At 49.0% G+C, this 513090-nt stretch overlaps 6 protein-coding genes across 23 annotated transcripts; 2 read left to right on the forward strand and 4 right to left on the reverse strand.

Moving 5' to 3' along the window:
• The first annotated feature begins 36464 nt into the window (after positions 1–36464).
• PMFBP1 (polyamine modulated factor 1 binding protein 1) lies at positions 36465–391906 on the forward strand. Its single transcript, XM_074968998.1, has 37 exons — positions 36465–36558; positions 39080–39225; positions 143671–143799; positions 201246–201313; positions 219600–219732; positions 246840–246986; positions 268211–268288; positions 269972–270061; positions 270561–270707; positions 276170–276253; positions 279919–280122; positions 299925–300008; positions 369057–369215; positions 370474–370557; positions 372089–372283; positions 372805–372984; positions 373825–373992; positions 374444–374527; positions 375959–376222; positions 377256–377474; positions 378201–378431; positions 379285–379500; positions 384078–384200; positions 384384–384510; positions 385217–385374; positions 385592–385817; positions 386349–386538; positions 386832–387052; positions 387312–387479; positions 387875–388042; positions 388688–388917; positions 389027–389194; positions 389545–389607; positions 389901–390007; positions 390345–390419; positions 390831–390924; positions 391023–391906. Exons 1-37 carry the CDS (start codon positions 36522–36524, stop codon positions 391095–391097), a joined length of 5340 nt encoding a protein of 1779 aa, XP_074825099.1. The 5' UTR covers positions 36465–36521; the 3' UTR covers positions 391098–391906.
• A 353-nt stretch (positions 391907–392259) lies between these two features.
• On the reverse strand, positions 392260–418869 carry DHX38 (DEAH-box helicase 38). 3 transcript variants are annotated; one of them, XM_074968999.1, is made up of 27 exons: positions 418754–418869; positions 414538–414903; positions 413615–413802; positions 413349–413459; positions 412715–412886; positions 411655–411773; positions 411432–411508; positions 410466–410621; positions 408558–408719; positions 407214–407321; positions 397610–397722; positions 397384–397521; positions 396874–397060; positions 396605–396790; positions 396132–396272; positions 395879–395989; positions 395640–395756; positions 395291–395398; positions 395065–395177; positions 394345–394553; positions 394105–394259; positions 393850–394005; positions 393620–393754; positions 393411–393536; positions 393097–393192; positions 392737–392858; positions 392260–392521 (listed from the first exon to the last, which is right to left on the reverse strand). In XM_074968999.1, the coding sequence occupies exons 2-27, from the start codon at positions 414858–414860 to the stop codon at positions 392437–392439; spliced, it is 3714 nt and encodes a 1237-aa protein (XP_074825100.1). In that variant the 5' UTR covers positions 414861–414903; positions 418754–418869; the 3' UTR covers positions 392260–392436. The 3 variants fall into 3 exon arrangements, with proteins under 3 accessions (XP_074825100.1, XP_074825101.1, XP_074825102.1); XM_074969000.1 differs by lacking the exon at positions 418754–418869 and adding an exon at positions 418180–418200; XM_074969001.1 differs by lacking the exon at positions 418754–418869 and adding an exon at positions 418090–418110.
• A 1956-nt stretch (positions 418870–420825) lies between these two features.
• LOC141996734 (haptoglobin-like) lies at positions 420826–429116 on the reverse strand. 3 transcript variants are annotated; one of them, XM_074969004.1, is made up of 5 exons: positions 429039–429116; positions 423215–423300; positions 422452–422553; positions 421979–422053; positions 420826–421632 (listed from the first exon to the last, which is right to left on the reverse strand). In XM_074969004.1, the coding sequence occupies exons 1-5, from the start codon at positions 429092–429094 to the stop codon at positions 420884–420886; spliced, it is 1068 nt and encodes a 355-aa protein (XP_074825105.1). In that variant the 5' UTR covers positions 429095–429116; the 3' UTR covers positions 420826–420883. The 3 variants fall into 3 exon arrangements, with proteins under 3 accessions (XP_074825105.1, XP_074825104.1, XP_074825106.1); XM_074969003.1 differs by lacking the exon at positions 429039–429116 and adding an exon at positions 428230–428932; XM_074969005.1 differs by lacking the exon at positions 429039–429116 and adding an exon at positions 423715–424268.
• Positions 429117–432017: 2901 nt separating this feature from the next.
• On the reverse strand, positions 432018–438791 carry DHODH (dihydroorotate dehydrogenase (quinone)). The gene is given in 10 exon segments (XM_074969002.1): positions 432018–433315; positions 433711–433870; positions 433955–434108; positions 434657–434770; positions 435283–435470; positions 436204–436286; positions 436779–436830; positions 436833–436977; positions 437454–437666; positions 438730–438791. Coding segments are annotated over 10 exon segments (1182 nt in total). The 5' UTR covers positions 438748–438791; the 3' UTR covers positions 432018–433260.
• A 21611-nt stretch (positions 438792–460402) lies between these two features.
• Positions 460403–489561, reverse strand: IST1 (IST1 factor associated with ESCRT-III). Of its 4 annotated transcripts, none has more exons than XM_074969010.1 (10): positions 489468–489561; positions 470333–470432; positions 468506–468686; positions 467897–467984; positions 467025–467108; positions 466493–466603; positions 465959–466135; positions 464802–464890; positions 463485–463533; positions 460408–461692 (listed from the first exon to the last, which is right to left on the reverse strand). In XM_074969010.1, the coding sequence occupies exons 2-10, from the start codon at positions 470418–470420 to the stop codon at positions 461507–461509; spliced, it is 1053 nt and encodes a 350-aa protein (XP_074825111.1). In that variant the 5' UTR covers positions 470421–470432; positions 489468–489561; the 3' UTR covers positions 460408–461506. The 4 variants fall into 4 exon arrangements, with proteins under 4 accessions (XP_074825110.1, XP_074825111.1, XP_074825108.1 ...); XM_074969007.1 differs by having other exon boundaries at positions 464798–464890; XM_074969008.1 differs by lacking the exon at positions 489468–489561 and adding an exon at positions 489275–489375 and having other exon boundaries at positions 464798–464890.
• Positions 489562–491502: 1941 nt separating this feature from the next.
• Positions 491503–509593, forward strand: ZNF821 (zinc finger protein 821). Of its 11 annotated transcripts, none has more exons than XM_074969019.1 (10): positions 493484–493517; positions 495081–495170; positions 497138–497543; positions 498768–498965; positions 500238–500352; positions 505166–505310; positions 505459–505607; positions 506482–506586; positions 507686–507852; positions 508660–509593. In XM_074969019.1, exons 6-10 carry the CDS (start codon positions 505229–505231, stop codon positions 509312–509314), a joined length of 1158 nt encoding a protein of 385 aa, XP_074825120.1. In that variant the 5' UTR covers positions 493484–493517; positions 495081–495170; positions 497138–497543; positions 498768–498965; positions 500238–500352; positions 505166–505228; the 3' UTR covers positions 509315–509593. The 11 variants fall into 11 exon arrangements, with proteins under 11 accessions (XP_074825115.1, XP_074825112.1, XP_074825114.1 ...); XM_074969015.1 differs by having other exon boundaries at positions 493489–493517; positions 505166–505291; XM_074969016.1 differs by having other exon boundaries at positions 493501–493517; positions 497198–497543; positions 505166–505291.
• Positions 509594–513090: the final 3497 nt, after the last annotated feature.

The raw sequence follows: 513090 nt of genomic DNA on the forward strand, positions 1-513090 counted from the left end.
GAAGGAAACACAGTTAAAACGTGTAACTATAGAGAATTAAGTAAAGCTTTCATTCTAACCGCATCCCTTGTTCCCTTTCCATATTTCTGTGGAGAGTTTTATAGGGAAAACCCCCACTTGGCAGTCTGTTAATGGTGTTAAAGATGGTGCAATGGGGTCTGCCAGGTCTCCCTGGCTGCTTACTGGAGGCCCCACAGTCCTACTACACCCTGCCCCAGGAAAGGAGCAGTGAAGGTGAGTTCTCCAGGCCTTCCTAGGCCAATGAGAGCCCGGGAGGCTCAGATAAAAGAAGCTGTGGGACCTTAGCAATTCAGTCCCTGTCTGGAGGTTGTCCCTTCTATAGCTCACTTTCAAAAGATAATGAGATGCAGAAAACCAGTGTTCTTCGCATATTAGTCTCTTCCCTCCTGTCCCAGGGACTGGGCTGTGGAACATCCCCCAACTCCCCTGGGCCCAGGGTTTCTTATTCCGGCAAGGCAAACAGAGTGAGGAAATCAGGCTTTTGATTAATCCATAGGCCACATGTTTCCCTTCTCTCCCTTGCTGTCTCCACTCTTGCATCTCTCAGTGCCCGACATTCATCTCTCAGGTTACAGCGGGGTGGGGATGCTGTAAAATAAAATTTAAAAAAGTCAGGGGACTGACGAGTGAAATATGCATCTGTCCTGCTGGAAGTCCCCCCACGCCGCCCCCACTCCGCGAGTTACTTGTTTTAGTTCATCTACTCTCCACATAGAAGGCAGGCTTCTTTTTTTATTTGTCCACTTTAATATATTATTTTTGACGATCTATCCTCATTTGTAATGAGGTGTGATATCTGGAGCTCAGTCAGTTGCCATGGAGACGCTGGTCGTCCATGTCTTATCAGAGAAGCACACCATCGTCTAGTGTCAGCAGAGAAGGGATGACAAAGGCTCCCCAAGAGCCCAGCTCGGCTATTACTGAGCAGGCAGAAGCTGGTTTTAATAGGGCCCATCCAGGTATCTGGCCCCTCCCTCCCTCGTGCTAAGCACAGACAGGCCTGGCATAGCGAGACCTGCCTATGGATAGTAGAAATAGCGCACAGGGAACATATTTGTTCATACTGAGGCTTTTTCCTCCAAAAGATTTTTAGATATCATCACCTGGTTTCCTGTGCTGGCAGAAAAAGGACGGGAATGTGGTAAATGCCGTATTGTCTTTACTCTTGAGCCCTTTGCGTTTTCTGGTTTGGAGTCTGCATGTTCTCTGCTTGGTCTCTGAGATTTAGGCTTTTCTGGTTCTCGTAAATTCCTGAATTTCATATTCTTCTCCAGGGCTCTAATGGGCAGTGCAGATCTAGCCCCTATTGTCCCAGTCCAGTGAATGTGGCTCCTAAAGCAGCATGTGTTAGCTTGTTGTAGGGTGGGGGTTCCATTTCTGCTTAGAATTCCTCCACTGGGGGACTGCTCAGGGCCTGGCCCAGGCAGGAGGGACTCCTGAGAATCCTGTTCTAATCAGTAGCTCAGACATCTCACTCCCTCCGTGGGAGAGGTGTGCTATACCTGATGTAGCAGGACCCACAGGCCCCTGGGCTGATGGCCGTGCCTGTCTAATGGATTCACCTTTTCTTTGCCTGCTAGAATGATTGTCCCTTTTTGACTGTTTGGTCAGAGATGTTAGATGTTTGGTCAGAGGAGACAAGCGTGAAATGAATTTTTCATCCTTGTTTCCATATGGCAGGGAAGTGCCATGGCTCTGGTAGATGCTGCAGAGAGCCCAGCAGCTTGTTTTTCCATTAACCAAGTGAGCTCCTCCAGCATCAGTTCTGTGCCCTGAATAAGCTACATGCTGCCGTTCCGCTCAGCTTTAGGGCTGCTTTACATATGTCTCGTCTTGTGCCCTCATGCGGCTTCCAAGCTGTGGGAATGTCTGTCTAGGATGCTGCCTAGAGTATCGCGAGAAGCAGGTGGAGTGTGGGAACACAACCCTTCCTCTGCTAATGAGGGGAGCTCCCCTCATCTCCCCGTCTTGGGGAGCAGTGTGCATGAGCATGCGTGTTTCAGGGCACAATGAGAGGGCACAGTGTGTGTCCCTGTGTATTTAGTGCCAAGTGTTTTCAATAGTGCACTTTACAACTGTGACCTCTTCGCCTTGCCATGCTGGGTAAGTGTGATGAGCGAGGGGTCAGGTGAGGGGGAAAAGCCTTGCATTGCTTCCATCAGGTTCTATGAATGAGCAGGAGTCCTAGTGCTTACAGACCCCAGTCAGACCCCAGTCGGGTTGCGTTGTGTAGTGCAAGGGATGATATTAGGGCACAGGGGCTATTTCTCAGCTTAGGAGAAATTTTAGCCCCAAAGCCCTATTCACTGCCTGTGGCACACAACAGTCCAGGCTCCTGAGGGCTGGGATGCTTTGATCTGATTTCGGGTGTTGGGTTTAGGATGCAAGTACTGGTGGCCTGTGCCATACAGGTCAGCCTGGGTGCTCTGGTGGTCCCTTCCGGCCACAGATTCTGTGACAAGCAATGGCCCATGGAGAGCCACAGTTAATGTACATAGTGTGGACCAGGCTCTGAATGAGTTCTCCCCTGCCAGACTATTTGCATAGACACACCTACTTCACCTAGGTGATCAGCAGGCAGTGCTGCTTTGCCAAAGTGATCAATTTTGGGTTAAAATTCACTGTAGTCTTGGGTGCAGGGGCAATGAACTGCTGTCCTTATTGTATGAGTGAAGGGCAGCAGGACTGTACTTAATATGGCCTAATTGAGGAGGGTCACCCTATGCAGAACCTCGCTCATTAAGCAGTGGGTAGCGATGCCAAATCCACGTGAAAGTCAGAGGGAGTGAGGCCAGGTGTTTCCTGGGAGGTTCCCTACTATCCAGTGAAATCACTAAGATCGGGACTGAATGATAGGCCCTCAGGATGTAGCCGTGAGCAGCAGCAGAGGCATCACTCCCCACTTTCCAGGGGAATGCACGTGAACGCACCTCTGAATTCTCAGACTTTGCTGGTGTTGGACAACCAACTGAGAGTGGGATGCAGCAGTGGAAAAGGAGAGTGGGGTGTTAAAGGGACAGGGTCATTCAGACATTCACACCACAAGGTGGGAAACTGAGGCAAAGGACTCTGCCCAGGATATTGTGGGGCAGGTGTTTACTTATTGTTTGCATGCTTTTGGATCGTTGTGGTGGTGTTTTACCAAACGAATGTGGAGTTCCCTCTCTCAATACAAATTTTCTTTTGTTACATACAGACTCTGTGCTTGTGAGTGGGGAAGTATTGCCTCTTAGAGGTGTCGTGGATTTAGTTTTCTCAGATTTCTGGGAGGAGGTGCAAGCCGGTTCTGTTTCATAATGTCAAGAGGAACCCCTAGATATTGAACCTGGCCTTGTTGCTGCCCACACAACCTGGCGGAAGGGACACATTAGCATGGGTCAGATCCTCAGCCGGAATAAGTCAATGTAGCTTCGCTGAAGTCAGTGAATAGGGTCTGGTCCTGTGTCTGTAAATGTAAGGAGGAAACTGTGCACAAGGAATCGTGCGAGACTGTGCATGAGTAACCTGTGCCGGGAAGACATGGGACTCCATGGCATCTCCTCTCTCCCATGGGAGTGGCTTCACCATGTGTATAGAGCAGAGCAAAGTCAGATGCACCGGTGGGGGCAGGGGGAAGAGTTTGACACCATGACTGTCTCAGACTTGCTGTCTGTGACCAGGAGCTGGCTAAGCCAGGTTCTTTCAATCCTTGAGCTTTGGGCCCGAGAACGGGAGACATCTGGGAAAAGAACATGGAGTCTCTTTGGCAGTTGTGCTGTGAGGAAGAGGCTGGGGGCATGAGGCTAGCAGTGGGAGGCAGAGTCCATCTGGCACATAGGGGGCATGGGGTCTAGGCTTGGAGGCTGAGCTGAGAGGACTCACTCTGCAGAAGTAGGCTATGGGGTGCTGGGGCTAGTTTAGGCCCCCACCTTCTCCCCACTTGTCTGCAGCAAGGGAGAGCACTGGAAGCAAGGGAGAGCCGATGATGCTCTGTTCTGGGAGCTGCAGAAGCTGCAGTTGTTGTGGGAGAAGGGGGACACCTGGAAAAGGAGGGGTCTGTATCTGGGACAGGCCAGGAGTAACGCTGCCTGCATTTTTCAACTGAACAGAAACTAACTTTTGCATTTGGCCTAATGAGAAAGCAGAAGACACTGGTGCATCCTGATACTAACAAGGGGGCCTCTGGCCTGGTCTCCACTGAGCTGAGCAGGGTTTGATGTTGCACAGATTTAGTTAAACTGGTCCAGTGTTGTGTAATGTGGAGGCTCTTGTTTTAACTAACCAGCGTAGGCTAAACCGAGATTCAAGCCGCTGTACTTCCCGTACACATGGCTGCACTAGTTCAAAGGTGGGCAAACTATGGCCGGCGGGCCACATCCGGCCCACGGGACGTCCTGCCCGGCCGCTCCCTTACTGTCCCCCCGCCCCCGCAGCCTCAGCTTGCCATGCCACCAGCGCTCTGGGCGGCGGGACTGTGAGCTCTTGCCGGGCAGCGCAGCTGCGAGAGCTGCTGGTGTAGTGCATTAAATGGCTCCCCGTAGGATGTGTTACATACGGTGTGCTACTTGCACCTGCCAGTCCTGGTGCTCTGAGCGGCATGGTGAGGGGGCGGGGAGCGGGGGGTTGGATAGGCGTGAGAGTCCCAGGGGCCTGTCAGGGGGCGGGGGTGTGGATAGGGGGTAGGGGCATTCAGGGAGCAGGGGGGGTTGGATGGGGGTGGGGTTCCGGGGGGGCAGTTAGGGGCAGGGGGTTCCGGGAGGGGATGGTCAGGGGACAAGGAGCAGGGGGGTTGGATGGCTTGGGGGTTCTGAGGGGGGCAGTCAGGGGGTCGGAAGTGGGAGGGGGCGGATAGGGGGCGGGGGCTAGGCTGCTTGGGGAGGCACAGCCTTCCCTACCTGGCCCTCCATAGAGTTTCGGACCCACGATGTGGCCCTTGGGCCAAAAAGTTTGCCCACCCCTGGACTAGTTTAACTGAATCAGTGCCACATCATAGCCTAAATAGGTGCAACTTTTGTCTGCAGACAAGCTGTGGCCCGGCAGCTTGCCAGGCAGGGCTGGTGCTGGCCGGCCCTTCTCTGCGTGAGAGAAGTCAGCAGTAGTAGAACCACTGGTTTACAGCTCTGAATCCTTGTATTGTGACTATAGGCCTGGGCTGGCTGAGCACAACCACCAGGCCCCACCTCAAACTCATATAGGTTCCCCAATATGCTCAGCTCCTCCTTAACACAAGCTAGACTGCAGAAGCTAGATTGCAGAAGCAGAGAATCTGGTGCTAGACTTATACAGTGAAATTTCCACCAAAGCAAGAACTTCAGATAAAAAGTTCCCATTTATCAGACTTTTCATCTATGCTGGCACTGCAGAAGCCAGCCAGATTTCCTCTGGGCTACAGCCAAAAATCTTTTTCTGTCTTCTTGGACCCTTGCAAAGTTCAAGCCACATTTTAATGACCATTGTTTGATGTGGGAAAGAGAGAACTTCCCCCTCTCAGGAGAAGATACCGATAGATCCTATATCCACCCCACCCCTCTTCAGTTGCATTATAAAACATGGCCTGTAATCAGTGGAGGGGTGTGATAATCACCTGTGTGTATCTGAAGGACCAGTCCTGGTGCTCTGTGACAAAGTGCTCCCCTCCTGCCCCCAAGGCTTAATGCTTGGGGCATTTCAGATCAGACTGACTAAGGCCCTGGAGTCTTTGGTATCTGAAGCAATCGTGTCCTGTAGGGAGAATGGACTAGGTAGGCCTTTCTGTCCCTTACATCTGTGGTTGTAATGGGTAAATTAATTCCACTGAACCACAAAACACTGGACTTCTCGCTACCCCTTGCCTCTGACCCAGTGGCCTCCATTCCACTGGGATGTTCCCCTTACACAGTGTCTGTAGGTAGAGATGAGATGTTCATCACATTATTTCTGTTCTCAGGGTCCTCTCTGAGGATGGGGTAAGGGTGAGGCTTGTCAGAAGGGCCTCTGATGTATCTAACCTACCTGGATATGCAGGGCCAAACCACAATGCCCCGTGGGCTGCAAGAGGAGGTGCCAGGAGCACACCTGGCACTGCACCGGTGCCTTGGTGACTCTGGATGTTCCGAAATTAGTCAGTAGCACTGAGGAGAGGAAACCTTTCTGTCTCCTCATTGTCTTCCCAGAAGCATCTGGATCCTACTTTGCTTTGATCCCCTGTACACACTGCCTGGGCACTACAGGAGGAGCTCAGAGCCAGCCAATCAATGCGTTCTGGGCCCTGATTGCTGCTCCAAGGCTCCTTTCCCATTCGTGTCCATTCTGCGCTATGGCCAGTGTCCGTCTAGCGCCGTCCGCCGCAAACCTGCCTGGATTTATCCCCTTCACTTCCATTGATAGGCGGCACAAAGGGGCTTCCCACTGGCTCGCTCCAGCTTCGGTGGGAACTGCACAATCCACATTAGTAAGTGAAACCTGCCATAGAGAAGCAGAGCTCCTCAGCTCTGTGTCTGTTACACCACTCCACTAGCTACCCATGGTTCTGGGTACATTAGGGCGTGAGCCCCTTAGGGACAGTGGCTCTGTTGCTAACAGAGCTGCATTTCCCCAGCTGATCAGTGTCAAAGCCACTGATCTGAACTGGAACAGGCTGGAACCCTGAGCAAGGGGCCATTTGACTTACTGGGAAATTAAAAAGTCCTGTAAGTGGAGGAAACACGCCTCGTTTTTACTCCGGGAGAAAATGTCTCTCTAAACACAGAGGTTTGTCTTGCCCTCCCCAAGCTGCCCCAGCCTACAAAGGGTCTCCTGATAGCCAGGCTGAGTTCACCTGGGCCCCGCACGCACGACACTCACACTCCTGTCAGCGGGAGGAGAGGGGCAGCGCCCAGCCCCTGGTGCAGGCTGACTCCTGAAACCCTGGGGATATTCTTTCCTTTCTTGCCTCTTTGTTCGCCAGAGGATGGATGTGTGGGTGCAACTGCAGCTCCCTGACCCCTCTCCTGCGCAGAGCATCCCTGCGCGAGAGGGGGTGGGTTAGAGATTTGTGGCCTTTCCTTAATAATCAGACACAGATAAAAATGGTGTATTTTCATTAGGCCCTATTTTCACAGTCCACTGAACAAAAAACACGATGCGGTTTTCCTGCTGGCCCTTGCTGCCCAGCCCTGCCTCTTACCCCTGGGGAGCTCAAATTAAAGAAAGGCGAAAATTGAAGCTGCTGTACACAAGGCGATTGCAACATGCATATTTGATTTTTATGATGGATCTAAATTGCTGAATAAGGCCCTGAAACAAAGGGAGACTGCGGCTTCCTGCCCATCACAGGCAGTCAGCGACTGCAGAACAAAAGCTTCAGCCATTAGGGGCTCAGCAGGGAGACCCGTTATATAAATGAGTTTGTCTTCTCTGCCCCCTGCCACCCCACTGGGTGCACTGGACAGGGCTGGGGAGGAGGAGGAGGATCCTAGGGAGCGATGGAGGGAGGAGGGAATGGTGTGTGCTCAGCTCCAATAGGCTGTGATTTCTCCCCACTCCTTGTGCTAGCCCTGGGGAGAGCTGGTGCACAGCGCCATGGAAGAACAGAGGCTCACCACCTTTCGGTTATTCCTTGCTGCTGTTTTCCTGTCCTGCAGCACATGGTGCATTAGGATGGTACCTCTCCTCTTCTGCAAACAAGAGGGTGTAGGGTTACTGCCCTCACCCTTTTGCCTGGCTCTTGCCGGCTGAGCCTGGCCCTGGTGTCTGTGGCAGGGCAGGAGCGGGTGCTGGCTTCAAGGTAGGGCAGAGTGGGAGCAGCCGTCATGGCTGTCAAAGGATTGTCTGACAGAGGCACCAGCAGGCAAGGAGCAGTTCCCCTTGCCAAGCTTGGCAGGGCTCCCCTGCTCTCCCTCAGATTCAGGCAGCCCCTGTGTGTTTTGTGCAAGGGGAGTGGGTGGCTGGGGCTACCTGGCAGCTGTGCGACAGCTGGAGGCCAGGCCAGACACCACAGATACAGGGGTCTCTGCCTGGGACAGGACCCCCACACAAGAAGGATACGCATTCCTAACAGGGACATACCCTCAGCTGAGTAATATGGTGCTGGCCATGGGGAGAGTCCAGCAAAGAGAGCACAGGGCTGTTTCCTGTGTATGGCCCTATGCTCGCGGTCTGCTGTGAAGCACTGAAATGAGCAAGTCACTTATGGTGAGGTTGTCCCCCACGTTCTGAGGCCGGCAAGATGCAGGGAAAGTATATCGAACAGTAGTTCAGCGTTCAGCTGCAGAAAAAGGACTTAAACTCTTCCTTGTGGTGACTGCATTTCTTATTTTCAATTACAGTTAGCCTGTTTCAGTCTCCCATCGACTGGCTTTCAGGGGAGTAGGTACCAGGGATTAACACCAGCGGAAATGAATGAGTGGACAGAGTCCGCTGGAGAGGCCTTTGTCTTCCATCAGCTGAGCGCAGTCAGTCCAGGGGGGCGGATGGTGGCAACTCTGAGCAAACCTGGGAAGGAGCTGGACTGAGAGGCCTTTGCCCCAGCCCGGGGCTGACAGCAGCTGGTGCCACGTGAATGGCAGGTGGGGAAAAGCAGTCGGGTGGCTGGCCCCAAGCTGTGATGCTGTGTGGTTGTGACATACCCTGATGCTGATTTGAAGCCGTATCTGCCGTGGTGGTGTACTGCCGCATGATGGTGACGTTGTCTCAGAATAGCCTCGTGTGGCCCGTTCCTGACGGGGTTTGGGGAGAAAGCGAACTGGCGAGGGGCAGCTCGGATGGCAGCCTGCATAGACAATGGCCAATGGATAAATATGGATCTCATGTCTGTGGAGAAACAGGCAGGGACAGTGCTCACGAATCTGCTGGCCAGAGTCTGCCATCACCTTCGTTTTACTATTTGTGCGGATTGGGATGTGTGTTACAAATAGATGGGTCCTGTCTCTCCATGAGTCTTGGCACATTCCTTCGGCCAATACCTGAGTAAAGTCCGCTCTCCTCTCACGATTTGAAGAAATGATCCATTTGATGTACTCGTAATCTTAAAATCAAATGGGGAAGAGCTGGGCCTCCGGTCATAGCTCCTGGATGAACAATGCTCTGAAGGACTCAGCATGATCACTGTTAATGGGCAGGAAGTGCTCAGGCTCACCCAAAAGGTGGCTCTGTCAGAGTATAGACCATGTTCCTGTGCTAGGCATGGGGCAGCATCTTCTTCAATATGCCTGCCCAGAAGAAGAGAGCTGGAGAGGGAGGAATGCGCAGAGCGGACGCCGGGCGTGTTGAGGCTGTGGCGAAAGCAGAGTGGAGCAAAGGGAGAACAGAACAGCTGCAAGGCAGTAGAGAGACTAGAAGACAAGATAAGGAGCTTGACCTTGATGTGGGAGGTGAGAGGGAGCCAGTGAAAGGAAACAAATGGGAAAGACGCGGTCTGGGAAGCAGGCCGGGGAGGAGGATTTAGCAGAGCCACGTCTTGGATGGATCAGAGAGGAAAGGCCGGTAAACTGGGATGTGACCGGTAACTAACAGTTCCCTGTTCTCTCACCCCAGTTCCACCCCAGGTGCTCCCTTGTTTTCAAAAGAGGAAATATATCATTGCTTATGCATTGGATTGTCCTAGGGCAGCTCTGCCTGAAAAGGGGAACACACGTTTCCTTTCCCAGTGGTATGTTAATCGTGGTGCAGATCACAGGGCAATGGCATGTCTTTGAGCACATGGAGCACTACCCAGCAGTATCTGCATGACTAGTGAGGCTGGAATGATGGTGCGTGGACATTGTTAAAAATATTCAGAACATACCTGACCAGCTACAGTTCAATGCAGCTGGATACTCCGAGCATCAGAGTTAGACCTCAGGCCAGCAGGAGAGAGAATGAGAGAACAGTGAATGGAAATGCGCTGGCATTTGTATACATGTTTTGCATAATGGTCCCTGTGAATGGTTGGTTAGGTGTGTCTGTGGTGAACAGGCTGATGTTCTGGACTCCGCAATTTGCCCCAAGAATGGGGTAGTCTGTGCTTCAGTACGGAAGGGGAATAGTGGTAGTGGAGGTGTGATGCTGAGCTCAGGAGTAGGCTGTTTTGCTCTTTAGCTCATTGGAAATTTCTTTCAGTGTTTCATACAAGTAAAGCATTTGTTAAGGAAACTCCAAGCAGGAGTTCTGCGATTCTGCAGTCTGTCACAAGCATAGAATCTGGTTAGGATGACTTTGGACTGGGTAAAGGATTTCCCACTGGTTCCTAGAAGATGCCCTAACTCCAAATGCTGAGTTTCCAAAGGAAAAGCTGGAATGGCTGTGCTTATAGCAGCAGAGGGAGGAGTGAGGTTTCGTCACCCAGCAGAATGTGGAGGAACAGCAATATAAGGAGTTGGTGGGGAGATAAACCTAGAGGTACACTTGGCAAATCAGCGTGAAGAAGTGCTCCCTGTGTAAAGAGGATGGTGCCGTTGTCACTCAGAGCACTGCACGATGCAGCGTAGGTGGTGTGGTCTGGCATGGTGATAGGTGTTATCAAAAGCCCTACGATAGAGAGAGATGACTGATCTGATTGTGGCAAAAAAGCTGTGTGTAGCTACAGCTGAGGTGTGTAGCTACAGCAACAGTTAAGTCTGCCGTTGTGTTTCTATTCTAAAGGGTTTCTTCCAGGCTGAATTGATCCAGTTCTGGTCCCTGCCTGATGGCAAGTTCTTTTGGAAAATTTAAGCAAAACCAGTTCAGTCATTTCTGAGCATGAGGAGGAGGAAAAGGAAGCTCTTTGTTATGAAGAGGGCATTTGCGTTTGTTAGAGCACTTTAGCACCTTGGTGGGAGAAAAGGTCCCTCAGCCAGATGCCTGCCTTTGGCTGTTCTGATGCAAACCTATTTTGAGTTGCCTGAGTGATATGCATTTAAAACCCACATTGCCCCTGCTTTGCCTCTGGCCCTGCACAGACTAGGGTAAGGTAAATGTGTATTTTAAACTCTGCTAGCTAGCTCCTTCTAACTGACACTGTTTAAAACACTCGGGCAGACAAGGACACTTCAGCTTGTGCTATGCAGGTGAGGTAAAGACGATTGATAGCTTGAGAGAGGCGGCTTCAGCACAACCACTACACGCTAGCTAAGACGTTTTAAAATACAAACACTGATGTGTTTTCTACCAACATTTCCCCATGCTCAGTGGGTTCTGTTCAGGCCGACTGTCTCAGTTGAGTGGGATATTCTCTCTCTCTCGAGATGTGACAGGATCCCAGGGTGCAACCTGGACTGTGGGACTGCTGAGCCCTCTGTCACACCAACCTGGGGTCCCTCTCACCCTGTGATGCTGAGTAAAGCCACAAACCGCTGGCAGGTCCCGCACTGACACAGACATCTACAGGCGGGGACACACGTAATGCTCCCTCAGCCACCAGTAAACCAACAATAGAGAGGCTCCAGCCAATTCCGCCCAGCTCCCCAGCCTAGGACCCCACACCTGTACGTCTTGCCCTGGTCAGAAGTCTGGCCAGTGTAAGCTCATTACCAAGTCCACCCCTCCCTCGATGTGGCGAGGACACACACCAGCCTTTGTAACCTGAGCTGAGATTCCCCAAGCACTTCAACCCAAACACACTGTTTTAGGTACAATATAAAACTGATTTATTAACTACAGACAGAGAGATTTTAAGTGATTATAAGTAGTGAGCTGGTGACATGGGGGTCTGCCCCCACTGGTCAAGCAGTCTCCATTGTCTGTGTGCTCTCTCTGAGAAGTCTTCTGTTGGGAGAGTGAATTCCCTTTAGTGGGCCATCAGCATGGCTGGCTACTCCACTGTTGTACCTGAAAGGGTGGTTGTGGGTGTTCAACAGATTAAGACTTTTAGAATGACACCTCCCAAGGCATACTTTGTACCAAACATATAATAACTGTATGACAGTGGGGAATCTAGGGAGCCAGGGCACTGCTTTGGGGCACGGAGTGCCACAGGAGTTACACAGAAAGAGGCAGACAGTCCTCCCATCGGGGAGGCTGGGTTTGGCTGGAGCCCTTGCCTCGTTGCGTAAGCTATTCTGGTGCAGCCTGTGCCCCTCTGAGGTCACCTCCAGTGCAGACATTCGAGTGCTCTCTAGCAAATAGCTCCACTTTATGGATCTCAGGGTTGTTGTTTTTTTTTTTAAAGAAAAATGACACGAACAGAGAAAATCTCAGACTGAAATCTCTGCCCAGAGAACGCTCTAGCTGCAAAGTGAAGCACAAAGTGAGTTCAGGAAATGCTCCTTTGGCAAGTGTTACGCTGGTCTGAGAGCGTAACACAATCTTACCTCTGCCTCTTGTGCACATGCGATATAGCTTGATCTCTCCCTGTTCTTTGCAAAGGATCCCTGCCTCATTCAGAGTGCAGTGAATGAGGTGGGTTCTGTAAACCCGTGCCTTCAGCGGCCAAATTCTGGGTGCAGTTACCACATTATAAATCCACTGAACCCAATGGATTGTGAATTCACAGCAATGGATGTGCAAGTGGGTTGGGCCCTCAGTGCAATTGGTGCAGTGGATGTGGCAATGGTGGGTAGTCGCCAACTTGAGCCTGGAGACCTTGGAACCTGTCCCTTTCATAGAACAAAAATTTTAGTTTTGACATCCCTGTGTGATGGCAGCTTGGTGCTTGGGTGTATCACCACGGGCTACAGAGGTGAACCTCTGCTGGAGCAGAGCAAATAGCCAGAGAGGTGAGACAGCCTCTCTGCTTGTCGGCGACATTCCCTCTTGGTTCATCTGTTTGGAGGGCAGAGGGGGCTGCTCAGCAATTCACAGGACACTGCTCCAGGGAGTCGCACTGGGGGCCACTCATCATTAATGACACCTGAAGGCCTTGTTCCTCCTCCGTTGTTTTTTAGCGGATGGGATCAAGGGATAACTCCTCCTCCCCAGCCATCACCGTTCAAACCATTGGGCAGGAGGAGGGTGAAGGTCAGAGGTGACACGCTGTGTTCCATTTACCAGCTGGTCGTCAGTTCCATGGACAGAGGCATAAGAAATGTGATCATTCCTCCAGGATCGTTCACCTGCACATCCACCAATGTGATATATGCCATCATGTGCCAGCAATGCCCCTCTGCCATGTACATTGGTCAAACTGGACAGTCTCTACGTAAAAGAATAAATGGACACAAATAAGATGTCAAGAATTATAACATTCATAAACCAGTCGGAGAACAGTTCAATCTCTCTGGTCACGCAATCACAGACATGAAGGTCGCTATCTTACAACAAAAAAACTTCAAATCCAGATTCCAGCGAGAAACTGCTGAATTGGAATTCATTTGCAAATTGGATACTATTAATTTAGGCTTAAATAGAGACTGGGAGTGGCTAAGTCATTATGCAAGGTAGCCTATTTCCCCTTGTTTTTTCCTATACCCCACCCCCCCAGACGTTCTAGTTAAACTTGGATTTATGCTGGAAATGGCCCACCTTGATTATCATGCACATTGTAGGGAGAGTGGTTACTTTGGATAAGCTATTACCAGCAGGAGAGTGAGTTTGTGTGTGTGTGTGTTTTTTTGGAAAAAAGGTGGGGGGTGAGAAAACCTGGATTTGTGCTGGAAATGGCCCACCTTGATTTTCATGCATGTTGTAAGGAGAGTGGTCACTTTGGATGGGCTATTACCAGCAGGAGAGTGAGTTTGTGGGGGCGGGGGGCGGAGGGTGAGAAAACCTGGATTTGTGCTGGAAATGGCCCAACTTGATGATCACTTTAGATAAGCTATTAGCAGCAGGAGAGTGGGGTGGGAGGAGGTATTGTTTCATGGTGTCTGTGTATATAATGTCTTCTGCAATTTCCACAGTATGCATCCGATGAAGTGAGCTGTAGCTCTCGAAAGCTTATGCTCAAATAAATTGGTTAGTCTCTAAGGTGCCACAAGTACTCCTTTTCTTTTTGCGAATACAGACTAACACGGCTGTTACTCTGAAACCATTCACAGCATGGAGGAGATTCCCCTCAGGCACCCCATAATACCCATTTCCTTTCCATTCAGGCTGCTGCAGGACGGAAGGGGTTTTGTTTCCACGCTTTACTTGTGGAGGGGTGAGGTTCTGATGCAATGATCCCACCTCATTGAGGCTGGTGCATGAAGTCTGAATAAGTTTCCACTGTGTAAAGTGTAGTTTGATAAGAGAGACAGATTGGAACAACACTGGCCAAAAGAGAAACCTAAATCAGCAGCGGGAGATTGAGCAGCATAGCTGGGCATGGCATTAAAACAAAAACTGGTGGGCATGGGGGATGCACTGGAAATAGTGTTCTAGAGGTTGGTGGCTGTGTTTGCTAGTTTTAATTTCCCTGAATTTTGTGCCTGTCTGTCCCCACAGTGCCACACCCCAACACCAAGTTTTGTTGTTTTCCCCCCTGCTAAGTAGCTAAACTGAGATGCTGTGTGTAAGAAATGGAAAGTGACAAGATATGACCGAAGCATTGGAAATCAATCCTAACTAAATGTGCTTCTTAACTATAAGTGAACAGTTGAAAACAATCCTCTTTTATAGCCATGGAGATAAATACTCTGTTTTTATTAGGAAAAAATTGCTTTGGACTGAATAAAGTCGTTTGATTAACAAGTCAAAGTAGATGGTTTATTGATGTTTCAGAAAGGAGTTTACAAGGTCTAGTGAAAAAAAGACACCCAGCTCTGAATTAACAAATTACCCTGGTATATGGGACATTGACAGTTCACTGCGAATAGATTTATGGGCTACTGCTGGGCATCTCATCCCCATTTGGTTTATTGTGATAAAATATTGGGGCCTGGGTAACCTATAGCTGTACCGCAATATACCATATCGACCCCTGACCCTTAAGACCCAACAGCAAACCTACGTATTAGATTCTTAATTTCTCTTAATCTAACAGGATCAGTTGTAGTCATTTCCAAGACGGGGGGATTGGGGAGGGGGAGAGAGTGTGTGTTTGTTTTGCAGGTGAAGGTGGATCACTTAGTCTAATGCACTGGACATACAGTTAGACTACCGGGGCCCTAAGAGATCACAGCAAGAGTAGTGCAGGAGCATCGGTGGGCTGTGAAGCACAGTCCTACACGGAAAAATGAGATAATTCCCAGATCCCGTAGATTACACGTGTAGAAAATTTACCATGAAAGCTGAGGACATTCTAGAGGTGTCCTTGGAATCCAAGGCAGACTGGAAATGCTGTGACTAAAACAATCCGTGCAGTAGCCCCTGTTACTTATTTTGATATTAAATTCAATTATTTTGCACATTCCCCATACCTTTAGTTTTTCAAAATGCCACAGCTTTCTGTATTGACAGTCCAGAATCGCTTCTTGGAGGCAGCTGGTTTGGGGCATTCATGCATTTTGGTGAGGAATAAATGTATTAGTTGGATGTTTCTTTAAAACTGTAGCAGTGAAATAGCTAACAATCTAGACATTTACATTGGCATCTTTAGGTTTCAGAGTTAACAACCCAGTTGAGATGAATATGGACCTCTCAGAGCTATTGTTTTGTACTGGCTGCAGCTTGAGGCAGCCATCACTGTATAGACTTACACTCGACTCACTGTTTCAAATTAGTCTTTGCAATTGTGAGGGCTTGTTACATAATTTTTCTAAAATGAAAACTCAGGTTTTGAAGCATAGTTCTTGTAGCCAGGAAATGACTGCAGCCCTGTCTGCAGTCACTCTGTGTGGGTTGTTATTCTGAGAACCAAGCATAGGTGAAGAGCTGATTCCTGACAATGTACTATTGTTTTTAAAATTGGTTTTTGAAATAAAATCAGGGCAACTTGCATCAAAAGACTGGAGCTGTGAGCCCTCCCAGAACCCATGAGCCCGAACGCTGCCTGGGCAGACACATCCCTCCCTTTGCTCATTCCTTCGGGAGTGCTTGATAATGTTTATTGTACATGGTCACTGAATGACCATACAGAAGGCATCTCTTATACTAATTTTCATTATTATACTTAGCATGACAGAACATGTTGGATTAATGAGTTGGACTTATGTGATATATAGTTTATAAACCCCTATGGCCAATAGGCAGAAATAATTCCCTTTTCCCCAGGGAGTTTTTGGAAGAAACCCCCTGTCTATAAGAAGGGGGAACTCAAAGCTAACCTAGCTTGCTGTCCCTGGAAGAATTGCACCTGCCTGAACTATGGCATTCCTGCTGGATTGGACATCCCTGTGCATGTAGCTTTGAACTGTTGCTGAAGCGGTCTATCTCAGGTACTTATGTGGACCCCAGTACCGCAGAATCTGAGTGCCTCCCCACTTTCAGTGTATTTATCCTCCCAACACCCCTGTGAGGTCAGGCCGTGCTATTTTCCCGTCGTACAGCTGAGGAACTCAGACACAGAAAGAACACGTGACTTGAGCAGGGTCACACACGACTTTTGCGGCAGAGCAGGACCTGAGCCTGGGGCTTCCACAGCCCAGGCGAGCGCTCTAACCCCTGGACTCTCCTGCTTTTCTCTCTGTTATGTTCTCCATGACCCTCTGGAAGCTGCAGGGACTCCTAAGGAGCTCTGTAATCACAGCCTGTGCATTCTGTGGGTTTTCTTTTCACTAGAATTCAGTTTCTGTGAAGACAAGAGCAATGGCACAGGCTGCAGCAAGGCATAGTGAGCAGCAGGTTTCTCTGCTGATGCGCCTCAGTCCTGACTTGCATCACACCGGTTAATCCAGTATAGTGCCACGCCCCAGCTTTGTAAAACCCTCGGTTCTGACTGTGCCCCCTGTTCAGCTCAGCCTATGCACCCTACAGTCACTTGCAACTCCCTGTGCTATTCTTTCACCGAGCTGTTCCCCTGCCTGGATCACTGCACCTTGGCCCTGACCTGCCAAACATTGCTATTCCGGTCCTGTACCTTTCACTGGCAGCAACAGCTGCTTTTGCCAGCTTGGAGTATTTTGCACAGAGATTTGACCTTTGCTCAATAACTTTATTGAGGGGGCAGGATGTCATGGTTTTCCATCTTATTTCATTCATGTTGCTCCCTGACACACACAAGCCAATAAGAAACCATCATGTCTGGCTGGAAAAGGGTCTGAAAAGAAAGGGATGAGGTTTCCTAGTAAAGGGGGTGGGGAACAGGCTGGAGAATGAACTGGGTACGGAAATGCTGTGGAGTATGTGTTAATTTGCAGCCATTCACAGAGCTGCTAAACAATATCTGCATGCATCTGAAGATGACATAGTGATGAATGGGACACAAATGCATCCTTTATTGCCTCCACAGCGCACGAGTGCACTCTCTCTCTTTTTTAAGGGACTGGCGGACAGCTGGCTGAAGGAATTCATATGATTTGTTCAGCAGCCATTTTTCCTTTCTCTCCTGTAATAGGATCTGCAGAAATAATTTAAAGACATGAAAGGTAATTTAGTATCTTCTTTTCCTCTCCCCCCACACTTCCTACGAGTTCACCAGGTACCCTCCAGATGAACTAATCCTACTGTAAAATATTATTTCTGGGGTTTATTCATCTCATTTATTAACTGTCTGCAGTTTTATTTACAGGGTTTAGATTAACTCAGAGAGAAGTTACTATATGGAGTTTCTGCTCACTCACTGGCTTTAATTTTCTGTTTATCTTCTCTTTTTTAGAAGGGTTTATTCATAAACTAAATTTCATGAGACTTAGCTAATATTTTGCAGAATCACAAAGCTATATCCTGTCATTTCTAGTACTTAGTAACTGTCTGATACCTAACAGGAATTAATGGCAAATTTTCCTGTAAACACTATCCCTCACCACAAAGTGAAAGGGAAACGAAAGGATTTCACATCTGTCATTGAAGCTACAAGCTTTAATCTGAACCAAACGACAGGCCAGTTCCTTGGCTAGTGTAAGTGGGCAGTGAACACTGGAGCAATGCTGGTTTACATCAGTGGCAGAGCTGGCCTAAGCACCCCACACACCCCAGTGGAGGACTCTGGGGAAAACTTTGGGTTTCCTCTGCTGCTCCCTGCTGTTCCTTTCCTCACAGCAGGAGACAATCTGGTCCCATCTCTAGCTCTCTCCCGGTCCCTCTGGAGCACTTTTCTACCTAGGCTGATGTTAGTGACATCACCTACTTTAGTGTCCTCTTCTTATTTAACTAACAGGCTTTTTACCCTCCTTCCAGATCATTAGCGCAGATATTAAATAAACCAAAGCCTCTCACTGATGCTTGCATTCACCCCCCAAGCAGACACATGGCTCTGTATTGTGACTCCTTGTGAACTCATGTTCAAGCAAATCTGAATTTGCTTTTCAGGTAAGGCAACTTGTGAGACAAGTGGACTCAGCTGTGTTATGGAGTTGAGATGCATTTTGTCACACTAGCACAGAACGTCCTTCCTGAATGGAGCCAGGAGGACACTGCTTTCCCCCTTAATACCTACATCCATTGTTGAACATTCTTGCGATTTCATCGTGAGTTTCACAATATTAAATGTTTTACTTAAAGTCCTAGGCCACGACATCAAGTGATTACGCAGAATCTCAGCCATCTTTTAAAAATAAAACATTCCCTCCTGGTTGTGGAGAAAAGCTTAAAAATGCGATCCATAAAGGTTCCAAAGCTAGAAGGCAAATAAACAGAACTCCAAATGTGTTGTTTTTAAAACAGCATGAGTTTAAAGCCAATCTCTCAATTTTTTTAGGCCTAACTCTTGATTTTTTTTTTTTTTAAAAGATTGGTGTTGGCAATGCTGTCCTTTTGCTGTGATGTTTAATAAAATCAACTGAGTGGTGATGGCCAGGCTGAGCAATGACTGGAGGAGCAGATATTCATTCTTCATAATTAAAACAAAAATTCTTTCACGTTATTCAGAACCATCCAGTTGTCCCCATTGTCACCTGTCACCAGCTCTCCAACACCACTTTCTACAAGCCATTACCCTATTATCCCACTGAGAGTTACCAAAAGCAACTACAGCATTTGCTCAAGAAACTTCCTGAAAAAGCACAAGATCAAATCCGCACAGACACACCCCTAGAACCCCGACCTGGGATATTCTATCTACTACCCAAGATCCATAAACCTGGAAATCCTGGGCGCCCCATCATCTCAGGCATTGGCACCTTGACAGCAGGATTGTCTGGCTATGTAGACTCCCTCCTCAGGCCCTACGCTACCAGCACTCCCAGCTACCTTCGAGACACCACTGACTTCCTGAGGAAACTACAATCCACCGGTGATCTTCCTGAAAACACCATCCTGGCCACTATGGATGTAGAAGCCCTCTACGCCAACATTCCACACAAAGATGGACTACAAGCCGTCAAGAACACTATCCCCGATAATGTCACGGCTAACCTGGTGGCTGAACTTTGTGACTTTGTCCTTACCCATAACTATTTTACATTTGGGGACAATGTATACCTTCAGATCAGCGGCACTGCTATGGGTACCCGCATGGCCCCACAGTATGCCAACATTTTTATGGCTGATTTAGAACAACGCTTCCTCAACTCTCGTCCCCTAACGCCCCTACTCTACTTGCGCTATATTGATGACATCTTCATCATCTGGACCCATGGAAAAGAAGCCCTTGAGGAATTCCACCATGATTTCAACAATTTCCATCCCACCATCAACCTCAGCCTGGTCCAGTCCACACAAGAGATCCACTTCCTGGACACTACAGTGCTAATAAACAATGGTCACATAAACACCACCCTATACCGGAAACCTACTGACCGCTATTCCTACCTACATGCCTCCAGCTTTCACCCTGACCACACCACACGATCCATCGTCTACAGCCAAGCTCTGCGATACAACCGCATTTGCTCCAACCCCTCAGACAGAGACAAACACCTACAAGATCTCTATCAAGCATTCTTACAACTACAATACCCACCTGCGGAAGTGAAGAAACAGATTGATAGAGCCAGAAGAGTTCCCAGAAGTCACCTACTACAGGACAGGCCTAACAAAGAAAATAACAGAACGCCACTAGCCGTCACCTTCAGCCCCCAACTAAAACTCCTCCAACGCATTATTAAGGAGCTACAACCTATCCTGAAGGATGACCCAACACTCTCACAAATCTTGGGAGACAGGCCAGTCCTTGCCTACAGACAGCCCCCCAGCCTGAAGCAAATACTCACCAACAACCACATACCACACAACAGAACCACTAACCCAGGAACCTATCCTTGCAACAAAGCCCGTTGCCAACTGTGCCCACATATCTATTCAGGGGACACCATCACAGGGCCTAATAACATCAGCCACACTATCAGAGGCTTGTTCACCTGCACATCCACCAATGTGATATATGCCATCATGTGCCAGCAATGCCCCTCTGCCATGTACATTGGTCAAACTGGACAGTCTCTACGTAAAAAAAAAATGGACACAAATCAGATGTCAAGAATTATAACATTCATAAACCAGTCGGAGAACACTTCAATCTCTCTGGTCACGCAATCACAGACATGAAGGTTGCTATCTTACAACAAAAAAACTTCAAATCCAGATTCCAGCGAGAAACTGCTGATTTGGAATTCATTTGCAAATTGGATACTATTAATTTAGGCTTAAATAGAGACTGGGAGTGGCTAAGTCATTATGCAAGGTAGCCTATTTCCCCTTGTTTTTTCCTATACCCCACCCCCCCAGACGTTCTAGTTAAACTTGGATTTATGCTGGAAATGGCCCACCTTGATTGTCATGCACATTGTGGGGAGAGTGGTCAGTTTGGATGAGCTATTGCCAGCAGGAGAGTGAGTTTGTGTGTGTGTGTTGGGGGTGGGGGGGTGAGAAAACCTGGATTTTGCTGGAAATGGCCCACCTTGATTATCATGCACATTATAAGGAGAGTGGTCACTTTGGATAGGCTATTATCAGCAGGAGAGTGAGTTTGTGTGTGTGGTTTTTGGAGGGGGGTGAGGGGGTGAGAGAACCTGGATTTGTGCAGGAAATGGCCCACCTTGATTATCATACACATTGTGAAGAGAGTGGTCACTTTGGATGGGCTATTACCAGCAGGAGAGTGAGTTTGTGTGTGTGGGGGGGGTGGAGGGTGAGAAAACCTGGATTTGTGCTGGAAATGGCCCAACTTGATGATCACTTTAGATAAGCTATTACCAGCAGGAGAGTGGGGTGGGAGGAGGTATTGTTTCATGGTCTCTGTGTGTATATAATGTCTTCTGCAGTTTCCACAGTATGCATCCGATGAAGTGAGCTGTAGCTCACGAAAGCTCATGCTCAAATAAATTGGTTAGTCTCTAAGGTGCCACAAGTACTCCTTTTCTTTTTGCGAATACAGACTAACACGGCTATTACTCTGAAACCTGTGTAGACACATTATCTTATTTCTGTTCACTGGTCCTTCCTCCTCCTAACTCCTCTCCATTTCATAGATTCATAGTGTTCATGGTCAGAAGAGACCATTAGATCAACTAGTCTGACTTCCTGCTCATCACAGGACCTTACGTTTCACTCTGTTACTGTGGTGTATTTGAAAAGTGTGCTGGAATTGGAGCAGCAGCAGCAGCAGCATTCAGATGACTATGAGTAGCCATGGTGGCATGTAGAATGGACTTTGATTTTGAATGGTCCCTTGCAAGTCTTCTTCCTTCTGCAAGAGTCAGTAAGGGAGGATTTAGGACAAATCCTCAGCTTGCACCTTTCACCCTCATTCATGGTCACCCTCATGCTCTACCTTCTTCAACCTCAGCACTATAAATCTCTGTAAACATGTATCATCTTCTTCATGTTGGACATGATACCACCATTACAGTCATCTTGTTCTCAACTGGTGCCAGACTGCAACGTGGCAAACCATCCCTGTAAAACATCTCTAGCTTCAACACGCAGAAGAAAAACAGGTTGGAATTGTAGACTGTCACTTTTATTTGTAAAGGGGTTTCTGGTCCTGCTTGCAGGCTAGGGGGCTGTGTAGGAAAGACAGTGATCAAAGTCATTCAGCAGACAGCCTAGAGCAGGGGTGGGCAAACTTTTTCGCCCGAAGGTCACATATGGGTATGGAATTTGTATGGCGGGCCATGAATGCTCCTGAAATTGGGGGTTGGGTTTCGGGGGGGAGGGTGAGGGCTCTGGAGTGGTGCTGAGGAGTTGGGGGTGCAAGAGGGTTCTGGGCTGGGACTGAGGGATTCGGAGGGTGGGAGGGGGATCAGGGCTGGGGCACGGGGTTGGGGCATGGGAGGGGGTCGGGGGCAGGCTCCGGATGGCGCTTACCTCAAGCAGCTCCCAGAAACAGTGGCATGTCACCACTCTGGCTCCTATGCGGAGGCGCGGCCAGGTGGCTTTGCACGCTGTGCTGCGTGCAGGCTCTGCCCCTGTAGCTCCCATTGGCTGCAGTTCCTGGCCAATGGGAGCTCCGGGGGTGGCACTTGGGATGGGGGCAGCGTGCGGAGCCCCCTGGCTGCCCCTACATGTAGGAGCCAGAGTGGGGACGTGCCACTGCTTCCGGGAGCCATGTGGAGTGGGGCAATACCCCGACCCCACTCCCCGGCTGGAGCAGGGCAAGTCCCAGACCCCGCTTAGTGGGAGCCTGAGGGCCAGATTAAAATCTCTGGAGGGCCGGATGTGGCCCCCGGGCCATAGTTTGCCCACCTCTGGCCTAGAGTAAGGTGGAGAGAGATGTGCCTCTCTGTTTTAGGGAGCAGCCTGCTTTATGTGTGTCTGTATTTGGGTTCTTGTGTGTTATTATTGTGAATGCTAAGAAATAAAGTAGCATTATGCTGCAACCTTCCAGCAAGAGTATTTGTTTTATCGAACTTCTCTGTGCATATGCAGTGAACGTTACCTTTGCACTGAGCCCAATAACTTCCATCCTAGACTGCTTACACTACTTCCAGCCAGAAGTACTGAGAGACTGTTGCCTCCCATGCTACTGATGTGGTGAAGCTGCTGGATATGGATTAGTATTTGTGGGCGTCCTGGAAGAAGGAAGTCTCAGGAAAGACTGGAATGAGGAGAGGGTGAGGGCCCATTTTTCTGGGATGTGGAGGTCACTCCAAGGGAGCAGCAATATGCAGTGTGCTCTAACCTGGAGACTTGGCAAAAAAGAGTGGTGCTGTGAGGATGTGCTAGAAGCTGTAGCTGGGTCAAAAAACAATTTCCAGGGAGAGATGGCGTGGTGAGCTTACACTGCGTATGTGAACAGTACCTGGAAACAGGTGAGCGAAGATCGTATATTTATTCTCCAAGCGGTTGCTAGGAAACTCATTCAATATTTCAGCTTCATCACTTAGCTGTGCTTATTCCAACAGCAGAAATGCCTCATGCATCTCCCAAGGCCTGTGGTGAGAATGACACAAGCATTGCATCGGAGACTGGCTGGGAATGTTGCCATGGCTGGCACTACGCTGCAGTGTGTCAGGAGAAGCTGGCATCTTCTGGCCTTGTTCTCCTAGGGAGTTTTTTCATTCAGGACTTATTGTGGAGGGATGCAAAATTCTCCAGGAACCTGTCCAACTCAGAAGCTCCCTGGAATCTGTGCATTCCCATAAAGGAGGTGGCAAATTGCAGCTGAACTGTATCCTCAGATAGCAGAAGTCAGCAGCATTCCAGAATAACTTTGCCCTGCTTTCTCAGAAGAGTGGTCTTTAGGACATGCTAAGGGTGAAGAGACCAGGGAAGTGTCTGGAGGTGGCTGGGATGAGCCTGTAGTGCTTCATGAGGGGCGGAACTCCACTGGGCAGAGCACCTTCCCCTGGCTGGCTGTTGCTGACATCAGGGATGAAAGCTGCATTGTGCAGAGCATGAATGTGTTCTTAAATGCCATCTAGCTGACTTTAAACCAATGGGATTATGAAATATTAGGTTTTTCGTTTGTAAATAAGGGGTGGAACAGATGGTGAAGTGATATGTCACGCTGCCAGGTAAACATGAAGGGAAATCGCCAGCTCTGTAATGTTCCTTCTGCTTCTGGACAGTCTCAGAGCAGAGAGCTCAGTGCGCTATAATTTGCTGGCGTCAGAGTGCACTGGAGGCATTGGCACTGGAGGAGGTGTTTGTGGTATGGAAGGAATGAGTGATAACAGTAAAAAGAAAAAAGAAAAGGAGTACTTGTGGCACCTTAGAGACTAACCAGTTTATTTGAGCATGAGCTTTCGTGAGCTACAGCTCACTTCATCGGATGCATCCGATGAAGTGAGCTGTAGCTCACGAAAGCTCATGCTCAAATAAACTGGTTAGTCTCTAAGGTGCCACAAGTACTCCTTTTCTTTTTTCTTTTTACGAATACAGACTAACACGGCTGTTACTCTGAAACCAGTGATAACAGTGAATGCTCAAAAAGAAAAGGAGGACTTGTGGCACCTTAGAGACTAACCAATTTATTTGAGCATAAGCTTTTCACGCTGGCTCTGTCATGGGAGGATGATAACAAATTTGTAGATCGCCTAGCCTCCCTGAAACACTCTGACAAAATTTCAAAGGTCAGCGACCTGGCTGCCTTAGAGTCTGTCTTCCCCAGGGAACTGTCACAATGGTGGCTGTGACTTGCAAGGGGCTCTTCTGTTGATCCTGGGCTGCACGGCTGGGAGCTCGGGAGCAGAGCACTGAGAGGGGAGGCCCCGTCTCTGGATTGCCAATCTGGAGCTCTCCAGGTGTTGCCAGTCTCACTTATTTAGTCAGCAGTTTGTCTGGGTATTGGCTGTGCTGGACAGTGGGATTTGTCTGTGAACCAGGAACTAGGCTGGTTTGTTTGATGTGTAGCGCGGGTAACCTCAAGGATGGGTTATTAAAGTTTGGGGCGCAGAACGTAATGTGAGGGATGGCAAGTAAATAATTGATAAGTGAAGCCCCAGTGTCTTGTGACTTGTGCAGAAGAGTGTGTGGAAGATTTTGGGAAACTTTTTCACATCTGAGTGTGTCAAACTGCCAAAGTGCAGGCAGCCTGAACCAAGGAGTCACTCAGGGGAGCCAAGTCTAGGCCTGGGCTTGGCTTCAGCTGGGAGCAGGGCAGAGCAAACTATTACTCACAGCCTTGTGTGAAGCACCATCTTGTTTCAGATTAGATTGTAAGCATCCCAGTAGAGAGGAGTACAAAATATATTGGAAGGACAGAATAGGTTGTGCTGGTGTGGTGCTATATGTGAAAGAAAGCATAGAATCAAATGAAGTAAAAATCTTAAATGAACCAAATTGTACCATAGAATCTCTATGGATAGTAATTCCAAGCTCTAATAATAAGAGTATAGCAGTAAGGATATATTACCAACCCACCTGACCAGGATGGTGATAGTGACCGTGAAATACTCAAAGAGGTTAAAGAGACTATTAAAATTAAAAAAAAGGAGTACTTGTGGCACCTTATTTATTTATTCATCTGTCATAAATAGAAAGGGAAGGGTAAACCCCTTTAAAATCCCTCCTGGCCAGAGGAAATCTCCTCTCACCTGTAAAGGGTTAAGAAGCTAAAGGTAACCTCGCTGGCACCTGACCAAAATGACCAATGAGGAGACAAGATACTTTCAAAAGCTGGTAGGAGGGAGAGAAACAAAGGGTTTGTGGGTCTGTCTACATTTTGTCTTTGCCGGGGATAGACCAGGAATGAAGCCTTAGAACTTTTAGTAAGTAATCTAGCTAGGTATGTGTTAGATTATGATTTCTTTAAATGGCTGAGAAAAGAATTGTGCTGAATAGAATAACTATTTCTGTCTGTGTATCTTTTTTGTAACTTAAGGTTTTTGCCTAGAGGGGTTCTCTATGTTTTGAATCTAATTACCCTGTAAGGTATTTACCATCCTGATTTTACAGGGGGGATTTCTTATTTCTAATTCTATTTTTATTAAAAGTCTTCTTGTAAGAAAACTGAATGCTTTTTCATTGTTCTCAGATCCAGGGGTTTGGGTCTGTGGTCACCTATGCAAATTGGTGAGGCTTTTTATCCAACATTTCCCAGGAAAGGGAGGGTGCAAGTGTTGGGAGGATTGTTCATTGTTCTTAAGATCCAAGGGTCTGGGTCTGTAGTCACCTAGGCAAATTGGTGAGGCTTTTTACCAAACCTTGTCCAGGAAGTGGGGTGCAAGGTTTTGGGAAGTATTTTGGGGGGAAAGACGTGTCCAAACAGCTCTTCCCCAGTAACCAGTATTTGTTTGGTGGTGGTAGCGGCCAATCCAAGGACAAAAGGGTGGAATATTTTGTACCTTGGGGAAGTTTTGACCTAAGCTGGTAAAGATAAGCTTAGGAGGTTTTTCATGCAGGTCCCCCATCTGTACCCTAGAGTTCAGAGTGGGGGAAGTGAGCTGTAGCTCACGAAAGCTTATGCTCAAATAAATTGGTTAGTCTCTAAGGTGCCACAAGTACTCCTTTTCTTTTTGCGAATACAGACTAACACGGCTGTTACTCTGAAACTTGTCATTATTAAAATAAACTCAATAATAATGGGGGATTTCAACTATCCCCATATTGACTGGGTACATGCCACCTCAGGATGGGATGCGGAGATAAAGTTTCTTGACACCTTAAATGACCGCTTCTTGGAGCGGCTAGTACTGGAAGTCACGAGAGGCAATTCTTGATTTAGTCCTTAGTGGAGCACAGGATCAGGTCCAAGAGGTGAATATATCTGGACCGCTTGGTAATAGTGACTATAATATAATTAAATTTAACATCCCTGTGGTGGAGAAAAACACCACAGCAGCCCAACACTGTAGCATTTAATTGCAGAAAGAGGAACGACACAAAAATGAGGTGGTTAGTTAAACAGAAATTAAAAGGTACAGCGCCAAAAGTGAAATCCCTGCAGGCTGCATGGAAACTTTTTAAAGACACCATAATAGAGGCTCCACTTAAATGTACACTGCAAATTAAAAAACATAGTAAGAGAACCCAAAAAGTGTCACCATGGCTAAACAACAAAGTAAAAGAAGCAGTGAGAGGCAAAAAGGCGTCTTTTAAAAAGTGGCAGTCAAATCCTTGTGAGGAAAATAGAAAGGAGCATAAACTCTGCCAAGTGAAGTGTGTAAATGTAATTAGGAAGGCCAAAAAAAGAATTTGAAGAACAGCTGGCCAAAGACTCAAAAAGTAATAGCAAAAGAATGTTTAGGTATATCAGAAGCACGAAGCCTGCTAAACAACCAGTGGGGCCACTGGACAATCGAGGTGCTAAAGAAGCACTTAAGGATGATAAGGCCATTGCGGAGAAACTAAATGGATTCTTTGCATCAGTCTTCACAACTGAAGATGTGAGGGAGATTCCCAAACCTGAGCCATTCTTTTTAGGTGACAAATCTGAGGAACTGTCCCAGGTTTAGGTGTCATTAGAGGAGGTTATTGATAAACTGAACAGTAATAAATCACCAGGACCAGATGGTATTCACCCAAGAGTTCTGAAGGAACTCAAATGTGAAATTGCAGAACTACTAACTCTAGTCTGTAATCTATCATTTAAATCAGCTCGGTACCAGATGGCTGAAGGACAGCTAATGTGAAGCCAGTTTTTTAAAAAGGCTCCAGAGGTGATCGCGGCAGTTACAGGCCGGTAAGCCTGACTTCGGTACTGGGCAAACTGGTTGAAACTATAGTAAAGAACAAAATTGTCAGACACCTAGATGAACATAATTTGTTGGAGAAGAGTCAAGATGGTTTTTGTAAAGGGAAATCATGCCTCACCAAACTACTAGAATTCTTTGAGGTCAACAAGCATGTGGACAACGGGGATGCAGTGGATATAGTGTATTTAGATTTTCAGAAAACCTTTGACAAGGTCCCTCACCAAAGGCTCTTAAGCAACGTAAGCAGTCATAGGATAAGAGCAGTGGTGGGCAACCTGCGGCCCGTCAGGGTAATCCACGGCGGGCCGTGAGATAGTTTGTTTACACTGTCATGGCTGCCTGCAGCTTCGAGTGGCCACAGTTTGCTGTTCCCGGCCAATGGGAGCTGTGGGAAGTGGTGGCCAGCATGTCATAAGAAGCACATAAGAACGTATGAATGGCCATACTGGGTCAGACCAAATGTCCATCCAGCCCAGTATCCTGTCTACCAACAGTGGCCAATGCCAGGTGCCCCAGAGGGAGTGAACCTAAAAGGTAATGATCAGTGATCTCTCTCCTGCCATTCGTCTCCAGCCTCTGGCAAACAGAGGCGAGGGACACCATTCCTTACCCACCCTGGCTAATATCCATTAATGGACTTAACTGGATAAATTCATGGAGGTTCTCTTTTAAACCCTTTTATAGTCCTAGCTGTCACAACTTCCTCAGGCAAGGAGTTCCACAGGTTGACTGTGCGCTGAGTGAAGAAGAACTTCCTTTTATTTGTTTTAAACCTGTTACCCATTAATTTCATTTGGTGGCCCCTAGTTCTTATATAATGGGAACAAGTAAATAACTTTTCCTTATTCACTTTCTCCACACCACTCATGATTTTATATACCTCTATCATATCCCCCCTTAGTCTCCTCTTTTCCAAGCTGAAAAGTCCTAGCCTCTTTAATCTCTCCTCATATGGGACCCGTTCCAAACCCTTAATCATCCCTGTGGCCCTTGCTGCAGCTTGCCCACCACTGGATAAGATGGAAGGCCCTCTCATGGATTGGTAACTGGTTTAAAGATAGCAAACAAAGGGTAGGAATAAATGGCCAGTTTTCAGAATGGAGAGAGGTAAATAGTGGTGTCCCCCAGGGGTCTCTGCTGGGACCAGTCCTATTCAACATATTGATAAATGACCTGGAAAAAGGGGTAAACAGTGAGGTGGCAAAATTTGCAGAGGATACAAAACTACTCAAGAGGTTAAGTCCCAGGCAGACTGCGAAGAGCTACAAAAGGATCTCACAGAACTGGGTGACTGGGCAACAAAATGGCAGATGAAATTCAAATGTTGATAAATGCAAAGTAATGCACATTGGAAAACATAGTCTCAACTATACATATGAAATGATGGGGTCTAAATTAGCTGTTAGCACTCAAGAAAGAGATCTTGGAGTTATTGTGGAGAGTTCTCTGAAAACATCCACTCAATGTGCAGCAACAGTCAAAAAAGCAAACAGAATGTTGGGAATCATTAAGAAAGGGATAGATAATAAGACAGAAAATATATTGCCTCTATATAAATCCATGGTACACCCACATCTTGAATACTGCGTGCAGATGTGGTAAGACATCTCAAAAAAAAGATACACTGGACTTGGAAAAGGTTCAGAAAAGGCAACAAAAATGATTTGGGGTAGGGAACGGCTTCCGCATGAGGAGAGATTAATAAGACTGGGACTTTTCAGCTTGGAAAAGAGACAACTAAAGGGGAAGGTCTATAAAATCATGACTGGTGTGGAGAAAGTAAATAAGGAAGTGTTATTTACTCCTTCTTATAACACAAGAACTAGGGGTCACTAAATGAAAATAATAGGCAGCAGGTTTAAAACAAACACAAGGAAGTGTTTCTTCACACAACACACAGTCAACCTGTGGGACTCTTTGCCAGAGGATGTTGTGAAGGCCAAGACTATAACAGGATTCAAAAAAGAACTAGATAAGTTCATGGAGGATAGGTCCATCAATTGCTATGAGGCAGGATGGTCAGGAATGGTGTCCCTAGCCTCTGTTTGCCAGAAGCTGGGAATGGGCGACAGGAGATGGATCACTTGATGATTATCTGTTCTGTTCATTCCCTCTGGGGCACCTGGCATTGGCCACTGTCGGAAGACAGGATACTGGGCTAGATGGACCCTTGATCTGACCCAGTAGGATCATTCTTATGAGCAGCAGTGGCTGTTCTCTAACTGATAAAGAAGCTCCTGGGACACCATATGAAAAACCAGGATGCACGGTTGCTTAAGGACAACGGAATTGTCCCAGTTCTTCATTTAATTCCTCAAAATATGGTACGGAGCAGAGTGTGCCCTCTTCCTTCCAGGATCAAATGGCCTAGTGGGATGAGTGTTCAGTGTGGTGAGCCATGTTTGAGTGAAGAGGGAAGTTGAATGAGTGCAGACATTCGCTGCACCATTCATTGGCTCAAAGTGAATGCTTATGTCACTTGTTAATTGTTTCATGATCAATTCAGTCAGACACTAAGTTACTGGACAAATTCCTCAGCTCTGAGGAAGCTGCTGGATGACAAATCACTAGCAGTGAGCCCAGCATTTTTAAGGTACTTTTGTAGGAGTATTTCACAACTCTAAAAATGTTTATATGGAAGTTTTTTATTTTGAAAATATGGTCTCCTACTTGGTCAGAGCCACTATGATGCTTGTCGTCATGCTAGTGGTCTCCAGCAGGAGATGTGTCCAGCCCTTCTTTGCTGGGAGCTAACTTCTCTCTGCTTTATCAGAGAAGGCAATCCTCAGGGTGTTGAGCTCTGTAGTTATAGCTGGTTGCTCTCCTTTCTCCTCGTTCCATTTTTATCATGTGTTCAAATGAAGATCATACACAAAATGGCATTAATAGAAGGTTATGGTTGTATGGATAAGAACTCGAAAGTTAGGAAACGCCAGAGTTAAGGTAGCTTGCACAACCTGATCTCCTCCCCCTGCCTTTTTGTATCATCAGTTGAAGTAAATGGAACTGTGCTGATTTACACCAGCTGAGGATTTGGCCAAAAGTGTTTTAATTATATGGTCGTGCTACTTCTCTAACATACAGTTTGGTATCACACCATATATCTGTATCGACTTCGACACATTCTGAAGGCTGCTGAGCTCCTGCAGCTCCCACTGACTTCAGTGCATCAGGATTTGTCCCTTAGAGAGAAAAGAACTTTCCCATATAAAATGTCTGAGGTATGTCTTAATAATTTTTTCCGCATCCTTGGACTACACAAAGAGGAATTTTTTTTCTTTTACGGACATACATTTCTAACGAGAAACCTATTCTGTCATGATTTCAGCAGTTTCTTAGAGACATACAGTGTTGTCCTAACACAGGGGTTCCAAAATTTTGCTTGTGTGACCCCATTTTGAGACTTACTGTTTCCTGTGCCCCAGACAGCAACATAGTGACCAAGGAATCCAAGGAATTTACATAGAAAGTACGTTATTTAATGCCCTCTAATGTGACCCAGGGACTTGCATGTTGCAACACAGCTTCCTGAAGTCCAGTAGCAAGGGAGAAATTGTACATCTAATCTCCAATGTGACATCAGTGACAGATCGATACCAAGACTTGATGGACCCAAGTGAGCTGAATCCAGCTTCACACAAATACATGCTCATGAATGGCACCATCATTTTCAAGGCATGTGTTGAGCATGCAGGACATTCATTCTTGACAGTGAACCAGAACTCCAGGAGAGAAAGTTAGGTATACGTTCCTCTCAAGAATAGGTTGCAGGAAATTTCGTTGAGATGTTCAATTTCAGCTGCTGGCAAATCCATGGCATCAGGCTTGCACTGAAAGGGGTTTCACACCCAATCATACTTTGTTATGTCCGAGTCAGGGAAAAAGGATGCAAACTGTTCCTCCAGCCAGCTAAAATACTCAGCCATCCCCTGCGTAGGAGGCTGAATAATTCCATTGTCAGCTAGGAATTTGCAGAGCTGCAGGAACGATTCATAGTTTGTCTTCAATGATTATTCTTCCAAAAACCAATTTTCTTCATGAATGCTGTGATTTGATCACTCAGTTGAAGGATGTGGGTGTTCTTTCCTTGCAGGCCTGTATTCAATTCATTCAGTCTCTGATATGTCTGTGACATAAACAAGAAGGCACATCTTCCTTTGGTCACAAAGAAAATCAATGAATTTACTCTTTTTGCAATCCATTGCAGAGACATGCAGGTCATCTCTTAGTTCAAAAAATCTGCCTGTACTTTTTCCTCTCGAGAGCCAGCGAGTTGCAGTGTGGAACAACACCACTTCATGATAGGACCCAGTTTCTTGACACAGGTTTGCAAACGGACGTGTGAAAAGGCTGAGTCCTGATGTAGTTCACGGTAGGCAAGACCTGCTGCAAAACTTCATGAACTCTGAATTCAGAGCTTTAGATGCTAGTTGTTTGTGAATCATGCAGTGAGTCCACATAGTAGATGCAGCAACTTCTTTACCAAGGCATGCAGATCTACTTTGTGGCCCACCAGAACAGAAGGCCAATATGCGATCACATGGTATATTTTGTCTTGCATGTAGCTTATCGAACATTCCTTATGCCATCTCGTGTCTGGGAAGAAGGAGAGAGAACAGAATGTCTTTGAGCATTGCACCTTCCTATGTGTATTTCATAACAGCCAAGAAATGTGCATCACAACTCCTCAGTGCTCACATCAATTTGAAGAGCTTGGGAGTTGCCTAATTGGAATAGATATGAGCAAGCACTCGAAGAAGAAAAAATGGTTACTCACCTTCTTGTAACTGTTGTTCTTCAAACTGTATTGCTTGTGTCCATTCCATTCTCCTCCTGCCTGCCCCTCTGTCAGAGTAGCCAGCAAGAAGAAACTGAGGAGGGGCCGGATCACCAGGGTCACATATTCACCGCCATGGAGGCGCCACTCCAGGAGGCTCCACAGCCAACCCGATGGGTGCTGCCAGGGCAAAAGCTTCCAATGACTGTGCATGTGGTGCATGCACACCTAATTGGAATGGACATGAGCAACACATCTCGAAGAACAGCAGCTACAAGAAGGTGAGTAACGCTTTTTTTCCTGTGTGACAGCTTAACGTCAGTGAAGAATTCAGGAACACTCCTAAGATATAGACTGAATTGACCAGTTGTGGCGGTTCACCTTCAACCAGAGACGACTACACCATCACTGCAAACTCTTCAAAGAGCTTCCCTCTGACATCACCTCTGTCTTGCTCTGCTTCACCTTCAGCCAACTGTGTTTCATCCACAAGCTGATCTCGACCAAGCATTGAGCCATCTTGGTGGTAGGGGTGTGGTCATATGTGGTGAAGTATAGGTAGAGCTGTGTATCGTCTGCATATTGCTGGCACTTACGTCCATGTTGTCTGATCCGTTCACTTAGTTTCTGCATGTAGTTTCTCCTGTTGAATAGGACAGGAGAGAATTGATCCTTATTGGATTCAATAAGTGAGGGGTCTAGAAGAGGAAATGCAGTTTCCCCACTCTGCTTGTTGGGTACATCCCTCCTGGAAGGACTCAAACAATTTTAGTGCATTACCCTAGACCTCTGCTACTGCTCTGCAGCATTTGATGGTCAGCTATTAAATAGCATGTCTTGCCTGAGAGAGGTCCAGGAAGCTGAGAATAAAAGTTTGTCTTTGGCTAGCTTTTCTTCTATGAGCTTTCTCAGGAATGAAAGGTTATTGTTTCACTGTCCCACTGGAACACATAAAATAAAATGCCAGTCCTGAAATCTCACTGGCAAAAAGGACCAGGACCTGGCCTCCATGGACCCTGACCTATTCCAAGATCCATGCCAGAACAAAAACCAAGGTGTTTCAGCAAAACCATTTATTGACCTGTTTGTATTTGGTGCATGATATAGTCCTGTGGCTGGGAATAGGTATATTTTGCCGCAGAGCTCCTTTTGGTATGGTTTTGATGGGTTGGTGGTTAGGTGAACTTGACTCTGTTGCTTGGCCTGGGGATGAACTGCATGAAAGATTTTACGTGTTGTCCTTAGCGGGAACTGCACTACCTGTTATTTCATAAGCTTCTTGTGTGCCTGAGGCTAACTGGATTAGTGAAGGATTGCATGCATGCATGGTTTATGAAGCTTCTTTGATTACAAAGTCCAAAAATATATTATTTTATTATAAAAGGTTTGTTTTTCTTAATTTTTATTTAAAGAGAAGACAAAATTCCAGGCATTCTCTTGTTCTGCTGTCACACATACTTTCCAAAGAAGGGAAAGAAGGTGAGTTTCCTCTGCTTTTCCCATGATTAATTTTTTATCCTTTCATTTTCTTTCTAGATTGTGCCCCACTTCCCTTCCTCACTAACTGCATGGGCCCACAAACAGCCCCTCACACACATGTAGGCCAGCTGGTGCTACCTTTTCTGCAAGATGAGTTCACAGCCTCGTGATCTCCTGGAGGTTTTGCTTTGCTGGTTTCCTGACTCCTCCTTTGCAAGAGGCTCTTTCAGTAGCACTGTTTCCTTATCCAGGCCAAGCACAACTTCATACTTATCATGCCAGTTAAAAACAACATGGGAGATGGCTGTCATACTTCCCATTTTATCTCCATTTATTTATACCACTTTAACTTTTAAAAAAAAATTTTTAAATCATCTAGTTTTTCCATATAGCTGGGCTATGCTAACACATGTGCTATTGCTGTTTCCCAGTGCTTAGCTAGGCGTTTTAGCACGTGGGGTGAGCAAGCATATTTGCACCCCCTACGAGAGTGCACGGGACTATTTTTTTAGTCCCGCTCACGTCCCGCCCTGCAATACCCACACCCACTCTAACCCGCTCCTCCATTGTTTGCTGAATTTTTATCCCATACCTGCTATTACGGCAGCAGGTCCTGCGGGACCTGTGGGATCCCAGTCCCGCTACAGGACTCCCAGAAGCAGGGAAGTATTTGTACAGTGCACATCACAAATCCCAACCTTATTGCTACAACAATATAAGTAATCAAAGTCATCAAAGCTGTGAGACTAATGTGACCAGGCAGCTTTCTGATAAAGGGACAGGAAACCTGGGATAACCAAATATTTCTCTGACTCAGAATATAGTGGATCGTATCTGTGTCTCCACTTGTGTGGGTATAGTGTCTGAACAGGAAAGGGTAAGTGCATCAATCTTACTGGTGGAGTCTGATCCCAGTTTTGCTGGCTGAGATTTTGGATGTGCTGAACGCCCTTCCCCTGACTATATGTGAGATGGCTATCCATAGCTAATGAAAAACAGTGAGTAAAGTGTAGGCCTGTTATTGACGGAAATGGTTAATACTTCCCTTTTAGAGGGCATAGTATCTTTCAGTCTGAAACAAGCCACAGTTGGACTATTCCTAATATCCTTGCCATTTTCTATCTTTTCTCAACCTCTCATTTCTGAGAAACTTTGTGGAGAAGGTAGAGGAATGGCCAGTATCAGCATTATCTAGATCCTTCTGGTTTGCTTGGCCCTAACTTGTCTTGAATTAGATCTTGTTATGGTATGTAGGCAGCATTAACATCTTTGATTAATCTTCCCAGTGGTGGAGATAGGTCAAGTGCCCCCATTGACTGCATTTGTTCTTTTAGCTGCCTTTGATACAGGTTATTCAGGTGATGTTGACTCAGTGCAGAACCCGGCAGGACTGCTTTACAGCACCTCCGCTCAGGAAAACTAGAGTTGTGAAGGACAATTGCTCATCCATCTCAAGGGGTCTTGCAGTATTCCACTTGACCTCTGTCATTCAATGCATGTGTGAAGGCACGGGGGGAGCATGCAAGATGCACTGGTCTCCAGATTGTCAGCATACTGATGATATTCAGCTCCATAGCTCTGATGAATCTCACCTAGATCCTCTAGAGTCTGATCTTTTTCAATATCTGGCCAAGACAAGATCCTTGCTGAAAGCAAGCCTGCTTAATCTTATTCTGGACAAGTCACTTGATTCTGGTGGATAGGAAGAAGCATTTTGACAAACTGGCTGGGACTATGAATTCTTTAACTGAAGGAGTATTATGCCTGTTCTTTAGTTTTACTGATTCAGAATCCAGGCAAGTCATGCCTGACCAACCTGATTGCCTTCTATGATGCGATAACTGGCTCTGTGGATATGGGGAAAGCGGTGGATGTGATATATCTTCACTTTAGCAAAGCTTTTGAGACGGTCTCCCGCAGTATTCTTGCCAGCAAGTTATAGTCCATTCAGCCAGCCCATACTTTTTTAAAGTGGATAGAAAGCTGGCTAGACTAGCTAGGGCTCAACGGGTAGTGCGGGGCCTCTGTGCGGGGGAGGGGCAGGGTTGGGGGGGCTCTCTGCCTGGGGGAGGGGCGGGGGGGCTCTGTGGGGGCTCTGGCTGTGGGGGGCTCTCTGGCTGGGGGGGAAGGGTGGGGGCTGTGGGGGGGCTCTGCCCGGGGGGGGCCTGTGGGGGCAGGGGGGAGGCTGTGGGGGGGCTCTGCCCGGGGGGGCTCTCTGCCCGGGGGGAAGGGGCGGGGGCTCTGCCCGGGGGAGGCTGTGGGGGGGCGCTGTCGGGGGGCTCTGGCCGGGGGGGCTCTCTGGCCGGGGGGGCTGTGGGGGCGCGGGGGAGGCTGTGGGGGGCTCTGCCCGGGGGGGGCTCTCTGCCCGGGGGGGGGCCTGTGGTGGCGCGGGGGCCGCTGTGCCCGGGGGCTGGGGGGGTGTTGTTCCGGAATCCGGACACGCACGAACCCGGGAACTTGACCCCCCCCGTCCCCATAGCGACCGCGGCTGGCCGCTCCCCTGTGCTGCGGGAGCTGCCCCCGCCCGTCCCCATGGCGACCGCGCGCTGGGCGTTCTCGCCGCTCAGCTTCCTCCAGTTCTCCGAAGAGTCCCGCCTCCCGCTCCTCCGCCCAATGGCGCTCGCCCGTGGCAAGAGGCTGCACTTCTATTGGGGGACCAATCTGTCCTTCCACACTCCGCGCCGCCCGGGGCCGCGTCCCTCGCACGTCCGGCCGGACTCCGCGCCCCGCCCCCTGGACCGTTGATTGGACAGGAGTCGCGGCGAGGGCGGGACGCGGTCAGGACGCATTGCGAATGGCAGAGCGCCTTGTCGGTCAAGGGCTGGGCGGGACGCGGGTCTGGCGGCCTCGTTCGAACCGCAGAGCCGGGGCCGGCGGGCAGCATGGCGCGGCTGCGTCGGCGCGCGCGGGTCGCCGCAGGTGAGGGGCCGATGCCTCGGGTGGGCAGGGTAACGCCCGGGGGGGAGGGGCCTGTGACACGGGGGGAGGGGCAGGGTAACGCCCGGGGGGGAGGGGCCTGTGACACGGGGGGAGGGGCAGGGTAACGCCCGGGGGGGAGGGGCCTGTGACACGGGGGGAGGGGCAGGGTAACGCCCGGGGGGGAGGGGCCCGTGAGACACGGGGGGGGGGTAGCAGTGTAAGGCCCGGCGGGGGAGGGGTCCGTGAGACACGGGGGGGGTAATGCCCGGCGGGGGAGGGGCCCGTGAGACACGGGGGGGGGGGTAATGCCCGGCGGGGGAGGGGCCCGTGAGACACGGGGGGGGGGGGGTAATGCCCGGCGGGGGAGGGGCCCGTGAGACATTGGGGGGGGTCGGGGTAACGCCTGGTGGGGGAGGGGCCGGTGAGACATGGGGTAACGCCCAGCGGGGGAGGGGCCTGTGACTGGGGGGGCAGGGTAATGCCTTGGGGGGTGGGGCCTGTGACACAGGGTGTGGTGGTCAGAGTAATGCCCTGGGGGGAGGGACTTTTAATGGTGTGTGCATATCACTCTGCGGAGGGGCCTGTGACACCAGGGAGGGGGCATTAGTGTAATGCCCTGGGTTGCTTTTCCACACTCTTAAGCAAAGTAATGTAGTTCTGGCTCTTAGCCCTGGTCTACACTAATGTGAATTTGCTACCTTTTAGTTCATGGTAGCAGGGCCTACCCAGGGCATTTACAGTGCAAAACTTTAGTGCAGTGATATTCAAACCGCAGTAGGGTTGCCAATTTTATATTTGCAGAAAACCAAACACCCCTGCCTTGCCCCTTCTCTGAGGCCACACCCCTGCTCACTCCATCCCCCCTCCCTCCACCCTTGCTCACTCACTCATTTTCACTTAGCTGGGGCAGGGGTATGAGAGGGGGGTGAGGGCTTTGGGGTGGGGCCAGAGATGAGAGGTTTGGGGTGCAGGAGGGGACTCCAGTTTGGGGCAGGTGATTGGGGTGTGAGGGCTCTGGCTGGGGGTGTGGCTCTGGGCTGGGGCCAGGGATGAGAGGTTTAGGGTGTAAGAGGGGACTCTGGACTGGGGCAAGGGGCTGGGGTGTGGGAGGGGGTACAGACTCTGGGCTGGGGGGGCAGAAATGAGGGGTTCAGGGTCCAGGAGGGGGATCCAGGCTGGGGCAGGAGGTTGGGGTGCAGGAGGGTACGGGATGTGCCTGGGGTGTGGGCTCTGGGGTGTGGCTGGAGGTGAGGATTTTGGGGTGCAGGAGAGGGCTCCAGTCTGGGGCGGGGGGTTAGGGTGTGGTAGGAGGTGAGTGCTCTGGCTGGGGGTGCAGGCTGTGGGGTGGGGCCAGGGATGAGGGGTTTGGGGTGCAGGAGGGGACTCTGGGCTGAGGCAGGTGGTTGGGGTGTGAGCTCTGGTTGGGGGTATGGGTTCTGGGGTGGGGCTGGAGATGAGGGGTTTGGGGTGCAGGAGAGGGCTCCGGGCTGGGACAGGGAGTTGGAGTGCAGGGGGGTGTGAGGGCTCCAGCTGCGGGTGTGGGCTCTGGGGTGGGCCCACGGTTTGGGGTGCAGGAGGGGGCTCAGGGCTGGAGCAGGAGGTTGGGATGTGGTTTGGGGTGCAGGCTCCAGGCAGCGCTTACCTCAGGCACCTCCCAGGAAGTAGTGACATCTCTCTCCGCCTCCCAGGCAGAGGCGTGACCACCGGGCTCTGCATGCTGCTTGAGCCTGCAGGCCAGGAACCATGGCCAAGGGGAGCTGCTGAGCTGGTGCTGGGGGCTGCGGCAGCAGTGTGCAGGGTCCTTGTGTTCTTCCCTCCATCTAGGAGCTAGAGGGAGATGCCAGCAGCTTCCCAGGAGTCTAGTGGAGCCAGGTAGGGAGCCTGGCTGTGCTGCCAATCAGACTTTCAATGGCCCGGTCAGTGGTGCTGACCAGCGCCCCCAGGGTCCCTTTTTGACCAGGTGTTCTGGTTGAAAACCAGACACCTGGCAATCCTAGACTTCAATAATTCAGGAGCCAAATTAGGGATCAGCATTACCCAAAAGAGCCATGGTGGTGTGAATTAATTGGTTCATTTTATTTATATATATAATATATGAAATTCTCACAGCAAAAATGGCTGACCAGGTATTCTACAATTGGCTAATAACATAGTAACAGCATCCTGATTGGTTAACAATTAAATCACACAGTGTTTTAATATCAGGTACTGCAAAGAGCTACAGGAGACACATTAAAGAGCCACTTGTGGCGTGTGAGTCTCAGTCTGAGCATCACTGCGTTAGTGCATGCTGCTACTCACACCCCCAGAGTCCAAACCGTGAGGCTAGGCATAGTAGCCACAAGTGATGTGATGGATTCTGCATCACTTGTAATATTTAACTGAGATATGCTGTAATGACCCAATCAAAAGCTATGCCCTGTGTTATACAGGCTGTGGGATTAGATGATCACGTTGGTCCTTACTGACCTTAAATATATTAACCTGATCTTATAGCTGTTTTACTTGCCCTTTCCTGCAGAAGTTGGTGATGAAAGGGAAGTAGATGGCCATGATCCCTGTTGCTCTTTTGAGATGAAGCAGCTCTTTGGAGAGTTCCATATGTTGTATCGGGAGCGCCTGCGCCAACTGGAAATCATGGATGATGCACAGGAGGAGGTTCTCAGAGTGAGTCTTTCCCCATGGAGTACCTGCTTGTCCTGTTGAGCAACCTTCAGGGCACATGGGGCTCATCCTAACTTTGTCTCTCCCAATCATACAAGGAGATAAGCGAATTGAGGAATCGCTTTGTCATTTTTGGGGGGTGGGGAGGTGTAGAAGCACCAGATCCTTTGCTGGTGGAGCTCAGCAGCAAGACACCTTACTGCATTGGCTTGTGTCATGTGTTGCAATTGCCAGAGATTTGTAATGGGATGGGTATAAGGGAACAACAGTTCAAATTGTCATAATTTCTCTAGGACTTGAAACCAAATCCTAATGACTCTTGGATGTAAGCAGAGTACCTTAGTGTTGTCCTCTTGCAGCAATACTTACATTAATATACTCCGCTTACAGGGAGAATGAGGAGTTGGGGTGAAAGATACAATAAGGTGATTTTTCTTCAGTCTCTGTTTTCTCCCCAGCTACATCTCCTGTTGTTGACACACTCTCTGCTAACCCCATACATTGTGCTGACACTCTGCCTTCTGCTGTCCTTCCTGGCTGGTGAAAATCAGTGGGGATGTACTGGGTCCATTGTTGATTGTGGTTTCCCTATTTGGGGGGATGAAGGAGTTGTGGTCCTTGTGTTTTTTTAAGCTATTGTGAGGCCCATTCTCCAGAAAGCCAGATTGTCAATCTCAAGAGTTGGTTAACTCTCACGTGCTGTTCCATCTTACATTATTGGAGAAAATTGTGGGTGAGCACTTCTGACAATTTCTTGGTTCCTCAGGCTGCCTTGACCTTGGTCAATCTGGTTACAGAGATAGATATGGTTGTGTTATTGGCTGATCTCTTTCTACCAAAGGAAGAAGATAAAGTGTCATTGTTCAAGGGATTTTCCTGACATATTTGTGGAGCTGCTCTTGAGTGACTCAAGCCTATCTTTCTGAGAGAATCCAAATGGCAGTTGTAGCAATTGTTGCTCTGCTTCAGGATCCCTTTCCTATACGCTAGGGATTGAATTTGGATCCTAGTCCAAAACTCCTTTTATTTTAAAAAGGGATATTAGCAGTTGCCGTTTATTTTATGCAATAATTAAATGGGATAACTGCTAATCAGGCAAGGCCAGGCTGATCCCTTACAGAGGCATATTTGACAGTTACCATTTATTCTGTGCAATAGTTCAATGGGGTAACTGCCAGTGTACTCGTAAAATAATAGATTGAGTTTTACCATAACCTGATCCTGCAAACCTTTCTCTACACATGGTGCTTGCTGGTGGGCATAGTCCTACTGAAGTGGTCGGGACTGCACTCAGTAAGTACTCTGCAGAGTAGAATGTTTGCATGATTTTGTGCTAAGTGAATAAACACCAGTGTACTTTGTTAATTTATTTTGTTGGTTGTAGCTGAGATTTATAACACTGTGTAGTGTGCTTACAAATGTTCTATAGTTCAGTTTGTAAAAGTAATGAATTCTCAGAAATACAAGACTTCTTTGGAGTGCTCTGCTATTAAATCTTTATTGAGATGTAGAAAGCCTTTGCCAGTTCTTGTATAGATTAGCAGGGTTATTTTGTTCTAATTCTAAAGGGCAGCAATATAAGGAAAAAGACAAGCTACTGAACTTTAGTATTGAAGTTTATTCTTTACTTGAACTGCTTTATTGTGCAAAAACTTAAGATTCTTAGACATAACAAAATCCAGTACAATAACCTCCATTACAGAACGTTAAGGCTTTATGGTTAAGTGCTCCAAAATCAGAAAAGCCAAAATTAAGTTTTCATATTTGCTCTAAAGTCTGCTTGCTGGTACATACGAATAGTTACAATACAATTTTTAAATATACAATTGCATAATATTTCTAGAAATATTTTTAAAGGCTACAGTTAGCTAGAATTGGAAATTCTAGCTAATGGATGCTCAGTTATGCCCCCAGCCTCTGTTCTCCATCCCATATGGGGATCTCTCTCACAAGAAAGAGCTGAGAAACAAGGTGGTTTTTCTCTCTCAGCTGGGAACAACTGAGACGGTTTCTCAGTGGTACAGAGGAGGGGTTTCTGTTTCTGTTAATTCCTTATTCCCATATTGAATCTTCCAAAGAATATTCAAATTCTGTGAGTGAATTTTGTCCATGTAGTCATATAGATGGGTTGTGTGTACCAGCACTGTTGAACTTCAAGAAACTTCTAGAAAGCACTGCCTCTTGTGGCCACATGAGCATCCTCTTATGGCACTAATTGTGTGTAGCTGAGGCCATGAAAGGGCCATGAAGTCCCAAATATCTCAGTTCATTGCTTTCTGTCATTAGCTGTATGTATGAGGACATTCTCTCACTGCTTCGAGAATTTATTGGGGGATTTTTACCCAAATTTTCTAAATTAGTTTGTTAGAAACTAAACTTCCCACATGTTTGGAAAGCACCTTGAACATAGTGAGTGTCACAGTTCTAGTCAGGTGCCCCCTTCCAGCCATCCACTCAATTGCTGTGTGGGGAATCCAAGTCTCTGGGTCCCTGGATCTCTGTGTGTGTTAAGTGTCTGCAGCCTGAATGGAGCCCAGCCCCTGGCCCAATCTTGGGGCCCTGCTCCCTATGTGCACTTTCTAGGTGCAGCTCTGAAGTCTAATGCTCCCTTCTGAGAGCTGGAATGCACTGTCCAGCCTCTCTGGGTGCAGTGCTAACCCTTCAGATTCCCCCATACTTAAACATATTGTTTCCTAGATTTCCACCCCAATGCTGTGACGCCTCTGGTTTGCAGTATACTTCTCTCTGGAGGCACACAGTAGTTGTAAAGCAGTTTACACAGTTTACTCAGAAACACTTTGCCCAGAGTCTAACCTTGCTCTTTTACTTAAGCATGAACGAGTACAGATCATATACAACAATAAGCCTTGCATGCATTTCCCTGCCTCAGTTTCCTTGCCTCTCTGGGCATTATATGAGCTGGGTCAGAGTCCTTTGGGTTGTCCAGAGTGCTTCTGCTTCAGTGCATTGTTTGTAGGCTGGAACATGGAGCCTTCGTCCCCCTAGATCAGCTTACTTGCTTTGCACTTGACCAGTCTCTCGCCTTCCTTCTTCCTTGCCCCCCTCTGGTCCTGTGGTGCCTAGCTATTTAACCCACTCTGGATTTCCTTTGTTTTGTCTTTTGGGTGATTTTTCCACTGCTCTCCTCCCCTAGTGTGGTGAAATAGCTGAAATTTAAGAGGGAGAAAAGGTGTCTTTCAGTAGAAATTGCTTTTGATTTGGCCTAGTTATAAGCATGTGAAAGTTGTATTCATGTATATACAATAGTCTTGTTTGTTTAATGATAGTGTTTTTGTATTCATGTGTGTACAGTAGTCTTAGTTGTTTAAAAGCATATCATTAAACAAACATCTCCCGAAAGGAAATTAAGCTGTGTGTGCATCTGAAGCTAAATTAGTGACACGGAGAAAAAACTAGTGAAACTGCATGTAGAGCCTTGCTTCCTTCATTGTTGGACTGTAGGAATAGTAACTCAGAAGATAGTAAGCAGTAAGGTGCTCAGAGAAGAGCAGGGACTTGAGGACTCTTAATTAAGACATTTTAATTTAAACAAAGACAAACCATTTTTTTCTGAGATCATTCAGTGTTCATTTTCACTAATAGGTTCATGTAAGACTTGTGGATCAAAATTACTGTCCATTTTTACCTCACATTTTATCTTAATCTAAAATTTAAGTTATTAGATTTCAACATTACAATCTAAGACTGAATACTGCCATTCCTGCACCTGAAGCTAGGTGGATTCAACAACACATTTCAGGAAACAACACTGCAAACAACGTATTTCAGGAAAACACTTATTTTTGTGAGTGATTTAAATAGGGGTGTTGTCTGAAGTCACTCCTGAGTTTGGGATGTTCTAATAAGTCTCAGAGGAAGGGATCAAAATTAGTCGACAGAGTGCAGGAGAAGTAAACAAAGGTGCATAAGTTGGAGAATCCTGGGATAAACTGAGTTTATAATGAGAACATCACCAGCGTGCTGTGTGTGTATAATGTACTCCTGGGAGAATTCTGTACCGCTGCGTGGGCACAGAATTCGTGTCCCGCACAGATTTCTTTGCTTCTCTGCAGAAAAATGACTTTCTGCCAGGGAAGCAAAGGGAAGCCACAAGCGTGGTCACATGCCCCTCCCTAGCAGCGTATGTTGTTTCATCACTGTAAGAAGTAAATCACTGGGGAAGGCAGGACTGGGGATGCCCAGGGCACCCCCAGAAAGTCCCTGGCTCTGCATCCCTCCCCCACTTCCTGCCCCCGTTGCGCCTCAGCTGCAGGGCAAGGGATCACTGTACGGGGAGCTGCTCTGCCCAACTCCTGTGTATCCGGACCCCCGCTGAACTCCTGCATCCAGATCCCCACCCCTGTACCCAGACCACCCCCCGCTAAGCCCCCTGCACTCGAACCCCCACGCTGATGAGCCCCACCTCTATGCACCTGGGCCACCCCACTGAGCCCCAATCAGATGCACATGGACCCCCCGCTGAGTCACCCCAACCCCCCTTGGCTGAGTCCCATCCCGTCACACCCAGACCACCCCCTGCTGAGCCACAACCACTTTCACCTGGATCCCCCTGAAGAGTCCCATTGCCCCTGCACCAGGAACCCCCCAACAAGCCCCTGTGCATCTGGATCCCCCCACTGAACTACCCGCACCCAGAACCCTCTAAACCCACACCTGGCTCCCCCCACTCTAAGCCCCTCCACACTTGGATCCTGCTGGGCTGAGCCTGCCTGCCTACACTTGATGTGCCTGGCATGGGACTGCTAACCCTGGTGAGTTGCTTCCCGCTACTCCTGAGAGAATTCTGCACCAAAAAATTAAAAATTCTGTGCCAAAGAAATAAAAATTCTGTGCACAATATTTTAACATCTGCAGAATTTTATTTGTCAATAAATAAATGTGGAGGCTCCAGCAGCGCAGTGGGGATCACAGGTGACTGGCTGCATGGAGGTGGGAGATCATCCTGCAGCCCTCCCCCTGGGACGTGGACCTCTGGGGCAGGCTGGGCCCTTGTGCTGTGTCAGGGTTGGGTGCAGCCTCCCTGCTGAGTCCTTGTCCCGAGGTGGGGGGGAGCCCTGCAGGGTGATCTTCCACCTCCATGCAGCCAGTCATATGTGCTCTTCACTGCCATGCTGGAGCCTCCGCATTTATTTATTGACAATTTTTGCAGAATTTTATAATATTGTGCATAGAATTTTAAATTTTTTGACACAGAAATCCCTCAGGGGTAATAATAAAGGTACTGGTGGTGACCAGTGCAATCTGGGGTTTGTTAAAAGCCTTATTTTGAGCTCCCCACCTTCTCTAATTTTGTGGGTAATGTTACTAGGCATGAGTTTGGGGTAGCCACATCTTTATTCCATATCACACTGACATTGTGTGTGTGAGTTTATGTATACTGAAATTAAAATACATAACAAGGAATAGATCTTCAGCACTGGAGTTGGTCACTGTGTAGTTATGCTGTTTATTCCTTGAGTTCAAAGCGGAGGCCATCATTCCATTACAAATCCTCATATGCAGGGGCTAAAAAGTTAGCTCCCGACTAAATCTGTCAGTTTTGAAGAGTCTGCAAGGCATTTAAATTTTTGAAGTTTGAGCACTCCAGCTTTGTGATTTGATACTTTCTACTTGGATAACTTGAACAGTAGTTATTACATTTTGCTGCATTGTTTACTGCACATGATATAGATCAGTTTTTAAAATGAGCTGCAATTTACTGCACAGCAGCTGGGTTCACACAAAAAGCTGTAATCTAGTAAATCATATGTTTCTTAAATTAGAACATGTATTTGAATATGTATTTATTCTTTTGACTGCAACAACTGTGACAGAGCAACTGTGAACTCTCTGGTAAATAATAACCAGAAAAACAATCCCTATTAAACAGGTAGTTCATATTGCTTACTTGAGAGAGGAGTTATTTTCACCTTACAGTACCTTCCGCAAAATATTTTTTCCTCATTTTACTGTTAGAAATAATCCTGCTTAAAAAATAACAGATGCACCAAACAGCAATTATATTGTTATGGACAGCATCAGCTACTTGGATATGTTTCTTAGCTATAGCTGGTTTAGGTCACTGCTCTTCTAATCTTGACTTGGTTTTGGTCTTCATTATTAGTTGACCTGGCTGGGCAGGTCATGCTATTTGGGAGTGACTTCGTAACTCTGTACTAACTTGCAGGATGGACCCTGCTACAGCCCCGTAAAAGTTCCAGAGTGCATTTGTATGTCAAAGTATGCTCTGGAACTTCTAGTGTGTGGCAGCAGGTTTCATGTGGTGAGTAAGTGCATGGCGTGCTTAGATTCACATTCTGGCTTTCACTGAACTAATTTGCTGTGTAAACAAGCCCATAGTCATGATTGAATGTGCTCTAGCTTATGATTTTATAACCTTTGATATTGCCCTTCTTTTTGTTTCTAGTCAGAATCTTATTTTACATTTGCATTTTGTTAGCTTTTTCTTCTTTGATATTATTACTTTTTAACAAGGAATTTGTTTTTCCTCTTGGTTTTAATAACTCTGACTTAGGCATGGTCTAGCCAATTTGTCCACATAAGAAGTAGCTGAGGGGAAGATCTAATATTATCTATGAATATTTCAGAGAAAGAAACGTGTAAAGTTCTTGTACTGCACCCATTCCTCAGCCATCATCTTTTACTAAACCCCATAAATAACCCACTACCTCACCATGAAATCTATCAAAGATGGGATGACAGAAACCTTTGCCTTTCCTATTGGTATTTTTAACTGAAGCAAGGATTTGAAGTGGTGCTGAACACTTTTCAGGAGTTGACGCTTGCCTTTCATTCAAGCAGAGTAAATGCAATCACCAATATTGCTTAGAATCTCTGAAGAGTTGGTGCACTTGAAGAGATTCACATTATCTGTAGAATGGTTGAGACTTGGGATAGAATCAGATTGTTAGAAAGTAGGAGGCGGGTGGTGGTGGTTGGGGACTCTCTCCTCAGGGGGACTGAGTCATCTATCTGCTGCCCCGACCGGGAAAACCGAGAAGTCTGCTGCTTGCCAGAAGCTAGGATTCACGATGTGATGGAGAGACTGCCGAGACTCATCAAGCCCTCGGATCGCTACCCCTTCCTGCTTCTCCATGTGGGCACCAATGATACTGCCAAGAATGACCTTGAGCGGATCACTGCAGACTACGTGGCTCTGGGAAGAAGGATAAAGGAGTTTGAGGTGCAAGTGGTGGTCTCGTCCATCCTCCCCGTGGAAGGAAAAGGCCTGGGTAGAGACCGTTGAATCGTGGAAGTCAACGAATGGCTACGCAGGTGGTGTCGGAGAGAAGGCTTTGGATTCTTTGACCAGGGGATGGTGTTCCAAGAAGGGGGAGTGCTAGGCAGAGACGGGCTCCACCTAATGAAGAGAGGGAAGAGCATCTTTGCAAGCAGGCTGGCTAACCTAGTGAGGAGGGCTTTAAACTAGGTTTACCGGGGGAAGGAGACCAAAGCCCTGAGGTAAGTGGGAAACTGGGAGGAAGCATGAGCAGGAGCGCACGAGAGGGCAGAGGTCCTGCCTCATACTGAGAGAGAGGGACGATCAGCGAGTTATCTTAAGTGCCTATACACAAACGCAAGAAGCCTGGGAAACAAGCAGGGAGAACTGAAAGTCCTGGCACAGTCAAGGAATTAGGATGTGATTGGAATAACATAGACTTGGTGGATAATTCACATGATTGGAGTACTGTCATGGATGGATATAAACTGTTCAGGAAGGACAGGCAGGGCAGAAAAGGTGGGGGAGTTGCACTATATATAAGAGAGCAGTACGACTGCTCAGAGCTTAAGTATGAAACGGCAGAAAAACCTGAGTGTCTCTGGATTAAGTTTAGAAGTGTGAGCAACACGGGTGATGTCGTGGTGGGAGTCTGCTATAGACCACCGGACCAGGGGGATGAGATGGACGAGGCTTTCTTCCAGCAACTCACGGAAGTTATTAGATCACAGGCCCTGGTTCTTATGGGAGACTTCAATCACCCTGATATCTGCTGGGAGAGCAATACAGCGGTGCACAGACAATCCAGGAAGTTTTTGGAAAGTGTAGGGGACAATTTCCTGGTGCAAGTGCTGGAGGAACCAACTAGGGGCAGAGCTCTTCTTGACCTGCTGCTCACAAACCGGGATGAATTAGTAGGGGAAGCTAAAGTGGATGGGAACCTGGGAGGCAGTGACCATGAGACGGTCGAGTTCAGGATCCTGACACAAGGAAGAAAGGTGAGCAGCAGAATACGGACCCTGGACTTCAGAAAAGCCAACTTTGACTCCCTCAGGGAACTGATGGGCAGGATCCCTGGGATAATAACGTGAGGGGGAAAGGAGTCCAGGAGAGCTGGCTGTATTTTAAAGAATCCTTATTGAGGTGACAGGGACAAACCATCCCGATATGTAGAAAGAATAGTAAATATGGCAGGCGACCAGCTTGGCTAAACAGTGAATCCTTGCTGATCTTAAATACAAAAAAGAAGCTTCCAAGAAGTAGAAGATTGGACAAATGACCAGGGAAGAGTATAAAAATATTGCTCGGGCATGCAGGAGTGAAATCAGGAAGGCCAAATCACACCTGGAGTTTCAGCTAGCAAGAGATGTTAAGAGTAACAAGAAGGGTTTCTTCAGGTATGTTAGCAACAAGAAGAAAGTCGAAAGTGTGGGCCCCTTACTGAACGAGGGAAGCAACCTAGTGACAGAAGATGTGGAAAAAGCTAATATACTCAATGCTTTTTTTGCCTCTGTCTTCACGAACAAGGTTAGCTCCCAGACTGCTGCACTGGGCAGCACAGCATGGGGAGGAGGTGACCAGCCCTCTGTGTAGAAAGAAATGGTTCGGGACTATTTAGAAAAGCTGGACGAGCACAAGTCCATGGGGCCGGATGCGCTGCATCCGAGAGTGCTAAAGGAGTTGGCGGCTGTGATTGCAGAGCCATTGGCCATTATCTTTGAAAACTCATGGCGATTGGGGGAGGTCCCGGATGACTGGAAAAAGGCTAATGTAGTGCTCATCTTTAAAAAAGGGAAGAAGGAGGATCCTGGGAACTACAGGCCAGTCAGCCTCACCTCAGTCCCTGGAAAAATCATGGAGCAGGTCCTCAAGGAATCAATTCCGAAGCACTTAGAGGAGAGGAAAGTGATCAGGAACAGTCAGCATGGATTCACCAAGGGCAAGTCATGCCTGACTAATCTAATTGCCTTCGATGACGAGATAACTGGCTTTGTGGATGAGGGGAAAGCAGTGGACATGTTGTTCCTTGACTTTAGCAAAGCTTTTGACACAGTCTCCCACAGTATTCTTGCCAGCAAGTTAAAGAAGTATGGGCTGGACGAATGGACTATAAGGTGGATAGAAAGCTGGCTAGATTGTAGGGCTCAACGGGTAGTGATCAATGGCTCCATGTCTAGTTGGCAGCCGGTGTCAAGTGGAGTGCCCAAGAGTCGGTCCTCGGGCCAGTTTTGTTCAATATCTTCATTAATGATCTGGAGGATGGTGTGGATTGCACCCTCAGCAAGTTTGCAGATGACACTAAACTGGGAGGAGAGGTAGATACGCTGGAGGGTAGGGACAGGGTACAGAGTGACTTAGACAAATTGGAGGATTGGGCCAAAAGAAATCTGATGAGGTTCAACAAGGACAAATGCAGAGTCCTGCACTTAGGACGGAAGAATCCCATGTACAGCTACAGACTAGGGACCGATTGGCTCGGCAGCAGTTCTGCAGAAAAGGACCTAGGGGTTACAGTGGACGAGAAGCTGGATATGAGTCAACAGTGTGCCCTTGTTGCCAAGAAGGCCAATGGCATTTTGGGATGTATAAGTAGGGGCATTGCCAGCAGATCGAGGGACGTGATCGTTCCCCTCTATTCGACATTGGTGAGGCCTCATCTGGAGTACTGTGTCCAGTTTTGGGCCCCACACGACAAGAAGGATGTGGAAAAATTGGAAAGAGTCCAGCGGAGGGCAACAAAAATGATTAGGGGACTGGAACACACGACTTATGAGGAGAGGCTGAGGGAACTGGGATTGTTTAGTCTGCGGAAGAGAAGAATGAGGGGGGATTTGATAGCTGCTTTCAACTACCTGAAAGGGGGTTCCAAAGAGGATGGATCTAGACTGTTCTCAGTGGTGGCTGATGACAGAACAAGGAGTAATGGCCTCAAGTTGCAGTGGGGGAGGTTTAGGTTGGATATTAGGAAAAACTTTTTCACTAGGAGTGTGGTGAAACACTGGAATGGGTTACCTAGGGAGGTGGTGGAATCTTCTTCCTTAGAGGTTTTTAAGGTCAGGCTTGACAAAGCCCTGGCTGGGATGATTTAGTTGTGGATTGGTCCTGCTTTGAGCAGGGGGTTGGACTAGATGACCTCCTGAGGTCCCTTCCAACCCTGATATTCTATGATTGCTGGAAACTAAAAAGAGAGAACAAAACTGTACAATTCATCCAACTTCTATTCCTCAGCCAGTGCTGATTAAGAGAGAAGTCTGATTATTTCTGGGGAAAGCAGAGCACAGGTGGTTACATCTTTGGTGGCAGAGTCCCATTTGGAAAGCCAGAATATTTTACTGTATTTAGAAAGAAGCATTTCTTGAGAATATTGGGTTTAGGTGTGGGTCCCTGTGAAAATAATTGTGGCTGGTGAAATGATAGGAAGTTTGGTTTAATCCTTGGATAATTTCACTTGTGGGTTTTAGGATGAAATAGAGCTGGGGGGAGAAAAACTGAACCTTATTAGAAGTACAACAGCTGGTGACTGTATCTTGGCCAGTGTTCCCTTTTTTCCAGTAAGCTGTCTGGAGGTGTATAACCCTAATGGCTTGTTGTATGCCATTAAAAGGTATTGTACACTCATAAAAGAATGACATTTTGATCAATGCTGTTAAAAGAATTAGTGTCTTGACACAGAAAAGCTTTCCTGCTGCAAGTTTAAAAATATGCCTTTAAAAGCTTTTTATTGAATACCTTTGCATCCTTCAGAAATGTGCCATTTTGGCGTGAGGTTGCTCTGAAGTATTCCATGTTGTAACTTAAATGCAAAATCTCCTGTTTACCATCAGAAAGGAACCAGGCTAGGCATGTGTAGTTACTTAACTACCATCCAGGGGACTAAAGAAAAAACACCTTAAACTATTGTATGTGGTCTAAAAATAAGAACTTTTTGTTTTAAAGAATCCAGAATCATTTGAAAGCCATTTGTTTTTTGTTTGGCATTGATTTTTCCAGCACTGTTTGAGTGCCCCTTTGTGCTTTGAAGTCATGGATTTTACACCTGCAAGTGGGGTACAATGTCTCCAGTGTACCGGAGATTGGCCCACAGACGTGCTGTCCGTACTCAGTGGAATTTGGTTGGGGGACTTTAGGTTGCTTCCTGTGCTGGTGAGGTTTTTTTTTTTTTTTTTTTTTTTTTCTCTCTAATTGTATTTCCCTTTTGTATGATTTCAAGATCTTTTAACAAAGCACTGTTTACCCATGATTGCTGAAATGGAGCTGAATATGGCTTGATTCTTGCCTACACCTACCGCTCAACTTGCAACTATTGTTGACAACAGTTGTCGGGGTGGTTCAGTTTTGTAATGTAGGTTAGGCCTGAGGAATCCCATAAACGGATTTGGCAATATTATTAATATAATGACCAGAGATGACACGTTCTCAGGCCAGGTCATTAAGCTGTGTTAACCTTTTGTAACTGAACCATTCGGACATAACTGGTTTTAAGCAAATACGTTTCAGCACATTCACACCAGCATGCTGGTGTGGTTTAAGAATTCTTGTATTTTTGCTCCATGTCTACCATAGAGCTATTCTAAACTGTTTTTGGTTGTGTGGCCCTCTTGGTGTCTATTCTACAGTTTTCAGCACAACTCATAGAAGGAAGAAGAGATGGTCTTGTGGTTAAGACACTAGAGTGGGAATCAAGAGACCTGGGGTTTGATTCCCTAGCAGGGTCAAAGACTTTCTGTGTGACCTTGAGCATTTAATAATGTTTTTTAATCTTTCTCTGTATCTCAGTTTCTCCCACTGTAAAATGGGGAAAACAATACTGCCCTATGTCATGGGGCGTTGTGAAAATAAGTTAATAAACATGTTTAAAGTACTAGCCTTTGTGCAATGGGAAGCTTGCACAAAACAAGGGGAGAATCTGGTCTTCAGTAAGCTTTTAGTTATTATTTTTTTCTGTACCTGTAACATTCAGCATCACTTAGTAGCAAATCTGCTCCTCTGCCTACTCTTTTGTCTTCCTTCTCCATCCCTCATTCAGTTTCTCCCCTTCTTCCCTGTCTGTGTGTGCGCAAATGAGTGGTGTTGGGTCATGTGTCTGTGCCACATCTTCTCTTCCATTGGCCCACTGTCTTTCCCAGTGGATAGGTGGAGTAGGTTGTATGGGTTTACTGGGATTTAGCTATCTGGACAACCCTCGCTCGAGTCCTTACCCTTCTGGGGATAACCAAACCATGCAAGGGAGCAAATAAACAAAACAGTCTTTCAGGATTCCTTAAGCTCCTTAGCCCTTTATCCTCTGGTGGTACAGAGCATAGCTGTGCCAGCATAGCTGCAATCAATGCCAGAAAAGAATCAAGAGATGAGGTGGGCAAACTTTTTGGCCCGAGGGCCACACAGTTGTTGCAAAACTGTATGGAGGGCTGTGCCTCCACAAACAGCCTGGCCCCCACCCCCTCCCACTTCCCGCCCCCCTCAGAACCCCCGAACCATCCAACCCGCCCTGCTTCTTGTCCCCTGATTGCCCCCTCCTGGGACCCCTGGCTCCTAACCGCCCCCCGGGACCCCGCCCCTTATCCAACCCCCCCTGCTCCTGTACCCTGACTGCCCTGACCCCTATCCACACCCCCGCCCCCTGACAGCCCCCCCCCCACTCCTTGTTCCCTGACAGCCCCCCCCAGGACCCCACCCCCATCCAACCCCCCCCTCCCTGTCTCCTGACCTCCCCCCCCCCCGAACCTCCGCCCTATCCAATTGCCCCCCTCTGCCCCCCTGGACCTCCTGCCCCTTATCCAACCCCCCATCCCCTTACCAGGCCACTCAGAGCGGCAGGACTGGCTTATTGGAAAGCCTGGGAGGTGGGTGGGTGCAAGCCACACTGCCTGCACGGTGGCATAGCTGCAGGGGAGCGGGAACAGCGGGGGAGGGACCGGGGGCTAGCCTACCCCGCTGGGAGCTCAGGGGCCGGGCAGCACGGTCCTGCGGGCCATAGTTTGCCTGCCTCTGCAATAGATGGTGAACTGGACTTCATGCACTCTGCTCATTCTGTATGTGCTTTTAAAATGAGATTAACTGACAAAAGCAATATTTCGGGAATGCAATTTGGAAGAAGAATGAATGAACTTGACAAAACTAAACCCAGACATGCTCAGGACACTGCTTTTTTCACAGAATCCCTACCATCCTAATGAAAGAAAATGAATCCTTGGGATACAGGCTAGGAAACGTGGAAGACTAGTTAATAGCCTGCTGTGTACAGCTAGCATGACTGTTAGTGCTGCTAAGAAGGTTCTGTGGGCAGATTTTCCAAAGTGCTGGCTAAACAGGGTCTCTGTATTCTTTGGGCTACTGCTCCTCTTTATGCCCTCTTGGATCCATCAATCTATTCTGGCCTTCTGTAGGCTCAGCAGTTCATCAACCCCGCTGACACTGAGCCAGAAAAGTGGGTTTTTCTTCAAGTCTTGCTGGAAGTCGCAGCCTGGGCATTTAAATAATTGCTGCAGGCCTCACCACCACTCTGCACTACACTGCCTCAGCCTCTTCCTTCTCTCATCCCTCCTCTAGGCCTTTCTATATCCTCTCTCTAGGCCCCTCTCAGGCCTCTTTCAGGCTTCACTCCACCAACCCTCCTGATGGTTTCCCGGCTTTCATAGATTAATTCATGGATTCATAGACCTGAGAAGGCCAGAAGGGACCATTGTGTCTAGACCATCTAGTCTAATCTCCTGTATAACACAGGCCATAGGACTTTCCTGAATTAATCCCTACTTCTAGTCCAATAGATGTGGTTGAACTACAGCAGTGTTTCTCAAAAACCTATCTGTGGACTAGCGCTGATCCCTGAGATTTCCCTGACACAGTTTAGGAAGGCAGCAAGCCGGTCCCTGGTATCAAAAAGGTTGAGAAACCGTGAACTAGAGCACATCATTTAGAAACCTGTCCAATTTTAATTTTTTTGTTCATAGATTCTAAGGCCAGCAGGAGCCATTGTGATCATCTGTCTGACTTCCTGTATAACACAGGCCATGGAACTTCCCAAAAATAATTCCTACAGCAAATCTTTTAGAAAAACTTCCAATCTTTATTTAAAATTTGTCAGTGATGGAGAATCCACCATGTCCCTTTGCAAATTATTCTAATAGTTAATTACTCTCACTGTTAACAATTTACACCTTATTTCCAGTCTGAATTTGTCTAGCTTCAACTTCAAGGCATTGGATCATGTTATATCTTTCTCTGCTAGATTGAAGAGCCCATTATTAAATATTTGTTCCCCATGTAGGTAATTATAGACTGAAATCATGTCACTCCTTGACCTTCTCTTTGTTAAGTTAAATAGATTGAGCTTCTTGAATCTATCACTATAAGGCATGTTTTCTAATCTTTTAATTGTTTTCGTGGCTCTTCTCTGAACCCTCTCCAATATATCAACCTCCTTCTTGAAGTGCGGACACCAGAACTGAACACAATATTTCAGTAGCGGTTGCACCAGTGCCAAATATGGAGGTAAAATAACCTCTCTACTCCTTCTCGAGATTCCTTTGTTTATGCATCCCAGGATTGCATTAGCTCTTTTGACCACGCATTACACTGGGAGCTAATGTTCAGCTGATTATCCACCATGACCCCCAAATATTTTTCAGAGTCACTGCTTCCCAGAGTAGATTCCCTCATTCTATAACTATAGCCTATATTGTTGCTAGATATATACATTTATAGTTAGCCATATTGTTTGCTTGTGTCCAGTTTACCAAATGATTCGGATGGCTCTGAATTCGTGACCTTTCCCCTTTATTATTTACCACTCCCCCAATTTTTCTGTCATCTGCAAACTTTATCAGTATGCTTATGCTTTCTTCCAGCTCATTGATAAAGATGATAAATAATGTAGGGCCAACAACCGATTCCTGCAGAACCCCAGTGGAAACACACCTGCTCGATGACCATTCTCCATTTACAGTTCTATTTTGACACCTATCAGCCAGTTTTTAACCCATTTACTGGGTGTCATGTAATTTCATATTCTAGTTTTTTTTAAATCTAAATGTGTGGTACTAAGTCAAAGTATATTGTGTCAACAATATTATCTTTATCAACCAAACTTGTCATCTCATTAAAAAGAAATCAAGTTGTTTGGCAGGTTCTGTCTTTTCCATAAACCCATATTGATTTGCATTAATTATATTACCCTCCTTTAGTTTTTATTATTCAAGTCTCAGATTAGTTGCTCCATTATTTTGCCTGAGACTGATGTCAGTCTGACACACCTATAATTACCCAGATCATCCTGTTTACCCTTTTTATAAATTGGGATAAAATTAGCTTTCTTCCAGTCTTCTGGAACTTCCCCAGTTCTTGAAGTTATTGAAAATCAACATTAATGGTCCTCCAAGCTCCTCAGCCATCTGTATTAAAACTCTTGGAGGCAAGTTGTCTGGATCTACTGATTCAGAAGTGTCTAACTTCAATACCTTTTGTTTAACGTCCTTCAGAGATACTAGTGATCACATACATCCAGTGATCACGTTAGCCCTTTTGGCCACAGTGTTGCACCCAGAGCTCATGTTCAGTTGATTATCCACCATAATCCCCTGAGAAAAGTCGCTGCTTCACATGGTAGAGTCTCTCATCCTGTAAGTGTGACCTCCCTTCTTTCTTCTTAGATGTAGGCCCTTACACTTGGCAGTATTTAAAACACACATTGTTTGCTTGGGTCCAGTTTACCAATTGATCCAGATTACTCTGTGTTAGTGACTTATACTTGTTATTAACTACTTCCCTAATCTTTGTGTCATCTGTAAACTTTATGTATTATTTTGTGTATTTCTAGGTCATTCATAAAAAGTTAAATAGTATAAGGCCAAGAACCAATGCCTGTGGGACTCACTAGAAACAAACCCGCTCAAGGATTATTCCTCATTTACAGTTACATTCTGAGATGCCATTTAGTCCATTTTTAATCCACTTAACGTGTGCCATGTTGACTTTGTATCATTCTAGTTTCTTAATCAAAGTGTCATGCAGTACCAAGTCAAATGTGTTAAAGAAATCTAAGTATATTACTTCAATACTATAAACGTTATCAGCCAAACTTGTAGTCTCATCAAACGATATGAAGTTAGTTTGACAGGTTCTGTTTTCCATAAATTCATGTGTGATCGGATATGCAACCCTGCACCAGTAAGGAAGGGGTTAAGTAGCTGCTCTTGACCCGGATAGCCCCACCCTGTCGACCTACAAATCATGCAGGGTTTGGAGGAGGAGCTCAAAAAGGAGAACAGGTCCATTCAGTAGCAGGGCAGACAGTGGAGGTAAACTGACCTACCCTATGAGCTCCTGGGAAGGAGCAGTGCAGGAGGGAGCTTGGCTGTCTGACTCCTTGCTATAGCCACTGTGCCAAACCCACAGAGAAGACACTTGTGACACTCAGAAGGTCTGAGACTATCTTCAGTTTCAGTTATTTAATGTTTTACTATAACTGTTGGGGAAAGAGGGGACTGTAGGAAGTGATACAGGGAGGCAACAGTATAGCACTCATGCGGTATGTCTACACTGCAATAAAAAAAACCATGACACTGAGTCTCAGAGCCTGGGTCAATTGGTTCTAGCTCAAGCTGCAGGGCTAAAAATTGAAGTGTAGATGTTTGGGCTTCCGCTGGAACCTGGGCTCTGACCAGGGTGGATTTGATTTAAATCACTAGTCAGGAAGTCTCGATTTAATCATGGATTTCTACATAAAAGTGCATTCTTGTTGGTTATTATAACCTTAATACATATTCTTCACAACTCCGAGATAGATGTAGGTTTCATTTTTATACAGTACATACTATACATTTTTTAAGTGATTTATTTTGAAAACTTTTCAGATTAGTTTTACAGCTATATCAGAAAATGAATGATTGGTTTTCATTTACCAAAGGTAATTGAAGCAGATATTTATGAAGTCATTGGGAGGTGAACTATCTCCAATTCAACAGGTTAATCATTAATATTTGGAGGATTTTCTTGCCATGCTGTATTAGGAGGAGAACATCACCAGACAGACATTTAAATTGTTTTATGTAACTAAAACATCCATGTTACATATTCTGGATTTTTTTCTTCAACAGCAAACACAATATTTTTACAAAACAAACATATGAATATTTGAATTTAGTTAAACATTCAAGTTTTTTTAAAATCAGGTTTGTTTTTGTTAAAACTGTTTTTAACTAAAATAGTTAAATGAAATATTTTAAAAAAAACCCACAAAAATTAAATTGACTGTGTCAGCCAGGTCAACATGAGAAACTTAAAATATTGGCTTCTGCAACTAACTGAGTCGTCTTCACCTCCATTTTCCTGTTTGTTCATAATCTGGAAAAGAAAAACAAGCTTTCCTGCTTTTTTCAGGTCCCAAACGATTTCTCAATTTGGAATGAATTAATCTAAAGGAAGAAAATATTCTTTCTACACTGGCAGAAGAAGCTACTGCTGTTAAAAGTGAGATTATCACTTCAACAGTCTCTGAATCCAAGTGCTTAAGTGACTTCCACCAGTTCACTGGTGTGACTTTATTTAAAACCTCATCAGCAAACATCTATTTCTTGAATGGTTCACCCTTAGCTCTGAAGTTTATTATAGTTGGCATTATGGAGGGATGATTGCTGGATGTCCATGTCATAGCCAATTCTTCTTCTTCAGCAGTTAAGGTTTGACCCTGGTACTGAGTATTGAGAATATTTGCAAGAAAATAACCTGGAGATAGTGCTTGTCCCATTCTTTTTTTTAATGCTTGTATTTTAACTCTGTCATTGCATATTTCTCTTTTTAAGCTCTCACTCGGTTCCTTCCAAATTTTCCACAGCGTCAGCAATAAAACAGCTATTTCCCTGCAATTTGTTCAAGGCTACAGAAATAGGCTTCAGAGTGCTTAGCATGAGTTCAACCTTTCTCTTCAGCCCAATGTTGAGAACTTTGGCTGTGACGGTGCCATCTATTTTTTCACGATTTTGTTCACAAACTCTCATCAGATTAGGCCAGTTCTTGATCTAGTGCTCAAAACAGTCCACCACTGAGTTCCATCGCACATCCTGTGGGAGAGTTAGCTTGGTTCCTCTCACTCTTTTCAGAGCAGCTGCTGGAAAGTGGTTGTTATGGAAGTATTTTGCAATTTCAACAACATTAGCCTTTATTTCTGGAACACTGAAGTCTTTGGCTAGGAGGTACATCAAATGAGCACTGAAACCGTATGTTGTTAGCTTGGGACTCTCTTCACTCTCTTCTAAATTTATTCTCATGTTGGATACATTTGCAGCATTGTCTGTGACCAAGCTGCATACTAGACATTTGAATTTTTTTTCACAGTCTGTTATAGCTTTTACTGCTACTGCTTGTAAGTATTCTGCTGTGTGTATCAATTGTTTCTGTAAGGAAGACATTCCCTTCTTCTGTTGTCAGACAAGCACATACAACAGGATCATTGTGGACATTGCTCTACCTATCAAGACTCAGGTTAACAATTTTACCCTCTAGACCTTTTGCACACTGCTCAATTTCTCTTTCAGACACTTTACTCTGAAACTATAGAAAATGATGGTGATCTTGAAGGTGGAGAGTCTTCAGAATCCTGTTAGTTGAGGATGGATTCTCCTAAACAAAATAAGTCAATGCAGTTATTTAATTATTATTACCATACTGCTCATTTCGTATTACTCATTGCATTCACTGACACTCAGTACTACTTTAAAGGTGAAATTGTAAAAGGAAGATCTGCCTATTTCAGCCATTTATTTTTTCTCACAACTGCATCTAAAATGATAGTACCATAGAGTAACAACTATATATTTTTTTTGTTTCAAGCAGTCCTTAAGAAAGAAGTATGAAATAAAGTTTACCAACCTGAAGATCCTGCATGTTAAGACATGTTCCTTTCATCATCTTCAACATAGCTTCCTCCTGAGAAAGAACACTTCTCATTAGGTTGTTTCATTAGGGCAACCAGGCCTTGCATTTCTTTGTTGCACTGTTTGCATTTTGCACGCATCCCTGTCTTACCCACAGTAGAGGAACTGCATTTAAAATGTTCCCAAACTGGGTCTCTTTTACAGCCTGCTGCTATTATAGGTTTTCCCCTCTAGTGAGAGAATGGTATGGTAGATCTCAAATCAATGAAGGCTACACTTAGGCCTGACCTACACTAGGGGAGGGGATCGATCCAAGTTACGCAACTTCAGCTACATGAATAATGTAGTTGAAGTTGACGTACTTAGACCTGCTCACCGCGGTGTCTTCACTACGGTGAGTCGACTGCTGCCTCTCCCCTATCGACTCCGCCCGCGCCCCTCGTGGAGCTGGAGTACATCAGTCGATGGGAGAGCACTCGGGGGTCAATTTATTGGGTCTAGTCTAGTACTCCATTTCCAAGAGATCCTCTGTATTAATAGGCCAAACCCACAATAATCACTGGACTTGTTGCATCCACTCTTAAAGGGATCAGTACGCTCTGTTATAAACTATCTCCTCCATTCTTCTCTGCATTTCCTTCCTTGCTGCAATTCCCAATGCTCAACACCCACGGGCTTCACTTCCACCCCTTCCCTGTTCCGTCTGCTGAAATGATCAGCCGTGAAACAATTCATGCTGTTACGCAAAAAGATTCTTTTCCCCAAGAATTAGGCAAGCACAGACAATACTGAAGGGGGTTTATTCATGGTACCAGGAAGACTGACCAGCAGCTTTAAAGATATGGTGCCATAGTGGCCAGTGATATACATTTTTTTTTAATTAATTTATTCGTGTATATACAAAGACAGACATTGTTACAAGTCAAGAGAGAACCCTAAACAAAGATTAAAAATAAGAACAGTACGTACATATAGAGGTTATTCTATTGCATTAAGCATTTATGGCTACCTTGCGGGGGAAAGAGGTAGGGATGAGTGCTTACAGATATTCGGTGGGTTGTGAAGCGAGGGTTAGCGTTGTTCTAAGAACTGAGTTACTGGACGGGCATTGACCATATAAGCTTATTAATTGTTTACAATTGTCAGTGCCTTTTGAGTTACTGAAACATTCCTGCTTGGTCTGCAGTTTTTGTTTTAGCTGTTAGCTATATGTTATCTATTTTTTTTTTTGATAATTCCTTTTTTTTTTTTTTTTTTTTTTTTTTGACAAATCGAACTTTTAAGTGAGATAGTCAATACTTTAAATACTTTAATATGCATGATTTGTTTTAGGGTTGCCCAAGGGAGGTGGGAGGGAGAGGGGAATTGGAGGAAGTGGGTAAAGGTAGGAAACATAGCTCTGGTCTACACTATGAGTTTAGGTCAAATTTAGCAGCGTTAGATCGATTTAACCCTGCACCTGTCCGCACAACGAAGCCACTTTTGTCGACTTAAAGGGCTCTTAAAATCAGTTTCTGTACTCCTCCCTGACAAGGGGATTAGCGCTGAAATCGACATCGCTGAGTCGAATTTGGGGTAGTGTGGATGCAGTTTGATGGTATTGGCCTCCGGGAGCAATCCCAGAGTTCTCCATTGTGACCACTCTGGACAGCACTCTCAACTCAGATGCACTAGCCAGGTACACAGGAAAAGCACCGGGAACTTTTGAATTTCATTTCCTGTTTGGCCAGTGTGGTGAGGTCATCAGCACAGGTGACCATGCAATCCCAGAATTGCAAAAGAGTTCCAGCATGGACCGAATGGGAGGTACTGGATCTGATCACTGTATCGGGAGACGAATCCGTGCTATCAGAACTCCCTTCCAAAAGACGAAATGCCAAAATATTTGAAAAAATCTCCAAGGGCATGAAGGACAGAGGCTATAACGGGGACCAGCAGCAGTGCCACGTGAAACTTAAGGAGCTCAGGCAAGCCTACCAAAAATCCAAAGAGGCAAACGGCCACTCCGGGTCAGACCCCCAGACATGCTGCTTCTGTGATGAGCTGCATGCAATTCTAGGTGGTGCCCCTACCACTACCCCACCCCTGTACGTGGACTCCTGCAAGGGGGGAGTCTCACGCAATAGGGATGAGGATTTTGGGGACGAGGAAGAGGAGGAGGAGGAGGATGAAACCATTCTCCCCGACAGCCAGGAACTGTTTATCACCCTGGAGCCAATACCCTTCCAAGGCAGGCTCCCGGACCTTGAAGGCGGAGAAAGAGTCTACCCACTGTTCTCTAAAATGTGTCTTTTTAAATACTACTCTTCCTTTTTTTCCTCCTGCAGCTGCAAATGTTTCAGCACTCCCCCTGTCATCTCCGTCCCAGAGGCTAGTGCGGATAAGAAGGTGAAAAAAACGCACTCGCGGTGAAATGTTCTCTGAGCTCATGCAGTCCCTCCCGCACTGAAAGAGCCCAGCAGAATGCATGGACGCAGACAATGTCAGAAACCAGGAAAGCATAAAATGAACGCAAGTACAGGATGCGGGATCAAGATGATAGGTGGCGGCAGCGTGATGAGAGGAGGCAGGATGCAATGCTGAGGCTACTGGAGGATCAAACTGATATGCTCTGGCATATGGTTGAGCTGCAGGAAAGGCAGCAGGAGCACAGACCGCTTCTGCAGCCCCTGTGTAACCAACCGCCCTCCTCCCCAAGTTCCTTAGCCACCTCACCCAGACGCCCAAGAACGTGGCGGGAAGGGGGCCCTCCAGGCACCCAACCACTCCATCCCAGAGCAACAGAAGGCTGGCATTCAATAAGTTTTGAAGTGCAGTGTGGCCTTGTCCTTCCCTCGTCCTCACCCCTCCCGGGCTACCTTGGCAGTTATCCCCCTATTTGTGTGACGAATTAATGAAGAATGCATGAATTTGAAACAACAATGACTTTATTGCCTCTGCAAGCGGTGATCGAAGGCGGGAGGGTGGTTGGCTTACAGGGAAGTAGAGTGAACCAAGGGGGTGGGTTTTCATCAAGGAGAACCAAACAGAACTGTCACACCGTAGCCTGGCCAGTCATGAAACTGGCTTTCAAAGCTTCTCTGATGTGCACCGCGCCCTCCTGTGCTCTTCTAACTGCCCTGGTGTCTGGCTGCATGTAACCAGCGGCCAGGCGATTTGCCTCAACCTCCCAACCCACCATAAAAGTTTCCCCCTTACTCTCACAGATATTGTGGAGCGCACAGCAAGCAGTAATAACAATGCGAATATTGGTTTCGCTGAGGTCTAAGCAAGTCAGTAAACTGCACCAGTGTGCTTTTAAACGTCCAGATGCACATTCTACCACCATTCTGCACTTGCTCAGCCTATAGTTGAACAGCTCCTGACTACTGTCCAGGCTGCCTGTGTACGGCTTCATGAGCCAGGGCATTAAGGGGTAGGCTGGGTCCCCAAGGATAACTATAGGCATTTCAACATCCCCAACGGTTATTTTCTGGTCTGGAAAGTAAGTCCCTTCCTGCAGCTGTTCAAACAGACCAGAGTTCCTGAAGAAGTGAGCGTCATGTACCTTTCCCAGCCATCCCACGTTGATGTTGGTGAAACATCCCTTGTGATCCACCAGTGCTTGCAGCACCATTGAAAAGTACCCCTTTCGGTTTATGTACTGGCTGCCAAGCTGGTCCAGTCCCAAGATAAGGATATGGGTTCCGTCTATGGCCCCACCACAGTTAGGGAATCCCATTGCAGCAAAGCCATCTCCTATGACCTGCACATCTCCCAGAGTCACTACCCTTGATAGCAGCAGCTCAGTGATTGCGTTGGCTACTTGGATCACAGCAGCTCCCACAGTAGATTTGCCCACTCCAAATTGATTCCCGACAGACCGGTAGCTGTCTGGCATTGCAAGCTTCCAGAGGGCTATCGCCACTCGTTTGTGAACTGTGACGGCTGCTCTCATCTTGGCGCTTCAGGGCAGGGGAAAGCAAGTCACAAAGTTCCATGAAAGTGCCCTTACGCATGCGAAAGTTTCGCTCCCACTGGGAATCATCCCAGACCCGCAACACTATGCGGTCCCACCAGTCTGTGCTTGTTTCCCGGGCCCAGAGTTGTTGTTCCATGGCATGAGCCTGCCCCATTGCCACCAGGATGGCCAAATTGCCGGGGCCCGTACTTTGAGAGAAGTCTGTGTCCATGTCCCCATCACTCTCGTCACCACGCTGCCATCACCTCCTCTTGCAGGTTCTGGTTCCAAACATACTGCAGGATAATGCGCGAGGTGTTTACAATGCTCATAACTGCCGCGGTGATCTGAGCAGGCTCCATGCTTGCCGTGGTATGGTGTCTGCAGGAGAGCAGAGTTGCAGCAGAAGCGGAGGCTGACAACGGATGCCATGAGAATAGATATTTATAGAGAACAACAAGAGGACCTGCAAGGTGAATTCAGGAGAGCAGAGTTGCAGTGGAAGTGGGAGCCCATGACAGCCAACACAGAGAAATACGCTATCGAGACAAGAGCAGGAGAGCAGAGTTGCAGCGGAAGCAATGGTTCGATGATGACGGTTAGCAGTCCTACTGCACCGTCTGCTGAAAGCAGTATGGTGTCCACATGGAAAAAAGGCTCGAAATGATTGTATGCCGTTGCTTTCACGGAGGGAGGGGTGACTGACGACATGTTCCCAAAACCACCCACGACAATGTTTTTGCCCCATCAGGCATTGGGAGCTTAACCCAGAATTCCAATGGGTGGCGGAGACTGCGGGAATGTGGGATAGCTACCCACAGTGCAAAGCTCCAAAAGTCAAAGCTAGCCACGGTACTGTGGACACACTCCGCCAACTTAATCTGCTTAGTGGGGACACATACAATTGACTGTATAAAATCGCTTCCTAAAAAATTGACGTCTATAAATTTGACCTAATTTTGGAGTGTAGACATACCCATAGTAAGATTTTTAAGCATGTGTTTAAAATACCCACACATGACAAGAGAGGTTAGTAACATAAATATAGAAGCAGTGGCAGCTATTTGGACAATTGTTCACCAGGAAATGGGACTGTAGGATGCATTATGAACAGGATTTTTTAGTCAGGTGATGGTTTGATTGGAGAGCTGGACTTGAATGTGACTTTTGGTGACGTGGTTATGAATGGTGGTAAATGCTGACGCAGCAGCCAGGACCACTTTAAGAAGTAGCTTTTTGGCCAGTTGAACTGGTGTATTGTCCAGGTATAGATTGTTATACTACTGAGGAGCTGTTGTTATTTCAGTGAACGCATGGCCGGGGAAGTGCACATCCCTTAGGGTAGATGAGTTAGTAATTTGCAGGCACATGGAAGCGTTTGCCTGGCACTGTAATGGTCCGTACATGTAATACGATGCAGCAGTGATGAAACACCCCTGAGTAGCGGATACTTGTACAGCAGCTTTCCTGTTTGCAAGAGGAGGGACATTTACAGCAACAGAAGAGGACTGGCTGAAAGGTAGAACAGGAGCATACGATGTAATTGTTTGTTTTTGTGCAACAGTTTGAGGTGGTTGTTAGTGTAGCATTGCTAGGGGAAGGTGTTAGGTATTCAGACAGCCTGTCATAAGTATAAAGGGACGGGTAACCACCTTTCTGCATACAGTGCTATAAAATCCCTCCTGGCCAGAGGCAAAACCCTTTCACCTGTAAAGGGTTAAGAAGCTTAGGTAACCTGGCTGGCACCTGACCCAAACTGACCAATGAGGGGACAAGATACTTTCAAATCTGGAGGGGGTGGGGGAAAGGCTTTTGTCTGTCTGTGTGATACCTTTGCCGGGAACAGATCAAGGATGCAAGCCCTCCCACCCCTGTAAAGTTAGTAAGTAATCTAGCTAGAAAATGTGTTAGGTTTTCTTTGTTTTGGCTTGTGAAGTTCGCTGTGCTGGAGGAAATGTATATTCCTGTTTTTGTGTCTTTTTGTAACTTAAGGTTTTGCCTAGAGGGATTCTCTCTGTTTTGAATCTGACTGCCTGTAAGATTATCTTCCATTCTGATCTTACAGAGTTGTTCTCTTATCTTTTTTTTGTTCTTATAATAAAGTCTGGTTTTTTAAGAATCTGACTGGGTTTTTTGAGTCTTAAAAATCCAAGGCTGGTTTGTGCTCATCTTGTTTATTCTCAAGCCTCCCCAGGAAAGGGGGTGTAAGGGCTTGGGGGGAATATTTGGGGGAGTAGGACTCCAAGTGGTACTTTTCCTGTTCTTTTTCTAAATCACTTGGTTGTGGCAGCATACTGTTCAAAGACAAGGCAAAATTTGTGCCTTGGGAAAGTTTTTAACCTAAGATGGTAAAAATAAGCTTGGTGGTTTTTTTCATATGGGTCCCCACATCTGTACCCTAGAGTTCAGGGTGGGCAGGGAACCCTGACACAACCCTACTTTGTATACTATATTATTAGTTATATATTTAATAGACTTGAAATGGAAAGAAGAAGGAAACACATGAGAAGGAATAACAGAGGGATACACAAGAAGGAAATTGATGGTGCTAGGTTTTGACCACTGGCTGCTCTAATGGTGTATTCTGTTGATATGGCCTTTGCATGAATAGGTGCTCACACAGGTGCTTTACTGTATTGTCTAAGGAAAAAAGAGCCAGTTAGTTCATTACAGTTTCTTTGTGTTTTTAGGAACTCATCCTTTGAACAGTGTTGTGAGGTTTTGTTGTTGTTGTTTTGTTTGTTTTTTTGTAGCTCTAGTGTTTGGGCCACAGGGAATTCAGATCTTGCAGAAAAAAGAACAGCCTCGAATTCAGTACAGAGACTGATATTTGTCTGTTTTTATTAGTGGAAAGCTCAGTCTCCTGTGTTTTCCTCATTCTAGATAACCTTTTCATGTCATCTAAGAAATTAATTTCTTTGGAATTGTTGCAAGTAAACTTGATAGCAGGAGTGCTGTTATTGAGGCAGCTTACACAGTGATTTGCTAAGTACAGCCACTTCATATAAGGTGAAGCAAAAGTCGATTTATCGATTACTGCTGGGATTTCAGGAACCTGTTGAACTCCCTGTTTGTTTTTCTCTCCTAAAACTCTCTACTTGAATGCCTTTTTTCTTGCCTTCTTTTGGAAAGGATTCTCCTTCATGCACGTTCATATGAGTGCGAACAATCAGTCTGTTTGCTAGCTGTGCTTCTCTGCTGTAGAGTTGGACTTTCTAGTAAAGTGTTGATAGGGTCAGTGAGCGCAACTTTCTTGCTGTCAGGAAAGGCCATTGCTAAAATACTTTCCCATGTAGAGAGAAAAATTGGGGCATTTGCTACAAAGGCTGCAAATATTCTGGGCTCTCTGTTCACTCTGTCAGCCCTCTTCATCTGAATGTGCTTAAACAGAACAAAATAGTTTGGAAAAGTGAGTTTATTGCAGGTGCAAAGTTGTTTGTGCGATAACGCACCTTTAATACAGACCATCTCTTCTCTACGCTTCCTGGACTCTACATTGTAAGGAGAGAGTCTACATTGTGCAAACTAATCTGTTCACAATTTTTTATTAAGAACTTTTTACAACTTTCTAATTCAAGTGTTGTGTTTTTCCTCCTGTTCCAAACTAGGCTGTGACTTGGGGGAATTAAGATGGGTTGGGCGCTAATAGGCTGGTAATCTATAAAAACATGTTTTTAAAAACAAAACCAAATGAATGATAGAGGCTGGGAGTAAAGAGGAAAAATCACCCTATTAGTACAGGTCTCAAGACAGGGAGTGATCTAACCCATTCTGGAACTGCCCGTGCTCCTATACCATTGCTACGCTCCTTTTGACCGCAGTTCGACCAGGGCAGTATCCCACACTTTTCACATTATTTAGGCACAGCAAAATAAACTAGACAGTTGCTCACTTTGTGGCTTCTGTAGACCAAGTGCATTGCACACACCAGGGGCTCATTGTTTCCTTCCATTCCTCCTCCCAAGCTCCTGTGTGCCACCCTCCCATCCCCCTCTATTTCAGGGACTCACTGCTGTCATCAGATGTTCGGCTGCATGCGTGTTCTTTCTGCACGCTGCACTGGCTCTGGCCAGATAGCCTGTACAGCAGGCTCCGAATGAACTGCCCAATAAGACCACAAGACTTGGTTTAGGGGCGAAGACGCCCGGCCACGTTTCTTGTTGACGAAGCACGGTAATAGCACCTGGCAGACTCTATGAGGATACTAAGACATGTATTCTCGTGACAATGGATGCAGCTCAGTCCGTGGCAGGACTTTCCATTGTTCCCTAAGTTAGCCAAAGACCCTCCCTCTGAAATACATCTTTATACACAGATTCAAAGAAGGTACATATTGCCCCTGAGATATCAGGGTGCCACCCATTGCCTTGTACATGTTGGTTTAATTAAAACATTTCTATTCATTATGCTGTTATTCTATTCTAATCTTATCTTTAAGATGGGTCAGTGTGCCCCTGTTATCTCTGGGGAACGTGCTGCTACTGAGGTGTTCTGGTACCACCCTTCTGGAATATGTGTTTTTGCAATATCAGCCCTGTACTTGCCAAATTCTGTGAGCTGGGCCTGCCTTTGCTCGCAACCTGACTGCTTCATATTGGCAAAGTTTTGACCACTACCTTAGTTCAGGTCTCATACCAGGCCTCTGATACAAGGCCTTATGTTCCAGGCCCTCCTCTTACTACAACTGCATTCCTTCCCATGGCCTCCCTGATGCTAGGGGCTCTGTCTTACCCTCCCCTCCATTCTAATTTCTTTTCTTTCTATCTGGGAGAGAAGTCTTTCATGGAGTTGTGATAAAAATTACTCCTGCAGGAATTCTGTGCCAAAAAAATCCAAAATTCTGTACCAAAAAATCCAAAATTCTGCAAAATTTTGCATATTTTATTTGTCAAAATAATGCAATATAATCACACCAGTTTCACTTCTTTTGGTAGTTTATTTAAACTACTATACAGAAAAAAATCACAATAACTGTAAAGCATTTCCTAAACGCATGAAAGTTAAGTTACAAATATTTGGTAACCAAGACCCTGCATTCCAGTTATAATCCTGGATTTTCATTTAAATTACATTACTTTTATTTTGGTGTTTGGGGTTCTGTAGAGTGTTGCTTTAAATTGCTCAGACTCGTGGAAGAAAAAACTACTAAGGCCCTTTGATCTAAATCTCCCTATTGCAGAAAAACTGTATGTGCTAAGGAAGGATGAGAAAAGGTCATATAAGTATACAAGTGGCTGGCCAAGGGACGCTATGACAGCACGGGGGTTTCTAAAAGCCCCGACTATCCAGCCAGTTCGGCTTAAAAAGCCCCTGACCGGAAAATTGCAATATACAACCCATGGTCTACAGTCCACTGCACTTGGCCTATTATTTAACCTCAAAGCTTGCTTAAACTAGAAAAGTTGCTTATTGAGGCAATATGTATGATATTGTCCTTATAAGGCATAATTGGTAGGGTCTGTTGGAAAAGTACCCATGCGGAAGTGTATTGTTTGAAATGCCACTGAAAACCCTATATAAGTTAGTTGAAGTGTATGGAAAACAGAGCAGCTCCTGGCTAGCTGTCTCTCCCTGCATGCTTGTATTACAATAAAGGAGTCTCAGGCTGTTCTGATCCAAACACAACACGTGGTTAATTTTCCACCTCAGACTTTCACACAAGAAAGTCTTACAGGTCGCTAATCATTACCCTGCACTTTTTTTTTTAATGGATAAGTAAAATAGATCCTGAGCTGTAATCTAGCCCCATTGTGCCTCTCTGGCACAGGGAAAAAGCGAGAGAGCCCATGGACCTTCCTAGCTGAGGATTCCATTACTAGGCTCCTTTACACCATTCCTTTACGCCGTTCTGGCAAGGTAAAGGAGCCTTAATTGACTAAGAATAGGAACAATTAATGAACATTAGCAGCCTGTTTGATTAGTTGTTACATTTCTGCTCTGCCTCAGGGACAGAGCCTGCTTCACACAGCCCTACGCCTCCAAGCCCTGGATGCTACAACAGCAAGAGAAAGGGACAGAATGAGTCTCTTGCTTGTTTGCATACAGGCAGGGGCCCAGCCATGACCTCTTAACGTCTCTCCACGGACACATTCACGCACAACCAGCCTCCCTCCTCCTCCCCACAGTGAACTGCTGTGGAAGGGGCATGTGTTCCCCACAGATTTCTTTGCTCCCCCATTTTTCTGCGGGGGAGCCAAGAAATCTGTGAAAAGTATGAGGGGTGCAGAATTCCCCCAAGAGTAAGAAATGACAATATTGTGTAATATCCTAGACAAACCTTATTGAATTAATTTAAATCTTACTGAATTAAGTTCAAGTGTTTTAGGAGTTCACTGTATTAAATATGTATGTACTGTTGTGGGATTATCTGTATTTCCATGAGGGAGGGGGACCATAGCCCTGCAGCAGCTAAGAACAGTGGTGGGTGTGTAGGCGAATTCACTCATGTTGTAACAGCTGTAGAGATGCACCACCGCCTGAAGAGAAGTTCACATATACCAACAGATAAAGAAAGGATTTTGGGTTAAATAGCTTGAGTTAAAATTGACTCAGGACCTTCTTGCGCATCCAGCAAATGGACAGGACCCTGGGCAGAGTTTGGAGTTGGTGGGTGATCTCTGGTAAGCTTATTAGTGTGCAGCTAATGTTGTTTTTAATATATTTTTCTCTGTAATGCTTTTATTTTAAGACTAAACGTGCTTGCTTAGGAAGAGCTGTGTGGTAGCTTAACTGTGGTAATTCCACTGTTTCTGTCTCTCTGAGGAGAAAAGTAAAACCAACCTGCTGAGGCAGACTGACTTTGCTGGGGAGTTCATAGGATAGGCAGGGAGCTGCACAGTTTGGAAATACCCTGGTCAGGAGGGAGAGAGAGGTGAGTCTCTGCCCAAGAGAGGTGATGGCTGAGAACCTGTGAGCCTAGAGTTGGTGCCCTTGCTAGACCACAGACAGGGAATACAGGTACTATTATCCTATCCTGTGACAGGAGTCAACAGTTTAAACTGTATTGGGAGTATCAGCTGAGCAAATATGGAGGATATTGTTATGCTGGAATGTGTCAATGGCTGCCATCAACTGGGGTTCTTTGTCTATATACAATTACAGATCTGGTTAAAGCTGCTGGCTCTGCTAACCAGATGCCAGGGACTCCACGTGTCCCCCATTTCTCCCTTTCGTTTTTTTCTATTTTTACTGAAATCAGAAGGGTTCTGGCCACTGGTGCCTAGAACAATAGTTTTCAAACTTTTTGTCTGGTGGCCCAGTTGAAGAAAATGTTTGCCCATGACCCAGTGGAGCTGGGGATGAGGGGCACGGGAGCGGCTCAGGGCTGGGGCAGAGGATTGGTGTGAGGGCTGCGGGGTGGGGCTGGGAATGAGGGGTTCAGGGTGTGGGAGGGGGCTCTGGGCTGGGGCAGGGGGTTGGGGTGCGGGAGGGAGTCAGGGCTGGGGGTACAGGCTCTGGGCTGGGGCCAGGGATGAGGGGCTTGGGGTGCAGAAAGGGGCTACGGGTTTGGGGGAGGGCTCAGGGCTGGGGCAGTGGATTGGGGCACGGGGTTGGGGCGCGGACTTATCTCGGGTGGCTCCTGGTCAGAGGTGCAGCAGGGGTGCAGAGGCAGGCTTCCTGCCTGTCTTGGCATCTCGGACCGCGCTGCGCCCTGGAAGTGGCCAGCAGCAGGTCTGGCTGCTAGGCAGAGGTGCGCAAGTAGCTCCGTGCGGCTCTTGCTCGCAGGCACTGCCCCCCCACCGCCCCCCGGCTCCCGATGGCCAGGAACCAGCTAATGGGAGTATGGAGCCAGTGCTTAGGGTGGGGGCAGCATGCAGAGCCCCGTGACCCTCCTGCCTAAGAGCCAGACCTGCTACTGGCTGCTTCTGGGTACAGCACGGTGTTGGAACAGGAGACTAGCCTGCCTTAGCTGGGCAGCACCATTGACGGGACTTTTAACAGCCCAGTTGACGGTGCTGACTAGAGCTGCCATGACCCAGTGCCTTCCATTCCGCAACCCAATACTGGGTGGCAACCCAAAGTTTGAAAACCACTGGCCTAGATTTCCTGAAATTTTTGGAATTGCAGCTTTAAAAAATTATCATGTTGCAGACAGACAAATGGAGAAATGCTGTTGAGTGTAAAAACCTCACTTCACTCAGCCAGTTAAGGAGGGTTTATCAGACTGAACTTCTGTCTAAGTATCTAGAAGTGTTCTGTGTCTGAAAGGATCAGGTGTAGTCCTATGGTCAGATGGAAGTAGCCTTTTTTTGTTCTTGTGACTATTTGGATGTTAAAGCAACCCCAAAGCAGAAGAGTAGTCTGATGATCTGAGAGCAGATGCCTATAGTGGTGAAGTGTGTAATGGAGAAGGTGAGTTATTTGAGTAAGGAATAAGTGGTAAATTTTCATCATGGTGAAAGGTTAACAGTGGGGTGCCTTAAGGGTTCATGCTAGGACTGGTGCTGCTTAATACATTTATTAATGATCTGGAAAAGAGAGTGAGCAGTGAAGTGGCAAAATTTGCTGATGACACAAAATTATTTAAGTTATTGAAGTCCAGAGGAGAGTGAGGAGCTTTGGGGGACCTATTCAAGCTAGGCGAATGAGCAGCATAATGGCAGGTGACATTCAGACTTAATAAATGCAAAGCAATGCACATTGGAGAGAAAAATTTGAAATACTTCTACACCAAATTAACTATCAGCTTGGAAAGGGACATGGGTATCATTGTGTCTGCTCAGTGAAGGCCGCTGCTCAGTCTGCAGCTATGGTTTAAAAAAAACTCCACCCAATACAAAACAAAACAGCTAACTAAATTTTAGGCTGCATAAGGACTGGAATGAAGAATAGCAAGGAAAATAAAATAATACCACTCTATAAATCAGTGGTTTAGCCTAATCTGGAAAACTGTGTGCGCTAATGTTGTGATGCTTTGGAGAACCTATGTGTGACTTATGAATTTTGGTTGATGATATGAAGTTATCATGAAAACTCTGTATCTTGAATGCCCCTTTGTCTGTGTATATCCACTGTGGGCTGGCAGGGTTGTGTCACATCTCTGCCAGACCAGGGACAATGGTAGGTCCTTAGAAATTAAAAACAATCTGTTCATGGTTAAGCACCTTGGGACAGCAGGTTTGCTAAGGTGATTGGCTGGAGTTGGGAGAAGGTACTTTGTCCTTGTGTGTGAAGGGAGAGGGGATGGGGAGAGGGTGGAAATTCTGCAAGCAGTTCAAAGAGACATTGTTGACGAAGCAGGAGGATATTAAAGAACTCTCAGTGGGACGATGCAGACGCACATGTGATGGTATCCCCAGGGTGCAACCTGGGACTGTGGGACCTCTGTGCCCCCTGAACTCTCTCCAGCCTAGGCTGTCTCTCTCACAATGTCTTGGTAGTGTCCAAAAGCAAACCCCTCCAGGCGCTATCATCACTCAGTACAACAGCATGTGGAGCCCCACACCCAGCTATATTGCATGAATGCTCCCAGAGCCACTCATGAATCACACAGAGAAAGGTACCAAAGCCAAATCCTCCCAGCACTGTACCTCAGGAATATACCATCTTGCACTGCTCAAGACGAGCAATGCAGATTTATTAATTGGTTCACCACTTCATCAGTGGAAAGTGGACAATACACCAGTCTTTGTCAAACCCGAGCATATTTGCCACACACTTCATACAAACTCACTGGTAAAGATAAACAGTAAAACAAATGTATTGACTATAAAAGGTAGATTTTAAGTGATATTGAGTGACAGGCAAAGTCAGTTAGTTACTAAAAGAAATAAAATATAAGCATGCAGTCTAAACTCTCAGCCCTATTAGACTGGGCAACATCTAGATTAAGCAGTTTTTCTCACCCCACTGGATATTGCAGTCCTTCATGTACAGGTTTGTTCCTTAAACCTGGGCCAATCTTCTCTGTTGGAGTCTTGTCTTGTCTTAGAGTCTTAGATGCTTGCAGCGTGGGGGCAGGAGAAGGGCCCAGCATATGGCCTCTGTGTCTGTTTTATACCCTCTGTCCATGTGCCTGGAAAACACAAGTCCAGGCATGTCTGGGTGCATTGCTGAGTCTCTAGGCAAGGTTGAGCAATTTTCCTGGTGTGGCCTCATGCCGGTGAAGCATTGCACTGTAGCTCTCTTGTTGATCAATGTTTGTTGATGGGTTGATTGATATCCTGCCTGGGTGTTGGTTGCTTTCCTTGCTGTTGCCTCTGGGGAGCTAATATCTGGCTGATTCCCCAATTTACAGCATGTTTTAGTGACAACCATACCACACAAATCTCATAACTTCATATGCGTTAATGATATACATATATGGATAGAGAAAGGACTTTCAGCAGATCATAACCTTTCCCCTGATACCTTACAAGGCATGCTTTATATGTAAGATCACAATTATATAAAAATGAGGAATATCGGGGTTCCAGGACGCTCTCCTAAGGTATAGAATGTCACAGTACGCATGAAAAAATTCTGCGAGGAGAGAGTAAAAAAAAAAAAAAATTAGGATTGTTACCTAAGGGTTTCTGTACACAGGCAGAGTTTCTTCGCCAGCTGTTACATCGCTGCTCAGAGAGCGCTGAAGGGAAACCGCTTTTGTGTGTTCATACTGTTAGCTGCCTGCGCAATAGTGTGTTCACACTTGCAGCATTTGCATCGGCATTCGGAGCGGTGCATTCTGGGCAGCTATCCCACAGAACATCTCTTCCTCTTCTGCTGCGAAGTGTTGTGGGAAGGTGGAGGGGGTCGTGGGGCATCCTAGGTCCTGTCCCAATGCCCTGTGATGCATTGCTTCGCATCCCAGCAATCCCTGTGCTTCTGTCCGCACTTGGCGCCATCTTTCAATGGTTTGTGTAGTGCGCAGTCTGCCTCTTCGGTCTGCAGGAATGGATCCCGCACTTTTGACCAATATGCTGCTTGCTCTCGCTAACACGTCACGAGTAGCAGTGGAGTTATTCCTTAAACTACGAAGGCAAGAGGAGTCCGACATTGATCTCACCACACGTAGTAGCTACATCAGGAGAGTGCTTGTGGCATTCACAGAGGTGCTGACTACAGTGGAACGCCCCTTTTGGGCTCGGGAAACGAGCAGTAAGTAGTGGGATCACATCGTCATGCACATCTGGGATGATGAGCAGTGGCTGCAGAACTTTCAGATGGGGAAGCCACTTTCATGGGACTGTGTGAGGAGCTCGCCCCCACCCTGCGGCACAAGGACATGAGAATGAGAGCTGCCCTGTTGTTGGAGAAGCACGGGGCGATTGCATTGTGGAAGCTGGCTACTCCAGACAACTACAGATTGGTCGCTAACCAGTTCAGAGCGAGAAAGTCTACCCGTGTTGACGGAAGTGTGCAGGGCCATTAATTGCATCCTGCTGCGAACGACCATGACTCTGCACAACATGTGTGACATTGTGGATGGCTTTGCACAAATGAGCTTCCCTAACTGTGGAAGGGCAATAGATGGCATGCATATTCCAATTCTGGCAGCAGACCACCTAGCCACCGAGTACATTAATTGGAAGGGGTATTTCTTGATGGTTCTCCAGGCAGTTGTGGATCACCGTGGGTGTTTCACTGACATTAACACATGCTGGTCCGGAAAGGAGCATGATGCACGCATCTTTTGAAACCCTGGCCTGTTCAGGAAGCTGCAAGCAGGGACTTTCTTCCCGGACCAGAAGATCACTGTAGGGAAGTCAAAATGCCCTTTGTGATCCTGTGAGACCCTGCCTACCCCTTAATGCTGTGACTTATGAAACCACACACGGAGAAGTGAAGAATGACTGTTGAGTGTGCTTTTGGCCTTTTAAAGGCCCGCTGGCGCTGCCTATGTGGGAGACTCGACCTGGCCGATGACAATATTCCTATGGTTATAGCCGCGTGCTGTACGCTCCATAATATTTGTGAAGGGAAGGATGAAAGCTTCACTCGGGCTGGACTGCTGAGTCTTAGCGCCTGGAGACTGAATTTGAACAGCCAGAGACCAGGGCTATTAGAGGGACGCAGCATGGGGCCATAAGGATCAGGGATGCCTTGAGGCAGCAATTTGAAGCTGAAAGCCACTAATATTTGTTGCTATGCTCGGGAATGCAGTGCTTGTAATGCTAGAAGGTGATTGGTGTGGATGATGCAGTGCGAAGGTTTAAGAAAATTGCCTGTTGCTTTGCAGGGCTATCTTTGCTTTCAGTTAATGGAATAAAGATTGCTTTCAAACCAAAACAATTATTTTATTAAAAAACAACAGGAGAGGAGAGACAAACAAAAAACAGATAAGCACTGTGAGGGATGGTGGAAGGGAGGGCTCCAGGAGAAGGTGGGGTCCTGGGATGGTTAAAGGTTTGTGTATATCCAGGTATCATATGCAACCTTGTCCTTTGGAGTACAGTGCAGCGGGTACTGTACTTCAGCAGGGCTAAACTGCAGAGGGATGGGTGTTGAATGCAGTGGGTATTGGGAGTCTGCAGGGCTGAACTGTGACGGGGCAGGTGTGGAATGCAGCGGGTACTGACTGGAGCAAGGATGTTGACGAGTGTGTGTTGGCGGTGTTTAGGGGGTGCACGGGCAAGAGTTTTGCAACAGCAGCTGCAGGGGAGGGCAGGCGTGGAGCTGCTCGGTTAGCACTGCTAGGAGCACCTGGAGCATGTCGTCTTGGCTCTCCATTCCATTTAAGAGCCACTTGGTGGCTTCGTTCTGGCATGCTGCATTCTCCTTTTGTTCCCTCTTCTTGCTGTCCTTCAATTCTTGTTTTTCTGCCATGGAGTGCAGCAAGACTTCAGGCAGAAGGTCCAAGCTCTGACTGCTGTGACTGGGTAGCCTCCTCCAGGGAAGAGCTCCTGGCTGCACGCATCTCTGGACACCGAGTCATCCTCTGCCTCTGGGTCCCTCTCCCCCTCCACATCCTCGTCCAAGATTTCCTCCGCCTGGCTCGGTCCAATCTCGACTGGCACATAAGCCCCTGAAGTATCCATGGGGCTCTTCGCAGTGGAGGTGGGGGTCACCATCGAGTATCACGTCCAGTTTTTTGTAGAACTGGCAGCTTGTGGGTGCAGCACCGGAGTGGCAGTTTGCCTCCTGCACCTTGTGGTAGGTGTTCTGCAGCTTCTTCACTTTGACCCTGCACTGCAGTGTGTCCCGGTCATGGCCCTTTCCCATTATGCACTGTCCGTAGGTATCATCATTTCTACAGCTGGAACGCAGCTGGGACTGGACAGCCTCCTCTCCCCAAATGCTGAGGAGGTCCAGCAGCTCGGCATTGCTCCAAGCGGGGGATCACCTGGTGCGTGGAGCAGGCATGGCCACCTGGAAAGACGCACAGAGACCATTGCACGCGTCACCAAACAAACAGGAAGGGGACTTTCAAAATTCCCAAGGAATTTAAGGGGTGGTGCTGACGGTTGGTCACCTGAGGGCAGGGCAGTAGACTTCAAACCAATGACCAGAGGGGCAAGAACAGGCATTGTGGGACACCTCCTGGAGGCCAATCACAGCGCTGTAATCGACCAGGGCGTCTACAATGGCCCCGCGGCGCTGTAGCCCCAGCGCAGGAAGCTCGACGCCGCTCGTCAGGGTGGGTTTTTACAGTGCTGCAACTGTGCAGTTTCTGTGCACAAAGAGGCTTGCCAATGTGTGCACCTCGGGAGTTTCACCACAGAAAACTGCTTTGCTGTGCATAAACTTGCCAGTGTAGACAAGCCCTTAGAAAGGAGCCAAACAAGAATGAACATGATAAAGGTATATTAAAATGACTGGTCTAGAGAAGGTAGTTATAGTAGCCGATATTTAAAAAAAATTACAAGTGCTGAAGCCCTCATGCTTTAGCGCTTAAGCCAATCTCTAGCTATTAGGGGTTAGAATGAGACCTTTTTGGGGGGAAAATTATCCAACACCTGCCTTCTGTGGTGTTTCTTGCATCTTCCTCAGAAGCATCAGCTGCTTCTATCAGAGACATGATACTGGACTAGATGGACCCAGGGGTTTGATGCAGTCTGGCATTACCTATATTTCTAAGGTATAACATAGCAGGCATCAGTATTTGGAGGCACTCACCTTGGTATGAGATGCATAATTCAAGTTGTGGTCAGGCATCTAATAATACAACCTGGAACTATGGGAACTACACGCCTGTGAATGGAGTGCTACTACATACATGTTAGAGTGCTACTACATACATGTTAGAGTGCTACTACATACATGTTAGAGTGCTACTACATACATGTTAGAGTGCTACTACATACATGTTAGAAGTGAAGGGGAAACCTGGTATTGAAAAGAAAAACTGTTAGAATTGGATTGTGAGGTAGGACGGGATGGCCAAGGAAATAAAGTGGTATGACACAGTTGTAATCTATTTCCAGTCAGTGTCCAATAATAAAAATGCTTGAATGGTCAGGAGCCCATCCAGTTATCCCATATCAGATAAATAGCATCTTTTTATGATCATTTAATAAGAGAGATTTTAATTCAGACCGGAAATAAGGCATACATTTTTAAGAGTGAGATTAATTAACGATTGAAACAATTTACTAATGTTTGTGGTGGATTCTCCATACATTTTAAAATAAAGATTGGATTTTTTTTATAATGCTGTAGGAGTTATTTTGAGGAATTTCTCTGGCCTGTGCTGTGCAAGAGCTCAGACTAGATGATCACAGTGGTCCCTTCTGGCCTTGGAATTTGTGAATCTATGAATTAATGAAAGTGAGAAAAATGAGTGTTTCCCAGATTCTCTGATTGTTGTTGCCTCAGACCAGGAACCTGAGATTATTTCTGAGGGAGAACTTGATATTTATGATTAGCTGCATTGCTTGGACAGTGACTGACATTCTGAGTTGATTTGATTGGCCCCAGAGTTTTTTCTGTTGTGAACTGCTGGGATTAATGAGGCTCAATCAGATGCAGAGAATTTGCTGTTTAGACTGACAGTTCTCGCCAGATCAGACTGTGTGATTATCATACACAATACAAGTGTACTGTTAATGCCAAAACACTTCCCCACCCTTGTAATCTAGATGGAAGCTCTGGTCTCTGAAGGCGAAAAGCTGGAATATCTCTCTGCCATCCCAGCGTCACTTTAGTTTTCAATATTCATCTTCTGTTTTTGTGTCTGCTGAACAGTTCCAGTCACAGACTCAGTGTTTTCCACTAATGCATTGCTGGAAAGAGAGCTGTCCTCTTGGAGAGACTGAAATGAGTAATAGTCTTTCGACACTATTGGCAAGTGGCTTTCACGGTCCATGGCAGATCTAATGAACTACAGCTGCTGGGTTGGAAAATTCTGCTTTCAATTGTCTAAAAGGACCTCTTGAGTCCAGACTTGGTTTCAATGAGTTTAAATTGGGATTTTTTTTCTTCGGAGTGGAGGGAAGAATTCTCTTGGTAAGGTCCTTCCTGACCCAGGATTCACAGATGTGAAATTTAGAACAGTATTTATAAACTGGAAAAATTATAAAATTGGCACACACCATGTTTTCAAAAGAGTCTTCAAGACACTGCATAACCTCTATATACAGAGAGGAAAGTACATGTGCATACAGTACCACACACTCATGGCTAAGATGCAGTGTGTAAGAATACTCAACACTCCATATGCAGACACTTAGCCCTGGTCTACACTGTGGGGAGGGGGCGGGAATTGATCTAAGTTCTGCAACTTCAGCTACGTGAATAATGTAGCTGAAGTGGATGTACTTAGATCGATTTACTGTGGTGTCTTCGCCATGGTGAGTTGACTGCTGTCGCTCCCCTGTCGACTCTGCCTGCGCCTCTCGCGGCACTGGAGTACAGGAGTCGACGGGAGAGCGCTCAGGGATCGATTTATCGCATCTAGTCTAGACGCGATAAATCGATCCCCACTGGATCGATCGCTGCCCACCGATCCGGCGGGTAGTGAAGACATACCCTTAGTATCTCACATGTGGCACAGTACAGTAGCCTACGCAAAAGGTACAGCAGATGCACACAGAGAGATCAGTATGTGCACATATACAAGGTAATTAATACACATGAATTACTGGCAGAGGCAGGAATGCGATACACATAGGGCTATATTCAACGGCTCAGCACACATAATTGGACCAGATTTTCAAAGGGACTCTGCAGTCAACATGCTGAATTCTTCTGAAAACTTGGCTACTTTTTTGGGTGCCTAAATAGGAGCTGAGCTTTTTTGACAATCTGGCCCATAATTTGAATTAATAGTTCATTTATTTGGAAAATAGAAAATGGCATTTTATATTATCTAGCATGGGAAAGAGGCAGAAAACAGTTGATTTTAAATACGCATTGTGACAAAGTTCCTCCTCTACCTTGGTGGGTCTTGCGCTTATTGGCAGATTTGCTCACCTCGGAGATTCACGGCAGCCCTCAGTTTGGCCGTTTTCGTGAACCCACAGTCCAGATCAACTCCTCCTGTGTCCGATCAGGCGTTGGGAGGTTTGGGGGGAACCCGGGCCCGCCTTCTACTCCGGGTTCCAGCCCAGGGCCCTGTGGAATGCAGCTGTCTAGAGTGCCTCCTGGCACAGCTGTGCGACAGCTACAACTCCCTGGGCTACTTCCCCATGGCCTCCTCCCAACACCTTCTTTATCCTCACCACAGGACCTTCCTCCTGGTGTCTGATAATGCTTGTACTCCTCAGTTCTCCAGCAGTACGCCTTCTCACTCTCAGCTCCTAGCGCCTCTTGCTCCAAGCTCCACACACACGCACCACAAACTGAAGTGAGCTCCTTTTTAAACCCAGGTGCCCTGATTAGCCTGCCTTAATTGATTCTAGCAGCTTCTTGATTGGCTGCAGGTGTTCTAATCAGCCTGTCTGTCTTAATTGTTTCCAGAAGGGTTTCCTGATTGTTCTGGAACTGTCCCTGTTACCTTACCCAGGGAAAAGGGACCTACTTAACCTGTGGCTAATATATCTGCCTTCTGTCACTCTCCTGTAGTGCCGCTTCCGAGGGCTCCGATATGACCGGCAGCTCCTTTATCTCCATCCGAGAGGTCTTCCGCGAGACCTCTGCAGGCTGCCGGTCTTCTACCAGGACCTCCTCCAGATCTGGAAACTGCTTTCAACGACCAGGTCTGTGGCAGCCACCAAAGGGGCAGATCTCCTCGCAGAGCCCCTGCTACACAACCCCCAGCTTTGCGTGCAGGTGGCGGAGTCCCTCTCGGTGCGCCAGTGGTTGGTCCTGGCAGAAGTCACAAGAGTCGGAGACCTCCTGGATTATGACCGGGGAGACTGGCTGGATCCCCTGACTCTCACTCAGTGCATGGGGCTCTCCAGACCTCGTACTCCCCGGCGCGTACTTCAGGAGGTGAGGGCCACTTTGCTGCCCGCTGCTTGGGTTTACCTCGACCGGGTCCTGCACGAGGGCGCTCCCCGCCCACCGTCCACCCCAGGCCCGCCGGACCTTTTAATTGGGCCCCTGCCCCGTGGACCCAACCGGCCCCCCCCCTTCACCATGAACCAGCTGCACGAGCTGCAGCCAGTCTGTTTCCAGAGCGCACCAAGGAAACATCTACACACGCTCATGCTCCACACCCTTCATGCCCTCACCCTCATGTCCCGCCCCGATACAAAATGGCGGGACCTCCTGCCACCTTTGGAGGGTGAGGAGCCCCAGTGGGCCAGCCTATATTCCACCTTGGTCCCGAGGCCCGCCAGGGATATCAGTTGGCGGCTCCTTCACGGAGCCGTGAGCACGGGCATGTACTTGGCGCGGTTCACCCCATCCCAGACACCTGCCCCTTTTGTGGCGTGAGGGAAACGCTGGCACACACATATTTGGAGTGTGCCAGGCTGCAGCCCCTATTCCGGCTCCTCCTCCTGAATATTTTATTAAGTTTTTGGTTGCACTTTTACCCTCACCTTCTTATTTATGCACTCCCTATCTGCGGCCCCACAAAGTCACGGGATCTCCTGGTCAACCTCCTCCTGGCCCTAGCTAAAATGGCCATCTATAAAACCAGAGTGAGGAGGTTGGCCGACGGAGTCTCCTGTGACTGTGGGGCCTATTTCCGATCCTCCGTCCATTCACGTATCTGGGCAGAGTTCCTCTGGGCGGCGTCCACTGACTCCCTTGACGCCTTTGAGGAGCAGTGGGCGCTGTCCGGGGTTCTCTGCTCGGTGTGCCTGTCTGGTTCCCTTCGTTTGACCCTTTGACCACACTCCTGTCCCTGTTATTTCATTAGTTGTCCCCCGTATTTATTTTGTGTCCAGGTCCTGTGGATCCCCCTCTTAGGCTGAGGGGGGGATCCTTTAGCAAACAGGGATCCCTGCTCAAACAGTCATCTAGGGAGGAAATTTAGCCTGACGATGGTAAGAGTGAGCAAGAGACTGTGCAATGAGTCCTTGTGGCTCAGATACCACAATGCAGCTTTTCCACTCTGTCTTTAATTAAACTTGGGTTTTTCTGTTGTTGTAGCTGGAAGCAGTGTGCTGACACAACTCGCTCTTGTACAGAGCAGATTAAAATGTCAGAGTTTTAATGTTCTCATCTGTGGGAAAAGAAAATAGTTGGGGTATTTTATTTATAACTTAAACAAGAGACCCTAGTATGGAAAAGGATTATTTGAGTGAGATGGAACATCATTCCAACAATTAAACAAACAGACTCCCATTTAATATTAGAGCCTACCACGGGTGGGAAGGATAAAGTCTTAAAGAAATGTCTCTTTAGAAAATAGGCTGGAATTTGGGACTTCAATTTGCAATTTAAAACAAAATATAATTAACTTCACTGTATTTTTTTAAACTATAGTGTGCTCTGCTTTCGACCAAGTGCTCTGTGCGTGTGCATGCACCTACCGCAAGTTAGTTGACCATAGATGGATAGATGTGTGTGTTAGGGGAAAGGAGTGAAGGGGCTTGGAAATAGTGACCGAAAATCATTACCTCCTTATGTTGTTTGGCCCATTGTTGGAGCAAGGATCTCAGTCCATTTCCTAGAGAAGAAACGTTCATGACACAACCCCCCCCAGCATATTTAGTACTAATTGGTCCCCTTCTTGCGGTCTCAGTCGAGAGGCCAAAGATTAAATGGACGTGGAGATCTAGACAACTGTTCACTGCAGGTCAGGTCTGAAGAACTGACGCACTATGAGGATATTTGCACTGTCATTGCCCATGCTAAATCTGTTCTGTGGATTAATGTGGACTTCAGTCTTCAGAGCTTAGTCTAGCATGTTTCACTAACATGGAAATCAAGCGGGGGGAGGGAGAACTGGAAGCACACACAGAAAGGAAAATCCTTCCATGTGCTGGTCCCATGTCACCAACAAGTAAGGTTAAGTGATCTGTGTTTGTCATTTTTACTTCTGTATAAGTGATGAAATAATCAGGTGAGTGTAGAACATTGCTTATCGGACTGGAGTGTAGTTGGCAGCTGAAAAGCCTACTCCCAATTTTGGAAAAAATACTGCCTTTCATCAGTGTGCCTTTCAGACCTTATTTAGAGATCTGCTTAATTTGGGCTGTCCTCTGGGTTAACAGCTGTGGAATCTGCATTTCTCTGGCAGTGGTATCTCCCTCATATATACATTGCAGATGTTCACCAATGTCCTTTAGACCTGCTTCTCGCTAAAAAAGAGGAAGAAAAACATCTATATATTTTTAAACTAAGGAAATAAAAAGAGCTCCATCTGAACATTTTATTTAAGAAGAGGAGCATAATACTTTCACAGAGTCTTTCTCCTTTGTTTCCTTCACTGTTTAAAACTATCTCCTGCAGTGGGCAAGGGCTTCAAAAACATTAGCAGAATCTTGTTGTACTCAAGTATTGAGGCCAACAATAACAGCTCCGGTGTGGGAACTGATGCTGGGTATTCAAGTCAAACTGCTCTTGGTGGTCTGTATTTTACTACAGTGAAAAAAATGAGTGGGGTTTCTTTTCCCATGGTTCTCACTGTTTACCAAAGCATGGTGTCTAGAGGGATGAGGTAAATACACTTCGGAGGCGTTCTTTGATTTTCTTTCCTTCCCACACTTGCTGATTATTTTTTTTGCTGCTGCTTGGGCTCCCCACCCCCCCTTATAAATTCCTGGCATAGGAACTTCTTCCTACAGTAAAACCTGCCTGTGGGGTTATTTCCTAGGAGAAGTAAGCTTGAAAAGCAAATATAAAATGTCTCTAGAACTTGGGGCATATGGAGCTTGCTGACTGTGGAATCATGCCCAGGCCAATAATACCCAATAGAAGCTGGAATCCAATTTCCCCACCTCTGCACAACAGACAGTGCTTTTCTAGGGGACTGTTGGTGGTCGAAATTAGCTGGCCTTCAGTCTTATGCTTTGTAACACCAGTGAAATTGTGTAGTAATCACTAGAAATTCTTTACTGGTTGTGCTTTTTAAGTGAAATCCCAGAATGCAGCGGTACAGTGGGATCTGCATGGTTTGAAACTTCCTTTAATTTTTCCTGTTCCCATCAGGACTGCATCCTGAAAAATGACCTCCTTCCAGGGTCTTTGGGATGTGTTGCAGCCCTTAGTCAGGCACTTTGGCATGGAGTGAAAAGTATAAACCTAAAGCTAATAAATTCGGCATCCCTAGACACCATTCCTGTAGTCAAAAGGTCCAATGTAGCTGTTTGGACCGGATTATAGAACTCCGGTCTCTTCTCCTGAATAGCAGCCTCTCCACCCCCAACATTGTTGAAGTTACAGTTCTGTCTCTAAAACTGCCAGGAATACATTTACTTTGCATGGATAATTAACTGGATTGGATAACAGAGAAAAACATATCTTATTTCCACTCTGTGGTATTAATAAATCTGTTACTACTTTTGGGCTCAATGACATTACCATAGTTGGATATGTCTCAATGAGGGAGTGGCTTCCTCTTACTAAGTTCAAACACCAGCAAGGAGTCTGCCTCTCCAACATGGGTGTGCGGGTATGAGAGAGGCAGAGGGTTCTTTTTTTAACTAAGCAGTTTTTCTAGCACATAAATGATTATCTGTATCTTTTTTTTTTCCCCCAGGCTATAAATTTCCAATCCCTTAGTGACAAGGCAAAGTTCTAGATTTATGGTCAGATTGGGATTGAAATGTTTCTTGGTGGTGGAAATCCTCAAAATGAAATTTCTCAATGGTTCTATAGAGATTGAAACAAAACAAAATAAAATTGAAAAGAAACATTATTTGGCTGTTTGAGAATTCCCAGACTGACTCTTTTGTGGGGATAAATGAGATATGTGAAATAAGTGAATGATGAATGGACCAGCCAGAGGTTACCACAGGAATTATGTCCAATGAGAGAGGGAAAGATCCGAGAATCAGTTTGGAAGATACTGCACTCATAACTTTCTTCTCCTGCCACATTTTATCAGATATTCTTTTGGCCTCTTTCAGGATCTGCCCCCTCCTTTTTTCCATTTATTTTCATCCTCCACCTCTGACCTCACCTTATATTTGCCCCTTTCTCCTTTTGGCTGAAGGAGTGTGTGGTGGGTTGCCCCCCATGTACTGGGGTACCAATGAGTCTGCCTGTTCCACCAGCCTAGGCTCCCTTACTGTCCTGCTGAGCCAGGCCCTCAAGCCTCCTCGAGAACACACACAGGTAGGGACACGCCCAGGTGCAGAAAGACCCAGACACTGAAATCAGTTCTGCATGGGAAGGCTTCAGCTAAGGAATTGCCCAGCACTCAAGTGCACACCCCCTCTGGAGTGTAAACCCCAAATTGTAATGTCTTGTGCTGCACATAAGCTCATAAAATTTGCTCCCTCCCTCAATGTGGAGGAAGATATGCACAGCTTTTTGCCCCCCCAGTTATGAATTCCACAAACAGGTTTTAGAGAAAACAAAAACAAGTTTATTAACTACAGAAGATAGATTTTAAGTGATTATAAGGGATAGCAAACAGATCAAAGCAGATTACTGAGCAAATAAAACAAACGCACAAACTGAGCTTAATACACTAAAGAAACTGGTTACAAGTAGTAATTTCTCACCCCAAATGTTGTTTTAGGCAGATTGTCATGGTTCTTGAAGACCAGCTGCTCTTGCCTGCAGCTTAAAACTCCATGTATTTCTTTCATAGGCGAGACACCACCCCAGCCTGGGCTCAGTCCTTCTCCCCGACTTTGTCTTTGTTTCTTAGATGTTTCCAGCAGTCATCCTTGGCGAGGTTTCAGTGAAGAACGAACCCTGATTATCTCACTTCCCTGCCTTAAATAGGATTTACATATGGTGGGAATCCTTTATCTTTAAGTGTGAATCCCACCCCCTCAATGGAAAAATGCTGGTATTTCATGATGGAGTCCAGTACGAGGTGACATGATCGCATGACCCTGCAGTGTCAAAGAAGCCAGAAGTCAAAGGCTGTTTGTAGCATCCCAGGAAGCATCTCAGGAAGATGGGAGATTAGCACTTCAAAGACCTATTGTTCTCCCTAATGGTCACTGACTTGTTCCCAGCTAGCCAGCCAGACCAATTGCATTCTGTCTGTTGAGCGTTCCCCAGGTGCAAACACTTTTGTAGGACCTAACTTTAGATACAAAAATGATACATGCAGACAAATAGGATTAATCATATTCAATAAATCATAACCTTTCCAGTGATATTTCACAAGGCCCATCTTGCATAAAATACATTTTAGATATGCTATAATCATATAACAATATTTCTATGAAGAATATGGGGTGTAGTGTCACAGAGTGTAACTGGAACACTTTCCTCTGTAACCAGTTCACACTGTACAGGGCTCTGGTGAGAGGATTTGCTTAAGGACAATGTGAGGCACTCTCTCCCTCCATAGTCTACCTCCAAATGTGGGCTTGGGGAATGAAATACTAAACTCAGATTTCTGTGTGGCTGCTCATCTTGATCACTAGACTGATCTAGTTTATCAATTGATACTCCTCTTGCCTTATTCTATGTGCAGAAAATAGTCTTTTGGTTAAGGCACAAGATTATTATTTAGGAGATTTGGGTTAGATTTCTGGCTTTTTTCACACTTTCTTGTGAGACCTTGGGCAGGTCCTTAATCTTTCTCTGTTGTTTTCCATTTATAAAAGGCCAGTATCATTATCCCCATATCTCACACAGGGTTATGAGGGTAAACACTTCTGTGATGTGCTCAGGTACCCAGTTGATTGTTTTCAGTACATTTGCTACTTTTATTTTTGTAATTATACAAGCCAATATCAACTGCCCCTCATGCTGTACATTAAACACGGGTTGATTCCATGTAGTCAGAGTAGTACTGGGCTTTGAGAATGTGTTTGAAGGAGGGGAAGGTTGTAGTTTTATGGATCAGTTCAAGGAGGGCATGTGTAAGGGGGAGCACAGAAAGAAGCAAAGACATTTGTGGGAGAAATGGACAAGTTAAAATTTAACCTGGCATCAGTGGTAGGTGTGTATGTCTGTATGGTGGGGAGAGTTTCTTCTCTTGTTATTTGCCAACAGTCTACCTTGCCCACCAGTCAACATTACCTGCACCTATCCTCTTAACCCTCACCTCACTGCTTTCCTTTTCCTCATATGTATGACATTTGGCCCTCTATCCCTCATCACATAAGAACGGCCAGACTGGGTCAGACCAATGGTCCAGTATCCTAAATCTGACAGTGACCAGTGCCAGATGCTTCAAAAAGAATGAACAGAATAGGGCAATTTTGAGTGGTCCATCCCAGCTTCTTGCCATTGAAGATTTAGGGACACACGGAGCAGGGGGTTGCATCCCTGATCATCCTAATAGCCATTGATGGACCTATCCACTATGAATTTATCTAATTCTTTTCTGAACCCAGTTATAGTTTTGGCCTTCACAACATCCCCTGGCAATGAGTTACACAAGTTGACTGTGCATTGTGTGAAGAAGTACATCCTTTTGTTTGTTTTAAACCTGTTCCCTAATAATTTCTTTGAGTGACCCCTAGTTCTTGTGTTACGTTGAATGGGTATCGTTCATGATTTATAGACCTCTATCATATCCCCCCTTAGTTGTCTTTTGTCTAAGCTGAATAGTCCCAGTCTTTTTATCAGTCCTGGTATGGAAACTGTTCTATACCCCTAATCATTTTTGTTGCCCTTCTCTGTACCTTTTCCAATTCTAATATATCTTTTTTTGAGATGGGATGACCAGAATTGAATGCAGTATTCAAAGTGTGGGCATACTATGGATTTTTATAGTGGCGTTATGAAATTTTCTCTTTTTATTATCTCTTTCCTAATGGTTCCTAACAATGTTAGCTTTTTTGACTACTGCTTTGCACTGAGTAGCTGATTTTCAGAGGACTATCTACCATGACACCAAGATCTTTTTCTTGAGTGGTAACACAAAATGATGGGGTCTAAATTAGCTATGTATAGTTGGGATTATTTTTTCCAATGTGCATTACTTTGTGTTTATCAACATTGAATTTCATATGCCACATCTGCCATTTTGTTACCAGTCATCCAGTGAGATCCTGTTGTAACTCTTCGCAGTCAGCTTTGGACTTAACTATCTTGAGAAATTTTGTATCATCTGCAAATTTTGTCACCTCATGATTGGCTCCTTTTTCCAGATCATTTATGAATGTTGATCAGCACAGGTCCCAGTACAGATCCTTAGGGGACCTCACTATTTACATCCCTCCATTGTGAAAACTGACAATTTTTTCCTACCCTTTGTTTCCTGTCTTTTAACCAGTTACTGATTCATGAGAAGACCTTCCCTCTTATCCCATGATGGCCTAATTAAGTGTTTGGTGACGGACCATGTCAACGGCTTTTTAATATTAGTTGTGATAAATGAAGGGGTGGGAGAGCTCCTTTTATGGACAGCCAGTAGCTATAAAATCCCTATCAGTAGCTGTTCTCTAATCGCTCTACCTGTAAAGGGTTAAAAAGTCTCACTGCTTATGCATAGGTCAAAGGAAGTGAGGGGACACCTGGCCAAAAGAGCCAATGGGAAGGCTAGAGCTTTTTAAAATAGAAAAATGACTCCCCTTTTGTCTGTCTGGGATTGTCCTCCTGGCGAGAAGGGACAGAGCAGCTATGCTGTAAGAAGCTTGAGCCAGGTATGAAAAATCCTCAGTATCATACCTAGCAACTACTCATTTGAAACCCCAGATATGTAAGTAGATCAGGAAATGTCTAGGAAGATGCAATTAGATTTCTCTTTTTATTTCTTTACGGCTTGTGGACTCCTCTGTGCTAAACCCAGGTGATTTTGTTTCGCTTGTAACCTTTAAGCGGGACCTCAAGAAAACTGTTCTTGGTGCTTAATCCTTGTAGTTACTCTTTTAAAATCTAGCAATAGCCTGAGTTTCCAGATGTATTTTCTTTCTTTTTTTTAAAATATAAAATTTACCTTTTTTAAGACCAGGATTGGATTTTTGTGTCCTAAGAAGTTGTGCACATGTTGTTTAATTAGCTGGTGACAACAGCTGATTTCCTTTGTTTTTCTCTCTCAGCTCTGCCCTGGTGGGGGGTGAAAGGGCTTGAGGTACCCAACAGGAAGGAATTCCCAAGTGCGCCTTCCTGGGCTCTCAAAGGGTTCTTGCACTTGGGTAGTGGCAGCATCTACCCATCCAAGGTCAGAGAGAAGCTGTAACCTTGGGAGTTTAATACAAGCCTGGAGTGACCAGTATTAATTTTTAGAATCATTGCGGGCCCCCACCTTCTGCACTTGAAGTGCCAGAATGAGGAATTAGCCTTGACATCAGTTTTTTTTAATTTCCAGAGGTACAAAAAAATCATCTGAAGCAGACGAATAGCTTACATTTTAGTAGTAAGGATGAAAAAGCCACCAACTAAAGGGTTTTTTGTAAGGCAAAAATACTGAGATTTGGCAGATGAAAACTATCTGGGGTTACTTCTGGATCGTCCACTACATGCATTTTGGTTCAGAAAGCAAAAAAAGAGTAGGGAGGAGGTTGGAGTACCCACTTTTCTGTTGGTAGGAAGCAGAGGGTGAGAAGTAGTAAGATTTAAAAAAAAACAAAAATTCCAACCAATAATCCTGCAGATGGACACACAGCTGGTAAATAATTCACTTTTTTTTAAAATCTTGCTAAATTCTTGGCCTCAATGAATTCCTGTACCAGTGAGTTCCACAGTCTAATTACTCATTGTGTGACAAAATATTTCCTGTGATTCATTTTGAATCCTACATCTTTTAATCTTATTTAATGTCCCCTTGTTCTTGCGTTATGACACAAGGAGAACAAAAGCTCCCACTCTGCCTAGGGAGCGGGTGGAATCTCCATCCTTAGAGTTTTTTAAGGCCTGGCTTGACAAGCCCTGGCTGGGATGATTTAGTTGGTGTTGGTCCTGCTTTGAACAGGGGGTTGGACTATATGACCTGCTGAGGTCTCTTCCAACCCTGATCTTCTATGATTCTATGATACCTTCTCCAGACTATAAGACCCTGTTTTTAGTTGCTTATAACTTTGCCAAGCTTTAACTATTAGTGCTGAAATTTTCTGTGGCAGGTGTCTTTCTCAGGCTGAATTGTTTTGGAAATTTTCACCCAGAACAGTTCAGCTGTTTCCATGAACAAGGCTAGAAGAAAAATGTAGTCATGTTTTTAAAAATACCAAAGTCTGGCGACCTTTTCTTGGAAGTGCACTAGCACCCCCATGCTTTGTAGCAAGGATTTGAAATTGACAGAATAGTGGTCTTTGTGTCAGGGATGTGCTTTTTGCTGTCCCCATGAAACTCTGCCCAAATTTGGCCAAATTATATGTTGTTTAAAAATTGCAGTTCACCCATGTTCAGTAGAGACTTGCTAGCTTAACAGTTGAAATCTCTGAAGATTCTGTCTGCCCTGGACATGTTTCAGCCCAGGGCTGAGCAGGACTTCCCTGCAATTGCATGTCTGGGCTGCTGCAGGCTACGTCACATGTGGGCCCAGCTACTGGTGCTGAGGGAATGGAGACTGCCTTTCCTTTATTCCCTGTGATGGCTTGTGTTCGTGGGGAATGTGACCTAGTGGTTAGGTCTTAGGCCTTTTGACAGGCAGAGGGGTGTTTTGGTAGGGGAGCCCAGGTTCTACAATCTAACAAGCTCCACGGTTCCTGGCCAATGGGAGCTGCGGAGCCAGTGTTTGGGGCGGGCGCAGCGCACAGAGCCACCTACCTGCGCCTCCACATAGGAACAGCAGGGACAGGTCGCAACTTGCAGGGAACTGCCCGAGGTGAGCGCCCCCCCGAATCTGGTACCCCCAAACCCCTCCTGTGTCCAAATCCCCTGCCCCGAACCCGCCCCCAAACTCCCTCCCAGAGCCCGCTCCCGTGCCCCAACCCCTAGCCCCCCACCCTCTCCCACACCCAAACTGCCTCCCCCTTAGTTAACCGGAATTTTTCACTTATCGGCATCCTGCCCCTCCCAACTTGCCGAATAAAAAAAGCTTTTACTGTATCTTGTTTGCTTTTTTCATTGCAGCTACACATTGAGCAGAAGTCTGGGTCCCTTTCCTGAGTTGATACAGTTAATTTAGAACCCTGTAAGGTGTACGGGTGTTTACATTTTTCATGTTGCTCATTCACCTAGCTTGTTTGGATCTCTCTGAAGTTCTCGACCATTCTCTCTGCTCCTAACTAACCTAAATAACACTGGATCATCTGCAAATTTTGCTACCTCTCTACTCCACCTCCTTTTCCAGACCATTAATAAATATATTAAACCCATACTGGACCAAATACAGAACCTTGAGGTACCCTGCTGTTAACCTTTTGCTGTGATGAAAACTGACTGTTTGTTTAGTCCAGGGGTCTCAAACACACGATTTCAGGGAAGGGGTTGGAATGGGGTTGGGAAGAGGCAGGGCAGGGACAGGGCCTCATGAAAGGGATGGAGTGGGGGCAGGGCCGAGGGCGGCCAGGTGGGGGGAGGTGTCAGTAATGTAGCCCTCAGGCCAATGTACTAGTCCTCATGTGGCCCTTGTGGTCATTTGAGTTTGAGACCCCTGGTTTAGTCCTACTTGTTTGTTCTCTCTCTACTAGCCAGCTCTTGATCCATTAAAATATTATGCCTCTCATCCCATGAAGATTTAGCTTCTTTACTAACCTGTTGTGAGTGACCTTGAGAGAGACCGTTAGAAAGTCTAAATAATTATGTCAGCTGGTTCTCCTTTATCCATTATGTTATTGACATGTTCAAAAAATTGTAAGAAATTAACGAGAGACTATTTTCCTTTGCAGAAACTGTGCTGGTTAGACCATATCATAATCTTCCAGATGTTTTATTATTCTATTTTTAATTGTTTCGACCAATTTATCGGGTACAGATGTAAGGTTTATTAGTCTGTAATTCCCTTGAACATCCCTGGAGCCTTTTATAAATATGGATGCAACATTTGCTACACTCCAAACCTTTGGAACAGTAGCTGTTTTAAGTAAGTGATTGCATATTGGGGTTGCCACACCAGTGCTTAAAGAAGTGGAAGGGTGAGTCCTGGAAGTGTCTGTGTGGTTCAGAGCAAAGTGTTTTGGAGAACTCTCTTTTGGGAGTTATGCATATTGCTTAGTTTAGTTTACTGGAATCAAGTGTTAAAGTCTCCGTGTCCAAAGCAAGAGTTTTCGGAGCTCAGGGATCATATACATTGCAAGGTTCAAATAAAAAGCTCCTTAATGCTACATTACACAACTGCAGTGACAACTCTTAATCCCAGATAGAAACAAATGTCTCCATTTTGTTGTGTGTGAATTTTTTTTTTTTTGCCCCAGATTTTCTTTTGAAGCACTTTTATCTATATTATTATTTAATATTTTTATTGCAGTACCACCTAGCAGTCACTGTTGGGATTGGGCCCCATTGTGCTAGACACTGTACATTTCATTTGCCATCATAGGAGTGGTAACCAACAGGTAACCAACCGCTTTCATGTTCTCTCCACAGGTACCATTGCGGAGAGTGGACCAGATGATATGTCTGGGGGGAGAAAGCAGAAGGAGACTCTGCTGGCTGGAAGGCATGAGATGCGATGTCCTGAGGTTGGGGGTTCCACGACCACCACTCCCAAGAGGAGAAGGCGGGTGGTGGTGGTCGGGGACTCTCTCCTCTGGGGGACTGAGTCATCTATCTGCCGCCCTGACCGGGAAAACCGAGAAGTCTGCTGCTTGCCAGGGGCTAAGATTCGCGATGTGACGGAGAGACTGCCGAGACTCATCAAGCCCTCGGATCGCTACCCCTTCCTGCTTCTCCACGTGGGCACCAATGATACTGCCAAGAATGACCTTGAGCGGATCACTGCGGACTACGTGGCTCTGGGAAGAAGGATAAAGGAGTTGGAGGCACAAGTGGTCTTCTCGTCCATCCTCCCCGTGGAAGGAAAAGGCCTGGGTAGGGACCGTCGAATCGTGGAAGTCAACGAATGGCTACGCAGGTGGTGTCGGAGAGAAGGCTTTGGATTCTTTGACCATGGGATGGTGTTCCATGAAGGAGGAGTGCTGGGCAGAGACGGGCTCCATCTTACGAAGAGAGGGAAGAGCATCTTTGCCAGCAGGCTGGCTAACCTAGTGAGGAGGGCTTTAAACTAGGTTCACCGGGGGAAGGAGACCAAAGCCCTGAGGTAAGTGGGAAAGCGGGATACCGGGAGGAAGCACAGGCAGGAATGTCTGTGAGGGGAGGGCTCCTGCCTCATACTGGGAATGAGGGGCGATCAACAGGTTATCTCAAGTGCTTATATACAAATGCACAAAGCCTTGGAAACAAGCAGGGAGAACTGGAGGTCCTGGTGATGTCAAGGAACTATGACGTGATTGGAATAACAGAGACTTGGTGGGATAACTCACATGACTGGAGTACAGTCATGGATGGTTATAAACTGTTCAGGAAGGACAGGCAGGGCAGAAAAGGTGGGGGAGTAGCACTGTATGTAAGGGAGCAGTATGACTGCTCAGAGCTCCGGTACGAAACTGTGGAAAAACCTGAGTGTCTCTGGATTAAGTTTAGAAGTGTGTGCAACAAGAGTGATGTAGTGGTGGGAGTCTGCTATAGACCACCGGACCAGGGGGATGAGGTGGATGAGACTTTCTTCCGGCAACTCACGGAAGCTACTAGATCGCATGCCCTGATTCTCATGGGTGACTTTAATTTTCCTGATATCTGCTGGGAGAGCAATACAGCGGTGCATAGACAATCCAGGAAGTTTTTGGAAAGCGTAGGGGACAATTTCCTGGCGCAAGTGCTAGGGGAGCCAACTAGGGGGGGCGCTTTTCTTGACCTGCTGCTCACAAACCGGGTAGAATTAGTGGGGGAAGCAAAAGTGGATGGGAATCTGGGAGGCAGTGACCATGAGTTGGTTGAGTTCAGGATCCTGACGCAGGGAAGAAAGGTAAGCAGCAGGATACGGACCCTGGACTTCAGGAAAGCAGACTTCGACTCCTTCAGGGAACAGATGGCCAGGATCCCCTGGGGGACTAACATGAAGGGGAAGGGAGTCCAGGAGAGCTGGCTGTATTTCAAGGAATCCCTGTTGAGGTTACAGGGACAAACCATCCCGATGAGTCAAAAGAATAGTAAATATGGCAGGCGACCAGCTTGGCTTAATGGTGAAATCCTAGCGGATCTTAAACATAAAAAAGAAGCTTACAAGAAGTGGAAGGTTGGACATATGACCAGGGAAGAGTATAAAAATATTGCTCGGGCATGTAGGAAAGATATCAGGAGGGCCAAATCGCACCTGGAGCTGCAGCTAGCAAGAGATGTCAAGAGTAACAAGAAGGGTTTCTTCAGGTATGTTGGCAACAAGAAGAAAGCCAAGGAAAGTGTGGGCCCCTTACTGAATGAGGGAGGCAACCTAGTGACAGAGGATGTGGAAAAAGCTAATGTACTCAATGCTTTTTTTGCCTCTGTTTTCACTAACAAGGTCAGCTCCCAGACTGCTGCGCTGGGCATCACAGAATGGGGAAGAGATGGCCAGCCCTCTGTGGAGATAGAGGTGGTTAGGGACTATTTAGAAAAGCTGGACATGCACAAGTCCATGGGGCCGGACGAGTTGCATCCGAGAGTGCTGAAGGAATTGGCGGCTGTGATTGCAGAGCCCTTGGCCATTATCTTTGAAAACTCGTGGCGAACGGGGGAAGTCCCGGATGACTGGAAAAAGGCTAATGTAGTGCCAATCTTTAAAAAAGGGAAGAAGGAGGATCCTGGGAACTACAGGCCAGTCAGCCTCACCTCAGTCCCTGGAAAAATCATGGAGCAGGTCCTCAAAGAATCAATCCTGAAGCACTTACATGAGAGGAAAGTGATCAGGAACAGTCAGCATGGGTTCACCAAGGGAAGGTCATGCCTGACTAATCTAATCGCCTTTTATGATGAGATTACTGGTTCTGTGGATGAAGGGAAAGCAGTGGATGTATTGTTTCTTGACTTTAGCAAAGCTTTTGACACGGTCTCCCACAGTATTCTTGTCAGCAAGTTAAGGAAGTATGGGCTGGATGAATGCACTATAAGGTGGGTAGAAAGCTGGCTAGATTGTCGGGCTCAACGGGTAGTGATCAATGGCTCCATGTCTAGTTGGCAGCCGGTGTCAAGTGGTGTGCCCCAGGGGTCGGTCCTGGGGCCGGTTTTGTTCAATATCTTCATAAATGATCTGGAGGATGGTGTGGATTGCACTCTCAGCAAATTTGCGGATGATACTAAACTGGGAGGAGTGGTAGATACGCTGGAGGGGAGGGATAGGATACAGAAGGACCTAGACAAATTGGAGGATTGGGCCAAAAGAAATCTGATGAGGTTCAATAAGGATAAGTGCAGGGTCCTGCACTTAGGATGGAAGAATCCAATGCACCGCTACAGACTAGGGACCGAATGGCTAGGCAGCAGTTCTGCAGAAAAGGACCTAGGGGTGACAGTGGACGAGAAGCTGGATATGAGTCAACAGTGTGCCCTTGTTGCCAAGAAGGCCAATGGCATTTTGGGATGTATAAGTAGGGGCATAGCGAGCAGATCGAGGGACGTGATCGTTCCCCTCTATTCGACACTGGTGAGGCCTCATCTGGAGTACTGTGTCCAGTTTTGGGCCCCACACTACAAGAAGGATGTGGATAAATTGGAGAGAGTCCAGCGAAGGGCAACAAAAATGATTAGGGGTCTAGAGCACATGACTTATGAAGAGAGGCTGAGGGAGCTGGGATTGTTTAGTCTGCGGAAGAGAAGAATGAGGGGGGATTTGATAGCTGCTTTCAACTACCTGAAAGGGGGTTCCAAAGAGGATGGCTCTAGACTGTTCTCAATGGTAGCAGATGACAGAACGAGGAGTAATGGTCTCAAGTTGCAATGGGGGAGGTTTAGATTGGATATTAGGAAAAACTTTTTCACTAAGAGGGTGGTGAAACACTGGAATGCGTTACCTAGGGAGGTGGTAGAATCTCCTTCCTTAGAGGTTTTTAAGGTCAGGCTTGACAAAGCCCTGGCTGGGATGATTTAACTGGGAATTGGTCCTGCTTCGAGCAGGGGGTTGGACTAGATGACCTTCTGGGGTCCCTTCCAACCCTGATATTCTATGATTCTATGGTCTTAAATGTATTCACTGTTTTTCTGCACTACTTTAGCTCATATGGTTTAGTACATACAGAACACATAGTTACCTCTTGAACTTTCTGGGACCCTGAAATATGGGTCTCTGCTAATAGTACAGATTTTTCATCGCTTTTCTGCTCCATTTCATAGTATCAGCTTGTGAAAACTATATTTAACTGTTTTCTTTGTATTCATTTCCTATTTTGGATAACAGGTTGCATGACATCAACTAGTTTTGTTCCATAAGTAATACAGAAATTGTCTTCTAGACCAGTAAATAGGTGACTCAAATTCAGATCACCTTCCTTTCTGTACATTCCACTCATTGTTTCACGCGCCCTGGCTTTTTTCATTCAGTGAGCTATATGTAACTGTTTGTTCATTATAGAGAAAAGTAAAATCTGGAAACCTCTCCTACCTCCAAATAATTAAAAAAGAAAAAGCCCGCTTTGTTTGTTTTTTTTGCGGTTAGTGAGCTTAATGCAGAAGGGGATAGTATTTGTATTAATATGAAGATGGTCTGCTTCAGGGGAATCCTCTATATCTTGTGATACCTTGTGTCAAGGTTCCTTCCCCACTCTGAACTCTAGGGTACAGATGTGGGGACCTGCATGAAAAACCCCCTAAGCTTATTTTATTTTTACCAGCTTAGGTTAAAACTTCCCCAAGGTACAGACTATTTTACCTTTTGCCCTTGGACTTTATTGCTGCCACCACCAAGCATCTAACAAATATATAACAGGGAAAGAGCCCGCTTTGAAACGTCTTTCCCCCCAAAATCCTCCCAAACCCTACACCCCCTTTCCTGGGGAAGGCTTGATAAAAATCCTCACCAGTTTGCATCGGTGAACACAGACCCAAACCCTTGGATCTTAAGAACAATGAAAAAGCAATCAGGTTCTTAAAAGAAGAATTTTAATTAAAGAAAAAGTAAAAGAATCACCTCTGTAAAGTCAGGATGGTAAATACCTTACAGGATAATCAGATTAAAAACATAGAGAATCCCTCTAGGCAAAACCTTAAGTTACAAAAAGACACAAAAACAGGAATATACACTCCATTCAACACAGCTTTTTTTCTCAGCCATTTAAACAAAACAGAATCTAACGCATATCTAGCTAGATTACTTACTAAGTTCTGGAGTAACAGCCGTGTTAGTCTGTATTCGTAAAAAGAAAAAAGAAAAGGAGTACTTGTGGCACCTTAGAGACTAACCAGTTTATTTGAGCATGAGCTTTCGTGAGCTACAGCTCACTTCATCGGATGCATAGCATATTGTGGAAACTGCAGAAGACATTATATACACACAGAGACCATGAAACAAAACTTCCTCCCACCCCACTGTCCTGCTCGTAACAGCTTATCTAAAGTGATCATCAAGGGAGGGCCATTTCCAGCACAAATCCAGGTTTTCTCACCCTTCCCCCCGCACCCCCCACAGACACACATACAAACTCACTCTCCTGCTGGTAATAGCCCATCCCTCTTTGAAACCTCTCTTTATAATGCGCATGATAATCAAGGTGGGTCATTTCCAGCACTAATCCAGGTTTTCTCGCCACCGCCCCCCCCCACACACACCCCCCCCTCCAAAAACCACACACACAAACTCACTCTAAGTTCTAAGACTCCATTCCTTTTCTGTTCCCGGCAAAAGCATCACACAGACAGAGAGAGCCTTTGTTTCTCCCCCCTCCAGCTTTGAAAGTATCTTGTCTCCTCATTGGTCATTTTGGTCAGGTGCCAGCAAGGTTGTCTTAGCTTCTTAACCCTTTACAGGTGAAAGGGTTTTTTCCTCTGGCCAGGAGGGATTTAAAGGTGTTTACCCTTCTCTTTATATTTGACACCTTGTTTTTGTGAAAACGATACAGCAATTAAAATACCAGCATTTACCAATAGATGCCATGGCTATTTCCTATTCTAAGTATGAGTGGAAAAACTAGGATTATCAATAACTGTTGGCAAATGCTGACTTTTTTTTATATCAACTCCTGTATATTACTTGGAGCTAGTGGGTGGACTCTATGCCGTTCCATACATTTCTGTTTTAGACACTCAAAAATAAACGGATAATCTCAATTTTGAGATTGTATTGTTCCTTTGGACATGTGCATAAAGCTCCCAGTGAATTCAAAAGGAATTTTGTGCTTGCAGCTAAGGCACTGTTTGGCATGGCACAACTGTTTCTGGCATGGAGTCACCTTGGGGCTTGTTGGAGTTTTTGCCATTTGTGTATATTTGCCATGTCTGCTATTTCTCACCATGCTTACTAAAAGTGGTTATGACATGGCTCCACAGGCAGCTTGGTCATTTGGGCCTGAAGATTTTGTTCCTCAATCCTGTGACCGTATGCATGTGTGTGCAGCACAAAGATATTTGAATGTTCTTTACTTTCCTCTGTGCAACAGGATTTGTCCTAAGGAAGGAGTAAAAAAAATACTTGGGGCCAAATTATGCCCTCAGTTAACTCTGTGATGCCTCATTGATTTTAGCGGTATCTCATGGATCTAACTGAGAGCAGAATATCTTGGCCTGAGGCCTATAAATGCACGCAGACCACTGTGTTCTTTCATATACTGTGAAAAGTGCCCTGTAATTTAGTCACTGGTTTGGGCCTGCACAGCTTGGCTTTTTAAAAATACAATATAAAGAGCGAAGAATCCTGGTCTCCTTCCCGCCCCCCCCCACCCCCAGGTACTAGTATGACATACAAATATTTGAAAGGTAGCTGAAGACACGTTATTCCTGTCTATCTCTTCTGGGCAAAACTCATTTACTGTTTTTCCTTTTAAACTTTTAGCTCAAGTGACCTTATATACGAATCCCAGCTGTGCATTAGCATTGCTTCGGGATGTGTTTGTATCTTTTGTCTAAAAATACCCAGCCGGTAGGATTCATGATCCATGAAAGCTAATTGAAACAATTTCTCTTCAAGTTTTGGCAAGCGAAGCATGCATTATAAGCATTAATATCTATAAATTGAATTGTTAATGAATCTAGACACTAATAATGAATGCAATTTTGCAGGCTTAACTAGAAACACTAAAATTATCAGGATCTGGAACAGAATTTTCAATCATTTTTGCTTATTAAATAGCAAAGCTATGCTTTTAATAAGCTAATCATTTTTATTTGACCCCATAGGAGTAGCTCAGCTGATTAGAAACAGGTTTCTAAGTGCAAAACAATGTTGTTTTTCTCTCAATGTTTTAACCACTACAGTGCTGAATTTCAGATGGGATACTTGATCTCACAGTTTGTGAGAATGTCTGTGTGAAGCATATGTTTACTCTGCAGCTCTTCCAAAGGACTTTAGTGTAGCCTAGGTCAGTGGTTTTCAAACTTTTTTTTCTGGTGACCCAGTTGAAGAAAACTGTTGATGCATGCGACCTAGCAGAGCTGGGGATGAGGGGCTTGGGGTGTGGGAGGGGCTCAGGGCTGGAGCAGAGGGTTGGGGTGAGGGCTGTGGGGTGAGGCTGGGAATGAGGGGTTCAGGGTGTGGGAGGGGGCTGGAGTGCAGGAGGGGGTCAGGGCTCTAGGCTGGAGGCGCAGGCTCTGTGGTGGGGCCAGGGATGAGGGGTTTGGAGTACAGGAGGGGGCTCTGGGTTTGGGGGACTCAGGGCTGGGGCAGGGGGTTGGGGTGCAGGAGGGGGTCAGGGCTCTGGGTGCAGGCTCTGGGGTGGGGCCAGGGATGAGGGGTTTGGGGAGCAGAAAGGGGCTCTCGGTTTTGCGGGGGACTCAGGGCTGGGGCAGGGGATTGGGGTGCAGGGCTGTGGCACGGGCTTACCTCAGGCGGCTCCCGGTCAGCGGCGCAGCGGGGGTGCTAAGGCAGGCTTCCTGCCTGTCCTGGCACCGCAAACTGCACTGCACCCTGAAGCGGCCAGCAACGAGTCCGACTCCTAGGCGGAGGTGCGTAAATGGTTCCGAGCAGCTCTTGCCTGCAGGTACTGCCCCCCACCAACCTCCCATTGTCCGGGAACCAGCCAATGGGAGTGCGGAGCAGGTGCTAGGGGCAGCATGCGGAGCCCTGTGGCCCCCCAGCCTAAGAGCCAGAACTGCTACTGGCTGCTTCCGGGGTGCAGTGCGGTGTCAGAACAGGTAGAAACTAACCGCTCACGGGACTTTTAACAGCCCCGTCGGCAGTGCCAACCAGAGGTGCCACTACCCAGTGCCTTACATTCCGCGACCCAGTACTGGGTCGCAACCCACAGTTTGAAAACCACTGACCTATGTAGTATGGGCAGTGGCGAGTCACAGCATGGGCTGTCTGCACCCAGCATGTACCATGGGGTCCAAGTGGATTTGTACTTAGGGTAGTTAGCTCATGCCGTCACTTGCTGCTGCCTTTGCTACTGTTCTTAGCATGCTAGCTCAAGAGCTAGTACAGGTGTGTCTACATGAGCTGGGAATCATTCCTCTAGCTCCAAGCGTAGCCATAGCCTTAGTGAGAGCTAGATTTGTGTCTGTGTAGCTAGATTTTCACAGAGCAGCCCATCTAAACAAATGGAGCCTTCTATAAAGGCTTGTTAATGCACAAAATAATAAATGGTACAGATAAGGTAGATTGGGAACTTTTATTTACTCTTTCTTATAATACAAGAACTAGGGGACATTCAAAGAAATTCCAGGTTGGCAAAATCAAAATTTAATAAAAGGAAATACTTTTTCCACACAACATGTAATTAGTCTGTGGAAGTTACTGCTACCTGATATCATCGAGACCAGGAGCTTAGCAGGATTCAAAAAAAGATTAGATGTTTATATGGGTAGCAAGAAGATCCAGAGTTATAATAGTTACTATTTTAACAAATATGAGAGATGTGGAAGGGGTACAGACCTTCTTGGTTTGGTACATAAACCAAATTTCAGCTATTATGGGTTAAGAGGAAACTTTCCCTGGGGGTGGGTTATTCCGTAAGTGCCTGCTGCAAGTTTCTTCTTCTTCTTTGAGTGACTGTCCATACCAGTTCCACTCTCTAGCGGTGCATGCATGCACAATTTGATTCTTTTTGAATAACAATATCCATTTTGGCTGTACCTACTGCCCTCATACCCTCTCAGCTGCCATAGCCCAGGGCGTAAGGGGTAAGGCAGCCTCAATCTTCACTCAGTTCCTTCTTACTGCCCATGGTTCAAGATGGAATGCTGGCAGTCTCCATGTCCCTATGCAACATAGCTACCTCTTCTAGTTTACATAGTTTTGAACCTTCAATCCTAGTTAATATTTAGTTCTTAATTTTAGTTTAGTGTTTATTTGCTTATAGGCTTAAAAACAACAAGGGAGGGAAAAGTAACAGGTCTAACCAGATTTACACCTCATCCCCTACAGAGGGGAACTCCTTCAACATGGCAGCCTTCAGTCACCTAGCTTCAAGAACTGTCCGTCAAACAATGTCCCCATGCCCAGTAATAATGGGCACTATCAATGTCTAATCTGCCTGGCCAAGAGGCACATAAGAACGCTGTTCTGTATGTCACTTGTTCTCCAAGAGAACCTTAAGAATATAGAGGTGAGGCTAAAGTAATTCCTACTGAAGAGATCTCAGTAGCCCCCAGTTTCCATTCACAAGAAGCTTGGGAAAGGATCAACCTCCTCCTGCCTTGCCAGAGCCAGCTGCTGTTCTATGTCTACTTCATGAGTAGCCTCCTCCCATAGACTGCACTCCTCAACAACTTTAGAGAGAGGGAGAAAGGATCATCGCTCTAGTCAAGAATACGGGTGCTGTGCCCCCTCACTGACCCTGAATAAGACACTCAGCACTTCTCCTTGGGCTCCCTCAGCTAAGACCTGTAGTTCAGAGTCTCCTTCCAGTGCTGTGGTACCAATGGTTTCTTTGTCCCACAAGGACTACATTACTTCCAGTACCAGACTGGTGCCATGTGCTCTGGCACCAATCTAGGCGCTGAGACCCTTTGTTTCACCTTTACTCTGGTACTGTGCTCCACCTCTTCAGCCCTTCGCAGTACTGGCTGGCCTGTTCATAGATCTGGTACTGGAGCATCCTCTTCTGGCAGTTTAGAAGGATGTCATTGCCAAGCAGTCACTTGCTGCAGCTCTACCTGACCTGGTACCATGCAAACATAGTACTCCAGACAAGACTGCTCCTCCAACGGAAGAGATCTATTTTTTTCTCATTGTCCTCACCAGAGCTTGCTAGTCCCCTTCTTCGACATTGGTGAGGCCTCATCTGGAGTACTGTGTCCAGTTTTGGGCCCCACACTACAAGAAGGATGTGGAAAAATTGGAGAGAGTCCAGCGGAGGGCAACAAAAATGATTAGGGGACTGGGGCGCATGACTTATGAGGAGAGACTGAGGGAACTGGGATTGTTTAGTTTACAGAAGAGAAGAATGAGGGGGGATTTGACAGCTGCTTTCAACTACCTGAAAGGGGGTTCCAAAGAGGATGGATCTAGACTATTCTCAGTGGTAGCAGATGACAGGACAAGGAGTAATGGTCTCAAGTTGCAGTGGGGGAGATTTAGGTTGGCTATAAGGAAAAACTTTTTCACTAGGAGGGTGGTGAAACACTGGAATGTGTTACCTAGGGAGGTGGTGGAATCTCCTTCCTTAGAAGTTTTTAAGGTCAGGCTTGACAAAGCCCTGGCTGGGATGATTTAATTGGGGATTGGCCCTGCTTTGAGCAGGGAGTTGGACTAGATGACCTCCTGAGATCCCTTCCAACCCTGATATTCTATGATTCTTCAAGTGATTGTATGTGTGCATCACACTCTTGGTGTTTGCTTGTCCCACACACAGGCACCAGAACTTTTCCTGCTGCCGCATGCTGTTATAAAGCACCCAGCTGACCACCAGCCACATCAGTTCCATCTTACCACCCGTGACGGTTGCTGGAATTACTCTTATTGCTTCTGCAAGTACTCTCAGTGGACCACCTCCTCCTTCTACCTCTGCTTCAATGCCTGCCCCACCTAGACATCCAAGGGGTTCTAAGCAGGTGTTTTGATGGGACGCTTGAGGACGCTGTACCAGTTCCCAGGATTTCAGACTCCATTTTTCCTTTGTGTGCAAGCCATCTTTCCCATTTCCTAAGTGCTTGGTCCCTTGTCACCATGGACCATTGGGTGTTGAGCACTGTAGAAGTGGGATACACCCTTAAGTTTATTTCTTCTCCTTCCCACCCTCCCTTCCTGACCCTCTTCAGGGACCTATCTCATGAAGAAATTTTGGTTCAGGAGGCTCAGTCTCCTCTTCAGGTGGGAGCCATACAGGAGTTTCAGCAGAATTTAAGAGGGAAGGGTTTCTACTCCTCTTATTTCATAATCCCAAAAGCCAAGGGAGGTCTCCAAACCTATTTTAGACCTGCTCAACACCTGTCTCAAAAAGATAGTTTTGCATGATCATCCTGGCATCCCTTCTTCTCTCTCTGGATCTTGGAGACCAAGATGCTGCCCTCAGTTTAAGAGATGTGTAATTTCATGTGTCGATATACCAAGGGCACAGAAAGTTCCTCAGATTTGTTGTGAAGTACTTGCATTACCAGTTCATGGTGCTTCCATTCGGCCTGTCTGCAGCTCCTTGGGTGGTCACAAAATGTATGGCCATGATAGCAGCCCTTGACTAGTCAGTCATCCACTACCTAGAATGGATGACTGACTGACTAGTCAAGGGCTGGTCCAAAGCGCAGGTTATAGCCAGTGTTCCCCTCATTCAGTCAGCCTTCAAGACCGTAGGCCTTCTGATCAAAGCAGACAAGTCTATCCTTTGCCCAGTACAGAGAACAGACTTCATAGGGGCTGTGTTGGACTCTACCCAGGCCACAGCGTTCCTCCCAGAGTTGAGATTCCAGTCTATTTGATCTTTCATGGCAGACTTCAAGATTCATCCATCACAACAGCCTGAAACTGTATGAGGCTTCCAGGCCACGTGGCCTTGTGCACATAGGTAGTACAACACGTGAGGCTGCACTTCAGACATGGCTGGCCTCAGTGTACTCGCCAAGCCATCTGCATCTGGACACTGCTCGTGGTACCTTCTCGGCTTCTAATTTCGCTGAATTGGTTGTTGGCTCTGCCCATTGTTTGTGCTCCCGTTCTCTGCCCTCAACCATCAATGGTACATCGATGACTCTGGTTTCAGAGGCATTGGCTTTAGGGTGCGGGGCTCACTAGGGGTCTCTCCAAACTCAGGCACTTTTTGGTCCTCGTCGGAGCTCGCTCTTCATATCGGTGTCAGAGAGCTCAGAGCAATTTGTCTTGCCTATCAGGCTTTCCTACCTCTCATCAGGGGAGAAACCTGTTTGTTCTTACAGACAGCACCTCAGCAGTGTTTTACTCAACAAGCATGGAGGAGTTCACTCTTCCCTGCTTTGTCTGGAAGAGTTCACCTGTGGGAATTCCACATAGCCCATTCAATCAATCTCGAGGATGCAGAATGATCTAGTCACCATGAATGGTCTCATCATCCGGAATAGCTAGGTACATTTTCCAGGAGTGGGGGACTCCCCAAATGCACCTATTTGCAAACAAGTACAAGAGAAAATGTCACCAGTTCTGCTCCCTGCCAGGCCGCAGTCTGGGCTCAGTCACTGACACCTTCCTGCTATCCTGGACAGAAAAGCTTTGCTATGCTTTTCCCCCAGTTCCACTCCTACACAGAGTGCTGCTAAAGATCAAGCAGAAATATGTCTGGGTTAATTCCATTATCTCGGCCAGAAGAGTCAGTTTTTCACCGACCAAAAATAATTAGCTTTGAACTCCAGGAAGTTTCCTCAGTTTTTGTTCCTTGAGATTCCACTGACCTTATGTATACTATCATGTTGTATATATTAGGCATATGGGTATTATCCTATTTTAATGAACATTCTTCTAAAACACAGGCAGATGTAGAATGGCAGTGAAATCCACTTGGTGGTGGTGTGTGTTTGTATGTTGGATAGAGTGAAATAGAGGGTTGACGCTTCTTTCCCACCCCCACTATTTGTCTAAAAGATAGAGTCAAAGGGTATACTTAAAATCTCTAAGTTCAAGGCACAGAAAATAGAAATAATTCAGAGAACAAGAATTCTGAAAATAATTTTGCTAGGACTTGGTACTTCCCTAGCACCTTCCATCTAAGAAGTTCAAAGTAGTCGACATCCTTTAATCTCGAGAGACCATCGGTATGCGCCCCTGAGAGGTAAAGAATTTATTCAGTTGGTCTACGGCAGCCGCGAACATGGCTGAAGAGACCCACTCGAGAGAGACAATCTCTGCCACATCTGTCACATTTAAAGATGATGTTTCGACTAGGGCTGTTGATTAACTGCAGTTAACTCACGTGATTAACTCCAAAAATTAATCGTGATTAATTTTAATCACACTGTTAAACAATAGAATAACAGATGAAATTTGTAAAATATTTTTTGATGTTTCTCTACATTTTTCAAATATATTAATTTTAATTACAGCACAGAATACAAAGTGTACAGTGCTCACTATATTATTATTTTTATTACAAATATTTGCACTGTAAAATGATAAACAAAAGAAATAGTATTTTTCAATTCACCTCATACAAGTACTGTAGTGCAATCTCTTTATCATGAAAGTGAAACTTACAAATGTAGATTTTTTTTTTTTTGGTTCCATAACTGCACTCAAAAAAATGTAAAACTTTAGAGTCTACAAGTCCACTCAGTCCTACTTCTTATTCAGCCAGTCACTCAGACAAACAATATTGTTTACATTTGCGGGAGATAATGCTGCTGGCTTCTTATTTACAATGTCACCTGAAAGTGAGAACAGGCATTCACATGGCGCTTTTGTAGCTGGCATTGCAAGGTATTTACATGCCAGATACACTGAACATGCGAGATATACTAAACATTCATATGCCCCTTCACGCTTCGGCCACTATTCCAGAGGATAGGCTTCCATGATGATAACACTCATTGAAAAAAAAAAGTGTTAATTAAATTTTGACTGAGCTCCTTGGGGGGAGAATTGTATGTCATCTTCTCTGTTTTACCCGCATTCTGCCATATATTTCATTTTATCGCAGTCTTGGATGATGACCCAGCACATGTTGTTCGTTTTAAGAACACTTTCACTGCAGATGTGACAAAACGCAAAGAAGGTACCAATGTGGGATTTCTAAAGATAGCTACAACACTCGACCCAAGGTTTAACAATCTGAAGTGCCTTCCGAAATCTGAGAGGGACGAGATATGGAGCATCCTTTCAGAAGCCTTAAAAGACCAACACTCTAGTGCGGAAACTATGGAACCACCGAACCACCAAGAAAAGAAAATCAACTTTCTGGTGGTGGCATCTGACTTAGATGATGAAAGTGAACATGCGTCAGTATGCACTGCTTTGGATCGTTATCGAGCAGAACCCGTCATCAGCATGGACGCATGTCCCCTGGAATGAGGGTTGAACCATGAAGGGACATATGAATCTTTAGCGCAACTGACACATAATATCTTGTGATGCCAGCTACAACATTGCCATGCGAATGCCTGTTCTCGCTTTCAGGTGACATTGTAAACTAGAAGCTGGCAGCATTATCTCCAGCAAATGTAAACAAATTTGTTTGTCTGAGTGACTGGCTGAACAAGAAGTAGGACTGAGTGGATTTGTGGGCTCTAAAGTTTTACATTTGTTTTATTTTTGAATGCAGTTATTTTTTGTACATAATTCTGCATTTGTAAGTTCATCTTTCATGATAAAGAGATTGCATTACAGTACTTGTATGAGGTGAATTGAAAAATACTTTTTATTTTTTTACAGCACAAATACTTTTAATCAAAAATAAATATAAAATGAGCACTATACTCTTTGTGTTCTGTGTTGTAATTGAAAACAATATATTTGAATATGTAGAAAACATCCAAAAATATTTAAATGATATTCTATTATTGTTTGAGTGTGGTTAATCGCAATTAATTTTTGTAATCGCTTGACAGCCCTAGTTTTGACCCTTTGGGCTCTACCTTCTGTGAGCTGTTTTCTCCTTTGCTAAGCTGGATTGCGTCCTCTCGTAACTCCGGAGACCTTTGTTAAGCTCTTGTTTCCAAAGGCTGCGGTCTTGTGTGATCTTTCCATTTGTCCACATGCAGGTCCATTTCTTTGAGATCTTGCACACATCCTTGACAGTCAATTTTGGGCATCCTTTGGGTCTTTTTCCAGATGCCAATTCGCTGTAGAGGGTGTCCTTTGGGATGCACTCATCATTCATTCAGCACGCATGCTCAAGCCAGCAAAGGCATCTCTGTTTGAGGAGTGTTTGCATGCTGGGTATTGCTGGCCCGTTTGAGCACCTCAATGTTTGTGACTCTGTCCCTCCAGGAGATTCCAAAGATTTGAAGAAGGCAACGCATATGAAAGCTGTTGAACCTCTTTTCCTCATGAGAGTATAAGGTACCTGTCTCGCTCCCATACGTAAGTGTGCTGATAACACACTCAGAATACACCCAGATCTTTGTGTGTTCTGTCAGGTTGTTGTTTTGTCATATCCTCTTGTTCAGTCTAGACATTGTTGTGGCAGCTTTTTCAATTTGGATGTTGAGTTCTGTTTCAGGTGAAAGGTTGACTGAGATAGTGGACCCCAGGTATGTGAACTCGTTCACCGCTTCAAGTTCATAATGGTTGATCTTGATGGAGGGTGCTTCCTCAACTCCTTGACACATTGTTTGTCTTTTTTAGGCTTATAGTAAGCCCAAAGTCTTGGCAGGCTTTGGAAAAACTGTCTATTAGGCTTCGAAGATGAGCTTCTGTGTGGGTTGTCCCTGCTGCATCATCAGCAAAGAGGAGGTATTGGATAAGGGCCTCTTGAGTCTTGGTTTTAGATCAGAGTCTTGCAAGATTGAACAGCTTTCCATCAAATCTTGTGTGCAAGTAGATTCCCTCAGTTGAGGAACCAAAGCTTGTTTCAGCAGCAGGGAGGAGAAGATCCCAAACAGAGCTGGGGCAAGTACACATCCTTACTTGACTCCGCTACGAATCTGGAAGCCTCAGACACTGAGCCGTCATATTGGACTGTGCCATACATGTTTTCATGGAAGGATTGAATCATGGTTAAGAGCTTGAGGGAACATCCAATCTTTTCTAGAAGCACAAATAGTCTACTTCTACTAACAAAGTCAAAAAGCCTTTGTGAGATCGATGAATGCTATGTAGAGGGGCTTTTTTTTGTTCTCTGCATTTCTCTTGTAGTTGTCTCAGCGAGAAGATCATGTCGATAGTAGACCTTTCCACTCTGAAAGCCACATTGTGACTTAGGAGGTCCTTTCCGACCCTGATATTCTATGATTCTATGAAGGGACAGCACCCTGTCATGGTGTAAGCAGGACTTGATGAGTAGTATGTGCTTAGCTAAGTTTAAAGAAAATGGTTTAGAAATCGGTAATGTACATTCTGTTGTGCTGTAATTCTATACTTTAAATGTATGTGGCGGGGTTCAGTGAGTAACTGCGAACTTACTTGATTACAGGATTTTACAAACTCACCTACTGAAGCAGGAAGAGACTGTTGAATCAAGAGGTTTAATAGTTTTGCAGCAAAGAATGGTTGGTGGAGCTTGTATCTGGTATGGGAAGCTCAGAACAAGATGCTTCAGAGGCTTTTTGCTACAGATACAAGCTCCACCAACCATTCTTTGCTCCCAAACTGTTAAACTTCTTGATTCAACAGTCTCTCCCTGCTTTAAAGAGACTTTAAAAGAATCATTTGTGTTGCCATTGAAAAACTCAGACATCTATATCAGTACCTAATTATTATGTTTTTTGCTTTTTGGGGTGGGATAGGCTAAAAGTATGTTGTATAGATTGTAATGAAACTTGTAATAGGGTATTATCCCCTTAAATAGTTTGTGAGCCCTCTAGTGGTGGTCTATGAGTGAGGCCACCAGAGACCAGTAAGAGAAGGTCTCTCATATAGTCAGATCTTACATGTTTGCATATAGTAAATAAACATTTGGAGACAAGAATGGTATCCTAATCCAGGAAGAGAGAGTGGTTGCAGAGGCTGGGTAACAGTGAAACTAAAGAAACTGCACCCTTAACCCTTGGGACTGCAAAGACGCCTTCAGAAGAAGAAGAAACGGTTAAAAATGTCTGTCTGTTTAGGGGAAATGTCCTTGTTTGGTAGAGACTGGTACAGTATATAATAGCTGATGTTATATGTGAGTGGAGGGGGGAAGGTGGTGGTATTACTGAGTGAAATGGGAGCTAAAATTTATATCCTGCGCCAAAGCCAGATACCTCCTATTAAATCAGCAGACAAAACATTTGCAGAGATTGGTGATTTTGTAGAATTTCCATGATCCCCAGGACCTCTGGGGATTGCACAGCATTTCTGTTTTTATAAATTGAATGAACAAGAAAATGAAACAATTCCTGAATATGTAGCTGAATTGTCACACTCCCCGTCAGTACCCGGCCCAGACTGGGGAAGTAATGATCCAACTAGCAGATCAAATTCAATGATGAAGCCTGATCACGTGCCACCTGAGGCACATTGCGCATACACTAAAAAGAAGCTGACTTAAGAAATTTAACAGTTCGGAGAGATGATGCATTAAGGGACTGGTTAGTGCGCAGCACGCAAAATGGAGCAACCCAAAAATAGTTATGATGGCGGCTGATTTTTACTGTAAAACATGCCCTATACATTTGCTGTATCAATGGAGATAGCTACTAAAGATCTCAGTGAGCTGCAACACTGCCATAGAATCTGTGCAGCTGATAAACTGTGGGTCAAGGAGAAAGAACAACATGGAAAACTCTAATATCTCTACACTGCACAATTAATCTGGGCTCTTAGCTGGGGTTTAGCCTTAACCCACCCACCCCACCGTTTTGAGGTGCTTTAAAGTCAGGCAAGTTTTCCCAGTTGGGAGTGCAGATTAGATTAGAACCCAGGCTCTGCTTTAAGTCCGTCTGGAACCTGCTCACTTTGCAGTGAGGATGCACATTCAACTGCTGATAGTTCTCTAATGCCCTTCCCATTATGCCCCCCCCCGCCACCAAAGGATGGACAAGTTCCCCTGTGGTTGATGAGGAGGGAATCCTAGAGTGTCTCAACACAATGAACCATGAGATGTGTCTCTCTGGGGGCATAAGTGAGTGCTGAAACAGCGAGGGCAGAGTAATGAGGGTAGGGCTTTGCCATGGAGATGCTCACACCTGGGCTAGGCTAACCCAGGTGCTCATACCACCGGAGTTAACTGTGCAGTGTAGAAATAGCCTAAGGGCTCGTCTTTAACTGTAACTGCTAACTCGAATTTCACTGAATGCAGCTGATGACGCTCATGAAAGCTTATGCTCAAATAAATTTGTTAGTCTCTAAGGTGCCACAAGTCCTCCTTTTCTTCTTACTACACTTGAGTTACTCCACTCTAACTAACCTCGCTTGAATCAGAGTGGCCATGCTGTGAAACAATGCTGGAGCTACAGGGAGTAATTGGATTAGGAGCTGATCAATTGTGCTGATTTGAGTTTGTAGCCTATAGCTGCATCCCCTTGGATGCTATCTAGAGCATCAAGAGTACTCAGACTTCAGCCCATTCCCCACCTCCCACCCCTGAGGCGAGCTAGCTCATTTAAGGCACCACTTAAGTCAAGCTAGAGATTTTTGTGTATGAACAGGAGTCAGGTTAGAAGCAGCACTTGAGTTAGACCTGGCACTAACATCCGAGTGACGACAAGCCAAATACTGTGTTCTTTCACTGTGTGAAGTTGGTCTGCAATGTAAATGATTATTGGTTTAAGGATAAACCCTATAGAAAAGTTTCAGAGTAGCAGCCATGTTAGTCTGTATTCGCAAAAAGAAAAGGAGTACTTGTGGCACCTTAGAGACTAACAAATGCTCAAATAAATTTGTTAGTCTCTAAGGTGCCACAAGTACTCCTATAGAAAAGGTAACAGATTGGGGAACAGAAATGTGCAGGTCAGTGCAAAAAGCACAGACATCACCTCACAACAGCATACCTGAATGTTTAAGATTCATCAGTTTTCAGATGACAAGACGGAGTCCACTGAGAATGCTGTAACATTTCTACAACTGTTTAATTTAGATGATAATAAGCAAAGTGTTGTTTGGATTCCTTTACAAGTGGAAGAAGTAAGATTAAAAGTGGGGGTTGATACCGGTTCTGCTGTGTCTGCGATTTCACAGCAGTATCAGAGGCTACTTAAAGAGGTGAACTTGCAGAATACCTCAGTGCTACTAAAAACATATACAGAGAAAATCCTCATTCCTTCAGGTGATATTACAGTTGAAGGTAACATAACTATAAACAGCCTATGCAAAACTTCTGTTGCAAAGCAGTGCGTACTTCATTATTTGGTAGAGAATGGCTGAGAGATTCAGGTAGACTAGGAAAGCATAAAATCCCTATAGGTTTAAAAATAAAATTGTCAACTCCAGCACAAAATAGAAATCACCTGAACTTTTGAAGAAGGCAGCCGATGTCTTTCAGGATAGTAATGGAACCTTAAAACATGTGAAAGCAAAAATTGTGCTTGAAGAGGGAGCAATTCTAAATTTTTTTCAAAGCTTGTTCAGTATCTTTTGCAATATGGCCAAAGTGTAGAGACAGGATTTCAGCATTTATAAGGTTCTGCAACTTGATCCAAGGTTAATGGGGGTGCATGGAACATCCCTATAATGCCAGTAATGAAAAAAGAATATGGTCATCTAGATCTGTGGTGATTTCAAGATTACCATTAACTCAGTATTGGATGCTTTACCTAGAATAGGGTATATTTGCCTCCGAGCTGGTGGTGTTCCTCCAAGATCTTCCTTACCCAAGCCTATCTGCGAATGGAGATTGAAGATGGTGACAAGAAGTACCTCACTATTAACACACACACTAGAATATGCTAGTGTAACAGGCTGTTGTTTGGAGTAGCATCACACCTGCTTTTTGGTAGCAAGCCATGAAAATAAGTACCAGAATATTCCTGACACTGTTATTTAGATTATTGAGAGCCAATGATGAGAACCTCCAAAAGGTATTTGCACAGCTGAATACGGTCTTAGAGCAAACATAGGGTTTCAGTTGTTTGTCAAAAGAAATTATATCAAATGCGTCATATACTATGATGCCACAAATGGATTAGTGGAAAGATTTATCCAGACATACAAGCAAGTGATTTGTACTATGGCTCTGGCTAAACATAGGGTACAGCACAAGACTGCAAATTTTCTGTTGGTCTATCAAAATGCATTCCATGCTACTACAAATGGGACACAGCAATGTAGTTTATGGGATGTAACTTCAGGTCTCACCTGGAGTTATTAAATCTTGCTCCATAGAGGGACATTTTTGAGAAACAATGTGATCAAATGGCCACAAATCACCACCTCCAGCTGTACTGTTTTCATGTGGGAGAAGGAGTCTTAGGGCATATATGTTTCAACCAGCAGTAGGTCAGCACACAAAAGGGAACTTTTAGTGTGCAGCATCAGAGTTCACACAGACAGTGTGCAGCACCCGGGAGGGATGTAGATTTACATCCCATCGTGCTGTGCACTAAATCATTGTTTAGACAAACCCTTAGTAAGAGAAGAGTGTGTTAATTCATGGAAACATGGAGTGACTTGTGTTTCAGAATGGTCCTCTGCTTTATCAGAGAAAAGAGACACTGAGCATGTCTTGGAGAAGATATAGATAAACCAGTTTTTAAGCATTAGTTCCACAGGATGTTTAATACCAGTGACATCTGTTGAAAATACTGAACCTACGGTACAGCTGCAGTGACCTGTGATAGTACCAGAGAGCCTCATGCCCTGTTTCTACAAGTGACCTTAACATATGAGTCAACAGTGTAACACTGTTGCAAAAAAAGCAAACATCATTCTGGGATGTATTAGCAGCAGTGTTGTAAGCAAGACATGAGAAGTAATTCTTCTGCTCTATTCCACACCGATTAGGCCTCAACTGGAGTATTGTGTCCAGTTCTGGACACCACATTTCAGGGAAGATGTGGACAAATTGGAGAAAGTCCAGAGAAGAGCAACAAAAATGATTAAAGGGCTAGAAAATGTGACCTATGAGGGAAAATTTTAAAAATTGGGTTTGTTTAGTCTGGAAAAGAGAAGATGGGGGGAGATAATGGTTTTCAAGTACATAAAAGGTTGTTACAAGGAGGAGGGAGAAAAATTGTTCTCTCCTCAGAGATTAAGTAGGACAAGAAGCAATGGGCTTAAATTTCAGCAAGGCAGGTTTAGGCTGGACATTAGGAAAAACTTCCTAACTGTCAGAGTGGTTAAGCACTGGAATACATTGCCTAGGGACGTGAAATCTCCATCATTGGAGATTTTTAAGAGCAGGTTAGACAAACACCTGTCAGGGATGGTCTAGATAATACTTAGTCTTGCCATGAGTGCAGGGGACTGGACTAGATGACCTATCGATGTCCCTTTCCAGTCCTATGATTCTATGAATCAACAATTAGGGTGAGAATTTGCTAGTCATATCCAATCTCTTTAGTATACTAAGCTTAGATTGCGTTTTTGTTTATTTGCTAGGTAATCTGCTTTGATCTGTTTGCTATCCCTTATAATCATTTAAAATCTATCTTTTGTAGTTAATAAACTTATTTTTGCTTTGTCTAAAACCAGTGTGTGGGAGTCATAACTGGGGGCGGAAAGCTGTTGTATATCCTTCTCCACATTGAGGGAGGAGGTGAATTTCATGGACTTATGCTCTGTGCCGCACAAGATGGTATAAGTGTAGGGGGGTGGAGTAGATCGCAGTGCATCATGGGTGCAGGTTCAATGTCCCGTGATGCAGTTTTTTCCATCCCATCATTCCATGGGACTTTTTTCAATGGCCCCTGTTTACTGTGCACCCACCATCTCTGTCTGAAAGGATGAATCCTGCTTTCTACTGTTGTGGTCACTGTTATGAATACATCGTGGATGTTCATGCAGTATATCATGAACTCCCAATCTGAACAGAAATCAGAGTTGGCTGACCTGCAGTGTGCCATGGAAAGAAACAACAGCAGATTACTTCTGGCATTCATGGAGCAGCTGAACATAGTGGACTATCACTTTTGGGCTCGGGAAACAAGCACTGAGTGGTGGGGGGTCACATTATTATGCAGGTCAGGGATGTTGAGCAGTGGCTGCAGAACTTTTGGATGCGTAAAGCCACCTTCCTGGAACTGTGTGTGGCGCTTGCCCCAGCTCTGTGATGCAAGGACAACCAAATGAGAGCTGACCTCTCGGTGGAGAAGCATGTGGTGATCACTGTGTGGAAGTTGGCGACTCCAGACTACCACCAGTCAGTCGCTGGTCACTTTGGAGTCGGAAAGTCGACCGTTGGGGCTGTGTTAATGCAGGTGTGCGGGATCATTAATCACATCCTGCTATGAAGGATTGTGATTCTTGGTAATGTACGTGAAATAGTGGATGGCTTTGGGGCAGTGGGATTCCCTAAATGTGGCGGGGTGATAGATGGCATGCATATCCCATTTTTGGCCCCGGACCATCTTGCAATGGAGAACATTAATAGAAAGGGCTACTTCTCTATGGTATTGCAGGCACTTGTGGATCACCGCACGTGTTTCACTGACATCTACACGGGGCGGTCTGGGAAGGTGCATGACGCATGCATCTTCAGTAACACCGGCTTGTACAGAAAGCTTCAATCAGGGACTTTCTTTTCAGACCAGTAGATTCCAGTAAGTGATGTTGAAATGCTCACAGTGATCCTGGGAGACCCAGCGTACATCTTAGTCCCTTGGCTCATGAAGCCTTACACGGGAAACCTGGATAGCTGTAAGGAGTGATTCAATAATAGGCTGAGCAGGTTGTGATAGGGTCAGGCCAGATGGCTACAGGAGAGTAATAGAAGGCAGATATATTAGCCCAGGTTAAGTAGGTCCTTTTTCCCTGGGTAAGGTAACAGGGACGGTTCCAGAACAATCAGGAACCTTCTGGAAACAATTAAGACAGACAGGCTGATTAGAACACCTGCTGCCAATCAAGAAGCTGCTAGAATCAATTAAGGCAGGCTAATCAGGGCACCTGGGTTTAAAAAGGAGCTCACTTCAGTTTGTGGTGCGCGTGTAAGGAGCTGGGCGCAAGAGGTGCTAGGAACTGAGAGTGAGAATGCATACTGTTGGAGGACTGAGGAGTACAAGCATTATCAGACACCAGGAGGCAGGTCCTATGGTGAGGATAAAGAAGGTGTTGGGAGGAGGCCTTGGGGAAGTAGCCTAGGGAGTTGTAGCTGTCGCACAGCTGTTCCAGGAGGCACTCTAGACAGCTGCATTCCACAGGGCCCTGGGCTGGAACCCGGACTAGAGGATGGGCCCGGGTTCCCCCCAAACCTCCCAACTCCTGGTCAGACACAGGAGGAGTTGACCTGAACTGTGGGTTCACGAAAACGGCCAAACTGAGGGCTGCAGTGAAGCTCCAAGGCGAGCAAATCCACCAATAAGCGCAAGACCCGCCAAGGTAGAGGAGGAACTTTGTCACAAGGTGCAGAATGATGGTAGAATGTGCCTTTGGCAGATTAAAAGCACGCTGGTGCTGCCTTTATGCCAGGTTAGAACTAAATGAGGAAAATTCACATGGTCATAGCAGCCTGCTGTGCACTTCATAATATTTGTGAGGCTAAGAGTGACAAGATTCCCCAGGATGGAGCATGAAGGCGGATCGCCTGGTGGCTGATTTTGAGCAGCCAGATACCAGGGCTATTAGAATGGCACAACAGGGAGGTATTTGAATAAGGAAGGCTTTGAGACAACATTTTGACCATGAACACCAGTAATGTGTCTTTCTGTACAACGCTCTGCCATGCTTTGTTAATTTACTGTCTTGCATGAAAATTCTGATGGTTCCTGACTGGGATTTGTAGTCAGCAAATGATCAAATTGCCAGTATGTATAAAAAGTTCCTCAGAAGTACTGTAATTCAAATTTTGAGTTTGAGGCTCTCAACCTAAAGGTAGCTTTAATCTTCCATAAAAAGAAAAGGAGTACTTGTGGCACCTTAGAGACTAACAAATTTATTTGAGCATAAACTTTCGTGAGGTACAGCTCACTTCATCGGATTCATGTAGCTCACGAAAGTTTATGCTCAAATAAATTTGTTAGTCTCTAAGGTGCCACAAGTACTCCTTTTCTTTTTGCTGATACAGACTAACACAGCTGCTACTCTGAAATCTTTCATCTTCCATGAAGCTGAGTATTTTCTAGATAAATTTAAATTCATATATACATTTTCTGGATTATTTGTGACACACAGAGATAATCCTGGGAGGGGAGATCACACGTGCTGAGCAATAACCAGGATAAGCCACAAATGTTTGTCTTGGAGCTAATATTTGTGGAGTAGCTCAAGTTAATGGACAATAAATTAACTAGAGTTAAACTCTAGTGTACACAAGCCCAGATTAGGTTGAAATGTGCTGCTGTAGCTCCAAAGTGTAGACCGGGGTGGCCAACCGGTGGCTCCGGAGCCGCATGCAGATCTTCAAAAGATAATATGCCGCTCTTGCCAGGAGCCAACTCTGGGGAAAAAATGGTGGGTGCTCAGCACCCACCAGCAGCACTATTAGTCACCCGCCCCTCCCCCAGCACCTGCCAGTAAAACCCTCCCACCCATCATGATCAGCTGTTTCGCGGTGTTGCAGCTGCTCTGGGAGGGAGTGGGAGGAGTGAGGACATGGCACCCAGCCCCCCTCCCCCTCCCTCTCCCTCTCCTAGTGCCTCCTGCCACGATCAGATGTTTTGCGACGTTGTGGCAGCTCTGGGGGGAAGGGGAGGAGTGAGGACACGGCGCCCAGCCCCCATCCTTCCCCCAGGGTCTCCTGCCACAATCAGCTGTTTCGCAGCATTGAGGAGGCTCTGTGGGGGAGGGAGGAGAGCTGGGTGCCATGTCCTTGCTCCCCACCAGAGCTGCCGCAACACCGTGAACAGCTGATAGTGGCAGGTGGGAGGCGCTGGGGGAGCGAGGACCTGGTGTGCAGCCTCTCTCCACCAATGCCACCTCCTCCGTCCCCTTGCCTGCTGTCCCCCATGATCAGCTCATTCGCGCCGGCAGGAGGCTCTGGGACGGGGAGGAGCAAGGACTTGGCTGACTGTGGGAGGGTGGAATGGGGTGGGAAGAGGTGGGTTGGAGGTGGGTCAGGAAGAGGCAAGGTGGGTGTGGGGACTTGGTGAAAGGGGTGGAGTGGGAGGTGGGGCCTGGAGCAGAGCCAGAGGTTCAGCGACCTCTGGCTGGAGCCTGTGTCTCCTTGAATAAAGTACACAGTGACTACTAGCTGGTGTGGAAATTTTTAATCAAAATTTTTCTTACACCATCTAACAACGGAAGGCAAGTGCAAACGGAAAAGAAAATACACAGATGAAAATCGAGGCTTCCAACAGGATTGGGAGAATAAGTGGGTAAGGCCATGTGTCTTCTTTGTCAGACATGTATCTCTCAGTTCAAATCTTCAAACTTGGAGCGTCATTTCGCTTCTAGCCATTCGCATATGGATCAAGAATTCCCACTGAAAACTTTGAAAAAACAAACAGATGTAGAAGCCCAGTTCTTCACCAGATTTGCCAATGGATCGCAGACTGTAACGTTAACATCCTATTATGTGGCCTGGCACATAGCCCGTGCAAAAAAGCCCTACTCTGAAGGCGAGTTTATAAAAATGTGCCTACTGATGTGATTTCAATCCCGTCACCAGAGAACGAGAATCTACAGAAGAAAATTTCTGGCCTACAGCTTTCATGCCACATAATAGAACGCAGAATCTCCAACCTGAACAGTGACATCGAATCACAACTGAATTTGCAACTTCAGCAGTGTGAGTGTTTACATAAGAACATAAGAATGGCCATACTGGGTCAGACCAAATGTCCATCCAGCCCAGTATCCTGTCTACCGACAGTGGCCAATGCCAGGTGCCCCAGAGGGCGTGAACCTAACAGGTAATGATCAGTGATCTCTCTCCTGCCATCCATCTCCATCCTCTGATAAACAGAGGCTAGGGACACCATCCTTACCTATTCTGGCTAATAGCCATTAATGGACTTGCCTCCATGAATTTATCCAGTTCTCTTTTAAACCCTGTTATAGTCCTAGCCTTCACAACCTCCTCAGGCAAGGAGTTCCACAGGTTGACTGTGCGCTGTGTGAATGCATCCGATGAAGTGAGCTGTAGCTCACAAAAGCTTATGCTCAAATAAATTGGTTAGTCTCTAAGGTGCCACTAGTATGCCTTTTCTTTTTCCTTTTATTTGTTTGAGCATCGCTTTGGATGAGTTGTCCGATGTACAGGATAAACCTCAATTATCCGTATTTGTCTGGTCTGTGTCTGACGGCTGTGTTGTAAGGGAAGAACTCCTGGATATTGTGCCACTAAAGGACAGAACTCGTGGACAAGATCTAAAGGAGGCATTGATGATGTTAGTTTCAAAACACCCCTTTCCTTTACAGAAGCTCACTGCCATTGCAACAGATGGGGCTCCATCCATGTGCGAATCTGTGAATGAATTCGCAAGGCTTTGTAAGTCTGATGAGAGCTTTCCCGAATTTTGGACATTTCACTGTATTATTCATTGGGAGCAACTGGTATCTAAAAATCTCAAAATTGATCACGTCACAAAATCTGTCTTGCACACTGAATGCATTTGAGCAAATGAAATTCACAATCACAGATAATTTCAAAATCTAATTGAAGAACTGGATGAAGACGACTTTCCTGCCAATTTCCCATTTCACTGCGCAGTTCAATGGCTCTCAAGAAGTAAAGTTATTTCCCATTTTTTTGAGCTCCTGGAACCAGTAAAATTGTTTATGGAGGAGAAGCACAGAATACAACCTGAGCTTACAGATCCTGCTGGGTCCTAGACCTGGCATTTCTTGCAGACATGTTGCTGCATTTGGATAAACTAAACGTGGACTTAAAAGGAAAATTCCGGTTGCTGTCTAGTCTAGTGCAAAGTGCATTTGCGTTCCTGAACAAACTGCAGTTCTTTCACAGAGAAATGCTTGAGGGAGAGCTGACACGCTTTCCCTCAATATCACAACTTCCAGCCAGATCAAAAGAAGATGCAGCAGAACCCCTAAAATGGAGCACAACTAGATATGTGAGTATGATTAAAGATCTGAAGGACAGTTTTGAGGGAAGATTCCAAGATTTGCAGCAGAAAAGACCTCAATCAGATTTCTGATTGACCCTTTTAGTGCTGAAGCTGATTGTCTGAAGCTCCCTTTAGTCACTGATAAAGCAATATCCCGGATGGAAATAATAGAACTTCTGAAATCTGTTCAGAAGACAGAGGTGACCCATACTTTCTGGAAATCTGTACCAAAGGATAAATACCCTAACATCAGAGGTGCAGCCCTAAAATTAATCTTGATGTTTGCCTCGACCTATCTTTGTGAATCTGTTTTCTCAACACTCAAACATGAAATCCAAGCACCGATCCGTTTTGACAGACAGATACTTAAGAGAACTGTGTAAGCACAACTGAACACAAACCAAACTTCAAGGGAATTGTTGAAATCAAAGATTGCCAGAAGTCCCACTAAGTAAAACATTAAGACAAGTTGTTGTTGTTATCGTTAACTATACATTATAAATACATAATAAATATACATTATCAAATTATATAATGATTGTGTGTGCATATATATATATATACACACACACATATACATATATGTATAGAATCATTACACAATACTGTGCCTCTTTGGCAACGTACATTGGAAATTTCTGGCTTCTTCTCAGGCTCAGGTTGGCCACCCCAGTGTAGATGCTTCCTCAATTGATAGAAGGTTTTTTTCCATAGATGTAGTTAATCCATCTCTGAGAGAGACAGTACCTTCTTCTGTCAACCTACCTGTATCCACATCAGGGGTTAGGTTGATTTAATTACATCACATAGGTGTGAAATTTTTCATAGCCCTGAGCGACTTAACTAGGTTGATCTAATTTTGAAGTGTAGACTAGGCCTTAGTATCTGAAAGCATCAGAACACATATCACCTATTCTATACCACATTCTGCACCACCTGTTCCCACTTAATGTACTTGAGCCATGAAATCTTCAAAAAGTGAGAGCAAATAAATAAACTTTAAAAACAACTAAACCCTGCAATGATTATGATGTGTACTAGCCTTATTGGCCTGAGCAACAGCATGATCTGAATTCCATATGCAGTGTTATTGTAGCCATGCTGACTGAAAAAGAGCTCTGTGACTCTTGAAAACTTGTCTCTCTCACCGAAAGAAGTTGGTCCAATAAAAGATATCACGTCGCCCACCTCCTCTGACTTTTGTCACTTTGTGTTCCTTCTCCTCGCCCTCTTTGTGTGTTTATGATCCTCATTTGTTGTCATGTTGAATTTAGTTTGTAATCTCTCTGTTGCTGGGACCCTGGTATACTCACTAGCGAGCGCCACATCTTTGGTAACTTGTTCGTAGAAGAAATTTCTTGCTATCAATTGGAAGTTGGCTTATGCTCAGAAGCATGAAGCTTTAGTTTCCTATCAAAGTATTGTGTAGTTTTCTTTTAAATCCCTATTAACTTTGGATGTTTTCACTATCAGTATAAATGTCCAATCCACTTTTGAATCCTGCTAATGATATATTGCAGCCAAGAGCTGAGAAGGCTAATTATGCGTTGCATAACTGAACTTGTAAGACATATCAGGAAACCTCCCATCCCCTATGCTTCTACCACATCTCTTTTTACTAAACACACCAAAAACATAGAGCAGGGAAACCAAAAGTGGACATAAAATTATCTTCTAATTTGTAATTTTGGAGCTATATATTATTATTCATCCTGCTGAGCACTTAGCAATACAAGTATGCTTAGAGACTTTCACAAAAAAAAGAGGAAGAGATTCCTTCCCCAAAAATCTTAGGATGAATACAATGTGATTAAATTCTGTGCACATTAGAGGGAATAATTTGACTCCTCCTATACTTTATTGGGTTCTAAATTAACTGTATCAATTCAGAAAAAGACTTGGGCATCACTGTGGACAGATCAATGTAGATCTTTGCCCAATGTGCCGTTGTTTTCAAAATATCACACAAAATATGAGGATGGATCAGGAATAGGATAGAGAATAATACTGAAAATATTTTGCCATTCTATAAATTAACAGTATGCCCTCACCTAGAATGTTGAATTCAGTTATGGTCACACCCATCTCAAAAGATTTTTTTGTGGCATTAGAGGAGGTTCAGAGATGGTGATAAAAATGATTACGGACATGGAAAAAGTCATATCAAGAGAGAATGAAAGGACTGGAACTCTCTGGCATAGAAAGGAGACAAATAAGAGGGAAGATGATAAAATACAAAATAATAAATGTATAGGTAAGGTAGATAGGATGAATAAAAGTTCCCATTCTCATAATACAAGAACAAGTGGGCATTCTATTAAATTCAAAAGTAGCAAACTCAGAACTAATAAAAGGAAACGTGTGTTCACACAATGCACAATTAGCTGGCAGAATTCACAGCTATAAGGTGCAGGGCCATCCTTACCCATACGCAAAGTACACAGCTGCGTAGGGCACCAGGAAATTTGGGGCAAATTTCCTGGTGCCCTGCGCAGCTGCGTACTGCTCCAGCCCCTGCTCCAGCTCCTCCCGCCCCTCCCTATTCCCAGCCCCGCCTTTTCCCGCCCCTGCTCTGCCCCAGCCCTGCCCCCACTCCCCTGAAGAGTGCAGCAGGGCTGGGCCTGCTCTCACCGGTGGCAGGAAGTGCAGTGACCCGGCTCCAGCCGCACCGCCGTTGAGTGCTGGGGAGTGGTTCCTCCCTTCCCCCCAAGCCAGCCCCACTCCCTCCATGGAGGCCTGGGGCTCCACACACACACACGCACACACACACCCCCTGTGGGGGGGCTGCGTAGGGCCCCAGAATTGCTAGCCACAGCCCTCACAAGGTGTCATTTAGGACAAGAGATTAGTGGGATTCAGAAAAAGATTAGACATTTATATGGGTAATAGAAAGATCCAGAATTGTTAGAGTACGCTTATAAAAATACAATAACTTTGGAAGGGTTACAAATCCTTCTGATTTAGGGCATAAACTCTCTTATAAAGTATTTTGGGATCGGAAGAAACTTACCTGAGGGCAGGATATTACATAGCTACCTGCTGCAAAGTTTCTCTTATCAACCACTGGTGTTATTAGCCATTGATGGAAACAGGACACTGGACTAGATTGACCACTAATGTGCTTGTCTGACAATTCCTATGTACTAGAAGATTCAGTGATCTTACACAAACCTGTGAAACAGAAAGACAAAATCAGCGATCTCAGAAGACGAAATTGCTGAAGAACCTGCAGTAGGACCCCCGACATTTTGCTTCTAATGTAATTGTGTATATTTTGGAGTGATTGTGGCTGTAATGGGCCGCAGGGACCCAGATAATAAAATTATATTTTAAAGTAGTGACTTATCATTTATTCCATACACAATTCCTTATGTGGAGATATTTTCCGTGTCTTTTATCATCCGACTAGGCTTACTTGGTTGAAACATCCTGTGCAAGGAATTAAACTATTGCCCTTTTCTCCTCAAAAAGAAGAGGTAGGAGATACAGATATATACTTTAAAAGCCAGCATAGTAAATTTATTCACAAGAGGAATACACATACATGCATTTTTGAGAATTGCAGGACCTGTTAGTATATATTGTTTCACAGCATGTCTATAGCTAGAGCTGTGGAATAAGTAGGCAGGTTTCTGGGCAAGTTCCTGACACCAGCTGTGCCTTAGTCATACAGAAGAGGGTCATCCCTAAAGATGTAAGAGGAGGAGGATTTTGCTGGGCTTTCTTTTCTTGACAGTGTCATGGCACCATGAGTTTTGGTTCTGTAAACGGTATTGTTTGGTAAAGTGAATAGGTGGTTGAGACCTGGTTTTTATAAGAATGCATTTTGCCAGCAAGGTTTTGAAAGTGTAGGACATACCAGCATTGGCTCTGTTTTTATAGCTTGTTCTATCTTCCTGATTCAGAACCTACAGTCTGCTCTCCTGCAATGTGGTAATGAGATCTAGGATAATAATGTCAGGGTATATCTGAACAATTGGATTAAAGGAAGCCCTTGGTATAGGACAAAGATTGGTGTAACATACATTGGACCATATGACCAAATGTTAGCCAATTCCCCAGGGACAGCCCTTGTACTCCTAGCAAGGTTTAACAGATTGCTTTTGGCTTTTCTCACAATCAGCACTTTGTAGTTAATATTTTAAAATGTTTGGAAAACACAACATAACAAAGGTTAAAGGTGTTACCTTTAATTGGACTAAATTTAAAAAAATTAATATTGGGAAGTTTTCTCCTAGTTTCCTTTCTCTGTCATTGACCTGATGATGAGAATACTTTGCACTGTTCTGGAGCTTGCCTTGTTTTTAGAATAGGAGATTTCAACCAGGAAGCAAAACTAGGAAAAAAGACTTGTTGATAAAGCAGCTACTATATGAGGGGTGGGCAAACTTTTGGGCCTGAGGGCCACTGGGTATGGAAATTGTATGGTGGGCCATGAATGCTCACATAATTGGGGGTTGGGGTGTGGGAGGGAGTGAGGGCTCCAGCTGGGGGTATGGGCTCTGGGGTGGGACCAGAAATTAGGAGTTCAGGGTGTGGGAGGGGGCTCCAGGCTGGGGCAGGGGATTGGGACGCGGGAAGGGGTCAGGGGTGCAGGCTCTGGGCGGCACTTTCCTCAAGCAGCTTCCGGATGCAGCGGCATGTCCCCTCTCCAGCTCCGAATCGGAGGCACAGCCAGGTGGCTCTGTGCATTGCCCAGTCTGCAGACACCGCCCCTGCAGCTCCCATTGGCCCCATTTGCTGGCCAATGGGAGCTGTGGGGGCAGCACTTGTGGCGGGAGCAGCGTGTGGAGCACCCTGGCTGTCCCTACACATAGGAGCCAGAGAGGGGACATGCCACTGCTTCCGGCAGCTGTGCGTCGCAAGCCCCCGACCCTGCTTCCTGGCAGGAGCTCAAGGGATGGATTAAAACGTCTAAAGGGCCGGATGCAGCCCCTGGGCCATAGTTTGCCCACCCCTGTACTATATGCCCACTGTTTCCTTCTTTCTTTTGGTAAGAGTAACTATTGACAAAATCTGAGTAGGAATAAGACCTTCTCCTTCTCTGTCTGCCTTTGTCATCTGTCTGTTGCTATGAGGCATAGCTCCAGTTGTCCTGAGTGGCGTGCAAATGTAGAAAATTTCTTTAATTTGCAGTTGTTGGTAATAGTATTATTATTAACCCTTTTCATTATGAAACATGTACCCAGTTTTGAAATCTTGGATCTTCCACTACTACTGCAGAAATTATATTGATGCCAAACATGTAAGATTTTTGCCTTTTGGAGACTATGCTAGGTCTTTATTAAAACCTCACCAGGAAGAAGTTGGTGTATGGATTTATGTTTAATTAGAACATGCTATACATTTTTTTTTAAATGGGCTTTTTCGACAGGATATTCCAGTTAATACTATAATTTATGTGTGTGTGTGTTTTTTTTTCTTGGTATGAAGCCATCACATAGTTCTAAATTGTTGTGGTGGAATTTGTATGTCATTTAAAATCTAACCTGAGACACAATGGAGTCACATCTGCTTGCTTTACTGCCCTGGATTACTTTGTGGATGTTGCTTTTTTTCCTCTCCTGTTGGTTCTGCAGAGCTGATACAGTTATTGGAGAGTGAGCTGGATTATTTTGTGGCTCAGTCATCATCATCCGAGTTGTTAACTAAATTATGATTGCAGAATGTGTGTCACTTGTGGTGTCACAGAACACAAAAGACTTTTAGATTCCAGGTTGAAACTGCAGAGCTAGCAGGTGGAAAAATCATCTTTTGGCTTATAAATTGAGCAAATTTGCTCTGGAAGTTATTAAGACACAGTAAACTGGGACCTCAAGATACTTTTATTACTGTATCACTTATCAGTATATAATCACGTTTTAAGAAATAATATTATCTACTTCTTTTGCAAGTCTGATTTTTCTCCTTCTTTTCACTTTGTCTTCTCATCTCCCTCTTGCACCTTTCTTTTGTCTCTTGGGCTAGAGTTGCACCAAAACCTTAGATATTCACTTCTGTGAATTATGCCTGAGCTTTTGCTTCTCAGGCATGCTGATCTTACTTTTCCTGTTCTTAAATTCTTTATTTTTGCATCTAGAATCTCTCCAAAACATACAAACCATGTTTGTTTGTTTGTTAGCAGAGAGTTCTGCTTGACAGCCATTTTAACAATTTTTCCTTTTTTCTTGCTTAACAGACCTTAGAGTAGAATGAATAATGAATATTATAGGCCTATCTGGGGCTGTGAGATGATAGAAGAATTAGAGATTTATACATTAATTAATAGAAATGACATCCCAGAGTCAAAATCAGCAGAGACCACAACAAACATTAGTAGAATATTTCCCTTGAAAATTCCTTCTCAAACACAGTGTTCTACCATTTTCTGACAAAGTCAGGTTGAAGACATCTAAGTCCATCTGACATTACATTATCCTCCCTGCAGTCTTTTGTACTCTTTGCTCTATATTCTGCTGCATTGGAATCCCTGTAGGCTCTTGTGTTCCATATCAAGTGAGTGTGTGGTTTTGTGTTACTTGTTTGAAAGTGTTCAACAGTGGAAGAGTGTTTCTAATAACCAAATGTTTCTTCTTGAGTGTATGCATATGTAGGTGTATATTAGAAAAACTCCCTCAGCTCTTTGCAGAGAATTTTTTCCAAAGAAGTCAGTTTAAACATGTTCTTTCAGGCTTTCTGCACCAAGAAATGGGCGAGTACTCAAAGTGTGTTGATCAAACATAACACATTCTTGAAGAATCCCTGAAAACACATTGCACAAGTTTCCTTGCATGGAAAGAAACAAATCGACTTTAAAATTAAATGATCTGATCAGAACAGATCTCTCACAGACTTGATTTCATTACAACTTGGTGGAAACATAAATATTTGGTGAGTAATTTGAGGTGAGAGGTAGTAAAAGGAACGATTTTTACTGCAGATAGAGATGGGATTGGCACTCCTCTTGTCCATAATAATTAAGTGAATTTTCTGGTTTCCTTCTTTCCCAAACCCATATCTGGTAGGAGGAACTTTCCATTAACTGTTCAGAAGACTTGAATAGAAGTAGAGTACCAGCAATAATCTACTGCTGTTGGAACCCTTGGGAGGGGTGAGTGAAAAACTTGTACCTCCTCACCGCCCTTAAACTGCTTCGTTTTAAAATCTACAGGTGGGTGAACAGGACAGAGTCCAACCAGAGGAAAAACCATCTTGACTCTGCTTTCTAACATGAAGATGAATGCCTGACTCAACCACACTAAGGGGGTGGGGAGTCTTGAAGAATGGAGTAGTACCAAGGTATTAGAATTTTAAGAGGGCAAACTTCGAGAAATTAAGAAACCTGATGCAATGGAAAGAAATATTAAAAAGCATGAATGTGGTAAGACAGGAAGAACCTAAATATACCATAATAATTAAATTGCAACAGTTTATAATTTCTTTGATAAAGAAAAATACAGGGAACAAGAAGTGACTGATGGAGTACAAAGAGGCCTTTATCTGGAATGAAGATGGGGAAGAGAAACAAACAAAAATATTCAGAATCAGTTATGATTTATATGGAAAAGAGGGGCAGCAATAAAGCAGGCTGAGTAAACTCTGCCAAAGAGCTGAAGAGGAATAAAAGTGATATTACTTGCATTGTATATCAGTGTGTGAGGGGTGTGGGATGGGGGCAAGAAAAGAACTCCATTAATAAAAGGAGAGTCAGCGAGAAGTCTAAAATGGCTGAGCTACTGACTGTATAAATGGTTCTTTAACAAGAAAAGAAAGAAAAGTGGTACAGGCAATTAAAAAGTAATGAAGACTTTTCAAATAAAGATGTGGGATAAATCAGTTAAGAGAATATAGGAAAATTGACAGTATACAGACTGCTGGTTCCAGGTGACCTATATCTCATGATGTGAAGAAAATTAGTTAATGGAATTTAGCAAAAACACTGGCAATTATATTTGAAAAGTAACAGAGAACTGGAGAAGTATCAAAGGACTGGAAAAAAGCAAATGTGGTATTGATCTTCAGAAATGGATGAAAGAATGATCCTAGCAATTACCATCTGGTTAGTATTACTTCAGCATCTAGTAAAATTTTGGGACTGGGGGATAGTGATAGAAACAAATCTGTAACTATCTAGGGGATGAGGGAACCATATGCAATAAACAATATGGGTTTATAAGTAACAAATTCTGCCAGACAGACTTCATTAGTGATCTTGAAGAGGGTAAACAGCATGGGTGAGATTTTTCAGCCCTGCGATGGCCCCTGTACACCCGGTAAAGGTGTTGGAGCAATGTAAAGGGGTTCTAAAGCATACCTGGCTACAGAAGACCCTCATGAGACCCAACATAAGGAATGTGGCTGAGTGTCGGACGGCATTTTGGAGAGCAGGGAATGGGGGGGACTTTGGGCAATACTGCTGGGGGTTTCTCCAGCCCCACCTAGCAGCCAAAAATTGAGAGGGTGGGGGCAAAGGTGGTATAAAACTACCATAAGGCCTCGTGGCTGGGAGTTCAGTGCTAAGCCTCTTTGCACTGAATAATTATGGGCGCCTAAAAATAAGAAACAAGACAAATTTGGAGGCATTTTAGTCATTTTTGTGAGTCTGCACTAAAGTACAGTTCTACTCTAAAAGGGATTGTGTGAAAATGGCACTTCCTTATTCAGCAGATCTGCTGTCCTGTGTATTTAAAGTCAGCTCTGCGACTTTACTGATTAATAAAGCACTTCAACTTACTTTATTTGCTTAGACCTGCAGAGGAAAGACTGAGTGAGCTGGATTCTATTCTATTTTTGTGTATCCTCAACAGAATCGTTTGTTAAATTGTAGTTAAGTCACCGCTGTGCAAACCCATGAAGGTAGTAGGTTGCACAGGTGTAAGTGAAGCAGAATTTGGCTTGCAGAATATTTTTATATTTTAGCACCTAAAAATGTGGTAGGTGCCACATCAAAAAAAAGTAGACAGAGCTCCTATCAGGGACTGCTAGTGTCAGATATCATGGTGCAGTAAGTGAGGATCATAGGCAATAAGGGGAGAGGTGATGAGAGAGGCAATAAGATAAGTTAATTACACATGTGAGGCATGTGCCTGTCTTGATGATTCTATTATTTAGCTTTCTTCCCCTTCTTTCTCACTGGCAAGGTGGCAGAAAGGACTTTTTAGGAGGGACTTGAAGTGACAGAGATGTCTAAGAGAACAGGTTTGAGATGGGCATTCAGAACACAAGGTTTTGAATGTTTATTATTGATAATGATACTCAAGAATAAAAGATTGTGGGGTGAGTTTGAGGCACTGGCAGCTAGAAAAACACCTGAAAAATGTGATCTGGTAGTCATTGAGAGATGATAAACATAGATCTCCACAATGCTATTTTTCAAGTCACTTTTCTGAGTAGAAGTGCATTTAAGGCTGGAAAAAATGATTTATATAGAAAGATGGAAAGAATTAAGTATATTTAACTTGCCAAAATTAATGAACTGAAGGGTGGTTGTTCCAATCCGCAAGCATTTCAAGAGTGTAAACACCAAGGTAGGGAGAGCATTTATTTAGAATGGGGACAAAGAGGTGCAACTGGGAGCTATGGATTTAAAATATGATAACAAAATTTTAGACTGAATATCAGGAAATATGTCCTATCAGAGTGATTTATTAGACTGTAGAAAAGTTTGCCAGGGAAATGTGGAAAGGCCCATTGACCGTGTCAATTAAAATTGCACCGGAGAACGTACCTCAGGAAATTCTGCACTAAAAAGGAAATGGACAAGATTAGCTAATAAACCTTTTCCCCATCTAGAGTGAAATCCTGGCCCCACTGAAGTGGTTTTTGTTTTGTTTTGTTTTTTAAAGTTTTGCTATTGACTTTAGTGGGGCTGGGTTTGCACCATTAGTTCTATGGCATTAGGCTGTCATTCTATCCCATGGTGTTGTCTCATAAAGTAACTGCATAGTATATTCAAATAATAAGTTCATATTTTCCTGTTCATGCAGTTTGTTACTGAACTGTTGTAAAAAGAAAAGGAGTACTCGTGGCACCTTAGAGACTAACAAATTTATTTGAGCATAAGCTTTCGTGAGCTACAGCTCTCACGAAAGCTTATGCTCAAATAAATTTGTTAGTCTCTAAGGTGCCACGAGTACTCCTTTTCTTTTTGAGAATACAGATTAACACGGCTGCTACTCTGAACCGTTGTAGTTTTCTTTGAGTTAATGAAATACCTGAGAAACCTCTGTTTAGCCTCCTTCTCCACTTTGTTGGTTGTGGACTTGTGTGTTCTAAACTCTATGGATCCACTCAGATGGAGTAGCCAGATTTACACAAGTGCATTGAAAATGTATTTTTCACTGCAGTTTTGCAACCATAACAATGAAATATACAAAATTCCATTCACTTCCTGATTTTGGCCAGTCCATTGCCCTAGATATTCTGAAGGTATTTTTTTATTATTATTTTAATACGATGCTAAGCCTTGTTTTGAACGTTATAGAGAAAATCTTGCTCCTCACTGTGTTAACACAATATCTCCCCAATATTGTATTCAAATTGACTCATGCACACATCTGTAGCTGTACCCCCTCACCCAGTCTGTATGCAGAGTGATTTCAATGGCCAGTGGGCCTCTGGAAAGAAGACAACAGAATTTAAAATTGTGTGCTTAATCTAATGATACCAAAGATAATGTGATCTAGATGGGTTGCTGATACAATTCAATTTGAAATATGTCCTTTCCTTCTAGCTAGAAACAGAAGCTCATATATTGTGTATTCTCTTAAAGATCTATATTCACCCTCATAATGAAACCTAGAGAATTCAGTGTCACTTGTTAAAGGGAAATTAGATCTGGGGTATTTCCTTTGGGATATGGAGGAGACCACGGGCAACAACTTTCTTGGCGCTGCAAGAAAACAGTGGGCTGTGCATGAGATTTGTGGCAGCACATGTAGAGATGTTGTAGGAATATGGTACAGTGTGTGGGGCAGATTTGTTGCAGTTAATCATACTTATTTGTCCCATGTCAATAGTGTCTGTTGAATATTCTAATTTATGATCAAGGTTACTGGCCCTGTTGTTACTACTAAAATCAGAGGACCTGAATGTGTATTGTGACAAATCCTCCAAGATCACTAGAAGGCAGTGTGATGAATCTGCTAAGGGTGAATCTCCTGCTGCTCTTGACTGGAGGAGGATAGCTCAGGCAGGAGGAAAAGGTTCCATGGCAGCTGGAATCCTGAGACGGCAGTAGAGGTTCCTAGTGGCTGCTCAGGGTGATTTAGCTGAGGTTTCTGAAGGTGCTTGTGTCCTGTTGGTTTAAGAATAACAGGATTCCAAGAACTTGGGGTCACCAAATGAAATTAATAGGCAGCAGGTTTAAAACAAACAAAAGGAAGTATTTTTTCACATAGCGCACAGTCAAGCTGTGGAACTCCTTGCCAGAGGATGGTGTGAAGGCCAAGACGATAACAGGGTTCAAAAAAGAACTAGATAAGTTCATGGATGATAGGTCCATCAATGGCTATTGGCAGGGATAGTATCCCTACCCTCTGTTTTCCAGAAACTGGGAATGGGTGACAGGGGACGGATCACTTGATTACTCATTCTGTTTATTCCCTCTGGGGCACCTGGCATTGTCCATTGTTGGAAGACAGGATACTGGGCTAGATGGACCTTTGGTCTGACCCAGTATGGCCATGCTTATGTTAGAGTAAATAAACCAGTTCTTCTTTGAGTGGTTGCAGATATGAATTCCACACAGGTGTGCTTGTGCCAATGGCGCCAGACTTGGAGACTTTTCCCCCACAGCAGTACCCATGTGTGTGTGGCGGCAGAGGGTGGCACATGTACCTTCACTTCCTTGTGGCCACTCCTAAGGTAATATAAGGGTGGCGGTGCCCCAACCTCCCCTCAGATCCTTCTTACTGCCAGTGACCTTAGAGCTCCATATGTGTGTGTCTCCTCCTCATGCTTATTTTCTCTGTGTCACACTTGTGTCTCTGGGACTTCTTTTGTAAACAGTTTAATAGTTAGTACCCATGGTCTAGTATAGTTTCGAGCTAGTTAGTTTTTATAGTAATTTGTAGTACTGAGCCCCATGTGGGATGCAGCATTCTCTGGGCTTCAAACATTGCCCATCATGTGGGGTCTCTATCCCCAACAGTGACCCCCATACTAGCTGCTTGCTCTGTCTAGGTGAAGGTCACAGTAAGGAGAGATGTAACATCTGTTGATCCTTCAAAAAGGGAATGCAGATTGCAAGAGACCGTAATCTGTTGGGATAGCCTATGAGGCTTGTATTGGCACTGGGATCCACTTCAGCCAGTAGGACTAGCTGCCCTTAACCCTCTTCCACATTGTTTGTGGTAGCGAACAGAACCTTGGACTCTGATTCTTCCTTGAAAAGGGAAAGCTGTTGATCTGCATCCCCTTAGGTACCTTGGAAGAGGATCCCAAAATCAGATTGGGGATGTTCAGGAGAGATTCATCATCCTCTTCATCAAAGATGGGCTCAAAGATGGGCCCATAAGATTCAGGTCAAAGGCCTGGGATAGAGCTGAGCTGTGTCACCAGTTTTGTTTTTGTGCAGGTCACGGTCCAGGTTCAATGACTGATGGAGACTGGGTCTCGTGTAAATGTTCCCTCCAATACCTCTATTTCCACAAGTCATTCACAAACTGAAACAGGAAAATGTTAAGTTTATCCTCATTTCACAGGCCCAGCCAAGGCAGTGCTGGTTTTTGGATTTCCTCAATCTTTCAATTCATCCTCCTCACACTCTGTCTCTTCTCCCAGACTTCCTCTTGCAACTGAACAGTCGAACAGTGCATCTGAACTCAGGCACCCTCACAGCTTGGCATCTGGGTGGCTAGACCAAGAAGAAGAGCATACTGTGTAGTGGTTAAGGAGATCCTCCTCAATAATGGAAAGCAATCAGGTATCTGCTTATCTGACCAAGTGGAAAGGGTTTTCCATCTGGTCCACTAGTTGTGGGATACAACTTTCGGCAGCAAAGATCCAAGACATCCCAGAGTATCTTCGACACCTGAAGTAACCAGGCCTGTCTTTCAGTTCCATGAGAATGCGCTTGCAGAGATCTTAGCTATCCACCCTCCAGTCCAGGGACGATTGGTATTTTCCAGTGCTGTGATTCTTAGATTTCTTAAAGGTGTGACTTGTCGCTTCCCCCCTATCAAGGACTTGATGTCCCCTTGGGACCTCAGTATCATACTAGAAGCTCTAATGGGCCCACCATTTGAGTCTACGGCAACTTGTTCTTGGCCTCCGCTAAGTCAAAAGATTGCTTTCCTTATAGCCATAACATTGGCTAGGAGAACATTTGAGCTGCAAGCATTTTTTTGTTTTGTTCAATATCTTCATAAATGATCTGGAGGATGGTGTGGATTGCACCCTCAGCAAGTTTGCAGATGACACTAAACTGGGAGGAGAGGTAAATACGCTGGAGGGTAGGGACAGGATACAGAGGGACCTAGACAAATTGGAGGATTGGGCCAAAAGAAATCTGATGAAGTTCAACAAGGACAGGTGCAGAGTCCTGCACTTAGGACAGAAGAATCCAATGCACCGCTACAGACTAGGGACTGAATGGCTAGGCAGCAGTTCCGCAGAAAAGGACCTAGGGGTTACAGTGGACGAAAAACTGGATATGAGTCAACAGTGTGCCCTTGTTGCCAAGAAGGCCAATGGCATTTTGGGCTGTATAAGTAGGGGCATTGCCAGCAGATCGAGGGACGTGATCGTTCCCCTCTATTCGACACTGGTGAGGCCTCATCTGGAATACTGTGTCCAGTTTTGGGCCCCACACTACAAGAAGGATGTGGATAAATTGGAGAGAGTCCAGCGGAGGGCAACAAAAATGATTAGGGGACTGGAACACATGACTTATGAGGAGAGGCTGAGGGAACTGGGGATGTTTAGTCTACGGAAGAGAAGAATGAGGGGGGATTTGATAGCTGCTTTCAACTACCTGAAAGGGGGTTCCAAAGAAGATGGCTCTAAACTGTTCTCAGTGGTAGCAGATGACAGAACAAGGAGTAATGGTCTCCAGTTGCAGTGGGGGAGATTTAGGTTGGATATTAGGAAAAACTTTCACTAGGAGGGTGGTGAAACACTGGAATGCGTTACCTAGGGAGGTGGTGGAATCTCCTTCCTTAGAAGTTTTTAAGGTCAGGCTTGACAAAGCCCTGGCTGGGATGATTTAATTGGGGATCGGTCCTGCTTTGAGGAGGGGGTTGGATTAGATGACCTCCTGAGGTCCCTTCCACCCCTGATATTCTATGATTCTATGATTCATTGATGGTGGGTCCTCCTTATACAATGTTCTCCAAAGTAGCTTTACGACCATACCTGAAGTTTTTACCTTGGACCAGCTTTTCATTTAAACCAGGCAGTATATCTTCTGGTCTTCTTCCCAAACCTGCATGCTAGCAGAGACTAGGAATGTCTATGTGACTTAGGCCTGGTCTACACTACAAGTTTATGTCGAATTTAGCAGTGTTAAATTGAATTAACTTTGTACCCATCCACACAACGAAGCCATTTTTGTTGACATGAAGGGCTCTTAAAATCGATTTCTGTACTCCTCCCCGACAAGGGGATTAGCACTGAAATCGACATCGCCATTTCAAATTAGGGTTAGTGTGGATGCAATTCGACAGTATTGACCTCTGGGAGCTATCCCACAGTGCACCTTTGTGACCGCTCTGGACAGCAATCTGAATTCGGATGCACTGGCCAGGTGTACAGGAAAAGCCTCGGGAACTTTTGAATCTCATTTCCTGTTTGGCCAGGGGAGCTCATCAGCACAGGTGACCATGCAGAGCTCATCAACACAGGTAACCATGCAGTCCCAGAATCAAAAAAGAGCTCCAGCATGCACCAAATGGGAGGTACTGGATCTGATCGCTGAATGGGGAGATGAATCCGTGCTATCAGAACTACGTTCCAAAAGACGAAATGCCAAAACATTTCAAAAAATCTCCAAGGCCATGAGGGACAGAGGCTACATCAGGGACACAACACAGTGCCGCGTGAAACTTAAGGAGCTCAGACAAGCATACCAGAAAACCAAAGACTCGAATGGATGCTCCGGGACAGAGCCCCAGACATGCCATTTCTACGCTGAGCTGCATGCAATTCTAGGCGGGGCCTCCACCACTACCCCACCCCGTCCATGGACTCTGATGATGGGGTACTCTCTGCCATGCCTGAGGATTTTGGGGACGGGGAAGATGATGAGGAGGAGGAGCTTGAGGAGAGCACACAGCACACTGTTCTCCCCGACAGCCAGGATCTTTTTGTCACCCTGACTGAAATACCCTCCCAACCCAACCAAGCCAAAGTAGGGACCTCTGATGAGTGTACCTTTTAAAATATAATACATGTTTTAAAAGCAAGTGTTTTTTAATGATTAATTTGCCTTCAGGACTTGGGACGGATTCGTGGCCAGTACAGCTACTGGAAAAGTCTGTTAGCGTGTCTGGGGATGGAGCGGAAATCCTCCAGGGACATCTCAATGAAGCTTTCCTGGAGGTACTCTAAAAGCCTTTGCAGAAGGTTTCTGGGGAGAGCAGCCTTATTCCGTCCTCCATGGTAGGACACTTTACTTGCTACTAGCATGGTATGGTAATCTGGTATCGTTGTATGACAAAGCCTGGCAGCGTATGGTCCTGGTGTTTGCTGGCATTCAAGCAACATCCGTTCTTTATCTCTCTGTGTTATCCTCAGGAGAGTGATATCGTTCATGGTAACTTGGTTGAAATAAGGGAATTTAATTAAGGAGACATTCAGAGGTGGCCGTTCCTACTGGGCTGTTTGCCTGTGGCTGAAAAGAAATCCACCCCGCAGTTAGCCAAGCAGTGGTGGGGGTGGCCATTGGAGCTGAGCTGTTCGCGTTTGGCTGGCAGTGATCTTCTCTGATACGAACCATGCGGTGGGGGGAGGGGTAAAAGGATCATTCCAGAGAATTGGATCGGGGGGTGGTTAGTTTGGTTTCTGCTGCTGCACGTTAACATGAAAACTGCAGCACTAAATGGCCAACTTTGCTTGGTATGGGAAAGGAGGGCGCTGCTGTTATGAAAGTTGCAGAAGCCAAAAAGACTGTGGCTTACCATGGCCGCCTGTAAGCTGAATTCTGTTGCCCGGCCCTGCGTGTGTGATTTCTAACTGCAGGCACTCAATATAAGATGCAAAATGCAACCTTGTACCGAAATCACATGTGCTATGTAATGTGAATAGTATTGTTTACCGTGAAAGAGTATAGCCATTGTTCTGTAAAATGTATCTTTTTAAATACTTCTTTAAATACTTTTTTTCCTCCCGCAGCTGCAAATGTTTCAAGCCTCCCTCCTTCGTCCCAAAGGCTATCTCAGATAAGGCGGCAAAAAAAATGTACACGCGATGAAATGTTCTCTGAGCTCATGCAGTCGTCTGGCACTGACAGAGCTCAGCAGAATGTGTGGAGGGACGCAGTAGCACAGTACAGGAAAGTGGCCAAGGAACGTGAGGACAGGAGGGACGATCGAGATGAGAGGTGGCGGCAGGAAGATCAGAGGAGGCAGGATGCAATGCTGGGGCTACTGCGGGATCAAACGGCCATGCTCTGGCGTCTGGTGGAGGTTCAGGAACAGCAGCAGGATCACAGATTGCCGCTGCAGCCCCTGTTTAACCGCCCTCCCTTCTCCCCAAGTTCCATAGCCTCCTCACACAGATGCCCAAGAAGCTCCAGGCACCCAACCACTCCACCCCAGTGGACAACCCAAGCAACAGAAGGCTGTCATTCAACAGGTTTTGAAGTGGCCTTTTCCTTCCCTCCTACCCTCCTCCCACACCCCACCTGGGCTACCTTGTGAGTTATCTCCCTATTTTTATAATCAATTAATAAAGAATACATGGTTTTTAAACGATAGTGACTTTATTTCCTTTGCAAGCAAGCTGTGATCGAAGGGGGGAGAGCAGGTGGCTTACAGGGAATTAGAGTCAACGAAGGGGGCGGGTTTTCATCAGGAAGAAACAAACAGAAGTGTCGCACGTACCCTGGCCAGTCATGAAACTGGTTTTCAAAGCTTCTCTGATGTGCAGCGCTTCCTGCTGTGCTCTTCTAATCACCCTGGTGTCTGGATGTGTGTATTCAGCGGCCAGGCGATTTGCCTTAACCTCCCACCCCACCATAAACGTCTCCCCCTTACTCTCACAGAGTTTTGGAGCACACAGCAAGCAGCAATAACAATGGGAATATTGGTTTCGCTGAGGTCTTAGCGAGTCAGTAAACTGCGCCAGCGACCCTTTAAACGTCCAAATGCACACTCTACCACCATTCTGCACTTGCTCAGCCTATAGTTGAACAGCTCCTGACTACTGTCCAGGGTGCCTGTGTATGGCTTCATGAGCCAGGGCATTAAGGGGTAGGCTGGGTCCCCAAGGATAACTATAGGCATTTCAACATCCCCAACAGTTATTTGCTGGCCTGGAAAGTAAATCCCTTCCTGCAGCTGTTTAAACAGACTAGAGTTCCTGAACATGCGAGTGTCATGAACCTTTCCCAGCCATCCCACGTTGCTGTTGGTGAAACGTCCCTTGTGATCCACCAGTGCTTGCAGCACCACTGAAAAGTACCCCTTGCGGTTTATGTACTAGCTGGCTTAGTGCTCAGGGTGCCAAGATAGGGATATTGGTTCCATCTATGGCCCCACCACAGTTAGGGAATCCCATTGCAGCAAAGCCATCCACTATGACCTGCACATTTTCCAGACTCTCTACCCTTGATAGCAGCAGCTCAATGATTGCATTGGCTACTTGCATTACAGCAGCCCCCACAGTAGATTTGCCCACTTCAAATTGATTACTGACTGACTGGTAGCTGTCTGGCATTGCAAGCTTCCACAGGGCTATTGCCTCTCGCTTCTCAACTGTGAGGGATGCTCTCATCTTGGTATTCTTGCACCTCAGGGCAGGGGAAAGCAAGTCACAAAGTTCCATGGAAGTGCCCTTATGCATGCAAAAGTTTCGGAGCCACTGGGAATCATCCCAGACCTGCAACACTAACCAGTCTGTGCTTGTTTCCCGAGCCCAGAATCGGCGTTCCACAGCATGAGCCTGTCCCATTAACACCATGATCTCCAACTTGCCGGGGACCGCGGTTTTAGGGAAATCTGTGTCCATGTCCTCATCACTCTCGTCACCGCGCTGCCGTCGCCTCCTCTCCTGGTTTTTCGGGTTCTGGTTCTGCATAAACCGCATGATAATGCGCGAGGTGTTTACAATGTTCATAACTGCTGTGGTGAACTGAACGAGCTCCATGCTTGCCGCACTATGGCATCTGCTTGGGCAATCCAGGGAAAAGGGCGCGAAATGATTGTCTGCCGTTGCTTTCACGGAGGGAGGGTTGACTGACGACATTTACCCATAACCACCCGCGACAAATTTTTGGCCCCATCAGGCATTGGGAGCTCAGCCCAGAATTCCTATGGGCAGCTGGGACTACAGGAACTGTGGGATAGCTACCCACAGTGCACTGCTCGGAATATCGACGCTTGCCACAGTACTGTGGACGTACACCGCCGAATTAATGTGCTTAGTGTGGATGCATGCACTTGACTTTATACAATCTGTTCCCAAAATCGACTTCTGTAAAATTGGAGTAATTTTGTAGCGTAGACAAGGTTAGAGATTGGGAGAGTGCTGGTTTTTTATCTGGACAGGTCCAAGTCCTTCAGTCTCCTTGCCTTTTTGTGTCCTATACAGATCACATGAAAGGCTTGACAGTGTCAGAACAAAATCTCTCTCACTGGACCACCTCCTGCATTACAATGCCATATGATGTAGCCAATATTCCTCTTCTTCAAAGACTCTTACCCCATTCTACAAGGGCCCAGGCTCCATCAATTGCTTTCCTCAAGGATGCTCCCATTCTGGACATCTGTAGGGCTGCTATTTGGTCATAGAATCATAGAATCATAGAATATCAGGGTTGGAAGGGACCCCAGAAGGTCATCTAGTCCAACCCCCTGCTCGAAGCAGGACCAATTCCCAGTTAAGTCATCCCAGCCAGGGCTTTGTCAAGCCTGACCTTAAAAACCTCTAAGGAAGGAGATTCTACCACCTCCCTAGGTAACGCATTCCAGTGTTTCACCATCCTCTTAGTGAAAAAGTTTTTCCTAATATCCAATCTAAACCTCCCCCATTGCAACTTGAGACCATTACTCCTCGTTCTGTCATCTGCTACCATTGAGAACAGTCTAGAGCCATCCTCTTTGGAACCCCCTTTCAGGTAGTTGAAAGCAGCTATCAAATCCCCCCTCAATCTTCTCTTCTGCAGACTAAACAATCCCAGCTCCCTCAGCCTCTCTTCATAAGTCATGTGCTCTAGACCCCTAATCATTTTTGTTGCCCTTCGCTGGACTCTCTCCAATTTATCCACATCCTTCTTGTAGTGTGGGGCCCAAAACTGGACACAGTACTCCAGATGAGGCCTCACCAGTGTCGAATAGAGGGGAACGATCACATCCCTCGATCTGCTCGCTATGCCCCTACTTATACATCCCAAAATGCCATTGGCCTTCTTGGCAACAAGGGCACACTGTTGACTCATATCCAGCTTCTCGTCCACTGTCACCCCTAGGTCCTTTTCCGCAGAACTGCTGCCTAGCCATTCGGTCCCTAGTCTGTAGCGGTGCATTGGATTCTGCCATCCTAAGTGCAGGACCCTGCACTTATCCTTATTGAACCTCATCAGATTTCTTTTGGCCCAATCCTCCAATTTGTCTAGGTCCTTCTGTATCCTATCCCTCCCCTCCAGCGTATCTACCACTCCTCCCAGTTTAGTATCATCTGCAAATTTGCTGAGAGTGCAATCCACACCATCCTCCAGATCATTTATGAAGATATTGAACAAAACCGGCTCCAGGACCGACCCCTGGGGCACTCCACTTGACACCGGCTGCCAACTAGACATGGAGCCATTTATCACTACCCGTTGAGCCCGACAATCTAGCCAGCTTTCTACCCACCTTATAGTGCATTCATCTAGCCCATACTTCCTTAACTTGCTGACAAGAATACTGTGGGAGACCATGTCAAAAGCTTTGCTAAAGTCAAGAAACAATACATCCACTGCTTTCCCTTCATCCACAGAACCAGTAATCTCATCATAAAAGGCGATTAGATTAGTCAGGCATGACCTTCCCTTGGTGAATCCATGCTGACTGTTCCTGATCACTTTCCTCTCATGTAAGTGCTTCAGGATTGATTCTTTGAGGACCTGCTCCATGATTTTTCCAGGGACTGAGGTGAGGCTGACTGGCCTGTAGTTCCCAGGATCCTCCTTCTTCCCTTTTTTAAAGATTGGCACTACATTAGCCTTTTTCCAGTCATCCGGGACTTCCCCCGTTCGCCACGAGTTTTCAAAGATAATGGCCAAGGGCTCTGCAATCACAGCCGCCAATTCCTTCAGCACTCTCGGATGTAACTCGTCCGGCCCCATGGACTTGTGCACGTCCAGCTTTTCTAAATAGTCCCTAACCACCTCTATCTCCACAGAGGGCTGGCCATCTCTTCCCCATTCTGTGATGCCCAGCGCAGCAGTCTGGGAGCTGACCTTGTTAGTGAAAACAGAGGCAAAAAAAGCATTGAGTACATTAGCTTTTTCCACATCCTCTGTCACTAGGTTGCCTCCCTCATTCAGTAAGGGACCCACACTTTCCTTGGCTTTCTTCTTGTTGCCAACATACCTGAAGAAACCCTTCTTGTTACTCTTGACATCTCTTGACATCTGGTCCTCAGTACATACATTTGCTCAGCATAATGCAGTCACAATGGCCTCTGGGTCGGATGTGAACTTTGGCAAAGTTGTATTTTAATCATTGTTCAAGTAGACTCTGAACCCATCTCCAAACAGTACTGCCTGGGAGTCATCTGAGTGGAGTACACATCTGCAATCACTTGAAGAAGTTGAAATGGTTATGTACCTGTTCTGTAACTTGTTCTTTGAGATGTGAGTGCAGACATGTATTCCACAATCAATCCTCCATCCTCTTTCCAAGGGAGTCTTTAGCCACTCACTCTGGTGCAAAGGAACTGAGGGGCATTGGGGTGGTGCTGCCCTTATATTGTCTTGGAAGGGGCCATAGGAGGCATAGGGCATGGGATCCATGAGGCGGTGTAGGGCACATGCCTCACACTGATGGGTACTGCTGTGGGGGAAAAGGTCTCCAACTAGTGCCTTCGTCACAAATGCACCTGAGTGCAATACGTCTGAACCCACTTCCCAAAGAACAACAGTTACAGAACTGCTAAGTAACCATTTTTATACCATACCTGATTCTGTGACACCAGTTTCTCTCCAGCAGTGGAGATGGACCTAGTTCAAGACCCCATTATTGAGTATTGTTTTGCTGAGATGCAACAGAACCCTTACAAAGAGCTAGGCTTGTGGAATATTCAGGTTCTGAGGTAAACCTAGAAAAGTTAAAAAATTCTTAAGAAAAAGTTAAGTATACTTCTTAAATATGACATGGGGGGAGGAGCAAGGGGAGCTTAGTTATACATCCTTTCTTTATAGGTTATGTCTATGGAATAGAGTTACCAAGGTTAATATAACTGACCTCTGTATTTCCAGTAAACATAAGGAGAATATAAGGTCTTTCATGATATATGGAATCACATACTTTTTAAAAGGCATTTATTACGTAAAACAACTGCAACTGGCTTCTACACAGCTTCAGTACCAGCCTTTGTCTTTGTTGTTTACCAGGAACCACATGCGGCCTGGATCTCTCTAAAGCATACAGAGACATCAAGCGACTGAATAATATATGGCAAATAAACATATAATTAAATATGTAGGTAACAACACAACTGCCATTCATCTATTCTTTTTAAAGCTTCAGGTGGAAACCAGTTCTAGGTCATATCCCTTTCAGCAGCATTAAGGTATCTAGACACTGGATTTGGTCATTGCTCCACACAAACAAAGTTTAAAAAACAGTTATCTGTCATTATACAACAGGCTGAAGAAATGCAGGTTTTATCTCTGAAGAAAACAGTAAAGCAGTCAACACAGAAAAGTTGCTAAATACATAATCCACGTGTCTGAATTAATCACTGTGGTGGAGATGAGGAATTGTTTTCTGAATGTCAACTTTTATATGATGAGCCCTTATAAAAGTTTAGGCTTCCCCACCACAGTAATCCTTCCTACACTTGTTGAGAGGGATATGGGACTTAAAAGGCCAGGAGTCCAGACAGTAGTTTTTCCCAAATAACAGCAGTTTCTTGTGAAGTTAAGTGGTATACTGCGCATTTGGATAAAAAGAGAAATGGAAAGAAATATACAACTTGCTTCAAACAGGAGATATTACCTATGGATCAAGACTGAACCCTTCGTGGTGTCGTCAGGGCAGTCCAGATTTCATATGGCTATTTTATAAGTGGGAACTATGGAGGACTGCATTAGAAGAAAATGGCTTACGAATCAGCTGACAAATGGTTGAATACATGCAATGCTTCATTGAGAGGGACAACAAGAAGTCAATAAAACTAGATGGCACAGGGTTAAAGACCATGCAACAGTTTAAATACTTCAGTTCAGTGTTGAGCTATGATGGGAATGTGGATGCGGGTGTTAGGAGCTGCATGAAGAGCTCTTGGCGTAAGTGGAGGGAGTTGACAGGAATTCTCTGCAATAAGAATATGCCAAGTAAACTAAAGAGCAAAGTATGTAAGATCATGATTAGGCCAGCCATGACATACAGGTTGGAATGCTGGCCAATGAGAAAAAGAGAAGAACAACTACTTCACACTGCCAAAATGAGAATGCTCAGGTGGATGCTGCGTAAGACGAGAGCTCATAGGCTACACAATGAAATAGTATGAATCATAGTGCTCCCAGAATAGCTGAAGGAGTATCAACTGAGATGGCTGGGTCATGTGAAACAATGAGATGTGGGATATATTGGTCAGAGAGTACAAAAGCTAGTAGTCACAGGACAAAGGCCTAGAAAAAATGTGATTTGAGACACTGAAGTAAGACATCAAGGTTGATGGCTGCTTGGAAGATGCACTTGACAAGAATGCTGGGAGGCGAAGAGCAAGAGCTGCCAAAACCTGACTGAAGGGTGTGATGCTATATGATTGAAATATGACCATGTATATCATTGATATTGCCACTGTTAGACAATTGCAACAAATCTTGTACTAAGTATATCATGTAAGGTGTCAATGGAAAAATTATTTGCTAAAGATGATTATCCTGTTTAATCGTTTTGTATCTGAAGTGATGAATATTGGCTATATATCTGTATCACCATTGTGTTTGTTCCTGGGGTAACACCCACAAAGTAGTTTACATCCAGTCTAGCCAGCATATTGTGAATGGACTATTCAAGTTGCTGGCCCATCAAAGACACTTAACTCTCACAGTGGGCCATGGAAGAAACTCATTCCGCCCAGATGGCTCTTCCTGCCGATGCCTTAGCCTCCAAGTGGCCAGTGGCTGCCCCTGTGAGTCAGTAAGCCATGTAAAAGCATGTGACCCTGAACTCCATATTGTGCCAGTAATTTTCCACAAACTGTGTTGTGGGCTTTTGTTTGGGACAGTAAAATTCCAGGCACGTGGCAGAGGGTATAAAAGACCCTGTAAACATATCCATGGTGCCTCTTCTCTGCTCTGATTCTCTGGACTGTGGACTTACATCTAAAATGAGCATTGTGATCTATGGACTGAGGAGCTTCCAATCTTTTGGAAGTTACCAGAGACTGTACAAGCCAGCCGTCTGAAACATCACTGCTACACACCTGATATAAGAACTTTGCAATGATTATATGTGTGGCTGGTCTCTTGGGATCAGACGAACCCTTTGTTTGATGAAATTGGTTTTCAATAACCACTCATCATAGAGTCTAGTGTCTGGGTGGTGAAATAAGGGCTGTAATGCCTAAGGAGATTGCATTTTTGACTTCTTGTTAACCAATGTGGTGAGACAGAAGTTTACTTTTGTTACTGGCTTTGTATAATCTAATGATAGATTAACCACCAGTGTGGGGTGAGTTTGCCCTATTTCTCAGCAGTTTGTCCTGAATCTGACATTCTCAGCTGTTGAACCACTGCTAAGCCAGCACTCTGATCACTTAAACACCAATTATTTCGCCTGGGTGGACCTGACTCTCCCTAATTGGCAGATTAGAATGGGCTGGGGAGGACTGAAGAGGTAATTAGCCCATTAGTGCAGAGAGTAGAGGGCTGCACAGGATGGAAATACTGGGAGAGAGGCAGGCTAGAGACCTGAGGAGGAACTGATATTGTAAATTCTGTGGTGGATGGATCAGTAAAGGTGGTGAGAATTCAATTTAAGTAAACTAAATGGTGGTATTTATTACTGGAAAGTCTCCAAACACTCTGTGTAAACAGAGGAGAGGACAGGAGCAGGACCTTGCCCTGTCACACTCTAAGAGAGGAGAAATTGAAGAAGACTAAAAGAGAAAAACAAATGTGTAACTTTAGTAATAAGTCAGTGCATCCCAGACTCTCTCTGTTTCTGCCTTATTTGCAAAACCTGAACCATCCTCTGCAATGGACTGTGAAGCAGAACCTCTTCACCCACTCCAGCTTTTCCACAGATTCATCTTCTGCTCTTAAGAGAGATCCTCCTTAGCAATCCAAGTGACCAAGGGTCATGTGTGCTGAGCTAATGCCAATGTTAAACATTTTCCTTTCTGCCAGATCTCAAAGCTCTCAGCAAAAGCATGTCAGTGCCAGAGCCTTCCAACACCAACCTCCTTCCCAAAAGCCAGCTGCAACAAAAGAACAAATGTTTGTTTTTAAGGCTCTTTGTTTACCCAGTCAGGGTTAAACTGGCTTCTATCCCTGAGGTTCTGCTGATGTGTCGTAATATCTTAAGGCACCTGCTTTGAAAGTCCTGGTTCAGAGATCCACTGTAACAGGGTTTCCTAAACTGTGGTACACATACCCCGGTACTGAACTATGGAGTTCGTAAGTAATCTAATTGCTATGGTTGTTGCTGCTGGGGCACCAAGAGGGGCACAGGCAAAGCTGGATTAGCACCAAAAAACCCCTGCATTTTTACTGGACTCTGTTGTTCTAGTGTTTTGGATTTTTTTCCCTTGAATGATGTAGCCAGAGGGCCAAGTCACTGCAATAACCAAACCAGGCTGGAAGGTCAAGCGAGCCAACATGAATGAGGGGAAGCTGAGGCAGAAGCTAGCCCAAAGCCAGACCAGGTTGACAGCCCTGCTACGGTGCCTGAGAAAAACTACAGTGAGCACAGTGTTTCACCATAGTACATCCTGTTAGGTTTCTATCAAGCTTTTCTTGACCAGTGCAGACACAGCCTAACCATGCCATAACCTGGTTTACAAAGCTGTTAATTAGGCTGGTTTCTGCACTGTTTATTCCTAAAGGTTAAATTACAGACTGTGGGACTGGCCCATTTAGATACCTGGTGATTTCCAGTTTGGAAGAGGAGTCCTTTTCTTCACAGCTACTAGAACAATACTAGTTCTTTATGTTTCCGCCAGGTCTCCCGATACCCCCTGTCCAAAGCTGGATATCTAGTACTTCAGTCCAAACTTCGTTACATGATTGTGCAAACCTCTTTTTAGAGTATCAGGAGAGATCACTGCTTGTTATTACCAACTCTTTTTAAAAGACTCAGTCTCTAGTTGGTGCACGTAGCAAGTCTGCATAACCATGTGTTCCTGTCACAGTTATCTTCGTTCTTCTGTCCCTAGTCCCTTCGTTTGTCTCTCACGCTTGTTGATGTGCCTTGTCTTTAGCTTGTAGGCTATTTGTGGCTGGGGCTGTCTCATACTATGTGTGTATATAGCACCTAATACAAGAGGGCCCTGGTCTGGTTGGGGCATTTGCATGCAACTGTCAAATAGATATTCATGATAATTTACAGATGAGCTACTTTTTGCCTTTACAGATGAAGGTGAGGCTTCTCCAGTCCTACATAATGGACCTGAGTGACCAGAATAGTGTCTTAGTTCAGACGATGGAAGAGCTGGAGGGAGAGTCTGAGTGGAAGGTGGCTACGCTAGAGGCAGAGCTTCAGGTACTGTTTGCTATACCTGGATGTACCAAAGGAAGTGTGCTGTGCTCCTCTGTTTGCAGAGCATTCGGTAAACCCCCTAACAATGCCTATGGGACTACTTATCTCTTTCTCTTTTAATGCTACAGTATATGTGTGTGTTATGAGAAACTTCCTTTCTAGGCCTGGTCTTTGATGAGTTAACTACAGTGCCTTGACTGGACCTACTTTTCTTTTTAATCCTCGCCCCATCCTGCTCCAGTTATTTTGCATATTGTATGTGTAACAAAATATGAGAATGGGGTCTGGTTTGGGTGATGGTTTATGCTTTTAACTGTTTTCAACATTTCATATATTTTGGGGTATATATGGTTGTCCCAGATTTTTCATGCTAAAATATAAAATATAGACGACACCAAGCTAGGAGAGATTGCAAGCACTTTAGAGGACAGGATTAGAATTCAAAAAGACTTGACAAATTGGAGAATTGGTCTGAAATCAACAAGATGAAATTCAATAAAGATAAATGCTAAGTACTTAACTTAGGAAGGAAAAATAAAATGCACCATTACAACATGGGGAATAACTAACTAGTTGGGAGCAGTGCTTAAAAGGATCTGGAGTTATAGTGGGGCACAAATTGAATATGAGTCAGCAATGTGGTGGAGTGGTGAAAAAGGCTAACATCATTCTGGGGTGTAATAAGAGGAGTGTTGTATGTAAGACTCAGGAGGTAATTGTCCTATTCTACTTGGCATTCATGAGGCCTCAGTGGGAGTACTGTGTCCAATTCTGGACACTGCACTTTAGGAAGGATGTGGACAAACTGGAGAGAATCCAGAGGAGAGCAACAAAAATGAGAAATGGTTTAGAAAACCTGATCTATGAGGAAAAGTTTAAAAAAAAACCTGAGGATGTTTGTGTGGGGAAAAGAAGACTCGGGGGGACCTGATAACAGTTTTCAAATGCATTAAAGGCTGTTGTAAAGAGGACAGGGATCAGTTGGTCTCCTTGTCCACTGAAGATGGGACAAGAAGTAATGGGCTTACTCCGCAGCAAGTGAGACTTCTTAGATATTAGCAAAAACTTTCTAACTGTAAGGGTAGTTATATTCTGGAATAGTCTTCTGGGGTGATCGTGGAATATCCGTCATTGGAGGTTATTAAGAACAGATTGGACAAACACCTGTCAGGGATGATTTAGGTTTACTTGGCCCTGCCTCAGTGCAGGGGTTGGAATTTGATGACCTCTCGAGGTCCTTTCCAGGCCTATATTTTTATTATTCTGTGTCTATAAACTCTGTGGTTACTGACATAGAACAGAGCCTAACCCAGAAGTTGATGACAATATCTCATAGCTATTGGATCAGTGGTAACTTGTCTATCTCAAACCTCTAAGTCAGTGATACTCAGACTGAGGCTCACGAGAGACAGCGGCTCTTTAATGTGTCTCCTACGGCTCTTTGCAGCACCTGATATTAAAACACTGTGTCATTTAATTGTTAACCAGTCAGGATGCCATTACTATGTTATTAACCAATTGTAGTGGATAAAATAATAATACTTGGTCAGTCCTTTTGCTGAGAGAATTTTATTTATATATATATAATATTAAATGAAACCATGAATTTACACTTTTATGGCTCTTTTGGGTAATATTGATCACAAATTTGCTCCTGAACCACTGAGGTCTAAGCGTCACTGCTCTACGTGATGCTTTTGGGGTCCTTGCAGATTGAGCCTTGATGATAGGAAGGTGTGAAGAGAGACGAGGTTGGTGGACAGTGCCATGTCCTCATCAAGATGGAGTGGCCATCTGTGATTAACTTCTGGTCAAACCTTTTAGCAAGACAGCAATTGATAGGCATAGACGGAGAGAAGCAGAATGTAGGCCTTCACAATATGATAGGAAGACTTCATACTTACATAGAGCTTGCACTCAAAGATCTAAAAGTGCTTTCCAAAGTTGGGTCAGCAGAGTTACTGCATTTGACAGATGGGGAAATGGAGGCAAAAAGATTAAATAAAATTTCCAATGTCACGCTTTGAGACAATGGCAGAGGCAGGAATAGAACATGGATTGGTTTTAATCACAAGACAACGTTGTCTCTCTCTAATGGCCTGAACACATTTGGGGTTGATAGCTGGACAAAAGCAATACTAAACAAGTCTTTTTTTAAACAGTGGGCTGTGAATAGCTAAGATGGGTGCCTTGATGACTTACCAGGCAGATACCATAAGAATGTATGGAAGTGATTAATCTATTTTGGACTGCCTGCAAGCAAATGAGTGCTGTAGTGAGTAAAGTATTAGGGATACAGTTTCATTAGACTCTAGGAATTAAGACTAGCACAATATTTCTTCATACATTAGAAAAAATAAATACTAGTCAAGAGGTCCTGTTATCATGTGTATGGCCCTGTAAAGTGATGAGCCACGCTTTGCACTCCCACATTGCCAGGTGTGGTACTGCAGATACGCCTAGCCGTACTTCATCCCAACTGGTTGTCAGCAAGTGTTGCTGTTCCGATGTGGGCAATGAGAGATCAAATACATTAATTAACATAAGTATGTCTCCATTTAATGAAGCCCCATGAAAGGAGCATATGGAAAACAGATTAAAGGCCCTTACCTCAGAACTCCCCAAAGCAGCAGGGAGCCTCCTTGATTATATGCAAGTAGTTCTTATTGTGGCTCCTAATGGGGTAGTACATTCCTTGCCAGGCCCCATCACAGTCATCAATGTATTTATCTGCACAACACCTCTCTGAGGTAGAACAATGCTTTTATAACTGGGAACTGAGACACAAAGGCTAAGGACTTGCCAAAGATCACCTAGGGAGTCTGTGGTAGAAGAGGGAATGGAACCCAGCTCTCCCAACCCAAAGGCTTATTATTTCTCTGATCACTGGCCCACTCTTCCCTATAAATTAGTCCAAAGGAACATTCACAGGACTTTACTCTGAGACTTTTACTGCTCCCTTTGGAAATATTCTGTCATCCCTTTCATAATCTGAGATGGCCTCATCCAGTGAGCATTTCAGTTCCTCATTAATAGCGGCACACAAAGGCTACTAGTTGCACAGGCTCATAGTTATTATCCATTAAGAAAAACAGGAACAATTCTGAGTTTGGTATCATTAAAAGAAGGAATTTCCTTTCCTTTCTGAGTCCATGTAAATTTTTAAATGCTACCTGAAGGAGCAGAATCCTTTGTGCTTGGTGAATCAGGTGCATCTACCTTGGCCTGATTTTTAATTCTCAGTCCCCAGCCTTCTGGTGAGGGAACAAAGGTGTATAATCAAGTACCTAGTATACTCTTTTGCATTCTCCCCTGCTCTTAGAATGTGGAGATGTTAAACTTTGATAGAATAGTGCAATTTTATATTTTTCAGTCAGCTACTTAAAAGGTTCATTGTTTTTTAATTAAGCTGCATGGGGAAAAAGAGGAGATATTAAAAGGTGCAGTACCATAAAGGGGATAGGTTTTCACTGTTCCTACGTGAGCAGAGACACCCCAGTAAAGCAACATGGAGTGCAGCAACAAGTCCTGTGCCTCCCACCCTCCATTGTGGTGACTGTGACAGTAATTGGAGTTAATTTGTGTGGCTTCTCAAATGAAAGACTTCATGTTTTATAGTCCTTATTCTTCCAATCTCCCCCTTCCTATGGTTGAGTGCAGCCTGCACAAGTTGATGTGATGATGAGATGAACCTGTTTAGAGGAGTAAGGCTGGCCCACCTTGTGATTCCCACTCATCATACTGCCTGTAAAATGACTCCCTGTGGTCAGAGCACCTTTCTGTCTTCTTTCTCTTCCTTTTTCTGTGAAAACTCAGCTCTTATCTCTTGGGATGGGAACTTTCTTGGCATGTAATCCGTGTTTATTCTCTTCTTGTGTAGATGTTTCACAGCCTTTTTCTTCACCAATGTAAAGTCCATTGTCCATTTAGTTGTTCTGTGTCCAGTTTTCTCCATGCACCCCCAACTACCAAATTCCTCAGGTCAGTGGGGCTGTAGTGACACCTGCTGCACAGTGCTGGGAGTGACTAACACCTGCACGTTTTCCGTAGTGCTGTCTGCCTGTACCCAGGGCTCCAGTTTATCTGCTGCATTCTGCAAGTGATTGAAGCTTGGAGTAAAAATAGTGTGAGAATGTTTCTTTGGAATAACTTACAAGTTCTTTTTTTTTTTTAATCAGAAATATTGCAAAGTTGGACTAACAAAGACTCTTACTTGAAAAAAGGGCCTGGAGATGAGTTTGGTCCCAAATCTGACTCGGTTCATAAGTTTAGTACATGTCAACTTTCTATGCTCTGTTATCGGGCACCTCTCCATTACTTCTTGGTCCACATTTGTAGGGTATTACGGTGCACACCTTAACAGAAGTAACACCACCCACCATGAACATTCCTATCAGCTGTTCTCACCCACTCTGGCAGATGAAATCTTCTTTAGGGGAAGGTGGAGCTCCTGTCACTGTCTGTGTCAGCCACTTTTGGCTTCACTGTGGACTGAGCTCAGTCTGATGGTGTTCAGAGCAATATAAGACACTGGAGGAAGGTTTTAATGGAAGCCATGACAGTTATCAGTGAGAGGCTGTGACAGAACAAAGAGGTAAAAGGAGAAAAAAGTATGGGACCTTTTGTTTGTCTTATTTGGTTTGTAAGTTCTTTGGGGAAGGGAAGGTCTCCTATTCTTGTTCTGTGTGTATGGTCCCTAGCACAATGAGACTCCAAGCCCTCCAAGCGTTACCAGAATACAAACATATAAGAATAATGGGCAGCTGGAGAGAAGAAAGCACCTTTGGACAACACAAAAAATCCAATCTATTTGTGGTATAGAAATAGCATAAATTGCCATAGTAACAAAACAGTGTTTACATTACCTCAGTGGTAGGTGCCTTAAAAGTACCTAAGAGAGATTCTTTCCGACTGATTCATAAGCCATAGGGTGATGTCTGTCAGCTCAATGTTATGTGCTATCTAAGTCAGCCTTACAAAGGCAGCAGCATGTTTTTAACTCTAAGGGACTGCAGGATGTCTTTCTCTGGGACAATAAATAGTTTTGGAGTTGAGCATTGTCACCTGCAATTAAATGCCCAGGAGGGAAGGCATTAGCTGAAAATCATCATAGACCGGCTTCCAAACTGTCCACGCTTGAGATGAACTTTAAAATAGAGCAGAGGCAACATGGAGTTCAAAGGGAAATAGGCTCCAGGAGGAAGGGAATGGACAGGAGAGGCTGCTGTGTAAGTCTGCAACACTCAATAATGGCCTCTCCAAACTTCTTAGCCTCTCAGGCTCCTCCAGCCACAGGCTGAATGTTGGATCTTTCCTATAACTACTACTGTGTGGCAGGAGCAGGTCACTGACTGGCTTCCTAGCTGTGTATATAAGAAGAACAATGGGCTCAAGTTACCAAAAATCAAAAAGCCACCTACCACCAAAAAAAAAAAAAATCCCACAAACTGGGGAAAGCACCTGCTTTTATGGAATTAAAATAAAACCTGAAATGGGAAAGGAAAAGCATGAAAGAATTAGTGACAAGATATCATGTACAGCTGTGGTGATGATGATTTTATTGGTATTGTGGGAGGGAGGAGGAAGCTGGGACACGGCAAAAACACAATTTGTCCTAGAATTGAATTTCTCTGATAAGGAATTTCAGAAGCGCTGCCTCATTCATTCAGTGGCCAAATAATCATATGCGCTTTAATAATCTTTATTTTACAGGAGTATGTTGCCAGGGTAACAGAGCATAAGCAGGAGAACAGCACCTTGCAGATCACAAAGGCAAATCTACAGAAAGAAATTTCACTGAGTTTCTCTCTCTCTGTCTCCCCTCTTTGCGGTGTAATGACAACTCTTATTTTTCATGCATTGGTTTAATAATCTTATTGAAAGATCCTTTCCCTGTTTTTATTATTCTTGTCTGCCTGAGCACAGACAATGGCAGAAACTTGGAATTCTCAAGCCCACTGGGCTAAGCAAACTAACAGTTGTAATATGGTTAGCATTTTTATGTAATTACTTTTTATTGCTGTTTTACTCCCATTTCTGTTCCTCCCCAGCTAGTTGCAGCTTCCTTTTCTCTCTGACCCAATCAGGGAATAGTAAGGGTTGAGGGAGAGGTTAGTAATTGATTGCATTAATCGGAAATTATTAGCTGAGCATGTTTTCAGGGGTGGGGAGTGGGTCACAGAAGCAGATCTTTTAAGAAGGGGCAAATTGAATTATGGCCAATGAAATAATGAAGCCTCCAGGCCGTAAGTTGTAGAAAGGACAATCTCTTTCACGTATACTCTAGCATTATTCATAATGGGTTCTGCTCTCTGGCTGAAAAGCAATGTGTGGCCTTACTGACATCCAGCAGACTTAGACAGCTCGATTAGTTGGTTTGGGAAATTGGTTGATTAGAAATTTATTAAAAATGAAAATTCCTGAAGCTCTTTAGTGATATCTGGAACTCTGGCAGTGGTGCATTACTACCAATCCTTTGCCTGGATGGAGTTTATGACAGATCTATGGCTTATAAATATTTTCCCTGTCATTCTCTTTGCCAAAGGCCATAGCCTCAGAAAGAGAGTGTGGGAAAAGCAGTAATCTTAGACTGCAGAACTGGCAAAAAAAAGAAACCCTTGTGAAATTAAATACAAAAAATTGCATTCAAATGATGGTAAAGGTCTGACTGCAACCCACAAGTGCCAAGAAATAAGAACTAAGACTGTCACTTACATTCAGCTGTCGGTTATGTGCTGTTCAGACAGTCCTTAGTCAGGCACTGAGGAACAGTGGACAAACTGAATTTGTCTTCGGTACACTGACATGCCAAGCCTCAGGAAGAAAAATTTTAAGGACAAAGTTGCAACCTTACTATGAATATTGTGGCTTTTGTGGGTGGAAATCAGGCTGTTAATGTAGTTTTAATAAAGATTTTTGTATATTTCCCTTTTTTTCAAGGCTGGTACATATTTTCAATGCAAGGAAGATCCCAGGTTCACAGTGGGTCCATGGATACTGGCACAAAGTACAGTAATATTTAGCACTAAATACCCCATGGTAAGTATATAAAAATATATATATATAATATTGTTACTGTTTCTCACTAGGTAACAATATTAGCCAGCCTTTATATACTTACCATGGGGTATTTCCTACTAAATATTACTGTGCTTTTGTGCCAGTATCCGTGGCATTGCTATAGTGTTAAGAGCATGCTGCTTTTCTGCAGGGGTGTAGTAGTAAAATGCTTGGGAGCAGAAGCTGTTGGGGTACAGGGACAGTCACACACCACAGGTGGCAAAAATAATTCCTTGTAACACTACAGGCAGGATGATGTTGAAATTAGATAACTGACACCCATATTCTGTTCATTCAGTGTATTTTCTGTGCCTCATTGTTAGCAGAATAGGAGTTAGAAGTCTGAACAGTGCTGTGAAAGGCGAAGGGTGCTCTTGTGTAAAAGGTTTAAATACACTGTTGATAAGCCAGAAAAGGCTTAATCATTTAGTAAACAATTTTTATTCATTAGAAAAAGAACATTTGCACAGCTATCTTAACTAAGTCTTAGGCCAGTGCCATTTGAAATAGGCAAAAAAAGGCACTTAAAAACGCTTGACAGATTATTATGCACTTCAGAGACTCAATATGATACTGCCTTTGTTGGAAAAAATGATATGAAAACAAAATTCTATGTGAGATAAGTAGGTGACAGATTTTAACTTCAGGGCCATTATAAAACTTGTTTTCTTCAAAATATTAAGAGGAATTAGATGAATTAAAGGAGTACTCTTTTTACAAAATTATGTATTTCCCAACTGAGAACGTCCGTAGTCTAGAGATTTGTTTTTTGTGTTTTTTTTTAAATCTTTAGCAATCCATAGAAATTGCTGGCTGTAACCATGTCTGTCTGCAGCAAAGGACTGAACCCCTCTCTGTAATTGTATGTCAGAAAATGATGTGCAAGTTATTAGTTCGGCTGCAAAATCTCAGCTCATTCTTTCTTCCCACCAAACCAGGATTTACTGTATATTGGAGATGAAGTCAGTGCCTTTATACTGCAGTGCTTATGTATGCTGTTATAATATGACTAAGTAACCACTTGAGATAAGGACTTGTCTAGTTTTCCACTGATTTTAAGAATCATAAAAACCTATTTGGATTATAACCTCTCCATGGTCGGGACTGTCTTTTTGTGTGTTTTGTATAGCATGTAGCATAATGGGATCTTGATCCTGATCAAGACGAGTGACAGGGTATCTAGACCTTGTCCCTGGGCTGGCAGGGAACAGCTGACTGTCATTACTGTAGAGACACTCACAGGGACAGAGGCAGTTGTCGAGAAGGGAAGGCCCTCCTCTGCCTCCCACTCTATATAAGAGCCCTCCGTGCTGGAAGGGGAAGGAGGGGAATTCTCTGTGTGTGGAAATGACTGAGGAAAGAGCCACACCCGCTAGTGTCCTCAGCTCCGAGATAGACTGAGACTGGGTGACATTTCCTTTGCTGGACTAATAGAAGCCACCCAGCCTTTGGAATCCTCAGATGGGTGGGAGAACAGAATCTCTGGTGATTCTGGGGGCTTGCTGCAGGTGTGCTGCCATGCTTTATTTTGAGTAAAGATTGGGAAATGTTTATGTCATGGAAGACAGGTGAAATTCCTAGAGACTGGAAAAAGGCAAATTTAGTGCTCTTCTATAGAAAGGGAAATAAGAACCACTCAGGAATTACAGACCAGTCAGCTTAACTTCTGTACCCAGAAAAATAATGAAGCAATCAATTTGTAAACACCTAGAAGATAATAAGGTGATAAGTAACAGTCAGCATGGATTTGTCAAGAACAAATCATGTCAAACCAACCTAATAGCTTTCTTTGACAGGGTAAAAAGTCTTGTGTATGGAGGGGAAGTGGTAGATGTGGTATATCTTGACTTTAGTAAGGCTTTTGACATTGTTATGCATGACCTTCTCATAAACAAACTAGGGAGATACAACCTAGACGGAGCTACTATAAGGTGGGTGCATAACTGGTTGGAAACTTGTTCCCAGAGAGTAATCATCAGTGGTTCACAGTAAAGCTTGATGGACATATCGAGTGTGGTCCTACGGGACCATTTCTGGGTCCGGTTCTGTTCAATATCTCCATCAATAATTTAGATAATGGCATAGAGAGTAAACTTATAAAGTTTGTGGACGATACCAAGCTGGGAGGTTTTGCTTGTGCTTTGGAGGATAGGATTAAAATTCAAAATGATCTGGGCAAACTGGAGAAATGGCCTGAAGTAAATAGGATGAAATTCAGTAAGAACAAATTTAAAGTACTTCATTTAGGAAGGAACAATCGGTTGCACACATACAAAATGGGAAATGACTGCCTAGGAAGGAGTACTGCGGAAAGGGATCTGGGGGTCAGAGTGGATCACAAGCTAAATCTGAGTCAACAGTGTAATGCTGTTGCAAAAAAAAGCAGTTTTCAAGTACATAAAAGGTTGTTACAAAGAGGAGGGAGAAAAATTGTTCTCGTTAATCTCCAAGGTTAGGACAAGAAGCAATGGGCTTAAATTTCAGCAAGGGCAGTTTAGATTGGACAGTAGGAAAAACTTCCTAACTGTCAGGTTTCAGAGTAACAGCCGTGTTAGTCTGTATTCGCAAAAAGAAAAGGAGTACTTGTGGCACCTTAGAGACTAACCAATTTATTTGAGCATAAGCTTTCGTGAGCTACAGCTCACTTCATCGGATGCCTACTGTGGAAAGTGTAGAAGATCTTATTATGTACACACAAAGCATGAAAAAATACCTCCTCCCACCCCACTCTCCTGCTGGTAATAGCTTATCTAAAGTGACCACTCTCCTTACAATGTGTATGATAATCAAGGTGGGCCATTTCCAGCACAAATCCAGGTTTTCTCACCCCCCGCCCCACCCCACCCCCCAACTCACTCTCCTGCTGGTAATAGCTGGTGAGAAAACCTGTAAGGAGAGTGATCACTTTAGATAAGCTATTACCAGCAGGAGAGTGGGGTGGGAGGAGGTATTTTTTCATGCTTTGTGTGTATATAATAAGATCTTCTACACTTTCCACAGTATGCATCCGATGAAGTGAGCTGTAGCTCACGAAAGCTTATGCTCAAATAAATTGGTTAGTCTCTAAGGTGCCACAAGTACTCCTTTTCTTTTTGCTAACTGTCAGGGTGGTTAAGTCCTGGAATAGATTGCCCAGGGAGGTTGTGGAATCTCCCTCATTGGAGATTTTTAAGAGCAGGTTAGACAAACACCTGTCAGGGATTGTCTAGATAATACTTATGGGTCAGAGGTCTGGACTAGAGGACTTCTTGAGGTCCCTTCCAGCCCTGTGATTCTATATTTTGGCTACTGGAGGGCCCTGTTGGGGACCTGTGATTTATGGCAGCAAGACCCCCCTTATCCCTGGGCTGACTCCTTCTACTGGTGAGTCAACTAGTGTTTGCCATCCCTGTGCAGAGCTGCTTGCCTCACTGCCTTTGAGCACTACCACAATAACAGTTAGTACTAATAATCCACAGAAGGAAGACTGTCTTCTCTTGTGTTGCCTAGGAGAAACTAGCTGATTATGTCAAGACTGTGGAGTATAGAGTGAATTCAGGGACTCAGGTAATGAATTACTGGCTGCCAAATGCGGAGAAACATTCCTGATTTGTGGCAGGCCTGGAAAAAATGCACTGAAGCTGAATTCTTAAGCAAATGCCCAGCAGGAAACCCTACTGGATGGAGATCCCATTTGCACGTTATTTTTACCTACACTTTTCTGTTTTTATAATAGAAAGTTTTAAAATGCTGAAAGCCCAAGAGCAGGCCCTTTTCCTTTTGTTTGCAGGAACAGTCTGAGGGTCTGGGTGACACAGAACAGTCTGTGCTCACTACTAGGCTGTTGGATTTCTTGTATACTCTCCCACCTAGGGCTTTTTGTGAGTCATGGGAACATGGGAGGGCTTAACTCAGGGCTAATTTTCTTTATCTTCTTTAGAAGGGGTAGGATTTGGTAAAGTTCTTCTTTGAGAGCTTGTCCATTTATATTTTCCACTGTTGGAGTGCATACTACTCATGCACTCAAGGTTGGATACTTTTGGCCAGCAGTCCACGGGAGCTATGCATATGCCCTGAATGTTCTTGTGCTCCGGACCTGACAGCATGAAGAGCACTGTGAGCCCAGCTGCCACTCATTTCCTTATCACTGTCTGAGGGTGTGAGAGACAGCTCCTGGTTGTTGCATCGTTACTCATCATTTTCTCAATCTCTAAATTTTAATAGTGTTAGTTAGGTTAGTGTGGGTTTAATTGTCCATTGGCACATTTTGCATAAGGTATTTTTAAAATCTCTCTACTTGAGTCTCCTGGTTTTAAACATGGCTTCTCTTGCAAGATGGCAGGTACTATAAATGATGGGCATACCAGATGCCTTCTTTGTTCAGGGAATTCCGTATCTCCAATAAATGCTACGTGTGCATGTTCCACTGCAGTCCCGAAGTGCCTGAGAGTTATGGATCCACTAGCTCCTGGGCTCCATCTTCGGAAGCTCTGGCTTCAGACTCTGGAAGGACGGTTGCTATTTTAAGTGCTTAGAAGGAAAAGAGCATCGCTTCTCTTCTACAGCTAGGAGCATATCGTCTATGGGAACTTCTGTCAAAAAGGCATGTCACCTCATTGTTCCTATTTTGAAGAGACTTCATAGCCTAAATCAGGTACTGTGGGAGCTTGAAGGGAGTTTGGTGCTGAGACCTGAAATTAGCTGTTTCTGGTACCAAGGCTAGAGCATCAGGAATTACTGTGGTTACTGAGTGCTTTGGCACTGGTGCAAAGGAAGGCACTGCACCCAATCTCTTCTGTGGTGCTCTCTTTGGTGTTGCGTATATGCGTATTAGGTACACTGACAACTTTGATGCACTCTATTCCCTCACCAAGATTCATGGCATCATCCAACTTGGTACTGGGAAAGTATATGGTACAGAGCAAACAAGGGTAGAGCCAAATACACTACTTTTCAGGCTCTCCACAATTTTACTGATAGGACCGGCAATACTGCTGATCTGGCTCTTCCATTTCTTCCTCCCTGGGCCCCTGGAGGAGCTCAAGTTGGTCTCTGGAAGGAAAAGGCTGATGTGTGTCTCGATGGGACTGTACCGATTCAAGATATTGCATGCATGGGTCCCATGGTCCCCAGTAAGGCAGTGAGAGGGGTCCAGTATAAGTTTAGGAGGTCCCCATGGCATAGGTTACACCACTTTGTTACATCATGGGGTGGGTGGGGGGAGATAGGAGATTATGGATAATCTATAAAGGCTAGCGTTTCTCAGTGGGAAGTTATCTGATAGTCTCTCTCTGATAAGAACATAGGAATGTCCATAGTGGGTCAGACCGGTTGTCCATTTAGCTGCTGATACACGATGATTAAGGAGACAAGGTGCGTGAAGTACACAGAGCTTTTCCTCATGTCTGGGAAAGGTTCTCAGAGCGTCACAGCTAAATACAAGGTCAAACAGATAGTTTAGCATAAGTAGTACTCTGAGTACCTTTGCCAGACCTGGAGAAGAGCTCTGGATAGCTCGAAAGCTTGTCTCTGTCACCAACAGAAATTGGTCCAATAAAAGATATTACCTCACCCACCTTGTGTCTCTAATCATTATGCATCAGCAGTCCTGGCTTCATTTTCAGGATTAGAAATTCAATCCACAGTGGAGGATTTGTCCTTTGATGGGGACAGTTTATACAGTTAAAGATGGATAAGTCATTACACTAATTAAAAGACTCAAGGGCAGCCCTCCTCTTCCTGGAGAAATACACTCCAGCACCAAGTAGGAAGTATCATAGACAACCATGCAAGCGCAGAGTAGCATTACAACCCTTCTACCCACAAAGAGGATATGAACCACCATGAAAGTGACAGAGGATGCAGCGGAACAAATGCAATGCTGTTCCTTCCAACCACAACCTCCCATCAAGAAATACTTTTGGCAGGATCACAGAGAGCTGTGGACCAACTCAGATGTCATGTACTCCTACCTCAGAAATCCAAATTGGTGGCTGCCTACCGAATTTTTCCCCTGCATGGTGGATAACGGACAAATGGGTTCTTTGCATCATTCGTTTCAGATATGCCATAGAGTTCCTTTCCCCTCCCCCTCCAAAACCCTCTTCCCCAGTCCTTTTCAAGGACCACTCTCAGGAGATACTAGTTCAGAGAGTAGACTCCCTACTTCAGTGGGGAGCCATAGAGCCCCATCCGGAATGGGATTTTGTTCCAAATATTTTCGCATCCCCAAAAAAAGAGACCAATTTTAGACCTCCCAGCAACTACAGTGTCTTTATCCAGGTTGAGATTCAGGATGGGAACCCTGGCATCGATCTTTCTGCCCCTAAGCAGCGATGACTGGTTCACAGCTCTCGATATGAAGGATGTCTGTTTTCATATAGACATCCACCCCCTCACAAGATATTCCTGATGTTCACTGTAGATCAAATCCATTCTCAATACAGGGTGCTCTCCTTCGGCCTGGCGACGGTGTCCAGAGTATTTACAAAGGTGCTATCAATAGTGGCTGTACGTTTCCAGCTGCGCCGCTTGACAGTCTTTCCTCCTCTAGACAATTAGCTGTTGCCAGGGAGATCTCACCAGGAGCTACTGACATCAGCCTCATCTCTGCTCAGTCATCTAGCATCACTGGGAATGTGCGTGAACACAGAAAAGTGCATTTTAGTTCCAATTTATCAGAGCAGCTCTAGACTCTGTCAAGGCCAGAGCTTACCTACCTCTGGACAGATTCCAACTGATGACCAGTTTGATCAATCAGCTCAGAAAGAGCCCATGTGTCAGATGCTGCCTCCTGATAGTCAGGCCTAGTAGTCACACTGGTGGTTGAAGCTGGATGTAGGGTCAGGACTAGGCAGAGGGACAGGCTGGGGGCAGGCCCAAGATCAGAGTCTGTAGAAAGCCAAAACAGCACCATAGTTGGAGCCCAGGTGCAGTCTAGAGGTCAAAGGCCGTGAACAAACCAAATCAGTACCATAGCTGGAGTTCAGACACAGGCCAAAAGTTGAAGCTGGGTGGTCAGGGTCCGAGGGGGTCAGGAGGCAGAGGCAAGGCTGGAGCAGGTCAGTATCGGAGCAAGGTCAGAGTAGGGCAAGGACAAGACTGGAACAGGGCTTAGGCAAGGCTGGGACAGGAGCAGGCTGAGAGGTGAGAGAGTCTGACACACTGTGAGACAGCAGGAAGGTTCCTGGCCAGGCAGTGCTGTTGCACAGACTGATCGGCAGCTCTGGCGGAGTTGCGGAAATACCTGATCCTGGGGGTCATCTGACCCAGGCTGCACACTGCTTGCCTGAAGGCAGGAAGGGTCAGGTAGTGCAGCTGGATTGTTGCATGCCTGAGTGGTGACTCACCACAGCTCTGCAGGAGGGGCAGCTGAGCGAGCAGCCCTGGTTTGCGGCAGGTTTGCCTCACACCATGGATGTCAGTTTGCTCATGCCTTATCCTCAGTGATGAGCTGCCAAAAACTTAACAACCGGTTCCCTCCTCACCCCACGAGGGGGTTGTGGACCGCCCCCGCCCCCCGGGACTCCTGCCCCATCCAACCCCCCGCGTTCCTTGATGCCCCCCTGGAACCCCTGACTGCCCCCAGAACCGGGCAGGAGGGTCTTGTGGGCCACCGTAGTGGGTGCCCACTGTGCCCTGCCCCTAAGAGCCTGAGACACCTGCTGGGGGGCGAGGTGGGGAGTCCCGGCAGTGCTTACCTGGGGCAGCTCCCAGGAAGCATCCGGCAGGTCCCTCTGGCTCCTAGGAGCAGGGGAGCGTAGCTGGGGGGGAGCAGGGGGAGTGGCCGCTCCCCCCACTGATCACATCAAAAGAGGTGCCTTAGGCACCGACTCCCTGGGTACTCTGGGGCTGGAGCACCCACGGGGAGAATTTGGTGGGTGCAGAGCCCCCAAGGGCAGCTCCCCACCCATCCCCAGCTCACCTCCGCTCCGCTTCCTCCCCTGAACGCGCCGCCCCGCTCGGCTTCTCCCCCTCAGGTTTCCCGCGAATCAGCTGTTTGCGCGGGAAGCCTGGGAGGGCTGAGAAGCAAGCGGTGGCTTCCTGCTCAGGCCGAGGGTGGCGGAGGTGAGCTGGGGCGGGGAGCTGCCACTCAGCCCGCGGCCAGTCTAGGATCCCGGCCCCACCCACATAGAGCGGGTACCTACCTTCTCCCTGGTTCTGGCCATCCTCTTCCTCTCTCTCTGCACTGAGCTGAGGGTGGGAGTGCACTGAGCACAGGGCTGGGGGTGAAGGAGCAGGCTGGGGGTGGGGGTTGGGGTGCAGAGTCTGGCCAGGAGCTAAAATGAAGGGGGGGCTCAGGGTTGGGGTAGGAGGTTTGGGTGTGGAGTGCTTACCTGGGCAGCTCCCATTTGGTGTGAGGGGTGCAGGTAGGAATGTGGGGGAGGGGTGCAGGAGCTCCCGGTTGGTGCTCAGGGTGGGGGTGAGAATGTGGGGGGTGCAAGAGTCATGGGGTGTGCGGGGGCTGGGTATGTGTGGGGGGTGCTGGAGTAAAGGCTGGGGTCGTGGGGGGTGCAGGGGTCAGGGCAGGAGGCTGGGGGTGCGTGAGGGGGGTGCAGGGGTCAGGGCAGAGGGCTGGGGGTGTGGGCTAGGGTCATGGGGGTGCTCCCAGTCCCCTGCCCAGAGTGGCTCACAGCAGGGGGCTGGAGAGGATAACCCTGAGTCCATCCCCACCTCTTCTCTGCCTCCTCCCCGGAGCAGCGAGCGCTGCGGCTCTGCTTCTCCACGTCCCCAGCAAGGGCCATCAGCTGATCGGCAGCAGGGAGGGAGAGAAGGAGGGGCAGGAACCCAGCACACTGGGGGAAGAGGCGGGGAAGGGGAGACCTTGCCTGCCCTACAGCAGCAGCCAGCAGGACCAAGCTTCTTCACCCTGCCCCTGCTGGGTGGGGTGGGCAGGATTTTTAATGGCATGCTGCTGCCTGCCGGGGTCCCGGCCTGGGTTTGGCAGCAGGCTGAACGGGGCCGGCAGGCAGCAGCCTGCCATTAAAAATCGGCTTGCATGCCGTCTTTGGCACGTGTGCCATAGGTTGCTGACCCCTGCCCTAGTGCAAGCCTCTGGAGTTGATGCATCCTTTGTCTCAGTAGTCCCTTACTCATCAACTCCACACAAGTCTTTGCACCCTTCTCCCCAGCAGAAAGAGGAATACAGGTAGGGGCCAGCACTTGAAGAATAAAGGTTACTTAGCTGTATAGTAACTGGAGTTCTTCAAGATGTATGGTCACTATCTGTATTCCACTATCCACCCTCCTTCCCCTCTCCTTCGCATCTTTACTCAAGATTCATCGTAGCGAAGGAACTGGAGATGATGGTAGGTTCATGCTGTCCCTTATACCCTTGGTTTGGAGCTTGAGGAGAGGAAGGGCACAGGCACTGATCAACAGACACTGCTAGCAAAAATCTTCCTGTCTCAGGTGCATGGAGCGCATGCACGCATACCCATAGCGGAATACAGGTAGGGACCACACATCTCCGAGAACTCCGGTTACTATACAAGTAAGTAACCTCTCTATCTGGGGATCTCAGGACTCCAGGTTATTGCCGGAGGTGCTTGTGTTAGCTTCTTTTCAAGCTGGGGGGCAGGGTGGGGAGAGGAACTTTACATGCACATATCCAAATGATCAGGGGACAGGACCGTTACACATCTCCATACACACCCCAAAGTGAGGCAGGACTGGCGTACTGTTTTCTGCTTCCAGCCTGTTATTTTCTGCTTGTTAGCGCTTGAGGTGTCTGGCTGCATTGGGAATCGCACCGTTTATCTTTCTGTAATATCACAGCTGGTAGAACACCCTACCAGAGTAAGGAGCCAGCCTGCCAAGATTCTGGCTTTGTACAGGTTGTACTCTTCCCTGACTATGTTAAAAGAAGTAATAATCAGCGTTTGGAAAACTCCCTCTCTACAGTATTTCCAACCTCAAGTTCTCAAAAATCATGAGATATTAAAAATACCTTGTAGATCTTTTTGTTTTCTGCCTGGGATTTGAGCCTTAAGGTTAATGTTTTAAAGCTTTCCTTTGCAACCAGGAAGCCTAGAAAATTATGTTTTCAAATGGAAGCTGATATTCTCACATTACTGCATGTCTCCAGGGCCTGAGGTTTTAATAAAACCACTAAATATTCAAGGGTTGTGATAAAATCATGAGATCATGGCAACGCTGCCCCTGTGAAATAGGCTGCATCTAGGCTCTTTTAGGGCAGACCCCAGGTGTGTCCAGGCTGAGAGAGCCATATGTATAAATGTAGGGAGTGTGGTAGGCTGTAATTTATGTCCTACATTACCTGGACACAGGGAGTGGGAAAGTATGTGATGCTCCCAAAGGTATGGTGTAGGTGGGGCAGGGTTTGGTGGTGGTTTGGAGGGTTGAATGTGCTTACTATGTGCATGAGATCCTTGACATTTAGTTGATTTAGTTGGCATTGGTCCTGCTTTGAGCAGGTGGTGGGACTAGATGACCTCCTGAGGTCCCTTCCAGCCCTGAGATTCTATGATTCTATGACATAGGAGTGGGAGGTTGTAATGGAAACATGACATTTTTAATAGACGGAGGCAGCTGGTAACGTCTGTGTGATTGGTGTGTATGCAGGGCGGAAGCAGTAATCTCTCTTTGAGATTGTGACCATTCTAGGGAGAGGAGGAAGGAGGGGCCAGGTGAGGATGTGATAGTAGTCTCCTTATTTTAATGTCAGTCCTCTGAACCGAGGGGCCCGAAAGGACGTGTGATTCAGGCTATGTTTAGGGCGGGATGGGGGAAGCACTTCTGTAAGAAAAGGAAACTCTTAAAGTAACCAAAGCCTGTCCTCAGGGGAACCATAGTATGTATGTGTAATGGTGAATGAGCTGGGATGTGTACCTGGCTAACTAGCAATCCACTTCCAGGACTGGAGTAGCCTTTCTTGGTCTCCTCATGAAAGAGTATTCTAATCCTTTGATCCACTGACTAGGACATAGGGATGAGACTTTGTTTTTATTGATTACTTCTCAGAGTTAAAGGGAAAATTGTTAACCCAAAATGCAGTTTCCTAACCATCCAAACTCTTCAAGAATCCCCTTGTTTTCATTTGTTCTGATTCCTGGGCCTGCTCTAGAATACTCTTGGTGGGGGTTCACAGTATTCTCAAGTGATATGTTTAGGGGTATTTGCAAATCCATATTTGTGGAGTAACCTGTGGAGATTACAGCATGAGCTTTGTTCTTGCAGCAGCGGCTCAGTAGTGATAATTCCCTTTTCTTCTTGCATTAGACTGTGGATTCCCTGGAGGAAGAACCTGATTACCTGCTTTGCTGTGTTCAGCTTAGGGAGGATGGAAGCATCTGTTGTGTGAAGCTATGATTCTTGGCCTGTTCAGCAGCTGTAGGATCGAACTGGTAATTTAAGGCCAGTTACAGTTGAAAGGGAAGCTGTTCCTGGTGGATGTGAGGGCACTTTCAGTGTGCGGTACTTAAACCCAGCCAACTGGAGACCGAGGTGTCACTCACTTCCACTTTTGATGCACTAGTCGGGAAGAATGCATCAATGCATAAACATCAGTGCCAGAGTGTGGTTATGTGGATCAATAAACCATAGGATGTTTCAGATTCTGGAATACTAAGAAACAGTGAGGCCACTCCATGGAATATCGTGTAAGTGTACCTACCCAAAACTATATCTGAGAGGCACACGTACCAAGGAGTCCACCACATTGTATGTACCAAAATACCAAAGAGAGTGAGGAGGTGGGGTCTGAATACTTGAAGCTGTGTTTGGGCGGGGGAGGGACAGAGACGGGGCTCTAGCGCATACCTGAAGTCATTTACCAAAAGAGGAGGAGACACTGGGGATGAGATGCTTATCCTTGCTCTAGATCAGCCTTGTGCCTTCACAGGATATTTGAATTTAAAACATGCATAGGCACCAACTCTATAGGTGCTCTGGGGCTGGAGCACCCATGGAAAAAAAACAGAGGATGCTCAGCACCCCCTGGCAGCCCCGCAGGTCAGCACTTCCGCCTCTTGCCCGCCAACAGCCCCACTGATCGGCTCCTCTCCCTCCCTCCCAGCGTCTCCCGCTCCCCATGATCAGCTCTTCCACCATGTGGAGGAGGAGCGGGGGCAGGAAGAGGCGGGGGTGGGACGGAAAGAGGTGGGGGTCGGGGGGATGGGAAGAGGTAGAGCTGGGGTGCGGGTTGGAGAAAGGGGTGGAGTGGGGGCGGGGCCTGGGTTGGGGTGGGGGTGAGAAGGGGCAGGGTGGGAGTGAGGGCTTGTAGGAAGGGGTGGAGTGGGGGTGGAGCCTGGGGCGGAGCAGGGGTCAAGCACCTCCCGGGATCTGAGTAAGTCGGCACCTATGAAAACATGGGTTGCTTTTCTAAGTATTTCTTACCTCCCTTTCCTCCTCCCTATCCATAGGGTCACTTACACTGACATGCTGATTTCTGGTGAAAGAGGGTTACTGCCTGCTTGGCCTGGGCATGGGCCATGCTCTGGTTGTATAGGAATGCTCCAATAAAAATGAATCTGTGTTCCCGTGAGGACCTCAGGGGCCTGAAATGTGACTAACCTTAAATCTGTAGTGTTGAATATTGTCTGGATTTTACTTGGATTCTTGTTTCCCCACCCCAACAAGTGCTGATAACTTTGAGGGGGGAAAAGATCCTGTTGTGGGGCAAACTCTACCAGTTGCTTTGCACAATTGGTTAGTCAGCACTGTGCCCGGAGGCTTACACGCTCCTGCCAGTCTCACCGGGGTGCTGGTGCTCCGAGAAGTAAACACACAACGCACAGCCGTAGGTTGAGGGCAGCAACTCTGGAATAAACTTGGGCCATGACTACACCAGGAGCTTAGGGGGGAGCTGCCGCTAGTTCAGGTGAGGTTAAATTAACAGAGTGATGAAAACACCGGAAGTTGCAGGGGTCTGGACTGTGGTAGGGTTCCCCAGAGAGGTGCGACCTCTAGAGCAGCTGAACTACTGATTACACCTGTAGGAATTTTATTTCTAAAATTTCTTTGTGAAGACAAGGCTTGAGAGAAGAAATTTCTCGCTGCTTTTTGGCATAACCTGGGTTAGTTAAGCGCTTAGGAGTTGTCCATTGAAGCGATGTAGTGATAGTGCTAATTGGATATGAGGGGAGGGGCTGATTAAGTTCCTGAGAGTTAATTCATATCTCACAGATGCATCTCATAAGCAGCAAAAGCTGACCCAGATACATCAACTGTGTTTAACACACCACCCTTGTGCTTCAGAAACTACTGGCTCCCTATTCTCACTAAAACTAAATTCACAGTCTGGGTCCCAATTTACGATGGCCTGAATGGTCTGGGACTAGCTACAAGCCCCCACCCCCACCCTCTATGAGCCTCAGAAACAATACAGATGAAAAAATCGAGGATTAGATTCTCATGTTGCGAGCAGAGCTGTGGCAGCAGCTTCATCAGAGAGAGCAATGTCTATCTCCAGAAGAGACATGCCACACAGCTGTGTTACTGGTGCCTGGACTTCACTAATGTCATCACTGAGTGCTAAAAGCTGCACGGATTCATCTTTGGTAGGAAGGTTCATCCCTAAACCAAGAAAGACTTTTTTTTTCCTATCAGGAAGGGGGAAATAGTCTGATTTTTTCTCTGTCTTCTCCCTCATTTCTCCATACTGCTAACTGCTTCCCTCTGGGTATAGGTTGGGCCAAGAAGTCAGGAACCGGAATGGAACTGTCTTACCTAATAAGGTCCTTTCTGGCACTGATCTCTTCACAGTCCACAAAGATCAGAGTGTCTTGTTCAGATAAACTGGGAAGTTCTTTGTATATCTGTCCACGTGTATCCTACTCTAGGTGCACATGGGTCCCATGCATGTGAGATTGGACTCTTAACCGTCAATGGCTGGTCTGTAGGGACCGTGCATGTGCCCTGCCTGCCCTTGCACTCCCTGCAGCCCCATGTGGCATAAAGAGCAGAGCAGCCCCAACCAGCACTCTGTTCCTTTTTACAGCCTGTGGCAGCAAGTCAGAACAACCTCTGTGTCCCTCTAGCTCCCTCTGGTGGAGTGCTCGTTGTTAGTAAAGTTAGCTGTAGTTGTTAATAGAGTATTTTTGTTCCACTTGTGTTTTAGCTCGCTGTCCACTACCCCCCCCCCCCGTGTCATTATCCAGGTATAATCTGGACGGTTGAACAGCCGTGTCCCCTCAATTCTTTACCCTGGGTGCCTTCTGCACTGTTTTGCTGTGTGAGCAGCCACTCCTGGTCTGCTCACACACAGCCTCCAGCATGTAAGTTACTCCCAGTTATGATGAGTGCTATGGCCAGCAACTTTAATAAGTCTTAAAGTCGTGATATGCTGCTGTGTCTACAGCAGCTAAGTTGGCACCTAATTATGCTAAGCATGCTAATTATGCCCTAGTACCAGGTCTGCACTGATCACAGGTTGCCAGTTTTCACCCTGTGGTCCATGAAACTTGATACTGTCGATCTCATTTAGCTCAGAACTGGCTAGAGAAAGGAAAATTTCTTTTGCACCAGCTTCAACATTAGTAACAACTCAGTACCAATTATCTCAGTGCAGACATCCTTCTTTCCAGTTTCATTTAAAACATCCTGGAATTTGAGGGACTGTTCTGAATCTGAATCTCCTTTGCTGGAAGTTTCACCTCTATCTGCAGTCTCTAAAACAGTTATGGTATGACCCTAAGGTACTGATCATGAAGATTTTATTACATTCCTCTTCATCAATACTGACTTCTCACTGGGTGCTCTTGAGTCCTCTGCAAGTTTCTGTGAACCCGTGTGGAACAGTACCTCCCATAGAGGAGGAGTCTTCTACAGTTTCATCATTATCTGCGTCTAATAGAAGTCCCTTTTGGTTCCATTTCATTTGAACTGTCTTGGGAATTAAAAATAATGATATCCCAATCTGACTCTCATCATAGGAGATGTGCGTTGGACAGATCTCAAACCTCATGGAGACAGCCTCCTTGGCACCAGATATGCCCTATCTGTATGGAATACAATCATAGCAGTGCCGGCCATCTTGGACCCCTTACTCTCATGACTCAATTCCATATAATGTGGATCACGCCATGCCTGGGGGTGAATCTCCTACACCAGTGGAACCTCATAAAGGGGTTCAGCGACTTCAACCTGAGGTTGCTTGCACCAAAGAGCAGGAAATATGAAGTGAGGAAGAAGGTAATTTTTAAGAGGAAGACTCATTGACAAACATGGCATTGTCTTCTTCCTCAGCAAGGAAGCTGCCATTCCAACAGCTCCAACTTCAATGGATGCCTGTGATGGGGTTCGACTCACCACCACAGCGCCTTCTGCTGGCCATCCTGGGCATTAGCTCTGGTTTACCGGTGCGCCCTCATCTAGTGGTGTCTCACTGCCACTGCTTCTGTCGTCAAGTCCCATGTCGCTCTCATGACCGCAATGTCCTCTTCTGGACACAGCCCCCCAGCTATCCCCCACTTGGTTCTTTCCCCGCTTCCAGGGCACCGACAGTCCTCAGACCTACCACCTGCCTCAGTGGCAGACTGCAGTCCATGTACTGGCCATTCCCCTCAGTGGCCAGTGCGGGAAAGGAGGGAGTCCAGGCCTGCCCGCTACTCCAGCCCCCGACCTAGGGCCCGTATAGCCAGCAGCCACATACTCCAACTCCACTGTCTCCTTTCCTGGGCTATTTCCCTGCAGCCCCAGCACCTCCTCTGACCTTGTATCAGGGCCTCAGTTAGGCAGCTGTCAGGCTGGAGCTTTCTCATACTCTGCTGACCCTGCCCAGCACTGCTCTGTCCATGGTGCTCCAACCCTCTAAGCAGCCAGTCCTCCTCCCTCAAACTCCAGAAAGTGACTGCCCCTGCTCTGCTCAGCAGCCCCTTCTTATATGGGCCAACCTGGCCCTGATTGGCTCCTCCAATAAACCTTTCCCTAATTGGCTGGCACTACAAGCCTTTTCCTTATTGGCTGCCTCCCGCACAGCTTCCCCAGGGTTACTTTAACCCCTTACATACCAGTGAGGGGCAGTCGCCCCATCACAATGCCTGTAAAGTTTTCCAAGACCATCTTAAGACGATAGCAGGTGCCCTAGAGATACTGCTAGAGGTGATACAAGAAAAATCATATACATTTTTTGATATATTATATCTGGTTTCCCAGGGTCAGTTACTAAAGAGCATTACTGAAGGCATTCTAAATCCAATCAAGGATCTTTGGCAGACCCCAGCTTCGATCATTGCCACATCTTAGTGAGCAGACCACAGATATCAAGTCCTCCCAGGGGGCTTTGAATATTTTTATAATCACTGTATCTCAGGTTCTTTAGTTGTGTGAGTGGCAAACAATCTGGTCCACCCAAATCAACTCCAAAGGTAAAGAAACAGAAAAGTTTGAATCTTTTATAAAGAAAATTATATTCTTTGGCTAATTTGAGTCAGAATCGCCAACTATTGGGCTTTGCTAGCCAAGTATGATCATCTCCAATGTGATAGTTTAGTGCAGTTGATTGCCATCTCTACAATCAACTCTTGATACTGCAGATACAGCCACAAGATCAATGGCTTCTGGTGACACAATGAGAGGAGCATGTGGGTTGATTCAAGCTCACATCCCAAAAGAAGTCCAGTCCACAACAGAAGACTTATCTTTTGTAAGACATTACTTATTTTGCTCAAAGACTGATGAAGTGCTACACTCATTGAAAGATTCAAGGTGGTCTCATTGGTCTCTAGGCCTATATACCCCAGCAAACAGGACAAAGCAATTCAAACCTCAGGTTTCCTTGAGACAGAGACCATCCTCTTCCTACTTCTATCATCAGAGATCAACTGAACCTTTTAAGAAGAGATCCTGATTATAAAAAGAGGGATCATCTCTAACGTCCCACGCTGGATCTAACCAAAGGTAACAAGTTGACACTGTGGTCAAGAGTTCTATGATCAGCCAATACAGCCAGGTGTTTCTCCTCCCCTGTCATTTCCAACTGATAAGTCTCCAGCTTACAGCAAAAATTCTTGTTGACAGAGACAGTGCTTCCCAATTTCTGGGATAGGGAATTCTATTATCCAGCTTTCCTAATTCCAAAGAAGAATCAAGGTTGGCATCCTATTCGGGACCTCAGGAGGCTCAGCAAATTTATCTACCACATCAAGTTTCTCATGGTTTACTCTTGCTTCCTTAATCCCATCTCTAGATCCCATGGATTGATTCTTAACTCTTGATTTACAGGATGCTTATGTTCCTATGTCCATCCATTCAGCCCACAGGAATTCTCAGTAGCAGAGATACATTACCAATTCAGACTACTCCCTTTCGGTCTCTCTGTGCATCAAGAGTCGTCATCTTCTTTCCTGACACTTTCCTATTTGAGGTTGGCAACTTTTATAGCCTTCTTCCAAAACTCTTGATTGTATGCCAGGCTGCCATATAGATTGGTCTCTTTGAGGTTCACTGATATCTGGTCCATGTACTGAGTCTTTGGTCTCCCACTTGGTTGTCTTCCAGCCACAGTCATTTCAAGAGCCATTCTACCAATATAACTCTCAGATCTCCGCTGGATATGCCCATACCAACATAGTCTAGCTGCCCTCAACTTGTCTTTAATTGGAGCAACCTGCATAAGGCCCCTTACAACCTCATTTTGTTTTCTGTCATGAACTGGCCAACCATTTGATTATCTCAACATCTTAATTTCGATGGTGAAGAGCATACTGAGTTTCTTTCCTGTCGCTAGCCAAGTCTCTGTTCTGTATGTTAAGATGGGTAGAATGACAATTTTATACACTTTACTTTTTAACTTTATTGGCAACATTTTTGTCACTTAGAAATGGGGTCAGTTCTCACCATTTGCACCAAGCAGCTTTAGTACCATGCCAGCATCATTCAGGAGGGCACCATCATTAGAGCCCTGCAAATCTGTGGATATTGACTTTATATTCCTGGACCATGTTTATGGATTGGATGCGAATGCAAATTTTATATTTGCACAGGGCTGAAACCATCATGACCCTTGTTGTCCCTTCGAATCCTATGTTTCTAGGATTCTATGATCATCAGCAACCCCTAATCCTAGGTATTTAAATTCTTCCACTTTTCTAAGCTCTCTGCCTTTGATATCCTTTATGGTGAGTCCTCCTCTCTCAGTTATGATAGCCTTGGTGTTACTAATGTTCACTTTAAGTCCAGCCCGCTCACAACTGTGTTGCCACTATTCAGAATTGGTTTGCAGGATCTCTCGATCTTCCACACATATCACTAAGTCATCTGGTCTCCCATGTTTAAGAAGGATGAATTCAAACTGGAACAGGTACAGAGAAGGGCTACTAGGATGATCCGAGGAATGGAAAACCTGTTTTATGAAGGGAGACTCAAGGAGCTTGGCTTGTTTAACCAAAAGAAGGTTTGTTTAACCAAAAGAAGGCTGAGGGGAGATATGATTGCTCTCTATAAATATATCAGAGGGATAAATACCGGAGAGGGAGAGGAATTATTTAAGCTCAGTACCAATGTGGTCACAAGAACTAATGGATATATACTGGTCATCGGGAAGTTTAGACTTGAAATTAGACAAAGGTTTCTAACCATCAGAGGAGTGAAGTTTTGGAATAGCCTTCCAAGGGAAGCAGTGGGGGCAAAAGACCTATCTGGCTTTAAGATAAAACTCGATAAGTTTATGGAGGAGATGGTATGATGGGATAATATGATTTTGGCAATTAATTGATCTTTAAATATTCATGGTAAATAGGCCCAATGGCCTGTGATGGGATGTTAGATGGGGTGGGATCTGAGTTACTACAGAGAATTCTTTCCTGGGTATCTGGCTGGTGAATCTTGCCCATATGCTCAGGGTTCAGCTGATCGCCATATTTGGGGTCGGGAAGGAATTTTCCTCCAGGGCAGATTGGAAAAGGCCCTGGAGGTTTTTCACCTTCCTCTTTAGCATGGGGCACGGGTCACTTGCTGGAGGATTCTCTGCTCCTTGAAGTCTCTAAACCATGATTTGAAGACTTCCATAGCTCAGACATAGGTGAGAGGTTTATCGCAGGAGTTGGTGGGTGAGATTCTGTGGCCTGCATTGTGCAGGAGGTCAGACTAGATGATCATAATGGTCCCTTCTGACCTTAATATCTATGAATCTATGAATCTATTAAGGAACAGCATGTTCCAAGGTGGCTTCCTTCATCTAGTCTCTCATATCACATCCAGGACAACTACAAACCACTGCACCAAGTGTGTTTGCAAAATATCTCTCTGTGATGGCTGCTCATTCAGAGACTCAAGGTCTTTATATTTACCCTTATCTTTATGATCAGTTAAATTGGGGAAATGTTCTCTCTATGTCACTGAGGCTGTGTATGTAATTCTTTGGGTCTTTGTTTTTCCTTGTTGAGTCTCGAGGTCGGTTCCTATTTCTGCCAAGTCAATGGAGTTAATCAGAGGAATCCTCAGCTCAAGAGAAGCATAAGCTTTTCTTCCTCCCAATAGGTTTTGCATGATTCAGCACATCATATCAAAGCTTCAGGTACATCCAATAATTTTGGAAAGAATCTGCCTCAGACTAGTAGGACGCATGGCCTCATGCATTTTCATAGCACCGGCTGCCAGACTTCACCTCAGACCCTTCCAAAGGCGGCTGAAGTCAGTCTATCAACCAGGTAGGCACAGCATGAACTTGAAGGTGATGGTTCCAGTATGCATCCTCTTGGAATGATGTGCAAAACGTTTGTCAATGTTGCCATTGGTTTCCCTATCTCTCAGTGAGACCTTGTTTACAGAAGCCTCCAGGACTAGTTGGGGAGCACACCAAGATCAACTTCAGACTCTAAGACTATGGTTCCTGGTGAACTCCCAATTACATATAAACATGTTGGAACTCAGAGTGATAAGACTAACATGCAGGATGCTTCTACCTCTCCTAAAGGGAACAATCACTCCGGTCCTGACAGACAATACTACAGCAAAATATTACATCAAGTGACAGGGAGGGGCAAGATCAGAATCATATCCACTTTGTAGCTCTATGTCTAATGGAGGTACAAAATGATCTAGCAGGTCACCTCAGCAGAAAGGACTCCTCCATGTCCAAATGGGCTCTGAAGGATGTGGTGAGCGGTTGGGTACTTCAGGAGTGCAAGGGTCCCCTCATAGATCTCTTAGCAACCAAGGACAGCACAAATTGTCACGTTTTACTCTTGGAAAGCATAAGCCCGACCTCCATATTGGTTGTTTTCCTGGATCATCTGCTGTATGTCTTCCTGCCATCTGCACTAATTCCCAGAATCCCCCAGAAGGTGAAAAAAGACAAGGCCTGATTAACAATCCTAGCACCAGCTTGGCCTCTCCATTTCTGGGTCTCTGAGATGACGAATCAGTCTCTTTAACCACCACCATGCTACCAGTCCTTACAGGCATAGTTTCACAGATTGGACCAGGACAGAACCTTGGTCTAGTCCTTTACTCAGATCCTCTGACTCTGCATCTCGTGACTTGGTTGCTGGTTGTTTGACCTCTGTGGATAGAAGAGGTTCGGGACATTCTAATTCAGAGTAGGAAAGACTCCACCCTCAGTCAGCCTGCTCTAATAAAGAGAAGTTGCATGTATTTTTATAAAATACAGTAAAACAACATATATTTTAATCCTAAACAAGCACAGATGTGTTTGAACCAATCCTGACTCTCATTCCCTTCCAGCCTTATATTGGATATTCAGCTCTCTCCACTCTTCCCCTAACTTACAGCAGTTGCCTTTCTGCTGAACTCAATGTGCAGCCACCTTGTTAGATTGCTTTTCTGTTGGCCCTCTCCCTGACTTTTTATTCTGTTGCAGTTCAGCAAGGGGGAGAGCAGAAACTAGAGAGATAGGAGCCAGAGAAGGCATGTTGCTGGATATTTTCCTGCCTGCTCTATTGAAGCCAGAGTAGAAGCTTAGTTATACAAAATCTGCTCAGGCCATTCTATTTTCAAACCAGAACAATACAAGAAAATTGAGCCATCTGGTTTCCCTACAGTGGTGGCTTCAGGGGGTATTGACTCAAAGATCTGAGGTTAAAAGGAGCCCATACTGGAAATGGAAAGGAAGAGAGAGGATCCAAATAATATAGAATTTGGCTATTGGGAGAGACGGTAAGGAAAAAGCAGACTGAGTTAATGGTGCCAACATGTTGAGAGGAGGGCACATTACAAACATGCAGTGATTTGGGGGGAAGCACAAAGAAATGGCATGGAAAAACAGACCCATTCATAAATGAGGAAGGAGGCAAAATCAAAAATGATTCTAAAAGGGCTGAGCTACCTGCCACAGCTACTACTGAGCCCTCCTGGGTGAGAGTATTGGCCTGCAGAGGTCCACGTAAACAGCTTTCCCCCCCTTCAGTTGTAGGGTATGACTTTGCATTTTCTTATTTTCTATCCCAAAGTGTATAGAACAATAATGCTAAAATTTTTTTACCCTTTTCTGAACACTGTGATACACAGCACTTAAAATTGGTCCCTTCCGTACCTGAGCTCCTGTGGTTTGACTTTATTGCTTCTTAGGAGTTTCTGATGTCTGGGAAGGATGCATTTGAGAGTGCTTCTCAGCAGGGTTTTAGTAGATCAAATAAGAATCTGCATAAAAAAGTAAGTTTGTTGTAAAATTGCTCACCTGTGAGCAGAGTAAAGCCCCATATTTCTTCTGGGTGCCTGTAAAATATGTCTTTTTAGATCTGTAAAAGAGAATAAGGCATTTATTTAACAAAAATAAATCAATACATAAATCTGTGTAATGCTTTTTTCGGCCTTGCTACTTAGGTCATTCAGCCAGAATCTAGGGTAATTCTCCACATCACCTTTAATGCTACCATACTTTTTTGAATATTTTTGTTTGATTTATTTCTCTCATTTAAAATCTGTTTCCTTATTGTTTCTTCTTCAATCTCTTCTCCTTTCACAGCCCTGTATGTAGGTAAGCAGAGTCCCCAAGCTAGTCCAGCCTAACTTGTAGCATTCTTTTAAATATAAAAGTTCAATGCTGATGGTGATAATACCTGGGGTTATTTATGGGGTTTCATAAAAAAGAAAGAAAAAAAAATACAGACTTGCCTGGCTTCTCTCTTCCTTTCTCCCCTCCTCCCCTTTCCTTCCCCACAGAGGAGTTTAATTTTAAATGATAAATGTGGAAATTAGAGACTGTCGAGAAAATCCAATTTGGTGAGGAGTTTTAAAAATCCCATAATAAACGCAGAGTGAAATGTATGATTTAATGCGGGGCGCCAATGGCTGCTATTATGTGCTATTAGCAAATCGGGGATGAGAGTGAATCTTTATCACTTGGTGAGTGCGGGTTGGTCCTGCCTTTCCTTCTGCTATTGATTTGTAGCCGCTTGTCATAATGACATCGGGAAGCAATGAATGGAAGATGTGCTTTTGATAGGATTGAGCGGGTGCGAAGGGGGAGAGAAAATTCAGCAAGTTTTCTATCTCTTTTTCCTGATTAGATTTTTTTCTTCTTTTAAGAGCTTTCACATTCCAATAAAAATGCTAAATCAGCTCTGAAGCAGAATTGTTAGGGAGTAAATAGCTAGTCACATTTAAAGGAGGAAAAGATCTGACTTTACAGCTTTGACTTTATAGCATTGGATGAATTTTAAGAATAGTTCTTTTGGCTTCATAGTGGGTGGTCTGGGTGTGAGTAAGAGGTTGGTTAGAACATTTATGCTGATGGATATGTAGACAGATGCCATGGGTAGGTTTCTGTATGCTGATGTCTGCAGAAAAGTCTACCGATTGCAATGCAGAACTACTAAACGTCTGAGAGGTCTTTACTTCCATGTCCTTGCTTTTTAAAATATTTATTATATTTCTTGAGTTCTGAGTCAAAGATACCCAAAAGTGAGAAACCCAGACCTTGTAGTACCAAATAAAAAGGTCTCCTGTGGATCTGGGTTACCTACCCATGGGTACAGGGGAGAGCCTTTGTCACCCAGAAGCATTTCCTCTCAGAAAACGAAAAACTAGTTTTGCCTAGGGAAGTATGATTAGTGTGGTGTTTGGAAATGGCTGTGATCCTGTCTTAAAGGGTTTCCTTGTACGTTATTATGGTGCAAGAATTGCTTTGCTTCCAGGGTTCTCTTGCCCTGATGTGTGGTGGCATGAGCCAGGAGCCTTATATATACAGAACATGTATCAAAATGAGGATCTGTAACACCCTGTGTGGCTTGTCATTTGCTATAGGATTCTGTGCAGTTTTCACCGCACACTCTCCTTCTCACCATTACACTACCCTCGTTTGTTGCCAGCTGAGCTCAGTTGTTCCTCCCGGTTGGTTGGGGGAGTGGGCCGTTAGTTATGGCCAGGCCCATGCCATACCCATGTCAGTATCTTGTAACACAAGAACGAGGGGTCACCAAATGAAATTAATAGGCAGCTGGTTTAAAACAAACAAAAGGACGTATTTTTTCATACAACGCACAGTCAATCTGTGGAACTCCTTGCCAGAGGCTGTTGTGAAGGCCAAGACTATAACAGGGTTCAAAAAAGAACTAGATAAGTTCCTGGAAGATAGGTCCATGAATGGCTATTAGTCAGAATGGGCAGGAGTGGTCTCCCCGACCTCTGTTTGCCAGAAGCTGGGAATGGGTGACAGGAGATGGATCACTTAGAATCACAGAATATTAGGGTTGGAAGAGACCTCAGGAGGTCATCTAGTCCAATTTCCTGCTCAAAGCAGGACCAACACCAACTAAATTATCCCAGCCAGGACTTTGTCCAGCCAGGCCTTAAAAACCTCTTAAAGATGGAGATTCCACCACCTCCTTAGGTAACCCATTCCAGTGTTTTACCACCCTCCTAGTGAAATAGTGTTTCCTAATATCCAACCTAAACCTCCCCCTCTGCAACTTGAGACCATTGCTCCTTGTTCTGTCATCTGCCACCACTGAGAACAGCCTAGCTCCATGCTCTTTGGAACCCCCCTTCAGGTAGTTGAAGGCTGCTATCAACTCCCCCCTCACGCTTCTCTTCTGCAGACTAAATTACCCCAGTTCCCTCAGCCTCTCCTCGTAAGTCATGTGCCCCAGCCCCCTAATCATTTTCATTGCCCTCCGCTGGACTCTCTTCAATTTGTCCACATACCTTCTGTAGTGGGGGACCAAAACTGGATGCAATATTCCCGGTGTGGCCTTACCAGTGCTGAATAGAGGGGAATAATCACTTCCCTCGATCTGCTGGCAATGCTCCTACTAATACAGCCCAAAATGCCATTGGCCTTCTTGGCAACGAGGGCACGCTGCTGACTCATATCCAGCTTCTCGTCCACTTAATCCCAAGGTCCTTTTCTGCAGAACTGCTGCTTAGCCAGTCAGTCCCCAGCCTGTAGCGGTGCATGGGATTCTTCCTTCCCAAGTGCAGGACTCTGCACTTGTCCTTGTTGAACCTCATCAGATTTCTTTTGGCCCAATCCTCCAATTTGTCTAAGTCACTCTGTACCCTGTCCCTATCCTTCAGCCTATCTACCTCTCTCCCCAACTTAGTGTCATCTGCGAACTTGCTGAGGGTGCAATTAATCCCATCGTCCAGATCATCGATTAAAGATGTTGAACAAAACCGGCCCCAGGACCAACCCCTGGGGCACTCTGCTTGATATTGGCTGCCAACTAAACATTGAGCCACTGATCACTACCCGTTGAGCCCCACAATCTAGCCAGCTTTCTAACCACTTTATAGTCCATTCATCCAATCTATACTACTTTAACTTGGCTGACAAGAATACTGTGGGAGACCGTATCAAAAGCTTTGCTAAAGTCAAGATATATTACATCCACCACTTTTCCCATATCCACAGAGCCAGTTATCTCATCATAGAAGGAAATCAGGTTGTTCAGGCATGACTTGCCCTTGGTGCATCCATGTTCACTGTTCCTGATCACCTTCCTCTTCTCAAAGTGCTTCAAAATGGATTCCTTGAGGACCTGCTCCATGATTTTGCCGGGGACTGAAGTGAGGCTGACCGGTCTGTAGTTCCCCGGGTTCTCTTTCTTCCCATTTTAAAATATGGGCACTGAATTTGCCTTTTTCCAATCGTCCGTGACCTCCCCTGATCGCCACGAATTTTCCAAGATAATGGCTGGTGGCTCTGCAATCACACCAGCCAATTCCCTCAGCACCCTCGGATGCATTAGATCTGGACCCATGGACTTGTGCACCTCCAGCTTTTCTAAATAGTCCTTAACCCGTTCTTTCACTTGATGATTACCTGTTCTGTTCATTCCCTATGGAGCACCTGGCAGTGGCCACTGTCGGAAGACAGGATACAGGGCTAGATGGACCTTTGGTCTGACCCAGTCTGGCTGTTCCTATGTTCTATCTGCAATAGGTACACTGCCCTCATTTTTGAGAGAATGTCCACATGTTCCTGTATGAGCACAGAGTTCCCTTTTGCTCTCTCTTTATGGAAGCCCCCTTGTCCCTCTTTCCTTTTGATTTTTCTTCAGCTCCTGACGGCTTCACTGAAACAGCTGCCGGCTGTGGAAAAGCTGTGGAAAGGCTGTGACTCTGCTCTTCTCTTTTTCCATGTGGGGCCTAGCCAGCCTCAGCCACTCTTATTTACTGAGACCTTCACTGAAACAGTTGACTGAGCCTGGTTTACGGGGCTCCCTGTCAGGGAACGAAATGGCAGATTAGAAATCAATGCAGAGAGTCCAAGTGCCTACTTCATCACTCAGAGGGAAGAAATACAGCATTTCTACTCTAGGCCTTGCACTCATTAAAATCAAATAATTTAAAAGCCCTTTAAATTAAAAAGGAAGGTGGGGGAGGAAGATGAACTTCACGAGGAAAAGTCTTGCAAACAGGTAAAGGCAAAAGGCAGCCTGTAGATTGAATACTGTACTGTGCCCACTGGCAGCTGCCAGCCATGCCCTCCACTTTATTTACACTGCTCTCGAGGTGTGCACGGTGCTTTACAGGCCCTTTCCCCGAGGAGCTCACAATCTAAAGTAGACATAAGATATCAAAGGATGATGTCAAAGAAAATTTGGGGAAGGGGATGGAAGCATGAGGGTGACGGTGGAAGGTCATGGGATATGCTTATTGCCAACTATATTACATTTGAGGGCAGCATCTGGAATGAAGGCTGGGATCTTCAGTGACTGTTGTTGAACAGAAAGAAAGAGATCAAAACCCAATTCCAAGATTTAGGGATGAGGGCGACATGGTAGGAATGGCAGGCAAGGAAGGTGATTTTAGTGGCAGGATGTTGGATGGACCTGAGAAGTGCTGTGTGAGAACAGGGGCAGCAAGAAATACAGAGGTTTCAGCACAACAAAAGAGATGACCGGAGCATGGAGCAACGTTTCAGCAGAAAGGATGGAGAGGAAGGAATGGCTTTTGGAAATGTTGTAGGGGGAAAATTTAGCAATGACCTGGATACAAGGAGATGGGTAAGAAGGGAGAGAACTGAGCTGAATGACCCCCAGGTTGTGAGTGTGGGTGGCAGAAAGGATGATGAGAGGGGATGGGAGGGAGTGAAGAGAGAAGGTTAGGAAGAAAAGAGAAGTTCCATTTTTGCCTCGTTGAGTGTGAGCTGGTGGCTGGATATCCAAGAAGAGGATATCTTATGAGGAGAGGCTGAGGGAGCTGGGATTGTTTAGTCTGCAGAAGAGAAGAATGAGGGGGGATTTGATAGCTGCTTTCAACTACCTGAAAGGGGGTTCCAAAGAGGATGGCTCTAGACTGTTCTCAATGGTAGCAGATGACAGAACGAGGAGTAATGGTCTCAAGTTGCAATGGGGGAGGTTTAGATTGGATATTAGGAAAAACTTTTTCACTAAGAGGGTGGTGAAACACTGGAATGCGTTACCTAGGGAGGTGGTAGAATCTCCTTCCTTAGAGGTTTTTAAGGTCAGGCTTGACAAAGCCCTGGCTGGGATGATTTAACTGGGAATTGGTCCTGCTTCGAGCAGGGGGTTGGACTAGATGACCTTCTGGGGTCCCTTCCAACCCTGATATTCTATGATTCTATGAAGAGATGTCAGAGTTGCAACTGGGGACTCTACATACTATATCATGGCACGCAGACAGTGTATTGGTCTCATCAGAGTGCGGGAGAGAGCATAGATGTTACAACTCTGTCTGTATTAAGAAATTTTCAGTGTCTGACTTTTTTGGTGGAGGAGGGAAGGGAAGGGATAACTTGTTAAAAAATTGGCTGGCTTGTTACCCTTCTAACTTTCTATATAGCTGAAACTTATTAGCAAGTATGTTTGAATATGCATTGCAAGAAATTTGCTTGTAACTTAGCAAAATTATTAATAATTGTTCCCATCTTTCCCATTATAGCCACAATTTGTCCTTATTCAAAATAGCCACCATTTTCTGTCTTACAAAGGCACTTAAGCAAAACAGCTACACTGGTTTCCAGCTTGAGACCTCAGGTATTATTACTCACAAGCTAGACGCCTTTTCAGCTTGGGCTCAACCCTTCTCCCCCCAGTTCAGTTCTTGCTTCCAGGTGTTTTTCAATGTCTCTTTGTGTGGGGAGGCAAAGGAGAACCATGATGATGTCACTCCTGTGCCTTATATAGCTCTTGTGTATGGCAGGAACCCTTTGTCTCCCAGTGGAAGAACACGGGCATTCCAAGGGGTGGGTCCAGTACCAGGTGACTCACACCCATGTCTCTGCAGGGCTGTGGTAGCCATTTTACTCATAGGCTGTCTGGACCATCCACAGGAAGACTAAGCTCTTTCACAGTCTATTGTTTCTGCTAATGGCCCATTAGCCCTGTCTGGCTTTTCCATTGTTGTACCTGAAGGCAGGGCTGGTGCAAGGATGTTTTGCGCCCTAGGCGAAACTTCCACCTTGCGCCTGCCCCCCAGCCCTGCGGCAGCTCTCTGCCCCCCCTCCCCCTGAGGCACCCCCCCACGGCAGCTCCGCGCCGACCCATCTCTCCCTCCCTCCCCTCAGCTCGGGGAGCCGTGCGGCAGCTCCCCACCGCCCCCTCCCTCAGCCTGGGGAGCCGTGCGGCAGCTCCCTGCCGCCCCCTCCCTCAGCCCGCAGAGCCGCATGCGGCAACTCCCCACCCCAGCTCACCTCTGCTCCGCCTCCTCTCCGAGCACGCCGCTGCTTCTCCCGCCTCCCAGGCTTGTGGCGCCAACCAGCCAAGCCTGGGAGGGAGAGAAGCAGAGCGGGGCGGCGTGCTCAGGGGGGGAGGCAGAGCAGAGGTGAGCTGGGGCGGGGAGCGGTTCTCCTGTGCGCCGCCCCCCCCCCCATTATTTGCTGCAGGCGGCCCTCCCCACGCCCCCCTGCCCCAGCTCACCTCCGTTCCACTGCCTCCCCAGAGTGCGCTTTTGGCCGCCCCCAACCACTTGGCATCCTAGGCGACCGCATAGTTCGCCTAGTGATTGCCACCAGCCCTGCCTGAAGGGCTGGTTGCAGGTGACACCCAAAGTAACACATTTGAAATACAGATACATAGTCAATATTCCTAACTTCAGATACAGAAATGGTACAAGCATACAAATTGGATAATCACATTCAGTAAATCATAACCTTTCCAATGACATCTCACATGAGCCATCTTGCATAAAGTATATTTCAGTTATGTCATATTCATATCATGGCATATTTTCATAAAGAATAGGGAGTGAAATGTCACAAAAACTATTTGCTAAACAACTGTACAGTGTTGTAAATCAGGATTCCTGGGTATTATTCCTGGCTCTGGGAAGAAGTGTGAGCTAGTGGTTATAGAGAGCATGGTCAAGCAGCTAGGTTTGGCAGATTCTTTCTGAGAGGCTGAGTGAATGAGACTGGGGTCTGCCATACTATAGGAAAGGCTTCTGTGCCCAACTCTGCTAGAAAGGACCTTGCTGAACCTTTCACTTGACTCATTTGTAAAAGTGTGTGGCTAGCATTAGTGTCCAAAGCTAGAATTATAGAAATGTAGGACTGGAAGAAGAGAGCTCAAGAGGTCATCTAAACAGTCCCCTGCCCCGAGGCAGGACTAAGTATTATCTAGACCATTCCTGACAGGTGTTTTGTCTAACCTGTTCTTAAAAACCTATAATGACGGAGATTCTATAACCTTTCTTGGTAATGTGTTCTGGTGCTTAACTACGCTTACAGTTAGAAAGTTTTTCCTAATGTCTAAGCTAAATCTCCCTTGTTGCAATTTAAGCCCATTACTACTTACTTACTTGAAGATTGTTATCATCCCCCTCTCAATCTTCTCTCCAGACCAAACAAACCTATTTTATTCAATCTTTCCTTAGAGGTCATGTGTTTTAGACCTTTAATAATTTTTGTTGCTCTCCTCTGAGCTTTCTACAATTTGTCCACATCTTTCCTGAAGTGTGGTGCCCAGAACTGGACACAATTCTCCAGTTGAGGCCTTATCAATGCTGAGTACAGTGGAAGAATTACTTCTCATGTCTTGCTTACAACACTCCTGCTATTACATCCCAGAATGATGATCACGTTTTTTGCAAAAGTATTGCAATGTTGACTCATATTCAGTTTGTGATCCTCTATAACCCCCAGATCCTTTCCTTCAGTCCTCCTTCCTAAGCAGTCATTTTCCATTTTGTATTTATGCAATTGATTATTCCTTCCTAAGTGTAGTGCTTTGCATTTGTTTTTATTGAATTTCATTCTATTTAATTCAGACGATTATTCCAGTTTGTCACAATCATTTTGAATTCTAATCCTGTCCTCCAAAGCACTTGCAAGCCTTCCCAGCTTGGAATAGTCTGCAAACTTTATAAGTGTATTCTCTGTGCCATTATCCAAATAATTTGTGAAAAGATACTGAATACACCCGGACCCAGGACAGAGCTCTGCTGGAACCCACCCAATATGACCTTCCAGCTTAATTGTGAACCATTGCTAACCGCTCTCTGAGTACACTTTTCCAACCAGTTTTGCACCCACCATATAGTATGTTCTATTAGACTGTATTTCTCTAGTTTGTTTATGGGAATGCCATATGAGACAGTATCAAAAGCCTTGCTAAAGTCGAAATAGGGATGGGTGAGGCCTTGCTTAATAATCATGGCTATGCAATGCACACAAATATAAACAGCAGCTAGTAGAAGAGATGAGATTTGAAGTCATTGTCTTCGGGCTGCCATCTAAGCTTATCTTCTTTCCCTTAGCTTAAATGGTGTTTGGACAGGGAATTGCTCTGCTTCCCCTAAAGCGGAAGTGTGATTCAGCGCAAATAGAATACACTTGAAAGCTCTGCTTGCCACGTGAAAGTCAGACTGCCTCCAGGGAAGCTGGTTGTTTCTTTGCTTTTTTGTTTTCAATGGGACTTAGCCATCGGTGCCTTCAGGGAAGAAGCCACCTCCAGTGCCCTGTGGTTAAGAAACTGGAGAGCGAGTCTACAAGCTTCACTGCTGGGTGCTCTCCAGCCTTATCTGAAGTCCTGCAATTTCAACAAGAGCATCTGCACTCTGAAGAGGAGTGGTTGGCTTGGCAGAACAGATGCAGTGCTTAAACTCTGTACCAGATGTCTGGAGGATATCTAATATAACACTGATTTTTAAAAAAGCCTCGAGAGGCAGTACTGGCAATTACAGACTGATAGACTTAACTTCAGTACCAAGCAAATTGGCTGAAACAGAAGTAAAGAACAGAGTAAAGAACAGAATGATCAGACACGTAGATGAACGTGATAAGTTGGGGAAGAATCAACATGGCTTTTGTAAAGGGAAATCATGCCTTACCAATCTGTTGGAATTCATGGATGGTCAAGAAGCATGTGAACAAGGATGATCCAGTGAATATAGTGTATGTGGACTTTCAGAAAAGCCTTTGACAAGTGCTACCCCCAAACCTCAGAAGCAAAGTGTGCAGTCATGGGACAAGAGGGAAGGTTTTCTAATAGATCAATGAGTTATAGTACTACTTCTTCTAATCTTGGACTCATCTACCTGGGGTCAGCTCTTTGAATTTTTCTTCTCCATTCCAGTATGTCTTGCAGCAGTTCCTCAGATACTCGGCAGCTAATCAAATCCATTTGTGTGACATCCATCCAACTAGTTTTGGGTCTTCCAAGCCTTTTTTTATCTTCTACTTCTAAGTTTAACACCCTGTTTTCTGTATATTCTTCTGATCTTTTCACATGCCCAAAATATCTAAGCCTGGATTCCTTCATCTTTTTTATAATTAGTACTACCTTCACACACTCCTCATTAATTCATTCCCAAAATGATCTATCCTTGTAACTCCAAGCATCAATATTAATGTTTTAATTTCTACTGTATTCAAGATCTGCTCCTGTCTCTTCTTCACTGCCCAGCATCTGGAGTCATCTAAAACTACAGGCCTGTCGTGTAGATCTTACTTTTCAGTTTGACAGGCATTCTCCTGTTGTAGATCATTCTGCTCACTTCTCTCCATTTAGTCCAGGTCTTTCCTGTGCCGCTTATAAGTTCGCCATTATCCTGTCCTATCAAACGTAGGTACTTGATCTTCCGTACCTTTTGTTAGAGGCTGGCATCCCAGACTTACCATTTTGTTGTCTTAGAATCATAGACTATCAGGGTTGGAAGGGACCTCAGGAGGTCATCTAGTCCAACCCCCTGCTCAAAGCAGGACCAATCCCCAACTAAATCATCCCAGCCAGGGCTTTGTCTTCCTACAGGGTATCATCGAATCTACAGGCCACATACTCTGTTTTATTTCTGGTGATTTTATGCCATTTCTTTCAAGCATGCACCTCCATCTCTCTCACTCTTCTTCCACTTCCTCTTTGCTCTCCCCTACTACTCGGACTACATTATCTGCAGAAAGCTTTAATCAAGATTTCACTCTCCGGATGTTTCCTGCGAGTGCATCAAGCACCAGCGTGAACAAAAATAAGAAATAATTTAAATTAAATTTAATAATTATAACATTAGAAATAATTTTAATGATAAAAGTAAGAAATAATAGAATAAGAACCCTCTTAGCCCTCTTGACATACCAGCAGAAGAAGGAAGTACCTGGGGCAATTGGGTGTGAACATACTGACACAAAACTGTTTAATTTCATCATGAGGACTGAGAAGATGCCTTAGGCGTGGAGAAAAAGCATATTAGTACCAATATTTAAGACAAAAGGAGACATACAAGTCTGTGGTACCTACTGCAGCATTAAACTCATGAGCCACATGATGAAGATCTGGGAGAAAGTTGATGATAAGAGGCTACGAAGAGAAGTCAAGTTACGTAACAATCATTTTGGATTTGTGCCAGGCAAGTCAACAATGGATGCTATCTTCGCATTAAGATTGCTTGTGGAAAAATATGAGAAAAGAGGAAAATCCTGCACATAGTATTAATCAGTCTTGAAAAGGCTTATAACCACTTTCGGAGAGAAGTCATCTGATAGTGAATGAGAATGAAATAGATACTTGAATACTAACTATAATGGACTCATCCAGGACACACAAGTGGGTGCTGGTAGCACAGTCAGAAGCCCATGTGGAGAAAGTGAACAGCTTCTAGTAAGAGTCATACTACATCAAGGCTTGACACTAAGCAGTTTTCCTCAGTAAATTGCATTTTTCCAAGTTTTCATTTTGGTTTACAGTCAGCACCCTTTTAGCGACACATTGCAACTTTTTCTCCTTTTTTGTTAACAGCACTCGGTGTTGAAGTGGGTGGGAATAAGAATTTGAAAGTTATCAGGGACTTTCATTCAGTGTTCTGGTAAAATGCATTGTGCTTTAGCCAAGTTAAAAGGATATGAAAACTGCAATTTGAACATGCAAGGTAAGTTTATTTTTGTATTTTTAAATAGCTGTTGTCTGATGTTCTAAACGAAGGTGGACTGCACTGCATATACATGTATGGCTAAGTTGGATGTAGTGAATTTGTGCACTGAATGAGGCAAGGGCTCCATGGGAAGATGGAAAACAGTAAACAATATAGTCGGGTGCAGTCTCATCATTACGATGCACAATCAATGAGACAGAGTTACAGGGGTGCTCACTGTGCAGTGAATTAGTCAGGAATGCTCAGTGTGCATTCTCCTTTACTGTACTCTTAAACGTGCATTTGCTTTTTGTGTTTTATGGTGTCTAGCTACATTTCCTGGACAAACAGTGACAGTCCTATTTCTTTTCTTTAAAAAAATTGCTGGACAATTCTGTAAAACGAATTGCGTTTTTCTTAAACCCTGGGACCTGCCAGTGTTAAGGTTGCATGCACACTCTTAACTCCCCACCGCATACATTACAATCGAGTCTTCAGAGAGGCGGTCACCTGATATAATTTCCATAGGACCATGCCTCATTCATTGCTCAGAAAGGATGGTGTGCAATGAACGAGACAGTGGCCTTGAGGATCCCTGGTTCATTTTAGGACTAATTCTAGTCACAAATTACAACACTCTAAATGGCAGTTGTACCCTGTTGAAATGAGAACTGCAGGCCCAATCCTGCAGCACTGAAGTCAATGAGAATTTTGCCAGTGCCTTTCATGGAAGCAAGAATGAGACCTGAATGAGGATAGTAATAGTAAGTGGTCATGTAATTAGAGACTGGTTAGAAATAAATAACCAAAATGGGGCATCGTGAAAGCAGGCATTTCCTTCATGTTAGAGTGATTAACCATGCAACCACATTCTCTTAACACATTTTTGTATGGAATATTTTAATACCTATTACACCTACACACACACAAAGGTGAGATACATGAAATGAATCACAGATCCATACACTACATTAATTTATTATGAACTTCTGACCACCTCAACTACCATGTGGCCACTAGTTCACTTCTACAGAACTCATTCTAATATGGAGGAGCTTCAGCACTGTCAAAACTTTAACTAACGAACAATCCAACCTGTCAGACAGAGGTTTCCTTCTCCTCCCCACAAGTGTAGAACTCCTAACACCACCCCCTAACAAAATTAACCCTGCCCAAAAGTCAGTCCTGGGTCAGCAATTGTTTTCTATTCATAAAAGTGCCATGAAGTACCATAAAAGTGCTTCTTCCCATGTCATTCTGATAGCTTTCAATTCTGCTTCTATTGTGGGTTTCCATGTTATCCTTGGTCTATCTTGTCGCCTCTTGCCCTGGGGATTCCAGTCGGATACCTATCTTGTTACATTATTATGGTCTTTTCTCCCAGCCATCTCCATGTTCATTCCATAATTTCCTGTCCTATCTGTTTCTGTTTTGTCCTCCTCCAGAGTTCTTCATCTGTGCTTTTTTTCTGGCCATCTAACATTGAGGATTTGTTTAAGGCAGCTTTTTATGAAAACTTGGAATCTTATTGAGTCTCCAAGTTTCAGCACCATATAGTAAGACTGACTTTACAATGGTGTTAAATATTCAAAGTTTAGTTTGGAGGGTAAGGCTTCTGTTTCTCCAGATGGGTTTTAGAGTTACAAAGCCATATCTGCCTTTTGCTATTCTGGCTTTAATATCTTCATCTAGTCCGTCTGTTATACTTACAGTGATATGAAGGTATGTAAAATATCAGACTTCTACTGTGTCAGTCCCAGAAAGTGTTATTGATGTTTCTTGTGTGTTGATTCTCGCAGTTTTAGTTTTCTCTGTGTTGATTTTCAATCCTACTAATTGTTCATGGGCCTGTAGATCAATTGTTTTGGCTTGCATCTCTCTATGGGAATCAGATAGCAAGTTGATGTCATCTGCAAGGTCATGGTGTTCTAACTTCTGTATGACAGTGTAACCTAGGGAGCCTCTCAGTGCCAAGTGGCAGAGGGCATATCATAACTTCTATCCGGTCTGAAATACTCATTGCGGCAATTCACTGTTATATTCTGTATCTAAAAGGTGTAATGTAAGGTATAATCAAATAAACTGATGATACACTGATCATTAATATTATTGTGTTATGTATGTGTGGGCAATATATGAAGAAACGTAAATATGTTCTTGAAATATGTTCTTAAAATGAGTTTGTCAGGCAAGCCTTAATCACCCCACTCTAGGTAAAGGAATGTGGTTTCCACTTGCTTGAATGTGCTCCAATGCGAATTGAGCAAGGAGAGACAATGACATAACATTTACATGAAGGGTAGTCCAAGCTATCAGGCAAATCAATGTGGAAAATAGCCACTTAACACTCTTGATAGGGGATGGAAGCTGCAGTCCACTTCCTGAAGCAAGGCCATTGAACTTTGGAAGATATAAGCAAGGACAGAAAGCCATTTTGGTATCCATTACTGTGCAGATACAAGAAGCTAGAGCTCTTGTACATCTGGGAAAAATGAACCTGTTAATGAAGGGGTTTGAAAGTCTCTGGAAACTGACTGTAGGTGAGAAACCTGTTTAGATCAAGACTGTAATTTGCTGAAGTTAAATTTAGTCACTAGAAAGTATGTTTTGTTTGTAATTTTTCATATCTTATTCTCTTACTAGAAATCACTTAATCCTATGTTCTTTATTGATAAACTTATTTTTAGTTGTACTACAAACCATCTCAGTGCTATATATTAAAAGAGATGTGTGAGTCCTCAGCTGCACTAACTGGTTAGTGTTGTGTACTGTCTCTTTTTAAGGAGCAGCAAACTTCTTAAGGTTCTGAAACTGCTACCGTCGGAAGGAATGGACTCTACAGGCACTTTGGGGAAAACTTGAGTCTGGGAGGCTATTGGCCACCCTGCAAGGGGTAACCAGGTTGATGAATGCCAGAATGAGGTTATTGTGCTGTAAGCAGGCTGTTGGGTTAGGGCTCTGAACCAAAGCTGCACAGCAGAGGTACCCAAGGTAGCAGGGCAGGCGATGACACAACCGCTTCTGATCTGGGTTGAACCCCAAAGTTTTGCAGACAGTCCATGATCTGGCCCTTGGTTTCTGTGGTCTTTCTCATTATCCTTTCCACTACGAGTAAAAAGACCTTGGGTGACATACGGTATCCTTTTCTGATGCCCACAGTAACCTTGAATGGTTTTGCCAGTTTGCTGTTGTATATTACTTGGCATGTGGACGTGTTATTCCTTGACTTTAGCAAAGCTTTTGATACGGTCTCCCACAGTATTCTTGCCAGCAAGTTAAAGAAGTATGGGCTGGGTGAATGGACTATAAGGTGGATAGAAAGCTGGCTAGATCGCCTGGCTCAACGGGTAGTGATCAATGGCTCCATGTCTAATTGGCAGCCGGTATCAAGCGGAGTGCCCCAAGGGTCGGTCCTGGGGCCAGTTTTGTTCAATATCTTCATAAATGATCTGGAGGATGGTGTGGATTGCACCCTCAGCAAATTTGCAGATGACACTAAACTGGGAGGAGAGGTAGATACGCTGGAGGGTAGGGATAGGATACAGAGGGACCTAGACAAATTGGTGGATTGGGCCAAAAGAAATCTGATGTGGTTCAACAAAGAAAAGTGCAGAGTCCTGCACTTAGGACGGAAGAATCCCATGCACCGCTACAGACTAGGAACCAAATGGCTAGGCAGCAGTTCTGCAGAAAAGGACCTAGGGTTTACAGTGGATGAGAAGCTGGATATGAGTCAACAGTGTGCCCTCGTTGCCAAGAAGGCTAATGGCATTTTGGGCTGTATAAGTAGTGGCATTGCCAGCAGATCGAGGGACGTGATCGCTCCCCTCTATTCAACATTGGTGAGGCCTCATCTGGAGTACTGTGTCCAGTTTTGGGCCCCACACTACAAGAAGGATGTGGAAAAGTTGGAAAGAGTCCAGCGGAGGGCAACAGAAATGATTAGGGGACTGGAACTCACGACTTATGAGGAGAGGCTGAGGGAACTGGGATTGTATAGTTTGCAGAAGAGAAGAATGAGGGGGGATTTGATAGCTGCTTTCAACTACCTGAAAGGGGGTTCCGAAAAGGATGGATCTAGACTGTTCTCAGTGGTAGCTGATGACAGAACAAGGAGTAATGGTCTCAAGTTGCAGTGGGGGAGGTTTAGGTTGGATGTTAGGAAAAACTTTTTCACTAGGAGGGTGGTGAAGCACTGGAATGGGTTACCTAGGGAGGTGGTAGAATCTCCTTCCTTAGAGGTTTTTAAGGTCAGGCTTGACAAAGCCCTGGCTGGGATAATTTAGTTGTGGATTGGTCCTGTTTTGAGCAGGGGGTTGGACTAGATGACCTCCTGAGGTCCCTTCCAACCCTGATATTCTATGATTCTATGTCTTATTTTCATAGAAGCTCTGAATGATGATCACATGTTCTGAGGTTTCGATAGTGGTGTAGCAACTTCCATAAAACTCTTCTATCTATAGTATCAAAGGCTTTTTGGAAAGTCATAAAATTCATAGAAAGTGGCGACTGCCATTCGTTTGACAGTTCTGTGATAATACATAAGGTTACTATTTGATCTATACATGATTTTTCTTGTCTGAAAATTGCCTGTTCTTGTTGTAACCTTGAATCTACCGCTTTCCATGTTCTGTGTAGAATAATATGTGTAAATACCTTGCTTGGGATAGAGAGAAATTGAATGCTCCTTCAGCTTTTACACTGGCTAAATTCATTTACTTAGGACTTGTCTACACAGCTCTGCAGTTTGGACGACGGAGAACTGTAAATAGCCATGCGCACCAAAGTGCTGTGCTGTAATTCCCCCAAGTGGATGCTGTGGGCACAAACTAAATGGTTGCTAGTTCACATTAACGTTGTCCTGTTGGAAGAGAACTACATTAATGTGAACTAGGAACCTTATAGCCCTGGTCTACACGAGAAGTTGAAGTCGAATTTAGCAGCGTTAAATCGATTTAACCCTGCACCCGTCCACAAAATGAAGCCCTTTTTTTTCACTCAAAGGGCTCTTAAAATCGATTTCCTTACTCCACCCCCGACAAGGGGATTAGCGCTGAAATCGGCCTTGCTGGGTCGAATTTGGGGTACTGTGGACGCAATTAGACGGTATTGGCCTCCAGGAGCTATCCCAGAGTGCTCCATTGTGACCGCTCTGGACAGCACTCTCAACTCAGATGCACTGGCCAGGTAGAGAGGAAAAGGCCCTCGAACTTTTGCATTTCAATTTCCTGTTTGGCCAGCGTGGCAAGCTGCAGGTGAGTGCAGAGCTCATCAGCAGAGGTGACCATGCAGAGCTCATCAGCAGAGGTGACCATGATGGAGTCCCAGAATCGCAAAAGAGCTCCAGCATGGACCGAACAGGAGGTACGGGATCTGATCGCTGTATGGGGAGATCCGTGCTATCAGAACTCCGTTCCAGTTTTCAAAATGCCAAAACATTTGTCAAAATCTCCCAGGGCATGAAGGACAGAGGCCATAACAGGGACCCAAAGCAGTGCCGCGTGAAACTTAAGGAGCTGAGGCAAGCCTACCAGAAAACCAGAGAGGCAAACGGCTGCTCCGGGTCAGAGCCCAAAACATGCCGCTTCTATGATGAGCTGCATGCCATTTTAGGGGGTTCAGACACCACTACCCCAGCCGTGTTGTTTGACTCCTTCAATGGAGATGGAGGCAACACGGAAGCAGGTTTTGGGGACGAGGAAGATGATGATGATGAGGTTGTAGATAGCTCACAGCAAGCAAGCGGAGAAACCGGTTTTCCCAACAGCCAGGAACTGTTTCTCACCCTGGACCTGAAGCCAGTACCCCCCAAACCCACCCAAGGCTGCCTCCTGGACCCAGCAGGCGGAGAAGGGACCTCCGGTGAGTGTACCTTTTAAAATACTATACATGGTTTAAAAGCAAGCATGTGAAAGGATTACTTTGCCCTGGCATTCGCGGCTCTCCTGGATATACTCCCAAAGCCTTTGCAAAAGGTTTCTGGGGAGGGCAGACTTATTGCATCCTTCATGGTAGGACACTTTACCACTCCAGGCCAGTAACACGTACTCGGGAATCATTGTAGAACAAAGCATTGCAGTGTATGTTTGCTGGCGTTCAAACAACATCTGTTCTTTATCTCTCTGTGTTATCCTCAGGAGAGGGATATCATTCATGGTCACCTGGTTGAAATAGGGTGCTTTTCTTAAGGGGACATTCAGAGGTGCCCGTTCCTGCTGAGCTGTTTGTCTGTGGCTGAACAGAAATGTTCCCTGCTGTTAGCCACAGGGAGGGGGGAGGGACTAGCCATGCGGTGGGGGGAGGCAAAATGTGACCTTGTAACGAAAGCACATGTGCTGTGTATGTAATGTTAACAGCAAGGTTTACCGTGAAAGAGTGTACCCATTGTTCTATAAAATGTGTCTTTTTAAATACCACTGTCCTTTTTCTTCTCTCCACCAGCTGCATGTGTTTCAAGGATCACAGGATCTTCTCCTTCCCAGAGGCTAACGAAGATTAGAAGGCCAAAAAAGCGCACTCGCAATGAAACGTTCTCTGAGCTCATGCTGTCCTCCCACACTGACAGAGCACAGACGAATGCGTGGAGGCAGACAATGTCAGAGTGCAGGAAAGCACAAAATGACCGGGAGGAGAGGTGGCAGGCTGAAGAGAGTAAGTGGTGGGCTGAAGCTGAAAGGTGGCGGCAGTGTGATGAGAGGAGGCAGGATTCAATGCTGAGGCTGCCGGAGGATCAAACCAATATGCTCCAGTGAATGGTTGAGCTGCAGGAAAGGCAGCTGGAGCACAGACCATCGCTACAGCCCCTGTGTAACCAACCGCCCTCCTCCCCAAGTTCCATAGCCTCCTCACCCAGACGCCCAAGAACGCGGTGGGGGGACCTCCGGCCACCCAGCCACTCCACCACAGACGATTGCCCAAGCAAGAGAAGGCTGGCATTCAATAAGTTTTAAAGCTTTAAACTTTTAAAGTGCTGTGTGGCCTTGTCCTTCCCTCCTCCACCACCCCTCCCGGTGCTTCTCTCCTCCACCACCCCTCCCAGGCTACCTTGGCAGTTATCCCCCTATTTGTGTGATAAATGAATAAAGAATGTGAAGCAACAATGACTTTATTGCCTCTGCAAGCGGTGATCGAAGGGAGGTGGGGAGGGTGGTTAGCTTACCGGGAAGTAGAGTGAGCCAAGGGGCAGGGGGTTTCATCAAGGAGAAAGAAACAGAACTTTCACACCGTAGCCTGGCCAGTCATGAAACTGGTTTTCAAAGCTTCTGTGATGTGCACCGCGCCCTGCTGTGCTCTTCTAACTGCCCTGGTGTCTGGCTGCACGTGTATTGGGAGGAAGAGGGGAATCGAGGCAACACAAAGCTTGATGAAGAGGGATAAGTGGGAAGGGGCAGAGCTTTGCATGTGGTGTAAGGGGCTTACATTTGATAATATATCAGAAGGGAAGCCTCTGGGGGGAATTCAAAATGGGGAGTGACATGATCAGACCAACAAGCAGGAAAGATGAGCTTAGTAGCAGGATTTTGTATGGGCTAGACGGGGTGGTATGTGCGTTTGAGAGTGCTGGATGTTGCAGTAATCCAGGCAGGGCAGAGAGGATAGAGAGACAAGGAAATCTTGGAGCTGTTAAAGAGGAAGAAGCAGCATCATTTGGAAATGGCTTGGATGTGCAGGGCAAGGTGAAGAGAAAAGTCACAAATCAGCCCCAGGTTGCAGGCATGAGTGATGGTGTGGATAGTCTGGTGATGGTGATATGAATAGGAGGAAAGATAAGTAATTCGGTTTTGACAGTGTTCATTTTAAGATGACAACAAGACACACAAGAGGAGGTGTTTGGAAAAACAAGCTAAGATGCACAGCTGGATGGAAGGGAACAGGTCAGTGGACGACTTGTGCACTTTTGAGATGCCTAGAAACAGGATGTAAAGTGAGAAGAGAAAAAGGCCCTAGAGAAAGCCCTGGGGAACCCCACAGAGAGAAGGTGAGGGGAGGAGTTTCCACTGAAAGATGCTGGAAGAATGGTCAGGAGGGTTGAAGGAAAACCAGCCGAGGGTATCTTGAAAGGCCAGTGAGGATGAGATGTCAAAAAGGAGAGGATGACCAACAGCACTGAAAGCTGCAGAGGATGAGGACAGCCCAGGAACAGGTCATTAGAGACCCTAGTGATGGAAGCCTCAATAGACTGGAAACAAGGGATCCAAGACAGCTGGAGGAGGGGGCATTGGTTGCAAACTGCATTGTCAGTGATTTTAGAGCTGAAGGGAAGGAGAGAGGTGGAATGATAGTTGGAAAAGCAGATGGGGTTGAGGGATGATTTTCTTGAGGATAAGAGACCAGGGTATGCTTATATTGAAAGAGGTCAGAAAGGGAGGGCAGGAAGAGGTTAAGGGAGGGGTTAAACACAGGGGGAAAGGAAGTCCGCCTAGTCTAGTGGACTACTCCAGTCTTCATTCTTTTTGTTTGTTGGAGTCTCTTGCAAAACTGTGGTGACTTGTGACAATGATGCAGATGACAATGCCTTTTGTAGGAGTCTCTATCGATACCGGAGGACAAACGTTGTTCAGAGTGCTCCAGCAGGTCAGTGATAGCGCTCTCCTGAGGCTGTACAGTATTCTCTAGCAGTGACTTCTGAGTCTAACTGACTTTGTTATATCTGAGGATGGACCATCAAAATGTGTCCTCTGCCCCTGTGGAGTAGGTGGGCCTTGACATCACCATGTGGAACCTAATGATCTGACTGTGACAAGGCTGCACTTTTCACCTCCTCTGCCTCCCACTCCAACCCCAGAAGACTGATGATTCTTACCCTCTTGAGAGAAATTCCTGGCTAAGAACACGGGGACTGATATTAAACTGAAATTTAGGCTTGTATACCTTCTCTGATGAATCTGCTTTCATACAGTTTGTGAAGGGAAGACTACTGCTCCCTATTAATTGGAGAAGTCTCTGTTTTAGTCATATTATTTAGAAATATTCATAGATTGCAAGCCCAGAAGGAACCATCATGGTCAAATCAATAATCACCGCTGCAGCCTTGCTTGGGTACTGAGAAAGCAACTGACAACCTTAGATGGCATTGTCTCTGTGCAGCCATGATGTAATTTGGGACTGGTTAGAACAGACTCTCTCTGACCCCTTAGCCTCTGTGCTAGTTAAAAGATTGTCCTTCAGAAGGTTTCAGTGGGTGTAGCAGTGAGGCAGCGGTGTCTGCTGTCTCCCACGTTCTTTTATCCCCTCCTCTTTGTGTTTAGCAGTATAAACTTTGGCCTAATTGCTTAGGAGGCTAATAGCTATTAAGGTGATTGTCTTTGAGGAAACAGAATTCATAATGGGTGGGATATTCTCAAGGGCCTAAGTGACTTTGGAGCACAATCCCATGGAAAGATAATGGGACTTGGGTGCTTTTGAAAATCCCACCAGAATTGACATCTGTGGACACAATTGTAGCAAACCTTTGAAACAGAGATTTCAGTTATGCCAGCATCAGAAATAATTAAAATATGTAGGGCTTGATCTGGCTTCACAGAAATAATGAACCATTTGGAGCTTCTTTCATTAGTTATTATAAAAAAGTTCTGCTCTCCCAGTTTCACGTAGGTGATGCCAGCACTGAGTGAAATACTGTGAATTAGAATTTCCACATAGACAAACAGCACACTGCTAACACCACTTCTGATTACTGCAAACTACGAGGATTCCTTGTCCGTGAGAGCTGGAAACAACTTGCTCCAGCTCTGTCCTCTGGAGATTTTAATTCCTCTGTATGACATGCCAATGGCCTGGGATGTGAAAAGGTGTTTTTCTCCCAATCTGGGCTTCAAGGCCAACTCAGATAAATGTGTTTGGAGCAGGGAAGCTGCTGTTTAGAGTGTCTCCACCTCTGTTTGGGGGGGGCTCCCAATGGAATGGGTATTTCAGTCTGAATCACAAACACTCTGCGAATTACAAAGGGAAAAGAAAATTGTGAGAGCAACTGGGAATGGAATTGCTTGGAGCGGTCTCAAAAATCCTGAACTCCCTATTAACAGATCTCCGTTTAAAATAATTTTAAAAAATTAAACCTCTCTAGGGCATTGATTCATAGCCAGGCCCATGAGCGCTCTGCACATGTCTCTGGGACAAGGGACGTATCTCTGTTCAGATCTCTTCCCTTCCATATTGGCTGCATGCACATGCTGCAGTAGAAGTGCTGGCAGCTCATTTTGCAGCTTTGGAGATTCATAGCTAGCTTCATGATTTTATAAAACATTTGTGTTCTCCGTACGTTATCAGTCATTGGCAGACTCATTGTTTTATAATGTACTTCTCAGCAAGCTGTTTGCGACTCATCACCCTGCTTGCTTTATAGTCTATAAATATTTAATTCTTTAATAAACTGCTTATATGTAATATCAAATGACTGATGCATTCTCTCTCCCCCTTTCAATAGTTCTCCTATTTGCAAAACAATTCTTTCTTTTTCTAAATAGCAATATGTTTCATAAATGTTTGAATTTCCTTTTTCTAAGTAGCAATGTCTTCAGGGTGTTTGGTAAAATGACAGGCAGAGCAATGGCTCCTGCAGCATTAAATCAAGTGCCCCATGCTTGCCCTGTAGTGGGGAGAGCTGCTTCAGAATGGTCACCTGTTTGTAATTAGAAACATTGTGCTGGGATAGCCGCTGATCACATTTCAACTCTATGCATGTAAAAATAGCATTTACAGTCAGCAGTGGTGGCCTCCATACTGTTGCAGTTGGAAGTTTGTGTCACAACCCTAATCTTATTCTAAGAATGGACAGGAGTTCTAGTGCATGGATTTGGTTTTGGTTTACATAAAAAAGATAAAACACCAGCTCCAGTGAATTCCACATTCAGTATCAAAAGCAGTGAGATTTCTCCTTTGCTATAGGCTCCCAAGACTTTTTGGGGAAGATAAAATACAGGGAAGATTTTTTTTTTAAGTGTGTGTAATGCCCTGAGAGAGGTTCAGCTAGGATAGAGATCCAAACCTAGGCTCAACCACTTGCCTCTTCAACCTCATCAAGCAACCCTTTGGATTTAGCAGCCATTCCCTTCTGAAAGAGCTACCTCTCTCAGACTTAGCACACCCTGCTCATGCATCCCAGTTTGAGGCTCCATAGCCACTATCATTCCATGACTGCTCCAGCCCCACAGCCTGGGACTGCCAACCCCCAGCTCAGCCCTCATGTCCCTCACTACATGGCCACCCTTCCTTGACTTGCAACTTGCCACCCCTCCCAAGGCTCAGTAGTCACCAAATCTTTTCCCTGAAGCGCTATCTTCCCTCTGTGGAATGAGGAACTAGTTACCTATAGATACTGAATGTTTTTAAACACCACTAATCCATGTTCCCTGGGAGGCTGAAGGAGGGAGTGGAAGTGCAGTATCCTATCTTTTTTAGCTTAATTCTTTCTCCTCTCCTTAGAGTTCCTTTCTCCATCCACTGGGCCTCCTAACTCTTCAGCTACCTCAAGTGCCTTGTCTGCATTTGGAGCAAGAAACTGGCTTGTTCAAAAGTGTCATATGTAATCTTAGTGAAACAACCTCCCATTCACTCAACATGGCCCCTTTCACTCTGCACTGACATGCCCACACACCACAATGCATTAAACCCAGACACAACAGTGCCTTTGGGACAGTCTGTATCCCTATAGTCACCCTTTTTACAAGACTATGATACATTTTGTACAAAGTATGCCTGGTGAGGTATCATTTAAAAACTCATAATTTGCTGATCATTATTGGTCTGGTAAAATATGTGTGGCAACATCATATGTAAAGTTATAAGATTCTACTGTATGATATTATTAAGACATGGTCCAAGCCTGAAGAGCAGTCACAAACCAGTTCCCCAGCGACAAAAGATTAGCTGACGACTCAGCCAGGTGTCAAACACGTGAAATGGACCATCACCTGGTTAAGTGGCCATTCTTTGGCACTAAAGAAGGTGTGGGCGAAAATCTATATCTTGACAAAGAAACAGCTGAAGGTTGCCGTTCACACAGACTTTCCGTCCCCTGAACCTCAGCTGGAGATGATTCTCAAAGAAGAGAAAGAGCTATAAGAAATGAGAGTAGATGCTCCAAATTTTCTCTCCCTTTCTTTCTACCCACGGCATCCACAATTCTTGGAAGCAGCATTGGACTGGGGGAAGGGATCCTGACTGAAAGAGTTTCAGACAGTGAGACTGCTGAAGCATGTGGTGAGAGAGACTTTGCTTTGAATTCACTTAGCTTGTTAAGTTAGGCATTAGTTGCATTTTACTTTTATTTTCTTGTAACCAGTTCTGACTTTCATGCCTCATTACTTGCAGTCACTTAAAATCTATCTTTCTGTAGTTAATAAACTTGTTGTACTGATTTATTTAAGCCAGTGTGTTTGGATTGAAGTGTGATTGGGAAACTCCATTTGGGATAACAGGATTTGTGCATATCATTTTCTATTAATAAAATAACAGACTGTATGTGAGCTTTTGTTGTCCAAGAGAGGGTTGGGCAGTACAAGATGCACATTCTGGGGCAAGTATGGAGCTGGGAATTTGCTGAAGTGTAATTCAAGAGTGTATTCAAGTATATAGCACTGATATACAACTGGGAAGTGTAATTCAAGTATATAGCACTGATATACAACTGGGAGTAACTTACATGCTGGAGGCTGTGTGTGAGCAGACCAGGAGAGGTTACTGTCATGGCAAAGCAGTGTAAAAGGCACCCCAGGTTGGAGAACTGAGGGGATGCAGCTGTTCTTCGGTCCAGATTGTACCCTGTAATGTCACAGCCTTACACTTGCCCTGTCTGATGTGACCCCTTTACCCTGAAATGATAGCCCCAGCCCCTGGTACCAGCCATTTCTCCTTCACATTCTTTTATCCCTTCATCTGAAAAAGGTATGTCCCTGATGTGACATGACACCTCCAACCCAACACAGCACATCTCACCATGATATGATGATGACCCTTCACCCTGTTGAGATGGCAAATCCCCTCCCCTCTAAGATTCCCTTGAAGTGACTTCTGAGATTCTCCTGCTGTGACTTATTTCATAGTGACCCAGCATGATCCCATTTAGATCCCAGCAACCTAGCAAGACCTTCCTCACTGATTTGTCAAATGAGTTCCCTTTTATCACATCACAACACAACCTTTTCCCTGCCAGGCTCAGCTGGCATGCCATCTCCTGCCTTTCAGTGACACAACCTCCCTGCCTTTTGGATGGCAAAAATTCTCCACATGAAGGAGAATTTGACACCCAAGAAGCATATTTGTTTTCAGGTATCTGCTCTCTTAACCATATACATACCAATGATGGGTTCTAGTGGTTGTGCTCATAGACCCTGGTCAGGATCAAGGACCCATTAGGCTGATCTCTGCATCAACACAGGCAAACAGATGGTTTGAGTCTCAAAGAGTTTACAGTCTAAAGAAGAAAAAGCCAGACAGAGGTCAGGTCACCTGAGCACAGTGACCAGATGCTGGTATGCACACATCCTATTAGTCATCTCTCTCTTCATTTGTTTTTATATTTTTTTTAATATTTTTGCTTTATTTCCATATTTTCCTGGCCGCAGTGGGTGTTTCAAAAGCGGCTTGTCTTGTGTGCAGGGTGTACTCACAGGCTTTCACCTGGGTCCAGGGAAGTTATTTTTGGTTTGGTGATCCTTGCCTAGAGGCTGGTACTCTTGTGATCCATTCTGCCTCAGAAATGGATAGTGATAGCCTGCACTGAGGTGTGGCAGGGCTCCTGTGCTTACCGCTTCGTCTAATCTATCCTAGGCATGTCTGTAGATCCCATCAGTAATAATCTTATTTAGTACTTAGATAGTGCTGACCTTCATAGCACGGTACAGCCATTAGCTAATCCTCACAGCACTCCTGGATGGTAGGTTGGTAAATATCCTCCCCATTTTACAGAAGGAAAGCTGAGGCATAGAGAGGTGGAGTGACTGGTGCTAGGACACAGACTGAGACTGAGCCAGGATTAGAATTTAGGATGACCTGACCTCAATTGCTTTCTACTCAGTTCTCCAGACCATGTTGCCATCACCATAGTACCTGAGCAGAGACCAGGTAAATTAGACCTGCATCATAGAGCTCCAGTGGACTTTATAGGGGTTCTGCCCGTCACCCTTTTCGGCTTCTAGGAAGGTAGGGTGTGTGTGTGTTTGGCTGATACATCCATTTCTCATGCATGGTGAAAGTGGCAGCAAAGGAAGATAGATGAGTCCATGAGCCTGAGTACATACAAGCAGCAACATCTGGGAGTTCTCCTCTTTGCCACAGCACCAACCTGTCCCCCAGTGTCCCCCTTGGAATAGTTGTAGGAGAAGAGAGCACTAGCCTGTCCATCTTGCTTTTCTTCTGTCTGGATCACCTCAGCACCTGCTCTCTGCTTGGAGGAGACCTGGCTTGACCTCATACCCCAGTTACGGTGGCCTTAAGAACGCTTCAGTAGAGCGCTATGGAACTTCTTTCAAACGTACAATTATGTCTGATCCTCCGCTGCTATGAGGATAACTGCACTGCGGCCAATGAAACTATGCTGGCGTACACCAGCTGAAGATCTGGCCCGTAGTTTCCTGAACGACCGACTAAGTCTCTCCTCATCTGTGTCTGCAGTGTGAGATGAGAGAGGAATTCTTTTCATGGTAGAGCCCACCTGAACTGCTCTTGTCTCACAGTACCACCTGCTCATTTTGTAGGCAGGGAAGAGACCAATAGCCCCTCTCTCTCTGGAGATGAGCTCTGGCTGCAGCTTGAGCTGTGCCAATGGTCCAGAGTGCTGCTGAGGACGTTGTCTTGGCTGGAGCTGTTTGCACTTGCATGCTAGACATGGGTTTTTCTGACATAGCTATCAAGCACAGTCGACCACAGCTGAAATGACCACATTTCTGTTTGCCATTGGTTGTTTATGCCCCCTATACTTCTTATTAACCCCTTGTTCTCATCTGTAGGTCAACCCAATTGATCCAGAGGAATATTCCTAGCTAAACATACTTGCAAAATATCCAGTAATCCCTATCCTATATATACCTTTATTTTTTGCACTTTTAATATTGAGCAATAACTGAAATTGATACAGGAACAAATGCCCTGAAGTCATGAGCTTAACTGGCAGGAGGATTTGGCCTGTGCTGTGCCATGACGGTTCTATCTGCTCTTCAGCAGAGCCTGTGATAGTGACAGCAATGAATACCCCTGTTCCACAGCTACCTGAGCCGGAAGGAGCTACACTTGACCCTGCTCTTGGTTTTCAGTGGTAGTGAGACAAAGCCAGTAGGGCAGAGACCTATCTGCTGTTGCCCCAGGGCTCCTGTCCTTGAAGAACATATTTGAGGCGGGTATTAGCAGCGGCCAGCCTGGGTGGAGGCCTGCACCAGCTGCACACTGCTGTGTTTTCACTCCTTCCCTGAGGCTGTTTCATTGGCATGCTCCAGTGCTACAGATCTGTGGTATGAAGCAGCCCGTCTCTGGTTCCTCTTCTCCCCTCCCTCCTGCCAAACATTCCTCGTGCAATTTCTGAATAAAAACTGGGAATTATCTGGGCAACCAGCTTCCAGGCCTAAAAGAGGCTCCAGGCAGCATGTGTACCTGGTGCTGCAGCTGAAATAAGGGTGAAGGTAAATAAGTAAATCATGCAGTGGGCTGTGCCATTCCCTAATGAGCCTGTTTGTCCCAAGCACTGTGCAGAGGAGCCTCTTCTCCTTGGTGATAGCCTTTCTGCATATTAATATTATGCATGTATTCCATGTGACTTCTTCTGACTTGCCACCTCCTCCTTCCCACTCATTTAAATAAAAATAATTTATGTGGACATTCCTTCAGTCAGGATTTTCTCTTTCCCCCCCTTTAATATTTCGCTGATGCTTTGCGCACAAATGAGGTCATTATGCTTTTGCATATCATTAGGGCTTTATAAAGAACAACAGCGACATCTGCATGTGCCACAGCGCCACAGAGTTGGGGGAAAATACAGAAAAAAAGCCCCGAATGAGCTCTGAGCATGTCGGCTCTCTTTCCTCAGCTTCCTTCACCACCACCACGTACATGAGTAATTGTACAGTGTAATCACATCATGGCTCATCTGAATATTCATAGCCGAGACAAAGCTTTGGAGGAGAAGAATTATGGGGAAAGGGGAAGTGGAAGGGGGAGAATTTAAATATAAAACAGCATTGCATTTCCAAAAGAAGGTGTGCATTCTGCACAAGGAATTGATTTGAAATCCAAATTGTCTGTCTGCACCATTCAAAATCTGGGGGCAGTAGGGTAGCATTGCACACATACCCTCTCCATTCCAGAGGAAAAATAAAACAAAACAACAAATAGTTACAGAAAAGCCCCCAGTAGAAGTGATAGTTGAAGAGTCGCCAACAGTGGCTAACCAGCTGCTGTTTTACCAGGAATGAAATAGTCCACTGAGGGAGCTTTAGAAAGACCCCAATTAATATGTTGTGCATGTATAAGATCTACAAAGAGCCCACTGTATTCCTCTCTCCCCCCAACCACCACCTTCCTTCCCTGGCCAGTGCCAATGGAGATTGATCTTAGCTACCAAATAATTGATTAATCACTTCACCAGTGACAACACTCCTCTCCAAAAAGCAAGAAAGAAAAAAAGAAAAAACAAACATAAAGAGGCAACTGTTCACTAATTAGGGTATAAATTACCACTGGTTCCATCCCTCTCTTTATCTTAATAAAAAAAAAGAGAGGGGGAGAGAGAAATATAATTCCCATGTTAATGTGTATGTTGCCTTCATTGTTTTACTTTTACTATGTATATCCTTTATTAATATTAACCAGATAGGGTGGTGGTGTTTGTCAAAGCTGTGGCTGGCTCTGCCAGTGCATTCCCCAAAGAGATCCTATTTCCGTACCACTGGAGTTTATATTCCTTTAAATGTCTAGCGCAGCACCATTTCCCTCTTTTTAATACACCACTCTGCTGGAATTAGAAGAATCCAAGGTTATATCCAACATCAAAGGTTCCCCAGTCGTCATGATTTTAGTAAAAGTGAAGACAGCTCATGGAACGAGTCCCCGGCTTTTGAAGATAGGCATCAGAGGGACCTTTCTCTCCCTCCTCCCACAACTTTGTACCTCTCCTGGCTCTGAATGTCCCACGCTAACGCGGTTTAATGATATGCAAATGAAATATGCATAAAACCATTCTACTGTATGATGATTAAACACTGGAGACATTAACAGCCGACGCTTCACTGTTTGACTGTAATAATCTTTCCTGAACATCCACTTTGATTGCGGAGTTATGGAAACCCATAGCAGTTGGCAGAGAGAGAGCGAAGGAAGGAGAGATGCAGGGACGCATCACCCATCTCTGCGTTTATCCCACTCCAGGAGACGTTCCCCCTTTGTACTGCATTCCTAGTGCTGTCTTTTGTAATCCACCCATGCGGTCGCATCAGGGCGATTAACGGGAAAAAACCTCTTTTCTCTTAATGTTTCAAAGCTCATTAGCCAAACGATTATTCCTCATTAACAGCGAAAGCTCATTCATTAAAAGGGAAAATATGCCCAAAAGATGCCAGCGCTGTTCATCCTGAGCCCTGTAGCTGGGCTGTAAATCCCGTGCTAGTATTTTCCATGCAAAAGGCACGCGCGCCAGTCCACGTTTTTTTAAAAAAGGAAAAGAAAACAGTTCGTGTGTTTTGTAAAATCCGCAAGAGAGGCCATCAGAATTCCCAGTGTATGACTTTATTTTTGTCTCTCCCTTTTGATTCCAGCGCCCGTCCCTGGCTCAGCGCCCGGTGCCAACAGAACACCTTTCAGGATCCACAGCAGCGCAGATAATGTAAGTAGCCAGCTGTCCCTGAAACCCGCTTCCCAAACCCCAAACCCCACAAAGCGTGTGTATGGATTTTCTCTTTCTCACCCCTCCAGTATGCCACCCGGGCTTCATAAGTAGCACCTTCCAAATCTCGCCGTCTTCAAGTTTGTGCATGTCTGCGTGGCATCCCTCCTCCTCCTTCACTCCCATAGTGGATCTTGTAAAGGGCTTCAGATCGGCCCCATTCATCTCCCTGGTGATAGCCGTGAGTGTAGATAAATCTCTGCCTGCCTGCTTGCTGCTGGAGTATGATTTTTATTTTGTCTTCTGTGTATACCTGGGTCAAAAAATGGGATGCACATGCACACTCGTGTGTGGGTGTGTGTCTCAGATACACACGTGTGTATATATAGAGAGAGAGAAATAAATACACACACACAGGTGTGTATACATAAACATACACATACCTCACATACATACACATGTGCTTGAAAATGTCTGAGACAGTGTGTGCATATGAGTACGTGTGTATATATACACAGATAAGCATCTCTAGCTATATCTAGATAAACATTCCCCCTCCTCCCAGCAGAGGCTGTGTGCATCTATGCTCCTGCCCTATAAGAGCTGTATTCCAGGCTTCCTTCGGAATTCTGTTTGGAGACCTTTGTGCTCCCTTTTCTGTCTCTTCCAAGCTGCAGAATTGGCATCTTTCCCTGAGGTTCTCCGAATGGCAAGTGGCATCGGCTGTAGCCTGCATTCTTGCAGCTTCCTGTGGCATTTCTCTCTCGATGTCGGCTACTCCCTTTTGTTTGTTGTTGATTGGGCTGGGGGTTTTTGTTTTATTGTTTTGTTTTTTTCTTTAGTTAATTTATAAATGAACCCGAATGTCAAACAAACCAACAGCTTGCGCAAAAAAAAAAAAAAAAAAAAAAAGCCCCGCACAAGCACCTTCTGCTGCGACAGATGCCCAGATTGCCCCTGGCACGGAGGATGGGCACAAGGGGTTTGTTGTTGTGGTTTCTCTTTTGCTGTTTTTGTTGTTCCGTTTATTTTTAAAGACTCCAGGATGCCGGCCTCGGCTTGGAACGCAGCGGTGTCATGGCGGAAACGACGGCCTTTGTTTCCCAGGGTGTGAAAGCATCCCTTGTGCTGGCTCCACTGCGGCAGAATGACGTGTACGGGGGGGAAAAGTGCTGAAAGTCAGATTTGTGCCTTGTCGGTGGGGGAGTCCCCCAGATCCCAAGTAGCTGAGTCCCTGTGTCCGAGGACGGGCTTTCAGTGGAAGAACCTAGTCTGTAATCCTGGCACTTGCGCCTTCGGTTGCTGCTTGCTGCTCCTGGGGGTCTGGATAATCTCCCTTAGCTTTACCGCACTGTCTGGCCCGCATACAGGGCCCCTGTAACATATACCCGCTGCTGTTATCACACGAAACTGTGGCGTTGCCACTGAATGGATGGCACTGTGCCAACTCTTCTGCCATCCGCCCTTGCAGCTTCTTTCCTCCCTCCCTCCCTCCCCTCCTCCTCCTCCCCCCATCGACTTGACGTTAATTAACACACGGGTTAATTGATTTTAAAAGCTGAAGAATTACAGTTAACTTTTCCCACAGGGTACAGACGCCAGCCGCTTGGCACAATTCTGCCTTTCACACTGGTGCAGGGGGGCAGAGAAAAGCCCTCAGCAAAACTAGCCACTGCTGTGGGAACATTGTCTGCTTATTGAAGTACAGCTGATGGAAGCCGACAAGCTATGGTCTCATCCTTTGCAATATGTTGCCATTATATTTTCTTATAAGTAATCAAAGCAACTCCTCCTCCCCTCCTTCCATCACCCGCCCCCTTTTAAAAATGAAAGTGCAGCGGAAGTTTTAGTAGGAAAAAAATGGCTTATTATAATAAACAAAAAAACCATCTTTGCTTTATTTAATTAAGTAGTTATGAAGGAGAGGGCTCCCCACCCCAAGCACACTGAAACGATGGGGTAGGCAGTTTGAATATTGCTGCCTTTTATACATTTGTCTTGTATCCCCGTATTTTTTGTCTCCTTAATTGGCTCAGATGTGTTGCTAGTTGTGAAGAATCTCAACCGGGGGAAAGTTGGCTCCTTGTAATGAAGAACAAAATTTACCATGTGAGAGCTTTGTTTTTTGATTTCTCTCTCCTTCACCCTAAATCTCTGCTGCAAATGAGGGCAAATTACAGTGCAGATGGGAGGAGACATGGTAATCCTGGGAACTTGCTGCTTTCACTTTTTTATGCTTTCATTTGATTTCATTTTGTTTTTTAAAAGCATGAAGCAAGTGAAGCGACAAGAGGAATCCATTATGCAAATCATGTCACATTTGCATAATGTCTCATGACTGGAATATGCAAATGGGCTGTATAATTTATGAGTGCCAGTGTCTGTCTAAAAGTGTTTCCCATAATTTAAAAAAAGTGAGCCTGTGAGACATGGGGAAGGCGGCTTGGCTTGCTGCCCTACCAGGGAAGCTCTAAGCTTTCTCCTCAACGTGCTCCCTGGCAGCAGCAGCAGAAATTAAACTTCCAAATGCTCATTAACCCATCAGAGGCAAAGACCCCTTTCGCTCTCTGTCTCTCCCCACCCTTTATTTTCTGTCCCTCCCTCCCAGTCCACCCACCCCCACTTCTAACTTCTCCACAACCACATGACTAATACATAGGATTTCACGACTCGTTGGAAAAGAGAGACGGTTTTGGGCAAGCTTGCTGTTTGCTTGCTTGCTTCCTTGTTTGTTTGAATCAGGATGACTCTGAGACAGTGGATGAGAAGAAGAGTCTACTCCTTCCAGCTGTCTTTGAGACAGACTGGCTTTGAAGACGCAGTGTGTATCAGGGAATAACATTTAAAGTTTCTGTACATGGCAGGCATTGTGGCATGTGTCAGTGAGATTGCTCAATGTTTGAAATGCGTTGTGTCTAACTCATTATTTCAGTAAGGGATTTGTGTCCGACTTCTTGAAGAGCTATGAAGGTCGATCTAGTGATGGCACTATCCAGCGAGAACGAGTTCATGGCTGGAGCTGGCAATCTCCAGTTCCAACCATAAGAAAGTCTTTGAAATGCTCTGAAAATGCAGGACTGGTATCAAGGCTCTTTATCCCCTTTATTTTTTACCCAGCACTTGTGAGAGTCCTGTTTGAGCCTAGAGTGGCTGCAGAGCTTGGGATTACAGTAAATAAAGGCGCACCCAGGTACTTTTCAATGGTATAATGGCACCCAGATGCTACGTGGATGTCTGCCTGAGAAAGACTTAGAATAACAGTAAGTAATTATTGCTAACGATATTTGGGAAGGCTGATTTTAAATTTTGACTCTGCTGTACAGATATGGGGAAGTTGTTTTGATCCCAAAGTGAACTCAGTGGTTTGGAGTTGTCTCTAAACATGTTATAGCCTGTGGATGTCATTGAACTCATAGTACTGGCATTCTGGAAGTGGGTGCTATGCTTGGCCTGAGTGTATGGCAGTGGTTGTCAGTTTTGAGTTGAAAAGGCCCCGTTCGGTTATGAAGCTGTTTTCTGTGTGGGAGAGAAGGGTCAAAAAATTTTCACAGGAGTCTCAATTTTCATTTAAAAATGAAGCAAGTTTCTAATCTTTCTGGTTTCAAAGAAAAGTTTCTGAATGTGAATGAAGCTGCCTTAATTGATGAACGTGTAATTAATGACAGCTTTCATATGAAAGCATAAATTCGTACTTTTAATATAATTGTGAATGTAAAGTTACCATATTTATATTCACTGTAATGTTGGCTTTGGCCATATGTGGCATAATGAGCTTTTAAAATATTAACAACTTATTATGTGTTACCATGTTTTTGTGTGTGGCTAAAACAGCACAATGGATTTCAGGACATGCGCACAACATGATTTTGAGGTGTGAGGTCACAAGAAGAAAAAGTAGGTGTTGTGACGGGGCAAGGCCGGATGGCCGTAGAAAAGCAGTGGGAGATAGATATGTTAGCTCCAGGCTAAACAAATCCCTGGTACCAGGTTAAGTGAAATGGCAGCTGCTCCAGGTCAATTAAGACACCTGGGGCCAATTAAGAACTTTCCAGAAGGCAGGGAGAATGCTAGGTTGATTGGGACACCTGAAGCCAATCAGGGGCTGGCTGAAACTAGTTAAAAGCCTCCCAGTCAGTTAGGTGGGGGTGCACGTCAGGAGCTGTGGGAGGAAGTTGTGCTGTTGGAGAGGCTGAGTAGTACACACCATATCAGGCACAAGGAAGGAGGCCCTGAGGTAAGGGTGAAGTGGAGCTTGAGGAAGTGAGGGCTGCTGTGGGGAAAGTAGCCCAGGGAATTGTATATGTCATGTTTCTAAAAGGTCAGCTACCATAGCTGATACTATTAGGGTCCCTGGGCTGGAGCCCGGAGTAGAGGGTGGGCCCGGGCTCCCCCCCGTTAAGGAAAAGTTAGCATATGTGACTCCATTTTGGTTTGGGGCCCACCATTGTTTAAATGCCAGCACATCATACACCAGGAGGAGTAATCCTTAGATACTGAATCCCTGTGAAAATCCTCCTCCTTGCCTCCAGCCTGCCTTGATTCCCAGTATCTGGTTTTTGTCAGTCTCTAACTCCCTGTCTCTTGGCCTTGATGTGAGGCCTCCCATCCTGATAATAAAAGTTACTGATGCATGGCTTTAGAACCATGCTGTGTAATTAACATACTGGTATAGCACGAGGAATGCACCAAGCAGGGATAGGTGGTAGATAAGACAAGGGTTTGTTTATTGGCTAAGGTTTCCGATGCACGAGGGCAACATGCTTTGCTAAAAGTATATAACCTTTGTATAATCTCTATTCAGGGTCCCCTCCTGGCTAGCAGGGGGGCACCACGCTCGAGCGTAATAAACTTAGTGTCTTTTGGGAACTCTGCAGTTGTGGACTTTATTTCTGTGCCTCAGCCTAGATTCGAACTGTGCGTGTCCTATCAGGTATAATTCGCAGCATTGGTGTGCGTGTCCTATCAGGTATAATTCGCAGCACTTGTGTGCGTGTCCTACCAGGTGTAATTCGTAGCACTTGTGTGCGTGTCCTACCAGGTGTAATTCGCAGCAGTTGCGTGCGTGTCCTACAAGGTGTAATTCGTAGCACTTGCGTGCGTGTCCTACAAGGTGTAATTCATAGCACCCCCCCACCTTTGCCCCCTGATTAATCACTGAGACTGGGAGACAACAGAGACTGTGCAGGGAACGATAATTTCTCCTCACCTCCCTTGCTGGCTTATGAGGAAAATGGCTCAGTAGACTGTGACCCTTGTCTCTAGAGAAAGACGGGTTACATGGAGGGTCACAGTGAGCCTCTGAGGCTAGCGAAAACCGCCAGGAAATGCGGGACCCACGGAGGCAAGGACAGAGCTTTGTCACAGTGTGTTTTGAATCTTAGAATCATAGAATATCAGGGTTGGAAGGGACCTCAGGAGGTCATCTAGTCCAACCCCCTGCTCAAAGCAGGACCAATCCCCAATTAAATCATCCCAGCCAGGGCTTTGTCAAGCCTGACCTTAAAAACTTCTAAGGAAGGAGATTCTAGCACCTCCCTAGGTAACGCATTCCAGTGTTTCACCACCCTCCTAGTGAAAAAGTTTTTCCTAATATCCAACCTAAACCTCCCCCACTGCAACTTGAGACCATTACTCCTTGTTCTGTCATCTGCTACCACTGAGAATAGTCTAGAACCATCCTCTCTGGAACCACCTCTCAGGTAGTTGAAAGCAGCTATCAAATCTCCCCTCATTCTTCTCTTCTGCAGACTAAACAATCCCAGTTCCCTCAGCCTCTCCTCATAAGTCATGTGTTCCAGACCCCTAATCATTTTTGTTGCCCTTCGCTGGACTCTCTCCAATTTATCCACATCCTTCTTGTAGTGTGGGGCCCAAAACTGGACACAGTACTCCAGATGAGGCCTCACCAATGTCGAATAGAGGGGAACGATCACGTCCCTCAATCTGCTCGCTATGCCCCTACTTATACATCCCAAAATGCCATTGGCCTTCTTGGCAACAAGGGCACACTGCTGACTCATATCCAGCTTCGTCCACTGTCACCCCTAGGTCCTTTTCCGCAGAATTGCTGCCTAGCCATTCGGTCCCTAGTCTGTAGCGGTGCATTGGGTTCTTCCGTCCTAAGTGCAGGACCCTGTACTTATCCTTATTGAACCTCATCAGATTTCTTTTGGCCCAATCCTCCAATTTGTCTAGGTCCCTCTGTATCCTATCCCTGCCCTCCAGCGTATCTACCTCTCCTCCTAGTTTAGTATCATCTGCAAATTTTCTGAGAGTGCAATCCACACCGTCCTCCAGATCATTTATGAAGATATTGAACAAAACCGGCCCCAGGACCCACCCCTGGGGCACTCCACTTGACACCGGCTGCCAACTAGACATGGAGCCATTGATCACTACCCATTGAGCCCGACAATCTAGCCATCTTGGAAGGGAAGGTGAGAGTTTTTGAGGAAACTTTGAGAAAGCAGTGACAACCTTACACATCTAGACTTCAGAAGGTTTTTTTGTTTTGTTTTTTTCCACCCAAGTACCTGGAAGTTTGCTGCCTTCTTCCTGTTCTGAGAAGAGAGGCGTCTGATGAACAGCCCCTGCAGTGCATCAGACCACACAGTTCCTCACTGGGTAGAGCTCAGGCTAACTTAGAATGTTCCGACAGGAAAGGTCTAAGTCTATGTATAGTGAGGATATGTGACCTTACACCATGAGCACTTGGACAAAGAGAATGGGGGCATCCTAGCAAGTGGCAGGGCACCAGCACCGTTGGGAGTCAGGAGTGGAGAAGCAGCAGCTGGCCAGAGAGGATGAGAAGGGAATGGAGAACAATGATGCTGTAGCACTGGAGAGTGAGGGAAAACCTGTTCTCCTGAGGAACAGTGAGGGAAGAAAGGCTTCCTTCGCAGGGTGTGGGGTGGTAGCACAACAGTAGGGTTTTAGCGTTGTGCTTCCGATGCTAGCAGTGATGAGAATATAAGACCTTAAAATGGGGGAGTCATCTTGCACACTAGTTAATCTATCATCGCATTATGTTACTTCTGTAGCAAGGCACTTTGTAGGCCGAGTACATTGCACACACCAGGGGATCCATGCCCACCACAAGCTCTATGTTGCTGTCCTCCATTTCAGACTTGCTGAGTCCCCCACTCCCTCTCTCATATGGGGGTTCTGCGTGCTCCCTCAACCTCAGTGACCCCAATTCCTCCCTCTACCCCCAGCCAAGAGCTCTGTGTGGCCCTTCATTTTCACCTTTACGCCACCATTCTTATTTCCTTTCTGTCTGGGAGGCAAGTCATTCAGGGTCTCAGTCATTGAAACTGTATTGGGCGGATGGGCAGAACAGAGATGTAGGGTATTGTGCTGTCAATGGCTGCCGTTGGACAGGCAAGCAGAGAAGTGTTGTGGAGCTGAGTGTAAGACCTTGCTTCACTCTGCCAGTTATTTATCATTGTTGTTTTTATAGCACACAAATATGTGCTCTGCCTTGCCTGGAAGCATAGAGCATAATCAAAATGAGCTATGATACACGGTGGGGTTAACAAATGGTAGGTAAGGACAGGGCTGAAGGACAAGCTAGAGCAGTAAGTTCATGCAGTTACTCAGGTTAGCCATGTACACATCCTGGGGTTCAATTAAAACTTATTTTTTAAAATACTGATTACTGTTGGCTCATTTCTTGGGCATCGTGGAAGAATTATATCTTAAGGACAAGCCAAGTAAGTCCTATCATTCGATGAGATGGGTTTAGGTAGGTATAACTATGCATTTCAAAAATGCCCACTGTATTATTTGCGCACCAAATACAATAATTAAAGAGCAGCACATTGCTGTCACCTAGTGACTGTTGTCTTCACTCTTCTCTTGGTTGGGCTGTGGTTCTTTGGGTTGTTTTGGAGGACATTGCCACAGAGAGAGGGAACCTCACTGGCCATGTTGTAGCCTTGTTTACAGAGGCAAGGTCTGTGCAAAGAATATGTCTCGTACTGTGCTCTAACCTTTGCTGACAGAGCATTCTGCAGCTGGGGACCCTCAGTGGAAAGGCTCTGTGTTTGGATCACAAGAGTATCTCCCTGGAGTCTCACAGCCATAATGTCTTGTGCATTATAGTATTGTAGGTGGTGTGTGCAAAGACAGGTGGTCCCTGAGGTGGTCGAGTCGCCTCCTGCTGGCTGAGAGCTGTGAAGATTAGGACGAGGACCTTGAAGGTGGAGGTAGCACAGAAAGTGGAGAGCTCAGTGACGTGCTCTGTTGGCTTGTTCTATGGGGGGAGACCAGCTTGCGCACACTGAGCCAGCAGGAGCTTTTTCAGCCTTCGGCTTTCAGGGGTGGGTAAACAGAGTGGTGGTAGTCTGGCCTGGAGATGGCAAAGGCATCTCTCACCTGAGATGGGTCTATTTGGCAAAGGGGTACAGTCTTCAAGTAGCCTGCTCGGCATAGGTGGAAAATGCATTTCTGCCTGCTGATGACATTTGAGTGTGTCTTTTTTCAGGACCCTGAGGAAATGCATTTGACAACTATGGGGGGTGGGGGGAGTTTTCTGCTTGTTTCAGTTCATGGAAGAGCTTCCGCCTTCCAACTAGCATTGCCTTGATGTCACCAAGTTACTCTTGAGTCAGCAGTTTGCTTCCTGAGGTCACTGGGTGGCCTTGCTGACAGTACCATCCACTCCATACAAGGAGTTGTGCAGCAGGATGTCATACAGTGAATGTTTGAGCACATGGCGTTATATGTTCTCCCTGAGCGGCCTGGCAGAGCTGTTGAATAGGAGGGGGAATAAAACTGAGCCTGGTGGGACTTGGCACACTGAAGCTTTTGGGGAGGAAGAATAATTTCTCATGATAACTCTGGTATCTGCCCCAGGGAATTCCTGATACCAGCTCAGTGCACCTCCCATGATCCCTGCAGCATTGTGTAGGTGGGCCTGTGCTGAAAGTCACTGATAAATGCAGCAGGATCAGCAAGTCTGTCTGTCTACTCTAAATGAACTGACCATACCAACCTGCATTTTGAAATTTGCCACTATCCCCACATTGCCCAGCTGCCTCAGATTTAAACCTCACCTCTAAGGCCCAGCCTACATCAAAGGACACACTGGAGACAACAGGCTTGAAACATTTCACATTCTGAAAACGAGGGTGTTTTAGAAGGAGGGAGGCTTAGCAGAAATGTCCAGCTTTGCCAGTAGCACAGGGTTGTAGCAGCATGGGGGTGGGCCCAGGCAAAGTTGTTGCCAGTGTGCCTGCTCCAAAAATAATTGTGCAATTTCTGTAACAAAAGCAAACCCTGCTTCTCTTTTCATTCACTGCCCAAACCCGGCTAGCAGTTTGGGTCCCTGTGAGTGATACAGACCTGTGGAGTATTCCTCTTTGGTGATCCATGGTATGACTCTGGCTGGAGAGTCAAATAAAAGGCATTCAGTCAGAATCCTGGCATTCACGGGAGCCAGCCTGAGGTCACTCCAGCTTCCTGAGCTCTCCCAGGCAGCCACTTGGAGTCGTTGTCATGCTCTCAGTCACTGTGTCATGCAACGATTCAAAGCCCTGCCTTTCTGAGCTGAGACACTACTCTGGTCTCTCTCTCTTTATGAGTATTACGAATTTTAAAATACTTTTGTCATGCTGTACCATGACAAACAAACCAGGTGGTAGATGCTGGTGTGTGAAACTGGGATTGGACTAATAGGACATCTGCTCTAATAGTAAGCACAGGTGGTTGTGGAGGTGATGCTCTTACATTTGAAGAGCTAGACTGACCCTTTTAAAGAAGTTACCAGGCAGAACTATCTGTAGCCTTGGATGGAACTCGCCAGGTGTCCGTAGGACAGGTGGGTTCTTACAGAATTACTGATGGTAATGGAAGAGTTCCCTTATCCTGTTGTCCAAGAGCAAAGCATCTGTGGGAGGTATTGCGGCAGTATGGAGGCCCATGGGAGACATCACTGAGAAGTGTCGGGGAAGAGGGGGACAGCAGATCTGTGGGAGGCATCACTAAGTTGTAGTGGAGGGCTGGGGCCCATGAGAGGCTTCAGCACTACAGCCTGTTGGGGGGATGGCCGACCTATGAGAGGCATTGCTACAGGCTGCCAGGGGGAGAGTGGGCCCACAGGAGGCACGGTGTATGGCCTATTGGGGGCTGGTGGCAGGCCTGCGGCAATTGTCTCTACAACCCGTTGGTGGGATAGTGGATCCATGGGAAGAACTCCAGAAGACTGGAAGAAAGCTAATGTTGTGCCAATTTTTTAAAAGGGTGGATGGGACAACCTGAATAATTATAGGCCTGTCAGCCTGATATTGATCCCAGGCTGATGCAGGACTCAATTAATAAAGAATTAAAAGAGGGTAATATAATAAATGCAAACCAACATGAGTTTATGGAAAATAAATCCTGTCAAACTAACTTGATATCTTTTTTTAATGAGATTACAAGTTTCATGGATAAAGGTAATAGTGTCGAGGAATATACTTAGACTTCTCTTGGTACTGCACAACATTTTGATTATAAAACTAGAAAAATATAAAATTACATGGCACACATTAAATGGATTAAAAACTGGCTAACTGATAGATCTCAAAATGTAATTGTATACAAGGAATTGTCATTGAGTGGGTATGTTTACAGTGGGGTCCTGCAGGGATTGGTTCTTGCCCTATGCTATTTAATGTTTTTATCAATGACCTGAAAGAAAACAAAATCATCACTGATAAACTTTACAGATGACACAAAAATTGGATGAGTGGTAAATAATGTCGAAGACCAGTCACAGATGCAGAGTGATCTGGATCACTTAGTAAACTGGGAGAAGCAAACAATATTCATTCTTCTTTGACTGCTTGCTCATGTCCATGCCATTGTAGGTGTGTGCGCTTGCCACATGCACCGGTGCCCCAAGATTTTCCCTCAGCAGTATCCATAGGGGATCGGCTCTGGTGCCCTCTGAAGTGGCTCTGTATGGCATAGTATAAGGGGCGCCGCTGGCTCCCCCCACCCTCAGTTCCTTCTTACCACCAGTGACGGTGCTGGAACATCTTGCTTTGGCAAGCTTTCTCGTTCTTAATCCGTTGATACAAACTTTTGCCTGTATATAGTTATTAGTTTCCCTTAGTGTAGTTAATTAGTTAGTCCCGGACGGGACTCAGTCTATGGACAGCACGGGCCTCCGGCACCTGGACGTGCCGTTGACACCCGAGGCCCTGCAGGTGCCAGCCACGGCGGTGCCCCATTCTAAGGGCAAACCCGCCCGGTGACCTTTCCAGCAGTCCCCATCTGTGCAGCACCACTCCCCACCTCAGGGAGTGTCCTGCCAGCGCTCGCCTGCACGGAGCTGCCAGGTCTCAGACGTAAGGAGGCCGGCCCAGAGGGCACCGGATTCAGGGCACCGCTTGCTGGGCTCGAGGTGCAAATTGCAGGTGATTTGGAGCAGGCCCATGGAGGTGCACCTGTCCCTGCAGTCCCGATATCAGGACTGGCCTACCTGCTCCCCTGGTGTGCGGCACCCTCCAGGGACACAGGCCAATGGTCCCAAGAGCCTTGCCACCGGTCGCCAGAGTGCTGGTACAGGTTGCCACGGTTGGGTCAACGCTCCACGCCTCACTGGTTGACTTGCTCCCATTTCCGCTCGATGGACTGGCACCGCTCAAGAAGTATGAGGCGTCGATCGCTGGGCTGCCGTCGCAATTCCGCCAAACGCCATTGGTCTCCGGGAGCTTGGCATGGGGATTCATCACCCTCTGACAGATTGCTGTCGCAAAGCTGGGATTGGCACCATCGCGAATGGTCAGCACCATCCTGGTCTCTGAGACGCGATCCCTCCTCTTGGGACTCGCGGGAGCAGGAGTCTATTCCTGCATGCCAGGGTCCTGCACTGGAGGTACCCACTCTGCCAGCGGCACTGCCCTTTGCATTGTGGCCCCCGGGCCAGTGGCCTAGCCCCTGGAACCTTTGGAACCCTTGGGGGTTCCCACAGCCCTCGCAAGGGCCCAGGTCAGCCTCAGGGGCCTCGGATAAACCATCAGCCACGGTCTCCCACCTGCCGCCCTGACACAGAGAGCTCTGTGGAAAAGACCCCTCAGCTCCACCCTGCTCCCATGGAGGAACCAGCCGAGCAGCCTTCAGAGGCGGCAGATCCTCCTCATCCTCACCTGACAAAGCGATTACAAGGCCCCTCATCCAGTCCCGCAGGATGATGCAAAGGCCCATCAGGAGCTGCTAAGAAAGGGCAGAACTCAAGTATCTTGTGCCTGCTAAAGGTTATGAGTACCTTTACACGCACTCTGCCCGAGCTCCCTGGTGGTCTTGGCCATTAATGAATGGGAAAGGCAAGGCCAGACAGGCACCACCCCAAAAAATAAAGGCTCGAGGAGGCTCAGTTTGTTCCGAAGAAAGATTTATTCGTCCTCGAGCCTCCAGCTGTGGGTGGCCAACCAGGCCGGATCCAGGGTGGGAATGATGGAGGCCAGGGAGACCATGCAGAACTTCAACTTCTTGAGATACTTGTTGAGGTCTCACAGGTCCAGAATGGGTCTCAGACACCCCTTGGCTTTGGGGATCAGAAAGTACCGGGAGTAGAATCCCTTGCCCCTGTACTCCTGAGGGACTTCCTCCACGGCCCCCACTTGCAGAAGGCTCTGAATCTCCTGGGCGAGCAGTTACTCGTGAGAAGGGTCCCTAAAGAGGGACAAGGAAGGGAGATAGAAGGGGGGGAACGGAAAGAAACTGAAGGGTATAACCCTGCGTCATGGTGTTGAGGACCCAGCCGTCCAAAGTTATAGAGGCCCATGCAGGGAGGAAAGGAGACAGGCTGTAGGAGAAACACAGGGAAGCAGGATCCGGGGAACAGGCTGGTAGGTCACCCTCGGGCACACCCTCAAAATGCCTGCTTACCACCCTGTTGGTTGTGGATGGAGCTCGACTGGGCAGAGGGCGCCGTCTGGTGACCTTGCCGGCTTTCTGGCTGGACCCAAGATGCAGAGGCCCAGGGTCCATAAGGTCGCCCAGGAATCCTTGAGCCCATGCAGTTTTGTGTCTGTCTGTTCAGCAAATAGAGCTTAGCCATCGAATGGGAGGTCCTGTATTGACTGTTGGACTTCCATCGGCAGACCCAGCCACTGCAGCCCTCCTCATCGAGATGGCCGAAGCCATGGTTCTGGCCGCGGAGTCTGCTGCGTCTGAGGCTGCCTGGAGGGCCGCTCTGGATACCGCTTTGCCGTCCTCTAGGATTGCTTGGAACTCCTTCTTGGGTTCCTCAGGCAGCAAATCCCCTAAGTTCCCTCTAAGCTGTGCAGCTGCACAGCTGCCTATTAAGCGCCGCGCAGGCCCCAGACCAGCCACAGGGCCCCAACCCAGCCCAACCCCGGACCTGCAGCGGCTAGGGGACAGGCACCCCTCCCCCGGCCCTGAGCCCGCAGCTGGAGCCCTGACCCCTGTGCACCTGAATCCCTCTTCTCTAGCCCTGAGCCCCTCATCCCTGGCCCCACACCAGAGCCCTCACCCCCCTGCACCCCAACCCTTTGCCCCAGCCCTGAGCCCCCTCCCGCACTCCAAATCCCTCAGCCCCGCTCTGCCACATTAATTTTGTTATGTGCACCAATATGGAGGTGCTGTGGGGAAAAATTCAAGGGAACACTGTGGGCCACACCTGACAAAGGTGCCTGCAGTTAGAAATGGCTTGTCTGCCTGACACTGATTGCTTACAACTGTTGTTCTCTACAGATATCAGGCAAAGTGTGTGAAATCTTTAAATCTTTAACAAATCTCTCATTAATCCCAGCTAAATAGATTAAAACCTACTGCAGGCTTTAAAAAGAAGCAAGCTGCTCAGTTGTAGGGCACTGAAAATATAAATGGTGGAAAAACAGTAAAAACAGCTTGACTTACAAATACCAGGAAGTGAGCAGTTTTCATGCAAGTAGTACCTAAGGAGGAACAGAGCAGGATGTTCCCAGTGCTCGGGGTACTTTCTGATGGGTGAGTGCAATGGGTAGTTAAATACCTAAGGACTGTAAAATGCACCCAGCTAAGGAAATTGCTTCTGTAATTGAAAATCAAGCTGAGATTTTGTGGGATCAAACTCCCAGTAGGATTTGTTTCAATTATAACTGAAGTGGTGGATTTATTCATTACAACCTTCTGTTCCTTTTCTAAGTTTAGACTGTTTATTACAGCTTTTTAAGAAGAAATTCTGAATGTAAATTCTCTAAACATTTTTATTTTTACATTTAATAAATTCAGGGGAAAAACCCCTCATGGCTCATGTTTTAGAATCCAGCTGTGTAGTTTTGGGCATGTTGTCCTTCAGCGACCCCTTTCTCTCCCTCTTTTTTCACCTGTCTGTCTGTGTGTCCCTGTCCTTTCTCACACTGTTTGTTTGCTGGTTCTTCTCCATTAGTGGGAGAACTAGAACTGTGAATGTTGGCACTTATATATCTTAAATCTGCTCAGAGTCCTTAGCCCCGGGATTTCAAAGAAACCACCATGACTGTTGGCAATGAGAATTCTGGGTTGAGATCTGATACCACGGAGTGTCATGTGGCTGAACAGAAACAATGAAGATTGCTCCTCAGGATTAAAGGTGACAAGCAAGGGAACTAGCAGGTTTACTGAGCTAAGTGAGAAGAAAGGGAGATCAGGAGACTGTTTGTGGGATGTCACTGGAATTTGAAGAAGCAATGTTGACTGACTGACTAGGCTGAATGCATCAGACTCATTTCTGCGTGACCATACCCACATCTGAGCCCAGCTTTGTAGAAGTTGAAGGCTCCTGCAATCCTCTCTTCTGCTGCTCACCTTCTCTGTTCCCAGGAATGCAGAGTCTTTAGTGTAAACTGCCTTAGTTCACAATCTCATGGGTCTGCACCGCTCTGGTTGATAGTGTTCAGTCAGCGGGGCCAATGGTAGTGGTTCTGTTTTGTACCATATGCTCTGAGATGGGCCAGAACAGTGATCTGAATGTGGATGATACAACTAAGCTCTTGATTTGCTGCACATTTATTTCCTATATGTTGGAGGAAGAGAAGCTCGTTGAAGGTTCTAATCCTGCAATAGCAATTGTTCTGTTAAAAACACTGGCACTTCTTGTTAAATAAAATGATCTTTTCTCCAGCCACATCAAGGAAATGGCTGAAAAATGTTCCTAATATGGTAAATAGCTCTTGTCATTTTCCTCAGATGATCACAGGGTATTGTAGTTAAATGCTGAGATCTGACCAGCCTGTTCCCCAAATGCTCAGTTTCCTGGCCCTGCAAATTGCCTAAGGGTGCAATAAGTAGGTTAATACTTGCTTTAGGGTTAGCCTGAGGGTTGGCATTCCCAGTAGGCAGAGCCGAGTTCTGTTTGTGGTGTTTTTGTGTGTGTGAGCTCATGCACATATAAGCCTGCAAGGTGATTTTCATTTGCTCCCATTTTGTTATTGTATGTTGTTCCCTTGTCATTTTTACTGCAGCAGTGGTGACAGCGATGTTTGTTACAAACAGGCTCCCTTCCTCCCTCCCCCCTCCCCCCCGCACACACAAAGGCTTGTTGATTATTAAATCGTTGATTTTTGCTGCAGTTTGCTTTTTGTATCTCCTCTGTGTTCACTGTTTGTACACCAATGCGAGGAGCCTAGGTAACAAAATGGAGGAACTAGAGCTACTGGTGCAGAAAGTGAAACCAGATATTATAGGGATAACAGAAACATGGTGGAATAGTCGTCATGACTGGACTACAGGTTTTGAAGGGTATGTGCTGTTTAGGAAAGACAGAAATAAAGGTAAAGGTGGTGGAGTAGCATTGTATGTCAATGATGAGGTAGAAGGTAAAGAAATAAGAAGTGATGGAATGGATAAGACAGAGTCTCAAGGAGCTTGGCTTGTTTAGCCTAACTAAAAGAAGGCTGAGAGGAGATATGATTGCTCTCTATAAATATATCAGAGGGATAAATACCACGGAGGGAGAAGTATTATTTAAGCTCAGTACCAATGTGGACACAAGAACAAATGGATATAAACTGGCCATCAGGAAGTTTAGACTTGAAATTAGACGAAGGTTTCTAACCATCAGAGGAGTGAAGTTCTGGAACAGTCTTCCAAGGGAAGCAGTGTGGGCAAAAGGCTAAGCTTGATAAGTTTATGGAAGGGATGATATGATGGGATAGCCTAATTTTGGCAATTAATAGATCTTCAACTGTTAGCGGTAGATATGCCCGATGGCCTGTGATGGGATGTTAGATGGGGTGGGATCTGAGTTACTACAGAGAATTCTTTCCTGGGTGTCTGGCTGGTGAGTCTTGCCCACATGCTCAGGGTTTAGCTGATCGCCATATTTGGGGTCAGGAAGGAATTTTCCTCCAGGGCAGAAAGGCCCTGGGGGTTTTTCGCCTTCCTCTGCAGCGTGGGGCACAGGTCTCTGGCTGAAGGATTCTCTGCACCTCGAAGTCTTTAAACTATGATTTGAGGACTTCAATAGCTCAGACATAGGTTAGAGGTTTGTTACAGGAGTGCATGGGTGAGACTTTATGGCCTGCATTGTGCAGTAGGTCAGACTAGACGATCCTAATGGTCCCTTCTGACCTTAAAGTCTGTGATTAGTTCCTACTACTGTCCTGCCCAATTTTTGACTCCTGGGTTGGGAACAGGCGGTGGGAGCAAGAGACAAGGAGAGAGAAGTGGAGGAAATGCAAACGTGGAATTTGCGCCTCTGATTGTGACTTGCTCGCTGCACGGACAACCTTATTACAACAAGAGGAAATGGATGCTGGTGTGTCTTATGCTTCCTAGCCATAGCCTGCATGCTGGATTCTCTCCTGGCTGACTAATGGCAGAACCCAGCTACAATGCACTGGCAGCAGAAAGTCTGCCTGGAAGAGGGTTGCAATAGCACAAGGCACCTGCAACCCCCATTATTTTGCTTAGGGACCCAGAGCCAGCCAGTGCTGTCCCAAAAGTGGGCAGCACCAGCCAAGAGCCCAGGAAATACATCAGATCTGCATATCCCCTAGGCATTATCCACCAGCAAGGTGTCTGTGGAACCTAGAATGTAAGTTAAAGCTCTTTCCTGCAGAATCCCTGTGAATAGCTCTGTGAAGAGCTGCTTCCTCCACTGGTTTAGGGGATGCAAATTGCATACCCAGCCTGTCTTAACAGAGGTGAATCGAGTACCACATATTCCCCTCCTGTGTAAAGCCTGTGGGAGAGGAAAACTCACCTGTAAATCTCAAGGGGTGTGTTAGATTGACAGTCTGCTGAATCTTCACCTTGTAGAGGAGGGGCTGGCAGCTCTGCAGACAGTACAAGGCGCATGGCTTGCCAAATGCTTTATTGGGCTGAGATCTGTAGGAAAACACCCTACAGATCCCTGTCCCACAAGAGAGATTCCCTCCATGCTACCTCAAGTCCCCACCACTCCATCTGCAGTCACCTGGCACACCATCCTACTGTACAGCCATTGATATGCCCTTGACAGCCCATCACCCCTCAGTGATATCCTATTTTGCACCATAAGCTACTGTGCCCTGAAAGGGGACCATTAATCCTTCCTTTCTCCTGGGCACACTGTCTTCTGAGCACCCACATAGCAGCCACAAAGGAGATGGGGTGACTAGGTGGTGGTGCAGAATGCTACCACATAGCTGTCTTCCCCCTCCCCCAACCTAGTCTTTTAGATTTTTTGTGATTTTGCTCCCCTTTGCACCATGCATTGGATGGGAGCATCTGGGTTCCTGTGTGGACAGTCACAGCCATGTCGCTGGTGTCTCTTTACCATACCCTACATACTGAAGACAGTGACTGTGTGTATAGGGCTTTTGGTGTCCCCTGCACAGGGTCCTACATCCTTTCTGCACCCTGCCTCACTAGTGTCCTTAGGAAGAGGCTCTGCCAAGCCAGACAGTGGCATGGGGGGGTAGGGATTGGGGCTAAATCCCAGCTGGGATTCTTCCTGACCTATGCAATCAGGAGCAGCTGAACATAAGCTTCGAAAGGGCTGTTGTCATGAGAGGCCAACCCTGGGGTTTGCTGACCAGAAGCAGGAGCTCTGAGATGTAAGAGCTGCTCTGTTTATGGTGGGTTTTTTTATTGTTTGCTAGAGTTTAGACTGTTCAGCTGCAGGAAGGAAAGGTGGCCTGAGACTTTGTATTTTGTCAGTTGAATCCTGTAAATTAGCAGTAGCTTCTAGAGAGGATGTCTTATTGTTTAACCTGGGCCACCTGTGCACGTTCTCTCTGGCTGCTAAGACTCATGTCACAAGGACATGTATCTGATTTCCATCTTTCCTCTGCCGGGAGTCCTTTTTCACTGGTATTTTAATTTGTTTCAGTGTCACTCCACCACAGCAAATAATGGAGCAAGAAGAACTGAGGGTTCAGCTGGCATCTAAAGAGCAGCTTATTCATCAGTTAAATGTCCATCTGATGGAGGCAAATCACAGCCAGGAAAAGTCAAAAGCAGAGGTAGGTTCTGCCTTGCTTGCAGATACCATGTGTCTGCTCTGAATGAACCACGCAGGAAGGTGTCTGCATAGCTGTTTCTTGCAACTCAACTGCTTGTAGCACTGCTGGGAAGCCTAGCTTTGTGAATCCTAAAAGAGTCCAGCCCATCACAGATGATGGCCACTTACAATTGACATTGGGAAAGGAGTAGCTGGTGGAGGTGAAAGATTCAGATTCCAGGCCACTGATTTACAGTGAGACAAGATGACACTGTGCTGAAAGGATTCCCCAAGAGACTGAGTGACCATAGATTGTGACTAGTGGTAACTGGGTTGATAGGGGGTGATCACTGAATCTGATCACAGGTAAGGAAAGGAAAGGATCTCCAGAGGCAAGTTAAGAGGAGTCATAACCACATAGACACTAGCACTGCGATTGAAACAGACCCTCACAATTCCCATTGCAAAATCAAGCTGGTCATTTTGATAGATCTTCCTTGGAGGGAACATGAAAACATCTGCTCAATGCGGAGTGGCAGTCAAAAAGGCTAACAATGTTAGGAACCATTAGGAAAGGGATAGATAAGATAGAAGATATCATAATGCCACTATATAAATCCATGGTACACCCACACATTGAATATTGCATGCAGCTCTGGTCACCCTCTCTCAAAAAAGATTGATTAGAATTAGAAAAGGTGTAGAGAAGGGCAACAAAAATGATTAGGAGTGTGGAGCAACTTCCATATGAGGAGAGATTAAAAAGACCGAGACTGTTCAGCTTAGAAAAGAGACAACTAAGGGTGGGGGAGACCATGATAGAGGTCTATAAAATCATGAACAGTGTGGAGAAAGTGAATAAGGAAGTGTTATTTCCCAAAACTCAAGAACCAGGGGTTACCCAATGAAATTAATAGGCAGCAGGTTTAAAACAAACACAAGTTCTTCACTCAGTGTATGGTCAACCTGTGGAACTCGTAGCCAGGGGATGTTATGACAGCTAAAAGTGTAACTGGGTTCAAAAAGGAATTAGATAAGCTCATGGGGGATAGATCCATCAGTGGCTATTAGTCAGGATGGGCAGGGATGGTGTCCCTAGCCTGTTACTGCCAGAAGCTGGGAATGGGTGACAGAGGATGGATCACTTGATGATTACCTGTTCTGTTCATTCCCTCTGAGGCACCTGGCACTGGCCACTGTCAGCAGACAGGATACAGGGCTAGATGGACCTTTGGTCTGACTCAGTATGGCTGTTCTTATGTTCTTATCTGCAATAGGTACACTGCCCTCATTTGTGAGAGAATGTATTAGCTAAGATGATCAGGCATGTAGCCCCATGTTCTGGGTGCCCCTAAACCTCTGACTGCTAGAAGATGGGACTGGATGACAGAGGATGGATCACTTGCTCTGTTCTGTTCTCTCCCTCTGAAGCATCTGGCACCAGCCACTGTTGAAAGACAGGATAGTGGGCTAGATGGACCATTGGTCTGACCCAGTATGGCCATTCTTATGTTCTTATTTTCTTCTGCATGCTTACATATGCATATAGCTAACTACCAAGCGGTGATGGCCAGGTGTCAGTTTGAATTGTGGGAGAAGATGGCTCTTTGCACAAGCATCTACCAGAGGACTAAAGGAAGTTGACATCATCCATTATTAACGAAGGCCAAAATATAGCCAGACATGCCCTTAGGGCATCATTTGCCATGTCTGATGCTGTCTCTAGATCATTGGCAACAGCAATAACTCTATGTAGACATGCTTGGCTATATTCCTCTCCTCTCCCACCGGATACCAGGCCCAAAACAGAAGATTTACCCTTCGACAGAGATGGCTTATTTAGTGTTAAGACTGATGATACATTGGTAAGCTGAAGGACACTCTGTTACAGCTAGGTCTCAAGAACTCATGCCACTTTACAGAAGAACTTCTACTCCAGTGTTCAGATATCACAGACAGCACGTACCAACTTCTTCATCCACTTCTTATCAGAAGAGGCAACTGTACCATCAGCAGCACCATCAGCCACAAACATTCTCAGATGCATGACAGGAAGAAACCCTTCAAACCTCATATGAGCACAAAGAATCCCTCAGCCGCATCTGCTTTGCCACATGCCAACCCTCAGGTCTGACCTGTTAGTTGACAGCTTCAAACCAATTTTAGTAAATCAATTTGGGAGCCTTCTGTCCAAATTTTACAATGCTTGGACAACTATCATCTTGGACTTAATGGGTTTTAGATATAGTAAAAGAAGGTTATACTATCCCATTCAGATCACTCCCTCTGTACAAATCCCTCCCTCCCTCTTCAGGGATCCCTCCCACTGGAGTGTGTTATGAATAGAAGTACAAGCTCTTCTTAGCATGGTTGCTATAAAACAAGTTCCCTTGGCTTCCAGAAACAAAAGATTCCACTCCCATTCCTTTCTAACTCCCAAAAAGAAGGGAGACCTCAGACTGATCTTAGGTCTCTGGGATCTAAACAAATACATCAGGAAGTTTCCATTCAGGATGCTTTCCTGGGATCTAATTATTCTGCTCTAGATTGGTTTGCTGCTCTTGAACTCAGAGGCATATTTCCACATTCCCATTAGATCATCCCACCAAAAGTACTTATGCTTTGTCCTTCATTTATACCACTTTCAATGCAGTCCTACCTTTCAGTCTCTCCACGTCACCCAGAGTATTTACAATGTTTAGCTCCAGTAGTGAGAAAGCAAGTTTCTTCTGTATTCCCGTATTTAGATGATTGGTTGCTAAAGGACCAATGCAAAGAAGAATTAGAGGCAGCCATTCAGAACACTTATTCTCTATTTGGAACCCTGGGTCTCATCAAAAACAAACAAAAATCACTTCTCATTCCCTTCATAGGGGAGCCCTTCGACTCTGTCAAAGGAAGGGCCTTTCTGCTGGAGGAGAGGGGTCCTAAAATAACAGATTCCATACCTTCACTGATGACACCCAGTTCACGTGGCAGAGCTTTTTCTGAAGCCACTGAGACTAGTGGCATTGATGACATTTGTAGCACCTATGCCATACTCAGAATGAGGCCTCTTCAGCCTTGGTCCTGAAGAATTCCTACCCCAACATTGTCAGGAGGCTGAAGAGGGTTATAGAATCGCTCAAGACTCTTCGTTCTCCAGCACAGTAGTTACATCCGCAGACTGTGTCCAAGGAAGTATTCAGCCCATGTCAGCCACAGTTAATAGTAACCACGGATGCATCCAAGGTAGGCACATCTTTACACTCAGGTAGTAAAGGATCTTTGGAGCCTCAAAGAATCCCAGGTTTCAGAGTAGCAGCCGTGTTAGTCTGTATCCGCAAAAAGAACAGGAGTACTTGTGGCACCTTAGAGACTAACAAAATTATTAGAGCACAAGCTTTCGTGGGCTACAGCCCACTTCGTCGGATGCATAGACTGGAACATATAGTAAGAAGATAGATATATACATATATATATAATATAGAGAGAGAGAAGGTGGAAGTTGCCATACAAACTGTAAGAGGCTAATTAGTTAAGATGAGCTATTATCAGCAGGAGAAAAAAACTTTTGTAGAGATAATCAAGATAGCCCGTTTAGACAGTTGACAAGAAGGTGTGAGAATATTTAACTTAGGGAAATAGATTCAGTATGTATAATGACTCAGCCACTCCCAGTCTCTATTCAAACCCAAGTTAATGGTATTTAGTTTGCATATTAATTCAAGCTCAGCAGTTTCTCCTTGGAGTCTGTTTTTGAAGCTTTTCTGTTGCAAAATTGCCACCCTTAAATCTTTTACTGAGTGGCCAGAGAGGTTGAAGTGTTCTCCTACCGGTTTTTGAATGTTATGATTCCTGATTTCAGATTTGTGTCCATTTATTCTTTTGCGTAGAGACTGTCTGGTTTGGCCAATGTGCATGGCAGAGGGGCATTGCTGGCACATGATGGCATAGATCACCTTGGTAGATGTGCAGGTGAACGAGCCCCTGATAGCATGGCTAATGTGATTAGGTCCTATGATGGTGTCACTTTAATAAATATGTGGACAGAGTTGGCATCGGGCTTTGTTGCAAGGATAGGTTCCTGGGTGGTGTATGGTTGCTTGAGAGTATTTGCTTCAGGTTGGGGGCTGTCTGTAAGCGAGGACTGGTCTGTCTCCCAAGATCTGTGAGAGTGAGGGATCATTTTTCAGGATAGGTTGTAAATCTTTGATAATGCGTTGGAGAGGTTTTAGTTAGCGGTATTCTGTTATTTTCTTTGTTGGGCCTGTCCTGTAGTAGGTGACTTCTGGGTACTCTTCTGGCTCTGTCAATCTGTTTTTTCACTTCAGCAGGTGTGTATTATAGTTTTAAGAATGCTTGATAGAGATCTTGTAGGTGTTTGTCTTTGTCTGAGGGATTGGAGCAAATGCGGTTGTATCTTAGAGCTTGGCTGTAGACAATGGATCGTGTGGTGTGTCCTGGATGGGAGCTGGAGGCATGTAGGTAAGTATAGCGGTCAGTAGGTTTCCGTATAGGGTGGTGTTTATGTGACCATCATAGAATTATAGAATATGCGGTTTGGAAGGGACCTTAGGAGGTCATCTAGTCCAACTCCCCGCTCAAAGCAGGACCAATCCCCAATTTTTGCCCCAGATCCCTAAATGACCCCCTCAAGGATTGAACTCACAACCCTGGGTTTAGCAGGCCAATGAGCTATCTCTCCCCTCACTGAGCTATCCCTCCCTAATCGCTTATTAGCACAGTAGCGTCCAGGAAATGGACCGCTTGTGTGGATTGGTCTAGGCTGAGGTTGATGGTGGGATGGAAATTGTTGAAATCATGGTAGAATTTGTCAAGGGCTTCTTTTCCATGGGTCCAGATGATGAAGATGTCATCAATGTAGCGCAAGTAGAGTAGGGGCGTTAAGGGACAAGAGCTAAGGAAACATTGTTACACACAAATGTATTGGAGCTACGGGCAATCCATCTGGCCCACAAAATGTTTCTCCTGCAGATACACAATACAGTTATCCAGCTTGCCACAGACAACGTGGCTGCAGTTTATTACGTGAACAAACAAGGAAGGACTTATTTGACCCACCTATTCAACAAAGCGATAGAGCTATGGGATTGGTGCATATAGTACAACATTTACCTGATTGCCTTACATATTGTAAAAGAACACAACAAGTTAGCAGATTGCCTCAGCAGAGAATTGTCACAAATGCACAGATGGTCCCCAAAGAATTCATTAATTCAGGATATCTTCAAACATTGGTGATTATTAACTGCAGGCCTGTTTGCCAGCACACTCAATGCAAAATGCCCTCTTCGCTTACAAACAGGAGTGGACAGGCTATCTTTGACAGACACATTTCTCCTAAACTGGGGAATGGATCTCATGTATGCATTTCCCCCATTCCCTTTAATTCCCAAAGTTCTAAACAAAGTAAAGCAAGATTCTGCCAGGATGACTGTAATCACTCTAGCATGGCTGAGACAACAATGGTACGCCGACCTACTCCACTTATCCCAAGGCAATTACAGGACTCTGCTATTATTGATGGATCTATTTTCACAGCCACAGGGGAAAGTGCTCCACCCAGACCTCAAATTGTTACCTCTAACAGCTTGGGTGAAAGGATGTGGATGGGAATAGAGCGCTCATGATCCACTGGGGTTCAGTGAATTTTATTAATGCGAGGAAACGCTCTGCTAGAAAATGTGATGACTTCAAATGGAAAAGATTCATGATATGGGCAGAAAATAGAAATGTAGATCCAGTTTCAGCCCCCATTCAGATGGTCTTAGAATATCTGTGACATTTAGAAACAGAGGGTCTATCGTTACCACCTGCTAGAGTACACTTCGCGGCTATTTCATCATACATACACGTATTAGGGACAAACCCATTTTCTCACATGACATAGTGAAGAGATTTTTGAAGGGTCTGCTGAACCTTTATCCATTCACCAGAGACCTTGTCCCCTTGGAATTTGAATTTAGTACGGCCTCAAATGAGGTCTTTTGAGCTATTATGAAATTGCTATTATAAAAGCTGATTTTAAAGAAAGTTAAAATAGGGAGCAATCACTTCTGCTATACAAATTAGTGATCTGCATGCACTCATGGCAGATTCCCCCCTATTCTATTTTCCATTGGGACAAGGTGGTCCTTAGGCTATATCCTAAATTCATTCCAAAAATTGTTTCCGATTTCCATGTAAATCAATATATAAATTTACCTGTATTTTTTCCAAATTTCATATAAGTAAGGGAGATGCTAGATTACATTATTTAAATGCAAAAAGAATGCAGTCATGTTACCTGGATAGAACTCAGGACTTTAAGTTGTTTATCTCTTATACCACCTATTCAAAGGGTAGGACCATTTCAGTGCAATCATTATCTAGATGGGTCAGACTTTGTATAAGGGAGTGCTATAGGGCAGCTTTGCTTTCCCCTCCCGGTCCCGTTAGAGCTCAGAGTATCGGGGAATGGCTGCATCTCCAGCAGTTTTCAAGCACGTTCCCATTATTGACATTTGCGAGGCCTCTTTATCTCACTTCCGTATTGAGGTACTGCTCACCAAACGTCCCAAGAATGGGAGGATGCAGAGGGCACTTGAAGAAATGAAGGTTACTTGCTTGTAACTGGAGTTCTCTGAGATACACTCTGCACATTCACACTCCCCGCCTGCCTTCCATGCTTCTGCAGAATCCTAATTGTATCATTACTCGGTATTTCCTGTTAACATTTTGAAGGAACTGAGGCAGCCATGATGCCAATGCCCCTTCTGTGGCCATGCCCCTGACTGGCACAAGCACTGGGCACAAGAGGGAAGGGGTGAGATGCCTCTAAAAGGCACTGCTCTAGAAGGTTCCACTGTCCTAGCTGCACCAGGCTGGTGCATCCCAAGGGTGGGAATATGCAGAGGGCACTTGAAGAAGAACTCCAGGTACAAGTAACCTCCATTTTCCAGTCTTGTTGATGACCCTTATGGGGCCAATATGCTTTCATGTGTTGGAATTTCTGGGTTTTCATTTGCTTTTTTTTTTAAACTACGATGTTTGTGCAACTTTACTTTGTCCCCGTTGTGTGCATGAATCACAATAGTCTTTAATTACACCATCATGTACTATTTTTTCCACAGCATCCCTGCTCCAGTCAGTGCAAAGGATAGACAGTGATCTGGGAAAGAATCAGGGTAGTGCAGTTAATGATGCTGATGTCTATAGGATTCTGCCTTGTTTGTTGGAGAACTTGTAAGGTGTGGAGTGAATGAGGGAAGAGACTGCAAGAGGGTCTCATGGTTCAGGCAGTTGAATGTCAGCCTCTGCCATATGGTACCTGTATGATTCTGGGCAAGTCACTTAAATCACATTTTTCACAGTTGCCCTCTAATTGTGTGTTCCTCATTTTCTAGACTGCCCAACTTGAAACACCTGAAATCTGATTTGCAAAAGTGCTGAGCACTCACACTGCAACTGAAGTCAATGGGCGCTGTGCTTTGAACATAAAAAGTGCTATAAAGTGAAATATTAGGCACTAATGTCTCAAATTGAACACCTATAATTAGTGGAAGTTTATGACAATTTTGGTCTTAATTTCTCTCTGCCTCTATTCCCCATCTGTAAAATGGGAATAATTATACCCCTTTTCCCTCACAGGGGTGTTGTGAAGATAAATTGATTGATTAATGTTTGTGAAACACTCAGATATTATACAATGAGCACTTGTGATGGGTTGTACTTAGGGTTACCACCTTTGAAATGCAAAAAACCCAGCACTCCCAACAAGGCAAGCCCGACAAGGCAAGCCCACTGCAACCCCAACCACAAGGTAACTCTGCAACTCCCCACTTTCAACAGCCACTTATAGTATCTAGAGAGATAACACATATAGATAAGATTGATAATATAATTGATGATAAACGGACGTTTGTATTATAGAATCATAGAATATCAGGGTTGGAATCATAGAATCATAGAATATCAGGGTTGGAAGGGACCTCAGGAGGTCATCTAGTCCAACCCCCTGCTCAAAGCAGGACCAATCCCCAATCAAATCATCCCAGCCAGGGCTTTGTCAAGCCTGACCTTAAAAACTTCCAAGGAAGGAGATTCTACCACCTCCCTAGGTAAGTGGGGGAGCTTAAACTGTGTTTGCAGAGCAAGTTGAGAAAGGTACCTGCTCATATGGTGGTTATAAATGCTGCACATTTCTCTGCCCAGATAAAAAGTGAGGTTTTTCCGGGCTGGAAGAAGATCATAGAATATCAGGGTTGGAAGGGACCTCAGGAGGTCATCTAGTCCAACCCCCTGCTCAAGGCAGGACCAATCCACAACTAAATCATCCCAGCCAGGGCTTTGTCAAGCCTGACCTTAAAAACTTCTAAGGAAGGAGATTCCACCACCTCCCTAGGTAACGCATTCCAGTGTTTCACCACCCTCCTAGTGAAAAAGTTTTTCCTAATATCCAACCTAAACCTCCCCCACTGCAACTTGAGACCATTACTCCTCGTTCTGTCATCAGCTACCACTGAGAACAGTCTAGATCCATCCTCTTTGGAACCCCCTTTCAGGTAGTTGAAAGCAGCTATCAAATCCCCCCTCATTTTTCTCCTCCACAGGCTAAACAATCCCAGTTCCCTCAGCCTCTCCTCATAAGTCATGTGTTCCAGTCCCCTAATCATTTTTGTTGCCCTCCGCTGGACTCTTTCCAATTTTTCCACATCCTTCTTGTAGTGTGGGGCCCAAAACTGGACACAGTACTCCAGATGAGGCCTCACCAATGTCGAATAGAGGGGAACGATCACGTCCCTCGATCTGCTGGCAATGCCCCTACTTATACATCCCAAAATGCCATTGGCCTTCTTGGCAACAAGGGCACACTGTTGACTCATATCCAGCTTCTCGTCCACTGTAACCCCTAGGTCCTTTTCTGCAGAACTGCTGCCGAGCCATTCGGTCCCTAGTCTGTAGCGGTGCATGGGATTCTTCCGTCCTAAGTGCAGGACTCTGCACTTGTCCTTGTTGAACCTCATCAGATTTCTTTTGGCCCAATCCTCTAATTTGTCTAGGGCCCTCTGTATCCTATCCCTACCCTCCAGCCTATCTACCTCTCCTCCCAGTTTAGTGTCATCTGCAAACTTGCTGAGGGTGCAATCCACACCATCCACCAGATCATTTATGAAGATATTGAACAAAACCGGCCCAAGGACCAACCCTTGGGGCACTCCACTTGATACCGGCTGCCAGCTAGACATGGAGCCATTGATCACTACCCGTTGAGCCCGACAATCTAGCCAGCTTTCTATCCACCTTATAGTCCATTCATTCAGCCCATACTTCTTTAACTTGCTGGCAAGAATACTGTGGGAGACTGTGTCAAAAGCTTTGCTAAAGTCAAGGAACAACACATCCACTGCTTTCCCCTCATCCACAGAGCCAGTTATCTCGTCATAGAAGGCAATTAGATCAGTCAGGCATGACTTGCCCTTGGTGAATCCTTGCCCTTGGTGAATCCATGCTGACTGTTCCTGATCACTTTCCTCTCCTCTAAGTGCTTCAGAATTGATTCCTTGAGGACCTGCTCCATGATTTTTCCAGGGACTGAGGTGAGGCTGACTGGCCTGTAGTTCCCCGGGTCCTCCTTCTTCCCTTTTTTAAAGATGGGCACTACATTAGCCTTTTTCCAGTCATCCGGGACCTCCCCCGATCACCATGAGTTTTCAAAGATAATGGCCAATGGCTCTGCAATCACATCCGCCAACTCCTTTAGCACTCTCGGATGCAACTCATCCGGCCCCATGGACTTGTGCTCGTCCAGCTTTTCTAAATGGTCCCGAACCACTTCTTTCTCACAGAGGGCTGGTCACCTCCTCCCCATGCTGTGCTGCCCAGTGCAGTAGTCTGGGAGCTGACATTGTTCGTGAAGACAGAGGCAAAAAAAGCATTGAGTACATGAGCTTTTTCCACATCCTCTGTCACTAGGTTGCCTCCCTCATTCAGTAAGGGGCCCACACTTCCCTTGACTTTCTTCTTGTTGCTAACAAACCTTATCAGCACGTTTGCCAGTACAGTACTTTGTAGTGTTTTGTTTAGCCAGTTGCCATTGAATGTGCAGTTTCTGATGCGAGTATTTTTTTTTTTTCGGGAGTGTAGTAAGATCACTCGCACCATCGCCCTGATCTTTGATTATTTAATACGCCTCAGGTGTCTCCTCACTCTCACGTGCCTCAAACCCTCTCTCACATGCACACACAATGGTGGGCAGACAGCTGCTGTATTTTCAACAGTTTTGATCTGTCATCGCTTAAACTGGGAAGTTGGAACACTGCAGCATTTTTAGCTGGACACAGAAATTTTTACCATTCACTATCCCTGTGTATTGTGATGATGATGCAAATCTTTAGAGCCACTTAAAAAACCCCAGCAGATTAAATTATTTTTCTGGCAACTAGCAAATCCATAAAAAAACTGATAAGGCTAGTCAAATACCAGCTGGGTTATAACCCTAGTTGTACTGGGGTCTTTGAGGCCCCCTGCTGGAGGCCTCATGGTGCTATCATACTCTGCCCCAAAAAAGGAGCAGTGAAAGTGGGTCCTCCAGTGCTGCCTAGAAAGGCTTCAGGGAAGCAGCCAATTAGAGCACAGCAGACTCAGTTAAAAGGAGCTGCAGGGCCTGAGCTGACCAGTTGCTGGCTGTGACCAGAAGGGTGAGGAAGGAGTGGAAGGCTGTAAAATGCCACGGGTAATGGAAGAGAAACCCTGCTCAAGCAGGGACAGGTCTGGGAAGCTCTCCAGGCACAGAGACTTCAGAAATTAAAAAGGGGGCAGAGACTGTTACAAGCTCTCCATGCAAAGAGGCCTGGGCAAAGACCCTGAGAAGTCAGGACAGGGATGGATCAACTCTTCAGGCAAGGAGGCCTGGGAGAGGCCCTGCTCAAACAGAGAACAGACAGAGTAGCCAAGCAGGTGATGGGACAGGGTGGGAAGCAGCCCAGGTAGAGTGACCAGATGGCAACTGTGAAAAATAGGGACAGGTGGGGGGTAATAGGTACCTATATAAGACAGCCCCAAATATTGGGACTGTCCCTATAAAATTGGGACATCTGGTCACCCTAAGTCCAGGCAATGCAGTAGCAGCAGCTATGAAAGAAAGTAGCCCATGGCTGCTATTTGCAGGGTCCCTAGGTTGGGACCCAGAGTAGTGGGCGGGCTCGAGTCCCCCTACTTGCTACTGGGGAAGTGACCTAAGCCCCGAGAAGGTGATAAGACTCAGCACTAAAAGCGCAAGGAAAGGGCTAGAATTTAAACAGACCTACAGACAGAGAGAGCGCCAACCATTTGTTGGACTGTGTTACCCCAGAAGGGGTTCTTTCATGTATGTGACACTGAGCTGGGGGGAGAGGTAGATACGATGGAGGGTTGGGATAGGGTCCAGAGTGACTTAGACAAATTGGAGGATTGGGCCAAAAGAAATCTGATAAGATTCAACAAGGACAAGGGCAGAGTTCTGCACTTGGGAAGGAAGAATCCCATGCACCACTACAGGCTGGGGATCGACTGGCTAAGCAGCAGTTCTGCAGAAAAGGACCTTGGGATTACAGTGGACGAGAAGCTGGATATGAGTCAGCAGTGTGCCCTCGTTGCCAAGAAGGGGAATGGCATATTGGGCTGTATTAGGATGAGCATTGCCAGCAGATTGAGGGAAGTGATTATTCCCCTCTATTCGGCACTGGTGAGGCCACACCTGGAGTATTATGTCCAGTTTTGTTCCCCCCCTCCCCCCACTACAGAAAGGATGTGGACAAATTGAAGAGAGTCCAGCGGAGGGCAACGAAAATTATTAGGGGGCTGGGGCACATGACTTACGAGGAGAGGCTGAGGGAACTGGGGTTATTTAGTCTGCAGAAGAGAAGAGTGAGGGGGGATTTGATAGCTGCCTTCAATTACTGGAAGTGGGGTTCCAAGGAGGATGGAGCTCGGCTGTTCTCAGTGGTGGCAGATGACAGAACAAGAAACAGTGGTCTCAAGTTGCAGTGGGGGAGGTCTAGGTTGGATATTAGGAAAAACTATTTCACTAGGAGGGTGGTGAAGCACTGGAATGGGTTACCTAGGGAGGGGGTGGAATCTCCTTCCTTAGAGGTTTTTAAGGCCCAGCTTGACAAAGCCCTGGCTGGGATAATTTAGTTGGTGTTGGTCCTGCTTTGAGCAGGGGTTGGACTAGATGACCTCCTGAGGTCTCTTCCAACCCTGATATTCTATGATTCTATGTGACTGTGTGTGACTTGGCCAGAGGGCTGAGCCACTGACAGGCAACAGCCAACGAAGGGGGGCACCCACAAGAGGTTATGGAGCAAAGACATGAGGTATCTGAAGGGAAAAGCTCAGACTTGCAGATGGAAGCAGGACTGAGGAATTCTGAGGAGAGACAGCTGGGTAAGGGAAGTGGTCAGTGGAAGCGTGTGACTAAAAGAACCAGGCAGAGGAAAAGACGGGCTAGTGAAGGAGAAATAGAGCTCACAAATAGGTTTTCAGAGTTGGAAAATGAAGAAGGGGCTCAGCAGGTAGTCACTGAAGGTGGAAGGGCAAGGAAGAAGAGAAGAGCAGCTAGTCCTATAGGAAAAGGGGAAGAGTTAATGGAGACTACACCAAATATGAGCCCCAGGAGGATACAGGATGGGTTAAAGAGGATTACAAGGGAGAACAGGAATGGAAAGAACTTGCAGCCAGAGGGAACAGGGGATAGACTGGAGAATAGTACTGTCACCAGGAAAAGGCAGGTCTATGTGATTGGGGACTCTTTACTGAGAAGAATAGATAGGCCTGTAACCAGAGATGATCCAGAGAAAAGGAGGGTATGCTGTCTTCCAGGTGCTAAGATACGGGATGTAGACCTGAGGTTGAAAAGGATTCTAAAGGGAGCAGGAAAGAATCCCCTAATTATCCTTCATGTGGGAACAAATGATACGGCTAGATTCTCGCTGGAAAGTATTAAGGGAGACTATGCTAGGCTGGGGAAGACACTTAAGGAAATCGAGGCTCAGGTTATCTTTAGTGGGATTCTGCCTGTTCCTAGAGAAGGGCAACAAAGGTGCGACAAGATTATGACTATCAACAGATAGCTTAGGCAGTGGTGCTATAAGGAGGGCTTTGGGATATATGGCCACTGGGAGGCATTCATGGACAGAGGACAGTTCTCTTGGGATGGACTTCATCTGAGTAGGGAAGGAAATAGACTTCTAGGATGGAGGCTGGCACAACTGATTAAGAGAGCTTTAAACTAGGAATTTGGGGGAGATAGTTGGGAGATGTCCAGGTAATCTCCACGCCGGATTTTAGCATTGAGAGGAAAGAAAACGAAGTAAGAGAGGATACAGCCGTGGGTAGGAGGAAGGGCAGTGTGGATACCAGTCTAATAGGTCATACTGGCTGTAGAATGACTGTGCCTAATAGGGTACAGAATGTGAGTGAGGCCAAACAGCAAAAATTAAGATATTTGTACACCAATGCGAGGAGCCTAGGTAACAAAATGGAGGAAGTGCAGGAAACCAGATATTCTAGGGATAAGAAAAACATGGTGGAATAGTAGTCATGACTGGACTACAGGTATTGAAGGGTGTGTGCTGTTTAGGAAAGACCAAAGTAAAGGTGGTGGAGTAGCATTGTATATCAATGAGGAGGTAGAATGTAAAGAAATAAGAAGCGATGAAATGGATAAGACTGAGTCCGTCTGGGCAAAAATTACATTGGGGAAGAAAACTATTAGAGTCTCCCCTGGGATAGTGCTTGGGGTGTGCTATAGACCGCCGGGATCTAATTTGGATATGGATAGAGCCCTTTTTAATGTTTTTAATAAAGTAAATACTAATGGAAACTGATCATGGGAGACTTTAACTTCCCAGATATAGACTGGAGGACAAGTGCTTGTAATAATAATAGGGCTCAGATTTTCCTAGATGTGATAGCTGATGGAGTCCTTCATTAAGTAGTTGCTGAACCAACTAGAGGGGATGCCATTTTAGATTTGGTTTTGGTGAGTAGTGAGGACCTCATAGAAGAAATGGTTGTAGGGGACAACCTTGCTTCAAGCGATCATGAGCTAATTCAGTTCAAACTAAATGGAAGGATAAACAAAAATAGATCTGTGACTAGGGTTTTTGATTTCAAAAGAGCAAATTTAAAAAAATTAAGGAAATTAGTTAGGGAAGTGGATTGGACTGAAGAACTTGTAGATCTAAAGGCGGAGGAGGCCTGGAATTCCTTCAAGTCAAATTTGCAGAAACTATCAGAAGCCGGCACCCGAAGAAAGGGGGGAAAATTCATAGTCAGGAGTTGTAGACCAAGCTGGATGAGCAAGCATCTTAGAGAGGTCATTAAGAAAAAGCAGAAAGCCTACAAGGAGTGGAAGATGGGAGGGATCAGCAAGGAAAGCTACCTTATTGAGGTCAGAACATGTAGGGATAAAGGGAGAAAGGCCAAAATCCATGTAGAGTTGGACCTTGCAAAGGGAATTAAAACCGACAGTAAAAGGTTCTATAGCCATATAAATAAGAAGAAAATAAAGAAAGAAGAAGTGGGACCGCTAAACACTGAGGATGGAGTGGCGGTCAAGGATAATCTAGGCATGGCCCAATATCTAAACAAATACTTTGCCTCAGTCTTTAATAAGACTAAAGAGGATCTTAGGGATAATGGTAGCATGACAAATGGGAATGAGGATATGGAGGTAGACATTACCATATTTGAGGTAGAAGCGAAACTCAAACAGCTTAATGGGAGTAAATCGGGGGGCCCAGATAATCTTCATCCAAGAATATTAAAGGAATTGGCACATGAAATTGCAAGCCCATTAGCAAGAATTTTTAATGAATCTGTAAACTCAAGGGTTGTACCGTATGATTGGAGAATTGCTAACATAGTTCCTATTTTTAAGAAAGGGAAAAAAAGTGATCCGGGTAATTATAGGCCTGTTAGTTTGACATCTGTAGTATGCAAGGTCTTGGAAAAAATTTTGAAGGAGAAGGTAGTTAAGGACATTGAAGTCAATGGTAAATGGGACAAAATACAACATGGTTTTACAAAAGGTAGATCGTGCCAAACCAACCTGGTCTCCTTCTTTGAGAAAGTAGCAGATTTTTTAGACAAAGGAAACGCAGTGGATCTAATTTACCTAGATTTCAGTAAGGCGTTTGATACCGTGCCACATGGAGAATTATTAGTTAAATTGGATAAGATGGGGATCAATAGGAAAATTCAAAGGTGGATAGGGAATTGGTTAAAGGGGAGACTACAACGGGTCCTACTGAAAGGTGAACTGTCAGGCTGGAGGAAGGTTACCAGTGGAGTTCCTCAAGGATCGGTTTTGGGACCAATCTTATTTCATCTTTTTATTATTGACCTCGGCACAAAAAGTGGGAGTGCGCTAATAAAGTTTGCGGATGATACAAAGCTGGGAGGTATTGCCAATTTAGAGAAGGACAGGGATATCCTACAGGAAGATCTGGATGACCTTGTAAACAGGAGTAATAGTAATAGGATGAAATTTAATAATGAGAAGTGTAAGGTCATGCATTTAGGGATTAATAACAAGAATTTTAGTTATAAGCTAGGGACGCATCAATTAGAAGTAACGGAGGAGGAAAAGGACCTTGGGGTATTGGTTGATCATAGGATGACTATGAGCCGCCAATGTGATATGGCCGTGAAAAAAGCTAATGCGGTCTTGGAACGCATCAGGAGAGGTATTTCCAGTAGAGATAAGGAGGTGTTAGTACCGTTGTACAAGGCACTGGTGAGACCTCACCTGGAATACTGTGTGCAGTTCTGGTCTCCCATGTTTAAGAAGGATGAATTCAAACTGGAACAGGTACAGAGAAGGGCTACTAGGATGATCCGAGGAATGGAAAACTTGTCTTATGAAAGGAGACTCAAGGAGCTTGGCTTGTTTAGCCTAACTAAAAGAAGGTTGAGGGGAGATATGATTGCTCTCTATAAATATATCAGAGGGATAAATACTGGAGAGGGAGAGGAATTATTTAAGCTCAGTACCAATGTGGACACAAGAACAAATGGATATAAACTGGCCACCAGGAAATTTAGACTAGAAATTAGACGAAGGTTTCTAACCATCAGAGGAGTGAAGTTTTGGAATAGCCTTCCAAGGGAAGCAGTGGGGGCAAAAGATCTATCTGGCTTTAAGATTAAACTCGGTAAGTTTATGGAGGAGATGGTATGATGGGATAATATGGTTTTGGTAATTAAATATTCATGGTAAATAGGCCCAATGGCCTGTGATGGGATATTAGATGGGGTGGGATCCAAGTTACCCAGGAAAGAATTTTCTGTAGTATCTGGCTGATGAATCTTGCCCATATGCTCAGGGTTTAGCTGATCGCCATATTTGGGGTCGGGAAGGAATTTTCCTCCAGGGCAGATTGGAAGAGGCCCTGGAGGTTTTTCGCCTTCCTCTGTAGCATGGGGCACGGGTCACTTGCTGGAGGATTCTCTGCTCCTTGAAGTCTTTAAACTACGATTTGAGGACTTCAATAGCACAGATATAGGTGTGAGGTTTTTTGCAGGAGTGGTGGGTGAAATTCTGTGGCCTGCGTTGTGCAGGAGGTCAGACTAGATGATCATAATGGTCCCTTCTGATCTAAATATCTATGAATCTAAGAGGTGAGCGCGCCCCATCACAGCACCACAGAAAATCACATGAGGAAATTAATAACTATGTATTCAGTGCAGGGTTTGGTGTGTAATAAAGAAGGCTGGAGCCACACATTGAATGATGAGAATTAAAAAAAAAAAAAAAAAAAGAATAGTTACCCATTCTCTGAGCATTATTGATCCTGTACACTCATAGACAGGTGTCCTGTGGAAAAATATGATCATGTAATTAAAGACTGTATCATAATGCATATGCACCAGGGGACCAAATTAAGGTCACATGGGCAACCTTAATGCTGGCATTTGCAAACTTTTTGTGTGCTTGACTTTGCAACCTTAGTGTTTTTTTAAAATAGCTCTGTTGTATGTAATATTTTTTAAATGAACGAACTACCTCTGTTCTCATGAATGTTTTCATTCTCACTCCAGTTAATGAAAACTGCACTGGTCAGGCATTCTTTGAAAGCCTTTCTCAATAGTTAATGTTCATAGAGACACCAGAGCATTCTTTCGGCTATTAATCTGAAGATAATAATAGGCCCATTTCTTAAGTACACACAGAAGAAGGAGAAGAAGAAATACTGGCTATGACACTAAATGAATTGTCTTCCTCCATGCCCTTGTAACCTAGGGCATGTAGTGCAGGCTGGCAGCCATTGTGTTACAGATTTAAAAGTGCTGGAATCTCTCAGTTCCGTAGCATGTTGCCTGATGGATTGGTGAGTAATGTACTTGAGGAGTGCATTACTAAGCCTCAGACTAATGGCTAGCTGTTGCCCATGGCTCTTGCTACAGATCATTCATTGTGCTATTCATAAGCTCTCTGCCAGTCTGTGTCTGGCACTTATGCTGTCTGTGCTGAACACCACCTGTCTTCCTGCTTAACCCTGGGAAAGTATTTCCCAAGTTTTCTCATGACTGATAGGCTCCATTGCACCTTAGCCTCCTGTTTTCTACTTTCTTCTCACACGCACTTCTGGAGACTATGGTAGAGGATGGGAAATAAACCTGCCACCAGCTCTTTCCAGGATATATTCACGCTACGTGGTGGGAAATTTGTATCCACCAAATTTCCTTTTTCAAGGAGAATGAAGTTCCAGAATACAATGAAAAATCTGAGGGAAAGGGACATCATGTGTGGTGTGTCTGAATATAGTTTCTGAGAAAGGAACTAGCCCCTCTCACTCTCTCTTTCTCTCTCTCTGATGGCTTATCAACTAATTACATGCTCCAGTGCAGCCTGGTAGAAATGCCTAAATACAGGCACCAGCATATACCTCTTCGGTGAGAGAACTGTGGCATATGTATAGCCAAACCTGATGAAAAATACCTGCCTCAATTTCTGGGTTGAATTTTGTTGGATCAAGCAGATGTTATGTGTTTGAACCTTGGATGTTCTGAATGAGTAACCCATAGAAAATATATTCCTGAGTATTGACCCCTGTCTGGTTTCCTTTTCTTTTCTTTTTAAAAATTGTAATGCCAGCGAGGCTCCCGAGGACAGCATAGGAGATGTATGTCTCTGTTCCTCCCCCAAGGAGATACAAGCTTCCTCACGCTGCCCGGCTGTGTAGTCTCAACCTGATGTGGAAGAGGGATATTCAGTGTGAAAGCATCGTGCATTTCCATGGCTCATTACATCCTCGGTGCCTTAAGGCATGTCTACACAATCCGCAGCAGCAAACCTCGACAGACTTAGGTTAGCGGGACTCGTGCTAGGACTCTAAAAACAGCCATGTAGGCAGCACTTCGAAGCTGCAGCTTGGGCTCTGGTGCCTAGGGAGGGAGGAGGCGTCTGAGCCAGAGTTGCCGTTTCCAAGTGTGCTGTGTGAATGACTGTTTTTAGAGCGCTAGTGCAAGCCCCATTAGCCCATGTTAGTCAGCCCAGGCTGGGAGGCTCGCTGCTGCAGGCTGTGTAGACATGCCCTCGGTGTATCAGCAAGCATGCCAGTGAGTGCTGCTGGTGGGGTTGAGAGTCCAGCTGGACTGAGACCCCCTCCCAACTCATTTCACAAAGGCAACTGAACGGCCTTCAGAGGGTAGCAGCTTTCAGTCATTACCAGTTTGAACTGGAGACCTGGAGGTAAAAAGCTGTAATACCTCATTTCCAGTCACCTGAGCCATCCAGTGCCCCTGTTGGTCTCTGTCGCAGGCCTTGCTGAACCAGAAACTTTAACTCTTGCTCTGCTGGCCTGTGCTCTCGGGCTGTGTAATCATACAGTAAGTTGTTATAAAGCTAAACTTTTGAACTTCAATTTCTTTCTGCCCAGCCTATGGAGGGGAGAAAAGCCTACCTTCTAAGGAATTCCTCCCAGAGGGAGGATCACTGTTGTTTGTCTACTATTAAAACTGCATTAGGGAACCAAAATGGTGTAAACAATGTAAATGCTAAAAATCCTACAATATATAAAAAGTTATAGGACTAGAGACCTCCCTGACTGATCAAGAAATGTTTTATTCCACCCATAGAAATATTTTACATTTTGAGGGAGTAATTCTAATTACCTTAAAGTGTTTTGGGCTCCTGAGTATAATTCAATGGTAAGAGAAGGTTTTCTTTTCAGTGAGGGCTATTTTCTTTGTGTTCTCCTACAGATATACTAAGTATAGCTTTTTATTGCCCTGAGCAGAAAGCAAATCCTGGTTCTTTTCAACCTTCACATTAATTGTGCAACCAAAAGTCTCGAAGCACTTTGCACATAGAAACCAGGTGAGGGATGTGGAGAGTTAGACCAAAAGAAACGCCATTAAAATGAAAATTCCCAGTATGTATTGTCAGTCAGATTATTTGCATGCTCTTTTGGAACATGCTTCCGGTAATAGTCATCACTCTATTATTTCTCCTGACCGCTCTTTCTGTCTCTCTGTTTTCCTATACAAAATCCGACAATGGCTTATATTTAACTGAGAATATTCTTTGCTTGCTTCCCTGTCTTCTTGCTTGAGTTTTCTTTCTTTAACAAGCATAACAGCATGCTGCTGTATCTTCAAAGAGGAAATTAATTCTGTCCGCAAAAGGGTCAAGTGCTAGAAAGTGCATAGCAATGCAGTTTGCATGGCAGGATACAGAAGATATGATGCTAATAAGATTCTAAGATGAGAACAGCAGACTGGCTCTAGGGATTCAGATGAAGGGTTCTGTAAATTTTAAAAGAAATGGTCTCCAAAAACTAATGATGTCTGCTTTCCAATTCATTAGTAATGTGGAGCGGGGAGATGGGAGTGAGAAGCGGGCCATGCTTTGAAATATCAAAATGTAACGAGGATGAAAACAGTGAGAGCTCATCTCATTGGGGTCATAAAGCTGAGAGAAGGAGGCAGGCTGTAGGGAAATGTAGTCAGTGTCGAGGGGGAAGGGAATTGTACCATGGTAGACTGTATGTATATTTACATGCAGTCACTGTACCAATGTAGATACAAAGTTCTTATGCTGAAAAAGTGTTGCAATATTTATAAGACTTTTTTCAGTTTTCCTGTTTAAGATTACTTATTGTACAGAGTGTCTGAAGGATTCTAAAAACACAAGTGAATTGTCTTAGCATATTTACAAACGGCTCTTGGTAAACCTTGCCCTTCACCTTTTTGCATTGTGTGCACGAAACTGAGTAACAAGAACCTGAACCTTGTTTGTAGTTAATAGTGGGAGAAAACCCCTCCAGCAAAGCCTAATGAACCAAGAGCAATTCTGAGCTCTTCTCTGTAATATCTGCAGAGACTGTGCCTTTCCAAGAGCTGCCTGGACACATCGTGTGACCTTGCTGCTTTACATCATTAAGATTTCCCATTACTGGGATAGTGTTGCATGGAGGTGCTGTTGTGCAGATATTCTGCCGGAGTCTCTCTCCTGCATGCAGAGTTTGTAGCTGACAGAGAAAATGTCTCTCCGCTTGGACAGGTTTCAGAGCTGGGAGGTGTGCAGCAGAAGAGTTTAGCTGTGGCTTTTATTTTGACAAAGCTCTTACATTTTGCAGAGCGAGGTTAAGGTTTTCCTCCTATCTTATTTTATCTGTGTGATATTTTCTCATCATCTCTAACCCTCAGTGACGACTGGCGAGGTTCTGGGGGAGCAGACTGTGCCTCAGAGCCTCTCCACCGTCACTAGTGCTCTCAAGCCAATGGGCAGACTGAGTGGCTCAGTAGTGCTCAGCCGCAGAGTCCTTCCCGTGGCAGTGGCTCAGAAGGGCAGGCCCTGGGGTGCCAGATCTGAAGCCTGCACAGTCACGGCCACTGCTCTGAGACTGACAGCCTTGGCAATTGAAGTGCAATCGTGTTCTCAGATGCAGTGAGGTGTGCCTGCCACATCCACTGTGCTGGCCTCAGTAGTCCTCAACACTCAGTTCAAGCTTTGGTTTTGACTCTGGCAGGTCATTTCTTCACCCGCCGTGAAACTGGATTATCTGTTTGCTCTACTGTACTTCACTGAAGCTTCTGCTGCTCTGGAGGTTTATTCTTAAAGTGTACAGATCCCAGAACTCAATTGTGTGATTAATTTTGGTCATATCATCTCAGCACCAAGCCCTACTCCAGATAATGAATCTTTCTTCTTGGAAAAGGTCAGGTTTCAAATCCATGTATAACAGGCTGGCAGTGTGTGCCTGCAACACTGCCACCCTATTGGCTGGTGTGTTTTCTTGGTGGAAAAGGTTTCAGTGGGTCCTGGTGGTTTACTGAGGTGAGTGAGGAGCTGCCTTACCTGGATATCAGAGAATGAGAGTGGTCTTCTGAGAAGAGAGGACTGGGGTCTGTGGAGAAAGCTCGGGTGAATTGTTGTTACTTTATTACATCCAAAGCCCAGGAAGTGGGGGAGCTTAAACTGTGTTTGCAGAGCAAGTTGAGAAAGGTACCTGCTCATATGGTGGTTATAAATGCTGCACATTTCTCTGCCCAGATAAAAAGTGAGGTTTTTCCGGGCTGGAAGAAGATCATAGAATATCAGGGTTGGAAGGGACCTCAGGAGGTCATCTAGTCCAACCCCCTGCTCAAGGCAGGACCAATCCACAACTAAATCATCCCAGCCAGGGCTTTGTCAAGCCTGACCTTAAAAACTTCTAAGGAAGGAGATTCCACCACCTCCCTAGGTAACGCATTCCAGTGTTTCACCACCCTCCTAGTGAAAAAGTTTTTCCTAATATCCAACCTAAACCTCCCCCACTGCAACTTGAGACCATTACTCCTCGTTCTGTCATCAGCTACCACTGAGAACAGTCTAGATCCATCCTCTTTGGAACCCCCTTTCAGGTAGTTGAAAGCAGCTATCAAATCCCCCCTCATTTTTCTCCTCCACAGGCTAAACAATCCCAGTTCCCTCAGCCTCTCCTCATAAGTCATGTGTTCCAGTCCCCTAATCATTTTTGTTGCCCTCCGCTGGACTCTTTCCAATTTTTCCACATCCTTCTTGTAGTGTGGGGCCCAAAACTGGACACAGTACTCCAGATGAGGCCTCACCAATGTCGAATAGAGGGGAACGATCACGTCCCTCGATCTGCTGGCAATGCCCCTACTTATACATCCCAAAATGCCATTGGCCTTCTTGGCAACAAGGGCACACTGTTGACTCATATCCAGCTTCTCGTCCACTGTAACCCCTAGGTCCTTTTCTGCAGAACTGCTGCCGAGCCATTCGGTCCCTAGTCTGTAGCGGTGCATGGGATTCTTCCGTCCTAAGTGCAGGACTCTGCACTTGTCCTTGTTGAACCTCATCAGATTTCTTTTGGCCCAATCCTCTAATTTGTCTAGGGCCCTCTGTATCCTATCCCTACCCTCCAGCCTATCTACCTCTCCTCCCAGTTTAGTGTCATCTGCAAACTTGCTGAGGGTGCAATCCACACCATCCACCAGATCATTTATGAAGATATTGAACAAAACCGGCCCAAGGACCAACCCTTGGGGCACTCCACTTGATACCGGCTGCCAGCTAGACATGGAGCCATTGATCACTACCCGTTGAGCCCGACAATCTAGCCAGCTTTCTATCCACCTTATAGTCCATTCATCCAGCCCATACTTCTTTAACTTAGTGGCAAGAATACTGTGGGAGACTGTGTCAAAAGCTTTGCTAAAGTCAAGGAACAACACGTCCACTGCTTTCCCCTCATCCACAGAGCCAGTTATCTCGTCATAGAAGGCAATTAGATTAGTCAGGCATGACTTGCCCTTGGTGAATCCATGCTGGCTGTTCCTGATCACTTTCTGCTCCTCTAAGTGCTTCAGAATTGATTCCTTGAGGACCTCCAGAACAGTGGTTTTCAAACTGCAGGTCGTGACCCAGTATTGGGTCGCGGCGGCTCCGGTCAGCACTGCTGACCGGACCATTAAAAGTCCCGTCTGCGGTGCTGCCCGGCTAAGGCAGGCTAGTCCCTATCTGTTCTGACACCGTGCTGTGCCCCAGAAGTGGCCAGCATCAGTTCCGGTTCGTAGGCGGGGGGCCACGGGGCTCCGTATGCTGCCGCCACCCTGAGCACTGGCTCCACACTCCTGGGGGGTGGTGCCTGTGGGTGAGAACCACGCGGAGCCGCTTGCGAGCCTCCGCCTAGGAGTCAGACCTGCTGCTGGCCACTTGCGAGGCGCAGCGCGGTCCATGGTGCCAGGACAGGGAGGAAGCCTGCCTTAGCTTCCAGTCAGCGGTGCAGCATGGGTGCTATCTGAGGTAAGCCCACACACCAATCCCCTGCCCCATCCCTTAGCCTCCCCAAACCCAGAGCCCCTTCCTGCACCCCATACCCCTCATCCCCAGAGCCCTGACCCCCTGCTGCATCCCTGCCCCAGCCCAGAGCCCCCTCCCACACCTGAATCCCTCATTTCCAGCCCCACCTCGCAGCCCTCACCCCCGCACCCCGACCCTCTGTCCCAGCCCTGAGCCCCTCCCACACCCCAAAACCCTATCCCCAGCTCAGTTGGGTCGCAGGCATCAACAGTTTTCTTCAACTGGGTCACCAGAAAAAATGTTTGAAAACCACTGCTCCAGATGACCCTAAAGCAAGCCCTGGCATCTGACTTCACTCTTAGAATATGGCTTTTGTTGTTTTTTCCATTTGTTTCCCTGTTTCCAGTTAACATAATCAATCCTTCTTTATGGACTTTTCTATGAATTGTGAGGATATCACCATGTGTCAAAGACTGCGTTCTTTGACCTTCTCTCCTAAGTGAAATGCTTCCTTGGAGAGAGGAGATGGGGAATTTATTTCCCCAGGAAACCTCAAGACAGATGCAGCAACAATTTGCTTTGAAGTTCAGTGGAGTTCCTGCGTGTTACCCAGTTTTTCAGCTGGATGATTGAGGCCCAAGGATATTAGATTGACTTGCCTAAGGTCATACAGTGAGTCAGTGGAGCATACAGAAGCAGGGCTGCCTGGCTGTTCTATAAGGTACAACCTATGTGTATCCTGACTCTCTTGGGCCATATATAAACATATGGAAAAACAGCAAAAATTTGGATGCCCTTTTCGTCAAAGAGCTTGACCAAGACTGAATTTGCAGTGGTAGTTTGTGTCAAGCTCCCTTTATTCTACTGATGAGAGTATTACTTTCTGATTTGCAGCAATTTGCTGCTGGACAGTTGTTTCCAAACTTCTAATGCTGGTTGAATCTAAAAGATGAAAAGGCAGTAGTATCTGCTGGAGAAGCCAGACAGTGGTTTCTGGAGACCACTTGAAGTTTGCAATAAAAAGGGACTAAAACTGGATGAAAGGGTTGCAATATTACCGCAGAATAATCTTTCTATATTTGGCTTAAAAGGAAGAATAAACATCTTATCCCCATAAAGCACATCTGTTGCTTTCTGCAGCACTATACGAGTATGCTCTTGCATATGATTTGTTTATCATATGATATCCTGTTTGTCAGAGGGTGGAGATGGATGGCAGGAGAGAGATCGCTTGATCATTACCTGTTAGGTTCACTCCCTCTGGGGCACCTGGTAATGGCCCCTGTCGGTAGACAGGACACTGGGCTGGATGGACCTTTGGTCTGACCCAGTATGGCCATTCTTATGTCCTTCTGACAGTGGCCAATGCCAGGTGCCCCAGAGGGAATGAACAGGACAGGTAATCATCAAGTGATCCATCCCCTGTCACCCATTCCCAGCTTCTGGCAAACAGAGGCTAGGGCCACCATCCCCGCCCATCCTGGCTAATAGCCATTGACGGACCTGTCCTCCATGAGCTGATCGAGTTCTCTTTTGACCCCTGTTATAGTCTTAGCCTTCACAACATCCTCTGGCAAGGAGTTCCACAGGCTGACTGTGCGCTGTGTGGAAAAAATACGTACTTTTTTTTTTTGTTTAAAACTGCTGACTATTTATTTCATTTGGTGACCCCCTAGACCAAGAGAACCTCAGTCCCTAGAATCAAAATCAATTCAAGTCAGCACTAAGGAAAGTAACCCTAGCTACTGCATTCACTGTGGACAGCTCTAGGAACTCTCTGAGGCTGGCAATGAGAGCCAGGGCAGCTAACTCTGTCCAGACCCATAACGCTGGTTTATGCTCTAGACTCATAAACTTTAAGGTCAAATTTTGTCTAATTTCTAGCTTAAATTTATTGATGGCTAGTTTATATCCATTTGTTCTTGTGCCAATATTGGCTCTTAATTTCAATAACTCCTGTTCCTTCCCGGTGTTTATGCCTCTTATATATTTATAGAGAGTAATCATATCTCCCCTCAGCCTTTGTTTTGTTAGGTTAAACAAGCCAAGCTCTTTAAGTCTCTTCTCATAAGGTAGGTTCTCTATTCCGCTGATCATCCTAGTTGCCTTTCTCTGCACCTGTTCCAGTTTGAATTAATCTTTCTTAAATGGGGGGACAGAATTGCACACAGTATTCCAGGTGAGGTCTCACTAGTGCCTTGCATATTGGTAATAACACTTCCCTATCTCTACTGGAAATACCTTCCCTGGTGCATCCTAGCATTGCATTAGCCTTTTTCACAGCCACAATCACGTTAGCGGCTCATAGACATCCTGTGATTGACCAATACACCCATGTGTTTCTCCTCCTCTGTCACTTCCAAATGATACGTCCTCCATTTGTAGCAAAAATTCTTGTTGTTCATCCCTAAGTGCATGAGTTTGCACTGTTAAATTTCATTCAATTTCTATTACTCCAGCTTTCATGGTCATCCAAATCTTCTTGTGTAATATTCCTGTCCTCCTCCACATTGGCAATACCTCCCAACTTTGTGTCATCTGAAGGTTTTATTAGCACACTCCCACTTTTTATGCCAAGGTCATTAATGCAAATGAAAAACAATCCTTGAGGAAGTTCACTAGTAACCTCCCTCCAGCCTGACAGGTCACCTTTCAGCATGACCATGGATAGACAATGGAGAGTTATTCAAAGCAAATCCTCCTACACATCCTTCATCTTCTCCAGCCTGTAACCAGAGCACTTTTCCATCTCTGCATGAAGAGAAAATGTAGCCTTTATTCTTTGATGCAGGATCTCGCTGCTGTTACTTCTGCTTTGTTACTCAGATTAGGGGGTTGTAACGCACTCTCCATGGACCAGCCAGAAAATAAGCTGGAGCAGAAAGTGTCTGCTCACTTATCAACTAGGGTTTCTGACCAGGACCGTGTTGCACCAGTGCTCTGGGCTCCAGGCTGGCTGCCAATGCATTTCTGACTAGATTTTTAGATATTGGTGTTCACCTATGAAGCTCCAAATGGTGAGGGACCTGGTTACTGAAAGGAACACTTACTGTCACGTTGGCCATCAGCAGCTGCGCTTCAGGCTGGAGCTCCCTTGTTATAACGGGGGGGAGCTGCCAGTAGGGCATTCTCCATGTGAGACCCTTTCCCTTTGGAACTTGCGTCCCCCTTGGCTGCCAGAGCCCAGATTTGTTAACCTGCCAAGCCCATCTTTTTTCCCAGGCTCCAAAGGAGGGGGTGCGGGCGGGGTTTCAATGTATTTTGTAATCCTGTTTTTAGCTGGTGCATATTTAGTGCATTTTATTATTGTGAATTACCAATTTAGGGGAGCGGTGCCTATTTGTGGAAATTGTCAGTGGTGAATGCTGGAAATTTTGGCAGCTGGGTAGGGGCATTTTGGTCCTTTTGGAATGTGAGAGCTTGTTCATGGCATTTTTGCACTGTGGACTTAACACATTAGCTGGATATAGCTGCTAAAATGATCAGCAGTGAAATAACTAATACTGTTGACTTTTAAACTGGTAGCTTTAGGTTACAGAATTAACAACCCATTATGCCAAATGGGATAACACACGCTTTTCGGGACACCATTTTGGGTTATCTATAGAATCAAGACACAATTCTGGATTGATTTACACTTGATGTACATTTTAAAAGTCTCCTCAAAACCATGGGGCTAGAAACACTGGTAAAATTAGAGATTCTGGAGCACAATGCTGCAGCCAGCAGGGAATTTCATGGCAAATTCTGTGGCCGTGGAATTGCAGAACACAGACCTGTTACTAATGCTCCTTTTGCCTCCCTGTTTCCCATTCCGGTGCGTTATGCTTTCAGTTTGTATTTCGTAGGTTCTGGAGAGGGAAACTAAGATTCAGGAGCTGCAGGAGATAATCACAGACCTTCACCACGAAATTTCCCGGAAGGACTCGGAGGCAGTCAATCAACTGCAGGAGAAGCACCTTCTGGAGACTACAGTGCAATCCCTCAGGCAGATGGTAAGGGAAAGCTTTCTCTGCACTCCATTGTCTTTGGTTGCATTTATTTGCAGTGTGGCCCCAATCCACTCCCTTCATGGTATGGCCTGTCACTTTCTCACCTCTTTTACCTGGACTTTCATCTTTTCCCTGTAGAAGCAGGCTTGAATTTAACTCCATGCAAAGAAAGTATCAGGAGCTATAGCATTCTGCAGCTTGGGCCTTCCCTCTCTGGAAACCTAGGGTCTCATTTGCAGAGGTGCCGAGCAGCAATAATTCCAGATGAAATTTATAGGATCTGCAAATTTGCATCATCGCCTTTGAAAATCAGAGTGTCTGTCATCTTCAGAACACCCTTCATCTCTTCTAGCTTAAACCCCTCCTAGACTATATACATTCTACATAGCCTAATGCCCCAGCTGCACGCTGGAGGCTGCTGTGCTTAATAGCCTGGGCACACTCCGTAGTGATCCTTTTGGCAGTGGCCAGGAAGACAATGAGAGTAATGCTGATCGTCCTGGTTTCCTGCAGCAAGAGGGAATTTCCCCATGCTCCTCACCAAGTTAGACTGTTTCAGTACTGCTCAGCCCATCCTTATTTAGTTATACAAAAAGAGATGTGTGTCTGAAAACCCTGGGTGCCCCGCTGCATTAGCCAAGTATGTCAACTACTTGCTAACCAAGCATCCCCTCCCCAACAGCCACAGCAACTCCTTAGTAGCAGACCAGATCAGAACGCCCAGTCATCATGCAAATCTTCAGCTCCATCAAGTGCCTTTTTCAAAAGACTTGGCTCCATTCTAGCTGATAATGACAAACCTCAAAGGCCAGAGTGTGAGTTCAAGAGCCTTAAGTTTGCATGTCATGGTGAGGAGGGGTATATGTGCGTCCGTGCATTCATGTCATAACAGTATATTTATTAAGTCAGGTCATTATTAACTATTACTCAGGTGTAATCATAGAGCTGCACAGCACCTCACAGAACAAAGACCAGCTCTGGGCCTGAGTCTCCCCTCCTTACTACCAGATCAGAAGGACTCTACAGAAGATGGGTATTTTACACCCATTCTGCACAGGAATACACGACTGTATAAGCATGAAGAATCAGGCCCAGAGCCCTTGCCCCCAAAGAACACCAGCAGGACACAACAACACAACGGGTTCTGAGACAGAGAAGACAAATGCACCTTCGCATCAGAGGGAAATGCAGTGTTGGGTTTTAGTTTTTTTTATTCTCTCTAGTTTTTTTAAGCTTCTGTCACTTTGGGCTTTAGGCAGTTAAATTAGAGCTAATGTATGGTATTGGGCCTCAAGTGACATGGATTGCAGCCGTCTGTTGGCGCTCTCTAACCTCGGGTTTCTAATATTATCACAAAAAGCTTAAATTTGCCAGTGAGAGGAACTTCAGAAATTTGCCAAGATGGTTTGTATGTCTCTGTGGTAGCCATTGTCTTCCTCTCCTGTCCCTGGATCATTGCAAACAAGGTACCTCTTGCACTGCCCATCTTCCTCCTTCCCTGGACCAGCACGCCCAGGACATGTTTCCCACCAGTCACCCAACCCAGAAGTGTTACTAGACAGGCACAACGGGGAGAGACAGGTGAAAGGCCTTTCGTGGTGACCATGCAGGGTAATGGATTAGGCTTGAGGTGGTACTGAATTGTTAAATGACCCTGAACAAGTCACTCATCCTCTCTGAGACTGCATTTCTTCATTTGTACAAAGGAGCTAATAGTACTGTGGAACATGGTTACATGTTTGAAGTATCAGGGTCAATGGCGTGGAACTAGACCTCAGGAGTTCACAGCTCCCAACCCTAAGCTCAAGCAATTGGTTAGCGCGCAGTACTTATAATGCTGAGGTTGTGAGTTCATGCCTCACCTGGAGCACTGGTTTGGGGGGAGGGATAGCTCAGTGGTTTGAGCATTGGCCTGCTAAACCCAGGGTTGTGAGTTCAATCCTTGAGGGGGCCATTTAGGGATCTGGGGCAAAAATTGGGGATTGGTCCTGCTTTGAGCAGGGGGTTGGACTAGATGACCTCCTGAGGTCCCTTCCAACTCTGATATTCTATGATTTTAGGGAGCCCCACCACTCCAGGAAAAGAAAGCTTACAAAGCATGTGCCATGCGTGCTCTGGGACTTCCATGGAACTCCGGACATGCATGTTAGCCACGAAATGTCCACTGAGCCGAAGGTACCAGGCCCCACCCAGGCTGACAATTAGTAGTTTATAGACCAGTCCATGTTTGGAGTGATCTGATGGAGGCCCTATCTTTGTGGACAGACTGACTGCCTCTTCCATTCCTTCTTAGTGCCGCATGGCCCGAGTCCAGTGTCTGGAGCTGATCCTCTCTCTCCTTTCTGCAGATATTCAAAGCTATATATTATTCATGGTGACTGGCTTTGTTAAACAGTCCTAACTAAGCAGTTGTTGTGCACCTTGCAGTGCCAATTTTTATATTCATTTCATTTTGTTCTCATCATGTTTTCAGCGTGCTGTTGATTTTATATTGAATAGATGTTCATTATACAGATTTATCCGGGGGAGAAAGTGGGGATGAGGAGCAGGTTAGGGGTCCGTTGGGTTTTGGATATCTAGGAAGATGTGGCAATGGTTTGGAGATGGGATGGTTGGGGTTGTGTGGAATAAGCACACTAGATGGCTGTTTCTCGTGAAAGCATCAATACTGAAATAAAGTTGTCATTAGGTTTCAAAGTGAACAAACCAGTGATATTAATGAGGCAACTCATATCTCTTGAAGCTATGGTTTCCGGCTGTCTGCAAACCCCAAAAAAGGAAACTATCTCAGTTTATATTCAGCCCACATTGTTATAGGTTTCCTCACAACCAACAGACTAGAAACATTTCTCTTGGACTGACATTAACTTGACAGCATTTCTCTGCTTGTCTATCTGGAAAATGATTCCTTTTGAACGCCAAAGCTATGCAAATCCAAAATTTTAGGAAATGTTCTAGTTATCAATAGGAAGATCCCTGTTGAATTTGGGGAAAATCAGAAAATTGAAAGAGGGAAATGGGGGAGCCCCTGGCATCTGGTTACTAGAGCTGTCGGCTTAACTATGTTTGTGATTGTCTGTACATCACAGATCTGTTGTTGGAGAGACAAGGTGGGCAAGGTAATAGCTTCTGTTGGACCAATGTCTGTTGGTGAGATGGATGCGCTTTTGAGCTACAAGGAGCTTCTACAGGTCTGAGGCTGAAGAAGAGCTCTGTGTAGCTCCAAAGCTTGGTCAAATAAAATCGCTAAAGATGCACTAAAGATTCATATGTCCCTTTATACTGTAACCACCATTCCAGGGGACATGCATCCATGCTGATGATGGGTTCTGCTTGATAATGATCCAAAGCAGTGTGGACTAAAGCATGTTCATTTTCATCATCTGAGTCAGATGCTGTGATAAATAAAGTGGGGGGGGGGGGTGAGGTAACTCCCTTTGATGGACACCCAGCCAGCCAGTTAGCTGTAAAATCCCTCCTGGTAGCTGTTCTCTACTTGCTTCACCTTTAAAAAGTCCCCCAGATAAAGAAGAAAAAAGGGTGCACCTGACCAAAAGAGCCAATGGGAAGGGAGAACTTTTTAAAATTGGGAAAGAAACTTTCCCTTTGTTCTCTCTGGGCTGTAGGGACACGGAGCAGCCATGCTGTAAGCAGGAATGCTGCATAAGATTGAACCAGATATGAAAAATTATCTTCCATACCTAGAGGGAATCATTTGGATAGGGAATGTTTAGGTAAAAGCAATCAGATTTATTTCTTTATTTTGGCTTGTGAATCTCCTCTGTGCTAACCCCAGATGCTTTTGTATGCTTGTAACCTTTAAGCTGAACCCCCAAGAAAGCTAGTTTGGGTGCTTCATTTTTGGAATTGCTCTTTTTAAAAATCTAGCAAAAGCCTAAATTCCAGATGTATTTTCTTCCTTTTTGTTTTTAATAAAATTTACCTTTTTTAAGACCAGGATTGGATTTTTGATGTCCTAAGAGGTTTGTGCAGATGCTGTTTGATTAGCTGGTGGCAACAACTGATTTCCTTTGTTTTCTTTCTTAGCTCTTCTCCGGAGGGGGGGCGGGGTGTGAAAGGGCTTGAGGGTACCCCACAGGGAGGAATTCCCAAGTGTTCCTTCCTGGGTTCAAGGGGGGTTTTTTGCATTTGTGCAGTGGCAGCGTTTACCAAGCCAAGGTCAGAGAGAAGCTGGAACCTTTGGGAGTTTAATACAAGCCTGGAGTGGCCAGTATTACTGTTTAGAATCCTTGCGGGCCCCCACCTTCTGCAATCAAAGTGCCAGAGTGGGGATTCAGCCTTGACAGATGCCACCACCAGAAGGTTGATTTTCTTTTTTGGTGGTTCGGGTTCTATAGTTTCCACATTGGAGTGTTGCTCTTTTAAGACTTCTGAAAGCACACTCCACACCTCATCCCTCTCACAGTTTGGAAGGCACTTCAGATTGTTAAACCTTGGGTCAAGTGCTGTAGCTATCTTTAGAAGTCTCACATTGGTACCTTTTTAGCATTTTGTGAAATCTGCAGTCAAAATGTTCTTAAAACGAACATGTTTTGGGTCATCATCCGAGACTGCTGTAACATGAAATATATGGCAAAATGCGGGTGAAACAGAGCCAGGGACATACAATTCTCCCCCCAAGAAGCTCAGTCAAATTTAGTTAACTGATTATTTTTTTAATGAGCACCATCAGCATGGAAGCATGTCCTCTGGAATGGTGGCTGAAGCATGAAGGGGCATACGAATGTTTACCAAATCTGGCACATAAATACCTTGCAATGCTGGCTACAAAAGTGCCTTGCAAACATCTGTTCTCACTTTCAGGTGACATTGTAAACAAGAAGCGGACAGCTTTATCTCCTGCAAATGTAAACAAACTTGTCTGAGCGATTGGCTAAGCAAGAAGTAGGACTGAGTGGACTTGTATGCTGTAAAGTTTTACATTTGTTTATTTTTGAACGCAGTAATTTTTTTTGCCATAATTCTACATTTGTAAGTTGCACTTTCATGGTAAAGAGATTGCACTACAGTACTTGTATGAGGTGAATTGAAAAATACTATTTCTTTTGTTTTTACAGTGCAAATATTTGTAATAAAAATAATATAAAGTGAGCACTGTACACTTTGTATTGTGTGCTGTAATGAAATTAATATATCTGAAAATGTAAAAAACAGCCAAAATATTTAAATAAATGGTATTCCATTATTGTTTAACAGTGCAATTAATCGCGATTACGTTTTTTAAACTCTTGACAGCCCTAGTGCAAACATGTTGCTTCTAAGGTTATGGCCACCACATTGCTCGTAACATATAGTCTCGTGCAGAGGCTGCCAATTCTAGGCAGGGCCGTTTTGAGTGCTGGTCCCTGTGCGTATTCCATTGTGGGTAGTATCTGCTCCATGTGCCTGAGACGGAGAGTTCTTGCAATTGGTTAGTCTTGTCCACTGGTCCACGTGTACTCTTCTCATGCTCCTCACTGAGGCTATAAGGGGTGGGGCGGACTGACCACCTCCCCAGTTCCTTCTTAGCATAGCATGGCCTGAGTCGGAACCTCCAGTGTCTGGAGCTGATCCTTTCTCTTCTTCCCACAAATATTCAGTTATATTTTATTCTTATTTGTTGTTAATTAGTGTTTTGATAGTTCCCCAGTTAGTGTTAGAATCCCCACCCCTGGAAACCCTCCCAGCACAGGACTTAAATTGTGCCCTGGATACAGGGCTTCACAAACTGCATCTCCTGACTCCGCTCTTTCTCAGTCAGTGATGACCACCAGCACTGCCTCTGCTGCCTTGAAGAAGCTCATATCTTTGCTAAGTATGGAATCTGCTGCTCTTCTCCCAGCCAAATCTGACAGGTGTAAGAACTCCAGCTTCAGAAGCACCCTATGGAGCGCCCAGCGAAGCCCCAGTCAGACCCAGGCCAAGGAGACCCCCTTCTACATCAGCTAGAGTCATCAAGGTGCATGCCACCTCATACTATGCTGGACTTCAGAAGGAAAAGGAGCAGAGGGAAAGACCCTTCATCTGGGCCCTCTCATGAGAGTAACGGGCACTCTCACAAACATAAAAGCCAATCCCCTCTAGACCCTCTAAGAGGAGAGATCCCTCCCAGACCCAGTCCAGATCAGGTGAGCCTTCATGCCTAAGCCACAAGGACTTAGGCCCCGCAAGCCTTATGGACATGATCAGAAAGCACACAGGAGCGAGGCTTCTTCTGTATTAGCCTCGGTATCAACTTTGCTGTCTGTGGTACCAACTAAAATGAAACTCTGGGACCTGAGGACCAGGAACTGCTGGGACCCCCGAAAACCACCAGATCAGAGACTCATGCACTGACAGTACTGTCACAGCCCCATAAGGAGCCGCCATCTACACCTACTCCGGCAGTACACAACATCTGAAGGGGCGGGTGACTTATACCATTCCGGAGGTAGAGCAGAACTGATACTCACAGGGAGATTCTAATACCAGTGAGAATTGAAACGTCTGAGAGAAGTCTATCTCCCATCCCATCCACTAACCGTGATGTCCCCTCTACAGAACCAGCAGCACTGCCGATGGAGCCATATGGGACTTTTTCATCACTGGGCTAGTCAGACATACTGGTGGAACCAGCTTCACCTCCACCTAGAGAGAGCAGCCCAGACAGGGGATCAGGAGTCTCCTGGAACCAGGCTAGGCCATGCAAACATGGAGACCCTCCATGGGACTGGTGGTACCCCACGCCTTGGGGACCATTGCAACCTGCTTTTGAACTCTCAGACTGGCCCTGCTGGGGACTTGCACAGTACTTGGAATCTATGCAATCCAACAGAGTCTTACCCACCCCCCTTCTTCAAGGGGTCAACCAGAACCTCCCTGTGAGCCCATGGAAGAGGAGCAAGATGAGCCGGACCCACCGGTACTATCAGTACCAAAAGGAATTATCACTCTCATCATCCAATGAGGAGGTTGCTCCAGCCTCACCGTCTCTCCCAGATGATCATAGCCAATTTCAAGAGATGTTACAGCGTGGCAGCCGAACTCCAGGTTTCCTTAGAGCAGGTCCAGAGATCTCCACATAAGCCCCTGGCTACCCTACAGCCTACAGAATCCCGTTGGGTCCCTCTCCCATCAAATGAAGCCATACTAGAACTGGCAAGGGCTGTATGGCAAATGCTGGCAACCTATGCCCCTACCCTCAAGGACAGAAAAGCAATATTTTGTCCGGGCTAAGGGAACAGAGTTCTTGTTCAGCCACCCTGAACAAGACAACATCCAAGGGCCATCCCTGCAGGTAAGGAGTCCGGGCATGTAGATCTTATGGGAAAGAAGGTGTTTACATTTGCCAGCCTTCGGTGTAGAATCTCAAGCTATCATGTCCTTCTCACCAAATATGATTTCCTGAATTTCTCTAAAGTTCCTGAACTTTTGGGACAAAATATGGAGAACCCACTCACTCCTGCCTCTGCTTCAGTCTACAAACCGCTCAGACCTGTGCAGCTGATTTACAACGTGGGATCCCACCACACTTGTACAGTATACAGCTCTGCTCCAGTAGTCCTAGGGAGTCCTCCGCTCCTGAGACAGGTGAGGAGGAGCAATCTCTCTCTCCTTCTCACTGCCTGCTTTCCTCCTTCTGCGTCCTCCTTATGTCTTTTTGTAGCCTCTGCCAAATGGCTTAACTAGCCTTTCGGCTCTCCTCCACCCACCAGTTAGGCCCAGCTCTGCTTAACCAGGTCTGTTCTGCAGTGTTTAATTGGAGCTGCAGTGACCAGAGTGCTGGCTCAGTTGTTGTTGCCTAGCACTCTGTCACAACAGGGCTCAAACCCCTTACTGCTGACATAAAAACCATAGTCAGAGAACCAAAAAAAGTGCAGTGGCTAAACAAAGTAAAAGAAGCAGTGAAGTTCTTTGAGATGTGTGGTCCCTATCTATGTTTCACACCCCGTCCTCCTTCCCCTCTGCTTCAGATCAGGACAAGCTTCATGGTAGAGAAGGAACTGGAGAGGTGGCCAGTCTGCCCCAACCCTTATGCCCTTGGTGCGGAGCACAAGGAGAGCAGGGGTGCAGGTGTGGACCAATGGACACAGCTTTCAAGAATTCTCACATCTCGGACACCTGGAGCATGTGTGTTCTCGCAGTGGAATACACACAGGGACCACACATCTGGAAGAACTGCAGTCACAATAAGGTGAGTAATTTCCCTTACAGAGTTCTCCCAGGAGATGTTTCTCCTGCTCCCAGGGCAACATTATGTAATCATTTCAAATCTAATGCTCAGGCCTTCCCTTGGCTGTTCCCAGGCTCACTTCCTAGCCACTGTGTCAGGACACCACTGTCCAACCGAGGCCTGTGGGATCCCTAGCCTTCATGCCACAGAGGTAATGCTGAACCACGACCCCTGACCAGCAGCCTTCGGGCAAAGAATCTGCAGCTCCACAACAGCCAAGCCCCTGATTGGCTGGACAGGCAGCATTCCCATTGGATACTTGGCCTATATGAAGACCCCAGCAGGAAGAAGAAGCAGTCTCAGCAATAGGCCATTGCAGATTACACTCCTCATCCGACCTCACCTATCTATCATGCCAACGTGGCCCCTTGGATTGGATCTCATGGCTACCAACCCCTGCGAGAAATCTGATTGTTACCTCGGATTGCTTCTAGTACCCATTGACCTCCCAGCTACCAAATCACCTGCATACCACTTCACTACACCTCTGGATTGCCCCAGCCCTCTTCAGCCACTGGGCATTGCACCCTTCTGGCTTCAGCACCAGCTAGAATTTGATTTATTGGCAGTTTGTGTGATGCAAGGGGATCTCAGCTTCTTTGGTCTAATGAGAAGCCTTCAATAACTGAGTGCATGTTTGTAAGTTGTCCATCTTTAGCCCATTTCTGGGGGGAGAAAAACCCATTGACTTTTCAGCGGGAGTGACTGCTGATCAGCAGTTCTGTGTTTTGATTCCTGGAAGATCTGTATAATTTTTTTTCTAGGTGAGTGAGTGGAGAGCTGAGCTGTACTACAGAGCAGTTAGAGGAGCTTCACTCTAGAGCCCTCATAACGCAGGATGTAGCTGTGAGTGTATATAGTTAAGGAAGCTACACTGATGCCATCCGTGGGCAGTAGCTGGGGTCTGGGGTCACTGTCCCTCTAGAAGACAGGTTCTGCTCCTGGTCAGATGATATAAATCTGGATTAAGTCATTGCTGCTGTTCAGCACATTCATGAGATTAGAAGGACGGTGGTGGAATCTGTTGTGATCCTTACAGGCTGGGTGTAACACACACTGTATTTCAGGGTCTTAAAATCTCTCCTGTAAGGAAATAGAAGCTCCTGCTTTGCCAACCCTAGCTGCACTCTGGTACCAAGGAGCTGATTCAGGGCAGGGCCCTCCAAACAAATGTTGAGTAGCTGTGGCCTCTGGGCCTGACCCGCAGCCTGGTGACGGACAGGTGGGCAGGCACTGGAGGAGGCTCGGTGATCTTTTGAGGAGTCAGAGCTCTAAGGTTGGTAAATAGTTGGCAGGGCAGCTGCCAGACAACTGCACGGTGTCTTCTCTAGTTAATTCCTCTGTCTCCCAGCCCCTGCACCTCCCTTCTCCTTGCCTTGTTATTCCTTTTGACCACTTTGCTATGTTCTCAGGTCAAGGGCTTGCCCTACAGAAAGGAAAAGCTTAGCTGAAAATTAGGAGGTTTAATCAAAGCTTTTCCAGATGGCAGAACCGATCCGCAAACATTGAACTGGACAGAATGAAATGCCATTCAAATGGAAACAGAGGGGCTTGCACATTTTCCCTAACAAAGAACTTGACTCCAGCACCCCCTCCCCACCCTGAGTCACTCTTTCCTGCAGAGGGTGGGAATGAAACCTGGGGAAAGCCAGGCTGGGGGTGCAGTCACACAACATTATTTGTCTGTGCAGCTCAGCATCCAAGTCGTTACTCTTCGGTGACAGTAGCAGGAGACCATTAGAATTTGCAAAGCTCCCCTTTCTCTTTATGGCAGTGGTTTTCTACTCTCAGAAGTTGCCTGGCACTTCAGGTGACAGCCAGGTCCCAGTGTGTAATTTCCAGACTCTGACCCCAAAGGGGACTAAGTGTGGATCTGAGTGGGGAAAGGAAAGCTGACAGCCGCGCCGTCTGGAGTACCCTGTTTAGTTCCCTCCCCATGGGGTTTGTGCATGTGCCATCTCCTTGGTGTGACAGGTGCATGGCAAAGAAGCACATCAGCTTCCTGCTGGTTCTGAAAATCTGCCCTTCCCCCGTGCTCTCGGTGCATTGATAGGTTTAAAAACAGCACAAGTGCAAAGTGGATTGGAAATCCCCCCCCCTCCCCTTGCTTCTGTCGCAGAGCCCTGCAAGCACCGACGAGGGGGCAGGATTTGCTCCTCGGGAAGGGCTTGAGTACATAGAAGAGCCTTGTCTTGTGCCTTGCCAGGGAATGGAGCCAGTGGGAACCTTCCTTGCCCCTCACTGCCCAGGAGGTGGGAGGAGTGCAGTGGTGCTCTCCCCCACCCCCGCACCACACACGACGTGGGCTGGATTTTCAGCTTTGCCAATTGTGCCCAACACTGCGGGGGACCCTTGTTGTGCCCGCACATTTGACTGTGAATTGTTGTGTGCTGGGGTTGGGAGGTCAGGGAGGGGCTGTGCTCTCTGCACACTCCAGTGCTGTGTATGCAGTGCCAGTCCCAGGATATTAGAGAGACGACGGGGGGAGGGAATATCTCTCCAGCAGCACTTGGTCCAGTAACAGAGATGACCTCCCCCACCTCGCCTCTGCACTTGTCAGGGGTGTCAGGCATGCTCCTATGAGCAGAATCAGGGCCCTGCTTGTCTCTCTGTAACACAGGCAGGCAAGGGGCTGTCGCACCTTGTGCTGCTCCAGAGGGATGTCCATGCCCCCTCCTTGGCAGAAACTCTCCGCTGGCACGCTCCCCCATTCAGGCACACACCTTCCGCTCATTTACCTGGCTGTGCAAGTAGGGGCTGCTGTGAGAAGCAAATAATGGGGCCTTTGGGATCTTCTTGGTGTGCCTGCTAGTGCTGCTCCAGTGACACGGGGTTGCATGAGAGGCCGTGTGCACAAGGACTCTGGCTGGGCAGGTCAGGGAGGGAATAGCTCTGTCGCTGGCAATTTAGATTCAGCCGTTTCATCTGCAGTTCCCTCAAGTGTTGAATTGAATAAAACCAGCAGCAGCAGTGGGGGAGGGGCTCTGAGCTAAATGAAAAGAGCAGGCAGCTTGTAAAAGAGAATCACATCATTCCACTGCAAATCCAGCTCCAGCAGGAGGCTTGGCACGAGCCTGGCAAACCCATCCAGTGCAGCAGGGAGGGCTCTGTGCATGTCTGCCACTAAAGAAGGGCATGGTCCTCCAGGGGTGCCAGCCCCAGGGCTTTAGAGGGAGTCTCACACCAGCTAGAGTCACGTGGCAGTGGCAGAATCTCAGCCCTAACCAGCAAGGAAAAGGCCATTCCAGCTGTCCTGGCTGTGGCTCAAAGGCAGCAGGGAAACAAAAAGATCCCCCATTTATTATTTTGCAAATACTCAGTGCTGGGGCTTGACTGCTGGCTTCTGATACATGACCGGGGCAGTTGGAGCATCTCCCCTCTCCACAACCAGCTTCTATGGAGTAGCTTTTGAGAAAGGGGTTGTGACTCCTTCCCCTCTGCTCTGCCCGTCATCTCTACTCCAAGTGCATTTTCCTTCTGCGCCAGGCTCCTGGCAGGGACTGTCCTCACTGACAGTCACTCAGCTCAGTGCAGGCATTGAAATAGAGCAAAATGTATTGGAGAAAATCACAGAATGAAGCAGAACATAGACTCGTAGGGCATGATTTGCCTCCCATGGGTGCAGCTTCATTCTCATCTAGGAGGTACTGCGATGAACCCCCAAGTAACTGACAGAAGCATCAGGCTCCCTGGCCCTACACTCCATCTCAGAAAGAATTGCCTCACGATGCAGAAAGCCCTTTGGTTTGATCCCCACCATCAAAACTATAACCCTTTAGATTCTGTGCATGCGTCTACCTTGGGAAAATGAGGGCGCCCCCCAACCCCAGGGTTGAACATATCCAGGTCACGCCTCTTATAAATATTGATGCCATTGTTTGTATGGTACAGGGCAAGCCACATCTCTGCCCCCGCTTACCCTCCCACCGTCTCTCTGTATATGCCTCCTCCAGTGTCAGGCCTCGGGCCTTTATATCTGCTGGGGTGGAATCATGCCATTCTTGCACGCATCCAGTGTATCCACCAGGCTTATCCACCATGTCTGACTTAGGTCTGACACCTGCAGCCCTTCCCTTCGGGAGTCTGGAAGCAGTGGGGCGACAGGGACCAGCCAGCCTGCTTAAACCACAGCATGGATTATTTTAGCAGTAGGAACAAAGCATTTAGAGAGCATTTAAAAACAGCCTGTCTATCTCATCAGAAGGGTTATTGCCATCCTGTGCTGGCAGGCCCAGCGGGCCAAGTTTCTTCAGACACTCAGCGGGTGCCAATCTCTATCTGAACAGTTCCCGAACAGCTACTGCGCCCTAGAGAGAGTGTCACTTCTTCGTCAGCCAAAGCTGTTTGTTCTTCTCCATTCCCAGCTGTTGGCCCTCTTTGCCCAAGCCAGTCTGGTTGGCTCAGTGGGAGTGGCTTTCCCATTAACAGCCTTTGTGTGTTTGCTGAGGGGGATCTTATTTGGAGCCATTGTGTTGCCTTTCTGCTTGTTTCCCAAGAGTCCTGTTAATTTAACCCAATATATTCATACAGCAACCATCCCAATAACCAGGCCAACATACAGGATTAGTAAATTATTCTACAGCAGCTCCATGTCCATCATAGTCTGTAGATGGCACTAAGGAGTGTTTGAAAATGTGTTTGCTATCACATTCTCGGACACCATTCCTTTTCTCAGTGTAGACGAAAGTGTGTGCGCACATGTACAACTGTGTGTTCCTCCCAGTTTGTCACTTGAGGCTCACATCCAGGTCTGAGCTCAAGTCCTTTATTAACCACAACTCCTATTTCTTAGGCCTTGTCTACATGAGAAAGTTGCATCACTTTAAGTTAAATCGGATTTTTAAATCATTTTAGTTAAACTTGTACAGACCCCTATGTGGGCACTCTTATTTCAGACTGGATCCACACAGGGTTTGCTCCACTATAAGTAAAAACCAAATTAAATTAGTGCAACTTCCTCATGTGGACAAGGCCTTAAAGGGGCTCAATTCTGTAACTCCCCACTTTTGCATTATCTCCATCAGCAGCAGTGCTAGTGTAGATGGGGCACAAGCATTTTTACCATGCTGACATTGTGACCTTCTCTGAGCGGAGTTAGATGTCGCTGTGGTAAAACATCCGCACCATGCAACAGCAGAAGATATTAAAGAAAATGTGAGTGTAGCTACAATCTTACAGACTCTTCCCAAGGGCCAGTTTACATTAGCATTTCAGCATGGCATAGTCTGAGACCAGACTCCGGAATACTAGAACTGGCCCAGTTTGTATAGCTCAGATATCTTTTGTTCTCCCAAAAGTCCTTCATCCACACACGGCAGTTGATTGTCTTTGGAAAGACGTCCTTCCAAAGTCATATTCTTCCCACACCCACAAAGGTAGGGTCTTTGGTGTCTTTTCTCTGTGATTTAATGACCTTAGCACATCACTTTGGTAATAGACCTTTGGTTAGTATGTACCAGGTAGCTCCTCCTCAGACCATGCGTAAACATGCAGTGCAGAGCTCACTCCTCCTCGATAACCAATGCACACGGATATCACATGGATTTTAGGATACAGTGCTCTCCAAGGCTTAGTGCATCAACATGCAGAAATTAGATACATTCCTGTGTAACAGAGAACTAGAAATCAGGAATTCATATTCTGCAGTCAGCCTGTGTGTGTGCGTCTGTGTGTCTGTGTGTTCAGCAGTCAGCCTCTGTGTCTGTGTGTGTGTGTGTGTGTTCGTGTTCAGCAGTCAGCCTGTGTGTGTGTGTGTGTGTTCAGCAGTCAGCCTGTGTGTGTGTGTGTGTGTGTTCAGCAGTCAGCCTGTGTGTGTGTGTGTGTGTGTTCGTGTTCAGCAGTCAGCCTGTGTGTGTGTGTGTTCATGTTCAGCAGTCAGTGTGTGTGTGTGTGTTCAGCAGTCTGTGTGTGTGTGTGTGCGTGTGTTCAGCAGTCAGCCTGCGTGTGTGTGTGTGTGTGTTCAGCAGTCAGCCTGCGTGTGTGTGTGTGTTCAGCTGTGTGTGTGCGTGTGTGTGTTCAGCAGTCAGCCTGCGTGTGTGTGTGCGTGTGTGTTCAGCAGTCAGCCTGCGTGTGTGTGTGCGTGTGTGTGTTCAGCAGTCAGCTTGTGTGTGTGTGTGCGCATGCGCGTTCAGCAGTCAGCTTGTGTGTGTGTGCGCATGCGCATGCACCAGCCACTGGATGCATACTGTGTCTGTGTGCATAGTTTAACTGGGCACTGGCTTCTTGTCCTCAGTTTTTTATACTGCTTAACTGATATATGTAGTTTGAACTAACAGCGTGTGAAGTGGGTTCCAGGAGGCTTAGGGCCTCTCTACACAGGGAGAAGCCAGCAGCAGCCGGCGCACGCACTGCTCCGCAGTAGTTCCCTGTGTGGACTCTTGCTGCGCACAGTGCCTTGGTGCACATTCGCTGAGAGCACTTTGGCCAAGTACGAAGCTAAACCCCCGGAGGCACTCCTTGTGTGCTGTGTGAGTATCCCCCCAGGGAGTGACTGCGGGGGAGCCTGCTTGCTTTGAGTTCACACCCTCGCTCCCTCTGCACTACCTTGCCTGGGTGGACAAGCGCTTAGACTAAACCTCTGTGGTGCCACAGTGTGGACTCTCGTGGTGTGACCTGCAGAGTGCACCACAGTGTCCCGTGTACACGCTGCTGGCATGAACTGGGACTATATTAATGCAAACTAGGTGCCTTTTATTTCACACCAGTAGTGTCCACATGGGGCAGTGAGAGCACACCACTTTGTGGTTTCTGCAGTTCACACCCCTGTAGTCCACACTGTAGACAAGCCCTAAGGCCTGGTCGGCACTCAGTATGTCTACATTGCGGTCAGAGGTGTGAGTGCAGCATGTATAGACATACTCGAGCTAACTTTGATCTAGCGAGCTCAAATAACAGTAGCTTTGAAGCCAAGGCAGCATGGCCTAGCCATTCAAGCGTAACACCGACAGACCCTGGTTGGTGGCGGGCAGGATCGAACCTGGGACTGCTGAAGCTTAGTATATGAGCCTCTACTGCATGGGAGCTACAAGCCACAGGTCTCTTCGCCAAGGCTGCAGCAGACTCACCAATCTCTAGATAGTCTAGGTGCCACACCAAGCAGGCAGGGGCGGCGAGTTATATGGGCCCGTGGTGCCGGTGCTCCAGGAATATCCAGGGCCTGGGTGCCCGGCTCCACCAATGTTCGGGGACGGGTCTCTCCCCGACCCCACCTGCCACCCCCGGCCAATTTAAAAGGGCCCGGGGCCCCAGGCCCCACCGGCAGCACAGCGGAGTGAGCTGCCCGGCCTCACTCCATGCTGCTCCCAGAAGCGGTCAGCACATCCCAGTGGCCCCAGGGGAGGTGGGGGTGTCTCTGCGCACTGCCCCCGCCCAGAGCGCCGACTCCGCAGCTCCCATTGGCCAGGAACTATGGCCAATGGGTGCTGCAGGGGCCGTGCCTGCAGGCAGCCACCCGCAGAGACTCCCCTCCCCTCCCCCCGTCTAGGAGCCGCTACCAGAGGGGTGTGCCAGTCACTTTAGGGAGCCACCCGAGGTAAGCACCGCACCCCTCACCCTCTCCTGCACCCCAACCACCCCCTGCCCCAGACCAGAACCCGCACCCAGATTCCCTCCCAGAGCCTGCACCCCACAGCCCCTCTCGCACCCAGACTCCCTCCCAGAGCCCGCACCCCCTCCTGCACCCAAACGCCATCCCAGACCCTGACCCCTCACCCCTCCTGCACCCAAACTCCCTCCTCGAGCCTGCACCCCGCATCCCTCCTGCACCCAGAGCCTTCGGCAGGTGGGGGGGGGGGATGGGCACCACCAAAAGACACTGGGTGGACGCACTGCTGCAGCTGCATGGCTCCGCTCTGCGCACACTTTCTGCAGTGGTGCTGAACATGGTCTGTGCCCTCTGCTTGCTGTTAAACTGTCCTCAGCACTGACTGAGCTGCACCCTTTGCTGAAGCAAGTGTAAATGTGATCTAGTGCTTCGATAGCAGGGCTGGGAGTCGGGACTCACGGGGGTGGGACACTGGCAGTGCCTCACGCTTCTCCTTCGGTAGTGACTCTGACCTACTTCACATGGTTTGGGGAGGCCTAATTTTCTACCGTTTATGAAAGGGCTCTGTGTTCCGGTGACTCTGGATCCAAGGGGTAGAGCCTGAGAGAGGCTGCTGCTGTGAGCTTGTGTTTTGCGGCTCTGGTTTCCCCCCGCATTACGGCTCTGGTTGCTTGCCTGCCGTTGTGGCTTATTCGTTTTAAAACATGGCTATTTTTCATGCTGTGGTCTCCGTGTGTTTGGGGTGCTTCTCATTGTCCTTGCTTCACCAAAACTGAGCATTCCTGTATGTATTTCCTTGTGTGAAACGCTTGCACGTGTATGTGTGCGTGTGTGTGAGTGTGTGTGCACAAGGGAGATGGAGCTGCAGCTTCAGCTACACTAAGCAATTAAACTCCAGCAGCTCAGGGATGAGCAGGAGGCCATGATTTTCCTTCCCTTTGCAGTAATTGCCTCAGCAATCAGCTTTGATCACCCGAGAGCAGAGGAGATGAGGGTTGCAAGTTGACATCAGTGGTTTTAATATATCCATTTACATATACAGCAGCATTCAGCTTTCCATAGCATCTCTGACCTGAAACCATTGCAGCCCCATAGACACCTCATTGAATTTAATACTTCGCCGCTGCGGAAGCCACAGGACGAGGGTGGGGATGGATAATCAAGCCCTCGCTCGCTCGCTCTCTGTGAATGTCTATAGAAATGACATGAAAGTAATTGCTTTTGAAAAGCAAAGCAGAAATGGCACAATTGATTCCACTTAAACGAGAGAGGAAGGGGAGTGGGGGGAATGTTCGCCCTAAACATGTCGCCGACTCTCCTGCAGCAAGCAAATGGACTCCTGTTTCTGAGGGGAAGAGGGGAAGGTGGGCAACATGTGGCTGTTCATGTCTCTGGCTGGCAGGAGAGGGGCAGACTGTCCCAGGCTGGCAGTGCTGCAGGATGCACTCTTTTGTCTAACTCTGACCAAATTGGTACCTGCAGCCCCCTGCCCTGTGGCCCCCTGTGACAGACTCTGGTAAGGGAGAGCTGCTACGGTAACCCCACTTCTCCTTGCACAATCCACGTGTGAGACCACAAGTGGATTATTCCACATGCCAAGGGAGTAGGACGTGCACAGCAGGGAAAGTCTGGGAGATAAAGCTCAGTGCCCCTGGCTGGTGCACCCTAACCTGACCTCCATGAGGCTTGTTTGGAGCTGTAGTTGAAATGCACCCCGCCTGCCCAGAATAGTTTATCTGTGCTGTACTTTCTGTTACCAAACTCCACCCTGTAGGCCACAAAAGGCAGCTAGTCCTCTCCCATGCAGGCTCCCTTAACCCTCAGAGGAGACTTGGTCTGAGAACGGCTGAACCCCTCACTCCTCAGTGCAGTTCATTAGGATGAAAGAGCCTCGGACTGTAAAACAGGAGCTCAAGGCACAGGACTGTCCTGTGTGTGAACACTAGATGGTGGGTCCTGCTGAAGGAGATGATCCATCTCCATGTTCCTTCAGACGCCCTGAAGCAGGAGTCCCAGCGCAGTTTAACTCTTTAATGTGACTGCGGCTAGTCCCATCATCCATCCAAATGTCCTCTCCTTTTTAGAGTCCTGCTAGGCTCTTGGCCTCAATGATATCATGTGGGGGTGAGTTCCACAGGTCATCTGTGTTGTGTCCATAAGTAATTCTTTTTTCAGTGTTCAGTCTGATGCCTTTGAGTGCTGTGGACTGTCCCCTTGTCCTAGTCTTATGAGAGAGGTGTATGCGCTACTTCCTCTACAGCCTTCTTTATTATGTATCCCTCGAATATATCCCCTTTCCTATTCCTCTTCACCTTGGGTAAAAACTCCAGTCTGTTCATTCTCTCGCCTTACGGAAGTCTCTCCAGGCCTCTAATCATGGCTGGTATTTGGCCCTGTGATTTGGCCAAGCCTCCAGAAAACTGCAGGATGTTCGTTAGGCCTGTGACATGCAAGAAAGGACAGAGTAGGTACAAAGCCACAGGCTGGTGGACCATGCCTGAGTTTGCTGGATGCATGATGAGGCTGGTGCCTGCACCCGCTAACCCCGTGTGTCCTCTATGGCAGTGGTTCTCAACCAGGGGTACATGTACCTCTGGGTGTACTCAGCGGTCTTCCAGGGGGTACTCCACTCATCTAGATCAGTGTTTCTCAGCCTGGGGTACGCAGCCCCACGGGTGGTCATGGGATGGGTTTAGGGAGGTCACAAATGGTGGGCTGGCATTAGGAGATGGCAAGCAGAGCAGTTGCCCGGAGCCCCCTGCAAAGCTGAGTTAAATGCTTCAGCCCCGGGCAGCAGGGCCTGGGCTTCAGACAAGGCTCACAAGTGAAAAACAGGCTCAGTATCACGAGGAAATGTAAGTACAATATTTATATTCCAGTGGATTTATTTCATAACTATCTAGTAAAAATGAGAAAGTCAGCAGTTTTTCAGTACTAGTGGCTGTGACGCTTCTGTATTTTTATGCCTGATTTTGTAGGCAAGCAATTTTTAAGTGAGGTGAAACTGGGGGTATGCAAGACAAATCTGACTCCTGAAAGGAGTAGAGTCGTCTGGAAAGGTTGAGAACCACTGCTGTATGGCTGATAGCCACCTGCCTTGTGTTTGTCAGAACCACTTCCTTGTGCGCAACAAATGGTCTGAGAGAGGGTCCCTTCTTCCATGCCCTTCTGATCAAGGCCTCTGACTAGGGTGAGATGTCAGAACCCCCTCCCTTCTAGGGGCAGTTTCTCTCTTTGGGGCACTCTGCACAAGTCACCCCACTGGCTGGATTTGGTCTCGGGATTCAGAAAAGACTGAAAACCGTATTTAAAGAACTAGCTTGCAGAACATATCTAGTACTAAACTCAGCACAAGATAATGTAGATGCGGAGCCTTGGCTTAGTTACAGTCGAAATAAAAGGAAATCCTCTATGTTTCTAGGGGCCTGCCAGCCTGGCATCTGTCCCAGGAACTGCCTTTTCCACATCGCACCCCCATCTCGCAAGTCCTCTCCGATTCTGGCTGTTCACAGAGGTGGTTGGTAGATCACGATCCCAGATTTACAGACACACAGTGGTGTCCCTGGAGCCATTTAGGGTTTTAGCATTTGCTGGGTTTTGAGTGCTTACCTGTGCAACTCCAGCTGTTTCCCATTGTAGTTGTAATGGGCTGTGCGTGTATAGCAGAAGGCAGCACTAAAGCATTACAGCTTTGAGGAAGGCAAGATATTATGATGATGGTGGCTCCATTACAGATTTAATTTAGATATTAAAATCGTTTTATGTTAATAATATTCAAATTAATTATGAATGTATTTATTGAATGTTGACAACTTGGTGACAGTCTTCAGTAAATATATTTTTATTAATCAATTAACATTTAATTACTATATGAATTCTAGCTAGATTTAGTCAGATAGTTACTAATTAAACGCATCTTAGCCATTGGGTGCATTCAAGGCCGTCTCCAACATGTTCATAGGATTTGGCTAGATTTCCCCAGAGCTCTTCAGCCGCTGTGCAGGGGACTGAGTGGGCCTGGTGGGGGAGGGGGCAGTGTGGGCAGCCACGTGGGCCTGTTTGTAACACACTGGCAGCATGAGGCACAAAGACGCACAGTGCCTGCCCCAGACAGGATACCCTGGGAGCCCCCAGAGGGTAATGCTAACTGGCAATACCTTGGGGGAGGCAACGGGAAGCGTGGCAGAGTTGGAGAAGAGCTGGTACAATACTGACATGGATTTGCCTTTGGGAGCTTCCAGAAGTGGGTTTTCAAGAGAGGAGGTTTGGCACATAGTGCCCTGGGGCAAAAGGGGGCTGAGGCTGCCAGAAGAAGGCGCAAACTCACTGCTCTGGGTATGTGCAGTGCCTGGCACAGTGGCCTGGGTCAGGTTTCTAGGTACTACTGACCACACATGTTGTTGCCAGTAATAACGGTAAGGGTGGAAGTGGTGAACAAAGGAGCGCCATAGCCAATGCCTCTGCCGCTTGCGTCTCCCCCACCGTGCTGTCTGCTGGACAGTGCAAAAAGTTTTGAGTTCTGCTCTTTGTGTACCGACCTGCAGCCATGCCAGGAAGGGAGGGTGCAGACTGCCTGTGTGTTCAGCAGGAATCACTAGTGAGCTCATTGTGTGAGGCCAGACATTGGCTAAGCCAGACACAGACAAAAATCCCGGAGTTCTGAGCAGCCAGGGCCTGGGAGTGTGGCTGCCAGGAGACCCCCTTCTTTTAGGTAGGGCACTTCCTGAAATCAGCCAGGGTTCCGGGGGAGCTGGCTAGTCTATGATTTTCTGCCCCATGGTAGGGCGAGTAGGTTGAAGGGCATCCTTTTCTGGGTCCCAGATTCCTGTTGGGGTGGGGAGGGGGGGAGAAGGGGCCTGATGAGAGCGAGATGTTCCTCAGCCCAGTAGGAGTCAGGGGTGGGAAGGGCAGCCATTTCTTCTGGGAGAGTTTGGTCGGCACAGGCGGGGAGATGGGAGAGATTTCTCCTTTTTGGGGCACTCATGGCAACCAGGCAGAGGAGTCTGCAACATGGGAGCTTGGAGGCCTTTTGTCACTCGTATTTCAGTCCTATATTGTTTAGTCTGTAAACACTTGAAGGCAACCGAAACCTTCAGACACTCAGGGGATGAGGGAACTGGTGACATCAGCATGGGGTGCTCCAGAAGGCTGCAGCCTGGAGTGGAAGTTTTCACAGACTGGCTCCAGGGGCCACAGCTGCTGCTGGGCTTTGCGCAGTTCAGGAGGCATGACTGGGCTCTGTTTCCGAAGGGGGTGATGTGTCAGATCCCAAAAGGCTGGCCCTGGGGAGGGGCTGCCACCTCTCCCCCGCTGCTGGCCAGAGTTAGTGCTGAGAGCATGTTCTCGGTGCTTCATCCTTGGGCTGTGACGGGGACAATGTACTTTGTTGAGCCAACTGCTGCTGTTTGTTTGTCTGTCTGGGCAGCCTGGCAGCCAGTGCCTGCTGTTAACCTACGTGATGTTGTGTTTTAGGTTAGCAGTGCTCCAGGATCCCGTCCTTGTGAAAGTCTCCCCTCGTCTTCCCAAACCAATGAGCTCCTGAAAACAGAGGTAAAGGCCCCTGGAGACTAATTGTGTCGAGAGAGACCAGCCTGAGCTGCACTCCCTGATCAGAGACCAGCCTTGTTTAACAATAAACCCCAGTCTCCAGGGCTTGATCTCTCAGCCTGGCGGCACAGGAAGCCCTGGCGTGCTGCCCATTACTTGGCCTGGTGGTGTTAGTTTTATAGAGCTGCGCCAAGGTATGGAGCTGATTGAGCTGCTAGGCGCATCTTTGTGAGGCACCTGCACGGAGGGCTCAGGGCAGCAGCTGGAGCCCCTCTGCAGATGCACCCCTTCCAGATACAAGCAGGCCTTTGCAGCACGGACATGCAGCCTGCTTAGCAGTGCTGTTGGTTACAGCTCTGTGAGCCGAGGCTGACTCCTGACATCTGGGGGAGAGAATCTGATTCCTGTTGCAGACACAAGCGTGTCTCTTTCCACGTTCCCCTTCCACCACTGCTCTTTGGGCTGGGACCCATGTTGTGGCTGTTTGTCCCCCACTGTCCTCTGTTTGAGTTCAGCCATGTGGAGCTCTGGGCCGTACAGGGCACTGGGGGCCTGAGGAGGTGCTGTGGGCTCTGCAGGGGAATTCTGGACCGTACAGGGCAGTGGGCCCCACGGCGGGGAGCTCTGGGCTGTACAGGGCAGTGGGCCCCACGGGGGGAGCTCTGGGCCATGCAGCATGATGGGGACCTGAGGTGTTGTGGGCTCTACAGGGGAGCTCTGGGCTATACAGGGCAGTGGGGACCTGGGGAGGGGCTGTGGGTCCAACAGGCCACTCTGGGCCATACAGCACCGTGGGGGACCCGGAGAGTGCTTTGAGTTCCGCAGGGGGAGCTCTGGACAAGAAGCAAGAGTGCAGGGACCTGGGCATTTCAGCGCTCATGGACTTGTCCAGGCCTTTGTTCTTCACTAGCTCTAGGAAGAGATTTCTGTGGTTGAGCGTAAGCGTATCATGCCTGGGGCGCTCTTTTTATGGGAAGCCTTTGAGTGGGTGAGCTTAGTGAGGCTGAAGCTTTCTGTATCCTTCCCTGCTGGAGACAGGAGGGTGGGAGAAGCTCTGGCAGGAGCTATCCATGGCTAATTTCCAGTGGGAGGATGATGCAACCATGTCCTTTCTAAACCCCATGTCTCTCCTCTCATGTGACCTGGTGCTTGGGAGGCTGTTACTATATTTAGTTAATGTGCATTATTTGTTTAGCCTTACTAGATCACGGAGGATAATCTATTTTCTCCTAAAACAAGCCCTCCTCTGGGCCACCCCAGACCCCAATAAAGAGGTGCGTTGATATCACCTGTAGAAAGGGACAAGGAACAAAAGTAGTTCCAACCCCAGCTGTCATGTCAGGATATTGCCACGTTACTGACCAATCACTGCAGAGGATTTCCCAATGCTGAGTTTAAAAAAAAACTCTCAAGATCTGTGGCCAGCAAAATCTGTTGCTTCCCAGTCGCTGTCTGCTCTGCCAGCAACAGAAGTCACTCCTGGCCATTGCAGAGAGGAATTAGTTACTGCCACCACTTCCACCTTGCCTGTCCAGAGAAAGTCCCCAGCATCTGAGATGCCGGTCAGTGATGGGGCCTGCACACAGCTAGCTTTGGGGATCAGTGCTTTAGTCCTGTCATAATAATTGCTCACTGGTTGGCATTCATGATTCTTCCTTTCTCCCTCTCCATGTAAACACTTTCCAGCTGGAATGCCGAGATGCAAAAGTCTGGACTCTTCAAAGCCAGCTCCTGCTCCTGCTCCTGCAGGACAAAAGGGATGGGCTGTCTGCCGAGGTACCAAGGCTCTCCTTTCTCTTTTCTCTGTGCAGACAATGCCAGAGGAGAATGCCCCAGCACTCCATAGCACACAGCAGAGCAGCCTGGAGCTGCAACACGTAGCCAGCGCTGGGAGCTGTTTGTTTGTTTGTTTTATTTAAATAACTTTGTGTTTGCGCGATTGCCTTCTATTTCTGTCCCTTGTTCAGGCTCCGTAGAGCTTCCCCCTGAGAACGGATGAGGGCAAGTGTCCCTCAGAGGAGTGTCTGCAGCTCCCTGCCTCCCGTGACTTGGACATGTCAGTACTGCGGCTGGCGTGCTAGCAAATCGCACCTACCATATTGGCTTCCTGTCCCTAGAACATCAGGTTCTTGCAGCTAGTGGGGGGTGTTTCTCCTCCCCTCAGTCCCCACCCCCAGTAGCATCAGGCCTGTGCTGTTCAGGGTTTTGTTAAGCCGTTTAGTATTAATTGATTTTTTTTTCCATTTTTTCTTTCTTTCCCTGGGCGGGTCAATAGCTGGATGCTCAAGAGCAGAGGATCTATGAATTGCAGACCAAGCAGACGGAGAGGCAGGCAGAACTGGAGCAGAAATGCAGCCGGATCCAGCAGCTCAAACAAGACCTGGAGGCCAGTGGCAGGCTACAGGAGGAATCCCAGAGGCAGGTAAGGAAGACTGCACTCCAGCTCTATAGGCCTGGTTCGTAACTTTATTTAATGCACTAGCAACCTAAACCAGCAGCGGTGACATGCTTCTGTTCTTGTGCAAATGATGCAGGATGAGAAAGGGCTAAAGACCTGAAAGTGGAGGCTCCCAGTGAGGATGGGAGAGCGTGGGGAACCAAGGAGAGACTGCTGCATTGCTGGCTGCAGCCATGCACTCTGCCCAAACCCTGACTCCAGGGTAGCGGCTGCAGATGAGCAGATGTCCTAGGTATTGATCCCTGCATTCTGCTGTCAGATCCACTCAGAGTGAGGAATCGGGTGGCCCTGTGGAGGACAGGAGGGGGACTGCACCCCTGGAAAGGAGCTGTCCTAATGGGTGGTAACAGTGGTAAGTGGTCAGCCAGGATGAGGCTTGTTCAGATCTATTGGTCTTGGCTCCCTGAGATAGAAATCTTTAATTTGCTTCAGAAGATACACATCCTTATAATGAAACTCTCCCATTGCTGCTGCAGACCCTGGCAACGGCCTCTCTGCTGGGCAGTATTTGTGCCTAGCTCCTTTGTAGCCCCAGGGTCCCCTTGTAGCATTTTCTGCTCCCCTTCCTGTATCCGTTGGGTTTCCTGCCCTTACAGATCTCTCTTAGCAGGCACTGTGCTTCAGAGTCTTCCAGGAGTCAAACCCTTTGCTTAGGCAACTTATTCCTGCTGTGTGTGACTCCAGCTGGGGAGGGCATGCAGCCTCCACCGGCACCTCCGCCGCAGAGTTCCGTGCTTGCTGGCTTTCCGGGTTCCAGTAGCTGTGAAGGGTATTGACCACAGCCCTCATTTGAATCAATATGGCAAGTGGACTCTGGTGTGATGGTAGCCAGTGCTGAAAGTCCGCAGCTGGTCCCACTGTGCACTGCAGGACTGCTTGCTGAACCTGACCATGTGACCCATTGGACCCAGTGCTGCTCTTTCAGCATCCCATAAGCCTGAGCAATTGGTCTGCCTGTGTAACAAACTGATAAGGAAATCGCTCCAAATACTGGAAGATTAAACCCCAGAGGATCAGGTCCCTGCTTGCTGGACAAGAGTGAGCTAACCACGGCAGGGATTATCCAGAACATGGCAGCATTTCAGAGTTTTTAGCAGAAAATGGAATTTGTTTTATTTTAAGTAGCTTGGTGGTGCTGTGATGCTGCTCTGGCCCTGGACAGGAGTGTAATGGGATATTGCTCCTCCTGCTGTCAAGTCGTTCGTGGGGGGGGGGGGGGGTGTACAGAAATGTGGGTGGAAACGCATGCTGCAGCCCTGCTCTCTGGTTGTCAGTAGCTCTGGGGCATGTACTGTGTGAAGATGTGTGAATTTGTCTGTTTGCATGTGTGTGAGTCTGTGAGTGTATCCGTGTGTGCACGTTTCTCTGTTTGTGCATCTGTCTGTAAGTGTGAGTCTGTGTCGGTGTATGCGGGGGGAGGGGGGGGAATCAGGCTGGCTGTTGATACTCTGTCTCGTTCCCTGCTTCCTCTGCCCTTCGTGGCTCACGCATGCTGGCTCCTTTGTGTGCTGTGACAGGTGGAGGGGAAGATGGCCATTCCAGCTCACAGTCAGGGTTTCAGGAGCCGTTTGCTGTGAAACTCCCAACTCAAATGCAGCATACCGAGTGCTTCCGCTTGTGTCATTGGCCACCAACGTGGAGGGTTGCCCGGAGTTCAAGCATTCAGAATCAGTACGGTGATCTCTGCATTCCAGCTCCACCAGTGATCCCCTCAGACTGTCCCAGCCCCAGTCTGGGGACTCCCCACCGTTCCAGGCTCGCGCGGCTGGGGGCTCCCCGCTGTTCTGGTCGCACGGGGCCAGGCCCCAGGCCCAGTGATCATCGTATTCCAGCTCCATGTTTACTTGAACAAGCCATTCAGCTAAAGCTGCCATCACTGGTCCCCCTTTCCAGGGCTGCCTGTGGGGCTGCAGTGATCACACCTTCCAGCCCCTCTCTGGCAGTTCTGGTGAGTCTGGGTAGCCCCCTGGAATGCCACCTGAGCTGGGAAAGGCGTTGCTCAGCCTGTCTTCTACCCTCGCTTTGCAGTTTATGCTCTGCTCTCTCCTGGCTCTCTGATGCTTATTGTTTTCTACTCTCCCATGTGTGCCTCTGTGCTTGTTTTCACAGCACCCTGTATGCCTGGAGCACTACCTTCTCTCTCTGCATGAATCTCCTCCTCTGCTCCTGCAGAGCCCTCCACACATTGTTCTTCTCTCCGCTCCACTCGGTGCTTCCTAGCCCTGCCCGTGTGCTCGCCATAACATACGAAGCAAACACACAACAAGGATAAAGCCACTGATCATGTGGCATGGATGGGACACAGGAGAGCCTGTGGGAGTGAAGAGGACAGCGCTGTGCTGGCTCTAATCATTTCTATTGGACAGAGCCCAGAAAGCCATGTTTGGGCCTGTGCCTCCTCACCCCTGCAGAGCATCACAGGGGTCAGTATTCTCTCCCCTTCTCTCTAACCTCCACGAGACCAGATCACCATCTGTGGATCCCCCTCCTTCACAGCATCAGGTTCAGACTTCTTGTCCTAAACTTCAAGGCTATGTAGCAGGAGAGACCAGGTGATTATAGAGGTCTTAAAATCTTTGAATCTATGAAAACAGGCCATTAACTCCAGGACTTATTGCTCCTGGGGAGGCCCCAACCTAACCCAGCAGGGTTCACCATCCTGCACCTCATCTCCTAAGCCTGGAGCATGCTTGGACACCTCGCTCCACTGGCATGCCAGAGCTCTACACCCCACACAGACCATGGGACAGAGCATTCTCAGGGCAGGACCACAACTATGGAAATCCTGCCAGAAGAGATCAGATTATCTGCAAGTCTGTCGTCCAGCCCTACCCTGTTCCTGTAGCAAGGTACCTGGGGAGTGTGTGGCTGTCAGGAATGCTGGGAAGGGTAGCGAGGGAACAGGAACAACTCCCTTTCTTCCAAGTGGAAAGAGATCTGCAGGGAGCGGGAGCTGTTGGTAGGTGTCTCCAGTGAAGAAACTAGAAGGAGCCTGGAAAGGAGCAGGCTTTAGCTTTCTCTACTGAGAGTTACAAGGAAAGGGATAGGAGTTCTCTCTGTCTGGTCAAGACACTTCGGAAGAGGCCTTGGAGGAGGCCAAACAGAAGGGGAATGTTTGAGTGGGCTTTGTTACAGAGCCCTTAGGAGAGCAGAACTGGGAAGAAGTAACAAAGCAGACTGGCTAGGGAAGAGCCCTGAAGAGACTGTCCCTGGCTGGGGATGTTCCTGGGATGCCTCGAGTAGTGGGTGCAGAATTTGGCTGGACAGTAGACATAGACAAGTCCCGAAAGCAGACTTTGCTAAGGGACTCTGGCTACAATACTAATGGCCTTGGAGAATGAGAAGCAGGGAGAGTTTGGAGTCAGACCTCGTGTCTGGTTCATTGTCTGGGACCCTGGTGAGGTGAGGCTAGAGAGCTGGAGATTGGAGAGGAGGGAGGCCAGAAGCTCCCTAGAAAAGGGATCGGAGCTGGAAGGTTTGCACAGACTCGTGAGGACAAGCCTGTGACGTGGGGTGGAATGGGGCTGCAGAATATGCTTGGGTTGGACTTAGCTTCGTTTTTGTTCTTGTTCATCAGAAAGGGGGGTGGAGGGAAGGAAGCAGCTTGTGTTTTCTCAAGAACAGGTAAGACCATGTCGGGCCCACATCCCTCCCCCTTGAAACCAGACTTTCACCTGGAACAGCACCAGTAAGTACTAACAAGGAGGAAGAACAGCATGCCATTCAAACAGCCCTCTATGCGCAGGAACCAACACAGCTCACCCCATTTTTGTTTAGTCTCAGTTCAGACCCAATGGTGATAGGCACCATAAAACACCTCACATAGCTAGCTAGGAAAATAAGAAATATACAAGAGAAATTAAGGGATATGATCTGCTGTACGGCCTGTTTCTGTTGTCTTCCTCCTCCCATCCCTGAGCCCTAAGGTCTGCAGTCATTTCTCATGATCATCTGCCCTGTTTGGATTGTCAGCACCACGGCCAGGAACCTCATTGCCTTACTTGTCTGTAAAGTACCGAGCACAGTTATGCCCCTAGACAATGTGGCAAACTGAATCTGCTGCAGAATCATGGCACTGGTCAGGGCCTTGGAATCCAAGGGGCATGGAGCATTCTGCAGGATTGTAGGTCCTAACTAGAGCAGAGTTCACTTCATTGCATTATTTACCATTGTGCTGGCCTAACTCCATGCCTGGGTGCTGTATTGCATCAGAGAGAGAACAGAACAGGGCAATTACCGAGTGATCCATCCCCTATCATCCAGTCCCAGCAGTCAGAGGCTCTGGGACACCCAGAGCATGGCGTTGGATCACTGACCCTCTTGGCTAATAGGCAATGATGGACTGATCCTCCACGAACTTATCTAATACATTTTTGAACCCAGTTATGCTTTTGGCTTTCACAACATCCCCTGGCAAGGAGTTCCACAGGTTGACAGTACACTGTGTGAAGAAATACCTGCTGCCTGTTCATGTCATTGGGTGACCCCTGGTTTTTGTGTTATGGGAAGGGATAAATAACACTTCATTATTCACTTTCTCCACCCCAGTCATGATTTTAGTGACTTATATCATATCCCCCTTAGCAGTCTCTTTTTTAAGATGAATAACCCCAGTCTTTTTAATCCCTGCTAACATGGAAGCTGCTCCACACTCCTCATCATTTTTGTTGCCCTTCTCTACACCTTTTCTAATTCTAATCTACCCTGTCTGAGATGGGGCGACCAGAACTGCCTGCAGTATTTCAAGGTATACACATACCATGGATTTATATAGTGGCATTGTGGTATTTTCTGTCTTTCCCAATGACTCCTAGCATTCTATTAGTTTTTTGACCGCCACTGCACATTGAGTGGATGTTTTCAGAGAGCTAGCCACAATGACTCCAAGATCTCTTTCTTGAGTTGTAACAGCTAATTTAGACCCCATCATTTTGTATGCATAGTTGGGATTATGTTTTCCAATGGGCATTACTTTGCATTTATCGACATTGAATTTCATCTGCCATTTTGTTGCCAGTCATCCAGTTTTGTGACTCTTCGCAGTCAGCTTTGGATTTAAGTATCGCAAGTAATTTAGTATCATCTGCAAACTTAACCACCTTGCTGTTAACCCGTTTTTCCTGTATGACAGAGCCTTCAAGGACTGATTAATAGGGGGATGTGTGAGTTGTGTTAAGGACACATGAGAGTTGCACTTGCCACTGGTTTGCAGAGACATGCAGTTGGTTTGTTGGTATGATGATGAGTGTTCACTTGATGGATCACCTGATGATTCCTTGTTCTGTTCACTCCCTCTGGGGCACCTAACATTGGCCACTGTCGGCAGCCAGGATACTGGGCTTGATGGAGCTTTGATCTGACCCAGTACGGCTGTTCTTATGTTCTAAGGTGGAGCTGAATGTCTAATATGTTTCCTTTCTCTTCAGCTTGGGGAGTGCAATGTGCGTCTGGCCCAGGTAGCAGGAGAGAATGAGGCTCTACAAGGCCATCGGCTTGAGCAGATGCTAGAGGTAAGACAGCCTGAGTGTATGGAAGACAAGCTTGTTAGAAACAGGACAGTTTAGTAGTAATGGAGATCACGTAAATAGACCTGTTCTTAAAAAGAAGATAAAGACTAGTTGGGGGGAGGAGGAGGCAGATCGAGGGGGCATAGTGGGAGGTAGGGGGCAGGAGTCGGACTGAGGGAGTGTAGGGGAGGGTTGGGTGTAGGAGACGGCCTGAGTGGGAGCTGGGGAATGTTGGGGCAGAAGGTGGACTGGGGTGCAGGGGAAGGAAGGAAGGAAGGAAGGGGAGCAGGAGGGGTACACGGGTGCAGGGGAAGAAGCCGGATGAGGACTGTGGGGTGCAGGGGAAGGAAGGAAGGGGAGCAGGAAGGGGTAGGGGAGTGCAGCGGAAGGAGGGGGAACGGAAGGGATGGGCAGGACAGCAGGAAAGGGTATGAGGTGCAGGGGAAGAAGCAGGAGGAGGGCTGGGGCTGCAGGTGAAGGAAAGAAGGGCAGCAGATGGGGGTATGGGGGTGTGGGAGTGCAGGGGAAGGATGGGAGGGGATGGCATGTAGGGGAAGGAGGGACAGCAGGAGGGGTACAAGGGTGTAGGGGAAGCCCCAGGGGTGCAAGGGAGTGAGGGGGAGCAGGAGGAAGATGTGGGTACAGGGGAGAGCAGAGGCTGAGGCGGATAGCATGAAGTGGAGGAGATTGAGGGGAAAGGGAGGGAAATATGAGGGCAGTTAATGTATGGACAGGTGGGGGGCAGAAGACCATGAAGTTGCCCAGAGGGAGAATATGAGGGGACAGCTGTGTGGGCATGGTGGGGTACTGAGAGCCGAGGCTGGCAGCTCCCCATAGCCCAGGGGGAGCAGAGGTCAAAGGTCCCCTCTTGTCAGGGTGGCCTGTGTTTCCGGTTTTGTCGGTGAGGCCTGACTGTGACCCTGATCTGATCACACACGAACGGGGGTTGCGGGAGCAGGTGAAAAACACCCATTTGTTTAAACTTGTTATTTCGAAGCTTGTCTCATGATGTGGGGGGGTCTGACTCCTGACTGGTGAAGGCTCGGGACTGCCCATTCAGGGCTATTTCAGCTGGGTGAGGTGCCGGAGCCGAGGCCTGGCATGTCAGGTGTAATTGAGCACTAGGAGCATGAATTATGGGCCTGCCCTCGAGGCGAGCAGCTCAGCCCTGCCTGTCAGCTGGGTCCCCCTGCCTGACAGGGAGTTCGCCAGGTGCATGAATCAGGATTTGGCACATCATTGTTTAATACAGCCCCATGCTAATGTCTTTTTGAAATGAACCCAAGAAAGCTGTTAACCTCAGTTAGCCAGCTGTCCTCTCTGTGACCTGGATAAATCACCAGGCGGGGACTTCGAGGAACTCCATTCTCATTACTTGGGAAATGGACAGCTGTGCAGGCTAGGAGCAGCCAGGGGAAGGGCAGAGCTTCCAGTCCGGGCAGATGAAGCTTTTCAGCTCCCGGGAACGTGCAAGGAGTGCAGAGATTTAACCATCCTTCGTACCACGGGCACCTCCGGTATTGTACAGCTGGGCGCTAAACTTAGCAGAGAGCCACTAGCCCCCTGGCATACCTACCACACCATCGTTTCTGCCCTCCCTCCTCTGCCCCAGGGGCTGTCCCAGTGCGGGGTGCCCACCTCTGTCTGGCAGCCCTACAGAGACTGTGCTGCTGCACTGAAAGAGAAACCGAACCAATTTGTTATATCAGTGGAGAGTTCATTCCCTTGCAGTGCAGCCCCCCGGCTTGTACCCACCCCGCAGTGCAGCCCCCCCACTTGTACCCACCCCACAATGTAGGAGCACAGGCAGGTCCCATCAACCAGCCCCTCTGCTTGTATCGACTTCCTCTCTGATGTAGGGGCACCAAGCTGGTCCCACCATACAGACCCCTGCCCCTTCTTGCCTTTTCTGCAGTTCAGGGAGGGCCATCTCAGTCTCTCTTTGTCTGTGGGCACAGCTAGCTAGGCCTTTCCCTGTCCGTGGCGTCTGGCCCCAGATTTTGCATTCCCTGTCTTCTGGTTTGGAGAGGCCAAGAGTGAGGGCTGAGTTTGGCCTCCGTGAACTCTCCCAGTGACCTGTGAAGCAGGGAGAGGCAGAGCCAGATATCTTCCCAGTGTAACAAGGGTGTGGCAGATATTGCACCTGCTTGTGATGTCTTTGGGGACCATCTTGCAATAAGTTTTGTGTCAGTGTGGGTTAGGGATTGTATGCAGCTCCAAGGGAGAGGGTTCCCACTGCTCCTCCAGGAACCAAACACAGTCACCAGTGATTAAGGTGGATCACGTAGTTGGCACACAGATAGGTGTTCCCCCTCCCCAGAGGCTTGCATGGACTGGTTCAAACTGGGTTTTCCAGAGACAACTAACAAAGAAAGGGATGTTGATATAAAAAGGCAACGTTTACATTGACTTAGGGCCTTCTTCCTGATCCAGCAACTGGACAGGACCTTTGGTCCAAGGGGGGCCCAACCTTCACAGAAGACTTTGACCTCTGGGTAGCTGTTAGCATGCATATAGGAATGTGTATTGTTTTTACAGGTTTTCCCTGTAATGCTTTTACGTTAAGGATCAAAGTGTGTGCTTAGGAAGAGCTGAGTGGTAACCGGTAATGGCCATCAAGCCCTGCTCAGAGCCCTGGGGGAGAAGCAATGCTCAGGCACTGTCCGTTACACAGAGCTGGCTTGCTAGGGATATCACAGTATAAGGCAGGGAGCTGGGCAGCCCGAGAACCCCCAGCCAGAAGGGAGTGGGACAAGGGTCCCACCCACAGACAGGTGGCAGCTGGAGACCTCAGACCAGGCTGGGCATTCCTGGAGTGGACCACACAGGGCCTGTACAGATGCAGTTACCCTGAAAGTGTGGCAAGGTCACAAGTGCAGACAGGGAAGGGGCTGGACAGCTTGTCGTTCTGTGAGATTAGGAGTGTTTAACAGAAATCTCTGAGGCTGCTGCTTGGAAGCACTTCCTCTGAGTGCTTCTGACCTGAGAAGGTCTCTGTCTGTTTCAGTCACCCTGCAGCAGCCCTCTGGGGACTCCGTCACTCTGGCTGGGCCAGCAAGGAGAAGATAATTCCCATGATCTAAAATTGCTGGGGGTCTCCTGAAAGAGGGTGGGAGGAAGGGATCCTCTCTCTCTCTTCCCGGGCAGACGCTGTCATCCCTGGCTGGGACATTCCCTGAACCTTCGTCTTTTAAATACTTAAAAATTTTATTAAAGCTAATGTTAAAAAATTATATAGTACACAGGTTAAGAAAAGAGTGTCTGTACATCTGGGTATAGTGCTTAGATTGTCCACAAATACAATTTGTTTTGAAAGTCATGAGATACATATAGTACATAATCAGCAATAACCCACATTTAGGTGAATAAATTTAAGAATACAGTTTAGATATTAGCATCCAAGTATTCGGGTACATCACTCATGAAAAGTTATACCGAGAGTTGTTTGTGGAAAGCATATATAGCAATGAGTTTCCACTGGATTCTAAATCACACAGGGACTTGGGAGCCAGACCATCAGAATGAGGCCACGCGTCTCTGGGAAAGCAGGGCTGCAGACTGCACCTGAGGGCAGCAGGGTCTTCTGTGTGCCCAGTGCTGGCTGCGGGGCTGCCAGGCGGGGCGAGCCCCAGGCTTCCTTTGGTGAGGTGTGTGCGTCTCCCCGCCAGATCGAGAAACTGCCGTCCAGCCTGAGGACCTGGGGACAAGCCAGCGGGAGTCTTTCCTGTGAGATGCCAGCACGCCAGTGGGAGGAGCAGGCAGCCGAGCAGGCAGAGCTGCAGCAGAGACTTGCTGGTGTTCAGGATGAGCTGCAGGAGGAAGAGACAGCAGCGCACAGGCTCCAGGCCGAGGTGCGGGCCGCTAGCCGGCTGGTAAGACACTCACTGAAGCACCCAGCTGGAGAATATCAGCTGCATAAGGGTTTGCCCCTTTCTCGGCTGTGTGCACAGTACCTACAGCTGGGCCAGAAAGCTGTGCTCTGTTGGGGTGCCTCGAGATTGCCACCGCGTATGCTAGAGAGATGATACTGCCATTTCTTACTGTTGCCCCTTTTCGACCTGAGTGGCTAGCGGCAGTTTGAGGTGCTGTAGTGTTCCAGCAGGGAGCAGAAATTGGTGAGAGTCAGGTATTTCTTTGACGCAGTTTTAGCTGTTTATAAAGAATGCACAGAGTCCTGTGTCTCTGAACACAGAAAGAATCAAACAGCAGGAAACAGCTTCTTTAGATAACAATCCAAAAGTTCTCTTGTACCCCAACACAAAAACATCTCTCCAGGTCAGATACTGTGCTTTCAGCTGCTTCTGTTAAGAGGGAAGGTCCCCTTATGGAGTAGTAACTGGTTAAAAGATAGGAAACAAAGGGTGGGAATAAGTGGTGAGTTTTCACAATGGAAAGTGGTAAATAGCCAGGTCCCACAAGAATCCATGCTGGGATCTGTGCTAGTCTGCATATTCATAAATGGTGTTGGGGTTAACAGCATGGTGGTTAAGTTTGCAGACGATACTAAATTACTTGCGATACTTAAATCCAAAGCTGACTGCGAAGAGTCACAAAACTGGATGACTGGCAACAAAATGGCAGATGAAATTCAGTGTCGATAAATGCAAAGTAATGCCCATTGGAAAACATAATCCCAACTATGCATACAAAATGATGGGGTCTAAATTAGCTGTTACCACTCAAGACAGAGATCTTGGAGTCATTGTAGATAGTTCTCTGAAAACATCCACTCGATGTGCAGTGGCAGTCAAAAAAGCGAACAAAATGTTTGGAATCATTAAGAAAGGGATCGATAATAAGACAGAAAATGTAATATTGCCTCTCTATAATATAAATCCATGATACGTCCACACCTTGAATACTGCGTGCAGATGCGGACATCCCATCTCAAAAAAGATCTATTAGAATTGGAAAAAGTACAGAGAAGAGGAACAAAAATGATTAGGGGTATGGAACAGCTTCTATGTGAGGAAAGAGTAAAAAAATAGGGACTCTTCATCTTAGAAAAGAGACGATGAGGGGGGGATACGATAGAGGTCTATAATGACTGGTGTGGAGAAAGCGAATAGGGCAATTTATTTACACTTTCACACAATACAAAATCTAGGGGTCACCCAATGAAATTAATAGTTAGCAGGTTTAAAACAAATATAAGGAATTATTGCTTCATGCAACACACAGTCCATGTGTGGAACTCATTGCCAGGGGATGTTGTGAAGGCCAAAAAATAACTGGGTTCAAAAAAAGAACTAGATAAGTTCATGGAGGATTGGCCCATCCGTGGCTATTAGCCAAGATGGTCAGGGGTGCAACCCTATGCTCTGGTGTCCCTGAACCTCTGACTGCCAGCAGCTGGGGTGGACAACAGGAGAGGGATCACTCAATAATTGCCCTGTTCTGTTCTCTCACTCTGAAATACCCAGCACCGGCCACTGTCGGAAGACATGCTCCTGAGCTAGATGGATTGGTCTGACTCAGTATGGCCATTCTTAAGTTCCTTCCGGCTGTCTCTGCACGTGTCTACACTGCATCACAGTACGGACTACAGGGGTATGAATTGCAGAGCACACCAAAATGTTGGGCTGTAATTGTCCCATGTGAAGACTTCCGGCACAAACTAAAAGATACGCCGTTCTCATTAACGTAGTCCTCTTACAAACTGGGAGAACCTGTTACCAACCAGAGACTCTCTCACTGGATTAGGAGTTGTGCAGAATGTTGTTACATCTTAGCTCACAAGCCAGTAACTCCTGGTAGGAAGACCCACTCCACAAGAGGCACTGCAGCATCAGTAGCCTTCTTCAGACAGATTCCCCTGGTGGTGGTGGTTTGCACAGCAGCAACTTGGAGTTCAGAGCACACTTTCACCAGACTGCTCCTTGGGCTTAGCATTACACTCCAGTGCTTGGTGCTACTGTCCATATTTAGCTAAGAACTCCTTGCCCATCGTCCACCTGGTGGAGCTCTGCTTGCCAATCTCCCACAGAGGCCTTCAAAGAAGAAAGCGAAGTTACTTCCCAAGAGTTACCTCTGTGCATTCAAATTACCCGCCCGCTTTCCCTCTACCTCAGAGTTCTGTTCAGTGTCAGGGCTCTGGAGTCTACGGAGAAGGAACTAAGGCTGTTGAGGGGGGTGCACCCCCTCACTGAGTCGCATGATGATATCATCCTCATGTCAGTGGGCATGGCTTTCCAAGGTAGTTCCACAGCTTGCCGCCAGGGGCGCCGTAGCCTACAAGTAGGAATGCTCAGGGGAAACTTGCAGAGAACAGTTACTAGTGAGTAATATCCCCTTCTGCAAAGGTGGGCACCCTGAGCAGAGCCCTCCACCCCAGGGCATACCTCTCTCTAAAGCCCCTCCTGCAGCTCAGTTCCTTCTTTATAAAGTCCTAGTGCTACTTACTGCTCCTTGCTCATCACCTTCTAGGAGTTGATTCCCATTGACACAGAGACAGCTGGTCAAGCCCTAGATGCTGAGTGAATTTTTTTTCTTAATATTGAGGCTAGCCTTAGACTCACCCAATTGTAACTGCAGGCATGATTGTTCCTGATTTGGTTCATTCATGGGCCCATTTCTGTAGTACCTTTGGATTCACGTCACTTGGCTCTGCTGAACTGAATGTGTTCAGCTTTCCCAAAGATTCCTTTCTCTGATGTTTAGCAATAGAATCATAGAAGTGTAGGACTGCAAGGGACCTTGAGAGGTCATCTGGTCCAGTCCCCTGCATTCATGGCAGTACTAAGTATTATCTAGACCAGGGGTTCCCAAACTTGGTTCACGGCTTGTTCAGGGTAAGCCCCTGGTGGACCGCGAGACGCTTTGTTTACCTAAGCGCCCGCAGGTACGGCCTCTTGCAACTCCCAGTGGCTGCGGTTCGCTGTTCCCGGCCAATGGGAGCTGCAGGAAGTGGCGCAGGCCGGGCCACCACTTCTTGTCCTATCCTCAGAGGTTAAGGAGAACAATTTTTCTCCCTCCTCCCTGTAACAACCTTTATATACTTGAATAGTTCTTTTAATAAGATATTCTTGATTTCCTAGTTGTACAATCTTTTTTCCCCTTTATTTCTGCTAGAGAGATCTAGAGTCCAGTTTCAGCCATTTTAGATGCATTCTTGGTTTGTCCCCCTTCTTAGCTTTTAGCTGGGGCGCGTCTTCTCTGGATAACTTTGTGAAAGTGCTTTTTAGTTCTCTTAATGCTTTTGGCAACATTAACTCATTCTGCTTTCTAGCAACTTTCCCTTTCCTCCTTAACTGACTCTTTGTATCTGTGTGGTTCCCTCCCCGGCTGTCCACACCCCAGCAGAAATCTTAACTGTAAATCTTGGGGCATTCACATGCTCTGGTGATGGCAGTACAGAACCCAACACAGAGTCAGCCCTTAGCCATGTTCCTGTCCTTTTCCTTTTCTGAAGAATTGTAATCTGCTATGTCCTAATTATGGTGACAAATAAGATCTCCCACGCTTATGGATTTGAATTATTCCTCCAATTACATCTTTCTCACTACATTTCTTGATTGTACATCGTTTGCTTTCCCAAAATCTAATGCCTGCGTAGTGCTGGATTTGGTGAGCTCCCCATTCCTCACTGTGCTCAGCTGTCAATGGTTTCACCGTCTCTATTATTCGCAGTCAGTCTGATCAGTAAGAAGTAGATGCAGGATGGTTCTCTTCTGGCTAATTCCCGCCCCCTTCTGCCCCCCCAAGAAAATCATACAATTGTTCTGTACATGATCTGGGAACTCTGGGATTAGCTCTAAGCACCCAGGCCCTTATTTAGGCATCTTGACTCCAGTGAGCGCTGCTGGCTGCTCAGCATTTTGAAAATCAGGCCACTTATTTAGAAGCCTAAATATGGGTTTAGGGTCCTAACTTTAGGGTCCTACGTTTAAAATGTGCTACTTGTTGAGGAGAGGTTTGTAATAGTTACACATTGATTTCACTGCCAGTAGTAGGATGTCTGGACAGTGCTCTAGGTTCTCTGACACATGGCACGACAACAGAATCCCAGCAGCAGTATAATAATTATTCAGAATTGAACTCTGTCTGCCAGCCAACACCTACAAACAAAGCTCCTTTCTGTCCGGGGAAGCAGACCCACACCATTCTCTTGTGGTAGGCCATGAATTTGGGCTATTTCAGACCAGTTGAGAAGAGCAAGCTCCTGAGTCCTGCCGGTTTCCCTGTCTCTTTGATAACAAGGGACTCCAGCTCAAGCTCCTCTGCGGCAGTACGGCATGGGGAGAGAGGGGATCCCTCATGCAGGCCAATCCAGGGCATTTCTAGTCTCAGTGGAAATTAGGCTTTTCTGCTTTCCCAGTTTTCACCAGTGTCAATAGGGTTCTGACTAGAGTGGGAGGAGGGGACGCTCAGCCAATGTGAGCAATGAATTGTGCAGTCCTCTGGTGGGTTGTACCCAACACCCTAAACTCCACCCGGAGTCCATTGGGCTGCCAGTGCAGATCCGGGAGCCCTGGGCACAGGCTCCCAGCAAGAGGCCCTGCTCAGTAAGCCAGGCTGTGGTTCCTGCACCAGCGCCAGTCCTCAGGTGGCTTTAAGGGGTGGCCCCACGTAGAGCACATAGTGACCCCGTCAGCATTGGAAAGAAAAGAACTCAGCCTCCTCACCGGTGACTGGGCCACTGCTGTAATGTGATCGTCAGACAGCAGCTGGTGGCTAAAATCAACCCTTAGCTGACGATTCTAATAACTAGCGGCCGACATACTCCCTCCGTCACAGGGATAGATATCATCTCCACCATCTCCTCCGGCTCCTTCCCCCAACCCACAGCATCACCTCAGTCCTGTGTGCACTGAGTCGTGGCCAGCTTGCTCTCATCTGTGACCTGATCTCCACCAGGAAGTGGCTGAGTCCCTGAGCTGCATCGTTCAGGTCACGTGATATGGAGGCATACAGCGTCAGCATACAGAAAACACCAGACCTCAGGCCTCCTCATTAATCTTGCTGCTGGCCCCAGGTACACCTGGAAGAGGAGGGAGAATGTCACACTCTGCCACCCTTCGTCTGAGCGCTCTTCAGGCAGAGGAACCGTTGTGCCTGACTACCTGCTCAGACCTCTGAGAGAAAATGGAATTGTGGGTCCCCAGGTGAGTCAGCAGCATGACATGACCGGTGGTAACAAAGGTAGCCGACAGATCTGATAGCCGCACGGACACAGATCTTCGTCCACAGCCAGGAGGAGATCATCAACCACCATGACTAGTGCAGTCCGCATGCCCTAGCCAGGTCTCTACCTAGATTGATAAGGGGCAAGGCGATCGAGGACATCTAGATACTGAGAGAGTTGTCTCTCCACAAGGGTCCTCAAGCGCTGTAGGTTGATAATTAGCTAGATTGTCTGAATCGAGTGTTGACTTCTTGAGCAAAGGCCACAAAGTTGCATCCTTCAAAGCAATAGGCAGCCAGCCCTCTTGGAGAGGCATTTTGACAATCACCACAAGCTAGAGGCTTAGTACTTCTCCACTGGCCTTCACCAGCCAGGAATATGTGGCTCCAAAGCACACGTTATGGGACAAAGTTCTCCCAACACCTCCAATACTTTAGCGAGCATCACCATCTGGGACTTTTGCAGAGAGGACAGGGTCTTGCTTCCCCTCCAAAGAAGCAGATAACTCATCCCTAATCTGATCAATCCTGTCTCATAGACTCATAGATATTAAGGTCAGACGAGACCATTATGATCATCTAGTCTGACCTCCTGCACAATGCAGGCCACAGAATCTCACCCACCCACTCCTGCAATAAACCTCTCACCTATGTCTGAGCTATTGAAGTCCTCAAACCATGGTTTAAAGACTTAAAGGTGCAGAGAATCCTCCAGCAAGTGACCCGTGCCCCATGCTACAGAGGAAGGCGAAAAACCCCCAGGGCCTCTTCCAATCTGCCCTGGAGGAAAATTCCTTCCCGACCCCAAATATGGTGATCAGCTGAACCCTGAGCATGTGGGCAACAAGCAATTTCCTCACATTAGGAGGCACTCAGACCAGCTACCAAGCTGAGGCAGGACTGATTTACCAGACTCTCTGACTACCACTCAAAACAAACCTGCTATCCAAGGTTTTTCTGGATGCAACAGTGGAGGAAAAGAATTAGTTCTTTTCCCCCTGTGCAACTGATCAGCCTCAGCACAGGACTTCCACCACCAGCACGCCAGCTATCTCCCCTCTCGCTTCATTTATTGCAGATCATCTGTGAGCCTGGGTGACCTTCTGAGAGCAAAGCCAGTGAAGAAGGTGCCATGGGACCACCGCGTCAGTGGTGGAGAACACAAGAGTGTTATAGTGTCCTACCAAACCTTCATGGGATTAGTCAGTGGAACAAGACTCTCCCTCTGAGCTCTCTGTAGCCCTTCTGGCTCAATTAATCTCTGACGACAGACCATTGAAACAACAGGCGAGATGAGCCCCAGCCTCAAATGCAGGGGTAATGGCCAGCCTGGGGAGGAGGGTGGGCTTCGGAGCCCAAGTTCCAACCTGAGCCCAAACATCTCCACAGCTGTCTTTAGTGCCACAGTGCGAGCCCCAGTCTGTTGACCTGAGTTCTGAGACACACTGCTGCGGGTTTCTCCTTGCTGTGTAGGCATACCAGGAAATCCTAAGCCAGCGCAGAAGATTCATCCTCTGCATGCAGACTGAAATCTCCAAGAACTATCAGTCGGTGCCTTTCCAATGCCATGATGGTGAGGAGCTCATTCAGCTCACTGAGCAATTTGGCAGTGCATCAGGGCAAGCAGTACACCGAAACCAGTCCCATCGTCGTCCTCATCTTAAACCTGCTCTGTCTGATCCAGTTTTGGAAAGAGAGAGCTGTTACACTTTTCACAGATTCCAAGGCCAGAAGGGACCATTGTGATCATCTGTCCGACCTCCTGTATCACACAGGCCAGAGAACTGCCCCACAATAATTCCAAGGGCAGATTTCTGAGAAAAACATCCAATCTTGATTTAAAAATGGTCAGTGATGGAGAATCCACCACAACCCTTGGTAAATTGGTCCACTGGATAATTACTGGTTTCAGAGTAGCAGCCGTGTTAGTCTGTATCCGCAAAAAGAAAAGGAGTACTTGTGGCACCTTAGAGACTAACCAATTTATTTGAGCATAAGCTTTCGTGAGCTACAGCTCACTTCATCGGATGCATTCAGTCCAAAAGATTTTTTCCCCCCACCTCTCCTGCTGGTAATAGCTCACCTTACCTGATCACTCTCTTGTTACAGTGTGTACGGTAACACCCATTGTTTCATGTTCTCTCTGTATATAAATCTCCCCACTGTATTTTCCACTGAATGCATCCGATGAAGTGAGCTGTAGCTCATGAAAACTTATGCTCAAATAAATTGGATAATTACTCTAACCATTACAGATTTATGCCTTATTTCCAGTCTGAGTTTGTCTAGCTTCAACTTCCAGCCATTGGATCGTGGTATACATTGCTCTACTAGTCTGAAGAGCCCATTATTAAATTTGTAGATACTTACTGACTGTGATCAAGTCACCCCTTAGCCTTCTCTTTGTTAAACTGAATAGATGGAGCTCCCTGAGCCTATCACTATAAGGCAGGTATCATTCCTTTGGCTCTTCTCTGAACCCTCTCCAACTGATCAGCCTCCTTCCTGAATTGCGGGCACCAGAACTGAACACAGCATTCCAGCAGCATCACACCAGTGCCAAATATATATGTAAAATAAGCTGTCTGCTCCCACTCAAGATTCCTCTCTTTATGCATCCCAGGATCACATTAGCCCTTCTGGCCACAGCGTTAACACTGGGAGCTCCTGTTCAGCTGATTCTCCACCCGGACTCTCAAATGTCTTTCATGGTCACTGCTTCCCAGGATAGAGTCCCCCAGCCTGTAAGCATGGCCTGCGTTCTTTGTTCCTAGATGTATACATTTACATTTCGCTGTATTAAAATGCATAGTGTTTGCTTGTGCCCAGTTTACCAAGCAATCCAGATCACCCTGAATCAGTGACCTGTCCTCTTCATTATTTATCACTGCCCCAATTTTTATGTCCTCTGCAAACTTTAAGCTGGATGCGGTCAGCACACTCCCCACTGACCCCCCACTTGGGTCCTGACGCATGGAATACTAGTGACAACTGTGCCAAGACTGGACCTGCAGCAGCATCCAAGCAGTCTGTAATACACGCAAAGTCTGGTATTAAACCGTAGATGGTTGACATTTCATTTCCCACCAACTGAGCACAAATCATTGTGAGAGTAATACTCCCCTTCTCCAGCACGTTCCATCTGTCAACAAATATTAGTGAATTAAAATGAGGTAGGCAAGTATTGTACAGAAAGGGGAGGTGCAGCACAGGGGCTCGCTGACTTTCCCAAGCAGTACACTGAGTCACCGGCAGAACCAGCAATTGGGTTCAGGGCTCCTGACTGTGAGGCCTCTTTGTCACCACAAGATCCGCTTTGTTCTCTAGTGTTTTTGCTTCTTTCTCTGTAGAAAGAATCCCTACAAGTTGTGGGCTATTTATTTTGGACTTTTATGAAGGACTTTTTTTTTCTGCCTCTGCCTCTGCCTCTCCTTTCCTTTATATATTTGTGTCTCCGAATTGGACGTTCTCCTAATGATCTATGTCTTGGAGGGTGCTAGTTGCACAGTGGGGGCTGAGTTCTGGTCTTGGGAAGAAATCATTGCTGACTATCTGTTGGCAGGTTGACTGTCCCATTCATAGTACTTTGTAGCCCAGTGAATTTGAGCAGCTGTGACAGGAGGTTGTAAAGAAAAGATGAACCTTGGTCACAGGTTCTCAGGTGTTCTTTGTTGGTAGAATTACTCTTCCCTTCATCCTGGTGACTCGATATCTCACAGTGGTGTAGGTATGACAGAGAGACTCGCCAACAAGTATTGTAGAGTCTTGAGCTATTTCACTGTAGATTGCAGGCTGAAGGGCTGACTGTCCGTACAGAAGGGCTCTGTCCTCTGTGAGGAGTAGACCAAAAGGGTCAGCTCTGAAAGAGGCTAAAGGGAAAGTACACACTGCTCCAAGCCTCGCCAGATCACTTTTCATAATACCAGTACAGAAGCAGAATTATCTTTCCAGTAACAATTCTGACTTGACTGATATCAGTTTCCTGACTTCTCATAGTCTATCCCTGGGTTTTCTATACACCCCTCCAACTATACCATAGTGTTAGGTAAAGTAGTCCTTATTTGTTTTCACAGAGTCTTCTCCCTTCCCTGGCTATGGGAATCCATGCTGGGGGTGGGGGTGTATATGTGGTGGGGGACCCAGGTGTGTACACAAATGCGCACATCATAATAATCATTCTGGTTACATGGAAAAGCTTTCTCAGAGATGCAGGCCTTGCTGGCCATCCTGCTCTGAACTGGTCTAATCCCCTCTGAAAGTCCACATCACAGCCACAACCTCTCCCCTGAGAGTGCTTTATCGCTGACGATCGTGCTCCTCTGCTGAGTGCCCCAAAGGAGCTAGCTGTCTTGGTAGGTCCTGCGTGGGGGCGTCCTTGATGGTGTAGCTGGGCCCTAACATGTCAGTGGTTTGACGTAGGTATCAAGGTCTTGAACAGGCAACAGGCCAAGGTCACTGGAGGGATCTGATCGCAGGGTGTTGTGCTCACAGTGGCTCATGCGATCGAGGAGGTGGGGTACCACATTCGGCATGGTCTGCAGCCTCTGCTTCTGCGATCACTCCCAGGTACAGCGAGCTGGGGTAACGCAGCCAGGTAACAAGTGTGTGGGTCACGGTGGCCATATCTTCATCCAGGAAGAAGAGGTGACCTTTCCTAGGAAGCTGGAGGTGCCTCTGATCTGCCTGGTCACCTGGTAACGAGTTACCCCAGAGGGAGGCTGAGCACGTACTGGAGTGTGTGCAGAAGACAATGGGGGGGGGGGGTGGCGTAACCGCACGGATGATCTCAGTGGGCTGGCGCAGACTCACACACAGCTGTTTCACGGCAGGCCACGGCTGCACTAGCGCCAGCAGAGGAGGCTGGGGAAGCCTGTTTCTGGGTGCAGATGTGATTCCTATGGTGTCTGTGCAGACTGAGTTGCCTGGACGTTAATAAGTTTCCTGTTGGTGAGGGGCAAGCCTGTGTCCACTGTGTCCTGTCAACCTAGAGTGACTCATGTCCTTTATTGCTAACGACTGCACCTTTGCTGTGTGTCCCCATGTGCACTGCAGGAACGGGGCCGGGGGGAGCGGGGGGAGAATATGCGAGTGTGCCCGTGGGCACTCAGCCAGGTGGGGGGTGTCGTGTCTGCGAGTGTGCCTGTGGGCACGCACCCAGGTGTGGGGGGGGTGTATGTGAGTGTGTCTGTGTGCACTCCAGGGACGGGGACGGGGGGGAGCAAGGGGAGAATATGCGAGTGTGCCCATGTGCACGCACCCAGGTGTGTGTGGGGGTGTATGTGAGTGTGTCTGTGTGCACTCCAGGGACGGGGCCGGGGGGGAGCAAGGGGAGAATATGCGAGTGTGCCCATGTGCACGCACCCAGGTGTGTGTGGGGGTGTATGTGAGTGTGTCTATGTGCACTCCAGGGTTGGGGACGGGGGGGAGCAGGGAGAGAATATGCGAGTGTGTCCGTGGGTACTCAGCCAGGTGTGTGGGGGGGTGTATGTGAGTGTGTCTGTGTGCACTCCAGGGACGGGGTGGTCAGGGACACATGCAAGTGTGCCCATGTGCACTTCGGGGTTCAGGAGCATATGCAAGTGTGTCCATTTGTCTTCCTGGGGCACAGGGTGTGGGGAGCATACATGTGCCCAAGAGTGCCCCTCGGGTGTGCGGCATATGTGAGTTTACCCGGGCTTGTACAAGGGTGGGGTGCAGTGAATGCAAGTGTGCCCGGGGTTTGTACCTCAGGGGTGGGGGCTCCATGAGTGTGCAAAGCATGCTGGGTGCCCATACTAAGCTGGGAGTGTGTCTGCACACCTTTGCTGATGCCAGCTGTCAGCAACTGATCAGTTTCATAGCATAGATCAGGTCTGCGTCCATGGTAGGTATGATGTGGTGAGAGGGACCAATAGCCAGCCCTGTCAAATGTGGAGAGAATAAAGAAAACAAGGGAGCTGTTGGCTGAAACAGTCCTTAAGACTGGCTTCACTCCATGCAGTCTCTGTAAAGAAGTAGTCCTGGGGGTTGTGGAGAAACAGACAGCCTCCAGGCCAGGAGGCTAATGCACAGCCGCTGCTGTTTGCATAGCCGCAGAGCCCTTAGGAGAGACTTGGGAAAACTAGCTTGGACTCGAATGAATATTTACAATTCTACTGCTCCACAGTTGAACGCAATCACAGCCCTGTGATGTGCATGCTTTGTGTATCAAAGGAAAAGGAGAGAGAGCAGTAAAGATGGAGTTGCCTTTGGAGAGACTTAGAAACACAGATCTCCCTGCTTGTGGCAGAATGAAAATGCTTTATTTCTGATAGGAGCAATTTATTCTTCAGGCACTTTCCTTGATATCAGAAGGCGCCTGGCTGGATTCTGAAGTGGATGGTCTTTAATTCAGAATGAAAGAAAGGAATGGAAAGAATTACAGTTATAGAATTGTGATTGTTCTAATAAACTTCAGGAAGAGGGGAGCACTTCCAGAGCGTCAAATCTCCTTTTTCTTGTTGTTACAGCACAGAACAGTCCTCGGAAGAGCTACTCCAGTTTTGTGCTTCTGGTCTGAGAAAGTGAGCTGTTTGATGGACCACAGTGTTCCATGCAAGTTCTGGTGTCACACAGAGTGGGACAGGCTAGAGGATGGGTGAGGCTCCTTGTGGCCCAGAGCTGACCCTGTGTTCTGCTGAGGTGCTAGACTGCATGCAGTTGGATATATATAGCAGTGACAGCTCACAAAAGCTTATGCTCAAATAAATTTGTTAGTCTCTAAGGTGCCACAAGTCCTCCTTTTCTTTTTGCTCAGACCTCAGTGATTCAGGAGCCAAATTAGCAATCAGCATCACCCAAAAGAGCCACGGTCATGTGAAATCATTGTGTCATTTACTATAGGACTACAGCTTCCTATTCGAACAGTAGGACAGGGGAAATATTGAGTTTTTATATATATGTAATTCTCACAGCAAAATGACTGACAAAATAATAATACTTGATCAACTGCAATAGGATAATAGTAAAAGCATCCATCCTGTTTGGCTAATAACTTAAACTGCTTAATAAGTAAATGACTGTGTTTTAGTATCCTGTGCTGTGAAGAGCCCCTGGCGGCTCGCGAGCCTGGGTCGGAGTATCACTGATGTATAGGGAAGGTATGTTTGAACCATGACATGGATCAGAAGATGGGAGGATTTACGTCAGAACATTGCAGAGAGCTGTGCGTAACAGACTGCAAAGGACACTGCGTAGGTCCCTTCAGTGAGGACACAGTGACTGGTATTGTAAAATACACCCAGTACCATTGGCATGCTGCCAAGGAAGAGCTAATCTTAAGGAGCTGCTATCCTGGTTGTATATCTATTACTGAACAGTTGCATACAGTGCCATAGAAAATCAGTTCAGAGGACCGTCCCTGTGCTGCCCACTATAGGCGACAGGCACCCTGGCATAAGCAGGAGGGAAAACACTGGCTCAGGAGAAAGGAGGCCAGTCCAAAGCGGTTGTGGAGTGTACGTAGACAAGGGCACATCATGCTGGGAATGTCGGGCGTTGGCAAAGGGTTTGGTGTCCCTGATGGAGACACAGAAGGTGGTTTCTCAGGAAGGCTTGGAGAGGAATGGTGCAGGTGTAAAGCGGGGGAAGAGTAGTCCAGGTTTGGGGGGCAGGGTAGTTCTTCATAATAATCAGCATCTGCTACTGATTGGGTCCATCTTCTGTTAAGCGCTGTAAGCACATAATGACTTTGTGCAGAAGTTTTACCAAACCAAGGCCCCCAACCTGACCCACTGTGAGTTTGTTGTGAACCCATGGATTACAGGTTCATAATAACATGGAAGGACAGGGTCTTCTTTTGTTATTATAGACCCCGAACCGTGCTCTGCTCCCCTCTGCATGGTCCCTGCGCATCTCAAGTCAAACGTGAGCTAGAAGGCTTGGAGGATTGCAGTGAACACCATGAGTGAGGGAGGAGATGGGAAATGTGTGATTACTTTGATGGACTATGTGTGCACGTACAGGAAGTCACGACACCAGGCAAGGGACATCTGAAGAGCTGACCGGTTAGGGTGCGTCTACACAACAGTTAAACACTCAGGCAGGCCCTGGCCAGAAACTGAGGCTCACAGGGCTTGGGCTGCAGGGCTGTAAAATTGAGGCGTAGACATTCAGGCTTAGGCGGGACCCCAGGAGGAGGGACGGTCCCAGAGCCCAGGCTCCAGCCCACGCTCATATGTCTACATCGCAGTTTTGAGCCCCACAGCCCGTTAGCTGACCTGGGCCAGGTGCGGCCATGCTGCGGGTCTTTTATTCCAGTGTAGACACACACTTAAGCTCCACGGGCATTGGGGGATGCTCCTTCACCCCTGCCCTGGAGAAGAGGGGGCACTTTCAGACTGTAATGTGTTTCGATGTGAAGCTGATTCCTGGAGCATTTCGCCTTGTGGCTGCATACATCCCTTGCGGGGCACTCGTGGGAGCTGCCAGGAAGGCAGTCACTGGGATCTGAGTGACCACGCTGGTGCAGGGAGGTGCTCCCCGCACGTGCAGGTGTGGCCCAGTATGCTGCCTGCAGCGGGGCACACACAAGAGTCAGTCGCCCTTGGCAGGAACCTGCATTCAGTGTGAGAGGCTTAAAATAGACGGTGACGCTTGGGTCCATCTCCTAAAATCTTCTTCGGTTTCTTTGCTGGCAGCTAATTCTAGATACGACAGTGCATTGTGGTATTTGATTCTTGGAATTTTGCTAGTACGTCCAAACTAGGACCTTCCAGATCACATGGTATAGCATCAAAAACACTCATTCTTTTCATTCACAAATTTGCCTTGTGGGAATGGCAGCTGCTCAGATAAAGTCCAAGGGAAGATGAGAAATATGTGACAGAAATCAGAGGTTGCCCGATTTGGTGTGCTGCAGAAATAGCTGTACATCCTTGCCCTGAACATGAATCCACTGTGCACTGCATAGCCTTCCCTCTCCCCCGCAGCTGCGGGGCTCTGACCCCAGCTTTTGAACAGGCTGGTTGTTTGTCAGGGCAGACGGACATCATTTTAGTGAATGACAAACAGGGAACATTCTGGCACACCCGGGGCATTGTGGGCATGTTGACTTTCCATTGGAAAACGATTAAATAGTCATTGTCAGTATTTCACAAGTACATAATGATCACCAAGCCCCAACGACTCCCACAGCAGGACGCAGTCTGAGATGTAACAATTCCCAGAGGCGATTTGCTCAGTATCAGGCAGACCAGGTTGAAGCAACCATGAGAGTGTCTTTTGTTTGATCATGTAACTCTTCTTTGTTGTATTTTTCAGGGTATGTCAGGGCGTTCTGAGCTCTGGAGGGACATACTTTGGGGAAGAAATAACAGTAAAGATCAGGGAAGTCATGGCCATGACAAACACATTCTTACTTATGACTTACAAAGCTTTGCAAAATGATTGTAGGACTGTTAATGGAACCATTGAGATGTGTGCATGCATCAATTAGGTAGTCTCTGCAAGACTGTATGGCTGTAGCCATTCTGCTTCCTTCTCGCTGCGGTTTCTTCCTTTCCTGATTTGGTCACCTCTGAATGTGGATAGGGCGTTTTTCAGGGCGGGGTCCATTTCTTTCCTTCGACCTGTAAGGCGCCTACACAGCAGCTCTCATCTGTTTTATAGTGAGAAGTACATAGCGAGATTCTCCTGCATAATTGTGCTGGCACAAACCATCTCCCTCCTCCCGCTCATGAGTGCACATGCCTGTGGCAGCAACAGCAGCAGTTGCTTACTTGGAAAAGTAATATTAGGAAAGTGTATGATCTGTTCTAGCTGTCTTAATTAAATTTAGCAGCCGAAAGCCAGGCGAGCCAGCACCATGTGACTAGCCAGCTGTCTGCAGGACGGCAGTAAGGGCAGTTCTTGACACCAAAGATCCATGCACAGTGGTTTGAGAACCACTGACCTAGCATGCTTGGGGCTCCAGGCATCGGACTTGTGTGGACTCCCCGGAGTGCTGCTGAGGAGCAGTTTGATCCTGTGGACATCCCTTTCCTGGTATTTTGTCAGGTTAATTCATGGTCAGGAAATATGTTTTTGAACTGGCTGATGTGCTGTGTGCAGAGCGCTCCGTTGAATATCAGTGGGAAAGGCTTCGCTTTAAGACAAAAGACCTGATGTTAGCAATGGTGTCGTCGTGACTATGTGCAAACGGCGTTATTACAGCTGCTAGCTCCGTGAGCTGCAACACCGCAGATTCCCCGTGGGTGTTTCTTTACATTACATCCCTTTTCCTGTTCCTTGGGCTTTTTGCCTTGTGCTCTGCCCTTCTCTAGAGGACGGAATTAAACAACGTGTTTGCTGAGGTTCCACGGGCATCAGGCACTTTAGCTGGAACACCTTGCAGCCATCCTGCTGGTGCTGCCAGCAGGAGTTCCTGCCCCTTCCACATATGACAATGCCGTGGCTCCAGTTACTATGGGGCTGTCATCCCCCTGGGATCCGTGGCTGCAGTATTTCCTCTGTTTCCCTGTCTTGTCTTTTATGTATGTGTTGACTCGCAGCAAGATTTGAAGAGAAATTATTAAAATACAGTAGGGTGCACATTATCTAACCTGCTTGGCCAGCGCCCGGCTGCCAGGCTGTTCAGGAGCACACAGACTCAGGAAGGCATGACGGGCTATAGCGCTCAGCATTCGGTCAGGATTTCGTGTTCTGTTGGCTTCCTTTTGGGTATGTCTTCAAAGCAGAGCTAACCCAGGTGATTGGTTCCTAGGTCTGAGCCCCTGGGTTAGCCTAGTCCAGGTGTGAGCAGCCACACTGCAAAGCCCTATCCCACTTCCTGTGTCCTCACCGGGGCTGCGCTCCTCAGTGTGTGTCACTAGGACTTCTGAGGGCACATCCCATGGCTCTTTGTGCTGCAGGGAGCTGAGAAGCTCTGTGATTCTTTCCCAGTGAATTGTGGGAGAACTTGTCTGCCCTTCTGGACACATGAGGGGAATTTTGGGTGGATTGGAGGATTATCAGCACTTGAGTTATTTAGCCAGCCTCCTCACTTCAAAGTGGGCAGGTTACCAGCCCAAGTGAAAGCCTCACTCGGCCTTTAGTCAAGCCAGCTAGCCTAGGTTGAAACTTAAAAGCACTGACCTGGGATGAGTGGGCTTTGTGTGTGGACTAGAGGGGTTTAGGGACCACACCCAGGTAAGAGCAGTGAAGACTCACTTGCGCATATGAATCCCATTGGCTTCAATGAGACCACTCCCCAGAAGTAAGAGGAGCCAGATTAGCTCTAAAGTTGGCCAGTTGACAAAGCAGCAAATTGCTTACTGGACAGGAAGGCAGGTTGGCAGCTCATTGGAGAGAAGGAACGGGATTGCCAGGCTCCTCCTGGCGCTGTTGCAGAGCGCCAGCTCTCCACTGTAGTTACGTTTGAGCGTCACTTTCTGTTTCCCACATAGACTGTTCTAAGTGTTCTCAAATCTACATAGTATTCTCAAATCTAAGTGTTCTCAAATCGTACTGACTCGGAGAGTTGCTGTGCCTCATGGAGTTGTGGGTGGTTCCAGTGCTCCACGTCTGGGATCATATGAGCAAAGGGAGCCCAAGTGTGTGTCCAGTTTTGGGCCCCACACTACAAGAAGGATGTGGAAAAATTGGAAAGAGTCCAGCGGAGGGCAACAAAAATGATTAGGGGACCGGAACACATGACTTATGAGGAGAGGCTGAGGGAACTGGGATTGTTTAGTCTGCGGAAGAGAAGAATGAGGGGGGATTTGATAGCTGCTTTCAACTACCTGAAGAGGGGTTCTAAAGAGGATGGATCTAGACTGTTCTCAGTGGTAGCAGATGACAGAACAAGGAGTAATGGTCTCAAGTTGCAGTGGGGGAGATTTAGGTTGGCTATTAGGAAAAACTTTTTCACTAGGAGGGTAGTGAAGCACTGGAATGGGTTACCTAGGGAGATGGTGGAATCTCCTTCCTTAGAGGTTTTTAAGGTCAGACTTGACAAAGCCCTGGCTGGGATGATTTAGTTGGGGATTAGTCCTGCTCTGAGCAGGGGGTTGGACTAGATGACCTCCTGAGGTCCCTTCCAACCCTGATAGTCTATGATTCTAAGAGAGAGGATTCCCCTCTAAAAAAAGCTACAAAATCATCTTGTTCTTCTAACATTATTTTTGCAAACTGTGTTGCTCAAACTGGCTGATCAAACTGATCCCTTCAAACTGATCACTCAAGATTTATCTCAGCTAGTGCACGGCACCCACAGACCTTTTGGGGGTTGTATTGCAGAAGTTATTATGGGTTAAGTTAGGAACTCCAGGTTCACGCATCCCAGCTGACACACCTACAAGAATGAAATGGAAATGTACAGCAAGACTAGGGCTCTGTTGGAACCCGAGAGTTTGCAGGCTGTCTGCTGTCCCAGCAGCTGGGTGGCTGTGGCATGCCGTGGTTGCCTAGCCTTGGGAGCTTTCAGAGACTGCATGTATCCTAGAACCAGAAAGTTAGAAGGGATCACAAGTGTCAGCTAGTCTAACCGCCATGTTAGACTCTCTGCCTGCATTCTGCAGGACTCCTTCGGGAAGTTCTTCCATGAGACCAACATTTCTGGTACCAGAGCAATATTTTAAAGAGCTCCCATGGCGATGCTGTGGCAAGAAGGGCTAGCTTGATCCTGGGATGCATAAACAGGGAGATCTTTAGTAGAAGTGCAGAATTTATTTTACCTCTGCATTTGGCACTGGTGTGACACTGCTGGAATGCTGTGTCCAGCTCTGGTGCCCACAACTCAGGAAAGATGTTGATCAGTTGGAGAGGGTTCAGAGAAGAGTCATGAGAATGATTATAGACTTAGGATACCTGTCTTATAGTGATGGACTCAAGGAACTCATTCTATTTAGCTTAACACAGAGACGGTTAAGGGGAGACGTGATCACAGTCTGTAAGTACCTACGTGGGGAACAAATATTTAATAATGGGCTCTTTGATCTAGCAAAGAAAAGTCAAACACGATCCAATGGCTGGAAGTTGAAGTTAGACGGATTCAGACTGGAGATTAGGAATAAATTTGTAATGGTGCGAGTGATTAACGCAGTGGAACAATTTACCGAAGGTTGTGATGGATTCTCCATCACTGGCAATTTTTAAATCAAGATTGGATGTTTTTCTCAGAAATCTGCCCTAGGGATTATTGTGGGGCAGTTCTCTGGCCTGTGCTGTGCAGGAGGTCAGATTGGATGATCACAACGATCCCTTCTGGCCTTTGAATCTATGAAGAAAATCCAAATGCAGACTCCACTCTTACTTTAGAAATACTGTCAAAGAAATTAGTGAGAAGAAGGATTCTAGTGAGCAGTTAGGATAATATAACGTAACAGGGCCTGAGTGCGATCAAAGGAAAGCAAGTCACTGCATCATTTGGTCTTGGAGTTCCTGACGTGAAACCACCCTAACATCAGCTGTTTGTCATTTTCAAATTCTTGTAACTTTTTGGGTGCAGAGTGAGGGACTATGGGGTGTCGGAGTAGTGAAGGGGGATATGGAAGGGCCTTGGAGTAGTGCAGGGAGGAGGGTGGGAGCTGGGGAGCAAAGAATAAATGAGGATGGGTGGTAAAGGAAGGGGTGGAGGGGACGGAGGAGGATTAGAGGGAGTGGTAGGGGAGGACTGACAGTCTGGAGGGGGAAATGGGAGTGTATGGTGGGGGGCGTGGATTAGGGGCAGGGGCGCCTGTCAGCCACATATTCTCCCTTTCCATTAAAGATGCATTGAAGGGGGCTATGAGGTCAAATGGAGGGGTCAGAGTTGTGCCATGGAGAGTATGGGGGCTTAATCTCTGTGCCCCCAAACCTCCCACATCTATTATCCCCCCATTTCCCCTATGTCTGTCCCCCTGATCAAAAAATGGCCCCACTGGCTATGTGCTAGTCCCCACACTGTTCCTGCCTCCTCTCCCCAGCTCCTCCTGCAGGTCCCGAGCCGAAGCCGGCCTCTCCAGGGGGGTAGGGGTGGACCCAGGCTGTGCTGGACCGGCTGAGGAAAGATGAGAAGACAATGCAGTGGCAGTGAAAGGACTAACATGCAAGCAGAACTTCCTGTGGCAGGCAGCCATTACCAATAGCCATTCGTGGACCTGTGCTCCAGGAACTTGTCTCATTATTTTTTGAACCTCATTATATTTTTGGCCTTCACAACATCCCCAGCAACAAGTTCCACCAGCTGACGGATTGTTGAGTGAAGAAATACTTCCTTTTGTTTGTTTTCAACTTTCTGCTTGTTAATTTCATTGGGTGATCCCTGGTTTTTGTGTTATGGGAAGGGGTCAATAACACGCCCCTAGTCACTTTCTCACACCGGTCGTGGTTTTACAGACCTCGGTCGTCTCTTTTCTAAGCTGAACAGTCCCAGCTTTTGAATCTCTCCTCACGTGGAAGCCGTTCCACCCCCTCAGCATTTTCCAGTTCTAATAGATCTTTTTATAGATGGGGCAACCAGAATGGCACGCAGTATTTAAGGTGGGGCATCCCATGGATTTATATAGTGGCATTATGAGATATTTCTGTCTGGTTATCCATTTCCTAATGGTTCCTAATGTTTTTTGACCTACAGGCACAAGAAACAAAGAATCAGCTTGCTGAAGCAGAGGTGGAGGTGGTCACCATGAGGAACAAATATAGCATGGCACAGAAAGAGGTACTGTCAATAGAGAAGGCAACCTTACGGGACCCCCCCCCAAGAAGGGACAGCCCTCTGCTGCCTATGAGCCCTCTTCAGGGTCCTTCAGGGCTAGTGCTAACGTGGGAGCATTGACTCTTCTTTTCTGAACCAGCTGTGCTCCTTATGGCCTTGGCTAAGAAACAGGAGATGCTGCCAACCTTAGAGAGCCGGAGAAGTGGGGGTGAGGCAGGGCGAGCATCTCAGTTCTCAGGGACGCCCACCTGAGCTCTTCCCAGACATGGAATCCCATCCTTTGTGTTGCAGTTGAGTTCCGATACCGGACGTTCAGGCAGTTAGAACGTTCCCATTTCCCCAGCACCAAGGAATCACTAAAGTGTGACTGAGCCATGGGTGGCTCCAAACCTGCTCGTCACAGAGAGCTTCGCTCCCATGGAGAGATTTATGGGAAATGAGGAGCAGGCAGCTCACCCCGGCGCCCCTGTGTCTTGGGGGTGTCAGGTGTGGGATGGGAGAGCGGGGCAGGCAGTGTGCCCTGGGGGTGTCGGGGCCTGTGATGGAGAGGGGGGGCAGGCAGAATGTCCCCTGTATCTTGGGGTGTGAGGGCCTGTGATGGGAGCGGGGGGCAGGCAGTGTGCCCCGGGGGTGTCGGGCATGGGATGGGAGTGGGGGGCACGCAGTGTGTCCCCTGTGTCATGGGGGTGTGAGGGCAGGGGGAAGGACAGGGAAGCAGGCAGCATGTCCCCTGTGTCCCCTAGCATTTCAGGGCCTGTGATGGGAGCGTGGGGCAGACAGCACGCCCCAGCGCCCCTGTGTCTGAGGGGGTGTCGGGGCCTGTGATGGGAGAGGGGGGCAGACAGCACGCCCCAGCGCCCCTGTGTCCGGGGGGGTGTCGGGGCCTGTGATGGGAGAGGGGGGCAGACAGCGCGCCCCAGCGCCCCTGTGTCTGGGGGGGTGTCGGGGCCCGTGATGGGAGCAGGGGGCAGGCAGCACGCCCCAGCGCCCCTGTGTCCGGGGGGTTGTCGGGGCCTGTGATGGGAGAGGGGGGCAGACAGCACGCCCCAGCGCCCCTGTGTCTGAGGGGGTGTCGGGGCCTGTGATGAGAGAGGGGGGCAGACAGCACGCCCCAGCGCCCCTGTGTCTGAGGGGGTGTCGGGGCCTGTGATGGGAGCGGGGGGCAGACAGCACGCCCCAGCACCCCTGTGTCCGGGGGGGTGTCGGGGCCTGTGATGGGAGAGGGGGGCAGACAGCGCGCCCCAGCGCCCCTGTGTCTGGGGGGGTGTCGGGGCCCGTGATGGGAGCAGGGGGTAGGCAGTGCACCCCAGCGCCCCTGTGTCCGGGGGGTTGTCGGGGCCTGTGATGGGAGAGGGGGGCAGACAGCACGACCCAGCGCCCCTGTGTCTGAGAGGGTGTCGGGGCCTGTGATGGGAGCGGGGGGCAGACAGCGCGCCCCAGCGCCCCTGTGTCCGGGGGGTGTCGGGGCCTGTGATGGGAGCGGGGGGCAGACAGCACGCCCCAGTGCCCCTGTGTCCGGGGGGGTGTCGGGGCCTGTGATGGGAGCGGGGGGCAGGCAGCACGCCCCAGCGCCCCTGTGTCCGGGGGGTTGTCGGGGCCTGTGATGGGAGACGGGGGGCAGACAGAGCGCCCCAGCGCCCCTGTGTCCGAGGGGGTGTCGGGGCCTGTGATGGGAGCCGGGGGCAGGCAGCACGCCCCTGTGTCCGGGGGGTGTCGGGGCCTGTGATGGGAGTGGGGGGCAGGCAGCGCGCCCCAGCGCCCCTGTGTCCGGGGGGTGTCGGGGCCTGTGATGGGAGAGGGGGGCAGACAGCACGCCCCAGCGCCCCTGTGTCTGAGAGGGTGTCGGGGCCTATGATGGGAGCGGGGGGCAGACAGCGCGCCCCAGCGCCCCTGTGTCCGGGGGGTGTCGGGGCCTGTGATGGGAGCGGGGGGCAGACAGCACGACCCAGCGCCCCTGTGTCTGAGAGGGTGTCGGGGCCTGTGATGGGAGCGGGGGGCAGACAGAGCGCCCCAGCGCCCCTGTGTCCGAGGGGTGTCGGGGCCTGTGATGGGAGCCGGGGGCAGGCAGCACGCCCCTGTGTCCGGGGGGTGTCGGGGCCTGTGATGGGAGCGGGGGGCAGACAGCACGCCCCAGCGCCCCTGTGTCCGGGGGGGTGTCGGGGCCTGTGATGGGAGCGGGGGGCAGGCAGCGCGCCCCAGCGCCCCTGTGTCCGGGGGGTGTCGGGGCCTGTGATGGGAGAGGGGGCAGGCAGCGCGCCCCAGCGCCCCTGTGTCCGGGGGGTGTCGGGGCCTGTGATAGGAGAGGGGGGCAGGCAGCACGTCCCAACGTCCCTGTGTCTGGGGGGTTGGCTTGGCTCACATGTGAGGAGTTGGAAATGCAGTCACATGAACAGGAAGGCAGGTTCCTGGTTGTTGATGCCATTCTGAGAGTTTTGTCTTTCTTTTATTTTTCCACATTCATTTTTCTTTCCTCATTATCTTGGAGGGACCCTCTCCCAAGAGCTGCAGGGCTTTCAAGTGACCTGCTGAGTCCCTGGCAGGGGTAGTGAGATCATTTTCATTTGCCGAGTGCAAACCATACTAGACTTTCCTGTGTATTGTTTCTCCCCTGTAGAATCGGAGCATGCTGCTGATCATTTGTTTGTTGATATTCTGCAGCAGCCCGACATGGTGTGTGCTCTAGACAGTATCCAAATGTGATTAGAGCTAAAGGACCAGTTCCCTATGAACACAGAGAGCTGGAAATTATCATTAGAACTGCAGAGAAATAACCTTTAGGGCTCATTAAAATTCTATAAACGGAAACTCTCTTCCTGTTTTCCCTTTCATGAATCTAGCCCAGTGTTGCAGATGCTCAGTGTGGGGGTGGGTTGGGACTCTCCTCTCCTTTGCTCTGCTCATCAGGTTCAGGAAGAGATTTTGCATACAATATTTTTGCATTTTCCTGCCCCTTGGGATGTGCGCTGTAGATCTGAGAAGGCAATGTCACTATGGAGTTCCGGTCACCCCCAGTCTTGTCCCTGCTTCTGGCTGCCTGGAGGAGAAGTGCAATTGCTGCTCTCTGGTGCAGTTCAGGGAACAAGAGAGAGAGTGTGGGGGGCCTTGTTTACTGCATGGTCTTGGCCTCTGATTAACCGTGGGAGTCAGAAGAGAAAATGGAAGCTTTGCAGGATGCTCCAGACAGCTCTCTTCCCCCATGTGATGTGTTGGGTTGTATTGTTTGTATTTGCTAATAACAGCAGCCCCTCCCCCATTTCATTGTGTCTGCAGCAGTTCCCTTTGCTCCCTGCGCCTACCCCAAGGATATTCCTTCAGCTCCTGTGCCCAGCCGTGGAACCAGACCCCTCTGTCAGGAGGTGTTGCCTTGTGCAGGTTGAGCTGAGGGCAACACTTGCTTTCCCATGGAATATTAATGAATCCAGTGAGGGGAATGAAACTGCTGATGACACAGAACCTTCTTATTATTAAACAGATGGGAAATTGATGTTTATGGAATTTGTTTTAATCATATTACTTAAACTATTTGGCAGGGAAACCCACATGAGCACAAACGCCAGAGATGCCTTTGATCTGTGGCATGTTGCCTTTGGGGTATTTTCCGTGACTGATAAAGGCTCTGCTTAGCCCTGGACAGTTTCCCTAGCTTCATAAGCAAGTGATGGAAATGATAAAACCAGAGCCAAAACCTCCCAGCTGAGCTTTTTCTGTCTCCTTGAGCACTCAGGCAAGTGTGTGAGCTTCTTACACTCTGAGCGGTGCTGAGGATGTAGTATGTTTCACCCAATGTTATACCCACACATGGTTTAATATAAACAGACACACACATGTACGCTGCAAGACTGCAAGCTTTACAGTTATTGGAAAGACTCCGGTGCCTATACTTATGGGCTATTATCACTGCTTATAAAGTATTTATCAGCGGTGGCATTTCCACACTCTCTCTCTCTCTCTCTGTGCAGATGAAATACGCCAGGATGATTACAGGTTAAAGCTCCGGTTGTTGGGGTTGTTTTGAACATTAAGTATGAAATAAACCCTTTTGTCCCTGCTTTTGCTGTTGGATGAGATTAGAAGATTGTAGCATAGGTGTGAGTGTAGTCGTAAATATTTAGTTTAGGCATCTGCCTGCTAATGAGTTTCCAATTAGCAGAATCTGGGGCAATAATATGATGGCTTTCAAGAGCAAACAAGTGCTGTGTGTTATTGCACAGTCCCATTTCCACAGCCCAGCAGCTCCCATTGTCCCATCTCCTCCTGACTGTTGATCAGGCATTAAGAAAACATGTCCCTCCCTCCCAGAATAAAGAGATCGGGGGAGGTTTTAAATTCCTCTGTTTTTTTTTTATTATTATTATTATTATTCTTTCTCTTCAGAAGAACACAACTAGGAAATGATTGGATCTTTGACAGAACAAAGGTATTTTTGATGGGCTCTGTAATATAATGTGTTAATGCGTCCAGTCCCTCATTGTCTGCTGTCTGATCCCATCCTTCTGCCAGACAGTCACTGCGGGATGAGTCACTTTTAATGTCTGATAATCAAGGTGAATTTTCAAAAAGCTGCCATTTTGGAATTATGCACTATATCACAGTGTCAGGGACAAGGAGGGCAGGTGGGCCAAGGGAAGGCTAAGAGAGACACCTGCTGCCCCTTTGAGGTACTGCAAAACGTAAGCTAGAACGTGTCATTCCAGCAAGACATACATAATGGGAAGTAGACTGCGTTAATTACAAATTAAAAATAACTTCAGCATTAATGAAAATTGTATACATAGGAGAAAAAGTCTTAGCTTATTCCAGCCCTTAGTCTATTTTAACTATCAGCCCTTTGGGAGGGGAATGGATTCTGTACCTACAGAATATATTGTGGCCCATGAATAACATGGTACAAAGATCCACATGGAAAAAGGATTTCTCCCCACAAACGCTGGTCAGCAGCCATGCCTGTGAAAATGAGGTCTAGCTAAGGCACCTACCCAGAGGGAACTGGGGGGCATGAAGAAGGAAGGATTTTGGACCCTTTGAGACCTAGTCTCTTCTGTTCACATGCTGAAATGCCTGGTAAACAAAGGCTGACTAAAGGCACTTTGTGGCCGCTCTGTCCAAGCTAGCCACACTCCCACATGCGGAGAGGTGTGTAGCCAATCACCTGCCGTCATAAAGAGTCATTTCTTGTGGCTTTTCTTAGCCAGTGGTGCTGTTCTGTTATACAGTAGCCGAGCTGGACGCGGAAGCACAGGGATGGCTTCTCTGTTTGTTGTGCAGAGAGCTGGGCGCCTGTAAACAGAAGTAGGATGTTTTGACTAGGAAGGTGCAGTCCTGGTCTCCACTAAGCCGTGCTGGGGGATTTAAAGCTGAAGCTTCAAAGGCTTGTGCCACCGTGTGCTCAGCTTCTCGGCATGGCTCTGGGTCTCAGGCACTCCCACAGCTGCGGCGGGGGGGGTCAGCACTGGGTACCTGGTGAGCCCTATCTCCCTCTTCTCCTCTAAGGAAATGCTCTCTCAAAGGGCTGCTGGTGTGCTGCTCCGATGGATTCCTGCTTCTCTCTCTAGCAAAGAGACCTAAATCCCTGCATAGCATCCTCTGCACTAACGGACCACGGCACCTTGTTATTTTGCGGAGGACACCCTCGTCCTCCCCCTCTGCCAAGCCAGGGCATTACAGCCCGGAGCCACTGCACAAAGCATGAGCCTGTCTGTGCCGGCTCCCTGTGGAGACACCACTACAGAGTTTTTAAAATGAGTATTTTGTGCACGTGGCCTTCCTCTCCTTGGGTGCCACGGTGCTGATATTCTGCCCAGCTCGGTCATCTCCGCAGGCAGATTTGCCGAAGACTCCCCACCCCCCGCCCACGGGAATCTACAGGCCCCTGCTGGTCAGATGCTGCATTGCACCACAAGCCTGTTCACTGCCTCCATCAGCCAGCGCAATAGCTCTCTCTTAGAATCATGGGATCTCAGGGCTGGACGGGACCTCAGGAGGTCATCTAGTCCCACCCCTGCTCAAAGCAGGGCCAACCCCCAACTAAAGCATCCCAGCCAGGGCTTTGTCAAGCCTGACCTTAAAAACCTCTAAGGAAGGAGATTCCACCACCTTCCTAGGTAACCCATTCCAGTGCTTCACCACCCTCCTAGTGAAAAAGGTTTTCCTAATATCCAACCTAAACCTCCCCCACTGCAACTTGAGACCATTACTCCTTGTTCTGTCATCTGCTACCACTGAGAACAGTCTAGATCCATCCTCTTTGGAACCACCTCTCAGGTAGTTGAAAGCAGCTATCAAATCCCCCCTCATTCTTCTCTTCTGCAGACTAAACAATCCCAATTCCCTCAGCCTCTCCTCATAAGTCATGTGCTCCAGCCCCCTAATCATTTTTGTTGCCCTCCGCTGGACTCTCTCCAATTTATCCACATCCTTCTTGTAGTGTGGGGCCCAAAACTGGACACAGTACTCCAGATGAGGCCTCACCAATGTCGAATAGAGGGGAACGATCACGTCCCTCGATCTGCTGGCAATGCCCCTACTTATACAGCCCAAAATGCCATTAGCCTTCTTGGCAACAAGGGCACACTGTTGACTCATATCCAGCTTCTCGTCCACTGTCACCCCTAGGTCCTTTTCTGCAGAACTGCTGCCGAGCCATTCGGTCCCTAGTCTGTAGCGGGGCATTGGATTCTTCCGTCCTAAGTGCAGGACCCTGCATTTATCCTTGTTGAACCTCATCAGATTTCTTTTGGCCCAATCCTCTAATTTGTCTAGGTCCCTCTATATCCTATCCCTACCCTCCAGCATATCTACCACTCCTCCCAGTTTAGTGTCATCTCTTGTCTCTGAGGAGTCTTCTCCTCCTTCAGTTGGGAAGCAGCAATCTTTTCCCTGAGTACAAATCTAATTTGGGACAAAATCTTAAGCCCCTGGCAGCCTGGCAATCCCTGTTGCTGCTCCGGCAGTGATTAAGATGTGTCTGCACTGCAGCGTTAACTCGGGTGATCGGCTCCCAGGTCAGAGCACCTAGGTCAGCCTAGCCCAGGTATGAGCAGCCACACTGCAAACCCACACTTGAGTTACTGTGTCTTCCCTAGTTCTGCGCTACCCTGTCTGTGTTGCTAGGACTTGAGAGCACATCCCATGGTTCTTTGCATTGCACTGCTCTAGGAGTCTGTCCAAGAGAATAGTAGGAGAACTTGTCAGTCCTGCATCATCACTGCAGAGTGGGCAAGTTAGCAGCCCAAGTGAAAGCCTCACTTGGGTTTTAGCCTATGCCCCCAACTGGGCCAGCTAGGCTGGGTTGAAAGCACCACCAGACTGGAGTGAGAGGGGTTTGTGTGTGGACAGGAGGGGAGTTAAGGGTAAGAGCCCAAGATCACTGCAGCGTTAAGAGATCCTGAGCCTGCCTCAGCAGTCCTCCAGACAGATTTGGATTCAAGCAGGAATGCAGACAGCAAGCCAGTCGGTCACCACCAGCTTGTCACCATGTGCTCATCACAAGCCCATGTCTAGACTGGCACATAAACACCCTCCTACACACACACCCCTCTACTGGTCAAGTTATCTAAATGCCCAAGGAACCACACTCACCCTCTGCCAGCTCTTCTCTTTGGTACCTCTTGCCCACATACAGCAGGGTGTATGGTGCAAGCCAGGGCAGGTGCCCTGAGGAGGAAGGCTGGGAAATGGCACTGGCCCAACTTCTGAAGACGCAGGACTTCCAGGGAGTTCACCAGAGTTACCCAGTAGAATTCAAAGGACCCATATACAGGTTGTCCTAGTCATTTTCTTTGTGGGAATCTAATTTGCGACCAGATATTGAGCAGCCTGGGATGTGGGAAGGCCACTGATCAAAGGAAGTTCGTCTCTGTAAGGTTAATAGAAATCCAGAGTCCTGTCTGCTGTCCCGAAGCTGCTGGATACAGGCCACGAAGGAGGGCCTGGCTTCCATTTCAGGACTTAGTCGTGTCCAAGGAGACAGGAGGCTTTTCGTCCATTGCTGGGTCTGTCACTGCTTAGTCTCTGGTAGAATGAGGATTTGGAAGGCAATATTAGCTATGATTTCCCCCATTATCTGCTCTGTAGAACTCAAGACCCTACAGTATCTGCAAATCTTACCAGTCTGGTCACCTACAATTCCTTCAGTTCATAGCATCACCTCCAGAGTGCAGCACTGCCATTTGGGGTGCCCTTGGCACTCACAGCATTCCCAAAGCTGATGGGAATCATGGCTTCGAACCAGAGAGCCGGGAGTGCAGCATTCTCTCCTTATGGGCTCTCTGGGAAAGGCTGCCTGAGCAAGAGAAGTAGCTTCTTGTATTCCACAAACCACCCATTTTCACCAGCACAACTCATAATCGACAGATAGGAGAACGCCCTGATTCATTGCCTGGGAGCCTGCCCCAAGACACATGGGCATACAGAGGCCCGTCCTCAGAACTTGTTCCTAAAAAAAAAAAATCAAACCTCTGCCACTCAGTAACAGGTCTCCTAGGCTGCATCCCGGTCCCCTGCAGAACAGTTGTTTCCTTTGTGAGCACTGTGGCCTAGAAGCCAATGCTACATTTGTGGGCCATTCAGTCATTCGTACTCCAGCAGGGCAGCATGAAATCCCACACACAGCATGGATTTACTGCAACTGCTGGCCCTCCCACATCAACCTTCTCAAGGGAGAATGCTGTCAGAACACTCATCCATCCATATCCAATGGACACCAGCCAGTAATCCAGCGATGTAACCCAGGGAAGATGGACCTGGATAGATACCAGCTAAGTATAAACCCATCAAATCACAAGCAGTTGGGAAGGACACCAAAGCTCTCCTTCCCAAACTCCTAAAGGGAATCTCACCCACTTGTATGAATGGCAACAACTCTCCCCTAAGACAACAAGCAGCCAGGGGACCAGAGAAACAGTCTGTTTCTCTGAGCAGTGTCTGCAAGGAAAACAGGGTACCTGAGGAGACTCTCTCTCCCAAGTGGGCGGGACCTCAACCAAGAGTGTCATTGATCTGACCCAAAAGTACTTGTACCACAAGTGGATCATATTACAAACTTCTCCAACAGGAAGGTCCCAGATTTCTGCCCCAGTCAGAGGTATCCTTAGACCTGACAGAAGCTGCATTTTCCTTCCCAGGGCCAGGTCAATTAATGTATCTTTATTGCTCCTGCTAGCTCCACAATCCTTGATATCCTTACTCAGTAAGAACATCTGTGGGATTATTTTGAAGGAGAGGGAAAAATGTGAACTACAGCTTACGGGGTTCTAAATTAACAGTATAAACTCAAGAAAGGCCCTGGGCTCATGGGATTGTGGATGGCTCAGGAGACCTTGGCTCAGCATACAACCGTGTTTTAAAAAAAACAAATAAGGTGTTAGCGTGCATAAGGAAAATGATAGAGAAAAATACAGAGACTTGTATAACACCATATATAGACCAGTGGTTTGTCCTCATCTGGATACTGTGTGCAGGACTGGTCACCCCATCTCAAAAAGGATATTGCAGAGAGAAGGAATCAGTGAAGGGCGATACAGGTAAGGGCTGGAAAAGCTTTCATATGAAGAGAGATTGAAAAGATTGGGATTTTACCTGAGAAATGAGATGAATAAGAGAAGATATGATGGAAGTACATAAAACAATCAATGGTCTGGATAGAGTAGGATAGGAGCTTCTCTTTTCTGTGGGACATTCAATGAAACTGAAAGTTGTCAAATTCAAACTCAATAAAAATAAATACTTTTATACAACATGTAATTAGACGGTGGAACTTATTGCCACAGGATATTGCTGAGACAAGAACTTAGCAAGATTCAAAGAAGACCTGGACATTTTGATGGATAAAAGAATACATAGAATTGTTATAGCTAATGGTAACATTTTAGAAGAGAGAGAAAACCTCATGCTTCAAAGCATAAGCCAATCTCTAACTATTAGGGGTTAGGAGGTAACTCTCTTGGTGGACAGATAAGTCAGCTTCCAGGGAGAAGGGGACAAATAACGTTACAGTCTCAACCAGAGGAAAATAAAATGGTAACAAGGCAGAGCCCCACCTGGTCGCATCTTTCAGCCTAGGATCGTATTTGGAGGAACAAACAACAACAGATCTTGCTGCTGTTACAGCCTGTGGTCATCAGCATAAAGCCTAGAAAGTACAAGCCAGGCATGTAATCCCCCTGTTCCTCCTCTCCCCTAGCTAAGGCCTGGCTCAGGAGTCTCCTGTGTTGGGAAGAAAGGCAAAGCTCATTTTCTCTCCCATTCCCCAGAGCCTCTGCTGCTTGCTCTAGGGTTCCCCTCCCGAGGCATGGCTGTCAGGCCAACCTCCCAGCAGCCTAGCTGTCCCCGCTTCTCTCCACAGACTGCAGCTCAGGAAGCTCAAAGGACTAGTACCACCTTGCTGGCCAATAAAGGGCCTAACCCTCTTCTGCTTCCCACAGAGAGCGGCAGCTGCACTTGTCCTGTGCGACATTGGGTGAGTCCAGATGTCCTGAGACGGCACCTAATGGCCTGGAGCTGAGAGATTGAGCTTGCTTCAGCACAGCTGCTGCAACTGCCTGACCGATTCCTTATTCCAGCCTAGGCACGACTCCGACAGGAGGATTTGAAGAGTTTGCTTGGTATCATGTGCAGAAAGAAACGCAATTACTCTGCGAACAACAGTCAGAGATGCACTGGAATTTCCTTGAGCAAGTTTTCATAAAGACATGAGCCTCAGCTACCTCAGATTTGAGATTCTGGTTTCTGCCACACTCAAGCCACATTTGCCATTTTCTAACCTAATTCTACAGCTGCATACCACTAGGTTCTTCAGAGACCATTTAGACATCCCCTTGTCAGCCAGCAGACCTTGAGTCTCGTTCTTCACATATGGATTAAATTGTGAAGAAAGGCAGCTATGCTTGTACTAAAGGAGATTTAAAGTAGGCTTTTTCCTAGCCAGTACTTCAACAAGAAGATGAAGTGAACTACTTTCAATCAGAAATCCCTACTTGCAGTCCTTTCCCAATAAAATCAGGCTTCCCCTAGCTCCAGATTTAGTTCCTAAAAAGAACATGGTGTTTCATTTGAACCAGAGTCTCTTTCTTCACCATTTTACTCCAGCCTCAGGCATGCTCTAGAAAAGTCATTGCACACCCTGGTTGTTAAACGAGCCATCATATTCTCTTTGCACAGCATTAGGGAGAGGTGAAAGGCAGATGCTTTCCATTTTAAATGATAGCCTGATAAAGCACTGCTGCTAATCTATCCGACTCCAGCGAAATTCCTCCTTGGGATATTAAGAATCATTTGAATAGGGACTGCTACATTCTAGGCATGTGAAGAGCTCTGCAGAACTGCTACATGGTCTTTGCTTCAGTTTTTCACTAACACTACAACATCAATGTACAGCCTTCAGCTGGTGCAGCTTTTGGCCACAGACTTCTTCAAGGTGCTCTTGATAAACCCCCCAAAAGTAAATAATTGGGATACTTGGGCTTTTTGCCTCTTTGAGTTTGCATGTTGAATCCCACCCTGTCACTGCTTTGTGCTTCCCAGCAGTATGGAGTCCAAGGTGTTCAGTTTTGACCTATAAAACCATAAATGGGCTGGGACCTGTTTCTGCCCCATGCCATTGGCAGTGCGTCCCTGACCAGCTGGAGCCAGGGCTCCCTTGCTGTAACAGGGAGGGAACTGCTGGCAGAACATTCTCTGTGAGGACGTGTTTGCTTTCAGGCTGGAGCAGCCCAGACTTGTTCTCCATGTTATGTTACAAAGGCCATCTGTTTGGGGAGGGTGGAAAGAATCACGTTCTCCCCAGTATTGCATGCTGTCTGGCTGTTTTCTATGGGTGGTTTTGCTGTTCTTTGTTTATTGTTCTGAATGGTAGTTTTAATTGATGCAGGGCATCTACACCTGGGACAGGTGTCTTTTATGTTGCTTTAAAGTCTAAATAAATAAATTAAATGCAAAAAATTATACATCTGTGGGAAATTGCAGAATGCAGCAAAAATAGCAAACTCTAAACCACAGTATCCATGCCCATAATTTTCTCCTTTTCTTTATGTCAATGTATTGGGGGGTTTTTGTATTTTTGGGGTGCATGGGAGATTTTCTTGTGAGAGTTTTAGTGAGACATTTAAAATATCTTATGCAAATTGTGCCAGCAGCAGCCCTGGGTCTGGACACAAAAGGTGAATCTGCTGGGATCTGTCAAAAGGGTGGGGCCTCCACTATACTCTTAAAAGCTTAGCAGATACTCCCTGAGCATACTCAAAGTGATATTTTGTATTTGCTAAATTTGATGTTTAATTTGGGAAGGTGCTAGGCCTCAGGAAGACTGTCCAAGCTAAGCTTTAAAATGTAGCTATTTTTCTATAGCCCCATTCAGAAAAGTGTGGTCAGAACTCTTTGACAGTGGTGGAAGTATCTTTTTCACTCTCTACATAACTCCGAAGTAGGTGGAGGGATTTTACTCAAACATTTGAATAAATGAATCTTCGGGCAGAGACTCAGCATGGAAAATTCCAGCCGCAAGATGTGAATGTTTCAGAGAGTTCTGAGCATGTGAACACAGGAGGTTTTCGTGCCAGCTATTTTGTGATCCTAACTCTTTCCTCAATCCTGCAAACTGTCAAGCGTGTGTGTAACTTCAGCCCACCTGCTCTAATGGAATATCCTGTCTAAAGAGAACAAACAGCTGGAATAATTCATTCAGTCCAAGATCTCCTACAGGAATTCTCAGACAATCTCTTTAAAGTGTTGATCAGCCCCATTAAACATAAACCTGCATAATAAGTGATTTGTCAGGAAAGGACCATCTCACTATATTGTATATCCAGCTCAGGAATGTGGAAAATAGATTAGATTTTAAGGCCAGAAGGGATCATACTGATCCTCTAATCTGACCTCCTGCATAACACAGACCATCAGCTTTCATTGAATTAATTCCTGCTTCAAGTCCAACATCTGTGGTTGAACTAGATCATACCTTTTCGAAAAACATCCAATCTTGATTTAAAAATTGCAAGTGATGGAGAATCCACCACAACCTTTGGTAAATTGTTCCAGTGATTAATTACCTTGCTGTTAAAAATGTGCAGTTTATTGCTAGTCCGAATTTGTCTACTTTCATTTTCCAGCCATCGGATCTTGTACTTTTGTTTGCTAGGCTCAAATTTTTGTTCCCCATATAGAGACTTATGACTCCAGTCTGTGATCAAGTCACCTCTTAACTCTCTGTTTGTTAAGGTAAATAGATTGAGTTCCTTGAGTCTATCACTATAAGGATGTTTTCTAATCCTTTAATCATTTTCATGGCTCCTCTCTGAACACACTCCATGTCTCAAGGTTCCTTCCCCACTCTGAACTCTAGGGTACAGATGTGGGGACCTGCATGAAAAACTCCCTAAGCTTATTCTTATCAGCTTAGGTTAAAACTTCCCCAAGAAAGGGGTGTAGGGCTTGGGGGGATTTGGGTGGGAAAGACGTTTCCAAGTGGGCTCTTTCCCTGTTATATTTGTTAGACATTTGGTGGGGGCAGCAATAAAGTCCAGGGGCAAAAGGTAAAATAGTTTGTACCTTGGGGAAGTTTTAACCTAAGCTGGTAAAAATAAGCTTAGGGGGGTTTTCATGCAGGTCCCCACATCTGTACCCTAGAGTTCAGAGTGGGGAAGGATCCTTGACATGGTGGCAGAGCGGTGGGATTAACTTGACATCATTTTGAGATTTTTTGGACCAGAAGCACAGATTTTAAAAGGAAATATTTTTTTCCTTTGGGCTGCTGGAAAGCAGGTTTTAAGCTGAAAGCAATGAGAGTTTTTTTGTCTCTGCTTGGGGGCCAGAGCAGAGCTGGAGTTTTCTCTACCTAAAGGCAGGGTAGTTAACCTCCTGCAGGGAAATTCACAAGTCTTCACAGACCTGAAGAGGTTTTTTTAGCTAAGAGCAACTAGAGGCTTTTTCTGTCTCTTTGCCTGGAGACGAAGGTGTTGGGGGTTTTAAAGGATTTTTCTGCAGGCTGACAATCACGATCGAGACCATCAGTATCTGGGTAGAGCACAACCTCTTTCTTTCTTTCTTTCTTTTTTTTTTTTTGACAAGCCAAGTTTTTTTTTTTATTTGCTTTATTTCTAACTCTCGGGTGTAAAGTTAGTTAAAAACAGAGGGTCAAACATGACAGAAACCAAGGAAACAGCCAAAGAGGCTGCCCACAGGAGAGCTATGGAGGCAAGGGAAAAAGAAATGGAGGCATGCACTGGAGTTGGAGAAGGTAAGGGCTGATCGGAAGCTACTGGATAACCCTAACCATCCTTCCCCAACAATCCACAAATGGGAGCGACTATGTCCACAGTATGATGAATCCAGTGATATTGCTGAATATTTTCTCACCTTTGAGAGACTGTGCACTCTCCATAAAATTCCCGAAGCTCACAAGATGACCACATTGGTTGCAAAATTGACTGGAAGAGCTCTGGACATATTCAATAAGATGCCTATTGATGAGGCTTCTGACTATAATAAGTTCAAGGAGTTTGTTTTAAAGCAATTTCTAATTACATCTGAAACGTACAGAGTAAAATTTCCAACCCTTAAGAGAGGGCCTGGACTAAGTAATGTGTCTTATCTAAACCAGATGAAGGATCTGTTAGATAAATGGGTCCAAGGAAGGGGTGTCACTAGCTTTGACGGAATGTGTGATTTGATAGCTCAGGAGCAATTCCTGAATATGTCCAAGGAGGAAATAAAACAGTGTTTATGGGATAAGGAAATGGACTCAGCAGAAAGTCTTGCTTCTTATGCTGATCGATACGAGCAGTCCCAGACCGCCAGAGAGGCGGGGCAAGCCAGAACAAAATGGGTGGAGGGAGGAGAGAGGAACAACCCTGGTCACAGTTGGAGCAGATACCAGAAGGGACACCCTCAGACCACCCCCTACTACCGGGGGCAGCCCAAGGCCCCAACTACACACCAAACACCTTCCAGACACCTTCTCATCCTGCCACACCATTCTCCAGCAATCCACCTCGCCCCAGTGACCCGTCAGCTGGACGATGTTTTAAATGTAACGAGCCGGGGCATGTGAAGGCCAACTGCCACAAGAACCCCAACAGATTACAGTTCATTGGACCGGAATCACACCAGAGGTCCTCAGGCCCAGATACCTCCCAGATACCCTCACAGTGGAGGGAAACAGTGAGTGTGGGCGGGAAGAAGGTCACTGCGTGGAGGGACACCGGAGCACAAGTGTCAGCTATCCATGTTTCCTTAGTGGACCCCAATTTAATCGACCCAGAGATCCAAGTGACAATTCAACCCTTCAAGTCCAACTCTTTCAATTTGCCTACAGCCAATTTGCCTGTCCAGTACAAGGGCTGCTCAGGAACGTGGACTTTTGCAATATATGATGATTATCCCATCCCCATGCTGTTGGGGGAAGACTTGGCCAATCATGTGAAGCTAGCTAAGAGGGTGGGAATGGTCACCCGCAGCCAGGCTAAGCAAGCCGTCATGCCTAGCTCTGTTCTGGAAACTTCTACCAGGACCCAGTCAGAGGTGATGGACCTGGATCCCATGCCAATGTCTGCAACAGCAGTAGTGGGTCCAGTCCCAGAGACCCAGACAGAGCCAGTCCCAGAACCGGAACTGACAGAACAACCAGAACCAGACCCATTGCCAGCACTGAATCCAGTACTTGCAACCCCAACACCAGAGGGTCCCACCGAACCTGAACCGGCAGCAGCTGATAACCCTACACAAGAGGCTCAGCCGGAGCCTGAAACCCAACATAGTGCACCAGCGGAGAGCGGTTCACAGTCAACGGAAACAGCCCCATCCCCTACATCGCTTCCAGAGGGACCAAGCATAGGTCCACAATCCAATGAGGAACTGATGTCTCCAGCCTCAAGGGAACAGTTCCAGACCAAACAGGAAGCAGATGAACGCCTCCAGAGAGCTTGGACGGCGGCACGGAGCAACCCACCGCCTCTCAGCTCTTCTAATCGATCCAGATTTGTTGTAGAAAGAGGACTTTTATACAAGGAAATACTTTCTGGTGGACACCAGGAAGACTGGCATCCTCAGAGACAGTTGGTAGTTCCAACTAAGTACCGGGTAAAGCTCTTGAGCTTAGCCCACGATCATCCTACTGGCCATGCTGGGGTGAACAGGACGAAAGACCGTTTGGTGAGGTCATTCCACTGGGAGGGAATGGGCAAGGATGTTTCTACCTATGTCCGGTCTTGTGAGGTATGCCAAAGAGGGGGAAAACCCCAAGACCAGCTCAAAGCCCCTCTCCAGCCACTCCCCATCATTGAGATTCCATTTCAGCGAGTAGCTGTGGATATTCTGGGTCCTTTTCTGAAAAAGACACCCAGAGGAAAGCAGTACATACTGACTTTCATGGATTTTGCCACCCGATGGCCGGAAGCAGTAGCTCTAAGCAACACCAGGGCTAAAAGTGTGTGCCAGGCACTAGCAGACATTTTTGCCAGGGTAGGTTGGCCCTGCGACATCCTCACAGATGCAGGAACTAATTTCCTGGCAAGAACTATGGAAAGCCTTTGCGAAGCTCATGGGGTGAATCACTTGGTTGCCACTCCTTACCATCATCAAAGAAATGGACTGGTGGAGAAATTTAATGGGACTTTGCGGGCCATGATACGTAAATTCATAAATGAGCACTCCAATGATTGGTACCTAGTGTTGCAGCAGTTGCTCTTTGCCTACAGAGCTGTACCCCATCCCAGTTTAGAGTTTTCACCATTTGAACTTGTATATGGCCGCGAGGTTAAGGGGCCATTACAGTTGGTGAAGCAGCAATGGGAGGGATTTACACCTTCTCCTGGAACTAACATTCTGGACTTTGTAACCAACCTACAAAGCACCCTCCGAATCTCTTTAGCCCTTGCTAAAGAAAACCTACAGGATGCTCAAAAAGAGCAAAAAGCTTGGTATGATAAACATGCCAGAGAGCGTTCTTTCAAAGTAGGGGAAGAGGTCATGGTCTTAAAGGCGCTCCAGGCCCATAAAATGGAAGCGTCGTGGGAAGGGCCATTCATGGTCCAGGAGCGCCTGGGAGCTGTTAATTATCTCATAGCATTCCCCACCTCCAACTGAAAGCCTAAGGTGGACCATGTTAATTCTCTAAAGCCCTTTTATTCCAGAGAATTAAAGATTTGTCAGTTTACAGCCCAGGGAGGAGATGACGCTGAGTGGCCTGAAGGTGTCTACTACGAAGGGAAAAGTGCTGGTGGTGTGGAAGAGGGGAACCTCTCCATGACCCTTGGGCATATGCAGCAACAGCAGATCAAGGAGCTGTGCACTAGCTATGTGCCGACATTCTCAGCCACCCCAGGACTGACTGAATGGACATACCACTCCATTGACACAGGTAATGCTCACCCAATTAAAGTCCAACCTTACCGGGTGTCTCCTCAAACTCCTAAAACTGCTATAGAATAGGAGATCCAGGATATGCTACAGATGGGTGTAATCCTCCCCTCTGGCAGTGCATGGGCATCTCCAGTGGTTCTAGTTCCCAAACCAGATGGGGAGATACGTTTTTGCGTGGACTACCATAAGCTAAATGCTGTAACTCGCCCAGACAACTATCCAATGCCATGCACAGAAGAACTATTGGAGAAACTGGGATGGGCCCAGTTCATCTCTACCTTGGACTTAACCAAGGGGTACTGGCAGGTACCACTAGATGAATCCGCCAAGGAAAGGTCAGCCTTCAGCACACGTTAGGCTGTATGAATTTAATGTACTCCCTTTCGGGCTGCGGAATGCACCCACCACCTTCTAAAGACTTGTAGATGGTCTCCCAGCGGGATTAGGAGAATATGCAGTCGCCTACCTTGACGATGTGGCCATATTTTCAGATTCCTGGGCAGAACACCTGGAACATCTACAAAAAGTCTTTGAGCGAATAAGGGAGGCAGGACTAACTGTTAAGGCTAAGAAGTGTCAAATAGGCCTAAACAGAGTGACTTACCTTGGACACCAGGTGGGTCAAGGAAATATCAACCCCCTACAGGCCAAAGTGGATGCTATCCAAAAGTGGCCTGTCCCAAAGTCAAAGAAACAGGTCCAATCCTTCTTAGGCTTGGCCTGATATTACAGGCGATTTGTACCACAATACAGCCAAATCGCCACCCCACTGACAGACCTAACCAAGAAGAAACAGCCAAATGCCGTTCAGTGGACCGAAGAGTGTCAGAAGGCCTTTAACCAGCTTAAAGCGACACTCATGCCTGACCCTGTACTAAGGGTCCCAGACTTTGACAAACCGTTCCTAGTAACCACAGATGCGTCCGAGCGTGGTGTGGGAGCAGGTTTAATGCACGAAGGACCAGATCAAGAATTCCACCCTGTAGTGTTTCTCAGCAAGAGGCTGTCTGAGAGGGAAAGCAACTGGTCAGTCAGTGAAAAAGAATGTTACGCCATTGTCTACGCTCTGGAAAAGCTACACTCATATGTTTGGGGACGGCGTTTCCACCTGCAAACCAACCACGCTGCGCTACGGTGGCTTCATACCGCCACAGGAAATAACAAAAAACTTATTCGGTGGAGTTTAGCTCTCCAAGATTTTGATTTCGACATCCAGCACATCTCAGGAGCTTCTAACAAAGTGGCTGATGCACTCTCCCATGAAAGTTTCCCAGAATCAACTGGTTAAAATCGTCCTTGAGATGTGAAAAATATTGTTAGTCTTTATATACCTGGTAGTATACTTAGAGGTGCATGTGTCTTATTAACTCCGTTTTCTCCTAGAGCTCCAGGAAGAAATCACAGCCAGCGTTTCACCCTAGCTGTGATTTGGGGGACGTGTCATAAATATAAAGGGAAGGGTAAACACCTTTTAATCCCTCCTGGCCAGAGGAAAAACCCTTTCACCTGTAAAGGGTTAAGAAGCTAAGATAACCTCGCTGGCACCTGACCAAAATGACCAATGAGGAGACAAGATACTTTCAAAGCTGGAGGGGGGGGAAACAAAGGGTCTCTCTCTCTGTCTGTGTGATGCTTTTGCCAGGACCAGAGCAGGAATGCAGGTCAGAACTCCTGTAAAAAGTTAGTAAGTAATCTAGTTAGATATGCATGAGATTCTGTTTTGTTCAAATGGCTGATAAAATAAGTTGTGCTGAATGGAATGTAGATTCCTGTTTTTGTGTCTTTTTGTAGCTTAAGGTTTTGCCTAGAGGGATTCTCTGTGTTTTGAATCTGATTACCCTGTAAGGTATTTACCATCCTGATTTTACAGAGGTGATTCTTTTACCTTTTCTTTAATTAAAATTCTTCTTTTAAGAACCTGATTGATTTTTCATTGTTCTTAAGATCCAAGGGTTTGGGTCTGTATTCACCTATGCAAATTGGTGAGGATTTTTATCAAGCCTTTCCCAGGAAAGTGGGTGTAGGGCTTGGGGGATTTTGTGGGGAAAGATGTTTCCAAGCGGGCTCTTTCCCTGTTATATTTGTTAGACGCTTGGTGGTGGCAGCAATAAAGTCCAGGGGCAAAACGTAAAATAGTTTGTACCTTGGGGAAGTTTTAACCTAATCTGGTAAAAATAAGCTTAGCGGGGTTTTCATGCAGGTCCCCACATCTGTACCCTAGAGTTCAGAGTGGGGAAGGAACCTTGACACCACGTTATCAACAACCTTCTTGAGTTGTGGACAGGACACAGCATTCCAGTTAGCTGTTGCATCAGTGCCAAATACAGAAGTAATATAACCTCCCTATTCGTCCTCAGTATTCCCATGTAAACATCCCAGGATCGCATTAGCTCTTTTGGCATCACACTGGGAGCTCATGTTCAGCTGATTATCCACCATGACCCCCCGTCTTTTTTTCGGATTCAGTGCTTCCTGGGATAGAGTCCCCCCCCTTGTAAATATGGGCTGCATTCTTTGTTCCTAGATGTATGAACTTACATTTGGCTGTATTGAAATGTACTCCAGGATAACTCTGAAACCCCTGGCTAAAATGACTCTGGCAAGGTGGACCACGCTTATTAGCCTGGGTAATTGGACAGCTGGTCTAAGAGAAGGCAGCAAAATAAACCTGCAGGCAGCAAGTCCTTCCATTGCTTGGTTTATGTACCTTTTCACACTCTGAGAGCTCCTTATTTTAAACCTTCAGGCATGTTGTGGAGCTTGGTCTCACTTGTCACAGGGGCCTTGGGCATGTTTGAACAAATTTGGATAAGAAATAAAGTTAGGAATGTTTGAAGATCTCCCTCTGCCCATGGTGAAGCTTTCCTTTCTTTCTGGCATGGAGCATCATGAGCCTTGTTCTCTAAAAGTAGGACAGTTAGGATGGCTATGTCAAGAGAATAGGACACCTGGCCTCCTACCTTAGGAAAGGCCAAAAGTCAATTGACTCATTGAAAATTAGGTCACCTGGTCACTTCATACACAAGGTCATGTGCCACTTCTCTACCAATGGGTAGCTGATCAGTACTTCTTCTGCCTACTGAAGAGTACATCTACTGTGAGAAGGCACTAGGTCAGGAGATCCGTCTTCTCTTGCCAGATCTGCCATAGACTCTCAGATCTTGAACAAGCCATTTTGGCTCTGGATTTTCTAAACTGTGCATGCATATGTTTGCAAAATAACAGACCTAATTCGTGTGCCCAAAGACCGTACTTAGACTGCATGCACAACTATGTATTTGTCTGCACAAATAGCCCATTATGCACACGAACAAGGTCAGCTCCCAGACTGCTGCGCTGGGCAGCACAGCATGGGGAGGAGGTGACCAGCCCTCTGTGGAGAAAGAAGTGGTTCGGGACTATTTAGAAAAGCTGGACGTGCACAAGTCCATGGGGCCGGATGCGCTGCGTCCGAGAGTGCTAAAGGAGTTGGCGGATGTGTTGCAGAGCCATTGGCCATTATCTTTGAAAACTCGTGGCGAACGGGGGAAGTCCCGGATGACTGGAAAAAGGCTAATGTAGTGCCAATCTTTAAAAAAGGGAAGGAGGAGGATCCTGGGAACTACAGGCCAGTCAGCCTCACCTCAGTCCCTGGAAAAATCATGGAGCAGGTCCTCAAGGAATCAATCCTGAAGCACTTACATGAGAGGAAAGTGATCAGGAACAGTCAGCATGGATTCACCAAGGGAAGGTCGTGCCTGACTAATCTAATCGCCTTCTATGATGAGATTACTGGTTCTGTGGATGAAGGGAAAGCAGTGGATGTATTGTTTCTTGACTTTAGCAAAGCTTTTGACACAGTCTCCCACAGTATTCTTGTCAGCAAGTTAAAGAAGTATGGGCTGGATGAATGCATTATAAGGTGGGTAGAAAGTTGGCTAGATTGTCAGGCTCAACGGGTAGTGATCAATGGCTCCATGTCTAGATGGCAGCCGGTATCAAGTGGAGTGCCCCAAGGGTCGGTCCTGGGGGCGGTTTTGTTCAATATCTTCATAAATGATCTGGAGGATTGTGTGGATTGCACTCTCAGCAAATTTGCGGATGATACTAAACTAGGAGGAGTGGTAGATATGGTGGCAGGTAGGGATAGGATACAGAGAGACCTAGACAAATTGGAGGATTGGGCCAAAAGAAATCTGATGAGGTTCAACAAGGATAAATGCAGGGTCCTGCACTTAGGACGGAAGAATCCAATGCACCGCTACAGACTAGGGACCGAATGGCTAGGCAGCAGTTCTGCGGAAAAGACCTAGGGGTGACAGTGGACAAGAAGCTGGATATGAGTCAACAGTATGCCCTTGTTGCCAAGAAGGCCAATGGCATTTTGGGATGTATAAGTAGGGGCATAGCCAGCAGATTGAGGGACGTGATCGTTCCCCTCTATTCGACATTGATGAGGCCTCATCTGGAGTACTGTGTCCAGTTTTGGGCCCCACACTACAAGAAGGATGTGGAAAAATTGGAAAGAGTCCAGCGAAGGACAACAAAAATGATTAGGGGTCTGGAACACATGACTTATGAGGAGAGGCTGAGGGAACTGGGATTGTTTAGTCTGCAGAAGAGAAGAATGAGGGGGGATTTGATAGCTGCTTTCAACTACCTGAGAGGTGGTTCCAAAGAGGATGGTTCTAGACTATTCTCAGTGGTAGAAGATGACAGGACAAGGAGTAATGGTCTCAAGTTGCAGTGGGGGAGGTTTAGGCTGGATATTAGGAAAAACTTTTTCACTAAGAGGGTGGTGAAACACTGGAATGCGTTACCTAGGGAGGTGGTAGAATCTCCTTCCTTAGAAGTTTTTAAGGTCAGGCTTGACAAAGCCCTGGCTGGGATGATATAATTGGGGATTGGTCCTGCTTTGAGCAGGGGGTTGGACTTGATGACCTCCTGAGGTCCCTTCCAACCCTGATATTCTATGATTCTATGATATAACTGGCCATTGGGATGCACAAATACTATATTTGCATGTGTAGTCATAGTAACAGCATGTGCCATTTAGGCATGCGTATAGTTTAGAAAATCAAGCACTTCATTTGACCAGTCCTTAATTGCTAGCTGTACAAAGTGGCCGTAATGTTACCTGCTTACCTCACAGGAGGCTGGTGAGGTTTAATTAACGAATGGTCATAGATTTCAGAGTAACAGCCGTGTTAGTCTGTATCCGCAAAAAGAAAAGGAGGACTTGTGGCACCTTAGAGACTAACCAATTTATTTGAGCATGAGCTTTCGTGAGCTACAGCTCACTTCATCGGATGCATAACAGAGTGGTTTGATATCCTCCCATGGAAGGTGCTTGAGTTGGACAAAATAGTACTGATAGCACAAAGCTTACTAAGTCCCGAGCCCCTGGCCCAGCCTTGTTGGAGTGTGTTTGCTAATCCATGTGTAATCAGCATGTAGATGGGAGACGGGTTGGGTTGAGGACATGTAACACATAACGTCAAAGCACTTTCTGGACATGAGAGAACTCTTATCTGTCCTGGGGAGGCAGTATCTCTGCACACAGTCACTGGGGGTGTGCAGTCTTCCTTTGGGGATGGAAAGGGTGTCTGGTAGTGTGAGAGCGAGGTAAGGGTGTCTAAGGACAGACACAGTGCCGCTCCTCAAAATAGAAAACATTTCTATTGCTCTCCTCCCTCCCACATCTCTGTCTGTCAGCTCTTCTGAATGAAAGCTCGGCTTTCTTTGTTTTCCTGATTTCCATTTTGTATCCTAAAATATTCACTCCAAGTTCCGCTTGATAGACGTGCCTAATCTAATCTCCACGTCTGCTTTCTAATTTTCCCAGTCAGGATAAAACAAATCGGCTGGCATTAATTGCCTGCACAGCGGCCCGAAGCTTTGAGCTGTGATTTACGAGCTCAGAGTAGGCGCTCTGCAACACATTTTTCTTAATTTATTTTTAATGAGTCTCTCAATTAATTTTCTTGGAAACATCTTAATGATGTTGGAGGCGGGTGTTAATGAGGTCTACACCAGCTCCTCATTTTGCATATTTTAAAGCGCTGAATGGCATCACAAGCGCGCACTCTTAGTTTTAAGAAGGGAAAATGCTTATGGTTGGATGCAGAATTCTTTCTACTTTAGTGCCTCTGTCTTTGCTTGGCCTGTCAGACTTTACAGGCCTGTTGGTGGGTCATCGAGCAAACCCCAGTCTCCCTGACACACCCACCCATGCTTTCTGACTCCACGAGGTGCAGTGAGAACGCACAATCTGCCACGGTGCCAAGGCTGCATGCCAGGGCCATTTACCCAGAATGCAGATCAGAGTGGAGAGATGGGAACGGTGCATGGGCTACTGTAGGAGACACTCATGGGCAGCACAGGGGCCATGTAAATGAGCTCCCACTTCAGCTCCTGGAAACCCTGGCTGGTTAACCCCTCTTTGTGAGTTAAGCAGCATACACAGGCCACCAGTGTCCCTTCACCAAGCGTCTTTATTATCGTTCATCTTCCAAGTACATCCCCACATAGCAGCAGTTTTGTGGAGCCCACTTCCTGCTCCCTGGCTCAGCCTTTTGTTCTGTTTGCTGAGCTATCCAGCCGGTGAGCTGATCACCTCATCAGGCTCTCTGCAAGAGCACGTGATCCCTTCTACTCTTCCAGACCCAAACAAACCGAGTTCCTCCCACTCCAGCTGCACCCAGTGACCAGGATGCTGGCTTCCAAAGGGGTCATTCTTTAGACATTCTCAGCACCTCATCACAGACCATTTGTTACCTGCTGGGCTGTTTCTACAGCAGACCAACAAAGAGAAAACTATCGGCATGTAGAAAAGTGGGAGAGTCGGTGTAACATGGTGACTCCCTGCCACGCAGAGTCAGCCTGGAGTGATGCTTTTCTGAGGCTATTTGAGCTTCTGGACATCATGACTGCTGAGTGGAAGACTGGGCTACTCACTCCTCTCTGGTCTGTGCAAATGGTCACCAGACATTGCAGCTCATTCCTGGCCTTTGGTGCCTTTGGACAGAACTCACTTGGGCACGACTGACTGTGCGAGCTTCTGGGTCTGGCATGAAGGAGCAGAGCCCCTCCACTTAAGAGGTAGCATGGGGGAGCAGTCCCTGCTCTAGCCCTGCAGCCGGTGGAAAATATGGAGCTCACAGAGACTTGAGCACTGCAGAGTTTGCAGAACATCAGCTGCTTCCTTTGGGTGGTTTAATGTTCTTTTCAGTTCTCAGCACTGTCATGTCCTGAGATGTGGAAGCTTCCTTCCTGCATATGGCCTGTCCCGTGGTTACTCGGCAGTCAAGCTATCTCTGGCTTCTCCAGGCTAGTTTAGTCCTGCGTTTTCCCTGAGGGGAAGGTTCTACACACTGTGAAATGGAGCTGGATTTTAGACTGGGATCCCTATGCTTATGTACATTGATGGATCGGTGTTTAGATTTGCATTGCAGCCATATTTACTCTCCCCTCTGCTCACACCATCAACCACACCACCAGAACCTCATCCCACAGCACCCCTTTTCACTCACACATATACACCATCCATCTCCATCAGGGAAGGTTCTCTTTCTCATTGCATGCATTGTATTTACAGGCTTGTCTACATGGAGACTTAGAGTGCAGCAAACTAGTGTGAATCTACAACACGCTAATGTACTGCACACTAAGGTCTTCTTCGAGCAGTGTCCCTATGGGTGCCCCACTGCAGCTTGTCTGCATCCCTGCACTGCTGATCGCAGAGCTTAGGTAGCCGTGTCCGTTGGGCCTGCCCTTGCGCTATCTCTCCTCATGCTGTGCCACGAGGCTAGTCAGCACATGCGGGCTAGCGCCCCCCGGTTTCTTTTCAGACGCCCCAGCTACAGACGGAGCCATTAGCCGTCCATTAAGACTATCACTTTTCGTTACATACCGATCGTTAGTTAGTCTCCTCGTCATAGGTGGCGTGTGACTCTTGCGTCTGGGGAGGCTGGACGTGAGCACTGGAAGCTCCCGAGAAGTGGGGGGAGTACCCTCACCCAGACTGTGGCCCTGCCCCCTGCTTGGCCTCTTCCTCCAAGGCCCCCACCTTGCTCCTTCCCCCCCCCACCGAAACCCCCCGTCCACTCCTCCCGTCCCCTGAGGCCCCCTCACCCACCACTCGCTCCTCTCGGACCCCTCCCCCCGCTTGCTCCTTTCTGCCTTAAGGGTGAGCAATGGGGGGGCCCATGGGGGAAGAGACGACACAGGGGCAAGAAGAGGTGGAGCAAGGGCAGGGCTTTGGGAGAAGAGGCCAAGCTGGGCCTCAGGGCGGAGCACAAGCGGGGCCATGGTTCAGGCGTTGGTGGCCCCCCTACTTCTCAGGAGCTCCCAGTGGCAGTGCTCCAAAAGCAGCAGGAGGTGCACCACATCCGGCATTTCATGCCCTGTTTGGGGAGGCTCAGCCTCCCCGAGCCTCTTACACCCACCGCCCCCGCTTCTCGTTCTGGTTCTAGGTTTTTTTCTCCTTTCTTATTTTACCCTTAAAAATAAAAAAATAACTTTCTTTTCTTTCCTGCTCTTTTTCCCCCTGTCGGGGACCCTTCCCCACAAAAGGGTATACCTGGGTCACTGGGCTTCAAAAAGTGCCTTGTAAAGAGGTAGTCCCAGTTGCGGGAAAGCACTCTCCATGCAGTCCCTGCTTCAGAGAGGCCACATCCAGCAGAAGCTCTCACATCCACTGAGAGCTCTGCCAGAAGATCATCTTAATAGAGGCAGCTCTCCATCCTGAATCACCTGTCAGACGTGAGTCTTCCCCACAGCCCTTTACATCAAAGAAACAAGCTCTCATAAATCATCTGAGAAGAGAATGGGAAGTCCCCACCATGAGCCCCGAGATAGCCATAAATGATCTCCATCTTGCTCGGTACCTTCAGCACCAAGACGTGACATACTGACAGTAACCGGTACTGCTGATAGGCCCACTGACCCACACAGCACGGCACTGTCATTGGCACCGAAAGACAGGAGTAAGCACTCCTCTAAAAAGATGCTCATGGTACATGAGTCTGTATCGGTACCACCAGCAATGGCTCACCCAGCACCGAAATGACCAGTGCACTCAAGATCCCCATTCCCCCCCCCGGCGGCACCCCTAACGCTGGGTCAGTTGGTATCAGTGGAATCCCACCATTCCAGGGATTTCCACATGTTGGACACACCATAGTCCCGCCTCTCGGTACCAAGACCTTTACTGAGCACAAGAAGTATCCCCGCTGCCATGACATGCCCCTCCACTCTCTGGCGAGGGCTCAGACAGTGAGCCAGAGGAGGTAGTGTTCCAGTACTCCTCCCAACCCCCATATGGTGCTCACTACCAACAAAGCCCAAGGATATACCCATAGATGGCCCCAACAGTACCATCTTGGTATGGCTATCCATTGGCACCACCACCAGGCTCTATGCCACCCCCCATGGCCATATTGGGACCCTTGGGCGGCACATCACCAGCATGCCTCTCAGGCTTCAAGCCTCACCCGAGAACCATTGAGATGCACTCCCTTGGCTGCAGCATCCAGGGTTTTAGAACTTCCACAAGACCTAGAGGAATAGGTGAAGTGAAGAAAGGCCAGTGCCAAGGAAGAAGTGACACTGAGGACCGTATCCTCCTCTTTTCTGGACAAAGCCATCTTTGGTAGTCGACTTTTGCCTCTTCCAGGAGCTGGCAAAGAGAGTGTCAGACACCCACCAGATACCACTGGAGGAAGTCAAGGACACCTACCATTAACACCTTGACATCCCCCACTCTTCTTCCTCAAAGATTGCCCTCCCTATCAACAAGACCATTTTGGACTCAGCAAAAACTATGTGGCTAACCCTGTCAGTGGCGCCTTCCTACAAGCAGGTGAACAAAAAATACTATGTCCCTGCCAAGGAATCTGAATTCCTGTCTCCCACCTGCCACCCAGCTCCATCGTGGTGGATGCCGTTAACTCCCATGGCCAACAACACCTGTCAAGGTATTGGAAGCACTTAGACCTTTTCAGTAGAAAAGGGTACTCTTTGGCAACTCTCCAATTTTGTATCACCAACTTCCAGACCCTCACGGTGAAATATGATTATATAAATTACTCCAAACTGAATGACTTTATTGAAAAGATGCCAGAATCACATTGTGACCAATTTACGGCCATTATCCAGGAGGGCCAATTAGTGGCAAAGACATCTCTACAATCTGCCCATGACGCGGCTGACATGTCAGCTAGATCCATCTTCACAGCTGTGGTGATGCGACGAGCATCGTGGCTCCATCAGTTGGGCTTCCCGAAAGAGGTTCAGTCCACCACTGAGGATCTTCCTTTTGAGGGCACAAAGCTTTTAGCTGAAAAGACTGATTTCTCCCTTCATACCCTGAAGGACTCCAGGGCTACTTTCCGGTCACTGGATATCTATACACGGGTACAAAAGAGACGATTTAGTCCCTAGTCCCCACATAGACCACACACATCTCAGTATCAGCCTGAATGCCATTCCAAGAGGAATGAAAGAAAGGGAAATTCCCTAAGCACAAACCACCTGGCCCACAATCTTCTTTTTCCAGACCTCTACTTCCAAGCGCCAATTTTGACGTGAGGGTTGGGGCGCCATTAGACCACTCCCGCCAGTTGACACAGCCAACCAAAGTTTTACACCCATTTGGCCACCAATTGGCAGTGTTCTGCAGTGCCTGGGAATGCATAACATCGGACCAATGGGTCCTAGAGATAGTTCAAGCCGGGTATTCCATCGATTTTTCTCTCCCTGTTCCTCCACAACACCCTTCTCATCCCTCTTCAGGAACCCTTCTCACAAGAGTTTACTGCAATAAAGACAGGTTTCGGCGTGGTAGCCATGTTAGTCTGTATCAGCAAAAACAACGAGGAGGACTTGTGGCACCTTAGAGACTAAGACATTTATTTGGGCATAAGCTTTCATGGGCTAAAACCCACTTCATCAGATTCATGGAGTGGAAAAAAACAGTAGACAGATATATATACACAGTACATGAAAAGATGGGAGTTGCCTTACCAAGTGGGAGGTCAGTGCTAACGAGACAATTCAATTAAAGTGGAAATGGGCTATTCTCAACAGTAGAATACCAAGGGAGGAAAAATCACTTTTGTAGTGGTAATGAGGCCAATGTAAACAGGGTGGCCCATTTCAAACAATTGACAAGAAGGTGTGAGTAACAGTAGGGGGAAATTAGTACAGGGAATTTAGTTTTTGTAGTGACCCATCCACTCCTAGTCTTTATTCAGGCCTAATTTGATGGTGTCCAGTTTGCAAATTAATTCCAGTTCTGCATTTTCTCGTTCTAGTCTGGTTTTGAAGTTTTTTTGTTAAAGAATTGCCACTTTTAAGTCTGTTATTGAGTGTCCAGGGAGATTGAAGTGTTCTCCGACTGGTTTTTGAATGTTATAATTCTTGACATCTGATTTGTGTCCATTTATTCTTTTGCATAGAGACTGTCCGGTTTGGTCAATGTACATGGCAAAGGGGCATTGCTGGCACATGATATCACATTGGTAGATGTGCAGGTGAACGAGCCCCTGATGATGTGGCTGATGTGATTAGGTCCTATGATGGTGTCCCTTGAATAGATATGCGGACAGAGTTGGCAACAAGGTTTGTTGCAGGGATAGGTTCCTGGATTAGTGTTTTTGTTGTGTAGTTAGTTGCTGGTGAGTATTTGCTTCAGGTTGGGGGGTTGTCTGTAAGCGAGGACTGGCCTGTCTCCCAAGATCTGTGAGAGTGAGGGATCGTCCTTCAGGATAGGTTGTAGATCCTTGATGATGCATTGGAGAGGTTTTAGTTGGGGGCTGAAGGTGATGGCTAGTGGCGTTCTGTAACTTTCTTTGTTGGGCCTGTCCTGTAGTAGGAGACTTCTGGATACTCTTCTGGCTCTGTCAATCTGACTTAGAACAACACTTCCTCAGCTCTCATCCCCTAACGCCCCTACTCTACTTGCCCTACATTGATGACATCTTCATCATCTGGACCCATGGGAGAGACCCTTGAGGAATTCCATCAGGATTTCAACAATTTCCACCTTACCATCAACCTCAGCTTGGACCAGTCCACATAAGAGATCCACTTCTTGGACACCACAGTGCAAATAAGCGATGGTCATATAAACACCAGCCTATACCAGAAATCTACTCACTGCTATACTTACCTGCACACCTCCAGCTTTCATCCAGACCACATCACATGATTCATTGTCTACAGCCAAGCTCTAAGATACAACTGCATTTGCTCCAATCCCTCAGACAGAGTCAAACACCTACAGGATCTCTATGAAGCATTCTTAAAACCACAAAACCCACCTGGTGAAGTGAAGAAACAGATTGACAGAGCCAGAAGGGTACCCTGAAGTCCTACTACAGGACAGGCCCAACAAAGAAAGTAACAGAACGCCACTAGCCGTCACCTTCAGCCCCCAACTAAAACCTCTCCAGTGCATCAGCCCTAGCACAGGTGAGTGCCAGCCAGTAGTCTCCATTGTCCGTTGCCCAGCACTGGTGTCCCCCCAGGGCCCCATACCTCCCACTTCCACTGCCCTTTCTCCCCTCTCCCAGCACAGGGTGGGGTTCTCCAATGCCACCTCCAGGCCAGGCCCAGCCCTTATTACCCCCCTGCCTCAGGCTTCTCCTTGCCTTTCAGCTCTCCAGCCTTGGGGTCCCCCTCCCCGCAGTACCAGGACCTGGGGTCCCACAACTCTGCTCTCTCCACCACCCACCAGTACTGGGGTCTTCCATCCATCTGCTTTTCCACCTCCCATCCCTCTCCCAGCCCCCAGAGAACACTGATCTTAGAGCCCCTCCTCCATGCTGGAGGGCACTGGGGCCCCCCAGCACCAGGGCACATATAGGCCCTCCAAGAGCCACCCAGTTCCTGAGACATGGGCTCTCAGTGTTGCAAATGTGTAATCACATTTTTTTTAAAATCCACTGATGCTAGCAAGACCATATGCACCCAGGAAGTGAGTTTGCTGCAAGGAAGTCCAGGAAGGTGGATTTCAGAATGTAAGTGGCGTGACACTGATCACGGTCGGTGAGGTTTTTTTTAATTATATGAACTTCATTATAATTATAAAAAATGAACTACAATATAATATAACATTCATAGAATCATAGAATATCAGGGTTGGAAGGGACCTCAGGAGGTCATCTAGTCCAACCCCCTGCTCAAAGCAGGACCAATCCCCAATTAAATCATTATAATAATGATTATAAAACATCATTATAAAACATTATAATTATACAGCTGGGCGCTATTGATATTCTGCCTGTGGCCAGGAGCTGCCCTTGAAGTTCAGTGTAACCAGATTTCACGTGTATAAAAAATATTAAGGGGGGCCCCATACAGGCTGATTTGCCCTGGGCCGCGCACCTCCCTAGGGATGGCCCTGTCGCCTCTGATGCCATCTTCAGCTCCACAGGGCTGTCACCTGTGACTGAGCCTACTCCGAAGCCCCAGCCCTCCAGAAGAGGGACTACTCAGGAGCCCCCTACGGTGGAACACCAAAGGACACTACTCGAAGTAGAAGAAGTTACTCACCTGGTGCAGTAAGGATGGTTCTTTGGTTCTTCAAGCCGTGTGTCCCTATGGGTACTCCACAACCCGCCCTCCTCCCCTCTACTTCCGAGTTCTTGTCAATCACTCTGTGGTAGAGAAGGAACTGGGGGGCGTTAGCCCGCACACGCCAACTAGCCTCGTGGCACTGCATGAGGAGAGACAGTGCATGGGCAGGCCCAATGGACACTGCTCCCCAAGTTCTCTGATCACCAGTGCAGGGACGCAGACACACCTCCATAAGGACACGTATCTCGAAGAACCATCATTACTGCATAAGGTGAGTAATTTCTTCTTGCCATGTGGACCCTGCAAACACCCGCTAAAATTTCTGTAGTGTGCTTTAACCTACTACTGTTTGAAACAGCAGTATGTCAAAACTCACGACAGAACTTTTAGTGTGTGGTAGAGGGGTGCACACAGCCAGTTAGTGTGTGGCACACTAGTGCACTGTAGATTTACACTTTGTTTGCTGCAAACTAAGTCTTCATGTAGACAGGCCCCTAGGAAAGTCGGACACACCTGTATGAAACTGAGAAAGAATGTTCCACAGAGCTAGATCCCTAAGCAGCCAGCTCAGAGGCTAGTACATTTCACTCTGGCCTAGCGACTCTTCAGCATAGCTGTCTCCAGAGTAATTAGAATCATAGACTTTAAGGTCAGAAGGGACCATTATGATCGTCTAGTCTGACCACCTGCACAATGCAGGCTACAGAATCTCACCCACCCACTCCTGTAACAAACCCCTAACCTAGTCTGAGCTATTGAAGTCCTCAAATCGTGGTTTAATGACTTCAAAGTGCAGAGAATCCTCCAGCAAGTGACCTGTGTCCCACACTGCAGAGGAAGGCAAAAAACCCCCAGGGCCTCTGCCAATCTGCCCTGGAGGAAAATTCCTTCCCGACTCCAAATATGGCGATCAGCTAAACCCTGAGCATGTGGGCAAGACTCACCAGCCAGACACCTGGGAAAGAATTCTCTGTAGTAACTCAGATCCCACCCCATCTAACATCCCATCACAGGCCATCGGGCATATCTACCGCTAATAGTTGAAGATCAATTAATTGCCAAAATTAGGCTATCCCATCATATCATCCCTTCCATAAACTTATCAAGCTTAGTCTTTAGCCCCCACTGCTTCCCTTGGAATACTGTTCCAGAACTTCAGTCCTCTGATGGTTAGAAACCTTCATCTAATTTCAAGTCTAAACTTCCTGATGGCCAGTTTATATCCATTTGTTCTTGTGTCCACATTGGTACTGAGCTTAAATAATTCTTCTCCCTCCATGGTATTTATCCCTCTGATATATTTATAGAGAGCAATCATATCTCCTCTCAGCCTTCTTCTGGTTAGGCTAAACAAGCCAAGCTCTTTGAGTCTCCTTTCATAAGACAGGTTTTCCATTCCTCGGATCATCCTAGTAGCCCTTCTCTGTACCTGTTCCAGTTTGAATTCATCCTTCTTAAACATGGGAGACCAGAACTGCACACAGTATTCCAGGTGAGGTCTCACCAGTGCCTTGTATAACGGTACTAAAACCTCCTTATCTCTACTGGAAATACCTCTCCTGATGCATCCCAAGACCGCATTAGCTTTTTTCACGGCCATATCACATTGGCGGCTCATAGTCATCCTATGATCAACCAATACTCCAAGGTCCTTCTCCTCCTCTGTTACTTCTAATTGATGCATCCCCAGCTTATAACAAAAATTCTTGTTATTAATCCCTAAATGCATGACCTTGCACTTCTCACTATTAAATTTCATCCTATTACTATTACTCCAGTTTACAAGGTCATCCAGATCTTCCTGTATGATGTCCCAGTCCTTCTCTGTATTGGCAATACTTCCCAGCTTTGTGTCATCTGCAAACTTTATTAGCACATTCCTGCTTTTTGTGCCAAGGTCAGTAATAAAAAGATGAAATAAGATTGGTCCCCAAACCAATCCCTGAGGAGCTCCACTAGTAACCTCCTTCCAGCCTGACAGTTCACCTTTTAGTGTGACCCGTTGTAGTCTCCCCTTTAACCAGTTCCTTATCCACCTTTCAATTTTCATATTGATTCCCATCTTTTCCAATTTAGCTAATAATTCCCCATGTGGAACCGTATCAAATGCCTTACTGAAATCGAGGTAAATTAGATCCACTGCGTTTCCTTTGTCTAAAAAAATCTGTTACCTTCTCAAAGAAGAAGATCAGGTTGGTTTGACTCGCTCTACCTTTTGTAAAACCATGTTGTATTTTGTCCCAATTACCATTGACCTCAATGTCCTTAACTACTTTCTCCTTCAAAATTTTTTCCAAGACCTTGCATACTACAGATGTCAGACTAACAGACCTGTAGTTACCCGGATCACTTTTTTTTCCCTTTCTTAAAAATAGGAACTATGTTACTAATTCTCCAGTCATTCGGTACAACCCCAGAGTTTACAGATTAATTAAAAATGTTTGCTAATGGGCTTGCAATTTCATGTGCCAGTTCCTTTAATATTCTTGGATGAAAATTATCTGGGCCCTCCGATTTAGTCCCATTAAACTGTTCAAGTTTGGCTTCTACCTCGGATGTAGTAATATCTACCTCCATATCCTCATTCCCATTTGTCATGCTACCATTATCCCTAAGCTCCTCATTAAAAACTGAGGCAAAATATTTGTTTAGATATTGGGCCATGCCTAGATTATCCTTAACCTCCACTCCATCCTCAGTGTTTAGCGGTCCCACTTCTTCTTTCTTTGTTTTCTTCTTATTTATATGGCTATCAAACCTTTTACTTTTGGTTTTAATTCCCTTTGCAAGGTCCAACTCTACCTGACTTTTAGCCTTTCTCACTTTATCCCTACGTGTTCTGATCTCAATAAGGTAGCTTTCCTTGCTGATCCCTCCCATCTTCCACTACTCATAAGCTTTCTGCTTTTTCTTAAGCACTTCTCTGAGATGCTTGCTCGTCCAGCTTGGTCTACAACTCCTGACTATGAATTTTTTTCCCTTTCTTGGGATGCAGGCTTCCGACAGCTTCTGCAGCTGTGATTTAAAGTAATCCCAGGCCTCCTCTGCCTTTAGATCCACAAGTTCTTCAGTCCAATACACTTCCCTAACTAATTTCCTTCATTTTTTTAAGTTAGCCATTTTGAAATCAAAAATAATAAACACTGATGCAGAAGAGAACATCAGTTGCAGCTGAGAGTAAGGATAGGTATCAAATGACTAGGATGCGAGTGACTATGTAAGTGAGATGACGTAATGTGGCATGGGAGTAACTGTGCTAATGTCTGAGCATACCCAGTATCAGCTTGGTGTTTCCAGAGACCTGAACAGACACCATCTGACCTGAGCCCTTCTGCAGTTGATAAGAGAGTACCAACTTTTTGCTGTTCTCAGGCCACGCAGCTAATAAGCACACAGTGACTTAGAGATCCCAGACTCCATGGGCACTCTCTGCTGAGAACTAACTCTGGGTTCACTCACTGCTCATAGAATCATGGGACTGGAAGGGACCTCAAGAGGTTATCCAGTCCAGTCCCCTGCACTCATGGCAGGATTAAGTATTATCTAGACCATCCCTGACAGGTGTTTATCTAACCAGCTCTTAAAAATCTCCAATGATGGAGATTCCACAACTTCCCTAGGCAATTTATTGCAGTGCTTAACCACCCTGACAGAAAGTTTTTCCTAATGTCCAATCTAAACCGCCCTTGCTGCAATTTACACCCATTGCTTCTTGTCCTATCCTCAGAGGTTAACAAGAACAATTTTTCTCTCTCCTCCTTGTAACAACCCTTTATGTACTTGAAAACTGTTCTCATGTTCCCCCTCAGTCTTCTCTTCTCCAGACTAAACAAACCCAATTTTTATAATATACCCTCATAGGTCATGTTTTCTAGACCTTTCATCTTTTTGTTGCTCTCCTCTTGAGTTTCTCCAATTTGTCCCCATCTTTCCTGAAATGTGGCGCCCAGAACGGGACACAATACTCCAGTTGAAGCCTAATCAGCACAGAGTAGAGCAGAAAAATTACTTCTCGTGTCTTGCTTACAACACTCCTGCTAATACATCCCAGAATGATGTTTGTTTTTTTTGCAACAGTGTTACACTATTGACTCAGATTTAGCTTGTGATCCACTATGACCCCCCAGATCCATTTCCACAGTTCTCCTTCCTAGGCAGTCATTTCCCATTTTGTATGTGTGCAACTGATAGTTCCTTCCTACTTTGCATTTGTCCTTACTGAACTTCATCCTATTTACTTCAGACTATTTCTCCAGTTTTTCCAGATAGTTCTGGATTTTAATCCTATCCTCCAAAGCACTTGCAACCCCCTCCCAGCTTGGTATCGTCCGAAAACTTTATAAGTGTACTCTCTATGCCATTATCTAAATCATTGATGAAGATACTGAACAGAACCAGACCCAGGACCAATCCCAGAGGGACCACACTCGATATGCCCTGGCAGCTTGACTGTGAACCACGGATAACTACTCTCTGGGAACAGTTTTCCAAGCATTTTTGCACCCACCTTATAGTAGCTCCATCTAGGTTGCATTTCCCTAGTTTGTTTATGAGAAGGTCATGTGAGACAGTACCAAAAGCTTTACTAAAGTCAAGATATACCACTTCTACTGCTTTCCCCCATCCACAAGGATTGTTACCCCGTCAAAGAAAGCTATTAGGTTGGTCTGACATAATTTGTTTTTGACAAATCCATGCTGTCTTCTAGAAGTCTGTAAATTTATTGCTTTATTATTTGCTCCATTATCTTTCCGGGTACAGAAGTTAAGCTGACTGGTCTGTAAGTCCCCAGGTTGTCTTTTTCCCCCTTTTTATAGATGGGCACTATATTTGCCCTTTTCCAGTGCTCTGGAATCTCTCCCACCTTCCATGACTTTTCAAAGATAATCGCTAAGGGCTCAGATATCTCCTCAGTCAGCTCCTTGAGTATTCTAGGATGCATTTCATCAGGCCCTGGTGACTTGAAGACATCTAAGTTGTCTAAGTAATTTTTAACTTGTACTTTCCCTATTTTAGTATTTTCACTGGCATTCACTATGTTAGACGTCCAATCACTATTAACCTTTTTGGTGAAAACTGAAACAAAAAAGTCATTTAGCACATCTGCCATTTCCACATTTTCTATTGTTGTTCTCACCCCCACCCACAAGCTGAGTAACAGGCCTACCCTGTCCTTGTCTTCCCTTTGCTTCTAATATATTTGTATGTAACCCTTCTGCCCGTCAGAGTTGGCAGCAACAAGGGCCAGGTTCAGTATCTAGGGGTTCCATTCCAATAACACAATGCAAAACCGGCTCGAGCCCCCACCCAGTGACCTGGGACAAATATATACCACCCCCGCTGCGCGCCTCCAAGAGGCAATACTTCCCCTCTTGCAAGCACATAGTCTGAGTGTAGCAAAGCCTTTTAATAACAGAGAGAAACAATGTGGCATTATGTTGGGGAAACACCACGAACAGGATTCCTAACACAACCCATGAGCAAAAAAAACCCACCCCAAGCAAACTGGGGCATGTCCTTTCCCTTTAGTGTTTGAGTCCAGCAACCCAAAGTCCCAAAAGTCCAACGACCCAAAAGTCTCTGCCCCTGGTCAGGGCAGCCCCAGACTTCAAAAGTTTATCTGCAGAGTTTTACCTCCCAACCTGGGTGGAGATTTGGGGGGGGGTTTAAGGGGCACCTTACGTGGTCCAAAGCTGATGGCCCCACCTCTCCATGGGGCTTCGCTCTGCTAGCCACCCCATGGGCTGCTCTAGGCCTCCAACAAACTGCTCTGCTCCACCAGCCACTCTGCTCGCCGTCCCGCAAACTGCTCTGCTCCGCAAACCGCTCTGCTCTGCTCTGCTCGCCGTCCCACAAACTGCTCCGCCATATATCTTCAGGCTCCCCCCACTACTTAACACAACACTCAATGATTTCAGCTCTTAGTAAGTTCAGCTCTTTTGTGATTTCAGCTTGTAGTAGGGGAGCCTCAGTGCTGGTGCACCATTGGCCCAAAGTGAATTCAGCTCAGCAGCCTGTAACTAGACTCCTAATGGAATCAAAACTAGCTCTGATATTCCACAGTGGAGAGAGGAGGAAGTGCAATTAGCATGTAAGGCCCTCACCATGGGGCCCATACCACCAGATATTAATACATATCCCCAGCCTCTCTCAATTCACTGAGTTTTGGAACCCATGACCCTTGCCTAGCAAGTGCTACTTAGTTGATGGCGAGTCCCTCCATCATAACAAAAGGCCAAGTACAGTTCCACTGTCCTTGATTCCCATAATCAGGGTAATAACAATTTATTCTTCCTGCCCCAGTAACAGAGACACTGGGGATCCCACAGCAGCCAAAGTGACCATTTGGGCAGCTATGGCCTCATTCTAGGCGGGGTGGGTGTGCCTATGCAAATGAGATCAGTCCCTGAAGTTCTTTTCCACAACTTGCCACACCTCACCACCAGATGTCAGGGTGGAGCTCATCCTGACTCTGCTTACATGTAGAATGTTTTCTTGTTACCCTTTATGTCTCTAGCTAGTTTAATCTCATTTTGTGCCTTGGCCTTTCCAATTTTGTCCCTATAGACTTGTGCTGTTTGTTTATATTCCTGGTACTTACATAGGCAGCAGCCATGCCCCACTTTCTCCCCACATCATCTTCGCCATCCCCTCCTGCTCCTGATTATCTCACTTGTAGATGAGGTTTCTGCCCTTGGCTTCCTTGCGTCTCCTGCTGAGGCTGTGGGGGTAGATGAGGCAGCTACATGCCCAGCTCTGTTTTTTGTTCTCCTCGGACCTGCTGGGGACTCAGGGATCAAAGCAGGAAGACAGAGAGAGGGCTGGAATCTTTGGGCCAAGCTGGCATTTTCGAGTTCAGTGACAGTTCCCGGGCCTGACCTGAACAGTGGCTGCTGGTCTCTTTAAGGCAGGTACTGTGGATTTTGCTTCTCAGTCTGTCCTTTTTAACTTGTTCCTTCCTCTGGTTTACAGTTCCTTTTGTCTTTAATTGGTGATTGTGCGTGCATTTCAGTGAAATATGGCAGCTGTATTGCCTTTTTGTTTTCACACAGCATGTCAGTCTTCATTAAATCAGAGAGGATTTGCTTTTGTCCCCGCCAGAACGTGGCAGCTGTTTAATTTCAATTAACATGGCATTGAAAAGAATACCATTAAGGCAGTAATTAAAGGGAGACAGTGCTTCTCTCTCACCTCCAGCGCTTGCCTGAATGTGGGGAGCTGAGTCATAGCAAAGGAGGTTGAGTTGGGTTTGGGGGAATTCTGCTGCTTTGGGCTTTGTTCTTCCTGTCACATGAATGGCAGCCCAAGGGTGCAGGTTTTACTAGACTTACTGCTTTGTGTAGTGTCCACTCCAAGCTGCTGAGCTAGCCAGAATGTCACTTCATCCCCCAGACACTGGACTGATCCCCTCATACCAAACCTGTTCCCCACGACGAGTCTAACCACCCCACTTCCTTTCCTTGGCTCCAACCGCCCTCCACTCTCCCATGCTGCTGATTCTTCAGCCCTCTCCCCACTGAGAAGCATTCTGATTTCCCACCCCAGCTATCAAACGATCACAGCTTCCCCCTGGACACGCTTCCTGATTCGCTCCCTCTCCCCTCTCAAAAAGCACCTGGCCCTTCGCATACTCCATTTGGAGGGAATCGGATACATTCTAAGGCCACTCTACACTACTGCTTCTAACCACATTTGTAGCTGGCTACTGGCATGTCTGGCTCTAACGATGATGTCCACTTACAACATGGTCGATGTTAGTAACCGTGGTAGCTAAAAGTGTTTTCACCCCTTGGAGAGGCCAAGACCAGCACATCTGTCTTCCTGTAACCAGGCTGTAATGCTTGGCTGGCTGAGCACACAGACCTTCTAATGAACTGGGTGGGCAGGCCCACCTTCCTGCTCCGTGCAATGTGCCTTGCGCTACATGCTGTGGGGTGTGCACGTCCTCTGTAGAAAACTGTCCTGAACTTCCCAGAATGCCAGATGCAGACAGCCTGGCAGCATGATAGGTGGGGTGCGCAAGCTTGGCTGACACTTGGCTGTGTTGTGGAAAAAACAGCAGCGTGAACACAGTGTGTAGCTGAATCAGATGAGTGTCATGACTGGTTACAAAAGTACAGTTGAACTTTTAGTGTGGATTATGCAGTTATTAGCACTCCAAGCCATTTGTCATCTTCCTGGCTTGGGGAGCAAGTCTTGTAAACAGATAAGGAATAGGCAGGATTTTAACAGCTCATTTGTGGAATTCTCACATCTACAGTGAACTGCTTGGGTGTGCAGACTGGAAATGTGGTGTTGATGCAAAGGCTGATGCTTTGGATAGGAAGCCATCAGGACAGAAATGCTTTTCCTTAGGGTATTAGAGAGACAAGGTGGGGGAGGTAATATCTTTTATTGGACCAACTTCTGTTGGTGGGAGAGACAAGCTTTGGAGCCACACAGAGCTCTTCCTCATGTCTGGGAAAGGTACTCAGAGTGTCACAGCTAAATACAAGGTCCAACAGATTGTTTAGCATAAGTTGTCTCTTAATTATTTATGCAGGAGTGTCAGGGACATGAGTGAGGCTGTGCTCTCAACCCTTACTTTTGCAGTTCCTGACTGCTAAGTGTTTAACTTTGTAAGCTTGCTGCTTCATTAGCATAAGTTTTTGCATTTAATTTCTTTGCCTTATATCTATATTTCCCCGCCCCCCCTTGTAAGTGCTGTGTATTATAATAGGTGCTCACATTTGGTACGGTTACAGGATGGGCTGACAGGTACCCCAGTGATGAGAGAGAGAAGTTGCAAACCATTCTCCCTTCGAAGCTCCCATTTTTACATGCCTCTTCTGAGCTGGCATTTTCCAGGGTGATGCTCTGTCCAAGATTTATGAGCCTCATCAGTATTTATGGAGATGGAAAGCAAATACACTTTTTCTGGTTCTAAAGATATTCTAACCACATTTTTTAGGCTGCATTAGAGCAAAAGTGTTCGGAAATTGAAATCTGGTCTGGGTCTGGTCCTTGTGGAGCACTAGCTCCTTTGCTGGGTTTGACAAACTTGATCAAGGTGGAAATAGCTTATGTGTTATATATGGCAAATCTGTGCTCCAAAGAGAAGCACAGGATAGTTAATATACACAAATGCTGCCTGATGGATGACTGGGATGGTTACCTAAAGACCTGTTTTAATAGCAGACCCATGATGCGTTGGAATTGTGGATTGCCTCCGAGTGCCGAGTTCAGGCACACCTGTTCATCGTTTCGCCCCTTTTCCTCATGCATAGCTCATTGCTTCACCAGGTTGTGGGGAGAAAAAGCAATGAACCTCAAAGTATGACAAACAAAATGAGGAATAACCAGTTGACCCAGGGCATCCACAGGAGAGTCAGGACGCAGCCCTGCTATGAGAGAACAAAGGGCATATCTGGAAACAGGCAGCGTGGCATGAACAGTTACTTGCTCCAACCAGCAGACTTTGTAGCTTGTCAGACACCTAAAGTTCCCTGCAAACCTTTGTTTTTATTGTTTTACCGCTTTGCACCAATGCAAATGGCAAATGTTGCTATATCATAGGCAAATACCAGCTCTAAAATGGTGAGGACCGTTCTGACTGGCAGAGCTGCAAGGTAGGGTGGGTATAGAAAGCTGGGTAGGTACGTGTGATTGTACTGTCTCGGAACACGTATGATGTGTGAGCAGGTTTGGCTGCACTGGTCATGATACCGAGCTGGAGATACAGAACCTGTAACCTCCAGCTCACTGATCTGAATCTGCCCTAGCCTAGGGCTTGTCTACACAAGCAGTGTTCACAAGGAGACTGGCACCGGTATAACGATAGCAGAATAACTTCTGGTGTAGCTGGGCCAGAAAATTTCCCCCCATAGAGACGTTCTTAGTTGTTCCTGTCCAATAGCTGTTTGGCAGCGTGTGTCCTCATTCACTTTCTGCTGAGCTGTGTCCATGTCACAAGGCGACTGTCAGAACAGGCACAGAGCGGGGCTCTGGTAATCTCCTGACACAGGGCCAAAAGGGCACACTGGCCATGGAGACAGGCACACTGCCTCCAGCACAGGGCCGATACACATGGCTGGGCAGTGGGAGAAAGCTGGCACTGCAGCTGCCAGGCCTGGATCTGCTGTGGGCAGAGAGCGTCCATCCGGCTCCTTCTAATGAGCGCTAAACATGACACTTAAAACCACAGACGATTCAGAACTCCTTGGTAAGGTACCATGGTAACGACCGCTAGCATATATTTGTAGTTAGACTTAATTCTGTGCCCCAGTTTACCAGCAGCAGCAGGACATGGTTTTTTGCTTCAGCAGTGTGCTGCTGGGGTTTAAGCTGGTAAGGAAGGAAACTAATGTGCCAGAAGAGGAGGTGATGGTGGGAACCTCAGGTTCACCTCCCAGGTGCTGTGTAGGACACAGCTGCGAAGGGAGCAATGTCGTATGGTTCCCTCTGCTCCTAGTGTGAGAATTTCTGCCTGATTATTGATCTCTAATACAAAACCTTTTCATTTCCTCTTTAGCAAGAGAGAGACTTGCACGGCTCCCCTGTTCTGTACATACAGCACTGCTAATAGCACAAGCTGGTCCAGCCCATGCTCCCCAGCTCCCTCATTCTCTCTCCCTTCTCGACATGTCCACACACACTGTCCTTGGAGCAGCGAGCTGTTGTGGGTGGAGGAGTGATCCTGAATATCAGACTGTAGTCCGGCTGGGCAGTCCGACCATGATCTGAAGCCAATGCAGTCACCTTCCTTCCCCTCTGTTCCAGCTTCACCTAAGGTGAAGTGGGTGGCACCTTTCGCTTTGCAGTTGGAATCAAACACATGGGCTTTTCCACTCCGCTCCCCTATTAAAGGTTACTAATGGGTGTCTTGAGCTCAGTTGCGCTCATCCTTAGATCTCAGCTCCAGATAGTCTCTGTTTAGCTATTAAAACAGGCTCCTAGTCACTAAGAAGTGACACTAATAATAGGGAGGTCACTGCAAAGGCAAGAGACTGGTGAGGACTGTCAGAGAAGTAGCATCTCTCCCTTTCCTGGTGTCCAGCCTGACCTTAACAGGACCTGGCCAGGGGAGAGGTGACTTTGGATTGCAGAGAAGTGATGCCTCCCTTTCCCCTTAAACAACAGAGCCCAGGAGCAAGAACAGCTTGTACTGAAGCGTCAGCTTCCACCTCAGGCCTCGTCACAGGGTGTAAAAGGAGGCAGGAGATGCTGAGTTTGCAGCTTTAGTTAGCGCTGCTCGGGGTTTGCAGGGAGTGTTCGGTGGCCACCAACCCCACTCCAAGGCTTCTTCTGTGAGTTACCATGTTAATACAAGCAGTGCAAGGACTCCAAGGGCCTTGGAGCAGACTTGTCAGGGAGCTCAGCTCTCATCCTTGTTGCTGGGATGTTGAGTGCAAGACCCCATGATATCTGCCAAAGCTCTCTCTGATTCTGTTCTGTTCTATACAGGTCCTTATACCGCCTTCATCACTCTAGTATCTGAACACCCTCCTGTAGTGCAGGAAGTGAGATTGGGTGAGGTCAGAGAGAAACAACTGAGATGTTTGGACACTAGTGTGAAGAGCCTGGGCAACAAACGGGAAGAACAAGAATTACTGGTGCAGGACGTGAAACTGGGCATGATAGGGCTAACAGAAAGATGGTGGACTAGCAGCCACGCTGGTATTCAGGTATTGATGGGTATACACTGTTCAGGACAGAGAAATAAAGGTAAAGGTGGTGGGCTAGTTGTATATCTATAGTGCAGTAGACTGCAAAGAAATAAGAAGTGACAGTATGAATAAAACAGAATCAGTCTGGCTCTAAATCACCTTGGGGAAGGATTGTGAGAAAGGTTCTATTGAGGTCCAGTTTAGATATGAATAGAGATCCTTTTAATAATAGAGAGAGAAATACTACCAGAAATTATGCCATTATGGGAGACTAACTTCTTCGATATAGATTGGAGAACAAATGCTACTAATAATGGTCATGCCTGGCTATTCCAAGGTGTGACAGACGACCTATTTTTTCACCAAATAGTCACTGAATCAGCAAGAGGCAATACTGTTTTAGATTCGATTTTGGTAAGCCGTGAGGACATTAGAGAAATAATGGGAATCGGCTGCACCAAATAACGTTGGATCAAGTGATCACAAGTTGATTCAGTTTAAATTAAAGGGAAGGATAATCAAACCAGTAACTAAGGTTTTTTATTTCAAAAGGACAGACTTTGGGAAACTGAGGGAACAAATTAGCAAAGACAACTGGACTGAAGAGCTCAGGGACTTAAATGTGTAAGAGGCTTTGAATTTCTTCAAGTCAAAGGTGCAAAAGCTATCTGGAATTTGCATTCCAAACAAGGAGAAAATGCTTGTGGGAAAGGGGTCCGGACCTAACTGGATGAATCACTGCCTCCCAAAGGCTAGTAGGAGGACGCAGAGTGCCTACAAGGCATGGAAGAAGAGATTGATCAGCAAAGAGGGCTATATCTTGGAGGTCAAAAAGTGTAGGGATAAAGTGAAATTTGCCAAAAGTCAAGCTCAGTTAGACCTTGCAAAGAAAAAACAGAGTAAAATGGTCTTTAGCCACATAAATAAAGAGAGATCAGAAAAAGAAGTGGGGCCCCTGTGCAGTGAGGATGAGGTACATAAGAATGGCCATACTGGATCAGACCAATGGTCCAGCTAGCCCAGGATCATGTGTTCCAACAGTGGCCAATGCCAGGGTGCTTCAGAGGGAATGAACAGACCAGGGCAATTATTGAGTGATCCATTCCCTGTTGTCTTATCCCAGCTTCCAGCAATCCGAGGCTAGGGAAACCCTGGCCATTTTAGCTAATAGCCATTGATAGACCTATCCTCCAGAAGTTTATCTATTTCTTTTTTGGACCCAGTTATACTTTTAGCCTTTACAATATACACTGGCAATGAGTTCCACAGGTTGACTGTGTGTGGTGTGAAGAACTACTTCCTTATGTTTCCTTAACCCTGCTGCCTATTAATTTCATTAGCAGAGATTATGGATAATCTAGGTATGGCCCAAAAACTAAATGAACATTTGCCTCAGTCTTAGAATCATAGAATCATAGAATATCAGGGTTGGAAGGGACCTCTGGAGGTCATCTAGTCCAACCCCCTGCTCAAAGCAGGACCAATCCCCAATCAAATCATCCCAGCCAAGGCTTTGTCAAGCGTGACCTTAAAAACTTCCAAGGAAGGAGATTCTACCACCTCCCTAGGTAACACATTCCAGTGTTTCACCACCCTCCTAGTGAAAAAGTTTTTCCTAATATCCAACCTAAACCTCCCCCACTGCAACTTGAGACCATTACTCCTTGTCCTGTCCTCTTCTACCACTGAGAATAGTCTAGAACCATCCTCTTTGGAACCACCTCTCAGGTAGTTGAAAGCAGCTATCAAATCCCCCCTCATTCTTCTCTTCTGCAGACTAAACAATCCCAGTTCCCTCAGCCTCTCCTCATAAGTCATGTGTTCCAGACCCCTAATCATTTTTGTTGCCCTTCGCTGGACTCTCTCCAATTTATCCACATCCTTCTTGTAGTGTGGGGCTCAAAACTGGACACAGTACTCCAGATGAGGCCTCACCAATGTCGAACAGAGGGGAACGATCACGTCCCTCGATCTGCTCGCTATGCCCCTACTTATACATCCCAAAATGCCATTGGCCTTCTTGGCAACAAGGGCACACTGCTGACTCATATCCAGCTTCTCGTCCACTGTAACCCCTAGGTCCTTTTCCGCAGAACTGCTGCCTAGCCATTCGGTCCCTAGTCTGTAGCTGTGCATTGGGTTCTTCCGTCCTAAGTGCAGGACCCTGCACTTATCCTTATTGAACCTCATCAGGTTTCTTTTGGCCCAATCCTCCAATTTGTCTAGGTCCCTCTGTATCCTATCTACCACTCCTCCCAGTTTAGTATCATCCGCAAATTTGCTGAGAGTGCAATCCACACCATCCTCCAGATCATTTATGAAGATATTGAACAAAACCGGCCCCAGGACCGACCCCTGGGGCACTCCACTTGACACCGGCTGCCAGCTAGACGTGGAGCCATTGATCACTACCCGTTGAGCCCGACAATCTAGCCAACTTTCTACCCACCTTATAGTACATTCATCCAGCCCATACTTCTTTAACTTGCTGACAAGAATACTGTGGGAGACCGTGTCAAAAGCTTTGCTAAAGTCAAGAAACAATACATCCACTGCTTTCCCTTCATCCACAGAATCAGTAATCTTATCATAGAAGGCGATTAGATTAGTCAGGCATGACCTTCCCTTGGTGAATTCATGCTGACTGTTCCTGATCACTTTCCTCTCCTCTAAGTGCTTCAGGATTGATTCCTTGAGGACCTGCTCCATGATTTTTCCGGGGACTGAGGTGAGGCTGACTGGCCTGTAGTTCCCAGGATCCTCCTTCTTCCCTTTTTTAAAGATTGGCACTACATTAGCCTTTTTCCAGTCATCTGGGACTTCCCCCGTTCGCCACGAGTTTTCAAAGATAATGGCCAATGGCTCTGCAATCACATCCGCCAATTCCTTTAGCACTCTCGGATGCAACTCGTCCGGCCCCATGGACTTGTGCACGTCCAGCTTTTCTAAATAGTCCCTAACCACCTCTTTCTCCACAGAGGGCTGGCCATCTACTCCCCATGTTGCGATGCCCAGCGCAGCAGTCTGGGAGCTGTCCTTGTTAGTGAAGACAGAGGCAAAAAAAGCATTGAGCACATTAGCTTTTTCCACATCCTCTGTCACTAGGTTGCCTCCCTCATTCAGTAAGGGGCCCACACTTTCCTTGGCTTTCTTCTTGTTGCCAACATACCTGAAGAAACCCTTCTTGTTACTCTTGACATCTCTGGCTAGCTGCAGCTCCAGGTGCGATTTGGCCTTCCTGATTTCATTCCTACATGCCCGAGCAATATTTTTATACTCTTCCCTGGTCATATGTCCAACCTTCCACTTCTTGTAAGCTTCTTTTTTATGTTTAAGATCCGCTAGGATTTCACCATTAAGCCAAGCTGGTCGCCTGCCATATTTACTATTCTTTCGACTCATCGGGATGGTTTGTCCCTGTAACCTCAACAGGGATTCCTTGAAATACAGCCAGCTCTCCTGGACTCCTTTCCCCTTCATGTTAGTCCCCCAGGGGATCTTACCCATCTGCTCCCTGAGGGAGTCGAAGTCTGCTTTCCTGAAGTCCAGGGTCCGTATCCTGCTGCTTACCTTTCTTCCCTGTGTCAGGATCCTGAACTTGACCATCTCATGGTCACTGCCTCCCAGATTCCCATCCACTTTTGCTTCCCCCACTAATTCTTCCCTGTTTGTGAGCAGCAGGTCAAGAAAAGCTCCCCCCCTAGTTGGCTCGTCTAGCACTTGCACCAGGAAATTGTCCCCATGCTTTCTAAAAACTTCCTGGATTGTCTATGCACCGCTGTATTGCTCTCCCAGCAAATATCAGGAAAATTAAATAAGGATAATGTATAATGTGGGTGAAAGGGCAGGATGGTTAATGAGAATGAGTTTATAGAAATGGAAATTACCAGATCTGAGATGAAAACAAAACTCAAAGACCTTAATGTGCCCAAATCAGGAGGACCTGATAATCTCCGTCCCAGAATACTGAAAGAGCTGGGACATGAGATTGCTAATCCAGTAGCAAATATAATTGGGGTGGTCCCATATGACTAGAAAATGGCAAACATATAAGAAAGGGAAGCGGAGAGCGAACCAGGCTACCGCAGATCTGTTAGTCTGATCTCAATAGTATGCAAGACGTTAGAAAAAATTCTGAAGGACGAAATAATTAAAGACTTGGAGGTAAAAGGAAAATGGGATAAAAACATAAGTTTACCAGGTAAGATGGTTGATTTCTTAAACAAGGGGAAATGGAGTAGATTTAATGTATTTGGGCTTCAGTCAAGCACCTGATACAGTGCCATTTGGGAAATGCTTACTAAAGCTGGAGAATATGGGGATTAGTACAGGTATTTTACGGTAGGTCAGGAACTGGCTAACAGGGAGATGACAAGGGGCTGTGCTAAAAGGAGCTCCTCAAGGACCAGTTTGGGGACCAGTCTCATTTAGCATTTTTGTTCATGACTGGAACAAGAAGCAGGAGTGCGCTAATGAACTTTGCTGATGACATGAAATTGGGAGACATCATCAGTATAGAGGAGGATCGGAATATTATGGGGACTGTCAATCGCAGACATGCATGAGATTAGCGCAAAACAAATTAACTAGATTTTTAAAAGTCACAATTAATTGCAGTTCTAATCGCACTGTTAAACAATGGTAGAATACCAATTTAAATTTATTGTAAATATTTTGGCTGTTTTTCTGCATTTTCAAATATATTGATTTCAATTACAACACAGAATACAGAGTGTACAGTGCTCACTTTATATGATTATTTTTATTATAAATATTTGCACTGTAAAATCAATAATCACAACTATAAAATCTCTCAATTAATTGTGATTGTTTTTAATCATTTGACAGCCCTAAATATTATAGAGAAAGGACTGGATGGCTGGAGTAATAGAAATGGATTTAAATTTAATAGTACAAAGTGCAAGGCCATGTACCTAAGGGCTCATAATCAGAATTTCTGCTCTAAACTGTGGGCTCATCAGCTGGAAACCATAGAGGAGGAGAAGAAAGACCTGGGTGTATTAGTCAGTCTTAGGATGACTGTGAGCCACCAGTGTGATGTGGCTGTGGAAAAAGACAAAGGTGATCCTAGGATACATAAGGTGAGGCATTTCCTGTTGAGACAGGGATGTGTTAATGCCATTGGACAGGGCACTGGCCCGGCCTCATCTGGGAAGCTGTAGAATTCTGGTCACCCATGTTCAAGAAAGATTAATTTGAACTGGAGCAGGTGCAAAGAAGGGCTGCAAGAATGAGCAGGGAATGGAGGGCCAATCTTACAAGAGAAGACTTGTAGCAGGGTTGCTGTTTATTAAGTGCCTTTTCATGCCTAGGGGTTGCTTTGCAGGCACCTTCCCCTTGTTAGCCCCAACCTGCAGGCCCTTTAAAAACTCCGCTATCTGTCTTGTGGCTAACAGCACCCCCATCCGGGGCTAGTTTAGTAGCAGAAATAGTTCAAACAACCCTCAGGGTCCCCAGAGTAAAATCCATAGCCATAACCCAAAAGTTCATACTTGGCCTGGTTCTTCTGCCATACTTGGAGCTCTTCCTCGGTCCCGATCTGCTTCACCTGAAGCTGCCAGTCCCAGCCCTTTCTTGCTGGAGTTTAGCCCTCTGGCCCTGCCTTCCTTCTCCTCGCAGCCACATCCTCCTCCCAGGCCTTCCTGCTTTGGCAGGCCACTCCCAGGCCCTACCTAGCTAGAGACTAGGTTCTGGGTTCCAATCCCCACCCCAACAGGACAGGGGGGTAGGAGTGTTTCCTGAGCTTCACTATACCCACCTGCTGCCCTTTATAGGGCATTACCAGATCCAGCCCAGGTGTCCCTTTTTAGTAATCAAGATTGACTGGCCATAGGCCCTTCAGCTCTTAAGGGACAAGCCACCCTCTTACAGGACTAAAACAGCTTGGTTTGTTTAGCCTAGCGAAACTCTGGCTCAGGGGATCTGATTGCTGTAGAAACACATGGGTGGCAAACACCAAGGAGGGTGAAGAGCTATTTGAGCTGAAGACAAAGTTGGCACAAGAACAAATGGAAATAAACTGGCCCTTAATAAATTGAGGCTGGAAATGAGCAGACTTTTTCTAGCCATCAGAGGAAAGAGATTCTGGACCCTCCTCCCACAGGACCAGGGGAGCAAACACCCTCACTGGGTTTAAGATCGAGTTTGCTACATTTATTAACAGGATTAAATGATGGGTGGCCTGTGATTTCAGAGGTCTGAACTTGGTGACCCAGGAGGTCCCTTCCAGTCCCTCATTCCCAAGGGATGTGACTAATGTCTGTCACATATGGCTTGTTCTCATCCATGTCCCCACCTGGGGGAGAACTGTGTGTGCAGTGGAGTGCTTTGGTTTGGAATGCCCCGGTGCTCCATGTTTATGTTGGAGAAGTGTGTTGGGCACAGGGAGCGGCGTGTGGGGATGGCCTCAGTTGGGGTTGGGATGGCCTCAGCTCCTGTGAGAGTTTGTTCCACACACTTGACAGGCAGGATGCATGGTCCAGTGGTTAGGGCCTTAGCCTGGGATCTCAATGATCCAGGTTCAATTCCTTACTCCACCACTTTCTCCCTGTGTGGCCAGAGTCTCTCTGAGCCCCTGTCCATCTGTACAGTGGGGATGACAGCCCTGCCAGCCACACGGGGGGATGGGGGTGGTGAGGAGAAGTACGGTAGAGATTGTGAGGCTCTTGATGCTACAGTAATGGTGTCGTGTACCTAAGGTAGGATGGGTCCCTGAAAAGATTCTGTCTCCTGAAGACAAGTTTTGCCTTTATTGCAGACAGTTCTGTTGTGGTCAGAGCAGAGTTGTTGTCCATAGCCCTCATCCTGGATTATAAGGTGCTTTTAGATATCTTGAGCCCTGGCCATGGAGCTCCTTGAAGATAAGGGTTGGGACTTTGAACAGGACTCGATGTTTTGGGGGAAGCCAGTATATAGAGCAGTGATAGGTCTGATGGGCTTGCAATGGCCTGTGTTGCTGAGGAGACGGGCTGCCACCTTTTGTACCAGCCGGAGTTTGTTCAGGGCTGATGCTTCACGCCCACATATACTGCATTGCTGCTGACCAGATGGGTGGTGACACAGGCGTGGGTAGCCAAGGCCAGGCCACCGTTCGGCAGAGTCTCTTCACCAAATGGAGAGGATAGAGAACGTTTCTCACAGGTGCTGTTGTGTGAGAGCTTAGCACCAGTAAGAAGTCCAGGAGAACTTCTCAGCTGTGGACCGAATTGCCAGCTGTGGCCGCAAACCTTTACCAGGGGATGCTGCACCGTCACTGCAAACTCTTCCGACTGCTTTTCCTCTGCTCACCAACATCACCTCTGCCTTGCTTGGGATTCAGTCACCTGTTCAGCATGTCTGCCTGTCTCTCTAAATTATTAATGTATCTTAACCATTTCAATAAATGCTTAAGGGCCTTAAGAACCCAACTATGCTTCGGGCAAAAATTCAAGCTCTCAATTTTTTTCTTGTTTGTTGTTATTATAATAAAGACCATCCTCGGGCTGCAGGGGCAGCGCAGCCCAAGTGGCCGTGCCATACTCCTTGCCGCAGGGCGCTTCTTCCAGGCTGCAGAGGGACATGCAGAATGCTGCAGTGTGAGGGGAAGCTCCTGTTATTAAAAAGAAGAGTAATGAAGTGGTGAAGCATAAGACTGTAAAGAAGGCCTGACCAGGCTGTGAGCGCTGGCTGCTGCTGCTGGAGCAAGATTAAAATCTGTAGGGAAATTTTGTTCCTTTGCACGATCAGAAATTAGGCCTAAATTCAATTGCATTCCGCACAATAGCTGGCAGCAACGGAGGTTAAGTGGCCCTGCTCTCTGATGTGTTCCTGTTACTCTGCACTCCCAGCTCATGTGACTGCAGTCTGCTCTTAGAACAGGTCGTCATGGCAACGGATGATTTCTATTACCGTACATGCGAGTTCACATTCTGGGCCTGGCTTACGCTTGGAAATTTCCAGTTAAAATATTTATTTATGAGAAAGCACAAAACTTTAGCGAGGGAGAAAGAGAGAGACTGAAGCCAGGCCGACGTGTGGCCCTGAGCATGCCATGACTGCCTGCTCTCCCCAGACTGCTGAAGGGGAAGCTGGGATACGGACCCAGCAGCCTGGCAGATTTTGGCATAAGGAAATCCAGAGGTCCAAGCGACCTTGAGGAGCTGAAGGTCAGAGTTTCAGTTCCCTCATGCTGCTCAGTTTGGGTTAAATTTCAGCCTTTCCCAGCAGGCAGCCGCCCAGCGGAATGAGGGGCTGTACTCGTGGGGGGGTGGAAATCGGGTGTCTGGCTGAGGTTCTCATTGAGGAGCTGCCAGAGACCAGCTGGTGGGATCCCGGGGAACCTCTCCCCTCACTGGCTTGTGGCCTGTTCCTAGAATCCCCTGAGAATAGTCTGGCTGCTGAGCTCCTCGGGTACTCTTCATGTACAGCGTGGCCTGCACAGGCTCTCACCTGAGGTGAGACCAGGGCCTGCTTGGGAGGCTGGTGGCTCACAGATTGCTTGGGTCAGGACTGGGGATTCTCACGTGTGGCATGGTCAGGGGTCCAGCTGTGCTGAGAGCGCTAGTGAACTAATGTACAGATTCTCCAGGGCCTGCGTCCTGCCCAACGGATCAGGTCACGAGTGGCGTGGTATGCAGTGCAGAGCTAGATGATACATTGGGGGGAAGCTTTGGATCTAATTCTCTTCTCAGACAATCTCATGGACTCAGTGGACAAAGTGGGAGCAGAATTTGGCCCCCTGTATAAGAGCAAGGAGAGCACCTTGGGGAGGGGGAAATTGTGAATGATTTCAAAAGTGAAAGAGAGCTGAGCCAAACATCTCAGCCAAGGGCCAGCAAACCTAGGGACTGTCAAAGGGACTCCTGAGGAAGTCCAGAGGGTGATAAACTTTCTGAGGCAAGCATCACAAGGGGACATCAGCTGGGACATAGACCTGCAGCAGAAGGTGCCAAGAAAAAGCAGGGGAGCCTAGTTAGATTGACGAGAGGAAGGCACAGGGGAGACAGCTGAGGAGGATGCAGGGATCTGGAACTAGAGACGCACATGGAGCCGTTCAGCCGAGGCACCAGAAGGCGATTTCCCATCTAGGGGAGAAATCGGACAAGAGGATGCTGAGGACTGACAAGAGCCCAGCCAGTGACCAAGAAGCCAGCACTGAAAGGAGACTGCCCAAGGAGAGGCGAGAAAGGACCTTGAAGGGCAACTTGAAAGTGAGGGGTATGTCCAGGCCACCTATGAGCCGAACGTGGAGCAGGGTGATGTGCTGCCTCCCAGAGGCCAGGATAAGGACAAGGAGTGTGCCAAAGGACACGGAGCCCTCCTGAGAACCAACAGTAACTGAGGAGGCTCAGCAGAGCCCATGGTGACACTGGTGGCCTGGAGCAACTCTGGGGACCAGCAACTCTGGAAACTCTGGAGCAACTCTGGAAACACCAGCACCGGGTGAAGTGAGCAGCACACAGCCCCCATGGAGATACCTCCGGCAGAGGAGAGGATGCTATCCTCCATCCTCACAATGGTCCTAACAGAAAGGGAGGTTCCCACAGCCCAGCTCTCAAACCTCTCCCTGGTATTGCTGGCAGCTGGGTAATGAAGGGGGAGGTGCAGCTGTAAGTCTGGCTGGACAAAGGGCAGAAACCAGCTCTCCTGAAAGCTTGGTTGAAGCTCCCCATTTCCTGCAAAGGCAGTGAGTGATGCCGTGTCATCCAGCTCACTCCCTGCTTCATTAGTGCCCCCTGCTATTGTCCACAGGGACGGGCGTCCCTGCTGCCATGCCAGCGCTGCACCAGGGTCTCCTGGCATTCAGCAGGCATACATAGTTCTTCTCCCAAGAGACCATGCTAGCAGATACCAGTGAGGAGCATGGTATCCATGCAGAGAGCTGGACGTGCTAAAATGGTGTGAAAGTAACTGGACTACTTGTCCAGAGCTGTGATCTCAGAGCTCCAACACTTACACAGCGCCATTGTGCCCTGGTATGCCACATAGAGTATGTGCTGTGCGTGCGTGAAATTCCAGCGGAGACCACTGCCCTGCGGGCCTCGGAGCCCGTGGTCGCTGGCGGAGCAGAGCTCTGCAAGTGACATTTGTGCAGATCAGCAGTGCCACCTAGTGAGCATTTGGTTTAAGTCCTGGCTCTTTTCCAGAGGTCATCAGGCCTCCTCAAAGGCAAGAGAGTGGCTAATGAGGTGAGGTTCGGTAGCGCTGTCTCTGGAGAGACTTCCGGGCAATGTCTAAGCGCAGCAGCCAATGTCTCCCTGCATCCTGATGAGCTACCCCCATTTGTGTGACCCGTTTGCTCTCTGAAAACACTCAGGGAGCTTCAGTTAACCCCAGCCCAAGAAGCTCCTCCATGCACCAACCACCATGCAGCAGCATGGAGCGCCTGTCGTCGCATTTGCAATCACTGCAATTCGTTTTACGTTTGGGTTTGTTTCTCCTATTTTGTTCCTTGGTAAAATGGCTTCTCAGTGTGAGCTGCAACCTGGTTGCTGTGCCCCTGCCATTCATTCACCCCATCGCTTCAATCCTACCCTCATGCAGCGCTTTCGTTTAGCCTCCCTGCAGACACATTCTCCTCCACTCACTGCATCCCTTTGACCTGCCCCTTATTCGCACAATGACCTCCCCTTCCCCAGCTTTCCTTGATTGTCAGTTCTGTGTAAGGTATATATCTGCTAGACTAGAGCCACAGCAAGATATCATTAAGGATGCAAAGGAAAGCAGTAGAAAGCTGAGAAATGCCAGAATTAAGGATTCTTATGCAACCTGAATTGTGGACCTTCGTGCATTTGCATTTTGATATGCTCTTCAGCTATGTGATCACATACGATTTTTCCATGGGAATTCTGTCTGATTTTGTGCACTGGACAGAATGCTCTGGGAATAAATCAGAGTTGGGTGGTCAGGCAGGCTATCTGGTCAATGCTTGCCTGATGTATTGCAGAAGCTAGATGGGGTGTAGTGACTGAGGCAGGGAACAGCAGGGAGAAAAAGGAGTATTGCCAACCCCACAATTCATAGTTCGTGAGTCACACCCCACAAACCATGAGACAGTTTTCCCAAATCTTTTTTCCCTAATTCTCATTCTTGGAAATGGCTGAATTATTCAGCTAAAACTTTCCAAAAAACAGCCTGAGGCAGACACCTGGCACAGAAAATTTCAGCAAAAATAGTTAAAATTGGGGAAGTTATAAGTAACTGAAAACAGGGTCTTATAATGGGAAATGTCAGGCAACCTTACTCATAGATGTATATCCACCTATAGTGTCACAATAGCACACAAGAGCCCTGCATGAGCAGGTGTGTGAGGGGCCCTGCCTCCGTGGTGGGAGATCGGGGTGGGGGTGAAGGGATAGACACACACACACATCCCCATATATCTGCTCATGCTCCACTTCCCACCAGACAGGAAGCAGCAGCGGTGGCCTGGGCCAGGACTGATCAGGGACTGAGCAAGGCCCTGGTCCCTGCCCCAGGCCAGGCTGGATAGCCAGTGCCATGAAGTGAAAGAACCGCCCTGCTGCTCCCCTTTCTCCCTGGGATAGGACTGGGCTGCCCCCTCCACAATGGGACTGGCCCGCTAGCCCCAGAAGCAGGGATGTCCACGTCCGCCTCTGTGCTGTTGGAAAAATCCCAGCTGTTCAGGGTGTGTGGGGGACTCGGGGGCTGTGCATATCCCATGAAATTCAAACACTTTCTCGGGATGCTGCCGTGGATTTCTAAAAGCCTGCAATTCTCGCAGGGCCTTGCCCCTGTGGCCTCAGCACAAAGAGATTTGTCCACTGGGTCCTATTGCTGAACCTCAGCAAAATAGGGCCAAGCGCTGTAGAAGCTTTCACGAGTGACCCACAGAGCCTCTGGGATAGTGCATCCGTCCTTGCAGACTGACCTAATCACAAGAAACGCTGCCACAAGCCAGGTCTCAGGCGGGCCCTTAAAAATACTGTAGCGCGGCGAATGCAACTCCCCGTAAATCCTGGGGTCTGGTTATCTCCGACTGAAGAGTCTAATTGTGGTGTCTCTTTCTTTAGTCATTCCAAGTGTTGGCTTCTTTCTTTGGCTTCCCCTATAGTAACTGGTTTTCCAAACCATACGCACACAGGGACCAGTGTGTGCCCCCCGTGGCTCTGAAAGTCCTTTCTGAGCTGGATCCTGCTGCACCTTCTTATGGTAGGTTGCAGGATATATGGCAGTCACCGGCAATTCTGTGCCAGTCTTCCTCTTCCTCATCCACCTTCCCTCCCACTTCATCTGGGAACTTGCTTCTCAGTGGCAGCTCTGTCAGCACTGTATTTGTGTTTTGTTTCCTGATTCTGGCAGTTTGCCAAGAGAGGTGGAAGTTTTCAGGCTGGTCCTGTGTCTCCTTGGTGGAGCCATGAGGGGAATAGCATGGATTACTGGCTAGTCCTTTTCCCTTTGACTCGGTGAGGCGATGTGCACAGGGATACCCTGCCTTCCCCACACTTTGTGTTCTCCCTTTGGGTTAGACTGAAATACTCCCATGTCCCCTTTCCTTCTCTCCTGCCCTTCGGAGCTCAGTCTCCTTTTCTCCCTCCCCCAGGTCTTTCCAGCTCTGGGCCTGAGGTGCCATACTGCGCTGCGGAGCTTGCAGGTGGCATCTCCCTCTCTGCCCCCTGCCCACACATCTCCTCCAGGGGCTGCACTGCTCCTGAAACAGCCCTTTCCTGCTTGTGCTAGCAGAGTAAGGTGGCTAATGCGTTAATTATACAATTGCAACTAAAGAAAATTCTCTACCCAGTTCTTTCTTCTCACCTGCCCTGCTGTCCCTCTCTCTCTCCACCCCAATCCATGTTACTTCTGCCCAGTATGAACTGGACTAGCTTGGCCATTACTAACCCCTTGCTGTGTAAAACAAAGCCAGCCCTTGATTGCTGACATGGTTTGCTGGTGTCCCAGCATGTCTGTAGTGAGAATAAAGGCTGGTCTACATTACGAAGTCAGGTCAACTTAACTACATCACTCTGAGCTGTGAAAAATGTCACACCCTGTGCAGTTTAACTAAGCTGCCGTGAGCCTTGGTGCAGACACCGCAGGTTGATGGACAAAATCTTCCCTCAACTTAACTTATTGTCCTTCGCAGAGTGGATTTACTACAGTGATGGGAAACCCCATCTGCTGCTGCAGTGTATGCTCTGGTTGTGCTGTTGCAGAGTTTCTAGCCAGACCCCGAGTCTCCTACCAGGTATACCGTATGTGCTGCAGAAGGGCCCCAGAAGGAGAGCAGGGGACTCAGGCATTTTCATTTTTATATGGCTGCATCTCCATGCCCCTGAGAGAGGTAGCGATCTAGCCCTCGGTGGAGGCAGTGCTAGCTACCCCCTGGGGGCAGCTGGATTACCTGTGCCGTGGGGAGAACCCCTCCCATCCGTGCAGGTGATGTCTACATTGAGGGCTCATCTACACTTAAAACGCTGCAATGGCACTGCCTATGTCAAAGAGAGGGGCTCTCCCCTCAGTGGAGGTATCCGCCACTCGAGAGCGGGTAGCTAGAGCCAGAGGCGAATTCCCCCGTCGACCTAGTGCTGTCTCCACCGGGCGCTAGCTGCGTCGCTCGGGGTGGATTTTTCATAGCCCTGGCGACACCGTTATACTGAGCTAATTTCCAAGTGCAGGACAGGGAAACGCGACAGCTGCAGCACTGCACGATGCGCAGACACACCCCGGGAACGAATGCGAAGCTCCAGTCTGCAGCCAAGAGTTAGTTCTGTGGCTTGCAGCCTGTGGGCTGCGGACCCTAGGGGGCCGCAGACTCTGAGTTTTCACAGGGGGCTGCACCTCCATGCAAAATTGTTGGTGTCTACAAGTGAAAAAAGGTTGAAAACCACTGGGCTAGAGGAAGGGAATCTGGATTCCTGACACCAAGTGCTACAGGTAGGCCTGCAACTTGATGTCTATTTCAGCTCAGCTGTTCCCCAGGCAGAGCTTAAGCTGACTCAGTCTAGAACAATCGGGTGCTAACTGAGGGCTTGTCTACACTACCTGCCGGATTGGTGGGCAGTGATCGATCCAGCGGGGATTGATTTATCGCATCTAGACTAGATGCGATAAATCTACCTCTGAGCGCTCTCCCGTCGACTCGGGTACTCCACCAGAACGAGGAGTGCAAGCAGAGTTGACGGGAGAGCGTCAGCTGTCGACCTACGGCAGTGAAGACACCGTGATAAGTAGATGTAAGTACGTCGACCTCAGCTACGCTATTCACGGAGCTGAAGTTGCGTATCTTAGATCGATCCCGTGTGGTAGTGTAGACAAGCCCTGAGTTACATTAGCAACTCTGTTAACAACGAGGTTCAAATCCCCACCAGAGGGAGCAGAAGGTAATTTGCTCATTATCAACATCCTCCGGCTGTACAAGGAAGTGATCATCATCAACATCGCAATCCTCAAACCCATCCACACTCTTCCCCACCCTCCAAAAGAGAAGAAGGAGGATCCTGGGAACTACAGGCCAGTCAGCCTCACCTCAGTCCCTGGAAAAATCATGGAGCAGGTCCTCAAGGAATCAATTCTGAAGCACTTAGAGGAGAGGAAAGTGATCAGGAACAGTCAGCATGGATTCACCAAGGGCAAGTCATGCCTGACTAATCTAATTGCCTTCGATGACGAGATAACTGGCTTTGTGGATGAGGGGAAAGCAGTGGACATGTTGTTCCTTGACTTTAGCAAAGCTTTTGACACAGTCTCCCACAGTATTCTTGCCAGCAAGTTAAAGAAGTATGGGATGGACGAATGGACTATAAGGTGGATAGAAAGCTGGCTAGATTGTAGGGCTCAACGGGTAGTGATCAAGGGATGTGATCGTTCCCCTCTATTCGACACTGGTGAGGCCTCATCTGGAGTACTGTGTACACTACAAGAAGGATGTGAAAAAACTGGAAAACATCCAGCGGAGGGCAACAAAAATGATTAGGGGACTGGAACACATGACTTATGAGGAGAGGCTGAGGGAACTGGGATTGTTTAGTCTGCGGAAGAGAAGAATGAGGGGGGATTTGATAGCTGCTTTCAACTACCTGAAAGGGGGTTCCAAAGAGGATGGATCTAGACTGTTCTCAGTGGTAGCTGATGACAGAACAAGGAGTAATGGCCTCAAGTTGCAGTGGGGGAGGTTTAGGTTGGATATTAGGAAAAATTATTTCACTAGCGGGGTGGTGAAGCACTGGAATGGGTTACCTAGGGAGGTGGTGGAATCTCCTTCCTTAGAGGTTTTTAAGGTCAGGCTTGACAAAGCCCTGGCTGGGGTGATTTAGTTGGGGATTGGTCCTGCTTTGAGCAGGGAGTTGGACTAGGTGACCTCCTGAGTTCCCTTCCAACCCTGATATTCTGTGACTCTATGAAAAGGGTCTGATTGCCACAGGATGCTAGGCAGAGCCCTGGAAAGAAATATGAGCAGGAGCCAGCAGAACCTGGCAACATGAAATTGCTCCCCCAACCTCAGGGTAGTAGATAGTTACAGATCAGAAGCAAGTCCCACACCAATAAAAGATCCACTCTTGGAGCTGGCTCTGCTGTCCCCAGAGAAATCCTTTCCTCACTACGAGCCAAACCCTGCCCCTGGGCGGATACTGACCTTAGTGGTGGCCCTTGCATGCTGCTGAATCAGAAGCCCCGCTAGCCACTCCCAAAGCCAAGCTAGTCAGGTGCGGAGCGGGGCTTGTAAAAATGCCTCTCATGTCTCCCACTGGGGGGTTCTGCTGCACACCACTCCCCAAGGCAGAACTGAGGCCTCCATCCCATCTCGGGGCCAAGACAAACGCCAGTCCTGGCCATGGGCTGGGGGGATTTGCTCCTTTCCTGTTTCAGAGTAACAGCCATGTTAGTCTGTATTCGCAAAAAGAAAAGGAGTACTTGTGGCACCTTAGAGACTAACCAGTTTATTTGAGCATGAGCTTTCGTGAGCTACAGCTCACTTCATGTGTATGCATCCGATGAAGTGAGCTGTAGCTCACGAAAGCTTATGCTCAAATAAATTGGTTAGTCTCTAAGGTGCCACAAGTCCTCCTGCTCCTTTCCTGGTAAGCAGCCAGTGGGAGAAGGGACAAGAACCCCTCCAAGCTGCTGTGCTAGGGGAGGAACCTAGAGCTGGCAGGCAGCAGGACTGGGGGAGGGCAGCTGTAACCTCTGCCAGGGAGCTGAGTCTATTGATCTTAGCAAAGACAAGGGCCAAGGGGTGACTTGATCCCAGGCTGTAAGTATCCACATGGGAACTGATATCTAATAATAGGCTCTTCAGCCGAGCAGACAAAGGTCGAACACAATCTAAGGGCTGGGAGTTGAAGCTGGACAAACTCAGACTGGAAATAAGGCTCACATTTTTAACAGAGAGGCAGGCTAATTAACCCTTGGAACAGTTTAGTGAGGGTCTTGGGGGATTCTCCATCACGGATCATTTTAAATCAAGATTGGATGCTTTTCTAGAAGATCTGCTGTAGGGATTATTGTGGGGCAGGTCTCTGGCCTGTGCTGTGCAGGTGGTCAGACTAGATGACCACAGTGGTCCCTGCTGGCCTTGGAATCTCTGAATCGCCAGTGCTTAGGGCACTCACTGCGATGGGGACGCTCTCTCATGGTAAGTTTAAGTTTAACATACGAAGGTCTGGAAAGATGCAGGGAGGGCACTGACAGACCATTAACTTGGCCCTATAGTGACACCAGGAAGGGATTTAAAAGGGAGGAAAAAATCAAACATTCTTTAACAATCAGTTTAAGCTAATCTGAGATCTCAAGCACTAAATGCGTTAATCAGAACTGCCTGCAGGGTGTCACTGCAGGGCAGAGGTAAGGGTTCTGCTGAACGAGAAACTTTCAGTTATACGCAGTTGTGTTGCAGCTGTGTCGGTCTCAGGATAGTCTGGAGACAAGGTGAGGGAGCTAGTAGCTTTTATTGGACCAACTTCTGCTGGGGAGAGACAAGCTCTCGAGTTTACACAGAGCCCTTCTTCAGTTTGAAGAATAACAGGGTCAAATCACCATTCAGTTTCCTCCCCCTGCCCCCCCCCATGTAGTCTATTCACCTGTGTGACCTGCAATCATATCACTGCTGTGGGAGGGGTTTTAGCCCAAGACACCCACAGCTTCCCCTCCATGAGGGGGCCATAGCTTGCCAGGGGAGCCCCAAAGGGCAGTAAGTGAAGTCTGTCACTATAAGGCAGATTTTCTAATCCTCCATCATTCTCGTGGCTCTTCTCTGAACCCTCTCCAGCTGATCAACATCCCAACTGTGGGCAGCACCAGAACTGGACACTGGTTCAACCACTGCTGGAATCCTGTGCTAGATACAGAAGTAAAATAACTTCTCTGCTCCTACTCGCCCACGGCTATACGTCCAAGGGTCACATTAGCCCTTCTGGCCACAAAGTCAAATTGGGAACTCGTATTCAGCAGATTACCTCCCACAACCCTCAAACCATTTTCAGAGTCCCTGCTTCCCAGGGTAGAGTCCCTTGTCCTGTAAGTGCGGCCCACAGTCTTTGCTTTTAGCCATATTAAAATGCATCGTTTGCTCGCACCTAGTTTACCAAGCGACCCAGCTGGCTCTGTATCAGTGACCTGTCTTCTTCATTACAGTAGAATCTCAAAGATACAAACACCAGAGTTATGGACTTGCTGGTCAACCGGACACCCTGTGAAACTGGAAGTAATTAATCAGGCAGCAGCAGAAATTAAAAAAAAAAAACAAAACAGTCAAATACTGTACTGCCTCAGGGCTTTAGCCCAGGGGCTCTCAGCTTCAGCCACAGGTGGTTGGGGCTGCAGCTGCAGGGCAGGGAGGAGGGGGGTCAGGGCTTCTGACCCTTGGGAGAACCTGGGCTCAGCGCTTTAGACCAGGGGGAGTGCTGGAGCTCAGGGCTTCAGCCCCGCGGCGCTGTTCCTGGCTTCAGCCCTGCCAGAAATCAGGGGTTTAACTCCATGGCTCCATTCCCAGCTTCAGCCCACCAGGGATCGGGGCTTTAGCTATGGTTTCGGCCCCAGCACTCCCCCCATAGCTAAAGCCCCAAGCCCCAGCATGCCCCCCAGGCTGAAACAGGGAGCAGAGACGTGGGGAACCCCGGAGCCCCCCCCTACAGGGTAGAAGCCGGGAATGGAGCCACAGGGCTGAAGCCCTGAGCCCCAGTACTTCCCCCAGGTCTAAAGCCCTGGTGCTCCCGCGGGACAGAAGCCCTGAGCCCCCTACTCAGACCCCGACGGCCCCTAGGATCAGAAGTCCCAACCTCCCCGCAAAGCCCTGACCCCACCCTGCGGCTGCAGACCCAACTCCCCTGTGGCTGAAGTCTGTAACATCTTGTTCAGAATTATGGAACATTTCAGTCATGCGCAACCTCCATTCCCAAGGTATCTATAACTGAGGTTCTACAGGATTTACCTTGCCCCCAATTTTTGTGTCATATTCAAACTTTATCAGTGATGATTTTGTTTTCTTCCAAGTCATTGATAAAAACCTTAACTAGCATAGGGACAAGACCTGATCCCTGCAGCACCCTGCTGGAAACAGACCCACTCAATAATTCCTCTACAGTTACAATTTGAGACCTAGCAGGTAGCTGGGTTTTAATCCATTTAATTTGTGCCACGTTAATTTTATATCACTGTCATTGGTACTGAGTCTGGTGGTGTCTCTGACTCTGGTTGGTTTGGTTTTTTCACAAAAAACTTCAAGAGGTTGAGATGGCCACTCCATCTTGCTGCGGCACAAACACAAACTCCAAAACCTCCACCTTTTGCAAAATGGGGTTCTTGCTTTCCAGCCAGCCCCACTTGTAAGAGCTATTCAGAGTGTTTGATCAGAGGGAGCAGGCTGCATGCCAAAGGCTGGCCAGGGAGCTGTGCCCTCCTGGATACCTGCAACACACCCCTCTGTGGAAGGGCCCTGGAGAGCCGGCCAGATTGATTTTATAACACCCAGGAGATTCCCCAAAAGTGGGGAAATTGCCAGCTACACCTCTTGAGCAGCTTTCCAGCCACTGCTTGCTGCCTGAGCATCCCCCTGCAGCCTTAGCAGAGCTGAAGTAGCTGGGCCAAGTTCTGTGTATAGCATCTTCCCGAAATGCCTGGCATCCCAGCTCCCAAGGGGTTAAAGCAAGCATTTCTACCACACCTAGCTGATGGGCTCTGAAACATGGAGTCACTCCTTGGGCCAGGCCAGACTGGTTAAGTATCATTTTGAGCTCTTGCTTTTGCCTGATCCATTCCTGTGCAGAAAGGAGGAACTGTTTGGGTGGCAGGGTCTTTAAAAGGAGGTGGCTGCGGTTTGCAGGTGCTGGGAGGTGCGGATTGGGGATGGAGCCAGGCCTTCTGTGCAAGTGAGGAGGTCGTCGGGGGCAAAACAAATGCAATTTATCCCATAGTTACAGACCCAAACGAGTTTATTCCTTGGTATCATCACCCTCGTGCAATAAACATACATAAGAGCAGATTTTTCAGACACTTTAGGCAGGCTAGTGAGCATGCAAATGCACGTGCTGTCAGACACCTTATCAGCACGCAAAGCAAAAGAACAGCTAATTGGCCCTCTTGTCCCATTCAGGAGGCCAAAAGCTGAATGAGCCAAGGAGCCGTCACCGCTTGCTCTGCCCTCTGGTCGTTCATCTCAGGCTGCAGGCCCAACCCTGCAGCCCCTGCTGTGGCCCAGCTGATATACTTAAGAGGTGCTCACCTCGCACCAGTGTGAAATGCACCATCCAAACTACAGAAACCCACTTTAAGACACATTAAAATAGGGCCGTGATAGCTGGGTACAGCTTTGTTGCTGCTTTTCCCCTGCCCTGCACATCGGCTGCCACCTCTCCCTCCCTCTGTGGCAATGGCTGCAGCGAGGGCCTCTTCCTACCTCCACTGAACAGCCTTGGCCTTCTGCTAGTGAAGATAGTGGGAAAAGAAAGAGCCCATCTTGGAACCTGATGGTGTAGAGCAGGGGTTCTCAGCCTCTTTCTGTCTGTGCCCCCCCCCAACATGCTATAAAAACTCCAGGGCCTCGCAGGGAGAGGGGGACCCTTAGTCATAGGTGTACTTTGAATTCTATTTGGGGGGGAGGCACAGGGCTCGAGCCCCACAGGGGAACCAGAACTCAGGTCTCAGGCCTTCAGCCCCACGGCTCTCAGTTTCAGCCCTGTGGGAGGTGCTGGGGCTCGGGGCTTTAGCCCTGTGGGGGGGGTTGGGGCTCCAGGATTCAGCCCCCCTGGCGCCCAGCTTCAGCTCCTCAGGGGCACCAAGGCTCAGGGCTTCAGCCCAGCAGCTCCCACCTTTAGCCCCATGAGGGGCGAGGGGCTCCAGCTGCAGGGATCCGTGGCCCCCTGAAACGGCTCGTGGCCCCCCTGAAACGGCTCGTGGCCCCCCATTCAGGCAGACACTCTCCCCATCTCCGCTTGGCTGTTGGGCTCTTGCTTACCAAGTGCTGGCCTGCTACTGCTTCCAGTCAATCCATTCAGCTGGAGGCCTCTGATGTTCCCATTTTCTGCCATGCACACAGAGGGCTGGACAGCTTTTTTCACTATTGATCTGATGCTTTAAGGGGAAGAAAAACCTCTTTGGCTGTCTAAACACTATTGATCCGTTCCAGGGAGCCACGCCGCCAGGGAAGGGCGTGGAGGGATTGAAAGCTAATTTCCAGCAACGTGTTTCTGTTATTTCTACCCTTTCGGACAGGTAGCAACACGGAGCAACAGCCTCAGTCAGGGTGGTCGATAGCTCCGCCGAGAGCACAGCACGTTCCTGCTAGGGCCTTCCGGTGGCTACAGGGCTGGGGTTACAGAGGCTGGAGGTGCGAGCCAGCCTCTGCCCTCCCCACCCCTGCAGTGGCTTCCTGCTTTGAGTCGTCCAGAGATCCTGGAGAAGGCTGGCAGGTGCCCCCACCCCGACCTCTCTCTCATGCCACATGAGCTCCTGGCCCAGCTGTATGTACGATGCCAGCAAGGCCAGCTAGTTACACTGTCCCCTTGCAATGCAGGCTGCAGAGAGGAGTGAGGTGCTGCAGAGCCTGCAGAAGGCCAGCCAAGCATAGCAGCGGAGGACAGCAGAGCAGGACAGGACCATCCTCACACTGCAAAGCCAGCTGCAGAAACACCTGGAAAAGCACCAGGGCGCTGAGGAGCAGGTACAGCAGGGGTGGGCGTGTCCAGCAGGGTCTGTCCAATGTGGGCCAGGCACTGCTCTCGGGAAAGGGACTGGCTAGAAAGGGGACTGGGGGGCTTCGCTCTGGATAAAGGTTATTTGCTACATCCAGGTGCTCAAAGTGAGCAAGAGGAAATCTGTTGGCAGGTCCTGGCCCTCCACTCACCCATGGCTAGCCTCAGGAGATGCGGCCCAGGATTTCTGCTTCAGGAACTGAAAGAGATTAGGCAACGTCCCGCCTTAGAGACTTCTTAGCTATCCAGGTCCATTCCCCATCGACCTGGGAAGTGCTTGTCATCAGAGAGCACCTGTTGTCCTAAGGAATCCTAAAGCACCCTTAACATCCCGAGGGATCGCCTTAGCTGACATAGTGCAGCCAGGTCTGGGGGGAAGCATGGCAGCCATGTAACGGCCACAGCAACATTACACAAGGACATAGGGCAGGAAGTGATACTGCTCGCGTGAAGAGTGGCGGGGAACTAGAATGACTGCAAGCATGGGCGACACTGGCATGCCCCAAGCCCCGTGCACTCTGGCACCTGTCCCACTGCCTGGACGTGCTGGGATCTCCCATGTCACGTCAGGACTAAGCCAGCCCAGCTTAGTGCAAGGCTGTGGGTGCCCGGCTTCACTCGAGAAGGCTTGTGGCTGCGTTTGGAGAGGCCCAGGCTGAACTCCAAGTCCCTGTCACAGCTGCATCAGCCCTGCAGCTCCTCATTCTTATGAGTGAGGTTGCCGGGTGGGAGCCTGCTGTCCCCACCTCCTGGTCGTCTGCCTCAGAGAGGGGACAGAACAGAGTATTGTGAAATCCATCAGGAATCAGTGGCCCTGGTTCTGCGCTTACCTCCCTCTGTGTAACATGTTGGCTGCCATGGCATTTTCATTGTGAGAGCAGGATCAGGCCCACAGACTTTCAGCCCGTGCTCTCCATCCTGCACCCAGCCCTGCCTGCCCTGCTTTACCTGGAGCGCTGAGACTCCTTCCAGGACAGGAGCCTGCATTGCACATGAGCCAGCAGATTAGGCACAATAAGCAGAAAGAGGAGGAACTGTGCAGGGTCCTGACAGACGTGGTGAAGTGACAATCAGAACTGTCACTCTAGTGGAAGTCACTGCTGTTAAACTAGAAATCAGTGTCTTGTGCTTCCTGCAGCAGCGCCTCGCTTTGATTGCTGTCCTAAACCTTAGAGACTCGGCAGTTCAGTGCTGAACTGACCACAGGGTGTTTAACCCACGTGCTGCTGGAGGCCAGTCTCTCTTCGGGAGGGTTTGCTCTCATTGGGTTCTACCGGGGAGTGGCTGGCTCCTTGCTGAGCTGGAGCACAGGGGAGCGGCACCGGCTCTCAGGCGGGCTCTGTGGATGAACTGGCCCTGTACGGAGCGGGGTTCGGTGCCCTTGTGGGAGGACGCTCCAGAAAGCTGCTAGAGCGGTGAGATCTAGGGAAGACTTGACCAGATGCCAGCATGGCCCCATCCAGCCAGCGCAAGACTAAACGAGGGACCTCGTTAAAGCCGACACTCTCAGCCTGCTGCTGTGAAACACTGAGTAACCTGCTGCTTCTGGGACTCTGTTTTCGGTGCATTTACTAATCTGGGCTCTCCGCATTTTAGCTCTAGGACCAGATTTTGACAGGCACAGACGAGCAAATCCCCTGTGCAGTGCCCGTGCCGCATCAACTGCATGAGCGCCAAGTAACGCACCAGTTCCTGCCTTTGAAAAGCTGGCCCATCAGCCTGATTGGTGCCACGTAACTAGCAATATAGTCACCTCCCCCTCACAGGCTGAGGGTGTTCTGCAGCTGTGGGCAGCCCCAAAGCAGGACACAATCGGGTTCTCCTCTCTCACACCCTGTCGACCCAGGGCACAAGACTGACAATCCCGAGAGACTCTGTGAGCTCACAAGGGAGTCAATTACAGGAATTTTCTGAGGTACCAGTTAGATTTTAAACCTGGAACCTAGATTTGCCAATTGGCTAAGTGTTCTAGCGTATCTAGAATGGAATCGAACAGAATAAGCCCCTGTGCATTGAGTCCAGGGAGTGTTAGCTCACTGATTTCAATGCTGGGGTCTTTTCAGGTCAACTTTTAACTTGAACGGTATTTCTCAAATCAGGACACTTGATTATTCGTAAGCAGTTAGTTTATTAATTCATGCAGAGCCACATCAATATACAATCAGCAGTTCACCAGGCAAGTGTAGACACAACCAGTGTTCTAGGCAAGTACTAAATACACCAATACAGTCCAGAGTAGGGCTGATGCTAGCAGTTACACAGAGGAACAATGCAAATCACCAAGATTTCATATTACATTTACTTCTGACATCAGTCATCAATTCTTAGTACCCAATACATTTATCATACTTTCAGTACTTCTCCAAGCAGTAAGAATATTCTTGTCTTTAAGGGACTTTCAAGAATATGGTCCCAGGTATTTGAGTGGATTGGTCCAAAAGGGGCAAGTTTAGAATATGAAAAGCAATTGTTTGAAGTTATGGTTCAGATCTCTCTTAGGTCAGTTTGCTTGAATTTATAAAGGAGGTCATGCATATAGCATTAGCCAGAATCTAAAATGTGGTTACTTGATGTCTCAATACAGAGTGTCAACTTCATCCAGATAAACTTCAGTTATTTATGTGAAAGAACAGAAGGAGAAACAATCTCTGAAATGTATCAGCGAGGTAGCCGTGTTAGTCTGTAAAAAAACAAGGAGTCCGGTGGCACCTTAAAGACTAACAGATTTATTTGAGCATAAGCTTTTGTGGGTAAAAACCCTACTTCTTCAGATGCATGGAGTGAAAATTACAGATGCAGACATAAATATACTGACACATGAAGAGAAGGGAGTTACCTCACAAGTGGAGAGAACCAGTGTTGACAGGGCCAATTCAATCAGGGTGGATGTCGTCCACTCCCAACAATAGAAATGGAAATGGAGTCTCACCACTTACTTGTTGCACTGGGGATTCTGCAGCTTTGGTCAGCCCTGGGCTGTGCCGCCTGCTGATGACCTCAGTTGTATCTACGCTGAGTCTGGGATTCACTGGAGGTGGCCACCCTCGGATTTCTATTGGTCATTTGCCAGCTGGCACTTAGCTTTCAACTTTCTCACTTTCTCTGCTGCTTCCATCAATATCCAGTAGATGGCAGAAGTGTATAGTAAATTTCTCCAATGTTTCTTTTATTCAGAGGGTTTGATCCATTTCATGGATAAAGCCCTACACAGGTACAAAATTTGTATTCGCATCTGCTCTGCAATCTGCAAAAATCATCCGCGGATATCCACATCTGCAGATATAAAACGGATATCCGCAGATTTGCCGGGCTCTATTAATAGAATCAGAAAACCATAGGGTTAGAGGGACTGCAAGGGTCATGCAGCATTTGTTGTGTCTAACCATCCAAGACAGGTGGCGCCAGCCTCCTTTTGAAAACCTCCAGGGAAGGCGCGTCCAGAACCTCTGAGTCAGAAAGCTGTCCCATACACATGCTAAGAATTTGCAGGATGTATTATGTTTTGCAGCAGTTGCTTTCCAACAGATATCAGGGAAGTAAAATCCCCCATCAGTACTAGCTCATGTGTTAGTTAATCTTGTTGCCTGCTTGTAGACTAACTCATCCACTTCCTCTTCCTGATTTTGTGTCTATAATAGACCCCCCCACCCTAACATCGCTACGGTTCTGTTCCCTTATCCTCACCCAGAGACTCTCAGTAGGTCTGTTGCTCACTTCCCCTTGGATCTCGGAGCAAGTGTAGCCAGTCTTGATGTACAGCTCAACTCCTCCTCCTTTTTCCCCATACCTGTCCTTTCGGAACAAGCTATAGCCCTCAACGTTGGTACGCCAATCATGGGTGTTGTTCCCACCAAGTCTCTGTGATGCCAATGTTAAGTTATAATTTTCTTTATCTACCATGACTTCCAGTTCATCCTGCTTGTTCCCCATACTCCTTGCATTTGTATAGAGGCATCAAAGATATTTTTCAGGCTGCAGACTGTTGCTTTTCCTCTTGCCTTTTTAATGCAGTTGTGATTTCTAGTCCCTTCTCCAGAAATTACCCCTTGCCTTTGTCTCCGTTACTTGAGCCTAGATGCGAATTGGCCGGATTTTTGTCACCATCCCTAGCTTAAAGATGTGCTTATCAGGTTAGCCAGACAATGACCAAAGATGCTCTTCTCAGTATTGGATAGATGGAGCCCATCCCAGCACAGTAATCCACTTCCCTGGAACATCAGCTCATCGTTGAAAAAGCCAAAGCCTTCTTGCCAACACCACCTGCGTAGCCACGCATTTACTTCCACGATTCGATGGTCACTGCCCAGGCCTCTTCCTTCAACAGGGAGACTGGACGAGAACCCCACTTGCACCCCAAACTCTTTTATCCTTCTTCCCAGAGCCACGTAGTCTGCAGTGATCCGCTCAAGGTCATGCTTGGCAGTATCATTGGTGCCCACTTGGAGAAGTAGGATAGGGTAGCGGTCCAAGGGCTTAATGAGTCTCGGCAGACTCAGTCACATCCTGAATTCTAGCTCCAGGCAAGCATTACATGGACTGTATTTCATTATTACCGCCAACTATCAATTGGGATCCCTCTTTTCAAGCAATTTCTCTTAATATTCCAGTGTTAGACAATGTGATTATATTTTTAATATGCTTTCTTCTTTCTAGAGCCTTGCAATTTTTCTCACTTCTAGGGTGCAACAATCATTTACAAAGAAAACACACAGAATCCCTTAGATCAGGGGAACTGGACAGATTAGTCACATGGAGAGATGAATATCTGGTTCAGAAGGCAAACAAGCATACAGTGTGTAAGTTGGAGTGAGTAGAGAGAGAGAGAGTGTGGCACTGGAGGTATCAGGAAGTTTGACCTCTGGAACTCTCACTGGTTTTGAGTCACCAGCCGAGCTAGTCCTGATTGGTTTAACCCTTCACTCTGTTTTTTTCTCTTCTCTCGTTCTGTATAACACATGGGAGACAATCAGGCGCTCTGCACAGGAGAGGGGGCAGGGGCTCTCCGTAGCTAGACTCAGAGCAGTGGAAGGCTCATCCATAAGTGAATTATAGGAGTCTTTGGTTTGAGAAAGTAACAAGAGTTGGAGAATTCCTCAACAAGCATCAGAGCTGTACTTTCCTGGGAATGGCGTATTTTAGCTTTAGCTTAATTAACGCCCCCAGAGAGGATGTCTCACCTGTTGGGGTGGGCCTGTTGACTCTCATTGGCGAGGAAGCTGGGGTGTGCAATACGCATGAGGGTGATTGCCACTGGATAGCTAGATGGGAGCAGAGAGAGAGAGAGATTGTCAACAAGGTATTTTCAAGAGACATGTTAATGTCTGTATCTCTTACACCTCCTTGTCCCCTAGATGATCCAGCAGCACCAGACCATCCATGCACTGGAAGAGGAGCAAGCCCGCCTGCAGGCCCATTGTCACCACCTGGAGGAGGAGACTGGCTTTCTGCATGCCATGCTGGAGGCCCAAGGCCTGATGCTGGAGAATGAGCAAACACTTGAAACCAGCCAGGTGAGCAGTGCTGGCACTGGGAGAAAGGATGAGCAGTCCTGCTCTTTGCAGCAGGGACACGTGCATTCATTTTCGCCATCCTGCTGCAATCAACTGCTGTGATAATAGGCCCCCGGGGGCTAGGGCCAGGGTAGTGAGGTGTCTGAGTCAAACACATGCCTTCACCAGCACCCTCCATCTGTGCTCCTCCCTGTACACAAGCATCATGCCACCCTGACTGTCCCAGAGAGCTGCAGGGGTTTGGCTTTTGTTCCAAATAATTTGTGCTGCTTATTTTCCTGCTTAGAAATGTCTGCGATGTCCAGCTGTCCCCAGTGTGCTGGCAGGCTATAGGGGCAAGAGGTTTCTCAGCGAGGTGCACTGAAAGGGCAAGGAGGTGATTGTTTAACAATGAAATCCTTTCTCCAACTTGTTACTTAGTTATTGAAGTTAAATAGGAATTTAGGAATTGCCAGACTGGCTCAGACATGAGGTCCAGAGTCCTGTCTGGCAGTGCCCAGAGCCAGCTTCTTCAGAGAATGCTGCAGCAGGCAGATAATCTGTCCCCATGAAGTTCTAGCCTAATTGTCAGAGGTTTGATTTAAGCCCTGAAGCATGAAATTTAACATGGCTTTTTGTTATCATTAGCTATGATAACTCTGTGTGGTTTTGGTATCCCTATAAATGACCAGTCCTTTGAAACTTGCTAAATACTCTCTTCATTGAATTCCTGTGGTAGTGAGTTCCACAGTCTAATCACACCTTGCATGAAAAAGTATTTGCTTTTATCAGTTTGTTTATCTTTCTACCTTTTAATTTCATTGAAAGTCACCTTGTGCTTGAGCCATGCAGGGAGAACAGAAGGTCCCAGTTTCCCTTCTCTAGAGCTGTCGTTATATACCTTTATCATGTCTCCTTTTATTCATCCTCTTTCTAAGGTAACAATCCCAATCATTTCAACCTGTCTTCATGTGAGAACTTTCCCAGGCTATAGGCATTCTCCTTGCCCCTTTAGCTCTGCAGTGCCCTTTTAGAGGGGCAGCCAGCCCTGACCCAGTGTCCAGGTGAAGCTGTATTATTGATTGTTATGGAGCCATTAGAATATTCTCCAGGTCATTTCTTATGCATCCGGCCACAATTCCCCCTCACCTCTGAGTGCCTCCCTGTGGCTGGGTGCAGTAATGCCGGTCCCATCTCAGGCCCTAGGGTATGTGCACACTGCACACTCCGGCTGGGCTCTCAGCTCTCCCGTCTTGATTCCCCTCTGGGCTCTCCACAGTTACACCTCAAAGAGGAGCAGGTGGAGAAGTTAATGAGAGAGCTGCTGAAGGCAAAGGCTGAGGTGCAAGCTGCTGAGCAGAAGGTACGTGTCCCTCCCGCCCCTTTGGGGGATGTGGGCTGGGACTGCAAGGTGCTGGGAATGGGCGGGCAGCAGGCAGTGCTCCGCATTCTCTTCCGTTGTCTCCCATCACCTCTTCTTCCCACTTGTCTCTCTCCAAGAGCTGGCAGGCCTGCTGGGGAGGCCCTCAGGAGTGGGCGGCCCCCACCTCTCCGCAGCGCAGGCTTGGGATGAGCTCCTCCCTTAACTTCAGGAACTTCTCTGGCGCTCTCCCCCAACCCCACTCGTCCCTGAGGCCCTGTCTGTATGCTCCAGCCAGACGCAGTCAGGTTCCTGTGGGACGCCCTCCGATGCAGCCTGCAGCCCGAGCGGGTTACCAGGGTTGGGGCTCTCCTGGGCCATTTCCTTGCTGACGTTAAGCCCTGTCCCTGCCTTGGGTGCCCAGCCTTTCGCCTCCTCCCTTTCCACATGGGCACCTTGGGTATTGCAAATGTAAGCGACGTATATTGTGCCTGCCAATAAGTGGGGGTGCAACATTGCAACCCAGACCAGCAAGCAGCCTGGGCTCTGCGACTCCAGCCTCTCTCCTCTTGCCCCCAGCTCTGGGGCTGCTAATTCTTCTGCACCATGTCCCAGAGTGAGAGAGCCCGGCGGCTCAGGGCTCAGTCCTGGCGCCAGGGAGCAGCTTTCCATGCAGCCACTTGCTGGTCACATTGAGTCAAATGCTCAGTTCACCTGCGTGTTTCACCAGGCGCAGGCTCCTGCTTGAAGCACGTGCAGAAGGTCGTTGGGTAAAGAGGCTGGTACCGGCCGGTGCTGTGTTAGGTGCTCCTCCCCTACCAGCCCCCACCTCCAGTGTGACCCTCAGGAGAACTGCCCGGTCCTGGGGGGATAGAGGCTGAGGGAACCCAGGCTCCTGCCTCGAGCTGTTATCGTGGGTGCACCTCTTCCCACCTCTGCTGCTAGCTCAGTGGGAGGGCAGGCGACGGTGGGGAGGGCTTCTGCTGACATCCGCGTGGTTTGTGGGACAGGCCCGGCGCAGGGAGGACACCTTTGGGTAGCTGAAGGATAGCCTGGCAGCATCCCAGGTCTCGCGGGAGGCAGCCGAATCCAGAGTCCAGCGCAAAGAAGGGCAGCTGCAGGGTTTGCAGAGGAAAGGGCAGTCACTGCACCAGGAGCTGAAGATGGTGCAGAGAGAGGTACCCGTCTGGAGCTAAGGGAGAGCCCACTGCTTAGCGCCTCTTCCCTTTGCACCAGCATTGAGCGAGAACCTACATCTTCTGTCTCTTCTGCCTTCCACTCTCCATCCCTCCTGCTTGCTGCTAGCACTGGCAGGGCTGTCTTGGAGGGTGTGGGGGTCTCTCTGGCTGAAGTTTCAGGGACCTTCTAATTTCACACACAAAGGGCATGGCAGAGTCTTGCCTGGCACCATGTTGCCAGGCCGTGGGCCGTGTCTCAGATCTCTGGGCAGAGGCTCCTGGAGCAGGCACTGTGGCCATATGGCTCATTTTGTGTCCCCTAGCATCCCTCAGGCTCAGTGCAGGCTTCTCCACAGCATGCAGGCACCAGACTGGGGCTGGTGGAGGGAGACGATGCAGGCCGTGCTGGCAGATGTTGTCAGTACTGCGAAGTGTTGCTGATGCTGCAGCGTTGCTGTTCCTGGAGCCCTGACGCCAGCTGCATTAGCAGGCCGTGCAGCGTGTTCCTTCTGCAGACCTGGCTCGGTTCGGTGGCAAAGGCGCTTGGCCAGGTTCGTAGTGGAGGGAGGACAGTGCTAGCGCCCCGGCTCAGTGGTTACAGGCGCACTAACCCCTACGTGCAGCAGCAACGGTGTCAGCGCACCAGGCTGCCAGCCCCTCTGCAAGTACAAAGGCTCCCTCCTAGGACATCTCCTTTTACACCCTGATCCAGACACGTTACCTCTCATACACCTGACGTGGTCAGTTACCACCCTGCTCCTTGTACCTGCCTCCATTAGCCCGTCCGCCCCTCCTGGTCCTTTGGAGGGTCGGGTGTTCTTGTCCCATCCCTTGGGAATGCATTTCCACAGCTACTTGAGAGATCTGCACCATCCTCGCCAGTCAGGAATATGCTCCCTTAGTTAGCCAGTGCCTGGTGTGTTACTGTTCTGCCCAGGCCTGCTTTGGCTCACACTGCGAGTTCAGCTTCCGGCTCCAGCAAAGCCTAAAGCAGACTGCTCCAGGACAGGCCCGAAGGACAGCAGCTGCCGCCAGCAACACGCTGAGACAGCCTCTTGCATCATGTCCTCAGGCGGCCCAGCTGGAGGCGCTGCTGAGCACATCACAGCTGGAGTCATGCTCCCTGAAGAAGGAAATGCAGAGGAAAGACAAGGAGCTCCAGCGCCTGCAAGAGCAGCTCCGAGAGGCTCAGGAAGCACTGCAGGGTGCTAGGCAAGGGAAAGAGGACGTCCAGAAGGAGTCAGAGACCCAGGTAGGGCCCCAGCTGAGGCTCAGGGAGAGAAGCAGACACTGAGCCTCCATTCAGTCGTGTCTGTGCCTTTGCACGTGGCCAGCTCACATGGCTTCCTGGGGGTGGGGCAGGTGGGAAGCATTGCTGGAGCTGGTGCCACACCCCGATCCTGCCTGTCCTTCCCACTCGGCCCGGAGGATAGAGGGGCACGCTGAAGCCATGCAAGGGCAGGTGGTACTGCTGCAGGACCGGCAGGCAGGAGAGTGGGGGTTGCAGTCAGCACCACGGGCGACCATTCACTTAGTTCCCACAGCTTGCTCCCTGCCCTGGCTCAAGAACAACTGGCAACCCAAGAGCCACTTGGAGCCCCCCTTTCCACCTGTCCCTCCAGGGCCCATGTCCTGGCGCCCTGCCCTCTGACGGAGCGCCCTGCAGGGGGAGGGCTGAGCACCGTTGTCCCAACATGGATCTTGGGCACAGACAGAGCCCCTGGGCCTTCTCATTGCCCTGAGCTAAGGAAGGAGCATGCATGTGGCAAGGGCTGTATTGGTGAGATTGTCTCAGGCCGAGGAGCCGTCTCCCTGCCCGCAGCCTGTCTTGGGGAGGTTCCAGGAGTCTGCTTCTTTCCCATGCGGCCCACCTGCATTTCCTATTCATCGCCCAGCGGGGCCTCACCTTGGCCTGGTAAAGCAGCAGCATTAGCAATGCCTCCAGGTGTGACTCTCCAAAGCAGCACTGCGGGGCTGCCTGCCCCATCTGCCCAGTGCTCCATGGCTCCTTCAGCCTGGGTATCTGAGCTGCGCTGGCCTGCGGTGTCTGGGAAGTTGGCTTTGGCTCCAGCTCTTCCATTCCTCTGCCCAGCGGCTGCAGCGTGACCAGCTGGTGGAGCAGCAGAAAGCCGATCTTGTGGCAGCCCGAGAAGAGCTTTCCAGGTGCGCAGGGCAGCTCGCAGAGCTGCGCTCAGACCGACAGCAGCAGGCTGGGGAGCTGGCCATCCTGAGAGAGAAGCATAAGACCGCGCAGCAGGAGGTAGGCAGACAGCACTGGGAAGAAGACAGCAAGGTTTTCTCTTCCTCCAGACCATCCTCTTGGCAGGCTGCTATGGGGGCGTTTCTCCTGCTATGGATTAGTCTGTCCCCTGGCTTGGGGGTTCCTAGATTCACCTTGCCTGAGTGTCCCTTTCAGAAGGGCAGCGCCTAGGACAATGGTGGCTGCCCCGTGAGATGACTGGCGCCTTCCTCCCAGCTCTTGGAGCTCTGATGCTTTGAGCTAATTGCTGCTGTTATTTTGTTGTCTCGTCTCCCTGCTAGCCCTGCCCCTGCAGGCTGCCTTCCTCCCCACACCGCCCCTCCCAGGCTGCTGGAGCCGGGCAGGCCGTGCCCACGGTGGAATGTTTTCGGAAGTGGGGTTCTAAGTTCTAAGCATTATCGCCAGAATTCCCACTGTGGGAAGGCTGCTTTACCAGCCATGGGCTTTGCAGGTGTGCAGCCGTGACCAGACCATCGGGAAGCTCAGAGGAGACCTGAAAAGTGCTGAGGAGGAGCTGATGCAAGCGAAGGATGAGGTGAGCTTTCAGATCTCACCCTTCGGGGTCTGTTGAACTCGCAGCATCTCCTGGGGCAAGGAGCTCCTCGCAGGGCTGCAGCACTGCAGAAGCCCTGGCTGTATGGTCTGTCCATGGACTGTGGTGACCTGTCTGCCCTGCAGCCCCTCTGTAGTCAGGGCATGGTGGGCCCAGCGGGGAATCGTCATGGTTGGCTACAGTTCCAGGGTGCTGGGCGCAAGCCCTGTGTGACAGCCTTTGCTCGGCAGTTAGTGTAGCCCAGGGGCGGGCAAACTTTTTGGCCTGAGGGCCACATCTGGTTTCTGAAATTGTATGGAGAGCCGGTTAGGGGAGGCTGTGCCTCCCCAAACAGCCAGGCGTGGCCCAGTCCTCGCCCCCTATCTGACCCCCCCGTCCTCTGACAGCCCCCCCAGGACCCCTGCCCCGTTCACCCCTCCCTGTCCCCTGACTGCCCCCCACTGCTCCATCCAACCCCTCCTCTCATTCCTGACTGCCACCCGGGACCCCTGCCCCATCCAAACCCCCTGTTCCCCGCCCTCTAACCACCCCAACCCCTATCCACACCCCTGACCACCACCCCGAACTCCCCTGCCCTCTATCCAACCCCCCCTGCCCCCTGACCGCCCAGAGCATCAGGACAGGCCGTCGTGCCACCCGGCTGGAGCCAGCCATGCCACCGCGCAGCACAGAGCACCGGGTCAGGCTGCGGCTCTGCAGCTGCACTGCCCACGGCAAGAGCTCGCAGCCCCCTGCCCAGAGCATGGCGCTGGTGGTGCAGTGAGCTGAGATTGCGGGGGAGGGGGAACAGCAGGGGAGGGGCCGGGGACTAGCCTCCCGGGCCAGGAGCTCAGGGGCCGGGCAGGCAGGTCCCACGGGCCAGATGTGGCCTGCGGGCCATAGTTTGCCCACCTCTGGGGTAGCCAGTCTCTCATATCCCTGAGCCCTGAGAGCAAGTGTCAGAAGGGCTCAGTGCAGTGCCCGAGGGGGCTGAGTGTGTAGCGCTCCACCCGGCGAGGGAGAGGCTCCGTCCCCCACCTTTGGGCCGCAGGGCGTGGCCCCTCACTGAACAAAGCACCAGCGAGTCCCTGCAGGGGAACAGTCCCAGCAGGACGAATCCGCTAGTCCCATTTCTTGCTGCCTCGGGGCTGCTTGCCAGTGATGGTTATCAGCTGGGCGTGGAGACTGGGCGAGCAGCCCCTTCGGTCCGTGCTCCAACATGCACCAGGGCCTTTTACACAGGACAGTTGCTCTGTGTGCCCTCGTGTGTAGTTGGGAGCCCAGGGCGAAGGATATAAAGGGCGGAGTTGTGCAGCCACCGACCACCTGGTGCGAAGTGAGACCCGCTGGTGCGAGGGAGCCCAGCAGAGCAGATGAGGGCTCTGGCCCCAAGTGCCGTCACCCAGGCCGGTGCCTTCCGTTGTCGCCATGTAGTCACTTGTGTGCGCCGAGGCTAACACATGGTGCTGTCCCATTGCCTCTGTCCTGACCGTCTGGGTCAGTGGCGTGTGCGTTTGTGGCGCTGCCCAGGGGGAGGAGAGAGCCACAGAGGGGAGCGGCCTGAAGGGAAAGCTCCACCAGCTGCAAGATGACGTAAGAAGCCTGCAAGCGGTCTGCGGGGAGCGGGAAAAGGCCATGGTGGAGCAGACCTGCTGCATCCAGCAGCCCCAGCATGAGCGGGAGATCTGCATCAGCCAGGTGAGAGCTTGCCAGCCCTGTTCTCTGCCCAGCACATAGCCAGCCCTGCCGTGGTGTTAACCCTCAGCGAGGCAACTGGCTTCCTGGGGACTCTAAAGACAGGAGCGAGCGATGGAAGCTGTCTGGCTTTGAGAGCGTTGCCAGCCCTGGCCCTGGGTCTGGTCAGTGTGTAGACCTTGTGTGCTCCACTTACCATCTCCTCTAGCGCACAGGTGCCGGCTTCCTCCAGGCCGGTGCTCGAATCCCCATCCCACCCCTTCTCCCAAGCCTCCACCCCACCCCGCTTCTTCCTGCCCACTCCCCGTCCACACTCCTACACCTCCTGCATGCCACAGAACAGAAAGGGCTGGGAGGGAGGGGGAGGAGTTGACTGGCGGGGGCTGCCGGTGGGCGGGAGAGGAGCTTCAGCCCCAGAGCACCCACGGAGTCGGCGCCTCCGCTGCCTAAGACTGCCCCTCAGTGTATGAGCAGTTCACAGCCCCAGCAGCTCTGCGTTGTCTGGAACTGGGGTCGCCTCCTGAATCCTTTGTCTTGAACTGACTCAGCGCTGTCCGTCCATCTGGTACCGCGGAGGGGCCGGTCAACCCTGTCCATCCGTCTGTCTGGTACCGCAGAGGGGCCAGTCTGTGCACGGTCTAGGCCTGGGATACTCAGCTACATCCTCCCGCTGGGGACAGAGCCCTCCAAGTGGCCTGCATGAATCTGCAGGCTGTAAATGGTTACGTCCTTCTTGGCGTTCTCCGCAGAACTGGTCCCACTGCGCGTTTCTGGCCTCCATTACCTTGGCCTTCGCCCAGCCCCAAATTTCATGCTGGAGCCTGTGAGAATAACTCAGAAGTGACATAACTGGTTTCACTCCAACTTGCCAGGTACCCTTTGGCCTGAGAGCCCACCGAGCCAGGGTTGTGCGCAGGGAGGTGGGGTCAGAACCAGGGGAGGCCTGACTGCTGCGTCACAGTGCGGCACCTGGCTGAGGTCTGCCCGGCGTTGTACTGCTCAGCGTGGGACTCTGCGTTTCTGGCCTGTGTCCTAGGGCCAGGAGCAGGCAATGCTTGAATCCCGCGAGCGAGCCCACCAGACAGAACTGGAGCAGCTGCGGGCCAAGCTGCAGCACCTTCAGCAGGAGCTGGATGTCTGCAAAGGGAAGAACCAGGATAATCTGAGCCACCTGCAGCAGCGGGAGTCCACGATGGAGAGGCAGAGCTTGGACCTGGAGTTCCTGCTGCAGCAATGCCAGGCGCTGAAAGAGGAGGTATGGCTCCTGGGAGGGTCACCCCCTCTCAGCAGGCAGCCCAGAGCTGAGCCCTCGTTCAGGCAGGGCCCTGCAGCTCCCAGAATGTCCCATCAGCCCCCTCTGGTGCTGGGCCACACCCCGGGCATGGAGCAGGACAGCAGGGAGGGTGAGAGTCTCAAGTCAGGCACCATCAGGGCCCCCTTGTCGTGGATCCAGGGGCAGGGAAGGGTCCTGATGTGTGCTCGGGCTGGTTCTGGTTATCAGCAGCCCTGGCCAGTGTAACTAGCCTGTACCAGGAGCAGCCTCCCATCCCCAGGGCTCCAGCTCCAGCCCTGTATTCCTCTGTGCCCAGCACCACATTGGGTCAGCACCCGCAGCAGGGTCCTGGTGCCTCTGCGCACGGTGGGGACAGCACCCTGCTTGGTGCGGAGCACCTGGCCAGTGCTGAGAACAGAGCTGGAGGGGGAAGGGGCGGGGGAGTGACAAGGAGGAAGCCCCCTGCCAGGGAGCCATGCCCAGCTGCGGGGGAGATGCTCTGGGGAGGAGCCAAGCCCTCTTGCTTGGGAGATTTGAGACTAGACCGGTAAGGACCTGTCCTGCCCAAGCCAGAGGATGGACCGGACTGGACCTGTCCATCTCTGATTGGCCTTCGGGCCTGAACCCTGCCTGGCCAACAGGCGCACTAACAACAGGGCAGTGGGGCAAAGGCTGGCAGGCGGCTCCCCAGTGCTGTCGCACTCCCAGGTGTTCTACTATGAAGAGGTGATGCAGAAGCAGGAGAGGGAGCTCTGCCAGCAGCAGGAGCAGCTCCAAGAGGCGCAGGAGCAACTGGCCATGGCCAAGAGCAAGAGCAGCTCCACCGAGAGCAGCCTGGATCTGTACAAGAAGAAGTACCAGGCCGCCCTGAACAGAGCTGGCGAGCTGGAGGGCAAGGTGCAGAGCCTGGAGGAGGAGCTCCGGGACATGAGCAGCCAGGTGGGGCCCGGCCTGGCCATGTGAGCCCTGCGCCTCGGATTAGAAATGAACTGGTTGTGCTTTCCCTCGGTGCCTTTACCTTGCGTCGCACTGGAGGGGTTTGGGCATGTGGGCCTGGCCATGCGAGCAGTAGCCCCACAGGCTTCTTGCCAGCACAGTTCCAGCCGGGGACAGTTTAGGGCGCAGCTAGCTCAGGCTGCACAAGCCCCGTGTCCTTGTTTGTGCTGAGAGGTTTTCTGTGGTTGCCCTCCAGGGCTTTCTCCAGTTCACCTGCTGGGGTGGAGGGCTCGAGTGAACAATGCCAGTGGGGTCTGCCCTGGTGTCTGGGCTCTAGAGAGTTTGCACCATGCTCCTGACGCATGGGATCTGAGGGGAACCACCCTAGTGCAGGGGCCAGGGGAAGGCCATTAGTGCTGCTCTCCCATGGCTAGTGACCAGGCTGGCGCTGCTGAGCGTGCGACACGAGACTTCCAGCTCTGCTCAGAGAAGCACTGGCCAGCACAGGCCATGCAGCCACTGGCCTGGGGCAGAACAGCTGGGAAATTCACCAGGTGACAGTAGGCAGGTTGGGCACCCACTCTGCCCTCGTGTCAGGGCTGCACAGACTCAGGCCCAAGGCTCTCCATGGTGCTCAGTGGCCTCTGGCTGCCCGTCTGCCTCTGCTCTCCTACCTGGGAGCCTCATGGAGTGGGCAGCCGGCCTCCTCCCGTGTCATTCTCAATCCTTCCCTCGGAAGGGAGCCAGGCCGCAGGCAGGGGAGCTGGCCCAGCCCCTACCCCACTGATCAGCACCATGGGTTGAGCCAGTCCTACTGTCTGGCCCCTCTGACAACTGCTCCTCGTCCCTGCTGCAGATGCGGGAGTGTGATGACACCATCATCAACCTGTGCGGCAAGCAGCTGGTTCTGCAGCAGGAGATGACAGGCAGGAGGAACCCGACGGCCATGGAGCAGCTGACTCAAGAACTTCATGCCACACAGGAGGAGCTGTCCAGGAGCCTTCAGCATGCCCACCAGTGTGAGCAGAGCATCCAGGGCCTCCAAGAGCAGCTGGTTGCCAGTCAGACCAAGGTGAGCAAAGAGAAGTGGGGCAGCTGGCCTGGCTCTCTCCCTCCTGGTGCACTGCCTCTGTTCCTGGGTCAGCCTGAGCTCCCTGGGGCAGGGCCTGTGTGCAGTGCTGGCATGTTGTCAGTGCTTTAGAGAACGTCACCTGCACGCCAGCATTCACACCTGCTCCCCTGCCCACTCACTATCACACACCACCTCACGTGGACATGCTCACCCGTTACACGTTCACACACCGTCCCTCCAGATTGCCACAGCATGCTCTGTTGGAACGCAGCGCATCTCTGTCGGGATGAGGGACACCAGTGCTCTGGAATCTGCACTGGCTGCCTGTTGGTCCCAGCTGGAAACACAAGTCACATTGGGTATCTGTCCCATTCTAGGGAGCAGTCCAGACCGGCGAGGGGCTGTCACCACCTGCCCTGTGACCTGGAGTGCCTCACAACAGTTTGGTGCTGTAGCTCCCAGCATGGGCTGCTCACAAACAGCCAGACAGCCTGTGGGTCACCCCTCAGTGTCTGTGTGTAGCCGCAGTCCTGGGCCAGCCCCTCTGAGCCCAGCAGCCTGCCAGCTACAAAGCAGCCACACTCTGGCTTCCAGCAGCCTTGGTTACTACCCGCAGAGTGACCCCAGCACACTCCCAGTCCTGAATTTTCCCCAGAAACGTGTGTTCTGCACACTCCAGCCCTCTCCTGGGCAGTTCGGGTATTAGAGGAGCTGTGCCCCTCAAAGGAGAAACAGTTTGTTACTTTAACTGGCATTACCCAAACAATTCAATTTAAACACAACACTGGGTTGTTTTGATTAAAGAATAAAACAAGTTTAATTAACTACAAAGAGGTAGATCTGAAGTGAGTACAAGTATAAGATATTAAAGTCAGCAATGGTTAGAAGAGAAATAAACTCAAAACACGTCCTAGTAACTAAAATTTAACAGACTAGACTTGGTTCAAGGTAAAATCCTTCCACGTGTTCCTAGCAACTGGACTGACCAAATTCTCAGGTCAGGATCGCGCCCGCAAGGCTGAGGCAGTAACCGGCTTTCCATCGCCTCCTGCGTCTCTGCCAGCCCCTGGCTGCAGACAGGGAAGAACAAGAGCAGCTGGCAGAGAAGGAACGGCCACTGGAGGCCCCAGGGCAATGCCCTGGATTTCCCAGAGACCCATCACAATGAGGGGGTGCTTATCCACACCTCCTCCTGCAAAGACCCTGGTCACAGATTCAAGAATAGGGTGCAGCAACCCCTGGACCGACTCCAGACACCAGGGACTTAGCCTCCAAAGGACGTGGCTCTTCACCATAAATGTACCCGTGATCTGATTCACTTGCATGGGATCCCAGCCTGTCCTACAGCCCTCCCCAGAGCAGCGTCTCAGAAACAGCATATCGGCGATGTGCTGTACAGCGTAAACAAACAAGGAAGCATCTGCTTATCACCCCTAGGCCGAGAGGCACCCAAGGGAGGGCGGACGTGATGTCAACAACACAGGATAATCTCAGCTACTCCCAGCTGCTCTTCATCTTCCAGAAGTCAGCAGCAACCTGGCAGACATCATGCACAGACAGTCCACCAGCCATGTGTGCTCCCTGACCAGCTCCATCATCCAATCAATATTTCACTGCAGGAAGGGAATCCCATTATAGACCCACTTACCACCAAAGATTATACAAATTGTCCAGCCTTTTGTGCCAGGGAGACATGCGCCTAGGGTCATTATACATCTTCCTCCTACCATGGGATCAAGGGCCCCTGATTTCCACTGATTTCCTTGATTCCAAGAGTGACATGCAAGGCCCAGCAGGATGCTGACAGATCTCCTGTGTCCAGCCTCCCATGTCACTTCCGAGTGGTCCAGACAGAATAGCGCAGAACCAAGGGCAGGTACTCCATCCAGACCCGACGTTGCTCCATCTGACAGCCTGGGAGGTGGCTGGTTGCCTGCTATCACCGGAGGCAGCTCCCTGTGAGTACGAGACCCTGCTGCTAAGTGGGATGCTCCCAGGAGGAAGATTTACTCCTCCAAATGGAAAAGGTTTTCAAATTGAAGCCCAAATTGAGCCAGGGCTGGCCCCTGCACCCAAAATCCTCCATTAGACTATGCATTTGAAATGCTCTGGACACCTCTTCAGTGCCCTTAAAGTGCACCTGGCAGCAATCACTCCCCCCTTGCAGGCAGGGGCCATTCGTCTCCCCCCACGGTTACCCAGATAGCTGATGGGGCGAGTGTGTGCTGACCCACTGGTGAGAGAGCATCTGACATGGGATCTCGGTATTGGCCTTAACTTGTTGGAGCCACCTTTGGAGCCTCTCACCGGGTGCTTGTCACACCAGCTCATGCTCAAGATGGGCTTGTTAGTCACTAGCCCCCCAGCCAGCAAACAGCTCTGTGGCTGCCCTTCCTTACCCAGCACCCACGGGCTCAAAGCTGTGGTGAGCCTCACCCACGGTTAATCCCCCAGCTGCATCACACTGTCAGATCAGCCAGGCCATTACGTTCCCAAGTCCATTTCTCCGCAGGAGCTATGAGCACCACAGGGGCCTAATTATCCTACCTTGGCAGGACTAAGCCTTTCCCGCCAGCTCCCCAGCCCTGTGTTTCAGAGGCTCACGCCGGCTCCCCCCAGAGCCTTTCAAAAGGGATGATGCAGCATACATCAGCCTGCTACCATATGGCCGACGGACCGCCCCCTCCAACCAGCACCACTCGCGCCACCAGATCACACGCTGCAGCCTCTGCATGCCCCAGGCGCGGCGCCATGTCGGCTGCTGAGCGGTGGAACCCTGGCTCTGCCCTGAGCTGGCAGCAAATGCAAGCCCGTTCGGCAGGGCAGCCTCCTCGGTCCCACCGTCTCGATGGGGGGCCGCTGCTCGTCAGTCCCCGCCAGTGGGCGCTGCAGGCACCCGTCCGGTTACTTGCCCTGTGGTTTTGCCTGACGTTGCCCCCACGACCCGCTCACTGAGCCTGCCTTTCCAGAGTCCGCCGGAGCTGGGGTTCTGAGTGAGCAAGGGACGGCTGGGTGCAGCTGCTCTGCTCTCCAGCTCTTCAGGCGGGCAAGGGGGCCTATGCACGACGCAGGCCCAGCCGTGCCGCTGATCTCACCCAGGTGGGAGCCGCGCTGCCAGCAAGTAACTGTTCTCTCTATGGCCAGAAAGGAGCGTCCGATTATGCAGGCTGAACTCCTGGGTATCAGAAGTTTCACCTAGTTACCCCCATGTTCAGCCCCACTTGTGTGGCCAAAGCCCCTTTCAGAGAGGGGTCCGTTCTGGAGTTGGCGAGGCCCCCGGGGCTGTTCGCCCACCCTGCTAACGGTTTTTGCCTTATTGCTCAGCTGGATGTGTCTGGCTTGAATGTCCAGGCCTTGATTCTAGTTCTGCCTTGCGCTGCCTTGCAGCCCCGGTATTGTCTCCTTGTGAAGATACGGAGCTGTTGTAATCACGTCGCCGCTCAGTCTCCCCTGGGGAAGATCGACAGATCGAGCTCTTGAAGCCTCACGGCCAGGCATTTGCTCCCGCCCTCAAATCCTTTCTGTGGCTCTTCCCTGCAGCCTCCTAAAACGTACACACCAGCACAGGCGGCCCCCCCCCCCCGCCCCGGGCATTCCCTGAGCTTCCTGCTCCACCGTCCCGCCATGTGGTGTGTCCCAGGTGGCCCCTTGCTACCACCTGCCCTCAGCCTGAGGGAGCCTCACCTGTGCCTTCCAGGGGTCAGCTCCCCAACTGCGCCAGCCCTCCCCTCCCAGTCTGCACAGGCTCCACTGTCCCTCTGCCCCCGAGTCCTGAGCACCCCCAGGCGGGTCCAGCACCGAGCCACTGGGCCCTGGCAGCACTCGCAGCGTCCCAAGGTACAGGACACCCCACCTAGCAGCTTCGCCTCCGGGTCTCCGTACTGCTTATCCCTCACCACTTCCCTGCGGGGACTGTGAGAACAAGGGTCTCTTCTTGACCCACGAGAGCGAGTCCCATGACAGCAAGTCGATGTATTGGAAACAGATGGTTACATGTAAAACAAAACCGTAATAGTACTTGGCTAATGAAGGTCAGCGCACCCCCAACGCCTTTCTCCCTGCGCTTACCAGCCAGGCTGAAGGGGTCTCTGTGTGAGAGCTATGGGGTGGCTCTGCCTCTCCCGAGACACCAGATTAATTCTTCGATCCTCATCCCTGCTGGGTGTGCCTTTTGCAGATTTCTGTGAGCTCTTGTCAACTTTGCAGGCTTGAGCTGCAGCCCCATGTGCAAATAGCCTTCCCTTGTAAGACACACAATACACAGTGGTCAGCCAGGCAGAGCTAAGCGTCTCGCCCCCTGCCCAACCAGAGCCTGATTAGCATGTCGGGTGGCGTGGCGTACTGCACACACCATACAAACACCTGTCTCGGGCTAACGCCGTCGCTCCATACCTCGCAGCCGTACGCACAGCTCGGACCTCCGGCTGTTCCTGGCCGTTGGGGGAGGCCTCACATGCTGCACTTTAGCACACGTCTATAGACTCAGCCCCAGGGAAGTCCAGGAAACCCCTCTGCACCCTGCTGCCCAGGGGATCTCTGGGGCCCGGCCCACTGGTATCCTGGTGCCTTGGTTTCAGTGCTTGCAAGAAGAAGAGACTCTGGAGAACGTGCAGACCGAGTTTGCCTCCTACACAGCCACCCACAGTCACTCCAACGCCAGCTACGAGAGCCAAGCAGCCGTGGCAGAGAAACTCCAGCAGGTAGGAACATCCCTCCCCCACTCACCCGTACTGCTGTCGGCAGGGAGCGCCAGGGCGGCACTGGGCGGCCAATGCCTGCCCTGCCCTAGGTCCCTGGGACTGCTCTCTAGGACCAGCCAGGCCTGGCAGCTGGCTGGCTGCCCACGGCAGTGACTGAGCTGTGCTGCTGTGTTGCTTGTCTAGCAGCTGATCCATGCCGAAGAGGAAAGCTCCAAGCACAACCAGCGGGCCGAGGAGTACCAGTGCCTGGTGCAGGACTTGAAGCTGGAGCTGGTGCGAGTGGCTGAGCAGAAGAACGGCACCATGAAAGGTAACGCAAGAGGCGGCCGTCTCCTCCTGCCAGCCAGGGCACCCTGGGGGGATGCCGCTGCCCGTTCAGCCCCAGCCACGTCAGCGCTGCCCATCAGAGCGAGAGAATCAGCACCAAGGGCCTGCCCCAGGGGGGCTGTTCAGGTTGTGAGGTACGCCCCATGCCAGCCGAGACTGCAAGGAGTTCTGGGTGGGTGGCAAGGTGGCTAGGGCTAGGCAACCTTGTCTTCCTTGCTGAGCCTGTGGTGAGCCCAGAGTCCCTGGCTGCCTGGCCATGAGTCAGGCAGGGCAAGGATTGGACCATCAGGGAGCCACCCGCAGCCTGGGGAGGAGCTGCAGCCAGGTGCTGCTCACTGCTGGGCAGGGCCCCGTGCTGGCGTGCCAGGACAGCCCTGGCCAGTGGAACGCCACGCGGTGTCTGCCCAGCCGTGTAGCTCGCTGCACACTGGGCTGGAGCTGCCCCACGCCGGCTCTCAGTGAGCTCCAGCTGGCAGCGTGGCCGTGGCAGTGGGAGGGCTAGCAGCCTGAGTACACACTGGGGCTCAGAAGGGAACCGTACGCGGGGCGGCACCCTGCAGCACTGGGGTTACTGGCGCTGGCGGAAGGCCGGCCAGCACGGTACGTGCGCAGCGCCGCGAGTCCGTTCCGCTGGCTCAGGGCGTCGGCAGCAGGCAGCAGCTGGCACTAGCCTGGCGCTGCTTTTTCAGCCCTCGGGAAGCTGGAGCTGGAGGTGCAGCGCCTGAGGCAGGACACAGCTGCTGAGGTGGTGCGGAAGCAGCTGGAGGTGGCCAAGCTGCAGCAGCTGATCCAGAAACTGGAGTGCAAGCTCAGGGAGAGCCGCAGGCTGTGTGCGCAGAGGGAGCAGGTGAGCCCAGGAGACGGGAACCCAGAGGAGGGACAAGCCAGGGGCCCTGGGCCAACGTGCGTTCCCAGCAGGAGAGGGCTCCAGCCTCCCCACCAGGTCTCAGGCAGATGCGGCAGCACCTGTGGGCGTGGGGCTGTGCCGGAGGGCGGGGTCCAGCCCGCGGGTGGCGTGGCCTGGGGCAGGGTCTGTGGCAGTGCTGCGGTCTCTCTCGGCACAGGTTGTGCAGAGACGGGATGAGCAGCTCGGCCAGGCGCAGGCCGCCCTGCAGGAGACGGAGCTGGCGGTGGCGAGGCAGCGCGCAGAGGCCAGCAGCCTGGCTGGCCGCCTGCAGCAGGCCCGGCAGGAGCGGGAGCAGAGCCAGGCAGCCAGCGGCGCCCTGCAGGAGGAGCTCCAGCTGCTGAGACAGCGCCAGCAGGACAGCCAGCAGCAGCAGCAGGCGGCTGGTGAGCGAGGCAGCCGCGTCCTGGTTGGGCCCTCGGCACCACTGGCCTCAGGCTCTCGGAGAAGGCAGGCGAGACACGTTGCCCGCCTGGGCCATTCTCCAGAGACACCCCCCCCAAGGCCTGGCAGGTGCCAGCCCCTGTGCCATAAGCCCGGGATGTTCCCGCTCGGAATCTGCCAGCTGCAGGGGGGGAGTGCCCGCGTACCGCACAGTCCCCTCCCGCCCCAGCGTGCGTCCCACCTTCCCTGTACGATACGGCCGGGAAGTCACACAGTGGGCCACACTCCTGTGGTCGCTGACCCTGGGGGATGACAGACGGCTGCGCCTGCCCATTCCAGTCATCTCAGAGCCTCCCAGACACGCAGGTGATGGGCTCCAGCTGCCCACAGGCGCCTCAGCTCCAAGCTGCGTCAATGGCAGAGCACTGGGCATGCTCAGGAGCAGGATTCTCCTTCCTGCAGCCGGACAGGGAGCAGCTGCTGTGGGTGACGGGCTGCGGCTGGGTAAGCTCATCCCTCCCTGTCTCCGGCAGCTCAGGAGCTGGTGCAGCAGGAGGAGCGGCTGCTGCTGGCCCAGAGCAGCCTGCAGAGCACACAGGAGCAGCTGAGCGAGCGCGTGGCCGAGGTTGTCCGGCTGGAGCAGGCCAGCCGCAGGTTGGAGGCAGAGCAGCGGGCGCTGCAGGAGCAGCTGTCCAGCAGCATGGATGAGGTGGAGCAGAGCAGGTGGGAACAGCTGGGGACCTGCCAGTGGCCCCTGGTGGAGGTGGGAAGAGCCCAGCAAGGGGCACAGGGTGTTGGCATCTGCTCGTGCCAGACTCCGTGACCCAGAGCAGCACCAGTCAGCACTCAGCGACGTGGCTGTGGGGCAGAGAGACCCGGGCCAGAGCCACTCGGGATGGGAAGGGTCCCAGGGGAAGAGCCAGGGTTGATTTTTGTGAGCCTGCAGCGTCGGGCTGGGCTCATGCGGCAGGAGGGGCAGAGGCTGGAGCTGCTCTGCCTTGGGGCTTCGCCCGCAGGAAGCTGCTCGAGCACCGGAAGGCGGAGCTGAGCCAGTGGAAGCAGAGGCACCAGGTGGCTGTGCAGCAGGGGATGCAACATCAGCACTCGATGGCCAAGATGGAGCTGAAACTGGGGAGCAGCCAGGAGCAGGCGAAAGCCCTGCAGCAGCAGGTACAGCCTCGGCGTGGCCTTCCCCTGGGACTGCACACAGGGGGGCTGGCCCCTGGGCACCAGGCAGGTGAGACAGAAAGGGAGCACCCTGCTTGTGGGGGCGGGGGGGAGACGGTCACCCGCTGGAAGCATGAGCCATGCAGGAAGTGCTGTCTTGCCCAAACCAGCAGCTGCCCAGCTCCTGCAGCCCACTGACCCCACAGCCCTGCCCGGCCCAGCCCAGCATCTCCTCCCGAGGCACTCATGCTGCCCCGGCCGGTGCCCCCTGCTCACTTGGAGGGAGAGGGCGGTGCTGGCCTCGCACCTGCAGCCCCATGTTCCCTTAGCTCCAGGAGCAGGAATCCACCCAGCGTGCCCTGCAGGAGGAGCTGAGCCAGCTGCAGGGCAGGGAGGAAGAACTCCAGTGGCAGCTGCAGAGAGCCCAGGAGAGGGAGAGCGTGCTGGCCAGCGAGCGCGAGGCGCTGCAGCAAGAGCTCCACAGCAGCGAGCAAGCGGTGAGCACGCAGCGGGGGAGACAAGGCCACTATGGGGCAGTGGCCATGGGGGGAGGGAGGGCCGGGGGGGGAGGTATGGCGGCTGGCTGGGGCCTGTGTGTGGAAAGGGTGAGCAAGCGCACCTTGCTGACAGCCCTGCCTCTGTGCTAGCTGCGAGAGCAGGAGCAGACAAGCCGGGGCCTGCAGTGCGGGGTGGGGCAGCTGGAGGAGGGGGGCCAGCGCCGCAGGAGCAGCTGAGGCAGGGCCACGCCCAGCTGGAGAGCACCAGGAGCAGCTTGGGCCAAGCCCAGCTACGGATCCAGCAGCAAGGTGAGTGCCCCAGCCTCACTGTGCACCACAGGCCAAAAGCCGGTCCAGCCGCTGGTGCCCAGCTGACAGCGCTGTCCTCCCCGAAGGCCATGCTCCAGGAGTCGGCCCTGGCCCAGCTGCAGGCGGAGCTGGAAGCAGCCCAGGCCAGAGAGAGGCAAAGCACCCGCACGCTGACTGCAGCGGAGACGACCATCCAGGAGCTGATGCTGAAAACTGCCTCCTGCCAAGAGAAGCAGAGGGAGGCGCTGGAGAAGGTAGGGCAGAGCCAGGGCCTGCCAGAGGGACCCATTCAGCTCCCCTGAGCTGGAGTAGGGTTCGCCTGGTGTTAGCAGGAGCACGGTCAGTACCGACCCCCAGGGCAGCGCTAAGGGCTGGTCCTGGGAGCACTCGGCTCTCAGCTCCTCGGGCTCACCCGCTCCCCAGCCCGGTGAGAGCTCTGTCCCGGTGCCGCACGGCATGCACAGGCTCCGCCTGCCGGCACCGCCCTCTTCCAGGCGAATGGTTCCAGCCTGCAGCTCCCAGCATCTCTGGAGCCTCCAGTGAGTGGGGCGTTCATCCATTCACACTGGCCCAGACGGGCGGGTGCCCCACACACCCCGCCTGGTGCCTGCTTTGCCCAGGAGCTTGTTACCCTTTGGCATCTACAGGGGAGCAGCCCCTTGCCCAGGCAGTCAGCGACCGTGTACAGAGCATTCCCACTTTGGCACATGCGCCCAGCACAGTCAGTCCTGCTCTTCCCTCTCCCCCGCACCCCCCTCAGGCCTCAATGAAGCATTAGGGGCCTGTGCTAGGGGGTGCTCAGTAGGGGTCTCAGCCCTCCCAGCCAGGCCTGGCCCAGCGTGGCAGCTAGAGTGTGTACAGTTCTCGCATCTGCTGGAAGGCTGGGGCCTCTGCCCTAGGTTGGGTGGGTGTCAGTGCAGCCCAGCTGTCTGCCCAGGGCCTGATGCCCCTCCAGAGCGCCCCACCCCACTGCTCCGTCCCATGTGAAAAGCTCAGTGAGACGGCGCAGGACATGGCGGCCCTGCGGGCAGAGCTGGTGCGGACACAGGCCAGGGAAGCCCAGCTGGAGGAGCAGATGAGGCGGCTCAACGGGGAGCTGAAGAAGCTGCAGGATTTCCGGGAGCAGGAGGTGAGTGACCCGCGTGCTGCAGCTGCCTCCCTGAGACCCCAACACCCAGCCACCACCTGCCTCCCTCCTGGCCCCCTGCCTTTTACCCCGCCCCGGCTGCCACCTGCAGGTCCGGTCCTTCGAGGAGCAGCTGGGTGAGCGGAGCAGCCAAGTGCAGCACTGGCAGAGGCGGTGCCAGGAGAACGCGCAGGCCCTGGCACAGCGGGACGAGGAGCTGGTCGTATTCAAGGTGGAGCTGGCCGCGTTGAAAGAAAAGCTCCATGGTGCCGCTGAAGAGGTAAGTGGCTGGGGGGGTGGGAGCGATGGCGTGTCACGCACAACCCTGAGGCTGGCACAGTACAAGTCCCTGCATGCTGGCAGGGTGGGTGAGACGGCAGGGGCATGACGCCTTCCTGCGTAGGGCTCACTGAATGGTCAGCACATGGGGCTCTAGGAGCCGGTCACGGGGGGGGCAGTGCTGTGGGCTTGATCCTCGAGTAGAGCCTTGTTCACAACCTACCCGCCTCGGGCCTCGTGTTCCTGGGAGCAGCCAGGCTGGGAGCCTGAAGACACATGGCTGGAAGCATGGGCCCAGCCCTCCACTGGTAATGGAATTTCCCCTGCTCGTAACATACCCTTCCTTGGCAGAGAGACCGCCTGCAGCAGGAGCTCCATGTCTTAAGGCAGAAGTTTGTGGCCTCCAGCAGTGAGGTAGGGCTCCCCGCCCCCGGCTCTATCCTGTGAATGGGAGTTTGCTGCCAGCTGAGAGCCGCTCTCCACCCGAGGGCGCAGGCAACACATGGCCGAGAGGCAGGCTATGCCATAGCTGTCCAGGGTGGGCTCCTGCCCGGTTCGAGCTAGGAGCCTGGCTCAGCTGGCCCTGGAGCTGACTCCATCCATGTCCAGAGGCAGCTGTGCAGCGCCCTGTGACCCAGCCACAGGTGGGGTGGGATGGGGGTCTCTAGCCTGGCTGCAGGGCTGGTGCTGTGTCACTTCTCTTACAGGCAGAGGCGCTGCGCTCCTCCCTGGGGGCTGCGCGCTCAGACAGCCGCCGGCTGCACCGCGAGAGCGAGCTGGTGCTGGCCGTCACCCAGTGGGTGAAGGAGCAAAAGTAAGTGAGGGGGCTGGGCCGGAGCTGAGAGGAGCTGCCTGCACTATGGCCCTGTCCTCACCCCTGCACCCTGCCCGCTCGGCCCCACCCAGCCTCTCACAAGCAGGCATGGCATCAGGCTGCATTCCTACAACCCAGCACCAGCTGTAGGGACCAGCCTTGGTGAGGGGACAGCAGGCGCTGGCCATGCTCCTGCCTGTGCTGCATTTCAGCTGGACGCTGGCCCCTGGCACACCAGCTGCCTCCCCAGGTGCCCATCACTGGGAGGTCCAGAGACCGTGACTGTCGCTGGGGCTCAGCAGGAGCCAGCTGACCCTCCCCTCCGGCCCTGTTTCAGGCAAGCAAACGACAAACTGGGACACAAGATCCGGGAGCAGATCAAGCACATCGCGCAGCTGACAGGCGAGAAGGAGTAAGTGGCAGCAGCCCCTGGCCTGACCCGGGCAGGTGGCTGCATATCAGCCTCCAGGGATAAGGAGGGAGTCTGCGGCTCTGACCCCGCCCTTACAGCCCCATGTCTCAGTGAGTGGGGGAAGGGCACTAGCACCCCCATTGCTTTGCTGGCTCCCAATCCTGGCCTTAGCACCGCTCTGCTGCAGCTGCCCCCTGGGCTGTGGCTGGACAGAAAGGAGCAGGCTAACCAGCCACACCCCCAGGGCGGGAGCAGACCCCAGCACCAGGATTACACCCGCCCATCCACTACGTGCATCATGTAAACAGAGCTGGTCGTGGGGGGCAACCCAGTCTGAGCGGCATCTGGGAGCTGCCATGGCCACCTCTGCTCCTCCCACTGCCCGCTCACTGTCTCCCTGCCCTTCCCCAGCCACCTGCAGGAGGCGACAGCGAGGCTGCAGCGTGAGAACAGGCGCCTGAAAGGCGAAGCGGCCGAGCGGCGCATCGACTGTGAGCGGCGCAAGGTGAGCGGGAAGTTAGCCGGCAGAGCTGGGCCTGGGTGCAGGCTCTGGGAGGCCCCCGCTGCCAAGAGCTGCTACTGATTTTGTGCTTCTTGTCCCAGGCTCTGCAGGGCAGCGGCTTAGATGCACGGGCTGTGCTTCGGCAGCCACAGCCCCTGCTCCTGGGCGAGGAGTGAGGTCCCCCCCTTCTTCCAGCCTGGCACCTGCACCATGGACCCAGCAAGGACTGTACACGGGGCAGGCACGTCCCCTGCACCTACCTGCTGCGGGCCCCGGGCCCAGCCTGCACTGTGAAATAAAGCCATGGGCACAGGCTGTCACCGACCACGTGTGGTTTGGCCATGCTGGCAGGGCGGGGGCTGCAGCCCCCTCAGCAAACCCAGCCTGCTGGGAACAGTCCTTGTATTTCAGCCCCCAGTCCCTACCCAGCAGTCACTGGAGCAGCACTGCTCCCTCCTGCCCCTGCCCCCAGCTCAGCCACAGCCCAGGGGGCCAAGCAGTGCTAGCCCTGGTGCAGGCTGGGGTATTGGTTGGAGCAAGGCTTACAGGGGGGCTTTTTCCTTTTCCATAACCCGTTCCCATCGCTGAAACGGGCGAGGGCCAGGGACCGCGGTTAGTACCAGGTGCTCGGCCCAGCTTCGCAGCAGCAGCAGCCCTGAGGCAGATTCTGGCTGTTAGATGGGGGGCAGCGTCTTCCTCCCCTCCCCCGGGAGAGGAGCTGGCACAGGTTGGCAGAGCACGCAGCCCCGACTGGGGCCCAGCCCCATTTACCACTGCCTGCTGTCGTGGGAGGGCAGAGATCAAGCCCATTGGGGAGGGGGGGGTTCAAAGGTCAGCACATCCCCTCTTCCCCCACAGCTCTCAGCCCAGGAAGGGCACCGCTACCTCAGTGGAAGCCGACAGGGCAACTGGTCGTGCTGGGCCCAGGCTGCAACCCACACATCACTGGCTCCGGGAGGGAGATGGGGACCAGAGCCTGGGGATGTAGCAGATGGAGGGAGGGGTTCTCCCCCCAGCGTAGGTAATTCACCTCCCCACAAGGCTGCAGTGAGGCCGTGCACTGTCTGCGCTGGGGGCCTGATGGACACAGCTATGGCTCTCGCGCTGGGGATCTTGCACCAGCCCCTCTCTCAGAGCCGCGCGACGCAGGGGCAGCTGCTTCAGGCTGGAGCCGTGTCGCACACATCCATGGCCAACAGCTTGGGGCTGCTTCATGCTCCTGCAGCCTTGGCCCCAGCCTCCAGTCGTGTTTGCACCTGCAAGGGGCCCAGCTCCAGGAAAGCCTGCAGGACCCCGCCAAGTGCAGCACAGGACAAAGCAAGGGCTGGAGGCCACCAACATTTATACAAATAAAATTATTTCTCCTCTGTAGCAAACAGTGCCAAGGTGTGTGGAGGTGGCAGGGCAGGGCCCCAGCACCCCAGAGTCACATTTACACACAGGGGAACAGCCCTGCCAGAGCCAGCTCCCCGCAGGGAATCCATCAGCCCCAGGCCAGCATAGGGAAGCGCCTGCTCACAGGCCAAAGCGGGCAGGAGTGCGGCGTGGCGTCATGGGCTCCCCCTGCTCCTTTCGTCCCGGAGTATAGATCTTCAAAGACCTGCGAGGGAGAGCAAGGGCCATTAGCCATGGGGCCGGAGAGCTTAGAACCCTGCCAGCTAGGCCCGAAGCCCCAGCGCTGGACCTGCTCCTTCCCCACTCGGGGCCTACTTGCAGCAAAGTCATTATCCCCCTAGGACCCCAACGGCCCACAGGAGACAACAATCCACATGCAGCCCTTTGGGGACAGCCCCTGCTAGCATGCCCAGCACCCACCTCACGCTGCCCAGGGGGTTGCGGCGCTCCTGCTCTTCCCGGCGTGCTCGCAGCTGCTCTTCAGCCAGAGCCATCTCCTCCTCCATGGCAGACACCTCCTCCTTGGCCCGACGTCGGTTCTCCTGCAACAGCAGCAAGGGAAAGGGCTCAGAGTTGGGAAGGGGAGAGGCCTGCGCCCAGTCCTGCCTAGCTGGGTGCCCTGCGCCGCTCCCCTGGCCTGCAGGGGTGTGGGCACAGAGCAGGCAGCATCAGCCTGGCTGTGGGCAAAGCCCAGTCTCCACGGAGCTTGCCCCCATGGGGAGCCCCACCCTGCTTTGCAGAGCTGCTGGCCTGCACCCCGGCAGCTGGGAGGAGCCTCACCTGGCGCGACTTCCCCGCATGCTTGATGCTGTAGAACATGGGGCCCAGCTCCGCGAGCCACTCTCCGTCCGCGGACGTGGCACACTGCATGTACTCCTGCGGGAGACAGAGCAAGGGCAAGGCCAGCCACGGGGTCCCATCCTGCCCTTCCCAGGTACCGCGGCCACTCGGCCCTGCCTGCCTCCCGGACACCAAGAGCCTTCAGCCCAGCACGAACGGGCACACTGGACGGCAGAGCTCCTGTGGAGGGCCAGGCCCCACCCACCCCCTTGAGAACATCTCGCCCGCCAGCAGGGAGCGCACTGCCCGCTCACCTTGGTGGTCATGACCAGCTCGTGATACACGATGTAGTCTGGAGTGTAGCCCATACCAAAGAGAGAGCTGGTGGGGTGCAGGTGGCAGGGCATGCCGGTGCGGATGTTCACATACTCCCCGATGCCCTGTGGAAAGAATCGGGTTAGCACAGCCCCAGGCGGTACCCTGCCCCTCCCTCAGCCTGCGCCCTGCACCCCCCACCCTTCACCTTCAGCTTGGCAGCCTGGTGGAAGTACGCGGCACAGATGCACTTCCTGACGATGTCCCAGTCTGAGCCGCAGGATGCCAGGCTCATGCGCTGCTGCACCATGATATCCTTCAGCTGGGCACGCACCTCCCGCACCTGCAACAGCACATGCCCGTCAGAGACCTGCCCACCCACGTTGGAGGCCCCACCCTCTGCCCCCTCCAGGCCCTGGCCTCCCAGCACAGCCCCACCTTCCTCATGGCCTTGGCGTGGATGAAGTGCTGGTTACACCACAGCATGGAGTAGCTGCTGTTCTTCCACTGCAAGTAAACGTTTAGGTAGGTCAGGTGATCGCTCTCCGGAACAGCAAACTTCTCCCGCACCTGGTCGCTCTCTTCCTCCCGGCCCTAGATGGGAGCAGGGGGCGCAGGGTTAGAGCCGGAGGGCAGGGATCAGCCCCCCCAGCCCACACACGAGGAAAGGAGAGGAGAGGCAGCGGCACGCACCTTGGGCCGGTAAAAGATGGCGGGCACAGAGAGCATGGAGACGATGAGCAGGATCTCGGAGCTGCAGCCCATGTCACAGGAGACAATGAGCATCTTGGAGAGCGCCGGGTCCAGCGGGAACTCCACCATCAGGCGCCCCGTTGAGGTCAGGCCACCTGCCAGAGCAACACAGGAGCCGGTACCAAGTCAAGCTCCCAGCACCCCTCCCCCGAATCCCCCAGCGCTCCCCTCCCTCCTCACCTGTGTTGTCCATGGCTCCCAAGATCCACAGCTGGTACATGGAGTTCAGCATGTTGTCCTCCGGGGGCGGGTCCATGAAGTGGAACTGCAGCAGGTCCTGCACGCCCAGAGACTTGAGCAGGAGCACCACATTGGCCAGGTTGGTGCGCTGGATCTCAGGCACCGTGGTGGTCAGCAGCTCATTCTTGTAGGCGCTCTGGGTGTACAGCCTGGGGAACCAAGGCCATGAGTGCCATTCCCTCCTCCCCAGCCAGCCCCTCAGATGGCTCCACTTCCTCACTGAGCTCAGCCACAGCGAGCCGGGGCAGCTCCTCTAGAGCAGGGATCCTGGGCACAGTCGCTGCAGCTCCAGCTTGCCCTGCTTTGGGGCAGGGAGCAGACCCTGCACACACCCCCAGCAACACGGCAGGAGGGGCTGGATACACAAAGAGATGCCATCGCTGCAGCCGAGGGGCCAAGGCAGCTGGCTCTGGACATGCTGCTCCCCGTGGTGCAGTTGGGAGACCCCTGACATGGGAGCATCCCCTCCAAGCTGGGGCACTTTGGGCTGAGGACTGGGAGCTGCCAGGGGAGCCCTGGCCACACAGTTCAGACTTCCCTTCTCCTCTGAGCTCCAGGACCCTTCCCACGGAGCCGCTAGAGTCAAGCCAACCGAGGGGAAGCAGTTGCTGTGTCCACAGCTCAGCACCCAAGGGGTTAATACCGCAGCGAGGCACCTACCTGAAGCACTGACCTGGGCCCGTCCGGCCAGCACGACCCGACCTCTGGTTGGCATTGGCTTGGCTGATGGGGTAGATCTGCAGGGCATCCATCCCTATGCGGGGGTTGAAGACCTGGCAGGGCAGGCAAGGAGCAGTGAGACAGGTGGGGGGTGCAGGGCAGGGCCCAAAAGGCGGCTATGCAGCAGCTCCAGGGAGCAGGGCAACGCCATCGGCCCTCACCTCACCTTCAGTTTGCAGTAGCCAGAGTCGATGACAAACATGATGCCATCCACAGTCAGCGAGGTCTCCGCAATGTTGGTAGCGACAATGCATTTCCTGACACCGTCCGGAGCCTGCAACACACCAGATGTCAGCGCTGTGAGGGGCTGGAAGCCCCCAGCCCCCGACTGACAGTGCCCCCAGGGATGCAGACAAGGAGTGCCAGGATCAGCGCCCCACGGGGAGTGGTGGATCCCTGGCCTTTATCTTTTGCAGTCAGACATCAGGTGCCCCCCACACAGCAGGCCCTGCCCTGGCCAGTCCCATGCCCAGCAGCACTGCTCCCGTCCCCCAGGAGACCCTGCCACATGCTACCTTCTGGAAGATCTTGGCCTGCAGGTCAGAGGGCAGCTGAGAGTAGATGGGCAGCACAGCCAGAGCTGGGGCCTTTTCCAGTTCTTCCAGATGCTCCACGATCTGCTCCGAGGCCACCTGGGGACAGAGGGGGGAGTGAAAGCAAGCAAAGGCACAAGGGCCGGGGGGGAGGGGGAGGAGGAGTGCCTAGTGCCTCCAGGGAGGGGAGGTGCCTAGCATTACAGGCACACTGAGGTCACCTCAATGTCCTCCTGGCCTGGCATGAAGATGAGGATGTCTCCAGGGGCCCCAGACAGATGCACCTGCAGGGTCTGCTTCACCGCAGCCTCCACGTAGTCCTCCTGCGGGGTCTGAAAGGCAGAGAGGAGTTCAAGGGGGGCCTGGCTGCCCAGACCCCAACTCCGCCCCATGCACAGGACCCATCACACGGAACATCCACCTCCACTCCCTGCGCAGCCAGACCTGCCCAGACCCCCTCTCCTCCCACCGCACCTTGCTGAAGAGGACATCGACAGGGAAGGTGCGTCCAGGAATGTGGAAGATGGGAACGTTCCCAAAGAAGGAGGCAAACTTCTCTGCGTCCATGGTGGCCGAGGTGACAATGAGCTTCAGGTCCGCACGGCGTGCCACCACCTGGAGAGAGAGACTGCAAGGGCAGCACGGGGCAGGGCCCAGGCAGGCAGGCACTGGGCCCTGTCCCCCCAGACACTGCAGCAGGGGACAGGGCCCAGGCCACTCCTCCCCCCACCCTCGACACTGCGAGGGCAGGGTACTGTGCTGACTCCCTCCCCTCTCTGCGAAGGGCACAGCTCACTCCCCCTGCCCCAGAGCCTCCATCTCCCTACCCTTCCCTCCCCAAGTCCCAGCAGAGCATCCAATCCGTGCTACCAGCAGCCAGGCTATGGCCTGTGTCTCTGCTGCCCCTAGACCATCCCATGTCCCGCCCCAACCTCAGGTGCACCGACCTCCCGCAGCAGGCCGAAGAGCACGTCCGTGTTGAGTGACCGCTCGTGTGCCTCATCCATGATGATGGCGCTGTAGTGGTCTAGGTCGGCCTCGCGCAGGGACTCCCGCAGCAGGATCCCGTCCGTCATGTACTTGATGACCGTGTTCTCGGACGTGCAGTCCTCAAAGCGGATGGCATAGCCCACCTGGAGAGCAGAGAAGTCAACACCTGCACAGCACACCTCACCAGCAGTCCAGCAGGGCTACTCTGGGGCCTGGCCAGACTCACCTCCTCTCCCAGGCTCACGCCCATCTCCTCGCTGACCCGCTTGGCTACTGACATGGCAGCCACTCTGCGGGGCTGGGTGCAGCCGATCATGCCGTAGTCGGTGTAGCCGTCCTCATGTAGGTACTGGGTCAGCTGGGTGGTCTTGCCACTCCCAGTCTCCCCCACCACAATGACAATGCTGTTATCCCTAGGGAAGAGCAGAAAGAGGTCTCTCAGCAGCGGGCTTGTCTCTCTGCTCCAGCATATGAGCTGCGCAGCCCACCCCCACAGCCGAAGGACCCCCCAGTGCAGCGACCTGCCTGAGGGAGGGAGGGGGAGCAGGGGAAAGCAGCAGGGTCCCCATCTCCTGATGCCTTCCAGTCAAGGCTGGAGGTCTCTCTGGAAGATGCTTCAGTCAGACAAGTTATTGGGCTCCACCCAGGAGCTGTACAGGAGCTGACGACCCGTCTGGCTTTGCCTCTCTACCTAAGAGAAGCTGCCCGGGAGGGCGGGAGGGGCTAGCAGCAGTACCTGATGATGGTGAGCAGCTCCTGCTGCACAGCAAAGATGGGCAGATACTGCCTCTGCTCCACAATCGACTTCTTCTTAGCAAACTCGCTGCTGGCCTCGCTCTTCTCCTTCATGTGATCAGCAAACTTCTGCTCTGTCCTGGGGGGACACAGCAGCCCCTGAGTGTGTGACTCCATGGACATCACCCAAGTCCCAGGCTCAGAACCCCACCCAAGCAGACGCCTACCTGTAATCCACCTTGCCATCTTCTGTCAGAGTCTGGTCCGGCTCCTCCTCTTTCTTGATGCCCATAATGTCTCCCAGTTTGGTGCCAGCCAGCTCCCAGTGCTTGTGCTGAGCCTGAAAGGCAGAGAGCAAAGTGCCAGCTCACCAAAAGAGCAGAGAAACAAAGAGCCCAACCCTCTGCAGTCACAGCCCAGATGGGACATTCGTAGTCAGACATTGTGACCATCTAGTCTGGAACCTCACTCATGACTCCTGAAGCATCAAGCCCATAGCTTCTGGGTGAGCTAGAGCAGATTTGTTTTTAGGCAGACATCAATCTTGATTTAAAGATTTCAAGTGCTGGGGAATCCACCACATCTTTTGACAACTTGTTCCTACAGTTAATTCCTCTCACTATTAAAAATTCATGCCTTATTTCTAGACTGAATCTGTCCATCTTCATCTTCCAGCCACTGGATCTTGACTCAAACCCTTAACATCTCCCTCAGGAAAGATGTGGACAAATTGGGGAAAGTCCAGAAAAGAGCAACAAAAATGATTAAAGGTCTCGAAAACATGACCTATGAGGGAAGACTGAAAAAACTGGGTTTGTTTAGTCTGGAAAAGAGAGACTGAGAGGGGAGATGATAACAGTTTTCAAGTACATGAAAGGCTGTTACAAGGAGGAGGAAGAAAAATTGTTCTTCTTAACCTCTGAGAATAGGACAAACAGCAATGGTCTTAACTTGCAGCAAGGGAGGTTTAGGTTGGACATTAGGAAAAAATTCCTGTCAGGGTGGCTAAGCACTGGAATAAATTGCCCGGGGAGGTCGTGGAATCTCCGTCACTGAAGATTTTTAAGAGCTGGTTAGACAAACACCTGTCAGTGATGGTCTAGATAATAACTTAGTCCTGCCTTGAGTTCAGGGAACTGGACTAAAAGACCTCTTGAGGTCCATTCCCATCCTATGATTCTATGAAGTCTTTTAAAGTAAATTAAGAACAAAAAGGATCCTAACAACACTATTGGTCCATTACTGGATGGAAAAGGTAGATTTGTCAACAATGCAGAAAAGGCAGACAAGTTCAATAAATATCGTTGTTCTGTATTTAGGGAAAAAACAGATGATGTAACCATATCATCAGTCATACCATATGCTGATGCAACACTTTTCACTCCAGTAGGAACACAGGCGGATGTTAAACTGCACCTATTATAGTAAGGTCATTTTACAATCAGCAGGTCCAGATAACTTGCGGGTCCAAAGTTTTAAAAGAGTTGGTCAAGGAGCTGCTGGGATGTTACTCTTGGAACACTGGGGAAGTTCTATAAGACTGGAAAAAAGTGTAGGTCATGCCAATATTTAGAAAAGGTAAATAGGACGACGCGGGTAAAGACAGGCTTGTCAGCCTGACGTTGATGCTGGGCAAGACAACACAGAAGCTGACACAGGAGTCCATTAAAGGAGAGTAATGCAATTAATGCCAATTAACGTGGGTTTGTGGAAAATAGATCCTGTCAAACTAACTTGATATCAAATTTATGAGATTACAAGTTTGTTGGTAACTGTGCTGTTGATGTATTATTCTTATTATTAGAATTTGCTGTTGGAGATGGTGACATCATCAGCCAATGATTTGCAGTGACAACTGAATAACGTAAGGGTGTTCTATGTCCCCACTTGAGACATCTAGATAGACTTATGTGTAGTGCTGGGGAGGAGCCCGTGGTCATGGTACATGTAGGTACCATAGGGAGGGATAGGAGAGAGGCCCTGGAGGCCAAATTTAGGCTGCTAGGTAAGAGATTAAAGTCCAGGACCTCTATGGTAGCATTGTCTGAAATGCTTCCAGTTCCACGCGCAGGGCCAGGTAGACAGGCAGAACTGCAGGGTCTCAAAGCATGGATGAGACGATGGTGTAGGGAGGAGGGGTTTAGATTTATTAGGAACTGGGGAAACTTCTGGGAAAGGGGGAGCCTATACAGGAAGGATGGGCTCCACCTAAACCAAAATGGAACCAGATTGCTGGCAGTTAACATTAAAAAGGTTGCAGAGCAGTTTTTAAACTAAGGGCTGGGGGAAAGCCGACAGGGGTGGAGGAGCACGTGGTTTGGACAGAGACATCCCTTAGGGGAGGAACTACTAATGGAAATTTTCTATGTCCTCGTAAGGAGGAGACTATGGAAGATGATAAAATACAGGTAGGATCTGATGAGAAACAGTCAAATGAAAAAAAGTCTCATTCAATTACATCATGTAATGGCAGACAGCTAAAACGTGACACGTTTTTAAAGTGCTTATATACCAATGCTAGAAGTCTAAATAATAAGATGGGTGAACTAGGAGTGCCGAATATTAAATGAGGATATTGATATAAGAGGCATCACAGAAATGTGGTGGAATGAGGATAATCAGTGGGACACAGTAATACCAGGGTACAAAATATATTGGAAGGACAGAACAGGTTGTGCTGGTGGGGGAGTGGCACTATATGTGAAAGAAAGCCTAGAATCAAATGAAGTAAAAATCTTAAATGAACCAAATTGTACCATAGAATCTCTAGGGATAGTAATTCCATGCTTGAATAATAAGAATATAGCAGTAGGGATATATTACCGACCACCTGACCAGGATGGTGATAGTGACTGTGAAATGCTCAGGGAGATCAGAGAGGCTATTAAAATTAAAAACTCAATAATAATGGGGGATTTCAACTGTCCCCATATTGACTGGGTACATGTCACCTCAGGACAGGATGCAGAGATAAAGTTTCTTGACATCTTAAATGACTGCTTCTTGGAGCAGCTAGTCCTAGAACCCACAAGAGGAGAGGCACTTCTCGATTTAGTCCTAAGTGGAAGACAGGATCAGGTCCAAGAGGTGAATATAGCTGGACTGCTTGGTAATAGTGACTATAATATAATTAAATTTAACATCCCTGTGGCGGGGAAAAACACCACAGCGGCCCAACCCTGTAGCATTTAATTGCAGAAAGGGGAACTACACAAAAATGAGGTGGTTAGTTAAATAGAAATTAAAAGGTACAGCGCCAAAAGTGAAATCCCTGCAGGCTGCATGGAAGCTTTTTAAAGACACCATAATAGAGGCTCAACTTAAATGTACACTGCAAATTAAAAAACACAGTAAGAGAACCAAAAAAGAGCCACTGTGGCTAAACAACAAAGTAAAAGAAGCAGTGAGACACAAAAAGGCATCCTTTAAAAAGTGGAAGTTAAATCCTAGTGAGGAAAATAGAAAGGAGCATAAACTCTGGCAAGTGAAGTATAAAAATATAATTAGGGAGCCCAAAAAAGATTTTGAAGAACAGATAGCCAAAGACTCAAAAAGTAATAGCAAAAAAAATTTTAAGTACAAGAGAAGCAGGAAGCCTGCAAAACAACCAGTGGGGCCACTGGACGATCAAGATGCGAAAGGAGCACGCAAGGCCAATAAGGCCATTGCGGAGAAACTAAATGGATTCTTTGCATCGGTCTTCACAGCTGAGAATGAGGGAGATTCCTAAACCTGAGCCATTCTTTTTAGCTGATAGATCTGAGGAACTGTCCCAGATGGAGGTGTCATTAGAGGAGGATTTGGAACAAATTGATAAATTAAACAGTAATAAGCCACCAGGACCAGATGGCACTCACCCAAGAGTTGTTAAGGAACTCAAATGTGAAATTGCACGACTACTAACTGTAGTCTGTAACCTATCATTTAAATCAGCTTCTGTATCAGATGACTGGAGAATAGCTAATGTGATGCCAATTTTTAAAAATGGCTCCAGAGGTGATCCCGGCAATTACAGGCCGGTAAGCCTGACTTCAGTACCAGGCAAATTTGTTGAAACTATAGTAAAGAACAAAATTGTCAGACACATAGATGAACATAATTTGTTGGGGAAGAATCAACATGGTTTTTGTAAAGGGAAATCATGCCTCACCAATCTACTAGAATTCTTTGAGGGGTTCAACAAGGACAACGGGGATCCAGTGGATATAGTGTACTGAGATTTCCAGAAAGCCTTTGACAAGGTCCCTCACCAAAGGCTATTAAGCAAAGTAAGCAGTTATGGGATAAAAGGGAAGGTCCTCTCATGAATTGAGAACTGGTTAAAAGATAGGAAACAAAGGATAGGAATAAATGGTCAGTTTTCAAAATGGACTGTGGTAAACAGTGGTGTTCCCGAGGGGTCTGTACTGGGACCAGTCCTATTCAACATATTCATAAATGATCTGAAAAAGGGGATAAACAGTGAGGTGGCAAAATTTGCAGATGATACAAAACTACTCAAGATAGTTAAGTCCCAGGCAGACTGTGTAAAGCTACTAAATGATCTCTCAAAACTGAGTGACTGGGCAACAAAATGGCAGATGAAATTCAATGTTGATAAATGCAAAGTAATGCACCCTGGAAAACATAATCCCAACTATACATATGAAATGATGGGGTCTAAATTAGCTGTTACCACTCAAAAAAGATCTTGGAGTCATTGTGGATAGTTCTCTGAAAACATCCACTCAGTGTGCAGCGGCCGTCAAAATAGCAAACAGAATGTTGGGCATCATTAAGAAAGGGATAGATAATAAGACAGAAAATATCATACTGCCTCTATATAAATCCATGGTATGCCCACACCTTGAATACTGCGTGCAGATGTGGTCGCCCCATCTCAAAAAAGATCTATTGGAATTGGAAAAGGTTTGGAAAAGGGCAACAAAAATTATTAGGGGTATGGAGCTCTGCCATATGAGGAGAAATTAATAAGACTGGGACTTTTCAGCTTGGAAAAAAGACGACTAAAGCAGCATATGATTGAGGTCTATAAAATCATGACTGGTGTGGAGAAACTAAATAAGGAAGTGTTATTTACTCCTTCTCATAACACAAGAACTAGTGGTCACCAAAAGAAATTAATAGACAGCAGATTTAAAACAAACAAAAGGAAGTATTTTTTCACACAACGCACAGTCAACCTGTGGAACTGCTTGCCAGAGGATGGTGTGAAGGCCAAGACTATAACAGGGTTCAAAAAAGAACTCGGTAAGTTCATGGACGATAGGTCCATCAATGGCTATTAGCCAGGATGGGCAGAGATGGTGTCCCTAGCCTGTTTTCCAGAAGCTGAGAATTGGCGACAGGAGATGGATCACTTGATGATTACCTGTTCTGTTCATTCCCTCTGAGGCATCAGCCATTGGCCACTGTCGGAAGACAGGATACTGGGCTAGAGGGACCTTTGGTCTGACCCAGTATGGCCATTCTTATGTTCACTATTGTTTGCACTGGTCATTGATTATTTCATGAGGAAAGTAACCGAAGGAAGGAAACTGAAGAATTTTATGGACAAACAAAGCACCACCCAGCTTTTGGCAGACACAGCAAAAACAAGTTGGTTTGTTCATCAACAAGAGGAAGACAAAGTATATAGCTATCAATGTCCCAAAAGTAACCCTCAGAATAGAGGAAGAGCGAGATGTGCAATGATGGTGACGCATGCTAGATGTCAAGCAGCAACTATCAAAAGCAGCAAACAACTTTCATAAACCGAAAAAGATATGGAAGAGTAGCTGATTGGCACTGACCCAAAAATCTTAATTTTTAACATTGACATCATGTCTGTCCTCCTTTATGGAGCAGAGTCATGGCAGTCTACAACAGAAATCAGTAAGATCAACTCATTCCAAAGTAAATGTCTGCAGAAGGTCTTCAAAGATCATTGGAAAGAATTGCTTGCAACATCAGAAACTAAGTAGAGCAAACCAGTCTAAAGCATCAAATATGCTACGACGACGACGGCGGACATATTTAGGACACACTTTAAGGATGCCACCAACATGACCTTCACCACAATGATATGGAGAAAAAGTCAGGGACCTAGAGAAACATTTCACAGAACCCTAGAGAAAGGAGCCAAGTCCATAATTTCATCTTGAACAGACCAGCACAAGGCTGAAATAAACGCCGGAACCTGGTGGACACCCTACACAGCGGGAGGCCACAAAAAGAAGAAAGATTCTTCTTAGACTTCTGTAAGGCATTTGACTGGGGCCCACACAACATTTTGATTAAAAAACTAATACACATAATCATCATGGCACACATTAAATGGAAGAACCGCTGGCTAAATGACAGGTCTCAAAATGTAACTGTAAACAGGGAATCACTGAGTGGTTGCCTTTCTCGTGCAGTCTAATAGGGATTGGTTCTTGGCCCTAGGCTATTTAACATCTTTCATCAAGGACCTGGAAGAAAACAAACTCACTGATAACATTTGCAGATAACACAAAGATTTGGGGAGTGGTAAATAACGACGAGGACAAGCCACTAATACAGAGCACTCTGGACTGCTTGGTAAACTGGGCACAGCAAACAAAGAGTGTTTCAAGACGCCAAATGTAAGGCAATACACCCAGGAACAAAGAATGCAGGCCATACTTACAGAATGGGGAACTCTATCCTTGTTGCACTGACTTTGAAAAGGACTTGGGGTCATGGTGGCTGGATCTGCTGAAGACGAGCTCCAGTGTGAAGCTCTGGCCAAAAGGGTTAATGCGATCCTGGGACGTATGAATGGGAATATTCAATAGAAGGGAGATTATATTACTTCTGTATTTGGTACTTTTGTGACCATTACTGAAATACTGTTTCCAGTTCTGGTGTCCACAGTTCAAGAAGGATGTTGATAAATTGGAGAGGGTTCAGAGAAGAGCCATGAGACTGATTAAAGGATTGGAAAACCTGCCTTATAGTGACAGAGACAAGGAGCTCAATCTAGCTTAACAGAGAGAAGTATAAAGAGGTGACTTGATCACATGGTGAAAAATATTTGATAAGAGGTCTCTTCAATCTTGGAGAGAAAGGTATAACATGATTCAATGGTTGGAAGTTGAAGCTAGACAAATTCAGACTGGAAGAAACACATAAATTTTTACCAGTGACGGTTAAAAAATGGAATAATTTATCAAGGGCTGTAGTGAATTCTACATCACTGGCAATTTTTAAATTAAGATTGGATGTTTTCCTAAAAGCTATGCTCTAGTTCAGCGGTTCTCAAACTGTGGGTCGGGACCCCAAAGTAGATCAAGACCCCATTTTAATGCTGGCGTTAGACTTGCTGGGGCCCAGGGCCAAAGCCCAAGCCTGAGGACTTCACAACCCTTGATGGAGGGGCTCAGGGCTACAAGCCCTTGGGCTATGGCTTTGCCGCCCACACACACACCTCGGGTGGTGGGGCTAGGGCTTTGGCTCTGGCCCTCCTGCCCGGGGTGGGCTCAGACTTCGGTCCCCCCTCCTGGGGTCACATAGTAATTTCTGTTGTCAGAAAGGGGTCGCAGTATAATGAAGTTTGAGAACCCCTGCTCTAGGTCAAACCAGAATTATTTCAGCTACAGCTGGTGTTATACAGGAGGTCAGACTAAAATCACAGGGGTCCCTTCTGCCTTAGAATCTATTAATGCAATTCCCGCGGACATAGGGGTCTCCTTCGTTGCAGGCGTTGGAGGAGGAACGCAGCGACAGAAGGCTGAATCCTCACCAGCCAGCCTTCACCTTTTTATTTGTCCTGGTTCAACTCTGCTATGCATCAAAAGGGTCATCCCCTTGATCTGGTCTCCACCAAGCACTGCTCTCTCTGGCTGTTGAGGCCCCCACTCTCCAACCCTCCCCTGTTCTCTTCTCAGCATCACCCATCAGTCCCACCTCAAACTGTTACTCCGTCTTTCCATGATTTCCAGTCCATCAGCACTGACTTCTTATCTGCTCTCAGCCCTCTCCCCTCTCTCTTCCATGGATATCCTTGCGGAGTGTCTCCATGATTCATTCTCCTCCATTCTCGACTCTCTTGTCCCTCTCTCCCATCACCAGATCTACCCTGCCACCTCCCAGCAATGGGTCAGCCACAACAGCCTCTTCCTCCATTCCGGCTCTCATGCTGCAGAGAGTCTCGGGTGGAAATTTCGTGGCTGGGCTGATTCCCAGCCACGAAATTTCCACGAAATGCGTAATCTCCTCCTTCCATTCTGCCATCTTCCTATCTGAACAACTCTACTTCTCCAGCTGAATTGAATCCCGCACCAACAACGCCAGCCGCCTTTTCACCACCTGACTTGCTCCTCAAACCCTCCTTCCATCCCCCTCCTCTCTTGGCACCAATTTCTTCCAAGAGAAAAACTTCCAAAATACAACATATGATCTTCCCCTCCCTTCAGCTCACCTTCCCTTCCCACTCCTTCCCCCCAGCTCTCACCGCCTTCTCCCTGGTCATAGACGCAGAAGTTTCTCAAGTTTCTCGTCTGTTCTCCTTCTCTAACTCCACTGACCCCAACCCATCTCCTGATCTTCCTTGCTCCCACTCTCCATCCTCTCCCTTACTCTTCTGCTTAACTTCTCGCTCTCCTCTGGCTCTTCCCCCTCACAACACAAGCACGCTGTAGTCGCTTACATCTTAAAAACCCACCCTTGACCCCATGTCCCTTGAATCCAACCACCGCCTCATCTCCCTTTCCTCTCTAAGCTCATTGACCATGCTGTCTACAATCACTGTCTCGAGTTCCTCTCCTCCAGTTCCATCCTAGACCCTCCCTCTCCAACTCAGCTTCTGCCCTTTGCACACCACGGAAACCACTCTCAGCGAAGTCTCTAGTGACCTCTTCCTAGGCAAAGCTCAGAGCCAGTACTCCATCCTCATCCTCCTTGACCTATCAGCTGCTGACACCATTGACCATGCTCTTCTTGAAATCTTGTCCTCCACTGGCTTCCATGACTCTGTTCTCTCCTAGTTCTTTCCCTACCACTCTAAACACTCCATCAGCATGTTCTTCAGAGAATTCTCCTCATCCTGTCTCCAGCTTTCCATGGGGGTTCCACGAGGCTCTGTGGCCCCTTCTCGCCTCTCTGGGTAATCTCAATTGCATCAACTATCATCTCTATGCGGATGTCTCACAGAGCTACCTCTCAACCCGAAACCCATCTCTGTCTGTCCAAACTAAAGTCTCGGCCTGTCTCACTGACATCTCTTCGTGGGTGTCTAGCTATCAGCTCAAGCTCTACATGGCTAAAACCAAGCTCCTACCCCCGCCTTCTTTCTCAATCACTGTGAACAACCCTACTATCCTGCCTGACATTCAGGCCTGTAACCTGGGAGTCATCTTCGACTTGTACCTTTCTCCAGGTCCTCACCTTTGGGCTATATCTAAATGGTAGAGGTTCTCTTTGCATAAAATCTCTAGCGTACAGCCCTTCTTATTCATCACACTGCTGAAACTCTCGGCCCGGCTCTCCTCATCAGGTATCTTGACAGTGTCTCTGGCCTTGACAAATGCAATCTTGCCCCCTCCTTTGCCATGATGCCTACAAATAACTGGACAGTGGCTAGGCTGCTGGGGTACCGAGAACAGAGCCTATCCTGCAGACCAGCACTGTGTCACAGGTTCCTTGGATTCCCCACTGGCCTGTTTATAGCCCGTCGTTTGTCTTACGTTTAGGGGCAGGGACCATCTGTGGGTTCTGTGTTTGTACAGCGCCGAGCACAGTGGGGGCTGGTCCATAACTGGGGCTCCTAGGCGCAGACAGTAAAACAGATCACCCCACCCCCAGGAGATAGCAGCCACGCCCGGCACCTACCTTCTTGCGTTCCTTCTGTTCCCTGTGTTTGCGCACCAGCTGGCTGCCTTTGCGGGCGATAATTGCCAAATCCGAAGTGGCATCCTTGACTGGGATGACTGGCTCTGGCTGGAGGGGAGGGGCAAGAGAAGGAGAGGTCCCAAATCAGCACTGACTGAGGCCTTGTCTACACTACAAAGTTTTGTCCGCAAAAGGCAGCTTTTGCTGACACAACAGGGGAGGTGGCACAAAGCTACTTTTGGTGGCAAAACTCTGCTGTTTTGCCGACAAAATAAAACCACAACGAGAGGCATAAAGTTTTGTGGCAAAGTTAAAGGGACAAAGTATCCGTATAGACACTGCTGTTTGTTTGTCAACATAACTGGCTTCCACCAGTATTCCAAAATGCCTGCCATGACCGCTCTGCTCACGGTTTTGATCTCTGTTGCCCTGCAGGCATGCGCCCTTCCCCTTTCAAAGCTCTGGGAAGTATCTGACAGCCCAGCTATTTGGGGAACAAAAAGCAAATCATTTGCTGGTTTCAGAGTAGCAGCCATGTTAGTCTGTATTCGCAAAAAGAAAAGGAGTACTTGTGGCACCTTAGAGACTAACCAATTTATTTGAGCATGAGCTTTCGTGAGCTACAGCTCACTTCATCGGATGCAAATCATTTGCAAATCATTTGCGTGGCATGCTCCTGTTCTGCCCTGCACTGCGGGAGGAAGGTGGGAGAGGAGAGCCGGCGGTGCTGCTGTGAGATTGCTCCGCAGGGAGAGCTCACAGAGCTGCTCAGGGTGCTGCTCCTGGCAGCAGAGGAGGCTGGGGGAGAACCCAGGAAGGCAAGCAGGCAGAGGTGGCTGCTTTAGGAGAGATTCCTGTGCTAAGCAAAGGGGGCTGACATGGGGGGGAGTCCCCCTCCCCCTGCCTCAGGATAGGTAGGTCAGCCTGCTGTCTCCCCCGTCCCAGACACACCACTCTCCTCTCCTCTCCCTCCCCACCCCACACACACACACACACTCCCCTTGAAAAAATGGCTGACAATCTACTAGGATGCCCCTGGAAGGAAGGGATTGAGAAACCTGTGTCATGTGATGCTGTACCTGATTCATAAGGCACTGCAAACCCTTCCCAAAGCACCGGGGGTGGCCAGTTGCACAGTGGGATCGCTACCACAGTGCACTGCTCTCTGTGTCAACGCAAGAGCTGTTCGTGTGGATGCGCTCTGCTGACACAAGGAGTTAGTGTGGACATACAACAGCAGCTTTAATTAAAGAGGCATAACTTTTGCCGACAAAACTTTGTAGTGTAGACAAGGCCTGAGCTTCCTTGCAGTGGCTAGTGGCTCTCCCCCAGCAGAGCCCCTACCTGCTTAGTGAAGACGATCCTCCCATCCAAAAATGGGGGCACCAGGTTGTGTACCAGCAGGTGCACTTTGGCTGTGTTATCTTCCTCAAAGTCCTCATCCACCTCTAGACGATGGACTACCCCGCTCGTCAGCATGCGATTGGTCTCCCAGCGCTCATTGTCCTGAAGGAGAAACACAGGCAGCAGGGTCACAGACCCCGCTCCAGCTTGTGGGGTGGGCCCAATAACCTAGCTTCCCTCATCAGCCTGCCACACTCACAGATGGAGAACAGATTCCTCACATCTAAGCTGCAGCCCCCTTCCTCACCCACAAAGAACAATAGGACATCCCCCTTCCTCACTCTGACTTGTATGGCTATCCTACTGTGAGAGAGTCACAGAGCAGCTCCAGGACAGTAAGACAGTGACGTGGAGGGGCTGCAGGGGCAGACATTGGTCTGGACATAGTGAATTTTAGCCCTCTCAGCAGGCTGATGACAGATACAATGCGTACCAGGTGGGCTGGAGACATGGGGCTTAGCCAGGCCAGTCGCTCTGGAAGAAATGCTAGCGGAGACTCCCCGGGAAGGGGGCTGTGGGCTGGAAGCCAGGTCCGACCGCAACGCAACCCATCTACAAGGAGTGCCTTGGGGGCTGCATTTGCAGAGGTCTCTGGCCCGCAAGCAGAGAGGGAAGCACCCCCTCCAGAGAGGGCTAGAAAGATGGCACTGGCAATGCAATGTTCAGATCTGATCACCACAGTAACAGAAAATATCAGCAGGCCAAGCCCATTCAAAGGACAAGCCACAAAACTGATTGAGGAGCTGGCGGGCTGATTGGGAGGGAAGATTAGCAGCACTCCATCTGCCCTGCCCAGCTGAGAGATCACTAAGGGGGAGATCATGGCATCAGTGCGCACAGCTCTAGGAAGAGGAGACAACCAGGGGCCCCATCGGGAGGGGGAGCCAGAAGGGTGGGGAACATTACAGTTGAATGGCTGCAAGGGAGGCAGGCTGGGCTGTAGAACTGTTGCCCCAGGGGGGAGTCTCTCGTCATTGTGTGCTGTATGACAGGCATGCTACCTCTGGATCACTCCAAAGCTCAGAACATTGCAGGGAGTCCGGATACATGATTAGCCAGTGTGCTAAGGCAGCACCTGGGTGTTACTCCTGGGAGAATTCTGTGCCACGGGGCAGGTGCAGAATTCATGTCCCACACAGATTTCTTTGCTTCCCCACAGAAAAATGACAGAGGTGAGAGATCACCCCGCAACCGTCCCCAGGGACACGGACCTCTGCAGCAGGTCCTGCCCTTGTGGGGTGTCAAGATTCAGTGCAGCCTGACCGCCGAGTCCTTGTCCCAGAGGGGCAAAGGGGGAGCTGCAAGGTGATCTCCCACCTCTGTGCAGACAGTCACCCATGCTCCCCACTGCCATACTGGAGCCTCCACATTTATTTTTTGACAAAATTTGCAGAATTTTAAAACATTGTGCACAGAATTTTTAACTTTTTGTCGCAGAATTCCCTCAGGAGTTGGGTGTGCTTGCAGTGGGCAGGGGACCCATCACTCTAGTCCTAACCCCAGCCTCTAAGTGACAGTAGCTAGGGCCCTCCACACCATGTACATCTGGAGCACTGGGACACCCAGACTCAGGACAGGGCCACAGCTCCCGCTGTCCATCCCCACACCAGGGGTGGGGGGCGACACCAGAGCGATGGGGCCTGGCTCCATCGTACTCCCCAAAGCCAGAAGCTTCTTTCGTGTCCCTCACCCATGCTAGGCCATCCCAAAGTCACCTTCTATTCCCTCCACCCTCCTGATCTGCAGGACCTGTCATCCCCAGGCCCCACCCTCCAGTAATATGGGAATCCCTGGGGTGGAAAGTGCCCTGAATGTTCAGAGTGGCCTGGCCCCGCCTTGCGCTCCTGCCTCATTGATCTGCCTCCGCTGTGCAGAGATGCGCTTCTGCTTCTGCTTGTGCAAGTGCTGCTCCCGCTTCTTCACATACTCCTCAGATGAGTAGGCCAAGGGGTTGTGGAACTCGTCGTAACCCTCGTCCATCATGTACCAGTCCCGGTCGGCTTGCTGAGAGATGGGGGCAGGCATGGAGGTGGGAAGGAGAGAGATGGGGAATGCAGGGTGAGAATGGCCAGAGACAGAGCTCAGGTGGGCTGCGCACTCAGCCTGCTACCAAACTCCCAGAAGAGAAGTGCCCTGACATGCAGGACTCCGGGGCCTGGCTCACATTCCAGAGGTGCTGATCAGGCCTGCTCGGAGGAGGGGCTGCCCCAAGCTAACACTAGTTGGGGGGCTTTGTCTGCAGTGGAGAGCAGCCATACTCAGTCTCACCACTTGGGGGAGCCAACAGCTCAGAACAGGATCCAGAAAAGTGTGCAGACAGCATTCTGGGAACTGAGTGTCCAATCTCCACAAACAGACCCCCTGCATCCATGGGATCCCACACTGAGCCTCACCCTCCAACCCAGCCCTCCACTGAGCCACCCAGCCCCCAACACAGGGACCCTGCACTGAGCCTACCAACTCCCAAGAGATCCCATCCCTGACCCCCAAATAGGTCTTCTCTTCTCCCCAGCCCCCACACAGAGGGACCCTTTCCCATCACCCAGCATCCATGTACAGCAATCCCAGACCAAGCACCCACACCCTGCTGAGCCTCCTCCACCAGACACACTGGGGCCCCACAGACCCCTACGTGGTTCTGCCTGCCTTGGTGCGCCTCAGGCCAGGCTGTGTGCGCTCTGCTCCGCAAGCCTCATCCCAGCAAGTCAAGCTACAGAAGAGCCCTCCTGCCATTTCCACCGCCCACATGCCTTGTGACCAGACCCTGGCTCACAGCCTCCAGGCCGCACACCGACACGCCCGAGAGGCTCTTACCCGCTGGTCGTCCTCCCACTGCTGCCGCTCCTCCTCCGTCTCAAAGGAAATACCCTCTTCTGCATCTTCACGCCTCCCTGGAGGAAGGAACAATCTGGTCAGCGCAGGCCCTCACCAGCCCTCGCCCCCTGCTTCTAGCCAGGAGGCCCCAAGGAAGCCAGCCCCTGTGCTAGTCTCAGTGATGGAGGAGGGGCCAGGTAGTCTGGTCTCTCCTCTGCCACACCTTTGCCCCTGGATAGCCGTGGAGTGGCCCCCAGGTGCCGCCGGTCATCAGCCCATTCATTGTATTTGTAGGAAGGGGTGGGCAGCGGTGTCTCATCTGGGTACTTGTTCTTCACTGACCTGCAAAGACAGAAGCAGGACAGGAATGACTGGCCAGCCTCATGGATTCGCCAGACGGGAACTGCAACCTATGGCTCACAAGCCACATACCACCACCAGTGTTCCCTCTAATTTTTTATGTCCATGTGCAGAATGAGTTGTGTTATGTCCACCAATATGGAGGTGATGTGTGACACATAACAAAATTCATGTGGGGGGGGGGGAGCCGAGGGGTACAGAGTGTGGGAGTGAGCCAGGGCTGCGGCAAAGGTTTGGGATGTGGGGGAGGAGGCGAGGGCTCCAGCTGGGGGTACGGACTCTGCGGTGGGGCTGGGGATGAGGTGTTCAGGGTAGAGAAGGGGGCTCAGGGCTGGAGCAGAGGGTTGGGATGCGGGGCCGAGGGCTCTGGCTGGGGGTGCAGGATCTGGGGTGGGGCCGGGGACGAGGGATTTGGTGTGAAGCAGGGGCTCAGAGCTGGGGTAGAGGATTGGGATGCGGGGATGAGGGCTCTGGCTGGGGGTACAGGCTCTGGGGTGGGGCTGGCGATTAGGGGTTCAGGGCTGGGGCAGAGGGCTGAGGGCTCTGGGGTGGGACCAGAGATGAGGCGGTTGGGGTGCAGGCTGCCCCGGGGCTGCAGTGGGGAGAAAGGACTCTCCCCCCAGCCCTCGGTGGGGGGGGGGGGGAGCGCTCCTCTCCCCCAGCTGCGGCAAGTCCAGGGAAGGTCTGCACTGAGGCCAGCAGGGAGGTGTACCTCTCCTCGCCGCAACAGGTCCGTGCTGGGGGAGAGGTATCTCTCCCCACCACAGCCCTGAGCCCCAGTGCGAGGCTTAATAGGCAGCTGCGCGGCCACACAGTAGCACAGCTTAGAGGGAACTTAGACCCTTGCAGCATCACCAGGGAGCGCAGCCCCCTCAAGCTACCTCTCAGGCACCCCGCTAGGCCCTGCCCCTCCATCCCACTACCTGTCCCGGTCCCTCCTGTCTGCATCACGAGCGGAGGATGCTCGATGGCTGCGGTCGCGCTCGGAGTCCCTATAGGAAGGCGTAGGGGAAGGCGACTCCCACTGCGAGCGCCGTGAGCTGCTATAGCCACTGTCCTCTTCCTCCCAGCTCGAGCGAGATGGCGTGGCTGCATCTGGGGAAAGGAAACTGGGTCTGATGCCTCATGCTGAGCCAACCTAGGCCCCTGCCAAGCTGCAGCCAAGGCCTGGGACCTTCCAACAGGGAGTACAGCAAGGGGGCCCTCTTACATGTTTACCAACTCACACTGGGCTTTCTATGAACCGACCCAGATAGTCTAAGGAGACATGCCCCCAGGGGAATGACTGCCACAGCTCCCCATACCAGCCACGCAGACCTGCAACCATGCTCCCGGGGCACAGGCGCAGGCTTAAAGATCACCCCAGGGCCCCTAGCACCCCAGTCTCACTCCCAGGGAAGGCTGTAGATATGAGGCAGTTCACTAGTCATGGGCCTCTTCAGCTGGGGACTTTCACTCAGCTCTCCCCTTGTGAAGGAGCCAGAGCCCCTCAAGAGTAGCGCATGCCTCCTGCCAGCTCCTGTGGAAGAGCATTGTAGGAAGGACAGCTGCTCCTACCCTTCGGTCGGTGTCTGGGGCTCTCTGGTTCACCCCTCCTGCTGCTGCCCCTCTCTGATGAGCCATCCTTCTCTGACCGGCTGCTGCTATGACGGCTCCTGTCCCGCTCCTCTGCAAACAGAGTGCCAAGTCAGACATGCAGGGTGTGAACAGCCTCTGGAGCCCATCACACCCCAGATTCAGGACCATGCCCTGGGATTCAGAGCAGCCAACGCCAGGGTCCCAGAGCCTGTGTCAGCAATCATGAAGGTCTCCAGGACAGTTACCTCGGTCCCGTTTGCGGTCGTGGTCCCGCTCTCTATTGCGCCCCCGCTTGTGCTCCTTCTCCTCCTTGGAGGAGGCATAGACGCCATGCTCTCGCCGTTCACGCTCCCGCTGCCGGCTGCGCTCCCAGAACTCCTCGCTGACCCCCCCAGTGTGGGACGGCGTCTCCACGTGGGCAGAGCGGTAATGCCTGAGGGGCAAAGGGCAGTTCAGCAAGGTCAGGCACGTACTGTGACTCTGCCTGCAGCCCCCACTGCTCCCTGACACGTCATGCAGGAGCCTGGCCTCATTCACTACTAGCCTGGCAAGGAGCGTGCAACGGGAACCTGTGCCAAAGAGCTGAGCATGGCAGCCTCCCCGCAAGTTCCCTTTGCTCCCAGCTTTGCAGGCCTGTTCCTGCCCTCTACCCATAGGGCAACTTTAAGGGAGCCCACTGCCTCCCTCCAGCTGGCCTCAGCAGACCCCAGGGGAAAGGCACAAGCCTCAGTAGCTGAGATAAAATACTACCAAGAACGAGGAGGAAACACTCCCAAGGGGGCTGGGACAAGGTCTTGCCAAGGAACACCTGGCTCCTTCTCTGAGATATGTATGTGGCAACCAGACTTGTCTCCACCCAAGGCCCTTCACTTGGGGAAGCCTCCAGACCTCATCCCCATGCATGAGCCTTCACTCTGTCTAGCAGAGTTCAGCCCTCAAACAGCTCCCAGCCCAGAGAAATCCTCAGTCTCTCCTCTCCCCAGGTGCTTGGGGCCCACAGTTTCTCTCCTGTGTGCCCTGGATCCAGCACAACAACTAGCTCCATGAATCAGCCCAGTTGCCTTCAGGCACTCACTCCAAGCCCCTTCCTGAAAAGGAGGACATGGCAGCCACCCAAGGGATGGGAGAGGCCCTAAACTCCCCTCACACTTCGTGCCAGCACCTTCACCTGTCCTGCCGGCTGCTCCTGCTGGCCCTGTCGCTCCCCTCCTCCTCAGAGCTTCCCAAATCATCTTTGGACTCCTCCCAATCTTTGTAGGAGGAGACTTTGGACTTCTTCTTGTCCTCTGTGTCTTCCTTCTCCTCTCGCTCCCTGCGTTTCTGTGCAGCCAGCAAGTCCAATCCCAGCAGTGAGGTGCGGGGGGCTGGAGCTTTGAAGACATGCTGCTCACTGCAGGCACTTTTCTTCTTGATGATCAAGCCTCCAACCTGTGTCTCCAGATCAGCTCCTTCCAGCCGGTGCATCGAAGTGTCCTCAGGGACATCCTCCATTGCTAGGATCTTGTGGGCCAAGCAGTCTATTCCCTGGGGCTCTCTGAAAGGAACACAATCAGGCACTGGTATGAGGAGACAAGGTTGTTGAGATTCATGGGGTTGGGCTTCTGATTAACTAACGAGAGGAGGAAGGGGGCATACATGGGGCTCCCTGCACTGCTCTCTCCCAAAAAAGCAAGCCTCTCACTTCCCCAGAAGACATGACGGAGGAGATCAGAGTTCCAATTTCCCTTGAGGGGAAGAAGAATCAATCATTTCTGGATCAGTGCTGAAGAAGTTCAAAGCTCCAAGACACTACACTAGGAATGTTTACACTGTCAGGCTGACAACCTAGGAGCCAGGTCTCCTTTCAAAAGCCAAACCCCCAGAGAGTTCATCTCAGCAATAGACTACCTCATGGGTAAAAGCCCTTTCAATTTCAAGAAAAAAGGCTCCCCACATTCTTAGAAAAAAACATCAGCCTTCCCCACCCTACTCCACATCCTTTCCAAGCTCAATGTCTGGATAAACTGACCTCCTTCTGGCATCCTAAAACATTCTCTATACAAAGCAATCCTTTAGGAACACAAGGCTGGCCAGATTAGATTGGACCTGGGACCCATCTAGTCCAGGCTCCTGCCTCAGACAGTGGCCTGTACCACCAGCAGCTTCAGAGAAAAGGTGCATGAAATGTTGAGTGTGTAGTTATGGAATAATTTGCCCATCAGAAAAACCCCATAAATTAGACAGGTGCTTTATGTCCTAGAAGAGAAGGAATTGTACCCCTTTTTTCATCCTAATGCAAAACTGGATATTCTCATTCATGATACAGATGCCCAGTCCTTTATTAAACACTACAAAATACTGGCATCAGTGATATCTTGTGGCCGTGGGTTCCAGAAGCTAATTATACATAGGCTAAAGCATAATTACCTTTTTATCAGTTTTAAACGTGCAATGTCACTGAACATGCCTTGCTCTTGTATTGTGAGGGATAAAGAGCAGCGCCCATTCCGCATGCTCCGTTCAAAACCTCTGCCAGCCCCTACCCCAGATGCAGCACAAATCTCCCCACAGACCAGCCTGGCTCCAGTGAGCAAGAGGTTCCTGGGGCCCAGCTGGACCCACTCACTGCCCACCGCCCTAGCCTTGCTGCTCTGCCCAGCCCAAGGTATTGGCTCCGTGTCTTGAGCCCACAAGCTCAGCCCAGGCCCCCCCACCTCACTCCCAGACTGGGCTCTCCTGGGTACAAGTTACACCCTTAGGGACCCTCAGACCCCTGTGATACAGCAGCCCATTGATGCAAACATGCAAAAGCTTCACTGTTCTTTACAAGCAACTCCTGTTTCAGACCTAACAAACTCACTATACCTAATACAGAGACGAATGGGTGAGGCAAAATCTTATTGGACCAACTTCTGTTGGTGAGAGAGACAAGCTTTCTAGCCACAGAGCTCTTCTTCATGTCTGGGAAAGGTACTCAGAGTGTCACAGATTGTTTAAGATAAGTATAGGTTTCAGAGTAACAGCCGTGTTAGTCTGTATTCGTAAAAAGAAAAAAGAAAAGGCGGACTTGTGGCACCTTAGAGACTAACCAGTTTATTTGAGCATGAGCTTTCGTGAGCTACAGCTCACTTCATCGGATGCATAGCAATGCTATGCTGTAGCTCACGAAAGCTTATGCTCAAATAAACTGGTTAGTCTCTAAGGTGCCACAAGTACTCCTTTTCTTTTTTCTTTTTAAGATAAGTAGTTAACACATGGCAAAAGACCATTCAAGGTGAAGTAGCCCATTAACACCTTTGCAGTAATAGGACCAAAAAAAAAAAAAGGGGGGGGGGTGTTAGCAGGTTACAGACTGTTGTAATACGCCACAAATCCAGGATCTTTATCAAGACCCTAATTTTTGGTGTCATGCAGTTATGAATTTAAGCCCCAGGCTTGTGTTTGGAGGAGATGTGCCGGTTTCCTTTGAGGATGAGGACTGAGAGGTAAGATATGGAGTGACTGTTTTGTGAAAAGTGTTCTCCCATGATTGGCATGCTGGTTTTGTCTGTTATTTTTCTGAGAGTTCATTCGAGAGCATAGCAATTGCCTTGCCTCACCCACATGGATGAGGCACCCAATGTTGCGATAAGCACGTGTAGGGCCACGGCTCTCGAAAGGTGGGCTGTGAGCAGTACTGGTCGTAGTAGCTGTGGAGGGGTGTCTGCAGGTCTCGCCCGTGTTGTTGTAGCAGAGTCTAATGCCACTCTGAGGGTGTGTCTTCACCAGTGGCCGTGTACTCGCTGCACCTCCACAGAGGGAGTAGAACCCAGCGCTGGTGCGCTCGCTACACTGCCACTTTACAGTGCTGAAACTTGAAGCACTCAGGGGTGTGTTTTTTCACACCTCTGAGCGAGAAAGTTGCAGCGCTGTAAAGTGGCAGTGTAGATAGGGCCTTAGTTGGTGTGTCTGCGGGAAGCCTACTGACGATGATGAGTTTCATGAGATGGGGGGTTGTCTGAAGGCAAGAAAAGGGGGCTCCTGGGTTACTGCAAAGGTGTTAACAGGCCACTTCACTTAGAATGGTTTCTTACAATGTGTTAACTACTTATGCTAGCTGTACACTCAGGGTGTGTCTTTACTAGCAACATTAAAGTGCTACGGTGGTAACGCAACATGGCTGTGTAGTCCCAGCACCACTGTCTACACTGCCACTTTACAGTGCTGAAACTTGCAGTGCTCAGGGGCGGTGCTTTTTCACACCCCTGAACAAGAAAGTTGCAATGCTGTAAAGTGGCAGTGTAGACAAGGCCTCAGAATAACCTTCCCAGACCTGAAGCGCTCTGTGTAGCTCAAAAGCTTGTCTCTCTCACCAACAAAAGTTGGTCCAATAAAAGATATTACCTCACCCTCCTTGTTTCTCCCATATCCCGGGATCAACACAGCTAGCTACAACCCCACAGCGTACACCAAATACACACTTTCAAGGTATTCATTTATTGATACTCAATCACAAGGCTATGTTAACACTATAGACCTTACAGTGGCACAGGTCTCTTGTCGACATAATTAAACCACCCCCAAGGAGCAGCTGTGCATACTAGCACTTATGCTGGCATAATTTAGGTCACCCATGGGGTGGCATATTCACACCCCTGAGCAACATAAATTTTGCTGACATAAGTGGTAGTGTAGACATAGCCTAAGACATGCATCTGCGTGTAATAGTTAAGGAATAATGTAACTATATTGAAAACTTCACCCTACAGTCTTGGAGTAAAAGACAGTCAGCAGAAAATCGAATGTCTCAGTGGCGGCCCACGGATGCAGTGCAAGGTTCCGCTGTCCTCACCTGCCCCCTCCCACGTCAGTCCATGGAAAACCACCAAAGGCAACAGAAACCCATCAAAACCACTTGAAGGTGAAAAGCAACGTTATAACCGGATCACCCTGTCTGTGAACAAAGACAACGCCGTCTGGAGGCTCTCTTCTTGACTGGGAGTGTTTCAGGAGAGGTCGCAGCCTGTTCTCGTGAGGCCAGCAGCTCCTTGCGGGGGGGCCCCTTTGGCAGGGCAGGGAGGCAAGTACCAATAAGCGCCGGCTCGAGCCCGCGTTGTATGGCTTTGTTTCGCGCGGCCGTGTCCACCACCCCGTCTCCGGGGCAGAAGCGCTGCTCCGCCGGGGACACCCCGGGCCGGGCTGAGCACACGCCCCCCGGCGCCGGCCGACTCCCAGGAGCCGCGAGGCTGGCGCCGCGGGGACGCTCCGAGGGACCCCAGGACGGGCCCGCCGTTAACCGGCCAGGCCGGCGCGGGAGCGAGCGGCTGACGGGCGCCTGGGCGCGGGGAGCGGGCGCGGCCCTTGGAGCCCCGAGAACCGACCCCAGCGCCCGCCCCCGCCCCCGGCCTCCCGCTCCGGCCTCTCACCTCTCGGCCCCCCCCGCCCCGCCGCGCGTCTCCTCGACGCCCGTTCCGCAGCCGCCTCAGCGCTCACTGAGCGCCGCCATTCCCGTCCCACAATGCCCCGCGAGAGCAGCCGCTCTACCCCGCCCCGCACCATAGAGAGACAAGCCGGGAGTCTCGGTCCCACCATAGAGCGAGGACGGAGGCTAGAGCGGCCCAGGTTTCCGGGCTCTTCCGGTCCGCCCCGCGCGGGGGGAGAGGGAGGAAGAGGACTTTAACACGTGATATACGCTGACCCGGAACAGGAAATGTATCATGTGCTGTAACACCCCGCCCCGTGCTGTGCCCGCAGGTTACTGACCCCTGCCTGCCGGTCCCCCGCCCCAAGGTACCGCCCCCCGTGCTGTGCCCCCCCCCGGAAACTGACCCCCTGTGCTGTGCCCCCCCCGGAAAGTGACCCCCCGTGCTGTGCTCCCCAGAAACTGACCCCCCGTGCTGTGCTCCCCAGAAACTGACCCCCTGTGCTGTGCCCCCCCCGGAAAGTGACCCCCCGTGCTGTGCCCCCCCCGGAAACTGACCCCCCTGTGCTGTGCCCCCCAGAAACTGACCCCCTGTGCTGTGCCCCCCCCGGAAACTGACCCCCCTGTGCTGTGCCCCCCAGAAACTGACCCCCTGTGCTGTGCCCCCCCCCCGGAAACTGACCCCCCTGTGCTGTGCCCCCCAGAAACTGACCCCCTGTGCTGTGCCCCCCCCCGGATACTGACCCCCCCGTGCTGTGCCGGCAGGTTACTGACCCCTGCCTGCCGGTCCCCCGCCCCAAGGCACCGCCCCCCGTGCTGTGCCCCCCCGGAAACTGACCCGCCTGTGCTGTGCCCCCCCGATACTGACCCCCCCGTGCTGTGCCCCCCCCCGGAAACTGACCCCCTGTGCTGTGCCCCCCGGAAAGTGACCCCCCCGTGTGCTGTGCCCCCCCCGGAAACTGACACCCCCCCGTGCTGTGCCCCCCCCAGAAACTGACCCCCTGTGCTGTGCCCCCCCCAGATACTGACCCCCCCCCCCGGATACTGACCCTGTGTGCCCCAACCCCGCCCCAGGGTAACGCCCCCCATGTTGTGCCACCCCGGAAACTGACCGCCCCCCGTGCTGTGCCCCCCCCGATACTGACCCCCTGTGCTATGCCCCCCTGGAAACTGACCCCCCGGGCTGTGCCCCCCTGGATACTGACCCCCGTGCTCCCACCCCCGTCCAAGGGTACCGCCCCCCGTGCTGTGCCCCCCAGGGTACTGACCCCCCATGCTGTGCCCCCGCTGGGTACTGACCCTCCATGCTGTACCCCTTGCCTCCCCCAGGGTACCGCCCCCCCATGCTGTGCCCCCCCCAGATACTGACTCCCTGTGCTGTGCCCCCCGCCCCCACCCCAGGGTACCGCCCCCGGTGCTGTGCCCCCCTGGATACTGACCCCCTGTGCTGTGCCCCCCTCTGGATACTGATCCCCTGTGCTGTGCCCCCCACCCCAGGGTACCACCCCCCGTGCTGTGCCCCCCCGGAAACTGACCCCCTGTGCCCCCCACCCCAGGGTACCATCCCCCCGTGCTGTGCCCCCCGGATACTGACCCTCTGTGCTGTGCCCCCCTGGTTACTGACCCCCTGTGCTGTGCCCCCCCCCGGATACCGACCCTCTGTGCTGTGCTCCCCGCCCCAGGGTACCGCCCCCCCGTGCTGTGCCCCCCTGGTTACTGACCCCCTGTGCTGTGCCCCCCCCCAGATACCGACCCCCTTGCTTCGTGTTTAACCGTAAGGCTCAGGAAGGAGTTTGGGTCAGTGTCAGGGGTCCAGGCCTTGGAGTGCTGGGGGTAGGGACAGATGGACTGCCTAGAAGGGCACAGCCTGACCCTCCCCCTGGCAGCACCCACAGGCGCTGGGGGTTTGTGGTCTGGCGCTCATGAGGCAGGGGGAAGGGCAGGGCAGGGAGCGGAGCAAGGGCAGGTGCTTCAAGCCCTGTGTCCTGCCGCAGGCTGGGAGGGGCTGGTGCTGAATGCCCAGGTGCCCAGGGAGCCCCTTTGGAAACTGCTGAACAGAGGAGACATGGGCCCGGTGTGCGGAAGGGGTTTTATTGCTCAGGGCTGTGTCCAGGGGCTGGGGCCCAGCCCGGGTTCAGTGTGCAGCCATGGTCTCCTTGATCCAGTCCAAGACACTGAGCATCCGCACATAGACGCCGTACTTGGCAGCTGAGCAGCTGCGGTCAAAGCTGAGGATCCCGGCCGCGTACCAGGTGTCGTCCTCAGGGTCATGGATGGCAAAGGCGCTGCCGGCGTCCCCGAGGCAGGTGGACTCGTGCAGCTCGCTCATGCCGACGCAGAAGGTGTGGCTGTTCAGCAGTGGCTGCCAGGCGTGTGTCTGGTAGTACTCCTGGCAGCTGCCACTGTCGGCCACAGGCAGCATGACGTACTTGAGGTGCTTTGGGTGCTCCAGGAGGGTGTTCCAGCCCCAGCCAGAGACAAAGCCCACCCTCCCCACCTTTGCATAGTCCTTCTGGGCCAGGCAAATGGGCATCACGGCCTCTCCAACGGGCACCTTGTGCTTGAGCTTGAGCAGGGCCAGGTCCACAGCCCCCGGGAACTCAGGGTGCAGGACAATAAGCTCGACAGCCCCGGCAGGCGTCTCCCTGCCAAGAAAGAGCTGCAGGGTGGGGGCGATTTCATCCAGTGTGCTGTTCTCACTGTGGCCCAGGTAGAGGTTCCTGCCTGTCGTCAGCAGCCACTGGTCGCTGATGAGCGTGGCCCCCGCAGTGTGGTTGTGGCGGCTCAGCAGCCGGCCCTGCCAGGGGAAGCTGTCCTTGGCTGCCATCATGCCCCCAATGATGCGCTGCACCTGTCTGGCCGGGTTCTTGGGCTTCCCACACACTGCAGAGGGCAGAGACCCAGTGTGAGCCTGACCCTCGCCCTGCAGACCCTCGCCTGGGAGATGGGAGCTCTGCAAGCAATCTCCTTCCCAGCCCCTGGGCCGGCCGGGCCCTGGTGCCACCATCCAGGGCGAGGTGTGTCACTGGCAGAGGGAACAGCACCCAGAGGGGTGGCTGCCAGAGGGGCCGTGGCCTCTGCCTCAGTCTGCAGAAGCTCCGCTTCAGGGAACGCAGCCCCAGCGCCATTGCAAGGGCATGGGGAGCAATGGGAGAGCAGGGCCCCTGCCCCTACCCCTGCCTTGCAAAGAGCAACCCTGTGCTCCACCCCGCCCCCACCTCCCACTCACCTGGCTCACAAATGGGCAGCTCCTCTCCGGCTGCTTCATTCAACCACACGTGCTGCTGGCTACATCGGTACAGGCCTTGGGGCCAGAAAACCAGAGTCAGTGTCAGCCGTCCCCAGGCAGGGCACACAGGGCTCTGTGCACTTGCCAGCGGGGGGCAGGGCCCCAGGCATGTATCCCAGGGGTGGGGGCAGGGCCCCATGCGTATCCCCTTGGGGGGCCATGTGTATCCCACATGGACGGAGGGCAGGGCCCCGTGCGTATCCCCTCAGAGGGGGCACAGCCCGGTATGTATCCCCCACAGAGGCGGGGGGACAGGGCCCAAGGTGTATTCCTCCAGGGGTGTGGGAGCAGAGCCCACATGTGTGTCCCCCCGGGGATGGGGGAAGGTCCCATGTGTATCCCCTCGGAGGCAGGGGCGGGCCCTGTGCGTATCCCCCGGGGGCGCACTTCTGCCCATTGTGGGCATATCTCACCGTCACCGCGGCTGCGCAGCCGGTAATAGGGGTCGCACTGGTAGCGGGCCAGGTGCTCCACCTTCCCGTGCTCGATGCTCCTGGGCGCCGGGCAGCTCTGGCCTGGGGCACAGGGAGAACCCTTAGTGAAGTGCCCCCTGCTGGTGAGAGACAGCCCCACCCTTGTCCCCCGCCGGGCACCCCCTCCCTGCCCGATGGCACCCTGCCCCCAGCCCCTGCCGGGCACCCCTCCCTGCCCGAAGGCACCCTGCCCCCAGCCCCCTGCCGGGCACCCCCTCCCTGCCCGAAGGCACCCTGCCCCCACCCCCTGTCGGGCACCCCTCCCTGCCCGAAGGCACCCTGCCCCCAGCCCCCTGCCGGGCACCCCCTCCCTGCCCGAAGGCACCCTGCCCCCACCCCCTGCCGGGCACCCCCTCCCTGCCCGATGGCACCCTGCAGCCCCTGCCGGGCACCCCTCCCTGCCCGAAGGCACCCTGCCCCCAGCCCCTGCCGGGCACCCCCTCCCTGCCCGAAGGCACCCTGCCCCCAGCCCCCTGCCGGGCACCCTCTCCCTGCCCGATGGCACCCTGCCCCCACCCCCTGCCGGGCACCCCCTCCCTGCCTGAAGACACCCTGCCCCCAGCCCCCTGCCGGCCACCCCCTCCCTGCCCGAAGGCACCCTGCCCACAGCCCCCTGCCGGTCACCCTCTCCCTGCCTGATGGCACCCTACCCCCACCCCCTGCCGGGCACCCCCTCCCTGCCTGATGGCACCCTGCCCCCTACCGTTGCCGAGCTGGACTTCGTTGAGTTTGGTGTGGGTGGAGGCGAGGGCCCCCCAGAGCAGGCTGGCGACCAGCAGCATGGGCATCCTGCAGGGAAAGAAGCCGCCATGAGCAGCGAGCTGACCCCTTGCCCTTCTGGTAGGACACAGGACACTGGAATCTCTGTCTAAGGAGCTGGGCCCTCAGCCCCACGCTCACAGCACTGAGGGCTCTGGGCACTGCCGGGCCAGCCTGGAGCGGTGGTGAGCTTCCTCCCAGCAGTGTCATGTAGGAGCAGCCAGGGGGGTAGGGTCTCAGCAGAAGCCAGGTCCCTCGGCACGGCACTGGGGCCAGGTGGGCTGCAGCCCTGCTGCTGCCATTCCCCTCGGTGCCCTCCCTGCGAGCAGCAGCAGGGCACAGGGGTGCTGGGCACAGGCCTGGCAGGCGACGTATCGGAGATGCCCCCTGCTCAACCCTGCCTGTGCCAGGCCAGTCGGCTGGGCCCAGGGCGCACGCACTCACCACATGGTCTTGGCGGGCTCTGCTCAGCCTATGGCTCCTGCTCCAGGTGCAAGGCACTGGCTGCGAGGGCTCCCTCCTCCTCGCCGCTTTTATCCCAGCCCGCCTGGCCACGGCACCTGCTCTCTGTGCAGCCTGACCTTGCCGAGGTCAGTGACTTTCCCAGCAGCTGGTGTCTGGCCCGGAGGGGACCCTGGTAGGGAGCTGGGCACTTCTGGATGTCACAGCAAGGGGCGGGGACTGGGGAGCATTGGCTGCAGGGCTGCTCTGGGTTCGGCCAGGCCAGACTGGCCCATTGGGCCTGGCACAAGCTGGGGTCAGTGTCCTGTTCCACCACAGATAGGGAGGCCGCTTGCCTGGCATAAAACAGCCGGGCCCCCTCATGGGCGCTCTGGCTCCCACCCAAGACTGGGGCAAAACTGGCCATAGCTTTGGGCAGGCTTGGATGGGGACACCACTCCCCGCCCCCCAACTCTTAAAGGTGGCACCCTTGTGGCCACCTCGCACACACCACCCTGGGGATGGGCTCTGTCACGGAGTCCCCGGGCGATGCTCTGGAACTGCTCCCCATGAAGCCAGGCAGGACTCTGGGGAAGTCTCCTTTCTGTGAGAGCCCATGGCGCTGGGGGGAGGAGCCGGGTGCAGGTGGTACAGAGCCCATGGCGCTGGGGCAGGGGGAGAGCCGGGTGCCGGTGGCACAGAGCCCATGGCGCCGGGGGGGAGGAGCCGGGGCTGGTGGCATGGAGCCCATGGCACTGGGGGAGGGAGCCGGGTGCCGGTGGCACAGAGCCCATGGCGCCGGGGGGGGGAGCCGGGTGCCAGTGGCATGAGCCCATGGCGCTGGCGGGGGAGGAGCCGGGGCTGGTGGCACGGAGCCCATGGCGCTGGGGCAGGGGGAGAGCCGGGTGCCGATTCCACGGAGCCCTTGGCCCTGGGCGGGGGGAGCCGGGTGCCAGTGGCATGAGCCCATGGCGCTGGCGGGGGAGGAGCCGGGGCTGGTGGCACGGAGCCCTTGGCCCTGGGGGGGGAGCCGGGGCTGGTGGCACGGAGCCCATGGCGCCGGGGGGAGGAGCTGGGGCTGGTGGCATGAGCCCATGGCGCTGGGGGGAGCCGGGGCTGGTGGCATGAGCCCATGGCGCCGGGGGGGACATTACTCAAACAGCTGGTGCCCTGGGCATGGGGCCTGCACCACTGAGGGATGCTGGCAGCCTGGCTTTCTCCTGCTTTTCCTGTGGGAAGTGAAGGACTTTCCCATTGCCACCTGGCCCCTTCCCAGGCCTTGTCCCACCCCCACTTATCCGCCCCTCGGTCTGTAGGGCAATACCGGGGGGCGGGGGGGTAGCAGAGGACAGTGTAGGGCAGGGTGGGGGGAGGGGAGCAGAGGGCCCAGGGGTGTATATCCTGTGGCACTGGAGGGCTGAACTGGGGTGGGCCAAGGCCTGGGGGATGAGTGTGGGGCAGAGGCTAGTGTAAAGGGGGGAGGTTTGGGGTTGGCAGGTGGCACAGGGCAGTTCTGGGAGGGTAGGAAGGAGCCAGGGCAGTGGCAGGGCAGCCGGGGGCAGCGGGTGAGGGGCCGGCAGTGGCGGGGCAGCCGGTGAGGGGCCGGCAGTGGCGGGGCAGCTGGGGGTGGCCGGGGGCGGGGCTGGCAGTGGCGGGGCAGCCGGGGGCAGCGGGGGAGGGGCCGGCAGTGGCGGGGCAGCCGGGGGCGGGGCTGTCAGTGGATGGGCAGCCGGGGGAGGCGGGTGAGGGGCCGGCAGTGGCGGGGCAGCCGGGGGAGGCGGGGGAGGGGCCGGCAGTGGCGGGGCAGCCGGGGGCGGGGCTGGCAGTGGCTGGGCAGCCGGGGGAGGCGGGGGAGGGGCCGGCAGTGGCGGGGCAGCCGGGGGAGGCGGGTGAGGGGCCGGCAGTGGCGGGGCAGCCGGGGGCGGTGGGTGAGGGGCCGGCAGTGGCGGGGCAGCCGGGGGCGGGGCTGGCAGTGGCGGGGCAGCCGGGGGCAGCGGGGGAGGGGCCGGCAGTGGCGGGGCAGCCGGGGGCGGGGCTGTCAGTGGATGGGCAGCCGGGGGAGGCGGGTGAGGGGCCGGCAGTGGCGGGGCAGCCGGGGGAGGCGGGTGAGGGGCCGGCAGTGGCGGGGCAGCCGGGGGCGGTGGGTGAGGGGCCGGCAGTGGCGGGGCAGCCGGGGGCGGCGGGGGAGGGGCCGGCACTGGCGGGGCAGCTGGGGGTGGCCAGGGGCAGGGCTGGCAGTGGCGGGGCAGCTGGGGGCGGCGGGTGAGGGGCCGGCACTGGCGGGGCAGCTGGGGGTGGCCGGGGGCAGGGCTGGCACTGGCGGGGCAGCCGGGGGTGGCGGGTGAGGGGCCGGCACTGGCGGGGCAGCCGGGGGTGGTGGGGGGGGGCTGGCACTGGCGGGGCAGCCGGGGGCGGCGGGTGAGGGGCTGATAGGGTTCTCGGAAGAGAACAGGCCGTGCCCTGGCGCGCTCGCCCTGGGGCTGGCCGGGGGCCACGTAGCCTGGATCCCTGAGCCCTACTTGGCACGATCCTCCAGCCGCGGGGCCCTGGCTGCACACAGGGTCTTCCCCATGCAGCAGGGACCCAGCGGGAACGGCTGCCATGGAGGGCCCTTCCTTCTCCACCCCTTCCCCATCCCTCGGGGGGAGTCAAGGGGGGCAGGGGGCTGCCGCACCCCCTGGCTTGAGGTGGGTTCTGTTACAGTTTGGTTTGATGGCCCTCAGCACCCCACAGTACACGTTGTTCCAGGCCCCCTGGGGGAGCTTGTCCCTCAGCACCCTTCCCTGCCGCGCTCAGACCCACAGAAAACCAAAGGGGGGCACACTTCCCAGCCTCACCGGCTTGAGATGCCCCACCCAGAAATTGTGCACTGCTCAAAATGTGATCATGCACCCAGCTCCCCCCATCGCACCAATGCCCCTCACTGGTCCCCTCATGCCCAGCTCCCCCCACAGAGACAGCACCCCCACTGGGCCCCTCCCCCCACAGTGCCAACGGGGCCTGGCTCTCCCCCCCCCCCGGTGCCAATGCCCCCCGCTGGTTGCCTCAACCGTGGACTGCCAGGGAAGAGCCCCCCTACTGAGCCCCCTAGCACCGCCCAGGGTGACCAGCTCTGACTGCTGGGGAGAGCCCCCCTGCTCAGGCCCCTGCAGTAAGTTTTTTGTGCCAGGACTGGGAGCCACTGACCCACAGCCCAAGGCCAGGGCGTTGCAGGCTGGCCTGCTCCCAGGGAACACTGTGTTTCTGCTCCAAGGACTGGGCTGCATCATTAGCATGGGGCTGACCTCTGCCTAGTTCCTCAGCTCAGCCTGGTCAGCAAGTGAGCTGCCTGAGGCCGCGGGGCTCCCTGCAGAGCGGGCCTGGGGGGCCATGGAGGCAAGGGGATTCTGGAGGACAGTGCGAGAGCAGGGGGAGGGCCCCAGAGCAGCACTGAAGCTGGGTGCACGTGCAGCAGCCGTAGCACCTGTGAAGTCAGTGGCAGCAGGAGCTTTGGAGCCGAGGATGGGACCCCAATTCTCCCAGAGAGTTTGAGGACAGCAGGCCTGAGCTACCTTCCGCCGCCTGGCACTTGCAAGCCCAGCACCTATAGACGGTTGAGGGCTGGAGGCTGCGAGCGGCTTGCCCAAGCAAGTTTAAGCAGAGAACTGTGCGAGAGAGAAATCTAGGTTAAGAGCAAGTCTTTAGAAGCCTGCAGGAGCTTTTCTGCTGGAGCCAGGAGGGGAGGCCCAAAGGCCAGGGAGTGAGCGTGCGGGGCGACTGGGCAGGGAGTTCAGAAGACAGAAAAGGAGCCTACCAAAAGTCAGGGGTGAGGTCTGTGCAGGAAATGCAGGGGGCCTGGAGTCGTGCTGCTCCCTGGCAGTAGGCATGGCACTGGCCCCGCAGCCAGGCACTCGGCCTGATTGCTCGCAGCTCAGCTGGGGACTGTGGGTGGCTGCTGGGCGCAAGAACTGCCTCAAAGCATCACTGTGTTCCCCAAACCCTGGCCCAGGTGAGGAGTGGAGATCCCTTCCCCTGGAACAACCTGCCAGGGCTGGCCTCCTGCACCACGCCCAGGAGAGCAATGGGGCCTGAGGGAGGATCGGGCCATACTCCAAAGCAGAGGGGAGCCCCAGCTTGGCAGAATCTGGCTGAGTTTATGAGGGCTCTCAGCTGTGCCCACCTGCATTTCCCCAGGCCTGTGCCCAGCGTGAGCACACAGGCCCCAAGTCACTCCCAGCCGTGCTTTGTCTACACTTGGAGCCACTGCAGGGCCCTTAGGACCACCCCGGGGCTCAGCATCCCCCAGCACCACACTGGGGCACTGCAGCCAGCCCTGACTCTCCGAGGGGAGTGCACCAGTTACGAGCCCCCACCCTGCTGGCAGCATCTGGATTCTTTTTCCCATGTGTCTCCCCCGACGCTAGCACGGGAGGACTCTGCCTAGCTGGCGAGCACGGACCAGCGCCCTCGGCCAGGGCCAGCTCTCTGGCACGACCTGCTGCAAGTGTCCCCGGCCCACAGGCATGGCCTGGCTCTTACCAGTGCTCTTGGCTGGAAGCTGAAGCTAGCCACATTCGGACTGGAACCGAGGTGCACATTCCTACCCGTGAGAGTGATGAACCCTGGGCCAATTCTCCAGCACTGGCCATTTTTAAACTAAGCTGGGATGTCATTCTAGCTCCACTGCAGGGATTAGCCTGTGACGAAGCGGGACTGTTCTTAATGTTTCCTCCGAATATTGGGGGGGTGCCTCAGTTTCCCCTGTGCAGTTCTTAAGTCTCTAGGGGGTGGGGTAAGGGTGTATGATCATTGCAGAGCCCTAGAGGGCATGTGTGAGTTGTCACGGAGTCCCCGGGCGACGCTCTGGAACTGCTCCCCATGAAGCCAGTCAGGACCCTGGGGCAGTCTCCGCTCTGTGAGCAGCCTGTCTGCAGGACACACAGCTCCCCCGGCTCCACCTTCCTGGCTCTGACCTCGGAGCATTCAGCCTCCTCTGCCCCTCCGTGCGCGTCCCACAGCGAGTCCGCTCAGGCGGGGTCCTGGGGAAGCCAGAGGGTCCTGCCCCCCCACTCCGCAGTCAGACGTGACTCTCAGCCAGCCAGTAAAACAGAAGGTTTTAGACGACAGGGACATGGTCTAACACAGAGCTTGTAGGTGCAGAGAACCGGACCCCTCAGCTGGGTCCATTTTGGCAGGCAGTGAGCCAGACAACCCCGTCTGCCCTTCACTCCATGTCCCAGCCAGCCCCAAACTGAAACTCCCTCCAGCCCCTCCTCCTCTGGGCTTTGTTCCTTTCCCGGGCCAGGTGGTCACCTGATTCCTTTGTTCTCCAACCCTTTAGCTCTCACCTTGCAGGGGGGAAGGGCCCAGGCCACCAGTTGCCAGGAAACAGGGTGTCGGCCATCCTCTGTGTCCAGACTCCTGCACACACCGGCCCTCTAGGGCTCTGCAGTGATTATACACCCTTACCCCACCACCTAGATACTTAAGAACTGCATAGGGGAAACTGAGGCACCCCCACAATATTCAGAGGAAACATTAAGAACAGTCCCACTTCATCACATAGCCTCAGGCCAGTCTCCAGCCTGTGCTATGCAGGGGTCAGACTCGATGATCATCATGGGCCCTTCCGGCTTGGAATCCATGAACATACCCCACAGTTTCCTCATCGCCTGTTTGCGGCTGGAGCAGATGCTACATCCTAGCAGCCTCAGGTCCCAGGCTGGAGAGAATTCACCCAACTTCCCTGGACCTGAGGCTGGGGACCTGCCCTGCTTCAAACACCATGCCCCACAGCTTGGCTGTGGTTCTTAGGGCAAAGAGCAGGCACTGGCCCAGCCTGTTCGGTGGGGGACGCAGGCTTGAGGGGTGGCTGGTCAGAGCTCAGCAGGGGTAGATCCAACTCCTCAGCCTGCTGGCCCCATGCTCTCTGGCCTCCCTGTAACCATGGGGTTGCCCCACAGGCTACAGCATCCAAGCCAGGAGGGGAGTCAGTGATGCCCCTACTGATAGCACTGGAGTAGGCTCCCTATGGTGTCCTTCAGTGGGGTGTCTCCAAAGGAGACAATTGGGATCATTTAGTGCAGTGCATCAGCAGAGAGGGATCCACGTTCACCAGCGAGGCCATGCTAGTAAATTGCAGAACATAAGAACCAGGGGGACAGGCCATGAAATCAAAAGGCAACAAACCACTGACAGGAAATATGTTTTTACCCAGTGAAAGTTAGCCTGTGGAACTCACTGCCACAAGAAATCTGGGCCCCAGGCTCAGGAGGATTTAAGACAGGATTAGAGGCGTTCGTGGGAGAGAACATCCAGCATTACCTTCAACCAGTCAGAATAAGCCAGGCTGTAAGCCTGCTCCTGGCCTGAGGAATAGGGAGCTGATGGGCTCAGATACCCCCTCCAGGTGCTCCACTGGGACCACACCAGGGCTTCCCCCACCTGTCCCCCCACAGCAGCTAGCACCAGGCCTGGCCCCAGCAAGGTGCGGTACCAGGCCAGGCTCCCCACAGAGTCCCCAGCAACAGCAGGGGGAGGCAGTGTGAGGCACTGCAGCAGCCAGCCCAGCGACACCCCTCTGCACCAGCCCAACAGGGCCTGGAACGAGCCCCTGCCTCCCGCCAGGTCCCCGCTCTCGCAGGGGTCACATCACGGCCAGACGCGGTGGGAGGGAGGAGGTGGAGCCAGCAGCCTGCCCTGCTCAGAGATCATGGAGGGATGGACACAGGACACCAGCTAGCCGGACATGGGGGTGCTGACCCTGGACTGATAGACACAGTCGTCCCCCATCAATGGTCTCTGACCTGGCCTGTTGGTCTGTCACCCTCCAGCAACAGTGGGGCTGGTCCCTGAAACAGGCTGTGGGCAGCTCCTGCCTGTCTGTCCAGTGAAGCAGTGCACGTCAGTGCGTGGGAGAGGGGGCGATGCCCCATGCCTGCACAGCGGGGTGGGCCGGGGCCAGTGCTGACAGCAGCATGCAGTAGGCTGCCATTAGCTCATGGAGACATTTGCCCAGGAGGGTGTGCCCAGGGGCAGATAACAAGCAAAGGGGGGGAAGGGAAGACCCAGCTCATACCAGCCTGGCACCCACTATTAAAACACCCATTGGCACCGGAGCAGAGCCCCCCGGGGCAGAAGAGCCAGGAGGCTGACCAGTGCCACCCACCCTCCCAGCCACTGCCGGTGCCATCCTACCCGCACTTGAGGCAGGCCTGGGTGCTACCGGAACTTGACAGATTCTAGACAGGCCCCGAGACGTCACCCCTACAGGACACTCTGAACGTGCTCCAGGGCAGAGCCCCCGCCCCTCCCACCAGCGGGGGACAGGTCCGCAGGAGCAATCCCTACCCAGCACAGCCCTACAGCTGCGCCTAGGTGAGAGCTGCAGGAGGCAGGACCAAAGCTGGGGTGAGCAGTCAGCAGGGATCCTCATCTGCCAGCAGAAACCTGAGCTCTTCCCTGGGCAGTGTAGCCTATAGGGCTATCCTGCCTCTCTCTCTTTTCTTATAGGTTTCTTATGGTTTTATTTGTTTTATTATAATAGGCTTATAGGTTTATATTAAAGTAGTTTGGCTGTAATGCAAGGGACCTACAGGCCACATCCGGCATGTTGAGCTAAGGCAAAGTTAGCATACATAAGTCTAGGACCTTTCACCTAGATAGAAAGAAGCAAAATAACTGGGAGGGCAAAAACAACAAATGTAAAAATAATCAAATGTAATTAATATGTACAAACATACCAGCCTGTGGAGTAAGTGTGCCCCAACCTTTCGCTGGGTAAGAAAACTAGGTTTAAGGAGAAAGGAAGGGCTCAACCACCCATGCCTTATAAAGGGGGTAGCCCACCATGCCAAGGAAGTATCTAAGCCTCTAAGTGTCTAAGTGTTTTTTGTACTTGCTTTCTAAATTTTCTAAGCTCCAAGCTTCTTTGTTCTTTGTTTTACTAATCTATTTGTCTGTAAGTTCTTAATGTTAAGTTTTAAGTCAGTTAGTCCAACTCTTAGCTCTAGCTGCTGCTTCTTCTTCTTCGCTCTGCACCACCCACTGAAGAATTAAGAAACCTAAACCTAAGCTCTCTTGGCATGCCAGTCTCTTACCACCCGGTTATCAAGAAAAGGTGTAAGTATATTAATCAAAAGCCGGATAGTATATAATACCATATGTATCTTTAATAGTACTGCATCTGTCATTCTAATTTAACCATTTAATTACCAATTATTATTCCATTTATCTCAATAAAAGTCAAGACTATATTTGTCTCAGTATAAGCATCTTGTCATACCCCCAAGGGTCCTTTGCAGACTCTGTATAGCCCGATTCTGAAACAAAAACCCCATTATCTTCTAGTCAGATGAACTGGCAGGCCTATAACCCATATTAGCCAAATAAATAATATAGCCTCCTAAAAATCAGGCAACAGCAGGGCACCAGGCCCCCGCTTGCAGCAGCTGAGCAGAGCCCAGCCCAGCCCAGCCCCCAGGCAGCTTCTCAGCCAAGCTACCCTGCTCCAGGCCAGCGGCTAGAACTGCTCCAGTGGCACCTGCACGGCCCCATGAGCGGCCAGAGCCCAGCCTGGGGGGACTGTAGGGAATCCAGAACCAATGCTCCAGCCCCCAGGGCAGCTGGGGGTGAGAGCCACAAGCCCCCCCACACACACACAAAAAAAGGGATGTGAGACTGAACGTGCAGCAAGTTTATTGACAGTCCAGTGAGAAGCCAGGCCCAGGCAGGGCTCTTAGCCCTGCCCCAATCTCCTTTAGTTGCAGCCCCCAGCCAGCCAGTCCTGGGGAGCAGCACAGACAGCTATGGCCAGGGAGGCGAAGTCAAAACCAGAGCCCAGGGGCAGATGCCAAGCCAGCGCTCAGGCAGGGCCCTGCAGGCCAGCGAGGGCTGGGCTGAGGCAGCAGCATGGAGCAGGGCTGCCAGTGATGCTGCTTGGGGCACTGCCTGACCCAGCTGGCTCCATGAACAGCATGGCCAGGGCTGCATCAGGCTCAAGGCCTTGTGCACCCACAAGGAGGGTGGGGAGGAGGCGAGTCCCTTCGCAGGCAAATGGCAAAGAGCTTCCCCCTTGGAGAAGGGGAGCAGGGACTTGGCACCACCCCAGCGCCAGCAGCATGCCAGGCCTCGTGCCACCAAAGTATGCGTCACAGCTTCGTAGGGCAGGGACCCCGACCTGCAGCTGCTCAGGACTGGCAAGGGTCAGCCCAGCCCCACGCTGCCAGCACTGCTCAGCAGAGCCATCGGGGAACAGCTCCCCGCCCAGGCCTTGCTTAGGTCCCTCCACGCAGGGCAGCTGGGAGCCTTCCCCACATGCCTAGGGCAGCACTGGCACAAAGACCACGAGCTCCCCATGACCCCATTAGCCCACTCACTGGACAGGGGCTGGGGTCTCTGTACGTCACTAGACCCCTCCCATGTTCTGCACAGGGGATGACTCAGTCCAGAGACTCCTGACTGGCTCACACCTGAGAGGTACCAACCATTGTTCCCAGGGCACTGCAGCTTCTCCAGGCTGGGGCATCCAGGGGCAGTGCAGAGAGCCCTATCCACAGCCCCACACGCCCGTCAGCACCGATGATCCGCTCCAACAGCTTCTGTGACGCTCTGAAACCCCTGCTCCCTAAGCCAAGAACAAACAGCTGTGAGCACTCCCACGAGGCTCAGTCCGGCGCTCCCACCCCCCCAGCCCAGGAACAGGTCCTCCCAAACAAGCTATGCTCTGGCCTCTGTCCTGCGCTAACCCCAGCACAGAGAATAGCTCCACTTGCAACACAAGCCTGCTGGACCTGTGGGTCACAGCTGCCCAGCATCCCAAGGCATGGGGCCTGCAGGACGCTGGCTATGGCAGCAGCCAGTGAGAGCCCTCGGCAGGCCTGGTGCCTGTCGGCCATGAGGCCTTTCAGACCCAGCACCTCCCACACCACTGGGGACACAGGCACAGAGCCATGGGTGTGACGGACGCCCACCTCCTCGTACACAGAACACCGCTGGGGAGCAGCCCAGCCCCTCACTCACCTCAGCAGCACCTCCAGTTCCCGTTTCACCATGCTCACCACAGGGGGCCCCTGGTAGGTGAGCGCCGTGTACATCTGCACCAGAGAGGCCCCAGCCCGGATCTTTTCCAGCGCGTCCTGCCCGCTGCTCACCCCGCCCACGCCAATGATGGGCACCTTCCCTAGGAGCAAGGATGGGCATTAGAGGCAGATGGAGCACCTGGCCTGGGGCTGGCGGAGCGGGTGGGGCGGTGGCACTGAGTTACCTTGGGTGAGGGCGTACATCTCGCGGACGGTCTGCGTGGAGAGCGCTCGCAGGGGCCGCCCGCTGAGGCCGCCAGGCTCCGCGCGCAGGGTGCCCCGCAGGCTGCTGGGACGGCTGGTGGTGGTGTTGGTGACGACCAGCCCATCCACACCTAGCTGAGACACCGAGGGAACATGATGGCAGCAGAGCTCCAGGCCCCCTGCCGCATCTTGTGCCAGCTTGGCCAGCCGCCCCCACAGGGGCGCCAGAGCTAGTGGGGAGCAAGCAGCAGAAGCCTGCTGGCGACTGGCTGCCCGAGCAGCCTAGCACAGCAGCCACCACTGGTGTCAGAGCCAGCAGCTCCTGGCGGGGGCTGGGGAGGACCTGCCCTGGGTGCAGCCGGTCAGCAGTGAGACACGGCCCCATCCATCGCCCGCCCTCTGGCCAAAGGCGTTTGACTGCAGCCTGCTCCATGCCCCAAGCTGGAGCTCCTGGCTGGGACACCCTCCCCTTGTCCAGCCTGCACTTCTCTTGTCCCAGCCCCTTTCCCCTAGTGACTCCCCCACGCTCCAGGCCCCTGCAGATAGGTATGTCCCCCGCCAGGGCTACCACTTCACCCCTTCCCTGCACTCTCCCCTAAGCTCTCCACTCTGCCCCCCTCCCTCGGGCACAGCAAGGCCTGCGCTGGGCAGCAGGCGCCGCCCCAGAGCTACCTGCCCACTACCTCGGTCACTGTGCTGGCTATGTCCTGCTTGTCCTGGGCAGTCAGATCAGGGGCAATCTTCACCAGCACGGCCGGCTTGCGCTCACACCTCAGGGCATCCCTCTCTTCCAGCACCTGCAGGGACAACACCAGTGCCAGGAGCTGCTGCAGTAAGTGACATGCCAAGGGAGACACCCAAGCTATCCAGAGCCCCCGCCCCCCGGCGCTGGTGTTACCAAGGCTTGACGAGCTGGGTGGGGTGGCAAGGTCAGCGCCCAGGGAGGAAATGGAGGGGGTACGTCAGAGCAGCACAGAGATGTCTCTGGGGAGACACAGAGGTAGAGACACAGACAATGCTGCTGCCTAAAGGGAGGAGGGAAGAGCTTGGGATGAATCCCCTTCTCGGGGCCACAGCACAGCCCCCATGCCTTCCAAAGTGAGACGCCCAGCCCCCCACTGAGTCCCAGCTCCCTGCCCATCTGCTGCTCTGCAGAGCCCCCACCCCCGAAAACGGCCACCTCCAGCTCAGACAAGCGCTGCGCGAAAGGGCTGGCAGCCGGAGCAGCGAGGGGGGCACCCGGCACCGCCACGCTGCACCAAGAACCACCTGGGCAAGTGCCATAGGCTGGCCTGGGACAGTCACCCACCTTGGCCAGCAGCCGGCGCAGCTCAGCTTTGCCCTGCAAGTCCCGCAGCCCCGGCGTATTTGGACTGGACACATTCACCACCAGGTAGTCGGCCAGCGGGCCCAGCGTCCGGACCCCATCCACATAATCTGTCACCGCATCTGCTGAGCCCTTGTTCTTACCCAGGTTTATTCCGAGGGGAATTCCAGCTGGAACACACGTGTGCCACTCAGAGAGGCAGGAGCGCCTGCCTCACCACCTGCCGCATCCCCAGCCAGGCCACCCCAGAGATGGCACCACACCTGCAAGTACTAGCTGCTGCTGGACCAACCCCAGAATGTGCAGGGCCCAGGCCGGGCACCGGGGATGCAGCTGTGCCGGGCCAGGTCTGGGGGAGAGTCCAAACGCAGGCAGCTGCTCTGCACCATGCCAACACCATGGCTAGCCGAGGGTGGCCGTGCCGGTGCCAGACCAATGGCGGAAAATTCCCTGCACTCACCAGGCCCACAGCACTACCCCATCCCTGATGCACAGCGGTCCCAGTGACACCAGTGCCCGCCCCCTGAGGAGCACAGGAATTGCTGTAGCAGGTCACACCCCCACACATCAGGCTAGCCAGGATCCCCATCCCCCTCCAAAAGCAGGTAGTAATGACCAGAGCTGAAGGCGTGAGACTCTGCGGATGGGCAGTTACGGAGTGGCCTGCTATGAAATAGCAAAGGTCTCCTGAGCCACGGCCTGTTGGCTCACGCACTGAAGCAGGGGCAGCCATCGCCCTTATGGCCTTCCTTGTTATCCCAACATCGAATCGTCTTCTGAATCCCATCACGCCCTTGGCCTCAGCGGTATCTTGTGACAGTGAGTTCCACAGGCTAACAACTGACTGCTATAGCACTCTCTTGTAACCTTGTTAAGGATTTTCATGATAGCAAGGAGCTTTACCTTCCGTGAGCTGGAGCTGCACTCCCTGCCGGGCCCGAAGCCTACACTCCACAGCGGCATGTCCATGGCTGTTAAAGCCGTATCTGCGCGGGAACAAGGAGAGGTGTCAGCAAGCAGCATGGAGCTGGGCTGGAATCACTCCCACCAAGGAACAATATGCCAGGGAAGGGAGATCCTCAGTCTCCTTGTGGGACACAGGGGGCTGCTGGCTGCCAGGCCTGGGGCCACAAGACACTTACCTAGAGGGGGAAGCTGCAGCTTCGAGCCCTCCAGGGCTCAGCCTAGCAAGAGATACAGGATGGCAACAGATACCTCTGCTCACTGCCCTGCCCCAACACCCTAACCCCACAGGTCACCTGCCCCTCCCACCTCACCCACAGCCAAGGCCCACTGGCTTGCCCCACCCTCAGTCCCCTCCCAGCCTCGTCTCCGGCCCTACTGGCTCTTTTGCTGCAGGTCAATGGAGGTGAGGAAGGGAGAAAATGCCCACCCCCCCTGCTCCGGGCAGCACCTAGAGGCAAACATGGGATTCCCCTCCCTCCCCCGTGTGACAGCAGCCTCTGACCCCAGCCTACCTGTTAATGACAGCTTGGTCCTCTGGCAGCCGGAAGACCCGGGGTTTGGGGTCCCTTCCTGCGGCTGTGGGGTGACACTCCCCACTTCCACGAAGCCAAATCCAAGCTTGGAGAGCCCATCCACGGCTTCCCCGTGCTTGTCAAAGCCGGCGGCCAGGCCCACCGGGTTCCGGAACCTCCGTCCCAGCACGCGCACCTCCTGGGAGAGCAAGCGAGGCCCCGTGACCCCCCGCACACTGCACAGCGACTGGCCCGGGGCCAGGGCCCAGCTGCGGGCCAGTCATGAGAGCAGCCCAGATAGGTTATTGGGCGGGGCGTGGGGGGCGGGGGGGGAGGTTGACCATCCACAGCCCGAACGAGAAGCTGGGTTCCTCGCTCACTTGGTCTAGCCCAACCTCCAGCAGGCTGCCTCGCACTCAGCAGGGGCAGAGCCCCACAACAGCCAGCCCCCTCCCCCACGGTGACGGGCTCCAGTCCCAAGCCCCCGGGGGTGCAGCTGGCAGAGCAGGGATAGCTCAGCTCCCGGGGACATCACCTTCCCCCAGAGCCATTGGGGCATCCCACCAGCTCTGACGTGGGGTAGGTTCCGGGGCCAGGCGCACGCCCCATATATCCCACCCAGGGGGGCTCAGACGGGGCAGATAGTGTCCCGCGGAGCCTGTGGGAGGGACGCACCAGCATGGCCGAGTCACGCTGGGCCATGTGGGGCAGGACCCCCAGGCTGAGCAGGCGGATGGCGAGCAGGTGGGCGGTCTCGGGCCCCAGCAGCCGCTGCAGCCCCGGCATCAGGCACTCAGCGTAGAACCGCTCCTCGCCCGCGGCCACCAGGTACGAGGCGCAGAGAAGGCCGCCCCCGCCCAGCACCGCCACGGCCTCCCGGAGTCGCTGCTGCAAGGCAAGAGCTGTCAGTTACCTCCCCGCAGAGAGCTCCCCCCGGCCCCGCCCCACCCCACCCCCCTCCCCTCCCCTCCCAGAGAGCTCCCCCCAGCCCCGCCCCGCCCAGAGAGCTCCCCCCAGCCCTGCCCCGCCCCGCCCAGAGTGCTCCCCCCGGCCCCGCCCCGCCCCACCCCACCCCACCCAGAGAGCTCCCCCCGGCCCCGCCCCACCCCACCCCCCTCCCCTCCCAGAGAGCTCCCCCCGGCCCCTCCCCACCCCACCCCACCCCCCTCCCAGAGAGCTCCCCCCGGCCCCTCCCCACCCCACCCCACCCCCCTCCCAGAGAGCTCCCCCCGGCCCCGCCCCGCCCAGAGAGCTCCCCCCGGCCCCGCCCCGCCCCCCTCCCAGAGAGCTCCCCCCAGCCCCTCCCCGCCCAGAGAGCTCCCCCCGGCCCTGCCCCGCCCCGCCCAGAGTGCTCCCCCCGGCCCCGCCCCACCCCACCCCACCCCACCCAGAGAGCTCCCCCCGGCCCCGCCCCACCCCACCCCCCTCCCCTCCCAGAGAGCTCCCCCCGGCCCCTCCCCACCCCACCCCACCCCCCTCCCAGAGAGCTCCCCCCGGCCCCTCCCCACCCCACCCCACCCCCCTCCCAGAGAGCTCCCCCCGGCCCCTCCCCACCCCACCCCACCCCCCTCCCAGAGAGCTCCCCCCGGCCCCTCCCCACCCCACCCCACCCCCCTCCCAGAGAGCTCCCCCCGGCCCCTCCCCACCCCACCCCACCCCCCTCCCAGAGAGCTCCCCCCGGCCCCGCCCCGCCCCACCCCCACCCCCCTCCCAGAGAGCTCCCCCCAGCCCCTCCCCGCCCAGAGAGCTCCCCCCCGGCCCCGCCCCACCCAGAGAGCTCCCCCCGGCCCCGCCCCGCCCCGCCCCACCCCCAGAGTGCTCCCCCGGCCCCGCCCCACCGAGAGCTCCCCCCGGCCCCGCCCCCTCCCAGAGTGCTCCCCCCTGCTCCACCCTCCCCTCCTCTGCTCCCCCCAAGTGCTCCCCCCGAGTCCCCCCCGCGTGACCCCCTCACCCGCAGCGGCGCCCCCATCCCACACACAGGCCACGAGATCTCCGGCACGTCCGGAACCGGAACCCTCTGATAGGCTGAGGGCCCAGCCAATCGCGGCCGAGCCCGAGGGCGGGGCCCCGCCTCCACACAGCCTGTGAGTAGGCGGGATAGAACCCAGGCGTCCGGGCCCCGCCCCCTCCCAGAGCTGGGGCTAGAACCCAGGAGTCCTGGCTCCCGCTCCCACCCCCACTCCTCTCCCGGAGCCGGGAGAGAACCCAGGCGTCCGGGCCTTCATCCCAGGGTTAGGCTGGCGCCGTTCTGGAAGGGAGCTGCGCCCGCTGGCCCTGGCCTGTGTCCCCTAGGCTGGAGGAGACGCCGTCTCAGGATTTTACACCCCGGTGCCCTCCCCCCTCTGCCCATGTGAATCTGCCCCCAGAAAAACTGTACAGCTCTGGCCTGCTTAGTGCTGTCTGGTGCTCATGACTTGGCATTTGCATCAAACTTGCCAAGCATCTGAACCGCCCGTTGCCTAGGGATGGGGTGTGGCTGAGGGTGAGATTCAGGCCAGAGGAGACAGGGGTGCTGGAGTGCCATGTCCCCCGGGGGCCCCTTTCTATCTCAGCACCACTACCTGCCAGCCACCTCTCTAGGCGCTGTCGCTGAGTCTTCCCTGGCTACCTCGCGAGAGCTAGTGTGGGCATGGCAGGGAGCCTGGTGTGGGGCACACACCCCTCAGCATCGACACTGCCAGGGTTTGGCCCCAAACTGGTGGGGGTGGGTGGGAGAGGGGAAGCTGAAGAGATGGTCACCCCAGGTTACAGCCAAGGAGCACTAAGCAACTGAAAGAAATGTCCAGAAGAAGGAAAACCTGTTTCTATGGCCTTTGTGGAGCTCACAAAGGGCTCTGACCTGCTGAACAGAAAGAGCCTTTTTCAACTGCGCAAGAGAACTGGGCCCTCCAGTCCTCATCAGTCTGGTTCAAGCCTTCCACACAGGCTGCAGGCCAGTATGATAGTGGTCAGTCTGGCAGCTTTGAAATCCATAGTGGTGTCAAACAGGGCAGTGGTTTGGCACCAACACTTTTCAGTTTATTCTCTCTGCTGCTTTGTCAGACTCTCTCTCCGCTAGTATAAAGGGTGTCCATCTTCATACGAGCTCAGTTGGAAAACCCTTCTTCATTGCACATCTGAGAGCAAAAGGCGAAGTTAAACACCTGCAGATAGGAGAAGGTCTATTCACCAGTGACTCAGCGCTCATCGCATGTCGTGAAGAGGAGCTCCAGCAGCTTTGTGCTAGCTTGGACTAGCCCTCGGTCTGAAGAAGACAGTGATTATGGCACAAGGCACATTGGCTGCACCAGAGGTTTCAGCAGCTAACACCAAGCTCAAAGTTGTACACAAGTTCTGCTATCTAGGGTTAACTGCACTGGATAGCTCATCTCTAGCTGATGAGCTTCAGCCTTGCATCAGAAAGGTGTCCACTACATTCGGTCAACTGACCAAGCACGTTTGGGACAACAGGAAACTAACATTTCATTTTCCCTCTCAAGCCCGACAGACACCTCCACAAGTTCCTTTGGGTGCAATATTACTCCTACCCAGGACCAGTTATTATCCCACATAATGTAAATAGTCCTTGAAAGCCCCAAACACAGGCCATTTATCCCACGCCCAGTGCACACAGTCCATAAATGTTCCAAAGTCCAACACCACAGCTCATCCCCCAGGTCCAGTGGCTCCTGCCATGCCCGGGCACGCCTTCGGTCCCTGCCTGCTGTCATACCACAACCGCCACCCCAGCCCTCCCACCTAGAGTCCTTCCCAGGCTTCTTCCTGGCTTCCACACCTCTGCCTGGGGAGGGTCAGTGGGCTAGGGAACTCCGTTCAGAAACCTCCTCCCCAGTCACAACTGCCTTCCTGTCATTGATTAGTCCCAGATGTTCTCCCACGCTCCTGGGACTGGACTCACTTCACTTAGGGGGGCCTGCTGCGCTGTGAACCTGTGGGGCCAAAGCAAGGCTGCTCAGGGCTAGCCCCGTGGCCCAAGGGGGTTGCACTGTGATCTGAGAAGCTCGGTGGGGGGCATGGGGGGACACCAGATTGGAACAGTATGTCTGAGTGTGAGGGAAGCAGCAAGAGACAGAAACAGACATGGAAGGAGCAGCAAGCCAAGGACACAGCAGAACAACCACTGGGAGCGTGGCCCTGGGAAAAGCTGAAAGAGGGAGCTTTGGGGCTGAGCACTGGCTGAAAGAGGTTTGGAATTGCAAGCTAAGAAAATCACTCCTGTTGAGTTCCTCGTCCCAGGAAATGGGATTTTGTATCTTCCTTGTAAATAAATGGCTGCCTCCATCAGCCATTTCTTCTCCTGGCAGAAACAAGCCCAGGCCCCAGTGCTGCCCCAGGTCAAATGGGGAGCCACATTATGGTGTGGGAGGCAAGAGGGGGCTGGGCCGGTCTTTGTGGAGAGGACGTTTCAAGCTGTGGAAGGAGTCACGCACACTCAGATGAATGTTGGCTCTTGCAGGGTGACTGAGGCCGAGTTCTGGCCCCCGTCCCAAGGGGCTGATGGCAATTCTAGCCAGACTCCTGTGGGAGGGGCAGGCTGGACCCTGAGTCTCCATTTATAGTGATACTGCCATGCATGGCCCCAGCATCGGCTGTAGTGCTGGACGGCTTGGGGACGGCTGCACTGTTCTCTCCCTGGTCCTCAGTGTGTGAGGGGTTAATCTTCCTGCTCCTAGTGGGCTACAGAGCCTTCTCCATGTGGATCCAGGAACCCAGCTCCCCATGGTGCTGGGGCACAGGATCCTTCCTGCGTGCCCAGCTGCAGGCTCCTGCCTCCCCTTCCTCCCCAGGCCTGTGCATGGGAAGCCCTAGTTGACCTCATCCAGGGTGTTGCCTGGAACACGGCCAAACTCTCTACACCCAGGTGTAATGATGAGGCCTTTGGCGGGACACTACTGAGAGTATCAATTCAGGACAAATTGCTTAGAGCAGGGCAGTCACAGCCCAAGGCTGGGGTCCTTTGCACACCAAAGCAGCCAGACAGAGAGGACTTCGGTTCTACCCCACTGGCTAACCAGCAGTCACACAAGCAATTCCCTCAGACACTCCAGTTCTCTTGTATCACCACCAGGGCCCCTCGTTATGGGGATGAAGGGGTATGAAAACCAGCACCCCAGTAAAAGAGAAAAGGTTCTCTCGTTCCCAAAGGATCAAGCCCCAGACCCAGGCCAATATACAAGTCAGATCTTACCCACAAATCACGCTGTTGCCAATCCTTTAGAGTCTAAAATCTAAAGGATTATTCATAAAAAGAAAAATATAGATGAGAGTTAAAATCGGTTAAATGGGATTAATTTCATACAGTAATAGCAAAGTTCTTGGTTTAGGCTTATAGCAGTGATGGAATAAACTGCAGGTTCAAATCAAATCTCTGGAGTTCATCCACAGCTGGGATGGGTCATTCAGTCCTTTGTTCAGAGCTTCAGTTTGTAGCAAAGTTCCTCCAGAGTTAAGAAGCAGGATTGAAGACAAGATGGAGGAGATGCAGCTGCCTTTTATAGTCTCTTGCCATGCGGCCTGTGCTTCCTTTGTTCCAAAAACAAGCTACACAGCACATGGCATGGAAAAAACCTTAGAGCTCTGTCCATAGGCCAGTCCCTGCAACCTTGCTGAGTTACAAGGTGTATCTGCCTTCTCTCAATGGGTCAGTTGTATAGCTGATGGTCCTTAATGGGCCATCAAGCAGGCTAGGCAGTGCTGACACCAAATTGTCTCGGGTGTCACCCAGAAGCATAGCACAAGTTTGAAATACAGACTGTATAGAGCCAATACTTATAACTTTAAATTAAAAAATGATACATGCACCCAGATAGCATAATCATAAACAGCAAACCATAACCTTTTCATAGACACCTTGCTTAACCTACTTTGTACAAGATTTGGTGCCACTATAGGACCTTGCTTGCAACAATGATCTATACAGTCACAGTTCATGCTAATAACGTCACACCAGGACCTAAGTTCCCTCTAAGCTGCGTGGCCGCGCAGCAACCTATTAAGCCCAGACCTGCCGTGGCCGGGGGAGAGGCGTCTATCCTGCGGGTCCAGCCCTGGTGCTGTTGCGGGGAGAGGCAGCTCTCCCCCACGGCCCAGGTGCCGTTGCGGGGAGAGAGAGCTGGGGGGAGTCCTCTCTCCCCACCTTAGCCCCAGGGCAGCCTGCACCCCAAACCCCTCATCCCTGGCCCACACCCCCAGCCAGAGCCCTCACACACACTCACACACCCGCACTCCAACCCTCTACCCCAGCCCTGAGCCCCTCTCGCACTCCAAACCCCTCAGCCCCACCCCCACCACACGAATTGTGTGCACCAATATGGAGGTGATGTGTCACCTCCGTACTGGTGCACATAACAAAATTCATTCCGCAAATGTGTGGGGAAAATTAGAAGGAACACTGCCCACCAGGACCCCAACCTCCCTGCATCCAAGCCCCTCCCAAGGATGCCGGCAGGAAGCCAGCTGAGATGGCTGGTTGGAGGGGGTCCGTGGGGCTCACTCTGCACCATGCGAGGCATGAGTTCAAACTGGTGTAGCAGAAAGGCCTGGGCACTGATTTCAGTGCGAGAGCAGCACAGAACGGTTCAGCTGGGGCCACCCATGAACAAGTGTAACTGCCCTGCTGCAAGCCACTCGTACACCAATGTGGCTCTGCAGCCTTTGCCTGGTGCCGTTGATTTGAACTCACGCCTGGCATGGTCCTGGGGCCAGTGGCCCATGCAGCCAAGCCCTGAGCCTCTAGAAAAGCCAGCCTAGCGGCAGTGCCCACCTGTGCTGAGCCTGGCTGTGCTGGGGAGCCTTGGGGCACACACTGGCCTTAGGGGGGGCACTCCCTGCCTGCAGGCTCTCCCACGACAAGCGGCCCTGCATACTGCCAGGCTGTGACTCCCTTTTGGGGCGTGGGTCTGGCACAAGCTGGCACGTTTATGGCACAGGCAGCTCCGTCCCAGCAAAGCCCAGGAACACAGGGCTCCCCGCATACTAAGTGGGCACAGCTGCCAGTGCGGTGACAGGCCCTGCCCTCCCTGGGCAGAGGTCTGTATTTACACTGAGGATACTGCATAATTGGCTGAGATGAACTTGCCCATCACACCCGCAGCGTGAAGCTGGGCTCAGTGGGAGGCCCAGGATTCAAGAGGAGAATCCTGGATTAGCTAAAATGATTCAACTGTCTGGCAGTAACTGTCCCCTTTGCAGAGCCTGCTAACTGAGCTCTTGCTGCCCGGCCCCACCTGCAGCCCCGCCCCAGGCCCCTAGCCCAGCCCCGGTGCCCCCGGCCCAGCCAGGCCCCAGGGACCCCAGCCCAGCCCTGCCTGCAGCCCCGTCCCAGTGCCCCCGGCCAAGCTCCAGTGCCCCCAGCCCAGCCCTGCCTGCAGCCCCACCCCACTACACCCAGCCCCGCCCCAGTGCCCCTGGGCCAGCCCCAGGGACCCCCAGCCCAGCCTGTAGCCCCGCCCCAGTGCCCCCAGCCCAGCCCAGCCCTAGTTCCAAAAGTGCCCTCCAGTTCTCACACCCCCAGCCAGGCAAGCAGCAGGCCCACCGCCCCCAGCCAAGTGGGGGGCTCCCCAATTCTAATTGCAAAGACCCCATTTGGTTCCTAAATCAAGGCCCTGTCTTTCTAGACGAGATGCTTCCAGCTCAGCCCCAGGCAGGGGCTCAGTGCTGGCAGCCCAGGGGTTTGGGGGCGCAGCCGCTCTGGCCTTGTCACACAGGCAGTCAGCCAGGGTGGGCACCATGGTCCCTGTGTGTGAATCTCACATCATGCCATAGAAACATTGGGCCCATCCGCCCCCAGGGGCTGCAGTTGTCCTCCTCCCCAGCACCCTGCGGGTTCCCTCTCCAAGGGCAGGCTTCCAGTCCAGCCCCAGCAGGTGTTCAGCTCCCTGTGCCCTGCATGGGAACATTGCGTCCTCCACTCTCCTTCGTGTCCCACAGCCACGCTGAGGCCCAGCAATTGCCTCACCCTTCTCTGCAAACAGCCCCCAGGTGGGACACGCTCGCCTCTCTCTGTTTGCTTGGCAGCCCTGGGGTGGGAACCTGAGTTGGGCGGGTTTGTCTCAGCTTGGACCTGGGACAAAAGCACCGGGCTTGTATAAAGGGCTGGGCGGGCAGCCGGAGCCACTGGCACCATGCGACTCCCATCAGGGATGTGGCTTTGGTTCTGTTTGGCAAGCGTTGCCCAAGCTGGGCCTGCCTCGAGATGGCCCTGGCACCAACAACGTGTGGGAGACGTCAGCTACAAGTTCGTCAGGCTCTGGAACAGCTTCTGGGGAGCCCAGGCCTGGTGCCAGGCCAATGGCGGGTGCCTGGCGTGCACCTGGAACCCAGAGATGCAGGCCCTCCTGAGCCACCACCTGGTGGAAGGGGAGAAGTGGTGGATCAGCCTGCGAAAGCACCCATGTGAAAAGAACCCAGGTGAGGGCGAGGGGTCCTGGGACTTGCTGCCCCTCTCTGTGCTGGGAGGAGGGCTTTGGGGGGCTCATCCTCGGCCTCCCTTGCCATTCCAGAGGCTGGCCAGCCCCAGCGGTGCTCAGGGGCGGCTCCCAATCGCTCAGCGCTCCGCCTGTCCGAGCGCATGCAGCAGGGCTCACGGCAGCCCCTGGCTTTCACGGGGACGTTCGCACAGCCCGCAGCAGGTCGGCCGACTCGGGCTCACGCGCCAGCGCTATACACAGCTGTGCAGACGTTTGGTCTTGGCTGGAGCCTGGGTTTCAGAGCTCGAGCTCCTGCCTGAGACAAAGCACTGCCCACTTGGCTAGCTTCTGCGGGTAGCGCGAGCCCGAGTCTGCTGACTTGGGCTCTAACTCGGGCCATGGGCTACTGCTGGCTGGGTAGACGTCCCCTCAGAGCTCAGCCAGCGCGTCCTGGGAGCACCCTGCCTGGCGCGACACGGAGCAGCTTGAGGCCGTGCTGCTAGGTGCCGCACCCCCTCAATTTTCTCCATGGGCGCTCCAGCCCAAGCGCCCACCCACGGAGTCCGCACCTCTGACCCGGCAGCAGGTAAGAGCGGTTGGCTCCCGCACAGCCGGCGCGTGCTGCAGTCTCCTTACTAGGCAGGGGCCGTATTCACAGTGCCAGCATAGGGCACCAGTTCATTAATACCGCGTAGGGCCCCATAAATCCTAAGGACAGCCCAGCTCGGGCAGGCTCCGAGCGGCCATCCTCTGTCTGCCCGGCCATGCAGCTTGTTCTCCTGGCCTCACTGATGGTCATGGTGCTACACGGAGCGGAGCCCCCACGAGCTGTACTTCAACGAGGCCATTCGCAAGAGCGTCACACGCAACTTCTACCACATCCGTGGCCTGGGGGACTTCTATCGCTGGGCCCGCGGCACGCTCCTGCCCAGCCTCGACGGGCCACACCCAGGTGAGAGCACCCACCCTCTGCCCGCGCCACAGGGACCCACCAGGGCCCTTCCCTGCCCCCGGGGCAGACACAGACATGGGCAGAGTGGGGAGCAGGGAGTGCCTCGCCCACCCGGACAGTCGAACTTGGTGTGGAAGAGTGAGGGCCTGGCTGAGGGGAGGGGCTGCTCCCCATCATTGCCCCCCAGGGTGGTGCATCCCCTGCTGCTCACCGCTGCGGGCCTGCCCTAGCCTTGGCAGTGAGGCTGTCCATCTGTTTGCATTTGGAAAGGAAGATGATGTCTGTCTGTCTGTATCTGTACAAGTTTTGTATGTGTGTCTGTTGGGGGGGGAGGGAAGGGTGAGAAAACCTGGATTTGTGCTGGAAATGACCCACCTTGATTATCATGCGCATTATAAAGAGAGGTTTCAAAGAGGGATGGGCTATTACCAGCAGGAGAGTGAGTTTGTATGTGTGTGGGGGGGGGAAGGGTGAGAAAACCTGGATTTGTGCTGGAAATGGCCCTACTTGATGGTCACTTTAGATAAGCTGTTACGAGCAGGAGAGTGGGGTGGGAGGAAGTTTTGTTTCATGGTCTCTGTGTGTATATAATGTCTTCTGCAGTTTCCACAATATGCATCCGATGAAGTGAGCTGTAGCACAAGTCCTCCTTTTCTTTTTTCTTTTTACGAATACAGACTAACACGGCTGCTACTCTGAAACCTGTCATTATGCAAGGCACTGCATTTAGCCGCATGGAGTGGAAATCTATCAACTGCATGAAAAAACTTGTACAGATACAGACAGACATCATCTTCCTTTCCAAATGCAAACAGATGGACATCGTACCAAAAGGACTGAAGGTAAAAAATCCGTTACAATCTAATTACCACACAGACCATGCTGACAGCTTGTGCCACACGCTCTCAAAGAAACTGCGGAATCACCTGATCAACATCCTCTACAGCAAGCAGGGAAAGATTAAGAATGAGCTCTCAAAAATGGATACTCTCAGAAAAAACCAACCTTCCACACAAACTTCCTCGTGGCTGGACTTTACTAAAACTAGACAAGCCATTTACAACGCACACTTTACTTCTCTACAAAAGAAAAAGGACACTAAACTTTCTAAACTACTACAGGCTACAAGGGGCCACAGCAATGGTTCCCTCAACCCACCCAGCAATATTGTTAACCTATCCGACTATACTCTCAGCCCAGCAGAAGCAGCTGTCCTATCTATGGGCCTCTCCTTCTGCCCCTCCACCCCCTCGAACATGATACAGTTCTGTGGTGACCTAGAATCCTATTTTCGACGTCTCCGACTCAAGGAATATTTCCAAAATACCTCTGAACAACATAATGATCCACAGAGGCCTGCCTACCAACATTACAAAAAGAAGGATTCTAGGTGGACTCCTCCTGAAGGTCGAAACAGCAGACTGGACTTCTACATAGAGTGCTTCCGCCGACGTGCACGGGCTGAAATTGTGGAAAAGCAGCATCACTTGCCCCACAACCTCAGCCGTGCAGAACACAATGCCATCCACAGCCTCAGAAACAACTCTGACATCATAATCAAAAAGGCTGACAAAGGAGGTGCTGTTGTCATCATGAATAGGTCGGAATATGAACAAGAGGCTGCTCGGCAGCTCTCCAACACCACTTTCTACAAGCCATTACCCTCTGATCCCACTGAGAGTTACCAAAAGCATCTACAGCATTTGCTCAAGAAACTTCCTGAAAAAGCACAAGATCAAATCCACACAGACACACCCCTGGAACCCCGACCTGGGATATTCTATCTACTACCCAAGATCCATAAACCTGGAAATCCTGGGCGCCCCATCATCTCAGGCATTGGCACCCTGACAGCAGGATTGTCCGGCTATGTAGACTCACTCCTCAGGCCCTATGCTACCAGCACTCCCAGCTACCTTCGAGACACCACTGACTTCCTGAGGAAACTACAGTCCATCGGTGATCTTCCTGATAACACCATCCTGGCCACTATGGATGTAGAAGCCCTCTACACCAACATTCCACACAAAGATGGACTACAAGCCGTCAAGAACACTATCCCCGATAATGTCACGGCTAACCTGGTGGCTGAACTTTGTGACTTTGTCCTTACCCATAACTATTTTACATTTGGGGACAACGTATACCTTCAGATCAGCGGCACTGCTATGGGTACCCGCATGGCCCCACAGTATGCCAACATTTTTATGGCTGACTTAGAACAACGCTTGCTCAGCTCTCGTCCCCTAATGCCCCTACTCTACTTCTGCTACATTGATGACATCTTCATCATCTGGACCCATGGAAAAGAAGCCCTTGAGGAATTCCACCATGATTTCAACAATTTCCATCCCACCATCAACCTCAGCCTGGTCCAGTCAACACAAGAGATCCACTTCCTGGACACTACAGTGCTAATAAACAATGGTCACATCAACACCACCCTATACCGGAAACCTACTGACCGCTATTCCTACCTACATGCCTCCAGCTTTCACCCTGACCACCCCACACGATCCATCGTCTACAGCCAAGCTCTGCGATACAACCGCATTTGCTCCAACCCCTCAGACAGAGACAAACACCTACAAGATCTCTATCAAGCATTCTTACAACTACAATACCCACCTGCGGAAGTGAAGAAACAGATTGATAGAGCCAGAAGAGTTCCCAGAAGTCACCTACTACAGGACAGGCCTAACAAAGAAAATAACAGAACGCCACTAGCCGTCACCTTCAGCCCCCAACTAAAACCCCTCCAACGCATTATTAAGGATCTACAACCTATCCTGAAGGATGACCCAACACTCTCACAAATCTTGGGAGAAAGGCCAGTCCTTGCTTACAGACAGCCCCCCAACCTGAAGCGAATACTCACCAACAACCACATACCACACAACAGAACCACTAACCCAGGAACCTATCCTTGCAACAAAGCCCGTTGCCAACTGTGCGCACATATCTATTCAGGGGACACCATCACAGGGCCTAACAACATCAGCCACACTATCAGAGGCTCGTTCACCTGCACATCCACCAGTGTGATATATGCCATCATGTGCCAGCAATGCCCCTCTGCCATGTACATTGGTCAAACTGGACAGTCTCTACGTAAAAGAATAAATGGACACAAATCAGATGTTAAGAATTATAACATTCATAAACCAGTCGGAGAACACTTCAATCTCTCTGGTCACGCAATCACAGACATGAGGGTCGCTATCTTAAAGCAAAAAAACTTCAAATCCAGACTCCAGCGAGAAACTGCTGAATTGGAATTCATTTGCAAATTGGATACTATTAATTTGGGCTTGAATAGAGACTGGGAGTGGCTAAGTCATTATGCAAGGTAGCCTACCCCCCCCCCCCCCCAAGACGTTCTGGTTAAACTTGGATTATTGCTGTGCACATTGTAAGATGAGTTATTGCCAGCAGGAGAGTGAGTTTGTGTGTGTGGTTTTTGGAGGGGTGTGTGTGGGGGGGGGGGTGGGGGGGTGAGAAAACCTGGATTAGTGCTGGAAATGACCCACCTTGATTATCATGCACATTATAAAGAGAGGTTTCAAAGAGGGATGGGCTATTACCAGCAGGAGAGTGAGTTTGTATGTGTGTCTGTTGGGGGCGGGGGGGGGGAAGGGTGAGAAAACCTGGATTTGTGCTGGAAATGGCCCTCCTTGATGATCACTTTAGATAAGCTGTTACGAGCAGGACAGTGGGGTGGGAGGAAGTTTTGTTTCATGGTCTCTGTGTGTATATAATGTCTTCTGCAGTTTCCACAATATGCTATGCATCCGATGAAGTGAGCTGTAGCTCACGAAAGCTCATGCTCAAATAAACTGGTTAGTCTCTAAGGTGCCACAAGTACTCCTTTTCTTTTTCCTGCATATAATGGAAACCACTTCAAGCCAGGGGGTGCTGCACCACCCCTAATTCCAGGACCTATGGACAGAGGTGGGTGACAGAGGCTATTGAAATCCTTTCTGAGTGAGCTTCAATTGGAATTTGCCCCATATTCTGCCCTGGAGCTGTGAAAATGGGGCCCCAGGACAGGTCAGAGCAGGCCTCCAGCTGCATCTCTCCCCCTGCTGAGGACATCTTACCAGACAAGCAGGGCTGCAGGGACCATCCCATAATCCCCCACCATCTCTGCCAGCCTCGGCCTGGGGAGAAGGAGCAGAGAACATGCTTTGCAGAAACAGGAGTTGATGGAAGACGGAGCCTATCAAACTAGCTTTTCTTTTTGGACAACATTATAGGTTTGGTTGATAAAGGTAATTCATGGTGCTGATGTAATAGGGTCTGTAAAGCCTTTGACACGGTACTGCATGGCAGTGTTATTAAAAAGCTAGAGCAATATGCGATCAACGTGGCAGACAGTAAATGGATGAGACACTCCCCACCTGGCAGCTCTCAAATGTAACTGAATGGGAATCCCCACTGAGCAAGAGTGTTCCTGTGAGGTCCTTCAGGGGTCTTGGCCCGAAGCTATTTAATATTTTTATCAGTGACCTGGAAGAAAACAAACGCATGACTGATAAAGTTGGCAGGTGACACAAAATTGGGGGAGTGGTAAATAATGAAGAGGACAGATCGCTGATTCAGAGCAATTTGGATTGCTTGGTAGGCTGGGTGCAAGCAAACTGTGAGTTTCAGTACAGCCAAATGTAAGGTAGTACACTCAGGAACACAGAACGCAGGCCATACCTACAGGATGGGGGACTCTACCCTGGGAAGCAGGGACTCTGAAAAAGACTTGTGGTCTGAACATGGGCTCCCAGCGTGAAGCTGTAGCCACAAGCACTAATACAAGTCTTGGAGGTTATTTTACCTCTGTACAGTATTTGGGAGTGGTGCAGCCAGCACTGGAATACTGTGTCCACTTCAAGCAGGATGTTGATAAATTGGAGAGGGTTCAGAGAAGAGCCAGGAGAATGAGTAAAGTATCAGAAAACCTGCCTTACAGCGAGAGACTCAAAGAGCACACTGTATTTAGCTTAGAAAAGACAAGGTTAAGGGCTGACTTGATTCCAGTTTTTAAGTGTCTACAGGGGAACAGAGGTTTGAAAACAGAGAGCCAATGTAGCAGACTAAGAGCTAACATGATCCAATGGCTGGAAGTTGAACCTGGACAAATTCAGACTAAAAAAGGTATAAAAATTTAACAAGGGAATTCACCATTTGAACATCTTACCAGGGGTTGTGGTCAATTCCCATCACCGGCAGTTTTAAAATTGCAACTGGAGACACAGTCTAGTTCCAACAGGCATTGCGGGAGGGAAAGTCGCTGGCCCGGGCTGTACACAACGTCAGACTAACATCACAATGGTCCCTTCTGGCCTTGGAGTATGAGTTGCTATAGCCCCTGGATCGAGAGACTCTCCTGGCGTATTACAGACATTTCCTTACTGAACTTTCCCAACTCCCCACAGCCTGAGCCCCCTGCGCTGAGAGGGAAACAGAGGGTGCACCCCACTGAACCTGGGTGGGGGGGGGGTGCCAGCTCTGGCAGATGTACCTGCGCTGACTCGGATCAAGCTAGCTTGCTACAACAGACATCCAGCCCCAGCGGCGTGCGCAGCCAGCTGCCCGAGTACAGTCCCATCGGCGACCCTAGGGACACCCTCGCACTGCGACAGCTACCCCTCTGTAGAATGCTCAGAGCCCTGGTGAGACCCCACACCTCCAGCTCCTGGGCAGACGACTGAAGGCACAGGGAGGTGAGGTGACTTAGCCAGCTCACGGGGCCCATGGCAGAGCGAGGAATAGAGGGCAGGTATTCCGACTCCCAGCCCCTGTGCCGAGCCTCTGCTTCCCATGAGTCACCATCCACCTGCTCCCGGAGGAACCACCAGCCTGGGGGAACCGGCACTACTCCACCCCGGGGCGGGTGGGGAACGCAACCCCTGTTGCTGGGCCTACGGGGCCCCATCTCTGCTGCCAGGGGCTGCGGGGCGCTGGGACGTGCTTGGGGGCATGTGCAGACGGGCTCCACTCCTCTTTGAGGCACGTGTGTCAGTTTCTACGAGACAGCGCAAGCGGCCTCAGCTCTCAGCTACCTGCTGGCCTTCCTGGTCGCCCTGGCCAGGGGCAAGCTGTGGAATCGTCTGCGCCTCAGTCCCAGAATGCATCCGATCAGCAGCACGCTGCGCCGAGCCGGGCAGGAGGTGCTGGGCTTCCTGCTGGTGGCTACGCCATGACGGTAAGTTGCTCTGCAGGGGCTAGCACCAGCCCTGGCGTGGTCCTGCGGTGGGGGGGCCCAGAGAAGTAGGGGGTTAGAGCATGTTCCACTGGGCAGAAGCAGCCAGGGCCATGAATTGCACAGTGTATCAGAGGTCAAAACAGAACTAGCTACGTTCCTGGGGGATAGGGCCATCAATGGCTATTAGCCAGGATGGGCAGGGATAGTGCCCCTGGCCTCTATTAGCCAGAAGCTGGGAATGGGTGACAGAGGATGGATCACTTGATGATTACCTGGTCTGTTCATTCCCTTGGGGGCACCTGGCTCTGGCCGCTCTCGGAAGACAGGATACCGGGCTGGATGGACCCTTTGGTCTGACCCAGTAGGGCCATTCTTGTGTTCACACTGCACGCTCCTCTTTCCATCCTCCCTCCCTATCCTTCTCCTTCATTGCTGACCAGTGTAACCTCCTGTTTGGCTGGAGCATCATGAACTACAAGACTTTCTTCAGCTCATCTGTGACCATTGTTGGGCTCCTGATCGGGATCTTTAACTAGGACACGGTGAGAGCCCCGAGCCTGGTACCATTTTGTTTCCCCCAGAACAGGGTTCAGTGCAAACAAGGACCTGCTGCTGCCCTTCTAAGCAGCCCCAGGTAATCCCAGTGTAGCAGGAGAAACAAGGGGGTGGGGCCCACGGAAGTGGAGCTGTGCAGTTACTCACCCCAGGTTTGGTACCAGGCACTTCCTCACCCAGGGCTGCAGCCACCACAGAACTGCACATTCTCCGGGGAGCGAGCATGCAGCTCGGCCCCCACAGGAAGCTCTCAGCCTGCACTGGGACACGCACTCTTTGCAGGGCCATGTGCTACAGGCACAGACACTTGTGCAGATTTGAAGAGTTTGGAAACATTTGCATGTGCCCCAGCGTTAAACACGGCCTCTGTAAAAGGCCCTGGGAGCAGCTGTTTGTGCAGGCTTCCAGGTGTATCTAAGGGCCGGCCCAGCTGGAAGCATGACTCTGTACTTGTGCCCCCTTCATCCTGGGCTCTGTGCTGCTGCCTTCTAGGTTATCAACTTAGACCCAGTCTTGGGGTCCTTGCTGATCACCACCAGTGTCATATCCATGCTGTACGTGGTCATTAACCTGTTTGTCTCTGGCCTGCTGACAAGCTTCAGTGAGGAGCGAGCATCTGCCACAGTAGGTACACATCTCTGGCTCTGTGCCCAAGCTCCCCCCTAGGCTTGTGGCTGGTAGGCAGAAGGCGGCCTCACTCGGAAGCAGGCATGCTTGGCTGTGAAGCAGGTGCAAGGTTTACATTCAGCATTCAATACAGCCGACTCCCAGCACCTAGCCGAGTGTTCAGCGAGGACTGTCGCTTGGCCCTGCCTCCACTTGCTCGCTGACAAGCTGGGGATTAGCCTTTATTATTTTCCTCCCTCCTTTCTAGGCAAACAAGGATGAGTCCATGATGGAAGTGATGCTCCTAAAGTTTTCGGGCCTGTTAGGAATTAAGCAGCAGGCCCTGCAGCTGACCAGGCTGGCTGGAGCGGCCAAGAAGGCTGTACCTGTCTGAAGCACGAGCCCACAGCTGTCATCTCCATCCCCCAGAGACGTGTTTCTGCTACATAACTTCAGCTGTTGTCTTGATTAATCATTTGCTTCCTCCCTGCGCATGCCCATAGGGAGTAATGAAGGAGCAGGACAGTTACATTTCCAATAGTGTAAAAGTTAAATGCCTACAACCCCAGTCACCAGATTCCGCTTTGGGGGGCTCAGCTCTGCCCCTCAGCAGCTCAGCTCACCTATTACAGGAAGTGGCCACCTGGCGCCCAGAGAACAAGGGCAATGGAGAGAGAGGCCCTGGTCGGACAGGTACAGGCAGGTCGAGCCCCATCTTGCCCAGCTGGTCGAATATTGCACTTTATGATTACAGGTTTGGAACAGGTCCCATATGAGGAGAGATTAAAGAGGCTAGGACTTTTCAGCTTGGAAAAGAGGAGACTAAGGGGGGATATGACAGAGGTATATAAAATCATGAGTGGTGTGGAGAAAGTGAATAAGGACAAGTTATTTACTTGTTCCCATAATATAAGAACTAGGGGCCACCAAATGAAATTAATGGGCAGCAAGTTTAAAACAAACAAAACAAAGTTTGTCTTCACTCAGCGCACAGTCAACCTGTGGAACTCCTTGCCTGGGGAGGATGTGACGGCTAGGACTATAACAGGGTTTAAAAGAGAACTGGATAAATTCATGGAAGTTAAGTCCATTAATGGCTATTAGCCAGGATGGGTAAGGAATGGTATCCCTAGCCTCTGTTTGTCAGAGGATGGAGACCAATGGCAGGAGAGAGATCACTGATCATTACCTGTTAGGTTCACTCCCTCTGGGGCACCTGGCATTGGCCACTGTCGGTAGACAAGATACTGGGCTGGATGGACCTTTGGTCTGACCCAGTCTGGCCATTCATAACTTCTTACGATCTTTAGCGAGACAGTCAATTTACGACTTAGCAGCCACAAAGTTCCTGGCTATTCACAGCACCATACAGCCAAACTGAATAACCCTTCCCAGCCCTCCCAGCTAGCTGGGTAAGCACTAGTCACATTTTAGACAAAGATGAAGAGATTAGCCCAAGGACTACCCAACCCCCATCCTTAGCTTCATGTCTCCAGTCCACACTGCCTACAGCACGATTGAAGAGTCTCAGCTCTTAGTTCTGTTGCTAAGGAAGCCTTAGGAACATCCTGGTGACAAATGTTTCCACTTCAGGTGTGGCACTAGCCCAGCAGACAGACTGTTAGTGTCTGACTCTCCCAGATGGCAAAGCGCTGTCATCCCCTATTCCCATTAGCATCAGCAGGGCACCAGGTAGTGCTGGCAGGGAGCACTAGAGGGTTATTACATCCCATCACTTTCTAGCAGAGTGGTTGTTTATGCTCTTGGCCTGAAAGTGTCTGACCTGCTGGCTGGGGGCAATCGCACTTCTTAAAAAGGGTGGGGAGACAGGAGAACTCGACCGGGAGCGGTGCCGAGAGGGTGACCTTGAGCAGCGCACTATTGCCGGCTTCCCTCTGGACGGCACCCTTCTAGGTGATGCCGGAGGCTTCTCCCTGCACGGGAGGAGGCTCGGCACCGACAACTCAATGAGGTCTTTTGCTGCCTCGAAAGCGTCGGGTGTGGAGGGGTGTTTGAGGACCTCCTCCAGCCCTTTGTCGGCACTAAATTCGCCGGGTACCGGACTCAACGGGGCCTGTGGCGTGGGAGTCAGCGGTGCCGGTTCTTGGCTTGGGCCCGCAATGTGTCTTTGCATGCCGGGAACATCTTTGAGCAGCTTAGTAGCTCTCTGGGGAGAGCGCCCTCTTTCCCCTTGCTTGTGCCACTTAGACGGTGCCAGAGAGGTTGACCGGTGCCCAAGTTTGTCGTCCCTTCTCAGTGCCGACGATTTGCGGTGCTGGGTCGCGCACGGACGCCGGGGCGCTTCGCACCGAGGACACCGGGGCTGGTGCCGGTTGGTCGGAGGCCGGAGGTGGTAACGCGGCCTCCATGAACAACTGCTTAAGGCAAAAGTCTCTTTCTTTCTTCGTGCGTGGCTTAAAGGCCTTGCAGATCTTGCAGCGCTCTGCCCGATGAGACGCTCCCAGACCCCGGAGACAGGAGTCGTGGGGTCGCTGTTGGGCAGAGACTTGCGGTACGTGGCGCAAGCTTTAAAACCCTTGGCTTGCGGCATGCCCTGCAGCCCAAGGCTGGTGCTGGAAGTAGCTTCCAGATGCCAGAGACCATGGATTTCTAACTACGGGATTTCTAACTGATAACGGTGTATGAAAAGCTAAGGGATCACTCACGAGCAAGCGAGCAAGAGAGAACGTTCTAACGCCGCCATGGACGGTAAGAAGGAACTGAAGGGGGGGTCGGGCCGGCAGAGTCATATATACACCACCACAAGGGCACTGGTCTAGTGGGCTCCCCACCGGCCCGCCGGGAGCCGCTAAGGGAAAAAGTTTCCGACACCCGTGCACGTGGCGCAGACACACCTAATTGGAATGGACGCGAATAAGCACTCGAAGAACCACCTATATTTCAGAAAGGGAAAAAAGTGACCCAGGCAACTCTAGACCCATTGGTCTCCCTTCATAGCGTGCAAACTTCAGAACAAATTTTGAAGAAAAATATAATTAAATGAACGAAGTAAAGGAGATAAAGGCACAAAAGCGGATCGTGCCAGACTGACCTGAGCTTTCTTTGAGACAATAACATTCTCTCAGCAAGGGAAACAGATCGATTTGGATTTCAGTAAAGCATTTAATATGATGCCACATGGGAAATAAGTAAAGCTGGAGAATATGGGGATCAGCACAAGATGTGTAGGGTGGCTAAGGAACTGGCTACAGGGGAGATGACAACAGGCTGTGCTGAAAGGAGAACTATTCAGCTGGAGGAAGGTTAGCAGGGGAGTGCCTCAAAGAGCTGGCCTGGGACTGAAATTATTATTTTAATTCATGACCTTGGCACAAAAAGTAGGTGTGCTAATGAAATGTGATCCCTCAAAGCTGGGAGCATGGTTGGCCCATAGGAGGCTCAGAGTATTGCCCAGGGAGGACTGGATGACCTTGAGAACTGGAGTAACAGAAATAGGATGAATTTAATAGTACAAAGTGCAAGTCATGGATTTAGGGGGTCATAAGAATGTCTGGTCTAAGCTGGGGGCTCACTAACTGGAAGCAGAGGAGAAAGACTTGCATATCAGTCCATCACAGAATTACTATAGTTGTAGACACCCATGTGATGTAGCTGTGAAAAAGACAAAGGTGATCCTAGGATGCATCAGGTGAGACATTTCCTGTAGAGACACGGATGTGTTAATGCCATTGGACAGGGCACTGGCCAGGCCTCTGGCCAGGCCTCATCTGGGACACTGTGGAGTTCTGGTCATCCATGTTCAAGAAAGATGAATTTGACCTGGAGCAGGTGCACGGAAGGGCTGCAAGGACGATTGGGGAATGGAAGGCCAATCTTACAAGAGGAGAGTAAGAGCTTGGTTTGTTTAGCCCGGCAAAAGCCCAGGTGCGAGGGGATCTGATTGCTCTCTAAACACCAGGGAGGGTGAAGAGCTATTTAAACTACAGGACAGAGTTGGCACAAGAACAAAAGGGAACAAGATGGCCACTAATACAGTTAGGCTGGAAATTAGAAGGTTTCTAAGCATGAGAGGATCCCGGTCATAGAATCATAGATTATCAGGGTTGGAAGGGACCTCAGGAGGTCATCTAGTCCAACCCCCTGCTCAAAGCAGGACCAATCCCCAATTTTTGCCCCAGATCCCTAAATGGCCCCCTCAAGGATTGAACTCACAACCATGGGTTTAGCAGGCCAATGCTCAAACCACTGAGCTATCCCTCCCCCAAAAGCAGGGATATCCTCCTCCAGAAGCAGGAGGGGGTGCAAACACCCTAACCCAGGGATACTCTAGGTGCAGCTTGCATGCCACCAGTTGCTCTTTAATGTTACTCCTGGGGGAATTCTGTGCCACTGCGCATGCGCAGAATTCATGTGTCCCGCATAATTTTTTTATGCAGAAAATACATTCTGGCCCAGAAGTGCTGCAGTTCCACCTTTCACCCACCAGAAGTCACTGTGGTGCCAGAACAGGCAGCCCCATGAATGCAGCAGGCTGCTCTGGTGCCACAGCGGCCTCTGGTGGGCAAAAAGCAGAACGGCAGCACTTCTGGGGCAGAATGTATTTTCCGGGAGGGGATCTGTGCACGCAGTGGCACAGAATTCCCTGAGACGTTCATCACAGCACCTGGCCCATGGAGTCAGGTTAGGACAGAGTGGGGCACACGGGGCTGTTGGGGGGGGTCAAAGACTGGGGTTCAGAATGGCTAGTGGGGGGGACAGACTGGGGCATGGGCTCAAGAGCTAGTGGGGTGACTTTGAGCAAGGGACTGAATGGCAGTGAGGGTACATAGCCACTTGGGGATGTGGGAGGGGGGCTGCAGGGACCCATCTGGATGGGGGGTGCGGGAACAGGGGCAGACGTGCCTGACTCAATGGGAGAGGCTTGGGATCAATCGGGGTCTGCATGGGGGAGGCTCCCAGCTCCCTAAAAATCCTCCCCCCCCCAAAAAAAACCCCTGTTCCATACTTCTCCCACCCACACCCAACCACCCTCCAAATTCACTCCAGGCTCCTTCCCTCTCCCTCAGCTCCTCCCTTACCCCTGACACTCCCAAGCCTTTGCACTGCTTTTGACAGGTGCAGGAAATACAGTTCTGTAATTTAAATGAATTACTTAAAGTTCTGTGTTAATACACCCAGTAAGGAATCTATATATTTAAAAAAAATTACCAGAATCTTTTTGGTTTTGGTCTGTATTGTTAGACATACTTGCTGACATATTTTTAAATCAATTACCAAAATAATTGAAACTGGCATGATTATTGTGTGTTATTTCAGCAAATAAAATAGGCAGAATTTTGCATGTTTTGACACAGAATTCCCCCAGGAGTCATTTATTGTGTCTCCTGTAGCTCTTTGCAGCACAGGATATTAAAACATTGATTTAATTATTAACCAATCAGGATGCTTTTAGGGTGTTATTAACCAATTGTAGGGGATAAGACAGTAACACATGGTCATTTTACTGTGAGAATATATAATATGTAACTAAATATTTCCTATCCTGTTTAAACATCACTCTGTAGCCCTAGAGCAGCGGTCTCCAGCCTTTTTACACCCACAATCACTTTTTGAATTTAAGGGCCATCCAGGATCTCCCCTGCTCCTTCCCCGCGGCCCCCTGCCCCGCTCACTCCATTCCCACCCTCACTCACTTTCACTGGGCTAGGGCAGGGGCCGAGGGGTTCATAGTGTGGGAGGGGGCTCTGGGCTGAGCCTGGGACAGGGGGTTGGGGTGCAGGAGAGGGTGAGGGGTGAATGTGCTGGGAGGGTGTTGGGGTGCAAGAGGGGGCTACAGGCTTGGGCAGAGTATTGGGGTGCAGGAGGGAGTGCAGGGGTCTGCTGGTTCAGAGGGGGGTGCAGGGGGTTAGGGTACAGGAGGGGGAATGGGGTTTTGGCTCTGGGAGAGGGATCAGGGCTGGGGCTTGGGTGCAGGAGGGGGTTTGAGGTGCTGGCTCTGGGGCAGGGGTTCAGGGTACAGGAGGGGGTATGGTGTGCTGGCTCCGGGAGGGGGCTCAGGGCTGGGGTACGGCCTCCCGCCAGGCAGCACTTACCTTGGTTGGCTCCCGCACAGCAGCACAGCGAGGCTAAGGCAGGCTTCCTACCTGCCTTGGCCTCACGCTGCTCCCAGAAGGGGTCAATGTGGCCCATGGGGGAGGGAGGCACAAGGCTCCGCACACTGTTCCTGCCTGCAAGCGCCCTGTCCCTGGCCAATGGGAGCTGTGGGGGCAGTGGTTGCAGGCAGGATCAGCATGCAGAAGGAGACCCCTGCCCGTCCCCGCCCCCCCAGGGCTGCACAGCTGTGCTGGCCATTTCCAGGAGCAGCATGGGGCTGGGGCAGCCCTGCAGCACCACTGGAGATCGCGATCGATTGGGAGGGTCTCTAGGATTGACCGGTCAATCAACCGGCTGGTGACCACTGCCCTAGAGTAAATGACAATTAATTCACACGACTGTGGCTCTTTTGGGTGATGCTGATCATTAATTTGGCTCCTGAACCACGGAGGTTTGAGCGTCCCTACACTAACTAGTTTGATATATTTGCAAATGGGATACAATATGCCAGGATTGCCTGTGATAACAGGGTCTGGACTTGATGATCCAGGTGGTCAGTTCCAGTGCCATGTTTTTATGTTTTGCTGAGAGCATCCACTACAGTAAGGCAGGAGCAGGAGGGGCTAACCACAACGTGCCCATAAATGACAAGCCGGCCGGCCCTGCAGGCCCCTCTGCAGAGCTAGCATTACGACCTGGAGCAACGACTGACACAGTTAATCACTTTCCGAGAGAGCTGTGAGAGCCACCACTTCAGCTCCACACAGAGCTGCCATACCAATGCCCTTTCCTCAGGTGAGCAGGCAGTGCTGAGTGGCTACACTCACTGCCCCCCAACCCGACGACACGTAGCCTTTCGGACACAGCCACTTACGGTCCTGGACTTTATTAGGAACTAATCTACAAGATACAAACCAATCAAAAACCATTAAAGAAAAGCTGTTTGAAAATGTTATGTACAGATACATTACACAGAAGACAGCAACAGTCGTCTTCTAAAGGCCTTTCCAGTGAGCACGAGCAGCACTGGCTAGCGACGGGGTGGATGGAGAATGATGCAGCTCTGCCTACTCATCTCTGGTCTGGCCACAAGCATCTTCAGCTGTGCTGAGTCCAGTGGCACCAGTAACGCTGCTGCCAAGCATCCAACTAGAACCCTGCTCTTTATCCGCTGCCCTGCCAGTGTGCACTCCCAACAGATCCAGGCTGAAGACGAACAGAAGAGACTGTACAGCACTGTCCTCCTGTGAAAGGGAAACAAACCCTCCCACCCAAATAAAGCAGTAAAGGCCACAAAGGGCTCCCTGAGAATCCAGTGGGACTAAACAAGGCCATCAGCTTCCTAGATAAGCTCTGCAACTGGATCCACTGTGGAGCCAGGAGAATTGGGCAAGTATAAGATGTGGCAAAACCTCTAGGAAGCCCTCGTTTCTACTTGCCATGATATTCCCCATCTCAGCCTGAGCAGCAGGCTCAGTGACCCTTTCGAAAGGGATTTCTGTCACTCTCAGCACTTTGTGCCCTGTGTGTGGGGTGGGCACCCTGTGGTGACTCTCCACTTGGGCCCACCTTCATAAGAAGACAAACTTGTCATTCTTCATCCTCCCTCCCTCTCCCATCCCCGTGGGAGAGGCTGCAAGAGCCATGGAGAGAACCAGGAGTCAAACCTAGAAGGCAGAACAAGGTTTTCTTGTGGAATTACCAACAGAGAGCTGTTCCCCGCTCCAGTCTTATCGGATCGCCCACAGTTCCCCTCCTGGAGCAGCAGATACCAGGACAGCAGCAGCATTTGGTATAAGTACAGCAGGAAGAGAGGTCAAGAGAAAGAGCATTCATTTTAGGTTAATACAGGAAACTGATTTCTATGGGAGTCTGTTTCACAGAGAAGCAGCATGGTCCCAGCTCCTAGACCACACACTGGTGTTACGGCCGAGTCAGTCTTAGGTTTTCTTCTTTAGCTCCTCAAATCTCCGAGAAAGATCATCGAAATCAATATCTTCAGACGCGGAGGTGTTGGCACCAGCAGATGCCATTGGCAGTGTATCAGGCACAGATGGTAATTCGGGCAGCACAAAGTTATCATAGATATCTGGAGCGCCAGTTCCTGGCTTTGTAGAGGCTTCTGGCTTAGGTCCAGGACCTATTTATGATGAGAAACCCAAAGTTACAAGCTATGGACAAGCGCCCATATCCTGGCTCCCCACTCCAGGGGAAGCTAAGACCAAGCAAACCAAGACACCTATCAGAAAGGCTGTAGAACTCCCACATTTTTAAAGAGCACGCTTAGCACTGAGACTCCTGGCACCAGAAAGCTATCACGGTGCAGCTCAGCATCTGGCACTCAGCTGAGCCACATGGTTCCAAACTGCATTCAGGTACCCTGGGGAATCTCACTGAGACCTGCTGGGGATAATCCCATAGATCACAGAAGAGACTGGAACAAAGCTGCATTCTATGACAGAACACTCCTGGTCATGGGTGTGCTGAGCCAAGTGGAGGTGGGTCAGTCTCTAGCCAACCGCTGACATATTAGACGGTAGAGCTCCCTGCTACAAGGCACTAGTGTAGTTAGTTTTGCAGGTCCAGCTGCCCTGAACAATATGGATAAGTCCTGGCATTGGCCACTGTCGGCAGACAGGATACTGAGCTAAATGAACCTTTGGTCTGACCCAGCATGGCCGTTCTTATGTAAGTCCCAGGCCAATGAGTTTCTGAATTCCAGAAGCCCATCCCTTCTGCCAGCCCAAGCAGACAAACATCACATTCTCTCCAAAGTGCGCTTCATGTCAAACTTAGTTAACTCTCGAACGCCAAGTGGGCAGGGGCATATGAGCCCACCCCAGAGCTCCTGTGGGCCCAACCAACACATCAGCATTCACCAACTATTTGGACTATCCTCCTCAGCACAGAAAGCTCCACCACACTGTTGGAAGCAGCAGGCTGGAGCAGACAAGGGACCCATTTAATCTGGAATCCCATCTCTGCCTACGGTCAATGCCCCTGCTGAGTGTCCAGACACCACTATGATGGAGGGTGCTTTAGAAATGCACTGAGCATCTAATTGTTCATTGGTGGGGAATTGCTGATGAGCTTTTACTCTGAAGCATGTGGGCAGCTCAGTAGCCTTTACAGAATGTGGATTTGTGGTCAGTAGCAAAGCTTTGCCACCGCTCCTCATCTTCTGACTGAAGCCAGTATCAGTGCTGGTGTTCTCAGAAACATCCCATTCTCTCCTAAAGCTCCCTGTGCCATTTCCTCTCTTTTCTGCACCAGAATACTTTGTAAATGACATAATTAGCCATATTTCCTGGCATCAGTTTAAAAACTGTTGCCTTTTAATTTCACGCTGTGCCCCCCTGTTCCTATTTGATTCAGAAGGGAGCATTGTGATCTAGTCTGACCTCCTATGCAGCACTGGCCAGAGACCTGTCCCAGGATAATTCCTAGAGCAGAGCTTTCAGAACAACCGGCTCTCGATTTAAAAGTTGTCAGTGATGGAGAGTTCATCAGAGCCCTTGGCCAAGAGTTCCAATGGTTAATTACTCTCACCACTAAAAATTTACACCTTACTTCCAGGCATAGATAAGAGGCCAGAAGCACAGGGCCCTCTCCTGTATCAGTGACTACATTATATATCTACCCCACTCCTTTCCTTTTATAACTCTCATCACCTTACTCTTCTCCACTGGGAACTGAATAGTCTTGGGCTTTTGACTCCTCCCTGGGGAAGCCCCTGCTCCTTTCAGCCACCCCACTTCGAATCATCCCAATGTGTTAGTGCTTCCAGTCTGGACTCACATCCCGCTCCATTTCTGGGCGGATGTTTCCAACCAGACACATTGTTCCCTCCTGAGAGAAGCTTCCTCTTAGTGACACCAGGAACCTATGCCCCAAGCTGTCAACGGTCCCCAGTGCCTCCCTGACGTACTCACCAGCCACCTGTGCAGAAGACACATCCTTGTCAGTACTAAGGTCATCAACCTGAAACAGACAGACAGTCACTACACACCCAGACGTGACTCCAACCAAGTGATGCTTGGGGCTGTCCTCCAGGTGCACCTCACCGAGGACAGCACCCGCACCATGTGGAGACTGGCAGCTCCCCTCTGCCCTGCTCAGATGAGGAGCAGTCACATGTAAGCCCCAGCACCATGCATAGATATGCCCCATACATTTCTCTTCCCTTCCTGAGACAAGGGGCATGTTCTCCAGCCCAGATCACAAAGCAGCTGTCCTCAGGGGACACGATAACTAGGATTTATCCAAATGCAGAACTGAAATATTTATCATCTGGTGAGGAAAGAGAAGACAAGCCCCAAACCTGTTCCTCTTCCCTCACAAGGCAAGGATAAGAAGCTATGCCAATGCAGCAAGGAAATTCTGGAGTTCCACATGGAGGGATGAAATCATCCCTCCTTTGTTCCCGCCTGATGTGGGCCATGGTCCCGCAGTGCACGCAGTGGCCAGCAGTGCAGAGAGAACCCACGCTGGACAATGCCCAGCCATCCAAGCCAACGGAACTTGCGCACAAAGCTCCAAACAGCAGCTACTGCATTTCTGTGACCAGGGGCACTGGGCCAGCATGCTCAGGGACCGAGCCACACACCCACCCATCCACCCCTTTTAGCACAATCTGAGGGCAGATACACGGATGCTGGTCACAGTTCAGAAGAAAAGCCATGATGGGGCCACAGTAGCCACACACACCAGCATGCACAGAAAGGCCAAGCTGAAATTTCCCTCCCTGTCCCCTCAACGACTCAGTGAGGGGGTAGAGAAGAGTTTGTTCTGTATAAATCATATCAGCTGGTGTCAGCCAAAATTCTCATTTAAGGTTGAACATTAAATTGATCCAAAGGGGAAAAGTCAAACACCAAAGAAGGCTGCAGATGGCAAACCTGTTACCTGGAAAGATGCAAACCCTTTATAGTCTGCCTGTTAAATACATGGCAGCTCAGGAGAGTCTGCTACAGTTTCATTATCATCAAGGCCATAAAGTAACACATGCTCAGTGTTTAGAGGCCAGCTCTCCGCCCCAGTCTGCGCAGCAGGGCTGAGTTGGGAACTCTCAAGAGCTGCATGCGTCAAAGTTTACAATGCAATCAGTGCCAGAACCAGCCGCTCAGAAACGAGCGGTGTTTGGGAAGAAGTGTTCAATGGGGAAAGTTTGCCTTCCCTCTGGCTGCTGTTCTGCCCTCTTCTCAGGACTTTTGCTGCTACTTATAAAGAAGGCTCGGGCACTTACAGACTCATACATTGGGGGAGCTGCTGGGATCGGAGGTGGATGTAGGTTGGCAAAAGGCTGATAAGTCCCCACAGGTACTCCATTGAAGATCTCCTGTAAGCAGGGAGAGGAAAGTCAGCAAAGCCAGGGGGGAGCTGGTGGGACGGCACAGCAGCTTTGGGTTTCACTGTACCATCCGTGATCACCGTCATGTCTGGAAATGTATTGAAGGATGTATATCAGCCAAGAAAACATCTCAAATACGCCTCAGACACTGACACTGCAGTGGCAAGTCCAGTCTCAGCGCACCAGAAATGTTTTTACTCACCAGATCAAATGCCATGGGGAATCCAGTGCCTCCTGGTACTAAAACCTGAACATTACATCTTCCAGTGCACGCAGCAATCCGACCAAGAGAGGAGAGAATGCCACGGCCCCAGCTCCTGGAGCATTCCACCTACGTGCAGGGGCCATAGCATGGTGCAGAACTCTCGCCGGGAACCTGGGCAAAGACCCTTCCAGGCTTTTACTGGATGGCCAGAAGGTTACTGCCCCGAGACAGTTCAGCTCAAAACCTGGACACTGCCCAGGCCCAGGCTTTCCGGGCAGAACACACACAGGCGCGATGGAGCGTTTGCTGGGAAAGTGACCCTGCTGCTAAGTGGCTGGACTGCCTCACAGCTCGCCTGCCCTGCAGAGAGCTCATCAGGCTCCACAGTCGGAGGCAGAACCTTCCCCCAGCTGTCTTTCCATTCCTACAGGCCTGGCGAGGAGGAGTTCCCCCTGAAGACCTCTGATCCTTCCCCCTCCCCTCACTGGCTCGCAAAGAGTTCCTGCCAGTTCTTCTCGGTGTTCGCCACCTAACAGAACTTACTCGTGTTCTTTGCCCTGTCTTGGCTTAGGGCTGCAAGCAACTGCTGCCACGGTGAGAGCATGCTACAGTCAGAGGAGGGAGAACCCTCTCTTCCCACAGGATTCTCATTCTTTTAAGACAGAGGAAAGTTGTTGGAGCCCATGGGAGGGACAGTGGGCAACATCAGCCACACTGGCAAGGTCTTCAGTCCCAGGCACACCCTTCAAACTCGCCAGCTAGCGGGCTGCCCCCTGCTACTTACGCCTCCCCTTTAGTCTTCACGTAGGCTCCCATTCAACTGCCCCCCGAGGCCAGACACACTCACTCACCGGTCCCTTTATAGGTGGATAGGGCGATGGAATTGGCATGGGCATTGGCACTACTCCGTCAGGACCAACCAGCGGGGCCATGAACCCACCGCCCCCTCCTCCACGTCCACCTTTCTTCGTGTTGTCTACGAACCCCACGTCGATCAGATCCGCCTCAACGCCAGTTGGGGCTTCAGCCTGAGGGGGGGAGAAAGGGCTCGTGTTGCTAACCCAGAGAGCCAATGGCTGCCTCTGCAGTGTCAAGGAAGCCCCCCGCTCACTAGGGGAGGCAGTCGTGCCTGCTACAGCAGCGTACGGGAAGGGGGGGAACAAGAGGCAGGGTTCCTGGCTATTCCAACGCCTACAAGAGGAGTGTATATGGAGCAGGTGAGAGGACAGAGCTCACAGCCACCTCAATGCCCACTAGAGAAGCCCAGGGTGGGGGCTGCTGCAAAGCTCATGGCAGTGCCAGAGGAATGAGGGAGATGGTTTGGCTGTCAGAGAAGACGCAAGGGAAGATGCCAGCTCAGAGGTCTCCAGCTCTGCCCCACTCACCATCACCACCGAGTCAGGTTCATAGGGCACGTTGTAGTTCTTCGCAATCTCAATCAGGTACCTCTCCACCAGGATTTTGGGGGGAGCCTCCACGCTCAGCTTGTGCATCAGCTGGAACAGAGGGACAGAGCCATCAGCCAGCATGGCAGAGGCCAGGAGCTAGCATCCCTGGGGCGGACACGCAGCTGTTGGGCAGCTAGGTGCAAGGCCTCCAGAGTGAGGCTGCTCCTTAGGACAGGGCCGCTGGAAGAAGTCTCTGCTCAGTGGCCTTGCTCCTCCTGCTGCTGCCAGCTCAACAGTAAGTGCCGGCCCTGCTGCGTACTTCATGACTCTGTAAGTCTGCGCCCCAGAACTGCTCCAGGCAACGTCTCAGTAAGGGGGGCTGCTTGGGCTATCTCAGCTCTGAGCACTCCCCAACGTGACATGCATCCTCGGAACAACCCAGGTGATGTCTCACCTGAAGCAGCATATGTGTCTGTATGTGACATGCAGCCCCCACCCTGTCACTTAGCCTTCCCTGCTAGGCTGTTACCCTGTCATTGACTGTCCCGATCTGGTTTGTCCTGCATAGCTTGCCATACTCCTTGCTGTACTTTGCACACAGCTGGTCAGCAACCTGCAGTGGAAAAGAAATTCTGGAGAATTTGACCAGAACAACATAGTTTCATAGACTTTAGTACCAGCTCATCGTCTGATTTCCTGTCTATTACAGGCCATGACATTTCCCCAGGTACCCCTATATTGAGCCCAGTAGTCACACTAAGTCATTTCAACTCTCCGGAGACTAAGCTCCTGTGTGCCACAGAAAACAGAAGAGACTGAGGTGCACCAATGCCAGAGGCCTCTGCAGGGGCAGAGAATTGATTAGATGCAATATACCCAGATGATTCCCACAGGTGATCCGCACCCCATACTGCATAGGAAGGCAAAAGCCCCCAAAGGTCCCTGCCAATTGGAAATGGGAGAAAATTCCTTCCCAACCCCAAGTCTGGTGATCAGTTGGCCCGGAGCATATGAACAAGAAACACCATCCAAGGAATGAGATTCTCTGCATGACCTCAGTGGACTCCCAGGCTGTCCTCTCTCCAGCTGCGGCCAACCCCCAATGCATCAAAAGAAAGTAAAACAACCAGAATACATACAAAGCTTCCTCCCCACAATTCCACACACACCTCAACTCCTGTCCAGGTGACTTTTGCACTGATGCGCTCTTATTCCCTGCCCTGGGTGCCCCAATCAACCACCCCACAATGACCCCAAGGGTGCAGTCCTCCCCACAGAGATTCACCCATCTCTCGTTCCACAAAGCCCAGGCTGGGAATATAAACCTCTGCCGCAGTTAACAGTCCCCAAAGGCCAGGGAGGCTGCCCCACAACCAGCACTGCAGACATAGCTCTACTCACAATTTTCAGCTCGGCCACTTCAGACTGTAGTCGTGGGGCAGCCCAGATTAGTGTAGAGACGGCTTCTGCCAGGCCAGTGTCCAGATCCCTACAGAGACATGAATCCGTAGGTTACCCACCCTAGCTCTGCTGCTTGTGTGTGCAGCTCAAGAACTGCCAGGCCTGAGGCACCCCATCTTCTCCGGAGGAGCTGCCAGTCTGCCTGAGCCAGGGCAGATCTTTAGGGGTGTGTCTACACTGCACTACACTGCCAGCTGGCTCAGGCTAAGAGCCTGTTTAACTGTAGTGTAGACACACAGGGTCAGGATGGAGCTCGGGCTCTGGGGTCCTGCAGGGGTCCCAGAGCCTAGGCTTCCCTCAAGCCTGCCCATCTACACTGCAGTTAAACAGCCCCTTAGCCCAAACCAGCTGGCATGGACCAGCCACATGGATCTAAGCGCAGTGTAGACAGACCCTCAGAGGGCTTAGCAGACTGACAAACACATGCAGCCCCCCTCCAAACTATGGGAAGCCCATGCCAAACTCTTGCTCTATAGGTAACTCCTCCCCAGGTCCCAGCGGGTCCTTCGCCCCCACTCCCCACAGGTAACCTTGTATTCAAGGTCTTACTTCATAGACTGAATCAAGCCGAAGCGAGCTAAGAGCAGGTCACAGTACAGCTCCAGGATCTCCATGGCCTCCACTAAGTAGTCTTCTCGGATGATGTGCTCCACACGGATCCGTGCTCGTTCATCCTTCCCTGATGCCAGGTAATCTGCAATCTCCTTCCTTGCCTTCTGGGCTAGCTCAGCTACAGGACAAGGCATGAGTGCTGGTTACCCAGTGGCCAAGAGCTGCCCTGCTACCACCATCACTGGAACTCATCTTATTCACTAGCTTCTTCCTCTCCTCTGCCCATGGCTTTGTAGAACCCTCTCCCGCCCTTACCCGAGGCCTCCCTACTGTTATGCTCAAGAGCACCAGTGCATTTGGGCAGGGGCCAGGGATTCCACGCTTTCTGGGAGGCGCTGGAACACCTTTGGGTGCTGTGGCAATAATAAAAATGGGGGCACTGGGCATCCACACACAGGGATCCCTCTGCCCGAATGTCTAGGAAGGAAGAGCATGGTCACAGAAGCTGCCCCCTGCACTACAAACCCCAGGCTGTGGGTTAAAGGCCATTGTGCCAAGAGAGAAATGATCACTCACGTAGCCCTTGAGCTTGCTTCAGCTACACCTTTACTGAGGCCACCAAAGTACCAGACCCTTGCATCTCGTCAGCTCAAGGGCCTGTCTTACAGGTCACATGCCAGAAATAATTAGCAGGGAGACCCTAGGACAAACTGCACTTTCTAGATTTCGTCACCCCATCTCAAAAAAGATATATTGGAATTGGAAAAGGTTCAGAAAAGGGCAACAAAAATGATTAGGGGTATGGAGTAGCTGCCGTATGAGGTGAGATTAAGACGACTGGGACTTTTCAGCTTGGAAAAGAGACGACTAAGGGGACATATGATTGAGGGCTATAAAATTATGACTGGTGTGGAGAAAGTAAATAAGGAAGTGTTATTTATGCCCTCTCATAACTCAAGAACTAGGGGGTCACCAAATAAAATTAATAAGAAACAGGTTTAAAACAAACAAAAGGAAGTATTTCTTCACAAAACACAGTCAACCTGTGGAACTCCTTGCCAAAGGATGTTGTGAAGGCCAAGTCTATAACAGGGTTCAAAAAAGAACTAGGTAAGTTCATGGAGGATAGGTCCATCAATGGCTATTAACTAGGATGGGCAGGGATGGTGTCCATAGCCTCTGTTTGCCAGAAGCTGGGAATGGGTGACAGGGCATGACTCAGTTGATTACCGGTTCTGTTCGTTACCTCTGGGGCACCTGGAATTGGCCACTATCAGACGACAATACACTGGGCTAGATGGACCTTTGGTCTGACCCAATATGGCCATTCTTATGTTCTAGTGTATGGCTCTCAAATTTTTTTTTCCTGGTGACCCCTTTCACATAGCAAGTCTCTGAGTGCAACCCCCTTATAAATTAAAAACACTTTTTAATAAATTTAACACCATTATAAATGCTGGAGGCAGAGCAGGGTTTGGGGTGGAGGTTGACAGCTCGGGACCCCTCAGGTAATAAACTCGCAACCCCCAGTTTGAGAACCCCTGTTCTAGGGCACCCCAGGAACAGGGCATATTTTAAGCCCTGAGCCAATTCTATTTCCAGGGAAAGCAGAGGGCTCCAGATACATGGTTCTACAGCTGCCTGTATCTTCCCTGCCCCAGTTCTCAGCCTCTCAAGCACTGGAAGTTTTACAAGATGGAAACACCAACTGGGAGGGCAGGGCTGGCATAATCAGCTGGGCCCAGCTAGCAAGAGCAGCGAGTGCTGGGATCAGGCAGAGAGCACGGTAGAGTTGGCCCTGGAACTACCGTACCAGATACCCACTTTTCTTTTTCTCCAGCAGTTTGAGGCGATTGATAACCAGGCGCAGGTTGACTCGCAAACGCTCGGCCTTGAACCCGGAGCCCAGCATGACGTCCAGTTCCTGCAAGAAGAAAAGAGGGTCACTGGGCCCCCTGCAGCCCTCAAGTGTCTCCGCCAGTTTAGCATCACCTCCTCCAGCTGAAGAGCTGCCCAATTCGCCAAACACACGCACGGATACCAGCCGCCAACTCTTAGATGCCTCAAAGGCATGAATGGAACAAAAGCCTCTGTTCTGCTGTTTGTGCTACAGCCCCCTGGAGCAACCAACTTTCCTCTTAAGGGCACTCTCACACTCCACCTCAAGTGGAACAATCCTGCTCCACAGACCTGGGAACAGGAGTTCCTTCTGAGTGCACTAGCTTAAATCACCCATTTCAATCATGAATAAGGCCCTACTTGAATCGCGGGATGACTGTCAAATAATTGCAGTTGAGCTGCGGACAAAACATGGAAAAATCACAGAAAAGTAATAATGGACCTTTAATTGTGGTAATTTGGAAAAGCCGGAGTAAATATATTTGTTTACAAAAAATTTCCTGGAACAATATAAACACTCAAGTATTATGTTATGCCCTTGAATTGTTTTGATAACCAGACATTTTGCTTCAACTATATTACAGCCAAAAAAAGTGACTGGTACAATATAAAATTCAGAAGACAAAGTCTTAACGCAACTGCTGTAGAAATAGAGTTCAGCCCCTTTAGTCTTTTACATTTACAGGGACTGAATGTTAATGCAGTACACCCCGCTACAGTAGTCTCCATCATGCCCTGTCTTTGCTTTGGGAAGACGGGTCCACATCGAGATACTGCACACTCAGCATCCACAGAATTACGTAAGATTGCTAGTGGTAGCTTTGCTATCTCTGCTAACTCTGGAAAACACTGTCGAACTGCAGCTAAATCCTAAAACTCTCCAAGATCATTTGAAAATGTGTATGGGGAAGCTGTGCTTTAGCTTCATGGCCAAACATAGGGATTGCCTCCAGATGGAGCCCCTGCACTGATTAACACGTTCACTTGTTTCACATCAAATACCCAAACTGCTGTTACAAAGGACAGTGCAGGCTGCGTGAACCTTGGTCCTTGCCGAGCAGGTCTGGCAGCCCACTCCTCAGTGTTGCAGTCCTGTTCCTTCAGTCTGTCTGCGGTTTCCTTGAAAAACCCATTCCGCTCTGCATCTTTGCTTTTCTTTTGCATTGGAGTCTGCCCAGTGTATCAAATCCATGACAGTGCTGGGAGATTGATGGATAGAAAGAGAACATATCTCCAAAGATTTAATGGTTTACATCAATGGTTTGGCATTCTGAGCATTCGCAGCTGTGGGGCTGGAGCAGCTCTGTGCCCCTGCCCATTCCAGGTAGGATCCAGGGATGGGGTTCGGTATAGTTCAAAGTTCGCTATTGTGAAGAGCATTATACCTAGAGCATACTCCATTGCCAAAACTACCTAAGTTAAGGTGGGAAATACTAATGGGGAAGAAAAGCGTGTGTTGCAAACCTCAAAATGTATGCAAAATTGCGGACTGTTCAAATTAAGCCAATAAAAATAAAAATTGCAGTGGAAGCCTAATACTGCAGGATCAGCAATTTCTGCAATATTGCAAATGAAGTAGGGCCTTAATCATGAATCCATAAGCAGGAAACTGTGATTTAAATAATACCTTTTAATCTTGTTTTGTATTTGTACTTTAGTTATTTTCCAAAGGAAAAGCTGACTCATTATTTGGTACCCATTAAAACATGATGTTTTACAACTCAATTTGGTGATAATTTTTGCTAGCCAGGAGGATAAGCTATATTGATACACATTTTTAAGCAATTATATAGCTTCACATATTCAGATTCATGATTTTTACTTTATATTAGAAAATGGTGAATGACACTTTTCTTATTTACTAGATTAATTTTGTCTTTGTGATGGGTCAAGCTCTTTTTAGATGGAAACTAGGATTCAATCAAAATTGCACATAACCAGCATTTTTAAAAACTAGGTTTTCAGTAACGACCTTATACCCAACATATTTATCAGAACATGTCTTGTATTTAAAACTAAATGATTTATTAAGCAAAGGAAGTATTATCTGCAGTTAGTGAATTGGACTAATTGTTTCTCATCACCGTGTCCTTCAAGATTTTAGCACTAGTCAATCTCATTTCTCACACCTTGTTTTTATTCATAGATTGGAAGAGGAAAACAAGATTTCCTGCTTTTTCAACTCCACATCTGTTTCTCAATTTTCAACAAGCTAGTCATTGAGCAGAACAAGCTGAACTGAAATCCTAAAATCATAAAGGTTAGAAGGGACGGCAAGGGTCAGCTAGTCTAACCCAGTGGTTCTCAACCAGGGGTATGCATACCCCTGGGGGTACACAGAGGTCTTCGATAGGGTACATCAGCTTATCTAGATATTTGTTTAGTTTTACAACGGGGTACAAAAAAGCACTAGTGTGTCAGTACAAATTAAAATTTCACAGACAATTATTTATGCTGCTCTGTATACTATCACTGAAATGCCAGTACGATATTTATATTACGATTTATTTTCATCATATGGTAAAAATGAGAAAGTAAGCAATTTTTCAGCAATAGTGTACTGTGACACTTTTGTATTTTTAGGTCTGATTTTGTAAGCAAGTAGTTTTTAAGTGAGGTGTAACTTGGGGGTATGCAAGACAAATCAGACTCTTGAAAGGGGTACAGTCGTCAGGAAAGGTTGAGAGCCACTGGTCTAACCCCTGCCAAGATGCAGGATTCGGATAAACACAATATTCTCTCTGCAGCTGTGGAAGAGGGTCCTGCTGCTGAAAGCTGGCTTAGCACTCACTCTCATTGCATGTGCTTATCCAGTTACCTCCACCAGTTCAGTGGTTTGGCTTTCTTTAAAATTTCTACAGCAAACATGCACTGCTTGAATAGTTTTTTTTTATTTTAATAGATTATAGTAAGTTTACACCATAGTATCATAGAACTATAGGGCTGGAAGGGACCTCAAGAGGTCATTGAGTCCATCCCTCAACGCTGATGCAGGGCAAAATAAACCTATACCATCCCTGAGAGGTATTCTTAAGCACCTCCTATGATGGGGATTCTACAACCTCCATTGGTAACCTATTCCAGTTTCTATCCACCTTTATAGTTAGAAAGTTTTCCCTAATATCTAACCTAAATCTCCTTTGCTGCAGATTAAGCCCATTGCTTTTTGTCCTTCCTTCAGTGGACAGAGAGAACAATTGATCACCACCTTTTTTTATAAAAGCCTTTAATGTATTTGAAGATTGTTATCAGGTCCCCCCCCCCTCAGTCTTCTTCTCTCGAAACTAAACCATGCCCACTTTTTTTTTTTAAACCTTTCCTCGTAGTCAGGTTTTCTGAACCTTTTATCATTTTTGTTGCTCTCCTCTGGACTCTCTCCAGTTTGTCCCCATCTTTCCTAAAGTGTGGCATCCAACACTGGACACAATGCTCCAGCTGAGGTCTTGCCAGGGCCAAGCAGAGCAGGACAATTAGCCTTTTCACAACCCCATCACATTGTTGGCTCATTCAATATGCGACCCACTTCAACTCCCAGATCCTTTTCTGCAGTACTACCACCTACCCAGTTATTCTCCATTTTATATTTGTGCATTTTATTCTTCCTTCGCACTTGTCTTTATTGAATTTCATTTTGTTGATTTCAGGCCCATTCTCCAATTTGTCAAGGTCATTTTGAATTCCAATCCTGCCCTGCAAAGCGTTTGCAACCCCTCCCAGCTTTACGTCATCCGCAATTTTTAAAAGCACACTCTCCACTCCATTATCCAAGACATTAATGAAAATATAGACAAGTGCTGGACCCAAGACTGACCCCTGAGGGACCCCAGTAGATACATCCTCCTAGTTTGACAGGAAAACAACTGATAACTTTCAACCAGTTGTGCACCTTTTTGATTTCAGGTCATTAGAGAGCTTCTGATGGAGCCATATTGGCCTCTTGCTATTTTTCCTATTTCTCCTTTGCAGTGGGATGTTTGCGGCTGTGCCTTTGACACAGTCTCTGAGGAATGGCCAGCTCTCCTAAAATCCTTTTTCCCTCAGATTTTCTTCCCAATGGACCTATCAGTTCTGAATTTGTTACAGTTTGCATTTCTTATGTCCATTGTCCTTATTCTGCTGCTCTCACTCCTTCCTTTCCTTAGAGTTCTCCCCAAGTTCCCTTCCACCTTCAGATTTGCAACCAATTCCCCCCCATTAGTCAATCAAGTATAAAATGGCTGCCCCACTGGTTACTTCCTCCATCTTCTGAAACAAGAAGTTGTTCCCACCTCACTCCAAAAACTTAATGGACATGGTGTGTTTTGCCATATGACTTTTGCAGCAGATATCTGGATAATTAAAAGACCGCCATTACTACCAGGTGTTTTGGATATTTCTGTTATTTGTTCTACAAATGACTCATCCAGTTCCTTCTTCTGATTTGGTCTGTAGATAACTCCTACCATGAGATCACCACAGTTTTGCCCCCTTTTATCTTCATCCAGAGACTTTCAACTGGTTTACCTCTCACCTCCTTCTGGACCTCAGAACAAATGTATAATGCAGTATCACCTTTCTTCCCCCACCTGTTCTTCCTGAACAAGACCATGGCCCTTTACACAATATTCCAGTCATAAGATTTATCCCACAAAGTCTTTGTGTTGCCAATTAATAATTTAGCTTGTGTACTAAGGCTTCCAGTTTTTCCGGTTTATTCCCCATGCTCATTGCATGTGTGTATAGATAGCTAAAATACTGAGCAGATTCCCCCCTTTCCCTTGTTGCTCCTTATGACCCTATTATAATCCTACTCACACCCCAACTTCCTACCCTCTGTCACTCACCTTTCCTCATATTTACCCTTAGGCTTTTGTCACTTTCCCCCTTTGAACCTAGTTTAAACTTTATAGGCTGTCAATTTCAAATTTAAATTTCAAAATTGATTTTTTAAGAAAAATGTATTTAATGTTTAAAAATATATATATTTTAAAAACCTATTGGTAAACACCCTGGTTTAGCTCCTTCCCATCCAAGTCACAGCCAATCACCTGGCATCTAGGAGGAGGAGGGATTGTAGACCTCCATTTTCTCTGTAAACAAAGCGAACAGTGATGATTAAATTCCACTTAGATAGACAATAAGAGGTACCTTAGAGTTCCACCACTTTGTGATTGCTCAGACACATGCTGTCCTGCCAAACAGTGGGATGAAAGGAAAAGCCTCTCTGCGCAAGTCTTGGCCATTTTCATTATGAAGGCATCATTAGCAGCAGGTAAGGTTGCCTTGAATTGTTTGGTTAAATGAGGTTTCAGTTACTTTGTTAGGGATTAAGAGTGGGGTTTTCAGAAGTATTTACGGTTGTCAGGTGCCCAACTCATCTTAAAATTCAATGGAAGTTAGGCACCTCACTCCCTTAGGCCCTATGAAAATCCCAGTTTAAAACAAGTGTTTATCAATCAAAATCACATCACAATGAATGACTTTTGTGACCGACTCTGCTTCCAAGGCCAGAGAAGAGCACGGTGCTCATCTAGTCTGACCTCCTGCATAGCCACAGGCCAGAGACCTGCCCCACAATAATCCCTAGGGCAGATTTCTGAGAAAAGCATCCAATCTTGATTTTAAAATGGTCAGTAATGGAGAATCCACTGGTAAATTGTTCCAGGGGTTAATTAGCCTCACTTAAGAATGCCCTTCCTAATTAAAATGTTTTTGCACTTGAAATGGAAGTTAAACGAAAAGCTGAACAAAGTCTTGTACATAGACTAGGGTTAGTTTTGGGCTCTGCCCCGACCCCAAAATTCAGCTGTTAGCACTACATGCCATAAGCGTTTATAATCAGGCCACAGAAGCAGATATACAATTACACTCATCAAATCTTTGGCTGGCCTTACTAACTCCATAGATACAGGTTTCAGAGTAGCAGCCGTGTTAGTCTGTATTCGCAAAAAGAAAAGGAGTACTTGTGGCCCCTTAGAGACTAACAAATTTATTTGAGCATAAGCTTTCGTGAGCTGTAGCTCACTTCATCGGATGCATTCAGTGGAAAATACAGTGGGGAGATTTATATACATAGAGAACATGAAACAATGGGTGTTACCATATATGTGCCAGTAATGCCCCTCTGCCATGTACATTGGTCAAACTGGACAGTCTCTACGTAAAAGAATAAATGGACACAAATCAGACGTCAAGAATTATAACATTCAAAAACCAGTCGGAAAACACTTCAATCTCTCTGGTCACTCGATTACAGACCTGAAGGTTGCAATTCTTCAACAAAAAAAAAACTTCAAAAACAGACTCCAACGAGAGACTGCTGAATTGGAATTAATTTGCAAACTGGATACAATTAATTTAGGGTTGAATAAAGACTGGGAGTGGATGGGTCATTACACAAAGTAAAACTATTTCCCCATGTTTATTCCACCACCCCCCGCCCCCCCCTGTTCCTCAGACGTTGTCAACTGCTAGAAATGGCCCACCTTGATTATCACTACAACCCCCCCCTTTCCTGCTGGTAATAGCTCACCTTACCTGATCACTCTCGTTACAGTGTATATGGTAACACCCATTGTTTCATGTTCTCTATGTAAATAAATCTCCCCACTGTATTTTCCACTGAATGCATCCGATGAAGTGAGCTGTAGCTCACGAAAGCTTATGCTCAAATAAATTTGTTAGTCTCTAAGGTGCCACAAGTCCTCCTTTTCTTTTAACTCCATAGAGTGGGAGAAAAATATAGCTGACCAGGAACTCAGGAGGCAATGTTTGGTCCAGAACAGCTGCCTTCCTAAGCACCTTATGAAGCTCACAAGAGAGGAGCTCTCCATGGACCCAATTCAGGAGTAGCTTCACCACCACCCAGTGGCCTGCACTACTTTCCAGACTACTGTACCCCTTTCAGGAGTCTTATTTGTCTTCCATACCCCAAGTTTCACCTCACTTAAACTGCTTGCTTACAAAATCAGACAAAAATACAAGTGTCACAACACACTCTTACTGAAAAACTGCTTACTTGCTCATTAGCATATAGAAAAGGAGGACTTGTGGCACCTTAGAGACTAACCAATTTATTTGAGCATAAGCTTTCGTGAGCTACAGCTCACTTCATCGGATGCTGTAGCTCATGAAAGCTTATGCTCAAATAAATTGGTTAGTCTCTAAGGTGCCACAAGTACTCCTTTTCTTTTTGCGAATACAGACTAACATGGCTGTTACTCTGAAACCTGTCATTAGCATATAAATATAAAATAAATAAACTGAAATATAAATATTGTACTTACATTTCAGTGTACAATATATAGAGCAGTATAAACAATTTCTACATGAAATTTTAGTTTGTACTAACTTCACTAGTGCTTTTTATGTAGCCTGTTGTAAAACTAGGCAAATATCTAGAGGAGTTGATGTACCCCTTGGAAAACCTTTTTGTACCCCCAGGGGTATGCACTCTCTCTTTGCCCTTTGGCAGATCTCCCAGCACTTAGCTAAGCCACTCCTTACAATCTCGTTGTCCTGTAGGCAGACCAGATTCTTCAATCCACAGTCATGCTAGGGAGTGTACCTGGCCTTTGATATAAACTACTCATAATTAAATAAAGGATGTTCCAAGAAAGTGTTCTGTTAGCATGGACTTAAGCAACACTAGCAAAAAATGCAAATCACGACCATGCCTGTTAACAAAACTGAAGCTTTGAGAAGCATGGGACTAATCAATCATGGTAATACAGCTCAGAGACACTCAAAGCCCTCACTGTCAGCCCACAGAGGTGGAGGGTCACCTGGAATTAACACCTTCATTTCCAGCTGCTTCTACTGATGTACAGACTCCTCAATGGAAGAGAATGAATATCTGTAGATTCAACTAAACAAGGAAAAGCCAACATGGCTGGCCCCACTAGAGGTCACAGCAACAGAAGAGGAAGAAGAGACGAAATAGGAACCATTCACAGATATATGAGCTGCCAGCCAAAAGTGGTAGAGGAATGTCCAGAGAACAACAGACCCAGATAACTAAACAGGAGGATTGGAGGCAGGGCACCCTGGGGAAGCCAGAGAGAAAAACATGCAGAAGGGCTTACAAGCATGTGCCTACAAGTGCGTGTAAGGGACTGGAAGAGAATGTGCCAGAGGCCCAGATGGAATGAAGACCAAAAGGAGATACTGAATTTTCATTAGACATTTAAAAATACTTTCCAACGATCACTTCTCCCTGCAAAAAGCTGCTATAGCCACAGGATATTGTGTGATCCAAAATGGTGCCACACAAAGGTGTCCACAACCATCGCTACATCAATTGCAGTCCACGTGTAGAAAGTGTTCGAGAAGCCCAGGGTTGCTAAAAGCTATATTCCCAGTGCAGATCAAACAAACATTCTCTGTTTTAAAATGGTGTGAAAAAAATCACATTAAATGTTGTATTTGTAACAACACATTGAACAAACTTTAGTATACTACTGAAATGTATTTGTACAAGGTAATTATGGTACTATAAACAGTTACATATCAGAAATGTTCACCTTTTGTAATTAGAATATAATTGTACAATAAAGGGTGGATAAAAATGGATTAAAAACAATCTGATTTTTTTTAGTTAAATACATTTGTTTTTAAATATAAACCTGTTTCAAATTATGACTGCCTATGCTAAGACTCAACCGTACTATAATCTATTAAATAATTTAAATTAAAAAATTCCACCAGTATGTGTGCTGCTAAGTTTTAAGGAAAATCAAACCACTGAAACTGGTGACTGACTAAGCACCTGGAATCAGTTTGCTGAAGTGATAAGCCAGCTTTTGACAGCAGTAGCCTCTGCTGCAGCTTCAGAGAGTATTTTCTTCATTTCGGTTTAGTCAACTAGTTCAGTTCAATGACTAGCTCATGCAAAGTTAAGAAACCAGCTGGCAGCTAACAAAGCAGAAAAGCTTATTTTCCTCTTCCAATATATGAATAAAAGCTAGATGTGAGAGGATGAGATCTGCTAGTTCTAAAATCTTGATGGATGTGATCAGAAACGATAACTTCAATACACTAAGAGGAGATACCTCCTTTGTTTAAGAACTCCGTTTTAAATGCAAAATGTTTTTGATAAACTTTTTTCCTTATCCAAGGTAGTTTTATTTACTGAATAAAAAATTAAAATGCACATTTTGGACTGAATTCAGATTTCCATCCCAATGGAGCTCGACACAAACCATAAGCATAAAATTATTAATTTAGTAAATAAGAAATGCATCATTCATCATTTTCTAACAAAAATGTAAACATTAAAAGAATCTGGATAAATATATGTTAAACTATAGGAGTACTTGTGGCACCTTAGAGACTAACCAATTTATTTGAGCATAAGCTTTCGTGAGCTACAGCTCACTTCATCGGATGCATACTGTGGAAAGTATAGAAGATCTTTTTATACACACAAAGCATGAAAAAATGGGTGTTTACCACTACAAAAGGTTTTCTCCCCCCCAAACCCACTCTCCTGTTGGTAATAGCTTATTTATTTGACCAACGTACCTGGCAATGACCAATGACATCTGATGTTATTAGGCCCTGTGATGGTGTCCCCTGAATAGATATGTGGGCACAGTTGGCAACGGGCTTTGTTGCAAGGATAGGTTCCTGGGTTAGTGGTTCTGTTGTGTGCCCACATATCTATTCAGGGGACACCATCACAGGGCCTAATAACATCAGCCACACTATCAGAGGCTCGTTCACCTGCACATCCACCAATGTGATATATGCCATCATGTGCCAGCAATGCCCCTCTGCCAGGTACATTAGTCAAACTGGACAGTCTCTACGTAAAAGAATAAATGGACACAAATCAGATGTCAAGAATTATAACCTTCATAAACGAGTCGGAGAACACTTCAATCTCTCTGGTCACGCGATTACAGACATGAAAGTTGCGATATTACAACAAAAAAACTTCAAAACCAGACTCCAGCAAGAGACTGTTGAATTGGAATTCATTTGCAAATTGGATACAATTAACTTAGGCTTGAATAGAGACTGGGAGTGGCTATTTCCCCTTGTTTTTCCTACCCCCCCACCCCCGACGTTCTTTTTAAACCCTGGATTTGTGCTGGAAATGGCCCAACTTGATTATCATACACATTGTAAGGAGAGTGATCACTTTAGATAAGCTATTACCAGCAGGAGAGTGGGGTGGGGGGAGAGAAAACCTTTTGTAGTGGTAAACATCCATTTTTTCATGCTTTATGTGTATAAAAAGATCTTCTATACTTTCCACAGTATGCATCCAATGAAGTGAGCTGTAGCTCACGAAAGCTTATGCTCAAATAAATTGGTTAGTCTCTAAGGTGCCACAAGTCCTCCTTTTCTTTTTGCGAATACAGACTAACATGGCTGTTACTCTGAAACATGTTAAACTATATAATTATTTAAATAACTAGATATAATGTATTGTCCTGGTTAACAAAGAACACCTGATTTTGTGTTCAGACTGTATGTAGTTAAAACATGTTGACTGGGAATGGTTACCAACCAATAAAAATAAACTTTTATTTTGGGAAATAATGTACAAATGCAAAAAACAAACCAACAACCACCCCCCCACACACACAAAAAACCCCAATGATTTAAATCACTGATTTAAAAATCAATCAGCCCTCCTACATCATCATATGTGGTATGTAGTTCTAGTTACTGCAGATATTAGCAACATATACAAACATATTTCAATATAAAGTACAGTGAGATCTGTACAAAAGACCACTCTTGCAGGCAACTCTAACCCTAACCATATCGAAGTATCCCCAAAACATGAGTACAGTTTTGTTCCCCCTTTGTCAGAGCACCGCCTCTGCTAAGTAACATATTTTGCTCTTTCCTTGTATAATTGTTTGAGTTTCACTTTTTTTTTTTTTAATTGAGGCACTCTGACTTTATGGTGATGGGTGTGGCATGGATTACAAATGTAAGTAACTAAAAAACCTAAGGGTTTGTTGATTGGTAACTATGTCAGAACAGGTTGTTTCTGGAATGTCTAATAGGAATTTTCACAAGCGTAGATGTGAAAGTCAGGTACTGAAATTAAATATAATAGAAATTGACATCTTCAAGACCAAACCCCCTGAAGTTCATACATTCTCTTATATCCATTCTTTTATGTAAAGATTTTTTAATCATGGTAAAATTCTTCATAGTGTCTGTACTTAGTTACATAACCATAACTTTCATTTGACGTGTTTTTGGATGGGAACAATAATGCGAGTGAGAGGAGTTAAACATCAGGAAGAACTTAAAGTCTAAGCCCCTATTTTCAGGCAAACAACTTGCCAGAAAAACTACTCTTTGGGCTGAGACGTCTTATGTTGTGTCTCAGGGCAGAAGGGAATTTTTTCAAAAGAGTTGGTACAGCATCTTTTTTGCTGTTATTTAGGTGGTCAGGTTGGGGATCAGTTTTCACACAAGTCAATTCAACTTTTTTTTTTTTGCACTTGGATAACAAGTTATTTTTAAAAGGTTCAAAGTTTGCCTGCCCCTCCCGGCTATGAAGAATGTGGCTTTGCCACACAGGAAAAAAAAAATGGTTGCACAATGAGTTTACTGACAAGCAAAAACAGTGTCCAGAACAAAGCAAACACTATTTATCTTCCTGATTTAAGGACCACATTGGGTGCAGCTATCCAAATACATTCACGTAAAGATGACAGTGAGTGAACAGGTTTTGATCACTCATTCTGCTTTTTTCAAACCAGAAAATTTTAATAAAAACAGAACTGCAACATTATGGGTGAGATTTGTACAAGCACAGATGGCATGAAAACTCTTGACAGGCAAGTGGATCAGCTTGGTTTTAGTTCCCTTGCAGGAGAAGTAGAGCAGCACTAGGGGCTGCTGCTCCTTTTCCTGTAGGGAAGGGAGGAGCCCTTGTCACTGAAAACAGAGCAGGAAGGAGAAGAAAGAGGCGGCCATGTTTTATTAACATAGTGTTTTGCATTTTATGGAAGTCAAATAAACAGCAAGCAGCACAAGTGCCAGGAAGCCTAGCCATCCTGTCACAATAGCATCTCTGTGTTCTACTCAGCTAGGATTCCAACTAGCCATATTCCAAAGCAGGGACAGAGACTAAGGCAATACAAACCAGATAGCTTACAAACCTTGCACTCCCATCCCCATTCTTCAGCACTGGTTTAAACACAACCCCTTGCTAGGTCACATCTAATTTAGAGCGTAAACTCCCCAGGGACTTGCCTTTCTTGTTGCCTATAAAATGCTGCACACACAAGGCTAAAGAAATAAAAAATAAGGAAGTCCTAAGAACAAAGGTACCGTCCAGTGATTTCTCTCTTCCACCCTTTATCTTATCTATGTAGATTGTAAACCAGGGGTGAGAAAACTTTTTGGCTCGAGGGCCACATCTGGGTGCGAAACTGTATAGAGGGCAGGGTAGGGAAGGCTGTACCCCACAAACAGCCTAGCCCCCGCCCCCTTCCCACCTGCTAACTGTCCCCCTTAGAACCCCCGACCCATCCAACCCCCCCGCTCCCTGTCCCCTGACTGCCCAGACCTATCCACACCCCCACCCCCTGACAGGCCCCCCAGGACTCCTATCCAACTCCCTCTGTTCCCCGACCACCCCATCCAACTGCCCCCTGCCCCCACCCCAGGACCTCCTGCCCCTAACCACTCCCTAACTGCCTCCTGGGACCCCCTACTCAACCTCTTCACCACTGCACGTGCGCCGCCACCCCCTTACCATGCCACTCTGAGCATGGCTGCAGGGGAGGGGGAACAGCAGGGGAGGGGCCAGGGGCAAGCCTCCCGGCCAGAAGCTCAGGAGCCGGGGAAGGACAGTCCCACGGGCCGGATGTGGCCCGCAGGCCGTAGTTTGCCCACTTCTGTTGTAAACCCTTTGGACAGGGTCTTCTCGTACTCCATGTTTCTACAGTGTCAAGTACAATGAGACCCCCCAAGCACTACTGTAATAAAATAATATATTTCACATTCACAGCACTAGCACCTATAAAGTGTAAGATGCTTGATAGAGCAGAGAGCACTCGTACCTCAGGAATAGGCAAACTGAATCAAATAGATATTCCTTTCTTTAAGGAAAGTCTTAAATTATGATGCCATGTCCACAACAATCTATCTTAGATACCCCCATCCCTGCAGCATCTGAGCACCTCACACTCTCCACAGCATCCTTGTGAGGAAGGGAACACGTCACAGAATCATAGAAATGCAGGGCTGGAAGCTGCCTGTGCTGAGGCAGGACCAAATAAACCTAGGCCATTCCTGACAGGTGTTGTCTACCTGTTCTTAAAAACCTCTAGTGAAGGGGATTCTACAGCCTCCCTTGGAAGCCTGTTCTAGAACTTAATTACCCCAATTGTTAGAAAGATTTTCCTATATTTCTCTTGCTGCAAATTACGCCCATGACTAATGTTCCCTCTAATTTTTTCCATCCATGTGTAGAATAAATTTTGTTCTGTGCACCAAGGTAATGTGTGGAGGTGCGCCACCAGTAGAAACAAAAAACCTAGTTATAATATATATTTTTAAAAAGTAACCATAGGGATAATTACTCCAGCCAGGAGAGGTTAGGCATTTTAGAACGCGCTACTCAAAGAATTAAATTTAATTGTAAGAGAGAATTTGATTTGAGAACTTCAATAGCTCAGACATAGGTGAAAGGTTTATTGCAGGAGTGGGTGGGTGAGATTCTGTGGCCTGCATTGTGCAGGAGGTCAGACTAGATGATCATAATGGTCCCTTCTGACCTTAATAATAATCATATTAATATCTATGAGAAATGCAAACACCAGACAAAAAACCTAAAACAACACACTTTGAAAGACTAAAATTACAGAGAATACATGCACATTGCAGGAAGTACCAAGATGTAACAATACAAGTGTGCGTGCGCACACGCTGGCTGCTGGGGAAGTTTCTGAGAGATGCTGCGCACAGTCTCTTTAAGGCACTCTCACTGAAAGTTCTCCTGCTCTTGAGCCCTGTCCCCCCTCCCCTGCTCTGCAGAGATGGGGTACATGGGTAGGGGGAGCCAGCGAGAGAGAGATATTGTGTGTGCTGCCTGCTGGGGAAGTCTATGAGAGACCTGTGTTGTCTCTAAGGCCCTCACTCACTGCCCAGAAGGCTTGTTCAGACCTCAGACTGCAGCAGCTCTCTCCTGCTTCAACTCCTGAGCCCTATCCATAGGTGCTGGAACTAACGGTGTGAGGGGTGCTGCAGCACTCCCTGACTTGAAATGGTTTCCATTATATACAGGGTTTACAGTTTGGTTCAGAGTAACAGCCGTGTTAGTCTGTATTCGCAAAAAGAAAAGGAGTACTTGTGGCACCTTAGAGACTAACCAATTTATTTGAGCATAAGCTTTCGTGAGCTACAGCTCACTTCATCGGATGCATGCTGTGGAAACACGAAAGCTTATGCTCAAATAAATTGGTTAGTCTCTAAGGTGCCACAAGTACTCCTTTTCTTTTTGCAGTTTGGTTCAATGGCTCTCAGCACTTCCACTATAAAAATTGTTCCAGAGCCCCTGTCCCCTCTCCCCTGCTCTACAGAGATGGGGTACAGGGGCAGGGGGAGTGGGACACCCTGACATCCACAGCCCCCTTTTCCCCCCCACTCAGCACAGCCAGCAGGAGGGTCCCAGGAGCAGCTGGCCAGGGGCTCCAAAGCAGAGGGCAGAGCAACATGGCAGCAAAACAGCGGGGGGGTGGGGGCACCTGAACACACGCTGCCGGATATGCGCAGCTCTGCTAATCAAGTGCACAGCACTTGAATCACTCCTGGACAGCCGTTCAATTGCACAGCTTAGAGGGAACACAGCCCACAACTTCTTGACCTGCCTTCAGTGGACATGGATCACTGTCCTCTTTACAACAGCCCTTTTTGGTTCACATTTCCACTTTTTGTAGGATTCCTTTTTGATTTCAGGTCATTAAAGAGCTCCTGATGGAGCAATATTGGCCTCTTACTACCTTCCTATCTTTCTTTTGCACTGGGATGATTTCCAGTTGTGCCTTTAATATGATCTTCTTGATAAACTGCAAGCTCTCCTAAACTCCTTATTCAGAGTAGCAGCCATGTTAGTCTGTATCGCAAAAAGAACAGGAGTACTTCTGGCACCTCAGAGGCTAACAAATTTATTTGAGCATAAGCTTTCGTGGGCTACAGCCCACTTCATCGGATACATAGAATGGAACATATAGTAAGAAGACAAACAGACAGACAGAGAGAAGATGAAAAGGTGGAGTAAGAGGCTAATTAATTAAGATGAGCTATTATCAGCAGGAGAAAAAAAAACTCAACTCCTTGGATTTTCTTCCCATGGGATTTTTTCTACCAGATCCCTGTGTTCGTTAAAGTCTGCTTTTTTCAAGTCCATTATCCTTATTTTGCTGTTCTTACGCCTTCCTTTGTCACACAAGGCCAAGCTTAAAGGTCTGCATCATTTATAATGCTGTAAAGGGGATTCATGGCTTTTACTGCTCTTTCCCCTAAGTATGTGGAAGAATTTACACATTTTCTAGTTTCTCTCACACTGATTATTCCATTAAGACCTGAACTCAAGCTTCTGATATTTTAACAGAACCCTCTTGTCCAATAGTGATGAGCGTGGTATACGTACTTAGAAGATTTGCATAGTTACCCAATTGCCAAAGTTTCAAATTCTGAACTTTTTTAAAAGCACGGCATAGGTCAGATTTCAAGGAACGAGGCAATAAACTGTCTCTGCAGCTCAAAGGGTAATTCCTCCAGTTTTAACACCTCCCTATTATCCCACTAGGTGCAACTCCCACAATGGATACAAACCAATGTTGTAAAATAATTTTACATTTGATATTTTTAATTTAAGTTTACACTTGTTTTACGCTTACAGTTGAACGTACAGCCATCTGCTTTACAGGCAAAGTGCCCAAACCATTTCATTATTTAAATGAACTAGGCAATTCAGTCTGACCATCTTTAGGAGATGCTGCAAAATCTCTCTTTGGAAAAAAAACCTTTGCACCATAGCAAGCCTGACTCTAACAGGCAAATCAACAACAACAACAAAAAGCACTGCGAGCAGGCTTTACCTCAAAAAGGGAGGAGGAACCAGTCCACTAGGGACTTTGCTATTGATATTATATGGAAGGTGCTCAGTTACTATAACAACCAGCTATACTATAAAACCTTAAAATAGACAGATTAACTGATAAGTAAATTTTTCAAAAACTAAACTACAAGATTTAGGAGCTTAAATGCCATTGATTTGGCTCCTCGGTCTCTCAGGCACTTTTGACAATTTTAACTATGGATCCTTTTCAGTGTAATATGTTAAATCAGTTTCTTCCATTGTCACCACAGTAAGACATCACACTGTGTAAGCAGCAATGGCTTACTACACGGTGTCATAAAAATAAAGGGAAGGGTAACCACCTTTCTGTATACAGTGCTATAAAATTCCTCCTGGCCAGAGGAAAAACCCTTTCACCTGTAAAGGATTAAGAAGCTAGGATAACCTCGCTGGCACCTGACCAAAATGACCAATGAGGAGACAAGATACTTTCAAAGCTGGGGGGGGGGGGGAAACAAAGGGTCTGTCTGTCTTTTGCTGGGAACAGATCAGGAATGCAGCCTTACAACTGTTAGTAATCTAGCTAGAAATGCATTAGATTTCCTTTTGTTTAATGGCTGGTAAAATAAGCTGTGCTGAATGGACTGTATATTCCTCTTTTTGTAACTTAAGGTTTTGCCTAGAGGGATTCTCTACATTTTGAATCTAATTACCCTGTAAGGTATTTACCATCCTGATTTTACAGAGTTGATTCTTTTACCTTTTCTTTAATTAAAATTCTTCGTTTAAGAACCTGATTGATTTTTCATTGTTCTTAAGATCCAAGGGTTTGGGTCTGTGTTCACCTATGCAAATTGGTGAGGATTTTTATCAAGCCTTCCCCAGGAAATGGGGTGTAGGGCTTCGGGGGAAGACGTCTCCAAGTGGGCTCTTTCCCTGTTCTTTGTTTAACACGCTTGGTGGTGGCAGCACAGGGTTCAAGAACAAGGCAAAGTTTGTACCTTGGGGAAGTTTTTAACCTAAGCTGGTAAGAATAAGCTTAGGGGGTCTTTCATGCAGGTCCCCACATCTGTACCCTAGAGTTCAGAGTGGGGGAAGGAACCTTGACACACCGACAATGTCAAATTGAAATCTAGCCAATTAAAAAAATAGTTAAAAGTAGGCTCAGGTCATAGGCATGTCTCTGAGTCCCCTGCCAAATTTTGTCATTTTGCAGACACATTTTCCTACCCTTAAAGATATTTTTCTCTTCCCTGCTGCATGTGAAAAGCCCACAAAAACAAGGGTAAGAGTGAAAGTGACTATTAAACACACAAAGTAAAATTAATTTTTCCCTTTAATCTTTTTCAGTTATAACAGAGGTTGCTGATGACCCAGAGAGCTGGCTGGTCACATGGTGCTAGTGCCTCATTTCCAGCTGCTACACTGTATTAGAAGATGGCTAGACTACAATACCTTCCTAATATACTTTTACATGTAAACAATTTTATAGGGTTGCAAATGAGAGTGGGTGATTCCTGCTATTAAAGTTTGGGAATCCTTGAGTTACATTATTTTTAATGTTACTTACACCAATAGTAGTAAAAGTGTTCAGACACATGCAGTGTTTCAGTTGACAGGGTCACTAGACATTATGGATTGCTAGGAATAAGCATTGGTTAATTACTGGAAGTCATTTTATCCATCCCTCAATTTGTTAAAGATTGGTCCCTACATTTATGTAGTCTGGATTAATTGTCCATTTCAGATTAAAATATGGGAAATAATTAGGCTTCTACCTATTAGACAGACTATTGCACAATCTAACATATCTTAATGTTATTGTCAACAATACAATACACAGTCAATTTTTCTTCTCAGTTTCATTACATCACTCATGAATCCCTTTTTACCTCTTTAAATAATTTCATTTCCTCCTTGATGTTTACCCTTTCCACATGCTTGTACACTCATGTTCCCTCCCACTAGGTACCTATCCATTAGCCAACATACACACATGTAGCTCATTCCACATTTCCTCAAATCACTTCATCTCCCTTACTTTTATGCTCTTCTCTACAGTCTCTCAAATCTGTCAATATCTTTTGGTAATGAAGCGTCCAACAATTAATCACATTTAAAACTCTTGCGTAGGTGACGCAAAACCGCAGGCAGGTTCCACCCCAGACGCAGATGTATTCAATGGCAGGTTAATCTCTGTAAAATGTTTAAGACTCATCTAGAGTTTCATAAGTAGTATGCATGCGCTTTACATGCAAATGAAGATGAGACCCGACGCTGAATTTCTTAAAATGTAAATTAAAGCAAAAATGATGAGTGACACGCGAGTAGAGAAGAGGCTAAAAGTGTGAAGTCATCCGCTTGGCCGATCTCGGGGCGATCTCAAAAAATCCGAAACGCGATTCCCCGCGGGCACAAGCCCGTCCCCGCGCCGGCTCCGTGCGACCCCCGCAGCTGAGCCCCCCGGCAGGAGCCGGGCCCGGCCGCCGGGAGACGGGGAAAGCCAGCGCGGGGGGACCCGGCCGCGGCGCTGCTCGGCCCTGGCCCGACAGCCCGGGCCGGGGCCCCGCAGGGCCCCAGTGCTCGGCGCGGCGCCCGCCCACCGCCCTGGCCCGAGACCCCCGCGCCAGCACCCGGCCAGCGGCTGCCGGCCCCTCTGAGCCCGCGGGCCTTCGACGCGTTTCCCCGCCCGGGCCGGCGCCGGGAAGGGGCCGGACCCAGCCGGCGGGGCGGGACGGGGCGGGGGCGGGGGCGGCCGAGCCGGGGTCGCGCTGGCCGAGCCGCGATCCGAGCCCCGGCGGGGGGCGCCCGCTGCCCCCACTCACCGGCCGGTCCCCGCGGCTGGGCGGCAGCAGCCAGGCGCCAAAATGGCGGCGGCGCAGCCTCAGCGCCGGCGGAGCGACCCACGGGGCGGGACTCGGGCCCGCGGCGAGGACGCCGCCGCCCTGTCGCACCGGCCGGCGCGAGACTGCGGGGCCCCTGAGCCGGGCGGGGGGGTGTCCTCGGGCACTACTTTACCTGGGGGAGGGAGCCGCGCTGCCCCGGTGCCGACCGTGCGCGGAGTCACACGGCTCTGAATCACTCCGCCGCCCGCCCCGCCCCGCCCCGCCCCGCCGAGCTCGGCCCGGCCCGGCCCGGCCCCGCCCCTCCCCTCCGCGCCCCGCCTGCCGAGGCCCGCTTCACCGGCCGGCGACCAGGTTGAGGGGCGGAGCCTGGGGGAGGTTGGCCTGACTGCCCTCTCCTCAGCCCCGTGCAGCACCTGGCCCCGCCCCCAACCCCGTGCAGCACCTGGCCCCGCCCCCGTACGACACCTGGCCCCGCCCCCAGCCCCGTGCAGCACCTGGCCCCGCCCCCGTACGACACCTGGCCCCGCCCCCAACCCCGTGCAGCACCTGGCCCCGCCCCCGTACGACACCTGGCCCCGCCCCCAGCCCCGTACAGCGCCTGGCCCCGGCTTCGGACAGCACCTGGAGTTGTCGGGGGGTTGCGTTAGAAATATGGGCTGGTCTAGAACCCATCCACATGAAGGAGATTGGCTCAAGGTAGATTGCTAAAAGGCCAGGTATTAGCATCAGCGCTGTAAAGGAAACTGCCCCTGGTTTGTCCCGTAAGGCTGCTGCAGAGAATGTGTAACTTAGAGCCAGGTAGGGCCAATGATCCAGTTTTTAGTTTGACTGGTATGACACTGAGCTAGAAAGGGCTAAGCAACTAGCAGGCTAAGTGACCCCAATTCAACCTTTAAAGACCTATTAGGAAAGGATATAAATGATAATTAGAGCCATTCCTTATCAATAGCTAACAAAGCATGTTAGATAGAGTAGAGCTTTGAAATTCAAACTTGTATTGTTAGAGAATTAGAGTAAATACTAATTGTATGTGTGTTTACCTATATCTTGTCAGATGTTAACCATGCAATCAGATTAGTTTGTGGATGCTAATTCACTTTGATGTCTTAATTACATTATATTATGTCTGTGGATGGTTCAGTTAACCTTAAGATCAAAGATGTAAGATATTGTAGGAAATAATATTACTTACATTGTCTTCCATTTAAATTGTCTGTGCAATAATGGAATGCCTTGATAGTTTGAATGGATAATTGTCTTATGTTCATTAATACTACTAGAATAGGAAATAGGGAATTGTACTTCAAAGCAACTATGTGCATTACCCATTCTTCATTCAAGGAAGGCCTGTTGTGTTATCATGCTGTCAAGAGGCTATAATAGCCTGCCAGAGATCTATAAAAGAACTCGTAAAAAGAAAAAAGAAAAGGAGTACTTGTGGCACCTTAGAGACTAACCAGTTTATTTGAGCATGAGCTTTCGTGAGCTACAGCTCACTTCATCGGATGCATAGCATATCGTGGAAACTGCAGAAGACATTATATACACACAGAGACCATGAAACAAAACTTCCTCCCACCCCACTGTCCTGCTGCTAACAGCTTATCTAAAGTGATCATCAAGTAGGGCCATTTCCAGCACAAATCCAGGTTTTCTCACCCTTCCCCCCCCCACACACATACAAACTCACTCTCCTGCTGGTAATAGCCCATCCCTCTTTGAAACCTCTCTTTATAATGCGCATGATAATCAAGGTGGGTCATTTCCAGCACTAATCCAGGTTTTCTCACCCCCCCTCCCTCCCACACACACCCCCCTCCAAAAACCACACACACAAACTCACTCTCCTGCTGGCAATAGCTCATCTTACAATGTGCACAGCAATAATCCAAGTTTAACCAGAACGTCTTGGGGGGGGTTTGTAGGAAAAAAACAAGGGGAGATAGGCTACCTTGCATAATGACTTAGCCACTCCCAGTCTCTATTCAAGCCCAAATTAATAGTATCCAATTTGCAAATGAATTCCAATTCAGCAGTTTCTCGCTGGAGTCTGGATTTGAAGTTTTTTTGCTTTAAGATAGCGACCCTCATGTCTGTGATTGCGTGACCAGAGAGATTGAAGTGTTCTCCGACTGGTTTATGAATGTTATAATTCTTAACATCTGATTTGTGTCCATTTATTCTTTTACGTAGAGACTGTCCAGTTTGACCAATGTACATGGCAGAGGGGCATTGCTGGCACATGATGGCATATATCACATTGGTGGATGTGCAGGTGAACGAGCCTCTGATAGTGTGGCTGATGTTGTTAGGCCCTGTGATGGTGTTCCCTGAATAGATATGTGGGCACAGTTGGCAACGGGCTTTGTTGCAAGGATAGGTTCCTGGGTTAGTGGTTCTGTTGTGTGGTATGTGGTTGTTGGTGAGTATTCGCTTCAGGTTGGGGGGCTGTCTGTAGGCAAGGACTGGCCTTTCTCCCAATATTTGTGAGAGTGTTGGGTCATCCTTCAGGATAGGTTGTAGATCCTTAATAATGCGTTGGAGGGGTTTTAGTTGGGGGCTGAAGGTGACGGCTAGTGGCGTTCTGTTATTTTCTTTGTTAGGCCTGTCCTGTAGTAGGTGACTTCTGGGAACTCTTCTGGCTCTATCAATCTGTTTCTTCACTTCCGCAGGTGGGTATTGTAGTTGTAAGAATGCTTGATAGAGATCTTGTAGGTGTTTGTCTCTGTCTGAGGGGTTGGAGCAAATGCGGTTGTATCGCAGAGCTTGGCTGTAGACGATGGATCGTGTGGTGTGGTCAGGGTGAAAGCTGGAGGCATGTAGGTAGGAATAGCGGTCAGTAGGTTTCCGGTATAGGGTGGTGTTGATGTGACCATCGTTTATTAGCACTGTAGTGTCCAGGAAGTGGATCTCTTGTGTGGACTGGACCAGGCTGAGGTTGATGGTGGGATGGAAATTGTTGAAATCATGGTGGAATTCCTCAAGGGCTTCTTTTCCATGGGTCCAGAACTCAAGACCTGATCCTATCATCTCAGATCTGCTTAAGCTTGGTCAGGGGAATCTTGAGTAGCAAAACTGAGGTCTCCAGCTCCAGTGTGGATCACCCTGATATTGTACATGAACTGCCTATTTTGGACTATAACCTGATGAACTGATTCTGGAAAGAACTTTTTGCAGCTCACCATCTCTACTATGAAACTGACCTAAGAACTCTATTCATATCTGTATGTATAATCAAAAAGAAAAGGAGGACTTGTGGTACCTTAGAGACTAACCAATTTATTTGAGCATAAGCTTTCGTGAGCTACAGTTTCCACAGTATGCATCCGATGAAGTGAGCTGTAGCTCACGAAAGCTCATGCTCAAATAAATTGGTTAGTCTCTAAGGTGCCACAAGTCCTCCTTTTCTTAGTGTGGAGGTGATGGGGGAATGGAAAAGTGTTGTGAGGGGTTGTCGGGAAGGGGTGAGAGAGGCCTGGATGGTGGGGTGCAGGGATTTGGATTGGTGGATGGATGGCAAACATGGGGATGGATGAGGCAGCGGCAATGTGCGAGGATGCATTGGGGGTGGCAGGGTTGGGTGTGAGGCACTGGGAGGTACCTGGGTGGTGGGATTATGAAGGGGTGGAGGCTACAAATGGTGGGATGAGAGGTTGGGGACATAAAGGATACAAGGGGGGCTATGAAGGGGTGGGGGGAGGGTACATGGGCAGGGAATCCTCAGATGGGGGTATGTGGGTGGGGTGAGAAGGTGGGGGACATAAAAGGATACGGGGGACTATGAAGGGTGAGGCTACATGGGTGGGGGGCACATGAAGGGAGGAGGGTCGGGAGTCCATGGGGGGGTGTATGGGTGGGGGTACGAAGGGCGGGTGCAGGGCTGGGGAAGGTTGGGGGTGAAGTGGTGGGGGACAGAAGGCGATACATGGGGGACTGGGGGGGGGTACCCGGACGGGGGGGGTACATGAGGGGCGGGGTTCGTGGGGGCAGGCGGGTGGGGAGTGCCCAGGCGGGGCTGTGACGGGATGGGGGGTCCCTGGGCGGGGGGTGCTCGGGGGAGGCTGCCCGGGGGGGGTGCTGCTGACGCTCTTGGCCCCGCGCGCCCCCGGCCGCCCCCATGCACTAGCGGCGCGCTCCCGCGCCGCCGCCATCTTCGCTCTGTCTGTCTGTCCGGCGGCCCCTTTGTCTGTCCGCAGCCCCGCCCGGCCCAGCGCTGGAGCCGGTAAGAGCCCGGGCTGGCCCGGGGGGGCCGGTTCCGTCCGAGTCGGGTGAGGGCGGGCGCGGGGCCGGTTCTGTCTGTGTCGCTGGGGGGGGGGCGCGGGGCCGGTTCCTTCTGTGCCGGTGGGGGGGGGCGCAGGGAGGCGCTGGGCCGGTTCTGTCTGTGTCGCTGGGGGGGGGCGCAGGGGGGCGCGGGGCCGGTTCTGTCTGTGTCGCTGGGGGGGGCGCAGGGAGGCGCTGGGCCGGTTCTGTCTGTGTCGCTGGGGGGGGGCGCAGGGGGGCGCGGGGCCGGTTCTGTCTGTGTCGCTGGGGGGGGCGCAGGGAGGCGCTGGGCCGGTTCTGTCTGTCTGTGTTGCTGGGGGGGGGCGCAGGGGGGCGCGGGGCCGGTTCTGTCTGTGTCGCTGGGGGGGGCGCAGGGGGGCGCGGGGCCGGTTCTGTCTGTGTCGCTGGGGGGGGGCGCAGGGGGGCGCGGGGCCGGTTCTGTCTGTGTCGCTGGGGGGGGGCGCAGGGGGGCGCGGGGCCGGTTCTGTCTGTGTCGCTGGGGGGGGGCGCAGGGGGGCGCGGGGCCGGTTCTGTCTGTGTCGCTGGGGGGGGGCGCAGGGGGGCGCGGGGCCGGTTCTGTCTGTGTCGCTGGGGGGGGGCGCAGGGGGGCGCGGGGCCGGTTCTGTCTGTGTCGCTGGGGGGGGGCGCAGGGGGGCGCGGGGCCGGTTCTGTCTGTGTCGCTGGGGGGGGGCGCAGGGGGGCGCGGGGCCGGTTCTGTCTGTGTCGCTGGGGGGGGCGCAGGGGGGTGCTGGGCCAGTTCTGTCTGTGTCGCTGGGGGGGCGCAGGGGGGCGCGGGGCCGGTTCTGTCTGTGTCGCTGGGGGGGGGCGCAGGGGGGCGCGGGGCCGGTTCTGTCTGTGTCGCTGGGGGGGGGCGCAGGGCCGGTTCTGTCTATGTCGCTGGGGAGTGGGGGGGGCGCTGGGCCAGTTCTGTCTGTGTCGTTGGGGGGGGCGCGGGGGGGCGCGGGGCCGGTTCTGTCTGTGTTGCTGGGGGGGGCAGGGGGGGCGCGGGGCCGGTTCTGTCTATGTCGCTGGGGGGGGCGGCCGGTTCTGTCTGTGTCGCTGGGGAGTGGGGGGGGCGCTGGGCCAGTTCTGTCTGTGTCGCTGGGGGGGGGCGCAGGGGGGCGCGGGGCCGGTTCTGTCTGTGTCGCTGGGGGGGGGCCCTGGGCCGGTTCTGTCTGTGTCGCTGGGGGGAGCGCAGGGGGGCGCGGGGCCGGTTCTGTCTGTGTCGCTGGGGGTGATGGGCTGGTTCCCTGGGTGTTGCTGCGGCGGGGAGGGATTGCTGCTGCTTGTCCCGGTGAGCAGGGTCAGGTGTGCCAGGCCTTGCTGGGCTGGGTCGGTCATGGTGCTGGTGCCGGTGGGACGGCTTCCAGCCGGGCAGGATGAACTCTGTGTGCAGAGCGGGGTGACCCTTGCTCTCGGGTTCGTGTGGAAGGCCGGGGGCAGAGCCCAGCCGCCTGAGTGAGTTTGGCCGGGGACTTCGAGGGGTTCAGTGGGTTTCTGTGACCCTTCTTCTCCTCCTCCTCAGGTGAGCCCTCCGCCGAGGGAAGGACCCCTCTGCTCCTGGGCCAGGGAAACATGTCCCGTCGGAAACAGACCACTCCTAATAAAGTTCATTGTGAGTATTGTGCCCCACGCTCTGACAGCAGTCTTGCCTGGTCGCGTTTCCCTGGAGTCGGGGTGGGGGCCAGCGGCGGCAACATGTACAGATTGGGGGCAGGGGTGTGGAGTTGGCATGGTCAGAACAGGGCAATTGTGCTCTGTGAGTGGGGGATTCGGGCACTGGCCGCTCTCTGGCATGCCGTGGCAAGGCTAGGCATGGACAGGCAGCACGCTTGAGTAGATGTGTTTGTGTAGGGGGTGCCAGCCGCACTTAGTCTTCTCATTTCACAGATGAAAGTGCCCTAGGAAATGTGGTGTTTGGCCTTCGGGCTCGGTTGGCATTTTGGGCAGTGAAGGAAATTTTGGGCTTGGTGCCAGGACCTCCTGGGTGGACAAGTCACTCAGGCCAGGTTGGCACTACTGACCTATATCGGTATAACTATGTCTCTCAGAGGTGTGAAAAATCCACACACACCCCCCCCCGGGGCGAGGTAGTGATACCAACCTAACCTCCCCTGTAACACTAGGTTGTGGGAGAGCTTCTCCCTTTGACATAGCCACCATCTCTCAGGGAGGTGGATTCACGACACCAAGGGGAGGAGCTCTCCTATCAGTGTGGGGGAAGCTTCACTAAAGCGCTACAGTGGCGCCACTGCAGTATGTGAAGGCAAGGGCTTAGTCTCTCAGTGCCTCAGTTTCCCTCCCTGCAGTAGTGGTGATGAGGTGGGTTGGGTTGTTAGATACTGCCTAGATTACGCTCCCTGTTAGCTGAGAGATCACCCTGTGTTTCTCGAGCAATGTCAAGCACCCAGCATTTGATTACCGTTGCAGTCAGTGTGTGCGTCAGCACTGACTGTAGGCAGACCCGTAGTGAGCCATCACGGGAGCTAGGAGACAGACATACAAACTTTCAGTGACAAAGGGGGCACTGCACAGCTCCAGCCTGTTTCTGCATGACTGCATCAGAGTGGGGGGAGTGGCGATGCGCTGTCACCCACCCAGAATGATAGTTGGTGGCCTCGACGGAGCTCATCGACTCGTGTATCTCCTACGAGAACTGTGAAGGCAGGGGGATGAGAGGCTCGAGTCCTTGCTAAGAGTGGAGTGACTGGTGGGAGTGCAGGACTGAGAGCAGAATGCTGCAGCTAGAACACTCCTACCAAATGCCCCTCTTGGCTGATGCTACCACCTTGCGTGCATTTGTGTGTTTCTCTCTGCTGTCCTTTTGTATGGATGAGGCAATAGAAAGAACTCTACACATGCTGCTCTCTGCACAGCCAGCAGGTGTGTTTGGGGAGACTGTAACAGGGACCCTGAGACTGGGATTTGGAAAACACCAAGAGCCCAAGATAGGCATGGGAGCAGGAGAAGCCTTCCCTGGTGGCATTGCCGGGGGTGCTAGCGGTGACTTTTGGCAGCTGCCTTGTGATTTGTGCTCTCTGATACCTACTCCTCTGTGTTTGGTTTGAGACTGGGCAGAGTATATCTGTGACTTGCCGCCCAGTGCACTAACTCTTGGGCCTTGTTTTCACAAGAGAAATTTGGGGCACTAACCACTGTGTGGTCTCTCCTAGCATGCCTGTAACACACTTCGCGTCCACGCACCCAGTGCACAGGCCTTACAGCTATTACTTGGGTTAGATTTGCTTTGAGCACATGTCAAGGGAGATCAGTGGATGAGATCAGTGACATAACAGCTCTCACAGTACAAATAACCTTCCCCCTCCTGTCCCACAGTGCTTAGTTGGCCTGTCTGGTCTGTTTTGCTGCACTCCACTGCACAGGTGTGAAGTTATTCAGAAGCTAGTAATTTGTATAGCACCACACACGCTGGAGTTCAGTTGTGCACTATTTTCACACTGAACAAGATCTCCTATTTTTGCAATATCTGATTCTATCGCCAGCATGTCTCAGAGGAGACCATCATATGAACATGCTGCCAGCTGGTGTGAAGCTAACATACAGGCTCTGGTATCCATCTAGGGAGAGACGCTCTGGTACCAATTGAACTTCTTCACACACAACACGTTAATGTATGACCAGGTATCTGAGCAGCTGTTTGACGTAGGCATCACCAGGAGAAGCAAGTGGTGCCACAAGAAGAAAAAGGGACTGAAAGGCCTATGCAACATGACCCAGGACAATAACAGTCTCCAGCTCAGGATGGAAAACTCACCCCTTTTATAATGAGCGGCACTGAACTGTTGGGACTCACCCATCCACCCAGCCTGCGGAGAGCCCAGAGCACTTGTGACGGACAAGGAGCATCAGCTCCAAGAACTGAGTGAACTAGCAGTATGAGGAGTCAGAATGGGAGACGACAGGCGTATTACTGGGATCTCTTCCTGGGGACGGAGATGGTTTGGGAGGAGGAGGAATTGAGCCACAGGTATGCAGCATTTTATTGTACTATCTACCACCGGGGTCTGATTTTTGCAGGTTGGGGGCTGGAGAAGAGTTTTCTATAATGTTCTGAACACCGCGATTAATAATTGTAAATGGGCAGATACAAGCTCACAAGAGGGCAGAAGTGTTCACCTCTTCCCCACTCCACTAGTCCATATTCTCCCCTCACTCAGCCACACTGGGACATTTGGCAGCTGCAAGTCCCTCCTTTGCCTGCCCAGTTCAGTCCGCCGTTATTCCTCAAGTGTGGCACCCTCTCATTGGAAGACCAGGATTAGCTATATTGTCTGCTCTTCCCAGTTAGCACACAAATACTCGGTTGCATGGCTGCACTCAAATGGGTAGAATAGCAGGGGGAAAACTTCAGAAGAGCACAGAAACCACAATAAAAGTGAGAATGTTGTTTCAAGTAGTCACATATCAAGTACTATGGTCATTGCATTTACATTTCATTGTATTGCTGCCCCTCCTTTAGGACTACAGCAACTGATTAATACATGATTCTAATATCATCCTGTTCTGCCATTTAATGCATGAAAAACAATCCTACCTTGCAAAGTGATGCAAAAATAATACCGGCCATGATATTAGGGTTCTGTAGGTACAGTGCCTGTTCCCTGCTGATTTGAGATATGCAGTGCAATTCTTTAAATCCAGTGGGAATACCGTGGTAGTTCAGTTTAGCCTTTATTTTCTCCCAATCTTCAGGATTTATATCTGAAAACCTTTCCCAGACGTCATCCAACCTTGCAATCAAGCGTTGTGGTAGACATAGGTGCCCCCTGAAGCTCAGCCTCCCTCCATTCAGACAAGTCACCCTTCTCATCCATGCCAGCAATTCTGCTACAGAGCTCGGTCTTTTCCTCCTGCTCATATGCTACTTTTCTTTTTGTGCCCAGGACCCTTTGCAAAATGATGCTTTTGAGGTTCTGCAATAAGTAATCTTTGCTAGCTGAATTCCAAAGACCACCTCCTGGCCCCATTCCCTTGATCTCATTAGTTAATCCTCCCTCCCCACCCACCCATATTCTTATTAGTGGTGTGTGAATTCTGCTGTATCTTTAACATCTCTGGGTGGAGGAAGAAAGCTTACTTTCCGTTTCAAACTGAACATAAATTGTTACTTGTACCAAATCCCTTGATACTAGGAGAGCTAGATGAGCTATTGCTGTGGTTATTAACTTCCCTTTCTTTTTTTTCATTTCAGTGCCCTCACAGCCATGGACATGTCAAACAGGGATGGGCAGGTGCATTAGCTCCCCAGTGAGCAAGTTTCAGATCCTGGAAAAGGAAGTGTGGAGAAGACCTGTGTGAACAGAGACTCTGGTCCCTCCTTGAACTTGTACAAGTATTTAAAGAGGCTCATCTCAGAACTCGTGTAGGCTGAGCAGGACAGGGGACTCATGTAAGGCTTTTTTCCAGAGAGCGAGAGATGTGAATGGAGGAGGCAGAGTCCCAGAGGGGCAGGGCTCAGGAAAAACTGCCTGCCATGTTGACACCATCTGGTTTTAGCAGCTGTGCCTTCCCCTCCTGCCCAGCCCCATACCACCACAGCCATTCTCAGGCACCCCATTCCTTTACAAGACTGTGGAAAGGAGAACTGGAGCCCAAAAGAGAGGCACTATCAGGAATCTCAGCATGCTCTCTCTAGCCGGTTGTGGTGTAACTCTGGTGACTTGTTTTGGTATTGCAGCAGACCTGCAGCCTTGTTTGTATTTAATAAAGTTGTGGAAAAGCATCTGTGATTTCAATACCAAGCATACTGTCCTTTATCCTCACAAGCCACTCCTTGTGCTCCTTTGCCACAGGGAGTGCAACACCACCAATGCAGGAGCTATATGAACGCGCACAAACAATGAGAGGAAAATCCCACTACCACCACATCACAAGTCCTTTGACTGGTGCGTCTGGCCTGTCAGTACCCCAACAGTGCACTTCTCCATCAGTCCCCTGAGAGGCTAGGTCAGTGTAATAGGGTAGGCACTTAATGAGGGGTCTAAAAAAGTAGCGTAACATTGAATTCCCTATGCCTAGTTCCACACAGGCACTTAGGATGCATGTGCTCCTGGACTGTGTGATGTGGGCAGAATGCTGAGCGCATGCAGCACTGCCATGACTTCCTCAGCATGGCAGCCAGTGTGTCCAGCTGGGAGTGGCACTTCCTCCCCTGCTCCTGGAAGTAACCACTCTAGTTTCACATGTGATCTGCAAAAAGCCAGCAGGCAAGTATTAGCACGACAACACTCGTGGAGACTGAGGCTGATATTATTCATAGGAAGAGTTTCCCTCTGCACACTCCTGCAAAGTCCTGTGCTTTGGAGAATCCTGGTGTCACACATTGGGCCAGTCACATTACATACATGTTCAGGAACCCAAGGTAAGGCCCGCATCCCCATGGACTAGACTGGGAGGGACATATCTCATCAATAGTGCCAGATTATAGGAATAGGAACCCTAATTACCTGACTCCTTTAGTGATCTCTGGCACATTCTCTACTTTGCTCTCATACCCTTACTGCATACCACAGACATACGAGTCTAGAATGGTTCCGTGCTCACTAGTAATAATCCAGGAGAGCAATTTACCACAGGAGAATGAGGATCTTATGCTCATAATCTGTTGGAACCAGCTCCCCACATGGTACTGAAATTCTCTGTTCTTTGCTGCTTGCCTCAGGTCTCTCGTACCTTGGTTCTGCCAGTCTGAGGCTGAGATCGGGACCCAAAAGGACAGAAGCAGCACTGCACCCAATGGAAATCATTCTCCAGCACTATTTGGAATCATCCACTGGGTGAGGGTGTGTGTGACTGGGAACTGCTGATTTCAGACGCAGGCCCCACCACAATATCCTTTGCTACCTTGCCTCACACACCTAGGAATTGCTTTCCAAAAGCTCCAGGAGAAATCTTCCTTGTTGAGCATGCAGCCTCGGCTCCATTTCTGACAAAAGAATTAGGAAATTATGCTGGCAACCAGAGGCTTTTGGGAATTTACCAGGGGATTATGGGAATTTGACCTTTCCCATAATTCCCCTGAAATTTCTGAAGGCTTTTTGAACTCTCACAAGTCACGGCTTCAAGCATGCCAGGAACTGTGGGATAGGTAGTGAGAAGGCAGGGCAAGTGTGGACGTGGGACAAAACTAAGTGAAACAGCATGCCTAATATGGATGTGCTGTGTCATCGATACTTATGCTGGTGGCTATCCCAGTGAAGTTTAGCTATGGAGGTTCCAGCCATAGCTTCAGATTCAAAGCGAGTTTTGCACTTAAATCAGGGATTAAATTTCTTTGTTATGTACAGTGCATCTTCTCCAAAATCTGAAATCTGCACACGATTGGCAGAGAGGTGAAGAATGGTCTGGTGCAATGAGTAGTTTTTGTGTGGGATTGATGTACTCCGTCCAAAGAGGCTGATGAATCAAAGAACTGCCCTATGTCAGCATTGCTGCCATCTCCTATCCTCAGTAGGACTAAGGCCATGACATGCCCTCAATTAAGATACTGGCCATTTGGAGAAGTGTATCCCCCATTGCTCTCACTGGGGCTGCCCTCAGCATGAATGCCTTCCACTGCCTAGCATTTTTGCCTCCTGATAGTATGGGGAGTCGCCATTTTCCTGGAGGGCAGCTTGGTTTCACTTCCATTGGGAACAAATGATGGCAGTGACCATATTTGCTAAGGGCAGCCAGTGCTCTGAGTCCTATTGAGAACAGGCCATTTTGAAAGAGGGAACTGTGTGTGAGTTTTTCAGCAGGAGAATTTTTCAGGTACAAATAATAACAGCAAAGAATGACAGTACTAATTACTTGTTTTCAAAAGCTACGAGTTGCATCAAATCTACTCAGCTGAGAGGCTAGGAGAGAGAACTAATGAGGACAGGAAAACACAGGAGATGGGGTGAGGGGGCATGTGCAGGGGAATGTGGCGGACAGCAGGGAAGGTGAATTTGGCATGTGTGGATAGGATAATGTAGCAAACAAGATTGGGAGGAACACTAGGGTATGCACTCCAGCTGCTTTGTGCTGCTCTGACAATGTAAAGAAGCTGTAAACGCAGCTTGACCGGCCACTATGCCCCAGCTGCTTCGCACTGCTCCATAGTGGTGTGAAGCAGCCAGAGCACACCCATAAATCTGGCCTGATAGGTTAATTAGAAAAAAAACAACTTCAAATCATTAGAAATATTCCATGGTAGCATTTTTGTTGTTTGGGACTTTTTAATAATTTAACAAAGAAATTCACTGACAAAAGCTGGATTAAAATGAAGCTAAGGTCTCATGTTATGGTGCATGTCAGTAATTTAGGGTAAAATACATATACAGGGATGTTGTAATTACCCCAAAATCAGGCATTAAAAACCCAGGAAATTCAGACTTTGGGTTAAATTTAAGAGACAGCTAAACATTGTTAAGCTCTGGAAATGCACAGGCATGGCACCCAAATAACCTTAACTCTGCCCCCTAGTGACACTATGAAGGGGGATAAACAAGAGAAAATGTCATGTGTCTTTAACAATCAATCAGTTTAATCCACTGGTTCTCAGCCAGGGATATGTGTACCCCTGGGAGTATGCAGAGGTTTAACTCATCTAGATATTTGCCTAGTTTTACAACAGGCGACATAAAAAGCACAAGCGAAAACAGTACAAACTAAATTTTCATACAGACAGTGACTTGTTTATACTGCTCTGCATACTATACACTGAAATGTAAGTACAATATTTATATTCCATTCCATTTATTTTATCATTATATGGTAAAAATGAGAAAGTCAGCAGTTTTTCAGTGGCAGTGTGCTGTGACACTTTTGTATTTTTATGTCTGATTTTGTAAACACGTAGTTTTTAAGTGCGTGAAACTTGGGGGGTATGCAAGACCAAATCAGACTCCTGAAAGGGGTAGAGTAGTCAGGAAAGGTTGAGAGCTACTGATTTAATCTTATGTGTGATCTCAAGCACTAAAAGGCACTTATCAGAATGGTCTGATTATTGCATAGGGTCACTGCAGGGCAAAGTTAAAGTTGTGTCTGGACTCTGCTTGTGCATTTCCAGACCTTACCATGGTTGGTGTTCTTTTATATGTAACCCTAACTCTAAACGTCTGAGTTTATAGTGCCTGGTTTGGGGCTAATTACAACATTATTGTAACATCTTTTACTCTAAGTTACTGATATGCAATCTCAACCTTAACTCCATTTTTGCATGTTTTTTGTCAGATAATCAGGGTGGATAAAAATCAATCCTTCGTTTAGAAAAATTATTATTTTTGTTAGATTTTGCATTTAAATAGAGCTTTTCTTTTAAAAAATAACCCTATTTTAATTAAGATAACCTATACTGAGGCCTAAACTTACAATAATCTACTCAAATAATTTAAATTAAATAAAAAACATTCAAGCAGTATCAGTTTGCTGCCGAAGTGTTAAGAAAAGTTATCACTGAACTGGTAGGAGTGGCTGGCTAAGCATGGGGAACCAGAGTCTAATGCTAAACCAGCTTTTGACAGCAGCAGCCTCATCTACAGGTGCAGAGAATATTTTCTTCATTTCAGTTTATTCAGCTAGTTCAGTTCAGTGACTGGTTACTTCAAAGTTGAGCACCGCCTAGGAGTTGAACTGGCAGGAAAGTTTGTTTTCCTCATCTAGTCGATGAATAAAAATGAGGTGTGAGTGGGTGAGAGCTACTGGTTCTGAAATCTTGAAGGCCAGATGCCCAGATCCTCAAGGTATTTAGGTGCCTAGCTACCATTAGTGTCGTGGCAGGGAGGTGCCATGGGTGGGATTCACAATGGGACAGAGAGGTTGCAACACTCAGTGTCACGCTGCACAGTACCAATGCTGAGATCCGTAGAGCTGAGTTAGGAGCTGGGGCCTCTATACAATCCATGGGCCGAGAGAGGCCTAAGAACGGGAACCACGGAAGCCAGCACACCAGGCAGGGGGCCGCCTAAGGGAGCCAAAGGGAGATGTGCCAAGGGTGTGTGCTAAGCCCCCCATCCCTCTTTGGAGAAAGGTGCCTAAGCCCAGGCTGCAGCTAGCGAGCCATGAACAGACCCCTGCAGCCAGGCAGTGTAGGTGCTGAAGGGGTTTCTTGCGGGAATGAGGTAGGCACCTCATGGTGTCACACAAAATGTAGGCAGGTAGAGGAGAAATACTGAAGGAGTGATCGGCGCAGGGGGAGTGGCCCAGGGTCTGCTAGCTCTCAGGCAGATGGCTTAACTACTGGGCTCCAGTGTCATTCCCATGGTCTTGCTGGAGTATTTATCTGCAGTGGTGACCAAGTCAGCCCCACATCAGAATAGCCCATAGCTCAGCGGTGAGAGTGCTCTCTGGAGAGGTGGCAGAGCCCTGTGCAAATCCTTTCTCTTCCCTTGGTTCATGGAATGCCCTGGGACTTGGATGTGAGACAGGCACCCAGAAGTCTAGTAGGAGACAGCAGTGCACACGCCCCGAGGCAGAAACTTTGGTGCCAAGTGAGTTTAGGCACCTACAGAGTTTGATGGGAGTTTTGTGGATAGCAGTGGAGCCAAACCTGGCACTTGGGCAGCTCCCTCTGAGGCTTAGGCATGTAAGTGCTTTCGTGGCTCTGGGCCCCAGTCAGGTCACTGCGCTAACTGCCACTAATACAGCCTTTCATAGACCCAGTGGAGATGCAAAGCAGAGTTTGATAAATTTGTTTTTCCCAGTGTATCCAACACGTTTCAAGGAGTTCTGTTTAGCTGATGAGAAACAATGGTCTTAGAGTCCGACGCTGAGGGGACCCTGGTGCTCAAGTAGTCTTGCCACCCCCATAACACAAGCCACAGCGCTTCCCCAGAATAATCCCCCCGGACGTACGGCGGCACGCTGCTGAGTCTGTGCATTTTTAATTGAATTCCAATTTCCAAATGCAGCTTGACACAGCTCACCAGGAAAACAGATCATCCAAGAAATGTAGCACTTACCATTTGCCAACAAAATATAAAACATGTAACCATTAAGAATCTGACTAAGCTGTATAATTGCTTAAATATGTGTAACTATAGCACATCCTGCTGCTTAGCAGAAACCTGCGGAATCTAGTGGAAGAGCTACATTTAGCTGCAAATCAACATGTTTTAATGGTTACCAACCAATGAGAATCAACCTTTTTTTTAAAAAAAAACCTAATTATAAATACAAAACAAGATTAAAAACCAGTTTTTTACATCAGTCACTCCTGCTGGCAGTGTGGCCATATGGTGAAAGCAGACCCTGTCGGTCCCATCTGGCTGTGGCGTGAGCATATCTTGGGATAGAAGAGGGTTTCTGCTGGCTCCGTGAGCCAGGCAGGGGATGTAGGGAGAGGATGAGCAGGGCGCAGTGTGGGTGGGGAGGGGTGGCTGGGGTCAGGAGTTTGTCACTACCAGCTTCTAACAATTAGCCCCATGCTAAGCAGGCACAAGGGTGTTGGTGCCATGGGCAGGACAACGCAGACCTTTCAGAAGATTCTTGCTTGAGGCTGATAAGAGGTGGGGACTCTTGTATCTGAGCAGCTCGGTGCCTGAATGTAGCTCCTGGGAGAACATGCTGAAGAGTGAGTGCTATGGAAACGCAGCCCTCTGACTGTTCTGTCTTTGTGGCTGCCAGGGGAGCAAGTCTTCGCAGGGCTGGAGGAGCAAGCCCGCCAGGCCATGATGAAAAGTGACTTCCATGGAGCCTTTGGAGACCAGCGGCCGACAATTCACCAGTTGCAGGATCAAGACTCCAGCAGCAGTGAGTTCGGCACCTTCGGGTAATGGATGGAGGAGACTGACTGTGTGATGGTTAGAGGGTGCAGGGTGTGTGTGTACACTTTGATGAGTCCTGTAGCTATTGACTGTTTTAGGGGTTGGCCTTAAGGTGCTGCGTAGGGCCTTGAGTGATTGGTTTGTGTGTTCCAGGTGACAGCGATGGTGAGGAAGAGGAGACCACGCAGGATGAAATCTCTTCTCACACTTCTGAGGAGGATGGCACAATGGTGAAAGTGAAAAAGGAATTAGAAAATGCAGAGCAGCCTGTAGCTGGAAACCAACGGACTGGAGAAAGTGAGGCAAGCACTTCACTCCCTTGTAGTATGTTTTGGCGCCTCCCCAGCATGGAGGCACTTGGGAACCTAGTCAGGTCTGGCTCCGTTTTCTTTATGGGGAGTGGTGCTATGTATCTTGCCTTCTCCAAACACAGGCCAAGCCATGTAGGATACTGGTTCTGGGGAGCTCTCGGACTGCCAGGAGCAGCTGCTCTGGGGTAGGGGACAGAAGGGGCGGCAGGGGGAAGCTAAGCTACATCTGCTCAACTGAGCCACTCTCAGACATGGCACTGGACAGGGTCCTCAGCTGCTCCCATCCCCACTCTCCTCTCTCTCTGATCCATTTCCATCCACCCTTCTCTGAGCTGTTGATTGCTGCCCAGCCCCATGCAGTGTAGTTATAGCCGTGTGGGTCCCAGAATATTAAAGAGAGAGGGTGGGTGAGGATATTACCTCGCTCACCTTCTCAGCCAGTCCCAAGTGTCTTCCATGTCCAACTTTTCTGCCTTGTACCAGCTGGGTCCTTGGCAGTGCGGGAACTATTCCAATGCCTCCTCCATGCAAACAGGAGGAAAAAGCCGACACTATGCAGTGTCCACAAGAAACCTGTGGATTCCATGGCGCTTCTGACTCTTCTGCCTTGTGGGCTATGGAAGCTCTGCATGGGGTCAGCTTTTTCCTCCTGTTTGTACAGAGGAGCTGGGACTAGTCCCCCACTGCCAAGGACCCGGGTCAGAATGCCGTGAGGTCGGGCCTGTTGTCTGAGCTGTGCAGGCGGTGAGGTGAGGCAGAAGGGTTTACGTAGGGTCCTGCTGCAGTCCACAAAAGAGTGGGGTGGGCTGCGAGAAGGAAATCTCTTTTCCTGACTCTTACTGAATTGGCGTCTCCTTGTTCTTAGGTGATTGAGGATTTGAATACAGCACCCATGCTGGGACTGTCGCAGTGCCCACTCTGCCAGCTGGAATGTGGAAGCAGAGAGCAGCTCATTGCTCACGTGTACCAGGTAGGAGATGTCTTTCCCAGGAGACATCTTCCATATGAACTCAGATAACCAGGGCTCAGCCCTCTCTCGGGGTGAAAGGAACTGAAGTGATAGAAGGACCTGGAGGAGCCCTTTGCTGGCCCCAAGTTCAGACTTGACACTGGAGGAGGGGCTGCAGGGTTATCCTGATTCTGATTTTGTCAGAAGCAAAGACGCATTTCCAGCTGGAAAGTAATTGAAGGTGACTGTAGACACCGCAAACCAGAATAGTGGGTGAAGAATTAGCCGAGCGCTCTGGAACGTGAGTCTCTCTGCCATGCCCCGTCTCACAACTCCAGGGGCTGACCTCAGCTCATTTCAGCCCCGGTTGGGAATCTCCAGCTGTTTTCAAACTAGGCACAGAAACTGCTTTGCAGTGTGCACTGGGGCCAGTCCTGTCATGGGTCCCACCTATCTAAACAGTTGCTCTTTCACAGCGAGAGCTGCAGCTCTGCATCAGGCCAGCCCTTGCTGGGGCCTCCCAGAGCCGCGGTCTCAGCCCTCACCCTCTGCCAAGTTAGCGTTTGTACAACTAGTAATGAAACACTCTTCCGCCCCAAACCAGCAGCCATCAAGGGCAGCCCCTTTGGTGTGACTGGAAAGAGTCACCCCTTCTGCTGGCCTTTCCTTTTAACCCCCTCTCAGTTCCCAGCTGCCCTTTACAGTGAGGCTGGTTTTGCGTGCCCACGTTTGCAGGCACCTTCCCTAAGTTAGCTCGATCACGCTTTACCCAGAGGAAGTGCTCCCTCAGCTGCAGCAGTGAACGCTGCAAGTGGACTTGGTCCAGGCCCTTCTGCTCTAAGGGCCTGAGCCCTAACTGCCTCCCCATGCACCGACATGCAGCTGTAAACATGCTTCGTCTCCCATAACCAACATGCCTAGCACTGCAGTTCATTCTCAAGGTGCTTGGGCTTTGCCCGGGAACCTACAGACAAAGGTTCTGGTGATAGCAACAGGGGTGAGCCAAGTAACAAACAATGGGGAGGAGCTGAAAGATTTCTCCATACCCACTGAGCATTTAATAGGCAGAGCAGGCTTTCTGGGCAGTTTGGTCACTGAAAACCTAAGGCTTGTTTTGCAGCACACTGCAGCTGTGGTCAGTGCCAAGAGCTACATGTGTCCAGTGTGTGGCAGAGCCCTCAGCTCCCCTGGGTCCCTGGGACGACACCTCCTGATCCACTCAGAGGACCAACTATCAAACTGTGCAGTGTGTGGGGCGCGCTTCACCAGCCACGCCACATTCAACGGGTGAGACTTTCCTCCCGCTTTCGGTTGGGGTTGCATGCAGACACCTCAGGCCCCGAGAGTCACAATTAGCAGGGCTGCTTCAGGTGAAGCCACCGGACTGATCACCTCAGCCTTTGGAGACTGGAGTAAAACATGAACTACTGCCACCCTGCCCTTGTGGGAGAGCTGGAACTATTCCCCAAGGGAGCTACTTCCAGCTGTCCTTCACCACAGGCAGACCCAGAGAACTCCCTGACCATGCTGTCTAGGACTGGCTCCCTAAGTCCTAGACCAAGCCATGCAGAGCCCACTGGGATTTCCAGTTACAGGAAAGCAGTGTTGTTTCCTTTACTCTAGAAATTGTAGTGTGGGGTGGAGCACTAAAGCCAAGCTCAGTCCCATGCTGCCCCCTGCCCTTTGTCCTTCCTGGAGGAAGCTTCGTGGGCACTGAGTCTCCGGGCAGGGCAGGTGGCTGTGAGGCTCTGGATTCAGGTAGCCCTGGCTCTGGTGGATGAGCTGTTCAGTAGAATTACAACTGAAGCATGAAATCCAAAGGTGCCAGGGCTGGAGCATCTGAGCGGCTAACTGGGTAATTCCTGAATTCAATCTCCCCAGCCTTAATTCTTTGCTGACATTGCCCCCACACCCTTTACGTGGGTGTTCCTGGCAAATATGTCTAGGTATGTTAACATCACCAAAGCCCTTGATGCACACCACCATTGTGGGCTGTTAGTGGCTGGGCCATTGCCTCTCCCCTATGCGGGGGGCTCCTTGCAGGGCACACAGTGTCAGCAGGAGATCCTTGAGTCTGTTCTTTCTGCTTTCCAGTGAGAAACTGCCGGAGGTGCTTAGTGCAGATTCCTTGCCCACCCCGCACAGCGAGGGCCCTTCTGGTACTGAGGAGAAGGACATTGCCTTTAATGCCCCTGTGTATCCTGCGGGCATCCTCCTAGTGTGCAACAACTGTGCTGCCTATCGCAAGCTGCTGGAGGCACAGGCTCCTGGCGTGCGCAAGTGGGCGCTTCGCCGGCAGAACGAGCCACTAGAAGTGCGGCTTCAGCGCCTGGAGCGGGAGCGCACGGCTAAGAAGAGCCGGCGGGACAATGAGACACCAGAGGAGCGGGAGGTGAGGCGCATGCGGGATCGAGAGGCTAAGCGCCTGCAGCGCATGCAAGAGACAGATGAACAGCGGGCGAGGCGGCTGCAGAGGGACCGGGAGGCCATGAGGCTGAAACGCGCTAATGAGACCCCGGAGAAGCGGCAGGCTCGGCTCATCCGGGAGCGCGAGGCCAAGAGGCTCAAGCGGCGCCTGGAGAAAATGGACATGATGCTTCGGGCCCAGTTTGGCCAGGACCCCTCTGCCATGGCTGCTTTGGCAGCCGAGATGAACTTCTTCCAGCTGCCAGTGAGCAATGTGGAGCTGGAAAGCCAACTCCTGGGCAAGATGGCCTTTGAGGAGCAGAGCAACAGCACGCTGCACTAAGCTGTAGCCCAACCACCACTGCGGCTCCACGCAGCCCACTGGGCGCCAGCAGCCTTGCCGCTGCCGCTCCCCAGAGGGAGGCTCACATGGCACCTGACTGACCCTTCCTGCCCCCACCCCCTCACAAAAGGCAGATCTGGGCTGCTTCTGCACGTGGGAATGGAGCTGGGAGGCTTCTGCTCAGGCAGCACTGGTGAGAGCGGGCTGTCGGGATACAGTCTGCTCCAGTGGCCAAGCCACAGCCGATAAACAGAGGGAAAATAAATTAATTTTATGTGTAATGAGTCACCTTCCATGCCTGTTGCTTCCTCCTGTGCTTGGACCCTTGTGGCGTAGCTGGCTGCTGCAGTTCCTTTCTGCAGGTGGAAAGCCTTTCCCAAAGGGCGGGCAGCCTGGGCCTCCGTTCCCATCCCAAAATCCGTCCGGCTAGAGGGGGCGTCTCTAGCAGCATGAGTACTGGGATAGAGGACTTTGTTCAGCCACAGCACAGAGCAAGTCATTCACCCTTGGGTCTGTAAAAAGGACGGGATACCACCAACCTTCTGGGCTGGGGGCTGTAGCCGCACTAACCCCAGTAGTGTTGTGACTGCCCTTTGGTTCCAGTAGCACTCATGACATACTAGCAGAAGAGACCATTCTGGCTCCTAGGAACTCATTCTAAGCAGACAGCCTCGGAGACAGGGTGGGGAAAGGGAACAACCATGGGTAACCTGCTTCGCTGTAAGCAGCATGGCAAGAGTGGAGGGGATCTTGCTTGTGGACCGGGAAGAGGGTTGGGGGAGGAGTGAGGAGGCTGTACCTTGCCTAGGGGTGGCCTTGGAGAAGCTGACAGACATGTAGCACGGTGGAAACTTCAGGGTAATAGTGGAGGCTCCTGTTGCACAGATGAGGTACCACCTTCGAGGTGATGCTCTGCTCCAGGGGACCAGGCTAGGACCTAAACGTGAGACTTGGCTTCCAGCCCTGGTTCTGACACTGACATGCTGTGACCATGGACAGGTCACCTCACCTCTGCACCACACTTTCCCCATCTGTAAAATGGGCCTGATTAAGGTCTGTGAAGTGCTGTATGTGCAGACTGAGGCCAGTCAGTAGCAGGGGTAGGAACTGAGCTGAGGACCTCCTGCTTCCTAACCCTGGGCTTCATCCATGAGACCATGTGACTTTAGGGGAGCACCACCACGTCTTTGTATTATTTTCTGCTAGCATTTTTCTTTATTTCACAAGACGCTCACTTTTCCCAGTAGCCTCGCAGCACCATTAATGTGGAGTCATTCGTCATCTTGTTTCGGCAAAATAAAGAGTTACACAGATTAGCCAGGCACATTGTACAAACGATTCCTTCTGAATCTTTACCAACTTTAGTGGAAAGCATGCTAAATGTGTAGCTGCCACAGAGGGCAGAGAATCGCTCTGTGCCCTTTTGGAGACGAGGAACATGGGCAGGAAATAATTAAATGAGATTTATCATAGAAAAAATAGTCAGCAACTCAGGGACACCACAGGAGGAAGAAAATGAGGGGCAGTGATGCTGAGAGTGGGCAGAGATAGAGCTAAACACTGATGTGCAGCAACTACAAAGGCTAAAGTCATCTTGGGCTGCACCGGGAAATGTACCACATTAAAGCAGAGGAGCAGATGGTAAAATCCTTGTGTATCTGTTTTAGTGTTACTGTGCCTAGTTCTGGCAGGGAGGGTGGCCCTAGCCTTTTTTTGCCGGGAGCTGGGAATGGGTGACAGGGGATGGATCACTTGATGATGACCTGGTCTGTTCACTCCTTCTGGGGCACCTGGCTCTGGCCCCTGTCGGCAGGCAGGATACTGGGCTGGATGGAACATTGGTCTGACCCAGTAGGGCCGTTCTTATTCTTATGTACTTTAGGTTATATTGCAGGGGTAGCCAAACCGCAGCTCTCTGAGCCACATGTGGCTCTTTTACAGTTAAAATGCAGCTCACAGAGCCCCCCCCCCCCATCATTCTCCACCTATCAGCCTGGGAGGGGGGAGCTCAGGGCTTTTGGTGGGGCTAGGAGCGTCTGCCAGAGGACGACTAGTGCTTGCTGTTAGGGTGGGGGGAGAAACAACTTTGCTCCCCCCCCCCCAGCTTGAGTCATCTCCCAGGTACACACCCCCTTTTACCCTCCAGGGCAGCTTCCTGTAGCTCTCAGGTGTTAGCTCTGCATGAACTGGCAGTGGCAAACAGCTGGGAGCTGCAAGGAGGGTCCGCTGCTTTAGCTCCCTGAGGAGAGGAAACAGTAAAAGCAGCAGTGCTCCCTGCACCTCGCAGCTGTTTGCCACTGCCTGGCCTCTCCCCAGGGCTGCAGCTGCCATGCAGGAAGAACCCGGCAGCACATGACGGAGCAGGGCCAGGAAACCCTGGCAAACATCTTGGGTGGTGTTACAAATTACACCTGAGAGGACACGCACACAACTGCTGCGAATTATACCTTGTAGGACACGCACACAAATGCTATGAATTACACCTGGTAGGACACGCACACAAATGCTGCGAATTATACCTGATAGGTCATGCACAGTTCGAATCTAGGCTGAGGCACATAAACAAAGTCCACAACTGCAGAGTTCCCAAAAGACACTAAGTTTATTACGCTCGAGCATGGTGCCCCCCTGCTAGCCAGGAGGGGACCCTGAATACAGATTATACAAAGGTTATATACTTTTTAGCAAAGCAAGTTGCCCTCGTGCATCGGAAACCTTAGCCAATAAACAAACCCTTGTCTTATTTACCACCTATTCCTGCTTGGTGCATTCCTCGTGCTATACCAGTATGTTAATTACACAGCATGGTCCTAAAGCCATGCATCAGTAACCTTTAGTATCAGGATGGGAGGCCTCACATCAAGGCCAAGAGACAGGGAGTTAGAGACTGACAAAAACCAGATACTGGGAGTCAAGGCAGGCTGGAGACAAGGAGGAGGATTTTCACAGGGATTCAGTATCTAAGGATCACTCCTCCTGGTGTATGGTGTGCTGGCATTTAAACAATGGTGGGCCCCAAACCGAAATGGAGTCACATGTGCTAACTTTTCCTTAACAGTGGGCACGTGACCATACATTCCCCTCCCACGCATTGCCTCTGCAGGGAAGGAGGTTTTGGGGCTTCAGGCCTGCAGGGCATACTTGCTGGGCTCAGGCCTTCAGCAGAAGCCTCGAGCCTGGCAGGCAAGCCCCGACTCTTGAACTTCTGAAGATTGCCGTATGCAGCTTGGAGGGTCAGCTTGGCCACTCCTGTTATATCATATCTTTGCAACAAAAACTACGATTTTTGTAAATGAAAATGTAGAAGTTGCATAATGGAGCCACAGTTGAGCTAAAAGAAGAGTTACAAGCGTGACCGTTTTCTCACCCCTGATTCCTTAGCCTGGTTAATACAGTTTGTTTTTTAAAGAGTTGGTGCATTGCTTGAAACAGGGCAGTCACAGCCCAAGGCTGGGGTTTTCCACCTCTAAGGCAAACCAACCCAGCCAGACAGAGAGGACTTTGGTTCTACCCCACTGGCTAACCACAAGTGACACAAGCAATTCCCTTAGACACTCCAGTTTCCCTGTATCACCACCAGTGCCACTTGTTATGGAAACGAATGGTTATGAAAACCAATACCCCAGTAAAAGAGAAAAGGTTCTCTCGATCCCAAAGGACAAAGCCCCAGACCCAGGTCAATATACAAATCAGATCTTACCCACAAATCACGCTGTTGCCAATCCTTTAGAATCTAAAATCTAAAGGTTTATTCATAAAAGGAAAAAGATAAAGAT

Source organism: Natator depressus, chromosome 12, assembly GCF_965152275.1.
Source record: "Natator depressus isolate rNatDep1 chromosome 12, rNatDep2.hap1, whole genome shotgun sequence".
NCBI lineage: Eukaryota > Metazoa > Chordata > Testudines > Cheloniidae > Natator > Natator depressus.

What these genes read in the sequence shown, in the direction of transcription:
- ZNF821 (XM_074969014.1), top strand. Translation starts at nt 495,131, where the DNA reads ATGTCCCGTCGGAAACAGACCACTCCTAATAAAGTTCATT. An exon ending in CACTCCTAATAAAGTTCATT is followed by an intron (nt 495,171 to 505,165) that starts GTGAGTATTGTG and finishes TGTGGCTGCCAG; the next exon opens with GGGAGCAAGTCTTCGCAGGG. An exon ending in AGCCACGCCACATTCAACGG is followed by an intron (nt 507,853 to 508,659) that starts GTGAGACTTTCC and finishes TCTGCTTTCCAG; the next exon opens with TGAGAAACTGCCGGAGGTGC.
- PMFBP1 (XM_074968998.1), top strand. Translation starts at nt 36,522, where the DNA reads ATGGCGCGGCTGCGTCGGCGCGCGCGGGTCGCCGCAG. An exon ending in AAACACTTGAAACCAGCCAG is followed by an intron (nt 369,216 to 370,473) that starts GTGAGCAGTGCT and finishes GGCTCTCCACAG; the next exon opens with TTACACCTCAAAGAGGAGCA. An exon ending in AGAAGGAGTCAGAGACCCAG is followed by an intron (nt 372,985 to 373,824) that starts GTAGGGCCCCAG and finishes TCCTCTGCCCAG; the next exon opens with CGGCTGCAGCGTGACCAGCT.
- IST1 (XM_074969007.1), bottom strand. Translation starts at nt 470,420, where the DNA reads ATGCTGGGCTCCGGGTTCAAGGCCGAGCGTTTGCGAGTCAACCTGCGC. An exon ending in AACCTGACTCGGTGGTGATG is followed by an intron (nt 466,136 to 466,492) that starts GTGAGTGGGGCA and finishes TCCCCCCCTCAG; the next exon opens with GCTGAAGCCCCAACTGGCGT. An exon ending in CTCCCCCAATGTATGAGTCT is followed by an intron (nt 463,534 to 464,797) that starts GTAAGTGCCCGA and finishes TGTCTGTTTCAG; the next exon opens with GTTGATGACCTTAGTACTGA.
- LOC141996734 (XM_074969003.1), bottom strand. Translation starts at nt 428,363, where the DNA reads ATGACATCCCAGCTTAGTTTAAAAATGGCCAGTGCTGGAGAATTGGCC. An exon ending in GCTGCGCAGCCGCGGTGACG is followed by an intron (nt 422,054 to 422,451) that starts GTGAGATATGCC and finishes TCTGGCCCCAAG; the next exon opens with GCCTGTACCGATGTAGCCAG. An exon ending in GCTGCCCATTTGTGAGCCAG is followed by an intron (nt 421,633 to 421,978) that starts GTGAGTGGGAGG and finishes TGCCCTCTGCAG; the next exon opens with TGTGTGGGAAGCCCAAGAAC.
- DHX38 (XM_074968999.1), bottom strand. Translation starts at nt 414,860, where the DNA reads ATGGAGGATGTCCCTGAGGACACTTCGATGCACCGGCTGGAAGGAGCT. An exon ending in AGTGGGAGGACGACCAGCGG is followed by an intron (nt 410,622 to 411,431) that starts GTAAGAGCCTCT and finishes CCCATCTCTCAG; the next exon opens with CAAGCCGACCGGGACTGGTA. An exon ending in AGGCCAAGATCTTCCAGAAG is followed by an intron (nt 395,399 to 395,639) that starts GTAGCATGTGGC and finishes GGTGTGTTGCAG; the next exon opens with GCTCCGGACGGTGTCAGGAA.